The sequence below is a fragment of the Pygocentrus nattereri genome, chromosome 18, assembly GCF_015220715.1.
Source record: "Pygocentrus nattereri isolate fPygNat1 chromosome 18, fPygNat1.pri, whole genome shotgun sequence".
Classification (NCBI taxonomy): Eukaryota; Metazoa; Chordata; class Actinopteri; order Characiformes; family Serrasalmidae; genus Pygocentrus; species Pygocentrus nattereri.
In genome coordinates, this window is record NC_051228.1 from 9675817 (window position 1) to 10252532 (window position 576716).

Genomic DNA, 576716 nt, shown 5'->3' on the forward strand with positions numbered 1-576716 from the left:
TCTCTTGGGGTTTTAGCTTTTCGTATTTAGCCAACAGTTTACACCAGCCCACTAGCCGTTTCCTTTTTACTAACGTTTGACTCATTCAGCTGCATCAGACGGGCACTACAGTCTCGGTGCCAGGTCCCATCTGCTACTGATGACATGAATGATTTACAATTATACTTAATTCCAGCAGAGTCATAGTATGGGCTTTGTATGGACTTGTGCATACATTGCATACACTGGTTTATGTCTATATTGTTCAGTTCAATTTTTACTGGTTTGTATATAAAAATATTTAAAATTTATGTTCTTAAATACTGTTGCTATTCAAAGTTAAGAATAATAAGCCACTCTTAACATTGTTCAAATGTTTTCCTAAGCATCTAACACAGTGTTTTTGCTGTTACACTACAGAACTATGGACAATACTGGAGTAAATCAATGACTTTTCATTTTATGTAGTAACTACCACAGGCAAAAAGAGAACAACCATTTGGTTTTAAAGGACAAGAAAAGATAAAAAGCCTTTTATTTTTCAAGCAATTAAAACACTCATGTGGAGGAACAAATCAATCAAGTAAGAATTACTTGTTTGACTAATATGGCACAATGATGTCTGGTATTTTCTTATACTATTAGTCACATTTAATATCCATAGTATGCTCTGGTTGCATCTCATTGCTGTACATAGAAAAAACATGATAGAATACTGCTCTGTGTTGCCTACAGTTAAAGAATTTCATCACTATTATACAATATATGTTTTTTGGAAAAAAATTAAATAATACAAGGATATGATTTATAATCAAATATCAAACAATACTGGGATTATATTTGTAATATCTGTAAAGTATCCTGGAGAAATGGCGTTGGTAATTTATGAGAGAAGCTAAAAGCAGAGAACATTTGAGCAGTTAGGAGAGAAAAACACTGCATGGAAAAAACTGACAGCCACAATCAGTCGAGTTCTCCATAAACAAAAATCCAGTATCTGCTTTCTGAGAATGCTGGAGTAAAAGCTATGGTTTGCTTTAATTCCTTCTCTTTTTACACACCATGACTTCAGATGAGGTCAATTTGGATGCAGATCAGATGATGCCAGTTTCTGACAGTTTCACTGATTGTTCTCTTCCATCTCTAAAAAGAAGGACAGTTAAAAAATCAACAGAAAAATCATACATCATGAGATCTTACAATTATAAAGCTGTAGCTGACATTTTGGTACAAGGTTATTTATTAAACCTTTGGAAATGTCCTTAATGAGTCCAAAAGCATGAGGTTATTTTACACCAGAAAAATCCTGAAAACAGCTCTGAATTTGTCAGAGAGAATAATATAATTTTAAAGTCTTGTTTAATCACGTTTAGCTTTGGTTTAGCTAAAGATTTGGGAAAACGTGAATAAAAAGGCCTTTTTGCCCAAAGAAAGAATTTTGCTTCATGCACCATCTAAGGAAGGCACAATTTCTCTGTAAAAAGGACACAAGGGGCTATTTTATCCTTGAATCTGGCAATACAGCTCACCAGATGGGGCTTCAGACCCAAGAGTCCAAGGGCTGAGGAGTCCGCTCCACTAAGCCAACAGCTGGCCTACTGGCCCTGATGAAATGCCTTTTATCATTTACACCCTGCAAAAAACAAAGACCAAATTAAATACTGGAAACTGTAGCACAACGACAACAACAACAGCAATACTGAAACTTTGAGTATCATCTGGTACCAATACTTTAGTAGTTTTAAATTTTAATGGAAGCACCTCAGTTTAAAAACTAGTGCATATTCATGAATATATGACAAAAACTTCAATATGAATTGGACAGTGGTTAAAATGTTCATCCCTACTAGCAACTTGTTATTGTGTTAATATTAGACTACAACTACACTGTGTGCACAATTATTAGGCAAGTCTTATTTTTGAGGATTATTTTTATTAATGACCAGCTACAGTGCTCTCTGGGTTAATCCAAAATGTTAATAAACCTCAATCATGAATGTTTAAGAAAAATAAAGTGAAGTTTTAGCTTTCTTAGGAGAATATCTATATGTGCACATTTATTGGGCAACTATAATGGTGCAGAATTATTACGCGGCTAAATGAAAAACACACATTATCCCATCTCACTTTTTTATTATTTATAAAAAAATTTGTGACCAGTATAGCCACCTTTCTTTTCAATAACCATGATAAGCCTTCCATTCATGGAGTCTGTCAGTTTCTTGATCTGTTGATGATCAACTTTTTGTGCAGCAGCAACCACAGCCTCCCAGACTCTGTTCAGAGAGGTGTACTGTTTTCCTTCACTGTAAATCTCCCATTTAAGAATTGCCCACAAGTTCTCAATTGGGTTCAGGTCAGGTGAGGAAGGGGGCCATGTCATAAGTTTTTCATCTTTAATGCCTTTACTGGCTAGCCATGCAGAGGAGTACTTGGATGCATGTGATGGAGCATGTCCTGCATAAAAATCATTGTCTTTTTGAAAGATGCAGATTCTTCCTGTACCACTGCTTAAAGAAAGTGTCTTCTAAAAACTGGCAGTAGGCTTGGGAGTTGATTTTGAGCCCATCTTCAACCCGAAAAGGTCCAACCAGCTCATCTTTAATAATACCAGCCCATACCAGTACCCCACCTCCAGCTTGCTGGCATCTGACTCGAAGTGGAGCTCTGTCCCGTTACTGATCCAGCCATGGGTCCATCCATCTGGTCCGTCAGGAGTCACTCTCATTTCATCAGTCCATAAAACCTTTGAAAGATCTGTCTTCAGTTTCTTCTTGGACCAGTCTAGACTCTTCAGCTTGTGTCTTGTTCAGTGGTGGGCGGGTTTCAGCCTTCCTTACCTTGGCCATGTCTCTGAGTGCTGAACATCTTGTACTTCTTGATACTTCAGCTAGGTTGCAGTTCTGGAATATGACAGAACTGGAAGATAATGGGTTCCTGGTAGCTTCACGCTTGATTCTTCTCAAATCCTTGGCAGTTATTTTGCGTCTTTTTTTCTCAGCACGTTTCTTGCGACCCTGTTGACTATTTGCAACAAAACGTTTGATGGTTCTGTGATCACCCAATATCTTAGCAATTGGTACTTTTTAACTTTTCAGAGTCAGCCTAATAATTATGCACGCCTTGATATTGGGTGTTGACCTCCTTAGGCCACACCCTCCCTCATTGCAGATACACATCACCTGCTATGCTTAAATCCATTAAGCATTCAAGTTTATCCAGCTTGGAGTTAGAAAATATGCCTAAAAATGATAATATGGTCAAAATACTCACTTGCCTAATAATTGTGCACACAGTGTAATGTGGCTACAGTCTTCATGTGAGGTTATGTGGTTATTGTTATCATAACCTACTTCGCTTTATGTTTTGTGGTGCTACAAGAAATCCTGCACTATTTCAGGTTAGATTCTGAATGCTTTGTTTTTTCCCTCAAGTGTGTGATTAATAATTTTCTGCCGATATTGTCCTGATAACTGGTTGGGAAGAGTCAGAATTGTAGAATTTTGTAAAAGTTGTAAATGGCAAAAAAATTTAATAGTAAATTAGGATTTTTTAGATGCAAATGAGTTTCTTTCCAATTTTAGAGTGAGGCTAATTGTGCGCTCTTGGACCCCAGCCATGGATGACTGTAGCATCACCAGGGACTGCACTCACAAACTCCTGATGACAGGGCCAATGCTTGGACAGTTCCGCCACTTGGGAGCCCCATGCATTTACATATTTAAGAACAATGAGGTGCTTCACCAAGGGGCAATGAGGTACTTGTGTCTTATGTTCTGGTCAGAGGTTCCATTCTGATTAGTCCAATGCAGAAACATAGACTGCAGTCGTCTAAAGGCTACTATACACCAGAGAAAAAGCACACTCTGAAAAAAGATGTTGCTTTAAGGGTTCTTTAGTATAGCCAATTGCTGTATATACAGCCATGAAAACTCAAAGAATCATTTGCATGTTTCTTTGCATGGTATGATATGCCGTATATGGTTCTATATAGAACTTTCATGAAAATGGTCTATATAGCACCAAAAAGGGTTCTGCTAGTATGTCATACAAGTATGACGTCATAACAATAGGCTGCTGTGGAAACGTTACAGGAGAAGAAAAAACATACATTACTTTTATTGTATAAATATATGTAACCAGACTTTTTCCCACGTAATTTTAGGTCATTTATTTTGTTCATTCATCAAGAAAGTTTTAAACAATGTAAAGAGCAACAGGCACTTTCAAATTATGCAAAAAGAATTGAGATGCGAGGTTTCACTCCAACAGCAGCAATAGCCAAATCCTTTTTGGGGCTATATAGAACCACTTGTGAAGATTTACCTGGAAGGATTCCCGCTCTATCATATGGCACGGCCCGTCTCCAACCCTGTCACTCTGATCATTACTGCAGTATCCATCTGAGGAAGGAGAGACATGGTTATATAAGCGCAAGTAAGTGCATTCTCCTCATAAATGCCACCTGTCTCGAGTAAAACGCATGAATGCATTAAAGTACGCATGCTGGCACAGACACCCGCGCACACATTTCATTCCTAAGTAGGCCATCATGAGTGTGCATTCTGAAAGCTAGGGGACAAAGCCTAAGGATAGTGCTGACCTTGGTTTTTCTCCATTAAGGGCAGCGTGATGTCATCATTGCCTAGCTTTGCATTCTTCTGCTTTTTGGGGACTCCAGAGACTGTCGGCTGGAGATATAAAGCACATCCAAACTCATGATCCAGCAAACAGATTAAGTTCATTAATTACTCATTAGTTTTAAATGAACCATGACCAGCTATTTATTGCCTTCTATTCAGCGCTATGAACTGCAGTATGATTGAAAAGGTGGTACCTTAAAGTGCGTTTTATTCCATCCTCCCTTGGAAAGCGTGTGCCTTAAATCCTTGTAGGCCCACACAGTCTGAAGTACATGTGATGCCGCTTTGGTCTCTCTGACGGACTGGCTGTGGATTTGAAAATGCAAATTTATGCAGCAGTTAGTTGTACAAAACTTCTGTGATGATGACCTTCAACTGTTTTGAGCAGATATATATTTGATGAATCAACTAATTTAAAGATTATGTTCTTCTTTCACTGAGAAATACATTTAAATAATGACATAATCCCAAACTTAAAGTTGCTTTTGTTTACATGGCTGTTGTATTCACTTCTCAGTTGAAATTCTTATAATACCATACTATGGGATCCCAAAAAAGAAAATTTCAGAAAGCAATAGGCTAAATCAGATGTCTGATTCAGAATAAGGTTTTAATTATTTACTAATCTCTAAACAGTTAATAAAAAATTTGATTACTTACTTAAGCGCATAGTTAATAATTTATCTATTACCTATTTTTGTCACTGTTTATATGATTCTGAGTGGGCAACGTCTCATATACAGTTGCATAAAGTCTGAAAATCACTGGACAAACCACATATATTGTTGATTTTGTTGAGTGAAAATAAGTTAACACATCCTCTGTAGGAAACTTAAAATTTTCTGCAAATTTTACTTCACTGTTTCTATTTGAATGCTGAGTTTAATCATCTAATCTAAGCTGCTTATCCTCCTGGGTCATGAGGGGTACTGGAGTCAATCCCAACACCCAGGTGGAAGGCACGAAGCACCCTAGACCGGTTGCCAGTCCATAGCAAAACAGAAAAACAGACATATACATTCACACGTAATTTTGTATCTCCAATGACTGCATGTCTTTGGAATGTGGGAGGAAATCACAGAACCCGGAAGAAACCATTATAGATATAGAGAGAACATGCAAATTAGAGATTTCACAGCAAAACGACAGTGACACATGAGCGTTTAAAGATACACTAAGTGAGATTGTTTGTTAAAGCTGAAAGAAGTAGCTTTAATATGGTATGCGTGCACTGCTGTGAGTCGCCCCGTAAAGCCTGAAATAATCGTTTAATAGTCAGAGGCATCGGTTTGGGTTTCACGGGAGTTTTTCAGACCATGTCCCACGTCTTTTCTTAATAGTCTGTAATAATTTCTGTAGTGGATGTGTTGACTTACTTCCAAACTTTTGTTTACAGTTGTGTCACTGGCTGATATGAAAGTTTCTGCATTAAATATTACTATGTTTATGGCTAGCATGTACAGCTAGCATGTTTGTGATGCCCACAACTTCATCCTAACATCCTAAAACAGATTTAACATCACCTAGTGCACCATTTTTATTTTATATTATTTTTATCTTACTTGCTGGAATGAATGATTGGTATTAGTCAATAGCTTTACCATATTACTAGTGAAATTATACTCCTTCAGTGTGGCATTAATTTTACTACACTGTACTTAACATCACTTAAACATTTGACTTTTCCATGATACGCTGTGTTTTCTAATATATAGTTTAACGTTACATTTACTAATGACTTGAAACGTGGCATTGTTATAGGACGCCACTTTGCCACAAGATCTGCTAGTGCTTTTATTGTGAAATGGAAGCACCTAGGAGCAACAACAGCTTAGCCACTAAACAGTAGATCACACAAACTCACAACGCATACTGAAGAGCACGGTGCAAAAAATCGCCTGTCCTCTGCTGCATCACTCACTAAAGAGTTCCAAACAGGCTCGGAAAGCAAAATGTGCACAAGAACTGTGTGTTGGGAGCTTCATAAAATGGGTTTCCCTGACCGAGCTGCTGCACACAAGGCCAAGATCACTATGTGCAATGACATACGCCGACTGGAATGGTGTAAATGGCACAGTAAATGTTCTGTGGACTGATGAATCATGCTTCACTATCTGGCAGTCTGATGGATTAATATGAGTTTGGTGGATGCCAGGAAAATGCTAGCTACCAGAATGCATAATGCCAAAAGTACAGTTTAGTGTAGGAGGGATATTCAGTCTAGGGCTGTTTTTTCAGGCTTTGGGCCCCTTAGTTCCAGTGAAGGGTAAAGTTAATTCTACAGCACACAAAGACAGAGTTTTTTTTGCTTCCAACTTTGTGGCAACAGTTGAAGGCCCTTTCCGGTTCCAGCACAACTGGAGACCTGTGTGTACAAGGTGAGGTCCATAAGGACCTTGTTTGAAGTTTGGTGTGGAGGATCTACAATAGTCTGCTCAGAGCCCTGACTTCAACTGAAGACCTTGGGGATGAACTGGAACACTGATTGTAAACCAGGCCTTCTGCTCCAACATCAGTGCCTGACCTTACAAATGTTCTTTTGACTAAACAAACACACTCCAAAATCTTATGGAACGCCTTTCCAGAGTGGAGGCTGTTATAGCCAAAAAATGTGGGCCAACTCCATATTAAAGGCTACGGTTTTAGAATGGGATGTTGAAGAAGCTCATATAGGTGTCATGGTCATTGTGTCCACATACTTTTGGCCTTGTACGTATCTTCATCAGTATAATGTTAATTTTGCTTTTGAGACCTAAACATCAGCATTCTCTCTGAGCCCGAGTGTGTGTGGTTAATAAGAAAAGACGTGTGACATGGTCTGAAAAACTCCCGTGAAATCCGAACCGATGCCTCTGACTTTTAAACGATTATTTCAGACTTTACGGGGCGACTCACAGCAGTGCATGCATACCATATTAAAGCTACTTCTTTCAGCTTTAACAAACAATCTCACATAGTGTATCTTTAAACGCTCATGTGTCACTGTCGTTTTGCTGTGAAATCTCTAATTTGCATATTGTGCATTGCACCACACTGTGACTTTTGTGGGTCTTGCTTTCTTGGGTTCATCTCCCACTGCCGCAGCCATCGTTCCAAGTTCTGTCTGTGCCACAAATAATTTCTTCTTGGATGGAATTTCATTCATAATGGAATGAAATAACAAAAGCTATATTGCCCCTCTGTTTTTAGAGTGTTTTATAGACTACATTAAATGGCAATTTTTTAAAGTAAACAGTGCATAAACTGTAATAAAAAAAAAAAAAAAAAAAAAACACTGTCAACTTTGCAGCACTATATTTCAGGACCTTCAAAACATGTTTTGCTTTTATGCTCAGATTGAGGTGAAGTTTTCTAGACACACTGTAAGGATACGGTCCTACTACCTTGTCCTGTTTATGGCTACCAACTTCTGAATCCCCTGTCCCTGAATGAGGAAGCGAGCGTTCTCCAGATTGTCGGTGATGATCTCGTGTATAGTATTGAGGACTGCCACCACTGTGTCCCCTTCCAGGTTTTTGGCAGGCCGCTGCTGGCCACTGGGCAGGTTGCTGACCAGGTCCCTCATGGCATAGCTCCCTACAAGAGGAAAAAGTACCATCTCACTGAGGCTATTAAGCCACAAATCTGCAACTTCTGAATATGTGAATAGACTGGATTGAATCTATCAAAAATTAATGGTTGCTATGTAACTTGTCAAAGAACAGCACATCACTGAAAAGGTAGCTGGGCTCTCAACTAAGAAGGTCATGTTCCAGCACTGGAACATTAGTGCACAGCAATCAGTGGCTGAGAGTCTAAGCAAGGGAGCACAATACACTGCATGTTAATTGTTTTCGCAATATTCGCTTTTGCAACAGTGATATTGGCCTCTTGAGAAACATATGTACTCAAATGATACAACAAGTCAATCAGTTTACATGCTGATCTTTAACCCTATCAAACATAATGTCTCATTGTCAATACATTCAGAGACGTAAACTCATTTATATATGCTGCTAGCGGACTTACACCAACACAAACATGGAACGGAATCTGGATCGGTACTGGCTTATTACTGATTGGTTTAATCAGAGTAACATTAAATGTGACTGAAGTATGAACTATATGCATATACACGTGTTGTCGTGCTAGAAATGTAGTTCATGACATGAGCAAATAAGGTCTATCAATTTTGGAGTCAAGTTACATCACAACTTTTACATATCAAAAATGCAGCAACAGTACTGAGACACAACATCATGGCTGGAAATGAGAGAAATATACACCTGTTTGTGCTGAGTTTAAAGGCTTAGCCTTGTTAATCAGTACATTTTTAATATTGCTCCTGTTGGAACAAAACCTTGCATCTCCAAAGTGGTAACTTTACAGGAGATGGAAAAAAACATACTTTACTTTTAATGTAAGTCACTGGAGCCAGATTTCTTTTTTCGTCCATCCTTCATGAAATTAACAAAGTAATGGCATTTTTCAAATCAAAAACTATGGAGATACAAGATTTTCTTCTGACAGCAGCGATATACTGCACTGCGATATGCAAATTGCAATTGACTGCCTTGGAATATATTAAAAATCCACTGATTAACAAAGTTAAGCCTTGAAGCTCAACACAAAAAATAGGCACTTTTTTGTGTTGAGCTTAAAGGCTCAACCTTTTTTTAATATATTGCAAGGCAATCATTTACAGGTGGCATATCACAATATAGTATATTGGGTAACACTTTATTTGAAGGCTACCTACATAAGGACTTCCTAACACATGCGTAAGCACTGAATACCACATATGTAAAGTAAAACTTGAAAATGTTTGAACAGCTTATGCCAGTAATCGCAAGATGGCATAAAATGTTTCATGAAGTAAATGACATTGTATTGACTTAAGGGGCCTTAAACTGAAGCGACAGACATTTGTTCCATTTATAACACTGTGGGGGTTCACGCTGCATCCTTTTTTTATTGTGGGTTCACTGTGTTTTTTGTGAACGCTGCTTCTGGCTGCCCGTGTCCCTGTTGCTAAGCGACAGTAGCGTCTTAACTGTCAATCAGCAGCACTAACTTGCTATCTTTATGATATGTACTGGCAGAAAGCTCTGGCCCTTTTTGTAAGTGATCTACTATTACTCTGTAAGCATAACGCTGCCAGTAAATACAAGCTAAATGTTTTTAAAAATAAAAAATAAACAGCTTATGTCAATTTGGGTCCATGAAATCATACAGTACAAGGTACTAAGTGACTACAAGATAATAAAACATACAAATAAAGGCCCTATTTCTTTTTCATCTGATTGGTTTGCTGCTTTATATTTAATCAAATATGCAGTCAGAAAAGCTCATTGTTGATCATGATAACAAAAGATATCACAATAATGATAAATACCACCATATTTCACATTTATACTTTAGTGTTATGACTCATTATGTCAATAGTAAACAGTAATTGTGCTTTAAGATGCACTCTCTGGAGGGTGTTACCTTACTTTCACAATAAACATGTGAGAATAAGACAAATCCTGTCATTTGACCAGGGGTGCGTTTGCATATGCCTGTACATGTGTACTCGCCCTTAAACTCTCACAACTGTCGTGTGATGGGGGAGACCTACACAGTGAATGAAAACTGGCCAATTAACATTCGGGTAAAAAATGTACTGCTCTCTTACCAATGAGATCTTTGTTTTTGTGGTCAATAGCCAGGTTGCGGAGAGCTATGGCAATAGCCCTCACTACTTTATCTGCATCTGAATGGAGCAATTCGACCAGAATTGGCAGGCCCTTCTCTTTACGCACAGTCGCTCGGATGTAATTGGACCACTGAGAAAGAGCACAGACAGAATGACAGGCTATTAAAGCATGCATTAATTTCAAGGCAGTCTCATTTACATGTGCGGGTTTTGAAAGATAATTTCACTCCGTTATGAAAAGGCTCCTTGTTCAGCCATGGTTTATGTTCCTCTACAAAAGCTCTCTCTATCTCTTGTTCTCTTTTTGCTGCTCTTCTCCATGCCCAGTGGTCCCACTCACAGCCCACTGTCCTGCAGACAGGTTCTGAAGAGCCCCTGCAGCTGCCTCCAGAGTGTTTTGGTTGTGGCTCAACTTGAGGAGTGACAAGTACAGCCTCACAACCTCGGGCTGGTAGAGCAGCTCCAGACCTGCGCACACACAGAGACACATCAAAGCTGTGAGCTACAAAAAGCAGAGAAGGATGGCACGAGTGATTCATAATCCACCAAGTCAACCTCTGTATGAAATGGATATAACAGACATTTGGTGTGTGCAGTAAAGCCATAATAATGTGATGTATGTTTGAGTTTATCATGACAGTGTAGCCTACAGCAAAAAAAAGGATGGAATATGCTTTTTTTCTGTGCATGGTGGTAATATGGCATTAATATGCTATGCAAGCTCCATCTTTGCTGCGTCTGTTAGAATAAGACCTTTAAAGGCCTCCCGCCCAACAGAGGCTTCTTTCGAGCGACAGGCACCCCAAACGGCATAGATGGGATTCCAAATGCACAATGGCAAGATGTGACCTAAGGCGTGTATCCACAACTAGTCTGGAATACAGTCTGAAATTCTTAAGAACTCTTTTATAAGCCCTCAAGAGTCTTTTACTGATTCAGCCTGCACAGCAATGAGCCTCGTTTCTGATCCTCCGGATCCTCTGGAGCAAACCTACTTATCTCCGCTGAACCTTTCCGTAGGAGACGGAAGGGTGACTCAAGGGACCGGAGCCTCCGCTGGGAATAAAGCTATCAGAAGCTGTTTACCTTGTCAACACCCACTCGACTTCTTGACAGTTACAACGAATCAATAAAACGTATTACATGCATATATATTGTTATACGATATGTCATACCTTACTCATAGTGATGAGTTCCTGCATGGATCATTTTGTTTACTTTCCACAACACTGCAAAAATGATCTTGGCTGGTGAAATCTGACTAAATCTAGTCAGTATATCTAAACTTTTCTCATTTTGAGATTATTGTAATTTGGCTGATTGCCTATTGGCAGATATTTTTGCTTATCTCAAGCATCATTTTTTGGAATAATGATTTGCCTTATGTCATAAAACAATAAAGCATGGGAAGGGTGTTCTCAAGCTACATTCACTTTACAAGCCTCATCTCTCAAATTCGATTTTTTGCTCAAATCCGATCTCTCTGACTGGTCGGTTCACACTCGTTTAGGTAAGTGATTCAAACCTGTCATTAATGTGAACCAATCTGCGTCCTAAAATGACCCGCATGAGCACATCTTACTCAGTAACGTCACGTGAACGAATCATCAGCAAACAGACTAATGAGCAGAACGAGCTTCGCTGTGGAGATGATCGACTCTGATCAGCTCTCAGCTTCATTATGAGCGACACAAAGGTGAAAATGGTGAGATGTGTTTCTTTTCCGCTGTTTACAGGCTTTAACCTCTGAGTGGTTAAAGTTGAATGATGGCGCACGCGCAGTGGAAAAAAAAAAAAGCACGTTAATTCCCACCTAAGTGTCACATTAAGGTCGCACGGCCACGGATTGAATATGTATCTGATCTAGAATCATGTGAAAGTGACTCAGGTCGGATTTGAAAAGATCAGATTTGTGTGTCCACACAGCTCTGAAAACAAAAGATCTGAGTCACGTTAGGGCAAAAAATCTGATTTGTGCCACTTCAACCTGGTAAAGTCTTCGGCACGACATGAAGCGCAGTGCCTAAAACTCGCTTCCCTGTGATAACATTTCTAAACTTTCATAGCTAGCATGCTATTTAGGGAGTATGGAGCAATTTGGGATTCAGCCTGGGTTTGATGCGAATTCTGACTGAGACACGAATATCTGAAGCTCATCATCCGCTCAAGAGACATTTTTAGACTTTTATACTGTCGTTTTACAGTTAATCATACTGTAATTCAAGCCAGTGATATTGGTGATGGAGCTGTTTAAGCTGTTAGCGAACTGTTAACCTGTTAGCTAGCTGACCAGCCTAGTTCTAGTTAAGAACATAAGACATCATCAACCCCTTCAGTTTAAACAAAAACCAGGTTCTTATCTCATCAATATACAATACAGTCCATGTGAGCAGCTTGACAGTGAAAGATTATTCCATTAACGGCACCTTTTTTTGTGCCGTGGTGCAGTGATACACAATTCATTTGCTGTTAGGCGGTCACAGGTGCACGCATATCGTGGACTTCGAACACCGCTCAGCCGATGAGATTTTAGGACCGGAACTATCCATTTTATAAATTAATGCTAATCAACAACAGAATAAGAGAGTTTCACTATATAAACTTGCTTAAAACAAGTAAAAACATCTACAGTTAAGTGCTTTGACAAAAATGATAATCTATAATGGTACTGTCTCAAAGTATCACGTCAGTTTTACAGAGCCTAACTGTTACAATTTGCATTTAATATGCATTTAATTATCATTTAATTATTATCTGGTGAAACTTCTAGTACTACTTTATCATTTACAATGTGCCAGTTTGGCATTCTTTCAGTTTCCAACCAAACAAAACTGGAGAACCGTTAACAGTGTTAAACATTAAAGTATTGCGATATTAGATATCAATTATCAGCCCAACTCTGATATTTACTAGACTTCAGGCTTTTCACTTTGCCAAGATGTCATTTTCTACAATGACGAAATGCTGTTTTTTTGTTTGTTTCATGTACCGACTTTATCCTGGATTCCAAAAAGACCAAACAGCAACCAAATGTGACACTGACAGGGACCTTTATATTTCAAGTCAAGAGACATAAGATCACAGGCTGTCAGGAAAAAAGGATATGAAAATACAGAATCAGCGTGGTGGCAGAATGCGTGCCACGAAGAACGGCAAATACACAAACACAGATAACGTAGCCCTGAATTTGATCACAGACCTTCACAGATCGTCTGATATCACTTTAGCTGGGGTAGTATCAGAAAGGATTTAGATAACTGTGTGCTCGGATATTCGAGTCAGTGCAGCGGAGATATAGTCATTCTTAGACTTGGTGACCTAGTTGCATAAAATTACAAGACACTTGTCCTTAAATACAAAGCGGTCCTTTTCTTCATCTCAGCGCAAAGCGCTTATCTCATTGATCTAATAGGTTTCCACACAGAGGCAAAATGCTGCTAATCCAACTTGATGCGTTGACACCCAAACACAAGCGTAACAAGTGTACCACTGTATCATCGCCCTGCTGTTTCTCTCCTCTTAAAGCACCTTTCCCTGCATGCTTGACACGCCAGCCAAAAACACTTAATTACTCTCCTACGCACAAAAGCTGTCTTGGCTTGGTCTTAAGCCTCCATCGCTTGGTGTGAAACACTGGCCTCAGCTGATCTGTGCTTCTGCAGCTTCTGCAACCCCCCCAGCGCCACCCCCCCCCCACACACCCCCCGGAAGCTTTGTCTTCTTCCTATGACCCGCCTGCTCTCTTCAGCAAAGCATGCTCCCACTCTCTCTCCATCTGCCAACTTAACATGCACTCGACTTCAGACTAAAAGCAGGCTACATATGCTGCCTACATCTCCACAATCCGGCCCTATTTATTACGCAGTTGAACCTGAGGGTCTGTCCGTTGGCAGTCCACATGCTTTACATTAAAGTAGTGCTTGCATTTAGTGTGGCCAACTCCTCATTTTCTAATATTTATTTTTAGCCTGCAACAAAAAAAAATGGATTAACAATAGATTAAAGCTGCACTCAGATGGTGTTGGAAACTATGAAACATTAACTTGTAGGAAAATATGCTGCATTCAAGTGGTCCTAGTTTTATCGGATAAAGGAAGAAGCCCCACATGAACGCTCCTTAAAGTCAGATGATGAAGTTGCATTGAAATGTTTGATGCAGCAGAAATTGGCTGAGTTGTGACGGCAACACTGTTTTCATCATGGTGAGTTATAGGAGTGAACAGTCAAGCAATGGAAAGCAATTAAACTGTGTAAATATAATAAACAGTAAAGAAGCACATTTTAAATATGTACTGTTAATCCCAATTAACAGTTATTTCTGCTTCGTATGAGTTAGGAACACCACTAAAATGGGCCAAAATCAATAGATGCCAGTGACACTGTTAAAGTCAGCTCATCTTAAAATGATCAAGTGATTACCCTGCTTTTTCTGAGAGAACCCAACTTGAGGATACTTGAGTTAACCCAAAAAATCTTTGGTTTAGTAAAAAGTTCTCTTAATTTTTTAGTTCTGCTTCTCAGTGAGGTAAACATATTTTTGTTTGAACTCTTCATTTGCAGGGACACTCTTCCCATCACACAATCCCCTGAACATTTTCTCCCCTTGGGTAACCATTTACGGATGGCTATGGCATCGCTGGGGTTTAAACTTACAACCTCCTTTTACAGCGATGGCTTAGTCTGTTGCACCACTGAAGAGCACGTCCCCAAATGTTTAATACACTGTAGACAATATTTGTTAGTTAACCAATTATCATGGTCACATGTGGTGCAACCATCTAATAATTCACCCCAATGTCGTGAGTTTGTTGCCCAGCAAAGTTACAGCTGTCCACATCTGGCACTGTGCAGCATTTCCTTATGCCTGATGGGTTGATGTGATGGAAAGAGTCCTAGTTAGTGGAGGAACCGAATAAAAAAAAAAATGCACCCAACTGAGATGGAGAACTAGAAAAGGGAGTTTTTTCACCAAAATGTTTGGGTTGGGGGAACTCTAGTGTCCTACGTTTTAGCTGATTTTAAAAAAGCAGTGTAGTCCATTAAAATCAGTTGTAACTTTGAGTTGAACTGATTTCTTAGTTTTTACAGCATAGCGAATAAATTAGAACAACCAATTCACAACATAAACCACATGAGCATGCACATTGGGTTAAAGAGCCCCCCCCCCCCCCCTTTGAGCAAACCACAACCCCACCTGTACTTGAAAGGAGCATTACAGCTGAAAAAAATGGGAATTAGAAGTGGGAATCTCAGGATTCTAGAATATATGTGAGTTGCAATGCAGCCTTTCGCCTTTTCAGTGATGAATGTGAAATAAACACCTGATGTGTTTTGATATGATTTATGAGCTTATTTTTGTAAAGAAAAAGCAAGACACATTTTCTCCAGACCTTGATATCTTTTCCTGTGTGGTGGGCGTATCTGTCAACAAGCACCTGAACAGAGTGAAGTCGTATTTATTAGTTTAGCCATCTGGTACATACAACCTTTCTGATGAGCACCTGAACGCAGCATAAGTATTATTCCTTGTAGCGGTGGAAGGAGCCACATGAAATATGGATATGGATGGTGGTAAGGATGGATGTAAAAATCGAAGGCGAAAGCCAAGGTAAAACTCTGCACCTTTTGTTGGCAGCGTGCGCTTGGGCATTTCCAAAGTGCTGTATGTTTTGTCGCTTGCTCCGTGCCTCCTGCCTGAAACGGCACAGGACCATCAGCAACGCAACGCTGGCATGTTTCATAAAAAAAATTCTCAAGCAACAAGCGCTCGCATTGTCCAAAGCTTGAGTGTATGTGTGGGAGGCACTGTGGGTGTTGGAGTGGGAGTGCTGAATAAATCGAGTGTATGTGACATGACTGCAATAAAGCATCAAGGTTTTCCACCACTGACTACAAAACACACAAGGCAAGGCAGGAACTGAAGCAGACTCACACTGATTGAACCACTCCTCTGCAGATGAAGACAGTCGGACCAACAGTGTATAAGCAACCACATGAAAAGAAGACACGCACAATGGCAGAATACATGTTACAAGCTAAATGTGGCATATTACAACAGCTAGTATCATAACCTGCTGCTCAGATCTTCCAGATTAGCAAAATGACTATTGATCCTGGTTACAGCGTTTCAAGATTATTACTCAATATCAGTACATTCAGATAGGCCATGATGTATCCTGTGTTGTGGACTATCCTTTTATGCAACAACGGACACCACATTAAGACTGATGGAATTTCATTGCTAATTGCCATAACAAACTGATATTTAAAGAGAATTAAATCCACTAAGTAGCTGACCTTTGGTACTACGTCCACCGAAACAGTCCGTCTCATCCTTCTTCTTCTGGTGGCTCCTTGGCTTTACGGTTTGAGTAGTGGGGTTGCTGTAAAACCTCTCCGCCCCCGGCACCTCTTTGTGCACATGGTAGGAGAGGTTGCGTAGAATGCAGACACAGTTCTCCACAGACTGGGAAGAGTAAAAATCAAAAAAGGACTGAAGAAAGTAAACGGGCCAAGGATAAAAATAGCAAGTATAATTTTGACCACAGCCGACCATGTAGTGATTTCATTTTGCGGGACATGCCAAAAGTCCCTCATGGGAGTGCAGATGGAGTATCATATTGCAGGACAATAAGAGTGTAATATTAGAAGCAATATCCAGGTGTAAAATCACCAGCATATTATGGATTTTCATCAATCTCTGTGGGCTGTTTTTGTTTTTTAATCTATTCTTCTCTTGGCTGACCTTCGCTCACATTAAGCAGATCTTGCGATGATCTGGCTGCGTATGCCTACCTTATTATTCATATCCCTCTTAGCCACGGCAGAGTAAAGGGCATGAAGTAGAGCATCCACAAGTCCCTCACACTCGCGCAGCCTCTGGCGAGCTTCAGCTCCATCTGAACTCACGTTCCTGCAGGAGATATAGCTCCTGTAAGCTACACAGACCTGCACAAACATGGTACCATTCATACAGGTCACTCTCACAATTGCCTGAAATGATGAGGTTGTATGCAACTGCTTTTCTGGTAGTACTAGTCCAGGAGATAATAAGGCATAATAAGAGCATCTGGCACACCACAAAGTACCTTAAACATCCAGATGTGTTCTTGAAAACTGTGGTCCATTCTGGATCTCCTGGTCTGGAAGGGTCATTGGGGTCCCCTCTTAGGCCCGAGTGTGGGATGATAATCTCATCAGTCAGTGTCTGAAGCCCATGGTTGATGACAACCATCTTGAGAGGTTCATGGGAGGAGAGATTCCACAGCGTTCCTGGGAGGTTAGATTTTAGCCTTAAGGGCAATGGCATGAAGATCCCCATTGTATATAAATTACACAGATACATATACCTTGAGCAACCAGATAACTTCAAACCAGGCAAAGTTATGAGCGCAAATGCTTGACACATATACAAAATATTTGCATTTACATTTATGTTGCAGACATCTTTATTCAAAATGACTTACAGTACCAGATGGGCTACACTTTACATCAACATCTGCGCTCCCTGAGAATCAAATCCATGAAATTGCAGCGATTAGCACCACACAGGAACACAAACCTGTGACTAACTCTCGGACCTCCATATCACTGGACTTCCTCAGCAGCCTCAGGAGTGCAGGAATACCATCACTGTTCTTGATGGCAAGCTTGTTGAAGTGATCCCTGCCAAAGGAGATATTACGCAGGGCTCCACAAGCCTTGCGGTAGACCTCGGCTTTGGGGTGGTCCAGCAACCCCACCAGTACTGGTATACCTCTAAGCTGCCTCACATCCTGCTTCACCTTGTCGTTCTCATAGCAGAGATGCTGCAGATAGGCTGCAGCATTAGATTTGACCGGGTCCATGGGGTGGCTGAGCATGGCTATAACCTCCCGCAAGTTTGGGTCCCTCCAGCGTGGGTCCTTGCGAATGGTATCCAGGCTGACCATGCTGGCACGTTTCTGCGGAATCAGGGTCTGCATCCTGTACAGGTCCTGCAGATAGGGGTGTGGTAGAGGGCCCAAATGATCGTCAACCGCAAGGTCCAGAGTAGGCCTCATGTGTAGGGTGCCTCCCATCATGGGATGACTGATGGCAGCAATTCCTGACCTCAGATCAGCACCATCTTGGTCTCCTTTAGTCGCTCCATTGCACACTGATGCACTCTGGGCAATTCGACCAAAGTCTCGGTGGAGCGGTAGGGTATAGCAGTTCTCTGGTAAATAATTCCTGGTGGGCAGGGTTGTGTAGGGAGGAGGGTACTGGAAACCATGAGGCATGGTGCCGTGGTTACTGAGGGCTACTCGAGGGCTTTGAAGGGTGCTGCTGTGCTGAGCAGGCTGATCTTTGACACTGTCACCCAGAGTGTTAGACAAGGTGTTGGTCTCAGTGTGGGGAGTTACAGTGGCAGCCTGGGTTGAAACACATTCATCTTCCTTCTCCAGTGAAACATTTGGCAGGAGAATGGCCTCTGAATCTTGGGAGCCTTTGCACACTGTCTGAAATGTCTCTGTTACATCAGTTGTACTTTCCTGAGAAGGAAGCCAAGAAATTTATTTCTCAACATGTTTTTCCTTGTATAACCATTGATTTATTCACGCTTTCCCTTCATTCTTTAATGTCGGAGATATTATAATAATTTAGGGCCATGGTTCCATTTGAAAGGGGAAAGTTATAAAAAGACCTCTAACTGATTACTCCTCTAATTGTATAATGATTTCTGCTGCACCGGCAACAAATAAGGGTTGAATATATATTTATGTGAGTACCTGATGTGCACAACTTACACAGAAAACAATTTTTCACTCGGCTGAAAATTAGTTTAATGTGGACTTTGATGAAATGCGACTCAGAGGAGCTCCTATTGAGCAGGGTAAATTGCCAGCAGCAGGGCATTTGATGCAATGAAGTGGATCCAATTTACTTTAACCCTGTGTTTCAAGTGAGAAGTTTGCCCATATCTGTAAAGCATTTTGTCCACGCTGCCTGGCAATTTTAAGCAAAAATATTCTGACTTGACTGCATAGACAAGAATGTACTGTCAACTAATAGCAGCACTTGCATTTTGACAAAAATGGCGAAGCCTATGTTATATTTCTAAACATTTCGCAGTGTTTGGGTCTGTGGTTTAACCCAGTGAACGTTTGTAAGGTTTTGTAGGTTATGAGCATCCTCACCTCCAGCTGCTTTGGCACAACTTCCTCATGAGAGCTGCATGCACTGAGGGGGTTCAGTTCAGTGTCAGGGCTGGAGGATTTCTCTGTCCCTATGCCTGAACTCTCATCATTCTGTAGTAACAGCCAACACAATAACATCATTACTGGAAATATTGGCCAGCATTATTTGATATTGACCGCCATGATATTGGCAGATACAGTTCTTTGCTTACAAAAAATCAGGAAGTTAGGAATGAGGCACACACTGTTTAAACACAAATTGAGTTGGTTTTCCAGACAGGGATTAAGTTTAGTACTGGAATACACAGCATTGTGTCTGGAGATTCTCCATTGAAAAGAAATTGTAGTCCAGGACTAGGCTTCATCCTCATGTCCAGGAGACTCACCCACTGTATTGTATTTCATTTTTATTTATTTATTTATTTATTTTATTACTTACTAATTATTGGTATGTGGCATTTACCTTAGTATTTATTAACACAGACGTGTGCATTCATTTTCTTTCTTACACACAACATACAATCATATGGGTGGGTGGGGGGGCCCCCCAGGTAGGATGTTGTTTTGGGTCCTACAGTGTTGCTGGGGGTGCGTATGTACATTTAAACAAAACTGTGTATCTCAATTTTTGTTGTTTTTCAGTTTTTTGACATAATTTGAAAATACCCGTCGTCCTATACACTGCATGTTAATTTCATGATAAATGGAACAAAAAGAAATGACCCAAAATTACTTGGAAAAAAGTCTGGTTCCATTGACTTACATTAAAAGTAGAGTATGTTTTTTCCTTCTCCTGTAAAGTTCTCATTTTGGAGATGCAATGCTTTGTTCCGACAGCACTGATATATGTAATTTGGGGTATTTAAGCTTAAGTTGTTTTACCAAAAACAAAAATTACACTTTTTTTTCCTTTATCCCACATGTAGCAATAAGCAAAGACATGTGAGGTGCTCGATGTCTTGCCCTGGAGCTATGAGGCTAAAGTATCTAACAACTAATGGAATCTTATATCATTTTTATAGATCTATTTAAACTATGAAAACACAGCATGCCGTACATTATTAGAAACCACATGAGCAAGTCTATTTGAGATTATTTAACAGGTGGCTACAAGCTTCCATGACTTATTAGGTACTTATTAGGTAGCTCCAGGGCAAAACTAACGAGGCAAATATCAGTTAGCAAACATGTCTTGGCTGAACAGCTACACTTGGAGCAAGAGGAAAAAGAGCATAAATTTCATTTTTGCCCAAGACAAACTGCCTTGGACTGAAAGATTTTCAACAAATCTGAATAAACACTAAACAATGTACACAATTGTCTTGTTTGTGCATTCAAAGCAAAACATGGTATAATCCTGACATAAACCATTTTCTGGCCTACCGCCTGTTGCTATTCAGTCAGCAGTGACTAAGCTAATGGAATGTCACCACAGGGCAGCAGATACATAGCTTCTATCAACTTCCATCACTGTGGCTCTCCCATTAACCCACCCTTACTCTGCACAACCTACATTAGCCTCTGTGTTCTGTGTGCTTCCATTGGTGGAGGTGACCGTGGACAGGTCAGAGGAAGGGGTGTCCGGAGTATCTTCAGTGGGAGGCACCTCCTCGGCCTGCTCTTTGCTTTGCCTCTTTGAGGGCACCACCAGAGGATCCTCTGGGCTCTGCTCCTTTTGGACCAAAGGAGAGCAGAAGAAAGATCAGTCGAAAAAGGGGACTTAGCCACAGACCTCTCTCCTCGGCAGAGGCCAACCTGAGCAGAATCTTAAACCACTAACAAGCCAATGTGAGTACCTCTCAGCCTGCAGAGGCACATCATTCTTTGAGGAGGATATTGTGATGTTTTATTGACCTCTCCTTACGCACTCACACATAAAACGGTGCCTCAAATAATTAAACTTACTTTGACTGTATCACCATAAAGTACGGCCTCAGAAGCACCTAAGGCAATTTAGTGAAATTACTCTCATCTCGCTGCAAGACAACTCGCAAACATTCTTAAGGAAAAAAAAAGAAGTATATCTTCCTCTCATTACACATAAGATCTGTGAATAATGCATGAGCCAGGCCTCTGAACATCCTCCACAGATTTCTTCAACCAGAACTTTCTAGACACAACAAACTCTAATTACGTTTTCCTTATAAGCCCTTCCTCTAAAAAGTGATAAGTCTATAAGTCTATATGACCTATAAGAATAACAAGCAATAAATGTCCTAGTTTAGAAGTAGAGACTTACATAAAGCCATTTAATTGCGTGTCCACAGTGCTCTGCATGGAGATAATTGCTTCATAATGCACAGGCAGATTCAGAAGCTACTCTAGTTTCTTCACCTATTAAGAAACCAATATTATGACTGCATTTCCCCGGATTAAATATTTTGGAAATGCGAATGTTCGCTGTCTTTCAGTTAGCGTTCATATCTCTCCCATCTCTCGGAGTAATTACTAGACTATCAAGCTCTTTATGGCCTCTATTGCGGTAGCTCTGTCGTCAAATCATAAAGCAATCTCCTTTAAATGACAGTGCATGATGAGCCGGTTAAGGGAGGCAGTCGTGCATTTAGAGAAGGATGTGAGGATGGATGGACTGTCAGTTGAACAGTGTTGCAAAAAAATGGCTGAGCACTCTGCAAACAAGCATCAGTCTTCCAACAACAAATCTCTGCATGCCAGAGGATACAGCTTTTCTCTAGCACTGATGAAAAGAGAGATGTAAGCACGTCAACGAGAATATCCTCTCGTTCCGCTTGATGCGTCCAACGCTCTGAAACAAACATCAGCCACCATTATTTTATGTAAAGCAATGCAAATGGAGAATGTTCACAAACAAATGTGACTATGGTGATGAGGAAAGAGACATATTGTCGTTCCTGGAGACCACAAAAAGCACCACACAGCTTCAGACACAACCTTTGGAGGTCTCATTAATGTCAAGGGGTTGAGGAATTCCCATCATTAATATCCGGCTGATGAATTGGCTTCGGACATCGATGGACTCGACCCTATGGAAATAAGCCTGAAGTGGAATGTGCAAGGGTAAGAAGGCGAAAGTGTGAGAGTCTGTCAGATGAGATTTGCATTAGAGCTCTTGCCAGCCTAATGCGCTATCATGCCCATGGGTCATGAGGATTCTCTAGTGATCCTGCAGTCCCCTTGCAGAATTTCCAATCTTCAGAGGGGGTCTGCATAAGCTTCCTAACTTACGCTCCTACCTTTATGGTGCGACATGTCATCCTCACTAATGTTCTGACATTTGAAGCATTCACTGCTCATGCCGTAATGAATCCATCATCCCTTCATCCTTTTCTCCCTCCTCTGGCCATGGCTCTCAATCCCTCCCTCACGTGTGTGCTTGGTCCCCTTTGTGGAAACTCTTATCAGCCTCCCCGCATGGGCCAAGGAAACTACGCGTGGCTTAACATTATTTAATGAATGCACAGAGCCACCGTGACCCGCTCAAGGGCACGGCAGATGCATGCCAGCCACAATATCTGTCACAAACCCGGAGTATGACAGATGAATCATTCGCCGATGACAAAGTTCAGGGGGGAAAAAAATGGTTCATGCACTGTTCACACCGCCCCGAGTTACAGCCAGGCCAGTTGAACTATAAGTCGCACCGAACCATGCATGAGCCAGCACCCATGTTTAGGCATTCCGGCTGAGTTATTTCGCTTTTCCGCTGTCTCCGCTGCGGATGTTCTCCCACACCTCGCCTCTCTCTCATGACATCCAGGGCTCGCCGACAGAAGTTTTTATGCACGCCGTCAATTGCCTGGGCGGACTCACACCGACAGTGTGCTCTTTTCGCAGCGGCATCACGCGTCTTTGCCTCTGCAGTATGCCTGCTAGTCTTAGCAGGAAACATCATCACAACAGGACCCCCCCCCTTGCCTCCCACCTCCCTACATTGCTTCAGCCAAGCACTGCTCCAGCATAAAGCCAAAGACATCTGGCTGCTGTGAACCCCCCACTCCCCCCACCACCCCCAAGCCTGAAACCACTTAATCACGCAACAAAGCTGCATATTTACATCGGCTTCCTCTGTGGGATTCAGAACACTGACCGTTAAGGATGTAAATCGTTTAGTCCTTCGACGTCATTCAAAAACCACTGCTACAGGTATTTCTGCAGCTCGGTATCCCTCACAAGCTCAAATATGCATTTCACCACAGCATGCTGAGCATGTCAGAGAAAGATCCAGAGTGCCCAGCCCCTCAGTAGCAGCAGTCCAGCATTCTCCACATGCAGTCTGAGAATGCCAAGAAATGCGTGGAGAAAAAGGAGCATCAATCCCAGCACTCACCTCTTTCACCTCCGCAGGCATGGTGCTGCTCCTCTGCGATGGAGCTGTACGGCTGTGGACTAAGCAGGGCTAGTATCTCTCGCTCTATTTCTCTCCTACTCTCGCTTCTTCTCCCTCTCCTCTTCTGAGTGTTGTATATGTGTGTTCCCCCAAAATAGAGTTTTGTTCCTTCCGAGTGTGGCAGCGGCTCAGATTAGAGCGGCCATCCTTCCTCCCGGCTCATGCGTCCACATGCACTCGATCATGCTCGCACGCACACATACAAACACACACACACACACACACACACTCAAGCGCACGCCCCCAGTCTCTCGCTCAGCGCAGGTGCTGAATCAACAGCGGCGGCCAGAGCCCCCCTCACCGCAGGACGTTTTTGAAAGCCTTGGGAAAAGGACGGGGTCCAGAGCTCGGTGAAATTGTTCAGACTTGAACAAGGCGAGTAAAGTGAATGCAGAGAGTGTTCAGCACCATCTCTTTCTCTTCCCTCTCTCAGCTGTGAAGCAGAATGCGCACACACATCCTAACCCACTCACACACATACACATACACACATGCACAGAGGCAGGCTTCCCTTTGGGGCTGACAGGCTTAGGTCCTTTTCTCTCACACACACACACACACGATGAGGCAAAGTGGAAGCGGGGGGCGGAGGGACACAGAGGGAGAGTATGCATGTGTATGTGTATGTGACCGCTCTAGCCCAGCCTTTGCAAGCACATACGAGTGAAGCAGAGAAGGACAGCTACTGTTCCGCAGATGAAAGCAAGCCAGTCAAATCCACTGTCACACTCCAGTTAAGCCCCGCTCAATCCATTACAAAGAAACACTGTAGACTAATTAAAGCTAGACATTCTCTGGCTGTACGAGGTGCTAAAAATTAATTACTCTATTCAGCTGAGATACACAAGATGCTGCACTCTATTGGACTGAACTGAACTTTTTAGCATTTGTGGAGGCTCTCTTGTTGCAAATAGGAAAATAAATATAGCGAAAACAATCTGCACAGCCTTAATAAGCTGTGTATTGTTTTAGAAGATGTAGCACAGTATATCATAATTAGAGGTGGAATTATATCACTTTTTCTTTTCCAATACCAACATTAAAACTTTAGTATCAATAGACAATTATTGCTTAAAACTATTACATTTTAAAATGAGCCATTTTTTTAAGCACTTAAGCATCTAAAAGTAGGCCACCACGCTCACACTACTGCTCAACACGCTCCACAAGAACCAAGACGTAGCTATCAACAGAACAAATGCGGAACGATTTCAATGCATAATGAAACGCTTCATTTGAAAGGCGCTCATTTAACATCTTTGGTGGATGTCAAAGATCAAAATAAAATATCTGGGTGCATCCTTTGAGTTTAAAGTGGGCAGGGAGCAGCTGTGCATGTACCCACACTGGGTGTCTGAAACTGGGCTTTGTATAATTGTGATTTTTTGTAATTTACAGTTGTGTTTTTCAGGTTTATTTTGTAAAAGGACAAGCATTGAAAAAGTTTGTTTTACTTTCATTTGTCTGAGCTAAAGCAGTCTCTATAGAGTCAAGGCACTATTTAAGCACAAAACATCTAAAATATAATTGACATCAATTATAACCGTGACATCAGAATTGCGAATAAACAAATTAAACCCAAAATTGTGTACTGTTATGCTCCCAAATGTTGCAAACTTTGAAATATTAACATGAAAAGCACAATTTCAGGCACTTCTTCTTTTTGCTGTATTAAAAAAGTGTATTGTATTGAAACACCACTGCACTGTATTTTGAATTTTCTGTATAATTACACCACTAATAATATATCACACAGTGTGAATGTGTCCCATTTGTTATAACAATGGATTGGATTCATTCTTTTTTCATCCGATATCTGATCTGCAATTTTCTGCTGATTTCAGCCTGATAACGTTGCCTGCCACCTCTAATCCTAATTCAGTCATTGCCACCAGAGGCAATGTCAGTGTTGGTGCCAATTTTTTAGTTAAAGGAAAGCAACACTGGCTTCTTTGCCTACATCTGGATTTCAGACAGAGGTTTCCCAAAGCAAAAAGATGGCAGAGGTGGGTGGTAGGGTGAGCAATACAACAATATTGTAGAATCAATATTATTACATTATGCTACACTTTTCTTTTCCCTTTTAATAGTACTTTTAAATGTGGCACCACTGGTGAATTAAATGTGGCACAGTTTTTTGACATGTCATGGTTATGTATCGTGTATTAGGGAAACGTCTTCCAAGTATAGTGATATTACACTTTTCACCCACCCCTGTTATGCAGTCCTTCAAATAACAGATTACCTGGGCAGACAGGGGTGAGGAAGAACCCTTTCTTTCTGGACGGATGCGCTTCCATCCGGCCCAGTGGAAGTAAAGACAGTGCCCTCCTTGGAGTCTCCCTGCTCCTGTTTGCCTTCAGTCAAGGTGCGAGCCATAACCCGTCCCTCATCTTGCTCCATTCTAGTGAGGAATTACCATCAACAGAATGATTTAGCATGTAATTTAATTCTGTTTAAGCAGTGATTAATCCCTCTCAAATGGCACGTTCACATATGTAAAGTAAGCTACTTATCAAAATAGTAATTAAGATTACACGCTGTCTCTCTCTCTCTCTCTCTCTCTCTCTTTCGAAAACCCATCTTTTCTGATATTAGTGTCCCTAAAATAATGGCGAGATAGGTTAGGATTACATGGAATTCTGGCAGAAAGCAAAGAGCAGAAGACTCGCGTAAAAAGGCCGATGTTGAATTCGGCAGATACGTGGAAGGCTGTAAACAAACACCCACGCATCGAGTAATGGATCTATTACCCCGGCATTGAGTGTTATGTTCTACCATTTGGCACTTTTCTCTTTCATATGATAATACCTTGTTTACTAGCCTCGCAACCGGAGGGCCAGGGAGGTTCAGCTGGCGCCGTGTCCAATGCGATGTGTTGCTCTTGCTGGGAGCTTGTTTTCCATCGTGATGACCAGAAAACATCAAGGCCAAACAGGCCTGCAGCTACTGCAAGTCAGAGAGCAATGTAACACACAAGCACGGTTCACAGCGGCCCAGGCAACACATGCCATCACTCCCACCAAGAGAATGTTCAGCCCACAGACAAATGCTTACACATGTACCACGTCGCTGTTTGTCTCCTTCGCGACGGTTTTGATGACGCCCTTTGAAACGTCGTGCCCTGCTTGTACCGTTCCTCTCTGCGTGAAGCCGTGGGCTCATTTTCATAATCAGAGTCAACAGCGGCCTGTGTCGAGGCCCTGAGAGACTTCGTTGCAAATGACGTTTGACAGAGAGACTGAGACGGCGCGCGCGTTTCGGGGAAGAAGGGAAGGCCGCGCAGGCGGGGAGGGGGAATACGGTAAGCCTTTTCAAGGGCTTAAGTCGGAAGAGACGGCGCGGTTGACTCAGAATGCGGTACCTGTTTAACTCCTGAGCCGAAGCAGCGTTAATGACATTACTGGCTGAGGCGCCGCGGATGCTGCCACAGAGGATAAGGCGCTAAAGACACTTGTGGAGCACACTTTCCCCCTCGGGCGGCGCAACGTTGGGTGAGGGCCCAGCGCAACTTTTGTGATGAATAATGAATGGGCTACAACTCTGTCTGAATTGTGATTAATAATAAATGTAAGACAACATTCCCTGGCGAGCAGCTATCTGGGCGGATGATTTATCCGGTTTCTTTGCTGTCAGCTGCCACCGCAGGAGGCATTTCATCATGCGAGACCGAAGACCGTGCGAATGCTGCAGAATGTCACCGCATTTCAAGCGCAAAATCAGCCGGACAGCAATGACCCCGATGCTCCGGCATCTTAATTAGAGGGGAAAGGGGGATTGTTTAGTGTGAGCAAAAGAGAAAGAGAGAGGGGGGAGGGCAGAGAGGAAGATACATGCACGTTTATAACAAGGTGACAAGGAGACAAACACACGAGTACTGAATAACACCTTCAAAGCCCAATGCAAATCTCTACTGACATCAAGGCGTCTATAGTTACACCGCAAGAAGCCAGGTTTGAGCCCCATGTGCTTCATGGTATAATGCAAGGCTGGCTAATTACGCTACTGCTCGCTGTTTTCATGATACAGCGAAGCGGTTCCCAACCCGGCCCTCAAGGACTGCTAGCCGATCCATATTTTTGTGCTGCTGCAGCTTTCAACACCACAGAGCCAGATCATCAGCTTTATCCGGTTCAGCCGTGTGGGGAATACAACAGAAATGTGGACCTCCATGCTGTCCTCCTGGACTTAGTTGAAAACCTCCGACATAATAAGTAATACCACGGAGTCATTAATCTCCAGCATGATCCCATAACCATGTGGACTGAAATAACACAGCGCTGTGGCCTGATAACCCCAGCAATTGAGAAAACACTGTACCTATGTCAACAGTGCTGTAGCCCAGGGGTTCTCAACAGCTCCAGGCCTTAGGGCCCCACTGCCCTACACGTTTTTAAGTATTCTTTGACACAACACATCTTATCCAGCTAATCTGATAGTGACGAAGCCCCTTATGGGCTGCTGTGGCAGGGGACAGTCCTGTCCAATGACTGTGGTTCTGTAGCTGTGCATCTAAGCTGAATAAGGTAGGCTAAATCCACACAAGGGTTACCTATTAATGAACACTATAGAAAGATAAGTGAGAACGCATTGACCAAGTGAATGTCATTTCTTGTTGTGATAGTAAAACTATTCATACTGTAACATATCGTGTTATATCTGATTCTGTAATAAACCTTAATAAACCCGTGTTGTGCTCCACGTATGTTAATCGTCCTTAAATATAATAACAAATTTGGTCCTTGGTGTCAAGCTGACCCCAGGGATATTTACCTCCAGAAAATGATTTACAGAATATTGTTGACCACTTTTGTGTGACAGCCACTTTGTTTATTTGTTGAATACATAAATAACCCCTTGAAAATCAGTGAGTTGACCTGTCCTCTAGCGCCACCATCGGGCCAAACCTTTAAATTAGAATTCATTTATCTTGAATTTTTCATACAAATCTTCTCAAATTTACTTCTCAACATTAATGACCACAAGTCTTGTTTTGGTGATGATGGATAGGACTTTTACTGTAGCGCCACCATCAGAAAAACTTTCAGGTTGAGAGCACATTCATGACTCTCACAGAATGACCATGTTGATTCATGTTGTTGACTCCCCCTTTCCTCTCATGAACATATTTATTTACTTATTTTTTATTTACATATTTTTTATTTACAATTTTTTGTAATATACTTGTGTCTAGTTACTTTAAGATCTCGCTCACCCCTCCTCTTTTGTTATCCGGGCTTGGGACCGGCAGTGGCAGAGTTATAGTTTTTTTGTTTGTTTGTTTGTTTGTTTGTTTGTGTGTGTGTGTGTGTGTGTGTTTGTGCGGGGGGAGGGGGGGGGTCTGGGGGGACCATTTGTGAGACAGAAAATGGATAATGAGAACATGTCAGATACTAGTGAAAACATGGAATAGGTTTTTATGCCCACAGTAAACTTTTAGTCTTTAGAGACAAACAACATGAAAATCCACCCATTTGCGAAACATTGGGAACATGATAGTAGTATATATGTATATATATGAAATATATCAACTCAAATGTATCAACTGCACCTGCAGGTGTGGTCATGTTAGGTCACACACACTGACAGACAAGTTTTAACAGCTAAAACAGCTTGGGGTCAAATTGACCCCTGAGGACAACCAATGCGTGCAATATGTGTTCAGCACATTGAAAAAATATCATCATGACAATTTTATGCTTTATCAGTTGTCCCCATCAAATTAGGAAAAGTCATGAAATATGAAGCAAAAGAAAAAAGTCAACTACTATTTTTTGAATGATAAACACTGAATGGGGTCAAATTGACCCCAAGGACGATAGGAGGGTTAAATAATCTTTGCACCTTATTTCACTACCTCATGTCCAGAAATGAGTGCTGCGTCGGCGCTGCACTGTCCCGTTTACTGTGTCTAATGTCTGTTAAATTTAGCATATTGTATTGTTTCTAGTTGAATGTTTTACACACAAGTCTGCACGTTTGCACTTTGTACCATCTATTTTGCTCCATGTTGCTCTGTGTTGTTCCTGGAGGAACGTAATTTCACTTCGCTGTGTACTTGTACACAGATGGAATGACAATAAAAGCCTCTTGATCTGTTGTGTCATTGTTTCGTGGCTACCGTGTTACATCAGGGCACTATTACAGAGCAGCTTTTCTTTAGTGTTTCTGTGCTGCTAATAAACCCATGTTGGGTGCCAAACTCTGTTCTGCCTTTCTAATGTCTGAATTGTCCAACAGTTATTTTCCGATAGCACAACCTGATTGGGTGAGAAGCTTTAAACCTTATTATTTGTGATGGCAATTTTTTTTTTGCTCACAATAACTACATCTTTCTTTTGAGCATCAGTCACTAAACATTACTCAGCAGGTAAATGTTTATACATTTCTACTTTAACACATAGAAAAACACAATGTGCATACATTAAAGAACACCTATGAAATGTTGTATTAAATATTTGACATGTAGCCTGTTTGGTCAGCTTCTAAAGAAGACTGTGACCGCAGACCAACATCAAATTTAGAATCTGTTGTCACTAGCTGCGCCTTTAAGTCGGCAGTTGTGATGGAATTAACTGCAAACTGGACAGAATACAATCCAGAAAACAAGATGGGCAATAAAAAGCTTTACAGATTTGCTGGAATTGCAAATATGGAAAAAGCTGAGCTGAACCTGATATTGTGATGGTTAATGACTTTATATGCAAAAGGGCTATTTTTCCCAATATTAAAACACATTTAATACAATGTTCAAAGCTTCTTTGCTTCACCTTTTTACTTCTTTTGGCCAAACTGTATAAAGGCAATAGAACATTTGAGGTTGTGTGCTATTACGAATGGCATCATGTATGTGACGATCTACTGTACTTGTCTTCAGCCTGTGAACAAATCAAATAAAATAAATAAAATAAAACTATTTTTAAAAATAGTATAGTATTCAGACCTCAGATATGAAACCCAAGCCTTTAGTTTAGACAATAAAAGCTAAAAATATACAAAATCATCATTTGTAGGGTACTTTCTGTTGGGATGTGTCTGTCTCAAAATCCTAAATTTCAATAAGTTCAATAACTTAAATTTGCTTTTTGTGTTTTTTATGATTTTGATTTCTTTTAAAAAATGTAAAAGAAAAAAAACTTTATTCCAAAATACACTGTCCCACATTTTCATGTCACTACCAAAACACTAGCTTTCAGGAGTTTTTTTGTAGTTTTAGTCCATGGGTGGAGCCTTATTTTAGCCACACCCCTGCATTTTAAAGCAGGAAGTGAGACTGCATCCCTTTCCCTCATGACCACATGGTAAACAGTAAGATCCCTTTGTTTAGAAGTGTGTCTAATAATCAATGTGTACCTTAAAGAACTGAAACATTTATTTTCTGCAAATAATTTTTTTGTGTTTTAATTATAAAATTGTGATTTCACTTTGCTAGTCGTGCACTGACTAGCGTTTTTTAAATTCTGCACAAAATTTGCTAAAATTGTCGCTACCAAAACAATTGCTACTAAAACACATGGTGATGTGTAGTGTTCTAGTAGTGTTATGACTTTTTTTGACTAATTATTTTTAGTGACAAAATGTAATGTTCAGTCGCTCCTTTTAATAAAACAAAGGTATTGGTCATTAAGGTATTGGGTCATTTAAAGTCAGAAATGTGTTTTGAACTCCGACTTTAAACCAATTTGGCAGAATGATCCATAAAAAGAAGCCTAGCTGGCAAGGAACAGGTTTTTGGGAGAATGAAATGCTAAAATGCAAAGAAACAAGAGCAAAAGGAAAGTAGTTCAGGCGCCAACAGAACAGAATAAAATGAAACTCCGAAAAGAATTAGGAAATAAAAGTGAATGACTAAAACGGAACTGAAAAGTACATTATTCTTTTATGCCCCAATGTGCTTGAGTAGACCTAAAAGTATTACCATTTAAAAAGCACAAATCCATCACATTTTTACTTTCATACATGTAAATGTAACTAGTTACTATCCACCCCGACCCTGCCCTCAGTGACAGCTCCAGCATGCCCCTTCATTCCCATTCCACCCCAGGCTGGCCCTCTCTGCGCCACACATCAAACCCAGACACGGTAAAAAAGAGCCTGTGGAGCACACAGATAACGAGCTGCATGAGTACGGGTCGCCGTTAATATTTGATCAAAGGCAGTTTAAAGCGACGCCATGGCCCTCCGTCACCTCACAGGCCCTCACCACGAAAACAGGAGACCCAAAAGACAGTCAGGCACAATGCTTTGCAATAATTAATCATTATCGTTATAAAATGAATAATAATGTATGTCTGCACAGCGCTGGGCAAAAGTCAAAGACCACCCTTTATTTATTTATTTAAGTACATGTTTTTCATTTTTTAGCTTCAGGAAAAAAGCAGACAACATAATTAACAGAAAATGACACACAGCCCTCCCTCAGCGTAATTTTTAGCATTTCGTGTGTCTTTTGCCTTTATGACTTGCTTTCTGTTTTTCACGGAAATCTGCAGGGTCACATTTCCTGCTTTTCATGATCTAATCTCATTTCACGAAGTAGTCTCTTCTTCAGTGAAGTTGAGGTCTGGACTCTGGGGTGGTCGGTCCATTGTTCTGAGACCACCAGCAGCTTCTTTGTTTGATTTGCTGACTTTTTTTAGGGGTCTATTTCCTTTTCGTGGTGGGCAGCTACACCTCCTTTCAGACTCATAGTGCTGAGATGTGTTGAAACACCTGTGGATTTTTTCAGATCTGAAGCAAGAGTTGAGGCTTATTTTCTGTCTCTCAAAGATACGGCAAGCTAAGTGCTATTTATGTGATGGGGAGAGTTTTGGTGGTCTACCAGGCCTTGCAGGACTGTTAGGAGTCTTTTTCTTTATACCGTACCTTTTAATATATTTTTTGAACTTTGGAAACTCCTGTATTTTCACTTATTTACCTTTTCCCTTTCCCTTGCATATGAATGTAAATTACGTCTAATCTCCTAAGAAACTTCTGACAAAAAAATAACGTTTTGACTGGAAACATAATAAATGAAGACTTTTGTACAGCACTGACATAATCAAACAAAATATGAATCATGACCCAGACTTTGTCTGTAAGGCTGCCTACAGAGGCAAAACCTCAGCAAATGAATCAAATCTGTGTCCCTGAAAAATCTCCATTGTAGGGTTTCTTATTTTGGCCAGACTTTAAAGCAGCATTATCGACCAATGAAACAATATCACAATGCACTGTGACGACTGGCTTTTTAGAAAAGCTTCGTTCACAAACCAGTGAAGGGCACATGGCGATGAAGTGGCATCTTCAAATGAAAGTTACTTCTTGATAAAGGTGTTTAAAACTGATTAATGGTGTTTTCATTAGTCGGGGGCAGTTGTGGGCTGGAGGTTAGGGAACTGGCCCTGTGACCGGAAGGTTACCGGTTCGATCCGCAGTCCATGACTGCGGTGTCCTTGAGCAAGACACCTAACCCCCAATTGCTCCTGTGGATAGGGCTGCCCACTGCTCCGGGCGAGTGTGCTCACTGCCTCCTAGTGTGTATGTGGTGTTTCACTTCACGGATGGGTTAAATGCAGAGGTGGAATGAAGTTTGTTATTCTAAGCCAACAAAGTCCAAAGAGCAGTATACTGAGCTAAGATTAGTAGGCCCGTTAGCTAATTGCTTAGTTATTTCTGAATACACATTTCAGGTCGCTGAGTTGTAAAAAAAGAGATTTCCACATGTTTCTGAGGATGTGGCTTCTCATATTATTCCTACTCCGGTTGAATGCATGTAAAATTAAACAGACATCACAGAGAGTCCGGTCCACTGATGCTCTTCACGTGTGCTGGTGCCATAAACTCTGTCCTCTAACTGTGTCTTCACCATATGTATAGCTATATGATTGAGCACAGGCACTGCACAGCTGCTTGGAATCCCACTGCTGTGATTTAAAACTCAAATGAAAGTATTGTAGCATTCACTGCTATTACATAAAGCACAAAGCTTATGCGCAAGTCATTATGCTTCATTAAAGGCTGTAGTCGACCAAGCTGGGCAATAAGCAAGGCTTTAGGCTAACTGCCTTAAAGGGAGTCTGGACACTTGCTGTTATTATCGAAAGTGCCACTGCAAACCACCAGAGGGCGCCCGCAAGCGAGTGCTAAATGAATGGGGGTGAATGGAGCTAAATGGCTAAAAACGTAAATTAAAATAGTTTATAACCACTTGTCCAGGACCTTCATTTGATTTTAGAAGGTAGATAAATGTAGTCAACTAAAAACATGGAAAATGTACCAGTATATTTCCTTTCGTTCTACAGCAAATGTTTTTTTTTTTTTGCAGTAGGACACTAGCATTACTGCTACTGAAGGCTGATTGGTTGGAGAGCGGAGCAGCTCACTGGCTGAGTGAAGCAGTTCAAGCTCAGTGATGTCAAAAGCGCTCAAAGTATAAGAGCGGGGTTAAAATGTTTTATGCTGTCCTATGTTCATGAAATGATTGTGTTCTTTAATATAAAAGTCTTTAAGCATGTACAAACTATGATTTAGCTCAAATGTTTCATATTCATTTTGGACTCGCCCTATAGCGTTTGACAAACCTGGAAGGCATTTATGAGAAGCCTGGCCACTTCCTGTTTCGTCCATTATATCAAAACAGTACTGCAGAACACCAGAGGGCGCCATGTGCGAGTCCTCAATAAATGGGAGTAAAGGGAGCTAAATGGCTTAGTTAGAATAGTTTCTAATCACTTGCGCAGACGTTTTCTTCAATTATAGAAAGCAGAAGGACGTATTTCACTAAAAAAGCAAAGAAAACGTTCCTATATGTTCTACAGCAAACAGGTTTTGGGCAGCAGGACTCTGAAGTTAGTGCTACTGAGAGGTGATTGGTTGGTGAGCTGAGCAGCTCATTGGCTGTTCATGCTCACTGACGTAATGGATGAACATGAGGTGCCATTTTATAGTTCTATAACTAGAGTTGAAAAGTTCTTACAAATATAAAAGTGGTCTTAAAATGCCTGTGTTCAAGAAATGAATCTAGTCATTTACATTAAAAATGTTTACAAATTATGATTTTGATCAAATGCTCCATCTTAGCCCATTCTTTTTGCACTCGCTCGAGAGCGCCCTCTAGTGTTTGAGAAACCCAGAAGACATTACGGGGTACATTTTAAGACAGCTGTCCGAGGAAAAACGCGTCATGTGGAGACTCAAAGTTTTTTATCTTGAGGAACGACGGCAATTCTGACGCAGATGGCCAAGGACGTCCTAAAATGTACCCCATAGCCCCGCCTAGTGCTAATTAACATATATTTGCATGTTAGTCAGATAGAAAAAGAAAAAGAAAACTGGAAAATGAAAAGTGAATCTCCAGCAGGTGGCGCTGATGTTCGTTTACATTTTCCATTTCATTCTGACAGTTAAAGTGCGTCAGCGCCGAAAACGGAATTCCGAACTGTCACTTTGCTGTTGATTTATCCATTTTGCATTTTCATTTTAATTTTTGTCAGATTTGCAGCCAATCGCTATGAAAAAAAAAAAAGAAAGTAAACTTTGCATTTTGATTTTAGTTTTGATACGTATTCTGCGTTTCATGAAGAAAAGCCAAAGCCAAAGCGAAGTTTGTGTTTTCTTTTGTCTGTTAGCTTTTTCATTTTAGAATTGGCCGTGAAAAACCAGAATAACGACTAAAATGAAATGACAAATAGGCGTTTTCAATTTATTTTTATTTTTGTCACAAACGGCTCGCGCTCATGTGAAAAATTAAATTGCAAATGAAGGCATTTTATTTCATTTTCAATTCTGGCAGGATATTTGCACAGATGTTTGGAAAAAGAAATGGCAAAAAGTGGTTTGTATTTACATTTTATTGTTTTCATTTTCATTTCCTTTTTGGCAGAATTTGCCTCCCATATTGCTTACACAGGCATTCGATCGAACACTTACAGTTGATTGCCATAGAAAACCATTGACCAGTAGAACGAGATGCTCTGGAGCAGCCGTAAATGAGCCTAAATGCTAGAGGGGTATAAAGCCTCCCAGGATTGGGCTCTCTGTGTTCTCGGGAGTGACGAAACTCCATACAAAACCTTTGGGATGAGTTGGAACGATCTGAACTAAGAGTCTAACTTCAGTAGCTGACCTCACTAATGCTGTTGTGGCTAAATGCAGTCAAATCCTCACAGCAATTTACAAATATCTGGTGTAAAGCTTTCCTAGAAGGGAGAGGCTGCAGAAAAGCGAAACAAACTCCGTGTTAATACTCTTGATTTCAGAAGAAAGGCTGGATAAGCAGGTGTCTACAAACTTTTAGACATACACTGAAGCAGATGCCATGAATATTCAGTTGTTCCCATTGACACTGGGGGAGCTCTACCTGTGAGAGGCCAAGATACCATCAATGGCATTTCTTTCTCTGCATAAAAATGCTTTATTGAGAGGCAGCTACAGGCATCAGACTGGACGGGTTTACTAGAGCAGCAGAGAAGTAGGGTTTGCATGATTGGAGGCACCATGAGGACACGTTTATACTAGAGTTACCTAAGCCTCTATCATTTCTTACATCATTCCTAATCTTTCCATAGTTGCCATACCTTTCCTTTCAAGGTGAATTCCACCAAAATGTCAAATGTTCCATATAATCAAATGGTTACGATGTACATTCAGATTAGTTTAATTTGAAATATTTGGCTCTAGACAAACTTACTCGTCCAGACTTGTTTACGGTGGTAACCAGACATCTGGAGCATTCCCCAAATTCCTCAAAAAGCTACATCACAGATTATTTTCATTTATTTTTTTACACAAAATAGTTATACATGCATTGCATGTTGCCTGATACATTGTTTTACATTAGTTTCTGGCCTGAAACATAATTTTTTCAAATCCATTCTAGGCTGAGAGGCACACGCAGGCCATTGTAAGGCAACATACAGTGGGTTGCAAAAGTATTCAGCCCCCTTGAACTTTTCAACCTTTTGCCACATTTCAGGCTTCAAACATAAAGATATGAAATTGACATTTTTTGTGAAGAGTCAACAACAAGTGGGACACAATCGTGAAGTGGAACGAAATTTGTTGGATATTTTAAACTTTTTTTAGAAATAAAAAACTGAAAAGTGGGGCGTGCAATATTATTCAGCCCCCTTGCTTTAATACTTTGTAGCGCCACCTTTTGCTGTGATTACAGCTGCAAGTGGCTTGGGGTACGTCTCTGTCAGTCTTGCACATCGAGAGACTGAAATTTTTGCCCATTCTTCCTTGCAAAACAGCTCGAGCTCAGTGAAGTTGGATGGAGAGCGTTTGTGAACAGCAGTTTTCAGCTCTTTCCACAGATTCTCGATTGGATTCAGGTCTGGACTTTGACTTGGCCATTCTAACACCTGGATACGTTTATTTGTGAACCATTCCATTGTAGATGTTGCTTTATGTTTTGGATCATTGTCTTGTTGGAAGATAAATCTCCGTCCCAGTCTCAGGTCTTTTGCAGACTCCAACAAGTTTTCTTCCAGAATGGTCCTGTATTTGGCTCCATCCATCTTCCCATCAATATTAACCATCTTCCCTGTCCCTGCTGAAGAAAAGCAGGCCCAAACCATGATGCTGCCACCACCATGTTTGACAGTGGGGATGGTGTGTTCAGGGTGATGAGCTGTATTGCTTTTACGCCAAACATAAGTTCGATTTTGGTTTCATCTGACCAGAGCACCTTCTTCCACATGTTTGGTGTGTCTCCCAGGTGGCTTGTGGCAAACATTAAATGAGACTTTTTATGGATATCTTTGAGAAATGGCTTTTTCTTGCCACTCTTCCATAAAGCCCAGATTTGTGCAGTGTACCACTGATCGTTGTCCTATGGACAAAGTCTCCCACCTCAGCTGTAGATCTCTGCAGTTCATCCAGAGTGATCATGGGCCTCTTGGCTGCATCTATGATCAGTCTTCTCCTTGTTTGAGCTGAAAGTTTAGAGGGACGGCCGGGTCTTGGTAGATTTGCAGTGGTCTGATGCTCCTTCCATTTCAATATGATCGCTTGCACAGTGCTCCTTGAGATGTTTAAAGCTTGGGAAATCTTTTTCTATCCAAATCCGGCTTTAAACCTCTCCACAACAGTATCTCGGACCTGCCTGGTGTGTTCCTTGGTCTTCATGATGCTCTCTGCGCTTTAAACAGAACTCTGAGACTATCACAGAGCAGGTGCATTTATACGGAGACTTGATTACACACAGGTGGATTCTATTTATCATCATCAGTCATTTAGGTCAACATTGGATCATTCAGAGATCCTCACTGAACTTCTGGAGTGAGTTTGCTGCACTGAAAGTAAAGGGGCCGAATAATATTGCACGCCCCACTTTTCAGTTTTTTATTTCTAAAAAAAGTTTAAAATATCCAATAAATTTCGTTCCACTTCACAATTGTGTCCCACTTGTTGTTGATTCTTCACAAAAAATTACAATTTCATATCTTTATGTTTGAAGCCTGAAATGTGGCAAAAGGTTGAAAAGTTCAAGGGGGCTGAATACTTTTGCAACCCACTGTAGTACTTAAAAGAGAATTCCACCAATTTTTCAAAATTTCCACATTGAATGGTTTAGACATAAACAAAGTCATTCAGAGTGGTTTGATGTGTAATGCTCTATTCTAGGGAAACCTACAGAATTAGAGCTGTTCACAGTAGTGGTGATAGGAACCAGACGTCCAACTCTAAAACGTGAAATGTTTTGGAATATGCTGCCATGATGTCTAAGACATTGTTTTATGGAAGTTTTGTGCTAAATTTTGGTCTAAAACATATTTTAATCCATTTATTTTATTCCAGTCACGATGGAGGGATACACAAAGAATATAAGGACAAAAATAAACTTTATTGCTATTTTACCATCATCAACATTACATATAACAAGCTCAGAAGGCATGTGTAGGTTTACTGGTTGTGGTGGATAGTAAATAGGATGGTTATTTTTGTCTTGTAGACATTGTGACCCCTGGTTCCTATCAGCACCACTGTAAAGAAAAGAGTTATTGCAGTTTCTCTGCAATGAACCACTTCACATCAGACTACTCTGAATGACTTAGTTTACGTTCCAACAATTTAATTATTCAGAAACGTTTATTCCACTTTAACGCAAGTTCTAATGTATCTCAGCCCAACTACTTATATAATGAGGCGACACAATGCAAATTATCAGACCGCTATATTCCTCTTTCCCTGAGGAGCATGTGAAGTAAAAGAGACTTCAGTACATGGACAGCGTTCAAAGATAAAGCCCATCTATAGAATTCACTAATTAGACCCTCCCTTCACAAAGCCTATCTGCTCTGATTCAGCTCCACACAGCTCTCTGTTCTATCATGTCCTCTGTTGAGCTTCCACAGCGCATGGCGTGATATGACCGGCATACTGAGATTTACTCATCAAAAGGTATTCTCTTTGGATAGATTTTAGGTCAAGGCTCCAGGTTGAGATGAAAGATGCGATGGGAAATTACTTCTGTGTGTTTTGAGGACAAGCAAGGGAGAGATTCATTTGAAAAAGATCCAACTCCTTAACAGCCTATGATAAATAATATTCAGACTGGCCCGTCTTAAAACGTTCCAACAGAGATATAGTGATAGCAAGAAACGATCAAAAAAAGCTTTTTGTGTCTAATTGAAAAATATGATATTGCTGATATCGCATGGGCGTGTGCCAAGCTTTATAACGATGAGCGCTCGAGTGCCACAGTTGTGCCATATGTCAGAATGATATTTAGATTTGGAGCACAGCCTTCTGTGCAATGTTATCATCCACCTGCTGTCAGCCTGGACAAAATCACCATTAGCCATTATCATTAAACGTCTAAATATGAGGCATAATTAAACAAACCTAGTGTAATGAATAACTACAACTGAGTAAAGTAGCCTAAACCCATACTTGGTGTTAAGTCCTCTTACATAGACTCATATTTGCTAAAATATAGAACGCTAGCGCTGTTGTAGTAGCAGGGAACGTGCTACTGCAGTAGCTTAGCATTTTACCACAGCACAGGTTCATTCCGCTCACTGAAGTGAGTTTTGAGAATAAAGAGTAAGTCGATATATTCGTGAGTCAAGCCGTTAGCCTAAGCTACACGTTTGCTAGAAGCTAGCATTAGCTTAGTGAGAAAACCTAAGCTTTGCAAACAACTGCGGTTCGTTCTGGAACATCGAAGCCTCACTAATGTAAGTTTAGAGACGGAAATATCAAATCTGAGCAGGCAAACCGGTGTTTTTGTGTTTGAAGCTGTTAACTTAAGCTACTTTAAATTTAAATCCTTGTTAGCACCAGAGGTCTGCGTTAGCTTAGCGAGAAGATGCTTCACTGAGGCCTTAAAATGCCCCTATAAGCAAACTCACAGACAGATATTACATGAAATAGTTCTGAATATACTGCCAGATGACTTAGACATTGTTTGGCAATAGTTTAGAGAGAAGATTTTTGACTAAAATGCATTTTTTTCATTCATTCTTGTCAGAGAGGTACAAGCTGTAAGAAAAAATGAGTCCCCAAAGATTCCTGTTTCAGACTTACCACTAATTTGTCATAAACATTATATATAAAAACCCGGATGACGCTTGTAAGTGTAATGTTTGTTTTAGCTATATAAGTGAAATGGCTATATTTGCATTGCAGACACTGAGACTCCTGGTTCCTATCCGCACCACTGTAAAGAAATCTGTTGGTCATTTTCTCTACAATAGGTCATTTCACATCTCTTTACATCCCAAAGACTTAATTATGCAGACATTCTGGAAAATGGGTGGAATTCCCCTTTAAAAGTACTGAGAACTGCAGTTGAACTAGTACATTCAGCAGCTATCAGTATAAAACCTGAGCTTTATGAGATACCATTTTTCTGTTTGATGCACTTTTGGTTAAAAATATGAAGTGCTAGTGCTGATAAACCTCAGAAATCAGAAGTGAGACCAATCGCAGAGTAGCACAGATGCTAATACAGGCATATGCAAAAGTATGGGTGCCCCAGGTTAAAGAACGTTTCATTGACTGAACTGAAAATACGTTTACACATATTAATGCAAAATCACTGTCTACTTAACATAAACAAAACATAAAATGTGCAAAAGCTATGGCACCATTTGTATTTTAAGTCTTTTCCAATGTTAAACTAATAAATAAATAGAAATTATGCCTAAAATGTGAAAATACCACATTTAAGTTTCTCTGCAGAAAACGTTAACTTGGTTTCAAAACATAATTCGACCAAGGGTGTTCAAACGTTTGCACAAGACTTTATCTCATTAACTGTATGGATTTATTGAAGCACTAATCATATGGATTCAGTACTTCCCATGAACACTAGAGGGAGCTCTGCCCAACGGACGCCAATACATCATAAGGCTATTTCCTCCGGCCTGTAAAGGAAGCATTGCAGGCTTTATTGAGCTCCCACTGCAGGCAACAGTAGAGGTCAGACAGGATAAGTAGGGTGGAGGCAGGCCAGTGGCCTCATTCCTTCTGGCTTTTAAGAAAACAATACAAGTCAGTACACCCTGTTTCCGCATACTGAGCCTGCAGAACACATGGTAATTTAAGAAATTTAACCTTAATGCGTATCATTCACAGGCGTACGACCACTCATACTCGTGCGAGATAAAGAAATCAGAAATACTTTATTCGCGAAACAAGTTACAAAAACACAGAAATGTCTAAAAGTACAAAATGTTCTGAGGATGTACGTCATACACTCTTAAAAATAAAGGTTCCTTAATGGTTTTTGGCTTGGCTATGCGGTTCTCTAGAAAAGCCTACACTGTGGAAGGTTCTTTCAACTTTATAAAGATTCTTTATACACACACATCCCTGTTGCATCATATTAAAAAAGAAAATCAACTCTTTTGATCATGAATAAAGTGTGGTAAGATCAAATAGTGTTTGATCACTAGGACATAAGCCTACTCCAACAATCTCTTAATCTCTCTTAATAAGGAAATATATTTTTAATATAAATAATAATTTGATATTTTGGAATAAGCCCAACATGCATGAGCAAAACACTAATACAGTTATACTGTTTATATTATATTGACACAGTTATATTGATATATTAATAAAATTATAAGACAGTTTACTAACATTACACTTGAAGAATGCTACATAACATTGACTTAACTTTGCCATAAACATGTCGCAGCAGATGTCTTAAGCTGTAATGACTTGCCATGAGAGATTATGTCAAGCGGTATAAAAGTGTCATGCTACCGTTACTGTTACTCACGTCTCATGCAAATTTTTGCTAAGTGTACCCTAGTTAGCCATCATGACATCAAACATTATGACATCTGTCAATATAATTGACATTAGTGGTAGCATTGTTATATTGTTATATTGCTTAACATAATCTATTATGACAACTTATGACAGCATATGACACCTGCCATAACATGGTTATGTCAATGTTAACTCAGAAGACATTTCCAAGGAGAGCAAAAACCATTACATTTCGATGGACAATTATAGGAAAACAAGAATTTCGTCTTTTAAATAATGCAGTGAATTAAGTTTTTTATGACACAACATTGTACACTGGAGAAAAAAAAAAGCATGTTTTGATTTCAGGGTGACTGTAAATCTTAAAGAATATGCCTAATGGTGAATTTGTCACTTAAGTGCAATATCTGGAGATGGTGTCAATTCTATCTCTCTGGTTTCATGATTCACCCTGCCTTATTTATGTTTATCTTTGTAATTATTCTGCTTATACCGACTGATGGAGAACTTTGGTGAAACCTTAGGTAATTTAGGTTTCATAAACTACTGTTAATGTTTACAAATCTATAATACAAAAGTCACTTGTATCATGACGGAAAAGTCAAAGAAAAATTAAACAACAAAATTTAAATTCAAAAAGTAATACAGAGAAAATGGGACTCCTAACAACCACCTGGAAGACCTGGTAGACACCCAAACGGTCACCGTCAGATAAACAGCACTTAAAGCTTTCATCTTTGAGAGAGAGGAGAAAATCAAGCTTCTTCAGAACTGAAAACATCAACGAGTGTTTCTGTCCATCCTTCCACTGTGAGAAGACGACTCAACACCATGAGTCTGAAAGGATGTGTAGCTGTCAAGAAGACTTTACTGAGAAAAGGAAACGGACACAAATGAAGAACATGAGACGTGGAGTAAGGTTTTATGGTCTAAGTTGATATGTAGGATTGTTACAAGCAGAAAATTCAACCATCTTCTAAGACCAAAAAGGTTTGGAAAAATGGAGGTGTGGAAAAATATCCCTGCAGATTTCTTTGAAGAACTGAAAGCAAAAACTAAATATTAAAAAACTAAATACTAAATAATCCGATACTATATTTAGTTGTTAAAGCTTTTGTGTAAGTTCCTGTTAAATACATGATTTGTTCTTTTCCTGACACTGCGAATAACTTGTGCTTAGTGAAATTAATGAAGGGTGATTAGTTGTTAGATCAGCACTGTGTAGACATTTGTCACCTAAAAAATAAAAATAAGACCAGTGAATTAACCAACCAGCTAATTATCAAGTTAATGCTGGAAATATTAGTTAGCTGGAGAGTTAGCTATCAAGTTAGGTAATTGTATGCATATGTTAGCTAACGCAGCAACTAGCTAACATTTGACAACACTTTATTTAGCCTCTGAGCAAATCTGGTCATTATTTAGTTTGATTGTATTTCCTACAACTTTTTTAGGCTAGTTTTTAGGCTGAATCTGAAGAACATTGTGGGTTTGGTCCTGAGGTTAGGAATCCATAAACAGCCTTTTAAAAACCATTAAGAATCTTGTTTCTTCTATAGAATCACTCCAAACACTCTTTTCTGGTTCCACTTGGCATATTTTGTTTTTAAGAGTGTACTTGGATCAACAAGGGTCAAAAAAACAAACTTTCATATGTTTGCCACACACAATAAAACATATCAGTCTCTCTACCATTAGAAGCCATCGGTAACTAGTGTGGAAAATTATAATATTAATTTTAGCTTTACAATATACTTGTAAAAAATAAGAAATAAATGGAACATTGTTACCACACAGGAGCAGATCATTTTAAAAGAGGCCCTCTGTCCATCATAGTCCACTCAGAGCGGGACAATCAGGACTCTGAGTCTTTCCGCTCTGAGGTAGTGATAAAGGCCAGCGCTTTGTGGGCGGTGTAAGAAGAGGTGGGCAGTGGGCCGGGCATGCTGGAGGGTGAGCGCTGGGCCTGACGCTCCAGGGAACGATAGACTGAGGGGGACAGCGAGCGGCCTTGAAGGGTCACATTAGAGCCCAGAGGTGAGGTGGAAGTCCTGGGGGTGCGGCTCAGCGAGGAAGTGGAGGAGCTGGCCATTTGAGTCCGGCTGCTATAGCCGTATGCCGCACTGCTCATGAGGAATTCCCGGGAGCCATAGGCAGGTGGCGTAGGACCGCGAGACGGTGGCTCATGCGGCAGGCTCCTCCGTCCAGGCGTGTCATAGACGCCCAGAGCGTCCTGGATGGGTGGCTGTGGGCGAGCCTGAGGCAGCATGAGCAGCTGCTGTTGTTTCTCACGCTCCTCCAGCTCCTGAATGGAGCGCATGAGGCCTTTAGGGAGGTTGTCGTAGCGCACGGGCGAGGACTCACGGTGCTGGGGCGACCGCCGGCTCGCAGTCATGAAAACAGGGCTGCAAGCTCGGGGGGATCGGTCAGTGGGACCTCTGCCCAGGTCCATGGGGAGGAAGGGAGCACGGTAAGCCAGAGGGAATGCCCCCCGCTGGGGCAGCTCGGCTGGGCCGAGGAGGCTGTCGTAGGAGAGGCTGCCAGCACGCCCACTGAGGACGCTCTGGGCAGGACGGGAGGCAACGGCCTGGGGAAGCTGACCAAGCAGGTGAGCCCGGTCCCCTCGGCGGTGGGCGTGTTTCAGACTGAGTGAACGGGAGTTGAGAGTAAGCGAGTTCAGAGGCAGTGTGCTGGACTGCAGGAGTGAGTGGGCTGAGATGGGTGTTTGACTATCAAGCTGATCCAGACTGGACTCTGAGGACTGATCCTGGGACCTGCTGGTCATGTGGAGCTGGGGGTTCTCCCTCTTACTCATCTAAATGAATGAATATGGAAACATGTTATGTTGATGATAAAGCAGGAAAAGGTTTTCTTCAGAAACTTATTGTGTTATCTTTTAAAGTAGTAGTTTTTTGAGAAATCCAGTTTACACATGAAAAGCTAATCAGTAAAAATCAGTAAAATGTGGCACCATTGGTACTTTTCTTGTCTGTCAAACCTCAATAAAATTAAACAAATGTATCTTAAAGTAACGTGACGTTGTTTTTTACAATATCACTGTGGTTTGTGCCGTCCCCTGGGCCCTGATGACAGTGGCGAAAGCCGGTGGGAAGGCAGGGCCTGAATCCCGGACACCGGCGTGGGACGCAAGTGATGGCAGGAGAAGGACGTCGGCTGCCAGAGAGGGTCAAACGTGAGGCAAACTGAAGTGTCCTCGCTGCGGGGCCGGAGGCAGTGTGCTGTCCCCAATTGCCTTGAGAATTTCATCCTCTCCCTTTGCAGGGTTTCATCTGGGCTCAGAGTTCAGGGCCCAGGGGACAAAGCATGCCACAAACACCCACCCCTCCTATATGTATGTATATGCATATGTTATTCAGCCAAAACATGATTGGTGTCCAAAGGTTGCTTCTGTGATTTTTCATTGAAGCTTTTCTCCATTTTCATGGATAACCATACCACAGCTGTCAGAACAAAATCTTGTAACTACATTTACTGTTTTTCACTGTTTTACAATTGTAAAACGCCAATAACCCTTTAGATTAAGACATATTTTCATGATGAATGAGAGTGTTTAACTAATTGTTAACTACTATTCAAAGTTAATGATGTTTTCTCTTCTCCTGTAAAGTAACCTTTTCAAAGACACAAAGTTTTGTCCCATTTTGCATCAATATGTAAAACACATGTGTAACTGCTGCACAGTTTTGTATCAATGTGTAAAACAAATGTGAATGATTAAGGCACGCAGTTTGCACATTGCCAATTGGTGGGGTAAAAGTTTCCATTACATCTTAATTACATTAGCCTTGTAGCTGAAACTCTTCATGTAAATTGCTCACTCACCTGTTCCCTGGGAACTTGGTAATGGACTCTGGAGGGTGACTCAAAAATTGGACCTATTTTGCTCACATTATGGCCAGGAGGCCCTGCAGTTTGGGAGTGCAGCAAGCTCTCTGGGGCATAAAAAAGAATTGTTTTGTTATGATTAGATGAAACTAACTGTTAATCTTACATTAAAATAAAACAACTTTCATCCTTTACAATATCTGGACTCAAGATGGGCTATTTATGAATGAATTTGCTAATCGCAGATTGTTTTAAAATAACTAAGACGTGATATGTCACTGGGAATTAAGATATATAATACAATTAAAATACAGAATTTAACATATTTCAAAAATAGTGAGCAAATTTTAAGGCAGACAACAAAACTAATAATCTAAGTAGATGGCAAAGAGTTCATGTTAATAATTTTTCATTTTAAATTCTTTAAATACTGAATGCACCATCTAAAATACCTTTTGGTGAAAAGTTTGTCATTTAAATCCACACAGCAAATGTTACTGACTATAAAATAACAAACTGTAAATATGGCAAGTGACTCCAAACCTTTAAACATTAAGGTAGTTTTGCTTACAGCTGCTTGTGTCCTGCCATTCTCCGTGGTTCCACGATGCACACTCTTATTTTAAACCGCAAGCTATTATAAGATTTATTTCATTCTTTTGATTACAAAACTACACTTTCCTTATTTGAATAACCCTATTAAGCAGTTGAATACTAAGATAAGTAAGATAATATTTGAATAACCAAGCCTTTCCTTTGCTCTGAGTGCTCTCTTATATAATACCACAATAAATCAATTTTCCATTCACTGATACAATAGTTAAGATACAATAGTGCCATGTATGCCCACCTTCCAGAGCTGCCAGGTGGCTCTTGAGCAGTACTGGGTCAGGTTTAGGGGGCAGAGGCGGTGGAGTGTTCGGACGCTTGAACTCAGGAACGTCCAGCACTCCTGGGGACTGACGCTGGTAGGGGATAAACATGAAAAACGTGAACACACCCATTAGAGCTAGCAGAGCATTAAATGGGCCTTCACCGGTACAGTTAAGGCACCATCAAAGACATCCTCCCACAGTTAGAAAGGAAACAAAAGCTGCAGTTAATGCGCACGGGACTTTCATATCCCTTGATTAAAATCCTAAAATAGGTTCTTCACAAGCCCATAAGGTATAATTTGGGAAGACATAAAGAGAGGTGGTGCATTCCTGTTAGATTAGGAGCTGGATTTCAAATCGTTGCCACACTTTCCCTTCTCCTGAGAGCTTACAAAACCTGGATGACTTCTTATACTCTATTATATTCTTTCACTCTATTACACTATTATGTTATACACCTATGAGCCAAAATACTATAACCACTCGAAGAAGCGAATAACGTTGATTATCTGCTAATAAAAGCATGTTACAAGTTCTGGGATGTATTAGACGGTAAGCGAACAGTTGCTTCTGACAGTTGACGTGTTGGATGCGGAAAAAACGACCAAGTCCACTTGGTTGAAGCATCTCCAAAACAGCAAGGTTTGTGGGGTGACTTCAGTCAGCAGTGGTGACACCTACCAACAGTGGTCAGAGGAGGAAAAAAACACACATTGAGGACAGTGTGTTGGGTGTCCAATCGATCGGCTAACTGATGCACAAAGGCAATGAATGCTATCCCCTCTAGTCTGAACCGAAAGAAAGGCTACGGTGGTACAAGCCACAGGAATGTTTAATGACGATTACGGGATGAATGTGTCACTGCACACATGGCATTGCACCCTACTGCGGACGGGGCTACAAAGCTGCAGACAAGTCAGTGTGCCTGTGCTAATCCCTGTCCACCGTCAGTGGGCATGTGACTGTTGGAACTGGACCTTGAAGCAATGGAAGAAGGTCGCTTGGTCCAACGTGTCCTGTTTTCTTTTACATCACATGGGCGGCCATGTATGTATGTGCTGTTTACCTGGGGAAGTAATGGCACCTGGATGCACTGTGGGAAGAAGACAAGCCAATAGAGAGAATTTGATGCTCTGGGCAGTGCTCTGCTGGGAAACCCTGGGACCAGACATTCAACCAGACATCAATTTGAGAAGTGCCACCAACCGAAACCTCGTTCATACCCCTCTTGGGAACGGTCTAAGGAATATGAGTTCAAAGTGTGGCATCCAAATACCCCAGATCTTAATCCGACTGGGCATCTGTGGGGTGTGCTGTAACAATTATGATCCACCTCACAACTTATTAATGTGAACATCTTGGTTCCAGATACTATAGAGCACCTTCAGAAGACTTGTAGAACCCACACCTCAGCATATTAGGCTAGTGTACAATGACAAATATCAACTGGCAGTATAGGATGAGGCTTTGTCATACCTTTGTTGGAAGGGTTTTGTTTTGGATCCCATTGTCCCCAACTTTGACTGGCGACATTTTGAGGGATTCAGGTTTCTGGAACGGAGGCTGCACACGGACAGGCCGTTTCTTTCTTGGCTTTCCAGTATATCTGACAATAAAGAACACAATAAATGTTTCCTTTAGCAATGTTAGCTGTACTAAATTCTGTGCAGATGTACAGGATATCGTATAGGAACACAGAGTCTTTCACCTTGGAGTGATTGGACTGCACAAGACGAATTCTACATTGCCACAGCAACCACGTGTAAAGGGGTTCACACCACCTTGGAACTTGCCAGTCACCTGAGAAAGAAAGCAGTCCTTTGAGTAAGAGCAAACATCTTTTAGTTGTGTAGGAACAAGTAGGCATACAGGTCCAACATTTCACCTGTTCATTTGTGGTTCGTCCTCTTGCCACCAGGACCAGATGGAAGCAAGCCAACCCGATGACGGGGATGAAGAAAAGGCCTGTCACACTCATTACAGCCAGGCTGAATCAGTGCAGTCAAGGAGCAGCCCTCTTAAAGGGATCCATCGGCCAATGTTAATGCAGTGAATGATGAAGGAGAGGTTGGATAGCATAGTGGATAACACCATTACTGCTGCAATGTAAAATCAGAGGTCCAGGTAAAAATTATACTCATATACCTTTCTCTTAGGGCTGGGTGATATGGCAAAAACTGTTATGATGATAAAAAATTCAATTCAGTCAATAATAATAATTATCACGCTAATGTCAAATAATTATTCCTTTCAAGTTCAAAGGCTGTTTTTTGATCCAGAGTTTTAAAATATCCTTTATGGTCAGAATATGACAAGCAAGTCAGACAGTCATGGGAGAACGAGAGAGAGTTTACCAAGTTAGCTGGTTATACAACTGGAAAAGCACAGCCACAATTTTTGTAATATTCATAATTTAAAAAGAAAACAGCTTTTTTTTTTTTTAGCTGTCTGGTGACGAGCACTAGGCTACCTGGTGACAAGTGCTGGGTACAACTGTTTCGTCTCTCAACAATGTCAGCTTAGTATGAACATGTAGTATGAACATGCTCAGTATGTTGAAGTACTTTGAGGGACGGAAGAACCGCAATATATCTGACACTCGCTGTGTAAAAGCATTAGATGCAGTGTGATTCTCCCGCACCAGACAAAACGTCTTCCTTTTAGGTACATTTAAACTGAACTCAATGCTTTTTTTGGTCTTGTTTGATTAGTGTACTTGACTACAATAACATCACTTTGGCCATGCTTTGCGCTGCTTCAAGTTAGCCAGCTGCTAAAATCAGCTAGCCTGGGAAGCTTTCTCCCACTCTCTAGTGCCACACATACAGCATTTTCAGTTTACTTTCATTTAAATCAGGACTCTTGCATGAACACACTGTTTGAGCACTGTAATAGACAAACCACTTTAGCTGTTGCGTGAAGCAGACTTGATTTATCGCTGCTAAAGCTTGTGAACAGACCACAAATAGCTCCACTCAAACAAGGAACATATAACCCCGTTTCAGATGTCTAAGTATATCTGGCAACTCAGTTCAGTCCTCGTCCCTCCCCTCATGTAATCACGTCAAAAAAACTTAGAAGTGCACCCTCTTGTGGCAACAAAAGTACTATCACTTTCCTTGCGGTAGTAAATGCCACAAGGGCTGTTGCTGGTACACGGAAGTGTGGTGAATTATATCATTTATCGCACATTTCTAATATTTCTAGCAAGTTATATTGTGTTAATTATTGTTATCATTTTATCACCCAGCCCTACCTTCTCTCAACACTTCATTGGCCCACCACTGTGGCCAAGGGTATATACAAATGTTAATGTATTAAAACATGTATTACTGGTTAATTTATTATTTTAGTTTTAAAATTCCATGAATAGATATATCACTAGAATACCAATACGCACACAGTAAAGTTTGGTATTTCAACATACAATGATTAGTTTGTATGGAGTTGTATGTATTAAGGATACGTGATGGCTGCACGCAGCGCCCACAGGTTTTCCAGGTGCTCCAGCACGTACAAGAGCCCTCCAGAAAAAACGGCCACCATGTGCACGGTGAGAGACAGCAGGAAGAGGAAGAAGAAGCGGTAGTTCCGTCTCCCGATGCAGTTGTTCACCCAAGGGCAATGATGGTCAAAGTCCTGAGAACAGTATATTTACCAGGTTAAGAATTCCACATTATAACTAGGAATAACATTCTAACAATAATATACATACAATTTACAATACGAAATCTGTATTTCCCCCGATGCTGTTCTAAGTATGAACTACACCCTGACAAATATGAAAATTTTGTGGCAATAATGATACCCATTTTAAGGGGTTAAAAATTCTGATAACTGATAATATTGTTTGACACAATTTTATGTTTAGATTATCATTTTTATTTTATAGGGCTGTAATGATCCTGACATTTTAAATCATTGCTATTAACAATTTAAATTTCTTGTTCGTTCCTTGAAACTCTTAAAATATAAATCTGAAGCGGCCAAACTGGCTAACGACCCAGCTTACTTGCTTGCTATGTTTACTTAGTAGCTAACACAGGTTGTCCTGACAAATCAATACTGAGCTCACTCACACAACAGCCTACAGTTCACAGAATTATGTGTAGAGTTGCACAAAGCACAATTTTAAGCAAAAAAAAAAAAAAAAAAAAAAAACACAAATTAAACACTAGATATGGCAAGATTTAGCTACATGGCTAACAAATAAGCAAAGATTACTCAGTACTGGCCTTAAAACATGTTAAGAGCACCAAGTTAGAAGTTAGAACTTTATTGTTTTCAAAAGTCCCATGATGTCTCGATGAATGTAATTTGTCACTGTCCAAAAAAAAACAAAAAACAATAACAAACAAACAAAAACAAACATCCATCTGATCATTTGAACACGGCACCATCTGAACATTTCTTGGTATAGAACCTCCATCCATGAACTTGCACTCAAAATAAAGGAAGGTTTTTTTCTGTTTTTGTGAAGTTGCCATATTGCACATGGTAATGTTTGGATTTTTTTTGGACAGCTTTCTTTTATTTGTTGTCAACGCAACTCACATATTGTTTCTGGCAGCATAACATGACTGAAATCTAACCACTGTGGAAAATGATTTCTCACACACACACACACACACACACACACACACACTTTCTAAGCCGCTTCTCCCTCAGGGTCGCAGGGGGCTGCTGGAGCCTATCCCAGCGGTCATCGGGCGGAAGGCGAAAATGATTTCAGTTAGCTTAAATAATTGTGACCATCTCAAATAATTGCACTTATGTGATTAGGTAACAATTGTGACAGGCCTAACGTAACTTAGTAGTTAGTGGTTTAGTAAACTGACTGTCATGTTGATATGACTGTCAATTTTCAATGATCACACTTCTTAACCCCAAATTTTATCAGAAACTCAGTCTTGAATAATATTGGATTTACCCATAATTCTTTGTGGTTTTGGTTTCTGTTCATTAACACTTCTTTTTCTTATTTTTCATTAGTTCTCTTCATAAAAAAGTAGTCTATACATTCTATAAACTCTTTTATTATTGTGAATTTCCCCATTGTGGGACTAATAAAGGATTATCTTATTACTGCACAACAGGTCGGTGGTAATTGTACTCAATTCAATTGGAGCAATTCAACTCGCTTGCAGCACAGAAAGCATAAACATATAATACGTATACAGTAAACAATATGTAATACAGCATGATATACAACCATACTCTCGTGCTAAGGGTGAAGTTGGGATATGTTTTAGATGTTTTTGTTATTTTAACCATGATGGTGTTTGTGTTCAGACTGAGCAGTTCAGCCAGTACTATTGTTACATAATTAACTAGGTTGAATCATACTGCTTTATCGGACCATCTGGGTTTGGCCTGAACTTCAGCAGATTGCAAGTTCAAATCCCGGTGATGCTGCGACTGAAAAAGTCACCAATATTATTTGATGACTGATAAAAGTGATACTGGGTCATTAATATTTCATGTTATTGTTGAACGACCAAAGAGGAGGTAAGAGTGACAGGAACATTATTATGTTCGTCCACTTTACTCTTCTGTCACTGTATTTTCAGTCAGTTTCTCCCATGTTGTGCATTTCTAATACAGGAAAACAGCCGCTCTGAGAAGTTTTAAGCGGCAGGATTTTTTTTTTCTCATTAGAGAATTCAATGAATGGCAGACACTGAATAATACTCTACTGGCCGAATACAGCTGACTGTATGCAGATTTCATCTGAGAGGGGACAAAACAATCGGGCAAAGGGGATTAACCTGCTTTTCTCTCTCTCTCTCTCTCTCGCTGAAGCTCATATGCACAAACACATAGCCCCCAGACACACCCACTCACCTCCACACAGTGGTCACAAACACTGCAGTGGGAGCAGCGGGGAGGTCTGTAGAAGTGGCAGGAGGCACACCACTTCATCCGAACCTGGATGCCCCGGACCTCCACGTTCTTATAGAGAGGAGCACGGAAGTCGTCCTCCTTGTCTTCGTCCTCATTAGCTTCAAGAGAAGCACCAAAGCTCAAAACTCTCCCAAAAATAACAATAAACATCAGATCTTCTGCATAATTAAATGTCATGCATAAAATGGCTACATCTGCATTGCAGACATTGTGACCCCTGGTTTTTATCACCACCACTGTAAAGACAAATGAGTCCCATACTTAAGGGGGTTCCTTAAAAAAGTATAGTACATACTGAATGTAGCAGGTTAAAAACCACTTTAAGTAGAATTCCACTGATTTTTCAACACTTCAACATGATTAAATTGTTGAGATGTAAACAGTCATTGAGAGTGGTTTGATGTGAAATGCTCTGTTCTAGACTAACTTACCAACTCAGGCTTGTTCACAGTGGTGGTGACAGGAACGAGAAGTCTGAAGAGTTTAATGCCTCTAAAAGCAACATTACAGAAAGCTGTGATATGAAATGTGTTCATGGCAGTTCCCAAAGAAGCCTTTATATCCAGATATTTCACATCCACCCACTCTGAATGACTTTCAAGCACGTCAACTGATGAGGTCTCTGGATTACAATGGTAGTTCAGTGAAAAATGTAATGCGAACATTTTCCCCTTTACTCTGAACGTAATCATTCAATGTTCTATTGGTGTCTAAAGTTTCTTTAGTTTTGCACACGAACTACAAGGCAAATGTAGCTAGAGGTGGGAGATATGGCAAAAATATTATAACTTCAAGATATTTTTTCACAATACACAATATGCATTACAATATTTTGTTTTTCTGAGCTTTAATATGCTGGAACAGACAACATAGAACCTGTAATGCCACATATAAACAATATAATAATAATAATAATAATAATAATAATAAAATAATAATAAACTCACAACTGTAATGATTTTCATTCAGCATTTTACAAACTATACTGCATTCATTCCTGTTAAATAGGCCTGATAGTTCTTTAAGCACAGTCAATATAGAAAAAAAAAGAAAAGAAACTTATTTTTCACAGTAGTGATGACAGGAACCAGACGTCTGAAATGTTTAATGCCTCTAAAAGCTACATCACTGAAAGTTATTCCATGAAATGGTTACATCACCTGCTGCCGAAGACATTGTTTTATGATAATTTAGTGGTTTTGGCCTAAAAACATTTTTAAAAACGTATTCAAGGAGGTACATGCAGAGTGCTGTATAGCAAAATAGCATGCAAAGAAAACTTATTGTTTCAGAATTACAACTTTTTTTTTTAATCAATATTAATATTACACATAAAACCTCAGAAGACATGTAGGGTTCACTGATCATTTTGGATAGTAAATAAAATGACGATTTCTGCATTGCACACTGTAGGAAACTGCTGTAAATTCACAGTGTTTATTTTACAATAGAATACGTGTTTGTTATTTTACAGAATTACACTGTGCATTGGTTTACAGTAACATACCAGATAATGCAATTTACATAATTTAGTAGCAGCAGAGCTGGCAGGAAAGTATGGCTAATTTAAAATCTTAACTTAATTTTAAAATCTTAACTATTATCCCAGTTAAACACTATAAAATATTTACTGTATGTGCCAGTACTTGGCAACTTTTCTGGTAGTCAATTTTAAATTAATTTTTAGATTGTTACATTACTTTTTTTTACAGTGTAGATATCAGAACCCCTGGTTTCAGTCACCACCACTGGCAAAGATGTACGAGTTTCGTAGTTAAACCCATACTTGTAAAAGTATTGTATAAATGTAGCAGGTGAAAACAATACTTAAAAGGGGAACGCCACCAATTTTTCAATATTTCTGCATAATTATACAGTTATGATGTAAACAAAGTCATTCAGGGTGGTTTGATGTGAATCAGTAGTTTGTCTAGAATGCAACGTTTCACAGTGGTGGTGATAGGAACCAGACGTCCACCTCTAAAAGCTCCCTCACAGAAGTTGTTATTTTAAATTGTTACAAATATGTTTCTTGACACCTTTTGCTGAGTTTTCTGAGATAAGTTTGAGAACTTTTTTTTGCCATAAAAAAAGCTATTTTTTAAGAGAGGTACATCAGGGCATTCCCAAAAAAAGTCCCCAAAGGTGATTTTTTTTAGATGTACCACTATTTTACCACTTTCAACACTGCATAGAAAAACCCTGCTGTAACTGTAGATTCACTGGTTGTTTCTCTTGGTTTCTGTCACCACCACTGTAAAGAAATCAGAGTTGGTAAGATTCTCTACAATGAAACATTTCACTTCAAACCACTCTAAATGACTCTGTTTACATCTGAACAATCACATTTTGAAAAACAATTCCATTTTAATCATCTGGTCATCTTTTCATACAGGTCTATATTTGCTTGCATGTCTTCGGCTCTGATAAAGTGACTGGACTGACCCCTTGGGAGCACACCAGCATCCATAAATGTTGCCATGGTGAAATTGGCCATGACAAAGAGGAACGTGATGGCGACGCATGGTGGGAAAGCAAGAGACACATTCTCAGCCAGCCAAGGACACCTGTGAAACACAGGGAGAAAGGAGAAGTCAGAAGTCGTGTTTACTATTATAAGCCGATGTCCCTGGACAACTACTGCAGTGTGTGGAAGTGTGCTGCCCAACACCAATCATGACCACGCTGCTTCAGCAAGATGTTTAAAATGGAACTTCTTATTCAGTCCTTTAGAACTTCTTTTGATCAGATGATGTTGAAAGATTTCTAGCCATGGTAGCCTGTCTAAGACTTTTCATCTCGCCTTATCGCCTGTGGGTACAATATAGCTTCGCACTATGAAGATGAAAGTGTGGATAATTAAAAAAAAAAAAAAAGAGATTAGTTGAGGGGATGATTCAAATCACAGAAGGAGATTAAATGGAAAGGTAATCATGTTTCCACTCTACAACTGATGGTGCAGTAGATCACACATGCATTCAATGAGACACGTTGGGACTGTGTAGTTTGTAAAGGTGGACAATTTTCTTGGCTGATTAAGTGAACATTTCCAGTACTTTCTATTAGCCACAGTAATATAAATAACACTGATTTCTCTTTAATGAGCCAAAATCAGTTGCCAATTAATATTACATGAATGGAATAAAGTGCTACATCAAAAGTAAGAGGCAACATATGCAAGAGTTATGCCTAATTATGCTCTTACATTTAGGTCTAAGCCTACAGTACTAAGCAAAATAAAGAGACCATACTTAATTTTTTACAGTTCCAGTCAAAATGGCCATTAATTTATTCATTTTAAGCATCAGGAGTCCACTCGATGCCTTTATTGCAACTTCCACGGCGACTTGCTTTCAGGTTTTCAAAGAAATCTGCTGGGATAGTTTTCCACACATAAAAAGTTCAGTCTAGGATGTTAGTTACATTTTCTGCTTCTCATCATCCAAATATATAATACAAAAACTACATATTATATATTATATATAACAAAAAATGATGTACATGTCAGTCCACTGTTCTGAGAACACCAACAGCTTATTAGATTGATTGGCATTTTTCTTCTTTTTCTCAGTAAGGGCTTCTTGACAGCTACACATCCTTTCAGACCACAGTGTTGAGTATTGTTTTCCCAGCATAGGGTCAAGGCCACTCCTTTGTCAATTTGTCCCGTTTGTCTCATTGCTCACTAGCAGATCAACAAAGAGTCACAACATTTCACACAGCGAGCAAACAGTGTCCTAGTTAATCTGATAACACAGTTTATGAAGAAAAGCATTTTATTTGATTGTACTGTTTAATAATATCCAAGTCAATTTCCATTCCATTGGCAGCATGGCCACTAGAGAAACCAGCCTTCAATTAACATTGTTAGCCATTATTATGCTTCTCATTTAACACATTATATCAAAAACGTCACAGATCACAGAATAATTGTCTTTTAAACAAAAATTTGAATCATTTAATATCACACAGTCTCAATTTCTTCAAAATTTAAATACAATTTAATGAGCAACTATCATGTTGTATTTTCCACTATTAACTCAAACTATAGAAAACGTGATATGAGAACACATCTGCCATTCAGAATGTATGGGACTCGCTCAGATGTTTCAAGCCCAATTAGTGCCAGTCTGGTCACCACACCAACCACCAAAGATGTCCGCAGCCTCATCTGGGGACCAGCTCTATCTGGCTGGTGTCTGCAGTAATGGGGGTCAGGGGGAGGGGCTGGGGGAAAGGCTCTCCCTAAAGGAATGTCTGCTCTACGCCAGCTGCAGTTCCATAATCCCCAGATTACCGAATCAGGATCACCACCACCACAACTCCGCCACCCGCTTATCAGCAAACTGTGGAATCCGTATGTGAAAACCGCCACTGTGAGGGCGCGGCGGCATTCGATGCTAGCCATCACAGTAAATGTATCACTGAACAAATGAAACTTGGCAACCCAAAGTGCATCTCATCACCTATATGTCAACAACATGGGCAGTTCTGAGGAACAACAGTTTTCCTTCTCTGCTGATTTAGATCGGTCCTGGCATCCAAGGAACAGGCAGAATGAGATGACACCGAAGCTCATGAATCCTCGTAAATGTTGAAATCCGACTAATGTTATTTATCTCTCTAGACGTGTTTACAAGTACGTAAACAATGGCAGAGTGACAAAGATTTCTTTAGTGTCCAAGAGCTTTTAAAATCCAACTGAATTCCAATTAATGTTGGTTCAATCATTTCATTAAAGAAGTATTGGCTAGGCATTTCTGGCCAAGCAGAAAATGAGCATCTCCAGATTCTTGGCTTTATTTTTTCCTCTAGGCAAGTAGCATTTTGTCTGGGGCATTAATCAATGACTGTAAAAGTGCCTGCAGAACTCTACAGTACTCTCTTTTTTTCTAAGTGGACTGTATTTTAGTGTACAGTCTCCGATTTCACTGCGCTATGAATGTCTATCCGATTCTAGACAGTAACAAAATACATCATTCCTGTAATATGGGTCATTCCACAAACAGGAGGTGCCATTCAGTAGAAAACCCACGAGGACAAAGCGCCTTTCCCTTTAAGAACCTGATTTCTTATCAAAAGGATTACTCTGGATGCCTCCACAAGACCTGACCAACATTGATTTCTGGCCATCTGGAGCACAGGGAGAGTTCATTATACTGCAGCCCGCGCAGACAAGCTCCAATTCCTAATGAAACAGCCGAGCACTTTAAAATCTAAGCCCTGTCTGTATGAAGGCCGGAGCAGAAAGGCCCATGCTGAAAATGTATCAGTGATGTATTAATGATTTATACAATGCTATAATGCAGCTGTCTGCTTCTTAGAAAATCCATCTGATGCATATTCTTTAGAATAGGCGGCCCCTGTTGAACTTCTAAGAGGAAAGAGAACTCCTTGTGAGAATTACTGATGAACCAAAGAAAGGGAGTACAGCACTTCAAATAGTGCTTTAAAAGTGATGGTTTGGTGAGAAATCAGATTTATATGAAATTTCAATTTTCCACCTTAGCCCAAATGTACTCAATCAGCCAAGACAAGTTTGCTTCTTCAGCTTCGCATCGCCTCGAAGCTAATGTAGCAAATTAGTAGAAGCTTCTGGACACCATTTGGCATCGTGCTGACTGCAAGCCTAAATAATGCATGCCTGGAATATCAAATAGACTTGGTTATGTGGTTTCTAAACTGACAAAGGTAGGGGCCAAATTTCAAGACTTCAAGATCGCTGCTGCTACTGTTTTTATCTGCACAGTGTGCTTTTGTCCTACTTTTTTCACACAGTGTCAGAAACCATACACAGTTCAAACTCCTGAGGTCAAATGATGTTTCATTGGCTGTCTAAGTGCCACTTCCACTACAGGGAACTTAATTATGCCACTTCTGGCAATTTCTATTTATTTGCTGAATTTGCAATGTTAGAAACAACAAACATAGTATAAAACATTGCATAACTTTTGCACAGGCCACGTTTTAATTTTCTCAATATATTAAATTCATCAATAAAAAATAACTGAGATTTAAAAGGTGCAACAGTGTGTTCTCCATTGAGGTGTGAACTTACCTTCACTTAGAAAATACTATCATTCAACCAGGGCGCCCAAACTTTCGCATACAGCTATTAGTTAATTTATTTATTACTCAACTGCTCTATGTGGACTAAGCTAAGTATGTAATGATTTAAGCGGTTCGTTGTTATCATTAGTTTAATCAGGAAAGCCCAATTACTCAATTAAAATCAATAAAACGGTTCATAAAAATCTATTAAAATTCTTGATGAGTCACCTCTGTGATTAGTTTGCAATTTAAAAGATAAGCAGGATATCCGCAGGTCATTATTAAGCAGTGTTCTGCTACTTAAAGGTGGAGCTATCCACAAGGAGGAGCTACTAGCACTGAAGACCATCACTGAAAGGGAGGAAACCCACACCAGCAGGATCTCATTAATGAATGCATGTATGTAGTTTATAACTACAAATGGTATGTATATGTGCAAAGAGAAACTGCTGGAACTGCATGATGCAATCATGTCAACATGGAGCAGAATCTCACAGAAATGTTTCCAACATCTTGTGGAGTCCATGTCACAAAGAACTGGGGCTGTTTTGAGAGACAAGGGAGGCCTTGCCCAGTTAGTGGTTGGTGAGCATACATAGTCTTACAGCTGAACAGCTTTAAGTTACGTCCTGAGGTCCCCAAGTCTCAAAACTACAATGAAACACCTTCACACTTCCCTCAGACCATTGAGACATCTTGCCACAAATAGCCTCTTCTGTCATCAAGCCAGTGCCTTGAGTTCCATAAACATCAATATACATCTTACAGGAACTGTGTTCTATGGTCAGATAAGAAGAATAGAGCCTTTTTGAGGCAAATATGGTTTTGGATGGTTTAGTTTAAGTCAGGTTTGTTAGGACATGCCTGCACAATGCTAGCAGGTATACATGCTTTTATTACGTAGTTACATTAGCCTTGTTGTTATTCAACACAGTGTGTGGAAAACACCATCTTCTCTTAATCCAAGCCGCCAGTGATTGAAAGAGACCCTGGAAGAAGACTGTGATGGACTAACAATAGCATACAATGTTGTGCTGGGACTGTTAATGAATTGTAGTCATATCATTATCAAAATAAAACATAATTCCACTTTATATAGCTCTATTACATCTATATACACCATTCAGTGAAATCAGATTAACAGATAAATGAGATTTCGGTAAGATCACCTCAGTGGGACTATTGAATACGGCATTTCGAATCAAACAAAAGCTGTCAGTCTCACATTAATTCTGCATACTGGAGAATTGATGGTGGCACCCAAAGAGCAGATGGACTCCAGTAGTCTCAGTGCTGTATTATCATTGCCACTAAGCAATTCATCTCAATGGCAACCCCTCAAGATTAAAATAATAAATAAGCTCCATTTTAAGCGTTGCTTTACATCAGCTTGGCACTGCAGGCTGGAAAGCAGCTGTGTGCAACAGTAATGCTGTATTGTGATCGCACTTGATGGATAGGAAGCATCTCAATGGGCAATTCTTTAGTTGAAAAGGCCACCAGGAAATATGGAACAATGTGTCTAAAGGAAGGGCTATCTATATACTGTTATATATAAAATGGACAAACATATGGACAAAACTAAAGCTTTATAATAGCTATTACTACTGCCTGCAGCTATTCAAATCACTCGTCCATGTTGACAGATAACTGTACGTCATATGGGGCAGAAACCATATGAGCAAGTCTATTTGAAATGGCTACATATTTACTATTATACTCTGAAAGAGCACAATGTTCAGGTGATGCTCAGCTACAGTGTTAAAATGTCTGTATTGTATTCATCCTGCATTTATAGCCTTATAGAACAATAGTTTTAGTCCCAATATCTATGTTTTATAAATGTTTATATATTGGCATTGGCACAGGAAAAATATGAGATATAGTCATGTGCACACAACTCCCATATTACTACATAGTACTGACATAATGTGCAAACTGGATGCGCACATCATCATACACTTGTCTCCTTTGATTTGTGAAACTCAAACATCTGGGGTAAAACAAAACAAATTGTAACTGAAGTAATTTTGCTTTATCTACTGCTACATAAAAAGATTTGGATTTTTTGATCATCAAGATTATATATATATATATATATATATATATATATATATATATATATATATATATATATATATATATACACACATACATACATACATACATACATACATACACACACACACACACACACACACACATATACACACTATATTTCCAAAAGTATTCACTCACCCATCAAAATAATTGAATTCAGGTGTTCCAATCACTTCCATGGCCACAGGTGTATAAAGCCGAGCCCCTAGGCCTGCAGACTGCTTCTACAGACATTAGTGAAAGAATGGATCACTCAGGAGCTCAGTGAATTCCAGCGTGGTACCGTGATAGGCTGCCACCTGTGCAACAAGTCCAGTGGTGAAATTTCATCGCTACTAAATATTCCACAGTCAACTGTCAGTGGTATTATAACTGGAAGCGTTTGGGAACGACAGTAGCTCAACCACGAAGTGGTCGGCCACGTAGTAAAATGACTGAGCGGGGTCAGCGGATGCTGAGGCGCATAGTGCGCAAAGGTTGCCAATTTTCTGCAGAGTAAATCATTACAGACCTCCCAACTTCATGTGGCCTTCAGATTCGCTCAAGAACAGCGTAGAGAGCTTCATGGAATGGGTTTCCATGTCAGAGCAGTGCAAAGCGTTGAATGCAGTGGTGTAAAGCGCCACCACTGGACCATAGAGAAGTTCTCTGGAGTGATGAATCAATCTTCTCTGTCTTATAATCTGATGGACGAGTTTGGGTTTGGTGGTTGCCAGGAGAGCGGTACTTGTCTGACTGCATTGTGCCAAGTGTAAAATTTGGTGGAGGGGAACTCTTAATGCTGCAGCAGTTCAAGAGATTTTGGACAATTTTCCTGCTCCCAACTTTGTGGAAACAGTGTTTAGGCCCCTTCCTGTTCCAACATGACTGCGCACCAGTGCACAAAGCAAGGTCCATAAAGACATGGATGAGTCAGTTTGGCGAGGAAGAACTTGATTGGCCTGCAGAGTCCTAACCTCAACTCGACAGAACACCACTGGGATAAATTAAAGCAGAGAATGTGAGCCAGGCCTTTATTATAATACCACTGACAGTTGACTATGGAATATTTAGTAGTGAGGAAATTTCATGAATCACAGTGCCATGGAATTCACTGAGCTCCTGAGAGCGACCCGTTCTTTCACAAATGTTTGTAAAAGCAGTCTGCATGCCTAGGTGCTTGGTTTTATACACCTGTGGCCATAGCAGTGATTGGAACACCTGAATTCAATGATTTGTACGGGTGACTGAAAACCTTTGGCAATATAGCGTATGTCTTATGAGCTCCAAAATCAGTGTTGAGCTGTATGGTATTAAAATCAGTGTGGGAAAGTGAATGTACACCACAGTTAGCACTAACTAACTGGGCTAGTGTTTAGTACCACTGGTTAAGCACAAATCTATTGTATTTACCTTGGTTTACAGCTCATTTGGCTATTTTAACATTTATATAATGGAAACTTAATGGAAACGAAATTGGAGTGAAGGTGATGATCCATTGCTGTGCCAAAAAAGTGACTTTTGGCACCTTATATAACAGTAAAGAGGAACATACTGTAGGTTTCATGTGTTATTACAAGATTAAAATAATTTTACAGTAGCCATACGATAAGGTCACTAACACAGTATAAACTGCCTGTACTGTAAACACACAATAAAGTATCATCCTGTCTTAACCACAGTACATTAACATAAGACATTTCAGAAATAACAGTTGGGAAATCCCATTCTCTGCACATCGCTGTGCTTTCTCTACTGTAACCACTTGACCCAGCATATAAAGAGCTTGTTAAGCAGTTAATGAACTGAATCAAGCGTGCTAGATAAGAGAAAGCATGAAAATGTCTAAAGTGAAAAGGCGTATCTCAAAATGAAGGCTGCAGACAAGGTAGGTGAGACTTCGCTAGCTCTGATAAGCAAAGGCGTCTCATCAGTGCTCCCTCATGCACATTCGAGACACCCTAAGCAAAGAAATGGAAATTTTTAACATAATCTATTAAATGTAAAATGACATGACCCTGCTGAAAAAAGACGCATTCCATGCTGTTTTAGTCCAGTTTATGCTGGTCTAGTGTTTGTCTGGTGCTGGTTTAGCGGGTCACCTAGCATGCTCATGCTGATTGGCAAGCAGACCAGCAGACAAAACATAACATGTGCTGGATTTGTTGGTGACCAGCCATGCTGGCCTGTGCTATTTATTCTGGCAGTAAGCCATGACATGTCGGTATGGCCCAGTGGCACAGGCAGAAATACATTTTTAGGTGGGCCTATGCGAAAGTGGGTACGCCAACTTGGCAGATACAATTACTAAGCCCGCTATGCCCTGCAGTATCGTAACACCACGCTTTAATCTATCTCTAAAAGCAGTATAGTCGTCACTGCCTATTTCCATGCTCCTCATCTATCCACTGCTTCCACTCTATGCTCATACAGAACAACAGCAAGACAGTGTACAAATCAACTGCTTAACCCAACCAACCACTGATGTCTTTCCTTTGATATTTGTTTTGAAATTTTGACAGCTCATCACAGCTTTTGTAGTAACAGAGCATTATAAGTACAAAATGTTCAGACACAACAATATCAACAACAACAGATCACAACAGATCCCACAGGTACCAGAGTATGTGAGTGGAGTGGAGACCTCAGAGCTCTGTGTAATTACTCCGCTCCGGGTTTTCTATTTCCTGTCCCTTGCCAACACATCAGAGAAAACCCGCTCCATATGATTTATTCTTATTTATTTTATGTCTTGAACATTTGGACACTATACTACACACTTAATATCATGATTTATATCATCTGTCTCTATTATTAAATGAAAAACCAGTTATACATTCAGGCCGTTTTTAGAAGGTACAGATCAAGGGTCGCAATCCAAATGTTAAGAAGAGTCATTTTGTCCTTTTAACAAAAATTAAACCACCTTGGGAGCCACAACATCTTATGTCCATTTTCCCATCTTGGCTGTAAATGTGTCCCAGTATATGCTGAAGCACTAATACAGGCTAAAACTGTAATATAAACACAAACACACAGCTTTAGCTCAGCTATAGCTGCTTTTCTCACATCTCTGGCAGGAAACCTTTCTTTAGTTTCTTGCAAAATATCCCTCAACATTTGACTTTTTACGAGGCTCAAATCACTTCTCGTTCGCCAGCTTCTTGTTTGAATTTTCCCATTCCGCCTTAAATGGTGCCTGAGGACCCAGAATGTAACTGCAGCACCATTTAAGGTGGAAGCAGAAAAGTCAAACGAGAAGCTGGTGAACGAGAAGCCACTTCAGTTTCACAACGTTTTAGTGTTTGACAGTTTCTCATTGCAGATTAAACATAACAGGAAACCACCTGAGTGCTTATAAATGCAAATCAATCCATTCATCTCCAAATTATCGATGTTCGTCTTAAATCTTGCTTAAATCTTTGCTGTTTCGTTAGCTACTAGCAAGACGAGACTGTTGTTTGCATTGCTAAGTTGACCAGCAGTCTAGCGCCGATCTTCAAGGTTAAAGGGTGTATTAGCAGATATAGGCTACATTAACTTCAGCATTTAAGACCATTTAGGGTTAAAACTGTGTTAGAACAATAAGCAGAGCTTTATTTTACAGCAAAGGAGGATTATTTTAATTTTACCTAAAAATCTATTTCTGATGTGGAGCAGCAACTGAGCAGTAAACCATATTGCTGTTCCCTAATATAGGTGATGAAACGATGGCCCAATCACGATGGCCCAAGTAGAAATCTGACGAGGTTAATCTAATGCACACATTCATCTTCATTATTCTTGCTGCAGAATGGACGACACAAGACTTATTCTGTAATATCTATAGAACTTTGTTGTGATCGGTGAGATCGGTGATCGTGTATAAATGGCCATCATATGTAAGCAGTAGCACACATACTCTGACAGATACCGCAGCTGGAGCTTCAAATTTAATTCTGATGACGAACCGAACCGAACCGAAGGCTTGAGGCAACAGCGACAGCAGCTAAGCAGCAATTGGAGGGCTGAAGTCAGGGCTTCATGAGAACCTAATCGTTTGATTGGCCATAATGCAGTGACAGTGCTCACTGAAAATAAATCAAATTTTATTTGCTAACAAAATATTCTGTCCCCATTTGATTAGGCAGGCCTGTGATCAATTTGGGTAGGCCTGGCTCACCCATGGCTATCTCGAATTTGTTGCATAACAATGCGAGCAGGTCTTTCCAACCTCGACTGCGGCCTTGTCTTACAAATACCTTCAGAGTGTGGCTTCCCAAGGACTGATTCTGGGAACACTGGCCTTAACAGTAGACAGTGTCTACATGAGGTTCTTTGTGCTCAGACACATTTCTTCATTGGCACATGCAGCCACAGCTTGAGCTCTTCTGCTAACCTTCAGGTTTTAATCCCAGTTGTGCCAGGTGCCAGGTACAAAAAACTGTGCAGCCTTGTTCTTGGGAGGGAAGTAATACTAGGTTTGTGAAATGAAAAACTAAGAAATAGTGTATTCAGTTTATTGGCTGCAGCAATAGTGTGCAACTAACAGGCTTTTCATTTGTTTTGCTCCTGGTGAGTTTTTTTGCAGCTCTAATCAGATCCACCTGAAGCTCCTTGATGAACTGAAGCAGGTGTGTTAAATTAGGAGCTTGTTAAGAATTAAAAGCTGTTTAATGTAAGTTAATGCACTGTTATTATTGTCTATTCTGGAAAAAAATACTTTTGGTTAATCTCAACTTCAAACATGTAATTCACTTAACTGGAAAATATTTCTGACTATCAGTTTTATGAGCACTACTCGCATAAATTTAGTCATTGTATTAGATATTCCTTATTGCATAACAGCACTGATTGAAATGCTTGAATCAATTATAATCAACTCTAACAGCAATCAATAAAATAAACTTCTCAGGTTACTTTCAAATGTATTGTTACTGTCTACATTCCGCTAATGTGTATACATGTTTCATATATGCAGTTGTATGCAAAAATATGTATGTTAACACATCCTCTACAGAGAACACACTTCTGCACATTTTAATGTTTGTTTGCTGAATTGAACATCATTATTAAGTGCTATCAAGTCACTTCTGACTCATGGCAACCTTATGGATAGTTTTTTCCAGAATATACTGCACTCCATTTGGGTTTTCAGGCTTATGAAGGGTTGGTTCATGATTCCTGTGATTGTATCTATCCATCTTTCGCTGGTCGTCCTCTTTTACCTTCAAGAATGTAACATATTGTGGAAAAATAAAACCTAAAATGCAGACTATGCAAAAGTTTACGGATTTTTTCAATATGTTGAACTTAAGGCTGGGCAACATGGTGACATTTATTGTTATCATTATAAAATATGTCACAAAATGTCAAAATATGCATTTCTAGCATAGGTTGGAATGTAAAGGTAATTCTAGAGCACTGACCAACTGCATGGTTAATTACAAAGAGAGCATCATTCATTTTTTAAGGATTTGAAAAGTTGAATACAAATATTTTCTCCTATATAGTATTTTTGTAATCTGGCACTCCTGGTTCTTCTTGTCTATTTAAATTCATCAGATGTCAGAAAATAAATATGATATTTTGTGCGACAGGACCCTAAATAGTGCACTAAATTTGCCAAAATATTTACATTCCCTGTGTAAAGGATAAATAATTAAAACATATAATATAATAAATAACATTTTAAATTATACTGGTAAACTGGTACAAGACTGGAGATCCATCATACACTGTTAGAAATAAAAGTTCTGTGACGGTACATTTTTCATTCATCAAGGTGTAAACAATGCAAATGTTCCATCAAAGGTACAACAGTGGTTTTAAGGTCCAACTGTGAATCTTAAATTAGTTTTTCAAGGTGTAAAGTACGTATTTGTACCTATACATAACCTAATGTTTTAAAACAGAACAATAAAATAAAAAAACAAACGAGACGAGACGTGGTGTGTGGAGTCAGTACAACTTAGAAAAGATCATTCCAGTGGATTATGGGACAGTTATGTTCCCTAACTAAAGGTACTGAGATGTACCCTTAAGGGTTCCACCCCAGTCACAAGAACCTTACCTTTTTTCTGAGAGTGTAGAATGATCAAAAGATACAGCATATGGTGCATTATTTCTCGTAATGGTGAAATTTGAGACTTCATGATGTAGCAAATCATTTCCTAATGAATCAAAAACAAATCAACTCAAATTTACACCCCTAGTACTGAAGAAAGTGTCAAGGTCTGAAACAGGAAACGCTTGTAGTGATATAGTGGATGCAACCTGCAGATAAGGAACAACACCAACCATTTATAAGTAGTAGCAGATGTATATATCTTAAAAGTTTTATATATATGATATTTTTGACAATAATACAGCAGCAAACAACCATTTTCTATGTATAGATATAGTGGAGTAATGGCGTCCTGAGCAGAGGATAACGGTCATCCAAGTTTCTGGTTTTGTTTTTTTGGGTTTTTTTTAATAGCTGTTCCAGCCGTGTGTGCATGCTAGCTCCTCCCTGTGAAAATGCTGGCCCTCTCCATGTTTCGTTTTGTCCTCACCAGACATTGACCACCCACACAGCTTTGTGTGTGCACCACTTATGGTGGAACGGAAAAATTCGAACAAGAAACTGACTTCAGTGTATTGAAAGTTGAAATGCATGAAAAGGGATGAGGAGGTCGCTCCAACTTGACAGGTAGGTAACATTAAGTCATTTTTGCTGTTTCACAGAACCACTAGGTCACTATTGTTTTGTTCCAGTTGCTATTGTTTGTGATAACAGCTGTCTAGCTTCACAGCAGTAACTGTAGCGACAGTTTGCTAACCCAAAACCTAGTTAACGTTAGTTACATTACTATGAGCAGGTGTCTACAAAGGTTTGGACATCCAGTGTATGATCACCACAGCCTAAACCTTTTCCCACATGTCCTCAGGGCATTCAAATATTATTTGATTCCGTTTTGTCCTCTCCAGATGGGGAATCAAAGTGCACAAATCCTAATCCCCAACTTCCCATCTGCTGGAGCCATCCAACCAATATCCAGCATCAGCGTTTGCGGGTACCACAGCAGGCACGCCTGCCCCGAAACTGGGACAAATATGGCAGCAAAGGTCAGAGAGCAGTGAGCTCAGCACAGCTGCTTGATCCTGTCTGCCCACTCACACAGCAGCAACAATACCTGAACTAAAGACCAGGGTCTTTCCACTGATGGGCTTCCCCACATTGTGCTTAAAAAGCAGACTAAGCCTAATACAAGGCAGCCATTAAGCAAAACAGCCATTAATTACAAGTTACCAGATTTTCTACATCAGGAAAAAAAAGAAAGATACTTAACTGAAAGCCTCAACATCTCTAAATACTGTAAAATTTGATATTTATGTCTTTTATGTTAATATTTTTACAATGTTTAATGCCTTTATTGCAGCTTTTGTTATACAGAAGACTCGCTTTCAATTTTCAAGGGACAAGTTCAGTCTTAGATATTGGTTACATTTTCTGCTTCTCAAAATCAAAGTAATCCCAAACATATTTATTCCTGCTAAGATCTGGACTCCAAATGTTCTTCTTTTCTTGTCTATTTCTTACTTTCCCAGTAAGGGCCTCTTTATAGCTACACATTCTTTCAGACCCATAGCGCTGAGTTGAGGATGGACAGTGGATATTTTCCAGAAGTAAGAGTGGAGCTTGATTTTCTCCTCTCTCTCACAGATGAAAGCTTTAAGTGCTGCTTATCTGATAGGGGCAGTTTTGGTGGCCTACCAGGTCTTGCAGGTGGTTGTTAGGAATCCCAATTTCTCTTCTCTTTATCTTTTAATAATTTAGTAACTTCAGCTTTGGAACCGTTTTTTATTTACTTATTTTCCTTTGACTTTCCCCTTCATTGTAGAAGAGGATTATTTATCTAATTGCCTCATAAATATCTCCTGAAAAATGAATAACTTGTACTTAATAGGCATGCTGACTGGAAACAAAGTACATAAAGAGCCGTCTCTGACCAGTGGTCAGTGAGTGTAGACATGTGGATGCAAAACACCCCAAGACAAATCATATACATGAAAATAAGTTAACACATCCTCTACAGGGAACACACTTACATATGGCATTTTGTGCACATTTAAGGGTTCGATTTCTATTTGTTTGTTCAGTTTAACACATTGGGACAAAATTACATATAAAACATTAAGTATAAAATTTATAACAGGACATAAAATACACATTATCACCATGCAAATTGCCAGTTAATCACTTTTGCATATTTACCAAGATGTATATTTTAACCCAGTTAACATTTTAATCGAGAGCTCTAGTCTAATGCAAGACCAGCATGCTACAAATCTGCACTATACTGTACGACTAGACCTGCCTGAAAAGAAATCATCCTTTTTTATCTGGATATAATCGGTCACTGTGCTGGTACCCTGGCCTACTTTCTGTAGGCAGATTAAAGTCCCAAACACAGATTTCCATACAATAATAAAGCTCCATGACTCACATTTGCAAGACATTAACACTGACTGAGAACTTTATCACACCTGTACACCGACTCATTCATAAAATGATCTAATCAGCCAATCACATGGCAACAGTGCAGCGCATAAAATCATGCAGACACGATCCAGAAGCTTCAGGTAATGTTCACATCAAAAGAATGAAGGAAAATGTGTTCTCTGTGATTTTGACTGCGGTGATTGTTGGTGCCAGATGGGCTGGTCTGAGTGTTTCTATACATCCTGATTCCCTGAGATTTTCACACACAACAGTGTCCAGAGTTTACTCAAAATGGTGCAATAAAGAGTGAGCAGAAGTTCTGCAGATGAAAACGTCTTGTCGATGAGAGAGGTCAACTTCTGCCTGGTTCATGTTGACAGAAAGGCCACGATAACTCAGATAACCACAATTGTGGTGAGCATGAAAGAACCTCAGAACACACAAGATGTTGAACCTTGGGGTTTATGGGCTACTACAGTAGAAAACCACATCAGGTTCCACTTCTTTGGGCCAAGAACAGAAAGCTGAGGCTGCAGTTGGCACAGGTTCACCAAAGTGGACAGCTGAAGTCTGCAAAAATGGAGCCTGGTCTAAAAGTCTATTTCTACTGAGGCAGATGGCGGGGTCAGAATTTGGTGCAAAGAACACGAATCCATGGACCCAACCTGCCTTGTGTCAACAGTCCAGGCTGGTGGTGGTGGTGTAATAGTGTGAGGAATGGTTTCTTGGCACATTTTGGGTACATTCATATGAATCAGTCATTGCTCGAATGGCACAGCCTATTTGAGTATTGTTGCTGACCACAGGCATCCCTTCATGGCCACAGTTTACTCATTTTCTAAAGGCTACTTCAGGCACTATGCACCATGTCACCCAAACTTGTTTCATGACAATTACAATGAGTTCAGTGTTCTTCGGTGGCATTGCCAGTCACCAGATCTGAATCCAGTAGAACACCCCTGGGATGTGGAAGAACAGGAGATTCACAGGATGACAGTGCAACTAAAAGATCTGCAGAAATTGCATGATGCAATCATGTTGGACCAGAATTTCAAATGAATTTTTACCACATCTTGTGAAACCCATGTCACAAAGAACTGAGGCTGAGCAAAGGGAGACCCTTCCCAGTATTAGTGTTCCCAGTATTAGTGCTCGGTGAGTGTATATACATCACAGTAAGCTAATAAAGCTATAAAGGAGTCAATCCACAAGATTGACAGGCGTCTTTCAGGACTTAATGTATTAATTAATTCTTCATGATCACAGTGAAAAAGTCGCTCACAGTGGTTTGGTGTGAAAGGTTTCATTCTAGCTAGGCTTGTCCAGTCAGAACAGTTCACAGCAGTGGTCATCGGGACCAGACGTCAAAAAGCTCCCTCACAGAAATTATATGAAGTGGTTAGACATATGCTGCCTAAGGTCTGACACACTGTTTTATGATCCTTTAGCTTAAAATGTATTTTAATCCATCCTTTCATGGAGGAGGGGCACATGCAGGGTGCTGAAAGTTGAAAATAGCCCCCTAAAAACTTATTTTTTCCAGATGTATGGCTATTTTACCATCATCAACGTTACAGATAAAACTCAGGAGACACCTGTAGGTTCACTGGTCGTTCTGGATAGTGAATAAAATGGCTGTAGTGGTGTTGTAGGGATCCCTGGTTCCTAGCAGGACCACTGCAAATGAGTCAGAGTCTGTAAGTTCCTCTACACAGGAACCATTTCACATCAAACCACTCTGAATGAGTCTGTTTACATCTCAAGCACTGAACTGTTGAGACATTTTGAAGAACTGGTGGAACTCCCCTTTAAGACTGTGGGCCAATAGAGCTCCTGAGCTCCACTGTTCGTCCTGAACTTACGTGAAAACGAAGAAGAGCGTGGAGGATCCGGCCAGCAGACCCGCAGCGATGGACACGGGGATGTAGGCTCCGGCTTTAACTCTCTCTCCGGAGCTGCTGGGCATGCTGCCGCCGCCGTTTCAGCCCAACACACAACTCAGCGCCTTTACAGCTCAGACTACGGAACATAATCCTTCACGTGTTAAAAGTTCGTGAGCCTCCCGAGGAGAAGTCACGAGCTCGGTCCAGAAACATGCCCGCGCCGTGTCCGTCCCGCTGCCCCTCAGGCTGAACTCACTTTCTGAGGGTGACAACTAGGAGGCGGGGCTTCGGATCAGATTGGGGCGTGGCTTCGCGAGCGCCCACCAATCGCAAACGGGACAGATTAAGGATAAACATAACGATTGTTTTTTTTTGTTGTTGTTGTTGTTTTTTTTTTTGGTGGAATATTTGTGCTTAAAGTAGTCTTAAAGATGAAGATTTTCCAATTTTTCAAAAATTCTACCTAATTAAATGGCTTACTAAATGTCATACAGAGTGGTTTGATTTTCACACAAATATAGCCATTTTATTTACCATGCACGACCAACAGTGAACCTACACGTCTTCTGAGTTTTTATATGTAACGATGATGAAGGTACCATAGTGGTAACTGTGAAAAAATAAGTTTTCATTGAGGACTATTTTGCCTTAGAACACCCTTCATGTACCGCTCTACCATGAACATAATAAAATAAATTGGCTAAAATAAATTTTAGGGCAAAGGTTTATGTTAAAACTATGATTGAACTACCATGAGCAATGTCTCAGACATCAGGCTGTATATTCACAACTATTTAATGTAAGAAGTTTTTGTGAGGGAGCTTTAAGAGGCATTAAAATCTTCAGACGTCTGGTTCCGCTGTGATCAATTCAAACTTGGCAAGTTTCTCTAGAACAGGCCACTGTGACTGTTTACAGCATAACCATCTAATTATGCAGAAATTTAGAAAAATTGGTGGAGTTCTCCTTTAAATTTCTGAATGGCTGCCTGCTCCCTATATAGTGCGCTGTGCGAGTTAGAAATATATGCACTGTATGTTCAGTAGGGATCATGACACGTTTTTAAGGCCTTTGTAGTGCATGTGGGAAGCAGAGACCCGTCTGAGATTCAAAGTCATTCAGAGTGGTTTGGTGAGAAATGGTTCACTGCAGTGAAACACACCAACTCAGATTTCTTTACAGTGGTGCTGATAGGAACCAGGGGTCACCATGTCTACAACACAAATACAGCCACGTTATTTACTGTCCAAAACAGCTGCAAAGTAGTGGTAAATCTGAAAAAAAAAGTTTTATGTGGGAACTATGTTGCCTTTCAGCACCTTGCATGTTCCCCTCTGCCAATTTTAGGCCAAAACCTTCTCTCAAAACTATCCTAAATCAATCTCAGAACATATTTATAACAGCTTTCTGTCAGAGGCATTAAACTCTTCTGATGTCTGGTTCCTATCACCACCACTGTGAACAACTCTGATTCAGTAAATTTCTCTAGAACAGAGCCAAACCACTCAGAATGACTTCGTTTACATCTTAAAGATTTAATCATGAAGACAAAAAACTCCAGAATTCTCCTAAAAACGTTCTCCATTATTAAAGGCAGCGGCTAAATCTAGAACCAAGAACACTCAAAACACATTCAAATCAATAAAAGGTTCTTTTCTACGACAGAATGGCCAGTTTTATCACGTCTCACCACCCCCTCCAATCACCCCCACCTATCATTCAGCAAACCACTCCGCTAGCTCGGATCACTTGGAATACATTACAGAACAGAGGGTAAATGCGTTAGGATTCTTGATGCGTGACTTTCAACAGCAAAAAATTCAATGCCCAGTGGTCACTTGCAGAAAACATCTTAAGTGAATTGTGGCCCTAGGTTTTCCCTTTGCCTTCAGTGAGTGGTGTAAAACCTCTCCAGGGAAATGTTTGAATTTATCAAATTTAAAAATAAGATGAATACTCGAGATTGTTATGTAAGCAGCCACAGGCTTCCATTTCTCACTCTTTGGAATAACTCAGTTTGTATTGTTTTCCATTTGTCTCCAGAAACAAGGCCATTTAAAGTGCCCATATCATGGAAAACTGAATACTCACCTTTTTGAAATAAAACGTTTTCATGTAGTGGGTAAACACAGCTAAAGTTTGATAGCTACACTTAACACACTCCCTCTAATCGTCTATTGCTTAATCACGAAATAACATCACGGCTGTGATTTGGTCACCGTGGATCATCACAGCCGTGATGTTATAGTGATAGCACACTCCACTGTGATAACAGTGATAACCTCCACTGTTCTGTTGCTTTTATACAACAGTTAAATAAATAAAGCAAGAAATTAATAAACTGGGCTGTGAACGCTGCGATTAATATGTTTTAATGTTCTCAGTTCCTTCCGCCAAATTATAGTTCCTTAACAAGCAGCTTGTTACTACGTCAGAGTAACGAGCTCCACTCACTCTACACAGACGGTAGTTTGTTCTCCAGCTCCTTACACTAAATTCCCAAATGGTCATCACCACTGAGCAGCTTTTCAGTTTTTTCTTGTTTTATGGCTCAGTCCGATTTTTTCTGACTCTGAAGATGAGACCAGACGTTTGGCGAATGGTATTCGGTTAATTTTTGCCTGATTCCAGGTTGTTTAGCTGTCCTTCTGTCACAGCTGCTGACTGAAAAGCTGCTCAGTGGCGATGACGGTTTGGGAATTTAGTGTAGTCTGATCTTCAGAGTCTGACCAAATCGGCTGTCGGTCAAATGTGATCTTAAAAGTATCCATTTTCTGTTTGTGGCAAAATAAGAAGTAAAAATGTTCAAATGGCTTGAGCGTCTACTACAGCTGTCAAAGTCGTTGCTTAGCAACGGCGTCTCAGTGGAGTGAAACAGTATTTGTGAAAATCCTGTGATGTTATGGCGAAATATCAGCACAGTTACATCGCCTCTCACCCCATCAGCTTGCGTGGCCGGAATTAACCGTTGTATAAAATCCATATATAGAAACTTTGCTGCGAATGCAGCCTGTCTGGAATGTATTACTTTGTGATGTCACAAAAACCAACACATTTACATATAACTACCTATACCACCTAAAGAAGTTCAGCTCCACCCATTCACACTTAAGTTATAAGGCGCGTTTCAGCCCTGGCTGCTTTTCGAATTAGTCGCAATACAGCACAGCTAATCAGATGACTTACATGCATTCGTTTTAAAGACACAGTAACAAAAAAACAGCCTCTTTAATACTAAAGGGTAAAGACAGGTTGGCAAATGGAGATTGTAAAAGTGGACATTAAGGGCCCTTTAACAAATAACCCAACGTTACAAGGCAAGTCAGTAAGCACGGCTCTAATCATTGTGCACATTACTGTAAACTGCCTGTGCTCAGTTTTGTTCTCCACATTCCTCATATTGCATGTAAGCTGATCTGTGGAAAGAACACCCTCTAGTGGCAGATGGCTTAAACTGCAACTCTGCAGTATCTGCCACCAGTTTGCTTCAGTAATAAAACCCACGTATCCAATCAGGAGTCACTGCAGGTGGTGGGTTTCCAAGATTGCACCCGCAACAAGGTTCTGAATAATGATATACTCATTAAAACACACATAGACATGCATGTGTCCCTCACCAGGAGTTTCAGTTCCTGAATATGATGAATCACTGCCGCTATAAGGTGCTGCTGTTAGGTGCAGCCACTGAGACAACAGCACCTAAAAAAAGAACAATATGATCTCCATTGCGGATAATATCCAATACTATGGCTGGGCAATGTGACAATATTTAGTGATATTGTGATCAGTTTCACAATGTGCTTTTCTGAGCATGTTGTGGACATCAGTAGTTAAAAAAAACAACTGACTGCATGTTTGCTTACAAAGTCATTCTGTGTCACTGAATTTAGTGCATCACCATGTATGAAATGTAAATAAACAGTGGATTCATAGTTTGTGATATTATTTTTAAATGTGGCACCACTTTGTCTTTCATTTTATCAGATGACAGAAAAAAATATTTATTGTGACACACTGTGCATCTTAAACACATATTTGCCCTGGCTCCATACATCACATATTTAATGTCATCCTTGCCATTTAATGTAAAGCATCTTGATAATAGTGCATAATAAATTAGTACAAAATCTAATGGGGAAAGTTTCGATTGTTTTGCTTAGCAAACTCAGCCAAGCAATGCAAGGCTACCCTGAAGTATTTCTAATACCTGTATTGCAAACAACCTGGACAACGAGAGTCTCCGATTGTTCAGCTAGGTACAATACCTACAATAGGTTTTCGGGGGCAGTCTTGGGCTGGAGGTTAGGGAACTGGCCCTGTGACTGGAAGGTTGCCGGTTCAATCCCCAGTGCCGACAATCCATGACTGAGGTGTCCTTGAGCAAGACACCTAACCCCCAACTGCTCCCCGGGCGCCATGGATAGGGCTGCCCACCACTCCGGGCAAGTGCTCACTGCCCTCTAGTGTGTGTGTATTCACTAGCGTGTATGTAGTGTTTCACTTCATGGATGGGTAAAATGCGGAGGTGGAATTTCCCCGTTCGTAGGATTAAAAAAGTATCACTTAATAGTAGATATGAAACGTGATTCATTTTCAAACTATTTGTCATTTATTTGTCTTTAAAAACACACTTTCTTTGGTAAACATGGACATGAAGTACAAACATGTCAGGATAGCACAGTTTCTTTAAGCCAATACAATTAGTGCATCGTTTGTTACAAAAATTACATGTTATACTCAGAACATAAGCTCACCACACAAAAATTAGCTGTATTCATCATTTCTTTTCTAATACTTATATATCCCCTTTAATTATGAGGAAATCACCCATTTTTTCAGAAATTCTGCATAATTCATAAGTCATTCAGAGTGGTCTTATGTGGAATGGTTCATTTGTAGAGAAACTCAAAGACTGATTTGTTTACAGCGGTGGATCTATGACAACGATAGGAACCAGGGGTCACTATGTCTACAACACAAATATGACCATTTTATTTACTGTCCAATGTCACTTACACATATGTGAGTTTTTACAATTAATGTTTATAATGACAAAGTAGCAGTAAAGTTTGCTTTATAAGGCCCTGCATGTACCTCTACACCATGTATGTATTTTAAACAATTCACTTCAGGCCAAAACTATCAATCAACATATTTCATACAATAGCTATCTGTGAGGGAGCTTTTAGAGGCATTAAACTCTTAAGACATTCTGGTTCCTATCACCACCACTGCAAACAACTCTTGACTCTGTCAGCTTCTGTAGAAGAGTGCATTTCACAACAAACCCCTCTGAATGTTTACATCTCAACGACTTCATTTGGGTTTTAGCCATAGTTTATGTAGCGATTTCAGCATTTCACCTGCTCCAAGCTGGGATCTGCTTCAGTCAAAATGTCCCTGTGTACTATCATGTACGCTGAATCAGTGAGAGACACCCCACAGTTGTCATCCTGGAATGTGGGAGTGTCGATATTGTGTTCAGCTTGGACATGAAGCATGAAGTTAGTGGAAGAGTGGACTAAAACTATCGCAGTCTCACTCGTGAAGACCAGACTGATTCGCTCATTAAGGCAATTGGAGGCTTTACCAAGCATCAGAGAAGAAATGATTAATGACACATTTTTGTCCAGGGAGTTTTCTAGAACCAGCTATGGAAGCAATATAAACGTAGTGGAAACATATCCATGTTGCTTTTATAAAGTGCCACATACTAGAGTTCAGCAAGCTGAGAAAAGATCACTTATTAAAAGTGTGGATGGTATAAAAAAAAAAACAAATTGGATATAAACTGTTACCAAGTAGTAACCAAACAAGGCACGACCATCGTCTGTTGCAATTGAATAGGTGGGAAAACTACATTCTGAGGCACAGCTCACTGAAAAAAAACTTTAGAGTTTTTCCATTACATTTGTTCAATCAAAAGCAAATTCCTTTTCACAAATACTACAAGTAAAGATGTGCAAAAGTTTGAACACCCCGGTCAAATTACATTCTGTAAGTATACAGCCTTGACAAGGCACACATGTAAATATGATCTTTCTGCAAAATTTTAAAGCACAGTTTCTATTTAATTGGAGAATTTTACATACTGTAGAAAAGTGAATCAGGAAAAACCAAATATTCCTATTGCACAGGCTTCATGTTATGAATTATTTTCTCTCCTACTGTTAAATTCATCAGATACACAGAAATTGTGAATTAACATGTGGGAAGAGTGATCTCTGCAGAGGATATGTACTTATTTTCTCTTAGAGAATCAATTCAATGCGCAGTACTTTTACTATTCCATCCATCCATCCATCCATCCATCCATCTATTTTCTAAGCCGCTTCTCCGTCAGGGTCGCGGGGGGGTGCTGGAGCCTATCCATTTACTATTCATTTTTCACAATTTAGTTCATAGTTTTCTAAGAGGCCAGATTTTACAAAGTTTTTACTATTTAATATGTTTTAGCACCCTTAGTGCATTTATTTTCTTACACAAACTGTTTAAATATATTTATTATTATGTACCAATTTCCCAAATTTTGTCTAGAAGTGGGTGAGGGGAGTAAATTTGGAGGAAAAATGACCATTCAGTATAAAATTCTTGCTTTCCTTGACTTTTAACAGAGAAAATGCAATACAGGCTAAGTGCTTAACTGCTTGTGGAGGTTTTGCTGGTTGTGCTGTTGTACATGCATGGTCCAGGGATGAACTGCTTCATGTTTAGAAAGCTGGGTGATCCTGTTAGCCAGCTGCGCGTTAGCCTGTGGGGGGTCGACGTCTTGCTCTCTGGGTATCTGTTCATCAATGCCACATTCGGCCACCTAAACAACAAAACACACCAACAACAAAAAATAATTAAGAAAACTTTATAATGGTATGCATGTTTTTTTTTGGATTATTACCCAAATTTTCTCCCCAATTCAGTCGTTTCCAATTCCACCCGCTAGTTAGGACTCCCTCAATCACATGATATTACCAACGCTAGGAGGTTGAAGGCTAGCACAGGCTTCCTCCGAGACCTGTGAAACCAGCCACCGCTTCTTTTTCGAACTGCTGATCATGCAACATCACTGGATAGCTGAACGCACTCGGAGGAAAGTGGCAACCGGCAAATCTCTTAAGTCATCTAGCATCGCGTTGAGAGAAGGGGGGGCCATCCTACCCACCCAGAGAGAAAAAGGCCAACTGTGCTCTCTTGGACTCCCGGCTACGGACGGCTGTAGCATCACCAGGGATTGAACTCGCAATCTCCCGATGAAAGGGCCAACGCTCAGACAGTTGCTCCACTCAGGAGCCCGACGTTTTTGTTAGTTTTCTAAGTGAAAATAAGTCAACACATCCTCCAGAGGGAACATAAATATAACATTTTTCTGCAATATTTAGTGGACAATGTTTATTTATTTGGTGAAAAAAAAACTCAAACATAAAATGTGTCCTGTGCAAAAGTTATAGCACATTTTATGTTTGAGTTTTTTTTAAAACTGTTTTTTTTAAAATGTTACATATATGTTCCCTGTGGAAGATGTGTTGACTTAAGCTCTCTGGAGAGGATTGATTATTTTCACAAAATCAACAAAACGTGTACTTGGACTGGGGGCTCCCAAACTTTTGTACATTACCGCACTTAGAGGAGGCTGTGGGAGGCAGTGTGGCAAAACCTACCTCTGTCTTTGAGATTCAGGATAAGACAAAACAGTGTTCTTCCACTTGGTAATGCAGGGATAGAGCTGCTCTTCGATGTTCATTCCAGATATTGCTAACAAGACCTCGTTGTCCAGCTTGGAGGGAGATTCACTGTGCAAACAAATAATAAGAATTTAAAGCAATCATCGTGTAATGAGCTTTTTTTTTCTTTTTTTCACTTCACAAGAGGTTTTGTGCTCAAATACCTCAAGAACTATGGGTAAATTAAGGGTGGACATAACCATTTTTGCAATTTGAATGTCTGCGTTTAAATAAATTGTTCATGTTGGGAATAAAACCTGATTACACAAAAGGTTTTACTATATGTTTACTGAGTCATTGAGGCATAAATATACACTTATCCTACTTCTGATGCCTGCAACATATTCCAAAAAAGTTGGGACAGGAGCATGTTTATCACTGTGTTGTGTGACCTTTCATTATAAAAACACTTAACAGTGAAAACACCATTTGGTCCAGTTTTGAAAGCAGAATATATTTTAAAGGTAGCCAAAATGTGTAAGTACCCCTCAGCATTAATGGTGCCTTCACGGGTGTGAACACACAGTCCCTTGCCATGAGCACCAATACATACCCATACCATGTCAGATGCTGGCTTTCCCATTTCATGCTGGTAACAATCAAGATGGTCCTTTTCTTCTCTGGCCAGTAGAACGGCATCTATTATTTCCATAAATAATCTGAAAGGCCACTGTTGTCAGACCACTATCTATTCAAAACGAGCTTCAGCCATTATATGGGAAGCTGTTGATCTATGGCTTCCACTGTGCACACTGCAGTCCTAACTTTCGTTGTGGATGCAGCAATGAACAATGTGTATTTTGACATGTTTTTAAAACAATTTCCAAGCCCATGTGATAATGTCCACCATATAAGCCAGCTGGTTTTCAATGTATTGCTATCTGAGTGATGAAAGGTCACAGGCATTCAGCTGTGGTTTTTGGCCTTACCCCTTATGCACAGCAATTTCTCCAGATTCTCCGAAAAAAACCCATTAAGCAATGTTGTTCTTAAACTATTTGATTTGCCAATGCATTGAGCCTCAATGCATCCTTGCTCATAAAGGATGGGGCCTTTCCAGGATGCTCCTTTATACCCGCATGATTGTTTCACCCACTTTAGGTATTGTTGAACATTTCACAACATTGCCAGTTTTAATTTCCCCAATCTGAACATTTTCTGGAATGTGTTGAGCAGATATTTGTAACAACAATGAAGTTGATGAGGTAAAACATATACCTTGTCTTTTTGTTTAAATACAGACCAAAGCAAATTTACAAATCACTGTTTTCTGGTTTTATTTGGTTTGAACTTTATTTATTGCCAAAAATAGCTGCAGCAGTGCAATCCAACAAATTAATATTCATTTGTAATCAATAATTTAAGATGTTTGCATGTTTGCTGCCTGAAGTTTAATTTTTACACTGGAGACATAACACAATTGTAGCTAATAGATAATGGAAGCTTATACCCCACCAATTAGCACTGAGCAAACTGCATGCATAAATCAGTGGGGGTTTATTCAACTCAATATTCTAAGGCCCCAAAATGGTCCATATTTCTGACCAATCCTTGCTCCCAGCACATCTCAACCAAGCAATGAACACTGAACACAAACTATCCTGAAATTTCCAGAACAGAAAACAGTAGACTTACCTCAAACCATTATGCAATTTAACATATTTTATTCTGGATAAATGGATATTAAAATGAGTTTGGATATTTATATATCCCATTCCCATCCCTATTTAAATGCAGACATTAAACACTGTATATTCAGTAAGAGCTTACCCTGTTAGAAAAACGTTTACCCAAAGGTCCTCTGTCATTCTTGTTTCTTCAGGTATACTGAGAGTTGATTTGTATGAAGAGTTAGACGACCCGGAGCTGTTTAAATCCCACTCTCCGTGCCTCCAGGGACTGGGACGAGCCAGGATTCCACATGCTGGCAAGTGATGCCCTCTACTTCCATCTTCCTGGCAGAGGGTATCTGTACCCTCATCTGCTGTGTAGTACTCTTCTGAGCTGGAATCATCATCCTCTGACCACTCCCTCCCTCTCACAGAGCTCAGTTCTCTAGAGCCAGCAAGGCAACCCAATCCAGAATCTGCTGTATTCTCAGAAGCCTGGCTGAGGGAAACCCTCTCAAAATCCTGCAGCAGGTCACATACAGGATACTTCTTAAGGAAAGATCGGTTACTGTTTTCGTCAGTCCCGCTGTCATGTGACATCCCAGACGGACTGTCGAGGAATGTCCCAGAGATATAACTGGATTCTTTTCCATGTCCTGCAAGAGGCAGAATTTAGATAAATCTTAAAACAAGTCTTTTGCCACCAGCTGAAAACAGAACAAAGCATGGACACTGTTTTTCTATCCTCAGCTTTAAAGAAATGGTTTCCACTTTCCACCCACCACTATTGTTGCTAACAAACACTAGAAGTCAATAGCCACCCAAATCCGTTCTGTACATACCCCCCAAAAGCTCTCTTTTAGAGCCATTTTAGACCACAGGCATGTTGAAATCTGACTCCTCGTAGAATCCAACTCCCCTTCACTTTCATGGTTGTCACACAGGCACACACTCAAAAGATTATATTCTCAGTTACTGTATTTTATTTGATATATCTTCAACATTAACAGTTATTTGTAAATACAAACAAATGACAAAAACTTAATCTGTGTCATGTATATCCCTGCATGACATGCACACTAATGAGAAGGAGTTTGAAGTCAGCACAATACCTGTAGTTTAAAACACCTGACCATAGCATTCAGCTACATGGTGAAGTTCTGCTCATTTGTATAGTTCACACTGTAAAAATAAAAGTCCTAAACATATTGCTAAGTCTGCACTACCTTAATGAAGACATTTCAGTTTGAGTGGGTTGAAAGAAGTTTTGGGAGCGTATTTATGGCAGAAAATTTGGGGGTCTACTGACTTGCAGTGTTTGCCAGCAACATTGGATTTGTAGCTCCAGTGCTAAACTAAAGGAGCAAAATTTGTACACCAAACAAGGCTTGCATTATTTACTAAACCTGTGGTAACTGGAAAAATGTGTACATCTGATTTCTTGTCAAACTATTCCTTTAAAGCTAAGGAAAGAAAATGTTCTGCCAGCTTCATTCTGCCTTCAGCTGGTGGCAAAAGATTCCAACATTAGCCTCAAAGCTCCAGTGCTAGACTAAAGAAACATTGGACACCAAATGCTGGCTGATCCAGTACATCAGGGGGAATTGTGTAAAACTGAAACCATTCCTTTAAACCAGTGGTCACCAACCCCCTCTTGGAGATCTGCTTTCCTAGTTTAGTTCCAGCATAAAGCTTACCCAACACACCTGATTCAGCCAGTCAAGAATGTCTAAAGAGGTCAATTAGCTGGATCAGGTGTGGCAGATTGTGGTTAGAACTACACTCTGCAGGAAGTGCCTAGGCTTACCTGTGAATGCAGCACCTTTCTTGTTCTTGTTCAAATACTCCTCCAACATATTCAAACCAGCATCTGCAGAGAGGTCAGTGAAGCAATTGAGGAAGTCCCAGTATTCAGCCCAGGGGTACCTCATCTCATGTGCCAATTCCCTGTCGACAAAGATGATGAGCTGCAATTCTACAGACAAGCTTGCAACAAGACAAACTATTAGCTAAAATTTGATAGAGGTGGGTGGAGTAACCTAAAATAAACTCCCAGTAGGACTTCTTAATACATTCATCATCTATCAGCATAAGAAGCGAAATTTGTTGTGCTGTTATTCTTCTTTCATTTGCTCTAAAGCTCAAAAGTGAGAGGTGTGAGCAACTTCAAAGCAGTCCAGGTGCTGAAACAACAGAATAAAATGAAACCCTCAAAATGAATTAGGAGATAAACTTGAAGCACTGAAGTGGAACAAGGTAAAAAACAGACAACTTTTAAAAAAAATAGACTTGCATATCAGCGTTTGAAAATATTCTGAGAAGTACAAACACAAATAACTAGTTACTACCCACCTCTGAGCTTTGAGAATAAAGAATAAGACATTCACATTCCTACAAAGGCTTTCTCAGTGACAAATTTCAAAGTTTCATTCACACCTTCCCACTCTCTCCGCTCCTCGATCTGGGTCCGATTTTAAAATGTCATGGAAATATCTGGCTCGGTTGCGTGGTGGTGTTTTCCACAACTTGTGAAACTCCTCTGCCTGCGGAAGGGAGGTTGGTTAGGCAGATAGAAACAAGCACCGGTAAGATGTTCTGCATTTAAAACTGCACAAGGTTGGAGTTACCTTCAATCTATTTAGAGGGCCTGCAAATGCCCTAATAGTCATCATTGGGTTTTTGGGATCGTCAACAAGCCCAGAGCTAAGTGATAGATCGGAGCATTCAGGGGAACCTGGGGCCCACGGCATACTGATGACAGGGTTAAGAGTGTTGTCTGTAGCCCTCAGCAAAGGCACAAAGAAACGATCTGCGACAACAAGTAAAAGGTGACCGTCAAGCTATGCACTTTTTTGCCCAACAACTGTTTGTATTCACTGTTTTCTATACGGCAACTTACCCTCCAAATAGTCATTGATCTTCTGTTTAGTTTCTTTAGACTTGTTTTTCCTCTCACATATCACCTATTAAAGCAATATTAGGATTAAAGAAGTAATCAAGAAGTGTCAAAAAAATCTATTAACAAGTTAGTGCTGCTCTTAGGCGCCCCGGCTCATCTTCAGTGATAGCAGAGAAGGGAAAAGTGCAGCAACCTCACTGCTGAGCTTTAGTTACATTTAGGACATCACATGACTTCAAAGAGGGGGTATAAGACAATTATTTATTATCGCCCACCGCTAACTCTTTGGGGATACGAAGCTGAAGTCAGCTATTCACCAGTTTCGGAATTTTCCTGTTCCACCTTAAATGGTACAGTATTTACATTCTGGCACTTCAGGTGCCAATACTGTACTATTTAAGGTGGAATGGAAAAGTTAGCGAGCTAGCTACCGAGACATTAGCATGCTATTGGTGATTTTTCTGCTTGTTATGAAGAAAACGACCATAATACATTGAACTGACATTAAGATAATACAATGGTTATTGTAATTTTTTAATGAAGAAAACATGTTTCTGGGTTTCTTTGGTTGCTTTGGCAGCCATCTTGATAGTTTTTCTTTTTCCTCATAACGCTCTGCTTGGAGTGTTGCCTCTGAAAAACCTCCATTTGGAGGGCCATGTAGCCCTAACACTTCACCCTACCCCTCTATCTCAATTAAAATTTGGACATCCCACCCCTAGACGTGAACGTGCAGAACAGAGAGCTAAGGGGCTAACTGATGGGGCAGGAGGTGAAATGGGATTGGGTCTTAGAGTATCTGTTTTTTTAATATTACCAGTAACTGATTTAATTAATATTTCGAATGGATATCACTTATTAAATAAGAAATACTGAGAAATCAACATATTTTGGTAATAAACTATTTCACTTCTCATCTGGAAAGTTGGTACTGCAAGCACATGCATCCTTGTTCTGCTGGTGTGGGTTCATGGCCATTTCTTCTCTTTAACTGATGCTCAAAAAAGGGACTTGCATGCTAACAGCTCTACCTTGAACAGATATTTAAGACTGTCAAATGTGGATGAGTGAGAGTGAGTTCCTAATCCATGTGTACCTAAAAAAAAACCTAAAAAAGTTTCACCATTATAGTGCTCTGGAATTCAGCTATAAATGCCTGCATGAAACCAGTGAGTATTACATTTTCAGAAATGTATGACTCAGCTATGGGGGCACTTAAGCTGAAAGAAAAATGCTTTGAATTTGGGGGAACTGACTCTAGCATTAGCCTAATGTCTTTTTAAAGACCTATACATTATTGGTCCAACAATAAAAGGGAATATCACATTATATGCACAAATTTAACATAATTTTGCTAAATGTTTAGCATTAAATTCTCATCTGTAGTTCTTAGTCAACTCTATCTCTCTCAATAATTATTGCCCCTGAAACACTGGAATAACTGCCCTATTGTACAGGCCTACTGCTACTGTTTTCAGGGGAAATTGTACAAAGTAGATTTTTTTACCAAACTGTTCCTTCAACAATGGTCATTCATCTGTCCAGAAAATTGACTTCATATGTTAGTTCACTGATTAACTCTACCGATTGATTAGCCATTAATAACAGATGAATCAGCAGAGAGAGAGAGAGAGAGAGAGAGAGAGAGAGAGAGAGAGAGAGAGAGAGAGAGAGAGAGAGAGAGAGAGAGAGATGCCTGAAGACGGAGACTTTTATTTTAAAAGGGGACCCCGGAAGGTGTGGAGGGTGTGGTGGTTGGGGAGCAGTTCCCAGCAGCACAGTTCGCTAGAAGGGTTGCGGCATGGAGAGCATGCAAATGAAGTTGAGAATTGCCACACGTAACAAAGAGTCCCGGTTGCAGTGTGTGTGTGTGTGTGTGTGTGTGTGTGTGTGTGTGTGTGAGAGAGTGTGAGAGAGTGTGAGAGGTTGAATTTCCACTTTCAGGCACTTCTGCTGATTTGATTGGCTAATCATTCGGTAGAGAGTTAATCACAAAATACCACAAATAACACTCAAATCACATTTAAAACACCCTCCAAAATAACATTACAATAAATCCAAGTCTCAAACACACAAAACAAGAAAGAATGAAAGGAAAAAATCCCAAACCAGTGTTTACCCTACAAACACATACACATGTGATTTCGTACTTACGCTTGAAGGTTTCTGTCCATACTTGTTTCTACAGTTCTTATCGATGGCTGGATGTGAGCAAAGCACATTCACTACTTCTGTGCAACCGAATTTACAGGCAAAGTGAAGAGGAGTCTCATTGCTCTGTGGGAACAACACCACAAATATGTTCACAGCACAAATTTTTGATCCTGAATAAAGCTGAGAAATCATCGGTACACCACTAACCGCTTTATCAGGTGTGTTGAGGTACAGGTCCACGATGTAGTCAATTCTTTGCCACAGCATGGCTTCCTGATCATCAGGATACATGAGGCGCATGAACTCTGGACTCTCCAGGGTCTCTAAGATGAGCCGCGCCATCCCTGGTTGGTTCTCTTTTGCTGCTACATGAAGCACATTGTATCTACACCCTTCCTAGATGAGATGAAGCATAGCTCTTAATTCATTCCAATGTAAAGGTATAACCAAGCAGCGCAGTTTGGAAAATGATAGAGCAGAGTTGGTAACTTCACACTCATAAACAAAAATATGAAACTGTCACTGGGGCAGTACACCTGGGTGCGACCCTCAAGGGTACATCTCAGTACCTTCAGTCAGGGAATATAATTGTGCCATAATCCACTGAAATTATATTTTACGTTATAAAGTTATACTGACTCCACACACCCAGTCTCATCTCCAGGCTTTTTATTTTATTGTTCTGTTTTAAAACATTAGGTTATCAAAAGGTACAAAACGTGCTTTTCACATGGAAAAACATATTTAAGGTTCACAATTGGACCTTAAAACCACTGTTGTACCTTTGAGGGAACATTTACATTCTTTGTACCTTGATGAATGAAAAATGTACCTGCACAGAACCTTTATTTCTAACAGTGTAGGCTCGGCTTTACAAAACCACACCTGCACAATGGTTGGGTTGTCTCCAGAGCCAATAAGATATCTTGGGTTACTCCACACAAGCTCTTTGAAGGCCTCTTCATCTCCTTTCTCCACAGCTCTCCGAAGTTTTGCTGTCAGGTCTTGTGTACGTGGGCTTCTGAACTCATTTGGTTTCTCCACATTTGCCATTTCTAGACTGACGGATTTTTCTGGTAATTAAAAAGATTTTCACCAATAAACGTTAACAATGAATTTGCTACTAACAAGTAAAGCCAGTAGGGCAGGTTAGGCATTATGTAAATGAGATCAGGCTGACTGGTATCACCTTCACCATCACTGTTATGTGCGAAATATTAATTGTTCTTCTAATTCTTCCTCTGCTATAATTTAATGACTTAAGATTAAAGAAGACCAACACAAATGGCTTTCAATGAATCTGCTCCTGCCAAACACAGTACAAACTCTCAGAATTAATATTCATACAGTGCATCTGTCTACCTGCAGGAGATATAATGTGGGACGTTTCTGCTGAGGGTTTGTTGGGAGACAGACCACCATCACTTATGCCCTTAGCAAAGTTCTCAGCCTCCTCTCTGCTGGAGAAAGCTTTGAACCTCGCTCCTTTCATCTTCGTCACTGCCCTCAGAGCTTTCTGCTTGTCAGTATATACATGGCAGGCACCTACAGGAATAATCTATGTTACAATCTTTCACATGAAATAGATGAAAGAAACCATGAGCAAGGTCATAACCTGTGACAAACACAAAAATAACATCATGTCTACGACAACTTTATGACAAAATCGTTTGACGCTTCAACAATACTATAATACTCTGGTAGACAATTAAATACTCTTGACAATTGGCATGTTTCATTCTTTATTTAATAGCTAAGACTGCACTGATGTATTCTGCATTATAGGCTAGGTCATGGGTCAACAACCCAAATGTTGAGAAGAGCCATTTTGTCCTTTCAACTAAAATCAAACCACCTTGGAAGCCACAACATGTAATGTCCATTTCTCCATTTTGATCACAAATATGTCTTGATATGTGCTAAAGTCCTAGTATATGCTAAAAATATAAACAAGAATGCAGACCTATTGTGCTCTGCTATTAATCTATTAATCTTCAGCCACTTTTCTTGCATCTTTGGAAGGAGACTTTTTCCACAAAGGTACAAGAGTTTCTTGTAAAATGAGGCTGAAGCCGCTTCTCAATCGCGACTTCATTTTCTTAATCTTATTTTCCTGTTCCACCTTAAATGGTGCCTGAGTCGCCAGAATGTAACTGCACCATTTAAGGTGGAACAAGAAAATTCAAACAAGAATCTGGGGAATGAGAAACGTCTTCAGTTTCACAACTTTTTCAATCGTGTTTGACAGCTTCTCCTCGCAGATTAATGTATCCGGAAAACAGATGAGTGCTTATAAATGCAAATAAGTCCATTCTTCTCCAACGCATGCAAATCTTTGTTGTTTCATTGGCTGCGAACTGGGTGAGTTTGTTATCTGCGTTGCTATGTGACCAGCAGTCTGTGCTGCACCTTCAGGGCTAAAGAGTGAATTAGTAGTTATACGTTAACTACAGCACTTCAGACCATTTAGTGTTAAAACTGTGTTAGAATGATTAACAGAGCTTTATTTTACTGCAATGGAGGATTATTTTTTACTTTTATCTATAAATCTAATGCAGCTGTGGAACCGCAACAGGGCAGTAAAAGAGCCGCATGTTGTTGAACCCTGGGCTGGTCTCACAGGCGACAACTGGCGAAATGGATGGAAAGGCAGACTTTTTTAGGGTGGGAACAACCTAAATGTGACAATTCTAAACCTATCCAATGTCTCATGAAGGTGGAGTTCGAATTAGGGGTCAATGGTGTGCTTGTCAACGTTGTTCAATGGACAACAACCCTGTTGTTAGTACATGGATGTAGCACATTAGCATGACTGGCTGACATAAAAACTCCAAATAACTGTATGTGCACATATGAACACATTATATCTGGTAGAAATAAACATCACCTCTTTCACAGAAAAAGCTCAGTTAGCTGACAATGCATTTGGCTGTTGATTTGTTTTGCTCATTGTACTCAGAATGTTTAAAAGAAAGGAGGAATTTGGGGGTGGGTTTTATAGGGGGTGTATGGATTGCATCTGTTTTCGCCACAATCCAGCACCAAAAGTTTAACTAGTTCATTTTTTTAGTTATTTAATCTATTCAATCTTTAAAGACTTCTTGCACTGTAATTTTAAAAAATCTTATTTTAAAACAATAATTTTTTATTTTAAATATTTACAAAATTTCTTCCTAATTCTGTTGTTGAGATGGAAATGAAGTCATTCAGAATGGTTTCATTTGAAATTGTGCATTGCAAACAAATTTACAGACTCAGATTTCATCACGGTGGTGGTGATAGGAACCAGTGGTCAAACATAGCAATTTATTTACCATTCACAACAACCAGAGAACCTACAGGTTTTACATGTAATGCTGATGATGGCAAAATAATTTTAAATCTGAAAGAAAAAAAAATGTTTTCTTTGACCAATATTTTGCCTTACAACACCCTGCATACACCTCTCTGCCTTGAACAGAACTCAGGACAAAATCATTTTTCAGAAATGTCTTAAACAATGTCCCAACAGTGTATTCATACCAATTTTAAAAAAATAAAAAGGTTTTTTTAAAGTAGCTTGTAGCAGCATCTAATGAAGACATTTGGTACCCATCACCACAGCTGTGAATAAATCTAAGCGGGTAGGTTGCTCTTGAGTGGAGCACTTCACATCAAGCTAGTATGCTGTTTACATCTTAACAACTGAATTATGCCAAAACTCTTTAAAAATCTAATCATTTTAAATTCCCCTTTAAGCTGTAACAATTTTAATGCTAAGACATGTCACGCCAATGTCATTATGGTGTTGCAATACTAAATCTGGTATTGACATCAAAGTCAAACCTCTGATATTCTGAGGAAAAAAACAGCTGTTCTTTACTTACCCTCATTAAGAAGTGGATCATCCAAAGGAGGCAAGACTCCATAAAAGACTGAGGGTGACTCTGGAGAAGCCTGCTGACTCACATCCTCCAAGCTTTGGGTTGAAGTATCCAAATCATCTTTCTCCAGATTTGTCACTTCTGGGATAGCAGTCGGAGGCTGAGTCTGTTCCGAAGAGCGTGTGCCTTGATCTCCAATGGCCACCTCTGGCCTGTCGCCATCTCCTTGATTTTCCAGAAGGGTCCGGGCCAACTTCTTCTCAAAAATGCCCCTGGTAGTAGCTGTTATAGGCCCACACTTCAGCCCTGCCCGTGTGATCTCCACACGAAGCTCGTCTGGAGTCAGAGTTTGCAGCCTGCTCAGGACCTCCTCCATGATATGGTAGCCTGATGGGAAAGTTGACAGACACCTGCTGAGGTTAATGCCTAATTTAGAGCACCACAGTAACCGCTCACCTTTGGTTTTCTAATGACTAGATGAGAATTCCCTCAAGAAAGGCTCATCAAAGTCCCAAAGAGCAACATTTTTCGGTCCTTAATGTTGTTTTACCTATGGAAGCCAATTCCCACCACTTTAAAAAAAAAAAGCAATTATTTGCCATTATTTGGTGATAGTCATTCTTTTGTAATACTACCTCATTATCTTGACATAATAAGTCATTATATTGAAATGCTCTCATTATTTTGACATCCGAAGTCATTATTTTGAAAAACTATCATTATTCTGAGATACGAAGTCATTATTTCGAGATACTATCATTATTCTGAGATACTTTTTCAGTAAACCATCACTGAACCTGACCGTATTACAGTAACTCCTCTGTAACATAATAACATTTGCACAACTGTATAATGTTAAACGTCTGCAAATGACTCTGTTATATTCTATTTATAATAGCTTTTATAGTTTGTCATCAAACCATAATATATATAAATACTCTTACCTGCACATGTACAGATATTCACACTTCTCTTTAGTTATTCCATGGCTCTTCATTATTTATTATTCATTATTTATTGTATTTTTATTTCCTATTAACGGAATACTTATTAACAGTCTGTTTGCTTGTCTGGTCTTTTTAGTATGTTACATCTTACTTCTGTGCACTCACCAAAACAAATTCTTTCTGTGTGTAACACACCTGGCGAAATAAAGTGATTCTGATTATTTTGAGAAAGTTTCTTTTTATTTTAAGATGCTTTCTCATTATTTTGAGAAGCGTTCTTGTTGTACGTATATGTATGTTGTACGTATATGAGATAAAATATCAAAGTTTCATTTAGTATCATAAATGAATGACTTGGTATCTCAAAACAGACACATAGCATCTCAAAATAATGACTTAATATCTCAAATGAATGGCTTGGTATCTCAAAATAGACACATAACATCTCAAAATAATGACTTAATATCTCAAATGAATGACTTGCTGTCTCAAAATAATGAGAAAACATCCAAAAAGAAAGACTTGGCATCACAAATGAATGACTTAGTATCTGAAAATAAAGAAATACCTCAAACTAATGACTGAGTATCTCAAAATAATGAGGACGCATCTCAAAATAATGAGACAATGTCTCAAAATAAAGACATAATGTCTCAGAATGATGAGAAATGATTCAAAATAATAGCACACAAATTCACTTAACAACAAAAAAAATAAAGAGGTCATTTTTATTTTAAGTGGTGCGAATGTGTTTCCATATTTCTCTCCCCTAATGTGACAGACTGACAACGTCAAAAGCGCCTCAGACGTTACGAATCTGCGTCGGTGAAAAGCCGCCGTTTCGCTGCTTATTCAGTTTTTCCGTTCCACCTTAAATGGTGCAGAAGCTGCATTCTGGCGCCAGCTGCTGCACCATTTAAGGTGGAACGGATAGGAATAGGAAGCCAGTTTTCTCACCGTGAATAGCGAAACTACTCCCTTCGCTCTGCTCGTCTACTTTTAAACACGTGGCAACCCATAGCTAAGAATACACGACTCGGAGAATACTTACAGTCTCGTCAGGTACACACACACGAAAGCGAAAGGTTTTCCCAGTTAACCGAAAGCGGGTTTCATCCCTAATTTGTCCTAAAATGCACCACAGACTGTTGGACACATTCACGTCTTCAGACTAGGCTGCCCCTTTGTGTTTACATACTACTGCGCATGCTCAGTAGCAGCCCCGTCATAAGGCGCAGACTCGACACGAGTCCTTAAAAAGGCAGAGTCAGAGTTTGGGGAGGATCTTAACCATTCATGCTTTTGTTCACCTCGAATCAGTTTGACTAGTACACGGCTTTTCGAGAACACACGTTGTCCCGAAGCAGCTTTATAAAAACCCAAGTCCAGGCCCGCAACCATAAAGGAAGGCTCTTTAAATTTAAAGGGCCCATACAAAATAAATATATGTTGTTTTTTTCTATGCAAAAGAATTTCGTGTAGTATATAAAATTGTTCCAAACGTTCACTTCCCAGTCCCTACGGTCCCTATAAGAGAACAAAACTGCAAATTCATTGTTTTAGTGAGGTATTAGCTTCAGACGTCTGGTTCCTATCACCGCCACTGTAACTCTAACTCAATATGTTTCTCTAGAATGGAGCATTTCACATCAAACCAGTCTGAATGGCTTTGTTTACATTTATTTATGCAGTAATTTGAATTAAGTTTAAAACGAGACATTTTACAGGGAAAATATTTTCCTTACATACAAAGACCCAAATCATTAAACAAAAAAATAATTAAATAAAAGAACTTATGTAAAAAATGTTCAAAATGTACCAATTGCTCCTCAGTCCGAAGAGACCATATTCGGAAACTAAGCTGCGGGAGTCCTGTTTTCAATTCACTGTTTTTGTGAGGTCACAAAAATCAGTATCTCCATATTAGTCCACCAGTTCAGCCTGCAGCAGTGTAGCTCCGCCCATTCACACTGAATTTACGATCTTTCAGTCCCAACCTTTTTTTATACAAATGAGGCAAGGTACAAGGCAGCCAATCAGAACTGCAGTCATTTACATAAATCAGTCTTAAAGTCAACATGAACTGGAAACCATTACACATTTTTCTTCCTCGAATTGGATGCTCTCTTAGCTGAGAATTTCATATGATGAAAGGTGGGAGTGGTGGAAGGGGGAGGTGAAAGGCTACCTAATTTGTTAAGAGCATTTTGTCCCTGCCTGTTGGTGCCCGGCTACACAATCAAAGGATAAAAAAGGTCAATTGTGAAATTTAGGATGACCTTGAAGGCATAGTAACAGCCTGTTTAATTCTAGGAGCCTGTTTAAGAGGAGAAGGTTGAAAAGAGGTCATGTAAGAATGAATTATGACTATTTTTAGTACAAAAAATCGCACAGATGTCATAAGTGGACCTCAGCGGGAAAAAATAAAACACAAGAAAAATAAGATATAAGTCCTTTAAAGTCTGTCAGCAATCTTATCAGCAAAATACCTGGCAGCCTACTGATTGTGTCAGACAGACGCAGGATGAGAATATGGTGGTTGGTCATTAAATATGAGTTTAAGGCCTGGTTAGGAGTTTCTGAGGTAGTTAGCACTCATGAACCTCATCACACATCCATAATAGAAGCCATGTGACGATATATTCATTCAAATCTCTGCAAGCTTCTTCAGGCTCCTCCAAAATCTCCACTGACTCGTCACACACCAGACACCACCTGTTCCAGCACCTTCCCTCAGGTTGGTGCTTCAGCCAGATGAGGATCAGGACATCCAGGCTACAGAGAGGCTTCTTCCCACAAGGCATCACTCCCTTAAACAATGAATTATTACACGTAAACAATATTCCAGCTTCTAAACTGCACTAAATATGTCGGTATATAGTATCGCACTTAACTCCATCCTCTGACACCAACGGCTCTAGCACTTCACTTACCTGCCTTATTACCCCACTTATCTGACTGTCACCTCACTAATCCTTTTCTTTTAAGACTCATACTTTGCACAATGTAAAGGTCACAGGTATGAGTGTGTGTGTGTGTGTGTGTGTGTGTGTATGAGTGAATGACGGTAGGAACACTTGTTTTATTTTATATTTATTTTATTTTATTCACTACATGTAAATGTAGTGTGCACAGTGAGCTCCTGTAACCAAAACCACATGTCATGTTGTACACCAAACAGCAGATGGCGTTAATGTACTATTTTCTAGATGATGCCTGCAACTCTTAAAACTCTTATTTAAACTTTAAAAATGAATCCTCACACTTAGAGTAAGTAGAATGTGTTATACAAAGATATTATCCGTTTAATAGTTAATTTGCTTCTCTTGCTTTTAAGAGGCTTAAAGTCTCCTGAAAGCTCAAACTCCCATTTGAGCCATTTAGCTAGCAAAACGAGCTAACAGGCCCACCATGACCCTTCTGGGTTATACCGCTGTTCTTCCAGGCTGTCCTTTTAAAGGAGAATATTTTTCAAAATTTCTGCATAATTCAAAAGTTGGTCTGAAATTCATTTTAGAGAAACTTACTGAGTCAGAATCGTTCACAGTGATAGTGATAGGAACCAGACAGCTACCTCTAAAAGCTCCTCACAGAAACTTATTAGTTACATGAGAAGGCTAGGAACATGCTGCCTGATGTCTAAGGCATTGTTTTATAGTAGTTCTGTTATAAGATTTAGGCATAAAATGTCTTTTAATCCGTTTATTTTAATGTATTCATGCTGGAGGGATACATGAAGGGGGTTCTAAGGCAAAATAGTCCTTTAAGGAATCTTATTTTTCAGATTTAACACTATTTTACCACCAAAAACATGGCATGTAAAACTCAGAAGATGTGTGTAGGATCACTGGTGGTTTTGAATAGTAAATAAAATGGCTATATTTGTGGACCCCTGGTTCACCACCGTACAGAGTCAGTAAGTTACTCTACAATGAACCATTACACACAAAACAACTCTGAATGAGTCCATTTACATCTCATCCACTGAAATACACAGACATTTTGAGAAATCTGCGCAATTCTCTTTTAAACGGCTGTTTTCTTCAGGCGGAAAATAGGTTTAAAAAAACAACGCTGTACTCTTATCATGCTAATGTTGCTTTTAATAATACAGTTATTACTAACACACCAATATTTTCAATGTGCTGCTGTATCTTGAAGCTTTGAATTTGGATTCAAATGGAAAACATCTACATAGATTGGTATTCCTGTGGGGACGTGGTGATGGACAGCACATATATTAACTAAAATGTCTTTTGCCCTATTTTCAAACCTCTAGGATAGGGTGTTTTTTGATACAATATTATTGCCTAAGATAAAATGGCCTAAGATAAAATGAAATATACTTGTAAAGAAAGTTCAACTGTTTATTGTTTTTTTTTACTCAAAACTCTCCCATCATTTATTATACCATGTGTTTACTTGCTGACCTTAAAGTAGAAGTTTTGTGTAAAGTGACCCCAAATACAGTCAATCAGCTAATGCAAGTCTGGGGTCTGGAGATAGCTTCTTTACATTTGCACTGAAGCCACGAGGCTAATGTAACTAACAACGAGTAGCAGCTTGTTTACTCCAATTACATCTGTTTCTCTTCATACTTCATTAGCCCCCTTTCTGCCTGTTCTTCAATAGTCAGGACCCCCCACAGGACCATGACCGAGCAGGTATTATTTGTTTGGTGGATCGTTCTCATGGTGGTGGTTTGTTAGCATGTGTTGTGCTGATACGAGTGGATCAGACACAGCAGTGCTGCTGGAGTTTTTGAACACCTCAGTGTCTCTGCTGGACTGAGAACAATCGACCAACGAAAAATATACAGGAAAAGAGTGCCCTGTGACCACTGAACAAAGACCAGAGGATGACCAACACAAACTGTGTAGAAACAGGTGAGCTACTATCTCTGACTTTATATCCACAAGGTGGATAAACAAAGTAGGTGGACAGCGAGTGGACAGTGTTTAAAAACTTCACCAGCACTGCTGCATCTGATCTGCTTGTACCAGCACAATAGACACTAACACACCACCACCACCATGTCAGTGTTACTGCAGTGCTGAGAATGATCCACCTCCCAAATAGTACCTGCTCTCTGGTGGTCCTGTGGGGGGTCCTGGCCTTTGAAGCACAGGGTAAAAGGGGGCTAACAAAGTGTGCAGAGAAACAGATGGACTGCAATTTGTAACTGAAAAACTACAAAAGTGCACTTATATGGTATGTGGAGCTGATGAAATGGACATGAGTGGTGGCTTTAATGTTATGGCTGATTGGTGTATGTAGATGATGAGGTTCTATTGAGGTTCTATATGTCATCACTATCTATTTTTTTGCCTCAGCTAACTGAAGCTAGCAAACAAAACTGAGGCTAGTACAGCTAGCATGCTAGCAAACAAGCACACAGGGAAATGATAGTTTTATACTAACGTTTTTTAGTTACGTGACAAAAATATTCATTCTTGACTCACCAAATACAGAAAGGAGGTGATGCTGAAAAGAAAATCCAGTTGTATAACCTGCAGGAGCTGAATGGACGAATGGACATGGACACACATAAATGGAAAAAATGACCAATGTAATGGTGGGGAGCGATGAGGCGGACGCATACGCTGAGATAAGCGACTTTTATTGAGGGCAAATCCAGGGCCGTGGTCATGACAGTCCAGGTTCAGGTAGCCAATATGAAGAGCAGGAGGGACAGACATTACATTACATTACATTAAGCAGACGCTTTTATCCAAAGCGACTTACAAAGCGACTTACAAACACAGACAGACATGACAAAGAACACAAGAAATCCAAATACTTAAAACACTTCGAACAGAACAAGCAAAACATCCAACACATCAAACAAACAATCAGCATGATCAAACAAAGACCAACGACAACTAGGGGCAAACACAGGGCTTAAATAATCTCATGGATGATGAGGAACAGGTGGGAAACAGGTGAAACAAATCAGGGGTGGAGTCAAGAAAACAAGGGGGCAGGACTGAACCAAAACAAATGCATGTGGAAGATCAAAAGTAAACAAAAAGCACATGGAGGAGTGGGAGGAGCAAATAGTGACAACCAATGGGAAGTCATTTTTGTGTGATATTTTTGTGATATATATATATATATATAAGCTCTTTTGAAGAGCCTCCACTTGAAGATATAAAAGGCCATGTAGTATTCTATAATAATGACACATAATAGTGTCTCATAATGGTGAGAAAGTTTATCAAGATTATGACTTAGTATCTTGTAATTATGACTTAATATCTCATAATAATGACTTACTATGTCATAATTATGAAATGCTAAGTCATTATTATGAGATACTAAGTTATAATTATGAGAAAGTGAGTCATAATGAGATGCTACGTCACAATTATAGGATAGGATCTCATTATTTTGACATAATAAATCATAATTATAAGAAAGTATGTCATAACAATGAGATGCTAAGTCACAATTATGAGATAGGATCTCATTATTATGACAATAACTCATAATTATGCTGAGCCACAATTATGAGATAGGATCTCATTATTATGACAATAACTTGTAATTATGAGAAAGTAAGTCATAATAAGGAAACGCTAAGTCATATGTATGAGAAATTCTCATTATTATCATAATCATGACATTATATCACATCACTATGAGGCTATAAGTCAAAGTTTTGTAGGTTTTGAGATAGGATCTAATTGTTATGACATAATAAGTCATACTTTTGACATAGTATCTCATTATTATTAGATAGGAAGTCATAATTATGAGATATTAACTAATTATTTTGAGAAAATAAATCATAATAATGAGAAGTCATAAAGAGATGCTAAGCCAGAATTATGAGATAGGATCTCATTATTATGGCATAATAACTTAAATAACTCACAATTATGAGGAAGTAAGTCATAATAATGAAACGCTAAGCCATAAGTATGAGAAAGTATCTCATTATTATCATAATCATGACATTATATCACATTATTATGAGACTGTAAGTCATTGTTTTGTACGTTTTGAGATAGGATCTCATTTTTATGACAAATAAGTCATACTTTTGACATGGTATCATATTATTATTAGATAGAAAGTCATAATAATATGAGATATTAATTCATTATTATGAGAAAGTAAGTCATAAATATGAAAAGCCTTTTTAATATTATGACTTATTAGATGGCTATACTTTTTGCAGTGGCAGAAATGGGCCTATATAGTTATAACTTTAATAAACACAAGTTTTGGCTTTGTGTTAAATGCAGGCTTCTAAAGTGTTCACTGAAGCCTGTTTACTATGAAGGGAAACAACACATTATTCCTTAAAGCTTTCAAAGCTCCTGTAAATCTCCTTTTTGAAAAGTGGAAAATAACAGTTTAGTTACGCTTGTCTTTAGATGTTCTACTGCATGAAAAACTGCTGACGACCAAGCTTACTGGCTTTATTTTCCATTTCTGCAAATCCGTTCTCATATACAGCAGAGAGTTTTTACATTTTGTTCTTTTTTTTCCATAAAACCAAGTGTGATATTACTGTTATTCACATATGACTATATTCTGAGGTGGAAAAGGAGATTTGTAAAAGTTTTGAAGCTTTGTTGATTATACCACTGGACTGTTTCAAGGGGAACTCCACCGATTTTTCAAAATGAAACAATATAAACAATATAAACATATAGACAAAATCATTCTGTGGTTTGATGTGAAATGGTGTGAAACTTGCCGACTCCGATTTCTTCACAGTGGTGCTGATAGGAGCGAGGGATGCCTACAACACAACTTTAGCCAGAACCCCCAGTGAACCTACACGTGTCTTCTGAGTTTGGATATGTAATGTCACCATCATTTTGCCTTTCAACACCCTGCATGCACCCCTCCGCCTGAATGGATTACAATACTAAGCTAAAACTTATCATAAAACTATCATAAAACAATGTGTCAGACCTCAGGCAGCATATGTCTAACCATTTCATGCAATTGTGTAATGTTTATAATGATAAAAATGTGGAAAATCTGAAAATATAAGGTTTTTGGTGGGATCTAGTTTGCCTAACAGCACCCTGTATGCACACCTCCACCATGAATGGATTAAAATGCACTGACAAGACGTTTTAGGCCAAAAATTTAAAAAATAAATGTGCTTACATGCACTTAATAATCTGATCACTGCAGAGAATATGATTTGGACAGTAATCCGATCAGCGCATTTACGTGCAATTGAGTAATCAGATCATGGGAAACTCCAGGTCTATGCGAATCAGACTTTGCAGGCTTTGCAACCGACCAACAAACTCACAGAAGAAGACGTAAATGTAAACATAATGTTAAACTCAAACTGCACGCAGCATCTTTTTTTTTTTTATAAAATCATCACGCCACTTTACCTGAAAATATGAAGATACATCATACATCATTTCGACAAGAGTGTAGGTTTCAGCTTCATGCAGTGTTTTGCTGTGTCTCAGGGCTTGCTTTTTTCTGGTGCCGAGGTCTGTTTTCGCGCATGCGCGGACTGAAACGCCGAAAGAAATCACATGCGCTGAGAAATTTGATTTACCTCAGCTCTCTTTACTGTTTGCCTGACCATTTAAACAATCAGATAACTGTAGAAATCCGACTGCAATCGGATCACATTGCTGAAGGCATCGCGCGGCGCAAGCATAACCACTTTTGTGTAATTACCGTCTGCGAGGGAGCTTTTAGAGGCATTAACCACTTCAGACATCTGGTTCCCATCACCACCACTGTGACCAATCCTGCCTCGGTAAGTGTCTCTAGAAGGTAGTATTTCACACCAAACCTCCCTGAACGACTTTGTTTACATCTGTACTGTTTAACTGTGTAGAACGTCTCCTTAAAGCTCCCCTTTAAGCCTAGTAAGCTTCTGACGATTCTTCAGTACTGAGGCCACGGTCGAGGTCATGCTGAGAGCCGTTTTAATAAGGCCTGGGTTAAAAACTAAACAGAGAACCTGTCCTTTAATAACGCGGGCTGCCTCGGGGAGCCTTCAGCGATGTGAACGGCATGAAAAGCTGCCCGCTGTGGCTTTTTCCAGCTGACCTCGGCCCCATCCCACTCCATGTGTCCGGCGAGCGTGGGCTCGGTGATTGAGAGTGCCAGCTGGCCCTGGCTGCTGACCACTGACCGCTTGCACTCTTCATCCGCTCCGTCATGTGATTTATGGCAGCGCCGAGGAGCCGCGAGCCGGTTCCCCAGCCAAGTGAGCGTGTCGTCCGCCCACCCCGCGCTTTATTGCATGGGCTGCTGGAGCACGTAATTTACACGAGCAGACAGTCGCATATTTCACCGGCTGTCCACATGATGAAGATTTATAAGCCTTCAAAAGTGCCTGTTTATACAATAATTGTGCTGGAAAGCTTGGAGGAGCCCAAACCCTTGACACACAAATACGCGCGCGCGTTGCGTTGGCTTTTAGTTTGCGCTCTATCATAATACCAAATGGAAAATATTGACTTCACGACCATCATAAATCTTCTCATTCCGTCAAGGAGGATGCATATCTCTGACTAAAGCTCTCAAACTATGTGTGACTCTCACATATCTTCACATAAAATGTATTAGATACATTTTAATTATACAACATTTCTGGACTATTACAGGACAATGTCAACACACCTCCATTCATATTCTATCATATTTGTGCATTTAATCTGATTTATATTAAAGAGGCCACATCCTACACACTTTTAAAAGGGTTGTTTTTAGTAAAGGGAATGGTTCTGAGGTCTATATGGAACCATAAATGGTTCTTTGCATGGTGAAAAGGTTCCTCAGATTGATGGAGAATGTGTTGCGTATGGCCCTTTACAGAACCTTTTCGAAAATGCTCCAATATAGTAATAAAAGTGGCTCTTCTGTCGTTACAAGCTGTTGTGCAACAATAGCAAAGAGCCATTTTGCATGTAAATAGTTCCATATAAAACTCGTGGTTCTAAATGGAGCCGTTGCTTTTGTCAAAGAATCATTGAAGAACCATCTTTTTTTGAGTGTGTACATTTATGGATTTATGTGCCAAAACCTGTCGAAATTCATTTCTACATAAACGCACAGGATCAAACAGGCTGTTTTTTGTTGTTGTTGTTGTTGTTGTTACTGTGCCTTTAAGACCAATGTATTTAAATGAGCTCTGTTATGATTGGCTGCCCTGTATTGGGCCTCTTTCAGAAAGCAGCCTAAGCTGAAATGTTCCTTATAATGTCCCCATGGATGGGCAGGGCCAGTTAGCACATCAGGTTTTTTTGACATCGCAACAACGAATCAAATCAGGCTGGTTTTGCAGTTTGAAGACTACGGACTAGGGCACCTGTGTCAGGCTCCAGTGCTCGCAGGCCAAAACACTGCAGACTTCAGCGCACTGCCTCATTAAACACACCTGAGCTCATCAGCTACTTAGCAAAGCCTTCATGAACTGAATTTAGAGGGTTAGATGAGGGTAAACACTAATCTCCACAGCATTTTGACCCCGAAAGGTCCCTAGTTTGACATGCCTGGGCTAGGAACAGCATGTTTCAAAAATGTTTATATAGTATGGCAAATTCTTTTATTTAAAATGACATTTCAGCCAAAATAAAGAACAGTACAGTTGTTACACCTGTTGAAAACCTGCCTACTCACCTTGTACAGCTGTTCTGTGGTAGTTTCTAGAATATGATTTTCCACTTTAAAGAACTGGAAAACGCTCTTTCGATGATGCTTCATGAAGGCAGGAGGAATTTTTGAAAAACTACAACTGCTTTGGGGAGGATACACGACGACAGGCTGTTTGATATATACGTTCATTTTCTGTTAGCTGGCTAATGTGGAACAAAGTCAAGTACCTAACTTTAGTGATAGGAAGCTGAAGGTTATGTCTGTATTTGTTTGCCTCGACATCAGTGGTGCATCAGTAGGTTCCTTAATCTCCATGGGGGGATTCCCAGTGGTTGTGTGAGGCATTTGCGTAATGCATGCTGGGTATTGTAGTGACAGAACAATGGACTAGAGCACTTAAGAGTAATATAAAATTGTCAGTTCTGACAGTCAGTCAATCAGTTTACTTACATTTATTTACATTCATTCTCTTTGGGATTAATAAAAGAGGACCTATGCAACTGTCCATCCATCCATCCATCCATCCATCCATCCATGCATCCCTATATAATAGTAACAGTTCAATTAAAGTGAGAACAGAGCTAAGCTGAACTCTTATAGAGGAATTCCAGTCATTTTTCAAACTTTCTGTACAATTCAACCACTGAGATGTAAACAAAGTCATTCAGAGTGGTTTGATGTGCTCATTGAAGACAAACTTACACAGATGTCCTTACAGTGGTGGTGTTGGGAACCAAGGGTCACAGCATCTATAAGGAAAATATAGCCATTTCTATTTACTACACTGTTAGAAATAAAGGTTCTGTGCTGGTACATATTTCATTCATGAAAGCACAAACAATGTAAATGTTCCCTCAAAGATCTAACTATGGTTTTAAGGCCCAACTGTGTACCTTAAATACGTTTTTCCAGGTGAAAAGTACAGATTTGTACCTTTTCATAAACTTAATGATTCAAAACAGAACAATAAAATAAAAGCTTGGAGCCGAGACGGGCTGTGTGGAGTCAATACAACATCATTCCAGTGGATTATAGTACTGTTATGTTCCCTGACTAAAGGTACTGAGATGTACCCTTGAGGGGACCACCCCAGTGGCAAGAGTGGTACTGCCTCAGTGACAGTGCAGTGCCCATCTTTTCTAGGAGTGTATGCAAAACACCTTAGTTTTTATATTTAATAATAATTGTAAAATAGTGGTAAAAAAAAATGGAAAACTAACTTTTCTTTGGGTAATATTTTGGCTTACATGTACATGTCTGCCAAGAATGTTTTTAAAAATACACATTTTAGACCAAACCATATCTCAAAACTATCATGAAACATTCTCTCATGCACCAGGCAGAGTATTTATAACCTTCTCATGCAATATTTCTTTGAGGCATCAGCTTCGGACATCTGGTTAATATCAGCACCACTGTGAATAGTTCTGACTGGTCGGCCAACCCCAAGATTTGCCCATCATTTCCAGGCCGGGCAGTAAGAAAACAGAATGCCGTGCTGCAGGTGAATGTGATGGAGGGGCTCAGCGGCTCCATGCATGTAGAAGTCTCAGGTTGATAAGGTCAGCCCAGAACAGATGACCGCGCCATAACAAAACAAACCCCTCGCAACCATTCATCAGCAACCGCTGCCTGACAAAGGCTCTCCAGTCCACGTCAGCTTTCCTCTCACCTAGAACCTAGCCTTTTAAACAAAAGCATTCCCAAGTTATTAAAAGCGAACGGCAGATTTGTGGTGGTGATGATGATGATGTTGTTTCAGTTCTTTGGCGTCGGTGTGAGCTGAAGTAGCAGGGAGCACGTCCAGAAAAAGGTTAATTCCATCTAAATTAAAACACAGGCAAATGTATTCAGATGAGTGACTGCTCTTGAGTTTGAAGTTAAAACGCTGATTCCTTCCCCCGCTGCTTCCTGTTAATTGCAATATCAAAGGCGTTCGTCGTGGAGAAAGTCATTATTTTCTAATGCAACATCAAACGGAGTGAAAGGGGAAAGTGGTGAAATTAAATGAATTTCTACACATGCGATCCACATTGTGTTATTTTCAGATGGATTGAATAAATTGAAAGATTTTCATATGAATATAAAGACTGCATCACTCGCTCATAATTAGCCTCGGATAAGAAATTCAAATGATCCAATAATGCTAATAAGAGGGATTCTCTTCCCTGTGTGTCTCCACTACGCTACCGTCTCGGGCATGAGAATATATTCCCCCTCCTCCTCATCACATTTAATTAAGGCTGGGGTTTTGAATATTTCTCTGTGGATTCACTCTTCTTAAAGTCCTTCACCCCTCAAATGTGCATGATAAAGCCGAGATGAACCTCTCTTCATGCGATTGTTCTTTGAAAAGATGAGCTTGGTGAAGGTAGGCCTTCATTTGTGAATCAAAGAGGTTTGCTAGGAGTCTCTAGTCTGAACAGTTTAGTCTATTGTTCTTATTAAACACACACTTCGAAAAATGGAGCATCCTTGAGCATATGGTGAAGTTGAAGGCCGGGAATTGGATTATACTCTGTAAAACAGTGAAAAACAGCTGTATTCGGCAACCTAAGGAGAAGTGCAAATAAAAAGCCATAAATATATACCATAAACAGCAGAAATAGACTTGAACACACCATAGCAGAGGCAGCCAAACTTTCTGTCTTAGGGGGCCGAAGTGTAATGCTTGTGGTGGCCCAAGGACCAGAGATAAAACAGCCAGCTAACTCGTTAGCTTTATATATTTGCATATTTCCACTACACGTAGAATAATTTGGGGCATAATACATACTGCATGCATTTAAATTCACTGAAAAGACTTTTAAGGTTCTTAAACCTCCCCTTGTCTGTGTGCCACTCCTGTTATCAGCTCACTCCTAGGATTAGCAACTGGTACTGGTAGCTACATATGTGCTGCTACACCTGTTGCACTATATCACTATAGAGTTTTAAAGGAATAGTTTGGGCTATATTGAGTTTACACAGATCTTATCATTCGCCAAATAATTGAACAAATATTTGAGTTGGAATAATCATGTCTATACAAGCAAAATACATCTCTGCTATAAGAGAACGCTTGAGTTTGGGTCAGTTTAACACTTGCTAGAAAAGTCTAATGAATTAGTGCCCACAAAGTTAATTCAATATAATTCTATGTTGCAAGAAACAAATATATTTACCAACCAAACTGCATTCTATAACACAGACGGACAGCTCAACTGATAGATACATACACAAACATATATATGAAAACTGAGATGAGACTCTGTGTCAAACAAGGATGCATTTATATTTTGTCGAGTGAAGGACAGAAAACAAAAATACAAAAAAATTGATCACACATCAGTAAAATGTGGAACACAGTTTCTGCAGCTTTGCCAACTGTAAAGGTCAATTTCATTAATATACTTCTTTAAAACCAACACACTAACATCTACTATACTAATAAAGCAGAAAAAAAAATCCTGTTTTCAGATGTTTTCTCTTTTTCATCTTAAAATCTGTGTAAACATTTGGAACAAAAGGACAAAATTTACCTGAACTGTCTTTGTTTACTAAAGGTGGCTTAGTGGTAACACTGTGCAACTAACCCCTCAGTATGGAGGCTGTATTTAAGCCAAGCTAGTGCTTGTGGGAGCTTGTCAGCTGCTTCAAAGCGATGCTACATTGTCTGCAAAAAGATGGTGATTAAAGTAATATAAGGTTGGATTTTGTTATTAATACAAACAGCTCAGTAACTGGAAAAAAAAGTTACTTACCTGCCCTGAAAACACTCAGATGGCACAGATCTCTTTAAAACGCTGATGAACGCTCTGAATTTTGGCAAGAGACTGTGGGCAGGAAACGTGGCGATGTGGCTGGAAGCTCTTGCTGCTTGACCCCCTTTAACTATGTAAAAAGTCCATGTGAAATGGTGCCCAGCACGTCGTTCCATGTCGTTCCATGTGCTCGCCTAGTTGATAAGCTGAGATATGCTTGGTGTCCAAATTTTGCTGGAGCTACAAGGCTACGCTGCTAACAAACACTAGGACTCAACAGCAGCCAAAATCTTTTCTGTAAGCACCTCCCCAAAACTTCTCTCAACACACTCAAACCTCCTCCAGGTCTTCATTAAGGTCACGCTGACTTTTAGATGTGGTTTGGGACGCAGTTTGACACGGTAAACTATATAAATGAACTGTGTGGCTAAATGCTGCGGTCAGCTAATTTAGAAAACAGGTATTTTCTCCCAATCATGCACTTGTAAAATTAATAAAAAGTGTCAAAGTAAATGTTAGTCTTGATTTTCCAATTAAATATATGTTTCTGAATAAAAACAATCAAGAGAAATGATGAATATAATCATATAATGTAGTTCATATAACATCACACTCTGTTCTAAATTGGCCTAGTGGTTTGGTATAGTGTAGCCTTCTACCCTGTAGACTGGGGTTTGATCCCCCACTTGGGCAAACACCCTACACTATAGCATTAAGAGTCCTTGGGCAAGACTCCTAACACTACCTTCGCCTACCTGTGTAAAAATGATCATGAGTCACTCTGGATAAGAGCGTCTGCCGAATGCCATAAACGTAAGTGACATCAGCAAGTCTGCGCAACCTTAATGAAAACCTGGATGTGGGTTGAGTGAGGTTTTTGGGATGTATTTACAGAAACAAACTGGGTGATTATTGACTTCTAGTGTTTGTCAGCATTAGCATTGGCATTGTAGATCAAGTTTGAAACTGGAAGCAAAATACGGTACAAACATGTCTTGGCTTAATGGCTACAGCTGGGATAACTGGGACATTGTGTAAAATAAGTTTTTCCTTTAGATGTCTTAAAGTTTTGAAAAACATATAATAGTACATTATAGTTTTTCTAAAATGCATTTAAAAACAACAAATTGTAGAAGACAAAGGAAAACCAGTATAAAAATATGATTGATCTCTCCTTGCGTGATAGGGCCAGGAAGTTTGTGCAATCTTCTGGAGGGCTCTACATTTTATACCTCATTTTTCTTATTTTACTAATAACTCAGAAAACAAATAGGAAATTTCCACTAATATTTGAAAATTATGACCATATTTAAGTTTGTTCCCTGTAAAGGATGTATTAATTTATTTTCACTTAGAAAATTAACAACACATACAACTTAACTGGGGATGTTCAAGTGTTTGCATATGGCTGTAATTCATTACATCACTATCTGATTAATTGTGTAATTACTGCAGCAAAATGGCAGCAATAATTAGATTTCTAAGGATTTCGAACATAAAGCTAAAGTGTGCTGTGAATCTATGCCAGTTTTGCAAGCACACAAAGGCCTTCATGAACCTGGCTGTTTGTCATTGTGCAAGTGTTCAAGTCAAGGGGAGCATTTACAGGGGTAATCAATAAATTCTGTCAAAATTGTGGATTGGATTTGGTTTGTTTTTGACAGTCGGGGTCCAGCTTCTGAAAAGGTGCGCCATTGCAGGGGCAAGGAATCAGCTGCCCACAACAGAAGCTTGTGTTCCAGCTTTGCTGCCTTTGGTTCAGTTGACTCTCAAGAACTATACCTACAATGTGAATACATGACTGAGCAGTTAAACCCATGAGCTTTCCTTTGTTCTTGCAGATTTAATCTTTGTTGGTTTAAAAGAGAAAATGTGGGCCCTTTTATCCTGAATGGTAACAGCAACTTTATAAACACCTGGAACTTAATGGTGCCGTCTACTTTTCAGCAGATCTAACAAAGGGATACGTGATAAGAAAGTCATCCTAAAGCACTGATTTGCCTACTGTCACAGTTGAACTCTAAAAATAAGTATTATTTCACCATAGCTCATGTTTACCGTCCATAGGACAACAACATGCCCTTAAAACCATGTTTCTTGGAAATAAGTTTGCTTTTGTTTGTAAAATCATCATATATGATCAGAATAGATGCAAATAAATAAAGTTTAGTCCCAGATTTCTCTGGATTTAGTACCTGCCATCACTCTTCAGTTAACTTAAAGAAGTATTGTTTAGCCAAACTAGGTATTGGATGGCAACTATAAAGAACACAGTGCTTCCTTGAGGAGAGGTTTGGAAAGGGTTTACATACTAACGCATTGACATATCGCTGTTGTCGGATCAAAACTTCATATCTCCAAAATGACAGCTTTACAGGAGAAGGACAAACCAGACCTTACTTTTAATGTAAGTCAATGGAACCAGAAATTTTTCTAAGTAATTTTGGGTCATTTCTGTTGGTCCATTCATCATGAAATTTACATAAGATATATAGGACCACAGGGGCGGCACGGTGGCATGGTGGGTAGCGCTCTTGCCTCCCAGCAAGGAGGGCCTGGGTTCGATTGCCCGTCTGGGTGACCGGGGTCCTCTCTGTGTGGAGTTTCCTCCCACAGTCCAAAGACATGCAGTCAGGCCAACTGGATGTGCTAAATTGCCCCTAGGTGTGAATGTGTGTGTCTGTCTGCGATGGACTGGCGACCTGTCCAGGGTGTATCCTGCCTTCCGCCTGAAGATGGGATAGGCTCCATCACCCCCTGCGACCCTGACTGAGAAGTGGCTTAGAAAATGGATGGATATAGGACCACAGGTACTTTCAACTTATGCCGAAAAATAGAGATATGGAGGTTTTGTTCTGACAGCAACGATATGTAGAACCAATACTCATTGTACTTATATTATTTGTATTTAATGTATCGTATGTATTCTTTTGAGCAAATAAATGCTTACTGTCCAGATAAATAACTTTTTAAATGTAATTTAAAACATCACATTTGCACAGTACTGTACATTTGCTCTGCCTTTATTACAGCTTCCTTTCTTTTCAGGAGACTCTCTTTCAGTTTTCCAAAGAAATCAGTAGGGATATTTTTCCACACCTCCAAAGTTCAGTCTTAGAAGTCGGATGCATTTTTTGCTTCTCACAATTCGCTGAATCCCAAACACATTCAGTGATGATGAGGTCTGGACTCTGGGGTGGTCAGTCCATCGCTCTGAGGACACCAGCAGCTTCTTTGTTTTAAATGAAATGTTTTATTTCTTTCTTTTTTTTCAGTTTTCTCTGTAATGGCTTCTTAACAGCTACACATTCTTTTCGGATAGACAGCCTTACTGCTACATGTAATACATTACATTACACTGTCAGTACACACTTAAAAAAGGATGGTTCTTCAAGGGTTCTTTAGTAAAGATAATAGTTCTATATAAAACCTTTTACATGCTTAAACAGTTCTTTCCATGGTGATATTGTTCTTCAGATTGATGGGGAATGTGTTGTATTTGGTTCTATATAGAACCTTTTTGAAAATGAACAATGCCAAGCAGAACCGTTTTTGGGGTTCAACAACTGAAGAACCATGTCACCGTGCGAAGAACCATTTAAACATGCAAATGGTTCTTTGAGTGCTGTCTGCTTGACTAAAAGGGTTCGGTGCAGCATGAAAGGGTTCTTAAGAATGTGCTGTAGATGGTTCTCTACAGAACCTGTTTAAAAAAGGGCTCTGTGTAGCACCAAAAAGTGTTCTTCTATTGTTATAGTGTCAAGCTTTTGGGTGTTATATAGAGCACTGTTCAAAAAGGTTCTATATAGAACCATCTACGGCATATTCTCCACCAAACTAAAGAACCATAATGCGAAGAATACTTTAATCATGGAAAGGATTCTTTCCGTGTTCACGGTTCTATATGGAACCAATTTCTTTACTAAAGAACCCTTGAATGAACTGTGCACTGTAAGCTGAATGAATGACTGGGGTATTCAAGCGTTTGCCTAGATTTTCCATTGTTTCTATATCCTTAAAAATGGTTCTTCAGGGGTTCTTCTAATAAAAGCCATGCATAGATATGTAACTGTAGGGCAGAATGATTTATTGCATGGATTGCAATAGTTCTTATATGTGATGGAAAAACGATTATATATTGTCCTTTAAAAAGTCTTTTAAAAATGCTGCACCAAAAAGGGTTCCGCCCCAGGTCATAGAACCATTTTTGGTAGCATACAGAACCCTTTTTTGCTAAGAGCACACATATAACTATTCGCCTTTCTTAAGCAACCACTGAAGAACCTTTTTCAAGTGTTGGCTACCAAAAAGATTCAAGTGCTCGGTTCCCTACAGGATAGCAGTGAAACATCCATCAGCACAGACACTGAAGTCTGTTCTTCTCTTTTTGGTATCCTTTTGATCTAAAATAAAAAGCTAAAGCTAATGTGAGAGGCGTGAGCAAAAGCGGCCCAGGTGCCGTCACCCACAGAACAGAATTCATTTAGGCCTGACAAAGGGACTGGGAGCTAAATGTGAAAGGACTAATAGAGGAATTAGCAGATTTACTTCTTCATAAACATGTTTGAGCATGAATATAGAAGTTAATAAAAGTAGAAATGCATATAAAGTGGGCAGAATTGAGTAAATGTAACTACAGTACTTAGTAATCTGTGTTTATATGCACTAGTGTGTTTTTTTCTCCGCTGCTTTCCCTTTAAATAATTCCGCGAATTTTCAGCGTGCTCGGGAAGAAGCTGTTGCCTGGACGCCGCCCGCGTCACACCCCTCTCCCCGCCCACTATCACCTCCGATTGGATGAAATGTTGATTTATTCAAACAGACGCTGCAAATTGATTGGCTTGGCGTCCGGCTAGTGGAATCGTTAGGACGAGCCGTTGTTGTGTACACAGGCGTATTGATTGTCGGGCATGGAGAACAGAGCAGCCTCGGCTCGGGAGCCGATACCTGAATCAACACGGCTGCTTCTTAACCAGCTTTTCCTTTTTATTTGACGGGAACAGACCGTCGCTACAGTCGGAGTGAACTTTGCCGCTTCGCCTCGTCGCGGCTTGGGTACTGGCGGAGCAGAAAGGGCGACGAAAAGCCGAAAAATTGCTGTTGTTAGCTGTTTAACCTCGGCTAGGTTAGGTTAGCTAACGGTTAGCTTCGTGTGTGTCTGTAGCGTCGCTTCTCCGGTCCGTCAAGTCCGTTGGTAGGTTAGCTGTGGCGTTTATCCGTCTGTGTGAGGCGGCTATGGTTGCCTAAAGAGCTCGGTGAGCAGGTGTTTTTAGCCAGAAAGAAAGACTTCCTCTTTATTTATTCGCATAGTCTGTCGCGCCAGGCTCGGTGGAGGGTGGCTGAGTCGAGTGAGTGTCCGATAATGCAGTGCGGTTATCGGCTCGTACAGACGCTGCTTCACCGTCGCCGGAACACGAAGCTCGGGGAGACGAGAGCGACGACACTCTGCTGAGGTTCTGCTCGCCGAGGGGTGGAATTCATGGAGATTTCTGCTTTAAACTACGCCTTGGGATAGCCTCGGTTCTTGGGCCATTTGTGAGCGTCTGGATAACCTGTTTTTGGGGACGCTGAACCCTCCATGAGACTGGATTCTTTCTCTCATACACCTCGCTTTTTTGTGGTCGTGAGAAAAACGCGAACAAATCCTCCGGTTGAGAGAGTAAACCTGTTATTGCGGAACTGAGGGCATGTTTTTTGTCGGAATAAGACTATTTTAAAGCACACCGGGACCCTATGTGGATATAGAGGCCCATCTACGCTTCAATTTATGGTAAATAATGTTTCCTTATCGTTTCTATTTGCATTACATATACGGGAGTAACTGTTATTCATATTGCGTGTGATAAAGAAGACCCCGTGTGTTGGTTAAGTGCCAAAGTAGTGGCTTGGGCTGCATCCCTTTCATCCAGTCAAATGCAGGGGGCATTTTGGGGTTTTGTTGTTTTTATGGTGAATTGTCCCTTTTTTTTTGTCTTGAATGGTGTCTATCTAGACCCATATTGCCTTTCATGTCAGCTGACTGCCACTATAATAAAGGGGGCCTTGTGCCAGAGTCCCTATGGCTGCAGGAAACGCTTTGAAGTGGATTATTGGCCTTTCAAAGCCTCGGCGAAGACGGCAATTCTATTGTCAGGGCTAGAGGGAAAAGGAGAGGCCTGTAAACACCGCCTTTGAGGCTGAGGAAGTTTTATGGTCCAGCCAGTTCCTACCTGATCCGAAAAGGTGCTAAAACGTGGGTCGTGCAGACAAGTCGACTCCATGTGAAAGTGTCCTGCCATCACGTCTGGTCAGACACCATCCAAGGAGCCCTTCCTGAAATGGAAGGTTTCACCACTGTACCATTCACACTGTGGTGTCCAAAAAAGGGTCGTAATTCACCTCCAACAGCATTTATGAATTCTTTCCTACAAGCCCTGCTCTTTCTGAAGCCCACTCCTGATTTCGTGTGACATTTTGGTACGTCTAGGCAAATCCCAGGCATGAAATAAACATTGTGGCCTTTTGAGTTGGGGAACGTAATTAAATGCTAAGAAAGGGGAGAAGGAGGAGAGCAAAAGCCCCCCACCCTTTTCTGGTGAGCCTTAAGGAAATTGCTTTATTCATATATCATGAGCTGACATCCAGTCAGTTTTACTGGGCTGTCTTTGCGTATTTGACAGGGTCTGTGGTTTGAAAAGCTGCGGCAGAAAGTCTTAATTTTATATGTCGCTCAGATGAGCGTTACACGAAATGTGATGACATTTAAAGCCAAAGTAATTACTTTTAGATTGCATTTACTGTACGTTGCCTCTGCCGTTGGGTACATGACACAGTATTTTAAGAGAAAGGTCAAGTCTGCATTTTTAAGTCATTCAAAGATTAGCATTGACTTTCATGGCATATGGCTCTGAGTGAGGGCCTGTTATCAGTATAATAGTTCCACAACGCTCCCTTTCTTGTATTTTAGGCAAAGGGAGGGGGAAACAAAACTATAGTAGACAAGATGTATTCCAAACAGTGCATTTCTCTTCAGGCTGGCTTCTGATTTTATGTCCAATCAGCGTTTCCACTACCTTTCTATGAAGACATGAGATTTGTCATCCCTTTGCCTGACTGCCCTCTTTTCCTGCTGCAGTGTGTATTCCTGTCCATATTTGCCAGCTAATGGCCTTGGGCTTGTACTCCAAACGCTACTGCACTTTCTCATTACCTTAGCCAAGAAGCCACTGGAACATGGGCTAACACTACAGTTCCCTAGACCCCTTTAACAATGCATACTTCTTCTTTTGTTTACCCACATCCATCTTGTCTTAAGGCATGTGATGGATTGCATATTCAAGTATTCTTGCAGTACACGGTTATTTTTTTTTTTCCCCTTAAAGTTTGTCTTGACATTCTTTAAGTATCAGTACATGTGTTTTTGTTAGCTTTGCCAGGCTGTTTGGCTCTCTGTACCATCCCAAAGCTAGCAACAAGCTCTTCTGATATGATGAGACCATGTGTTAAATGAAGGCTGAGATAAGGGTGCTCTAGGAAGGTTAAGTGACCTCAGAGAGTGGACGGATGGTCACCCAGCTCCACTTACAGGGATAATGTCAATCTCTTGGTTGCTAAGCAATTTTCCCCCTGCATCCACAGTAATCACCTTTTATCTCCTAAGGATGTCGTGTGTAATTATAGGCTGGCTGCCATCCTTTGAAATCTGTCTAATTGGTCTTTTTATTTTTATGGGATGAGGAGCCGGGGTGAAAGGGGGCTAGGGGGCATGGAGCTTGTGGAGGTGGGGGTACAGTGTTTATTCAAGATTACAGAAGCATTTCCGGCTGCTTTCCTCTTGTTTTCCTGCCACCATTGCAAAAAAGAAGCTGAAACTCATTTACAGCATGTACCGTTATATAAGTCTTTGGTAATAATTTCTCCTGCTTTTGGGAAATGCCGAAGTGCTCTAACCTGCTCTCATTGAACGGGCAGCAGGTGGAGGTCACTTTGGATTAGCGTGCTGAGTAAAGTCCATTTTCTCCTGGAACTCTTCAGTTCCTCTGGGTCCTTCTGTGCCAAGCCGTTCATTAGGCCTAAGCGGGGAGGGGGGAAAAAAAAGTTCTTCCCGTGTGAATACCCTGCGGGAAACATTTGGCCAATCTTTTTCATGAGTTCTATGTTTTATTACCATTTTTAATGACTTGAAGGAACCAGTGACCCTTAACAGCATAATGAATTGCCCTGCCTGCTCGGTGGGTGGGGGCATAGGCGGAGCAGAGAAGACAGGCCGGTTCTGCTCTGTGTACCCACAAGCCTTATTGCATACACAAGTCTCTGACAAGAGCACACTTTTAACATTACAGATCGTGTCAGGCCCCAGCAATATTCAGGCATATATTACTGACAGTGGAATAATGATATACTTTGATCTAGGAATTAATACAGTTAGCTCAGTATATTTACATTTGACAAAGTATATTTACATTCGCACCTCATAGACCGGCGAGAAGAAACGAGGGCCATGTTGAGCCCCCCTTTTTTCTCAAACAGCGTCTGATGCTAATGTGAACAAGCCCATTGCTGTTTATCTCAGCTACCACCTTCTTTATGTGAGGCACCTGTGCACTTGGTTAAGAGGTTATACAGCCCAGCCATGTTTGAAAAGGAGAGAAATCTTTGTCTCTCTTCTGCGCCTCTGATCCCAATTATGCTAACTATCAGAAAATTTAACCAGGGCCCGGTCTCTTATCTCCTAATCCTGAAGTAATAGATTCCATTAAAAATGCATGAGGAGCTTTACAGATGAATCCGCCGCCGTTGTCTGTCAAACTGCCTCCCCGGCAGCCCCCAGGCCGGGGGGAAATGGCTCTGCTATCTTTTCACTGTTTCGGAGAGGATCCCATTTCCACAGAGAGGGGAGGCTATTCAGCGCAGAGCGGTGGCGGCGCTGGCCAGCCGTAGCCTCTTCACAGCGGCGCATTCAGTGAGGCTAAACGCAGGCTTTTGATGTGGCATTCAGCCCCCTGCTCCTGCTGCCGGATTGCCAGCGTCATACTGGGGGCTCATGCTGGAGGAGGTGGCAGAGTAGCCACCCCTCTCCTCCATCGCTGTCACTCATAATAGAGTTACTGATTTGGAAGAGTCTGCAAACCAAGCCATTAGATTTCGCGGAAGGGTGGGGGTTTTTGACTCAAAGTCTCATAGCTCAAACCTGCAAAAAACACAAAAGGAAGTCGATGTAAACCTGATTTTGCTAGGCTACAGCCATATTATGACATTTAAATCGACCTATGAAAAATATAGTAGTCGTTCAAGGTAGTACAGGCAGTTTTATTCAGGTTATTTGACTCTAAACGCAATCTGTCTCTGAATCAGTGGCATGCGGTGTGCATTAACTGCACAATACCCAGTGCTGGAAAGTGGACCTAATAGCAGTATGGCTCTCTAGTGGAAGTCTTACAAGAAATTATGTGAAGCACTGCACAGCAGCGTTGCCACTGCAATACAACTGTAATATATTTTCACGATCAGTTAACCCCCTAATATATTGTCACTGTCAGTCTGCTATCATGTTGAGCACTCTGACTGACTGTTGGCTTGTTCCCCTGGGGTGTAGCCAGGATGACACTGAGGGGAAGGAGAAGAAATTACCATAGCACTCTCATGCTAATCCTATCTAACCCAATGAGTGAAAGAGTGCCTGGCTTAAACCTTTTTTCATTATCATCTAATTATTAACTCAGGATTTTGAGAGCTGTAAAGCTGAGAGTGGGAAGTGGTTCTGTATGTGTGCGCGTGCTTGAGTAGGAGTGGAGGGTTATCAGTGCTGCTTTATTCTGATTTTACTCAGCAACATAAGATTGTTTCAGGTGCAGGAGGAAGTAAACAAAACGAACGAATTAATGTGGTGTCCATGTGGAGGCATGTAATCAAAATTTTTATCTCTATACGTGAGTTTGGGTTGTAAAGATAACAAGACCGTTTTTTTTTTTTGTTGTTCTTCTCTTCTCCCCCCCCCCTTCTGCATCTTTTTCACCAACCTAAACTACTTTTAAATGTGCGCATGGGTCTGTTACAGCGACCAAGTTTGTCTTCTGTGGCTTACTTACAGCCCCGCTTTACTCAACTAATATATGCTGCTACTTTGTTTTCGCTTGTCGTGCAATTAGCTTACCGTGCCTAATCCATTAGTTTTACTCTTTTGCACTCAAAGGGATTCTGCACGGATAATATTTGATTTAAAAGGATCTCAACATTCTGTCCTTTGTTGGGCGTAAGTGAATAAAGCTACTGCCGTGTCCCACCCCATACCCCCCCAGTTTCTCCAAGCAGCCCTCAATTTTCCTTCTGCAATGTGACCTTATCTTTGCACACACTCTTCTTTTCCCAGCTACGCACTGTAGCATGTACAATTAGACACCTTCCATCTAGCTCCCTTCCAGGCTTGGGAGAGAGATGAAAAAGAGAGGGGGGAAAATACCAGAATGGAGGGGACAATTTGTCTGCCAATGTGATCTTATCAGAAATCCTTGGGAGACAAAAGATCAGCAGTGGTGTGCAGGACCCTTATCTCTCTGGCAGGCCCTCGCTAGGCCGCATCGCAGCCGATAAGCGCTCTTATCGGCGGGGCTGATGCCACGGAAAAGTGGCAAGGATTTACTGTCCTTGCTGCTCAAAGTTTGTCACCCTAACTCGCAGTTCGAACTGTGACGCATGACGGAGGCACGAGAAAAGCGCTTCGGCGGAACAGTGTCCTCTGGAGAAAGAAGCTTTCGAGGCCATTTGGCATAATAGAATTAAGGAGACAGACTGGCTGTCATTCAAAGAGACATTACGTTGCCAATAGGGAGCACTTTTCTCCAGGCCGTTTGCGATTCGTAAGGCTTTGTGAGCGCTTGTGAAAAGTAAGCTTCGCTAATAGCAAGGAGTGGGGATGGGACCAAAGCACTCGGCCTCCGGGGCAGTACATGTGTTATGGGATACGCCAGAGGGGTTGTTGCAACCTTTGTTTGGTCTTATTTTGTGCATCTCGTCCTCTGCCCTACTCTTTTATTCACCCTTTCCTTTTAATAGATATATATATTTTTTTTTGTCCCCATAAACAAAGCACTTTGCTCTCCCCTCAAAAAAAGGGGGGAAAGTGTCTTAATGCATTTTTATCCCTGAGCCACTCGCAAGAGTAATGGATGGCAGTTTCACAATTGTCTCTCATTTCCTGTTGATAAAGCTGTGCAGGCATTTCCCGGGAGATCCCGTATTTGTCTCTCTTCTCTATCCACCCACCCACCCCCACTACCCCTTCCAAAACCTGCATCTTCCTTTGACAAATGTGCAGTAATGGAAGCCTTGTTGTGAAATTGGTCCTCTCACAAAATAGTCAGGAGAAAGGCTTTTAGCTGTTCAGCTGTCTGTGATCACAGACCGGTTGTGTGGTTTGAAGAGAGGCTCTCTGTGTGTACTGGGTAAAAAAAAAAAAAAAAAAAAGGGTGGGGGGGATTTCTCCAGGCTCCTGACGAGAATGAAACCAGGCTGTTTCTTTTATCCTTTGAGGTGTAGGTAATCAAGTTTATACAGATGGCTTTTGAGCACTCCCCTCCAGTTAGGAACTCACTTAGACGGCTGCCCTGTGGAACCTGCAGGAAAAATGAGAGTAATAAGTTGGACGGGAAATAAATCAAAAAGGGATTTTGAGAGGGGGGAAAAAGAATAAGGCAAGAACCAAATAAACAGATGGATATGGGAAGTCAACAGTGATTAGCCTAAAGTGTAAAATCTAGCCCAGCAACCGCCATCCGATCACCTATAAGTACGGCAGATTGATTTGTTAATACAAAAAGTAATTGAATGAGGTGTTGTAAATAGCTGGGTATAAAGGTAAAGGTCACAGCACAGTAACACCAACCATTAAAAGATTACTCAATAAGAAATGAGGGGGAAAGCTGAAAGGACATCTTGATAGATGCCTCTATTTAGAGAGCCTCTGATAGAGATAAGTTGGGGAGCTTAGATTGTTAAGTCTGTAGTGGCATTGTGTTTTTATCCCTGTGAGTTTTTGCCCCTGGATGTATCTCCTTATATAGCTTAGCAGTGGGAAATGGAGGGAGGTGAGATTTATGGCATGCTGGGAGATTGATTAGTGCCGTCATCAGCTCGGCATGCATCTCCCTCCCACCAAATCCCACCAAAAGACAAACGCTTGCTGAGTCACTACTATCTTTGTTTCTCTGTGGCTAAATGGAAAAAAAAATTCAACATAGGTCTGTTGAGGGTGATAAAATGAGAGGAGACACACAGCCTTAGATTTTAACTAGTGCTGGACAGTTGATATCCTTGGAAAGTAATTTTCTGTCGTGTTAGTGAAAAGTCCTTGTTTGTTTTTCCTGAAAATCACATATCAGTGGGACAAGACCTAATGTTGCCAAAGTTGTAATGCCACAGGACAAGGGAGAAATGTACCCAAATTTCAATGTAAGTTATTGTAAATATATTTTACCACAAGTAATTTGGTGCAGTTCTTTTGCCCCATTCATCATGAATTGTCAGCACAGTGTGTAAAGGGAAACTCAAATTATATAAAAAAGACAAAAATGGAGATACAAAGTTTTGTCCTTACAGTGACTAATTATTAATACTCGTAATACGTATTACTAATTAACATTGTACAGTCGGTACAAGTTTCAGCCATCTGATTCTTAGCTATGTGCAAGAGTGAATCTATGCATTGGCTGGTTCCAGTTAGAATATGCTGTGTATAGTGTCATTTATGGCAGGAGTTGCTTGACTGTGATCTGCTAGAGTTCAGATGTTCAAAGGAGTGACTGTCCTTTGCTTTCACTACAGATTCCTCGAGGCGTCTCCCAGCCGTAGAGCCCAAAGCTGCACCATGCTGGCGTGCCTGCAGAGAAGACAGAACCACCCGGCCCAGCACCCAGTGTGTGCTGGCAAGATTCTGGACACCCCCATCAATCAGAAAAGTAAGCTTTAAGGGACATGAGCTTTCTGTGGGTCATTAGGCTCCACATGTGAGAAAGAGTATCAACTCCTGGATCAACTCCAGCAGATAGTAAAGCTCCAGTGAACAACACTGTAGATGGTTTTGACTCTGGTTTATAGTTCCCGTACCTTTATGTGAGGTCTTTGTTCTCTGTATGGTCACCTGCAATTGGAAGAAGGGTGTCTGATGTGGGAAGTTGAAAGCCCTGTCTGTCACCTCCAAACCGGAGGACCAGAAGGCCCCTCTGGCCGCAGTAACATATGATTTGAAGTGGAGCTTGGCCCTTTATCCAGAGGTGTTGGAACAATCTCACCAGACCCAGCCTCGTCATGGCAAAGGGTGCTTTTTATGAGTGGGGGAGAAAGTGAGAAAAGAAAGAAAGAGAGGGGTAGGGCAGGAGAAAAAAGGTTTACTGGAGCGAGGTACTGAAAAAATACCTCAGTAAATTCAATTTTCAGAGGTAACCTAACCTTTGATTTTCATGGTTTAAGCGTATTGAGTGGATGATGGATCCTCCATCCAGACGATGGATTTTCATCCATTAGGGCTCAGAACAGTGGATACGTTTTCATTCTGGTACTCTGAAGTAGGACTCTCAGAAAAGACTACTTAGACTAACCTATATAGATAACTAGACCATGCCCATATAGAATCCATAGGTCTAATTCTCTTGCCTAAGTGATGCCGCTCATGCTAATGGGGGGGTACTTGAAGACGAGCCCTTTTCAAATCGAGGGCTCTTTGATGCAAAACATAGCTTAATAAATTAGGCTACTTGCTAGAATTAATTTGCCTTAATTAGGCCTCTCCAGTTCTGGGGGAAGAACAGCAGACTAAAGTGGTGACCCTGTTGGAAGATTAGATAAGAGGCAAGGCAGAGGGGAAGTTCACCTTGGCCTCTCCCAGCTCCCAGAGTGTTCTAGGTTTATCGCCAGCACAGATCAGTTTGAATCCTGCCTCTGCCCCTTATCAGTGACACCCATCGCACCGTCTTTAATTTAATTCATGAGGGCATTGATCAGTGCTGCTGCAGAGCACAGGCTGACGTGCCTTCCCTCTCCAAGGGCGGACTCCAACCTGCCACAGCCTCCTCTCCAGCCTGGCTGTCATCATAGAGATGAGGTCTCGTTCCCCTGGGGAGAGATGTCGGAAGAACAGCACTAGTCACTTTGAAGTGACGCATAAAGTCTAAAACTGTGTTTCAGAGAACTGAAGGATGATTCAGATCTGCTGTGTATGCATTGCAGATCAGTGTGCATTGTGGTTATCAAACTGCATAAAAACGAGACTGTGCTGATTTTGTTTTATCGTAGTGGGCTGTACATGAGGTGCTTATAAAGAGAGGCAGACAGACATGTTTCCAAACGCTGTAGAATCAGCTCTGACCTTTCTCTAATTGAGAGTTTTGCACGGTCGCTAAGGGCAACTCAGACTTTCATGGGTCCACACATCATCCACTATTGATCTAATTTCTCCACTTCATAGAGCCAGAGTAACCTTACACTGTGCGCGCAACCCCTCAAGACTCCTTCATGTTATTAAATCCGCATTGTCTTGGTTTGTGAAAGCGGTTCAGAGTGATTTTCATAAACATGGATTTCAGAGTCTGTTAATTATCATTACTGTCAGTATGCATTATACTCACAATTAACGAGAGCACATTTTGTCATCCCGGTAAGTTGTGCGCCGTTGAATCCGATGGACATTGATCATTATTCGCTGATTATTTGCTCATGGAGAGGCTGCCTGGGATTTGCCTGTGTGCCCCTAATTGATCTCTGTGTGTTATTTACATCATCTCTCATTACGACGCAGAAGGATGACAAGTCTTGTAGTTTGGTTAGGGACTGGATAAACTGCACAATTTAAACTAACTTGCACTCCCATAATGAGGTTTGCAGTGTGCAGAATTTGGAACCCTAAGCTCCTCTGAAGATAAGAATTGAGGGCGCCAGCTGAGAATGAGCAAGTCAGGCTTTTATCAATAAGTCATCCGTGTTGTCTCTCTCATCCATAAGCGCAGTGCTAAAACCGTGTGTTTTTTGTGTTACAGCAGGAGCAAATCTCCACACTCCACATCCAGCTGTTGTAAAACCTCATTGTCTGCCGTGCTATTAAATATTAATTTGGAATCAGTGGAGCACTTGTCTGCTAAATGCTGGAACAGAAGGGCCCTGTGTTGCCGCAGGCAGAGCCTCGGGCATCTCGGCATCTCTTTCTCGCTTTCTCTCATTCTCTCGCTTTCTCTCTTTCTCTCTCTCTCTTCCCCCTTTCTCTCCTCCTGTTTACCTGCAGGCCCCAGCAGCACTCAGAGCCTGATGCGCTCTGACAGCCCCTCCCCATGCAAAGCTGCACACACCCCAACACTCGCATGCTTAGGATGTCTAGGGCTGGGCATTCTGGGGCTTAGGTGATGTTCCACCCAGTGGTAAAACTGGAGCTTCCTCTGCTGAGAGGGTCTGACTGCTCTACAATGCACTATTCTTCTCTTCCCCCATTCGATTTCTGGAGGGCTTTTGCTTGGAGTGAAATGCAGTTGATGAATTGTTGGAGCTGCAATTGCCTAGAGACATGTGTCATGTCTGTTATTTGGAAGAGAGCCCACTGTTGCCCTGTGAGGAATATACAGTGCATATGTCTGCCTCAGCAACTCCTGGACCATGCATTGCCCTGAGGATTTATCAGTCAGCCATATTCCTGGCAACATGTTGTGACTGTTGGCACCACACATGCCAGGCAGAACTTAGGACTTTGCTCACGTAGCCTTCTCACGTCTCCTCCTGTCTCCTCCCCACCCTTTTATCGCCGTTGTCTGAAGAACAGGAAGCCAGCTTTTGAACTGTTACTTTTCCCACGACAGAACAGAGCTTTCAACATGGTTATCCTTCAGGACAAATCAGAACGACATTGCCTTCAAATGGAAAGAAATTGCAAACAGCCAAGAGTAGGCTAATCACCATAGATTGCTTGACAAGGGCACATCCTCTGGTTTGGATTTTAGCTTTATAGCTTGAAGAGTAAAGTTAGTCTAGATGTAGATTCGTTTAAAGGCAGCCATTCACATTTAGTTTGATCTTCTTTTGTCAGTCACTCCCCTGTAGTGTCAAGTGCAAGAGGAGCACAGAGACAACATTAGAGGAACACTTCACACTGTCACCCATTAAAAAGAATTTGGAGATGAGTGAAACTGCGAGAGTGCTATGTGGCCCTTCTTATCATACGGATGAGTAGTAATGGGAGCACCGCTGTGGGAAGCGATGTGCCTCTGGTTAGGCTGTTTAGGCAGGCCTTTTTTCCCACGCTGCTGGCCTGTGTGGAGCCCCGACGAGCTGTGCACGTCCCCCGACGCGCCTGGCAGGCCTGAGCCAAATGGAAAGTGACACTCGTGTAAAGTGGTATCCATGCCTGACTCTTCGAGCACAGATAAATAAGCGCTAACCCCTGAGGTTATTCTGTTCTTGGATTGTTCTGTGCACAACTCCAAGGCACAGAAATGGGCTCAAAAGGAAGGAAGAGAGACCGATGAGGGTAGCGGGGGCGCATTTGTCTGATACAGACCATCCAATCAAATGAGCTTTGGCAGGTGATTCTAGTGTTTTTAGTGAATGTTTGCATTTAAGAACTTTAGGTCCTGCAGCTCCACATGCAGGCTAATAAAACGTTGTATGAAAAGGTTTGCATTCACATCCCCATGCCCATCCTCGGCACCCTTCCTCTGTAATGCAACACCTCCACACATGGATGCCCGCTTTGGGATTCATGTCAGTTAGCATTAATGTCAGTTAATATTAATAATGAGATGGCCTGCAGCTTTTATTTTTCTGTGAAAGCTTGGGAACACTTCACAAGGGCATGGCTGTCCTGGGGGAGTTTGTTCATGGCCTTGCGGACTTCCCAGGACTCCATAACCGTGTTTGGTGAAAGTCTAGTGGTGGCGAGAGATTCCTGCTAAACATGCCCTCTGATCCACTGCACGTTAAAAAGCCACATCCTGCCTTTTGGGCTGCTGTGTTTTAACTGATGTAATTGTGTTGAAGAGGATGACTACCTCCTACACATTTGACTTAACTGTAGCTTTTTAGCCACTCGACTAATCCTCTTTTGTACTAATGGACCGCTGCTGAATCACTCAACAAGTGAATTGAGAGCGTGAGGCCAATAAGGTAGCAGATAACCTTTGTTTGTTTGTTTGTTTGTTTGGTTTTGCAGTTCTGCAGCAGTAAAATACAGTAAGTCAAAGTGTTTTTCTCAATTAGCAGCTCTTAAAACTTCTATGTACATATACGCACTTTATGCTTTCATAAAAACTTAAAGCTAATACATGTCTGAAGTAGCTTTAAACCTAAACACTTTAGGCTAAAGCCAAGTTAAATATTTTAGTGCTGCCCCTAATAAAGTCAATACTAGGTAGTGAGGTAAATGATGGTCTTCCTTGTATTGTCAGCTTCCTCTTAGTGTAATGTGGGCTGAATCTCAGGTCTGAGTGCTGTGAATGAAGTGCAGAAAGAAATTTCCTGGACACTTGATTAGTGGCTAGATTTTTGGCTAAATTCAGAGGATGGGTTGCTATGCTCATAAGGCAATCTGTGGTAGAAAAATGCTATTTCAGCTACCCCATCTAATCCTCCCAGTTGTGCTGCCTGGTGCCTAAACCTGTCACTAATAAGTGCAACTTTCTAAAACAGTTGTCCCTGTGTTGAGGGTAATATGGTAATAATGGTTTCCTTGATGCAGTAAGGCAGTTTATTCTCACACATGAAATCTAAGAATTTCAGAACATCCTGTATTCAGAAAGGAAATTTTCTTCTGGGATAGACAACCAAAATCCAAGATGATCCATAAAAAATCTGGATAGATGGTAACCCTAACTGGGAGCCCATGAATTAATGTACAGGATTGCGTAGGACCTGCTGGATTAATGATGAGTGGTCATCTTAATGTGTAGCGAATTTGACTGTGATTTCAAAACCCAAGTACTTATTCTGAGCTATTCTGCAATTTCCCCCTGGGATCTGCAATTTCCCCCTGGGATCAATAAAGGAATCTGAATCTGAATGAGATTATTAACAGAAACATGCAGTGAACTTTAGACACGTTCCCATAGTTTAATGCAAATAGTAGCTCAGGCTAATAGCTTTAACCAAGGCTTTGCAACATAGCCACTGGCATCTTAATGGAAAGTAAAGCTACTGATTATGTACCTGTGTTTTGATTGTTAGGCTTGTATTGAGAATCAGGGCCTGGTGGAAATTTAGTGAGGGAGTGCTGCTCCTTTTTTTAGCCTCGGCTGTTTTCCCAGTTAATCACTGATTAACTCAAACAGCTACAAAACAATGAGGTCTCCTCTCTGATCCGAAGGGAACTGCTTCAAGTGTAACCATGGGAAAAAAGATTAGGCAGCTTACTGGGGCTGAAAGCTTCGTGTGTGTTCATAAGGAGATGGATGCAGTCCAGGGGTTAGCGGCGATAACACTTAAACGGGTTGGAAATACTGTTAACGGTCTCACGTTCTTGTTCCCTTTTCTGTGTTCAGATTGCTCGTCGCCGTTTTTTGGCTAGTCTTCATGTGAACAGAACGATAATAAGCACTCTGTCAAAACACTGCCCTCCCATCCTGCATCATCTTTTCCGTCCCTCCTATCCCCTCACCGTGCCTCGTACCCGTTTGTTCTTGTTATCGCCCTACTTTAAAGAGTTCATTCTGTATCGCATCGCGTGTGCAGTTAATTAGCTGAGTGTTAATTGAGATTTCAGAGCCGCTCTCCCCCTCCCTTCTCCCTCCAGGGCCGACCTAATGTAATAGAAGTCACTTTTGAGAGCTTTGTTTGATCGAAGGGTTGACCTTGCCTCCCTGAGCTGAGCAGTCAAGCAGCATGTGTTCGCCTACCGTTCCTTCTGCTGCAGTGCTGGGAGTTCCAGGTAATGGCCTTGCATGCGTAAGACCACTCACGTTTGAATCCCAAGTGTCCCACCTCAGGCAATCCTAACGCAAGGGGGGAAAAGCCACTTAAAAGGCTTACACAGTGTAAATTAGTAAGCACTCTGAAATGCCCCTGGGTAAGGCAGACACAACAAATAACGTTTTGGGTTTAGTGATGTGTTAAGGGGGAGGTTTTGAGAGGATATGCTGCTAGCTAACTTCTGCTCTGCTATTGGAGTAGACTGTGACAATGCTGCATTCGGGAAGGTTAGCAATTAGGCTGCTCCGTGTGATTTAAGTTCTTGGGTTCAGAATGCTAATTGCTTCCCCCTGTCAAACAGTGTACCTACCATTCAAAGCTTAGGGCCACTTCCCCAGCCACTCAGTAGTTCATTACGCATTCTGGATCAACCAATATTTCCCCAGCTCTCAAAGAACCAGCATGATGGAGAAGAAAAAAAATATTTAATAAAGATGACCAAAATGGCCATGACTTTAAATGCAAAGCCTTGTGGGAGGGTGGAGGGGAGGTGATGTATTAAATTCTTCTTCCAGTTCAGAGAAATTTCTAATCCTTTAATTTATGAGGTGCAAAGCCCTTTGAAGCCACATCAACATTTTAAGCTACTTGAGGCGTTTCCTAAACAGCAAGCCAATTTGAAACCAGGCCAGAACAAAGCAATGATGCAGAGTCGCTTTTTGCTACTGTTTTAAGTGCCTGTGTCAAATAGACCCTACTCTCGTGATCTGTTACCTCCACTGGTCTTTCACAGATTCTTAACAATGACATATAAATTCTTGCCCATCTGTCTGTCTAGTTCTGGTGCTTCATTGTGATGAATGACCCCTGGTGAGCACCGTGTGACTGCAGGCAGTGTGCTGTGCTGGGAGACGCATTGATGGCACTCTCCCCTTCTTCTCTTTCCTCCATTTTAAACACCCAATTTATTTCCTTTATGAGATGGATCTTGTAGATTGAATCATTTTCACAGTTGGAGGCTCATTGTGGGCTTGAAAATGAAATGAACTCCCAAATCAATCCTGAACAGGAACAACAAGTGAGCTCGCCATCGCATGGTTGAGCAGCCGCTTAAAATGGCTTCTGTTATTGGAGAACTAACTGAATTGTTTTATTTAGAAGGTTTTTTTTTTTCGGACCTTCCTGCTTGCCTCCTGTGAGGGTTTGTGGTGGCTTTGCATGACTACTGAGTAATCTAGCTTAATTTCAGCACTTTTCTTTTCATGTCAGAAATTCCATAAAGGTGTCATTTTGAGGAGTGGCCATAATTTCTGGTTAGAAATGGAACACTTTTTCTGTCTTCCCTTTGTTGCGGCAAGCTAAACAGCCATGAAATTGCCTGAATAATGGTGTTTAAATCCAATCTTGGTTTGTCCCTTCAGCTTTCCCGTACACCGTTGAATGCAGTTCCCCTTGGAGATGCCATTTTCCATTATTAGACTTCAGTGCACAGGTTAGGCTCATGTACTGGTAGTACTGTAGAAACGGCCCTGAAGCTATGTACTGTAGGTCTGTTCAACTGTGGAGGGTGAATGGAACACAAAATGTAGACCTTCTATTATTCATTAAAGTTACCAATACTTGTGAAGTACCTGCCTTTTTCTTCAGTGATCATAACCATTGTCAGCTAATGGTTTGTGTCTCTGTTTTTCAGTTTGATTGTGTCTTAGAGATGGCTGTAGCTTGGCTACCACAATAGTGTTCAATCCTAGTGTGCCTGAGTCTAGCAGTTTTTCTTTTTCTGGTTTCCAGCACTTACTTGTGCTTATATTTGAGCCCCTTTTTAGTGGGTTGCATAGCCAAATGGCATGAAATGAATTCCACTCAAGCCTCTGAAACAAAATTAGCTTCTCCCCCCTCCCCCTCCTCATCTCTTTCTTGATTTCCCAGGGTAATCCAATTTTGTCCTGAAGAAAGACCAAATTAATTTCATAATGCACTGATCAAACATTGCCCGGGGTGTCTCCCTCCACAAAATGAGTTTTTAGAAAGATGCAGATGTCTAAGGATGAACATCCACAAGAGGAAATGAGGCAGAGGAAGGGGGGGGGGGCAGAGCAGACTCTCCAATATCTCCATTTTTATTGGACAATTTTTCTTGTCTTATGTCTGCTCCTTGATCATTTTTACTCATCCAGTATTCATCACTTTCTTGTGTTTATTGCTGAGTACCCTAGCACAATCAGCTTTGTCAGACAGCAAAACTCTCAATTGGAGATATTTGTTTTTGTTCATGTTGTTGTTTGTGTATTATCAACTAGGCTCTAACAGGAGGATATACTCAACCTAATTTTCACTGAATGTTTGTCAAATTACCTCCATGCATATTCTTTTCTGAGAAAATGTGCCTCGGACTTGAGAAGCTTTCGCTTTGTTTACACATGACTAACTGCCATTATTTTTTTTAATCTGAAACATTTGCTCTGTTTACCTACTTCCCTAACTAAATCTGTGTCTATTCGTAGGTGACCTGAGCTCCATGCAGGGTCCGCGGTACCCCTCCGCTGCCGAGCTGGACGCTTATGCACAGAAGATGGCCGACAGCCCGCTATCAATCAAGATTTTCCCCTCCAACATCAGGGTCCCCCAGCACAAACAAATCAGCCGGACTGTCAATGGTTTGGACACCACAGGGCAACGCTTCAGCCCTTATTCTCACCCCTACTCTGGGGGCTACCAAGGCTTGCTGGCCATTGTGAAAGCTCCAACTGTCACCAAAGGCGTGGTGAAGAGCTCAGACGGCAAGAGGACTAAACTGTCACCTATCCAAATGGCGGTGGCTCCCTATGCACCGCCCACCAACAACAGTGTAGTCAACAGGCACAGGCAAAGGCCATACAGTATGGAGCTTTGCAAGCCTCCCGAGGTGCCTAAGATCCCTGCGCCTCACAATGTCATGGTGGCAGCTTCCGCCGTGACACTTTCCGGTGGTCAGAGCTTGGCTCTGGCTCCCCACTCTGACCACATGGCCCACAACATGGTGAGGCAGATGGCCAGGACCTCTCATGCCCAGGGGCTGCAGGTGCCTGGAGAAGTCCATTCCAGTCCTTCCCATCAGGCAGCCACGGCTGTGGCAGACTCCGGCTTTGGCATGGCAGGGCCACCTCAGAGCAGCTTGGCCTACTCGGGAGCAGTGCTTCCCACCCAAACTGCTGATATGGCCAAAGCTTCAGGCTATGTGGACAGTATGGATTATGCTGTATGGCAGCCCAAACAGCAAAGACATCAGCAGCAGCAGCAGCAGAAGCAGCACTATCAGCAGGGCCACCTGCGTATGTACAGTGCCAACAGCAGCAGCAGCAGCAGCAGAGCTGCCATTAGCAGGTCTCCGGATGTCTGCCTGCCAGCAGGAACGACCCAGCTCCCATACAGGGCCCATACGCTCAGCACAGGGACCAGCATAGCGGGCGGTGTGCTGGACAAGGTCAGCTCCTCACCTCTAAACTGTGCAGCCATGCACAGCGAGTTTTCAGTTGGCCAGTTCTTCGTGCCACCTTGGAACAGTGTACTTGCCACGCCCAACAGCGACTGTTACAATCCACAGGAGCTGCCGCCGGGCTCAGTGGGACTCTCTCATGCTCACGCCCAGCGCCACCCGCAGCAGTACCCAGGTGATCATGCTGTGGGCCCGGGTCTGTGCTGTGGGCTGCCTGGCCGGGGCTTGTGCCAGGCCTCGCTCCTCAGCAGCAGCCTGCAGTCTTTGGAGTGCCTGATCAGCGAGATCCACCCGCCCTGCATCAAGGAGCGCATGCTGGGCCGTGGCTATGAGGCAGTGGCCGTGCCACGCCTTCTTGAGCACCAGCCCACGCACATCCAGCTGCCAGTGTTCAGATAGGGGGCGTTAGGCTGCCGGGTTCGGGGAAGTGAAAAGCAGACTGTTTGTGGATTAGGCAACTAGAGGTAGATTTGTATCAGACATGCCTTTTGGTGGATGCGTGCCATTGGTAAAGGGCTCAGTGGGTCTTTGCGAAGCTTAAAAGGGTAACAGCAATCCTGACTGACCGTAAAAAGGTCAGAGAGTTGCAGTTTCACCTGTGCTAACTGGACTGAATTTAAGAAGTACTCAGATATACTCAGATACTGTTTAGCACCAACAGGGATTTTTGTGTTATCGTACCATTTACTTCCAACCGAAATGAATCTGAATAAACCTTTTCAGATTAGCTGCCAAATATGTGACAAGAAGCAAGTCTTTAACTGCCCACTAGTTACAGGACATTGTGATAACTTCAGGTCTGTGCTGTTTACTCGAAAACCATAAAAAAAATAAATAAAAAGTCTAGTGAACCCTTGGTGGCAGACATTTGTAAAGCCCTGTTAATAGTACTCAATCATAATAGTTATAAATTTTTCCAATTGCACTGTTATACAAAAAAATATATATATGAAGATTTCTCTGGCATGGGTTGGTTCTAGGAACATTTCATCTTAAAAGGAAACTTGAATTTTTTTTTCTGTATTATGTTTGTGTCTACCTGTAGATAGACATATTTATAAATATGTTTATTCTAGCTGTTCCATCTATATGTGACCTTTTTTTTTTTTTTTTTTTTTTTTTTTTTAATTTTCAAATATATCAAATGGTTTTATCTAAATTTTCACACCTGCGGTCAGAATGTGGTTTGTTGCCTGGTTCTGGCAAGTTGATTATTAGTTTAATGTTGTCTACTGTAGTCAGTCCAGTGTTTTTAACAGGCCTTATGAATCTGAGACATGGACATGAAAGAAAGGACAACCAAGCCTCCACTACTGAGCTGGCTCCATCAGTGACCTGATGTTAAGCCACATGAGTTACTGTGAAGTCTTAAGAGCGTTTTGACTGGATTTTTCCATCAGTGTTCTCCTTATTTTATTCATTATTATTTATTGACGTTTGAATTTCTGTACAAATGTTAGAAGGTACTGCTGGGTATCTGACTTTCAGATACACAACTGGTTTTGTCTTTTTTCTTTTTCTTTTTTTTTTTCTTGCATCAAAGTGGAATATTTTGAAGCAGCGTTTGAGTAAAATGGCACACAATGGGCTAGATGTTTTTAAAAAGTGCAATTATAATGTTGGCAGATAAGCCCTTTCCCCACGTTATGCTTCAATGACTCTATTTACTACTGTATGTATGACTGTCTGAAACCTCCACGATTAAGATTGTCAATAAATCTAATTTAGGGATGTTTTTCTAAATCTGCTCGTCTGTCGTTTTTTGGAGAATGAAAGATGGCGCAGACGCTGTTCCCTGCGGAGGCATAAATCACAACCTCTTAACTAGTTCTAAAGTCAGGCAGGCATAACGCTTATCTTAAATGTTTGCATATTAGCATAAATTGTGCATAATGAGAGGACGAGAGGCATTTGAACAGTTTTACCTCATTGCTTCCAAATATTTGGCCACGCAAAGTGTCAGTGTCCGATGGCGGCAAAGGCCGTAACACTGTTGGCTCCCGGGTCTGTCATCCGAGTGGCAGTTGGGGCCTAGCGTCTGAGACGAGGCAGAGCAGCGATACCCTCTGAGGGCAGGGCATTGAGGTTGCTCTGGCTTTATCCACCCTGGGGACAGGGGCTAATCAGCTTTCAGTGTGACCTGAGCTCGCACACATCTCCTCAGCCTCTTTTATCAGCTCTTCAAGGGCACAGAAGGCAAACAGAAAGAAGGAGAGGGAGAGAAAGGTGCTGACGGAAACCAGGCCGTGAGACTGCCATTAGTTCCAGTGGTAGACTGAATACTGGCAAAGCCTACATGGCATTCATGTTGCATTCACAGCAGGCATATCTTATTACCAGGTATAATTGTTGCCACTGTACTAATATTTCAGTGCTTATAGCTATAATGCCTGCTGAAACTGGACCCTTAGCCTTGCATTATCCTTTAGACTATACCTAATATCTATTGATTACAAAGCAAGCTCCTATCGCCATTAACTTGCATCCATACTATATATACACGTACAGTACTGTGCTAAGGTCAGAGATTGCATCTGATTTAATTTCCAATCATAATGGCCACGAAGTACAAGTTTTTCTTTTTTCAATGTCAGGAAAAAGTGTTTTGTATCCTTTCTTTGCCTTTATTACAGCTTCCATTGTTTTCAGGTTTTTCAAAGAAATGTGCTCCAAAGTTCTGTCACAGAAGTTGGTTGCATTTTCTGCTTCTCATGATCTGTGTATTCTCAGGTATAGGTATAGACTTTGGGGTGGTCAGTCCATTGTTCTGAGAACACCAGTGGTTTATTTTTGGTCTGTTTCCTTTCTCAGTAAGGCTTCTTGACAGCTACATATCCTTATAGACCCACAGTGTTGTCTTCTCACAGTGGAACATGGACATTAACACCTGTGGTTTGCAAGGGCAGAGCTTTTTAGTCACTGTTTATCTGATGGTCACAGTTTTGGTGGTCTACCAAGTCTTACATATATCTTTACATATTTTTGAACTGGTTTTGGAAACTCCTGGTTTTGGTACTTGACGCTCACTTATCTCTAATCTCATAAACACCTCCTGAAGAAGGAATGATTTGGCTTAAATTCAATAAAAGTTAGTACTCTGACTTTTTTTTTTACCATTCTGTAGATACACATCACACACAATGTATGTGTGCAAGCATGTACGTACATATTGTGCAGGTTTCATTATTCGCAAGTAGCATCTTACCCTGCGTATTTCCTCACCACACTCTATTAAGTGCTGAAGAAGCCCAGAGCTTTAGTCACCAGTCTTGAGAATGTCATATATATGGAAATGGAGGGATCCAGAAGGCTTTTTTCCTCTTTTTTCCTCCTGCAGTGTTGCATTTGTGTGTGAAAAATGTGCAGCCCTCTCAGGTTAAATGTCTCAGAATATATTACTTTTAATAAAGCATATTATGCATTTATTGTGGAATAGATGGCCCTACGCAATGCGACAGGCCTCTTATCTACAGATTTCCCGGATATGCAAAACAGCTTCAGGGATTTTTCCCCCTTATTTCAGACCCAGAATCATTTATGCAATTCCAAGACATTCTCTAGTAGTAAAGGAGGTAATATAATCGCAACACGGGTAAACATGATGATTCAGCTCAGCAGCCAGTGGTAGAGTGAAGCAGGATTTGTTTCAGTTAAAGACTTGAGATTGTAAAATTTGCCCTCTGTGGTCAGCACAGAACATTTGCAATTGCTTTAGTACAGCATGCGCCAGCCAAATCTCTACTAAAGCTTCTTACAATGACAATGACCCCAAAAATGCAAGTAAAGTAAAAAGATGTAACATCATGTTAAAGGGGAAATGAATCAGCAATACACGAATCTTCTTCTGGATGCAATTAGTTATGACAACAAAAGTAAAATACATGGATGGAAAAATATAAATACATTAAAAAATAGTTTGGAAGTAGTCTATGTAAGCATGCCTACTCACCTTGTCGTACTACAGTGGTCTCTAGAGGGAGACTTCACAGCTTAAAGACCCTTCTAATGTATCATGAAGAGGAGCTTTTCAAAAAACTACAAGGGCTCTGAAATGCCAAATATCACATCTATATATCGCTGTTGTCAGAAGAAAATTTTGTATCTCTTTTTGATGATTTTCAGTTTTTTGACATAATTTGAAAACGCCTGTTACCCTTTATGTTATATCCAAATTTCATGATGAATGGACTTAAAGAAATGACCTAAAATGACTTGAGGGGGAAAACAGTCTGGTTCCATTGACTTACATTAAAAGCAAAGCAGGTTTTTTCCCTCTCCTGTAAAGTTACCATTTTGGAGATACAAGGCTTTCTTCTGAAAACACAATGTGTTAGCCTTAGTAGCAACGCAGCTGCAGTCAGGATATTCTATATTGCTTCAACGGTTCTACGACGTATTTGCCCAATGCATAAATTGATCATAAAACACATTTTCTATTAATTTGAGGGGAACTTTTACAAAAATAAAACAAATAATTACATTTATTTCATGCGGTTACTGAATAATTTAGATAGAAAAACCAACATATACCCTGGAGAATAAGATGCATCTGGTTCAAGTTGCTTAGATCTTTTATGAAAAAGATCTATAATACTACTACAGGAATCTCTAAAGGATTCTCATTAGAACCATACAGTACATTCAGACAAGCACTATAGTTTACAGGATGCTACACAGGTGTTATAGATTAATATAAGGCAGGCACATAGCATGTGTGGTTGGTTAGTGTAGTGGGTAACACCTCTGCTTTCTACACTGTAGACTGGGGTTCAATCCCCACCTGGGCAAGCAACCTACACTACACCAATAAGAGTCCTTGGGCAAGACACCTAACACCGCCTTTGCCTACCTGTGTAAAATGATCAAACTGTAAGTTGCTCTGGAAAAAAGTGTCAGCCATGAATGTAAATGACACTACAGAAATAGTATTACTATAGAACTGCTATGTAAGCGTTGTGTCTCTTGAACAAATTCAATACAAAAAAATAATAATGTTACAACTCAAATAATCCAAGGTCTGAATCCTTTACATATTTTTGATAATTGGATGCTCTTGCAGCATTGCATACTTTTGGAGATGAGCAGACAGTGTCTTGTAAGCCACACTAGCTTGTAAGCTATTCTGTTAATTAAAGCAGATATATTTAATTCCCTTCTCAATGTTATTTCTTTCGACAGACGTGAGTTGTAATTTTAGTTCCATGTACTTTGTTTGAAGTATTCTTTTGAGCATTCCTCAAACTTTTATTTGAGCAGAATGTACTCATATTTCAGCAGAGCTGATTCTGAACATCCTACTTAGGGCTCCAAGTGTTCAGACATGGCACTTCCTATTTCTATCAACACTTTAATCCAACCCTCATCTACTGCTCTGGACTCAGTTCATGAAGGCCTTGCTTATGAGCTGATGAGCTGAATCAGGTGTGCTCAATGAGGCAGTGTGCTGAAGTCTGGAGTGCCTGAAGTTTGTTCCACAAAGACTGGAGCATGACGCATGTTAAGTGATACTTTTTTAATCCCACAAACGGGGAAATTCCACCTCCGCATTTAACCCATCCATGAAGTAAAACACTAGTGAATACACACACTAGGGGGCAGTGAGCACACTTGCCCGGAGCGGTGGGCAGCCCTATCCACAGCGCCCAGGGAGCAACTGGGGGTTAGGTGTCTTGCTCAAGGACACCTCAGTCATGGACTGTTGGCACTAGGGATTGAACCAGCAACCTTCCAGTCACAGGGCCAGTTCCCTAACCTCCAGCCCACGACTGCCCCAATTTAGATCTTTTTGTGCTTTAAAACATTCATTTTAATCAAGAAAAGAGTGTAATGAATCAGTTTGTCTTCTGACATCCTCAAGTGGAAGTTAAAAGTTTTTAATGCCACATTCAAGTGTAATTTAAGACCAGGTTTGTGATGACATACTAACTATAAAAATACTACTCAAAGTAACTAACAAGTGAATAAGAAAGTACAACCTGTGAAAAGACTATTGTAGGATATTTGGACAGATATCCAGTCTTCATTTACACAGTGTCAGTGTTGCCAACTCTTCAGTAAGGAAAGTCGCTATTGGCTGTCCGAAAAGTCGCTAGAAGTCGCTAAATGACGCCATCGCCTAATTTGCATAATCTATGTTTTTGAAGCTGTAAAGGAAAAAACGATGTGGGAGAGAAAAAACCAGCCGAGATATGTTAGAACTACAAATGAACTCAGAACAAATGAACAACTTCTGTTGCCTTAGAAATAGGCAGTCACTTCTCAAAACACGCTCATGACTTTAATGCTTTGTATAAATCATTTTTACGTAAATTACATAAAGCAGTTTTTTGCTGTGTTGTTAAATGTTAGCATAAGAGTAGCAGTTAGCAGGAACTGCTGTTCTACGTTCAACCCTCCCCCCTCATCCGGGCTTGGGACGGCAAAGGGACCTTAAAAGAGACACTTTGGCAGAGTTACTTAGTTTTTTTTTCTTTTTTAGTTTTTTTAGTTTTAGTAGTGGTGAATGTGAGTGACCGAGTCTGACTGAGACCGTGTGAGTTAAATGCAGCCATTTCTCTTCGTGTGACACTGAAGACGCGTTTATATGTACATCCGGGGGCGGGGTCAGGTCAGCGGCGGCGCATGCGCAGTTCATTTGCGGTGTGGACGTGGAGCGCTGTGGGACGGGGACAGTAACAGAAGAGCATGAGGGTTCATCTCAGAGTCTCCAAAAGTCTCCAGTAACACCACAAAAGGTCGCTAGATTTGTCGCTATATATCGCCTCTATATATATCACTACTCCAAATGTCTCAAATGGAAATCAGATGCACGCAATTAGGTGCTAATGATTAGGAAACCATTAGAGAATATTATTAAGGAATTTAATCATTTGCCTTATTTAAATCTCAGATATCTGGTCTGGTTTGGCCTTTTTTATTAAATGTTTTACTAAATATGTAGCTCTCTGAGGCCTTCAGAAAGAAGGGGAACTCTGGGAAGGGGTTGGAGAAATGTTTCCAAAAGACTGAAAATCAATGCTTCCACTATACAGAAGATCATCTACAGGAAACCACCGCCAATTTGTTCTGGCCAGGCTGCTTCAGCTAATTTAACCCAAAAGCGGACTGTAAGGTGCTGAAAGAAGTCTTTAAAAAGTCAAAAATTTCATCACAGGACCTGCAAGTAGTTCTTGCTGCTTTCAATGTCAAAATGCATGCATCTACCATTGAACCGAGATCAGACGAAGCACAAATTAGACTCGCATGGGAGGTGTTCCAGGGGGAATTCTCTGCTGACTAAAAAGAAGGATAAGACTAAAGTATGCGAATCAATATCTAGGAAAGAACCATTAATAATGTGTTATTGAACCAGTTATTCAGCCACAGTATCAGAAGCCACGTTTGGTGAAAACCAAAAGCAGTATTTGATCAGAAGTACCTCATCCCAACTGTAAAGCCCGGTTACGGTGCTTTACAGCTGCCTCGGGGCCCGGCCAACTTACAGTCATAGAATCTACTATGAATTGACTTCGGTACCAGAGAGTGCTTGAGGCTGTTGTTGAAGCTGAAGAAGTGAACCTTCCAACAGGACAATGATCCCAAGCATATAAGTAAATCCACCAAGGAATGGCTCACATGGAAGAAGGGCAGGGCTATGAAATGGCCAGATCTGAATCCCACCGAAATGCTGCGGGAGGATTTGAAACAGGCTGTAGATGCTAGAAACCCCTCAAGTATTGCATTGCTGAAAGAATTCTGCATGAAGGACTGGGCAAAAATTTCTCTCAGTAGGTGCCAGAAAACGGTAGACAGTTATATAGAAAACGCCTACATAAAGTTGTTTCTGTCAAAAGGGGCAGTGGCATTTACTGAAGCCAGAGGTGTAGTTACTTTTTCAACAGTAAAAAAAACATCTCATTGGAAATAAATCAGTTAAATTTCCGTTGTTTTCGTTCTATTATGTAATATTTATTTATACATACTGTTGAGCTGAAGATCAAATACTGATATGCCCACACACACACACACACACACACACACACATTTTCTAAGCCACTTCTCCCTCAGGGTCGCAGTGGGGTGCTGGAGCCTGTCCCAGCGGTCATCAGGCGGAAGGCAGGATACACCCTGGACAGGTCGCCAGTCTGTCGAAGGGCAGACAGACAGACATACACAATCACTCACACACTCACATCTAGGGGCAATGCAACATGTCCAACTGGCCTGACTGTATGTCTTTGTGGGAGGAAACCAGGGAACCCGGAGGAAACCCACGCAGACACAGGGAAACCACAGAGAGGACCCCAGTTGCCCGGCCGGGGAATTGAACCCAGGCCCTCCTTGCTGTGAGGAGGCCGCGCTACCCACCGCGCCGCCCCCTGATATGCCCATATATGTTTAAAAAGAAAGAAGAAGAAAAGATGGAGCGCACATACTTTTCCACATGACTGTATATCACAGTCATGACTGTGAGGGATCGTTCACAGGTGTTAAAGGGGGAACATTCTACATAATTAAATGATTAAGATGTAAACAAAGTCATTCCGAGTGGTTTGATGCGAAATGCTCCTCTCTCGAGAAACTGAGTAAAAAAAAAAAAATCACAATTGTTCACAGTGGTGATGATAGGAACCAGGCGTCTGAAGAGTTAAACGCCTCTGAAATCTCCTTCACAAAACAGTATTACACGAAATGGTATAAATACTCAGTGTGACGTCTGAGACATTGTTTTATCAGAGTTTTGTGGTAAAATGTATTTGAATCCATTTATTTGAATCCATTTGTGGCAGAGGGGTGCCTGTAGGGTGTTGTAAGGCAATGAGTTCCTAAAGAAAACTTTTTTTTTTTCATATTTAAGCCCATTTTACCATCATTAACATTACATGTAAAAACTCGGAAGTCAGGCGAAGGTCCACTGGTGGTTTTGGACAGTAATTAAAATGTCTGTACTTGTGCTGTAGACATGGTGACCCCTGGTTCCCATCACCACCACTGTGAACAATTCTGCCTCTGTAGGTTTCTCTAGAAAGGAGCATTTCACGTCAAACTACTCCGAGCGAGTGTTTAAGTCTTAATGATTTAATTATGCAGAAAAATCGGTGGAATTGTCCTTTAAGAGATGAATAGCACCATAACTGTATGCAGTCCTGCAGGGAACTCGTAAAACCTCTTCATCTACAGAAAAACCCGCCTGTTTTTAGATTAGTCAGATTATTTTCTCACTTCGGCTTATTTAAACTCTAAAAGTTCCTCGAGGAGAGGAAGAGAAAGTGAGGCCTAAATGATTGAGCTGAGCTCGTCGGTGAGGTGAGGCTAGCTCTGCTAGCCGGGCCTGGAGGGGGAGGTTAGCGTGTCTCCGTGTGGCGAGCTTCCCTCGGAGGCAGCTGTAGCGATAAAACTGCGGGATTACCAGTCCTGTCATTCCTGCTCCAAGTCAGAAAGAGGATTAGGCTCCTCTGGGAGGTGCCACAAGATCCACAGTGTCCTCAGGCAGCAGGAGCCTCGGGGAGAGCCGCGCTCACAGCCCTTGTTGCTGAGGGAGTCAGAGGAGTTGGCACAGGCTGAAGGGCTTCAGCTTAGCCTGAATAAGCAGCGGCGAGTTTGCGGTTCAGAAAGTGCCCAGTAACACTGCGCTCACCCTGCCGTTGGCTAATGTTCTCTATCTTGAATTCCACCTATTTCTCTGTAGAGATGTAAACAAAGTCATGCCGAGTGGTTTTTTCTTTCCAGCATACTTTGTTGGCCCCATTTCACCCTGTCCCCTGTTCCTCAGTGGTCAGGCTTGTTAAATGTGTGACCATATATTATCTATAGGGTTTATGATATATATATATATATATATATATATATATATATATATATATATATATATATATATATATGTGTGTGTGTGTGTGTGTGTGTGTGTGTGTGTGTATACAGGGTGAGCCAAAAGTCACAGGTCACCGTTTTATTTTATTTTTTATTTTATTATCGACGTTCTGGGGTCATCTAACAAAAAGTGTATGCTGAGAAAATCCGCAACAAACACCACCTTCAGCACCGCGTCGTGGAGGCTTGTGACAGCATAACAAATACAATAAGACGGTGTCCAGTTACTTTTGACTCACCCTGTTTATACACCTCTGGACTGAGAATAGTCCACCGACCAAAAATGTCTAGCCAACGGTGTCCTGTGGCCACTGACCACTGAGGATGACCAACACGAACTGAGCAGCAACGAATGAGCTGAAGTGCCGCTGTGTGGAAAGCGGAGCGATAAAAGTGACGTAGAGGCGGCTTTAATGTATGGCTGAGTCTATATGACCTACATTCATTAAAAGATGAATCAAAACATGTTTTAGGCCAAAACTTGCTCACAAAAGTACCGTAAAACCGTGTAAACGGTGTATTTGTAACCATTTCATGCCATAACTTCCTGTTTTAAGATTATTCAACTCGACAGTTTCAGGCCAGCGTGTGACCGTTTAGGCAGTTAGCATGATGCTAATTTGCAGTGTATAAGCTTCCATTACATTATTAATAATTAGCTTTAGCTACATTAATGCAAAAACAGAGAAGCTGCTTTGGACACCACCGAGCACGTCTCAGCTGAAAGGCCATTTGGAGTAAGGGGAAATCACCTGACTACCAAATTCAGGTTTGCATGCACTTACCGGCAGTCGGTGAAAATACCCCACAGAAACACTAACACAGATTAACTCTGAAGTACAGGAATGGGTTCTGATCTGTTTGATCAAATTATGTCTATATGTCGGTATGTATTTTCTTTGAGTAACACATTTCAGGTCAAATTTGACAGTCATTCATTCCCCACTCCATTCAGTTATTCGCCACTGCCTTCATGAGCTACAGCCACTGTCTCCCTCTAGTGGCCGGACATCAAAACACAAGTGAAATCTAATTTGCAGTCCCAACTTAAATATCAATACTGAGCAATGAAACCATAACCAGTAACATAAAGCATTACTGACAGTATTGACAGCAAGCCAGCAGCTACAGAAAAATCTTTAAAGGTACAATAAAGGTGGCCTATACATTTTATTTCAGGCTTTCAAACCTCTTCATTTTAATGGCAAAATTTATAAATCAGTACATCAATGTGTCAAATAGAGAAGTTAAATTCTGTCTTAAAGATAAGTTGTTTTTTGTGTGTGTGTATTACAACATAATAAACACAATTCAATTCAGAGAAAGGCTGTTTCTGAGCAAATTCTTCTGCAAGTCTATTGTGAAGAATCATATAGTCTATGCTATGGTGCAATAAAAGGGGGTTGCATGGAAACTCAAAATTGTTCAGAGAAAAATAAAGTGCAAATCAAACACAGCATCAGTCTTATAAAGGTAACAGTATCAGTTATTTGGATGTTCAAGCATAAAACTCTACACTAGCTGATGGGTTCCCTGTACCACATACCTAGTATAATGTTCTTATCACGTCCACGGTTGCATAATACACATAGTAAACATGAGGCTGCACACCCCGGGAGCTAAATAAATACACGCTTGCGCATAATCTCATGGTCTGCCCCCCAGTCAACTCACAAAGACTTATCAAGAGTGGCTTGTAAGTAGATTTATATGAAAATAGTCACCAGCAGGTTTGAGCAGCATTCAGTAAATCGATAAGGAAGTGGTTGATTGCTGTGAGGCACTTCTTTACGCATCATCATTTTATCAGGTACACCTACCACATAGGTGTAGTATTTACAAAGTACTGATTGTAGCCAACTTACTACTGCACAATTTATCAGCCCCTCTAGCCCCATCCATCATGGAAAGGGACCACAATGGGCCCACCACTGGTTCCTCTCTTCATTTTGTCACATGATACCACCAAACTGGAAAGATGGCTATCTTGTGCTTTCTCCGAGTCATATGAAGCTCCACCACTTCTGCTTAAAGCATCTCCTTGCCGTTCTCCTTCAAGCGTGTTGAGCTGTCCATGTAACTGAACAGCTGAACGTGCTTGAAGGTGGACGCCAGCTGTCAGTTCTACTGCATCAGCTAACATACGCTCATGTTGGCTAGCCAGTAAGAGTCTTTTGGACCCCACGGATGGCTATGGCATCTCCAGGGATCAAATGCTTACTGGCCACTTTATTACAAATATCATCCTTACTGGTGCACAATGTGGGCTTTTACAAGTACAGACGACAGCTCATCCTTTTCCATGCTCAATTTATGTTAGCCATCCAACACTTAATCAGTGTTCAGTTTCTGACCACAGGACCAATGTGGGCTGGACACTATTGGTTGGCAGACTATTTTCAGCCTAGTAGTGACCAATGATGTGTGTAAAAATCCAAGCAACGCTGTCATGTCTGATACTGTATCATTACCATGTTAGCATCACTGCTGTGCTGACAACAGTCAGATATCTGGCTAGCACAGCAGGGGTCAGACTGCGGTCCTTTTCCACTGATAGACAGGGTGGAGGGGGTCTGATAAACTGTGCAGTTTGGGCTACAGTTTATAGTTGTAAATCTACACGGTAGGTGTTTCTAATAAAATAGCAACTTAGTGTGCTTGTATGTTATTCTGTGCTAAATGTCAAGAAATGTAGAGACAGTGTTCAATGGAATTTATAGGCCTTTACATAAATGACTGCTTTAGTGCAGGAGAGCTCTTGACTTCAGTTATAGACCAAATCAAACACCTGATGCATCTCAGTTAAGTCTGTCAAGTCGGTTGGATATGGGCTAAAATTAAACTCTACTGAACAGCAGCTCACCAGGAGCAGGACTGGGACTACATACCTTCATATATGGAAGTCCAAAGCCTCAAAATGTAACTTATTTAAATTCTTCAGACAAAATAACAGACTTTGATACAGTCACTGATTTAAAACATTACTCTCACATAGGGATAGGCGATGTGGCAAAAGTAAAACACCACGATATGATGATATATGATATGTGCCACAATATTTTTTTCTAAGATTGGATTAAACAAAATGTAACAGCAAAATGCAAAATTAAAAATAAACGCTATGAGTTTTTAATTTGCCAATGTAAACTACATAAGGGGAATTCAATCAAATGTCCTAATTTCTGCATAATGAAATGGTTCACGTAGGCCATTCAGAGTGGTTTGATGTGAAATGGTCCGTTCTAAAGGAACTTTCCAAGAACTGTTCACAGTAGTGCTGACAGGAACCAGATGTACGAAGTGTTTAATGCCTCTAAAAGCTACATTAGAGAACGCTATTACGAGTGTCACGATTGGCCCCTCCCAGTCCTGTCCATGTGCTCCTTTGTTTTGGTCTTCCATGTGCGTTTGTTTTGGTTTAGTCCTGCCCCCTGTTTGGTTACTCCGCCCGATTGTGTTCACCTGTCCCTCATTACCCTTTGATATTTAAGCCCTGTGTTTGGCCTTGGCATTTGCTGGTCTTTGTCCTTGCCTTGTTTGATGTTTTGGTCTGTTGTTTGAACGGTTTGTGTTGCTCATCATGTCTGTACCTGATTCTGTCCGTATTGGCTCTATGACCCTGGACCGTATTGACCACGACCCTGGATTTGCCCTTAATAAATCTCGCTTATCTCAGCACATGCGTCCGCCTCCTCGCTCCCCGTTACACAGAGACACAAAGTGAGACACTGTTTTACGACAGTTCTGAGGTAGGATTTAGCTTTAAAATGTTTTATATTATATTTATATATTCAGGGTGGAGAAATACATGCAGGGCAAAACAGTACCCAAAGAAAACTTTTCAGATTCTATTTTACAATATTAACATTACATATAAAAACTCAGAACTGTGTGTAGTTTCAGTTTCAGTGGTTAGTGGTTTTGGGTAGTAAATATACATTAGGTCTTCTGTACACTGCACCATTTCATATCAGGCCACTCTGAATGACTTTGTTTACGTTATCAACAACAAAACTAAAAGGGGAAATTTTGTGAACAACCCTCAAGTTGGCCTGACAAAGCCGATGATCTGTTATCCCATGTGGTTGGTAAGGTGTTGCTAGGCTGTTGAAATGGTGTCCTAGGTGACTGCTAAGGTGTTGCTATTGCTATTGTAACCCATGTTGCTGTTGAGGTGTTGCTAGGCTGTTACTGTTGTATCCCAAGTGGTTACAGAGGTGTTGTACAGCTGTTTCTGTGATATCGTAGGTGGTTACTAGGGTATTGCCAGGCCATTTCTATGGCATCCCAAGTTATTCCAGGTGGTTGCTAAAGGGTTGCTATGCCTTTGCTATACTATCCGAGGTGGTTGATAATGTATTGCTAGGCCATTGCTATACTATCCAAAGTGGTTGATAAGGGGTTTCTAGGCCATTGCTTTGTTATTCCAGGTCGTTGCTAAGGTGTTGCTAGGCTAGCGCTATACAATCCCAGGTGGTGGCTAAGGTGTTGCTAGGCCATACTCTACAATTGTGCATAGTTTCACTGCTCAAAATCATAAAAATGGTAGAAAAAACAGAATAATAAAATAGAAGAACACAATAACTTTGTCAAGCCAACCTAATTATGCAGAATTGTTTCAAAATCGGTCCTTTTAAGAAAAAAAGTACGATTAAACTTTTAACATTTTGTGGTACATGCAGTTTTTAAGTGTAGTAGAAGTGCTAACGATACTACACATGAAAAGTGCATTATGGGATAATTTATCACAATAATGATAACATATCATCATATTGCCCACTCCTACTCTCACATCACTGCTGTCTCATAGGAGCTTATAAAGACTCTCCCAACACTGGTGCCAAGAGGTAAGTCCACACAAAGATGAGTGAGAGTGACCCTTTCTAATGCACTTCAGGTTCGTGAGAAGTCCCTGCTAAGATTAGTTCGCTGAAAAAACAAAGGATGAATAATGAAATGACACCTGAAACTTGTTTTTTTTGGACGTGGGGTTATTCTGGAGGAATGCTGTCTGACCTGAGAAAGGCACAGTGGAGCTCAACCCCAAAACCACAGACCGAAGTTCACACACTGTAGTCCAACTCAGCGTTCATGACTGTGTACATTGCATAGATGGCATCCACAGTGGCAGTAAAGTTCACCAAGAACTGCCGGATGTTTGCCAGGCAGTCTTCCTCCGTGACCTCCTGCCCTTTGGACAGGGCCTTCAGGAAGTCTGACCTGTACGGTGCAGCAAGAAGTGCAGCCTAAAAGAAAGCAAAGAAATTGTCAGGCCTCCTTTGAGGGTAATATATGCCACTGTGACCCCCTTGCCCTCCACACCACTCCAGTATTTCTTTCACTTGACAAGGGCATGTCTTACCAGGACCTTGTACATTTTGCAGTCTTATTAAAAATTAATAAGTAGATATTCTTCTGAGACTGTTCCGTGGCCCCTCTAGCATTTCCTTGCAGCCCCCTCTTTCAGAACCACTGCCTTATAACAATGTAGCTATTTATCTGACAGGCAGAACATGGCAAAATGTAATTGGTTTGACAGTTTGCTTTAGTGATTACACACAGTGAGCGGCCAATTTCTTACCTTGTACCTACACTCATTGGCCATTTCATAACAAATACCATATAAGTACGCTTTCTAGGTATACCGTTAGTGTTGCTGCACAATTATCCCCCTCTACCCCATTTATCAGTGGAAAAGGACCACATTATGCACCATTAAGCCGATAATATTTGGGTGGTTATCACATCAGTTTCACTGCTAGTTTGAGAGTTCGGCCACCCAAATAATATCCACCCAGTTTTATCTGTGGTCAGAAAGGATGACCAAGGCTGGTTGTGTACAGTGAAACTTTCATGCAACTTTGGTTGCTTGAAACCTACATGAAACTAAAATGCACTTGAATTGCATAAAGTAGTGTCCAGCAACTCAGCTGTTGATGGTTTATTTGGTGATTAAAAAGGAGACTCCCCCACTGTCTGACTCAAGATTGGTAGTTTTTCATTTGGTAAGTTTCTTGAGCCATGGCAAAAAACATTTCTCAAACTTAACGGTTCTGTAAACAGCTGCGTTAACTAGCTAACAGCTGTTTAGACAACTGCTTGCTGCCTTTATTCCTCTATGTTAGTCTGCTGGCTTCGTGATTTATTGTCACTGTGATGTTACACAGAGTCCAAGGCTCATTTGGGATCCAGAGGATGAAAAGTATCACAGAAGATGCGGAAAGCGGTCCTTGAAGAACTTGCTGGATAAAGGCATATCAAGTAAGCTGCAACTGTAATGTCTACTTAAACATTCATTTTCAAAGGCTTAGCATCACACAACAGATCAAAATTTTATTATTAAGATGTAGAAATACAGAAAAGACAAAGAATGGCAGTGACAGCTGGAAAAAATACACAAAGGCAATAAAAATGCTGCAAATATGTAAATCACACTGTGTGGATGACTTTATAGTTAGAACAATAAGACATCAAAAAAGACAAGTTGCTAATTTGCCTAACTAGTTAAGGAATTGAATTGGTGGTGTGGAACTTTTTTTAATTGCTTCGAGTAATTGTCAATTTGCACCACAAATTATGTTGCAAACAACTCACAACATGCAACTAGTTGCGCAAAAGTTTCACCAACTTTTAAAGCCAGGCTTTACACGTGCATCGACAATGTCCTACAGTCTCTAACTGTACACCAGTAAGGCATTTCTAATAAAGCGGCCAGTAAGTTTGCACATTATGCAGTGCTAAATAATTTGTGGTTTGAAGGATGGGGTAAAGGGGGGAGCTGATAAATTGGGCAGTAACAGGTGGGCTGGTCAGTAACTGTAAAGTGCACATTTACAGATTTACAGGATTAAGTGGTCAGTGGGTGCACTAGGTAGGCACGCAATAATCTTAATATACTGGCAGCTATAAACACTAATGGCATATTCCTCTACTATCTGGTCAGCTAGTGGTCCTGTGGTGGTCCCTCTCCATTGATGTAAGGGGTAGAGGGGGGATGATAAATTATGCAGCAACATATCGGCTACAATCCTGTAATAAAACTCTACCAAACGGTAATAAACCCATGTTCAATCATACGCACAAGTTTTGGCTCCCCAGTCAAATGAAAACAACTTTTGCACACTTTCTATGTTTGAATTCTTTTCCAATATGTTAAAATCAGCAAAGAAACAGTAACTTTGCATTAAAATGTGCAGAACTGTGTTCTGTATAGAGGATCTGTTAACTTATTTTCATATCAACAAAACATGGAATTTGACCGGGGCACCCAAACTTTTGCACCCCACTGTATAGGTCTACGATGCTGGCGTATGATATTTCTATACTGTCCAAACATGCTGTGTGTACAAATTCAGAGTTTGAATTTAACTTTAGTTAATAAGTTGCTGTCAGGGAGTCTCCACCTTGTACGCTGCTTCTGATTGGTTGCTCTGGCTCAGCCACATCATTCCTCATGGACTCTGCCTTATTTCTGTTCCTTGTTTCTCATGTTTCCCTCTTCTAGTGCTATCCAGGTGTTTGCCTTTCACTGCTTAAGATTTTATGTATGGTTATGGGTTCACTGGTCTTAACTCCTCACATGGCGAAGGTCCACCTGTGGGCCCAAAGTTTACTACACACTTCTATAACCTAAGAAGAGCTCAACACGTTTGCTGTAAAGTTCCTGTAGTTACTGAATAATAAGTCCTAGTATGTAAAAAGGGACTTGAATAGGTTAAGCCTGTCTGCCTGTTCTGACCATATTTCCTGGAATAGCCCTAATAAAATTACTCAGCCCGCCCATCCTGCCACCTCCGGCTTCCCTCCATTACACTTATTTAATAACATAACCCGAGTGGCGCAATCAGCTACGAAAGTCTTCAGTTTAAATCCCAGGGATGCTGCAGCCGTAGAATCGTCCAGGCTGCTCTCCAGCTGGCTTGTACTGCCTTTGGATGAAGTTTCAACTCAGCTGGAAAACTGTTGCATCACCAGATTGCAACTATCAGTGGTTTGTGTTCACGTTGGTCATTGTGACTAAAATACAAAAGCATTTTAACACGTTAACTATTGGTCAATTTTAATGAAGGTTAGTTCATGAAGTGTTTCACTTTTTCAGAGAAAAACACTTCCTCACTTTTCTCCCCTTTGTATGGAGAAAGCCTGGAGAAGAATTCCAACCAGACTGCGCAAAGGCTAAAGCACAGAGGTGAAAATGTTAAAGTCTGGGGCTGTTTGGGGCAAAATTTTGAAACCATCAATTAAAAATAAATGCCAGCTCGAATGACTTCTTGCATTTCTTCTAAGATTCTCTAACACGTCCCGTTTCATCGTTTTGTTCATGTTTTCTTCCATGATGTGCCCCAGTACCGTTTGCGGAGAAGCAGCCCCATATCCTGATGCTCCCACCTTCGTACTTCACTGTGTGAGTGGAGTTCTATGGTAATCTTAGCTCAATCACTCCAAACATTATGAGCTGAATTGGGAGTTCTGTTTATACTTCAATCTGACCAAAGTACATTGTACTAAATACTTGTTTCCTCTAACTGTATCTCAGCTGACTGGTCCTGGTGGCCCTTACCAAATAGAACAGGTGCTGTTACTCAGGCAAGGGGATGCATAACCAAGTATTCAAGAAGAAATGACCCATGTGACTCATTTTTTGTCTGGGAAGCATATATTAGATGCTGTATATATTGATGGAGTAGCTAAAATTGATGGTTATATAAAAGTAAATATAATTACCAATCAACTGTTCCATTTTCTACTAAATATTGAGTCCTTTATCAGTTTTAAAATACTGCAGGTGGGTCCTGCTTATAAAATCAACAATTATGCTGACTCTGATCTCTTGGCCCTCCAACGGGTCATCTCTTCAACTTCTCTTGCTCTGAAGTAATAAATCTGCCCTCAAGATGCGTCATAGATGTTTGTAAGAGAAAACGGTGAGGTCAAGTCAACGAGGGTGTGATGAAATGCAGCTAATACTGATGAGCTTTAAAAAACTCACACTTTACTTTTTAAAACCCACCTTGAAAACTTTCTGGACTATCCAGCCGTGGTACCTCTTGAGTGCTTGATCGTAGGCTTTAGTGATGTTGACGCGGATAAGATTGGGATTGTTTTCGTCCCTCTCTCCGTCTGCGAGGCTTTGCAACAGGATCTGAATGAAGCGTAGACCTCTGAGGAAGGCAGTTAGCAACTATTAATGTCTGAATTTCAAAACTTGCATGCTGCTTCACTCACCAGACAGGACAAGAGAGAAACAGATTGATATGCATGACAAGATTTAGTTGCTTGTATTTTCCAAATATGTCACGGCAATAATAAAGTTAAAGGGCAATCTCACTGATTTTTCAAGATTTTTGTATAATTTTAAGGAAACTTAGTCAGAACTATTTGTAATGGTAGTGAAAAAGACGTTTAAAGCGTTTAAAGGGGTTAACAGGGGTGCTATAATGCAAAATAACAAAAAACAACTTTTTATGCTTATTATTTTAAGGTGTACAACTGTTTTATCATTATCTGCATTGCATATAAAACAAAGATGTGTAGATTTGCTGGTTATTTTGGATAGTGAATAAAATGCCTGTATTTGCATTATGGCCCCTGGTTCCTATCACCACCACTATAAAGAAAACTGTAATCTCTGTAATGCACCACTTCACATCAAAACACTCTGATTGACTTTGTTTACATCTCAACCATTGCACTGTGCATGAAATTTGAAAAAGATATGAAATTCCCCTTTAATGACCCCCATGCTTGCTGAGTGCTGGTATTCTATGCTAAAAGAACATCTTACAAACCTGACACAGCTTATTTAGACTTCTCTGTTTTGTTCAGCTTCTCTTAAACTGGAATTCCACCAATTTAATTGTTAAGATGTAAACAAAGGCATTCAGAGTGGTTTGACGTGAATTGATTAATTGTAGTGAAATTTACCAGCACGGTTTTCATCACTCAGTGTCTGCTGAGTTTTTATATGTGTAATGTTGATGGTAAAAAAGTGGTTAATCTGGAAATATAGGTTTTCTTTAGGCCCTATTTTGCATATATATATATATATATGTGTGTGTGTGTGTGTGTGTGTGTGTGTGTGTGTGTGTGTGTGTGCGCGTGTGAATAGCCCTGTGATGGACTGGTGACCCTTCCAGGGTGTATCCTGCCTTCCACCCAATGACTGCTGGGATAGGCTTCAGCTCCCCCGTGACACAGAAGGATAAGTGGCTTAGAACTGAGACAATGCGTGTGTGTATGTGTGTATATATATATATATATATATATATATATATAAATATATATACACTCACTTGCCACTTTATTAGGTACACTAACCCTAACCCTAACCTGTTCAATTGCTTGTTAACACAAATAGCTAATCAGCCAATCATATGGCCGCAGCTCAGTGCATTTAGGCATGTAGAGGCAGACAAGACAACTTGCTGAAGTGCAGACCGAGCATCAGAACGGGGAAGAAAGGTGATTTAAGTGACTTTGAACATGGCGTGGTTGTTGGTGCCAGACGGGCTGGTCTGAGTATTTCAGAAACTGCTGATCTACTGGGATTTTCAGGCACAACCATCTCTAGGGTTTACAGAGAATGGTCTGAAAAAGAGGGGGCAGTCATGGGCTGGAGGTTAGGGAACCAGCCTCGTGACCGGAAGGTTGCCGGTTCGATCCCCAAAAGCTGACAGCACATGACTGAGATGTCCTTGAGCAAGACACCTAACCCCCAACTGCTCCCCAGGCGCTGTGGATTGGGCTGCCCACTGCTCCGGGCAAGTGTGCTCACTGCTCACTAGAGTGTATGTGGTGTTTCACTTCACGGATGGGTTATATGCGGAGGTGAAATTTCCCCGTTGTGGGACTAATAAGGGTCACTTAATCTTAAAATATCCAGTGAGCGGCGGTTGTGTGGACGAAAACGCCTTGTTGACGTGAGAGGTCAGAGGAGAACGGGCAGACTGGTTCGAGATGATAGAAAGGCAACAGCAACTCAAATAACCAACCAAAATCTCTGAGGAATGTTTCCAACACCTTGTTGAAAGTACGCTACGAATAATTAAGACAGTTCTGAAGGCAAAAGGGGGTCCAACGTTTTACTAGCAATGTGTACCTAATAAAGTGGCTGGTGAGTGTGTGTGTGTGTTTAAGGTCCAAACTTGTCATCAAACAGCTTATTTGTAACTGTTTCATCTAATAACTTTATGTGATGCAGCTATACGCACCAAACTATTGAGATGTCTGGTTCCTATCTTCACCACTGTGAACAATTCTGACTTGGTAATTTTCTAGACCTGAGCATTTCACATCGAACCACTCTGAATTACTTGTTAATTTAATTAAGCTTATTAGTTCATCTTAATTATTGGATAAATCAAAAAAGTGTTATAGTATTTTTCTAAAAGCTCCACTATGTAAGATTTTTTTGTTTAAATGGAAACAAGTAGCATTACTGAGCCAGGAGACAAAAAACAGCCTGTAAAGTCTGAAATAGTAATTTAAAGGTCAGAGGCATTGGGCCGGGAGTTTTTGGACCGCATCATATGTCTCTACGTAATGACGTCACACATCAGTTTGGCTTGATATTTAGGTCTCAAATGAAGTATTAATCAACATTATACTGAGGAAGATAAGATGACAGTAGTGGATCATTCACTCACATACTCAGGAGACATATCACCCTTCACCCTGTTTTGAATGAGTTCTCTTTAAATACTCTTTCAACTCACAATCATCAGATTTATCCGCTTGAGAAGCACAACCCACATCCAGTTGCATGCAATTACACATTTCCACCAGAGAGGTCTCCAAATTCCCAAATCTTACATAGTGCAGCTTAATGTCAGGCATGTCAAACTGGGGACCTTCTGGGCTAAAGTACTGTGGAGATCAGCGTTTACCCTCAGCTCATGAGCTCAGATGTGTTTAATGAGGCAGTCTGCAGTGTTTTGGCCTGCAAGGACTGGAGCCTCACATGTGCAGTATGCTATGTATTTTGAACTCTTCTTTCAAAATAATCAGAAGCATCTAGCTTCTGTGTTCACTTGCAGTTAACAAAGTTCTAGTGGAACAAATACAACTACAACTAAGATCAATATTGCTGTGTGATACCAATACTGGTATACCAGTACAGATGACGTATCTCTCTGCTCTACATTAACAGAAAACGTTGTGTTCAGTAATACTCTCCAAAAAACTGTAATTTCTTGTAGGTTCAGAATCCTTTCTTACCTTTTTAACCACATGAGAGCCAGCGTGGCCCCTGCTTTAGGCCATTCTGACCCATAGATGCCTTTCTCAACCTCCAGAATCTTTTGGAGGGTCTCGTACTTTGCAGGGTCTGAGTCATAAACAGCTCTGATTTTCTTGAAAGGATAAGAAGCAGAGAGAGAGCTCACATCAATCTTCTGTGATGAGACTTTACACTAAACCATGGGGGCAGAATTAGATTTATAGTTGAGACTTACCGTAATGTTTCCATTTATGTCTGCTTTGATAGGGGCGAAAACTTTGGAACCGAGGCAGTCTGTCAAAAAAGAAACATATCAGATTATCAAAAGTGAAGAAAGTGCAGAGTTTAATAGCGGGTTCGGTTCTGGGTGTGAATCTAAACCGACCGGCCTCTTCCTTAAGTATGCTTCACTGTATCTACACTCTTTTATTATATTTTATGTTATTAACCATTTTATGAGCCCCATTTACCCTATAGGTGCTCTTAGTAGTTCTACAATAACAGACTGTAGTACATCTGTTTCTCTGCATACTTTATTATGCATGGCAGTACCTGTGATGTACAGTGATGTTAGTGATTATGATATAAACAGTAATTCACTGATTTATACCAACATCATCAAATGTTACATGAAGAATGTAGAAATGTTTATCTATCTATCTATCTATCTATCTATCTATCTATCTATATATATTATTAGTTTTAAGAACAAGTGGCACTGATTAGTTTGAAACTTCTAAGTGCTGCTACTTATCAGTTTCACACACTGTAAAACAAGTATAAATGCATAAAACGAGATATTAGCCTTTAGAGTAAAGGATACCTGCATATAGGGGGTTGACAAAGCATTTAGAAGAAGCAAGGCTGTAGGTGTAAACCATGCATTACTGAAGACTATTATGGATGCACACACATACCAGCCATTCGTAATGGTCATTACAACAACCTTGTTTGATGTTCTTGACCCCGGTGACCCAGAAGGCAGAGTGGCCTTCTTTGAGGAGAGCGAACAGGGCAGTAAGCCCAAGTTGTCTACTGAATATTTAATAGCCCTGAGTTTAATATTAGGACTGCACCCGTGGGGTCTTTTCGTCATTATTTACCTAAATACTCTTAACCTCAAGCTTCATTTAAAGAAAAACGATCCTTATATTAACGCCTACTAGAGGCTTTATGAGGATTCCTTTAAGGAGGCAACTTTATTCCTAGCAGTCACCTGGAACACTGCTGCGCTCTGGCTGACCCTAGTGAGGGAGTCTGTGGAGAACCGTTAGCTGCACCGTCTTGTTTACCCTCTACATTTACGCCAGGACAACTTACTGTCTCTCAGGCTCGCGTTACTTACCGAAGAAAGGCGGAAGATACGACACCGAGTCCAAAAATTCTTTTGTGGTAACTTCGTTGGTGTTTGGGAGCTGGGCGAACTGATTATCCAGCAGGAGAGCCATCCTGAAAGCAGGCAGATGAAATGGAAAAGGAAAATGTGGAGACTGTCAACAGCAGCACAATAAAACCCGGAACAACCGGGAGTGTCACTCGCACAGCAGCACGACGGAGTGGGCGGGGCTTCTAGCGGAATATTCAACAGGTGTTTATTTAGCGAACCAATGGGAGGGCCGAACTTGGAGGGCGCGCTTAAAACTGACCAGTACATGCAGTGTATGCAAATTAAGAGAAGGCGTGTTTACTGAGGTACACCGATAGCAAATACTGTACTATTACACTAAGTTGTGCATTTATTCATCAGAGGTCATTTATTATGTACATATCTATATTTATTAATGAATTATTGCCAGATAAATGCAACAAATTCAACAAATACTGGACCAACTCATAGGCCACGTTCTCAGGGTAAATATACTCTATATATACTATATATATAAATTAAATGGACCAAAATAAATGACCCAAAATGACTGAGGGGAGGGGGTGTGGAATGTCTGGTTCTGTTGACTTACATTGAAAATAGATTTTTTCTTTCTCCTGTGAAGTTCTGTTTGGAGTTACGAGGTTTTCTTCAGACAACAGCGATATAGAAGCACAAAGTGGAGTGATGTACTAAAAATAGTCTTTTACAAAGCAGGATTTCTCACTTTCACCCGATAACCCACTGCACGGATGGGTTAAATGCAAAGATGAAGCTTCCCTGTTGTGGGACTAGTAAGGGTCACTTAGCTGTGCAATAGGAAAAGAGCTGAGACATTCCTGATGGACAATCCTCAGTGTTCGGCTCAAGTTATCTGGTTAACTCAGAAATCCTGCTTTATGAAGTACCTCATAAGATTTCCAAGATAGCCAGATGTTGAGGATTACACAGTGTGCTACTCTCTATTAGCTCATACCTGCTGGCTACATATTGTGTTGTTCAATGAAATGGTGTGTCAATGTGTTAATATAACATAATACACAGCTCAGTTGTCCCTGGGTTTAAGTTTAGTTCTGGTCTATTCAGCATTCTACACAGGAAAATATAGTCCAGGATGAGGTCTAATCCCTGTTGGGAAAACCAAAACCAATCCTGTATCTTTTTAATATAAAAAAAGAACAAGGGAAAAATAAGTATAATACATTTTCACACGTCCTCGTGGGCCAACTTTGGTCTACAGGCCTTACTTTGGGCGGCTCTGTTCACACATTCACACATGCACACATTGAAATAACACTGTCATATGTTGTGCGTGACACACGTTATAAATTCTGGTTTATTATATTCAATGGCAGGGTTTTCACAAAAGCGAAACCAACGTTTCTCTTATTCCTGTACGAGGTCCACATGGCCCATCACTGCGCCTTGAACAGATGTCTATTTGTAACAGTAAAGGGATGGGATTTAGCCAACACCACCTTATTAGTTGCATATGTAGTAGACAGCTAGCAGCATTTATATATATACAAAGTACTGAATAATACGAGGACAAACTAATAATAGCACCACATATAAAACAAAAACAAACAAAAAAAAAAAATCACAAGCGCAACTGCTGGTGGATGTTAGAGACATTAGTAATTGAACACATCCTTTGGATGAATCTCAATTCACAATTGCACAAAGCACAGGTACAAATAAATGCAATGAAAAACAATAGTGGGAGAGGCTTCTGTCCATTGTTATTAACAAAAACGTACTCAAAGGAAGAGAACAAATGTGGTTCTGTGTTTTTAAACCCAAAAATACGTCCAAATTGAAGACAGTGTTTTGGGTCTCTGGAACATGGTAACAAGAGGTTAGAGCAGTTGAGTATATAGTATATATAGTAAACATGTATATAAAAGTGAGTGAGGTATAATAGCTTATAGACTAAAGCATACATGAAAAGACGCTCTACACATCTGTTAAAAAGTTACAGGATGAGGGATAAAGTGGTGTTTCATGCAGAAAGGCCCAGAGGACTAAATATTCACTGAACAGAGCACGGCCGAGTTTTATTACAACAAGAGATTGCATCGTCACACGGCAGTTGCATCGATTGCAACTCGACAAGTTATCGGAAAATGGCAGTACAGACTGAGCTAGATGTTGGTTGATGGTGAAAACCCACGGCCTGTAGACTTCAACAACATGTTAACATGCCATGTGTCAACATTGTAACAACAGGTTATACATCGAAGGTTATAATTTAAAATTTGGTCAACAAAAAAAAAAAAAAAAAACTGTGAACCGAAGTCCTTTAAATAAAAAAATAACATAAAATACTTTTCATAATACTGATGCCATAAAAAATAGTAATGATGGCCAAAGCCTCCGTATTGAAATGAACAGGACAGTGGTTTCTAATTCTGGTCCTAAAAATACCCCTGCCCTGGACATTTTAGTGCTTTTCCTACACCAACCCTCTTCCTGGAGGTGCAGAGTCAAGTTCCATTCTGCATCTAATATGCCTCCTTTCCTTCCCCAACACTAATGCATCTGATCTAGCCGATCAAACTTCTAAAGAAGCTAATGAGCTGGAGCAGGTGTGGCAGAATGTGGTTTGAACTAGACTCTATATAAAAGTAGAGCTCCAGGACCAGAGCTGGTGACCACTGCACTAAAATATGCTGGGCACGTGTAATCCAGGACCAGCATTGGGAAACATTGGAATAGAACAAAGGGCAAGCCTCCGGCAGGTCAGTTGCTCTCTTTGGTAGTGACGGTGACGAGCTGTTTGGCAGCTTTGGCGATGTCATAGGCGCACTGGATGAGCTGCTGCGTGACCAGCTGGGCGTCGGCGGGGCAGGAATCAGCCGGCGTGGCCCGGTGGCACTCGCCCTGCAGTCGACTGGCACTGGAGGTCAGCAGGCGCAGTGACCCGCGCACCATCTCTGAACTCGGCCTCTGAGAGGGGAGAGACACAAAGGGTATCACTTAACACAACCGTATGGCGTCAGCTGTTTATCTATATTTATGGCAGCTCGGGCAGTGTAGGTTAAACCCCTTTAACCCTAAAGGACATGTATGTCAGTCCAGACTTCTCAAGCCCTCACTCGTATAGCTCATTTAATACAAAATAACTCAATGTAGTAACTAAAGAAATGAGTCTTAAGAACAAAAGTCCACCCAGAACATCAGTGCTTGGACTAAGCCCTGAGTGATGTATTGACTGACCGACAGCAAACTGTATGACAGCAATACAGGTTAAATGAGTGAATCTGTACATAAAACACGCCGTAGTTATTATTACATAAACATGTAAAATGAATACAATTAGAGAAAATGAGATGCAAAAAAATTGTGCTAGTAGTGCTACAATATTTATATTATTTAACAGTGTCATTATTCTTATTTTATTTGACTATCCTATCAGTCAGCATGATTGGTGTGGCAGAGCATTCCTCACTCATATCCAATACCAACTGACTCAATATCCAGAATTTAAAGTTTCAGAATTTAATGTCTTTTCAACACTACTGTGTAACAATTACCTTCACATTAATAGTCACACATGCGATGGCTTGCTGCTGTCGGCTTTTGCGTTTGCTATGTCAGGTCGCTACTATGGTTTCTTATGGTTCTTATGCGTAACCATATACTCCCAACACACCAAACACCTTCCCGTCACATGTGAGCTTTTAACGCCTGATGTAAATGTCAAACCATCACCCAACATGGTCAGGAAAGCCTTGTTTAACCAAAACTACTGGGGCATAACTTAAAACGTAAAATATAAATATAAAATTACATCACCAGGCCTGCCACATTAAATTTTAGCTAATGATTTACTGGCATATGCATGTTTGCAATTACCAATTTAATAACCATGTAAAGTTTTATAGAACAAGCCTAAAGTGACTAAACAGGCTGATTATCTCACTTCCTAGCTGTCAAGACTTATTAGCTCCCAAATGATGACAGAAACAGCTTAAGCTCAAATAGACAAAAAGGACTCATCGCTGCCCTCTAAAGGCACTAGAGCATCAGTCAGAAGTTAGACCCGTTTCTTTCAAAAGACTCATGATGTGTCTCAATAAACGTGTTCTGCTTTATTTCTTTTATATGCATTCGCCTCAGCCCAGGGGATGTAAATGCACATCCTGCTTGCTGTGATGTAAACAACCGACTGTGAAAGCTAACAGCTGTGCTAACTGGAGTCAGCTGAAGAAGCTGCAATCAGACAATTATGTAACAACTGTAACAGACATCAGCCAATTTTACTGGCTATCCGAATTTTTCCCCAATTTCTAGCCACAATTACTGATCTTAAATCCATGAAGCACAGAAGCTTGTTTCAGCCACTTGAAAAAACAGGTTTTTAATAATGACTTAGCATCTAATAATTATGACTTAAATATCATAATTATAACAGCATCTCTCAAGAACATGACTTCTCAATAATGACTATTGCATAATTACTGCTTACTAGTCTATCAATTTTGACAATCTTCTCAATGACATTAGGTCAAAATTATGACTTGCGTCATAATAATGAGGTGTTGTAGTAAAGAAAATCGCATGATTATGACTCGGTCTCTCATAATGACTTAGCAGCTTATAATTCAGAAAATCTCATAGTTATGAGAAACTTCCGTTTTTTTCTCCAAGTGGCAGAAATAGGCTTCCATATAAATCAGTATTCCTGCCCCGATGTTTTGATACCTGAGCCTTATTCTTGATTAATAACACAAAAAACAAAACAAAACAAACAAACAAACAAACAAACAAACAAACAAACAAACAAACAAACAAACAAAACAGGTGCATTTAATATTAAGCAGTTTATAATAAAATGGCATAACATCTTCATCTTTTCTCACCTTGGGAAAGAGGGTAGCCATTTCAGTCACAGCTAGATGAATTCTTTCTGAACATGGAACAAAGCTGGCAGGACAGACAAGAGAGACAATGAAAGGCATTAAAGTTATTACCCGGTTATAAAACCAAAAATGCAAAGATATGCAAGGCCACAGAGCACACAATGCAGGAAAAACAGCACCGCTCGCATTAAAAAGCGTAACACAAGAAATCTAACATGTAGAATGTGACGTCTAACGTCTAAAAGCTTTTGAAGACCAAACATACCCATGTGACCATCTATGTAATACTCCAGCAGTAAAGCTACTTTTTAGCTTACTAATCACTTGACAGTATGGAATTTCAAGGTCACGATCTCATATTTGCAGAAGATTTAATTCAATTAAAACAGGTGGCATGATTTAAATCAGCTTAGCATGGCATTCACGATACCACAAGTGATTTGGAGCCTGGACATAGATTTATCACATGTACTTCCCTGACAGTCCTACTATGAAAACATTACTGAAGCTGAAATTCAACGTTGAATGGATCTGGCATAAAAAACAGTGATGAATACTCGCTGTATTCCGTTGTCCTATCAGAGTGATATGAATCTCACAGTTCACCCTGTTCTGGAGATAAGCCACTGATATGCTACTCTTTGGTACTAGTTCCTCATGAAATAACTGGCTGGTGCAAAACATTTCAATTGAATATCAGCTTGTGACAAACAACCAGCAAACAGATCAAACTGGTCAAAATCTCTCACTACTGGCACATTGTACCTGGTGAATTAATACTCTCCAGCAGTGCTTAATGTTCGTGGGTGTGGCAGGACAATGGAAAAAAGGTAAAAGCAAAACATTATCAAATGCAAACAAGGTACAAACACAAAAACACACACACACACACAGTCACGTGAGTAGGAAGCTTTGAGTAGGAAGCAGTCAGCAAAGCTTATGCTCTTGGGCAGATAAAGGTCTGCTGTGCAAGTAAAATTAGTGGTTTATCAACACAATGGCAATATGAGTCAATGAGTCAAAAATATTTTCATTTATACACAAAACAAACATCAACTGGATGGAAAAAAGATTGATCTGACAATAATGTTATGACTAAGCTATCTGTAAACCTGTAAGATCAAAGCTTTTGTGAATGAGTATAATTTGCCAAGACATGCGGGGGACTGTCTACACTCTGCAATCGCTATAATCAGGAGGGCGTGCTGCTCTGAATGCTAGCTGCGTTCGACAAACTCCCACCACTCGGCACCCAGACAAAAGAGCCACTGTCCCGGAGACAGGGGGCAGAGTACCAGAAAGCAGGGATCCTGCAGAGAAGGGTCTCTCTTAGCCTGCTCAGTGCAGGGCAGCAGGCCACTGAAACAGCCCTGACAGAGTTGGGAGATGCCTCGGAAGAGTCACACACACACAGGTTTGTTTTTATACAATGTCAGAACAGCGACATAAACCTGAGTCATATACTCAACCCATATAAATTAGATTGTCACATATTTACATATTTATGTATTAAAGGATCCATATCATTGACACCAAATTTTCCTGGACATAAAATATCAGCTGTTAAAAGTTTCCATTCAGTCCATTCATAGAAACTAAGCCTGTTTTGTATCCACTAGTTTTGTGATGTTACAAAAGCCAATACATTTACATCTACCGGACTATTCAACCTACAGCAGTTTAGCCCCAAGCATTCACCACTGACATTATAAGCAGGCCAGGCTGCTTTTTGACAGAACTACAATACAAGGCAGCCAAACAGAACAGAGGATATTTACATGCATCTGTCTTAAAGGCACAGTAGCAAAGACAGACTGTTCAATTCTAAGGGATAAAGAGGGGTTGGAAAATGGTCATGTAAAAGTAAATGATAAATTTTTGGTATATAAAACCACACAGACGTTAGAAATGGACCTCAGGGAAAACACAGAACAGACTAAAAGTACACGGATCCTTCTATGTTCAAGGTCTAACCTTAACTTCAGTGAAAAAAGAAGGTAAGGAGAACAAAAAAAATGGTTTTACCAAGGGATGCAAATTTCATCAAATAATGTAGACTGAGACTGTCAAAATATCAAATCATTACAGGGATAGATACAGACTGAGAGACATAGCACTCATAAGCAGTTCCAGGCATAAGCAATTATATGAAAATCAAGGGGTTGACAACAAAATTTTCAAGATTATATGACCAAAAACTAAAGAACTCGATGAAATGACTATTATAGAAGTCATACATTCTGAAGTCATATTTACCATTCATTACTAGCTCAAGTTTGAAGGAACAGAGATGCCATGACTGGGGCTAGTTTTAGTTCAGTGTACATCAGTAGCTCTTGAGAGCTGCCACCATCCATCACACCCTTCTCTTTAATTTTGTCCACCGATGTGTGATTTCCTCTCACCGCTGTGCAGTTTCTCTTGAACACAGATGAAACACCTGTCTGTCTTATTTGCTTTCGATATGATACATCACTATAGTTGTGCTTTCATCCTCTTGACAAGTGGAACCGTTTTTAGCTGCATGCTTCATATTTTAGTAGGCCTAACTATTGAGCGCTTATATGTACAGTTTATACATGTTCCTCAACTTGAATGGCAAACCTGGCTATTGAAATATAAGCGGTTATTTTTTGGACATGAAATAAAATTAACGCTTTTCTTTTTTAAAGCAGATAGATGATCGAACAATCGCTTATTTGTGGATTAACAGTTCATCATTAACATCCCTTGTTTTACCCTTTCCATTTAAAATAATAAAAAAGCACTCTACAAAGTCAGGTTATCTTCATCTTTGTGTTTTTTCAAAAGAAGTCAGGGCATTTCTTTCCCGAAAACATACAAATACAAGCACAAAGACATACAGGGGCACACCAGTAAAGTGGAAGTGAAAACAGAGGATGACGGTAAGACAAATAATTGAAGAGAATTTCTGTCAACTTCAGATTTCATTTCCCTTTTTCTTCTTCCATAAACAATGGTGGCTCCACAAAATGGTGCCAGGGTACATAAAATGCACTTCTGTTAAGGAAACTGAATACACAATATATCCAAATGTTTGTTCAGCTGCTAGCGGTGAACCCACCGATGTTCAATTGTGTGCACACAGCTTGTGTAATCTCCACAGAAAAGCACTGTCAATAAAATGAGATGCTCTGGAGTAGCAGCACATGAGCCTACGGTCACCATGTCCAACGGCAAGTGTCCGTACATGGGCACATCATGGGACTGTGGAGCAGTGGGAACTGTGTTCTCTGGGTTGAGTTGTGACCTAGAACCATTCATCCAACATCAGGACCGGACCTCCCTAATGCTTCTGTGACTGCACTCAAATACAACAATATTCCATCATCTAGTGTAAAGCCTCCCAGAAGAGCAGAGGCTGTTACTGCAGCAAAAGAGGAACAAACTAACTATTAATACCCTTGATAGTGACTGTGTGCACTGAAAAGAAAGTATTGCACTGAACTGTCTTGATTCAAATGGGTCATAGATTACATCAGCACATCTGTCTTGTAGTATTTTAATATATTAATTAGACATGAAGCGCAGATCTGAATCCAGTAAATTCAAAGCATTGCTTTCTTTATTATGTGACCTTACCTCTCATGTTTGTTCTCCTGGGCGGCCCGCAGCAGCTCCTGGATGTTCTTCGTGATCTGTTCCGTCTTGCTGATGACATCCTCTGTGGAAGGCAGAGTTGGGTCTGGCTCACACTCATCAGGGTCACCTGACTCAGGGATAGCCCCCTCTCCCAACCAGCCTGCGGTCCTGGGAGCACACACTGACCTGGTACGTGAAGCAGGGAAGAGAGTAGTGATACATTAGTCCAGTTGATTCCAGTCCTCGGCCATAGCAATACACTTCCTTCAGTCCCTTCTTGAGCTCAGTCAAGTGTATTAGACCAAGGAGAACCAAATATAGTGCAGATATTGGGCTAATGATTTTTTTTTGCAGCAGAAAGATTAAAAGAATTTATTTCAAAATTGCAAATTAAAAGAGCGCAATTTTCAAATGGCAAGGTCTGCCATTTTTTTATTATAACACATCATCAACAGCACTGTCTTAGATTTTAATTGAGTAAGTTTAACTTAATAACTTATCAACTTGTGTACATAACAACAGTACCACAACTAACTGGCAATCTGTCACACTATATTAAGCTATAAAAAGTGGATATGCTGGACTTCTTGGCAAAAGAAATTAAACATTTTAGTCACGAAAATCACAATATATTGTCCCCAAATCCTTCAAACCTACAGCTTATTAACAGTTTGTGCCGCCTTGCAAAATGGGCATGGGGGAAGAAAAAAAAAAAAAAACCCTCATTGGTGCAATTAGTAAGCAAGCCAACTTGTTAACCATAAGCGCATGTAATGGACATGGCTGGTAGCAGAGTAACTTCTGTGAAGCTGCAGTTAGCTAAGGAGCTAAGCTAACACATCTATCACAAACAATAGAATCAGAAAAATAAAGGCAGTGACTTAAGAAGGGCTCCAGGACTACAGTTGGGAACCATTGCATTAGTCAATACCTTGTGGCAGTCAAAGTTAATGGCCCAAAATAAGGCGAGCCCAACCCTGTTCCTGGAGATTTACTGCCCTGCAGAGTTTACTTCCAACTGTAATCTAACATATACGCCTTCCTATGACAAATGCTTACACATTAACTGGATTAGGCGTGTTGTATTAGATCTAAACTCTGTAGGGTGGCAAATGTCCAAGAGAAGGGATGGGCAGCCCTGCCTTAAGCACTATTTGATCTGGATTTGTTTGTCAGAGAGGGTTCATATGGGATAGAAATCTGTGTATTTTCGCAAAGTTACCACAGATAGTCTTTATATTTACATCAGTTTTATGTGACAGGCGGCACAGTGAAAAACGGCATAACACAAGGCCGTGTCTATCAGCAGGTTTTGTTGTTACATTATCATAAGGTGAATTTAAACAATTACGAAAGGCCACACACACACACACACACACACACACACACACACCCCTTCTAAGCCGCTTCTCCATCTGGGTTGCAGGGGGTTGAGAAAGGCCATTAATTGTGGAATTACTTTCAGACTTTATAATCATGGATATCAGTAAATCACTCAATCACTTAAATTACAGCACCTCCCCAGGTAAAGCTAGGCCATATCAAATAGAGTTTTAGGCCATTCTCACACCTAGTTCATTTGCTAAATTCCCCACCAGGGGTTGGGTTTTTCATTTGGTTCAGTTGGTTTCATATTGCAATTGCTAAAGTGCGCTAAATTATACATGCCAGTGTTCTCAGACTGGTCAGAAATTTGGTGGTGCTCTTTTACAGAAACCTCTATAAACGGTTGAAAGGCAGATTGTACAAAGTACAGCACTTTCTTTACTTTTTGAACCACTAGAAAAAGAAAAAGGAAAAAACGAGCTCTGATGTTGGGATTCCCTTACTTGATGCGGATCATCGTAACAGCGAACTGAAATAAGCCGGGGTTCATTACAAAGCGGAATGATGCCCATAGGCCTGTGCCATAACACTCGAGTCTAGTTAAACTGTCCAGGGGGATGGGGTGGTGACATTGATTTCAATAAGCAATTAAGTAAATAAGTAAATGCAACACTTGTGCAAAAATTGAGATAATCCCGTAATATTTGTGAAAAAAAGACCATAATAAAAGCTAGTAATAAAGAACCGCTAGGAAATGTGACCATCACACTAATATTAGCATCAGAGATAACGCTGCATGATCAATTTTATTTGATATGACTTTCCATGATAAATACATCAAGATCCATAATGACAGACCTGGCCTGTAGAAACATTGTATAAGTGCTGCTCTTACACCCAGTATTAAGTATTATGTATGTGAGGCAGTGATAGCTACTGTCACAACAAAAATAAAGAATAAATAAACATAAAAATCATAAAAATAAACAAAAGTCTGTTTGTGTAAATAAATTTGTTTTTGAATACTTTATAGAAAAAGCTGTTGAAGTTTGTTGTTTTACTGCTGACTGTCTTAGTCGTTCAGTGTGCAAAACTTTTATTTTGCCGAATAGTAAATGGTGCTTTTCTAATTCTGTGTTTTGCTATTTGCTTAAAGGAGAAGTTATATTTCTAATTACACTTTCAAAAAAATGTCTGTCTGTGTTAACCCAGACAGATGTGCACTTATTTTGATAATTTATCACTTCTCATATAGTCATCATGATAACCAACAGCTTTATCGAACATTGCATTTTTTACCAATACCATACAGCCCTAGGGACCTGAGGATGAATGAAACATGTCACCTGGTGTACAAGAACTGAGACATGATTTTACTCCTTTTTATTCCTTCTGAGAACTGAAGCTGTTTTGTCTGATGTCTGAAACCTGACACTGTGGTCTGAGGATACTGAGGATACTGAGGATATCTTAAAATGTACATCGTACCATCCAGGCTGCTTCCTGCACAGACTTGCATGCTTGCAGCACTGAAAATATTCAACAACAATCTCATGTACATTAGATACAATAAATGTGGTATGAATGTAGAATATCAATTCACCCCAAAAATTTCCCAGGTCAAAAATGTTCTTGTGTGGGAGTACTAGTGTCTTTCTTACGCCTCCTGCACCTTCCTTATCCAAGATATCAATTATTTAATTTTTAAGGTATTAAAAAATGATGCTACATTTAACCATCACTGGGGGCCGTTACCAAGGTAACTCTGTAAACTGTTTGACTGGTCAGCACCAAACAAGGTAAAAGCACACTGACACATTCAAGTGGAAATTGAGGAGCCGTACCCAGAGTCCTCCAACTCTGTGTGGTTGGGTGCGTTATCATAGTCGCTCTCAGGCACGCTGCTCTGGCCATCCACCCGGGAGCCCTGCAGTGGGAGAGAAGGAGTGGTGAGAGCTCTACACACAAACCCCATGCCTGCTTCCATCACAGGGCCTATCTTATTACAGAGAAATTCAACAGGGCTTGCTCAAGAGAGACACGGCCGTGTTAACAGCAGCCCAGGCAGACAGCGCATGTCAGGCTGCAGTAGAGGGGCATTTCTCATGCTTTAGGTGCAAAAACATGTGGATGTCATAATTAGGCTGAGGAAAACAGAGCATTACAGACAGACACATACTGGAAATTCATGCACAAGGCGATATACACTGAGTGTAACAATGAGCACAGCTTTTCAGCCTCACTGTAGTCATAAATGCAGCATCTGAGTGAGATTAGTAGCAGGGCAAAGTAGCCCTGTATCTCCTATAAAGACACTGTTATGAACTGAAATGGTGGTGGGTGTAGGTACGGAATGCATGCAGATTTGCTGAGGGAGGGGAGGTAAAGCTGTGGGTGGAAGTGGGCTGAGGAGGAGGGGTGACAGGGGAAGCCAGGCACTCCCTACAGAGGATGGCCTGTTCAGTGAGCGAGTACTTCACCCTTTGGGTTCGCTCATCCCACGACCAGGACAGGGAGGAGGGGAAGGTGGGGAGGGAGGAGGAGGCGGCCACGGAAGGACCCTTCCCAATCTAGAAAGGGTTCAAATCCAGTTTATGTACAGAGGCAGAGAGAATCTTCAAGGAATAGTTTGGCAAAAAAACAAAAACAAAAACAATTTACACAATTTTCCACTTACCCCAAATGTAATCGATTAGTCAAGACATGGTGTTCAAAGAACGCTTCTTTAGTTTTGCACCAGAGCGGCAAGGATTATGTAGCTAGCATGGTGAATGTCTACATCACACACTTATGTAACTGGGAACCACAGCGAGTTGTGACAAAGTCAACCAGACATTGTTTCTGACACTGTATGATCATGTTATATAAAAATGCACATTACATATCACTTATTAGCTTCTAAGGACGAGTCAGAGTTTTCGTATTTCTGAACAGGTCATAAAAGTTAAAACAACACAAATATATTTTTTTGCAAATTATATTCTTTCTAACATCACACACTGTCAAACAGAAGAAGCATAAGAATATGTCTGAACTGTGTCGTATGTTTTATGTCAGAGTTGATCTATTTAGTCCGAAGAAGTAAACACGGAAAGACTACTGCCCCCAGCTTAAGGCTACAGCACACTAAAGAAGAAGCTCTGCACTGCACTAGATCTTCTACTTCTGGGTAGCAGGTACTCCAAAGCGCAGGTACAGCACAGGCGCTGCAAAAATAGAAGCTGAAGCTCATTTTATAATCTTGATTGCATAGATTTAACAGCATAAAACTTCTTTTAGTAAATATAGGTAAATATAATAAATAGGTAAATATAGCAAAGCCCAGGTCTTTACTGAAGCGAGAGTGCGCGGTCAATACAAATGACTGACATGGTGTATTCAGGGGGAACTAAACTCACTGAGAAATGCCAGTAAAAATCTGAACAGGGCTTTTCTCTACTAACTAACTCTCTGTTTTCATGCTAAAAAGTTATGCGGTAGGTCTGGATAATTCAGAGAAAATATCTAATTGAGATTTCTCTGACCAATATTGTGACTGTGGTTTAAATTGCAATTATTCTTTATGAATTAAAGGTTCAGACCTGTTTTTTTTTTGCCCAATAAGATGCAAGCATGCACTTTTCCAGCTGGAGGCTTGAACACTGCATGTAGCTTACCAGACTGCCAGTTAGTTGTGGTTGTGATGTCATAGTATGTGGCTGTCTTGTTGGTTGTGCTGTTAATAATGTAGACTATAATAAAACTGCTCTTAATTAATCTTTCAGCCCATTCAAGCCAGATGTCACCTACTACAGATTTGTAGTTTGGGTTTGATGTAGTACAGTAATAAAAATACTAAGTGGCTTCACAGCCTCTAGTAGCATCTGGTGTGTATGTAGCAACCTTATACCTTATTAGTAAGGCATTATTTTTCAAATTGAAATGTGAGATTTGACCAAAATGCCTAACTCAATCAGCTATATCAGCATTCGGTGCAAAACAAACAAAGCAAACTCAAGAAACCAAAAACATCTTTGATCACCTCCATTTGGAGTAGGGGGAAAAATAATATACTGCCAAGGTATTCCTTTACATAATGATCTCTACACAATGGAAGGGGTATGACAATGACTGATGATTAACCAAACCTTAAATGCAAGATCAAATACTGAACAATACTGTTCACAGACTGAAAACAAACACAAAGCCAAGTGACAATCCTGCAAATCACGCACTGTTCCCTTTTGGGCCACACTTACGTTGGGTGGAAGGGGCTGGAGGGTGAGGCCGCCTGGGTCAGGGTGGGTACCGTCTGATCTGGGGTGATAGTGCTTCAACCCCGATCCGGTCTCATACATGGACATGGCCCGGCCTCCACGGGGTGGCAGTCGACGCTGGGGGTCCTGCGGGTGGGCAAGGCTGTTGGTCCCCTGCCATTTTAGACTAGTGTTCTCGTTTTGCAGGGAGTTAAGCTGGAGACATAGCAAACACATACACAGATGTTAACGGTTGCATCCATGTCATCCACAGTTTCTTCATAGAACTGTAGTTCAAAGATCATCTTACTTATTAGAGAGAGTGTTCAAAGTGACCCTTGCCCTGGTTTACTAATGACCACAACACCTAGTCTACTAGTAGCAGATTGTACATGAAGTTACCAAATAGAGTTTCAAATGATTCTGCAAGTTGAACTGTTTCAGAAAAAGTTCATGTTCTGCTTTGCCTCTTTTATCTAAATCTAAAAGTGTTTCATTCGCATGGTAAACACTCAAGAAGCAATAGAATCCGCTGGTAACTAGAGCTTCATCAAGACATACTATCTGATGCCTTATCAGACAGAAACGGGTCCTGACAGAAGCACCTGAGCAGCTACTGGAACAGGATCTGTTTCTGAGAGGAGCTGCTCAACAATGCAGATCAGATAACCATGGTGAGTAAGCACAGGGGCAGCAAGGTTTTAAAAGCAGCATACCACATGTTCTGCTTGACACAGTATGAACAAAGTAAATATGATAAGAGTAGGGATGGAGTATTCTAGAGAACATATGGGTAGAGTCACCACCTTGCTCTGCATGATCCTTAGCTCTTCACTCAGGTGGCAGTTGACCTTGAGCAGCTGCTGGATCTTGGCTTCTGATGCATTCAGAGCGGTCTTCACCTCCATGAACTCTTGCACCGTGATTGGTCCGTCGGACAGGTCTGATGACTCCGAGCTCTGGTTGGGAGAGACACAGTCAGAGGAGGAGAGAGGTCAGAGCACTGTCTGTTGATGTGATAAACAGCCACTATAGTTTGAGAAATGTGATGTGCCTGAGTGTAAACACTGGCGATGGTTTAAAGATGTTCTTGATGCAAACAACCTCCATTACTGCCCTGAACGGGGAACTGGTGGTTTGTTGAAGAAACATTTCTTCTGGGACCAACCGGGCCTAAAAGAGAAGGTTTTTTTTTTTGGATGAAGGTTTTGAAGCAAGTTGGAACTGGGCTTGTGTGAAGTCGAGCCCCCTAGCCATTGCCCTTTGACGATACTGTCATGGGGTATTTTGCAAAATAATTGATACTTTTTGATCCCACAACCGGGGAAATTCCACCTCCGCATTTAACCCATCCGTGAAGTGAAACACCGCATACACACTAGTGAATACATACACTAGGGGGCAGTGAGCACACTTGTCCGAAGCGGTGGGCAGCCCTATCCACGGCGCCCGGGGAGCAGTTGGGGGTTAGGTGTCTTGCTCAAGGACACCTCAAATAAATCATAAACCAGCTGTAAGCCTTCTTTACTGTAGCTGTGCAGTCTTCCCATGTCCCACAGGACTTTCAGTTTAACAATCACAGCCATGTGTAAGAAAAAAAAGGAGAACGATAAACCTAAACAACACATCAGGACTGATTCAGGATATAGACTTACTAGTTTTTAATACTGTACTTTTAAATGTGGCACTACTGGTAGGCCCAGGTGATGTGATCGGATATCGTTGACAACAAGCCTTAAAAGGTGATAACTGTCATGTTGGCGAAGAGAACTGACAGAACTAGACAGGATTAAGTTAGCTCAAAACATCTTGTTAATAACAGTAAATGATGTGTACGCAATATTTATTTCACATTTACTGTTTCTGTACAGCTCAAGTGACCCAGTGGTTCAGAATTAAATTACAAAATTTTTAAAAACATAATGCAGCATTTACATGTAAAGGCATCTACAGTGGAAGTCCAGAGGGGAAAAAAAACAAAGAAATGGGCATGGCTTTGCTAATCACTCCTCGACAGTCGATTCTTTAGTAAAATGTGTTTGATAAAAACAAAGCACTTCATCCCAGCCTCATCATCCTCACTGTGAAACATGGTAGTAGCAGTATCACAGTTCATTGCCACATAACCAGGACGGCTTGTTATCACTGATAGAGCAAGGAATTCTACAGAAAACATTTGGTTGAAATCACTGAAATCATCAAAGTGGACTACACAACTTACTGAAAGCAGAGGTACACATATTTTTTCCAACAAAGACTTTTAATGTTGGATCATTCTTTTCAGTAAATGGGTTGTATGTATGTTTCATTGGGTTTTCTTTATTCCTTTTAATGACCTGGATGAACCCAGAAATTCAGAGTTTGCAAACATTCTAGCGTCACTATTTTTTTTGCCATATTATCCATCCTGCATAAAATAACGAGCTAAATAAATCCAATCCAAATTTAACGACACATGCAGTTGTTCAGTGTTCTATAAATGCTGTTGATACCCAAAATATGCCCAGATGCCCAGCACACAATCATATAACTTATTCCATGAACAATAACATATATTGCCCACTCCTACTGGGAAGTACCTTTGTGCGCTCATCTTTGCCAGATGCTGGCTCCCGTTCTGTATCTTCGTCGGATGCAACGCTGTCATAGTCAGGCTGATCCAGCTCCTGACTCTCACTCCCATGGCGGCTGCCAATATCTTTTAGAATCAGCTCCACGTTATCTTGGGGTGGGGGGGGGGAAGATCAATAAAAAGTCAAAAGGGCGGCAATCTGGGGTTTACAAATAAATGCATTAATAAAGCAATTACATAAAAGCTTTGAAAGGCACTCCCTACCTTTGACATTGTCTGGGGAACTCCCTTGCTGACGCCGCTTTGCATCAGTTAAAATGTCAATTACAAGTGTGGCAAACTCATGGGCATTAAACCTTGCCAGCTTCTGTCTGCCCTGTATTACAAATAATCCAAACAAATTCAAATAAAATCAAAAAAGAGGAAGGATTAGCAACTCATTATATGAGGCTAAAATAATATGCGAGAAACTTGAAGAGCATGTGAGCGAAGTGCTGCAAGCTAGTTTACCTGGTTTCTGGTGGATGAGTATTCAGGGTTAACAGGAAGGAAAGGAACCACTGTGGTTTCGGTCACCAGGGTGCTGTGGTTCTGCGTAGCGAGCCAGACTGCAACCACAAACGTGAAGGTACAATAAGTACTGCAACCATTTCACATGCCTAAGAACAGCAAATTACTATAAAAAAAAATTAAAAAAAACTATACACACTGCACAGCTTTTTATGTTTACTACTCACAAAGTAACATATTTATTCCTTTTTTTTTTCTTTTCGGACGCAGTGCAGATTCAATTTTAACTAACCTGCATCTGTCTCTCTTCGATCGACTTCATCATAAACATCCATGGCCAACTCTTCAAACTGATGATTGCTGAGCTGGGAATCAAAAGCATGCTCTTTAATAAAGTGCTATGGCTTAATGAATCTCGTAATACAAATAATCAGGTAAAGGCAGAGACCACTAAGTTACAAGTTGACCATTAAGTTATCAAAATGACCATTAAGTTACAAGTTATTCACTTTTCAGTGTCAGGAAAAAAAGCAGAAAACATATCTAACAGAAAATTACACACAGAAGCCTCATCAACTAAATAGAATCATTTTTTTTCAGTTTAATATCTAGTGTGTCCATCCTTTGCCTTTATAGCTGTCAGGAGACTTGATTTCAGTCTTTCAAACAAAGAATATTTTTCCTATATCCCTAAATTTGAAAACTACAAAGAAACAAAAAAAAAATTCTGCTTACTGATTGGAGTTTTTTCTTTGCAGCTTTGGCCAGCTCTGACAAATCCAGACTGCTGTATCAAAACATAGATAAAAGCATATGGTCAAATAAAGTCAACTCAAGTAGGCTATAAAAAATAAAAATATGGACAACGTGTGACAAACGTACTACCATTCTGACTTACACATTTCTTATCCATTTAATGTGAGCATGGAGGAAAAACCATATCAGAGTTACACTGTGTACATGTTTTCTCAGTTATTGATAACGCTAGAAAAAGAATTGTAGAGTGTGAATCTTACCTGTCTGCTATCTGGGGGATTATAAAGTGCTGCCCATTTTTATGATCTGAAATAAATGTGAAAAATGTGATTTTTATAACTATAAACAAATGGCTCAGTTTTACCCTAAAGAACCTGCAGAATATGCATCAATGCATTACATAGCAACCGGCTTGAAACCCACCAGTCTTGACATGCAGAATGTCTGCACACTTCCTGGTACTACTGTACCTACTGGTCTTGCGGAGGGCTGCAGTGGTCATAATATTCACAAGGCCTGCCCTCCCACACCGTTCAACACGTTCTGAATTTTTTATTATTTTCAGATGGTGCAGTATGATTCAATGCATATGGCAAACGTGAAGCCGTATCGAACACAGGAAATGAGACAAGCGGTAGAATTCGTCAGGAGGCTGCTTGACAGACTGAAATAATTATTTGACTGCTGTACCAAAGCAAATAGCAGCTTTTACCTTTTGTGAATACGAGTGGCATCATTTATAAAAAAAAAAAATCTGATCTTAAAATGGCCATACATGAAAATTCACACAAGCTACTTCTTAGACAACAAGATAAATGAATTGGACACTAATGTTACCACAACACCAGCTACTTCATGTATGTCTCACAAACATGTTTACTATAGTAATGATGTCGTACTTCGTTTGAGTACATTTATTTTTGTCTTGTAAGGTTCTATATAGAACCGTATACAGCACATTCTCCATCAAGCTAAAAAACCCCCTCATAATGCAAAGAACACTAATCATGTAAAGGGTTGTTCATGGTTCACTCTTTACTAAAGAACCACTGGAGAACCATCTTTATCAAGTGTGAAGATTTTAACATTTTAACTTTTAAAGCACACAGTGATTCAAAAAGATTAATCCGATTTCAAAATTATTCCCTTGTAAATCTTTACAAAACAATGCTGTAAACTGTAAATGGCTTAAATGAGCATAAAGTTATTATGTAATTTTACAAGTGCTCAATATGAACCTCTTCCAGCTGTACAGACATCAACGCCATGGGCTAATTCATCAAATATTCGACTGAGCATGTTAGCTGTCACTGTACTTGTGGCTCTTTCAATGCAATTTTGGAGATCATCCAGTGTTGTGGAACCAACGGCAAATTCTCTGAGCTGTTGGAGGTTCACTGCTGATGAAACTCGTGCTGCACAGTTATGACAGACTCACTTTTAATGAAGTGGAGAACGGAAAACGCTTTCTGCTCAGGGGTCGCCATCTCCTCACAGACAGAAGAGAGCCATCTCCTGGTGACTGTCAGAAACTCTAGGACCCCCTCTTACATTTGGTATGTGATTGGCTCCTAGGCGCGGTTGTATAATGATGGCGCTTTGCAATCGGGCGAATCTTTTTGAATCACCCTGTATGTTGCACTCATTGACACTAAAAGTAGGTAATTCATTATAGTACTGAATATTTACATCACTTATCTATTCATTCATTCATTCACTTGCTCATGAAGAAGAGAATATGTTGCGCTACACTCTTTCATTTATCTTATTAAAATTAATTCCACCTGTGCTGTTACTTAATCCCCCCCCACCCCCTGATAATAACTGTATCATTCCACTAAGCACTGGTTGCCAAGTAATAACTAGCTTTATGTTGCACCTAACTGTACTAAAGCCTTACTCGAATGTGATTATATTTAAATGAGGTCCTGAGATAATTTCCTCTTTTACAGGTGCTTCTCTGCAATTTTACTGCCACCAGATCAGCCACGTCAGTGCCAGTGATTACAGGCCTACTGTTTTTTACCAACCGCAGTGCTGCGCATATCAGAGGCCCCATAATAAATATATTAAACATTTTCCAAATCATGAAATGAAAAATGTGTGCTTTTGAAGAATCACTCAACTTGGCCTGGGCGGTAAAACTTTGACTCTATACACTACCTTAGAGAGCACTATCAGGAGAAGAAAGAAAAGAAAATGAATGAAAAAATGCCATCCCAAAGGCTTATTAAAGGGATAAAGCAGTGCTTTATACATTACTTTACATATGCACTACTCATAAACTTTTTTAGGACTTTTTTTTGGATTGTTATCTAGAAATAATTATCGGTTCCTCAAAGATCCAATGGTCAATTCTGATACATTAATATATAACTAAACAATTCTATTTTTACATTTACGCCATTAATGTATGTAAATGCAATAAACACACATCTTAAAGATAATAAGAAGAAAGTCGCCTGTGCCATGGTCATTTCTGCCAGACATTTTTTTTAACAGACATCTCCCTGAAAAAATAATCCAATATAAAACAGGGCTTATGTTTATACTTCAGCACATATAAAAACATTAGGTAACTTATGAGATAATGTTTGATTTGCAGCCTGTTTGATCAGATCCTGAAGAAGAGTGTGGTGAGCAGGACTACATCGAATTGCCCCATGGCACGTTTTTCAGTTGGCAGCTGTGAGGTGGAAAAACTAAAGCTGGAATTTGCCAGAAATGAACAAAATACATTTTTCAACAAACAAGATGGGCTGCTGAAAGTTTTACAGACTGAATAGAACAAAACCACATTCAGGTTAATCTGGTAAACACTGAAAAAGCCGAGCTGAACCTGATATTGTAACAATTTTATGGTTCTATCTGTAACACCAGCTGTACTACTTTATGCCTTCGGCTCAGGCCTGTAACCCACATCCTCTCATATCCTACTGCTATATTAAGAACCTACTTACCCGGCCTTCTTCCACACAAGTAGAACGCTAGCCTGTCCGTCAGTTCATACTGGATCTCCACCAACCTGTCAGCCAGCTCCTGGTGCCCTGCTTGTCTACAGAGTGAAAAAAAGATGTTATTACTCAGTGCAAGGACAGCGGAATCTACATAAAATTATTTGAGGATAAAGAGAAAATATTTTATATCATTGTGAATAATAACATAACATGAGATTTATGAATACATCCAAAAATGTGCACCCCCAAATATACACCACATTCTGTTGATCATAGTTTATATCAAATGCCAAAAACTTCCCAGCACTAAATATTTTCAATGCCAGGAGTCTAAGCTTGCATCCGTGAAGCCTCACTGCACTCATATATGCATTACACTGTAAACTCAATTAATTAAATAATTAAATTATCAGTTGCTTCAGCCATTTAGATCTATTGAAAATATATATACACTGTCCTGCATTCCTGCACAGTAGTCTGTAGAATGAGATTTTCCAGTTTAAAAGCTAGGAAAACCCCCTTTTGATGATGCGTCTTAAATGTGAGAGGAACCTTTAAAAAAAACTACAAGTGCTTTGGTGGCAGATACTTGAGGGTGGGCTGTTTGAAATGCTTTGTTTCCCCAACAACTGGCTGTTAATGCAGAAGTAAGCCAGATAGCTAATGTTACTACTCGGAAGCTGAATATCATGTCTGTATTATGTATGATTTCATTCAGAATTTCTTTATTGCTGTAGTGGATACTCAATGGCAGCAGGGCACATGTGCAGAATGCATGCTGGTTACTGTAGTGAGAACACATTGATGGAAGAAAACACAAAAAGGATACAATATCCTCAATTCTACTAAACCGCATGGCTGAGAGATGCAATGTTGCACTGCCGAATACTGAACAACATGACAAATGACATTAAAAGGCATTTTCTCATCGGAATGTCCTCTTAACTATCAATTACCATCGGCCCCGAAATTCAGTAACTGCGCATCTCTACAACTTTCATCTGGCAGGACTGTTACGAGTCAGTGGTAAGCGTTACCTTGCATAATCAATAGGAGTGTTTCCACTGCTGTCTGGAGCACCAGGGTCTGCACCGTACACAGTAAGGAGCTCTGCTTGTAGCACCTGACCAGCTTTAGCTGCCACATGTAATGGAGTGTTCCCTTTCTCCTACAAAAGAAAGCATCTAATTATGTGTCCCAGTACTTACACCTGCCTGATAACAATTAAATGAACATAATATGTGATATTAATAGTGAATGCTAAAAATAAATACGTAAATAGATAGATATAGACACACAGACAGATAGATAGACAGATAAAACTGCCTCAATATAAAAGGCCACTGCACAAATCATTGCACATATCACTGAATGTGTATATTTCAGTAAACTGTCACAAAAGTGGGTTAAACAACAACAATACACAACCTTTCATAACCTCCTACACTGAAACTTACTGGATGGAAAAAGTTGGCCTGTGCTCCCAGAGACAACAGCCTCAAACATGTCTCCAAATTTCCAGTCCGCACACTTGAGTGGAGTTGCTGAAAACAGTTAAATTATTAATCAGCTTCATTTTAAATTCCGATCTAATTAGGGAATTACATTTGCACAAAATGTAGGCAAACAGCATATTATACTGATACATCACCATATTACTCACAAATCTCAGAGAAATTACATATAAAGCATAAAGTACTCCACATCTTCATTGCTCACCTTGCTCAGGTCCTTTGCAGTTACACTATCATCCTCTCGACATGGCATTCGATGGACAAAAGCCAACATTTGGTATTTGGCCTTTATAAACTCTGTTTTATTAGGACTACGAAAAAGAGAACCACGTTTAAGGGGAAATCCATTTCTCAAACTTTCAAAGTTCAATTGCTAAAATGTCAAAGTAAGAATGGTTTGATGGGACATGGTGCACTGTAGAGAAGCTTAGGCCCATTTCACCCCTCAACCCCACCACTTATCCCTTAGCCCTCCATTATGCATGTTCACACCTAGGGGTAGAGAGAGGGGTAGGGTGAAGTGTTAGGGCTGCATGGCCCTTCAAACAGAGGTTTTCAGAGGCACAATCCAAACGGACTGTTGTGAGAAAATAAAAAAAATAAACAGCAAGATGGCTGCACAAGCAACTAAAGAAAGGCACAAATTTAAGTATTTTCTCCCTTAAAAATTATGATAATCCCTTTATAATTAATTTAGTTTAATGACATTTCAATGTATCAAAGTCCTTTTCTTCATAATAAGCATAAAAATGCTAGCAGTATGCTGATGTCTCAGTGGCTAGCTAGTTAAATTCCCAGTTCCACCTTAAATGGTGCAGCAGTTACATTCCACCAGAGAGTGGTGGAACAGAAAACGTCAAACAAGAAGCTGACAAACAGCTGACTTCAGCTTCATATTACTGAAGAAATAGTGGCTAATTATAATTGATTGCCACATCTGTCCTCTTTGAACACATATGATGCCCTAAATGTAACTAAAGCCCAGCAGTGATGTTGCTGAACTTCACCCTCTTCGGCTGTTACTGCACACTGGCAGGGTCGCCTACAGAGCAGCGCTACTAGCCTTTTACTGAAGCAACGTTCTTGTTTATCTGAGGGCCAGGCCTTGTCGTAGGGGAAGATTTCAAGCACCCCTTGTAACTCATTTCTGAGAGGCAAGGTCTCGAAAACAAGGGATAAGGGTAAAAATATGAGGATTGGGCCTTACAGACTGATTTCTTTACAGTGATTGTGGTAGGAACCAAGGGTCGCAAATATAGCCTTTGTGATCGCAATATAAAATAACCAGTAAAGTTTCTCTTGAACGGACCATTTCGCATGAAACCACTCTGAATGACTTTGCTTACATCTTAACAATTTAATCATGCAGAAATTCTGAAAAACAGGTGGAGCCCTTCAAAACACAGGTAGGTTTAAACATCATATTAAATTCTCACAAATTAGTTCAAAAATGAACTAACTTTATTAAACACCAGCAAACTACTGCTCGCCATGCATGTCTGAAACAATGGTACGGTTACTTTAACGAAGCTACTACAACAAGATTTCAACGTGTAATGGGAGTTAGCACTCACTGCACTCTGTCCTGTGGGTTGGCTTTGCGTTTTCCACTCATGATGGACGAGGGGTCGAGAAGACTATGCTCCCAGATTGAATTCGCCCCATTATTGTATAAAGTCTGTACCATCTGTGATGGAAAAGAAATGACAGGAACATGAGATCTTACAGTCACATGCAGCAGTGTCGTTAGTTTAGCTTCATTCATGAACGCCCACCTCTGTTTCAGTAATCAGCATCTATCCACACTAAAGCAACAAGAAAGAAACCACACCAGCTACCCACACTGCTTCTATTTTTATTTAAGGAACTGCGACACAATACCCCCCATTTCCTCATAGCTGCAGCACACACAGTGAAGCCCTACAATGAACATGAAACATCCAACAAACATCCGCTCTGTACCTGTAACTGGGATGGGGGCCACGCTGTGTGGGTCAGATGGCGGACCTGAGAGCTGTGGCGGCCCAGGCCCCTGTGGATGCTGCAGCATTCATCACAGATAAGAACTCCCCTGTTGATCGAGGCCCAACGAGGCTCTGCGGAAGACAAAAAGAAAAAGAAGTTACTACATTACTATATGTATTTATGATTTGCATAGTGTGTTTTGATTAACAAGTAACTCTGTGATTTCTTTCAGGATTAATTAAGTTTCTATAAACCGGACTACATAAACTTAACAAAAGTTTCGTGTCTTTACTGGACACGGGTCAAGCCTAGTGTTTTACTGAGCTGTCAGTGGTGATTGACCATTGCTAATCCTTTTCAGTCTAGTTTCAGGATTAATACTGCTCTGGAAAAGCAGCTAATAGAGGAACACATTTTCACAGAATCATGAAGCAAACACTCAAAATATCTTCATTCTACTAAAGTGACTCATTTCCACTTTTGTCAGGGCCATCTTTATTTGGACGGCATTCTCTGGCACAGTTTTTAAATGTAGGCTACCAAACTAATCAAGTCAGAAACTCATGTATAGTGATTTAAAGACCCAGGGAACCTAAAGCTGTGTTTTCTTTATTAGGTTAGTCTTGCTCTTGCAGGCAAACAGTAAACATGCACTAAGTTTACCCACTGAACAATGTTCCAATGACCTATAAATGACAAGATATACTTCACCATATTTCTCTCCTCTCAGTGTAAACTGTGCGGTCCTGATCTTGGATAACACCTCTGTAAGCACTGCCCCCAACCAACCACAGGGCCGTCCCCTCTTACCCCACCCACACAAAACAGTTTTAGAGTCAGAGAAACTCAGCAAGCTAAAACTAACACAGCATAAACAAAAGCTAGCAAGCTAGACCACCTGTCTGTAGCTGCCTGTCGCCTGTTCTTTCGTTTATACATGCATCCTCTTTCCCATTCATGCATCGCTTCATCCATCCATCTGTCCGTCCTTCTGCATGGACGTTCAGTTACCGTCACATAAAAGCTGGATAATGATGTTAGTTCTGTATGCGCAGGGGGGGTTCTCAGAGAGATCTGATTAGCGGTTTTTAAGCCGTGTTTTATTATATTTACATCTTATATTTTTCATTCAAGCTTTGCTGGATTTTGAATGTAACACTCAAGTTTAGTATCATACAAACATTTGTGTTCACTGCTACTATAACTGTGACTGGTCTGATGGTCTGTTATTAGCCTGAATGTTCAATAAAATGGAGAAAGGACACTCTTTACCTTAGGAATAATTTCAGTGTCACTAACTGCAACTCAGTAAGAACTTAAGAAAAGCTACTGTGTGTACAGCTGATATGAAATACACTACACTGTCTAAAACTAAAGATTATGCTGGAATAACACAGAATATTATTCTCCCGAATTCATGATTTTGTATCCTTTTTGTTTGGTTTTTGCCTATCAATGTTCTCTCACTACATTACCCAGCATGCATTACACAGTACAACGATTACAAATCCCCCACTGCTGCTGGAGCACTTGTAGTTTTCCCCAAATGTTCCTTCCACCTTCAAGGTACATCATCAGAGGAGAGTTTTCCCTGCCTTTAAACATATATATACCACTTTAGAGTCTACTTGGATACCGTAGTATGAGGAAAGTAGGCATGTTATCAACAGATGTAGTGATGGTGGCATTTTAATTACGGCTTGCGCGCCTCTTTAATTGCTTTGTACGAAGCTGTGATTGAATGTAAACAGATTTTACCTCAGATAAAATACAGAAGACTGCTGCATGAAGCCTGACGAGTAGCAAACACATTAACCTAACGTTTCTCTAAATCCTAGCTACAAAAACATCTTCACAAACAGCGTCAAATTCCCATTATATCTTCGTTTTTGCTGCCACTTGTCGGCATCCACAGGCACAGAGCTAGCGCGTTAGCCAGCTAGCGCCTTAGCCGGTTTAGCCAGCCACTAGGAAAGCAAACGAGCAAAAATGAAAGGAAGCAACAAACTGAATTAAAACCCGCTGCACTAAAATGAAAGTGAACTCTGTGTGTTTATGTCAGCAAAAGCGTTGCTATCTGTCTTTTCAGTCCAAGATGGTCTTCCGTTAGATCGCTAACGGATTTGCTAACGTTAGTTGAGATGGTCTTACCGGGGGCGCTGCAGTCAGCGCAGATCTCCCTGTTGCGAGGCCTCATTGACATCCTTTACTGCAAAAAAAGTCGGTGAAAAATGGTCCTTTCTTTCACAGTCATGAGACGGAATACATGTGAAACAGCCAAATATCTACTGGGGAACTGTACTGCGGGGACAGAAAGTAAGTGGACTGAGAATAATTTCGCCCTTGTTGAGCCTTTTTTCAACTTCCTGAATGGGGAGGTGACCGAGCGGTGTTATTTTTTCCCCCACCTGTATTCCGACAAGTCCCGCCTCCTGCGGTAAGATTGGCTAATAATGCTCCGCTTATGAATTACTAGCCAATCCTAACGTAATATGCAAATAGAACGCTGCTTTTGCGTATTACTATTCGATTCTAGCACGGGGGCGGGGTTTGTCCGAATACATGTGGGGGAAAAATAATAACGCGGTGAGCGGAGCTGCCAATCAGAGAAGGACCACTTTTTTCTGAATTCTGCAAAACCTGTAATGAATATTGAAGACGATTTCCTATGGAAGCCCGTTTCCGCCACTGGAAAAATATATACAGCAATTTAATAAGTCATAATAATGAGATTTTCTATGACTTACTATCTCATCATAGTGAGATAATGTCTCACTGAGACACTAAGTAATTATTATGAGATACTAAGTCATTATTATGAGAGAGCAAGTCATAATGAGATGCTAAGGGTTAATTATGGAAAACGTTCTATTTATTCTGACTTATTAAATGGCTATATATTTTTCTCCAGTGGCAGAAATGGGCTTCCACAGACTGCATCTGATTTAGACAGCAGCTTTACACTGTGCAAATATTCATGATAAATGGACTAAATAGGAGACATAAATGTGAATAGAATCTCTTTACACTGACTTGTATGCAAATATTCATGATAAATGGACTAAATAGGAGACATAAATGTGAATAGAATCTCTTTACACTGACTTGTATTCAAATTTAAGAATGTTCTGCCTTCTCCTGTATATTTATATTTAGCTACAATGTTGGGATAATTCCTCAAAAAAAGTAATTCATTACAAGTTACTAATTACTTCTCTCAAAATATCATGAGATTCTGCTACCTACTACTTCCTTGAAAAAGTTATCTTAATACTTATGACTTTACTTCTTACTCTGTACCAAATGACTTCACTATATTTAGGGGTCCAAGCACTGTAGGAGCATAAACCCCCACTGCTTTTCCTAGGATTTTTCTTCTTGTCGTTATTTTTTTTTCCTCCCTAAAACTGATTGGGGAGCAGATACGGTCATCCAAACACCAAACTTAGAGGGTAGGTGTAGTAACACATCCCCCCCACTACTCACGCAAGTCAAATGACCCCAATTGGCCTCATGGTTGCCTGATGTCTGGGCATGGTTCAAAGAGTCCAAAGAATCCCAGGGAGCCTAGGGAATTCAGGAGGCAAAAAGAATTCAGAGTGGAAATAATTACAGCCGATCCAATGGCAGTTTTTGTGGCATTGCTAGTGCATTGATATTATGAAAATGTCCTTAAGTATTGTGATATGTTTTTGCTATATCGCCCACCTCTACAACAGACCATTCATTATACCCCATCAGACTGCTGCTACATCTGACAAATGTGCCGTACTACTATATTAACTAGGAAAAGATGTATGATTTACAGTGAAGGGACACAAGTGTTCAGACACTTTTGTTATATATTGCTGTTGTCGGAACAAAATCTTGTATCTTGTATAAGTTTTTGATATAATTTGAAAATGCATGTTGGCCTTTATATTCTTTTCATGAACATTCTTTCATGAATTTCATGAAAGATGGATCAAAATAATTGGCTAAAAATGACTTGATAAAAAGTCTGGTTCCATCGACTTACATTGAAAGTAATGTAAGTAATGTATGTTTTTTCCTTCTCCTGTATAAAGTTACCATTTTGGAGATACAAGGTTTTGTTCCGACAGCAGCGATATGTAAGAATATAAATACATACAATATCATATATATATATATATATATATATATATATATATATATATATATATATATATATATATACACATACACATATTTAACAATGTTATGACCATTCTTGTTTCTCATTGTCCATTTTATCAGCTCCACTTACTCTATAGGTGCACTTTGTAGTTCTACAGTTACAGACTGTAGTCCATCTGTTTCTCTGATACTTTATTAGCCCCCTTTTACCCTGTTCTTCAGTGGACCCCCATGTGGACCCCCATGGACCCTCACAGAGCAGGTACTATTTGGGTGGTGGATCATTCTCAACACTGCAGTAACAGTGATGTGGTGGTGGTGGTGTGTTAGTGTGTGTTGTGCTGGTGTGAGTGGATCAGACACAGCAGTGCTGCTGGAGTTTTTAAACACTGTGTCCACTCACTGTCCACTCTATTAGACACTGCTACCTTGTCAGGCCACCTTGTAGATGTAAAGCCAGAGACGATAGCTCATCTGCTGCTGCACAGTTTGTCATCCAAACACCAAACCTAGAGGGTAGGTGTGGTACCACAGGACACTGTTGGCTGGATATTTTTGGTTGGTGGACTACTCTCAGTCCAGCAGTGACACCGGGGTTTTTAAAAACAGAGCACCACCCAAACAGTACCTGGTCTGTGAGGGTCCATGAGGGTCCTGACCACTGAAGAACAGGGTGAAAGGGGCTAACAAAGTATGCAGAGAAACAGATGGACTGCCTATTTTATGCTTATGAATATATACTTTTTTATAAATAAAGACCTTTCCATTTGAATCATAACAATAAATAGAGAGAACCAAATAAAACAAAGAACACTAACAATCATAGACTTTTTCATCCATTTATTGAACAAAATGATCCAACATTACATGTCTTTGTTGGCAAAAGTATGTGAGCCACTACAACTATCAGTTTAGTATAGTTGATAATTGGATGACAATCAGGTATGAGTGTGGCTGATCATGCCCTATTAAAAAAAAATCAACCTTCACCATCAAATCTGGTCTTTACTGCTCACATTTGGTAATGCATGCCATAGCTCAGTCAGATTTCGAAGAAAAATATTTGCTAGTGCTCATTAGGCTGGAAGAAGTTCCAAAACTATTTCTGACAAGTTTGGGCTTCACCAACTTGCTGTCGAGTAGAGTAGATAATTTACAAATGAAGAAAGTTAAACACCACTGTTACATAGGGTAACATCTAAGTATCTCTCTTACACTGGCTCAAGTCAGTATAAGTCCAGAATCTGGATACCACTGACCAAGAATAGTATGTATGGAATCACAGCATAGAGAAAGCCACTACCCTCCTGGAAGAACATTTCTGACTGTTTAAAGTTTCCTAAAGGCCACCTGGATGAGCTAGAAGGTTACTGAAATAATGTTACTTGGACACATAAGGCAAAAATGCATCTTTGTGGCTTAAATTATGTTTGGCAAAACCAAACACTGCATTTCAGCATAAAAACATCATCCCAACTGTGAAACATGGTGGTGGCAGTATCCCAGTTTGGGGCTGTTTTACTGCTATTGGACCACTACAGATTGCAAACATTTGACGGAACTATAAAATCTGGATTTTATCAAGAAATTCTACAGTAGAATACTAGGGCACCCATGTGTGAACTGAACTTCAACAGATGGTGTGTCTTGCAGAAAGATGATAACCCTAAAAAAAAAAAAAGCCTGTTTGGAATGTTGAAATACAATAGAAATGTTGAGGCAGAACCTAAGGTGTAGAATTCACACAAGAAACTCCAAGGAATGGGCCAGGATTCATCGAAGGTAGTGTGCAGGGCTGATGAACAGTTACAGGAGCCCAGTGGTTGAAGTTATTGCTGCCTAAGGGGGTCATACCATTTTCTGAAGCAAAAAATCTAATTCTGTCTATTAGCGCTGTAAAAATAAATGTGATGCCAGTATAAAGACGTAGCCATTGGTTGGGATGATTTCACGCATCTAGGAACCTTCCTAGAGTTCTCAGGTAGAATATTATTAAACAATACTGAAATGAAAAAAGCTACAAGTAAAGAACTTAAACATCCATCTCAGCATGATTTGGCCAGTAATATGCAAGAGGAAATTTCACTGAACCACAACTAATCGTCCCCAGGCAGGTGCACCACACACGATTTCTCAATGCTCCCTCAGAGTAATGATAGGGAATGTAAGAGAGAAGCCAACAGTCACTTGAAAAGAGCTGTAGAACAACCTTAAAGCAGCAGGAACAACAGTTTCTCAGAAAACCACAAGCAATAAAGTGCACCTCAGTCATCTCTGTTCCTACATCCCCCACAAAACTCCTAAAAGAGAAGCAAACAGACACATGCCTAAAATGTACACATGAGCATTTTAACAAATAAGAACTCTTCTGGAACAGTGTACTCTGGTCACATGACACAAAAACAGAACACTTTGACAATAATTCAGCTCCTCATGTTTGGAGAAAAAATGGTTGCACATATGATCACCACAGAACACCATTGGAACAGTGAAGCGTGAAGGTGGGAGCATCATGATGTGGGGTTGCTTCTCAGGTCATTGAAGGAAACATGAATGGAGCGATATACCAGGTAGATATACCATAAATATTAGATCTCATCGGTCAAGAAAGCAGAGATAATAGACATTTCAAGACAACAACCCCAAATATACAGCCAAAATAACTCAAGACCAGTTTCTAAAGAGGTGAAGGTGCTTGCATGGCCTAGCCAAATCCCTCTCACTGAAACCTTCTGGAGGTTTTTGAAACAGAGGTTCCCTCATAACCTCAAAACTGAGCAAAAAGCTAATTACCTCTTACTGTTCACTGTGAAACATAATAATTGTGATTTAATTTTTACTTCAGTTATTTTTTAAAATTACTACTACAAATCTAGTAACACTTGTTATCTGTTGTATAATCCTTAGTTACTTAGGGAAATCTGGGTAATATCAGTTCATTTGGAAAAGTCCTACAGACTGAAGAGTGTTTTGTCCAAAAAGCTTCCCAGCATTCTTAGCAGTTTTGTCAGTTTCTGCTAAGTAACTCTTAATTTTCAATTGTATAAATTAAATTTCATCTTGCAAAATTCTAAATTACATTTCTTGTTCTGTTGTCAGAGCAAACTTTCATGGTAAATGCGACGTTTTGATGCGTTTGAGAAGTTGCTGTTGTTCTCACCCTCAGCTTTAGCAGTTCGGACTGAATCAGCATGAATGCTAACAAAAAGACAAATATGTATTAATATATGTTAAGCTATTAGAGTCCTCAGAAGTCGGTGATTATCCTTTTATCCAAGCCGTTGATTTATTATTGTACAAAACAGTCAATTTAATATAGTGGAGTTGGTTTAATTGATGCCAGTACATTACATAAGGAAGAGTATTTGATTCAAGTTAACCTGAATAATTCAAGACTAAGCAGAACTTCATTTTGAATTACTGGGCTGTTTGAATTAACCTCACCTTGCTGCATAAGTTTGGATGTTTCTATGCTGAGTGTGCATTTTATCAGCTCCACTTACTATAGGTGCATGTTGTAGTTCTACAGTTACAGACTGTAGTCCAACTGTTTCTCGGCATACTTTGTTAGCCTCCTTTTATCCTGTTCTTCAGTGGTCAGGACCGTCACACGACCACCACAGAGCAGGTATTACTCACGTGGTGAATCATTCTCAGCACCGCAGTGACACCGCTGGATGGAGAATAGTTTGCCTGCCAAAAATATCCAGTCCACAGCGTCCTGTGACCACTGATGAAGGACTAGAGGATGACCAACACAAACTGTGCAGCAGCAGACGTGCTGTCGTCTCTGACTTCACATCTACAAGGTGGACTGACAAGGTACGAGTGTCTAAAAGAGTGTCTCATCCGCTTGTACCAGCACAACACACACTAACACACCACCACCATGTTAGTGTCACTGTGGTGTTGAGAATGGTCCACCAGCCAAATAATACCTGCCATGTGGTGGTCCTGTGGGGGTCCTGACCACTGAAGAACAGGGTGAAAGGAATACACTGTAATTATTGTAGAACTGCACCTATATGGTAAAAAGAGCAGGTATATATAAAGATAGATAGATAGATAGATAGATAGATAGATAGATAGATAGATAGATAGATAGATAGATAGTATCAGTTTATATGAACTGATCAGGTAAAATTGAAGTCAAGCAAACAAGAGAAAAAGTGTAAATTACTGCTCAGATTGTTGTGAAAAGCTCAAAATAGGCCTCCAGACTGGGCTAATAACTGAATCCCAGCCCAGGACAGTAAAGGGTTAAAGCGGTGTACTTTTTGGGGGTGGTTGCTGTCCGTGGTGCTGGACAAGCTTCCAGTATTGGAGCTCACGCCTGCAATACCATAGAGCGTCAAAACGTGCGTCACGTGCGCTCGTAAAGCTACACATGACACCTGCGCGCTGAGTCGGATCAGCACCCTCGGCCGTCCGCTTCACGGGAAAATATAAAAGGAGGGGGCGGGGCCTAAACGTGCGCAGGGTGCTCTGCGTCAGGATTGGCCTCCGTGTAGCCAATGGACCCGGGCTGTGAGTGTGGACGAGAGTGGCGTGCGGAGCTCGCATAAACACGACTCAGCTGCGCAAATTAGCGCGATCGGAAGACTGAGGTGTTGCACAGCCTCGGCCTTTGAGGGGCTCTTTGGTAGGTGAGGCTTCGTGAGGGTGATCCTCCGTGTTTTACCGTCGTCCCGTGCGCTCCTTGTTTTGGCCCCACCCTGGGAAATGCGCAGCACTGACTCACGGTGACAGTTTCAAGGCTCCTGCCCGTGTGTGTGTGACCGATCCTGCGTCCATTTCTAGCACGGAGCTGAGGTGGCGAGAACATCCAGCGTCGCATTCAGCACGAAGGCGATCAGGGGTCGACAAAATGGGAGGTAAGGACTGAGGGGGTGGCATCTCCAGCGTCATTAATGGAAGGAAAGGGGGGGGGTAGAAAGGCCTTAATGATGAGAATGTGGTTCTGTTTACCCTGTAGAGGCAGAGACCAGACAGAGGTTACTGCGCAGCGTGAAGAAGGAGGTGGGTAAATGCTGCGTGGATGCAAGAAGCTCACAGTTGTTACAGTTCTGGCAAGCCACCTGGGTTCATTAGCATCCTAACATCAGATGGAGGGAAAAAGAGGCAGCCCTGAGTAGATAATCACCTTCTCATTCTCATTTTCAGTGGGAATAGGGCTGATGCCATGCTATGTTGTTTTATTCCCATGCCTATGATCCACTGAGGCTGGCTTGACTGCCTATGCATATGTGCATATATATATATATATATATATATATATATATATATATATATATATATATATATATATAGTGTGTGTGTGTGTGTGTGTGTGTGTGTGTGTGTGTGTATGAACAAGGTTGTTTTGTCCCCTGAATGTCCCCAAATGGACCCTCTGCTAATGCCAGCCTGTGTATACTATTAGAACACCCTTCAACAGTCCACTGGAAGTGAATGGCTTCATATTTAGCTAAATCACATGCACCCTCACTGTGAGAGAGAATCATTCACAGCAAGGCAACAGCTCAACGTGGGTGGGCCTGACACTTAAAACGGAGAAAGGCGAAATGTTTCCTTTATGGCTTGATGGCATGACACAGATGTGGCCTGTAGCCTCAGAGCGATCCCACTTAGAATGTGCAGTTAAAAAGGGTATGAGTAAAAAATGAATACTATGAGAGTTACCGTCATGCATGAAATAGCGAAGGTAATGATAAACACTGACTTCTTAACAGTCAGTCTTTTCAGGATGGCCTTTAAAGGGTCCATATAATTGAACATCAATATTTTCCTGATTTTTTTATAATAAAAGTTTGCTGGAACGGTAATATTTGCAGTGATTTTGATGCAAGTAAGCTGATGACGATCCTGCAAAGGCAGCAAGCCATCACAAATGTGATCCACTGCCTCTGACTTTTAAATGAGTATTAGATCATTTAATTATTATCTGGTATAGCTGATTTCTGTCCCATTTTGTATCTTTAATATGTAAAATGCGTGAATACCCAGAGGCATTCAGGGGGTCCAATGTTAGATGTCGCTTTGGAACTCACATACTTAGGCATGTTTAGCAGTCTGACATTTCTCCAGCAGGGGGATCTGGTGAAATTAGTGTGCAAGTCATTGTGAACCCACACCAGCAGGAGCTCATGAATGCACATGCTTACAGTAATAGCTTTCAGAATGAGAGGTGAAATAGTTTTCAAAAAACATTTGTTTCCCAGTGTTGTATTGATTAGTCTGCAATTTTCCTTAAATAAAGCATAGTAGACAAATAAAATAGCAGGTCCAAACTGCAGCCAACTGTGTATGTATGTTAGTGGGAGAGGAGTGGAGTACCAATATTATTGTCTGAGCAAGAAAATGTGCTAATTATTTTTATACATTGGGTAGACTAGTGTGTAGCCCACAAAATGTTGATTTTGAGACATTCAGAGGGTCCAAGAAGTTAATTAGGGAATCACGGATGCCCCAGGAACCCCTGTATTACGCACCTTGCATATCGCTGCTGTCTTTCTCCTATAAAGTTCTGAGTTTTTGATCCAACAACAGCGATATATAAGTCTTAAAGGCACAGTCTTTTTAATTCTAATGGATTAAAAAAGGTTGGTGGTCATGTAGGAATTACATTTGACTGAATTTGGTAGATAAACACACACAAATGTTACATCAGAGTATTTGAGCCAGAATCAGCAGGTTCAAGAACTTCTACCCTCAAGCTGTTAAACTGATCACACATAAAACATCCACCAGATCATGAATACAACACTACTCAAACTACATACACTACATATTCCTATTTTGAACTCTCTCCATGTTACTGTTGACTGACATCATATATACTTGGACTGAACACTTGAAAAAACATTCATGACATTGTTAATGAATGCATGCTGCACATATGTTGCACATAGGTTTCCATGCTGTCTATGTCTTAATACACTTCTGTGTGTCTTATTCTGTATTTATTGTCTGATTATTGTATTGTCTGTTGATTATTTTTGTACTTATTTTGTGTATATTCATTGTTGTCTAAGTAGTACATATGTGCTCATCTTTGCCCTAATGTTTATGCACTACAGTAATAGCCCAAACATTTCGTTTATTGTACTTGTGTATTTATGACAATATAGATTAATTGAATTTAATCGGAGCTAATGGACAAAAAAATAAGATATGGGCCTTTTAAAATGAAGACACTTAGAAGACTGAGACACGCTGATATCCACGGATGAGCTGAAACATTACGACCACTTGTCTAATGCACTGTTGGTCCTTTGCATGCTGCTAAAAAAGCCCCGACCTGCCAAGGGAATGACTCTATAAGACCTCTGAAGGTGTCCTGGTATCTGGCACCAAGACATTGGCAGCAAGTGCAAATTGCGAGGAACAGCTGACATGGATTGGACAGCACATCCCACAGATGCTCAGTTGAATTGAGAATCTGGGAAAACTCTTCGTTATTCCTACCATTCCTAAACAATGTGTGCATAGTGGTTATCCTGCCCGAAGAGGCCACTGCTTTATGGGAATACTATGGGGATGTACTTGGTCTAATGTGACGCTTAGGTAGGTGGCATGTGTCAAACTGACATTCACATGAATGCTTGGAGCCAGGGTCTCCTAGAAGACCATTGCCTTGTTGCCGGTTCACGGTTTGTCCCTTCTCGGGCTACTGTCGATAGTTCCTCACCACTGCTCACCAGGAGCACCACACAAGTCTTGTTGTTTCAACGAAGCTCCAACCCAGTCATCTGGCCATAATGCTTTAGCTTTTAAGAAAGTCAGTCAGGTCTTCACTCCTGCCCATTTCGCCCATATCCAACACCTCACTACAAGAGCCTACCGTTCACTTACTATCTAATATATCCCAGACCTTCTCATGTGCTGTAGTTATGAGACAATCAACATTATTCACTTCATCTGTGAGTGGTCATAATATTTTAGCTCCTCAGTGTATATAACATGTTCATGATAGTTCTATAATGCTAAGCAGTGTTTATGTTCAAATTCCTATTTGTATGCGCATGTGTGGTGTTATTAACTGGGAACTGAGTTTCCCAGACATTTTATGACATTATAGAACCCCCTTATTCCTTCTTGTAGAGGATATTCTCTAGCTGTGGCAGTCACACCTGCCAATCAAAGTCACACTTAAAACGCAGTCATTATCATTCTGATTAATTCATCATCACTTTCCGAACGAACTAGCGAGCCTGAAAATGGAACGCTACCTCTGTAGTGGTTCGGGAGACTAAATGTAGTGGAGGTTTGAGATTTGAACCTCAGCCTCTGCCAGGTCTTCAACACGTATGACTCACTGCCAGTGAGGATCTCAACATGTTTAACGCATAGTGGAAATGATGATACATGCACACACCTACCTTACAGTCTGTATTCCACCTTCCTGCCTCTTTTTCACATCTGCAAGTAGAAACGTGTAATTACGCTTTCTCTACTCAACACCTGTTCTTTAAAGGTGCACTCCTGCATTCTCTCAGTTTGTCACATCTTCTAAGCTGCTTATCCATGTAATGGATGACTTGTACTTATATACAATACATACTATACCATTTTATAATAATACTTTACAGTTCAGTTTTCCAAAGAAATCTACAGGGATATTTCACCACACCTCACATTTTTTGCTTGTCACAGTCCAAGTGATCCCAAACACATTCAGTGATGTTGAGGGCTGGACTCTGGCGTGGTCAGTCCATGGTTCTGAGAACACCGGCACCTTCTTTGCTTGATTTGCAGAAGTTCTTCTTTTTTTGTCTATCTCTTTTTTACCTTTTCTGACTTGACACATCATTTCAGATTCTCAAAGATGAAAGCTTTAAGTGCTGTTTTCTGTTTGGGACAGTTTTGGTGGTCTAGAAAGTGTTCCAGGTGACTATTAGGAGTCATTTTCTCTGTATATTTTAATGATTTTTTTTAAAACTCTGGTTTTGGAAACCCCTATTTTTCACTTTTTTCCTTTCCTTATTGGATTATTTTATACCTTTTCTCTTCAGAATTAACTGGTTTAGCCTATTTAAATGCATGTGATAGAAATTTTGTGAATATTAGTATCTCTTTAAAGGGAATATAGCTGGGGAACATCTTTTGTATTACTGTTGAAGACTTTTGTGTAATTTTCCATTCAAGTGTTTTTATGATTATAAATACAATATAGTGATTTTACATATGTCTTCATCATTTCCAAACCTCGTCTTGTGAAAGCCCTGTATTGTAGTTATCAGACGGCACCTAGATTGGCTGATCAGTACTTGCAATTGCACAAATTCATGCAATGGCTCAAGGCATCCAGGAGAAATCTGAAACTTTGTTCGTCAAACAAGAACTTAAGATATCAACTTGCTAAAGGGGAGTTACTTCAGCATCTGCCATGAGTGTGTTTTGCGCCAACAGCTTTTATGTTTTTATGACTAAGTTAAGTTATGTGGCAGACTAAAATAAGTATTCCTGTATAAAATATAAGTAAAATAAAATATAAATAAGTATTCCTGTATAAAATATAAATAAGTATTCCTGTATATTCCTGTTATATGCTTTTGGTTTGTGAAACATTTGAAAGATTTTGCTTCCTTTGTGACTTTTTAGGTGAAACAAATTATGGAGGAGGCCGTAACGCGGAAGTTTGTGCACGAAGACAGCAGCCACATCATTTCTTTCTGTGGTAAGCTCATCACCTCTTGACTTTTCTCGCTATTTTTAATAGAACTCTCGTGTATGACACATAGTATGTTGTACAGGACATGACTCATTTATGTTATCATTTGCTGATATTTTTACCCTGTAATCATCATTTTGGGTGCCTTGAGACTCTTTTTTTATTTGGTTTATCACCATCTATTAAGAACAAAAGTGGTATAATAACTGCCATGTGGTGGGAAGTTGTTAGAAATGAAAAGGCCTCAAGCTCATATGTGGCAGACGTGAAGTGGATTCTAAGCCGGTATGGTTGGTGGGTGGTGAAGGCATGCCTTCGGTGCTGTGAATGGTGGTTAATGACCATTGACATTCACTGCTTTGAGCGAAGGCAGAGATCATATCCGTGTGTGTTAACAGTTTCAAATGTCAAGCTCTGCCACCTCCACCTACCAATCTGCTCATGACAGGATCAGAGAAAGAGAGAGAGAGAAGAGACCATACTGTGTAGGTCAGTATCGAACAGCGTGCTGATTAGTGTTTATGTATGTTTTGCTTACAATGTCAATGTAAGCACACAAACATACAGTTGAAGTGGAGAACCATGACTATTAGAGCCAGGCTTTCAGTTTGGGCCTTCAGTGTCAAAACTGAAACCTTCAAGGCCGAAAAAACACCTTTGCAATGATGAAATTTTTGCTAGCACCTCTATTGGATTTGTAATTGAATATGAGCGTTAAGAGGGTCATCCTTATGTGCCCTGGACCCTTTATTTTCTTACTGAAATATTTTGGAAGCGGTCCTGGTTCGTTGGAAGTGGTCATTGGAATGGCTGCATATTCCCAGGGTCCTATGTTCCCTCATTGAAATTTTTTAGCTTTTTCTTTGTTTCCATGGCCCATAAAATCATTTACCAGCCTACCAGCACTTAATTTACATATCATTTACATGAAGCTCACCCTAATTCATGCTGATGTTTTGGTAGGGAGCCAATAAAAAGACATTCTGCAGCTCAGGAGCCAATGGCTATGCTTGTAGGTGGAGTTTGAGGTTGAATGGAGAGTGCACTGCTCCCCAACTTTTAAGTGTTAAAATTACAATGACTGGAAAGAAGAAAATGTGTTTTTGTAAGATGGTAGAATAATTATTGCCCTAAATAACATGTTTACACATTGTATTATGGCAGTGTATGAGATGTTTCTGTGCTAGCTTCTTTTTGTATTGTTTATTGTATGCGATGTATCTGTAATATAAAACAAAATCACACTGTAATATGTCTTTAAATGGAATATGGCATAGATACAGTGTTTGCTTCTACCAACGATCATGTAAAATAAGTACATTCACTTTTGTACTGGATTAGCACGTTCATAAGTTAATATTATTATTATTGCTATTTTCTATTTCGATTTATAATAAATATGGAAGATATTTAAATTAGTTACCCACAAATTAAGCTTTGCTCAAATGTACATGCCCTCCTACCAAACATGAGTTTGATTGTATAGATTCGCCAACCATAATGAATTGATGAATAGCAAAACCGTGAAATTTGCATGCGCTCATTTTCTGATATGGTTTGACTGTACGCAAGTTTGATGAATAAGGGCCATTCTGACTGAACACTGGCGAAAACAAGAAAGATAAGGCGGGATTTCATGTTTGCATAGGCATCCACCCATATGGATTAGCTATATAAAAATGCAGCGTTTCACTATTTTGGAGGTGAATGGCTGTAAAAGGCTGAAATAAGGGAAATCTAGTGCGCTACAGGTTTCCCAGAAACTCTGGACAATAATTCTGTTGAGCTCAGATTCAGGCCTGTTGTGATTATTACAAAATGAATGGATCACAATTATGTAAGCTGATCGCAACACTGACTGGTGCTATTACACCCCTAAAAGGCACCAGTGACTAATGTTGTTTATTTGAGCTATTTGATACTAAGTATCAACAGCTAGAAAGCAAAATAGCTAATCAGCCACTTTAGATTTGGCCACTTTGACTTCAATATTGCACAGAATGACCTCAAACTAGGTATTTAAATGGTTAAATGCACTTATGTACATGCCAAGTAATCATCAGCTGAAATGTCATGATGGTGACAGACCTACTAAGATTTGTTTTTCACTGTTTATTTGGGCCTAAATAGTAACCTGACCAGACAGCAGGTGGTCGAATCTGAGCAGGTGTACTGATTGATTTAAAGTTCTTTTGTCAAGCGCATGCTGTACATGGACAAAACAAATATTGTCTCATGAGAAACAAGACGTCAGACCGTCACTCGCCAGAATTTCAAGTGCTGCGCTTTAATAATCAGTTTACCGTTTGATCTGACTGTAGTCAAAACTTTAAAGAGCTCACCTTGCAGATGACACTACATCATCATAGTCTTTTATTCTGTCAGTTCATCCCAGAACGCAGCCAGACTCAACTATGCTCTCTTTGATTGTGTTTGTATAGGTGTTAAACTGTGAGAGGCTGTATAGTTGCTTAAATTTAACCTTCAAACAAAGTAAAAATACATTTCTGATTCACCATAATGTAAATCAGAAAAGGCAGTCAGAACGGGACAAATAGCTGTTGCTCATAATAACTTAAATGGTAGAAATGCTTTATAAGGTATCAGTGAATGTATACTGTAGTTTACTGTACCGTATTAACAGTAAATCACGGTAAAATAACTGTATTCCCTGACTTAACCAGTAACACAAGATTACTGTGATGTAGCTGCGTTCTCTTCTACGTTTACAGTACTTAGCTGTAATTCAAATACTATGTTTTAAATAACATCTGTAAGTAATGCAACTCAGTGGGGGGTGCTGGAGGCTATCCCAGGCTGTCATCAGGTGGAAGGCAGGACACACTCTTTACAGGTCACCACTCCATCACAGGGCAGACAGACAGACATACTCATTTACACCTAGGGGCAATGCAGCATGTCCAGTTGGCCTAGCTGCATGTCTTTGGACTGTGGGAGGAAACCAGAGCTGTGTGTGGAAACCACAGAGAAAGGACCCTGGTCACCCGGCCGGGGAATCGAACCCAGGCCCTTCTTGCTGTGAGGCGACAGCGCTACCCACCACGCCACCATGCCGCCCGATCTATAAATAGCTTAATTAAAAAACAATATTAGTGAATTAAATTGATTTACCATGTTTTTAACTGTATATGCACAGAATATCTGAACACCCGTGATTCCAAAGTGCTACTACATACTTCTAGAACTATAAAAATAACTTGGCCAGTTTTCAGTGTAGTCCATTTAGCTACTGAATAATTGACCTTAGCATGCAATATGTTTAATATTTTACAGACATGCTATTTCATAATTTTCACTTTTTGCATAAACAGGGCCAATATCTTAAAAAATACTATAAATACAGCACAGTAAAGTACCTTTTTAGAATCTTTTATTTGACATGCTTTTATTATAATATTTACGCCTTTTTAACTGTGATATCCCTGTACAGCTCAACATCAAACTCACAGTGATTTCTTGTGCTTGTAATTTTACTCTCCTAACTTTCTGGTTAGCAAGCTAAGGGCCACACAGCTAGCACAGCTAATTAGCACACTAGCCTAACCTAGCAAAGAACAAGCGATCCAACTGCAAAATATACTTCTTGTTGTACTCTGTATGGCCTTTGGTGACCTGATGAAACTAAACTTGGCCCTTTTATAGGGTCTCTTAATGTAACATATAAGGATGAGGGAACATTTGGCCCTCATAGGTACACTACAGTGCTATGCTAACAGATTAAGCTTGTACATTTGAAGGTTTTAAAAAACATTCTATCTGTTTCATTTAAAGCTTGCACTGGACAGTAACACATATTTTTACCTTTTATTAGTTTTATAGTGACTCTTTTAGGAAAGAGTCCTGACATAGAGCTGCTAACAGTGTTCTCTGTTGATTACCCATTAAAACTCTTAGATTAGTCTACAGCTGGCTTTCACACCCTGCTGAAAAACCAGCACAGACCAGTAAGCCTTTCATGCTGGTCTAAGCTGGTCTATGCTTTTCTTTGCTGGTCTAGTGCTGGTCTGGTTCTACTTTAGCTGGTCATTCCAGCATGGTTATGTTGGTTGACCAGTATATCAGCATCAAAACACTGCATATCGCTACTGTCTGAATAAAACCCCCGTATCTCCATTTTTGCTGATTTTTCAGTTTTTGACATAATTTGAAAATGCCTGCTGGTTTTTACATGGTAAAGTTACCATTTTGGAGATACGAGCAATAGGCTGGTTTTACTGGTGATCAGCATGTCAACTTCCATTGCTGCTGATCAGTGTACCAGCACCCAAAAAACAATCTATACTGGTTTTGCTGGTGAACAGCCATGCTGGTCTGTGCTGGTTTTTCTAGCAGGGCAGTTGGTGACATATGTCTTCTAGTAGATTCAATGATGAAATAATAGCATTACTACAGTATTTGCAGAGTTTAAATACAACAAGCAAGATGACTGTATGAAATAAAAATGAACTAAACATTACAGATGTGTGTTGTCTGCTTTCCAGAAATCAGTAGACCTTCTCTGAAGGCCTAGCATGCCTTGACAGTTCCCATCTGCTCTAGAATCTGTACCATACTTTTTTGGTTCTTTGCAGCAATGCCATAGCAGGACTACTTTTGGTTTCCACAATGCAGTGGTTCTCTGGCACTGGAAGACCCCCTGTTTCACACATCTTGCTGTTTTCCCTGCTCTAACAAACCCACTTAAGCTCGGCAATGACTTGCTAATTAGCTAGCTGAGTTGAATGAGGTGTGTTGGAGCAAGATAACACTAAAATGTCTAGAGCAGGGCTACTTCAGGACCATGGTTCAGGATCTCTGCCTTAAAGACCCTTTGCGTTTCTTTAAAGGGCCATCTTTGTAAATGAGATAAATGAGAATCTAGCAGGACCACGTGTGGTTACATGATGTAGTGCTGGTCCTGGAGGCCCCATGTGTTCCACACATTGTGGTATTTTCCATGCTCTGCTGTGGTCATGGCAAATGGGAGCTCCGAATTTTCCAACTCAGAGTCTCCTGCTTCACACCTAAAAATATTTGTGCAACTTCAGCTGTTTTAATTTTGAAAACAGAGGACAGTCACAGTAAGCTAGGGCTTGTTTGCTTTTGTATATGTATAAAAAGCTCTTAAAGAAATTACAGGCAGTTGTTTATTTAGAGCTTCATTTATTCTAAAAGTGGATGTAGGTAATGGAACTTCACTGTTAATAATATAGCTCAGAAGAAATGACACACGTGCAAAGTTTGATTAAAAATACCCCTGTGTTTAGTGATATCATCAACCCAGGGTGGTGAACTGCGGTTATGGCACAGTTTGGTGATTTTTTCCCCTCAAACAAACACCTCTACTAAACATGGCAGTTAGCTGCTGAGTTGAATCAGGTGTGTTTGAGTAGGAAAATCACCAAACTGGGCTGGACACTGACCGTGCAGGACTGCAGTTCCATCCCGCCTTTAACAAATAGCATATGATACCAGGGGTGGACTGTGACTGTTAGATCTAGAACTTCAGCTCAGGCCATAAATGTCTAACAAATGTTGAGATAATGAGATAAAGAAAAAAAATTTAAAAGCATAATCTATCATACAGCTACTTTCTGCCCAAACATAATTTTAGCAGTATGTTAGCACTGAGCTAATGGTGATTTACATGAATATTTTTGCCCTTTCTAGACTAAATTACATATTTGAAGCTTATGAAACACATTCCATGTCTTATTTGAAAGCTTGTAACAGACATATGAATATATATTTTGCATTGCATCAGTTTTACAGTGACTCAGATTCAGAGATTCAAAGTGCTGCTATAGGATTTTATTTTAAACAGGTAGCTGATTGGTCAGGGTTACACTCATACTAGCAATCAGTGATGTATCTAGGAGTCCCAGGGAGCCTAGAGTTTTTCTCACAAAATTGGTCCCACCCATGGAAAATCTGAACATTATTGGTTCCACTGTTACATCCATATTCTGCTGGAAGTTAATCAGTAATAAGTTCAGCTCATGAAGTCCTAACCAATGAGAGAGCTCACTTGGCTATATCCACCCAGATACCACACAGAAAAAAAATCCTGATTGGATCATTTTCCACTCGGTGCTTCACCTTTTTATTTTGACCTTTTTTATTTGAACCTTTTTGCTTCCAACCAAAACTTAAAAGTGAAATAAAATAATTACTACAATTCTATAAAAAAGCATAATAAATATATGAAATAAAAATGTACTTTTTTTATTCCACAAAAAATAATTAGGCTTTCTCTAAAGGCCTAGAAGGTCCTGAGGGTTCCCCACTTTATGATACACAAATAGAAACTCAAATGTCTGTTTAAATATTTTTTTATATTTTATTATTGCTTCTTGATCTACATGTTAAAAAGGCTGTTGAGAAACTCTGACTTTCTGAATGGAGGAATGTTCAAATGGGTTTTTCCACTTGGATGTTGGAAAATTCCCAGTTCCCACCTTGGTCACGAATGCGGCTTCAAGAAAGGACTTGTAAATGAACTGATGTGCAGAGCAGGGTTTCTTCAGGTCCAGGCTTGAGAACCGCTGCCCTAAAGAGCTCTTCAATAGATGGTTCTCTAAACAACCATCTTTGTAAATGAAATGTGCCAGTATGAAGTAACTTCCAAAGATATTCCAATGAAAGGTATTCCTAGAACCATACACCTTAACTAAGAACTATTCAGCAACCTATGTTTACAAAGCAAATATGATGTTTCCTCAGCTGTGGTGGAAGCTTGTGTGTTGCATGGGCTGAAGAGGCGGGCTGCAGGCTTCCTGCGCAGTAACAAGTTGGCAGCACTCTTCACGAAGGTGGGGAAAATCTTTACTCCTGCTGAGGACCTCTGCAAGAAAGTGCAGGAGCTGGAACAGATCATCGAAAACAAGTGAGATCTGCTGATTCCAGGCTTGAGGCAAGATTGAATGCGTGTTAGCCTGAGATTTGTGCTGTATAGTTGCTCTTTACTCTCTACATGGTGTCCAATTGTACAGCTCCAGACAGAGCCAGTCTCAGATGAGCCAGGACAGTATCCGTAAGCAGCCGCGGGCCGCCAACCTCTCCCCCCAGGCCATCAAACACCTGTGGATCCGCACAGCACTGACAGAGAAAGTGCTGGACAAAATTGTTCTATATTTGGTGGAAAACAGCAGGTTGTAAATCTATAATCACATTTGCATGTTAATGGATAAACCACTCATTACTAATTATACACTGACTGCTATTGCACTGTTTAGAGATGTTTTTTGTTTTGTTGCAGTAAATTCTATGAGAGGGAAGCTTTGCTGAGAGATCCTGTTGATGGTCCAATCCTGGCATCTCTACTGGGTATGAAGCACAGTGTTATTTCCCAGGCTTACTGTCTGCTACAAAGCATATTTACTTACACAGTAGCCACGTTTACATGCAGCCTAATAATCCATCAATAATCCGACTAATAATCCGGAATAGAATACATCCATGTAAACACTTCACTTGGAATAGTCTAGTCTGATTGAGGCCAATCGGAATACAATCTGATTGAACCAGGTGGATCATCCTGTAAATAATCTGTTAAATAGAAGAACAATAGCCGTGTAAACGTCTGTATCCGATTACATTCCCTATCAGAATATGTAAGTACGTTCGTGTTATAGCAAAAGCAGAGAACTCATAAACCAGCTCTGGCAAAAGTTTATAACGTTCAAGCATGGCTGGAGCAGAAATTGGTCTGCAGAGGAGAAGTTTATGCTCTGATCTTTAAAAGACGGTGGTGAAACGGGTGTCCAGCTTATGTGTCTCAGAACACAACGTTTTCCTCTCGCTGCTTCCTTAATAAGTACATGTGAGGTACATTACATTTTGAAGCAATTGAAAACACAAGCACGCCAACTGAAAACTCATCTCACTCTGACTGGACCTCATGTGATGTTTGCTGTCATGGTAACATTTATTCTATGTGGTACTCCACACATGCACAACATTGTGGATCAGGTTAGTTGCAGTGCACATGTAAATGAAGATTTTCCATCAGATTGTTTAATAGAGTGAACATATAAACACCTCAGTCTTAATCTGTAATTGGAATATATTCAGTTGGACTGGCAAAAATGTTTGCAGGTAAACACAGCCACTGTGGCAAATCAGGGAGATGCATTGTAAATAGATGTTTAAGAACACATCTTTTCCATCTTGACTCTTCTAGTTGGTCCCTGTGCCCTGGAGTACACAAAAGCAAAGACGGCTAACCACTTCTGGACAGATCCTTCTGCTGATGAACTGGTGCAGAGGCACCGTATCCACAGCGGCCACTGCCGCCAGGATTCTCCCACCAAACGCCCTGCTCTTGTTAGTATTGAACTATCTCCTGCTTCAGCGTGAGGTTCAAAATGCAGAATATGTTCATTTCAGATGAGCACGTTTGCACAACCCATGTGTATTTGTTTGTGTAGATCCAAAAGAGGCAGTCAAGTGGCAGCATGGATGATAGGCCCTCTCTGTGGGCTCGGGACTATGTGGAGTCTCTCCATCAGAACTCCAGAGCCACACTGTTGTTTGGCAAGAACAACGTGCTAGTCCAGCCAGTAAGTGATCTGTTGATATTAATGCAGCATTGGTATCATTGAACTTAACAGGGATGCCCGAACAAACAAAGATGTATACCACTATAGTCCCTCTTTGTTCCTGCAGACAGATGACATGGAAGCTATCCCAGGATACCTCTCCCTCCACCAGACTGCAGAGCTCATGACACTGAAGTGGACACCGAACCAGCTAATGAATGGCAACATGGGAGAATTTGATTATGAAAAAAGGTACATGACAAATAGATCTATGAAGTCAGGTGCCATTATCTAGTCAGCATTATGCCCATATAAGGAAAACAAAGCAAAACTGGTATAAACTGTCCTACATTTTTTCACTGGATCCTCTGCATTATAAGGTTGTTTGAGTTGAAATATGGCTAATGCTACATGCATGCTCCAAGCAAACTAGTCCAATTCTGCACTGAATTGACGGCACAAAAAAGTCTACTATTAAACTTCAGCACTAATTTATTAATATTATAGAAAAACACTAGCCAGTCAAACTGTAGGATACTATGGCTAACCACATTTAATGAAGCTTGCTGGTTTGTATGGAGTACTTTGAAGAGTTTGCTAGTTTTATCTTGACAGTTCAGTGCAGTTTGCATGTAGCAATATTCATATTTACTCTTTAATGACCTCTTAACTCAGAGGATCTGTTGCCATTCAGAGGAAAAATGGCCGTATGGCAAAATGTACTAACTTTGCAATGAACAGCAATTTTCAAAAAACGAGACAAAGTGCAAAGTGTCCACTGTGGTTGAGCACTGTAGCTCTGGGGAAAAAGCTGTTAGCATGTCTGATTTTGCTGGTTTTGATGGACCTGAATCTTCTACCAGAAATGGGTGGCTGGAAGAGGTGATGTCCAGCATAAGAGGGGTCAGCTGTTATTTTGCCTTCAAGCTTCTTCACCCTGCTGTTGTAGATGTCCTGAAGCATTGGCAGACTTTGACCAGTCATCCACCTTGCTGTCCTGATTGTGCATTGGAGTTTCACTCATTCTTGTGAGGTTGAGGAACCAAACCAGATGGTTATGGATGATGTGAGGATAGACTCTATGATCACTTGTAGAGCTGGATCATCAGGGTCTGCAGCAGGTTGAACTTGTACAGCTTCCCCAGGAAGAACATTCTCTGCTCCCTTGGCTATATATTGGAATATGGTCATGCACAGGAACTTGAATGACTCCACCCTGGAAACCACAGAGCCATTAATTTTTGGGGGGTGTAGGGAGGGAAGATTGCTCCTGAAGTCCACCACCATCTCTACAGTCTTTTATGTACTAAGCAGCAGGTGGTTGCAGCTGCATCAGGAGACCAGCTGCTCAACCTTCTTTTGTAGGCAGACTCATCACTGTTGGCTATGAGGCCCACCACGGTGGTGTCGTCTGCAAACTTTAGAATCTTCATAGCTGGTTCCTTGGAGACATAGTTGTTGGTGTATAGACTGAAGAGCAGGGGGAGAGTGTACAACCTTGTAGAACTCCTAAGTTCACACCTACCTCTCCTTCACCTCCTCACCAAGTTAAGCAGACCCAATATACCCATTGAGAATTTCTAAAAACACTGTTTTTTGAATAAACTCCGAAATGATTTCAGGTGAAACAGTGTCCCAGAGGTTCACTAAATGTTCCTTGGTTACATTAACAAACCAAAAAATCAAACTTACAAGGCCGCCGTCTGTGGTGCTGTCTTGAACTTCTTTAAATGGGCATGACGTCAAACAGGGAATGACATGAGTGCAGAGGTCTATTCATCACTATCATGGAATATATGACTGTAATATTATTGTTGACTATTATGTATTATATACATGTTTCTTTAGTGAGTGCCTATTACTTTTCAATGTTTTTTTTAGTGTGTACTGGGATTATGCAATGACCATCCGTCTAGAGGAAATTGTCTATTTACACTGCCATCAACAAGGTAAAATCTTTGGAGACATGCTGTTTGGGATCTTTGTTAAATTATTGCGTCCATAAGTATTTGTTGGGTCACTGTGCTTCCATTAAAAATAAAATGTTTTCCCAAAACATCATCTTCTGTTTGCAGTTGATAGTGGTGGCACTGTGGTCTTGGTGAGTCAGGATGGGATCCAGAGACCACCTTTCCGCTTCCCAAAAGGAGGCCACCTGCTGCAGTTCCTCACCTGTCTGGAGACAGGTCTCCTTCCACATGGTCAGCTTGATCCTCCCTTATGGTCCCAAAGGGGAAAGGTGCACCTGATATAAGCAACGGTTTATCTCTATCCAGTACATTGGCTAAGAAAACACATGTAAGATACAAACACTTGTCTTGTTGTTCAACAGGGAAAAGTTTTCCCAAAATTACGGAAAAGAAGTCCACATGGCTCCTGCGAGTCCTTTTCTGATAAGGATGATGATGAGGCGACGGATTATGTGTTTCGCATAATATACCCAGGCAGTCAGGAGTTTGGTATGTGACTAAATCCAATAAGATCCTAAACTGTGGAGCTGTATGCTGTGGTCTGTCATTGTGACGTATTTCCTCTACTCCATCTAGTGTGTACTTTCTATCCTGTCTTGTGAACATCCTTCCTGTTTCTGTAGGTTATGATGGTGCCACAGCATCCCATCACCCCCACCTCATCAGCCCAGGCATGAACATCCCCTCATACCACTATATCTCCATTTCTGCACCATCCCTCTCATGGTTCACTTTGCTTTTGGAAGAAAGACAGAGAACCTGATCTCTGATCTTAGTCTGTCCCTTTACATTTCCACCCTAGTGACCCACTCATTCTTTAGAGCTGTAGTTCTCAGATATAACTGAATTGAGCTATGGCACAGATACTGAGGATGATGGTGATACTGATGGTGATGGTGATGGTGGTTAGGGAACATGCACCAGGTAATATTTAGGATGCTCTCATAATGATGCAGTTGGCCCAGAGCTGATGGACCAGAGCATGAGCATGTGGCAGCCCACTCCAAGAAAGTCTTCCTGTTCCTCCTGCTCTCAGAATGGTTCTTCTGATGGTGGACTCCCCAATGGGTGCAACCATGACAGGCAAGTATGGCATATAACAGTACCAAATTATTTACTTTGATACATACAAATACCAGGGTTCGAATTGGGTAGGGGCTGTACATTGACCACCCTAGCCAGCGCTGTGGGGATCCCTTTAGTTTTGTGGAAGATTTACTGGTTGCCTCAGATTGTGAAAAAGCAATCGCTTTTGGTACTGCTGGATTGTGTTTAAGTACAATAGACCATGATATTTTAGTGGACGTGCTGCCAAATATGGTTGTTTATGACAATCCTTACTATGTTTAGGTCTTACTTGACAGACCCTGCCCAAACTGCAAATGGGGAATTTTCTAAACATAGAAGAGTGCAACATGGTGTCCCACAAGGCTCTGTTTTAGGATCCTTACTGTTTTTCTTTTAACATTTTACAAATGTTGCCTTGCACTTTTTATGCTGATTATACTCAGTTAAACATGTCCGCTCAACCAGTTTCAGTGACAGTCAGCAGTGACAGTTACATGTAATGTAAGATTGTATGAAAAACATAACAGCCTGAATGGCACTGTAGACGGACCTTCCACGAGCAGAGCCTCCCAGGGCCTCTGCCAATCCGAACCCCAACATATACAGCTTGCAAACTGTTATCTGCTATTATCAAACAGTATGTCTATATCTGTTATCTCCTTTAGGGCACCTCTGAAGTTACTTTGCGAGACCATGAAGTACCAGATCATTTCTCGTGCTTTCTATGGTTGTATGTAGCATTTCCATTGTTGTAATGGTAAAAGCCTAGGTCCTTCAAAAATGCATGAACTTCTCACTTTGGATTGTTTTTCTTACATTAAGGGTTAGCCTACTGCCGTCACCTGTCCACAGTCCGCACACACCTGTCAGCTCTTGTCAACCCCACCATCATTGAGCCTGACGTTCCCCATGATGCCAGAGTAGGACTCTCTGCAGAAGTATGGAAGACATTTCTTCAGGATAGTTCTGTGGGTGGACCCGTCCAAACTTTCAAACCCTGAATTCCTGTCCAGTTACACAGTCTAAATTTACTTTAATTATGTCTGTTAATCTAACATTTTCTTCCTCTCTGGCAGGCTTATGAAGAGGCGGAGCTTCTCCGGCTGGTGTACTATGGTGGTGTAGAACCTACTTTGCGGAAAGAGGTGTGGCCTTTCCTGCTAGGCCACTACCACTTCACCATGACTCTCAAAGAGAGAAAGGAGGTATAGTGAAGGCCAATTATGACTGACAGAATGGCATTAGTGTTCTAGCATATAAAACTGATGTCCTGATGCACTTCCTATAGGTGGATGAACAGGTCCGGGCCTGTTATGAGCAGACCATGAGTGAGTGGCTGGGCTGTGAAGCCATTGTGAGGCAGCGTGAGAAAGAGCAGCATGCTGCTGCCCTTGCCAAGTGTGCCTCTGGAGCCAGTGTTGACTGTAGCTTACGACAAGACTCCACAATCAGCTCTGATGTAAGATATATTGCCATGAGAGACCTTTAGTTAATGCTAGCTAGTTAAATAGAAACCTGATAATCTTCTTGATTGGGCTGTGTTATAGCTTCATTAATAAATTTACAAATTAATAAATTAACAAATTCCAACATTTGTTTAATCATTTCATCTATTACTTTCATTTTATATTGTTTTTTGGAGGTATTATACTTCAGATGTCTGGTTTCTATCACCAGCACTGTGAACAATTCTAACACTCTGAATTTTGATTCTAAATGACTGATAACATCTTGAATTACCCAGACATTTTGAAAAAATTGAATTTCCCTTTAATGTGTCACGTGCCAAAGAAATACAAATGCTAATCGTGGACCCTGTCTAATGGATTCCATTGCTGTTGTAGTCAGGGGTTGGGAAAATACATACAGTATAAATCCACTGAAAGGGGAAGCATTCAAGAATTCCTCTTAACCAAAGATCCAAATAGGATTTCCTAACAGTCATGCCATTTATACAGGAATAATTGGTGTTACATATTGCAGCAGTCCTAACAAATTGCTCCTGAATAGTGCACTGGGAGTAATTTTCAAAATATACACATCTGTTTCTCTAAATAGATAATGGATAGAGGGAAGGAAGAGAGACTGAGTGCACTAAATAATAATGTATCCTTGTCAATATTTTGCTATCTAGTCATCCCAGAGCAGCAGCTCAGAGAAACAGAGCCATGCCTGTTCTCAGAGTGACTCCAACAGTAGCACTCAGGTGAGCATCAAGTTAAAGGTTCTCACCAGAAAACATTTCCCTGGCATTTTGTCTCACCTCCACTTGTATTGACTTGCAGGTGTTCGGGTCTGTCGATGAGGTTGACCCAATTGAATCTGAACCTAAGCCAAAAGATGAGAAGCCACAGCCCAAAATTCCAAACGGCACCCTGCCAAACTGCACCAGTTCTCCAGATTCTGGACATCCATCCTCTCGCAACTTCTCTGTCACGTCCGGACTCTCAGATTGCTCTCCAAGCACAGAGGATGCTTCCACGCAAGAGTCTGGAACTAAAATCCCACCACCAGAGCCATCAGCTGTGGCCTCTGAGGTTGCTGTGGAACCTCCAGCCAACTCTAGCATTGACAGCAAGGTCAAAGAAGAATCTATGGAGCAGAGCTCACCAGTTGTGAATGGAAGAAAGGAAGATCCTGCGGATTTACACACAGGAGGACTCACGACAGTAGATAAGATGATCAAAGCTCAGGAAGATCAGAAGTCAGATGATTCTGATGCCAAAGAAGTTAGCGGGACTGACTCAGTGGAATCTCAGAAGGAGAAGGTGGATGTAAATGAAACATCTGAGACCAGCGTTACTGAAATAGTAGAAAGCACATTACCTGAAATGAAACAGAATGAGCATCATGAAACAGTGGATACAAAGTCTTCAGACAACAATAAGCAAGAAAGTCAATCACCTGAGGCTTCTGCTGAAGAGAAGGCGATCAGGGCCTCACAGGTGGTGACTGATGCAAAGGAAACCATTGAGTCTGATTTGGATAAAGCACAGTCAACCCCAGATTTAAAAGTGCAAGTACCTGCCAAATGTGATCATCCTAGACCACTTACAAAACAGTATTCCGTGGATGAACCAAAAGATACAAGAAATCCTGAGGAGCCTGAGAAGACGGGAGAACGTGTGACATCTGATTTGACAAGTGAACCTTGTATGGAGTCTTCTGAAAAAGAAACAAAGCCTCCTCAACCTCTCCCTGAAGTACCACACATGGAATTGCTAATGAACAATCCACCTGACATTGAGAAGCCAGCTGCACCATCCTTAATGACCTGGGACTCTGATCAGAGTAGAAGCAAGGCATTAATCAAACAAATGACCGACCCTGTACCTGAGAGCTGTTTTTCCATTATGTCTTTATCAAAGCAATCACCAGACATGTCAGACGACTCTCCATCAGCTCTAGAAATGGAGGAGATCTCAGCCGCTTTGGTTTATATGCCTGCAGAGGACACCCTGGCCAAGGTTCCTGCTATGATGGGACCTCCCTTGGCTCTGTCAATCCCACCAGAAAAGGTTGCAGCGGGTATGCCTTCTCTGGAACTGTGCATGGAGGCAGGCCTAAACACTAGTCCAGAAGGTACTGAATCAGCACTGTCTGAGGAAGAACCAGAGATGGAGAGTTTATTCCCCAAACCAGACTCTCTAGCTGTTGGAGGAGAACATAAAAATGATGTTGCATCTCCAGTTTCCTCCATTGGGACCACTTATTCTGTAAGTTAATCGAGGCATCATTCAAAAGCAATAGTTCCTACTCCACTGTTATCTTATTCTTGAAATGCTCATATGTACTATCACCCTCTGCCTTCTCCGGTACCTTATAACTACACTTATTGTCCATTTGATCAAGTCAGCTTACCCCATTATAAACTTTATAATTGACAGTTACAGACTGTAGTTCATCTCTTTCAGTGCATAGTTTGTTATACCCTGTTCATCAATGGTCAGGACCCCCAAAGGACCAAAACTATATAACAAGTGTTAAATAGGTTGGTCATTCTCCACACTGATATGATGCAGTGCTGCTGCAGTTTTAAACAACTCTTAGCTGAAAATAGTTCGGCAACCACAAATATCCAGCCAACAGTGTCCTGCAACCAGAAACTGACCACTAATGAAGGACTAGGGGATGATTAACACTTGAACCCTGCTACACAACATTGACCTAACCATACCTTAAACATATGATGGCAGATGTCATATGCTGTCATGAGATGTCCAGTAACATAACAGTGTCATGTTGCCATAAGCATTTATTGTCATAATGGTCCATAATGTTTGATGTCATGATAGTACACGTAGCAAAAATTAGCACATCACATAAGCTGTCATGTCACCAAACATTGTGGCATCTTTCATAAAAGTTACTGGTAATGTTAAATGTTAAATGATGGTTGGGATAGTGTAGTGGTTAACACCTCTGCCTTCTACACTGTAGACTGGGGTTCAATCCCCACCTGGGCAAACACCCTACACTATACCAATAAGAGTCCTTGGGCAAGACTCCTAACACCTACCTATGTAAAAATAATCAAATTGTAAGTCGCTCTGGATAAGAGCGTCAGCCAAATGCTATAAATGTAAATGTTAAAATGACACTGTATATTACTAAACATGCAACATGCAGCAACAGTTGTTTACAACTGGTGGTCAAACAAGGTAGGAGTGGCTAAAAGAGGGGACACAAAGTGTTGAGTAGAGCAGTGTTGAGAATAGTTAACCACTTTATAATACCTGCTCATTGGTGGTCCTTTGGGGATCCTGGGGGGGGCTAACAACGTATGCAGAAAAACAGAGTTTGTAATTGTAGAACGTCAAAGGGTACCTATAAGGTAAGGGCCAATTCACACTTACTGTGTCTGCATGTCATGAGAGACACTGAACATCGTGCTTTTCATTTTGGCACCCATGTTAAGTGGTCACTGCTTTCATACAGACAGAGCGTCCCTGACGCTGCACTGAAGTGGCACGGTGTTTAGAGAATAGAACCGGCGCTGATTTATTCTGTGCGTCAGGCAGCAAAATACACTGAAATAAGCCATGGAAATCTGTGAAAATTCAATAGAAAACCATATACAAACTTAAAAACCATATTTTAAATTTTGATGCATGATAAATAACTAGTTAAACATTCCGTGCTGCAAACAGATTTCTTGGTTGGTCTTGAAACTTTTGCCTAAGTCAGAATGCTGTCGAGGACAAACAAATATACAGTGTACTTTCATAAACTGTATTTTTTATTTTTTTGAACAGAGTGACTGATGGGGCCATTTATCCATCTGGAAACAGGAACATTTGTATAAATTTCTCGCTGTTCCTCTCCACAGTACAAATGCTATGTATGTAAGGCCAGCGCGTTCGACATGTAGTGCTCGCGCTATTTTATATCTCTTGCCACGTAGAAGCAGTGTGTGAATAAGGCCTAAGTGGACCTAATAAAGTGGCCAGTGAGTTTATATTCAGAGTGTGCATTATGTCCATTTTTCCCTGTAATTCTGTAGCAAGAGCTGCTAGACTTGTACACCCTCAATCTGCACCGTATTGACAAAGATGTCCAACGATGTGACAGGAACTACTGGTACTTCACCACTGCCAACTTGGAGAAACTGCGCAACATCATGTGCAGGTGAATCTAAAACTACTTTTTACATGTTGAACACAAAATGAACACTAGACGCTGCTATCAAAGGCCCCTAAAACTCACTTACGCTTTTTTTGCTTGATTTCTCTTCATAGCTACGTTTGGCAGCACCTAGATATCGGCTATGTGCAAGGAATGTGTGACTTACTTGCACCCCTACTAGTTATTCTTGATGATGGTAAGTTCACACCAAGTTCCTTAAACTCTACAGTCTGCTAATCCTTTTATTATGGTCAGGTGTATTAATATTCGGACATCTATTTTAAATTACATTGTCTAACACAGCATATTGGAACACATTCACACATTGTAAACAAGGTCATTTAGTGTTTTCATGGGAAATGGTTAATTGCAGAGAAACTTACCAACACTGATTTTCTCTACAGTGGTGGTGATAGAGTCTAGGTGAGGAACCAGGGGTTGCAATGTCTACAACCCAAATAAGGCTGTTTTATTTACTATCAAAAAAGTAATGTAAAGATAAAATAGTGGTACAATTAGAAAAAAATTGGGTACTGATGAATGAATGTCATTTTAGGATGAAATCTGATCTCAGGTCTCAGGTACTGGGCAGTAACCATTTCATGTAAGAATGTGTGACACAGCTTCTAGACGCATTAAATGCTCTGGACTTCTAGTTCCTATCACAACCACTGTGAAAAAATCAGCATGTGTCTCTTCAGTTGAACGTTTCACATCAACCCACTGTGAATTACTTTGTTTACATCATAAAAATGAATTATGCAGAAAAAAAATCAGTGGATTTCTCCTTTGTGTTCCTGTACAGCGCCCTTTTAAACAGTGGATTGATTATTAATAGGAAGTGCATCATTGTGTTCTTAACTGTATTCTCTAGGCTTTTGGTCTGACTCAGTCTCTTTTTGTTTTTGTTAGAGGCCATGGCTTTTAGCTGCTTTACAGAACTCATGAAAAGAATGAATCAGAACTTTCCTCATGGAGGAGCAATGGACACCCACTTCGCCAACATGCGCTCCCTTATTCAAGTATGACTACAGGAAAATTTCTTCAGCAAGCAGTGACTTCTTATGTGTTTCTTCACTTTCAGTAGTGCTTTTTAAAATATTTTACAGATTCTTGACTCTGAGCTCTTTGAGCTAATGCAACAGAATGGAGACTACACCCACTTTTACTTCTGTTACCGGTGGTTCCTCCTAGACTTTAAGAGAGGTAAGATCAAACATAAAACTGTAGTTTCAAATAAAGAAATCAGTTTATCTACAATGTACCGTTTCACATTAATGCACACTGAGTGACATTGTTTACATCTCAGCAATTTAACTGTGAAAAAATATTGAAATATTGGTGGAATTACCAAATTCTTTCCAGAGAACAGTGACATACATTCACTGAGCACTTAATTAGAAACACCTGTCAATCATGCAGTTATCTAATCAGCCAATTGTGTAGCAGCAGTGCAGTGCATAAAGTCATGCAGATATGGTCCAGCAGCTTCAGGTAATGCTCACTTCAACCATCAAAATGGGGGAAATGTGATCTCAGTGATTTTGACTGTGGTGATTCTTGGTACCAGATGGGCTGGTTTCTATAACTGCTGATCCCCTGAGATTTTCACACAGCAGATGCTAGAGTTTACTCAGAACTGAGCTGGCAGAAATGCTACTGTAACTCAGATAACCCCAATTGTGATGAGCAGAAAGCATCTTAGCATGCACAACTTGTTGGAGCTTGAGGTAAATGGGCTACAACAGCAGAAGAACATGGTTTCCACTTGGCTTGGCTGACAGATTTTCTGTGTTTGCCAGTCTGGAAAAACATAGCCTGGTCTGATGAATCTTGATTTCTGAGAGGCACACAGATGGTTAAGATCAGAATTTGGCACCAACATCATGAATCCATGGACCCAACCGGCCTGGTGTCAACAGTCCAGGCTGGTGAAGGTGGTGTAATGGTGTGGGGAATCTTTTCTTGGCACAAGTTTGGGCTAGTAATACAAATCAATCACCAATTAAATCCCACAACCTATTTGAGTATTGTTGTTGACCATGTGTCTCCCTTCCCTCAAACTGGGTTCAGGAACATGACAATGAGTTCAGTGTTCTTCAGTGGTCTTCCTGGTTACCGGATCTGAATCCAGTATACCACCTTTGGGATGTGGTAAAATGGGAGATTCACAGCATGAAAGTGCCTCTAAAAAAATCTGAGACTGATTTGAGAGCAAAGGAAGGCTCTTCCCAGTATTAGTGTAGTGTTGCTAATCAAGTGCTTGGTGAGTGTAGGTGTTAAGGTGACACCTTAATACTGTTAATGCTGTTGTTTGTGTATGTCTCCTAAGAAATGGTGTATGATGATGTGTTCTCCGTATGGGAGACCATCTGGGCTGCCCGAACCATCTCCTCTGGGCACTTTGTGCTCTTCATTGCCCTGGCTCTGGTTGAGCTGTACAGAGACATAATTCTGGAGAACAACATGGACTTCACTGACATCATCAAGTTCTTCAACGGTAAAGTGCCACTAAAGCATATTGTATTAGTAGTACAAAGCACAATAGTTTAGTTGGCAATCATCATTTTCCCCATGCTTTATTTCAGAAATGGCTGAGCGACATGATGTCCCAAAACTTGTCGTGATGGCCCGAGACCTGGTCCACAAAGTCCAGATCCTTATAGAGAACAAGTGATTCAGCGTCTTTCACCATTCGCTCTCCATTATCTAACGAAGAAGACTACTTTTACCCCTTTTCTGCGCATCATACATTCGACCCCAGCTCTTAGATTGCTTCTTCCTCTTGACCTCCACAGGGCACTGCTGAGAGCAGGTTCTAAGGTTCTATGCCAGGTAAAAAGCAAGAGTTGGCCAAAAGAAACTGCTGAAGAGCAATAACGCCCAATGAAATTTAAAATAGAAAATAGACATAGTAGATTACAATCCTTAGCAAAAGAAAGTCCAGCTGTGTACAAGATTATACAAGACTGAAGACCAGAGGTCTTCAAATCCACACCTTGAATCCAGTTTCCATTCCTGGGTTTTATGATCACTAGTTGTAGTTGGCCAGTCAGTCACATCAAGCTTTATCCAAACTTGAAGGGACCCGACTGCTAACATCAGGATCAGAAATCATTTTAAATTTCATAGTCAGGTTCTCTTAGGTGGTCTCCCACTTTTAACAGATTTTACCCTGGATCTTCCCCACTTTAGTTTTTCTCTACTTTCATTACCACACAGGGCCCATACCCTGCAGTATCTTTTCCATTGACATCCATTTATAACATTTGTCTGGTTTTATGTACCAAAAACGAATGAATTCTTTTTAACATGACCGTTTTCCTGACTCTTTTTATCACTTAAACAGGATGTTTTGTTACTGTGCCTTTAAAACATATACTTGCAAATGAGCTCTGTTCTGATTGGCTGCTCTGTCTTGTCTTATTCAAAAATCAGTCAAGGCTGAAAGGTTCCTTATAGTTTCATTGTGAATGGGTAGAGCTAATCTGCAGCAGGCTCAATAGGTGGATATATTAAGCATGTTGCTTCTTGAGAGCAAATGGATGCACAGGAAATAAAACGGTGTCATGTTTGTTAATTTAGTCAACCAAAAGTCATTTTTTATGTGGTATGTTAGGTAAAGGCTAATTTAGCTATATCAGCACTGCTCACCATGAAAACACCTCATTAATGAACATTTTTCCAGACTGAAAATATTTCAGATGTTCTTTGAAAAAGCACTGCTTGTTTAGTAAATTTGAATTTCAGGCAGATGATTATTTATTATATCTTTCGTTACACCAGCCAATGCAGGTGTCTGTTAACTGACTTAACAGAATTGGCGGTTAGTGTTCTCCTCCAAGCATGTTGAACTGTTCACTGGTTGTTGTTTTTAAAGATGCAGTGGGGCTACATGTGCCTCAGAGGAAGCGTGTGCTAGCCTTGACCTTACCAGTGTGGTAGCTCTGTGTGATAAAGGGAGACCCAGCTAGTGTGCAGAATTGGTTTTGACTGAATTGCATCAAGTTATCAGGTTTTATTTGCACTTTAGGTGAGGGACTGGTTTGGATCAGTTTCAGACATAACTTGTTTTGGTCTCAGATCATCCTTGGACTGGGGTTCAGACAAAATTTTGTTGGGCTTGTTGTCAAATGGTATTGCCATGGTTCTGTTCAGACTCAGGTAGAAAGTTATCAGGCTGTTTTCCCGTTCTGATCAGTATAGGGTATAGAGTATAGCTCCAGTCAGCAGTCCAATTAACAAGCATCATCATCATCCTCATCATCTTTAACTACTTAGTCTAGCTAGGCTCACAGTAACAGTTGGGAGAGCAGAGAATCCTTGTCCCCTGCAACTTCCTTTAGCTTGTTCTGAGGGACCCCAAGCCGCTCCCAGGCCAACTTGAAAACATAATCCTTCCAGCAGGTCCTAGAACGATCCCGGGGTCTCGTCCCTTTAGGCCATGCTTGGTAAACCCCCACTGGGAGGCATCCAGGGGGCATCCTGATCAGATGTGAGAACCACCTCAACAAGCTCCTCTCAATGTGGAGGAGTAGCGGTTCTACTCTGAGATGACTGAGCTCCTCACCCTAGGGTTGAGAGGGTGTATCATGTATAGTGTATCCCACCACCCTGCGAAGAAAGCTCATTTGTGACGCCTATATTCGTGATCTCATTCTTACGGTCATTACCCACAGCTCATGACCATAGGTCAGGGTCGGGATGTAGACTGACTGGTAAGATTACAAAATCCAGGACTGGAAGCTGCTCCAAATTTGAAGACCACTGCCGTAGACTACATGCAGTCAATGGTGACGGAAGCCAAATTTCCCTCTACCAATGCAGATTCTTTGAAAAGCACAAAACATTGAAATTGTGGTCTTTTTTATCATTTGTACAAATTAGAAACACAGACAGCTCCCAAATGTGTCGAGTATTGCTTGTTCGTCATGGCATCAGAATATTTGCACGCAAACCTTAGTCTGTGTCAGCACACCGTTCTATTTTCAGGTATTACTGAACTTGTATTATAAATGAGAAGACAGTGATTTTTGTAATTATTACTTAAGCTTTCCGCCCCCAGTGACTTTGTCACTCAGTGACATGTTGAGCTGCTACACAATTATGTACCTCACTCAGCGAACCAACCTTACTCGAAAAACAATCTATCGGTAATATATCTATAAACTCGGAGATGTGTTTATTTTTTATCCGTCTTTTTGCCTTAAGTTCCTTTGTTTAGGGACAAGTGCTGTCAATTTGTTTCTGCTCAGTGAGTGATTATACCACGAGGCCGATAAGTAGGCTATGTCTCTGCATCAGAATGTGGGTTGACTGAAGCCATTATATGTGAGACTTGTTCATACATTACTGTAGTCGGCATATATAACATATACAGTGGGTTGCAAAAGTATTCATACCCCTTGAACTTTTCCATATTTTGTCACATTACAACCACAAACATAAATATATTTCACTGGAATTTAATGTGAAAGACCAACACAAAGTGGTATACAATTGTGAAGTGGAAAGAAAATTATACATGAATCAAAACATTTTTTACAAATAAAAAACGAATAAGTGCGACGTGCAAAAGTATTCAGCCCCCCTGAGTCAATACTTTGTGGAGCCACCTTTTGCTGCAATTACAGCTGCAAGTCTTTTAGGGTATGTCTCCACCAGCTTTGCACATCTAGTGACTGAAATTCTTGCCCATTCCTCCTTGCAAAACAGCTCAAGCTCAGTCAGATTGGATGGAGAGCGTTTGTGAACAGCAGTTTTGAGATCTTGCCACAAATTCTCAATTGGGTTTAGGTCTGGACTCTGACTGGGCCATTCTAACACATGAATATTCTTTTTTTTAAACCACTCCATTGTAGCTCTGGCTTTATGTTTAGGGTCGTTGTCCTGCTGGAAGGTGAACCTCCGCCCCAGTCTCAAATCTTTTGCTGACTCCAACAGGTTTTCTTCCAAGATTGCCCTGTATTTGGCTCCATCCATCTTCCCATCAACTTTGACCAACTTCCCGGTCCCTGCTGAAGGGAAGCACCCCCAGAGCATGATGCTGCCACCACCATATTTGACAGTGGGGATGGTGTTTTCAGAGTGATGTGCAGTGTTATTTCTCCGCCACGCATAGCGTTTTGCATTGTGGCCAAAAAGTTCTATTTTGGTCTCGTCTGACCAAAGCACCTTCTTCCACATGTTTGCTGTGTCCTCAACATGGCTTCTGGCAAACTGCAAACGGGACTTCTTATGGTTTTCTTTTAACAATGGCTTTCTCCTTGCCACTCTTCCATAAAGACCACATTTGTGTAGTGCACGACTAATTGTTGTCCTGTGGACAGTTTCCCCCACCTGAGCTGTGGCTCTCTGCATTTCATCCAGAGTCACCATGGGCCTCTTGGCTGCCTCTCTGATCAGTGATCTCCTTGTTCGGCCTGTAAGTTTAGGTGGACGGCCTTGTCTTGGCAGGTTTACTGTGGTGCCATACTCTTTCCATTTCCGGATGATGGATTGAACAGTGCTCCGTGAGATGTTCAAAGCTTGGGAAATCTTTTTATAACCTAAGCCTGCTTTAAACTTCTCCAAAACCATATTCCTAACCTGTCTGGTGTGTTCTTTGGACTTCATGATGCTGTTTGCTCCCCAATATTCTCTTAACCAACATCTGAGGCCGTCACGGAGCAGCTGTATTTGTACTGAGATTAGATTACACACAGGTGGACCCTTTTGAGTCATTAGCAGTCATCAGGCAACTTCTGAATGCAATTGGTTGCACTCAGGGAAAAGGGGGCTGAATACTTTTGCACGTCGCACTTATTAGTTTTTTATTTGTAAAAAATGTTTTGATTCATGTATAATTTTCTTTCCACTTCACAATTGTATACCACTTTGTGTTGGTCTTTCACATTAAATTCCAGTGAAATATATTTATGTTTGTGGTTGTAATGTGACAAAATATGGAAAAGTTCAAGGGGTATGAATACTTTTGCAACCCACTGTACATGAGGAGCGTGTGTGGGTGTGGGTGTGGTGGGTGAGTGAATATGTGTGCACGTGTGTGCTCTGATCTACCAGCAACCAAAATTTTGTATGGTTGTCTCATACTTTTAGCACTGGATTCAATGTGATTGTAGGAATCTGCTAAAAAAAATCTTGTAATTCAAACCATGTGTTTTAAGTGCCAGTGTTATCAACACTAACCATCACCCATATGACATTTCCATCTATATCTGTGCGTATTGCCATTTCTTAATAGAACACAGTATAAAAACAATTGAATGATATGGAAAATGAAATTATTTGTGAATTGTACAAAGTGCTGTATTTGAAAGTGACGATTTATTTAAGAGAACGGAAATATAACAGATAACCTGACTATGTTAAAAGATTATACTCTACGCTTATATATTTTTATTGTAATCTGTGTAACAATATAATATATTGTCAGAATGTTGTGCCACTAACGATAATCTGTATTGTAATATGGAATAAATGTGAACTGTGGTGAGTGTTTGTGCTTCAGTTATTTGCATCATATTACAGGTAAACTGTCCTTGGAAAAATGACACAAACATGTCGCTAAACCTAAACACCCACTGAGAATGTGAGGATTTATAAATGTAAACGATCATGCAAATTGTTAACGCCTGCCTTGTGGTTTCCAAGCCCCACCCCTTTTCAACACGCTGCGCTTTTAGATTCAGAGATTTTGTTTTGTGTAACCCCTCACTAGCCCTGGGCAATGGGTAACCTGATGGGGTGTGGCTAGGATATTAAAGGGGGGGGGGGTTCATTCAGAGGATGTGCCTGTGCGCCTATGTGTCTATGTGCCTATGTGTCTATGTGAATGGAAGACGTGCCTATGTGTCTATGTATCTATGTGTTTATGTGAATGGAGGATGTGCCTATGTGTCTGTGTCTATGTGAATGGAGGATGTGCCTATGTGTCTATGTATCTATGTGTCTATGTCTATGTGTCTATGTGAATGGAGGATGTGCCTATGTGTCTATGTATCTATGTGTCTATGTCTATGAGTCTATGTGAATGGAAGACGTGCCTATGTGTCTATGTATCTATGTGTCTATGTGAATGGAGGATGTGCCTATGTGTCTATGTGCCTATGTGTCTATGTGCCTATGTGTCTATGTGAATGGAGGATGTGCCTATGTGTCTGTGTCTATGTGTCTATGTGAATGGATGTGTCTTATGTGTCTTATTTAAAAAATTAAAAAATAATTATAAAAAAAAAAGGGGGCAGTCGTGGGCTGGAGGTTAGGGAGCTGGCCCTGTCACAGGAAGGTTGCCGGTTCGATCCCCAGTGTCAACAGTCCATGACTGAGGTGTCCTTGAGCAAGACACCTAACCCCCAATTGCTCCCCGGGTGCTGTGGATAGGGCTGCCCACCACTCCGGGCAAGTGTGGTGTTTCACTTCACGGATGGGTTAAGTGCGGAGGTGGAATTTTCCCGGTTGTGGGATTAAAAAAAGTAACATCTATGTGAATGGAGGATAAATTAAGTGATACTTTTTAAATCCCACAAATGGGATTAAAAAGCAAGCACACTTGCAGTGTGCAGCCCTATCCACGGCACCCAGGAGCAATTGGGGGTTAGGTGTCTAGCTCAAGGACACCTCAGTCATGGACTGTCAGCACTGGGAATTGAACCGGCAACCTTCCAGTCACAAAGCCAATTCCCTAACCTCCAGCCCATGACTGCCCAAGGTGTTCCTATATGTCCATGTGAATGGAGTATGTGTCTATGTGAATGGAGGATGTGCCTACGTGTCTCTCTGGCACAAGCTGGCTGAGGTTTAGCCAGAAACATCCAAGAGGGACTGCGTAGATGCTCAGAAATAATCCATTAATCCTAGTCATTTTAGTTGCGCTGCGATCCGTTTATCTATTTTTCCCCAGTGTTTTCTTTCACTTTGCGTGTTTTAGTGTGCAAATAAAACATCACGTGTGTGCAAGTCAAAATTGGAGCCCAGCCTGATCTTTTCGAGGGGAACCCAGTCTCTAGATTGTCATGCAGCCCTGCAATCTCGACACTCCACCATTCCCACAGGTGGCCAATGCAGCCGTACATGTAGTGCGTTGTAAGGCGTAATAGTACCCAAAGAATTTTTACAGCAAGAAAATGTATAGCTATTTAACTAACATCACCATGACATATTGTCACTGTCAGAACAAAAACTAGTACCTCAGATATTATTTAAAAAAAAAAGTTTTTGGACAAGAGTGGGGATATATAAACACATATAGGTTAAAGGCTCAGAAATTGTGTTTGTATTAAATCACTGTAAAGAAATCAGAGTTGGTAAATTTCTTGGACCATTTCAGAACAAAACACTGAATAACTTTGTTTACACATGAATTGTGCCGAATTTGGAAAAAATCTGTGGAATTCTCCTTAGTTTACATTTAGACCCAAGCATCTTGTTCGTCTACATTTCCAAGTCTCATGTTGTTTGTATCTAGTTTCGTCTTTATCATCATGTGTTTATTTGCTGCTCAGGTTCCTTGGGAAAGCCCGGGTGGTGCAGCTTAAAGGGGAATTCCATCATTTTTCCTAAATGTCTCTATAGCCAAGTGGTTAAGATCCTCTATCACAAAACTATCGCACATTTACACCACTGTGAACAATCCACGTGACTTTGTTTACACGCATTAATTTTATTTTCATAGGTATGGAGCCCCGCTGGTGACATCCTGTATGAATAAAAATAATGTGTGCCCACGACAAGGTGTGGGAACGACATAATTAAGTCGGTTCGCTTAGAAACGGTAGAACGGGTCCCACACCATCTTAGCAACAGCCTTACGTCATACTTACGCGCCTGGGTCCTACTCTGACCACGTGGTTCACGCAAAGTCAAGCGAGCACCCCGGAGAGCCGGACTGGGGATGACGGACAGACAGAGCTTGAGCTGCAGGCCCCGCATCGATCAGACTGTCTGAAGACTCTTCCTGAAAATGAACAGTGTGGGCGAAGGCTGCACGGAGCTGAAGCGGGAATACGACCAGTGCTTCAACCGCTGGTTCGCTGAGAAGTTCCTGAAGGGAGATCGGAGCGGCGATCCCTGCACGGAGATGTTCAAGAAGTACCAGTCCTGTGTTCAGGTACGTCTCCAGCACTAACCTCTGTGTTAATTCGGCGTTGATGGCCGTGTCTCGGTGTCCTCAGAGCCCCCCCCCCCCCCAGAATGAAGCTGCTGGATGTTTTTCCCCTCAGAGGTGAACATCTTGACTCTTGATGTTCTGATTTAGACCCAGTAAAGGCCCTGAGCTAAAGCTAAGAGAAGCCTTTAGGTCTGAACGCGTAAACTAAACCAGAATATATGCTGCGTAGCTCAAGGTGACGATTTAAACACCAGATCGGCTACATGAAAGGGGAACTCCACCGGTTTTCGAAAAATCCGCAGAACTAAATGGTTGTAAACGGTCATTCACAGTGGTTTGTTATGAAAAGCTTCGCTCTGGAGAAACATACAGAGAGACGTCCACCTCTAAAAGCTCCCCCAATAAAGGTGATTACATGAAGTGGTTATATATCTGCTGCCTGATGTCTATCACTATTTTACCATCATCACCACATAAGAGAACCCAGAAGGCAGGTGTAGGTTCCCTGGTGCTTTTGGATAGTAAATAAAATGGCTACATCTGTGTTGTAGACATGGTGACCCCTGGTTCTTGTCACCACCACCGTAAAGAAATCGGTATGTTTCTCTACAAGGAACCATTTCACATCAAACCACTCTGAATGACACTTTAGATCTCAAGGACTGAACTATTTTAGAAATGTTGAGTTCCCCTTTAAAATGGTTCAAACCAAGTTTAGCAGCCACACTTACTAACCATAATAGATTTTCTCAGAAACCTTTCTGAGACGTTGTATATATTGCTATTTGTGAATAACTCATAGTTTTGCATAAGAAGCTTTAGTAAAAAGCGTAGCTTCGCTGAGTCTCAGAGGTGAGTTAGTAAGAGATGTGGCTACGTTGTTGTCAGGAGGTGTGGTCATAAGCTGTCCAAGACATTCAGACAGTGAGCAGGCTAAAGGGGAATTTCACTGATTTGTCCTTTTTTCTGCATAATTCAGTCATTAAGATGTAAACAGTGGCGTTCAGAGTGGTTTGATATGAAATGGTATGTTGCAGAGAAATTTCAAACAGACCTTTTGGTCTCCTGGGAAAAGCTTTTCGTGCATGTGAATGGTCGGCAAAAGAGGGAGAAACTCTCTCCCACAGAAACCACCTGAAATGCCTTGTTGGAATTCCAGCCCTTCTCCTTTGTTACAAGATGACATAATCTTGTAACACAGTCCTTATTGCCTGCCTACCGACAAGCTTGCCACACCTTCATCCAACACAGCAGTTACCGGAGGCCGGGAAGAGTTTGTGACCATATGTCGATAAGAAGCTGACATGACTTTCAGGATTGAACTCTGGCTCAAACTAACACAGCAGAACCGACATCACTGGAAAAATAGCAACAGTGGTGTTTACATCTGCTCAGAACGGTCTGTCTGCAGACTGCAAGACAGGGGCAGAACATGTAGGAGCGGAACCGCTCTGGTGGTTGATCAGTCAGAACAGAGTAGGCGAGCTGACCAATCAGAGCACACTGGGAGACGGTGCTTAAAGACAAAGGTGCTCTAACAGAGTGTTTCAGACTGAGGGTGAATAGAGTAAACTCCACCTCTGCTTTTAACCCATCCGTGAAGTGAAACAGCACATAGACACACACACACACACACTAGGGGGCAGTGAGCACACTTGCCCAGAGCGGTGGGCAGCCCTATCCACGGCGCCCGGGGAGCAATTGGGGGTTAGGTGTCTTGCTCAAGGACACCTCAGTCATGGACTGTCGGCACTGGGGATCGAACCAGCAACCTTCCGGTCACAGGGCCAGTTCCTGAACTTTTTTTTTTTTTTTTTAATTTATGTACAATAAGAGAAAAATAGTGTGTTTTTGCAACACTGAAGCATGTAAATCTTTTCTAGTAGACCTAAAAATAAAATTGAAAATAAGCATAATAGGTCCCCTCTAACAGGCTCTGATTTCTTTACAGTGGTGGTCAACCACAGGTCACAAGGTCTACAACACAGACAGAGACCAGTTAACTTGCATGTTCTCTGAGGTCTTTATATGTAGTGTTGATGATGTTAACAGAGGTCTGGACAAATAGTTTTCTTTAGGGACTGTGGGACTATTTTGCCTTAAAATGCTCTGCATGTATTTCTCCACCGTGAATGGCTTTAAAAAATACGTATTACACCAGAACCTTTTCTCAAAACGAAAACAGTGCCTCATGCGGGAGACGTCGGCGTATTCCCAACCAGTTTATGTAATAACTTTGTTTAATAAAAACCTTTGAATGCCCTGCATGTACCACACGATCACTGATGTATTTAAAACAGTACATACATTTTTGTCTTAAAAAATCAGAAAAAAATATCTCAGACATCAGGCAATATCTTCATAACTGTTTCTGGTCATGAAGCTCTTTAAAGTAGATTTGAGAGGCGTTTAACTCTTCAGACGTCTGGTTCCCATCACCACCACTGTGAACAATTGTGACTCGGCCAGTTTCTCCAGAACGGAGCATTTCACACCAATAAAACTGGCTGTTCACTAAATGATTTCATTTAACATTACAAAATTTTCAAAAACGGTGATTCAGTTTTTGAAAATTTCATGATAAAGAAATGCAATATAGCATACAAAACCATGTTGTAAGTGTATACTCACCTGTAACTATGAACCATTGTGTCCGCTAGCTTAGAATGAGCACATCATATCTACATAGGGAGCAGGTCCATTTCCAACAGAGACTGCCATGTTGCACCGCCAGGTTTTGGGTTGGTTGGTGTAGTGGTTAACACCTCTGCCTTCTACACTGTAGACTGGGGTTCAATCCCCCACCAGGGCAAGCACCCTACACTATACCAATAAGGGTCCTTGGGCAAGACTCCTAACACCACCTTGGCCTACCTGTGTAAAATGATCGCTCAGGATAACAACGTCAGCCAAAATGCCGTAAATGTAAATGTTTCTATAGTAGCCCAGAACGGACAACGAAACACTGGCTCTAGGGAGCGCCCTTTGCATTTTTACATTGAAGTGGCTGCCTGAATTTGGTGATGCTATAATGCCAGTTTTTCAAGACGCTGAAAGAAGATTCTGTGGTTTCTGCTGGTGCTGCCTAACCATTTTGTGTTCTGAGAAGTTTGAGAACCCAAATTTTTCACACATTTTATTTAGCACAGGAAAAAGTGAAGGAGTGCGAGTCCTCGTCACAGAAGCGATATCATGAAGAAACAAAACTGAAATTGGGACAGGCCATGGCAGAAAACCTGACAGACACCATACATGCATCCAGCGCCGCTGTGGGTGGCAGCCTTTTCAGTAGCTCTGTTTTGTGCTAAATTTCCTTCGGGATCAATAAAGAATCCATCTATCTAGGTTCTACTACACACTTGCAAATTGACGGCATTCAGTTGGTTGCGGTCTGCTATCTCACCGCTAGATGCTGCTAAATCTTACATACTGTACCTTTAAAGCAAAGGTTTACGCAGAAATCTGACTTACACAATTTACCCCATACACAATAGGTTTTTTGTCCATAGGTTGCTTTTTAGCCTTGTAGCTCCAGGACTAAAATAATGTAATACAAGTCCATTACTTGTTAGCTACATTAGCCTTGAAGCTCCAGTGCAAAATTCAAGAAGCAAACTTCAGACACCAAACTTGATCAGCTGTGTTTGGGGAAAATAAAGGGGAAATTGTGTAAACTAAGTTTTTTTGGTGAACCATTAATTTTATAGCCTAATGCATCATAAACTAATAAACTTTTATTGTTGCAGAAAGCCATCAAAGAAAAGGACATTCCCATTGATGGTGTGGAGTTCATGGGGCCAAATAAAGAGAAGCCTGGCAGTTGATGGGATCTGAAAGGAGCTGAAGGGAGCAGTCATTGTCTCTGATATTCTCTACTGCCTGATTGTCAGGGATATTCTCCTGACTTGGACTGGTGACGCTGGCATCATCAGGAAGAGCTAGATATGAAGACTTGTTTTGAGTACGGGGAAAAACTGAGTGGTTGGGTAACGTGTCATAGAAACTTGTTACTAATTTGATATTTTAAGCATGATCAGTAAAAACACTATCAAGGTGTTCATGGTTTGCTCAATTAGTAACGGTCATTGCTTTTGGACATGTAGGCAATGTGTACCTGATGGATGTTGTGAATTCTTGTAATGAATGTTTGAATAATTGAATAACTGGAATAATGTGAAGATATTAACCCGCCTTTTGTTTTTTGCTTTGGAATTGTGTTACTCTTTTTCTTGCTCACACATTTTTCTTTATTGACAAACTCCTTATTAGAAGTAGAGCTGATTTAAGCTCAGATTATTATTTACAGTGATCTTACTGTGTCTGTGGGAACTAGATAAGCACTCCCGTTCTGAGATGCTTTGTGAATATGGGCCTATGTCAATATATGAGAAAGAAAACCAAGCAGTTCCAATTAGCTGTTACTGTTCTTCAATAATGACACATTAACAAGATTTGGGAGAACAACATCATGATTCAATGCTTTAATTGGGAAAAAAAAAAAAAAAAAAAAATACTTTGCATACACCCATTACATGATACAAAAAGGGAGTTGGGTGCACACACACAAAAAAATTAAAAGATCAGTCTTTTATTTAAAAGAAAAGATTTTGTAGATTAATCAAATTCACATTGTCCCAAAAGCTTTTTCAATATTAACATTTAAGACAAAAGTCATGATGACTGTTTTAAATGCCACACACTAAAAGCTCTTCCATTTCACAACATCTGCTCTGTAACATTCTCTCTTTCTGGATATTAAGTTAACCAGAAGAGGAATCATTTTGTTGAGACCATTTTGTACGGTGAAGGCCATTGGGGTGTCTTACTGACGGAATGTAAATTACAAAATTAAGAATCAAAACAAAATATTAAAAAGGTGGGAAGATGGGGGGCGTGGGTGACTTCAACAGCTCTAGCATCTCTTGGCTCTTTACCGATAATGGCGTGGGGGTGGGCTGTGATGCTGAGGTGGGGCTCGTCGAGGGGGAGGGCTATGACGAGACATATAACGTGGAGGGGACCGGTAGCGAGGAGGCGGGGACCCTCTGCTCTGATAAGGAGGTGTATAGCGCCCACGAGACCTGGATCGGGACCGTGAACGACCCCAGCTTGTACCCCTCTCTTCCAGGACTCTGATGTAAGCGGTCTCCCCCTAAATAACAAACAGAAGCTGTTAAAAAGGTATTCACCAGAACCATACTCTCTATAAAGAAATTTAATATTGTACAGAAACTGAAGTCTTGGTAAGAGATTTTAAGTCATAATTATCTCCCATGACACCACAGTTGCACAACTGTCACTACTAGGGGTGAGCAATAAGACAGTGTTTGTTGTTATCGTGATAAACCAAATAATACCACTTTTCAAGCTAGTCACTCCTCAGTCCATATATGGGTATTAAGTTGCCCGTTTTGAATTCATTGTGCCTGTGATGTCACAAAAAAAGGACATTTACACCCATCCATCCATTTTCTAAGCCGCTTCTCCCTCAGGGTCGCGGGGGATATTTACATATATCTACTTATTCAGCCTATAGCAGTTTGGCTCTGTCCATTCATGCTGAACTTATAAGGAGTGTTTTAGCTCAGATCTGCGACAGTCAGAACAGAGCTCATTTACACAGAGCAGTCTTAAAGGCACAGTAACAAGAACGGCCTGTTTCATTCAAAGGGATGATGGTAATGTAAAAATAAATTAAGACCATTTTTGGTAAGTAAAACTAAACTAATGCTATAAGAGGCCTGAATGGTAAAAAAAAGAAAAATGCATGTTGTATTGCAAACAAAATAGCCATTTTAAGTGGACTTCCAACTGATCAAACCTCAGGCGAACTAGATACTGTAATGAATACTGTGTACCAACAAAATGTTCAAGTTTAGTGATTATATTTTTGCCATAATGCTCAGCCCTAGTCATTAGTGTAACTAAGCACCTGCACTTAGTCCTGCAGTGTTAAAAATTTTTTTAAAGTTTTTAACCTGGTGGGATCTGAACTCTGTCCCATCCAGTCGACGCAGGGCATACTCCATATCTTCCCGCCGAAGGAATTCCACAACTCCCTCACCGTCCCTTTGAACATCAGCAAAGCATACGTCTCCTGCCTCCCTCATGTGATCTTTGAGGTCCTGCCAACTGCCAGTAGGAGGAAGACCTACAAGGAAAACGGAAAAACAGGGTTCAGATACCAAATCAGTACAAATACCTTTCAAATGGTAGCATGTTGTTTTAGTTATCTTCCAACACCTCAAAAACAATTTACATGCAAGTATACTATGCACATGTACCTCTGCTCACATTGAAGACATTTTGACTTACCAGTGACTATAACCCGGAACTCAGATCTGCGTGACGGAGGCCCAAACCTTCCCCTTGGTCCTCCTCCAACAGGTCCACTAAATTTGGATCCTGAGGATCGAGGATATTCCACACGCAGCTTACAGTCTCCAAATCCATATCCATTCCTTCCATAGACAGCATCCTCCGCATCCCTATGGGAAGAGAGTAAAGTGCTCCTAACTTTCTTTCTAATGAGAGACACCTGAGAAATGTCTCCTCCATGTGTTTCCTGACGTCAGTCAGTGATGATGAAAATGAAACATCAGCCCTGGAACTCACCGTGGGTCCTCAAAACGAACAAAGGCAAACGGGATGGTGCCTCGGTTGTTCTTCAGCTCGATATCCCGAATTTTTCCATATTTGAAGAAGAGATCCTCAATGTCCCTCTCCTGCACATCCATGGGAAGGTTCCCCACATAGATCCTCCCGTCCGCCATAGTTTAAACAGGCTTAATGCAAACTCAATGGACCTGTAGCCTTGGAGGAGATTCAGGGCTCCACAAAAGAGTGTTGAACGACAGTCCCGATTCTAGTCCGTCCTCCTAAAAGCGTCTGAATTAATTCTCTAAATTCTGAATAGAGCAGCAGCAGAAGTAGTACATGATGAGCTTTAGCAACACACCATAGGACCTCTTCAAGATCTTGCCAGACTCTGAAAACTTAAAAACACAGGATAAACAGTAAGTTGTGGTTTTTTTTGTCCATAAAGAAAATGATCACATTTCTGTAGAAAGGAATAATTCCAGGAATCGCAATGCTCCTTTCAGGAGAAGCCTGACTACCTCTGTATCGGAAAATCTGTAGTAAGAACATTTACATAATTTCAAAACTAATTTGCATCAAATGTAACACCCCTGCTCCATTTTATCTTTGTCAGTATGCCATTGTCTATATACAGACAGCTGAGGGAACTGCTCTAGGCAGATCTGATCATATTCATGGTTTTAAACATGTTACTCCCATTTGAATATTTTACCATTTACTGAAAACAAAATGTATGTATATGAATTGGAAACAACCAAAGAGAAATCTTATTACATTTGACTGCTGATAAGATTTAAATGAGTATATTAAAACAGAGGGGCTTGCAATTAGGCAGAAGTATAATACCCCAGCACTTCAAGACATTTTCACAAGATGAAGGAAAAAAAAAAGCCCCAGGGGTGCAACACTTAAAAACATACTACCAAAAACTTTGAGTATAATGACTTTTGTTCAATGCTTACTACACTGTGCTCGAGTTACAGCTGTAATGAAACATGCAGGTGGGTCAGCATCCTTTTAGTGCTGACGATGTCTGTGATATGCTCCCATAAGCATATTGTAGCATAATTTAGGATTATGATTAAAAAAAAAAGACATTGCCACATACGGATAAATAAATAAACAATAAAGATAAGACAACTATTTCTAGACTGACACCCAATCAAAATATGTGATGTGTTTGAACATAAACAGATGTGGTATTTTATCTCAAATCTAGGTGAAGTCACATTTTTGGTCTGTCAAACAGGACACTCTGGTCACCTAAAATCAAGGTGCCAAAGGCAGGGCAAGGCAAGAGCAGAGGTCAGGGCTGTGCGATTCATGCTGGGACACTACTGTCTGCAATTTAGATTCCTATGGCTAACTAAATGAAATGCCAACTAGATAATGCATATTGTAAATAGACAAAGTTCAAATTCTGTGCTTACATATTGGGTGCCACCAGTATTATGACAGTCAATCTGCTATTAAAACACAAGGAGACAGACTTTGGACAAAAAAACTGACTGCTTTAATAGCAAGTCACCAAAATGTGTCAGATAAATTGCAAGGCCTGCTGCTAAGTGTAACTTAGAGCATTTGAAAGTGACATTTTCCAAGAAATGAACGGGCTTCTTTTTTAAAAACAAATTTGTACATGGACACTGAGCTGCCCAGCCAACAGCTCCATCACTCCCTTCCTTGAGAAGGGAAACTGAAGGCGGCTCCTTGCTCGAATTTTCCCGTTCCACCTTAACTGGTACAGTAGTTACATTGTGGCGTCTGAAGCCAGAATGTAACTGCTGGACCGTTTAAGGTGGAACGGGCAAATTGCAATAGGAAGCTGACTTCAGTCTCGTACAGTGAGGCTAGACAGCTGCGTCAGGCAGCGACAATTTAGCTAGCATTAACTACAATAGCAAATAACAAGGTCAACAAACCACCGTTTAACATATAACCGCGTTTCTGTGTTATGTAAAATTCTAAGTTTTGCTCCACCGAAGGAGCCAATGTGTCGCCTAAAGCTACATTAGTTAGCTGGGAAGCTGCGCTCACTGCTCGCTTTCTCTTTGTTAGGACAACACTGCTAGCCTAGCCTAGCTTAGCGGACCAGTACACTCGTTTTGTTCGTGTAGACGAGGGTTAAACACGCGGCAGCTGCATGTACCTGAATTTTTTGTGCGCTTTCGTGTATAAAATGTGCACAAAGCCGTAAAGAGTGAAAGTAAGACGTACCTGTCTGTAAACAGAAGCTGCTGTTAGCTGCGCTAAAGCTAATCGACCTCCCCGCCGCTTCCTCCGGACCAGGAAGTGAGTGCTGCCCGCAGGCCCCGCCCACTGCCCACTTTGAGAAGTGAGGCTTGTAACGTGAACATTAATCTCTCTGAAACAGGGGGTCGCCAGTCGATCCAAGAGGGGGGCTGGTGTGACTGCAGGTCTTCTTTAATGCCAAGCAGAAGCGCACCTGATTCACCCGTTTAAGCAGTTTATCTCAGTCACCCACAAGTTAAAGCTAAAAGAGGCGCGTTTTTTTTTGCTTGGTTGGAATGAAAACCCGCACCCACGCGATCCCTGTGGCGATTAGATTGGCGACCCCTGCTCTTGTTTTTCAAGATAATTTTTGATTTTGACCTTGCACTTCATTTTTAAAAGTACGGTCATAGCGGAGAGGTACTTCAGGGCACTGTAGGGCAAAAAAAGTATTAAATGTACAGCATGTTTAGATATTTATTTTAAAATATGTATACGTACTATATACAAAACTGATTATTGACATATATATTTCAGTGTAGGTTCTGCCTATCTACGGAGCCCCGCTGGTGACATCCTGTATAAATAAAAATAATGCGTGTGCACTACTTAGTTTGCTGCAACCTCGTTCCCATGCCTTACTAAATCATGGCCACGACTTAATCACCTCATTACCATGCCTTACTAAGTCGTGGCCACTCGTTATTTTTGCTTATAGTGAATATTTACACAATGAAATGTGTACACACACACACACACACACACACACACACACACACACACACATATATATATATATATATATATATATATATATATATATATATATATATATATATATATACACACACACACACACACACACACACACACACACATATATATATATATAAGATAAGATAAGATAAGATAAGATAAGATAAGATAAGATAAGATAAGATAACATAAGGCTTTATTGTCATTTACATCACATGTGGTACATGAGGTGAAACGAAACATTGTACTCACGGTCCAGTCAACTCCCAAGTAACATAAACAATAAATAGAAGGTGCAAATACAGGGGTGGACAAATAACAGCAGCATGGACTGCAGCAGTGTAGACGTACCTGGAAATGTATAAAGTGACATGTGTGAATGATATAGTGGAGGCACTGATTCAGTAAAGCAGCAATAAATAAGTATATATATACAAATATTATATGAACACATTTTATACACATATTTATACATATTTGTACATGACATTTCAATTTTTATTATGTTTTTAGAAAACATCTCCTACACATTTATTATGAAATTATGAACTGGTAACAATAAAGTCCTCTAAGTACACTTACTTTACTTACTTATTTATTTGTTTATTTATTTATTTCACATACTATTTCTGCAAATCCAAGTACATTTTACAAATATTTAACATATCTGCCTATATTTTTATGACTATAAATATTTGTCAGGATAATTTTAAATGATTATATTTACATTTATTTTATAAATGTAACATACATGTATGTAGCTGATAACCTTTTTGGTGTATTTGTGTGTGATTTTAATTTGAGGAGCAGTGAAAAAGCTTTTCCAAAGACATGCAATTAGGCCAGTTGGACATGCTAAATTGTCCCTAGGTGTGAATGTGTGTGTGAATGTGTGTGTTTGTCTGTATGCCTTGTGATGTGACTGGCTACATGTTCAAGGTGAGTCCTCCCTCATGCTCAATGACACCTGGGATAGGCTCCAGCACCCCCAGCCCCCTCCCCCATCCCCCGGCGACCCTGAAGGAGAAGCGGCTTAGAAAAGGTGTGTATATATGTGTGTGTGGGTGAGTGTGTGAAAAGGATTTTGGTAAAATGTAGTCTATTCAGTTATTCAAGTTGCAACACCACTGACTATAACACTACTGATTATAACACCACTGACTATAACACCACTGACTATAACACTACTGATTATAACACCACTGACTATAACACTACTGATTATAACACCACTGACTATAACACTACTGATTATAACACCACTGACTATAACACTACTGATTATAACACCACTGACTATAACACCACTGACTATAACACTACTGACTATAACACCACTGACTATAACACCACTGACTACAACAGCACTGACGAAATGACTAAAATCTGAGCTTTTCTGAAATATAGTTCACTTCCACTTTAGATATAGAGTTACTATATACAACCCCATTTCCAAAAACATTGTGATGCAAAATGTAAATGAAAACAGAATTCATCAAGTCTATATTTCATTGAAAATAGTACAAAGACAACAGATCAAATGTAGAAACTTTTTTCAAACATATGTGTCCATTTTAAATTTGATGCCAGTAACATGTTTCAAAAAAGTTGGGACAGCTAATTAGGTTAATTGGCAACTGGTTGGTAACATGATCGTGTACAAAAAGAGCTTTACAGAGAGGCCGGGTCTTTCAGAAGTAAAGATGAGGAGTGGCTCGTCACTCTGTGAAAGACTGTGTGGGTAAACAATTCAAGAATAACATTTAGACTTGACTCAATTTAACACCGTACAGTGCGCATTAGAATGAAATTTTGCTGCCTTGGCTCAGAGTAGATCGGTAATACAAGTAATAGAATGTAGTGCAAAGTGTAATGCATTATGTAAACATATGTATTTCAGCAGATAAATCATTTTAAAATAAGTATATGTACAAGAGTATAGAGTAATCAAGAGTATATGAGGTAATCAAAAAAGAACTGGAGCAGCATGTTATTTAGAGCTCAGCAGTCTTATGGCATGTGGGAAGAAGCTGTTTTGGAACCTGGCTGGTTCCAAATTTCTCATTATGAAATGGCACATATTAGCTGGCCAAGCAGTGGTGGATGAAGTACATAAACCGTGTACTTGAGTAAAAGTAAAGATACCCAGTAAAAGTAGATATCCAGTAAAAGTAGAAGCTCCTCCCTTTAGACCTCCACTTGATTAAAAGTACAAAAGTATCTGCCTTCAAATGTACTTATGTATCAAAGTTAAAAGTACTAAAAAATTAATTATGACTCTAATCTCCTGTTATCATTTTTGTAACAAAACTCTTGCTTTGTCAACCCATTTTAGTTAAAAATACTCCAGTGTTACTCTTGGTAAACCAGTGTTTTAATAGCATGTCATTAATTAGTGACGCTGAAGTTTATTAAAATGATTATAAGCACAAAACACTGGAGGCAAACCGTTTCCATCAGGGAGAACCGAATGGCTCTGAAATCACTTTTTACAAACAAGCAAAGTTTCAGTTTAAGGTTTATTTGCACCTTAGTTACAAGTTTAAGTTTAATAAAAGCAAATGAGTTTCCTTTACTCTATTACATCTGTAGGTCTCTGTTCATAAACATAAACTAGCCAAAAGAAATTTACTATAACATGAAATAGTGTTTGTATAAATTCAGAAAAAAGAAATATGCATATGTGTATAAAGTGCATATGCGTACATATTTCTATATCTAACAGGTCAAAACAAGCTCAAAACAAAGTATGTGATGTGCCCTGATTGATGTTCTTGCTTTGTGCTTACATGTTACATTTTTATACACACAAAACCCAAAAGTAACGACAGATTTTTCATAATGTAGTGGTGTAAAAAGTAAGATATTAGACTTTGAAATGTAATGAAATGAAAGTAAAATGTCACCCAAATCTTGCCCTTTCCACTGCCTCCTCTACTTTTACACAAACCATCTCCATGTCCACCTTCACTACATCCATAAACCTTCTCTGAGGTCTACCTCTTCTCCTTCTACCCAGCAGCTCCATCTCCAACATTCTTTGACCAATATATCCACTATTCCTCCTCAACGCATGTCCAAACCATCTCAACCTGGCCTCTCTGCCTTTATCTCCAAACTGCTCCACCTTCACTGTCCCTCTGATCTGCTCATTTCTAATCTTGTCCAGCCTTGTCACTCCCAACGAAAATCTCAGCATCTTCATCTCCGCCACCTCCAGCTCAGCCTCCTGTCTTTTAGACAGAGCCACAGTCTCCAAACCATACATCATAGCAGGACGCACTACTGTCTTGTAAACCTTCCCTTTCACTCTTGCTGCTATCCTTCTGTCACACATCAGCCCTGACACCCGTCTCCACCCACTCCATCCTGCCTGCACCCTCTTCTTCACCTCTTTTCTACACTGTCCATTGCTCTGGATGGTTGACCCAAGATATTTGAAGTCATCCACCTTTACGACCTCTACTCCTTGCATCTTCACCTTTCCACCTGCCTCCCTCTCATTCACACACATGCATTCTGTCTTATCTCTACTGACCTTCATTCCTCTCCTCTCCAGTGCAAACCTCCACCTCTCCAGATTCTCTTCCACCTGCTCTCTACACTCACCACAAATTACAATGCTGCATCCACAAATGCGAGTTAAAATTCTACCATGCAAAGACGAAACCATATATAAACGGGATCCAGGAATGCTGCCGCCTTCTCTGGGCCTGAGCTCATTTAAGATGGACTGAAGCAAAGTGGAAAAGTGTCCGTCTTCCTTTAAGATATCCAAACTAGAGGCAGTTCAAAAAGACCTTCCTATTTTTTTTTTAATTACATGTTTTTTTTTATTACAAGTTTCTTGGGAAAAATAAAAATAAAATAAAACAAGGATTTGTCATTATATGTGAAGTCACTGCTTTATTTTAGTGTGAATCACCAAAGAAAAAAAAAGTTTTATGATTTTACATAGCAGATTACGTGTATTATCCGTGTTCATTACACCAAGTCTACTTTTGTGTTTTCTGGCATGGGTCATCATTCACACTTCATTGAAAACAGAGCTGGCTCTCAGTGGAGTAGCTCCACCTGTTGTAATAAAGAAGCAGGCATGTTCACACAACAAAGAGAGGGAGGGAGAGAGGGAGAGAGTTACATGCACCAGAACAGGTTCTTTGAGTATACCAGACACACTGACATCTAAACTGGGTTCTGTACTGGCTGCCGTGTGATGCAGGTGCAGCGTGATCAGGTCTCTTGCCATAAGTATAGTGACTTCACACCAGAATGCTGGAGTTGTAAAGCTTGTCAATGAGATTCTGAAGGATCTACGTAGCACAGTGTCATCTCTGATTCGGCTGATTCTGAGAGCTGCCAGTAAAATCAGGTAGGAAGCACCCATAACTATTACATTATATAACTTTGTGACTTTATAAATATATATATATGACCACTGTTAGAGCAAAACTCAACTTATTTTAAGTTGAATAAAAAATACAGCAGAAAATAAAAACATACTTGTAACTTTCAGTGTAAGTTAATGCAACAAAACAGGTATTGAAATGAACAATAATCATTGATTTGCTCAGAAAAACACAAATATTTAAATTAATACAAATAACATTAATAAAATAAGTAGTTGTAAGTAAAATATTTGCTGAGATGCTTAGTCACAGCAACATCACCTGCATATATTGTTTTCATCGTGTTGTCCATTGAGCGTGGTGACATACCATGTATTCCTGTGTACAAATATAGAAATATGTTGTACATAAATGCTTTTACACACACACACACACACACACACACACACACACACACACACACACACACACACACACACACACACTGTCTTTAATGTCCTGCAGGCCCAAAGTTTCTTCTATATCCTAAAAATAGCTCAGCCAGTTTGCAATGACGTCTCTGTAGTTACAGAATACTAAGCCTTAGTAATAATTTTAAGGGGTTAAGTCTGTTCCCCGTAGAGGCTTATGATAAAATCAACAAAGCATGTAATATTGCATATGACTGTACATAAAATCACTACTTCTTGTATTAATGGTATTTGTCTCATCTTAATATGAGTGTTTTTTTCCAAATAAACACCTACAGCCCATATAAATAGCTTTGTACTGCTGTCACTTGACTATGGCAATATAACACAGTAACATTCATATTATATGTTTCATATTGCTTACCATATTCATGTATAGGACAGATTACCAGCTGACATGTAATTCACTTTGCCACTTGTTTCTCTAATAAAGGTGATTAGTCATATTATAGCATTGATATATCATGAATGTGTTTCCCAACAACGTAGGCTATTGTGCAAAAGACTCTTAAGTGCACTGTTTATCTTGGCAATGAGTGTGTTTTTGAGAATAACTGCACATAAGCATAAATACTGTAACAAGAATTTCTCAGTTTTTAAAAAGTGGGTGATATTTTGTGCTCTAGTTTAAAGAAGAAAGTTTGGTTTCCAGATTTCTCCCAGATGCCCCCAGCCAATGCATGAATTTGCTAAATCCTAACACTAGCACAACTGCTTTAACATAGAAAAGTACTGATTGGCCACAACAGGTGCTATATGATATAAGGGTCTCTTGGCACCTCACGATTCGATTCGATTACGTTTCTGAGGCTGTGATGCGATTATAATATGATTAACAATGCGTGTTTTTTCTATACAGGATTCCTATTTTCTTACTGTCTGAGGACTTGGTACTTTTAGAGCAAAGTATCTGTAATGATCCATAATGAATTTACTTCCAATATCTTTTATTAGTAAAACAAATGGATGTGGTTTGGCAAGTGAACTGGATGGCTCTTATTCGCTGCTCTTGTTTGGAGAACATGAGATGCTGCTGCCACTCATATGTGATAAAATTGCGCTGTTACTGTAAAATAAGATCCTGTGATAAAGGAGGTCCACACAGCACGTTACAGCCATCCTGCCCATGTCAGTAATGATTTTGTAACTTCAGTTCTGTTGTCATAGGGGAGGGGGGGGGGGGGGGGTGTTGGTTGACGGGGGGATTTTGCTGTGTAAGTAAATATGTGCAACAGAGCGTGAAAACCCTGGTTCTTAACAACTGAGAACTGGCGTCACATCGCAACGCAGTCTCGCCAAGCTAGTAGCGAACGAAAAGGCACGGATTTAAGATGAATGTACATTAAATCTGCAACGAGAGACTGTCAAACACTAAAGTAAGCGAAGGTGAAGTGAGCATCTACTTCCAATTTCCTTTTGCACCTTAAATGGTGCTGCATTTACATTTGCCGCCTCAGTCAGAATTTAAGGTGGAACAGGAAAATTCGAACAAGAAGCGACTTCAGCTTCGTAAAACAGTCAAACGTTGAGAGACATTTTACAAAAACCTATTCAACTTTTGAAGAAAAGTTTCCTGAGGTAAAGGGGAGGAAAGCGGCTACAGCTAAAGCTTAAAGCAGAACAAAGTAAGTCGTGTTTTCGTTTATATTTTTTTAGCCATTACTAGGATATTAACACATACTGAGACATACAGGGCATTAAATGTTGAGGCTCCTAAGGTGGTTTGATTTTTGTTGAAAGGATAAAATGGCTCTTCTTAACATTTGGGTTGTGACTCCTGACCTAACCTGGCTTTTAAAGCAGAGGGTGCCGGTCAGATTTCTCATTCATCCATGAGTGTCTTTGTTATGTGCCGCCACAGATTGTCCAGGTGCTGCACTTACGCACTTCCAAGTTCCGCCTTTTGTGTTCCATCAACATTACGTTATAAATTAAAACGATTTCATCGATTTTTGACATTTGTGTCACCTTAAATGGTGCAGCAGCTCTGATGCCTGAAGTGAATAGACCACTGTAGTCACATCATCATTTTGTAGTTGGCACCATGTGCTTTTGCCCATATTAGGAACTCCGGGTCTAAGCTTCATTTCTCTATGGGCAGAATGAATAGGGATTTTAAAAAAACGCTTCTATCTCCCCCTGTGTTAAATACAAATGTTCAGAACCTGATACGTTTTGTCCTGTGAACATTCTTCTTCTGAATACCACTGGATCCTCTGAATTACAAGGTCGTTAAAGAGTTGAAATATGAATTTTGCTACATGTAAGCTAAAGCTACGGTGCACAGAAAGCACGTCATTATACTGGCAGCCTCCTTAAGCAGGTTATCACCCTCAGATCAACTGATTTCGGCTCTCAGAATATCCTCATTATTTTAATTTAAGGAAAATTTCTCAGGAATAACCAGATAACTACAGAAATAATTGAGATTATTGAGTACATGTAAATACATTCAATGTTATATTTATGTATTTTATATACATTTTGTATGTTTTCTCAGATACCTAAGACCTTTGCATGGTAGTGTAAGTACAGTAATCTGCCAAAGTTTGAATACCACCTGTCAAATTGCATGTGAAAATAAGCTCACACATTCTCTACAGGGAACTTCCTTATGTATGACATTTTTAAATTTTCTGCAAATTTTAGTGCAAATTCTATTCAACATATTGGAAAAAAACATAAAATATAAAAGATGCCATAACTTCTGCAAAAACATTTTCTTTTTTCTTTCCCTCCAATATGTTAAATTCAGCAAATGAGCAGCAGTTGAGCATTAAAGTGTGTTCTCTACATCCTTATTTATACTCAACAAAATGTAATTTGACTAGGGGCGCTCAAAGTTTGCATACAGCTGTATATGCATGTCATTCTGAACACAGTGCTGTAGTGTTGCACGTGAATGTTTGGGCAGTATTATATTTAAAATGATTGTTATTGTATATTATATTCAAAACCTTGTTTGGTCAGAAGCTCACACAACAGGAATGCAATGTTTGCTTTCATGGTTTTGAAATTTGTCCTAGAGAGCCATCGTGGCTGAGAGACACTCTGACGCTGCCTTATAAAAACTGCAGTTTCAGATTTTCTTACACATTTCTAGAATACTCAGACTGGACACTGAGGTTCCTGCTTCTCATTCATGTAAGTGATTCATGTTTTATGTAGACAGGCTTTATGTTGGACTTGCAATCCCGTGCTTATTATTCAGTAACTACAGGGACTTCAGTAAAAACTGATTGAGCTGTTCTTAGGTTATAGAAGAGTGCAATAAAATGTGATGGAATGCTGTATTATCAGGCTTGAAATGTCATGGAATACACATATAGAGAAAACAGCATCTATCTTCGTTTTGTGTGCAGGCAGTATTCAGAATACAGTTACTTTTAAATGTTTAGGGGACTATTTTATAATAAAAATACCATCTTTAAAAATAAATATCATCAATGCTTGTTTATTAACTATTTTAAAATCAATGCATAGCGCTGCTAAAGCCTGAGTAGACTGATAAATCAATATGATGTTAATCTCAGGGTTACTAAACTCTGCTAAGGCCAGAGTAGACTGATAAATCAATATGATGTTAATCTCAGGGTTACTAAGATCTGCTAAAGCCAGAGTAGACTGATAAATCAATATGATGTTAATCTCAGGGTTACTAAGATCTGCTAAAGCCGGAGTAGACTGATAAATTAATGTGATCAGCTATTAATCTCAATGTTACTGAACTCTGCTAAAGCCTGAGTAGCAGTGGTGGACAGTAACTAAGTAAATGTAAATAGTTATTGTACTTAAGTAGTTTTTTCTGTATCTGTACTTTACTCAAGTTTTTCCATTTTGAGCGACTTCTCACTTTCACTCCACTACATTTCAAAGTCTAATATCTCACTTTTTACTCCACTAAATTTTGAGAAATCTGTCGTTCCTTTTGGTTTCTGTGTGCATTAAAATGTAACATGTCAAAACAAAAGAAGCACAAAGCCAGAGCACCAATCAGGGCACAGCGGTTACTTTGTTCTGAGCTTGTTTTGACCTGTTGGTCATACCGACCCAGTGCAAGCACACGGTTCAAGGTCGGTGCAGCAGTGTAAAAATTTGGGAGCACATACATCTGCCTAAATGAAGAACTAACCTAACTTTATGTAAATAGACCACAATGTAGAAATATGTACACATATGCAGTCGTGACTGGCGCATTTTTTTTTCTGAATTCATACAAACACTTTCATTTTATAGTAAATTAGTTATGGTTAGTTTATGTTCATGAACAGAGGCCTACAGATCAACACAGTAAAGGAAACGCATTTGTGATCCTGAGTTTAAAGCCAGTTTTTATTCAACTTGTAACTAAGTTAGAAATAAATCTGGAGATGGTTGGTGTAAAAGTAGAGGAGGCAGTGGATAGTTTTTTCACGTATCTGTACTTTACTGAAGTTTTTCCATTTTGGGTGACATTTTACTTTCATTTCATTACATTTCAAAGTCTAATATCTTACTTTTTACACCACTACATTATGAAAAATCTGTTGTTCCTTTTGGGTTTTGTGTGTATAAAAATGTAACATGTAAGCACAAAGCAAGAACATCAATCAGGGCACATCACATACTTTGTTCTGAGCTTGTTTTGACCTGTTGGATATAGAAATATGTACGCATATGCACTTTATACACATATGCATATTTCTTTTTTCTGAATTTATACAAACACTATTTCATGTTATAGTAAATTTCTTTTGGCTAGTTTATGTTTATGAACAGAGACCTACAGATGCAATACAGTAAAGGAAACGCATTTGCTTTTATTAAACTTAAACTTGTTACTAAGTTGCAAATAAATCTTAAACTGAAACTTTGCTTGTTAGTAAAAAGTGATTTCAGAGCCACTCGGTTCTCCCTGATGGAAACGGTTTGGCTTCAGTGTTTTGTGCTTATGATCATTTTAATAGACGTCAGCTTCACTAATTAATGACGTTCTATTAACAGACTGGTTTACCAAGAGAGACGCTGGAGGACTTTCACCTAAAATGAGTTCAGGAAGCAAGTCTTGTTATAAAAATGATAACAGGACATCAGAGTCATAATTAATCTTTTAGTACTTTTACTTTTGATACTTAAGTACATTTGAAGGTAAATACTTTTGTACTTTTACTCAAGTTGAGGTCTAGAGTAAGAACTTCTACTTTTACTGGAGTAATATTTTACCTTGGGGATCTCTACTTTAACTCAAGTACATGATTTGTGTACTTCGTCCACCTCTGCTGAGTAGACTGATAAAACAAAATGATACTTGTTACTGGAAAATTGCAAATTGTGTGCTTAGTTCATGAGACGGCGATGACATTATGGGGGCAGCAGTGAACCAAACCTAAGCCAAACCCCCTTTATTGCTCCGCCTGCTCTCCCTGTTTTGTACTTTAAATACCATTCCATGGTAAATTTCCATACCACTGTCACCACTCGCTTGCTTATGGGGGCTCTGACACGATTTTTCTGTAAAGCTGCTGTGACAACACCTGTTGTAAAAAGTGCTACATAAATAAACTTTGCTTGCTTGCTTGCTTGATTTATCTGATCTGATTATATCTGAGAATCTAAGACATAAAGCTGAAAGCGGAACATAAACAAAGTTGAATGTTACATGGTTGAAATTAACCAAAAGACTATTGGACAACAGTAATGGTAATGGTTTTGATGGTCTCTGAAAGTCAACTTCTTTCCTTTCCAGTTAATGTAATACTTATGGACAATCACACAAACAAGCTCACAAAGGAGGCCTGATTCGATGTTTAGGCAGCCAATGGAAAATCCACATTATACTAATGAAGATATGATGAGTTCTCTTTGAATACTCTTTCAACGCTCATCAGATCATCATCATCCACTCAGGGAAGGAGTCTGAAGCTCAACTGATGTTACAAAATGTTCTTGGCATGCAGTTACGCATTTCCACCAGAGAGGTCTCTAAATCCTCAAAACTTGCATAGTGTAGCTTGGAATGTACACTTTGTGTCTGGTTAACAGAGAGTTCACATGACATTTTTAAAATGTCTGCATAATTAAATGGGTCACATGTAACCAAATACATTCAGAGTGGTTTGGTCAGAATTCACAGTGGTGGTGATAGGAACCAGACGTCTAAAGTATTTAATGCCTGTAAAAGCTCACAGAAACTTATTGCATGAAATAATTTTGCTATTGCCACATACATTGTTTCATGAGAGTTTTAAGATAAGCTTTGGGCAGAGTAAAGTTTTATTCATTCGGGGCATTGGAAGGCAAAATGGTACTTAAAGAAAAAGTTTTTTTTTCAGATTTACCACTGTTTTACCATTATCAACATTGCATACAAACTCACTCAGTCAAATGGTCTGTCTTGGTGTTGTAGTCATCCATCTTTCCTATCAACACTACTGAAAAGAAATCCAAGTCAGTAAGTTTCTCTATAATAAACCATTTGCATCAGACCACTCAGAATAACTTTGTTTACACCACAATGATTGAATTATGCAGAAATTAAAAAGGAAAAACAAGCAAACAAGCAAGTGGTGGAATTCCCTTTTAACATTTATAGCATGATGTTAAGCTCCCTTTAGGATTATTTAAAGAGAAAACAGTCCATTCTTGGTACATAATGCCTTATTGAATATATCAATACTATCATGTAATAATGCCATATAAATGAAATGACTGCACCAAACTGAAAATTCTTGACCAAAACAGAAATTCAGGATACCCTTCAGCAAATACCAAAGGCAAAAACTGAAAGAAGTGTTCTTTTATATGTAACCTGAAGCTTTATTTATTTATGCTTTTAAAATGCAGCAGACCATGTTTGAGTGTCTCACTGTTGATCCGCTGCCGCACAAACTGTTTGAACATATCTATTCAGCACAGGAAAGTGAAGAGCGATCACTGTTTCTCATTTTTATTACCATTCCAATTTTGCCACTTCATTGTGCACCTATTTATCTCTTGCTTCTTTGGGCGAAAACCAAAAGCGCTAAATGGCAAATTAGCAGGACATGTTTGACTTTTTACTTTACAATGAACGACAAATGGTTCAGCCTAAGTCTTTTGTGTGCTGAAAGGAAAGCTTATCAGATTTTGAATCCAATTGAATGTTTATGCCCAATGTTTTGGCACAAACATATTGTCCAATGCCACAGAGTAAACCTGACCTCTTCTCATTTGTTAAACCTTTAAGCCTGTTGGCCAGTGAGAGTTTTCTCTTCCATTCACAGTTCCCAAAAACATACTCCTTTTTCATACTCCTGTGAGTATAAATTTAGAAAGGTGCTTACTACTCTCAGAGCTACTACTCTTAGATGCTTCATTGATAATATTCTTTAGTCTTATTTAATGGCCTCATAGATAGATAGATAGATAGATAGATAGATAGATAGATAGATAGATAGATAGATAGATAGATAGATAGATAGATAGATAGATAAACTGCAGAAGTTTGTAGATGCCTCTTCGCCTCTTCTAATTAGTGAATGAAATATGCACCCATTGCTAATATGGTGTTCAGTAACTATGGTCACCATGTCCAGCAATAAATGTTGGTTGAAAGGGGTATAAAGCCCCCAGCATTGGACTGTGGAGCAGTGGAACTGTGTTCTCTGGAGTAATAGAGCTCCATAAAATACAACTTTGGGGTGAGCTGGAGTGATCCAGAAGTTACCATCCAACATCAGTACCTGACCAAACTAATGCTCTTGTGGATGAATGCAATCAAATCCTCACAGCAATGTTCAAATATCTAGTGTAAAGCCTTCCCAGAAGAGTAGAGGCTGTTACTGCAGCAAAGCAGGTACAAATGAATACCTTTCATATCAGATGAAACTCTGGACAAGCAGTTGTCTACAAACTTAAGGCCATATAGCATATAGATATATATTCATATTATAGATTTCTTCTTAGCTATTTAAATCAGGAGTTAACAGTTTCAGCCCTTAGCCCTTATTTCTTTTGTGTCATTCAGTGAATCACCTGAACCGTGCATTTCAGCATGACTTTAACCACAGAACAGTCTGTGACTGGTAGAACAGGTTCTCTGAGCAGGCTGAGGGACTAAAGCCTCTACATAAAACCAAAACATCTCGCTATTTCTGTGTCTCCAATCCAAAAAATCCCACTTTTCTAGAAGATCAGTAGTTGTTCTGCTTCATTGGTGATTAATGAACAATTTAATTCAATTGAAATTTTAGCTAAACGGCTATCTTTAACAAAAATCTGAATTTTGGACAAATGTGAGCAGAATGATTTGATAACTTAAGGTTTAACTTGATATTTTTTTCTCATTTTTCTACATTAAATATGTGTTCCTGGTAGAAAATCCTAACTATTAGAGTTTGGCCTTCAAATCAAGTTTCAAGTTTATTTGATGCATTGAAATGCTTGTGGTGAGGCTCAAGTAATCACTCTACAGAAAGTAAATAAGGAAAAGTTAAATATAAAAAAAAATTGAAATATATTAAATATACACAAAATCAGGCCATAAACATGAAACCTAGTCAAAAGCTAGGAAGAAACACCTCTATGGTAATGCTAATGCTAACACTAATGCTAATTTCCATATGGGATTCTAGTGTGTTAGTGCTTACTTAATGGTGAGTCATGATTTCTTGGCTGTTGTAGATTAAACACAGACATCGTAAGGGGTTATGGGATTTTTATCGAATATTGGATAATCGTATCCAATTTCACCCATGAAATATTACACCCCCAATCACACAATACCACCAGTGCTAGGAGGGGGAAGGCAAATCACAATCTCGAACTGCCGCTCACGCAACATCATTAGACAACTGAACGCGCTCAGAGGAAAGCCCCAACTGCCAGATATGTTATGCCAACATATGCCTACGCTGACTAGTATCGCTAGCTGTATGATAGTCGGAGGGCCACGAAGCCTCGATACTGCGTATACATGCACTTTGCATATTCATGCAAATTGTTCAATAAGGCCTTGAGTTAGAGACATTTTGAGGCTTATGAACTCTTGAATTTCCATAGGCTGTAACAATGGTTGTTGTGACATACACTATGACTCATCATACATGACGCAGCATGATTGTTATGTAAACATGTTGCATTTACCCTTTAACTCATCTTCATTCACATATACATTTAAGGTGCTTTTAAATGCTGTGTGCTTTTTGTTTGATGAACCTCAATTTAACACCACTTTAAACTATGCTGGAGACATAGCTGGTGCTATGAGGATATAAAAGTCCTTTCTAGGAACAATAGTCCTTTCAGGTTCTTTCTAGGAACCCGTATTATGAGTTACGCAATGCTGTGGCTGTATTTAGTGTGTCAAAAGCATACTGGCTGGGAAAACCAGATCATGATGCTAGCGATACTATCTCCCATTGAGTTTCATGACGTCTCGTGGGAGTGTTTCAGGACAGGTTCAGCACCAATCAGTTCACACTGTTTATGGCCTGTACAGAGTTCTGTTCAGAATGATCCACAACGTGTATGTTCTATTGAGTGTAATAAAACATTGGTTTCCATCAGTAACTGCTCAACTCCAGAAGCATTTCTATCGGATGTAGAGACTCATATCATGTTGACTGGCTTGCGACTCGAGTCAGACTCCAAACTAAAGAGTTGTGAAATTTAAGCCTGAAGTAAAAACACAAACAAGGTTAAACCAGGGGCATCACCTGGCCTGCGCTTCCAGAAGGGGTGTAGGTGGTGGGTGAGAAGAGCCTGAAATTCAGTAAGCAAATCTACTGTAAACAACAATAATCATTTTAACCTATACAAGTGAGTTAAGCGGCTGTTTTCAACTTTGAAACATGTACTTTGAACATGTACTTCTTCATTCTGTTAAATTTTAAGGCAGCCAGGTTATTTACTTATATAAGTTAAAACTCCAAAAAATCACCCAATTAAAAAACCAAGTCCAACCTGACCCTGATGTTGTGTGTAAAATGTTTTTGCAAGGCACTGTTGGGCCCGGCTCAGGTTGGGCTCAGACCTCTAAAATTGTTTCTCAGGACACTCACAAAATTACGAATGGAATGATAATTTAGCTTTTAAAGTTTAGAAAAGCTACAGATAAAATGTTTCTCTGCTAGCAGGACATCAGTGAGGAGGCGTGTAGAAAAGATGGTTGAAGTGGAGGCAGAGGAGACTTCAATAATTGCATTACTGGGGAAACAGCTCTGTTTTTAACACACTTTTTGATTTTACACTTGTTCTCTTCTTTTGCTTTTTTAATAAAACATAAGTCAACATTGAGGTTAAACTCACATCAACCTCTTAAAATCCCAGACTTATTACATACTAAAGCTTATTATTCAGTAACTACAGAGACTCCAATGTAACTCGTTGAGGTATTTTTTTATAAGTTCTAAAAGTGTGTAATAAAACTTTTAAGAGGTTAAATTAAAAAGTAGCAAATGCACATTTTACAGGTTAACTGAAAAACAAAACAGTTCTAACTGGGCTGAACCCTAGATCTTAACATGCCCAGCAAACGCCCCTGGATTCAAGTTTTAAACGTTAAACATGAAACTGCTTCACACAGGAGTAAAGGAGTAAAACTTCTCATTTCCAAACATACGTGTGTGGGTTTTGTCTGGTCACCAGCAGCATCCAGTGGCATCAGGTTCAACATAGAATAGTTGCTGAACCAACTCAAACATAACAAACCATTTCAAGTTATTGGGCATTTTTCCTTTAAAGACTGCCTTTAATGCACATAGCGCTTCAGTTTTGTCCTTAAAACTGAAGTTTTTCTGTAATGAAAAGTTCCTCATTTGAACCTGACAGGTTTTAAGTACAAAGCAATGCCTGCGGCTAATAAGGACTCTGGCCTTGACTCAAGTAACGAAGTAACTGAGTTATTTACTAGTTGCATAAATAAGTATCTACTCTTTCACAGTGTTTCAGCACTTTTGGTACTTTCAGAATGAAATCATCTCACTTTTCTTCTTGTTTTTTTCTTCATTTTAAAAAATATTTTTACTGTATATTTCTAATAACATATTAGACCACTAACCATTAAAAGAGCACAAAAACCCAACTTTAAACTATTGTGGTTCAGGCATGAAGCATGGCTTTATATGAATAGAATAACTAAGTATGGTGGCTCTTTAGTGAATCTAAATCTGTAGTTTATTCTAAATCTAAAGCTTTAGCTTATTGCGAAAGCCTATCAACCAGCTGATTTAGCTAATGTTTCCCACAGGCCGTCAGACTGCTGAACACATTTGCCTGATGGTGCTTTGCACATTCAGACTGAACCGCTACCTCTAAACGGCTCTGAAATATCTGTCATACTCATTTGTTCCACTACACTTAATGTACCCAGTGATTTTACATAGATATTACACTTCACTCACTTCACACTGTAATCTGTAATATGTAGTTCTTGACTGTGTTTATGCTGCTAAGGACTCTCACTGCTCAGTGATAATGATACATTCACAACAGCAATTTCTGCCATGGAATAACAGCTGGTCTATGTTATTCTCACCCCTCTGTCCACTGTTTCTGCTGTCCTGCACTTCATGGCCACATACAGTTAGTTGTATGCAAAGGTTTTGGCACCCCTGGTCAAATGACATCCATTGGTTTTCTGAGTAAAAATGAAAGTTAAGAGTTCATCTACAGTGACCAATTTGCTGAATTCAAAATATTTTGGGGGAAAAAAAAACAAAACATGAATTGTGGCCTGTGCACTGTGACTGGAGTAGTACCCCTATTGTCACTGGGGTGGTACCCTTAAGGGTACATCTCAGTTCCTTTAGTCAGGGAACATAACTGAACCATAATCCACTGAAATGATATTTTCTAAGATTTAAAAAAAATGTTATGAAAAGGTACAAATATGTGAAAAACTGGGAAAAACCTATTAAAGCTACAAAATTGGACCTTAAAACCACTGTTGTGCCTTTGAGGGCACATTTAAATTGTTTGCACCTTGATGATTTAGTTTCTAACAGTGTAGAGGATGTGTTAACTTTTTTCACTTAAAAAAACAACAAAATATGTCACTTTGACTGGGGGTGTTCAAACTATTTCATGGTACAGTTTATTGTCTGTATATTCTGCCTATTTGTACTGTTTTCTGTCACTGCTCTGTGCTAAATGTAGCAGTGCGTCCTGGAGGAACTATTTTTCATTCCTTACCTCATCTGTTGTGGAAAGGAATGACAGTAAATCTGACACTGACTTTGACTAATGTTCAGGGTAAACTAATGGGTTAGTGTAGGCAACGTTAGCCAGTAAATCCAGTGAAAGCTTGAACCATCTTTTTGTAATGCTAATATTAACTTAAAGCAAGTCAAAGTAATTACTGGAGCGCTTTTTCAGTATACAGCTTGTTTATGCTCACTTCAGTATTTTTTATCAATGTCTTTCCTAATCACAACTTTTGCCAAACAATCCAGCCAAGTGACCTAGATGTGAAACTCTAGGAAAGAGCTTATATTAGTACACCTGAATTGCCTAAAATATGCTTAAGGCATTATTTATATACCTTACACCAGTGGTTCCCAACACAATTCCCCAGGGCACCAAACGGTCTACATGTTTGCTCCAACCTAACTCATAACACATTGATAATGTAGGCCCTGAGGACTGGGTTGGGAAACACTGCCCTACACTACAGTCTTTACCTAAATGTGAAGGTAAATCTACATGCAGTATATATTTACATTTGTTTTGTTTTCTGTCCCAAAACCTCATAGTGTTAAAAATGATTCACATTTCAAAAATAAAAGTTAACTATTGGTCGTCACTCAACGTTAGACATGAAGTTTACAATCTCACCAGAGGACAAATATGACAGATTGACACAATGGAGTTAAAAGTTAATCTCTTGGTGTTGAAAAATCAAAGGAAAAAGTACCAAAATGGGAAAGAAATAAGTTAACGTATATATTCCTAAACATTATGATGAAGTAGTACAGTAGTGGAGTATTTGCTCTCTGTTACTCTCCACCTACACATTGAAATCAGGTGGAATATGCTTCATATCACATTTATGAGATCATGGCAGGTCACGGGTTATCACTTATATGACATGATCATCATGGCTTTACTGAAAGTTTTTGTTTGTTTATTTGTTAATAGCTTTCCAGGAATCAGGTCGGCGAGAGGGTGGAAACATGTCCCATCACCTGTCCAAGTCAGGCGCACAAAAGTTCATGCTGGGGTTCCTATTCACCTGCATCACAATGGTTCTGTACTGCCTTTCTACACCTGCTCTCCAGGCCAGCACACAAAGGTATGTCAATAAAGTTCTCAGAAATGACAGAAGAAGTCACAAAGAAATAGAAGCACAGATGAACTTTATCCTCAAAATGGAACGTCAGTGTTTCAAACAACGTACTGTGGAGGAAAGCTAAAATAATAAGTAGAATCTAGCAGTAGACATAAAAGTAACAGGATGTGTGGTACAGTCCTGAAGATGTTTGACCACCACACTTCAAGATCATACCATTCTACCACAGTCTTAAGAATAAAGGTTGTTGCCTTGGATGTATGGTTCAAGTAAAAACCTTTAATTGGTGTAGAACAGTGGTTCCCAGCCTGGTCCTCAGGAAACCCAGATGGTCCAAATTTTTGCTCCAAATAAACATGCAATATACAGGTGTGAAGGAAAACTGTAGACTGCCTGAGGTTTCCTTAAGACTGAGTTGGGATCCACTGTTATAAAAAACCTCTTGAAAGGCTTTTTAGGGAACCAAAAGTGGTTCTTCTATGGCATTCCTACAAAGAACCCTTTTCTGCACCATTATTGTAGGAGTAAATCAATAAACAGACATGCGGTATAACCTTGAAGATGTCTGCTCACCACTCATTGCAAGTGATTTGATTCGTCAAGACTATCTGCTAAGGATCAAATACAGCCATTTTGATTTGCTATGATAATAAAGGGGCAAAAAGTGTTCTTTGGAGCATCGCCACAGAGGACCCACTTTGGGTTACCTTTCAGTGGTTGGTTCTTTAAATGCCCATTTTTGTAAACTGTTAAAGTCTTTTCCTAGAACCATATGTCCAAGCCAAGAACTGTTCCTTCTACCGGAGCTTCTTCACCTTCATACATCTCAAAAATGTACAGAAATATTTAGGTAAAGAACCATAAATTAAAAGCGTCTTTAGGGAAGCTACAGTGGTTCTTGCGTGGCATTGCTTGGATCTGTATCGTAGTAGCAAATAGAGAGGTTTCATTAATTCAAATCACCCGATGAGTGGTAATCAGTCATCTTCAAGATGATACCGCATGTCCGTTTACCTCAATTTACTACTATGATAAAGGAAGAACCATTGTTGGTTCCTTAAAAAAGCCTTTTATTTTATTTTTTAGAGTATAGACCTATGCCCTACATAGATGAATAATTTCAATGCTGTGATATACAGTCGAATTAAAAAGTTTGAACATCCTGGTCAGATGACATGTTTTGTTAGTTTCCTAAGTGAAAACAAGTTAACACATCCTCTGCAGGGAATACACTGAAATATGACCTTTGTCTGCAAATTTTAGTGCGCAAGTTCTATTTCCCTTTTGTCGGCACAAACCTTGTATCTCCATTTTTGTTGTTTTTCAGTTTTTTTACCCAATTTGAAAATGACTGTTGTCCTGTTGTGTAAATTTCACGAAGAATGGACCAAAAGAAACAGCCCAAAATGTCTTGGAAAGATGTCTGGTTCCAATGACTTACCTTGAAAGTAAAGTAGGTTTTTCTCTTCTCCTGTAAAGTTATCATTTTGGAGATACAAAGTTTTGTCACAACAACAGCGATTTATTTGCTAAATTTAAAAAAATGTGGACTGTATTTTTCTTTTTTCCCCCCGATATGTTAAATTCACAGATTAAAACAGTAATTCTGCATTTAAATGTGTAGATGTGTGTTCTCTGTACCACTTAAAAATTTGACCACAGTGCCTCAACGTTTACATACGACTGTACCTTATGCAACCAATGCATCAGTTAATGAACAAGCACTTCCCAAGGTGAAGTGTGCAAAATACACTAGGATATGCAGGACAGGAGTTCACCAGGATCATGACTGGTAACCACACTTATAGACTGTTTAGTGACCTTGATGACTCACAACCTTCACAAACAGTAAACAGCAGCTGTGTAACCTGCCTCTCTCATCTACCCTCAGACTTCCAGTGACTCCTTCATGTACATATCAAACACCTACAATGCAAGGACAGAACTCCTATCTGTCCCGGGGCACTAGAGAGTTGGAGCGCTGCACACCAAAACTGAACCTAATGTTCCTGAAGACCCACAAGACGGCAGGCAGTACCGTCCTGAACATCCTCCTCCGCTTTGGCGAGAGAAATCAGCTGAAGTTTGCTCTCCCCAACGGTCGGAATGACTTCTTCTACCCAGCTCCTTTCGACCGCATGCAAGTGAAAGACTACAGCCCAGGTGCCTGTTTCAACATAGTCTGCAACCACATGCGCTTCAATGTGCCCGAGGTTGAGGCTCTCCTTCCACAAAACGCCTTCTTCTTCACCATCCTCAGAGATCCAGCACTGGTTTTTGAGTCGTCCTTCCACTACTACAAGAAGGTGGTACCCCTAACCTGGAGGATTCAGGGGGAGGACAAATTAAGTGCCTTTTTGAATGAGCCAAACCGCTACTTTAGCCAAGATGGGTTCCATTCCTATTATCTTAAGAACTTGCAGTTTTTTGACCTTGGCTACGACAACAGTTTGGGGCCAGAAGATCCAGCAGTGGATCAGGCCATCCAGGCTGTTTCCGAGCGTTTCCAGCTGGTCTTGATTTCTGAGCACTTTGAAGAGTCACTCATTCTGCTCAAGGACGCCCTCTGCTGGCAGATGGACGACTTGCTGTTTTTTAAACTCAATGCACGTAGAGATGCGAGTGTATCCCAGCTCACGCCTGAACAGACAGCCAAGGCCCGTGACTGGAACGGTGCAGACTGGAAGCTGTATCGTCACTTTAACACCACTTTGTGGGCCAAGGTGGACGCCTACGGCAGGAAGCGGATGGAGAGGGACGTGCGGGAACTGCGCAGGAGGAACACGGAGATGTCGGCCATCTGCATCGACGGCGGGATGGCGGTGGAGGAGGGAGACATAAGGGACCAAAGCATGAAGCCCTGGCAGCCGCTGGGAGAAAGCTCTATTTTGGGATATAATCTGAGGACCAACATTGACCAGAAGTACAGCGAGCTCTGCCGAAAAATGCTCACCCCTGAGATCCAGTACTTGGCAGAACTTGGAGTCAATCTGTGGATCACCAGATTATGGGGCTGGGTTAAGGATATTTTATCATTATAGCAAACAAGAATGACAACAGAAAGACATTGTGGCAACAGACCTCATGTTTCCAGAATTATTTGTTAGACTTCAAGACAGATTTTACTGCAGTTTCCTTTATTTTTTAATAAAAGACGTGTGTGTGTGTGTGTGTGTAGGAGGATGCATTTGCTCACTCATTTTTACTATGGTGGAAGTACATGCTGAGAAACATTGCATCCAATATTTTATATGTGTGCCAAACAATAGACTGAAAATTGCTGATTCATATTCAGATACATAAAAAAAAATTTGCCTAATTTGTCTAAAAAATCTAATTTACACAATTTCCCACTTACCCCAGATGTACTCCATCAGCCAAGACATGCTTGGCATCCAAACATACACTATATTTCCAAATGTTTTCAGTCACCCATCCAAATAATTGAATTCAGGTGTTCTAATCACTTCCATGGCCACAGGTGTATAAAACCAAGCCCCTAGGCCTGCAGACTGCTTCTACAGACATTAGTGAAATAATGGGTCGCTCTCAGGAGCTCTGTGAATTCCAGCGTGGTACCGTGATCGGACGCCACCAGTCGTGAAATTTCCTCATTACTAAATATTCCACAGTCAACTGTCAATGGTATTATAACAAAGTGGAAGCGATTGGGAACGACAGCAACTCGCAAAAATGACAGCAACGTAAAATGACAGCATGAGGTCAATGGATGCTGAAGCGCATAGTGCGCAGGTCAGCAACTTTCTGCAGAGTTAATCACTTCTCAAATAAGATTTGCTCAAGAACAGTGTGTAGAGAACTTCATGGAATGTGTTTCCAAGGCCAAGCAGCTGCATCCAAGCCTTACATCACCAAGCGCAATGCAAAGCGTCAAATGCAGTGGTGTAAAGTGCCATCACTGGATTCTAGAGCAGTGGAGACGTGTTCTCTGGAGTGATGAATCACGCTTCTCTGTCTGCCAATCCGATGGACCAGTCTGGGTTTGACGGTTGCCAGGAGAACGGTACTTGTCTGACTGCATTATGCCCAGTCTAAAGTTTGGTGGAGGGGGGATTATGGTGTGGGGTTGTGTTTCAGGAGTTGGGCTCGGCCCCTTAGTTCCAGTGTAAGGAACTCTTAATGCTTCAGCACCAAGAGATTTTGGACAATTTCATGCTCCCAACTTTGTGGGAACAGTTTGTGGATGGCCCCTTTCTGTTCCAACATGACTGCGCACCAGTGCACAAAGCAAGGTCCATAAAGACATGGATGAGCGAGTTTGGTGTGGAACTTGACTGGCACCTTGTGAAACTTAACTCCCATTTTTGGCAAACCTTGATCATGATTGTATTGGGTATTTTGATGAGGTTGCCTGCCTTCCGTTGTCATTTTGGGCATTTTGTTTATCACAGGCTGAGATTTTTCATTTCCATTTCATTTCATTTCAAATTTCAGAGGTCTATGGCAGCTAACCTAATGATCTAATTTGTTTAAATCATTGAGCATGACATATAGGGTCCTGGACATGGATTAAGTCTAGTCCTGAACTATATTTCGCTTTCACTTGAACTTCCATTCTGTGTAGTCCAGGACTAAGCTTAATCTCTGTCTGTAAAACTGATACATAATGAATACTTCCATAAAATGATTACTGTACTATTCACCACTGGCTAGCTTAGCACACGAGATCAAACCTTCTGAATGCTAGCACAAACAGAGAAAAGAAGAAAGGATACCTCGCTTTTTTCATAATGGGACATAATGTGCCAAACATCCCTTTAAACTCGTTCAGGCTACCTCACATGACCCTCTGCTTGGAGACATTGTAGGTTGAGTGTAATTCCGGCTGCAAACTGCTGGTGGCAGTTTGGAGTTGAAAGCGTGGGTTTACATCAATGCACATAGTACTACTGAGAAATACAGACTAATGGACTTCAGTGACTGTCTTTGCAGAGAAATCCCTTACTGGAATAACCTAGTTTTTGATACAGTCTAGCCATAGATATGCTTTGACACGATCACTCTGATTTAAGGAATGAATGCTTACAATTACTAACAAATAAACATTTAATGTAATGCAAAAATATTAATATTGATACCTCTGCTGACTTGAATACTATGGATAATACAGAGAGTAAATGGACAGCTTGCCTGCTGGCAAACCGGAGATGAACTGTGTCTTTTGGACCTGCATGTTTGTGCTTTCAGCTATGCTGAAAATATATTTATGTAATACAGCAGGGAAGCCCAGAGAAGGTGGGGTTGTGAACATATTTAAGATGTTTACGTGAATGGAACTGACTAAGATCTGTTTGCAGAGGGTGCCTTTCATAGAATTAAAATCCCTAAATCATTTTTTTAATTACTTAATTAATAAACTATACTATACATACTGTACTGATAAATAGTGGCCAGCTAGTTTTGACATACTAATCAGAATAACAGTATGTGATTTTGGATGCAGCATACGATTTATAAACTATGCAAATATCGAACAGTTATTCCTTGCTGAAAGACAAATGGTCAGTGGTTCGTCGGTTTTGACCAATAGGACGCAAGAACCGTTACCCCCTTTTCCGTGTCGTCATTGGCGAGAGGAGAAGCGAGTGGTCCAATCGGATCGTTTTCCGCTCGGAACTCGGCCCTCTGATTGGACGCTGGCGGTGCGCCCTTCGCCTCCAGACGGAGGAGGAACTGTCGATCCTGCCCACCGCCGACTGTCGACTAAGCAGTCTAGCCCGGGCTGCAGTGCTGCCGAAATGGGGGGCTTGGCCCCATGCCACTCGTACTAGTCAAAATTAGCTCATTGTTGAATGTAGTTAGTAGCCAAGTAGGCGCACTGGCGGTGGGCTCCCTGACCGGCTCTCCGTGCAGCTCTGTGCGGAGAGCGGTCTTCTCCTCCTGCCGCGGGGCCGCGTTTAAACTACCGTTAACTCACGGCAATTTCCAAAGCCCTCGGTCGCTCGCCGTGCAGGTCTGCTTCTCTGAAACTTCGGGTGAAAAGAGGACAACAAAGGCACTGAACTGTAAGTTCACGACTGCATATGAAATTGCAGTAGACTAGAGAGGTTAACGTTAACTTATTTCACGGCAAGTTAGAAATTTAGCGCTGGTTGACTTTCTGTAGGCAGGGCATAATTTATTTATTCACTGACAGGAGCGGTGGGTCAAATAAGGCAAATAAGCGCTGCCCAGTTGTAGTTGCAGTCAGCAGCCATGCAGACAGACAGCATATATAAGTCAGGCTAGACGTCCGTTTGACCGTATGAACAGCCCTGAATACGGACAAACCTAGTTAGCATATTAAAAAGGCTCCTAAATATTTATTTAACCCGCTTTATACTTTTCATAAGTTGCTGAAGCCACAATATATATTTACATATATTATAACCGCCGTTTTGGTGTCGCTAGCCAAGTTAGCGAGCTAGCTGGCTAGCCGCTTCTTTGTTCGTGAATCTTGTTCCAGAGCATAAAGTCACGGCTTTGAGCTAAAACTGCCATAACTGGCACAGCGGTGACTTTCGACTACCTCGACCGAACTGTTCGAGGTAACGGGCGGTCTTGCTGTTCGTAATTTCCGCGTATTTAACGAGAATATTCAGAGAACGTTAAGCTAGTTTAGCGCTTTAGCTAGCAGAGTTAAAACAGAAGAGCAGAAATTCCTGTCAGCTAACCGGAGCTGGTATGCGGAATTCGGTTAGCAGCGGTTTAATGTGGCCCTTCTGCTAATAATATAGATTTTTCTTGCACTCTTTTCTCATACAAGTAACCAAAGTGCAAAGTTACCCGGTGCTTGTAGGTGAACACAATATGTGCCAGACAGTCTAATTTCATCAGCTGGCCAGAGTGGCAGAGGCAGCCAAGCACACAGTCAGTCAGTCAGTCAGTCGCCTCAGTTTAACCCGAATTTTAAATTCCTGTTTTTGGTGAAAGACGACGATGGCGTTGGATTACGCGATATGAAATTGTCTCCGACCCACAAACCCCCTTATTTCCTTCGAAAAAAGAAGAAACTGGCATTTTGGCTGAAGTCGGCTTCTTTATTCGCCAGTTCGAATTCTGCCGTTCCACCTTAAATGGTGCCCCAGGCACCAGAATGTCACTGCTGCACCATTTAAGGTGGAACGGGAAAACTGCAACAAGACGCTGGCGAATAAAGAAGCTTCGTGTTTTACAGTCTCTCGTTCTCCAACTCCTCACAGGGAGGCTTGTCTTGTCTTGGCTGCTGATTTGTGAGGCTCCAGCAGCTGTTGGTTGCATGGATTGCACCGTCCTAAATTTAGGCAGCTACAGGGATAGATGAAGTCATGCATCCGGTTTACCAAATGGACATGTCCCCCCTTTTATTTCTTCCTTTTTTTTGCAGGGTAGTTGTTGCAGTCACCCCCACCCCCCCCCCACCCAATTTTAAAATTCTCAGTGCCCACACCAAGGGCATGCCTGAAACCTCTGCATAGTCTCCTTCAGTTCAGTTCCAGCCATTTCATGAGCCACCCGTCTCTCTCTTTTTTTGTGTCTGGCAGTGTTCTCTCCTTTAATCCACTGCAGTGCAAGAGCTGTTTGTGCAGACAATCATGGTAAGCCTTCTCCTTTTCTGTTATTCTTACTTTAATTTCAAGTCCACAATGCAGAATATTGTCCTGTGGTACTATATTAAGATGCTATTACAGTTGCTATCAGCAGGATTGTTGATATTTTCATGGTGGACCTGGTGATCACTGCACAAATCCTGGTGAGTTTTGGCAGTAGACCACCAGTATAATTCAGTTGTGCTTGGTCTACGTATATACCCTATTGTAAGGATATTCTCTTCTTCCAGTCTGGGTCTGCAGCTGTACCAGGTAGTGTCGGTCTTGGAGTCAGCACTGGGGTCTGCCTTCTCACTCAGCTGGAGCTGTGTCAGTAGGGGCGTGTTTTCCAGAATCCGTCTGCGCTGCAGCAGGCAGAGGGTTCATCGGGTTTGGGCGCGCTCACAGTGGCGGGTTTGGGGGGGAGGAGGGAATGTGACCTCATTTGACTGGACTTGGAGGCGCTCCAAGCTGCAGTCAGGGAAGTGGAATAGAAGGGATTTGAGCAGGTGCCTGGCCCCACTATTGTGACAGAGCATGCTTGCCTCAGAAATAAATGCATTCTCCTAAACCGTGCCCAATCAGCTGGAGCGCTCAGGACCGTTATGCTGCAGATCATGGCGGATGATTGAGGGAGTTGCAGACCTGGACCTGATTAATATTATTATCATTTAATTATTTATTGTAAAATTAGAATTAAAAAAAAATGTCTGATTAAATAATACCCCACCTCAAGGCACTGGGTTTGATTATTGCCTTATTTTGGTCTTTTTCATACATTAAGAATGTGAAAGAAATGTATAGCTGTGATGCATATTGCTATTAACATGAGTATGATGTCATTCAGCTGCATTCTGGGTTTTCATCAGTACTCATTCACATGGTGCTGCTGTTTCTCTTCAAGGTTCCTGCTTCTGAATCAAACTAACAGCAGCAATGGTGGATCCCATTAGGTGAGTTGCAGCATTGATGCTACAGCAAAGGGCATACAGTTAAGATAAAATGGGCATTAGGCTGGAGGATGCTCTGTAAAAGCAACAAGAATGGCATGACTCCCAATTAAATGGGAATCATGATTTTTTTTTTTTTGGGTTAGAATCAAGATCACTTACAATTCTTTAACCTGCCTGTTGTGTAAGTAACAATATGCATATTTACTGAATTAATACTTAATTTACTAATACTGAATTGCACCGCAAAATTCAACATACTGCGCAACATGCATAATACAGTTGTGGCTACCATTATTGGCACCTTGAGATTTTAAGTACACAATGTACCATGTCTCCAAAAAGTGTTGTGAAGCATCTTTGGTCAGTATACGTTTATGCTCGGTACACAACGGCTGACGGTAAAGAAATACAGTTAAAAAAAAAAAAAAAAGCCAGAGACCTAAAAGGATAGAAGTATTAGACTTACCTGTGATAAATTAGAAATTAGAATCACCTGTGATACATGAGGACTCACATGACTTGAATTAACCAATGAATAATGACTTCAGCGCGTGAAAAGGCCAATTTCCCTGATCCCTTTTCACAAAGGTGAGCATGAGAGCTGTATGAGAGCCTCAGAAGTGCTATTAATCTCTGAACACAAGAATGATAAGTGACACTTTGAGCCTGTGTCATACACCACACACTAAACCCAGAAGGACTTTATGGGTGAAGCCAAGGAACACTTCTTTGTTGAAAGACATAAGAAGGCACAACCAATATTTGTGAAAATGTACCTAGATAAACCACAATCCTTTTGGGCAAATGTTTTGTGGACAGACGAAACAAAAATAGAGCTTGTTGGCAGCGCAGACCAGCAATTTGCTTATAGGAGATGAAATGAAGCTTATACACACAACACCACCCTGCCTATAGGTAAAGATGGTGGTGGATTCATAATGTTGTGAGGCTGCTCTGCTGACTCAGGTACTGGAAGCCTTAAGCAAAGTGAAGGAATAATGAAATCGGAAGGTTATCAAAGCATTTCAGAACGAAATGTGCTACCTAGTTTAAGGAAGCTAGGTTTGGGTCAAAGATCATGGGTCCTCCAGCATAACAACCCAAAGGATGCATCAAAAAAGCACAACAGACTGGTTGCAAAGGCAGAAGTGGGGTGTTTTAAACAGGCCAGCAATGAGTCTTGATCTCAACCCCATTGAAAATCTTTGGAGAGAGCTGAAATCTGCCATAGGGAAGACACACCCTGCAGACATTCAAGAGCTTGAGAAGTTTGCAATGGACAAATTTCCAATAGACAGGTGAAGAAGCTTGTATACAGCTACCAAAATGTTTGGAGGCTGTTGTTGCTGCTAAAGGGTGTGCAACAAAAGATTTGAAAAGGGGTGCCATTAATACTGTCCATGTCAGATTATTTTTGTTTCTTTTCTTTAAAATCACTTCCCACGTTGAAACAAATTATAATAAATAAAACAATGTATACTTTAAAATAATTAAAATAATTGCCCAATTGTTTGAAGAACAACTGCTTGACATGTCTCTGACCTACAAATAATTTTTTTTGTCCCCAGTGTTTACTTTGCTGTTTGTGGGGGTTTGTGTACAAAAAAGTCATATTTGTTTTTTCTTGCTCTTGTTATTTCTTAGAAGTAAACAGGCTTATTTTACTACTTTGCCTTTAAGACTGACTATACGACTCTGTTTTGATTGCCCATATATTTTAAAATGTGCCTCTTTAAAAAAAAAAAAAAAAAAGCAGTTCCTTCTGAAATGCTCCCTATAACTTCAGCTTGAATAGGCGGGGCAAACCTGCTGTAAGCTCAGTAGGTTCATATATGCAAGGGCAAGATTGAGTGGTACCATTTTAAAACCTTAAGAGTTTACATACCACTTCAAACTCTTATTTCTTATTTCTCAGAATTTGTTTTTCAGTGATGGGGGCCCTTTTAAAGTACTTCGTTAAGGCTGTTGCAGTGGCAAATTTTCAGCACAGAGATGTCGGGGTGTGATACCACAGCCAAAGTGCATTTAGCAATCAGCTGACTTAGTTAAACAGTGACAGATGCTGCAGGAGTATTTTGTCCATGCTTCTAATGGCACGCAGCTCATGGCAAACAGCAGAAACTAGACTTAAACACATGGGCTTTTTTACAAGCAGCAGCAGCGCAGCGGAGAAGCGTTGTGGTTAATGCTTCTGATATAAAGCTTCATTTGTCTGTGCTCTCAGGAGAAATAAAAATGCCAAATTATGGCGGTGATGTGCCCATTGTGGTCGGCGCTGCAGCCCTACTGTGGCCTGCAAAATTTACAATGTTCTTAAATTATTTTGAGTAATTTTAGTACAATTTTTTTTGTGCAGCCCCTAGATACCACTGGCATCCACCAATTGTTTTGATGATTACTGGGTAATAAATAATAAATTTAATAAAAAATATGAAGCAGAAAAATAACATACCATGCATAGAAGAACATCATAGGAAAAAGGAACTATGAAGCCTTAAAAAGTTTCTTACTGTAAGAGAATCTGATTGGAGAATTTAAAGTTGTACGCAGGCGCCTGTTTTTGTTCATTTACCATTATGTTAAATTCAGCAGATGAACAGTGTCAAATTATTTTCATCAAGAAAACGTCATTTGACCATGGGAGCCCAAACATTTGCATTCAACTGTATGCATAGTTATGCAAATTGTCAACTAATGATTGCAGATTTATCAAGAAGATAAATGTTATCGAGTATTTGTGACAGGCCTAATTCATTCTTTTCTCTCTTAGGGTTGACAGCTGGGTCCCTGAGCTGACCAGGATGAAGGGGAGCTGCCGAGAAAAATCAACATTCCTTCCGTCTGATGTAGGATAGAAATGGTCTCTCCAATAACACTGAACGAGGAAGGGGCGGGGAGATCCCCAGTATACAATTTTTTTTGTTTTCTAAATCGTGTATATCCTCTTTTTTTATGGTATGTGGTAAAGATGAATTATGACTCTGGGGATGACGTCCCCATCTGTGTGATTTAATATGTTAGAAATGCTTGGGACTCTAAGCCTTGATGATATGTTAATGTCCTTTGGAGGAGACGGAGTTATGCCAAATGACACAAAGCACCTCGTGACAGACCTGACCGATCGGAGCTGTAAAGACCCACGCGTCTGCGATGTTTACGACTTCCACAGGCGGCCCCCCTGGGGCCGAGAAAACTTGCAGCAGCATGTCATCCACTTATCCACTTCCCCACAAAGTAGGATCCTTTTTTGGTTTGTTTTTTCGTTTATTTCAGTGTTCGTACCGTTACGTTTGTCTCTGTGGACCCACCAAAGACATTTGACTTGACGCTCACCCCTACCAGTTTCCTCTTTCAAATATTTACGGTAACATTGCTATGGGCAAATATGTTCATGAGTCAAATAAACTTTCTCTTCCAGCACACAACCCAACACCTTCTTTCTGCTGGACCTGGATTTAATCAAATTAGGCGGTCCCTCTGTTCCTGGTTCCCTCCTTCATTTCAAGTCCCACCCATGCCTCCACACTACAGCAATTGATCTGTCTCCACACACTAAACTGCAGAAACAAAGCCTATATTCTCACACTCTACAGTATTTACTGAGGCTAAGAGTCCCCGATTTCCATGCAGTTACTAGATGCTTTGTAGTACATAATTTTATTTTTTGTTGTTGTTGTTGTTGTTGTTGTTGTTTTTTAACTTTGCTTTGTTTAAAGTTTTTGCTTCTTTTTTTCTTTTTCTTTGCGAGTATATTAAAGTGTAATCATGTGCGTTGTGATATAGAAGTAGCTGTAGAAAATGCATCGTTTCCTTGTGGTAAGTGATTGAGATGCTGCCACGGATTTGAGACACTGATGAATGGTGCTATTTTGGTCTTTAATCTGCTACTTGGTAAGGTAGCCAAGATGGGTTTTTATTTCGTATTTTCGCGTTCAGAGAAGGTGTTGGTTCTTCGTTGTATGGTTATCGTAACTTGGTCTGGATTGACTCTCTCCCCCGCCCCCTGTTGTTTCTGTGTGGCTTTCTCATTGGATTTCAAAGGATGGACGTTAACTAAAGACCACGAGGAACAGTTTTCTTTGAGGAGACGATCTTTTGCGCAAAATTATGATCGTAAAGACAGCGGGAGCAATCACAAAACTGCAATCAAACAATGTTTTCCCTTTAAGGTTCCGAGTCAGTACGAAGGGGTAGTTAGACTAGGCATTCTGGCAATAGCAAACTAGCAAACCATCTGTGAGCTCTTCCTCCTTGATGTAGTAGCGTCAAGGATCCGTCTTGGAATGTATCTGCACAATTTTGCATTTAATAACTTAAATCGAGTACACAGGAAATCAGAAACGGTATCTCCGCGTACGTAGATGTTGTTGCTGTTTTGAATGTCTTTGCAAAGTTACAGTGGCAGAAAGGCGATTTCTTTCGAGGCGTCTCTTTTCTCCTGCTTAAGGTGAAAAATGCCCATTTACCCAGGGAAACAGCAATGTCTGTTGTGTCTACCTGAGGGTTAATCCGCCAGACAGGATTTGTCTGTTAACCGGATGGCTTGACTGCCCAACAGCAGTAGAGAGTAAGGGGCATGACTGGTGGACAGCATAAACATTTTTTTGAAGCGTATCCATCTAAGAAATCTTATTCGGTGGAGTTGCCACCATTGATAGGTTCAGGGTTCCCAATCTGCTGCACACTCTTCACCAGCTGGTAATTACTGGATGCTTCTCGGGGTTCCACGTGGCCTTGTGCACGAGACCCTACCACTCGGTACACAATCCAATCATGCTTTTTTCCAAGCTAAAAAAAAAAAACAAACAAATAATGTAGCACTGATAAATGATAGTCTAACTGACATTTTTAACAAGTGAGTTGTGAGTTCTTTTGAGGATAGAACCAAAAAGCTTTATATTTATTCTTTTGGGTAGTTCAGTAGCAAAGTGCTGTCCTGCAGTATTTGCAGTTTTGTCTTTGCTTCCAGTTAACATATACTTTTGAACAATCCTAATTCAACGACCAACTTGAAAGCCCACATTAGTTTCTTTGTCTTCCATTTTTTTTCCACTATAGTGGGGACCTTCCCAGCTTGCTTTAGACCTTCCCTAGTGCTGATGGCATATCAACAGCATGCTTTCCGCGTTTTGTTTTTCATCTTGATACTAATTCTTTTTGAGTTTCCTCACATAGATTAGGTATGCCAGCTGTCTTGTAAATAGCGAGTAGCTTAGGCAGGGTCTGATGTAGTATGTTGAGATACTATGTAATAACTATTGGTGTGTTTAAAAAAAAAAAAAAAAAAGTTGGCTTGTGATTGATAATGATGCACTCTGTATTGTATAAGTACTTTTTTGGCAATTTAACCAGTAGTTGAATAAATATGCAAGCTCTCATTGTGTTTTTGGACTGTTTTATCTGTTTCAAATATGAGGAATCATTAATACCATATGACCACTCCAGTCAAACTAAATCATTTTGTTTAATATCCAACTCATGCTTTGTTATATTGTAGACTTTGAAGTATTGTAATGTACAGTGGAAAAAGGTCATAAATATGCATTGGCTTCATTAGACAAACCTCTGTAGAGAATTTCTGCTGGAAAAGAAACCTTTTCACAGTTGTAATCACATGGAAACTGCTGCAAAGGAAATTCTAGTTGGGCAATACCTCGCTGACCTCAAACTGCTCATGCAGCTTGGAACTCTGTAAGCTAGTTGTTTACACTGGCATCCCAGTCTTTCAGTTTTTCCACAGATGTTACTTGATGTGTTTTGACAATTTGGAGATTGCCACTATTCATAAACATATTTATTTAACTTTCTCTCCATCGTATACACCTTTGTATTCAGGCGTTAAAGGTCAAGGCAAAAAGGAAAAATTTAACCATCTGTTGTAAACATGCCTAATTGCTTCCTGTGGCAGTCCCACAGTAGTGCTGAGGTTTAAAGACTAGGAAAACCCCCTCCAGATAATCCATCTTGAAGGTGGGGGAAACTTAAGAAAAACGGTAAGCATTTTGGGGTGGATACAGGGGAGCAGGATGTTACCCAAATATCATGTCTGGATTTATGATCCTTTACATCGGTGCATTCCTTTATAACGACGGGGTGTATTCCACATGGCTGCAATGCATGCTGTGGTGAAAGAATATGGAGGAACAAAAATACAAATTGTGAATTCTTTGAAACCAGTGAGGCTGAGGAGGCAGTGCTGCATTACAGAATATTACATATGTTAAATCCTAGTTTTAGGCTGCAATGCCCCTTTGAATCGAGGGGGAGCCTGAAGCCTGCCCTTTGGCTTAGAAGGTCTGCCACTGAGGATCTCTACAGATTTGAATATGAAATTGAGGATTAAGATCCTATATGCTTCGAAAAACTCGTGTTCACCTCTATTGAATTTGACCAAACGTGTAGCTTTGCTTTCTGGGTTAAAATCGTTGTACCCCAGCTTCTCAGTTTACTCCAAAATCTCACTGCCACAAAAGGCCTTTCATCACCACTGAGTTACCTGTTGTGTGTTAAATGCTCACATAACATTAATGCTTTTAACCAACTTGAAGTGGAATTGATAAGGTGTCCCATTTCCCAGTTAATGGCCTTTTCTGGGCAACTGCAGAGCCAAAGGCTAAATAATATCAGCCACATTTAGTTGCAGCAGTAAAAGTCTTGATTAAAGCATACCAAGTGTGATTTGTCCTGCAGAAGAAGCCATGTCATTTCCAAACAGAGGCACTGAAACAGCATGGATAGACAGAGCTTTATTCATGATGAAAAGAAAATGGAGCAAGAACACGAAACACATGCCTAATCCATAATCAAGAATTTTTTCAGCTCTCCTACCTGGTGCTCTCCTTCTCCAGTAGCTGGAAAGCCTGCTTTAAAAAAGTCAAGACTTATTCTCCTAAACAGATGCATGTCCCATTATAACTGAGAGGAGAAAGTAATCCAATGAGGGCCTCTCTGGATGTCACACACGAACCGAAGCGTCTAAGATGACTTTGGCTCTCTGCAAGGCTTGACAAGAGATATAGAAAGATGCCGCCAAGTTCGATCTTGCTGAGCACCTTGGATCAGATGGTCTAAAGCAGTAATTCCCCTCTTTGATGATAAAGTACCCCTGCCCTTCACATTTAAGTGTAAAAAGGTGTGTTAGGGCAAGGGAGGAACATGCAAGGCAGTGGTACTCCAGGACCAGAGTTGGCAACCACTGGTGTAATGCCAGGGTTTCCATCTCTGCTACTTATCATCTACCCTCCTACATAATTCAGTTTCCTTTAGTTAATTGAGATCACTATAGCTCTGGATCAATGACTGTTTAGAGCAGTTGTCACCAAACCACCTCCTGAAAGTTCAGCATATCAAGGCCTTTGGAGGAGAATGATTGGTGGAATGCCCTGCGATGGACTGGCAACCTGTCCAGGGTGTATCCTGTCTTCTGCCCAATGACTGCTGGTATAGGCTCCAGCACCTTGCTTGACTCCTCTTCAGTGATCAGTCAGGCATGTTTGAGACAGCTTAATGCAACATAATAAAATCTTAATTTTAAAAACAAAGTATATTCTGCATATCATCACAAACTCTGGTGCAGCAGCATTTTGCTGCTTTTATGCTGTATTTCTAATGGTTACGTACTACATGTAAAGGATTGTGGGTTACTGAAAGATACACCAGTTAAGTTCTATGACTGTACCGAAAAGAAGCCTCATTTGCCTTGTCCTTGATTAGATGCATCAGGTGTTAGATTTGAGTTCAAGGTGAAACCTGCAGGAAGGTAGATCTCCAGGAGGTTTGGTAACTGCTGTAGGAGAAGTGAGCCAGCAACCAAAAGGTTTTAGGTTCAAATGCCAGGTTGCCAAAGGCAAATACCGGTTGGGTACACCAGGTTGTGCCCTTGGGCAAGGCACCAAATTGATGCCACCGGGTGGCGCCACTGCTGATCATGCTGTGCTGCTGCCAAGCTGGGCACTTTTAGGCAACAAAATGACTAATGTCCTTTCTAAAATGGATCAATGAAGTGTAACTTAACTCTACATAAGACTTGACTCGCTTTCCTATTCCCTGTCCTGGTGGTCGACAAGACTACACCCATTGATGTTTCCCCTGCACTGACACAGCTGATTCAAACAATTAAATGTTCTATGAATAGCTGAGGAGTTGGATCAGTTATCAAGGTATTTAGAGCAGGGATAACACAGAACTCTGACACAGAACAATGCTGTGCCTCCATAACTTTGAGGCAAGTAATGCTGTTTCACATGCAATGGCCAGAACACACAAAGCCCTTTAAGACAATATGAGCAATGACTATTCTGTTCTCTAATTTGATAATAGGTCTCCTCACAGGAAGAGACAGTATCCTGTTTACATGAGGCCCTGCGCTGAAGGTTTTTGTCCTCAAGAGCCCACAGGATTTTTCCAGGTCACCAGACGCAGATAAAATTGTTTGCATTCCCAAACGTATTTATTGACAGAAACACTGCTCTGGAAAACAGGGTTAAACTTGGACTCTGCTATGCTGAAACCATCTGTAAACTGTTATAGCTTCAAGGTTTATGAGTCGTTCATTCTTGAAAGAAAAAAAAACAAAGAGTATCGCGTTGTTGATATGACCAAGAAAGGCCGTGTAATGCAAATCTTTTGAATGCTGTTCTTCGAAGGTTGGATTATAGGGCCCAGGGCCATGGGGAAGGCCAGATTTGCTTTTGATCAGTCATGCAACATCACAAGCTCCACATGTGGCAAAGAAAAAGTCCTGCACAATGCACAAAGCAAAGTATCACAGTCCTACTGGCCAACCCCCTCCCTTCCACTCCTCAAAATCTTTCGAGGTGAGCGAGTGCATCTGGCATACTTTTTTTCTTGGCAATGTGCCATGACACACAGAACTCCAGTGCTTATATAGCTTCGCTGCAGATGTAGGCAGTGTATTATGGTCAGGGACGGCCAGGGGAGCTGGACCAACAGGGAACCGTTGCAATCTTCTGGACAAGCAGCATTGCCAGCTGTCATTTTAGACAACACACCTTCGCTTCAATCTCAAGACAAATCTTAAGCTTTCACTTTGCCAGATCAAACATGTTCCTACTGTAGAGTAAACTGAAGGATGTTAAATCTGTGCTCCATCAAGTTTGGATGAGGGCATAGCTTGCATAAAAGTAAACAGCGACCAAGAGACGTTACTGAAACAAAGCTTAGTTGCCACACAATGAGTAAGCAATATCAATACCATGTGGTGAGGTTGAGATTAAGGCACTTGGCTAACAGATATTAACATGTTTCCTCTTGTGTTCATTGGGCAATACTGTATAGTAGCCTGTACTTTAATACAAGTCTCATATCTAGGGCTTAAGACCATAAATCTGAATTATTACTTTGCATGCTGCATGTACCAGTGGTAGCCAAATGGGATCAAATGCCTCTATAGCTTGTAGTGAATTGGATACTGTCCACAGCCACTTTACAAATACTTAAATTCCAGATTAGAACATGGTGAAATGTCTAGTATTTGGCCATCATCCAAAACCATCTCAGGTCATTAGGGTCTTACAGATGAAGAGTCTTCAGATGAAACAATTATTCATGTTTGAGGTGATCAATTTATGTATTGTATAATATTATCTTTGCCCTTATATTAATACCTAGCAAATGACGCTCCCTGTATTAGAAATGGGATCTCTGGTAAGAGATGTGTAGCTGTTTCCTCTATTTGTGAGTGGCCTCTTAAGACCACTGAATAAGTCAGTGTCTGCTAAAGAGCACTTAGAGTCCAGTCCGAGAGGAGTAGAATGATTGTTCCATTAAGCCAGATATACAAACAGTTCTGGAACTCCCTCTACTGGTGGTAAACTGTACACAACACTGAAACCCAGGAGCATTCAAAAACAAAAAAACTGCTGTCGACAAGGATTTTTATTGACAAGAGTCTCCAGCTCAGCTACAGTAAACCATGTTCAATGATTTTTCGTAACAGCAAAGAAAGACGAGAACGTGTTACTGTGCAAAAACAATACAAAGGAATACAGCAGCAAAATTTCCTACAGCAGAGTCATTCTAACAATTGAGGACAAAAAAATTGATAATACAAGCTTTTTCCACGATCATTTCCACATGTAATATAATGCGTCTGAGAATATTTAATACTGTATAAAATTCAAAATCAGTGTCAACAATGCCAATGTAACCTTAAAGACTGCGGAATGTGCTGTACAAATGGTCCATTATCCTTCATTTGATTGTCAGATTAGTTGGATGGTTTGGAAAAAAAAAAGTTGACTGATTGAGATGCTAGTCGACGTATTGACAAGACTCCAAGAACCCAGTGCCATTTCTTTTGGAGTTTCTGAGTCTTTATAGACTTATGGCGTGGAATTCTTTAGAAAGGAGTTCCAAGTTTGTTTAAAACTTCCCTCTAGAACTCCGGAATACTTCCAGGTCTCAGTATATGCCTACAACTTTTGACTCTTTCTGTCCATCTCAACTCCTAACCTTTCTTGGTGAAAACAGTCATGTTTCGTTTTTTGTCCGAGGCCCATGTGCAGTCTTCACCACCTTGGCGCTGCTCTTTGTCTCCTGCTCGGAACTCTCTGACAGGTTGTCTTTGGATCCATTCTTCTTCTGCAGCAAGAAAAACACAGGCATTTCTGAGCCACTGTATAAAAACACCTCCCAGCAACTGGTCATCTGCCTAAACCCACTGTCTGGAAGAACGCTTGCCACATCCACACAGACCACGACCTGATCTTCCAAAATATCTGCAGCTGTGTGGAAAGTATTCCAAGGGGGAAATGGTATATTCTACAGTATACAGTATATTCAACAACCAGGACTAAATACATTGCAATATATTTTAGGGTTCATTGCATTTTGAATGGAAAGAAATTGCTAAGCATAAATCCATGCAAAACAAACACTTGTAGGTGAAGGAATGTGAGCTAGTATTCTAGTATAGTCATTCCCAGTCCCAATTCAGTAGAGACCCATTGCCATTCTAAAAAAGCAATGCTAAATTGCAGCAGTGTGAAGCACCACTCTTATAAAACAGGAAAGTTACTTGAGTGCCAATAGTGACCTCTTGTGGAGAATCTTCAGCCTGCTAAATATGGGTGACTGTTTCAAGCCAGGTCAATGAAGTCCTTCACATCTGAAAAACTCACCACACAGTGTTTAACATCTACAAGTTTTAGATTAGAATTTTTTAAATGGATTTTTTTGTAACGTCTCTAAAAAGTATATAAAAGTATATAACAAAAACAGAACTTGTGGGTTTTTTTTGGATGACTGTATTAGTTACTATACATATGAAGATAACAGAAATAACTGAATAAAGTATTGTTCAGGAATCAGTTTAAGAAATCATTATTGAAAGATTTCCAGTGATACCCTGCTCTACTTAAATAAGGGAAAGAAAACATGTGGAAGGTGGGAATACTTCAAGACCAGGACTGGGTACCATTTCTCTAGGGAACAGAAGTGGGTGTGACTGACCTGTGAGGTGGAGGTGCTGGACCCGGGCACGTCTGCAGTGCGGGTGACAGGGAGTGGGGGCACCAGATCAGTTCGAGAGCTACAGAGGAGTGAGGGTGAGGGGTGGGTGTCAAAATACAAGAATAATAAAAAAAAAAAACATAAACAGACAGTGATGACGTTGATGTGAATGTGTTCCACCACTGGATCAGTATGTTTCTTGTCCCCTATCAGTGACCTGTGGAGGGAAATGTGATCTCTGCACAGACCAAAATTGCTTGACTCCAGACTTACTTGACCTCTGAGAGGACGGACCTCTCGCCGTCGGAGCAGTGCGAGCGCCGGTACTGCCGGAAGCTCCGAGGTGAATGAGAGTGCCGGATGCGGATTGGATCACCTTGGGTTCTGCAATGAGATACGAGCAGTTACTTTGCATGATGGGTTTTCGGAGCAGCTAAATCCTTCCTTGCACTGATGTGCAAATGCACTGTACAGACTGAGAGTCTGTTAAAGCATTAGATTTATAGCATGTCCCACCAGGGATGGATGTAGAGATGCAGCATACTGAATTATTAATATTGTATTATGAACACCTTTGTGTGGTGAAGAATACAAAGAAGCAGAAGAGATGACCTAGTTTGGCAATGGGGACTCTCTATTTTAAACCTTACAGCTTATCCTGTTCAGCAGTACAAATTATTTATGATCACTATTTACAGTATCTCTGATAGAAGAGAACTATTTGTTACCTTTAAATTGACGGCCTTACAATCTACAGTAGAAGTGGAGTCCTAGAATGGTAGAAAAGCCTCCCAGATGGCTTCTAGGTACCACTGATTAGTGTTGGGATTTTCGTAAAAGCCACTTCAGACGCTTTTAAAACAGAATTCTTTTCCTAGGAAAGAATTCCTTTCTACATCTTTATGTACTCTTAATTATCTTTATATACATTTATATATGTATAACCGCAAAATGTAAAGAAACAGAATGCATTGCATGGAACTTTATATTTAATTTAAAATAGCACACAAACAACATATCAAATGTTGAAACTGAGAAAATGTTATTGTAAAATATAGTGTTTTTTCCCAAACACTAACTGAGTGCTGTTAAAAGAAGAGGTGATACAACACAGTGGTGAACATGTCCCTATCCCAGCTTTTTGAATCATGTTGCTTGCATCAATTTGTGCTTTCAATTTCAATTTCATTTGATATGTTGTCTTTGTATTAAGTTCAATTAAACAGGGAGTTTACATGATTGGCATGTCATTCCGTTTTTTTTTTACATTTCATAGTGTCCCAACTTTTTAGGAAACAGGGTTGTAGATACTTTGACAGGCCTTTGTCTTGGGTTTGGAACCAGAATCTCATGCATTCTACCGACAGATTTCTCCAGGCCTAAATTCTGAGGCTGCTCAATTATATCCATTACCCAAGCCATTTCAATGACAGTCTGTCAGCATGAATGAGGCATAGGAGGGATTACTCACTCTACTTTCTTATAGGGAATCTCCTTTAGTTGTTCCTCAGTAAGGCCAGATGGATCAACCAGCTCTTTCCTGCACACAAACACACCATTATAGACCACTATAGAGTGAGCATCCTTAACACGACATTATCACAGCTTGGCTGGGCTTTAATGAATACTCTAGGCATTAATTCAGCAGTAGGGATTTTTTTGTAGACTTCCTGACTATCTTAATAGGCAATGTGAAAAAAAGACAGCTTTAGTCTGTAACGGGGAGCGAGGAGGCGGACGCACACGCTGAGATAAGCGAGATTTATTACGGGCAAATCCAGGGTCGTGGTCAGAACAGTCCAGGGTCAATGAGCCGACACGTACAGAGTTGGGGTAAGACATAACAAAGACTAGAATCAACACAACCAAAGACCAGGTACAAAGACACGATACAAAGGTACAAAGATACAAAGACTGGCAAACGGAAGGGGCAAACACAGGGCTTAAATACACGGAACAATGAGGGACAGGTGATAACAATCAGGGGCGGAGTTACAAGACCAAAACATGAGCACATGGACAGGACTGGGAGGAGCCAACCGTGACATAGACCATTTAGACCAATTACACAGAGTCTGTGAAGATCAACAAGAAGTATATAGTACCTGCATGAACTGCATAGTAACAAATACATGCTTTTAATGATATCATCTTATTTTTTTGTTCACTTGTACTAATTGTTTTTGTTTTGCCTAGTGGTCCTGTTGTTTTATTAGTGTTGTTTTGTTAATGTTGTTAATGCTGAATTAAGTAAAGTGTTTTTAAAAATGTAGTGCTGTTTAAATGAACATAAAATACTGTCCAGGCTTATAATGCTATATTTTTACCATATTGCCCACCCTTAGTCTTATAGGGAAGAGTACATTAGTCAGGCTTATCTTGAGTCTTGAAGAAAATGTGATAGCTTTTTGGTTTAGTGAACTTAGTATGACTTACTGAATATGTTTCCACAACTGCTCCTTGGCCTGCACATCAGGACTTCTTCTACAAAAAGAAAGAAATAGATTTATATTAATCTTCAAAGGTTACCAGTGTTATGATTTAAGACAGGATTCGTTCACAAGGGCCCACACAAGCACATCTGACTTAAGGGGCCTATATTTTTTGTGCTTCATTTTTGTTTTGTAACAGTTGTGTGGCTTTACATACCAAAAATATTATTATATAACCATTTTACAGCCTCACTTTATCCCTTACAATTGTTTTTGTTACTGTGCCTTTAAGAGTCTTCTTCTTCTTCTTCTTTCGGCTGCTCCCTTTAGGGGTCACCACAGCGGCTTTATGAGTGATATATGTAAATTATCTCTGTTCTGTTGGGCTGCTCTGTATTGTGCCTCATTTAGCAGTCTGAGCTGAAACACTTCAGCATATTATTTTGGCATGAATGGGTGGAGCTAAACTGCTGTAGGCTGAATAGATGGATATACAGTTGTATGCAAAAGTTTGGGCACCCCTCAAATTCCATGTACTGTTGTTGATTTTCTAGGTGAAAGCATGTGAACACAACCTCTACAGGGAACACATTTCTACACCTTTTTTATTGTCAATTTTTTTTCCCCTGATACTTTTTTAATCCCACAAACAGGAAAATTCCACCTCCACATTTAACCCATCCGTGAAGTGAAACACCACATTAACACTAGGGGGCAGCGAGCACAGCACCCGGAGCGGTGGGCAGCCCTATCCATGGCACCCGGGGAGCAGTTGGGGGTTAGATGTCTTGCTCAAGGACACCTCATTCACTGACTGTCGGCACTGGGGATCGAACCGGCAACCTTCCCGTCACAGGGCCAGTTCCCTAACCTCCAGCCCACGACTGCCCCAAATTTTTTGCTCAATTTACCATATTAGGAAAAAATAAAACATACTTCATGGCCTGGGCAAAAGTTATGGCATATATTGTCATTTTTCCAATACATTAAACTCAGCAAACTTCGCAAATAAGTAGAAATTGTAGAAATATATAGTAGAAATTGTGCACTAAAATGGCCATATTTAAGACACTTAAAAAACCAACAAAACAGGGAATGTTTGCACATGACTATACATAAATATGCCAGGTATCACAGAAACAGAACATTTAAAACAATTTCTATATATGGACCATATAGACTGGGGAGTGAACAATATGTTTTGATACTTTAGCCAGATTTTTTAGATACTTAAACAAAGTCCCTTAAACATGCTAAAACGTTTGCCCTGATTATGCTTTAGTTGCAAGCTTTACTAAACTAGTGGTCTTAGATTGTCTGTAGATTGTCAGGCTTCTCAACAGCTGATTTAGTGACAGCGTCAGAGACTTTGGTCCAGAATAAGGCAATGTGACAACTACAGAGCCACCAACAGACAAAAGCATGAGGCACAATTCATTGATCAAATACGAACAGATGACAAAGCACGTGGCAAAAATATGCCTTTTAAGTTGTACTTTTTCAACACACAACATTGTAACTTTTGTCAAGAACTCTTTTTTGGGGCGGTGCAGAATGTGCTGATGGATGAGTCAAGCACAATATCGTCCTTTTCATGTGTTCTTTTCTTGACATATTGTGAGCACAACAATAAAGTAAGATAATTAATGTCTGCCACAAAAGTTGGCCAAATTTTTTTGTGCAGCATCTTATTGTGACATACAATAAGAATACATGGTCACTCTTCTGCTTTCAAACCGCATGGCAGAGTAAATGTACTGTACAAGTGAGAACAGTCTGATCAAAGGTACTAACGATCTGGAGCGATGGCGTGACCGGCGATGGTTGGGGTCATTCGGGGTTTTCTCCTTCTGTCTGCGAAGCACAGCCTCCCACTGAGGGCCCGAGTCAACCATCTCATTCTCCTGACGTGACCTACAGCAGGCACAATATTTAAAGAAGGGCAGAAATTGTTTTCAATAATATAAAACAATAAAACTATTTTCTTACAGATACTAATTTGATGCTAGAATTCTTCAACTTCACAGGTTTCAAATAATCTGTAGCAGTAAAAATGAAGAGGTTTTGGATGCAGATCCAGAATAATGAATGATTTAGTGATGAAAGTAGACAACTTGATAAGAAAGGACTTGTGTAATATTTGCATTATTTAGACTTTTGAATGTTTGGAACCACCATGCAAATATTTTTTGAAGATACGTATAAAAGTATTGTACTATTTTATAGCATATTATAATACTACTACTTCATATCTTAATACAGTTCAGCTAACATTGTTTATCTGAAAAGTGCTGATTCTTTTTTTAGTACTAAGCTAAACACCCATATGCAATTTAAGATGTTTTTTTTATTATTTCAAGATATTCAAAAAATTATTTTTTGTTCTCCAGGGCCAAAAAAGAACAGGACCATCCCAATGTAAAGTTTAAAGCCAGTGTCTGTCATGATATGGGGGTGTATAAGTGCCAAACGTATCGGTAACTTGCATATTTGTGAAGGCATCCCACACACACACACACACACACACACACACACACACACACACACACACACACACACACACACACACACACACATCTTCTAAGCCGCTTCTCCTCCTGGGTGTGGGTGCTGGAGCCTATCCCAGCTCTCATCAGGCAGAAGGCAGGATACACCCTGGACAGGTCACCAGTCCATCACAGGGCAGACAGACAGACTTACAAACTCACTCACACCTAGGGGCAATTTAGCATGCCCAGTTGGCCTAACTGCATGTCTTTGGACTGTGGGAGAAAACCGAAGAACCTGGAGGAAACCCACGCAGGGCACACAGGGAGAACGGGCAAACTCCACACAGAGAGGACCCTGATCGCCAGGCTGGGGAATCGAACCCAGGCCCTAGTTGCTGTAAGGCCCTTCTGGGTCGTGGTGAGGTGCTGGAGCCTATCCCAGCAGTCATCAGGCGAAAGGCATCATTAATGCTAAATGGTACATAGGCATTTTGGAGCAACATTTGCCATCTAAATGACAGATTGCTTTAGGGATGTTCCTGCTTGCTTCAGCAAGACAACGTCAAGCCACAATCTGTCATTGTAATAAGAGAGTGCAGGTGCTGGACTGGCCTGCCTGCAGTCCAGACCTGTATCTAGTAGGAAACATGGCGCATTATAAAGCGCAATTAAGCTATAGAACACGAGAGGGAGTGTGTCATTACGAAATAACATCACGGCTGTGATTTGGTCGCCGTAGATCATTATAGCCATGATGTTACAGCAACAACAATTAAATAAATAAAGTAAGAAATTAATGAGCCGTGAACGCGGCGATTAATATGTTTTAACATTAGCAATTCCTTCCGCCAAATTATAGTTCCTTAACAAGTAACTTATTCCTACATCAGAGTAACAAACTCTGCCCACTCACTGCACGGCTGGCAGTTCGTTCTCCAGCTCCTTACACTAAATTCCCTGTCCCTAAATAAACTGTCATCACCACTGAATAGCTTTTCAAATGGCACCTACAGCTGCCAAAGTCATTGCTTAGCAACTCAGTGGAGTGATTTGTGAAAAAAATGTGATGTTATGGCAAAATAACAGCAAAGTTAGAATGCCTATCAACCAATCAGCTTGTGTGGGCGGTATAATATACGATAATGGAGAGCAGCCGAAGTGTTATATCAATCAAGAGTGGGGAAAAAATTTCATTTTAACAACTACAAAAATAAGTTGTCCTCAGTTCCCAAACATTTACTGAATGTTGTTTAAAGAAAAGGTGATGTAACACAGAGGTAATACTCCTGCCCCAACTTTATAATATGTTGCAGGTTTCAAAATTAGAAGAAGGAGATATATATGTTTTTATGTATATATATATATATATATATATATATATATACATAAAACAATAAAGTTAATAATTAGTCAAGTTGTAGTGTTTCCAGTTGAAAATAGGTCAAAAAGATTTGCTCCTTTCAAAGATTATTTCAATTCTTTCTGTTTTATTTGCATTTTATCTACTGTCCCATCAGATTCTGTAATTTGGTTTGTATAAAAAGTGATTCCAAACTCTTGAATGATATATATATATATATATATAAAATGTGACCAGTGGCTGTCTGACTAATCCGGCTCCTCCGAGCCATGGAACCTCAGTCCGGTGAGTAGCTTGGTGCGAGAGTCCATGTGTGGTAACTGCTGTTCTCTCTCTCTTTCTGCGCTCTTTACACAGACTGAGCCCACGACCGGGAGTCCATGAGCCGCTGCCTAGTGTCTGCTGCCGGACTTCCCCTCCTGCCGCACTCCTCACAGGACTCCCCCCTGCTGCTTTGTTCTTTGTTTTTTTTTCTTTTCTTTTGATCTTAATGCATATAAGTATATAAGTATGTACTTAGATTTGAGTATATATTTATATAATTTTGATAACTTGAAGGTCTTTACCGAATAAAACAACGTTTCACTGATTGAAAGCTGAGGTGATGAACAAACTTGTCTTTTGTCATGCTCTGTTTGACCATAGTGACTCACTTGTAAAACACTGTTCAGTAGCATTGTACACACTTTACAGTAGTTTCTATAAGAAGACCCCCAATACAGGGGCTTGCCATTGTCTTCAGATAAGATGGTAGATTCCTCACCGGTTCCTCTTTTTACGATGCTCCCTGTTGGAATTCTCCGACTCGCTGCCACTGCTGGTGTTGCCGCGGGAACGTGATCTGAGGGGGCAACAAAAGGGGTTAAGAGGTGAGGAGAGGGCAAATGGAAAATAGTCTGATATAAAAGGGAGGAGAGATATAGGGAAAGAGTTGAGGTGTGGTGCAGAATAAACCCTCTGCCTTTTGTCTGAAAACATGTTGTAATTTGTTTCTAAGCCGAGATGGAGGGGTTACAGAACAGACTGCACTCTGTTGTTCTACATAGATGCTTCTGTTGATTTGTGAGGCACATTAGTTCAAGCCTTTGGTAAGTTTGGAATATACACTATATTTACAAAGTATTGGGTAGTCTGCCTTCACACAAATATTAACTTGAGTGACATCCCATTCTTAATCCATAGAGTTTAATATGATATTGGCTCAGCCTTTGCAGCTATTACTGCTTCAGCTCTTCAGGCTTTCCACAAGGTTTAGTGTGTTCCATTCTTCCAGAAGTGCATTTGTGAGGTCAGACCATGATGGCCTGGCTCGCAGTCTCCACTCTAATTCATCCCAAAGGTGTTCTGTCGGGTTGAGGTCAGGACTCTGTGCAGGCCAATCAAGTTCTTCCACACCAAACTTGCTCATCCATATCTTTATGGACCTGCTTTGTGCACTGGTGCACAGTCATGTTGGAACAGGAGGGGGCCGTCCCCAAACTGTTCCCACAAAGTCGGGAGCATGAAATTGTCCAAAATCTCTTGGTGCTGAAGCACTAAGAGTTCCTTTCACTGGAAATAAGGAGCTGAACCCAACTCCTGAAAAACAACACCACACCATAATCCCCCCTCCACCAAACTTTTGCTGTCGTTCCCAATCGCTTCCACTTTGTTATAATACCACTTATAGTTGACAGGGGAATATTTAGTAGAGAGAAAATTTCACGACTGGACTTGTTGCACAGGTGGCATCCTATCACGGAAATGGAATTCACTGAGAATCATGAGAGCGACCCATTCTTGCACAAATGTTTGTTGAAGCAGTCTGCAGGCCTAGGGGCTTAGTTTTATACACCTGTGGTGATGGAAGTGACTGGAACACCTAAATTCAATGATTTGGATGGGTGAATGAATACTTTTGGCAATATAGTGTATCTTAAACTTTTAAATTTGACTGGAAATTAAGTAAATGAAAGGGTGGTCTCTGACTTTTGCACTGAAATGTGTGTGTCTGAAAGCTTGCAGTTCACCTTTAAAAACCAAGAAAGAGACTGTTTTAGACCCCTATCATTGCTGTCGGGACAAAAACTCATTTCTCCATTTTTGTCATTCTTCTTTTTTTTTCATAATTTAAAAGACCAGCTGCTCTTTACACTGTTTTAAAATGTCATGATGAATGGACCAATAGAAACTGTCCAACATCACTTAGAAAAAAATCTTGGGTGACACTTTGGAGTGGTCCTGTTAGATGAAACAATCACTCAATGGACTCTCAGTAACATGTCCAAAACATATGAGGGTTAGGTTTTGGGTTGAAGGTTATTTGGTTATTGTTAGGATTAAGGCCAGGGTTAGGGGCTGGGTAAGGTTAGGTTTTGCATAATGGAAGTAACATATTAACAACACGTTTACATAATAGAGCTATTTACTGCTCCTTCACTGATATGTGATTGATGTGTTACGAATAATCTGAAAAAAAAAAAGAGTTTACTAACCATCTACAAAAGACCACTCCAAACGAAGTGTTACCAAATCTTGTTCCCTTAACTCTCATTCAAAGTTATGTACATTTCATCCTTCTCCTGTAAAATTACCTTATGAGGTTCTGGTCCGACAACAACGATATGTTGTGCAATTGGAAAAAAATCATATGGTACTTTTATATTATTTCTCACTTGTAGCTTCTTGAAACAAGCTGTATTCTTCATATATATGCATATGAAACGTCATTGTCATTGCTGTGCATACAGTGTTGTTTTGTGGAAAACTGGGTTGTTTTTGTTTTTGACATTGATACGAATGGATAAAACATTGGGGAAAAAAGTGCAGATTTTTATCGGTGACGCAGAATATAATCAAATGTAAAAATAATGAATTACGTTTGTCATTACATCATTTCATTTAAACACTATGGTATGACAAAATGACAAAAATAGCAGTAGACTGTCAAAGTTCAAGCACTCCTACAGTGTTTGTTGTTGATATGTAATGAAATGAATGAAGTGCTCTACCTTCTCCTGTGCTGTTTGCTGGCTGGGTCCTCGCTGCTCTGGCCTCTTCTGGAGAAACATGAGCGGAAATGGGGTTGTTTAATCAGGATATGCAGGAACACTAATCTTAATGCTGTGGGCTTTCAACACATTTAATCTGCCCCATCAGCGCCTTCAAGCATTCAGGCCGCGGCTCCCCAGATGCTTTGATGGTTTATCACTATTTATTTATTCGGAGGCTTTCTTTCATCGCTGCCTAGCCTAGGGGAAGATCTTTCTGCCTCCCTCCACAGAGATGCCAAGCTCCAAAAAATTCATTACTATTGCCATTTCCCTGCTTCCCTTTCCAGATCTAGAGTCATAGGAAAACAGCAAATTGCAAAAATAATAGATTATGTGGTTTTCAAGGGCTGAAATAGTGCAGTTAATTCCAAACAGCATTAGAGAAAGCTGAATGTAAAATCTTTTAGTTTTTATGTTTTAACAGTGATGGATCAGTTCCTCAGCTGTACTGCTCTCTAGTGTGAGCTGTTACAGTGTTCTCTCACTAGAGGGAGCGCATGTACTGCTGGTTCACTTCCACAGATGGGCCTATCCTTTTAAAGGCTGCCTCTTTCAGCCCTATCATCGTGCAAAGAAAGACCCACATATGCATGTTACAGCTATACGCAAATGTTTGAACACTATCAGTCAAATAACATGTTTTACTGATTTTCTAACTTGCAAATGTTCACATTTTATGCCACATTTGATGTTTTTCCAATATGTTAAATTCAGCAAATAAACAGTAATTGTGTATTAAAATCTGTATTACTTCACTGGGGTGCTCAAACTTTTGCATACGACTGCCACCCTCTGGCAAACAAGGCCACAGAAAACTGACGTTCTCACTCTAAGAAATATGGGATGCAATGGAAGAATCACTTTACTGATTCATCAAAAACCTTTGAACTGACAGTTCTTCAGAGAACCATTTTGGTATGTATGAAAATAGGAAGAACCTTTCAGTTGGTATAGAACCTTTACATAATGTGACGGATTGCTTAAACCTTTTTATAGGCTCTTTACACTCATCTCTTGGTCAAATATGGATCTTTAGGGAACCAAAAGTGGTTCTACTAGCACACCAACCCTCCTCCTGAAGATTCCTTTCCAGCAGAGTTTAGTTCCAACCTGCATCTAAAAAGCTGCCTCCACTTTTCTAACACTAAAGCATCTAATCCAACCAATCAAGAGCTTCTGAAGAAGTTAATGAACTGGAGCAGGTGTAGCAGACTGTGGTTAGAGCTAGACTCTGCAGGAAGGTAGATCCAGAAAGGTAGATCTCCAGGACAAGGGTTGGTGACCACTGTTCTAGGGCATTGCTCAAAGAACCTTTTTCGCAGCGAGAGAATTGATCAAAAAGACAATAATTTTTCTGACAAACTAAAAATATTTTAAATGTTTTTTTTAAGCATTTTTTGAAAAATTAAGATTTCAGAGGCTAGATTTCTCAAAAAACAAACTTTTTTCAACTTCCATTTTGCACCTTTTCAGAGTTTAATATTTCATTACACACCCTCGAGCATATGCTTCACCTGTGCCTGGCTGCTTGAGACGGCTCGTTCTCGCTGCCTCCTGAGGGTGAGCGTCTGCGGGCATTGGGGAATTTGGGGGATTTGTTTCGCTCACTGGCCGAGTTGTACAGCCCACTGAAGAAGAAACACAGAAAAATAGAGTTTGAGCTGGTCATGCAGAGATAGTTACACAGGCTGAGTGAGCTGTGGGCTGCTGCAGAAAGCTTATGCCGTGCAGCAATGTGGAATGAAAGTTAAGGAATTTAAGGGCCCATATTCTACATTTTTAATTTCCAGACCTTTCCACTTTGTCTCAGTCCATGTTACATCAGACTGGACACAGAGAAGGTGGCAGCATTTCTGGATCTCTATCTATCTTCGCATGATAGAGTTTTAACTTGCATTTGTGAACACAGTAATAAACTATGTTCACAGACAAGGGTTTTCAGAAGTGATTTCCACTATTGAGGGTCCAAAGATCATGGCCAGGAAATACTGGTTTTTGGCCTTGGCCCTTGCAAACAGAGATTTCTCCAGATTCTCTAAATCTTTTAATAATATCATATTGTAGATGATAAAATCCTTAGGTTCTTTGCTATGTTACATTGAGAAACATTACTCTTGAATTGTTGCGCAATTTGCCCAAGCAGTCTTTCCCACAGTGGCGAACTCCTCACCAGTGGTACCAGTAATCTGATGTCTGGGCCCTTTTTTGTCTATGTGGAACACTGAATGTCTGAAATCTTTTTCAAAATCGGTAAATTAATATAGAGGTAAATTAAAACAAATTTCATGGGTGATTATTTATCCCTAAAACACCCTGAACATACCCCTCTACCATCAGTAGATGAAATAAATACATTTTAGGCCAAAACCTTTTTCTCAAAACTGTCCTTAAACAAGCAGGAATCATGTATTTGTATCAGATTTGTTGCTAAATTCAGTAATGAAGCTTTTTAGGGGCATTCAAGGTCCCATATCCTATTTTTCCTTTTTTTACCTTTTGTTATAAACAGTCATAATTCATTCTTACACAACCATTTTCCAACCTCTCTTAACCCTCTAGTATTCACTAAGTGTTTCTTTAATTACTGTGCTTAACACTGATATATGTACATGAGCTCTGTGCTTACTGGTTGCCCTGTATTATGTTTCATACAAAAAGCAGTCCAAGCTGAAACACTCCTTGTAGCTTCAGCATGAATGGGCAGAATTAAAGTCCTGTAGGCTGAAAAGGCAGAGATACGTAAATGGCTTTCATGACATTACAAAAACAACAAATTCAAAACCATTTTTCCTTACATGGATTTGGTCGTGAATGGTACGTTATGAAAGTTTAATAGAGTTTATAATATGGGCCTTTTCAGCCTATATCTAGACACCTGGTTCCCAAAACCACCACTGTGAACAGTTCTGCGTCACTAAGTTCCTCAAGAACAGAGCGTTTCACATCAGACCCCTCTGAATGACTTCTACATATTAGCAGCTGAATTATACAAACGCTATACAGATGAGTCTGGTTCATTGTACTGTAATTTTTAAGTAGGTTGGAGGGAAAATCCACTTGACCTCGCTCTTGATCCCTGTGTCGAGACAACTCGGGTATTTGCGTGCCTGTGAATTTATACATGTTGGTGTGCATTTAGGCAAGATTATCACAATCTTTATCCATCCTTAAACACAGTAAACAAGCAGGTCTCTACCTCTGCGGTGCGTTCTCGTCCCAGGGTGCAGTGGGCTTGCCTGGCTGGTCCTCTGAACTGACCTCTGTCTTGGATGCTTTGGGGCTTGAACAAATGAAAAGGTCTTTCAGATCATACTAAATGGATTAAAATGAAGTTAGATAGCTGTTACTCTTTATTAAACAGTGTGTATTAGGTCAGTACCTCTTAGCTGGGGAAAGTGTGGTGTTTTTAGCCTGGCCTTCACTCAGGGAATTTCCTGCCTTCCTGCTTGCATTGTTCATTCCTAGAAGACATGTTAAGGGAGTATGAGCACCATTCCACATATAGATTACTGTAACAGAGAACTAAATCACTTGGTTAGTTTTCTGGACACATGATGGGTACACTTGGAATAAATGGATCTGTGGTCAGAAAATCAGCCCATTAAGAACAGGTAATATTTATCAGATTTTTTCAGATTAAAGTACTCAGACAGGATTAGTTTTACTCGAGGAGGTGAGGTAATGTAAATTTTACCATCATTTCTCACTGATTTCAGCCCAAATGCTGCGTTCTCGCTTCAGTAAAGATTCTGGCGCTTTTCACTTTCCAAAAATGAATGGTAGAAATAACCTCAGCTTATATTAATCCTGTGTGAATTGACATGGTGGAAAAATTGCTATCACATACTGATGAATGAAGTTTACTACGCATGGAGGCAATCAAAGAAGCTTTTACTTGTGTTTTATGTGGCTAAATTCAAGCCGATATGTAACGTTACTGTCAAATCTCGCGTACACAACTCAGAATATGCAAAATTACAGAAAAAAAGTTTGATTTTATGTGGTGATGTTTCCTGTTTGCTGTGAATTCCCAATCTGACAGCGTTGCTAATTCACGTAAGACATCAAGGGAAATGGTTAAGGTAAATGGCTAAATTAAATGTTTTGCGTAAATCGAGTAGCCACTCCGATCCCCATCATTTAGACTAAGATTTCTAATCCCATGTGAATTGGTCAGAAACTTAGACATCCTGCGGTAAACTGCCATTACTCCATCTGTCTGTGGGAAACTAATTCCGTCTGAATTAGGCTTAAGACTGCTGATTAGAAACCCACCAACAAAAGACTTTTGGCCCTCTTAATGTGAAAGTTTGGCAAAAAAGGAATGACACTTTCACAAGTGGTCCTTAATTCAGTCATGTAGTCAGTCAGCCAAAGAATGATTGTATGAAAGTTTTAGTTTTGCTTTTTATAGATAACAGTATGTCACATAGTGTTATAAACTAAACATTAGAAAGTAGGACATGGGTACAGTCATATCAAATGGCTAAACTGGGTTTTGAGGGCTTCAGCTCACATGGTATCACTTTATGTGCTCCTGAAACTACTTCAGATTTAAGAAAAAGTGTTGCCATAAGTGTTTATATAATTATTATTATCTAAGTATATCCACTGGAGTCCAGAAGCATAATAGCATAATAATAACAATAATAATAATAGCAACATTTTCTCCTGGTAATCCTGAGATAGTTTCGATCTCTGGAGAGATGTGGAAGCAAAGAAAGTGATAATGTTTGAGTTGAAGCTTAATCTTTGTTAAATAAAAATAAACATAATATCATAGCTCAGTTATTGTTACAGAATACTATCATCTTTAATTTAGTAATGATAGTGTAATCAGCCTAGTAATAAGAATGGAATGCATCTGCATTTTTTCTCATTTGGATTCAGCCTTCAACCAGTGCAGCTCAACAGCTACATCAATCTCATCTATGTTGGGTACAGTAAAAGTTTTGATAATGCAGGACATCACAACATACAACATTTTTAACCTATTAATTAAAAGGAGAACTGTTCCCACATACTTTGGACTACAGTCATGATCTTGGTCTCTTTGGGAAGGTAACACTCTCATTTTTTCCCCCCAACCATCAGAATAATTGTATGAGTTACTGACACACAGCAACAGAGGCTAGAATTGAGGAGTTTATTTCCGCATGACTCTAAACTGATCTCTGACTCTTGCCGTGTTATCAAGACAATATGTTTTGGATTATGATGTGTCTGTTGATGAGGCAACACTTGGGAGTTAAGGATTCATAAATTTGCTAGCGGTTGCTCATTTAGTGTTGCAAATGAGACGATCGTCGACTGCTGTGAATAACAGATCATAAAATTGTTTGACATTTTCAGCTTTCTCACAGCTTACTGCATTGCTATATGGCAGAACGATTTGATACATAAAAATTATGTTAAGGTATCACTTTATTTGGATAGTCCATTTTAGATGCTTTGTAATTTACTTTCAAGTTGCATTTAACTAAATATCTACTAAATTGACCATCATTTTCTTTAACTATAAACCTGACTCTAATCCTAACACTACTTTTAACCTTAACCCAGAACCTAAACCCAACCCTGGTCTTAGCCCTAACCCTGGTCCAAATCCTAACCCTAACCCCACCACTGTTTGGAATCAACTGAGTTTCAGCAGATAGCTAGTTAATAATTTGAACCTCTGTAGAGAATCTACAGGGGACTATATTGGACTATCCATATGAATGCTTCGACAGAAGTGTGCTGGTACTGGCACAGTGATGTATGACATGCATGAGATAAATCAATAATTGAACAGCGTTTAAACGAGCAGTAAATACACTAATCAGGCATAACATTATGACCACCCCCTTGTTTCTATGCTCATTGTACGTTTTATCAGCTCCACTTACTCTATAGGAGCACAACACAACCTGTGCAGCAGCAGATGAGCTATCATCTCTGACGTTACATCTACAAGGACTGACAAGGTAGGAGTGTCTAACAGAGTGGACAGTGTTTAAAAACTCCAGCAGCACTGCTGTGTCTGATCCACTCATACCAGCACAACACATACTAACACACCACCACCACATCAGTGTGAACAATCCACCACCCAAATAGTACTGCTCTGTGAGGATCCATGGGGTCCTGACCACTGAAGAACAGGGTAAAAGAGGGCTAACAAAATATGCAGAGGAACTGATGGACTACAGTCTGTAACTGTACAATTACAAAGTGTACCTATACAGTAAGTGGCGCTGATAAAAGGGACAATGAGTGTAGAAACAAGGAGGTGGTCATAATTTTATGCCTGATCGGTGTATGTTTTTACAGTCATTGGTGCTGTTACCACAGTAACTTGTTTACTGGGCACAGGCCTCAAGGCAAAACTAAAGATGTCAAACTGTGGACATACATACCTAAGTTGACTGCCTACATCTGAGATAAGAGGACAGACTGTAAATTTGATTTTTCGATTTTTTAAAATTATTCTTTTTTAAATACACTTTAAGCATCGAGGCCATCCATCTCCATTTTTCCTGTTTGCCTGTTTTACGGGCACTGCCGCCATGCACATTTCTGGCTGAAATTAGTTTAATCTGCACTAAACCAGCTTTCTGTTGACCTGCCAGATAGTAAGTGTGTTCATCTCCACGCATGCCTGGGAGTTACTGAAGTGAACCTAATCTCACAATTGATATAATTATCTTGGTTGGAACTGGAACGACATCCAGCAGGTTCTACATTCTGAACAACAGGATTACCGCACACCTGTGTCAGAAGCAGCATGTCAGAATGTGAATTTTTTGTCTTTTGTCAGTTAAGTGTTTTAATTTAAACAGCTATGCCAGATGGTGAGAATGTGCTATGTTTACTGTGCAGCAGGATTTCGGAGTAGGTTGGTATCATGTAGATTTGCTAACCTGTGGGCTGAGCGCTCCTCTTGGGGTAGGTCTTACTGCGGGTCCGCACCACCTCCAGGTCCGGCCTGGGCAAACCTACTGACTGATCCTTCCCCATCTGCATGGCTGTCTTCCCACTGAGAAAAGGAATAGTAAGGAACACTTCAGTTTTCTTATAGCACTGGGAATAACTTACCTTCTTAAAGAGGTGGTTTAAGTTGCCACCAAATTTAACAACTTACCAATTTTCCCTCTTACCCCAGTCAAGTCAATCAGCAAAGACAGGTTTGGTGTCTAGTTTGTGTATTTAGCTAATACAACAGAATTAATGGAAGTTAGTTGTGCCTATCCCAGCGGTCATCGGGGCAGGATACACCCTGGACAGGTCGCAAGTCTATCACAGGGCAGTTCTCACAACACAAGTAATCCCAAACACATTCAGTGATGTTGAGGTCTGGACTCTGGGATGGTCAGTCCATTGTTCTAACTCAGTAACAGCTACTTGGCAGCTACATATCCTTTGGGACCCACAGCGTTAAGTTGTGAAAGAGTGGATGCAGATTTTGTTTTTTAGATCTGAAGCAAGTGGAGCTTGATTTTCTCCTCTCTCTCAAAGATGGAAGCTTTAAGTACTGTTTATCTGATGGGGGCAGTTTTGGTGGTCTTCCAGGTCATCCAGGTGGTTATTATGAGTCTGATTGTCCATGTGTCTTTATTTCCATTCATCCTTGATATTGAATTGTTGTAGTATTTGTAGTTTTTGTTCTGCGCTCAATTTTGTCATCATATGAATCAGTGCAAAACCTTTAAAATCAATCAACAAAATAAAAAAAAGAATAACTTATACTTAACGCCGATTTTGAAAAGAAAATAAATAAATGATCTCTGACTTTTGTCCAGTAGATGGAAAAGAAAGGTGTAAAAAGCTGTACAAAAGGAGAATGTGTATTACCCAGGTATCCAGTCATTAATATTATATTGTATAGGCTAACTTTTAGCTTGAGAACTCTAACAGACCATATTATTATTCATGAACTTCCTTATTTCACCAGTAAAGTACATTGTCGTCCTCCCCCTCCATGAATGTCTGGATGAAAAATTAAAGTTACTAACCTGTAACGATGTCGGGAACCGAGAGAGCCGAGTTTCGACAGCTTTCTTGTCAATGTGTTGGAGTCATTTTCTGGCATTCTAAAAACACATTTAATAATTTAGTGGAACAAGATGAAAGTGTGAAATATTCATGCATTATTGAGGCTCAAAAATAAAAATCTTATGGAGGGCAGAGACAAATTATGTTTCCAAGTCCTAATGGATTGTTCATATCAGCAATGTTTGCAAGTAATTAATTTGCAATTACTGCCTAACAACAGGACTGAACAGTGGTATTTATTACATGAACCGTCAAAAATCAATGGTGGCTTTAAAATAAGTATAATTTCAGATATAGCAGACTAATTTCAAGGGTAGAAGATTTCAACACCAATAAATTCTTTATGGCAGAATCAGTAGTACATAAATTTGCTAGAAACAGAATAGCTTCAAAAAATATCCTCTAATTGTGCCTATAAAGGTGATTCAATTAGGAAGCATTACACACATTTATACCTCTGAAATGTGCTCCTGGAGACAAAATATGCACAATTCAATTCCTTACAGTGTCTCTATACTTCTGAGACAGAGCCCGGCTGTTCAGAAGTTTATTTTAATGAGTTGAATTATAGGCTGAAAAACACTACAGAGAGCTTTTGGCTGTTATTAAAATTCATAGCTTTAAAGTGCACCTCTGCAAAAGGAGCACTGCTTAACCACGCAGCAGAAAAGTTAAAAGCCTACGCGTAATGGAAAAACTCAGCTCCAACTAAGGTATGCAGTCTGCATATAATAATTCTTCTATATAGGTTTTATTACTGTTCATTCAGAGCTGAGATCCCAATGAACGCTGTACATGCAATTGCAGTAAAGAAATGGTCAGTGAAAAAATGCTAGCTATGCTAATAATGAAAAAAATTGAATTTGCATTAGTGACTACTACCCTTCATTCATTCTGTAGCTACAGTACATCAGCATATTTAATGGAAGTGTTTTTACTGCCTCCTTTCATCTCTGCAAGGTATACACTGCAACAATAGCATCTTGTCAAGTGAAATGATCTTAAATCTAGTCAATAGGTATAATATTTCCCAATTTTGGGATGGTTGTGCACTTCTATTCAGCTTATTTCTAGAATTTTTTACTTTTTTTTAAGTAATTTTTTCACATAAAATAACCAGCAGATAATTTTGCCTGTTTCAAGCATATTTCTTAAAACAAGCAAAATTATCTGCCAATATAGTGAGATAATTTTACTTTATAAAATTACTTCTAATTACAATCTCAACAGGAGAAATATTACAACCCCAATTCTGAAAAAGTTGTGGCGCTGTGTAAAATGTAAATAAATATAAATAGAAACAGAATGCAATGATTTCATAGAACACATATCAAATGTTGAAAAGTGAGATATTTTACCATTTCATGAAAAATATCTCATTTATAACTCATTTAGAACTTGATGGCTGCAGTGCATCTCAAAAAAGTTGGGACAAAAGTTTGATGAACATTTGCCCATTTTATCTTCTGAGAGACTCTCTAAAATGCTCTTTCTATTAGTACAACTTACTTTTCCAGCCTTTTGTTGCCCCTGTCCCAACTTTTTTGAGATGCGTTGCTGCCATCAACTTCTACATGAGTTAATGTTCATGATCCGGTAAAATGTCTCACTTTCAACATCTGACAAGTGTTTTATGTTCTATTGTGAATAAAATATGGGCCTTTGAGATTTGCAGATGATTGCATTCTGGTTTTTATTTATAAAAACCCAACTTTTTTGGAACTGGAGCTGTAGATTTATTGACTATATTTAAGATAATTTTACTTTTTGCAGTGCAGGGTTAAAAGCCAGCCTGATTAGTATAGCAAGCAAAAAAATACAGACATCTTCAATCTATCTGTATATACTGACCTAAGAAGGGAATAGTGTTGTGTCTATGGCACTGCTTGTCCCTGTCCCAAAAGATTTACATGTCAAAAAAGCCTCTGACAAGCAGTCAAGTACGATTTTTCCCCATATCTGACATGTATCTGATCTCTTCCTTGGAGACATGAGGCTTTCAAGTGGTCTTGGTTTTTATAAGAGAAACAAGTTTCCCAGTTGGGGAGCCACAAGAACACCCCTCAAAGGCAGATGACTAAGTCGCATATGTTGAAATTTTCAGTACAATACGAACTGTTGTGAAAGTTGTGAGCGCCACTGGTCATAATGGCTGCGCAAGCAAGCATCCATCAACAACAACTCACTGTATAAACATAATGGTAATGTTCATTTTAAACATGAACTATTAAAGCACATTTCATTTCTACTACATAAAAAACATTCATAAATTAGGCTAAACTAAATGAGGCTAGCTAGCTAGCTAACTGTTTCACAACCTCCATATTTTTGCTTTATATCTCATTTAAACCTCATGAATATGCTTTTCTTCTGAAAACCGCTGGATGATTCCCACTTGAAAGCAACACAAGCTGTGATAATCACTGCTAATCCTGTTTTTTCAACCGTATTTCACTTGAGCTTTAGCCACATTCAGGTATTCAAGTACATGATTATATGTCAAAGAATATATACTGTCAGAAATTCTGACAAATAAGCCTGTAGTGACATTTTGATACCCATAAAAGTGCACTGACATGTGTTGCTGATTTCTTGTGCAGTGCTAACCTGACTAGCTTACTAAGGTTTGTACTGATAACAAATGAATGCAGTCTTTTTACTGTTATATCCATGTTTATTTTCAAGCATTAAGTTAAAGACATAGTCAAGGTCTGAAGAAACATTTATCAAAATTATGTTTACCTACAATATACAATAATACTTCATGTTAGCAGAACAATTTTTAGCAGTTCATCATAGCTAGCTATAGCGCTGTTATCAAGCTAGCTGTGAGGTGTCTTTTTCGCACATTGCCATGTATCGGTGTTCTCCATCGACACACTATTCTCACTGAAAACAGTGGCAAGAGGTGAGTTTTGGTCAGATTTTTTTGAGCCTTTTTTGGTTTTGAGCTTTTTTAAATGCTACTGTATAAATATGTTCTCCTCAGACAGAGGCCTGCACTGGGGGGTTAACCTGTTCCAGTATCCCTGTTTCCTGACCCTTCTGCTCTCAGCTTCCTGGAGCCAGGGTTTCACACGCGGATTACCAGTGAAAAGCCCTGAGCCTCGTGCATTCGGTGGCCTCTAAGGCTCTTTTGGGTAGCAACGTAAGTCTGGTCTGATTACACAAACACTTAGGACCACTTGGGGAGGGATGGGGAGCGGAGGGAGAGGGGGAGCTTTTGCAGCAAGTGTTTCCCAACAGCCAGCTTTCACTCAAAAGAAGGGCCTTCGTAAAAAAAACCCGGGGTCTAAAAGAGACTTCTGAAGAAAGAGTCCATCTAAAAACCTCAACATGAAAAGTAAACTTGTCAACAAAGTCAAGCTGATAGAGAAAGTATGTAGAGTTGCTCAGGAAACATACAATCATGAGATGTATTCATGTATAAAAAAGTACGTCGGATGCATCTGAAAGACAAGGTCCATATAAAATCCCAAAGGCAGACTGACTGAGTTGAGTGGGCTGAATTTAAAAGGCCAACTTTGTCCGGAATTGCTGAAACTGCACCGTCGCAAGAACCAATATCAGACACTGTTCTAGGCCTATCACGACCGTACATTTTAGCTGATGATTAGTTGCAATATAAATATTTGCCAACTAATCCAATCCAAGGCCCAGCACAGTGTATTTCACTCTTACTTAATTTTCTTCATTATCAGGAAGACTGTGGTTATCTTCACACTTGTATTACTCCATACTTATTCAACATTTATGTGCACTGAGCAGTGCATAAATTATACGGTATTCAAAATATATTGCAAATACAAATAATGACAGTTAAATCAAATGAATTTTTCAAAAACATTGCTATTGATATTCATTCATTTTGACATAAATGTATTACTCACCTGGTCAGTCAGTGCTTTCATTTTTTCTATTGATGGAACTTTTGGAATTGCTCTTTTGATTCTGAAATCTTTATTTTGCTCCTGGCATTTAGCCCATCTTCATGGTGGGTGGGTCTTAGAGGAGGGCATTCATCTGTACTCTTTATTGGTCAACTGATTTTGAGTGACAGGTTCTCTGAACTTGGCATGAACTACCCCAACATGGCGGAAAACGTTGTTCTAAGTGCTGATATAGGCGCAGCCCTGTGCTGGCATATCCAACAACCGACAACGCCCAGCTTACTAGCTGATGGAGGTGTAAATGAACTAGCTAACACAATTGACCCTAAATAGCACCATTGAGAATCTACAGGACTGCCAGGGTTTTCTGATTCAGGTTCAGGTTCCAGCCTGGGCCATACTTGAAGGTAGGACGTAAGAACTGAGCTGTTATGTTTGATGCAGTGGCTGTAGATGAAAAGGTTCTAATGAATATGTGTCCATGGCCGGACAGCAGAACAATAAAAGGCGACAGAGAAAAAGGAAAATACGAAACAGCTATTCCTGGGAAATGGGAAATAATTATGGAAATATTTATTTTTTGAAGGATGATGAAAAAACAACTGTGCTGGGTCTTTAAAGTCTTTTTTGCTCATTATACATAACTATAAATGTACAAGCCTAATATGACCAAATTGGCTGATTGGCTATCTTGCAACCTAGCAATCGATACTTAGTAGTTCCAAATTGGCGTCAGAAAGAAACATTACTCACCGCTGTCCTCTAAAGGTGTGAAGATAGAATTTTTGATGTTTCTCAATAAATGTGATTTCTGCTTTCTTCAGCTTGCCTCAACTCAATGGATGGCAAATCCAATTCACATTCTTTTTTGCTGCAAAACCTACGATTGTAAAAGCTAACATCTGTGGAAAGTAACTGCGATCAAATAACTGCTCAAATAATTGCAACCAGGCTTAATCAGCTACACAAGGATGTCTGAAGATGATGGAAATCTACATATTTTATGTTTAGGTAGGTATAATTTTGTTATTGTTTGAAAGCTTTTATAATTAAAGTTCTAAATCCTGTTCTACCTCTTGCAGCAATCCCAGATTGGCACCTTAACCTCAGACTCAACAGACTCAAATGGAGGATTTCCAGTCCTCACCCTTACTCATTCGTAACTAAGTAACAAGTCTTTGGATGCTGACACACAAAGGCACTTAATAAGTTCACAGGTCACATCGCAAAACTGGTTTTCTACCTGAAGAAGGTGTGGTGTTCCACGCAGCACTTCCAAAGGTTCTTACAAGCCGTCTTGCTGGGAGCTTCGAAGAAAAACGATGTTTCGCTGCCCTGCAAAAAGGCCAAAGAGAAAATGTCTCGGGAATTAATAATCCTTATTAGCATGTTCTCACTAGATTGTATGCACCGGGTCATTAAAGGCAAGTCCTTAGAGAATCACCCCTTTTATGTGAAGAGTAAATTGGCCCTTGGGGGTGGAAGTGGATGGGTATTTTAGAGAAATCTCACTTGAGGCCTGAGGGAAGTTATAGTCTGAGGTCAATTATGGATTTATTAACCACTACATAAAGACTCTCTCTGCATAGCAGGTATACCTGAATAATACCTTTATTCTGACAGTGAACACATAATGAGTTTCAGCCCTGAACAAGCACTCAAAATCCCAAATCTCACCATTATCACCTAATACAAAAAACTCTAATACTAAAACACAGTTGGCATTATTTGACCTAAAGGCCAACTGACAACATTTTTTCTGACATTAGTTTGTCTCATGACACTTTCTTGAGTGAAACATTATTAGACTGTATAGCTTAGTATATGTCATATTTACATAAACCTGATATGACCTACACTGTATAGCCCCAATTCATGAAAAGTTGGGATGTGATATAAAATGTAAACAAATGTAAATAAAAATACAATGCAGTGATTTGCAAATCTCATAGACCCATATTTTATTCACAGCAGAACACATATCAGATGTTGAAAGTGAGACATTTTACCATTTCATCAAAAACATTAACTCATGTAGAACTTGATGGCAGCAACGCATCTCAAAAAAGTTGGGACAGGGCAACAAAAGGCTGGAAAAGTAAGTGGTACTAATAAAAAACAGCTGGAGGACCAATTTGCAACTAACTCTCATGACTGGGCATAAAAAAAGCATTTTAGAGATGCTTAGTTTACCAGAGGTTCTCTGGGCATTTGCGAAATACTGCATCTAAAAATTGTGGAACAATTTCAGAAAAATGTTCCTCAACATAAAATTGCGAAGACTTTGGATATCTCACCATCTACAGTACATAGTATCTTTAAAAGATTCAGAGAATCTGGAGAAATCCCTTTACGCAAGGAACAAGGTCAACGGTCAAATATTGGATGCTCGTGATCTTCAGACTCTCAGGCAGCACTGCATTGAAAACAGGCATGATTCTGCACTGGAAATCACTGTATGAGCTCAGGAACACTTCCACAAACCATTGTCTGTGAACACAGTTCAACGTGCAATCCACAAATGCAAGTTAAATCTGCATCATGCAAAGAAGAAGCCTTATATTGACATGATCCATCATTCACAATGGCAGACGTGGTCCTGTCGCAAATTTTTTGAGATGCGTTGTGGCCAGCAAGTTCTAAATGGGTTAATGTTTTTCATGAAATTGTAAAATGTCTCACTTTTAACATCTGATATGTGTTCTATGTTCTATTGTGAATAAAATATGGGTCTATGAGATTTGCATTCTGTTTTTATTTACAGTTATTTACATTTTACACAGCATCCCAACTTTTTGGGAATTGGGCTTATAGATGTTAGGCAGGAGTGCCTTTTCTGTGGTCAGTAAGTAAAGTCAGTTTCATGTTACCAATTATAAGATGATGTCACATCATCCGCATAATGTCACAGTGATATACACTAAGACCCTGGCTTCACCTGGTCGCTTGATACCCTTGAATATCTGGAGGCCAAGCCACATCAAAATGCAAGTGTAAATGCTTCCAAGATGTATTTAAAACTAATACAAATCCAATCACATAAACCACTCTAGGAGATGTTCATTTGAAGCACGTTATAGAAGTGTAAACACATCTGTCTCACACACAAAGACACAACTGACAACTGAACCCCCTCCCAGTACACCACGTACATCAAGCTGGAATACCATAGCAACCTCTTAACAACACAGCAAGTGCCTGGAATGACCATATAGACCAATGTATGTTATGAGTTGTAACCCTCAGCGCTCAGTAGATATGCCAACTGCAGCACCTTACACTCATTTCCATTGCTGGAGAGGCATTTTACTATTAATTGGTGAAGGTCTGCTCCATGCATTATAGAGGTACTCACATCAATGTCTCACAAGCAGATACTCCATCTCTGCTGTCCACTGCACAAGCAGAGTGTGTCCCTTTGTCTGTCTTCTCTCTATACTATCTTTCTGATAATTGTTCTCTGACCTTCTCACTATGGGACTCAAAAATATTTCGAATCATAAAAATCAAACATGTTTGAAAATATCAAAAGGCCACAATCACTCAGAGCTAGACTGATAGGTCTAGGACTGAGTCATTTCGCCTTTTCCAGATTGAGTCATTTCCCCTTTTCCACCAGATCATCTGTGCTGACAGTCACCTCCAATTGTGCTAAAAATGATGTAGTGTAACCCTGGCTTAATTTATGGTAACGCAAGATCAATCACACTGTTGCCCAATAGCTGACAGTACCATGCAAAAGCCAGAGACCACCATTCATGTACGTAATTTCCAGTCAAACCTTTCACTGAAGCTTCAACAACTGTTTCAACAATGTTTCACTCATTTCACTTTATTTTCTCACAATCTTAATAACCCCAAACATATTCTGTGATGTTGAACTTTGGACAAAATTGGACTAATTGCCACTTCTTGACAGCTATATATTTTTTCACTGTGTTCTTCTCACAGCTGAAGGATGTACAGATGACTTTTCAGATCTCAAGCAAGAGTGGAGCTTGATTTTCTCCTCTCTCTCAAAAATGAAAGCTTTAACCCCTTAAACATATGAAGGCTTATTATTCAGTAACTAAAAAGACTTAAATACCCTGTAGCCCTGGACATTTTAAGAGCTTAAGTACTGTTTATCTGATGCAACAGTGTTGGTGGTCTACCAGGCCTACTTGAATAGTTTTGTGGGGTCCTGTTTTTCCTTATATCTTTAAAAACATATTTGAATTCCAGTTTTGTTAGATTCCGTTTTTTTTACATTGACTTTGCCCTTTCTTTTGCAAGTCGATTATCTTGTATATCTCCTCAGAAATATCTCCTAGGAAATGAAAAAAAAGGGTACAGAAATTCTATGTTGACTGAATTTCAATAAATAAGGGGCAACGTAAGTCAACGAAAGAAATTCAATAAATAAGGGGCAGAGGACTTAACCAGGGGAACTATAAAGAATTCCCACTAGAATCATCTCAACATTTAAAATATTACTAGGAAAATAATCAGAAATTCAACGAGATATGGATGGATTGACATGCGGAGAGCTTCTATGAGCTTCACCAGTTAGCAAACTGGTTTGAGACAAAAAACACAAAACAGTTCACACTTGAATATTATCTAGTTAGCAGTTAATGGGTAACTTACATCTTTCCCCAAAACACGCAGCTCGAACTGTGTTTCTTTGAAAAACACTTTTGTAATTCTTGGCCTGAAATATACAAACAAATGATAAAAAGTGATTAATATTAGCTTTACAATCTGCTTTTAGTTTGCAATATGCAAATATGCATAATGCTTTATTATGCAAGTGCCTGAACTTATGAGTATTCAAGCTGTAAGTAACACACGATATCTCACAAAAAAGCTCAGGGCAAACAGAGACAGAGCCACTGAATTAACTAGCCACTCCCTGAATGCTAAGGGCAGATTCATGGCTCTTATTTGTGGTGCCAAATCAAGCAGAAAGCACTGTGAAGAATATATTCTGTATGCAAATAATGTAGAAGGTAGTCAAGCATGATATTTGAATGCTCCATCAAATATAGCTTCTATTTCACCTACCAGAAATACTTCCCGACTTGGGTTTTATTTTTGTAAACTACGACTCCGACTGGTGTCAGGCCGAGGAAATACTCAGACTGCTTTTCTCCCTGAAAAATAAAGAGAAAAAATAAAAAGACAAACTTAATTTTACTTCTGTAACCTGCAGACAAACATGTGATGTACGGTTTTGAGTCTCTCAGCAATATTATTAAAGACAATAGTAAGTGAAGTTATTATGGACTATTGCCGTTTGTACTTACAAACACAGGATGAAGGTCCACCCCGTACATCTCCAGTGTTTTGGCGATATTTAAGTAATTGTTCTCAGCTTCGGAAGGAGTCTGACCCCTGCAAAGAGACATTCCTTCATTACCGAACAGCTATTAGAATCATTTTGTTATATACTGGCAAGGATATTTAACTCATACACTGTTCTGATGACTATCCACACACATATACACTGAACAGCCACTTCATTAAGTATACCAAGTACTCCTTGTTTCTACACTGTTTGTCAGCTCAACTTACCATACAGGTGCACTATTTAGCTCCACAATTACAGACTGTAGTCCATCTGTTTCTCTGCGACCAGAGGCTTAGTGTCAATTCCCATAAAACCATCCATTCTGGTCAGTACAACATTCAATACAGTTAATCACAACATTCTCATCCACTGACTTGGCAGCTTCTCTGGCTAGGCTTTAGAATGATTTAAATCATATTTAAATCATATTTAAATCATATTTAAATCATAAATCATATTTCTACGGTCGATTTCTTGTTGTGTTACCAAATAATTCATCTACAAAGTTTAGTATTTCTTGTGGAGTTCCACAAGGTTCCATTTTAGGACCCCTGCTTATATGGTACCTCTCAGAAATGTGATCAGAATCAGGGACATACATTTTTACAGCTGATGAAACAAAATTATATAATTCAATTTCCTCTGAAGGTAAAGGTACCTATGTACCTCAGTGAATATCTGTCTGTCTGTCTGTTAGCCCCCTTTAACCCTGCATAAACTACATATTATATGATGGATGCAAACTTTTGCCTTTTCACTTTATATTTTATGTTATTTCACCTCGGTCACTATTTTTTATATTGTGTGTTTTTGCTTTTATGTTTTTAAACATCCTCCTTCTCTGTAAAGCATTTTGAGCTGCTACATGTTTGAAAATTGCATTGTTATTATCATTATCCAACATAACTCTTGAGACACTCATACAAATATTAATTTATCTAAAAAAAGTCACTTATTTTAAACAGTCATATCAGCAGTTTTAAAATGTGTACATAACAATATTGTTTAAACTTGTTCCCTGACTGTAAATCATTAACTCATTCCTTCCCTCCCAAAATGTAGGTTCCAGCATTTTTAGCATTCTTTCAAGCATATTCAGGTAACTAGTAGGTTGCAAAAGAATGCCTTCCTACTACTGATTAACAGACACTCAAATGTAGGCCAAGCTTTAAACTTCCTCCTTCAAAGATTTGCGCACAAACATTCTACACATCATACCAAACTCTGTAAAGTGTCATACCATGACCACCGTGCACTGAAACATGTATAACAGTTATGAAGCCACTCGTAATTATAAAGCCACTCTTAACTGTCATCTCTTTACATATTGTACCAGTCATGCGTTTAAATGTATTGCTGAATTTCTGCTTTTCATAATCTTAACAACACGATATAAACCTCATAACTTCATTCTTACGCTGTTTAAAAAAAACTCTAGCTGCATTAACATTTACAGATTTACATCAGAACAAATCATATCTAAGCCACTTTCATATGTGGTCCCAGACTGTACACAGATCTGATTCCTGGCCATGTGAGCAGTAGTGTAGTGGTCTATGGATAGATGGGTATACTGCACCTTCTGTGCCTCCAATTTGGAACATTTTGGTGAAATATTTCTGTTTAAACTGGTTTAAATCTACACTATTTAAACTGCATAAAATATCGAAACTCCTTTAAATGACAAGTGATTCTACAGTTTTGAATGGTAGTGCTTGGATGATTTGTGTCCTGGCTACATGTCTCTAGGTCATCCCAATAATTAAAGATCTAAGATTAGTCTAAAAATCTCTAAAAACATACCAATACAAACGTAAGACAGTACACTGCAAGCCAATATAACTTGATGACAGTAACTTTTTTTCATAAGTGCATTCATTCAGTGTGAAAGCTGAAAATCCAAAGAATTAAAAGAGAACATAGCCACCAAAAAAAAAAAAACTGCTAAAATGTATTTCAGTGTTAAAATACTTTTAATAAGTAACCCAAAAGACAAAGAACAATGTAGATGTTGTATATTTTGTGTTCATAATTCCATTTTTGGCATCGAAACGCCCAGCTCCAGGAGCGCCTCATCATGCTGGTAGGAGAGGTAGGTACTTAGGGAGTCCAGCATTTGCTCTGATGATCTCAGTATGTTGTATATAAATATGAGAAGGGCCACTGCATGGATTTATGGATTGGAAGCAGTTAGATCAGAATTCATGATTTTTTTTTCACCACACATGCCAGTAAATTATCTTGGGGAGGATGTATATTATCTTCGGGATGAAGGTGTGTGCTGCTAGTTAGTTTGTGTGATCTTCACACTTAAAATCAGAACTCTTTCCATGATTAAAGGGTATTTTGCATCATGAAAGGATTCTTTAGATTGATGGAGAACATGCTATAGATAGTTCTAGATAGAACCTTCTTACAGGAAACCATGTTTTTAGATGATGTAGAAGTGTCCTCTAGACTGCGTTATCCATATTTCCCTCTTTCAGTCACGTGATGTGATTTGTAATCAGTAATATGATTCGTTGCCAGTGATTTTTGGTGTTATCAATACTGTCGATTAGTTGTTGAAACCTTACACCAAACCTCTGACATGTACTACAGCCCTTGAAGCACACGGACTATGACAGATCGGGGGCGTGCTAATGCTAAAGTGTGATATATATGCTCATGACACGCATATCCTTCCACAGCTCCCGCCCTGCTTCCCTATCCAGAACATGCCCTCTCAGTCCCTGCAGGGCAGATCACATCCTCTGCTTCTGTATGCAGTGTGAATTCCCCCTGCGTGAGCAGGCTGGCGCAGGCCACGCGGGGCTGGGTGGAGTGGAGGTTGATTGCAGATGCCCTGTTATAAATGCACTGCGCAGTAGGGAGTTATTTACTGCCGCTCCAGGGACTCGGCCCCTTTCATCTGGCTTTCGCGCGCCACTGCAAAGAGAAGAGTGAGCCATTTCGGGCTGGAAACGAATAACCTAAGTCTCACTTACAGTACTGTTCAAATGTTTGGAATCACTTGTCACATGAATAATTTTGTCAGTTTATATCAGACGTGAAAACTCATGAGGTGTGAAAAAGCTGACAAGATACCAGTCCTGCTCCCAGCCGCTGCTGCGAGAACATTTTTATGGTTTTAACATGAAAAATAATCATTACTGTTCAGCCAGACACCAAAATAAGAAATTTGGCACACATCGTCTATTAAGACCTTTCATGTACAATCACTGTATAAATGGATTTTACTTTTAAAACTTGTGCCCCATTATATGTATTCTATTTCATAAAAGACCTGCAGATAGTATTTGCAAAACCTAGATAAAAGGTCATATTGTTGACATTCATTATGTGTATGAGCAGTCAATGAGGGCTATGGCTTCCAAATCATGACATAAAAAGGTCAGTTTGATTGGAGGCTGGAGGACTGATCTGTGCCAAATCGATAAATTATCTTTAAGTCCTGATTGTTTGTCACTGTCATTGTAATTACCTATAAACATGGCATCTGCATGCATGCTGCAGGAGCTAAAACACATACATTGCTATAATTATACAATTATTTGGTCTGTGGAAAGGTCAGCATCATTCTGTCTTTTGTTCCACCAACTACACTGTCAAATGTGACTGTGATCGCAAAAATAGCTAAAGTATGTAACCATGCTTACTGGTGTTAATCAGTTTTAGTTTGATATTATCTTCTTCTATTAACTGTTTTCACTGTCTAGCTGAAGCATAAGAGATCTCAGGAGAAAAAATAGGGAGAAATAGAGTTCAATCATCAGCAAATGTCAACTGTCAATCTCGAACAACTCTCAACACTCGAAAATGTGGAATTCAAAATTCATAATAACTGCCTATCTGTGACTGATGGGAGCAAACTTTCATACAACATTATGACTGAAAAAGTTTCCTGTTCATTCTCAGTATCTAAAAATTTCTCCTTCGCTGTTGCAGCTCTTCATGCGCTTTCCCCTCATGATGTCAGACAGGATGGATACTGTAAAAGCATTTTGTGGTCCTACACCCATGAACCACGCAGAGCACTGTGGCTATATTTGATTTGTCAAGATGCTTCATCAACTAACTGTATAACCACTGAATCTACAAGCACTGACATCGCTCCTGTTATCGGCACATTGACTGGTGGCTTGTTTACAATATGGCAGCATGACAAGTGTGACAGTCAATACTAGCTTATAAGTCTATAAGGCTAGTCATGCTTGGACCCCAACATTGGTGGACAGTAACTAAGTAAATGTAATTAGTTACTGTACTTAAGTAGTTTTTTTGTGTATCTGTACTTTACTGAAGTTTTTCCATTTTGGGCGACTTTTTACTTTCACTCCACTACATTTCAGAGTCAAATATCTGACTTTTTACTCCACTACATTTTGAGATGATCCTTTTGGTTTCTGTGTGTACAAAAACGTAACAAGTCAAAACGAAAGTAGCATGAAGCAAGAACACCAATCAGGTAACAGCGCTCAGTTTGTTTTGAGCTTGTATCAACCTGTTGGTCATACTGACCCAGTGCAGCACACAGTTCAACAGCATCAAATTTTGGGAGAGTCTATTCAACATAAATGATGAACTAACCTAACTTTGTGTAAATAGAGCACAATATAGACATATGTCCACATATGCAGTCGTGACTGACGGGTCTTTTTCTGAATTTCTACAAACACCATTTCATTTTATAGTAAATTAGTTTTGGCTAGTTTATGTTTATGAACATAAACCTACAGATTAACATAGTAAAGAAGCTCATTTGTGATCCTGAGTTTAAAGCAAGTTTTTATTAAACTTAAACTTGTGACTAAGTTGCAAATAAATCTTAAACTAAAACTTTGCTTGTTTATAAAAAGTTCAGAGCCACTCGGTTCTACCTGATGGAAATTGGTTGCCAGTGTTTTGTGCTTATGATCATTTTAATAGACGTCAGCGTCACTAATTAATGACATTCTATTAAAAGACTGGTTTACCAAGAGAGACGCTGGAGGATTTTCATCTAAAATGAGTTCATGAAGTGAGTCTTCTTACAAAAATGATAGGACATTAAAGTCTTTTTAATCATTTAGTATTTCCACTTTCGATACTTAAGTACATTTGAAGGCAAATACTTTTGTACTTTTACTCAAGTACAGGATTTGTGTCTTTCATCCACCACTGGACCCCAATGATCACCACTTGTGGCTGTATTTGTCCATGGTCACTTAGAAGCTTGTAGTGGTTATGACAGTCCACAGAAATCAATCATGCTCTGTGAAAAACTGCTTCAATTTCAGTCCAACATTGACAACTAACACATATTACTCTTTTGCACACTCTATGTGAAAGCTATTTAAGAAATAAAACAAAATATGCGGCAAATTAACATTACTGTAGCAAAAGTTAGATTTTTAAAGTGTATAAAAGAATCAAATCCAAATCAAGTTGCTGCTGTAGCATCTGATAAAACCGGGGTATATGAAAAAGTCTTCAGGAAGATGTTGCAAATGTTATATTATGGTGTGTTTATGATCCAAAATGACAGGAAGCTTACACATATTCTATATAGTTATAAAGGATACAGTGTAGATTTAAATCGTTCATCGTTCTGGAGCGACGCCATCTGTTTATAGTTTATAGCCCAGATTTGTGGAAAAGCGTCGACTTTCAGAAGACAAAAAATTGTGAGTTCACAATTTTATTATAAGATAGTTTAAAAAGTTTAAAATTACATCACCCATCTATTTGACTGGAAAGAAGACAGTTACAGCCTCATACGACGCCCCGCTTTTGAATGTAGCTTATGAAATATGAAAGTTATGAAGAATTTGGAACCACCAGTGGTCTCGAGGAGTTGAAGAGGTTAAAGCCAAAACAGCACTTTATAGGCTTTGAATACTTATTGACATTTCCTACAATTTGAATACTTGTTCTTAAGTCACACCATACGCTTGTCTGGATTTTTTCTTGTCGTCCGTCTGACGGAGCAGATGCACTTCCATTTTAATAACTAGCTGTGTTTCTGGTATATTTTTATGCATAGCTTGACATCTCAAAATAAAAAGACTTGGAAGAGATGGAAATGGGAAATATCGAACAAACCTGTTAGCTGTGTATTTCTTCTTGTTGGGTAGTAGTATGTTTGAATAGTTTAAGCATGATAGCCTGCTTTTAGGTGTCCTTCAATTTAATTCATTAAAGTAGGTTTGAAGAGAAAGTACTGCACTGGTATTGGCCAATGCTCAAGGTTTAAATATTGGTGTCAGTATTGGAAAAGTGGTTTTGTGCCACCTCTACATTGATTCGGATTCAATTATGACTTTCTCTTCCTTTTTTCCCTGAACACCCCTCCACTTCTTCCTCTCCACACATCCAAACTCACGTTCTTGATCTCTGCGCATTCTCTCATTCTCACGACCCCACCCCTCTCGCTGCTCTCTCATTTCCCTCGGCCTGCTGCTCTTATGAGAGACCTCAGAGTGTCACTTCATCCATCACTGAGACACTGGGGTGAGGAATCAATACTCCTCCACCGATTTCCCATCAGCCCCAGCACATCAAGAAGCAGCCCACTGGTAATGATTCAAAACTGAAGGCAATTTAGAGCTGAAGAGGAAGCTCAAGTACCAACAGTCCAATGAACGCCACAGTCATGAATCACACACTCACTGTAGAGGGCAAGCAGTGACTCCGATCAGAGCACAACAGACAGAGAAGGGGTGGAATCTTAACCCCTTGTTAAAAAGAAGTTGGAAGTTATTACTTTCGTTTTGCTATTTGATTCAAATGTAATTACGAAATCATTATTTGAAGCCTGGAACACATTGACTTACAATTACAGCTTTGATTCTGACTTTCTGCCTTTTTTCTGTTTGTTTTGATGTCATGAATTGATGAAAACATGACGAAAATCTAACAGATTTGTTCTGTCCATAAAATGACACTGCACAAAACAATTTTACATCAAATTCAAATCACAATAAAATTTCTCCTCTTCTGATTAAGAACACAAACATGGAGCATAATTGGCCTCAGTCTCTCTGGGCGGGCAGGATAGCCGTGCCTCTGACCCCCATTGCTCAGCTTGATGCTAGCCAACATGGCCATCTATTACCTGACATAACAGCATTGGCAGGTGGAGTTCTTCTCTAAGTGCATTGAGCTGTCTACAACCCCAATTCCAATGAAGTCGGGACATTGTGTAAAACATAAATAAAAACAGAATACAATGGTTTGCAAATCCTTTTCAACTTATATTCAATTGAATACACTACAAAGACAAGATATTTAATGTTCAAACAGATAAACTTTATTATTTATTGCAAACTTTTTTCACTGATTTTGAATTTAATGCCTGCAACCTATTTTGGACTGTTAACTGGCTTGGACTACCAAAACAATCCTAACTCTATTGAAACTTTATCAAATATTTCAGTATTAACAATTTTAACTATGAGAATCACCAAAAATGCTAGCCAATATATAACTTGCAAACCCAGCTTTGAAAAGTTGTACACACAAAAAATCATTATATTTTCCTTTAAATCACAAAAACGTTTACTTAATTAATTAAGTTTCAGAAGTGACAATTCTTAATGTTATAGAATGTTATATTTCAACCTTTTTTATGACACATTTACTTCAAAATAACGGCTCACCATTTGGCCATAAGGGAGAAGCGCAGGCACTGCTATAAACTATTAGTGCTTCGGTGGTGTCATGAAAATGTCTGTTATTTTTAAAAGTTTTTTTTTAAGTAAACTCATGATAAATCAAAATCTTTCAATTTCACTTTAAAAGAAATCAAAAAGGTCTTAAAAAAAAACAAAATACAAAAAATATATGTATTATTTTAAGTTAAAATTTCGGGGTTAGACTTTGGGACAGACAATGTTAGAAAATGCCACATAAATGGTGATGTTTTTATATGTTTAGCTTATAACTATCTCTATTACTATCTCTATCTATCCCTCTTGGGTTTAAATAGATCACAACATAATGCTTCTAAATATCTAAGGTGTGAATACCCTTTAACTGTAGGACAGCATTTTGAACTAATTCAGTAGAATGCTCTATATTTATTGTATGTCTTTGTCTTGTGGTTTATGTGGCTTTGTAAGTCTTCCAACTTTCTGTTGCCCTGGTTTCTAGTTATTCTGTTTTCCTAGTTTTTTCTTCGTAGTCTAATTGTTGGTTCATTCACCCACTTTGTGGGTTCCTCTGCTGTCATCATGGATGATGATAAACCTATGGACTTGTGCTTGCATCGTGCCTCTTCACCACCTTTTTCATTACACTCAGAAGAAGCATATGCTAGTCTATTCCTCCAGAAGGAATACATGGTACAGTGCAAAAGAAAGAGTCTTTCATTTAATTTCCAGTCAAAGTGGCTGTTAAGTACAAGCTTTAGATTTTTCAGCATCAGGAAAAATGAAGAAAACATGTATTTAACAGGAAATTACACAAAAGCCTTGACAACTAAATATCGTATTTTAGTATTAAGCTTGTCCACTGTTTACTTTTATCACAGCTTCCATTCTTTTCAGTAGACTTGCTTTCAGTTTTCCTAAGAAATCTGCAGGGACATTTTTCCACACCTCCAAACTTCAGTCTTAGACATTAGCTGCTATTCCCATTCAATAACACATTCAATGATGATGAGTTCTGGATTCCAGAGTGGTTACCCCATCATTCTCAGAAAAACCAGCAGCTTCTTTGTTTGACTTGCAAATTTTCTTCTTTTTTTTTCCTTTTCTCAGGAATAGCTTCTTGACAGCTACACATCTTGTAATTACTTGTCATTTTGACCAGTAAATATTGACCATTTTGACCATGAAATGAAGGGTGGTCTTTGACTTTGCACAGCAGTGCATACCTTAAATGCCTCCTCTAATAATCAAATTATTAAAACAAGTGGAGAAAAACTCTTATTCTAAACTCAAGTGATACTACAATTAGATGAGGTGGTATTTTATTAGTTTGAATTGGATAAAAAGATCTCTTCATTCTTTACACTTTTGCCATGTTTTTTGATATTGAAACAGAAAAAGTGAAGAATTAAACTTGTATATAAACTTGGAACATAAATTAGTGGTTAATATTAAGTGGTTAATTAAATTTCTACTGTATAAATCGAAATGAATGGTGAAATGTCAAGAAACTTTACATTTGACACAAATTCTATCATAAAGAATGTCTCTCACACTAACGCTCACACATATTACATGCACACACATACATACTGACACATATAAACACAATAGCAACAACCTGTAATATTATAGCAATGGGACTAGCAAACATCTTTGCAACCACCTTGGATACCATAGCAATGTGGCTAGCAAACGTCTTAGCAACCACCTGGGATAACATAGCAATGGGCCTAGCAAACGTCTTAGCAACAACCATGGATACCATAGCAATGGGCCTAGCAAACATCTTAGTATCCACCTGGGATAACACAGCAATGGGTCTAGGAAACGTCTTAGCAACCACTTGGGATACTACAGCAATGGGCTTAGCAAACATCTTAGCAAACACCTGGGATACCATAGCAATAACCCTAGTAAACATCTTAGCAACTACATGGGATACCATAGCAATGGGCCTACCAAACATCTTAGCAACCACCTGGAATACCACACCAATGAAGTACCAATACCTTAGCAACCACCTAGGATAGCATAGCCCCTTCTAGGATTAATATTGTTTCTTCTGACATTGTTTTAAGAATATTTTTAGATTACTTTTTTTTAGATTACTTATTTCTAAATGTTTCTGCATAAAATTGTAATTAACACACACACACACACATACACAAATATATATATATATATATATATATATATATATATATATATATATATATATATATATATATATATATATAAACTGCCAATATAATAAAACAATTTCACTGGATAACATGACTTAAAACAAGTAAATCATTTCAAAAAAAGAGATAAAAATCATATAATAAAATCTTAAATAGGAAATATTAGATATACTGACTAGATTTAAAATGAATTTACTAGCCAAGATATCATTTTTGGCAGTGTAGACTCAAAAACAAAACCTGAGACCTGCTACAGAAACTGATTTCTCTGAAGCGAGGTCAGGTTAGTGATTATTTCCATTAGTAAGTCAACCATCCACAGCTCTGCAAGAGCATTTATGCATCGACCATTCGTTGACCTTCTTCTTTGTCATGTGACATTCTCTGGTCTATGCATTCTCCCTTCAGCGCTACTCTGAGGAACTCCAGACGATTGAATGAATGCAGCAAAGGTCAGCGACTGTGCCTGGCTGAGACCCATGAAGAAGACTCCACCAGCAACTCTCATTACAAAGGCGTGGAACGCAGCCAGAGGGAGGAATCCTAATTATCCTTTAAACAACATTCCAACAGTACAGCATTTCCATGGTGAAGGAACTGACATAGCCCCACATTCTGCGTGTCCTTTCATATACAGCTTTAAAAAAAACAGACAAGACAGGGAACGAATTTTTGAGGTGGAAATTTTGGTGGTGTTCCATGTCTTACTAATAAGGGCTGGATGGTGCGACAACATAGTAAACATGGTAAATAAGTAGGTTTTTTTAGAATCTTAAAAATAAAGGTGCCAAAAAGGGAACTTAGAAGCATAGCCATAGAACAGGGCTCTCAAACTAAGATAGCTTCACATATTTACAGGCTGTCACTTATTTAAAATGTATCCTCAAATCTAGCCACTCTTTTTTTTATCTTTCTGCAGCTAAATATTTACATCTGGCAGGCAGTCGTGGGCTGGAGGTTAGGGAACCAGTCTCATGACTGGAAGGTCGCTGGTTCGATTCCCTCGGCCAACAGCATGTGACTGAAATGCCCTTGAGCAAGGCACCTAACCCCCAACTGCTCCCTGGGCGCTGTGGATAGGGCTGCCCACTGCTAGGGGAAATTGTGCTACCTACCCCCTAGTGTGTGTGTTCACTAGCGTACATGTATGTGGATGTTTCACTGCAAACCCAGTAGACTTATGGTTCTGAAGCCAATATCTGAAAAATATCAATTGCTTCACCAGTCGGGATGGCTGGTTACTTACAAAGCTTTATACAGTCAGATTACGCTTATCGTTATGAGGTTAAAATGCGAAGATAGAGTGCAGCTCGCAAGAGGAACCATTCCGACGAAAACATGATGCAGCATGAAGGCTGTACGTTGAGCAGGCTTGGCTGTAATTTAGCTGTTATTCTAACTTAGACCAATGGTCAGTTAAATCTGCCTGTGCCAGATTCATTCATTACATTGTGGTAGATTTCATTAAGAAATTAATTATCAAATTAATTAGTTGAGAATGCAAATTTAACTTTGGGACTGTATATATATATATATATATATATATATATATATATATATATATATATATATATATATATATATATATATAATTTTAATTAATATATTTTTTAACAACCAAAGAAAATCTGTATTCCATTCTACCTTAAATGGTGTGATTTGTCTCATACATGCACCGCATATCCTCATATTTTTAGTATTCAGTTACATCATTATGTACACCCAAAGCAAAATAGACCAAATTAACCTTGAAAAAGAAGAAAAATTACGTGAACCCTTAGATGCAGTCTCCAGAAAAGACTACAGGAGAAAATTAGCTTGATTGGTGGAACGGATCTCCAGAATTTAACTGAACACTAAATGATTTCTAAAACACTCTACATATTAATACTACTACTAAAATGATATTAGTAATAATAATTAGAATTATGATAGTAATTATTATTAGTAGTATTAATAGCTGTAATAGTAGTACTTGTGGTTTCTGGTGACAAAAGAATTGCTAATAAACAATGACTAAGATGTGTGTAAATGACTGTATAGGTTAAAATTAGAACTTAGAAAAAATTACAGTACATTTCTCTTCATATTTTACTTTACAACATCAGGTAAAATGTTAGACGAAAACATAAGTAGTTAAAATTCATACTTTGCTTAAATATTGGACACTTTAATGTCACTTCATGGGCACTCAGCATAAGAGCTGACAAACATGAAGCACATTCCGCAGGCCAAAGAAAAGCTAGTCACTCTTGTTATACGTTGCTCCACAGACAACAATGAAAAGAAGCCTGCTTGCATGTCACCCATTTGAAGAACGTCCTAAAATATATAGGTTCTATACCAATAAAAGGTTCTCCTAGAATTGTATATCAAACCCAAGGTCCATTTATTTAGCTTTATTTTTAGGTGTAGAATGTTTCGGCCTGTATGAAGCACCAGGTCTGCAATGGTATTCTCTTTTAGATTAGATTTCTAATCCATGTCAAGAGGGATTCAGCGTGTTCTTATCTAAATGATTTACAAGGATGCAGTAATAAAGAGTATACTGAGATGCTGGGAAAGAGAGAGAGAGTGAGAGAAAGAGAGAGAGAGAGAGAAATGCTGCCTTTTATGTGCTGTTCAGTAGCAGAGCTCCCTCAGCAATCATCTATAATCTGTTATGAGCAGGATTAGGGATTACGGATTCGGGGAATGTAGTGGTGAGCAGGGCAAAGGTTTCCTTTTTTTCCACTTACATTAGAGTTTTGTGAATCTGCTCAACGGAGTCCTCCAGGTCTTCTTTCTGGTCGGGGACGAAGCGATACTCCGACACGTAGCCTGGCATATGCCTGTACGGATCGTAATCTCCAAGCTCCGCTGATGGAAAACAGAAAGCACACACAGTCACAAATTACATACTGCAGATTGCAGGAGAATATAAAACAGCAGGTGCATATCACGGTCTGTGTCTTGATATCCAACTACACAGGAACTAGGGGTGGACAATAAAAATTTAATATCAGAACTTTTTATTATTATTATTATTATTATTATTATTATTATTATTATTATAAGCAACCAAATAAACCACAGTTTTACATAATAATAAACAATAGAAAGTGCCTCCTTAATTAGGGGTGGGCATTATGGAAAACACAACCTTACAATACTTAGACATTTTACACAATACTATCAAAAACTATGAATAACGATTTCTGAGGATTTACACAGTATACTGAGAACTATAAATATACAGATTATATTATATATAATTTAGGTCATCATGTTCTCCATCCCTATTCTTAATCGTATCAAACCAAACACATTGAGCCACAGTTTGCAACTGAAAGCATCCTTTTCTTTGTTCTGCAAACGCTAAACAAAAATAAAGTAATATGTCACTGTGTTACTGCCTTGTACAATGTCTACTGTCGTGCACTTTCAGATTCAGATTCCTTTATTGATCCCAGGGGGAAATTGCAGTTGTTACAGTTGCAGCCATTTCTATAAAAGAATAAACACTCTAATAATTTAAAACAATATAGAGAAATTTGCAGTATGTACACAAGATTTAAGTACTTATGAATACAGTAAAGTGGCAGTGATTGTGATGATAAATATGAAACATCTGGTATAAGCAGTTCAACTATTTAAATGATTTAAATTAAGTTAGTGGCCCTCTGAGTTATTGCACACACAACTGTTGTTATTGCACATATGAACAGTTTGGTATTGAGTTTTGTGAATCACACACTAAGGGAGGAGTTATAGAGTTTGATGGCCACAGTTAAGAATGACCTCCTGTGGCGCTCTGTGGTCATTTTGGTAGAATGAGTCTTGCACTGAATGAGCTTGCGGATCAATTTGTTGAGTCTTGAGCACAGAGTCACTTTATTATGGCCAATCAAATTATTAGTCATTATTATAGGCATACAAACCTATCTGGCACTGCCTCACATAAGCCTGCCATTTTAATACAAAGGCTTTGTGGCATAGACTTTGTGAAAATGTCAAAGGTAATGTCAAACGTTACTTTAGGTCATCAAAGGAAAGTCAGGAATGGACCATGAACATTTTTCATGCCTGTCCTTGCAATATGTTTTCGGCTAGGTTGAGGCTTTAAGTTTGCTGTGCTGTTTTTTTCTCATCTCAGCACATCTCAGCTGTCTGACTGTGGGTTGTGGGTCGGCTCACTGGCTCTGACTCTACCACACACTGCTGGAGAAGTGTTTACATTTTTATGTTCCAGTGTACTGCACTTGTACAGGGTAAGTGGAATAAAACTTTTTTGAACATCAATTATGATAAATTTAGTGGATTTAGCATGCGTGGTATTAGCTTACAAATGTTTCTAAAACTTACTGGATTTGAGCTCCAAGTGATGCTGGAACTGGCTTTCTGTTCTTTTCTTCACTTCTTATTCGAATTTTCCCTTCCACCTTAAATGGTGCAGCAGTTACATGAGCCAGAATGTAAGTGTAGTACCATTTAAGGTGGAATGGAAAATTAGAAAAGGGCTGACTATGGCTTTTACACGTTTGCTTCTGGGTTCTCTGTGCAGTAACGGAGAGATGATGAATGGTAGTGCTGGAAGTTGCTGACTGGTGGCGGAAGTGAGTGCACATTCATTGAAACAAATGTTTTGAGAAGCTGGAAGCTTGGAAGCTGTATGTAAGTATTCCCACAAGGCCCACAACTACCTGTAGCTCTAAGGCCCATGAGCAGGTTAAAAGGCCCATGAGCAGGTTAAAAGACCCCTGATTTCATGTAACAACTTTCTGTAAGGGAGCTTTTAGAGTCATGAAATGCTATAAACATTTCTGGCTCAGGTTTTTTTCTAGAATGTGGAATCAATTTATGCAGAATCAAGCATAATTATGCAGTATTTTTCAAATTTTGTCTTGGGGAAGCGCTATTTATAGTTCATTGTTTTGGGCTTGTCATTATATCAATGGTGTAATTATTTTTTATACTGATACAGCACTAATGTTACCTGTTTTAGTGGAAAACAAAAGGGGGTGATATTTACACTGAATAGCCAGAGCTGCCATCTGTGCACTGATATTGAATGGACAGGGAAGCCTTCCTTGCAGCACATCCTGCTTCACCTGAAGAAAGAACTGGTACCTGATACAAGACAGTCAGACCAATTAGACAAATACAATGGACTCAGATCCCAACTAACATCATATACTGTATTATACAGCTGGTGCGTATGGTAACTGACCTGATTTAGCTGTAAATATAGGGCTGTACTATATATAATTTGCTAATCAATATTTCAAAATTAGTCTTTTGGGTTACAGGGCTGCAATATGTAAAGAAACCCTCTAGCCAGTCACAAAATTGTTTACTGTGTGTTGTGAGCATCCTGACCAATCTCAGATGTTCCAGAAGAGTCTTTCTGGTTTGAGGAATGAAGGCATTCACACAATCCAATGACAAATTATGGCTTAAAAACATAATTGTAGTCAAAATTATGCAAAACAATATCACTCTGGCCCAGTTTAATCCAGGCATTAACTTATCATGGGCTTAAAATTACAAGGTTCTATTTATCAGTGTAGTTTTGACATTGAGGCACCTTCAACAAAACTCTTACATAGTACAATTAATTTCAATACTTTCATATCTTATCAAAGTCATTGCCTTGAGATTCTTCTGATCAGCTGAACTCTGAAGTCTTGGGATTGTCTTTTTTACAGAATGTGTTTTACGAAATGGACCTTTCATTCTAAAAGCTCTGATTTTCTTTAGAATGATATAGTTCTATTAGTGAATAAGCCCAACCCAGAATGGAAAGTTCGCTAGGCTGCTTCAAACTCTATTGTCATAAATACTTAAAACACACAAAATGTACAGTACTGCACAAACATCACCCTCCATTTATTTAATTTTCCAGTCAAAACAGCCATTAAGTACAACTTATTTTTTCTTCAGGAGATACTTCTGAGTACATTAGATTTAATATAATATAGTAATCCACTTGCATAAGGAAAATCAAAAGAAAACAAGAGAAAAAAGAGTTCAAAAAATAAAATAAATGATAAAATCATGCAGAAAAAATGTGACACCTAATAACCACAGGTTATTATTAATTAATAAGCAATTAAGCTTTCATCTTTGAGATCGAGGAGGAAATCAAGCTCCACTCTTGCTTCAGCTCTAAAAATCTTCTGCCCATTATTTCACTGTGAGAGGACAACTCAACACTGTGGGTGTGAAAGGACGTGTAGCTGTCAAGAAGCTGCTTATGAGAATAGTAATAGAAAGCGTCACAGGCGTATTCAGAACAATAGACTGGCCCCCCAGAAGGAAATAATGCAACCAACTTCTGAGACTAAACTTTGGAAGTGTGGAAAAATATCCATGCTGATGGATAACTGGAAAACTGACAATGAGTCTCTTGAAAAGAAACAGAAGCTGTAATAAAGGAAAAGGACAGACACAACAAATACTATATCACTGTTGTCTGAACAAAACCTTGTATCTCCATTTGGTCATTTTTCAGTTTTTGACATCATTTGAAAAGACCTGTTACCCTTTACATTCTGTGTGAATTTCATGATGAATTGATCAAAACAACCCAAAATGACTTAGAAAAACGTCTGGTTCCATTAACTACCATAAAAAGTAAAGCTGTTTGTTTGCCACTCCTGTTAAGCTATTTTAGAGATACAAGGTTTTGTTCTGACAACAGCGATATGTACTTAGCTCCTGAGGCTTCTGTGTAGTTAGTAAACATGGTAAATAAGTAGGTTTTTTTTAGAATCATAAAAATAAAGGTGCCAAAAAGGGAACTTAGAAGCATAGCCATAGAACAGGGCTCTCAAACTAAGACAGCTTCACATATTTACAGGCTGTCAATATTTAAAATGTATCCTCAAATCTAGCCACTCTTTTTTTTATCTTTCTGCAGCTAAATATTTACATCAGGCAGGCAGTCGTGGGCTGGAGGTTAGGGAACCAGTCTCATGACTGGAAGGTCGCTGGTTCGATTCCCTCGGCCAACAGCATGTGACTGAAGTGCCCTTGAGCAAGGCACCTAACCCCCAACTGCTCCCTGGGTGCTGTGGATAGGGCTGCCCACTGCTCCGGGCAAGTGTGCTCACTGCCCCCTAGTGTGTGTGTTCACTAGCGTGCATGTATGTGGGTGTTTCACTGCACAGAGGAGTTAAATGCAGAGGTCTAATTCCACAGTGACAGATGGTTCAAAATTCTAAATTCTGAAAATTGAACAACATGTACTTAATGGCCGTAAATGAAGGGTGGTCTCTGAGTTCTGCACAGTACTGTGTTTTAAATGCATTTCTTCAATTTCACTCTTTTATTTGCAGATCTAGCAGGCAATAAACAGAAAACATACCTTGTAATTTCCTCCTTTAGCTTACAGGGATCTTCAGCGTAAAATTTAACACCAAAATAGAGGGTATACGGGGGTCCAGCTGCAAAAAGAAACAGTAAACCAACCATTAAAAAGGATATAACGAGATGATTTGCAGGTGAACTCTACTATCAATGGGATGCATAAAGAATGTTTGTGATGAAGAATTAAGTGCCTTCATTTCACAGATTAAGAGGACGCTGTGAGACGTAATAGCCGCCCATATGGTGCTGTTATTTGAGTAATGAACAGATAAAATACTAGAGAATGTGGAATAATTCAGTCTAATTGGTTTACTGACTTTTAATCAGTACTTAATGCACTTCTTAATAAAAAAGCAGTAGTTCTTTTGGCCAATTTAAATGCAATTTTCTGCTATCTACTCTAATTATCCTGATAGAGATAAAAATACTCATACAATTAAGTTCATAATTCTTAGAAACCAGAGGGGTCCAAGGCTTAAGCGGTTCATTAGAAGATGAGGAGAAATATTAGTTTCACCCAGGGACCTTTACATAAAATATCTGTGCAATTTCATGCTGCGATAACCAATTTTTAATCAGCGGAGGAGATAGGAGGGTAATCATGAGGTCAATATGTCTTCGTCTATGGGGCGCTGTGAGCTACAGGGATCTCTGAACTGCTTAAAAGTGAATATGCGATCTGATTCATTATCAACATCATCTTCTCTACAGCAAAAAAGGGGGGCAGTACTTACTTGTTATCAGATCCTTATGTTCAGCAAGGGTTTTTGTAGGATCGAGCCAATACTGTAAGAACATAGAGACAAGATAAATATTTACCATTCATTTCACTAGAAACAAGAAGCACAATTTACAGTAGTCTTAAGATTAAGGGGGGGGGGGGTTATTGATTTTTCAAATTTCTGCAAATTGTTCTGCATATTGAAATGTGAAGATGTGATCAAAGTCATTCAGATGGGTTTTAAGTGAAACATCATTCTCGAGAAACATAACGACTCAGAATTGTAGTGATGGAAAACCAGATTTCTAGAAACGGAACTTTCTAAAAGCTTATGATGTGTTTGCTATACTGTTTTGGCCTGAAACCCAACGAGGACCCTCAAACACCTTCTAGGCCTTCCAAAAAAAAAAAGAAAAAAAAAGCCCAATAAGTTCAGTGAAATAAAAAGTTTTATTTTTATTATTTATGTTTTATACTATCATCATGCCTGTTGTAGTTAAACTCTCCAAGCATCACTGTAATACAACACTTCTATATCTAAGTTAAATTCTACAGAAGGGTTACATTCTTGATATGGCCAATGGAAATCTGGATGTTTTCTTCTTTGTAAAGAGAAATGTAAGGACAGCTGAACTGAAGGCCTAATTAACCACTGACATAATTAGGAAGTGACAGCGGAATCAACCACTCATATTCTGATTTACAGTGGGGGAGAAAAAACATCACATCTGAAAGTCCTAGATACGCCACTGACTGCAAACACAAGGGGCAACATGACTGATGTGTTTCAGTCAGATTTTAGAATCAGAAAACAGTGTCAGCTTTTTGGCGGCGCTTTTTACTATAGAGCCATCATAAAACTGCTAGAGGGCAAAATTTATGTTCATATGACATATGACAAGCCTGGGACGTCTTTTACAAGCTTTAAATGTCCACACTGAATCTAGAGCAGCCAGAAAACTATGAATGGCAAATAACTGATGGCTTAGCACTAATATACTACTAGAATCCCATAGGGATGCTAACAGAAAATAGTTATTGTAGCATTATTGTAATTGGGTTTTTTCTTAGTTTTGAACATGTTTTGATATTAATGGCCTGAACTGAAGGCCTAGGTATAACAGTCACGGTTCACCACTGCCTATAATATATATATATATATAGTTTTTTAATCATTTCCATTTTTTCAGATTTACTACTATTTTACCATCATCAATATTACACATAAAATAAAAACTAGTTATTACCTGATGAAATTGTTGTATTTGTGAGTCGGTAGGTTTCGCTACAGAGAAACATTTTCACACCAAACTGTGAATGACTTTGTTCACATGCCAACCACTGGATCATGGAGAAACTTGAAAGAATGACCACCTCTTAAACAACTTCTTTAATAGCTGAACAAAAAGCCTAGAGTTCAAGGGGTTGAGCATAGAACCCCCTGAAAACTGACTCAGTCCAACTCATAAGAAGTTACCTTACCTTGTACTTTCACTCACTGGCCGTTTACATTTGATCTAATTTCTCAGCTTCCCTCTATCCCAATCATCATTGGTCAGTTTCTGGTGTGTTGTGCTGGTATGAATTTCTCAGACACAGCAGTGTATAAACTCAGCAACTTTATAAAGTCGCTGAGCTCATACACACGTCATACACACGGTTCATGGTGGTCCATCACTCAAAAATATCCAGCCAAGAGCAGCTCTGTGGTCAGAAACTAACCACTGCTTAAAGCCAGAGGATGGTTAACGCAAACTGCCGAGCTACAACAGTGCTTCAGTCCCTAACTGCGCACCTACTGGATGAAACTACAACGTAGATGTTTCTGATAAAGTGTCCAATTAGTGTACGTTACAAACGATCCCATAACTGATTTATTGATCTACACTGCAGATACGGCGTTAGAAACGCAGTCTAAAAGCACCCCTGGGAGATCAAAAAGGGAGACATTTTATTGAACTCCAAAGAGCAAATCTGAGCTGGTTTCGAGCTTCTAGAGATGTTCAGTCATGCAAGTGGGAGCATAATATGAGGCCCATTAAAGTGGACTGTAAAACAGGCTTGTTAAAAATTTCGGGTAAGAGTCATTACCGCCTCCATCAATAAAACATGAAGCAGGAGCAGGTCGCAGCACGCAGCCGGGTGGTGAGCCAGGCTCTCGCAGAATGATTTCAATCCATTTTGGAGGAGGAAGCGCACCTCTGTTCCCAGCGCTCAGTGTTCAGCTCTTTATATGATGTATCAAACCTCAATATAATACATTAAGCGAATCTAAGCAATGATTCCCAAAGTTACGGTTCACTTCATAGCCTCATCAAAGATCACACAGGGAACATTGAGGAGCAGATTTTCAATAGAAATGCACTTTGCCTCAGCTAGGCTAACCTCAGGGAGCTAATTAGCTAGCTAAGCCAGCAAAGCTAGCTAATATAAACCATTTGAAAGGTTAGACTGTGGAACACACAAACTTATTAAATAATGGATTTGTCGAGTTTAAGTTTGGTGCATTAACTTTCTTTTTATCATGCTAGCATTGTAGCCCTTAGCTGGCTAACTAACCTGAGGTGGTAGAGAAATTGCATTGAAAAGTACTAGACTGGAGGATAATGCCAACTTCGGCAATGGTTTGCAACGTTGATAATGTTGTGAAGATCAGATAAAACTATGACTAAAAACATTTCAGTGCTATCACCAAATAGATTCTCACTATTGTTCCCTATAAAGTTTGTGTTTTTTAGAATAGAAAATAGAAAATCTATTTGGAACGTGGCAGAACGTCCATAAACCACTATTTCAGTATTTTCCTTACATATAACATCTGTAAACATCTGTAAAAGTGTTCTGACACTTTTGTTTTTAATATACTTTCTTAAACATGCTTTGGTTACTCTGCATATGGCTGTAGGTAAACGCCAAATCTATTTCTGTAGTTTTTCAGTTTTTGACAAAATTAGAAAATTTTAAATTTAACGATGAATGGACTAAAAGAGCCCTGCGATGGACTGGCGACCTGTCCAGGGTGTATCCTGCGTTCCGCCCGAAGACTGCTGGGATAGGCTCCAGCACCCCCCCGCGACCCTGACGGAGAAGCGGCTTGGAAAATGGATGGACGGATGGATGGACTAAAAGGAATGACCCAAAATGGCTTGGAAAGAAGTCTGAGTCAAATGACTTTTATTAAAAGTAAAGTATGTTTTTTCCTTCTCCTGTAAAGCTATCATTTCGGAGATACAAGTTTTCTTTCCGACAACAGCGATATGTTCACTGCATACAACCACTTCAAATTACTCACATACTGTGTTTTCTGCTTACATTTATAAACATTAACAAAGATATGTTAAAAAAAGGAAATTGATAGAGAAATATACATATTGTTGATTCATGTTGATGGAATATGATTGAGGCAGCATGGGAGCATACGACTATTTCCTATTAAAATTTCAATGAGGGATCACAGGGAGTTGGGAATATAATGTTGTTTCCACAATTGCAATGAATGAACGCCGGGCCTGGGGAACACAGGGCTGTTTCCGAGAAATTCCAGTGTGAAATTGACGGCCCTTGGAACACAGAACCTTGGGAAGATAGAGACGACCCCTTAACATGACATCCCCTTTATAACAAGCATTACAGTTCTGATGTATTAAATAGTAGAACTGAACAGACTCTTGGATACTCACAGTGCAAAAGCTATTTTTGTCAGTCTGTCTGAATTCTAGGCTTCAACAACCGCCTGTGTTATGCTAATTTTAACACAGAGAAGTTGTCTCTGAGGCCCGGCTCTGCTACTGCACTAAATCTTAAAAACAAGTTGTGGACGTCTTCCGCTCCCGTGTCTATTAATAATGCAGTGCTTCCTGTTTGTACGTTCTTCGTTTGCATTCGATAAACATGAAACGAGCCAAAATCAGGCTCATTTCACAGATTGCGAGTGTTGGGCGTCTAGGCTAATTAACACCTGCTAATGTGTTCTGGCTCACCCACGCCAAATTTCTCTGTACTTTTATGAATTCCTGGAGGAACGAACTTGCTTATATTGCAGGTGAAGTCTAGAGGAGCAGAGCGCCTTGCACTTTGATCTCATTCAGAGCATGCAAACGCATGCAAATCAAGCTGCCTGAAATATTTCAAGTCAGCAAGTCAAAATTAATGACAGGGAAGAGGACTGTCAGAGGGATTCTATCAAAAGACACACACTGAGGCACACAAATAGACACGGACCCTCAAACATCTGCGTACAGTGGGATGCCAATTAGTGCTGGCCATGATCAAATTAGAATAAGTTAATTGAATTGGCCAATCTTATCTAATAATCACATTGCCGCAGCTGGGAGGTTGCGGCACAGGCTGATTTATGCAAATGAGAGCCTGCGGAACACAATCTGGCAACGGCGCAGTCCGTGAAGACAAAAAGAAAAGCTGGTTAACACCCCAGTCCGGCACTTTAAAGGCAAACCTCCTGTCTGCCTTTGCACAGATAATGATTGGGGAAAATATCATTGACAGACGACTTGGGGCCGTGGGAGCAGGTCTGGCAGTTAAGGTCTCTCTTGCTTTCCTCCCAGGGATAGAATAATTTGTGAAGAAATTCAATTTATTCAATATCCCCCTTAGCCCAAATGGAGTCGACCAGACAAGACATGTTTCAACGTTTGCTCTGGATGTATGAGGCTGATGTAGCTCACAGGAAATTGAAGCTAATGCTTCACCAGTTAGCACTGTGCAAGCTGCCTGCCTAAGTTGGGATCCTAACTAACCTCATTTAGGCTTGAGTATTGGTTTCTGACACTGTATGACGTACACGTGCACACATTCGGAAGGTAATGTTTTAAAAAAGATTCACTTTTCTAGCATAAAATGCACGTGATGACTAAGATTCAAAACAACTGCTTAAAAATAATACATGCAGGGGTCATTTTGGGGTACGTTGCCTTGAGGCAACATTGTGCAACAATAAAAAAAAAAAACAGCATTATACAGGAAACTGAATTTTTTAGTCAAATTATTACATAATATAAATAAATGATATAATATGAAATACTATTAGAAACAAAACTGAGCAACTGCACAATTTGTTGACATTCAAATATTATAAATGCTAAAAAAAGCACTGCTATTTTGAAAGAAACCATATATACACAATAAAAAAGTTTCAACGCAATATTTCGATTTCTTGAACACCAAACAATCAAGCAAATCCGCAAACAAGAGTTCAAACTATACCAGGCAATTTTTTCATAACTTGAACTGCTGTAAAACATATTGGATGCAGTCCTGATGCATGACGTTCACTGAAAGGGGCTTCTAGTCTCTAAAATTGCAAACATGTTAAGCAGATTTCCAAAGTAAGCTAAATCACAAAGAAAAAAGTACTAATTTTAAATCATAAACTAAGCAATAACTGCAAGATTCTCTGACGTGGCAGCATAAGTGACACCTCACTTGCTACTGGCTAAATCCATTGCACTGTTGCACAATGTTGCTTCAAAGCAACAAACATATTTCAGCGATGGCTCTTAAAATAACTTATTTCTCTGATGCTGAATACTAAAACATAAATGTCACATTCTAAGAGATGTGAATTCTACGTTTGTATGGATGAAAATTAGTGAATACTTGCTTCCTTTCATTATTAACCCTTTAATCAACATTAAATATGCATCACTGTAAAGTGAGTAAAATGGGTTTGTTACCTTGAGGCAACATTGTTCTGGCAGTTAAGATCTCTCTTGTTTTTCTCTCAGAGATGTTAATGGACATTCATTCTACACAATACCCCCCCCACCCAAAATTAAGATTAAGATTAAGACTAAGTGACCCTTATTAGTCCCTCAGTGGGGAAATTTCACCTCCCCAATCTAACCCATCCGTGCAGTGAAACACCACACTACTGAAGACACACACTAGGGAGCAGTGAGCACACTTGCCTGGAGTAGTGGGCAGCCCTATCCGTAGCGCCCGAGGAGCAGTTGGGGGTCAGGCACCTCAGTCGTGTACTTAAGGACTTAAGTCGCAAGGCTGGTTCTCTAACCTCCAGCCCACGACTGCCCCAATCAACTATGAGGCTAATATAAAGCTTAACTAACCTCAAATAGACTTGTGTATGTGGTTTCTGACCCTGTCAACTATAAAAATGAACAAAATCCAAACAGTTTGGTTGCTCAGGGCAAATGCTAACTGCTGCCACTAACACGACAATAAGACATTTAGAACAAATCCTTAAATACGCTGCCATGGAAACACGAACAGCAGCAATCACTGAATTTTTTTCCATTCCTTGGAAAAACTGATCCATTACAAAAATGATCCATGCGTCAAGGTTGCATGTAACCCCCCATTTACACTGTCTTACATTGTAATCACAGTGTTTGCAGGTGATTTATACAGTTTGTACCTCTCACCCACTTCTGGCTCAGCAATAAATCTAAGCTTGGGGAACAGGTCCCACAAAGCACCTTTGTGGTGGGAGGAGGTTATGGAAAGATTACTGTCACGCTCTTTTATGGCTCTTGCCATCGCCTAGCCCAGAATTCCGCCCCTGGGCAAACACAGCCTCTTAAAACACCTTCAGTAACGTGTATGCCTCTTTGTAAACCCACTAGCCCTGCAATCTGATCTGCAAATCATGAAGTTTCTGTTACATTGTCTTCATTTGATGAGGACAGACAGCTACTACTCACCGTTTGATGACTGCGGTCGCAGTAGCGCAGTCCAAAGTAGTCGCTCTCTAGAAGGTTCACATGGCTAAACACGTAGTCCAGCACCACTGAGCCCTTGGTGGATTTCTGGGAAAAAAGGTGAGGGAAAATAAAACGTTACAAATCTCATTTTTCGGGTGCAACAAGAAAATAAGAAAGATTTTTCAGACTTGCAGTTTGAGAAGATAAGACGTCTAGCTAAAATTTTGCATAGCTAAAAACAGCCGCAGTGCTAATATGCAGAATTTTGTCCATGTCTGGCCATTATTATAGATAACAGTGTGTCATACAGAGTCAGAAACCACATACACAGGTTTAATTGGGATTACTAAACAGCTCAAGATGCCTCGAGGCAAGATAGTGTTGATTTAAGCATGCAGCTTGCACAATGGTAATTGATGAGTTATAAGCTGGTGTGAACTTTATGTTCCCAGGGTGCTTGATTTGCTCTCAAGAAAACAGTGTTATATTCCTGGGGGCCTACGTTCCTGTGGTCCTTTATTTGTTCACTGAAATGTCAAAGAAAGACTCTATATTTCCAGTACCAAATGTTTCTGCGGTCCTTTGTTTGTTCACTGAAAGATCTAGAAAACAGCCCTATATTTTCAGAGTCCTACTTTCCAGAGCCCCTTTATTTGTTCACTGAAAGATCTAGGAAACAGCCCGACTTTTCCAGAGCCCTACTTTCCTGGTGTCTTTTAATTGCTCCCTGAAATATTATAAGAGAAATAATATAAGAGCTCTGTGTTCTAAGGACCCTTTATTTGCTCACTGAAATATCTTGGAAACAGCCCTATTTTCCTAGGGGGGGGCGGCGCGGTAGCGTGGCGGGTAGCGCTGTCGCCTCACAGCAAGGAGGGCCTGGGTTCGATTCCCCGGCCGGGCGACCTCTGTGTGGAGTCTGCATGTTCTCCCCGTGTCTGCGTGGGTTTCCTCTGGGTTCTCCGGTTTCCTCCCACAGTCCAAAGACATGCAGTCAGGCCAATTGGACGTGCTAAATTGCCCCTAGGTGTGAGTGACTGTCTGTTTCTGTCTGTCTGCCCTGCAATGGACTGGCAACCTGTCCAGGGTGTATCCTGCCTTCCGCCCGAAGACTGCTGGGATAGGCTCCAGCACCCCCCCGCAACCCTGACGGAGAAGCAGCTTAGAAAATGGATGGATGGATGGATAGTTTCCTAGGGTCCTTCCTTGAATAGATAATGAAATATCTAGGAAATGGTCCTATGCTGTGAATGCACTTCATTTGCTCACTGAAATGTCTAGGAAACAGCTCTATTGATCCCTACATTCCCCACACCTTGTGTTCCCTCTGTGCCATTTTGGAGACCCCATGTTCCCAGGGCACTAAACACCCTCACTGTAATTTTATTGGAAACAACTGTAGGCTCTCATGGCCTCATTTATCCTCAATAAAGTTTCCTTGAAGCAGTTTCTATTAAGTTTCTATGAAAATGAGTATAACATTCATACATCTGATAGACTTATAAACAAACATAACATTATCAAGAAAATTATGTGTGATGCACTCATAAGTTTGCTGAACTCAGCTTATTGAGGCTAGCCTAGCCTAGAAAAAGTGTTCCTATTAAAGTTCCGCTCCTTATAGTCCCCTGTATGTCTTTGGTGAACCCAAGACCCTAACTATGACCTTAGAAACCCTTTCATATTTTATTTTAATGTATCAAATCAAGGTATGATGTATCATATAAAGAACTGAGGGTCCCTGGGTCACACTCCACTTCCATTACTTGGTAGTTACATTAGCCTTGTAGTTCTGAGGCAAAACTGAAGGAGTAAAAACTAAAGTCTAGGTTGATCAACCACATTTGGAGTTAGATTTTAGGAATTTTAAAACTTTTTTAGGCCTTAAGTTTTTTAGGCCACTCCGTTTCTCTTATTCTAGATTTAAAGCTATACAGAACTGTATTTGCCGTGTTGGTTACTGTCTCTCTCTTCCAAAATCAAGCAGAGACGATGACTGATCAATTATTGAAGAGCTCCAGCTGAAATTAGGTTGGTTCTGAGATGGCTCCTCTGCAGCACACTGCATCTGTCCATCATGCACTGTTTGTTTATCTCCTACAGATCTTACGACGGCAGGGAAGGATCTGCGGCTTCAATTTCAGCTCAGACATGAAGCATGGCAGGACACTCCTGACCACAAACCAGACGTATGATACATGCCGTAGGTTTAACCCTTGATGTGACCCATGATGTGATTTTACATGATTTATTTCTCACTCGCAGGTCCTTAAACGATCAAAAAAAGGAAATTCTGCCAAAAGTGTGGATTCAAAATGTTCAATCAACGGCACATTTGCGTTTGCAAGTATTAGAGAAGCTATTTTATTCATTCAGTTTGGTAAAACACCCTTAACATCTCTCGCCAGTGAGACTGACCAAAAAACGTTAAACTGCAGATGTGAACCTGTCGATATAGAATATAAATGGAGCATAAATGTAATCCATTGTGTAATTAAATATGAAGAAATAGAGAGTCTGGCCAAAATAAAAAATGTTCCCATCGCTACACCTTTTGAACATTTGTCTCTCATCCTACAGTCTATTGTACATACAATATAGTAAAAAGATACCATATAAAATTCAGTCCCCCATTTACAATCAATGTAAATACGCTCTTACATTCTTAACATCCAATTGTGAACCTTACATGTGTATTAAATGTACACTATACTCACTTTGTACCTTGTTTGACTTGGTAACAAGGTGTATGTATGAAGTCAACACAACTTAAAATATATAACTACAATAGAATATGGTACAATTATGTTCCCTGACTAAAGGTAATGAAGATGTACCCTTGAGGATACCACTCCAGAGAGAGCATTTCTACTTTGAAATATACAGTTTTTCTGAGAATGCAAAGTCAGATTACACTATATGGTCAAAAGTATGTGGACTTTGTGGATCACTGTATTCCAGGGTGTATAAAATCAAGCACATAGCCATGAAGCCTCCACAGACAAACACTAGCAGTAAAGTGAGTCATACTGAAGAGCTCAGTGACTTTAATTGAAGCACTGTCATAGGATGCCTGCTTTTCCAGTCAGTCCATGACATGTCTGCCCTGTTTGATGTGCCCCAGTCAACTGTAAGTGCTATTATTTTGAAATGAAAGTGTGTAGGGGCAACAACAGCTTAGCCAGAAGGTGGTAGACCATATAAACTCACAGAGCGGAGCTGCAGAGTATCCTCTATCCTCTGTTGTAGTTCAAGTTCCAAACTACCTCTGGAAGCAACATTAGCACAAGACCTGTGCATTGGGAATTTGAAATGGGTTCCCATGGCTGGGCAACTACACAAGCTACACACAAGCATAAGATCTCTATGTGCAATGCCAAGCCTTGTCTAAAGTGGTGAAAAGCACTCTGTCATTGGACTCTCGAGTAATGAAAGTGTGTTGTCTGGAGTGATGAAGCACACTTCGCTATCTGGCAGTCTGGTAGACGAATCTGGGTTTCAGGGATGCCAGGAAAATGCTACTTACTAAAATGTATAGTGCACAGAGCATTGACCTCAATCCTAATGAACATCTTTGGCATGAATTGGAATGTTGATTGCGAGCCAGGCCTTTTTGTCCAGAACCAGTGAATAACCTTACAAATGCTCATTTGACTGAACAGGCAGAAATTGCCACAGACCCACTTCAAAATCATGAGCAAAGCCTTCCCAGAGGGGGGGAGGCTATTATAGTCGCAAAGACGGGTCAACTCCATATTAATGCCCCTGGATTTGGAATGGGATGTCCAACAAGCTCATATAGGTGTGATGTCCACATATGTTCCTATATGATATGGAATTTCTGGGACAAGTGGTGCAATGGATAACATGTTTCACGATAGATCGGAATATTCTAGATTCGTCTCCTGGCTGGCTAGTCTTTGTCTATTTGGTTTGTTTAGTATAATGGGTGACACCTCTGCCTTCTGTGCTGTAGACTGGGGTTCAATCCCTGCCGGGTGAAGCACCCAACACTATAGCTATAAGAATCCTTGGGCAAGACTCCTAACACCCCCTTTGCCTACCTGTGTAATAATGATCAAATTGTAAGTCTCTGGATAAGATTGTCTGCCAAATGCCGTAAATGTATCATTTCTAAAAACTACAAGGGCTGGGGTGTTTTTTTTAAAGTTATTTATTCTTCATCAGCTTGTGAATGCAGAAAAAGGCCGGGCATTCTAGATACCTTATCTCACATTGGCTTCTTTTTTAGCTGAAATGGAAAAAAACATGTTTCTGGTGTCCATATTGAGCTGAATAAAGACAAATTTGTTTTTTCTTTATTATTTTGTATGATAATTGAGGTAAGCATTACTTCAACGCAAGCTTAGTTGTATTCATTAGCCTACAGGTCAGTGGCTAGGCTAGGCTAGCAGTGAGGCTGACACCTCAGGGGTTCCTAATTTTATGTTGTGTTTGTGTAATGCATGCTGGATACTGTAGTCAGGTTATACTGATGAATGAAAACATAAAAAGGCATAGAATCATAAGGCTGAAGTAAGCAATGCTGCTGTCACTCTTGGCTCCTCCCACTTCTCCACATGCTTCTTTGTTTTGGTATCCCTAGTCCTGCCCCCTTGTTTTGTGATTCCGTCCCTGATTGTTTTCACCTGTGCCTCGTCTTCCTGGTGTCGTATTTAAGCCCTGTGTTTGCCCTTTGTTTTCACTGGTCTTTGTTTGATGTATGTTTGTTGGATGTTTTGTTATCCCGGCCTCTGTCTTGTACTTCAGTCTTTGTTTATTTTGTCATGTCTGTCCCGCGATCTCTCCTTGTTGGATATATGAACCTGGACTGTTACAACTACAACCCTGGATTTGTCCTCAATAAAAGTTGCTTATCTCAGCACGTGCATCCGCCTTATTGCTCCCCGGCATTGCAGCTGCACTGTAGAATACTGCAATTATACAACAAATAACAAAACACACTCTAAAAATGAAGCCTCCAGTGGTACACTCTTAGATAAAAACGTAAACTGTCATGGGGGTCATACCCTCAAGGGTAGATCTTCAGTACCTTTAGCTACTAAATATAATTGTACTGCAATTATATATTTATAACGTGTTCTGACTCCACCCATCCTGTCTCGGCTCTAGGCTGTACCTGCACAGGTACAGGTCTTGATAAAATGTACCTGCACAGAACCTTTCTGGCAGTGTATGAGTGTTACGTCAAGATAGGGCTGGACTACATGAGGATTTTCATAGTTAGGGGAAGCATCTCACATTATTCTTGTCTGAGTATATCGTGGATATGGTCAGTTCTTAAAAAAACAAACAAAGACAGGATAAATAGCTCAGTTTTATTGGATTTAGCATAGTGCAGTATCTGAAATGTTGAATATAAATAACTATGTTCAAAGACTTTGATAGTATTTTTTAAATGTGCCACTATTGTCTTTTCCAATTAATCAGATGTCAAAAAATACATACCAAGTATCGTAAGATTACATTTTTTGCCTCTACTTCAAGGCACACATAAAAGAGCCATAACAGGAAAGCCCTAAATTGCCAAGTACTGATGAAGTGCCATCCAAATTGAGAGCAAAGAAGGATCTTTAATAGGAGTCTGTTTAGACTATGACAGCTGGATCGTTATCTGAGGTGCGAAGCCTAATGCAACCAAAACGGTGCATCTTGTGTAAATAATAAACATCTCACTTTTCCTCCTGTATGCACGTTAATTTTTTGTAAACCCTAAACAAATCCTGCACAAAGCGTCCCACCAGCTAAACCTGATTAAACAGAACGATGATGAATCTGCTGTCACCTGGCAGGCAGATGTCTTTGTGCTTTCGGCTGAAAGTGTGTTTGTGATCGCTGCGGAAGACGCCCTCCTACTGATCATTCTGAAATATTAATGTGACGTTGATGAAATGTTTCCTTTAACACGACTCTGAGTGTGTGCTGCAGCATCTGAGCCCTACCCAACACGACCCAACACCAGAACACACAGATCAGTAGGAAAATAAGATCAAACTTTTATGCTGGGATATTTATGTCAGTCATACTGTACTGCGCTAAAATCATTTATTTTCTTTCCAGTCAAAACGGTTACTAATTTTTCTGTGTCAGGAATAAGCAGAAAACATACATTCAACTCAAACTCAAAGTTACACAGAAATCTTCACCTTTACTACAGCTTCCATTCTTTTCAGGAGACTTGTTTTCAGTTTTCCAAAGAAATCTGCAGGGATATATCTTCATACCATCGAAGTTCAGTCTTAGAATTTGGTTGCATTTTCTAATTTTATCAAGCACATTCAATGACCTAACGGTCTGGGCTCTAGGATGACCAGCCCACTGTCATGTCCATAGTCAGCAGCTATTTTTTTTACTCAGAATCATCTGTGGATTGTTTTCTGATCTGAAGCAAGACTGGACCTTCTCTTTTCTCTCACGCTTGAAAGGGCCCACATCATGGAAAACACAACTTCCCTCACTTTTTTTTAAAGAAATATAATTTAAGGTAATATGTAGAGTTTAATGTAGTATGTGAAAATAATTATATGTTTTAAAAAGTACTTTTAAATATCCAGTCCATATATGGAAACTTAGGCCCAGTTCTTTTTCTTATTTTTTACCCTGATCTCTTGTTTTTGAGTGTCACTTTACCCCAGGAAACTGAGTTACAAGTTCTGAAATCTGAAATGGGGGACAAAACATTACTTCATTAACAGCTACTAGTGCTGCTGTCTAGGCGACCCTGCCAGTCTGCAGTGACAGCAGAGGAGTTTATTTTCATTTAGGGTATCATGTATCTTCAAAGAGGGGGGATGTAGCAACTATTTATTATCGCCAACCCCTAATTGTTCTATGCTATGTAGCTGAAGTCAGCTATTTCCCAGCTTCTTGTTTGAATTTAACAGCTGCACCATTTAAGGTGGAATGGGAATATTAGCTAACTAGCTACCAAGACTTTCAGCTTATCATTTGCGATTTTTCTGCTTGTTATGAAGAAAAAGGACATTTGGTCGTTTCTTTGGTCGCTTGCATGGCCATCTTGCTTTTTTCTCATAACACTCTGTTTGGAGTATTGCCTCTGAAAAACCTCAATTTGGAGAACAATGTAACCCTAACACTTCACCTTACCCCTCCATCTCAACAAAAATCGGGACACCCTAACCCTAGGCGTGAATGTGCAAAACGAGGGGTAAGGGCTAGTGGTAGTTAATTGTTTACGCGTCACGAAAAACAACTTGTTTACATTTGTTGACTTTGTTTACATTTGATGGTACATTTGAGGCCTATTCACCTCTAGCAGTTTTGCCCCACCCATTCACATTGAAGTAATAGGGAGTGTTGCAACCTAGAACACTTTTTGAATGAGGCAGCCAATCAGAACATGTCATTGACATATATAAGGCACAATAATGGCACAGCAACAACAACAGCCTGTTTAATGCTAATTGATAAAAAGAGGATGGAAAATTGTCCTGTAAACATGAATTATGACTGTTTTTGCTTGGATTTATTACACAGGGCTCTTTATTTTATTGCACTCTATTCAGTACTGACAATCATACATTTAAATCTCACACAACAGGCTAACAAACGTAAGATTTTAAAAAGATTCTCTACGTAAGTCCACGGTGGGGGGGGGGATCCAAAGTTTCCAGAATTTATCTGTTTGGTGATGTAGATCAAAGGTCAGTTTTTCCAGAGGAAGCAGAGTTGTAGCTTGGGAAAGCCACTGCTCAACAGATGGTGGAGAGGGGCTCGATCATAAAATTAGGACACATTTTTTTTGCCAGAAATGAAAACATTAGAAATAAAATTTTGCTATAAGTATCAAAAATATGTTCCGCTCCTGTTCCCAAAAGATACAGGGCAGGGGATTTCTGAAATGGTGTTTGAAAGATTTTTCTACCGTCATATGTATTCTGTCCCAGAAAATGCCAAATACCAACTTTTGTACACTGCCAAAAAGCAGGAAAAAATGTTCCTTTTTCAGTTTTACATTTAAAACACAAGTTAGATCTGTCTGGAAACATCTTCTCTAAGCGATCTGGTATAAAGTATATCTTATTCATGAATTTAAAATTAAGCATCGTGAACACCAGATGAGGAACATTTGGGAAACAGATCTTTACAAATATTGCAGTCCTCTTCTGTGATGGGTCGGCCTAAGTCCCTCTGCCAAACTCCTCTCAGACTCCCTGATGATGGTTTAACATGCTTTAGCAAAATGCCATGGATTAGTGAAATCAACCCTCTAGCCTGGTCTTTCTTAACTAGCAACCCTTCCAGGTCGGTTAATTCCTTTCTGAATCTCCCATCCGTAGGGCTCTTTAAGCACTGATGGTGATCGTTTTGGTGGTTTAGATCTTGCAGGTGGTTGTTAGGGATGCTATTTTTTCTTTTAAGCATTTTGTGAGCTCCGGTTTTGAAAACTCCAGGTGTTCTATTTATTTTCCTTTGGCTTTCCCTTTCATAGGCACATATAATTTCATGAATAACTTGTCTCTTTTGAATAATTTGGCTCTTTTGATGGAATAAATAAATAAAGGGTGGTCTCTGACTTTTGCACAGTACTGTAACTTATGTTGACAGTTTCTCATAAACTCTACCATAACACCTCAGATTAACTGAGCGCAACTGTCTCAAAATATGTCAGGGCATGAAATCAGCATTCACCTTGAAAAGGCCTTTAGAGAGCTAAACAACTGCCACTCTTTGTGATATCTCACGGTCCGAACGTGCGCCCGGCCAAACATGCATTAACATCAGAGCAAGGCAAGCATGAGATCAGATGCAAAATAAGATACTGTCAAAGTGACATTGCTCTTATGATGAAATAGTTCAATTATGCTAAGACATTCTTCCCAATTAAACATTATGCTGACAGTTTCTCCTAAATTCTACTGTATCGAGTGAAATTAATTCTAGCACAACTCAAAATGTGTCAGCGTTCACCTTGGAATGACCGAACACCTTGTGATGAGCTATCAGACATGCTTCTTCTTCACACTTCCTAGCAAACATTATTTGCTTTGCGGGTACACACTTAAAAAAGAAGGTTCTACAAAGGTTTTTCAGTAAAGGCATTGGTTCTATTTAGAACCATGAGCTCTATATAGAACCATTTAATGTCCAGATGGTTCTTTGCATGGTGAAATATTTGTAGACTGATGGCGAATGTGTATGGTTCTAGAACCTTTCTGAAAATGGCTTTATATAGTACCAAAAAGGGTTCTTACATTCTTACAATAGCAAAACATTCTTAGTGCTATATAGAACCCTTTTCAAAAAGGTTCTACATATAACCATATACAACACATTCTCCATCAGTCTGAAGAACCACTTCACCATGCAAAAATGCCTTTGGTTCTTTGTAGACCAATAGAACCATTGCCTTTACTGAAGGACTCTTGAAGAGCCTTATTTAAGTACATTCCTAAAAAAAGATGGTTCTTTAAGGGTGAAGAAGTTTTAGTAAAGAAAATGGTTCTATGTAGAAACCTAAACATACAAAAAATCCTTCACATGATTAAAGCGATTTTTGCATTGTGAAATTTTTTTTAGACTTATGGACACTGTCTTGCCTCTATAGAACCATTTTGAAAAGGGTTCTATATTGTACCAAAAAAGGGTTCTGCTATTTACATGACATCATTGTTATTTTTCACCTTTTACTCACAGAAATCATGAAATATTGAATAAAACATCTAAAAATGCTTTTTTGTGAATAGATCATAAACATTGAAACCCATTGCCTAAGTTATTTTACAGGGTGTCCAAAAAAACTGACATCATTTGATAGTTTAATAACAACCAATTCTCCCTCAAATGATGTAAAATTTGAACAAAAGTTTAATTTTTTTATGTTTTTTTTAAAAAATCATTTTCAATAATTTTGAAAATGCACCGACTGGAAAGCAGATTTGGTACAAAAAGCATGGCACAACAAATTAAAAGAGGAAGGCTGTCTGTGCAGGGCAAAGGGATCTGGACGACCACCGAATTGGAAGATATCATCAATCAGGTTTGTGCAAAGCCCCAGAAAGTCTGCAAGAAGAGCATCTCTGGAAACCCGTGTTTGGCAGGAGCTGGATCTGACGTGTGCCATCGTGTCACAGGCGGTGCACATATTTGTGAAATCGGTTATAAAATCCACATCCCTCTGAATTTCTTCTTCGAATTTTGATAAGTAACTCTGGTATTGTTCAAAATGAAGCCTAGTTAATTTCATTTGCCGAGGACATGTAGTTACTCGGATATTCACATTCACATCCACGACATCCATAAAATAAATTGGAGACTTTAGTGTTGATTTCCTGCTGCATAGTGTTCCACTGTGAAGCTCACCGCACACACACACACACACACACACAGCTTGGTGCTACACAAATTATACCTCTACTTCTATCACACATGGACAGGTGCGATGTGCCTTGGAAGTGCAGCTCGGTGTTCTGTGCATAATGGACTACACTTGTTTGACATTTCTTTTGTTCGAGCTGTGAGCTGACCTTCTCCTAACATGAGAGAAGATCACATGGACACATGCTGGGATCTTGCTGAAGACATATTGTGGTTTGCCAGGCTACAAAAAGAAGACACTTTTCAATTTCAATTTCATCTGATACACTCGCGCCACAGTCTTTCAGCTAAAAATGACATTAATTTTAAGATTTGTCATGTATGTGTCAGCAGCAGTAAATCTTTTTTTACGTGGCCCTGCTGTTTGTTGTACAGCTCACACTTATGACACACGCTGGCTCAAATGACACCAGCTCTCTGAGGAGATGGAGAGAAACTTGAACTGTGGCTGGTATCTCCCCCCGGGGCCGTGCTGATCCTTTAACACACACATACTTTTCCCTCAACTGTGCCACCGAATGCGTCACCATGGTTCACATTACTCATTCGAGCCCGAAGCCCAGAGTGGCAAACTGCAGGTGATAACTCGAAACTCTATAAGCTTTGATGTTAAACAAACACAAGCACACCGAACATCTCTCTACATAGACAATAATCACAGGTTGGTTGATGGTTTTCATAGCCAGCTTGGAGTTTCTTCACAAATGAGCTGGTTTGTGCTTGCTAGTTAAGCTAATCTAGCCATATGGACCGAGTTCAAGGAATGCCACATTGGCGGTAACTCAAACCTTTGATTTCAACGTTCCCAAAGGCCATCGATGTAAAGTGGTATAGACTTCTATCACCAAAGTCATTATGAAATAGTATAACTCCAGTTGCTGGCCATCTCTGTTGTTAATCCCGTAACTCATACTCCCCAAAGCCCTGAGGGGCCCAGCTCTGGAAAAGTTACTTCATAAGTCAGTCCCACTTCCACAGGTGTGCTGGGTTATTTTGATATTCACTTATCCGTAACAATTAATGACCCAATAATGACTTAAACCAAAACTATTGTAGGACTGTACCTTTTTGTATTGGATGAGTAACAGAGGCTGCCTCTTCACATGAGCTAATGAAGTAATGCCAATGGTCAGGCCTGTGAGGAGAATTTTCTATCCTTACTAGCCCTTTTCACCCTGAGATGCACTACATTACCCAAAATGCACTGCAACATACAGTACTGTGCGAATGTTTTATGCATCTAAGCAAATTTTTAAACAATTCACATCAGCAGTGAGTTTATCACAATATACATTAGAATAAAGTCATATTCATAATTCAAATAAACAGAAAAACAATAAAAAGTAACAAGAATTTCTCGGGTCCATATTTTTCCTTGACACCTTCACAGCCGCCACAGAGACTTGTTAATATCATCAATTACATCATGAGCTCAATTTACTGAGCACTGATTGGTCAAACCAGGAGCTGCTTTTTAACTACATATAATACTGGGCTTCCTCGAGGAGAGACTTGGAAATGGTTAAACAAACACATTAACACACCAACATCCAGAAAATCACTATTTTATATATATATATATATATATATATATATATATATATAAATTTTGTTTATTCAAATATTAACACTTTTCTCAGCAAATAAACACAAACTACACCAAAAAAAAAAAACTGATTTTGAAAATGTGTCTTGGGTGCCTAAGACTTTCACACAGTTCTACAGTGTGCATTCTGAACCCCTTCCCCCAACATCTCTGGGCCAGTGGTTAAAAGATGCCTGATGTCCGGTTCAACCAAATAGCCACTTAAAAAAACTACTTAAAATGATTTTTCATTATTGAGAATTATTTTTGAATAAATATTCAACGCCTAGTTTGCTGTTGCAGTTTTGGTATACTTCAAATAAAATGATATGATGGTCATAGCAAAACGATAAGAAAAATGAAACAGAAACACAGCTGACCCACAGATTTACTGAGATTTTTTTATATGGGCCTTTAAATGGTTGAGTTTGACGCCTGAGCTGACTGGTCCAACCTTGCTGATTTGCTGTCCTCTACACACTGAGTTGCAACTCATTGTCCTCTACACAGTTTTTTTCTCCTCTCCACATCAGTTTGTCAGAGAAATATTGTGGCGTCTGCCATGGGCCGTACCGCAGTGGGGAGCCTAGGGGGTGCGGCCACGCAAACTGGCTCTCGGGATGTGCGCAAAAAAACAGACTGTTGTTGTTGTGTGGTTTAGTGGTAGTTGTGCTTATTGAAGTAATTGTGTCCGAGGAGGGTGGGCTTTGCAGTTAACTAGTGGTTAGAAGTGTCTACCCTCCTTGAAAGTCGTGTCCTCCCATGCTACCCCTGTGTTTTGTGTTGGGGTAGTGCTGGGCCGGGCATTTCCTTCCCTCTGTTGAAGTGCCCATGCTTGTAAAGTTGTCTGCATTTTCTTCTGTGTCAACACTATACCCAATAATTACTGTATTACTATCCTTTTACTGTTTTGCTTTAGCTAACGTCAATGAGAGTTTTTAGCCCAGTAAGTGATAAAGCTGGCCATGACGTAATGCTCACATTAAGTCACTTGTTTTTCATAGTAGCAAAGTGTTTATATATACACTCCCAAATACCAGCAACACTGAGACATTTTACAGTTAAAACACAAAATCACTTTTTCTGTCTTCTCTTAATTTACACATACCCAGATAGTGATTTCAGTATTTGTATACTGGAACCTCGAATGGTCAAGCAAGTACTCTAAGCACATGCTTGCTTTGCACCCTGGTTAAACAAACCAAATAGTTACTGCTGACCAGTACAGTAGCATACAGACAACTTTTTTGGTATGAAGGTGGGCTCTGACAGCTAGTGATGGTCAGAAAGATAACTGAAGCATCAATACATTTGATCCTGAAGATTCCCTTTGATGAATCAATACTAAGAGTTTTCCCACAGCAGGAATTTTCGTCTTGGGCCCAATTCCATTTCACCCCTTGGCCATACCTCTTAGCCCTTAGCCTTCTGTTTTGCAAGTTCACGTCTAGGGTTAGGGTGTCCGAATATTTGTTGAGATAGAGGGGTAGGGCGAAGTGTTAGGGCTACATGGCCCTCCAAACTGAGGTTTTTCAGAGGCTACACTCCAAACACGGCACGGTGGCTCCTCACATCGAGGAGGGCCTGGGTTCGATTCCCCTGCCAGGTGACCGGGGTCCTCTCTGTGTGGAGTTTGCATGTTCTCCCCGTGTCTGTGTGGGTTTCCTCCGGGTTCTCCGGTTTCCTCCCACAGTCCAAAGACATGCAGTCAGGCCAATTGGACATGTTACATTGCCCCTGTGTGTGAGTGACTGTCTGTCTGCCCTGCGATGGACTGGCGACCCGTCCAGGGTGTATCCTGCCTTCCGCCCAATGACCACTGGGATAGGCTCCAGCATCCCCCCGCGACCCTGACGGAGAAGCGGCTTAGAAAATGGATGGATGGATGGATACACTCCAAACAGAGCGTTATGAGAAAAAAACGGGCAAGATGGCTGCGCAAGCGACCAAAGAAACTTACTATTGTAAGTATATGATATATGTGATAACCATTGCATTTTCTTGGTTTAATGTCATTTCAATGTGTTATGGTAATTTTCTAGGTAACAAGTACAAAAAAATTGCTAATAACATGCTAATGTTTTGGTAGCTAGCTAGCTAATTTTCCTTTTCTACCTTAAACATTTAAAGTGGAACGGGAAAATTCTAACAAGAAACTGGTGAATAGCTGACTTCAGCTTTGAATCACCAAAGAATTAGCGGTGGGCGGTAATAAATAATTGTCTTATACCCCTCTTTGAAGGCATGCTATTAGCCTGTTAATTAATTAGTGTTCTTGTTGTCCTATTTCATAGGGATGTATTTCAACCACTAGCCCTTGTAACTTTGTTCCAAGTTTAGGGTGACACTCGAAAACAAGGGGTAGGGGTAAAAAGTAGAAATGAATTTAAAACTCTTACAATTGCCTACAAGGTGTTAACAGAGCAGGCTCCTTCCTACCTGCACTCGCTCCTAAAGGCTTACGATCCTCCAATGAACGTCGCTTAGCTTTGCCAAACATTCACACAAAGCAATCGAGACTGTTCTCATACTTGATTCCCCAATGGTGGAACAAGCTACCTTTCGCTGTCAGAGCAGGGGCATCCCTCGCTATGTTTAAGAAACTCCTGAAGACGGAGCTCTTCAGGGAGCACTTACTCTAATCGCCTCTTGCAAATCTAGCCACTACCAACCTCATCTCCTTCTTGCCCTCCTTCCCTTCTCTACCCCGCTTTTACCCCTTGGCCTCCTTTAAGGCCTGACTATGTTTGTTCTATGTACCACATTATTTGTAAGTCGCTTTGGATAAAAGCGTCTGCTAAATGTAAATGTAATGTAATGTAAAATGAGATTGGGCCTTTATCTTCTATTAAATGGAATGTGTATATGATGTTTGAAAAAATGAGAAAAGTCCTTAAATAAAAAATAATAATAATAAATAATTGCTAATCGTTATCTGAACAAAGCTCTTTCTGGCTAGCATACATAATGCGAGATATGCCCAAATATGCTCATCTCCGCCGCTGAGGTGTGGGGAATAAGAATGGCCCACTGCCCAAACAATACCTACTTTAAGGTCATCCTATGGTGAACCGTTTCCATTGATGGACAATGTAGATGGGCTGATAAATCGTGTTAAAACAGGCTTCAACTGTTACTGAAAACCTACAAAGTGTGCCAGTAGGTTAATAGGTTTCAAATAAACTGGCTACTTAGTTTATTTCTAATTCACCCTCAGTGTTTTTGTTCTGGAACTGGATGTGGGCCTCACCAAAACACTGGTGCCTCATTCAGATTCTAGGCCCACACTGGCAAAAGAGAAGTGCTGTTTACCATCAGCCAAGCTGCTCCTGAACCTGCTCCCCACATTCCTTTCTTATCTTCCTCCCTGATAAGACAATGCAGACGCTCGGGTGGGACTGCTAAAATAACACCAGGAAGAGAAATATGCAGAGGAAATGTGTTTCCGAGTATTTAGCCAGAATGTACTCCCTCCACCACTCTTGACAGAAGAGAAACACTGTATAAGAGATAAACAGTTGAGTCAACTCAACCGAGAGCTCAAGGACATTTTAGCGAAATACAGTACTGTGGAAAACTTAGAGACCACCTTTTCATCTACAGAAGTACAATATTTAGTGTATCCATCTTTTGCCTTTCTGACAGTTTCAGTTCTGTTCAGGAAACTTGCTTTCAGTTTTTCTAAGAAATCTGCAGGAATATTTGTCCACATTTCCAAAGTTCCGTCTTAGCAGTTAGCTGCATTTACATTTTTCATTGTCCATTTACAAATTTAGACTTAAAACCTTACCGCACATCTCAAATGTCCAGTTTCAGAGTTTTACTGCAAACGTTCTTCTTGTTTGTCTATTCTTTTCTCAGTAAAGGCTTCTTCACAGCTACACATCCTTTCAGACTCATAGTGCCAAGCTGTCTTCTCACAGTGGAAGGATGGACAAAAACACCTGTGGCATAAACCGAGAGCGGAGCTTGACATTCTCTTCTCTCTCAAAGACGAAAGCTTTAAGCTCTGTCTATCTGATTAGGACAGTTTTGGTAGTCTAGCAAGTCTTCCAGGTGGTTGTTAGTCTCATTTCCCATCATTTTCCTAACGTTATCCTCCTGGGAGCTGGAGCCAAGACAGATAGAAATGGATTTCACTGCTGGATTTAAAGTTTAGATGTTCCTAACGGAGTCTCAGGCCAGAGGTCAGCAATCGAGGATGGGAAAGGGAAATATCTCGCGTAATCCCAAATCTGAAACAAACACTGTAATCTGTGACGGATTGCTGCTGTCAGTGACATAATTTCCTTTGCTGCTGGGAAATAAAGAGGACATTAAAATACCCAGTTAAGCAAATGCAATTAAGCAGTGCGCTTCAAAAATCCCATTCCTCGTTAATTATTTCCTAGTCAAACAGTCAAACAATGAACCTAGCCATCACTGATATTGACTTTTAATAGACAAAGATGGATCTTTAGTTGCTGGTGGCCTTTGAGCCAATCCGCTGGAATCAATCAGACAAATTGGCGAAAGGCACAAGCAAAAGGGCAGTTTTACAGGGACGGAACGTGAGAGAGGGATGTTTGTGGGTCCTTGGGGTGAAGCTGATAATAAAAGCTAACAAAACAGAATCCTGAATGTTGGATTATGTCCCAGAGGCACAAAGAGGATTAGTTAATTACCACAATCCTCCTCCTGCCAAACTCCCATGGGATCCGGCTAAACAATAGCAGGCAGCCCAACGTGGCAGAATATCCTCCACAGGGTTACACCAGATTACACAGCTTTGTCATAAACGTAATAGTTCCATGACTACTGTCTGAAAAATCCCATTATGAGCAAAGTAAGTCTATTTCAAATACGACTTCAGAGATTTAGAATTGACAGAAGAGAGAATTGCTAGCTGTTTGCTTAGCTATCCTGATCTGTCCTATTGTTCTTACTGTCAAAACTAACACAGCTACTTTTGGAGACAGATGACTGTGATTCTCTTGGCGAGAGAGAGTGGCGATGGGCCTTGCTGCAGTAAAAAAAAACATACTGTCATTGTATCTTCATACTTTTCCCTTAGCTGGCCACTTCAGATTCAACTAACTCCAGCAAACTGCCGTAAACGTCACAAGTGACACTAATAAAGTAATATAATAAAACAAGACCCGTGCCCCAGCAGCATCTTTCGGAAAAGTGGCATCCTAGAATTTATCTCAAAGAGTACTAGTGACAGTTTTGGGGGTCTACCAGGTCTTGCACAGTTGTTAGGAGTCAAATCATCTTTATAATGTTTAACCTTTTTTCCACTTCTTTTCCAACCTTAAACAAGTGTATTATATCTAATTTCCTCAAAATACACACACACATATTTTCTACCGTTCTTGGTCTTGGAGGGGGGGGGGGCTATACTGGTCAATAACGCTTGGTGGTATAATCCAAATACGTAGATGAGTTGCTGTGACAATACTGTGTAGTGTACTATATAATTAATTATGTAATTAAGCAATTATTTTGAGTTAATGTAGTAAAATGACAGTAATAACTCTAGGCTTCTAGTGTATTACACATGAAAAGCAAAACCACTTTCAACAGTGCTCACTGCTGTATAGGTAAGATGACACAGAGAGCTGAAAAGGCCAGTCAGTGTGTTTGTTTATGTGTTGAGTGTGAAACAGCAGCTTTTACCAGACGGTGAGAGTGTGTGTGGTTGAGAGGGGAGGGGGAGATTCGTTTAAGCTGTTCTTTAAAACATTTAACTCCCTCTGACATGCCCCTCTGTCCCCATGGCAACAGGGTCATTACATGACAGGACCTGACCATCTGCTGTTGCCGGCTGCACATGGGTGGGTGTGGTGGTGACCGCCGATTCCACCGACTCTGGCACATTCACTGCGTGTGTGTGCATCGCTGGGTGCCAGAGGGTGGTGATCTGGGTGTGTGTGTGTGTGTGTGTGTGTAGGCTCCTCATCAGCAGATGTTCCACAGACAGACACACACACACTACCTCCCCTGGTCTACTCTGTCTGGCTGCTCTAATATTTGAGAACAAAGACGGAAAGGCCAGTGACGGGGGTTGTCTCACGCAATGCCCTGAATGTCCATTCGGCCTCCCTGGGACATGTGTTTAATGAAAAGCAGCCAAAATCATTTCATTTCCCTTTCCTCCGCTCTTTCAGTTACAGCTGGAAACCATCCAAATGCACACATCATCCATACGGTGGACTGGGCCCTCCCAGTTTCCATAGCTACCAAGAAATACACAAAGACACTGTGAATGGGGCAGATCAGAGGTCCAACAACCAACAATACAGTGTCAACAGAATCAGTCTCAATAAAACCATATTAAAGTACATCACATGAAATTACAGAATACACTGATTAGCCAGAGCATTATGACGTGAATGGCGTGATTATGAAGTGAACAATGTCGATTATCTCATGAAAATGGCGATTTTTGAAGGTATGGGATATATTAGATGGTAGTCGAACATTAGATGGTGAGTTCTTGCAGTCGGCAAGAAGGATACTGGAGAAATGGACAGGCGTGAAGACCGGAACAACTTTAACAAGAGCCAAATCGTTATTACCAGACGACTGGGTCTGAACATCTCTGAAACAGCGAGGTTGTGCTCCCGGGCAGCAATGGTGAGCACCTACTGACGTTGGTCTATGTCTACCATTAAAAATGCCTACAATGAGCATGAGAGCTTTAGAACAGCACCAAGAAGCAATTGAAGAAGGTTGCCTGGTCTGATGAGTCCCCTTTTCTTTTACATCATGTGACGTCTTGGTGCTAGATACTACAAGGCAATTTCAGCGCTCTTGTAGAGTCCATGACTCAGCGGGTCAGAGCTGCTTTGGCAGTGTGCAGAGGACCAACAGCACATTACGCAGATGCTTATAAAGTTTTGGCTCACCGGCGTACCTAATCATGATATTACGGGCTAATAAACATAGCCATAATTTTAGTGGCTACACATTCGGATATTGATGTTTGGGTGATTCCACAATTGCGATGCTATTTACGCAAATGGCAATGGTGGTATTGCTAATTTAACCCTCAGAAGGCATTTTTATGTAACCTTTACAGGTATAATTGGCATTTTGCTACGCATTTGATTTATAACATGTATAAATAGCAATACAAGTGAAATTGAATGAAACGCAAAATGCAGATTCACTAATTACATAGTTAGTTATGTAATGAGTTACAATGACTTGCTATTTGTTTCAATATTTAAAAAATGCAAAAATATGGCAAAAATCAAACAATGCTTTATCCTTCTTCAAAACAAGACTGTGCCCACCAGTAACTTTGTTATATTCAAATCATATTTTAATATCTTCGATTTGCAAAGACAAAGGCAAATCTGGTGTTGACTGTTATGCACTGCAGGTTTTTTTAGTATAAGCCAAAATATACCTTTTAAATATTTGAAATAAAAAGCCAAAACATAAAGTCCAGAAACATATTCCAAAAACTCTGCAGGCAAGGATAAGCGAATGGAACAGAGTGCTGATTGATGATGCGTGAGGAGGACTGAGTGCAGAGTAAACACAGCCACGGGGAGAAAAGGGCAGTAACACACACAACACACATGCTTAATTGCTCAGCGGACTGACGCATTCAACTCTGTACGCCGCTCCAGTCAAGGGCTCAGAAAGCTGCAGAAGCAAACAGCCTACAGCTCAAACAAACTCCCAAACACACACACACACACACACACACACACACACACACACACACACACACACACACACACACACACACATAATGATAACAACACGCTATCAGGCCAGAGTTAAACACATTAAGCAAATCTGAAAGCCTCAGCTGAAAAGGAAGCTGACTTAAGGGCAAACTAGGACAAACAAAATTGCTTTTGATGAAGAATGGCCTAATAAAAGCTCCCGTTTTATGCACATTCGCAGTCTTAAGGGTGTTTTTTTTATTTGTTAGAGAAATAAAACTGGGAATATTTCAAGGACTGGGTAAAAATCTCCAATGACGTTGGGTTAGCGGCAATTTGAAAAGATGCGGTGGCGCTTTATGAGTCTCGGAGGGAGCTTGTGCTGGCCTTCGTGATCCTTCTCGGTCTGCACCGTCTGATAGACGAAGACCTAGTGGGTGGAATTGGCCATGAGTGAACTGGAAAGAAAAACTATTGAATAATAGGAAAAAAACAACAGTTTGTTGAAGATACACGTATGTAACAACTCTAATATGATGCTCTACAGGCTTAAATGTTTCAGTTCATTTGTAAGCAGCTGTAAAAAACACAGGTGTTACATGATGCAAATAACTGAAAATGACTTCACAATGACTGAGAAAGTTTCTTGAAATAAACTGAAAACTGAAAACAAACATATATCAAAATTAAAAACACCCAGAATGCCTAACGCTTCATAACAGATCAATTACATATCGCTGTCATTGGAACAAAACCTTGCATCTCCACTTTTGTCGTTTTTTAGGTTTTGACATCATTTGAAAACGCCTGTTGTTCTTTAAACTGTGTGCAAATTTTGTGATGAATGGACCAAAAGAAAAGGCTCAAAATTACTTGGAAACAATTTTGGTTCCATTGACTTTCATTAAAGGTAAATTAAGTTTTTTCCTTCTCCTGTAAAGTCATCATTCTGGAGATATAAGGTTTTGTTCCGACAACAGCGATATATATAGAAATCACTGTAAATAGGTAAATACATTATAATACTAATCATTTAACATCTTCTTGGTGTTACCAAAAAATTTGAAATATAGCATTTTAATCTTATTAATGCATTGATTCTAAACTTTTGAATGGTAGTGTATATGCATTAAAAGTAATATACCGTGTATTACACTATATACTAGATGCCTCCTACACAAGCCTGGCAACCCAATGGCATGTATAGCCTCATGTTTTCCCTGTTCTGACACACCTGATTCAACTCACAGAGGACTTTCTATCTAGAGTGGGAAAACTCTAACCTATGCCAGACAGTGGTTCTCCGAGTGTATTTGTAGCCTGTCTACACATCAGTAACTAAAAAGTCAGATGTTTCTCTCTGAAGCTCTCAGCTGAGGCAAAGTTTGTGCAGAGCAGACAGCTTTAAAATTAGATTTCCAGGGTCAGTAATAATTCATACGCAAGAGGCCTTTAATAATGCATCCCAGAGTGGTGCTACGTCAGTCTCTAAACTTCAATTACGTGAAAAACGAGGAAGGGGAGAAAGGTACATCCTCAAGGGCCATTACTAATGACATAAGCGATGAACAGACTGAGTCATTCAAAGAGATACAGCAGACGGACTATATTTAGGTTAGCAGTTTTGAACCACAGTTAACACAGTCTTGATACCTCCAAGGTAAAACAATGGATTAATGCATGAACCCACAGCAGTGCTGATAACAAAGGCATGTTGTAACTCTTCATGAACTATTTCTTACTTGTAGCTTATTGAAACAAGCAGAGATATTCCATTGAAAGTGTGGATTCTAAATGTTGTCTTTGTAAGTAAATATTTTAGGTGTTTGTGTCCATCCAGAAGAAAGGTCAACGCTGTAGGACTGAAAAGATGCACAGCTGTCAAAAAGCTTTTACTGAGAAAAGGAAATAGACAAGAAGAAATTTTGCACATCAAAGAAGTTGCTTGTGCTCTCTGAACTGGCCTCCCCAGAGAACATCATTGAAAGTGTTGGAAGTGGGATTACTTGGACTGTGAGAAGGAGGAAATACAACCAATTTCTAAAACTGAACTTTGCAAGTGTGGAAAAATATTCCTCCAGATTTCTTGAAAAAACTCAAAGCAAGTCTCCTCAAAGAAGGGAAGATGCGATAAAGGCAGAAGTAAACACATATATACATATTTAAAAAATGTATGTTGAGGCTCATGTGTAATTTTATTATTATTAGTATTTGTAAATTTTAACATTTTATGTTAAAGGAGATTTATCGTGCTTGTCTGTTTTTTTCCTTTTCTTTAAGTGCGTTATGTAGCTTTTTTGTGCATGTAAACTGCTCCAAAGCGAAGTTAAGCTACAAAGCTTAAAGTACACGCCGGAGGGAGAAACTTTCTCCCACAGAAACCACTTTTCTCAGCTGCCTGAAAGGTCTTGTTGAAATTCCAGCTGTTTTCCATTGTTACAAGACGACACAATCTTGTAACACAATCCTTATTGCCTGTCGACTGGCAAGCTTGGCACACACAACACAGCAACTACGGGAGGCCGGGAAGAGTCTGTTCAGTCTTGTAACTGTATGTTGAGAAGAAGCTGAGACTTTCAGGCTCAAACTGATACACCAGAACCCACACCACTGAAAAAATAGCCACAGTGGTGTTTACAGCTGCTCAGAACAGTCTGTCTGCAGACTGCAAGACAGGGGCGGAACATGTAGGAGAGGAACCGCTCTTGTGGTTGACCCGTCATAACAAATGGGGAGAGCTGGCCAAAAAAGACACAGGAGCTCCAACAGAGTGTTTCAGAAAGAGGGTGAATAGAGATGCACAGTATGAGGAAAATAATGCGTTTTTATAGCATGTAAATCTATTCTAGTAGACCCCAACACTGAAAATGAGCATATTAGGTATGCTTTAAATGTGTAGTAATTTCCTAAATAATTAGTAATACTAATAAAACCACTTATCATGTAGGTGCATTTTACAATCACAGACTATAGCCCATCAGTTGCTCTGTATACTTTGTTAGCCCTCTTTTACCTTGTTCTTCAATATTCAGGACCACCACAGAGCAGGTATTATTTGGGTGGCGGATCATTCTCAGCACTGCAGTGACACTGTAGTGTTGGTGTGTTAGTGTTGGGAGTGTTGTGCTGGTACGGGTGGATCAGACAGAGCAGTGCTGCTGGAGTTTTTAAACACCTCAGTGTCACTGCTGTGCTAAGAATAGTCCACTAACCAAAAATATCCAGCCAACAGCGTCCTGTGGGCAGCATCCTGTGACCACTGATGAAGGACTAGAGCACAGAGTCAGGCTCCAGTCCTCGCAGGCCAAAACACTGAAGACTTTAGCACGCTGTCTCATTACAAACACTGGATTTAGCTCATCAGCTAATTAGAAGGGCCTTCATGATCTAAGGATGATTTCTGAGGATTAGATGAGGGTAAAAGCTACTATATGCAGCACTTTGTTCCAGAACGTCCCCAGTTTGACATGCCAGGACTAGAGGATGACTAACACAACCTGTGCAGCAATAGATAAGCTACTGCCTCTGAATTTACATCTCCAAGGTGGACCAAGGTCAGTGTGTCTAATAGAGCAGACAGTGAGTAGGCAGAGTGCACAAAAACTACTGCAGCACTGCTGTGTCTGATCTGCTATATATAGACTCAGATCAGGCATAACATGATGACCACCTCCTTGTTTCTATGCTCATTGTCCATTTTATTAGCTCCACTTACTGTATAGGTGCACTTTGTAGTTCTACCTGCATACATATATATATATGTGTGTGTGTGTGTGTGTGTGTGTGTGTATGTGTGTGTGTGTGTGTGTGTGTGTGTGTTTTATTTGCTGACTGTAAAGTCCTTAAACCAATCAACTAAGCATTTGCATCTTGATCTACTGCATGGAGGGCAACTTATCGTCCTTTTAACCTTTTGGAGAGGACAAGCGTTACGACTTACCAACTTAACCGACTTAATAACTCTACACTTTTAAGTGTTAAAAATCTTGAGCTAGTCGCCACATTTGAAAGGTTCTGAAATGGAACATAAAAATTGAATGATATATGTGTTTGTTACAGTGACACATGGTGTGTGACTACACCTCCATATGTGGATGGATAAAGGAATTTTTGTCATAAATCATGGCGTGCGCATGCCTTTAAGGAATTCAGGCAAAAGAAAACAGTGCTATCGGCGTTAATTCCTATTTTTGACAGGGGAGCTTACGTTTCCCTGGGTTACTACAGACAGGCAGCGATGCAGAGATTATTGCAGTGTTCTTTTGCCATACCTCCGAAAGCCTGCTAAATCCTCGCCCTCATGTTCACGCCCAACCCCTTCGTAAACGATGCTCAGATCGCATAACCCTGTAATAGCAATCAGACCTATTCTGTAAGATTTTATTATTAACATACAGCCAGGGGTCATTCTTTATAGTCAGTTACTGAATGTAACTATTCAAAGCAGTCCGATGTCTATATTCTTTGGTATCATTGGTTTCTAAGGTATACAGCACAAAGCACTGAGCTTATTTTACCTGCCCAGTTTGCATTCAAGCCTTGACTGAGCACTTTGATGCTAACTGTTGGCGATGTTTGCTTGAAGCTGAAAGGTTGGGCTTAAGAAGAATGTGGCATGACTGGCTTAATAAACAGCATGTAGACTGATCTGATATCTGCTTTGACAGGTAGGATTAGGTGTGGGTGATATGACGATATATCTTACATCATCAATTTCATCATTACGCAATGTCAAGTACTATCATGTGCTTTTCTGCATGTTTTATAATGGTACCTAGTGGTTTCCTGTAGTATGTCAGTGCTAAGGTAACAGTGGAACGCATGAAATTTCCTTGGCCAGTCTACTTTAAACATGACATGAAGCTTGTAAGAGATATTCCATGTTCTATTCGATACTTGTAACCAACATTAACACAAGACCAGGCCTAACATCATGACCACCTCCTTATTTCTACACTCATTGTCCATTTTATCAGCTCCACTTACTCTATAGGTGCACTTTGTAGTTCTACAGTTACAGACTGGAGTCCATCCGTTTCTCTGTATACTTAGCATGTTAGCCCTCTTTTACTCTGTTCTTCAGTGATCAGGACCCCCATGGACCCTCACAGAGCAGGCATTATTTGGGTGGTGGATCATTCTCAGCACTGCAGCAACACTGATGTGGCAGTGGTGTGCTAGTGTGTGTTGCGCTGGTCTGAGTGGATCAGAAACAGCAGTGCTGGAGTTTTTATACACGTGCCCTGTAGGCAGTGTCCTGTGACCACTGATGAAACACTGGAGGATGACCAACACAAACCGTGAAGCAGCAGAAGAGCTATATTAATAACTATTTGTATTTATATCCCCTCAGGGGATGCTTGAATTTTGAAACTTATGTACATCAAACAAATAATATTCAGTTAAGTCATCATGGAAAAGATGAATTAGTACTACAGCTCTACTGATCCTACCAACACTTATTGTCATGTTGGTGGTTAATCTGAAATATTAGGCTTTCTGTCCAGCTCCTGAAAGCCTAACCAATGGGAGGGCTAGCTTGGTTGTGTATAGCTCTCCAAGATGATTACTTTACCTTGCTATATACTCATTAGTTTTTAACTAGGGTTCAAACACAAAGTGTGTAGAACCCTACGCACCCTACTGTTTTATTTGTTTGTTTGTTTTTTTTTGCTTTTGAAATTTTACTTTTTCTACTTGTTCTCAATTTTAATAGAAATTTCTTTTCTACGTTTATCATATAATTGGTCTCAGTAGGTTAATCTGTCCTTGTGTATATAAATAAATGAATAAATGAATGAATAAATGAATTGGACGTTCTCTGAAGGCCTGCACATTCAATTTTGTTGAATGCACAGCTTCTGAACTTTTCAATTTATATGATATTATGTGTTCGTAAGTAAAAGAGGGGATATTTTACTGATTTATATTGAATTAATAGTTAGTGTTGTGCATATGAACTTGCTATTCCAAAGTGAAACAACAACCTTTACAAATATGATATGTTTGTTTTTTCTGGACATCGAAAACAAATGAAAAAATGTTGGAAGTACAGACTTGAAGCTGTCAGTCCCGAATATAAATTGAATGCAAATGTAACTCCTTATGTGACTGTGTGATGAAGCACGCTATTAATTACATTTAAATGGAGAATGACTAATGACTCAACAGTTCTAGGTATACCTATGTGCACAGCTCCAGTTCAGGCAGAGTGGCAGAAGTTCTACTGCATGCTCTGAAGGTATTCTGAGTGCAGGCTTGGAGAATGCCTGTGCCTGTCTCCGGCAGGGCCATAAACTTCGACACTAAATCACACACCTACCCACCCACCCAGCTGCACACCCACACACATTGCTCACACATTCGCTGGGGAAACTTATATCACCATATATATATATGCACCATATTTAATGCTTTTAATGCTTTTATTGTCTGACACATCAACACAAAAAAAATCGAGACATGGCCGATTCAGCTGCAACCAAATGAACATCTGCAGGATGTGATGAAATCAGACCACAAAGATCCACTACCAGGCCACCTCAGCACAACTGTGGGAAACATCAGTCAGCATGGGCCAACATCCCCTGTTGAAATGGACTGTTCCAATTTCAGGTGAGCATGTCTGCATTTGGTCCCAAACCCTTGCATGAACAGCCTCAAGTCTGTGACCAACTGACCAGACTCTTGACATCTGTCAAGCGTGTTGTGGAAGCCTCCTTCAACCAGTGCTTGTTTTGGGGATGTTCTGACTTTAATTTCATTGCTCAGTTGGGCTTAAATCAGGAAACTGTCCTGGCATTTTACCCCTTTTCTGATTAACTCCTTGGCTAACTGTGCAGTATTCTTTGGGTCACCGTCTGTCTGCATTATAAACTTGAGCCCAATAAGTTTGGAGGCATATTCTTGAATGTGGGAAGGCAAGGTGATTATCCAACCCTCAGAATGAATTCTGCTGCCATTACCACCACACATCACCAGTGAGTCAGTCCCAAAAGCAGCCATGTATGTCTATGCCATGACACTGGCTTGATCATGATGCACTTGCTTAAGATCATTGGAAGTCCCTCTCTTTCCACACTTTTTCTTTCCCATCACTTAGATAAAGCTTAATCTTCACCTCATTTTGCTTCAGGATTTTCTGGCTCATCTTTACACTTCTACACTGCTCCTTCTGTTCTGCTGATGAGAGGTTCACATCTTGTATTTCCTCCTCTTGAAGTCTTCCACAAATGGTTGTCGGCTGCTGTGGTCTTCCTGGGATGACCTGACCACTGCAAACTGCTTACGCCTCCTGGAGTGTTTCTTTCTTTTTCAAAATATTCCGTACTCTTGTTGTTGTTCTTGGAATGCCCAGTTGTTCTGCAACTGTTCTAGCTGGTACTGGTTTTAATGTCAGTCTTCAGCCTAATCCCATTTCACCCCTTTCCTCTGTGATTAGCCATCCGTTTTGTGCCTACAGGTAGGGTCTTCCAATTTTTGTTGAGATAGAGGAGTAGGTGAAGTGTTAGGGCTACACCGTCCTCCAAACGGAGTGTTATGAGAAGGAAAAAAAAACAGATGGCTGTGCAAGCGACCACAGGAACCGACAAGCGTACAGATTTTCTCTGTTAAAAATCACAATAACCACTGTATTATCTTAGTTTAATGTTGTTTCAATGTATTATAGTCCTTTCTTGACAAAAAGCATAAAGGTTCGCTAATAGTATGCTAATGTCTCGGTAGCTAGCTGTTCCACCTTGAATAGTCTAGCAGTATTGACATCTGAAGCACCAGAGTTTAAATGCTGCACCATTTAAGGAGGAAAGGGTTTATTGAAACAAGAAGCCGGTCATTTTTCGCAGGGAAAGATTTCAACCACTACCCCTCATAACTCGATAGTTCGATGAGGCAAGGTGACACTTGAAAACATGAGACAGCCATAGTCAATTCTCTAGTTCTTCACCTTTCTTTAACGTCCAAACAAGACCAAAACAATGCAAAATCCAATGACTTCCACCAAGCTTACACATGTATGCTTATGGGTGGTTTTACAGTTCAGTGAACATGGAACACCTGAACAATCACCTGTTACTCAATTGTCACAATACACAATACACAATACTGGTTCACACAACAAATGACAAGAACATTACAGCTTACATGGTACAGAAAACACTGCCCTAAAATGAAGGCTGCCTTTCTGTGCTTTAGTTTATATCATTTGATCCAGAACACAGATCTAATGAATATATAACAAAAATAACCTCACATTTTCCCAATACATCTCACAGTATTCTGAGGGTAATGGACAGAGTATATGATCCAATATTGTATGGTGTTTGAGTTGTTGTGTGCTGACTGACCACTGCAAAATGCTTTGGTCTATTACACACTGAATGTCCAAAACATGAGAAACATCTGCTGTTTCCAGGTAAATCCCTATAATAAAAAGGGCAGCAAAGCATGAATGCCCAAACATCAGTGCCTATCAGGTGCATCCCTTCAGGGCAGCAGTTCATCCATCTGAAAATGGATTTTTGTCGGCAGGATAACGCCCTGGGTCACAAGGCCAAGATTGTCCAGGAATGTTTCCATGAACATGAGACTGAATGCAGAAGCCTATCCACTCCCCTCTCAATTCAGTTGTACATCTGCGGGATGAGAGAAAGCAGTCTGGAACACAGTTCCACTACTAGCTAGCTTAACACACCTCAATACTGTGGGAAAGCACCCGATTTAGTATGTTGAGTCCATGCCTCAACGAATTGAGCAACGGAGGTTATGGGATTCAACCCAATATTATGAAGGCCTCTCTAATGTTTTGTTTGCCGGGTGTACAATGGTAACTAATTAGCTTACTGGCACTTGATAAATGCTCAACCAATGGGTTTTTTCATAATAACTAGAGTGACCATATGGCAGCGTGCAATATGGCACATGCTGCTGTGCTAACAGAGACGGTAGTCCCATTAGAAATCCCATTAATCGCAGCGCAGAGGTCCCCTGATCCAAAGGCTGCATTAGTCCGCCTTCAATCCAGTCAAAGGAAATCTCTTCCATCTCATCACACCCATACTATGGAGGGATTCCTCCTCCATTGTGTCGAGCCAGCACCAGTGTGTGTCGGGCACCAGGCACGCTCCCAAATGTATCACCGCACCCTCCCCTCCTCCTCGCTCTGGCAGGAGAGAGGGGTGTGGTAGGGGAGATGGGGCCGAATCAGTGACGCCTTAGTGTCCCTGCACACGTCCCTAATCTTCACTTTCTCCATGCATCTCAGCGCCCCAGCCTAGGCCGACTATAGCGTGATATATTAACGTTGTGATCAATAAGACACTGATTTTATGGAGCTAAGAAAAATAAAGCTCTGCTGATCATTCTAACATCATTTTAACAACAAATGGTCTTAAACGCTGAAATTAATGAAGCTTATATGTGTTAATTCACCTGAAGGTTGGCGTGCAGGCTGCTGGTCACCACAGGAACGCAGAAAAGAATCTTGCCTAGCTAGTAGCTAAGGAAACGGCAAAGAGAAAGATTTAAGACAAACATGGATAATTTGGAGATTGGTATGGACTTATTAGCATTTATAACGACTCCAGCTGGTTTCCTGATACATTTAATCTGCAATGAGAAACTATAAAACACTAAAAAGTCCTAAAGCTGAAGTCAACTTCTCATCCGCCAGCTTCTCGTTCAAATTCTCCTGTTCCTCCTTAAATGGTGCAGAAGTTATATTATAGGCACCATTAAAGGTGGAAGAGGAAAATTAGAACAAGAAGCTGGTGAATGAAAAGCGACTTCAGCCTGGAAAAAGTCAAACGTTGAAAGACATTTTACGAGAAACTATTCCACTTTAAAAAAAAAAAAAAAAAAAGCATAAAGCAAAGCAAGGTGAGCGTGTTTTCGTTTAGATTTTTTAGTCTACACAAGGACATTAGCCAGCATGTATTAAGACAGATTTTCAGGCAAGATGGTAAAACGTTACTTCAATTCTGTTCAAATTAGGGAAGGACATTTGAGTCAAATTTACCATTGCAAACCTAATGCATACTGGATGTCAACAACTAAGCATCTTACTAATACTGTACTATATAAACCCAGAACAAGAGCATAAACCATAGAAGGTTGCATGTCGCTTGAAAGTTTTTCACCTTGTACATTTTGTAAGTTAGCTAACTGATACCAAACCATAAATTTGCTAAATGATATTGAAAGTTTTATTCCACGAAACCTATAATAAATAGAGTGCAAAATCAGCTTAAGCTCATCAGCGCTTATCTGCATTGCTTCCTAGAGTTCAGCCGGCAGCAGTAGTCTTTATATGTTTCTGTCTTTGGACTATAGAGAAAAGAAACTGATCAAGACAAAAGATGCAGGTTGTGTGCTGCCCTCTGTTGGATCGTACCATTTAGACTTCTCATGGTTATCCAATATAAGAATATATATATATATATATATATATATATTTTTTTTTTTTTTTTTTTACGTAATGATAGAGAGAGATCTGCATAGCAAAAATGTTACATTTCATATTCAGCAAACTTTCTTGACTTTTCAAACATGCAACTCCTCTCTAAGCCAAACACGACTGCCAGTTCTCAATTGTCACATTTCTTAAATTTGACTAACAAAACAACATAAAGCCCAAAACAGCATAGACATTGGAGAGCAAGGAGCAGAGCCTCCAAATGATTTGCTTTTATCATTTTAATTCAGAACTTTTCGCAGAAATGATCTCAGTGCTCAATGCATTGTGCATGTTTTCTTATTTTAGTAATAGAAATGAGCAGGTGGATACTGTCATGCTATCAATCTCTATAAAGAGCTATAAATAAGCTAGTAAATTCACAGAAGTTCATGGTTTTCCTCACATCAGAAGAGGCTATTTGTTGCAATATAAAACAAGCCACCAAAAACTGGTGTCTTATCAGTGTCATTTTGACCAACACCAATCAGCAGAACCTCAATGTCGTAGATCAGGCCTTTCTCCAGCTACACTATCATATGCTAGTCTGAGCTACATGAAGGTCAATAAACCACTTTGCTTAGTTTTATTCTGACAACACGAAAGCTCAGGCCACAGAGTTGGAGCTTTTCTGTTCAGGCTCCAGCTCCTGTTGCGGCCTTGAGGGCACTTAGCCGGATACACAACACGAGATTCTTCAGGCATGAAATGCAGCCCATTCTTTGTGTCCGTCCAGGGACGCAACCTGTTACAATAAGGGTACCATTGTGTGGGAGGAAAGTGGAAAAACAGAGATGATTTAAATCGCGCTGGGGACTCGAATTCAGCCCAGGTTAAAAAAAAAACAAAAAGCTTTGTCTTTGTTAAAATATTACCAAATGTCAGGAGGCCACAGCCTGCACAGGCCAGAGAAAACAAACCTTGCCTTGCCAGCCTAAGCCGCTGTCTCTGGGCCGTCTTTCTTTTGTGGCGATGGAAACACGTGAGCTGCTCTGTTCCTCGCGCAGAATCCCGCACACCCTGTGGGCAAACTCAATGGGCTCTTTGTGCGGAATGCGTGTGTGCGTGAGTGTGTGTGAATGACCAAGTGTGTGGCTCGACAACAAGAGGGGACACTGCTAAGACCCCAGAGCAGCTTTCTAGCCCCAGAGACCAAATCTCTTGTTGTCATTCACAAATATTCCACAAACTCCATGCTACTGTGATATGACACTGACAACAGCTTGGAAAAGTATATTGTGACATCATTTAGCCTGATAATGACACTATGTTATCATACTGTCCATCCTAACTCCGACTATAATGGAAAAGTTTTATTTTGCACTTGATTGTTTTTTTTCTCAGTATCAGATAAAAACTGTTCATGACGTACAGTTATAAACATTCCTAATGTAGACTCATAAGAAAGCTATGATCAACGATTATGCGTCAAAACACCTGGCAAACAGCCAACTCATAGCAAACCACTACAAACATTCAAATGGTAGACCAAATAAGCAAGACTGTAGTCTACAACAGTGGTCACCAGCGCCCCTCCTGGAGATCTACCTTCCTTTAGGTTTCCAGGGACTTCTGAAGCTGCGCAGCTATTAGGTAGATCTGGTGGGGATGGAGCTGAAGCTTGCAGAAAAGTAGATCTTTAGGAGCAGAGTTGGTGGCAACTGGGACTATAACATCAGGGGGAATTCCACCAATTTTTCAAAATTTCATCATTCAGCTGTAAACTGCCATTCAGTGAAATGGTTCTTTGTAGAAAACCTAACCAATTCAGACTCTTTTGCTTCTCACTGCAGAAAATACCATTGTGAACCAAAGGCTCAGAAGATTTAAGCTCTTTCCTAATAATATGGATTTAGTTAGCAGAACTGACTGAACACATGAAGGAGTCTCCCACACCATCACAGAGAAACTGTTGGGTCATAGTGGCCTTTCACTGACCGCACGCTTGCTCTTGCTCACTCGCCGTTTCTTCTCTCCTCATTGCTTTCATGGTCAGACCACACCCCTGAACAAGGGGTTAAAAAGTCGACTCTGACACCTTTTCACTACATTGATATCAGCCTGGGGTTTGGGAGTTTTAACACAGTTACTGTACTGAGAGTGTCATTCTCAGGCAATATCCATTACTTCAATGCTCTTTGGTAAAGTGATTACAACATACAGGACAAACAGTGGATAATATATCCTTCTGATGTAATCCTGGAATCCTAGATACACCAGCTTTGGTGCCCTGTCCTACACTGAAACACCAACCTCTTGAGGTACTCCAGAACTGTCAAGGGTGCATTATACTCAGATCAGACCTAAATGAAGTCCAGGAGGAGGTCAGTCCAGCCCATCTACAGCTCCAGCTCCACTCATAGAGGGCCCATACTGAGCAGAGAGGGAGCCGCCAAACGGCCCACCTGCTCCGCTTAGCATTAACAATTAAAAGTGGATGAGCAACCTGATATCGCTGGCGTGGTGTGTGCACATGCGTGTGTGGGTGGTTGTCCGTCCCATAAGGAGCCATCAAAAAACTAAGGACGCACGCAAGAAACAAAACGAGCGGAACATCAGAGGAGACGAGGCCCGGCAGAGCATTTGGGCCAATAGGACCAGTTTAACAAGAGGAAGAAAAAGAGACGGATGTCCAGCTCTTTGAATACGAACGGAGAGTTCAGTCCATATCCAGAGTAATGAGGCTCCTTTTTATGGTCTTTTATAAGTCTTTCACTTTCTTTCAGAGGAGATGTGGCCCAAATGAAAACAAATTATGCATTTAAAATCTAGAAAAGAGGATCAGACACAACAAATGTTGACCACTGCTGCTTTATGTGTGATAAATGGATTTATGTTAAATAATAAACAGGTAATAATAAAGGTAATAAGCAAAGCTCCTCTATACAGTTTTACTGTATAGCTACAGAATGTGAGGTTTTCCCAGTATTGTGGCCAAAATTACTGGCCGCTTACAAGCCTCCCTGAAAAGCACAATGACTAGCCAATGACAATGTCTATGGAAGCCTGATTCTGGAAAATAAAAAAAAATAATAATCAGAAAGTTTTCCATAATCGTGACTTAGTATCTCAAAAAAACAGGACAAACTTTCTCATTATTACAAGATTTAGTTTCATAATCGTGACTTAAAATGTCTTGACTTAATATCTCTCATAATTATGACTTACTATGTCATGATTATGCATTACAATCTCATAATTACAATCTACTATGACTTAACTACTATCTCCTCATTACGATTTAGTATCCCACAATAATGAGATTCAGCCTCGTAATTATGACTTAATATCTCGTAGTCCTGACTTGAGACACCAGCTGTATAATGACCTACTGTGTCATAATTGACTTACAATCTCATAACTATGCCTTAGCATCTCATAATGATGAGATTCAATCTCATAAATATGACTTAACATCTCATAATAATGACTATGTCAAAATGACGACTTGGTATCTCATAATTATGACATAGTCTTTCATAAATATGACTTAGAATCTCATAATTGTGAGAAACTTTCCTCATTATTAGGAGACACAAAGTGATTATTATGACGTACAAAGTCGTAATTGTGAGAAACTACGTCAAAATTATGGAACATTTTCTCATGAATGACTTACTACATATATGTGTATTTTTCCCCATTGGCAGAAATTGGCTCTCATAGATTCCTGCCTCTCACTCAGTATGTGTTGAATGTTACCATTGTGTCTGCTAGGTGTGGCACACTAACATATGACGAGCCTGGGTCTGGAATAGGTGTGGAACTGATGGGATTCTCCTGGAACAGCATCCAGACAAAGAAAGGAGACAGGTAGCGAGAGGTTTGAGGAGCTCAAAGTGAGCGTTTCTCACCTTAATGGCCTGCTGCTGAGAGGTTAAGGTGAGCTTGGTCTCGTCCAGCAGCAGCACCTCGCAGTAAAACTCCTCTTGCACCGAGCAGAAACAGCTCATGTTGCTCCAGACTCGCACAAAAATCCCTCACACGAATTCGCGCTTACACCAACCTGCTGTTCGGCATGACAGCGTTCACCAGCAGCCCGGACAGACACCTTACGTGAGAGACTGAAGTCACTTTTTCCTCAGAGGACTCCTTTGTTTGACGTACTGAGGCAAAACGAGCGAGTGTAACGAGATTGTTTCCCCTCTGTTGTTGCTTATTCTCCCCTCATGGCGAGTGAAACAATTCCACGAGCATTTTCTTCCCTTTGTTGGAAACACGAAGAGCAAGTGACAGTTCAAAACACTGATGGAGTCTCATGAGAGTACTGGCAGGTGGAGTTTTGCAAAAAAAAAAAAGTTAATTCCTCCGTTTTCTGACTGTTTTCAGTCAGTGCTTCTTGTCAGTTTTCATCGGTAGCCGCTGTTTGGGTTAGCAGCAGGCGGAATGTTCCCAGCAATCCTAGAAACGTAGACGCTTTGAATACATGACTCCGGCGGTCCGTTGCCAAGGAGCTATTATTTTCCCACCCGTATTCCGGAGAAATACCCGCCCCCGCGCTTTGATTGGCTAGTAGTGCAGACTCTCAAAGCGCAGCCATGTAGATATTCTGCGCTCAAGCGGTCCATTGATTTGCATATCGCACAGGGGATTGACTCGTTGTTGTGGTGCTAATTTGCATACTGCCCAAGGATTGGCGGGCTGTTTACGAGCCGATTCTGTCTGAGGGAACGGTTGGGGGGATGGGGGGCTGATTGGGGGGTGTTTATGAATACAGGTGGGAAGCAAAAAAGGACCCAGGAGCTGCGTGTCTTTCTGACACGGTTCCTCCCAGACTCCGCCCTCATCCACTCCACTTTCTCGGACGGAGAAAGTGCTCAGAACAGCGCGGCTTTCCTGCCATCTGTCGGGAGGGAAATGAAAGCGTAACTCGTTACTTACTTTTACTAGAAAATGACATATTAGTCAGTATGAGTGACGTAAAAATGAATCTAACGTTTTTAACGTTAGCGCACCTGTTGAAGAGCTAAAGCAGTAAAGCGCCAGTGAAATACAGTCCCGAGCCACAACTTCACACACAGGGCTGTTGATTTCCGCCTGTTTTTCTCTTTCTCCTTGTTTAGCAGCGTTTTAAGAGTTTATATCTCAAAATACTGACTTCATGACTGAAAAATTACTTTATGCTTCAGTACTTAATAACTCAAACTTAATTACTCAAAATAATAACGTATTTTCTTGAAATAATGATGTAGTAGCTCGAGATAATGAATTATTTCCCCGAAATATTAACTCAGTATTTCAAAATAATGACTTATTTTTTCGAAATATTATTTTAATATGTCAAAATAATGAATTTTTGTTTTCGAAATATCGACTTAATGTCAAAATAAAGACTTATATTTCGAAATATTGACTTAATATGTCAAAATAATGACTTATTTTTTCAAAATATTAACCTTATTCTTCTTCTTTCGGCTGCTCCCTTTAAGGGTCGCCACAGCGGATCATCTGCCTCCATCTTGCCCTATCCATTCCTTCCTCTACTTTCACACCAACCATCTCCATGTCCACCTTCACTACATCCATAAACCTTCTCTGAGGTCTACCTCTTCTCCTTCTACCCGGCAGCTCCATCTCCAACATTCTTTGCCCAATATATCCACTATTCCTCCTCAACACATGTCCAAACCATCTCAACCTGGCCTCTCTGGCTTTATCTCCAAACTGCTCCACCTTCACTGTCCCTCTGATCTGCTCATTTCTAATCTTGTCCAGCCTTGTCACTCCCAACGAAAATCTCAGCATCTTCATCTCCGCCACTTCCAGCTCAACCTCCTGTCTTTTAGACAGAGCCACAATCTGCAAAACATACATCATAGCAGGACGCACTACTGTCTTGTAAACCGTCCCTTTCACTCTTGCTGCTATTCTTCTGTCACAAATATTAACCTAATATGTCAAAATAATGACTTTTTTAAAATATTGACTTAATATGTCAAAATAATGATTTTATTTTTGAAATATTGACTTAATATCTCAAAATATTGACTTTTTTGTCCTTGCAATATATATTTAAAACAATGACATATTCTTGAACTGCTGACCTGATGTCTTATAATAATTACGTATCTTCTCAAAATATAGATTGACATAAAATATCAAAGTAATGATGTATTTTCTCAAAATATTGACATAATATCTCAAAATATTGGCATTTTATCTTGAAATAATGATTATGTTTCAAAATAGTGACTTAATATCTAAAATAATGACTTTTCTCTTTCAATGTTGACTTAATTTCTCACCATTATGACACATTGTCTCAGTATAATGACTTTTTTTTTCAAACATAATGACTTAATATCTGAAAATAATTATTTATTTTCTTGAAATATTGACTTAGTATCTTGATTAAGTTCTTCAAATGTAATAATTCATTCTTTTGAGATTCTAAGTTAAAAGTTTTAGGAAATAATTCTTTATTTCCAGATGCTAAGTGAATATTTTGACATACTTCTATCATAAACAGAAAAAGAGTAAAAATAGGTACTTACCTATATTCTGGAGAAACACTGTCCCTTAAGTCACCAGGAGTCGGAAAACCACCTGACAGCACTTATAATATTGTCTCCCTCTACCTGGCAGGGCCTCCATGGTTTTCCACTAGTTCTAAGCAGTATAAACAGATATTTAATGGCCCCCAGGCCACAAAGGGGCTGCACGAATATGTCGTTCTTTCTGTTGTCGTTTTTTGTTTTTTAACGTCATTTGTGTGAATCACAACACTGGCAGAAAAAATATCTTACAAACACATCATTGATGACTTGCGTTAAAATAAAAGCAGAAATGATGCACATACCATGCCACTTTATTTACACAGACAAGTTAAAGTACACTACACCAGATGTTGGAACATTGCTGTGAGGATTTGATTGCATTCAGACACAAGAGCATTAGTGAGGTCAGTTGCTGATGTTGGATGATGAGTTCCGGATCACAAACGCCACCCTAACTCATCCCAGAGATTTTGGATGGCGCTCCATCACTACAGAGAATGCAATTTACATTTTATACATTTACCGCATTTAGCAGACGCTCTTATCCAGAGCGACTTACAAGAAGTGCTTTGTCTATCTAGAGAAAGTATCTTTGCTAGTGACCAATAGGTTAGAGAGAAAGACAGTCCTGAGCTCAGATACTGCTAGAAACAAAAGTCACTGTAGACACCAAGAATAAAGGAACAGAGTTGAACACAGAACAATGCAATGCAATGCAATGCAATACGATACAATACAGTACCAGTAAACTACAATACACAGTGCATTCAACAATAAAGTGACTACAATAAAAAATAATATATAAGTGCAGCACAATATTGCAGCAATTCTGCTGCACCACAGCTCCACAGTCTAAATTGCTACATTTCCCTTGGGATCAATAAAGTGTCTGTCTGTCTGTCTGTCTGTCTGTCTGTCTGTCTGTCTGTCTATCTATCTATCTATCTATCTATCTATCTATCTATATATCTATCTATCTATCTATCTATCAGTCGGGGGGCTTTATACCCCTCTAGTCGATGCTTAGTATTGGGCATGAGGACCTTAAGCTCATGTGCGGCTACTAAGGAGATTTACCACGGTTTCAACATCATTAACATGTAGGTTCACTGGTGGTTTTGGACAGTAAATAAAATGGCTGTATTTGTGTTGTAGACATTGTGACCCCTGGTTCCCATCAGCAACACTGTAAAGAAATCTGAGTCACTAGATTTTTACTTCTCAGCACTTAAACTGTATAGAAATTTTGAAAAACTGGTGGGATTCCCCTTAAATACTTTGATAAATCAGTGCCTCTTACGTCAGATAGTGTATGTGCAACTGTTTAATGTAATAGCTTTTTGTAACGTAACCTTTAGAGGCATTTAACATGTCACACGTCTGGCTCCTATCACCATCACAGTGACCAGTTCTAACACAATACATTTCTCCAGAGCGGTCTGCTTCATATCAAAATATTAAAGAAGCTGAATGTGTTAATTATACGAGGGGTCTAGATACTGATGGACAGTGTAAGATTAAAGGTCAATTCCACTGGTTTTTTAAAAATGTACATATAATTCTGTGGTCATAGTCATTCTGAGTGATCTGCTTTGAAATTGTTCATTTGTAGAGAAATTTACTGACAGTGGTGCTGACAGGAACCAGGGGTCACAACACAAATGTAGGCATTTTATTTACTATCCAAAACCACCAGTGCTTGCCTTTTTGTGTGTAATGTTGATGATAAACATTAAGTAAAATAGTAATAAATCTGAAAAACAAAATTCAGGGGAGACTATTTTGCCTTAACCTGTCCAGGGTGTATCCTGCCTTCCGCCCGATGACCGCTGGGATAGGCTCCAGCACCCCCTCGCAACCCTGAAGGGGAATCGGCTTAGAAAATGTGTGTGTGTGTGTGTATTTTGCTTTAGATCACCCGTTTTATATATATATATATATATATATATATATATATATATATATATATATATATATATATATATATATATATATATATCCCTCCACCATGAATACATTAAAATACATTGATTATAACGCGTTTTAGGCCAAACATTCATTCCCGTTCATAACCATTCAACAACTTTCTGTAAAGGAGCTTTCAGAGGTGGAAGTCTGGTTCCTATCACCATCACTGTGGAAAAGCTCTGACTGGATGTTTCTCCAGAACGGAGAATTTCGCACCAAACTACTCCGGATGCCTTTGTTTACATCGATTAGGCCGAAATTTTGAAAGATCGGTGGGGTTCTCCTTTAAGCGAGGCTCGCCGCTAGGTGGCACGTTTCTGCTTTTCAGTGCGCATGTGCAGGAAGACAGCGACGATTCCCATCATGGCGTAAGAGTCCAGAGTAAACGGTGTTCGCTCGAAATTCAGACACAAAAGAAAAAAGTTTTACTCGAAACGCGGAGAACTGACCGTGTTACTGAGCAGCGTGAGGTCTGCTGGTCTTCATGGGCAAGCATCATGTGTCCAGTGGATAATTTCTGCTCGAGGAGTTAGTGTGGAGAAAACTTTGGCGAAGTGGATGAATGTTTGTGCAGGTAAGAAGAAACTGCCGTACCTTGCTAGCCCGCTAAGCTAAGTTAGCAAACACAAAGTAACGCTGCAGCCGCCGCCGCCAGCTCCACTCACGCTTCTGTTGTTTTCTGCCTGTTCGTAGTGTTTTTCGCTCTTCGCTTGGAGTGGCTACGTTTGTTTTCTCTTTGGTGTTTCCAAATTAAGTGTTCTCTGAAGCCACGAACCCTTTTATCCGAGTTGTTTGAAGTCCACCAGGCTGCTCTAAGCACCACCAACCCTTTCCCGAGCCAGGCGAGCTACACCGGGAACGCTGAAGCTCCTCAACCGCTACTTCTTGGCCGCTCGCCCGTGTGGGCTCCCTGACTAGGTGCCACCATCGACAGGCTCCCAGAAAAACTGTCTAAAATATACACGCTGTGGTTTTGGAAGGCGAACTGAGCAACATCTCAAAATATACTGCCAGCAACAAAAATTGAATGTATGGTTATACATAGAGCTTAAATATGTGACATATTGTTGTATATGCGTTTCCCTTATGTGTTCAACTTCCATTTGCCACATATGGATATATGTGTGACATACATACCGACTTATTTGAAATTTATTTTCAAGTGTAGGACATGTATTTTAGCCACAAACAAATGCGAACACGCATGCATAATATATTTACATCGATGTTGTGAATATGAGTATATGAACGGCATATAGTACTCATATGCATGGTTCATGTTATCCGACCGAGCTCTTGTAAGCTGTGCAGTAAAATCATTAAAGCATGAAAACGCATCTGAATAGTTTAATATTCAAACCCATGCACGTGATATTAATAGTAGTAGTTATAATTATACTAGGATTGATTCATGTATCAGACATGTGATCTATATATTATGCATAGTATGTATTCACCATATCAGATATACATAGACATTTATGGCTGTCAGACCAAAACTTTGTATCTCCATTTTTATTTTTGTTTTTTTTAACTTTTTTACAGCATTTGTAAATGCCCTTTACAACATGCTAAAATGATGAGTGGATCAACAGAACAGCACTAAAATTTCTGATTTCCATTAACTTCTATTCAAGGTTAAGAATGTTCTCCTGTAAAGTTATCATTTTGGAGATAGCATCAATATAAGTAATCCGTATATTTTGCATATATGCTTACTTATGTGTACACAACATATATGTGCAGATCATTTAAAATGTATGACTGACTCTTTCTGATGCATGTCCATTTGTGGCTACATATCAGCTCCCTGTATGGGCGGCAGCAGCAGCCTGTGCTCTGAGTGTTGGTCCATAACCCACTCATAGCTTGGCAGTTATGTCTTCAGCTCTTAATGTCACTTTGAGGTTTCAGTAGGAAAGCAAAGTGGTGGAAAGAACACGAAGATATGCTTTGTGACTAAGCTGTAACGTGGACCACCAGAGAAAGGAATTTAGCCAGTAGAGAAATATTTCTTTTTGTGGCTGCCATTACGTCTGTTGATGGAGTACTCAATGCAGTTTTTTTTTTTTTTTTGTCGTTGTTGTGTTAGCACTTCAGAGCCAGCGGTGGGTAGTAACTAGTTACGTTCACACAGAAGTATTTAAAGGTGAAATTCACTGATTTTGAAAAATTTTGAAACAATGTTTGAACAAATTTTATGTATGTAATATTTTAATATTAGAGTTTTCAGACTACAGTACTTTTATTTCTGTTCTATACTATTTTTTCTGTGCTAATCTTTTTACTCAGTTGCTTTTTACTCATTAACATTCTGTTATTAATTCATTTTTGTATTAAATTTCATTATGTTGCATTGGTGACTGCATCCGGACCACTTTTCAGCCGGCCTGACCTCTGGATAGTACTGTGAAGTACATAACAGACTTAAGTTCCTGTGCTGATAAGTGACCTGGGCATTCCGGGGCATCTCCTTTCCTAACGTGTAGTTTCAGCCTGCATCTGACATGTTGCCTTACCTAACACGTAACTAATGCATCTGATCCAGCCAGTCATGGACTTCTAGAGAAGATAATTGTCCGGGGCAGGTGTGGCAGATTCTGCAGGAAAGTAGATTGTCCAAGACCAAGATTGGTGGCCAGTGTGGTAGCTGTCAGGCGTGCTAAGCCAGGGATGCTCAACTCTGGTCCTTGAGGTCTGGTGTCCAGCAGAGTTTAGCAATTTACCTGCTTAAAAACATCTGATTAATTTGTTAATGGACAGGTTTAGTTGCCGTATTTGAGTAGGGGAACCACTGAACTGTGCTTTGCTAAGCCCTCCAGGATAGGACTTGTGTACCCTTGGGCTAAAACGTTTCACTGCAGTTTTAGAAGTTACTCAGTTTATTCAACCTGCTGCATTTTTACTACTAAAGTTGTTTTCTGGAATGGTACTTGTCATTATTTCATGTGTTTCAGTACTTTTGTAGGTTTAAGCTACTCTATCTATCTTTGGTCGACGCTATCCAGAAGAAACCATAAAAGACAATTGTTCAAATGTGGACAGAAATCTAAAGAAAATTCTAATAAATTGATGTGAGAAGTTGTTCAGACAGTTTCACAGAACAAAACTCCTCTTGTGAGTGAAGCCCCTATTTGCTGAGGCAAACGACTTCTGTGGTGTGATGAAGTGCATTGCTGTATGAAACTCAAGCCTTTTGGTGCTTGTCTGTGAGAATTTGACATGGTGTGTCTGGATGTTTGCTTCCTCTGGTAGTGGAACCTGGCTTCCTTTGTCACATGTGGCCAACGATTGATGGGAGATTAGATTGCAGGTCTTTTGAACCATTTGAAGGTCTGCATGTTTACGAGATATGTTGGTTCCTTGTGCGCTCGTGTTTTTGAAGTGGCTCTAATAGTTTTTTCCTTCATCACGCAGAGGCAGATTAGGCTGCAGATCTTATGTAGCAGCTTGCTAATAAAGAAAGTTCTTCCACTGTCATCGTTCATTTTATTTCAAGAAATGTCCTGATAGGGCGGGGTAATCTTAAGAGCTTTGAGGTGTTGTGCCATCTTTTACTGTTAGGGTTTCACTGATAAGGGAATTGTAGGCTGATGCCAATACTGGATGTTTTTCATATACATGCACTGTATGTCCAAATGCATGTGTACATTCCTCCTAAATATTGAGTTCAGGTGCTTCAGGTACATTCATTGCCAACAGGTGCATAAAATCAAGCACATAGCCATGCAGTCTTCTTAGACAAACACTAGCAGTAGAATGGGTCATGCTGAAGAGCTCAGTGGCTTTAAATGTGGCAATGTCATAGAATCCCACCTTTGCTACAAGTCAGTTTGTGAACTGTCTGTCCTGCTAGATCTGCCCAGGTGAATTATTGTAGAATGGAAGTGTGTAGGAGCAACAGCAGCTCAGCCATAAAGCGGTAGACCACACAAGCTCATAGGAGTGCCTTTGAGTGCTGAAGCATGTAGTGTGTAAAAAATCGCCTGTCCTGTGGCGCATCGCTTAACTGCAGTTGCAACTGCTTCTAGAAGTAGCATCAGCACAAAACCAATAAGAGCTTCCATAGGCAAGCAGCTGCATACAAGCCTAAGATCACTGCCACTGGAATCACACTTCACTATCAGGCAGTCTGAGTGATCAGAAGTTACTGCCTACTGGAGGATACTGCCTACTGGAATACACAGGGCCAATAGTAAAGTTTGGCTGAGGAGGGATAATGGTCTGAAGCTGTTTAAGATTTGAGCTTTGATTTGATATTAATGATGCAGCATAAAAAGACCATTTTAGACCATTATATGCTTCCAAATTTAGGGCAACAGTTTGGGGACAACCCTTTCCTGTTCCAGCATGAATGATGCGATAATGGTTTGATGGGGTTTTATTTTTTGGAGAAACTTCATTGGTTTGTAAAAATGACCTCAGTACCTTTTGAACACCTTTTGAGATTAACTGGAACGTTACTGAATGGACACACATTCACACAGACCTCGAAACGGTCCACAGACTGCAAAATCTTGTGGAAAGCCTCATCAGAAAAGTGGATGCTGTCATAACCGCAAAAGGGCTTCATGTTAATGCCCATGGTTTTGGAATGGGATGCCCTGAAAACTCACAGGTGTGATGGTCAGATGTCCACATACTTTTGGCCATGTAGTGTATGTCAAGAATGATTTACTGTTAAATATACAGTAAGGTGTAACATCTAAATGCACTATTTAGAACAATATATCTTGGCTAGAAATGCATTCATGCTTGTAAAACCAGTATATAGTATTAGAATTAATACAAATAAGCATAAATACAGCAAAAATATATATTTTTTTTGTTTTCCAAAAAGTCTTTTTGGATGGCCTTTTTAATGGCCTAAATGATCTCCTGCTTATTAGTGTGCATCATCAAATGAGCTTGAATAATCAGCCAAATGTAATCTTTGGTCTAGTTCCAATAACTTTTTATGAAACAATTGAAATGTTTTATTTAGGCTAAATTGTGCATCAGAAATGTTCATTTTTGTTGGTTTCCCTACCACTGAACAATTTCCCACACACTGCATAAAGTGTGGGACATTCCTTTTGAGGGCAGCTCTGAGAGAGTGCTGTTGAACAAGGGTTCTGCCAATATTCATTTTCAAGTCTTTCAGAGATTCAGACCTAATTTACATGAAAAGAGAAAAAACCCACCAGAGTACATCCTCCTCCTTCCAGGCTGTCCATTCATCTCCTTGGTTAGAAAAAGTCCAGGCCATTGAATGTGATTTAGCCTAATGTTGACAAGGCCTTATTCAGTGGCAGTAATTCTTAAGGTCCTAATTCTGGGTGGAAAATTCTGCTACACTAGCGCGGATGCACAGTAACACAAAGAGGGTCTGGGGTTGAATGGTACAGATAGCGCTGAATCGTGAAGCTTATGGACTGGTTAGAGAACAACAGCCTTGTGTGCGTGGAATCTCTTGCTTGCTTGTTGAAATAGGGATGTATATATGTTATAGCATTACAAGAGTAATGTAACAAGTACTTAAAATAAAAGCTAAGCTTAGTGTTCTAATGTGATGCTTTAGCCTCATGTTAACACACTAGCTAAAAGGTAATGTGTTGGTTATGGTGCAAGCATGTGGTACAGTGAGATACAACATAACTTCTTCTATTGTTATATACCCTGAATATTTTTCTGCAAAGATGTGGTCGTTATTGTGAAAGTGAGGTACAGTGTCATTATGCTGTGTCCTCCTTATTGGTTCCACATTAGAGTTGAAAACTTTGTGCTATTTAGACAAATAATTTTATGGGTTTTCCTCATTATTGTTAGTCCAGTATTAAGTAGATTTTTCTTTTGTAATTTTAGCCTCAGACTCATGATTATTACCACCATTTTTTTTTTTTTAGATTGTCCTGCCGCTCATGTGGTTCTGGAGTGTCACATGGGCATCATAACACAGTATCACTTGCATTTAATTAGAAGATAATGAGCTAATGAAGTTCACTTTCACTCATTTATATGAAGATATTTAAAGATACGTGGTGAGTTGGACCTTTAGGGTCCATGTAAATGTACAAGAAAAAACTACGAGCAGTATTCAATATTTTACTTTTTGTAAAGAAAAGTGCAGTTGGTTGATTTTCCTTTAGTCGCTGATTAATGTAAGATGTTTTTATGATATGAAATAGCAGATGGTGTACGTTAGGGCTACATGATATGCATACTGGATTGATAAAACACTTTTGCGTTAAAATTGCTGCATATTGTGATTAGTCATTGGAACTTGGAGCACATTAGCAAACTTTATGTAGGTAAAGATAGACCTGCACTGGTTGGATCAGGTGAATGTCATGATAAGGGCTGTGTTCAAAATATCAATACAGGAATCTATCATGAATAAGCTTATGATTTGTATATAATTCTTTGTTCAGAATCAAGCTTTATTGGCCAGGTATTCTACGCGTACACGGAATTTGGTTTTGGTTACAGGAGCTTACAGTGCACAGTATCAGACAGGCGTTCACATATAGAGAACGAGAAAATAAATATATAATAAAATAAAATAAAACATGCATTCCTACTATCATTCACTCAAATATACACAGTCATACCTGTACATTTTACAATGTGCAAAGTATAGGTCTAAAGTTAAAGTGCTGAGTGAGGCAGCAGTTAAAGGGTGTATAGTGTCAGAGAAAGGGATCAGTGAGGTGACAGTCAGATAAGTGGGGTAATATGGCAGGTGAATAAGATGCTAGAACAAACACTGGTTTGAGTGGCAGTTTCAGAGGATGGAGTTGAACTTGTTACTATATACCGGTATATGTAGAAGTGCAGTTTGAAGCTGGAATATTGTTTTTGTGTAATATTTTAACTGTTCAAGAGAAATGGCTTGTGGGAAGAAGCTCCTTTGTAACCTGTATGTCCTGATCCTCGTCTGGCTGAAGCACCGGCCTGAGGGAAGGAGCTGGAACAGGTGGTGTCCAGGGTGAGAGGGGTCTGTGGAGATCTTGTGTGTTGAAGAATCAGCACAGTTCATTAGGTTTTTTGTTTGCATGAATTAAGTGTACAGTTCTGTGCAGAAATCACTTTTAAATTTTTTTTTTGTCCCAAAATATCCTCAGTTTAGTTGTCTCCTATTACACCCACTAGTTAGGACTCCCCCAGTCACACGATACCATCAGTGCTAGAAGGGTGAAGGCCAGCACAGGCTTCCTCCGAGCGCCACTGCATCTTTTCGAACTGCCGATCACACAGTAATCACGATGTCATTGGACAGCTGAATGCACTCGGAGGAAAGCGGCAACCGCCAGATGGGGGGAGAAGGGGGGACACCCACTTGTGCACTCATGGGCTCGAGGCCACAGATGGCTGTGGTATCACCAGGGATCGAACTTGTGATCTCCTGATGATGGGGCCAACGCTTAGACGACTACTCCACTTAGGAGACCCACGTTGATTTATTTAATTTACAAAACAGCTGTTAAGTTTGTTATTCATTTTTGGTAGATTTTTCTGTGAAGACACCAAAGATAATCCAGTTGCTTGAGGAAGTGAAGTCAAAAGAAAGAGTGGGGGAAAAAAAAACGTTTCCAAAAGTGGAGTTCATGAGATGATTTAAAATGTACAGACAAAATGAGACTTAACAGCCATGTAAGACTTGGTAGACCACCAAAACCACCAGCATCAAATAAACAGTACATAGGGGGGCTCCCGAGCGTTGGCCCTATCATCAGGAGGTCGAGAGTTCGATCCCTGGTGATGCTGCAGCCATCCATAGCCGGAAGTCCAAGAGAGCACAATTGGCCTCGCTCTCTCCGGGTGGGTAGGATGGCCCCCCTTCTCCCATCACCCAACACGATGCTAGTCAGCGCAGGCGTCTGTTGGCTGAATGTAACAGATCTGGCAGTTGGCGCTTTCCTTCGAGCGCGTTCGACTGTCCCATGACGTTGTGTGAGTGGCAGTTCGAAAAGAAGCGGTGGCTGGTTTCACAGGTCTTGGAGGAAGCCTGTGCTGGCCTTCACCCTCCTAGCATTGGTAGTGATGTGTGATTGGGGGAGTCCTAACTAGCGGGTGGAATTGGAGACGACTAAATTGAGTAGAAAATCAGGATAAATAAATAAATAATACATAAAGCGTACAAAGTGTTTACTGTCAAAGTGTTCCACTGTGACAACTCAGCGCTATGAGTCTGTAAGGATGAATAGCTGTCGAGAAGTCATTGCTGAGAAAGGAGAATAGACGAAGAAGAAAATTGGAAGTCTAATAAAGAAGCAGCTGGTGTCTGACTGTCCACCCCAGAGTCAGACCTGAATAAAATTGGTTTTATTGATTGCGTGGATCATGAGAAGCAGAAAATTCAACCTACTTTTAAAACTGAGCTTTGGAAGTGTGGATGAATATTCCCACAGATTTCTTTGAAAAACTGAAATAAATATTCAGTAAAAGAATAGAAGCTCCAGTAAAGACAAAAGGTGGCACAATATATGTTGAAACGTTATATTTGGTTGTTGAGGCTTACATGCAAAAAAAACCCCTCTTGTCTTACATTTGCGCTGTAAGTGTATGATCCTTGTTGGGTACATCACAGACGTGGTTTAGTTTGTGGGTGTAGTGAGTTATTAGTGATTAGCACTTATCCATTAGCACTTTGGTTATGCGTTTTGTCATGCGTCTTTGTGTTGTGGTGCACATATTGAATAGTGTCTGTGTTGTGAGTCGACATGCGGTCAGTTCATTCCTCTTTTTTTTTTCGCCCTCTGCTCTGACCAGCGCTCCAGAGTGAACCACCCCTAAAACATAGCTCTTAGCAGGCCCCCAGCATTGTTTGTACATTTGTTTTTACATTATATATTTATACATTATTGTATTTACTTTTTACGTACTTTACCTTTTATGTATAAACGTTCATTAAAGCAAAAAAATAGTGGTTTTGTTAGGGACTGGTTAGTTGATTTGAGCCAAGATACTTTATTTATATAATTGCAGAGTACAGTGAAACTGGATAGCAATCCTAAAAATGAATAAACAAAAAAAATTCAGTTAAGACTAAAACAAAAATATAAGCTAATATGAAATGCAAGATATTGAAGGAAAGACTATATAACTTAAAACATTATAAAATAAAACAGTTTCAGATATAATTATAAAAAGGTAAAATTGCACAAAGGTATTGCAGATATGTGGATGTTAGAATTTCTACTTACAATTTTTGCTGTTTAATAATTAAATATAAAGTGCAAATGAATGTAAACCTGTTTTAATATGCCTTAATTATGTTTTGGATAGGTGCAGACACACTTTTCCTCAGTGTATTGTGCTGGCCTGTTTTGCCAAAGTATGCAAAATACGCCGTCATATTTCTGTATGACCCCTTACTGTCCTTATTACCATATTTTAGTCTACTTTAGAAAGTCACATGACCAGCCAATGGATTGATTATGGATTGGCTGGGACCTTTTTATAAATCTTATTTTTTTGTAATAAGCCTTGATCATAATGCTTTCCTGCAGACCTTCTTTCAGTTGGTTTCTTTGCAGTTCCTACCCCTATGTATGTATGTTTCGTGCAGTTATTGGCAGTTGTTAGAAGGCATGTTTTGTTTATTGAGCACCAGTGGTTCTCCTGGACATCCTTCACTGGTTGTGGTTGATGGGAGTCTGCTGAAGGAGGCTTAATGAGTTAAGATCTCGTAATGCCTGCACTGTGCCAGCCATTGTGCTGTGCATTATTTACAAAGTATCAACGTATGCTTATATAAATTAGTCTTTGACAGCTTTTTTTTAATATCTTCATTCAGTTCATAAGTTTAAATAAATGCAGATCAGTTTTTCAAGAATGCGTTCTGAAGTTATTATTAACACCAATTGTAACCCAAGTAAATCCAGCGTAATGGAAGAGATTATTTATATCTTAAGGTTGCTTGTTATTACAGTCAGCTAAACAAACTTATTATAAAACAGTATACCATATAAAATCACCTTTGATGTTTTATTTGCCAAGTGTTTTGAGAGTGACAGTGTGTTCACATGATGATTATCTGCTTAATTAATTTTTCATTAAAGTGTCTGGATTGAGACTTGATCACTACTTTGTAAATAAGACATTTTCTGAATTATTTTTCAGTGTCATTTGCCTCGTATATGTGCATCAGCAGGTTATTAGGCTCAGGAAATAAATTATTGAAAACATTGATTTCAGAGTGGCAGGGTATTGAATTTGGTGATTGGTGTTTGAGTAAATAATGCTAACTTTAATTTTAGAGTAGCAGTGGATGAATACCGGTTCATCCGGAATACCGATTAAAATTCTTCTTTAACTCCTTGAGACCAAAGCTCACTTCATATTTTTCATAACCTTCATATTTCATAAGCTGCATTTAAAAAGTGGGTGTCGTGGGAGCTGTAACTGTCTTCTTTCCAGTGAAATAGATGATGTAATTTTAAACTTTTAATAAACTTTTAATAAAAGAAGCTGAACGCACAATTTTCTTTCTACTGAAAGTCGACCCATTTTCCCACAAATCTGGGCTATAAACTATAAACAAATTGCGTCTCTTCAGTGATCTGCTCTGGGGATTTCGGAGGGAATGGGGGGTTCGGATGTGGTTAAATGTTCGCTATTAGCCAGTATGAAGACTGGATGGCATCTTAAACACTTTTGCACTTTTCATGCACTTTATCACGTTAGGATAAGAAAGCTATATTGACAGTCTATACATTGTTAATTTTTTGTTTTTGCTATATTGACCAATAAAAATGATTTAGATTAACTTTAGTTGTTAAATACTTGTTTTTATTAAAAGACGAAGGGACATTCCACAATAGCACAATTGTTCAGCTACAAAACAGGTTCACTTAAGCATCAGAAATATCTATATCTGAAAAATCTACACGTAAATACACTATACTGCAATATATATTATCCGCACTCTTAATTTTACAGAGATATACATTTTTGCCTATAATGCCTACATCCCCTCCCCCCTAGATTTAGATTATAAAAGTTGTACTAACAAGCGGTTTTGTTAGTGATGAAAAGTCAAGGAACACTTGCTATATGTTCTTTACCATGGTAGAAGGTGACTAATGGTTAAGTTTTATTAGCCTAGTGTTTTCAGTATGTTCAGTTATTAGTCTTGTTTAGTATTGGCTGTGATCCAATCCAAAATCGGACCTTTTGGTTAACCAAGCAAATCCCTAGTCAGGAATAGCCTAGTAATGTGATGTGATGTCATTTGTTTTGTCTATAACATTGTATTTGGTGTTAGTTCTGGTCTGTAATATGAACATATTTGCCTTTGCCTTATTGACCTGTTTGATCCATCATATGACCTTCAGGCATAATGACTTGTCACCCCTCTCCCACCCTCCCCGCTTGCCCGGAGCTGCCACCCGTTCCACTCCTCCATAAGAGCTTTAATTGAGTTCGGGGAAAGCAGCTGTGCTTTGGGCTGGAAGCAGGCCAGCCAGCATCAGCCACTGCACCACCAGCCTGGGCAGGCGTGCCTTCTGATTGGCTCCCATCTGCGGCCATGTGACCAGGCTGGCTGGATGCTCTCGTGCAAATGACACAGTTGAAGGGGAGATGGGATGGAGGCTGTCACTGGTATCGAAATGGGGTAGGTTTCTCCTTTTACAGGAGGTACAGATCATACAGACACGGCATCTTGTGCTTCCATCTTTCCATGCGGATTAGGAGCAGCTCCTGCGGGAGAAAGAATAGCGCGTTCTGTGTGAATAGCAAGGCGGCACCTCTAAGCCTTTTGTTTTGATGGTTGCTTGTTGAGAGAGGCAGACAGGCAGGGTGTGGGGGATGTGTACGCTGATTCTTGCTTTATCATTCAGAGACTGCAAGCTTTCTGCAGTTTAAAGAAAAAGGGGTGGGGGGTGGGGTCATTGTACTGGAAGAGAGCAAAACGAGGACAAGGTCCAAAGAAACCAAACTTGTTTCATAGAGCTTTGAACCGAAGAATACCATTTAAGCTTTTCTAGCTAAGATGGTGGCAGGGAGAGGGGCTGGTACACAGGTTTTGCGCCGATTTACCGGCGGTGCTCTAACAAAGCAGATGTGTCATGGTGGCGGTTGCATTTTTCCAGGAATTATCCGTGAAACACAATCTAACCTTTTGAAGGCGTTCTTTCCAGGCTGAATTGTCATTTCCAGATTCCACATTTCGCAAAGCAGGACTCAAGGTGTGCGCTAATGGGGAATAAGTAGTTGCCCACTGTGTCTTTGTGGACTGAAGGGAAGGGCATTTACGGTCTTGCAGCTGACTGCAGGGTTTTTCAGAGTCGGGCTTTGCCGAGAGGGGGGGTGACCATAGTCTTGCATGCTCGTGCACAGTGCTGCACCTTGAGTGACCAGCATGAATACAAAAACCCAGCCATGTAACAAAATGGATTCCACTTGCAGGTTATCTGTGTTGATCATTTGCACATACTGTGAAAATGTAATAGAGGTTGGATCATTTTTTGAGTATTTAAATCTCTGCTAACCTGATGTAAGGACGCATAATGTAAACCCAGTAAAATATTCATGAGGCATTTCTAATCCGCTTCTTCTTGGTGTTGCTTTTTGTGGTTTGTAGCTCCCCTTGCTGCCTCAAACCTTTTGTCGTGGTGTCGACCATTTTAGTTGCTTTACTTGCTTTGCTTTGCCCTTGCTTGATTAAAAAAAAAAAGCGTCTTCTCTTCATAGTGTTTTTTGTAATGCATGCGCAATACTACAAAACAGTGTGACTTTCATTGAAATATTTTTTGACACATTTGCTCTGTCTAAATTTAAATGTCTTAATCCCCGTTTTCTTCCCTGCTGTGGAACATTTATTTCCCCATTTTCTGTTTATTCACTGAATGTGTGTCAGCAGATATGTGTCAGCAGATTTCTGTGGCAGTTGGCTGCTTCTGCCTGTGATCAGTCCAAGCCATTTGTAAAGTGCTGCCATCAATTGAAGTATCCTATGGATGGCCTTATAGGATAAATTGCTGATCTGATTATTATAATAGGAGGAGACTGGTGTAATTTTGTAGAACTAATTGATATTCATTTTGATGGAATTAGTCTTGCATTTAGTGGAACAGCCTAAAGCTTGTGTAAAATGTATGGCTGCAGGGATGAGCAAGATACAGGCCAAATTATATGTGCAAACTAGGACCCAGCTGACACATCTGGTGATAATAAATAGAGGTTAAGCTGGTAGTACAGACATTTAATGAAATATGAACATTAAGACTACATTTACCTGGATTATCATTGAGAAGAAACGTGACATTTTCTTTAAGGTTACAATTGCAGTACAGTAAATGACATTGTAGTCTAAGCATCTGTCTAATGCCGATACCTTTTTATAAGCAGTTATGTCTGCACCAATATGGGTAAAATAACAAAAAAAACTAATGTACCAAAACCTCACTTTCAGCAGGAGAATCACAATGTTATAACAGCAACTGCATTTTTATGAAGAGAACGTTAAAAAAAGAGGTAATTGTGCAAAATCAAAACTGCAATAAAATTATAAATAGCTCTACTCCCAGATCTACAGAACTATTCATTATTTATTAAAATGGTGCATCAGAATTTCTGCAGCCATGGAAAGGTTGCCGTCTTGACAGCGTTACTGATGAAAATGGATGTTATCAGAGGAGAGCGTATAGTGCTGACTGGTGGAAAAAACATCTGGTAGATGCTCTTCTAATATTCTTCAAAATTATTTTGGCTATATAATACTGGATGCATCGCAGCTGTGAGACTTTCAGCATCCATGAACCCCCCTCCCAAAAAAACCCACAGTCGACAGCAAAATGCTCATTGCTGAATTTTTGTCTACCACTGCTCCATTGAAAACAATGGGATGTCCAGTTTTCAGTTGACTATGTCCTGCTGGGATTTCATCACAGTGAGTTTCTGTTATTTATTTCTATTTATGTCAGCTCTATATTATCACATTTCAATCATATTCAAAGTTAGGCTGATATTATTGGCTATCAGAACTTTAGCCCCTTAAAACAAAGCTAAACAGTTCAAACCATCACAAAGATAAGTAGCAAACGAAAAAGAGGGAAGGTACAAACAAATGTGATAAAGAAATGCATGTAATGGGTTTATTGTGGGCATGTTGTGGCTCTTTGCACATCTTGCCATTTTTAACTGGTGAACTTTGTGTTCACCAGTTATCATGTTTTACATTGTAGATGAGATAATATCTTCTCAAGAATAACTAGGGTGATGTAAGCATACAGGACTGGTTTACATCCCTATGTGACTTTGTTGTAAATGACTAAACTGGTTCCCTTCTGTTCCTCATTGTTTCTCAAATGAAAGTTCTGCTTCTGTAATTCACCACTGAGGATGGTGCTCCACTATGCTAGTTCAGCACGTTGATAAAAACCAACCTACACTGGCGTTTAACACATAATAAAGAGTGAAGTTAGGCTGACCTAATGACACCATTCATCCTGGTGGTGAATTCCAGAAGATCTGAACTGATTTTCTGTAGATGAACCGTTTTTTTATGAAGTTGGAAACTTAGCATGGCAAAATGTGAAGGTTCAGTGCAAGATTTGATATATAACCTGTTTATAAATGTACAAAAGCCTCTATTTCTCAATTCTCTATTATTCATACCATTTCTTTCTATTTCTTACTGCATAATGACTGAGCTTGTGTAAAAATACCACCTGACTGTGCGTCACATGGCTAAAGGATGAAATATGATGGAAAGAATGAGTAGCATGTGGAGTAAGTGAGGGAAGACGAGTTAAAGCAAGTGTGTGGTAAAATTGTGGACATCTGTGTAATTTAGAAACCTCAACCTCAGCTTCTTTCTTGGTTTCCCACACATCAGAAGCCAGCTTTCCATTCCCATCATTCTGATATTTTCCACACAGTCCATGTTGTTATTCACAGGAAAACAGTCTTAAATGAGAGAGACAACTTGCTCTACCTGCTATCAGCCATGTAGTTTTTTTTTTCAATGCTGCAGTTGTGATGTTCATTAAATTAAGAGTATTATGACTTAAAAGTAGTTTATTAGGTAATATTTTGTAGCACAGCATTATCTTCAGCCTCATTAGTTTGATAAAATTTGAGAATTTTCATGCTTTCCATACAGAACCCAGCATGCATTGTGCATATGTGTCAGACAGCTATTAGGAATCCCTGTGGTGTCAACCAATCCTGACTGCTGGCCTGGCCACTGATCTACAAGCTAATAAATACAACTAAGATAGCAATAGTGTAACTTCTACCTTGGCCGTCAAGCGAAATTCTAAAGAAACCAGGGATTGTTTCTTTATTTAGCACAAAATGAACACCAGATGTTTTTTTTGTTTTTGTTTTTTTTTAATCTTTCCATCTGAGAAAAGAAGTCAGATAAGGTATCTAGATACACAGGTGCCTGCCTTACTTACTGTAGTTAAAAGGCAAACATCTGTATACCTGAACTGAACACTCCAGTTATGACTGCAAAAAGATAATCAATGTCCCAGCAGTAAAATTGCCTTCCTTCTGCATTCACTTGCTAAGGATAGTAAAATCCACCTCAAATCAGCCGTAGTTTATCAAAGATTCCTCCCACCTTTAGGATGCATCAGTTTTGTATGATTTTAGTATGGAAAACCTCATTCTACAGACTGCTGTAGCACTGCTGTAGGATGCGAGTAAGCGTATTTATAAGATGTAGCGATGGTTAAATTGTTCATTCTGACTGGAGGGTCCCTTTAAGCTGTGTTGGAAGAATGAACTGCTGTTTATATCATAGTAGTGATGAAAATGTTCATCAGGTAATTTGTGAGATTTTTTTTTTTTTCACCAGTACTAATATATTCCACCATTCTTTGTGGACATTTTCCAAACCTGTTTGTTTCAGCCCTAGAGCAGGTGCAGAGACAGCATTGTCGCAGTAAGGTGGATGTGTAAGCCTCTGTAAAGCTCTGTAAGCCACAGCAGTCACTGTAATAGGATGCAGGCCAAGACTCAAGCTGATGTTTAACATGTCTGTCGTAATTTAGTGGCAGTGGAGTGATGGATAATTTCTCATTTTTTCCACTCCATAGGTCCAGCTTCCCCACCACAGCAGTGCTAAAAATAAGACTTTAGCGGTGTCCAAATATCTTGTCATGGAAGCCACTCCGAGCTACTTTATGTTCACGAATTATGTCTCTTTCCATTGTCATTTGCCTGCAAGATCGGTACTGTTAGTGAAGCTTAGTGTGCTGTGTGGGTGGAAATGGCCAGGGGGCAGTCCACTCTGCTGTCCGTACACACATGCGTCACGTGCATGATTGCAGTTGCTCTGCTGACTCTCATTATCTGCCTTTGATTTGGAGAGAGAGTTTAAGCGTGTAAGGCTGGGAAACGTACAGGAGCCAAAACGTGCAGTTTATAGCGTAGATCTGTGAGCTTCAGGATGAAGCAGAAAATTTACTTAAGCAGTCTTTTATCCATTTCGAATTCAGGGAGTGATTTTGTGTTCACCGAAACGTGAACTTTTTACTCATATTTGCAAATTAGTATGTTATACTTATTGATTTTCTGAAAGCCTCAATGTGCGCGCATTATTAAGGACATGACTGAGAAGGCAGAGATAGCGACAAAGTTCGACAAACTAGATCTAGAAACAGTGGAAATGTATTTCTCTGACAAGCCAACATCTTAGCACATTGTCCACTGAGGAGGAAAACCTGACCTGTAGATGATGAGTCCTCATTAGCATCATTAGCAGGGCTGTTCCAAATAGCTCATTTGAGTGTCCGTTACTAATCCAGCGCATGATACTAGTGATGTCCCTTGGCTGTTATTGAGTAGTAATGTTTTGAAATGCATTTCTCTACTTATGCGGATAAAAGGGTAACCCACAACTTTGTCTGAGACAAATACTCAAATATCAAAAGTTGAAATGTGCATCCCTAAATGTCAATTATAGAACAATGAAAATAATTAGATAAACACTAATTTACAAAATGGTAATTTTCCAGGGCAAAAATCTAATTTATTTTTCTCTCAAAATTAAAATTAATTAATGTAGTTTTGGAATTAAAAAAAAATCTTCTTGAAATTGTAACACATTTAAATGGCAACTGGTGTTATCAATTTCTGTTTAAAGAAAAAAAAGATGACTAATTGGGAGAAGCAAGGTCTTCTTCCTACAGTTACAATATGCATTTTGTAATGTTCAGTTTTAATACCCCAAAACTCTCAACCTTTTAACTCCCTGTAATTTCAACACTGAAAATGTTGAGATGTCCTGTCTTGATTTGCGCTGATGTGTAAATGACTAGATGACTCTAGTGTCTCTCTCTCTCTCTCTCGACCATGCAAAGAAGTGATCTTTATTATTTGCCCAAGATTAAGTTCATCTCCACTTTTGCTCTGAGGCTTGCCATTTAAGCAATAGAACACAAGAGTGCGTTATCACGAAATAACATCACGGCTGTGATGTGGTCGCAGGCACAAGCTGTGATGTTATACGCAATAACACACTCCTGCTCGTGTTCTGTTCCTTTTGTACAACTGTTAAATAAATAAAGTAATAGATAAATAAACTGGGCTGTAAACATTGCATTTAATGTTTTAATGTTCGCAGTTCCTTCTGTCAATTATAGTTCCTTAACAGCTTGTTACTACGTCAGCATAACAAACTCCGCCGTAAAACTGCTGAAATATCAAGTTTAGCTCAGTTATGTCAATTTTTGGTAGATCGGTGTTATTGTTGTTTTGTTCCAGCCACTCTGTAAAGCGTTTTACAGCCCATTTTGTTTGCCGAATGGTATTCGGTTCATTTCTGGCTAAATCTGTGTTGTTTAGGTTCTTCTGTCACAGCTGCCAGGCTGCTCAGTGGTGACGACAGTTTGGGAATTTAGTGTAGTCTCATTTTCAGAGTCTCTCTGAATTGGCTGTCAGTCAAATATGATCTTAAAAGTATCAGTTTTCTATTTGTGCACAAAATAAGACGTAACAACGTTCAGATGGCTTGAGCGTCTCCTACAGCTGTCGAAATTGTTGCTTAGCAACGGCATTTCAGTGGCGTGATAGTGTTGGTGAAAGGATAAAAAAAAAGTTATGGTGAAATAACATCAGGGTTAGAGTGCTTCTCAACCACTTCAGCTTGCGTGGCCAGAACTAACTGTTGTATAATACTTATCTTCTGTAGCACTTCTCCACCACGTTGTTTGCTATATAATTCCTTCAAGTGGGTGGACAGTTCAGCCGTGTTCAGCTTGTGAGTTTCATTTCAAGACATGGCTGTTTCACATATCTGCTATGTTAACTCCCTCTCTGTTTCCCTTTCTCTTTTCACGCTGCTTGCTGCTGTCAGACGAGCGGTCAGGTGTTCTACACAGGACAAAAAGTCATTAAAACCCTATTAACTGCTTTACACTTAATGCCTAAGAGTCTGTTCCCTCTGCTGTGCAGGTCAAGAGGTAGTCCAAGATGGCTGCAGCATCTTATGATCAGCTGCTGAAGCAAGTGGAGGCACTGAAGATGGAGAACTCCAACCTGAGACAAGAGCTTGAGGACAACTCAAACCACCTTACCAAACTGGAGACGGAGGCCTCTAATATGAAGGTACGTTTCAGAATTTAACCTATGGCTAGGGCTGGGTGGTAAGACCATATTTATTGCTGTGGTGATATTTGTCACAATATGCTTGTGAGTATGTCGTAGATCAAGGCTGAATAATTGTTTTTATATTGAATTTACAATGTTAGTGTAATTTTCAAATCAGAAGAGCTGTAATTTTAATTATATCCTAGATTTTTCAGTGCTGTTTTAACAGTTTTAAGTGGGGAAATTTAAGCTAATAACACAAAGCTTGTAAACTAGCACACTATTCAGCATTCGAGCCTCAAGTCTTTTCCTTATTTGAGGGGTTAGGAGGCTAGGAGCTTAATTTACAGAAAACAGTCGTGAAAAATTGCATAGACACTTTTCTCAAATGGTGCAGCCGTGTATTGGATAATGACTGTATTTAATGAAAATTGATCTCCATGTTTCATTACAAAGAGGGCAAAATTAGTGGATTTACTGTTGCATGGTATGTAAATTGTTGAATAAAAAAAAAATCACAAGTTACAGTTTTTAAACGGAGCCTTCTATTGACTGCAACTTATCAAATCTCAGAACAACACAATATCATGAATAGACATTTTGTGCATCATGAAAGTGTCCTCAAGAGTATTCTTTTGCCATTTTGCCCACATCTTCTGTTGGCTGGCTCAGCTCTACAGCATTTATAACAACAATTTAATGGACTGCAGCTGTTTAATATGTCAAATGGACGATGAGCCTCATTCTTAATGTAGATTAGGCTGTTTAGCTGGCTTTACGCATTTTATTGAAAGACCGGACTGAAGTTAACTCACTGCTTGAAATGACCCTTTTACACAAAATGCCCAAGTCCATAAAGGACTTTTTTGTGAACCCCAGCCTTCCTCTTAGTCATTCTGGCTGTGCTTCCATTTAATGTCTTTCGCCCTGCCCTTCACAGCAAAACATCACTCTCAATCCATCCTTTCCACCTGAATGCTTTTTTCTTTTTCCCAAACCCAGAAACTGACTGCTGTGTTCAGCTCTTGGGGAACTTTTGATGCGGAAGAGTCAGCCTGCTAGGTGGGAAGCGAGTCATTTGGATGTGACTTGGCAGCCCTCAGCTAGGGGAGGAGAGAATATGACAGAAAGTAGTTGTTCTGGGCTGAATGAGCAGAGGCACTCTGCTAAAAAGACTTCTGCAGGTTCCGGAGTGCGCAAATCTGAAGGAGGTCTGTCAGTTTGGATATAAGGCACTGTTTATCATTTATCAATTTTGAATGCTGAGCAGCGTTTAAGCAGTTAACAGAATAGAGTGCTGTTAAACGTCTTTCTCTGTAATGTCTTGTTCATCAATGTCTGTCGAAGGGTGTTTGTGGCGTTTTATGGAAGTGCGTTTGGTGTTGCTAGGGGGGAGGCTTTCAAGCGGAAGCAGATTTCTGCTCTACATCTTCATTCGTTGTTGGGTCCTTAAGGGGAAAGTGAGTTTTTCTGGTTGGAGAGCTGTGGAAATGACAGACGTAATAAGAATTCAGACATCTGTTATCAGGTCAGTCAGATTAGATAACGTAGTTATTATAACCTGAAAATGAACGTCAGGCATATGCTGGATGAATAGTAATCATGTTTGCTGTGTCCATGTTTGTCAGAGAGCTCAGTAGATTTAACATAATCGTTTAGCATTCCATTTACCTTTCTCTATAGCCCTCGCTTTATTTCCCCCTAAAGACATTTATTACTGTGATGTAATTGCTTTAATGTGAGAGAGAGGACCTTTCATTCCAGACGGCATTGTCTGCCAGTAGCTGTGCTGTTGCCAAAAGCAAATGTTCTCTCCAGCCCCTTTCTGGAGGATGCCATCATTGCTAGTAGAGGGAGCAGAGGGAATTGCTTTTTTCTCTGGGGTCTGAAGAGGTAAAATGTCTGTTCATGCCTTAGGTTATGTAAGAGGTCCTGGACATGTCTAAATGCGTCCTCCCACATTTGGAAGCTGTGATGCTCGAAACGAGCCCACCACATGGGCACATTGGGCCGTCCCTGATGCCAGTGGTTATGTCAACTCTAGGAATAATCATACCCTTTGGAGCACTAATGAGACATTGGTTTGGCCAAATGCAGTTTTAGCTCTGACAGATGTGGGCAGTACATTGTCTTCTTGGGGCTATTTAGGTTACAAAAAATTAGGCTATACCAGTGAAGTGCACTCCTCTTTGTGACATTTGCCTTTTAATTTTCTCATTCAGAGGTCTTAAAAATTGGACTTTGAATCCAGTTTCTGGTCCTGTTTATCACTGGTAGGGGAGTCACTAGCTGGTCACTCTGCCATTTCAGTGATTTAGCGAGCTACCTGTACCTTACAAAATACAAGAATAGAAACTATATGTTTCTAAAAAAATCTTAGATTTCTTCTTAACTTCTTAAGTTATGAGATTGTTATTCTTCAAATAATGTCTTAAGAATTATTTTCTTTTATTTCTTATTTTCTTAAGAGTAATTCTAAGAAGCGGTGGTCTTGAAAATATGTTCTTAAATGTTTTCTTAATCTTACAATAGCCGCACACTTGTCTTAGGCTGTAAGAGTTGACCAGGTAAGCATCACGGATAAATGATGCTCCTGCCCGTCCTCGTCTGTCAGCCCATAATTATAATATTTTCTAATGAGGATTTTTTTCTGTTGGCTGTTTCTTCCACTATAACCTCTAGTTCTAATTTGTTAAAACTTAGTTAAACTAAATAATTAACATACAAATTAATACAGATTCCAAATGTATTTTATCTGGTACAAGGTAAAATGCAACATAGCATACATAAAACAGCGATTGTTTCGTTAAGGAATCTTAAGAGAAAATTATGATCTTAAAAGAATGCTTGAGAACTTGAGTTTTGTTGTTGATGGGGTTTTTTTTTTTTGTTGTTTTTTTTTTTTTTTTTTTATTATAAAGCATTCTTATGAACTTCATAGGTTTGTCTTAAGATCGGTCTCATGAATCCGGCCCCTTGATTTGAAGATCTCTGGTCTAGACCTTCTTTTGTGTTTTACCTACTTTCTTTTGAAAATAGAATAATTTAATGGAGTAAGTTTTAGTTTATTACATATAATAGTAAAATGGTACTATATAAAATAATAGTCCATTTTTTCCAGATTTTTTTCATAGATAGATATATTGGTTTTAAAAAAAAATAGGGTGTTTGCTGCCCTTTAGAAATAAACTTTATGACCACTTGTCCTTGTCCGTTTCCTTATTGTAATGCTGGGGATTTCTTGATGATGGCTTGAACAATGTACAGGATCTATAGTTTTGGCACATACTTGAGCTGAGCAGGGCTTGACATTCAGCTTTCAGGGAGTTGTTTTGTGGGCCTGTAAATTCACATTTTATTTCAATTTGTGGTTGAAATCACTTGTTGGTTAAAAAAAAGAAAAAGACCATGTTTCCAAATGACCACTGTATTGTGTATTTAAGTGTTAAAGTGAGTGCTGGGCAATTTATAATGTGCGAGTAAGAAATAGAGAGGAGAAGAAAATTGAGAGTCAGTGAGAGAATGTGAGAGCTTTTAGCTTACTTGATTTAAATGGTGTTACTTTCTCAGTTTTTTACAACCGTCTTGCCAAAAAGCCTCAGTCACTATTGTTTTGTCTCTCCCTTACTCACCGACATATGCTTCCTCTCTCGCCTTTTCTCTCTCTCTTCTCCCTTGTTTGCAGTTTCACATATTTGGAGGTAAATGTGATGGTGCCAAGTGAAAAGCTGGTGTGCTAATGTTCAGTAAAAATAATTAAACACTAGCATTAACAGTGTCCTGCTTCTTAATTCTGTATACAATTATTGTCATCAAAAAGATAGCATATCATGTGAGAACCATGTGGGGTGATGGTTACATTGCAGCTAATGTAGATATTCCCCATCGAAATCAGTGCATCTACGATTTGCTTAAATAATGTTGGAATTGGACATATATTTGGATTTGATTGAAATTTCAAACTCATGTTTGATGTTTTATTGTACTCTGAAAGCATAATAGCACAACACTTGGGTGTCAATGGGCAACTATTAAAATGTCTGTTTTAATCATTTTATTGCAATCAAATCAAGTCACGTTTGTCATCACATTTTTAAATTATGCACAGTCGAGTCATATTATTATGACCACTTCCTATTTTCTATGGCGGCAGCGCGGAGCTCATGAAGGAAGTCACATGTCGTGAGCTGGCTTGGTGGGTATATAAGGTGTAGAAGGCACTCCCAACCGAATTGGGTATGAATCCATTCTTGCAGATCACATACACCCATACATGCTGATTGTCTGCTGTGGGCTGGATGGGATCTTCAGCAAGACCATGTAACTTGTCGCATGGCTAGAAATGTCTGACCTTGATTGGAAGAGCATGAACAAGACTTCCAAGTACTACCATTGGTCTGTTAACACACCAAATCAGTGTTTTTGTTTTGTCTTCATGTGATGAAACACATACTCAAATAATGATTTTAGTATGGCTCCTTGAATGGGTACTGTACTTGAGTGCACATGCCGAATCCTTATCCAGGTAGGTGTAGCCCCAAATTCTATGCATTATAAATGTTAATATATCAGGATCAGCCGACAAATACCATAACGATGCATCCCCTACTTTTGTTATCGTGAATATGATTGTCATGACCTACATAAGCTTTCTGATAATACAGACCCATCATAGACTCTCTCTTGTTAACCAGCCTCATTTGATTAAATCCTGTGCGACATCGGCCTGCAACAGCCCTTTTCCTCCCTCACCTCTGGTCCATTCGGGGCTTATTTTAGCGGCGCTTCCTTCCTGGCTTTGTTTCCCTGATGAATGCAGCTCATTTCCGTCCCACAGCCATTTCCTCTCTCATCTGGCTGCTGGAGACAAACATCTGCAGGCAGACAGTAAACACCTCACATTCATCAATAACTCCCCTTCCTCTCCCAGCATTGGCAAATTACACTTACAGAGCACAATGGTGGCTTATACTGTTTTCCTGGTTTTGCTCCAAAAGGAATACATGCCTATTAAGGCAGATTTCAGCAAGGCTCCTTTGGGCTGTTAATAAATGTACTTTGGTTGCTATGTTTGATTCCTGCTGTCATTTCTAGTTAGAGAGGAAGTCCTACAGTTGGGTTCCTGTCCACCAACACTTTGTGTGTCTGTGTTTTGAGATAAAACAATGCAATGTGCAACTTATTTTACTCCTACTGTACATTTTGGAATGTGGCTTCATTAAAACTACAGAATTCTGCTATTGCAATTGGTCAGGATCACAGGGAGCACCTCAGTCATGCCATCATGGTTTCCTGTCACAGTTGGACTCTGCTGCAGTGGCTGCATCTTCTCTGATGAGCACAGTTCTGGCAGCACTGTCCTCTGCTCAGGCTTAGAGGAATCCCATGTCTGTAGTCTGAAGCTTAGCGGTGATTGCTTCATCAAAGAATGGACTCTGCACTTGCAGCAGTGACTCATAATGTTAACATCAGATCTCGCTGCTTAAAACTGAGGTAGGCTGAGCAATGCATCAATTAGTGGAGGAATGGATTTGAGGGAAGCTTAGTCAGTGCCCCAAAATAGGTTTGTCTAAAGTGTGGGGCATTCTGAGAGATGATGGTTTGTGTGCATAAGTGGGAAATGTATTCACTGTAATGCTGCCTCTCAAATCATACATTAAACTGATTAACTGGGGAGGGAAGAACTCTGGCTGTGATCCAAGCTTATGGTCCATATCGTAGCATATAGTGAAGTCCATATCACATGTTCCAAAATTTGTAGACACCTGCTCATGCAGTGTTCAAACCAAATGTGTTAATAGGGAGTTTGTCCTTCACATTCAGATTGGCCAGTGTCTGGTTATATTGGGATTAAAATAAAAAAAAAAAAAAAAAAAAAAAAAAAAATATATATATATATATATATATATATATATATATATATATATATAAAAACATAAACTAAACCACAATCACTAGCATGTTTCTAGTCTTTTATGCTGGGCAAAGTTGTAATATAAATAATGTTATTTGGACCAAAATTTGTAAACAAAGATGAGATGACAGATTAAATAACATGAATTCAATAAGCAGTACATTGAAACTGACAATTTAGCTAAATGACTTGTGCATAACTGATGACATTTTGGAACAGGTGTAGAAACAATATTCAAATGCTGTGCAAGTGCAGTTATCTGCCTCACGTTATTTACATTGTAAAATCGGAAGACCAATTGGACAAAATAAGTTTTGAGAGAGAATTTGATTGTGATGTTGGCTGGTTCTGATTGTACACCACTTGTAATGTGTCTAGCAGATATTGTATACCTTTTTAAAATGGAGAAAACCTGGTGGAATTAATATTTCTGCATAATTTAATCAATCAACTGTAGATACAGTCATTGAGTGGTTTGATATGAAATGGTTAACTGTACCAGACTTACCAAAATTTCTTCACAGCAGTGATGAGCCAGGGAACGAGGGATTGTAGTCATTTTATTTACTACACAAGAACCAATGAACTTACATGACTACTGAGTATTTATATGTAATGTTTATGGTAAAACAATAATTCCAAAAATTAAGCTTTCTGTGGGGTCAAAAAACAATGTCTTGGACATCAGGGGACATGTTCTTAAGTCGTTTGCTTAATTTCCTTTAAGTTAGCTTTTAGAGGGATTAAGCTCTTTGGACGTCTGGTTACCGCCAGTCTAATTCAGTAGGTTTTTCTAAAGTAGTACCTCTCTCATCAAACCACTCCAAATGACCGTCAATATTTAAAAAAACTGAATATCTTACAACCCCCCTTTTCACTGATTTGTTTTATTCCGCTTGCATCCCATCTGTTATCCTTTTCTTTCAAGGATGTTCTGCCTTTATCACTGGGCCTATAGTGAAGGTGGATTCAAGTCCCCACATTCTACTCGTTCGCTCTCCATTCACTAATAATACTGCCCCAGCACGAAGGCTAAGCCTTGTAGGTGTGTCGTCTGGCTTCAGGTCAGGCAAAATACCATCAGTTAAGGAATTAGATTTCCTCAGAATTCTTGGCTCCTTTCCTGTAGATGCTGACCACAGCGCATTGATTTCCATTACAGGGAGGATAGGATGACATCTTTAGAAGTGTTTGTGTGGTTGAGCTCCATGCATGAGTGCGTTTGACAGAAAGCGTTTCAAGGGCATCTGCCATCCCTTCTGGATCAGTGTAAGCCGAAACCACCTCCGACTTTGAATGGTGCAAGCAAAAACCAAATTACGCTCATGAGCCATGAGTGTTTGGCAGAATTACCCCTAATGTGGATTTGGCCAGTCAAACAGGTTCACTGACTATAATTAACTATTTTTGGTGGGATTTTTGGACTATTCATTTAGTCTTTCAAACTTCTTTGAAAACAAAGTAAAACAAAACTCAGCAGCGAAAGCAAACATGTTTTTGTGTTTTCATCGTCTGGTCCATATTCTCTGACTCAGAGCATAGTAAGAGGTCCATGATCATATGACCCCCCCACCAATAATGAAGCTGTTGTTTCCTGTTGAGTCTGCTCGGAGACGTCACATTTTGCTTGGGAAAAATATACCAGCGTCACAGTCTCCGAAATGCACCCGTGGTTTTGTTTGTCCCTGAATGAAGAAAGATGAACGGCTCGTTTATGGTTGACCTTTCCTTTTTGGACATCTCCGGCTTTCAGCCGGCGCGACGGTGCATGCCCGCGGAGGTCAGAGGACTGCAGCCGTGCTGACCTCGCTCCTTTGGCGAGGGGAGGTGTTTTCTCTGAATGGGAAGCAGCTGTATTCTTCATGAGGCTGTGGGTCTGCTGGATAGGATGGGTGGAAAGAGCTGCTTCCTGAGAGGCAGTCTCGTTGCTGGGGGCTTTTTCTGCTGCCTGCTCCCTGGATTAGCTGCTCAGGCTCTGCTGGATGTAGAATCCTCTTGATTTCTGTAATGGAGCTTTTACACTGATTAGCATTACAAATGGCAGATGTTAATGGATTACTGTGAGTTTGGTTTGTCTGTGAAGATGCAGAGAAGCAGACTTTCCTCTGAACAGTCAGTGCACTGTGGTAAGTAAATGTCTCTTCTTAGTGTAACAAATTAGTAGTACCTTTTAATCAGTAAACACATGTTTGTATTTTGAGAGCTAAATGAGGTTTATGTTGAGAAATTAAGAGGTTTTTGAGGTTTCCACTGTTGTGGTGCTATTTATTGGTGCTTTAGCATGTGCTTTGTGATCTTGTTGGTTGTATTAGTGGCCTTGGTTGACTCAAAACTTGTGGTGTGCTGTGAACACACTACAAGCGAATACATAGTTTTGTTTACACTGATTGCTTTACAGTCCAAAGGGGAAAATTGCATTGCTATAAACCAGTGTTTACCACTATTGTTAAGTTTTAACACAATACTGTTTAGACTATGAGGCCAATGAGAGAGCTCAAATAGGTCTGCTCTTGATTATTTGGGCTTTAAAAATGGTGTAGTAATTTGATTGCTTATGTCTGCTAATATCCAGAAGGGGGAGCTCTAGCTGGGTTTCTTGTAACAAAGTGGCAAAATGTGAAACGCCACATTCGTTACACTTCCCATTCATGAAAACAACACCGTATTTCAACAAAACCACCTTAGTACCCCAGTTGTTAAAGCCTACTGTGACCAGACACTAGAAGACTAAAGCCAGCTCCATCAATATAAACTAGCTATATAAAAGATTGGATTTCTGGGACTGTTTAAAGAAGAGAGCCTGCATATCATCCATCTCAGCTGTTGAAGACATCGATGCATGGTCTTTCCCTTCAGATGCTTTACTAATATAGACTATTCTACATTTATCAAAATGTGACTTGTTTGTTTGAACTAGGCCTTTTGTATTAACACATTTGTCTTTGTATTACTTAGGAATACCTGAGAGCACGGATGGTTCTTATACATTCTCAAAAAGGGTGGTTCTTTAGTAAAGACATTGGTTCAGTATGTAGAACATTCTTGAAAATGGTTATATAGTACCAAAAGATTCTGCTACTGTTATAAAGTTTGTGATAATGGAAGCACCATTTTGGTGCTGTATAGAACCGGTTTCAAAAAGGATCTACAAAGAACCATCCACAACACATTCTTGATCAATCTGAAGAAATATTTAAGCATTCGAATTGTTCTTAGTGTTCATGGTTCTATATACAACCATTTTCTTTACTTAAGAACCATTGAAGAGCTTTTTTTTTTTTTTAAATTGGTGTAGGATGAAATAATACTTTGATCCAAAAGAAGATCTGAAAGTCTGAAGTTGAGTGTCTTTGCAGGCAGCAGATAGACTGAAGAAAATGACTTGACTTGAGCGATCAGTACCTTTCAGCTTGCATCTGCAGATGCATCTAACATGCAATCACAACATTAAAGAATTAGCAAGAGCACATCTGTAGGACTTCAAAGCAGTTTTGTGCTTCCGACAGCGAAGCTGTTTGATGGCACTTCAAAGCATCGATGGAGGTTTTCTTTTCCTTTCACCTTATCGCAGCCACTTTAACCTACAAGCGAAAAGAGCTAAAAATATTTCCCTTCTTGTAGTCAGGTAGTTTTCTTGATCTCTGGGATCTAAAGTTCAGTCTTGAAGTGTGTAATAAGCAAGATGTTTCATGTTTTTATCACATTAGAGAAGAAGGAAGACAAAGCAGAGAAGGACCAAAAAGTTCTTTGTTTGTTTGTGTTGTGCAGGAGGTGCTGAAGCAGCTGCAAGGAAGTATTGAAGAAGACTCAAAAGATTCTCAAGGCCAGATTGACTTTTTGGAAAGGCTTAAAGGTATGAAGTTAGATTAAGTTTGATTTAAAGGGATTTGCAGTACTTTGCAAAAGACTGAGACCATCGCATGTTTATTTCTACTCAAGATGGTCAATAAGTAATCCATTTTTCAATCTCAGGTTAAAAAAAAAACCCAACATAACAGAAAATTACACACAAGCCTCACTAGCCACAGCTAAATGCAATATCACATTTCTCAGTATTTAGAGTGTCTACCTGTTATGTTTATGATCCAGATAATCTCTGATGTGGTCAGTCCATTATTATGAGAACACCAGCAATTTGTTGATTTGCAAGTTGCCTTTCTTTTGGTCCATTTCCTTATACGTGTGAACGCTTCTTGATGGCTGCACATCCTTTCATACCTGTAGTGCTGAGTTGTTGTCTCACAGTGGATGGATGGACAAACACCTGTAGATTTTTTTTAGATCTGACACAAAAGTGGAGTTTGCCCACTCACTCACTCACTCACTCACTCACTCACTCACTCACTCACTCACTCACTCACTCACTCACTCACTCACTCACTCACTCACTCACTCACTCACTCACTCACTCACTCACTCACTCACTCACTCACTCACTCACTCACTCACTCACTCACTCACTCTGATGAGTTATTTGATGCTTTACTATGTCTTGCACAGTTGTAAGCTGATGCATTTCTCAATTTTGGAAGCTCTTGACTTCCACCCTTTATTATGTAAGTAGAATATCCTAACTCATCAGAAATATTTCCTGAAAAATGAATTTGACTTGTACTTAATGGCCATTTATGAACTCCACTGGTCTTGGACTTTTGCACCGTACATATTGTACAATATACACATTGTGTGTTACAGTCCTTCCTTATTAAATGCATATGTAATCTTTTGGGTTGTATAAAGACTTGTGTAAGTGATAGCTAAAATATTGCCGGTCCTCTCGAGTTTGAATCCTAGCTTTTCAAATGTCAAGGCAATACCATGACTGTGTTTTATCAATCCCTCAGAGATAAGCCTAGACCCTAGTGGTTTCCCGGGTGTGAAGCTAAGACCGAAAGCCTCCATGCAGGGTTCAAGTTCAGGCCGTTCTGCAGACAGCAGTCCCAGCCCAAGCCCCATGGGCTCTTTCCCCAGGAGGGGGGTGGCAAATGGGGGCAGAGACAGTGCTGGATACCTGGAGGAGCTGGAAAAGGAGAGGTGGGTGTCATGCGACAATAATTTGGCCTGAAAATTAGTTTTTGTATTTTTCTCATTAGTCCAGATTATCAGTTAGCCAAGACATGTTTGGTGTTCAAAGTCTGCTTCTCTTATTTTGTTTAGGGTTGCCCTTGTTCAGTTTCTGGCACTGCCTGACACACTGTTATCTTACAAAAAGGGACCAAATTACAGAATTAAAGGCCTGAAGATGACTGGTACTTTAGCTCTCCAGTGTACTTTTGTCCATGTTTAAAGATAACCGTATGTCATACAGTGTCAAACTGTAAAAGCAAGTCTATTTGAAATTCCTGTTGCAGTTTGAGGCAGGTGTGTGATTTAGGCATGTACTATCATGCTACAAGTATTGGTTTTCATTATGTGTTAGCGTTTAATATGTGACCCTACATCATTTTATGAGCTTCTATAAAAACTCACACTTGCCCAGTAGAAAGACTTATTAGACTTATTAAAAAATGTCTAGGCTCCCAAGCATAGACCTTTAACATAACATTGGTCAGAAGTTACATCCAAGTCTAAACTGGTTGTGAACTGATTATATTTAACTGTGCGGTAAGATACAACACCAGTGTCCTGTTACTCTATTAATTCCCAGTTGACATGGATACGCTTATTTCTGTCACAAAGTGACAGCATGTTTAACTCCTGTTTAACACTCAAAGCACTACTTATCTGTCTCTTGTGTTCAGATCTTTATTAATGGCAGAGCTGGAGAAAGAAGAGAAAGAAAAGGACTGGTACTATGCCCAGTTACAAAACCTCACCAAAAGAATTGACAGCCTTCCACTGACTGAGAATGTAAGTTTATAGCGTCTGATTTAACAGATGTTTATTTCAGCATTGGCCCAAATATTCGTGACTAAACTTCAGTGATGCTGTATGTACGATGTTGTTTTTGCAGTTTTCCTTACAGACAGACATGACTCGCAGACAACTGGAATACGAGGCTCGGCAGATCCGGGCAGCAATGGAGGAGCAACTCGGAACTTGCCAGGACATGGAAAAGAGGGCACAGGTGAGCCACAGAGGGGGGTGCAGTTTAAGATTCCAGTCACACATCTTAATGTGACTGCTAGATTGAGTGGTCTACCACCCAAAAATATCCAGCTAAGAGCAGCTCTTTGGCCAGTAACTGGCCAGGCAGGAAGGACTAGAGGGCTAACACAAACTGCATCAACAGATGGGCTGCAGCCTCTAACGGTGCACTAGTAAGTTGGAGCTACAAGGGAGGAGTTTCTGTACATGATGCCATGAACATCTCAGTGTCATTGTGCTGAGTGTATACATATATTACCATAAAATATATTGGTGCTAAAAATGTATGCAGTATGTCGATACTATATAACACAAGTTTCAGATTTGTCTGAAGCTGCATGAAATTAAGATTCCATAATGACTGGTGCAGCATTACTGTATGAATAATGATAAAATAAATATGCCTTTAATGTAGAGATGTGCTTTGAGAAGTAATTATGTTTAAATAGATAATTATATTTATTATTTAATGACTTCTTGTTCCTAAAATACTTGAAACACTGAATAAAACATGTTCAGCTGTCTTGTGGTTTGTTTATATTATTTAAAACAATACTATGTTTTTTTTGTAATTAAATGATTACGTCTTTGAGGAGTGGCTAACAATTGAATGTACACAATTTCCCACCTTACCCTAAATAAATTTGATTGGCCAAAACGTTTGTTTTGGTGTCCAATGTTTGCATCCTTAGTTTTGAACAGGAACCAAGAGATTAATGTAATTAAAAAGTAACAGAAAATCTTCTTTGTTGGCGTAGTAGTAGTAGTAGTAGTAGTAGTAGTAGTAGTAGTAGTAGTAGTAGTAGTAGTAGTAGTAGTAGTAGTAGATTATCGTAGCCCATAGCTTCAGTGCTAAGCTCAGACACCAACCATATCTTGGCTGATCGTCTACATTGGATTTTGTAAGAGAGTAGGTGGGAGCTGTGTACATGTATACTTTTATTGGTGAATTTTTAATGTGTGTATCATCTTCTCAGGTGCGGGTAGCTCGTATCCAGCAGATAGAGAAGGACATGCTGAGGATTCGGCAGCACTTACAGTCACAGCCAGCAGAAGCTGAGGTAGCATATACAATTCTCCAGTCACAGCTTCAGCATTCAGCATCTATAATGCATCAGTCCACTGAAGAAAGAACAGCAGGCTGCTTAGTGCTTATTAGAGGAGCTCAGCCTTGGAATAATCTGAGATGTGTTTACTGACATTCATGAACAAGGCATTTGTGGTGCTCTTTTCTTCCCATGTGCTGGTGCTAAGGTAAAACAGACAGGCTAGCACTTTAAAATTTATAGTAGATATCTCGGATTTAACAGATTTCGAACACATGGTTATATTGTCTAAGCATTTAGTCCTCTCAAGGATCTTAATCTTCTTATTTGTCTAAGACAGCAGGCTCCATTTCAGCCTCCGTTTGTTTCCTATTTCACTTTTAATCCACTTGTTCCACTTATAAATATTTTTGGAACAACCATATTTTCATTTGTTATTTGTCTGTGAGTACACTTCAAGAATGAAAGTTTAATTTCAAGTTCATGTATAGTCTGTTAATTTATATTAGAAGAATTCATGTGCATTTCATACTGGGCCAAATAATAGTTTGCATATATTTCTATAGGAATGTATAAGAATAGTGTTATTAGTTCTTTAAACCAACACTAAACGCTGTTTAGACTGTGAAGTCTCTTAAAGCCCTAATAGATCTGCATTTGATGAGGGCTTGTACAATGCAATCGAAAAGTGATTGCTTACATCTGCAGACATCCAGAAGGGGGAGCTCTTGCTGGTTTTTCTCTTTGATGAAATGACAAAGATGACACTTTATGCTTGAGTTTACAGTACAGTTGTCCTGTATTGAACATGTAGTGCATCTATACTTTTAAATTATAGCTAGTTTTGCTTTGGCCGAAAAAATGAGCACATACGACATAAACGTGCCTCTTAAGTCAGATGGTCTTAGTTATTTCTCAATAGAGCATTGAGAAGAAATGTCATTCTTTTGACATGAGGTATAGCACACAACAATAACATTAGACAGGACTACATAAAGTGCAGATACACAAGTGTGGAACAAGTGCAGAACAAACAATAAATACACCAGACAGTAAACATACAGGGCATTACATACTCATGATGTTGATTAGACAATAATAAACTAACAATAATAATAAAACAGCAACATGTATGAAGCGGCATCATATACAGTGTTCAAATGTAGGGACACCATCTTTTCCATAATTATTTCATTTGTTAATGTATTATGGTAATTGCACTTTGCCGTGTTCAAAAGTACATCATTTTTGTAGTAGTGTAATTTGCAAAACAATACTTGGGTCCAACACCAAAACTTTCACCTAACCTTCCATTTTATGTCAATGTTGGGATCAAAATGCACGTGTTGAAACCAGAGATCTCCAACTCTGCTGGAAGGCCACTGTTCAACACACCTTAGTTAATATTATAAACATTCTAAAATATATTGCTTTAGAAAACTTGAATATTGAATGGTCATAAATATTAGTTGCAAAATGTGTCTTGGTTACAAAGTGTATTTGAGTTCAGCTATGTTGAAAATTTGAAAATCCAATTTGAAAAAATGTCCTAAAGTAGTGGTAAGTGATAGTGTTTAAAACATAAACACAACAAAGAGATACTAATTTTTGTCCCACTGATGCTTGAATACTTCAACTTTCTTCATGTTTCAGTTACTCATTGGGATCATTTCACATTTCAGATCGTTTCTTTTAGGAAACCTGGTCATTATTGCTCGTTGTTAGAACTTTTCTGATGGATACAAAATAATTATTCATAAAGTAATAAATAAAGAGGACTGAAATTATATTCAGAGAGTGTCCCAAGACTACTTTTGAGCACTGTATAAGAAAGGGCATCAAAGCATTATATGACAGGAGAAACTAGTACAAACATTGTCAGGTGCACTCTGATCCAATCCAGGACGTACATGTGTGCCAGTTTTAGTGGGGGAGCCATGTATTTCTGTCTTGAACCGCATTCTCATGGTAGGTAGTGGAAATGTTTTGCAGGGGGAAAAGCTAGATGAGCCATACATTTTTAATTGAATGAGCATGTGTGCTAAATGTAGGCTCTTTGGGTGACCGAGCATGAACAGACATGAGTGTGACCTAGCTTTTGATGTGTACAGGTCAGGGGCTAGAAGGCTTGATGTGTGGACAGATGATTCAATATGCAGAAAGTACTGGATTATCTGTGTAGGATTATGTTACGTTTAAAGACTAGTAAATCATCTGTATACGCAAGAGCACAAATGTGGGTCTGTGTTAATGTATGTTCACATGTTTCTGTGTGCAGTTTGTAAGCGTTGTTGCGCATGTGGTCCCCTTTCCCTGAACAGATCCTATTGGACACATTTGATTTCCCTCCCCCTCTGTTGCTTTTAATCCTGCAGGCTGAACGAGCAGTTTATGTAGGTCAGGAAGAGGGAGACTGATGCTCTTGCAGCTGCTCTAGCCTAGTGACTACTGAATCTTTCTCTTTCTCTTTTCTTACTGATTTGAATCCTCAATGAGGACTCTATCTGATCTGACACAGCCAGTCCTGTATGACACTCATACAGGACATCAGTCCTGACTGTTTCCCTCTCTTGCATGATGAGGTGACTTGCTTAGTCTCTCTCCTGATACTCCCTCTCTTCTTGTTTGCTGGTATGAATTGTATTTGTCCATCATGTCTTATCGGCTTTTTCATCTTTGACGAACTAGTTTGTTCTCTCCCATTAACAGGCCAAACATGACCTTGTAACCCAAGCTGAGGGGGCCCAGGCATCAGCTGACGCTGGCATCGCAAGTGGAGCTTGTTCTCAGGTAAGGAAAGTAAAAGTTTTGATGCACTCCCCATCGAGAAGATTGGTTTCTGTCTGGGTTTAATTTTGGCAGTTGGAACAAGCGATTTCTTTTTAAACAAGTGATCTTTTTAAAAGCCTTTACAGTCTATGCCAGGAGCCTCAGTGTGCTTTGAATACTAATGTTATGAATGCAAATGTCCTGGAAATGTGTCTCTTTGGGCAAGGGACCCCAGTGGGGCTTTAAAAGTCCCTGCACAGAAATGAGCTTTTTTTTTTCTGAATCACATAATGTTTCTCTGGCTTGCTGCCGTGAGGTTCAGTAGCATTTTGCAGACAGATGGTGCCAGTGATGTATCATTGGATTAGGTACTAGGATCAAGTGTGACTCAAGTTGCTTTCCAAGGTTAAGAAAGCAAATGTTTCTCACACTGTCACTGTTTTGTCTCATTCATTTTTCGGTTTCTGATAATCTAAGTCAGTTGCCTCATTCTCGATGTCAGTCGCTGTTGTTATGTATAGTCGGTTACAAAAGTTTTTGTGCACCTGGCCAAAGTATGTGTGGTGTTGATTTTCTAAGCAGGGGATAAAGGTAACCCCTGTTCTACAGAGAGCACCAAATTACTGCTTGCCTAGTTTAACATATTGGTGGAAAAATACGTTGGCAGTGCAAAAAGACATGACGGATTTTGTATTTTAAGTGTTTTAAGGATTTTTTTTGTTGTTAAACTCAGCAAATAATTAGAAAGTGTGCTGTAAAATTAGCCAAAAAATGAATGCCGTGTTTAGATGTGTTCTCTGTAGAGGACAGGTTGACTTATTTTCACCTAGAAAATCAACAAAACATAATTTGCCTGAGGATGTTCAGATTTTTCCCCCACAACTGTACATACAGCATTGAAAATTAAATGGGCCTCTTGACTTAACGATAAAGAGCACTTGGTATTTCTAAATACCGTTCATGTTTTTCCAGAGTGTGCAGATTTTGTAAAAATATCTCTTTATCTGCCAGGGCCCAAGCTCTCGTGTGGATCACGACACAGCCAGTGAAATGAGTAGTGGGGGGAGCTATTCCGTCCCACGGAGGTTAACCAGTCATCTGGGCACCAAGGTAAACCAGAAAACCTTAAAGCACTTTTTTCTCTTTATTGATGTTACAAATTTAAAGAAACACAGGCTCAGTCTTTTCACACTTAAAACTCATTTATACTCCCTTTACGTATGAAAGAGGACATGTCCAATTTAAATGATGACAGTCACTGACCACATATTTTTGTGCATCTGTTACATTGGCATATATATTAAGCACTACATGCACTAGAGGGCAGTCCAGAGTAAAAAGTTTGTGACAATAGCATACATGGTGACGGTGGAGAAGGTTGTGATAATGTACCAACTACGGAAGAGGCGCCAGTGTAGACTGTGGTGTCTGTGAGGCCATTAATACTTTGTGACATGTGGCCGGAACATTCTTTTTATTTATATAACCAATGAGAGAAATTGTCATCATATCCCGTCTCCACTGCCTGCATAGCTTCTGGTGGTACCTCTGTTTTGTCTGTATCTGTAAGCTTTCAAAGAATGTGCACAAATACAAACAAAATGGACGCAGAGTTCGGACAGAAGGCACTGTCCATGTCCATGTCTGTATCCGTATGTAACGTTGAGCATAAACGAGTCTTTAGACTGTTTCTGCTTTTCAAGTCTCAGACCATTTGACAAATGAAGTGTGGTTTGTTTGTGGTTCGTTTTGTGCTCCAGTTATTTCATGCATTGTGAAAAGAAAACGGCCTTCATGTTTTGCTACTTGGTTAAAGGACATTTGAGGCTTATTGTATGTACACAGCCACAGTACTTTCAGTACTTGGTCAGTTAAACCGAAATCCTCAGGCGAATGGCCACCCAGGCAGCATGGATATATTAAAGCAATAAGTCATAAGAGTCTATGTGTCTGTGTTTTTACTGTGGTTAAAGGGTGATACTAAACATGCATGAGAGACATGCATATAGTGCTCTGGGGCAATGATGAAATAAAGTCTGTGGTGGTGTATGGTTTTTATAAAATGGCAACAATCGTATTAATATATAGTATAATAAAATCCAAAATATAGTGGTCATGGAATATTGTTATTCCATGAATAACAATCATTTAATGGTTATAAAAAGTTTGGCACTGTTGGGCTATTTTTACACTGCTTTGAAGGTCATTTGTCGCTGTTTCACTTTCAGGTTTACTTGAGTTCAGAACTGAGACAAATATTAAAATCATTTTTTTAGCTGCGACTATTTCACTGCTCCGCCATTGTTCGTGTCATTGAAAATCATATGTTCCTATACACCAAGGATATAAAGTCAGTGATAGATTTTCATGCTTGTGGTTGTATGAAGGTTTTGGACTATGGGCTGTCATTTTTGCACCCAGTTTACTTTAAAAAAAAAAAAAAAAAAGAGAAGAACTCTGGAATGCTGCTTTTTAAGATATACAAGCCTGTAAGATGGGTTTATTGATGGCTAGAGTGTGTATAAGCAAATCATTAACTGCTCATGTGTGAAAACCATATGCGAACTCTTGACTCTCTCGTTATTTCCATTTCCAGGTGGAGATGGTGTACTCTCTGCTGTCCATGCTGGGGACCCATGACAAAGACGATATGTCCCGTACTCTCCTCGCCATGTCCAGCTCTCAGGACAGTTGCATAGCCATGCGTCAGTCTGGATGCCTGCCTCTGCTCATCCAGCTTCTCCATGGCAATGACAAGGACTCTGTACTGTTGGGCAATTCTCGGGGCAGCAAAGAGGCTCGGGCCAGGGCCAGCGCTGCTCTGCATAACATCATCCATTCACAACCAGACGACAAGCGTGGTCGGAGAGAGATACGGGTGCTCCACCTCCTGGAACAGATCAGGGCTTACTGCGAGACCTGCTGGGAGTGGCAGGAGAGCCATGAGCGCGGAGTGGACCAAGATAAAAACCCAAGTAAACCCATCCTTCATTTCTCCCTCCTTGCCCTTTACTGGTATGCCAGCTCTCATTGTAACAAGTCAAGAATAGCTTGTGGTAATGTGATATGTCTGACTGTTATTAATTTTAGGTTAATGAGAGAGCCTTTAAGTGGCAGGCTGCATGGGTTTCTAGGAAATGTAGCCTCAATATATCTTAGAAATATTATGTACACTGCTTTTTCCACTTTTAATAAACTTAAGTCATGTGAAGTGACAGTAAGTACACAGCAAATGTATGTATGTGTGTGTGTGTGTGTGTGTGTGTGTGTGTGTGTGTGTGTGTGTGTATATATATATATATATATATATATATATATATATATATATATATATAGTACAATTTTTCTTTATTTTTTTCATTACATTTAAATGAACTTCATTTCATTTAAATTTTAGTGCCTTCTCCTGTGGAACATCAGATCTGCCCTGCAGTTTGTGTTCTCATGAAGCTGTCCTTTGATGAAGAGCACAGACATGCTATGAATGAACTTGGTAAACCTATTTCTTTTCTAACACTTTGACTTATAACCATATCTAAATCCAGTTTGCTGTTTGTTAGAAAATTGTATATTTTGAAACAAGTCTGAATGGCCGACCCTATTATGTTTAGGTGGACTGCAGGCTATAGGTGAACTGTTGCAGGTGGACTGTGAGATTTATGGCCTTACAAGTGATCACTACAGTGTTACACTAAGAAGATATGCTGGAATGGCTCTCACTAACTTAACTTTTGGAGATGTAGCCAACAAGGTAGGTTGGGCAAATGCAACTCTTCAAGTTGGGGAAAAAATACTGTTGGAAAGTTTTTTTTTTTTTTTTTTTTTTTTTTTTTTTAATATATATAATGTTTTTTTTTCCTGGTTTTGTACTGGATAAATGTATTGTTGATTGAAAGTCCTGCTTTTAGCTTACTAGCTGAGTTAGCTTATGTAGTAGCTTCCAAAAATGCAACATGCTGTTACCTTTAATTGGTTTATCAATCAGTGATTTATCAAAAGTAGTTTTTGGCTCATTAAAACATGTCATTAACTAATAGTCAGCAGATATCATAGTTAACTAGCTGCCACTCTTCACATCCATCCACATTTTTCCTTGTTTTGTATATGATTTTTTTTTTTTTACATTTTATTTATTTATTGTTAAGACACTTTATAATCCATTTAAATTTCTTTTCAGGCTACACTTTGTTCCATGAAGGGCTGTATGAGAGCCATGGTAGCCCAGCTGAAATCTGAGAGTGAGGATTTGCAGCAGGTACGCTTCTACAAAAATCACAGATCTGTGTAATTCTAAGGATTTGTAAACCTATGCCTCCAATTAATATTATTTAATTGCATTTATAAAGGTGCACAATGAAATTATGCTGTTTTCTATTAGGTAATTGCTAGTGTCCTGAGAAACCTGTCTTGGCGTGCAGATGTGAATAGCAAAAAGACATTGCGTGAGGTTGGCAGCGTTAGGGCCCTAATGGAGTGTGCCCTTGAGGTTCAGAAGGTAGGGGTCTATTTGAAAATTATAAAAAATTTGAATTAATAGCACCACACAGAAGTATAGTCATTATTCTGTTTTATAACATGCCTTCATTGTTATGCATTTTTTAAATTATATGATTCTTTTTATAGGAATCCACATTAAAAAGTGTCCTCAGTGCCCTTTGGAACTTATCGGCTCACTGTACTGAAAACAAAGCTGACATCTGTTCTGTTGCTGGGGCACTGGCCTTTTTAGTCAGCACTCTGACGTACAGAAGCCAAACTAACACCCTTGCCATTATTGAAAGTGGTGGAGGCATCTTGAGGAATGTATCGAGTCTTATAGCCACAAATGAGGAGCACAGGTGAGGTTATATTCTGTTGCTTGTGTCATAAGCAAATTGTTGCTATTCTAGTAGTTTAGATATGTAAATGCTAATGCATGTTCCTCTAAAATGTTTCTTTAGGCAAATTCTGAGAGAAAACAGCTGTCTCCAGACTCTTCTGCAACACCTTAAGTCTCACAGTTTGACCATAGTGAGCAATGCTTGTGGGACACTCTGGAACCTCTCCGCTCGTAATGCGAAGGACCAGGAAGCACTGTGGGATATGGGTGCAGTTAGTATGCTGAAAAATCTAATCCACTCAAAGCACAAAATGATCGCCATGGGTAGTGCTGCAGCTTTAAGGAACCTCATGGCCAATCGACCTGCCAAATACAAGGATGCCAACATAATGTCTCCTGGGTCTAGCCTGCCTTCACTACATGTAAGAAAACAAAAAGCACTAATTGAGGAATTGGACGCACAGCATCTTTCTGAAACATTTGACAACATAGACAATTTAAGTCCTAAGGCTTCTCACAGAGGTAAGCCTCGACACAAGCACAATGTCTATGGTGATTATGATGGAGTATGTAGGTCAGATGCTTATAACACTAGTGGTGTTGGTGTTCGTTCCCCTTACATGAACACACCAGTGCTCTCCAGTCCATCTTCACGGGAGAATAGGGGAAATCCAGACAATGGTAGGGCTGAGAGGGACAAGAGTTTGGATAGGGAGCGAAGAGGTTTCCCCCCAGACCCTGACTCCAATAAAAGAATGGGAATGCAGATTCCTACCACTGCAGCACAAATAGCAATGGTAATGGAAGAAGTACAAGGCATGCACTTAGGCCTGGATGACAGAACTGCTGGATCCACCACTGACTCTCATATGGTACAGGATGACATGATAAGACGTCAGACCAGCGTTCACAGTCATCAAAACATTTACAGTTATGGCAAATCAGAACAGTCAGGCAGACCTTGCCCAATGCCCAAATTGGAATATAGAGCATCTAATGACAGTCTAAATAGTGTCAACAGCACTGATGGCTATGGTAAAAGGGGCCAGATGAAACCATCTGTAGACTCCTATTCTGAGGATGATGAAAGCAAATGCTGTGTTTACAGAAAATATCCTGCTGACCTTGCTCATAAGATCCACAATGCAAATCATATGGAGGATGATGATGGAGATCTAGACACACCAATTAACTACAGTTTGAAGTATTCGGATGAGCAGCTCAACTCTGGCCGGCAAAGCCCAAGTCAGAATGAGAGGTGGGCAAGGCCCAAGAACCTGGAGGATGAAATGAAACGCTCTGAACAGAAACCACCCAGGTCGCAGAGCCCAGGATACCCAATGTACACAGAGGGAAATGGTGAAAGTGAGGATAAGCTTAAAAAATACCAGCCAAGATTTCAACAGGACATATCTGGAGGATTCAGGTCAAGGGGATCTAATGAGCAAAGTAGTAGTGGGTCTAGTCATGGAATGAATAAAAAAATTAACCAAACAATCTGCACTGTAGATGATTTTGGTGATGACAAACCAACCAACTACAGCGAGCGCTATTCAGAAGAAGAGCAACTTGATGAACAGCCTACCAATTACAGCATGAAATACAACGATCACCATGTAGAACAACCAATTGATTACAGTCTGAAGTATTCTGATGCTTCTTCTAAGAAGGCGGTGTTCAGTCACTCAAAACAATCTTCCCAGAGTTCTGTCAAGGACCAGTTAAGTCAGGAAAGTTCATCTTCAGTGTCCTCCATAAAGAATCAGAGTAGGCAAAAACAACTGCATCCATCCACAGCCCAAACTCGACCAGGGCCTGGTAGAACTATTCAAAAGACAACCTGCAAGGCTCCTACAATAAATCAAGAAACACTGCAGACCTATTGTGTCGAGGACACACCCATATGTTTCTCAAGGGGGAGCTCTCTTTCATCCTTGTCCTCTGAAGATGAAATGGAGAGCTGTAAGCGGAATGTTAATGCAGCTAGTAACTACACAACTTCTGTTTCTGAGAAAGAATCCACTAATGTTCCAGATCAACGCACAACAGAAAGCCAGTCATCTGGGCATTATGTCAGAATGAAGCCCCCACGACACCAAGGATCACATGTTGGGCATGGAGAGGGTTCCAGACATCATAAAGCAGTGGAATTTTCATCAGGTGCTAAATCACCCTCGAAAAGTGGTGCCCAGACTCCAAAAAGTCCCCCTGAACATTATGTGCAAGAGACTCCTCTTATGTTTAGCAGATGCACTTCTGTCAGCTCTCTTGACAGTTTTGAGAGCCACTCCATTGCAAGCTCTGTACAGAGTGAGCCTTGTAGCGGAATGGTGAGTGGAATAATAAGCCCCAGTGATCTGCCTGATAGCCCTGGCCAAACAATGCCTCCCAGTCGCAGCAAGACACCACCACCACCACCACCACGTTCGACGTCTATAAAACAAAAAGTTACTGTGCCACCCCACTCTGAAAAACAGGATTTGGCCCCAAGGCATGCAGCTGTCAATGCTGCTGTGCAAAAAGTACAGGTCCTTCCAGATAATGACACACTTTTACACTTTGCCACAGAGAGTACTCCAGATGGATTTTCTTGCGCTTCTAGTCTCAGTGCATTAAGTCTAGATGAGCCCTTTATTCAAAAGGATGTTGAACTGAAGATAATGCCTCCAGTTCATGAAGATGACCATGGAAATGATACAGAACCTGAGAAGGATGAGACTAAAGAGTCCAAGGGACAAGAAAAGCCTCCAGCAACTACTGAACCTCCGAAAGATATCTTGGATGACTCTGATGATGATGATGACATAGAGATCCTGGAAGCCTGTATAAATTCGGCCATGCCTACAAAGTCATCAAGAAAACCCAAGAAACAGGCCCCTCCAGCAGCCTCAAGGATACCCCCACCAGTGGCCCGTAAACCAAGCCAACTCCCCGTTTACAAACTACTGCCCTCACAAAATAGGGGGCAACAACAGAAACATGTAGCCTTAACTCATGGAGAGGATATGCCTCGGGTATACTGTGTAGAAGGAACACCTATAAACTTCTCTACAGCAACATCTCTTAGTGATCTTACTATTGATTCACCCCCTAACGAGTTGGCCACTATTGAAAGTTCAGCTCCCCGTGCAGAGGCATCCAGTCAAAGACGAGACACTGTCCCAGAAGGCAAAAGTGCAGAAACAAAGGATATTGTTGCATCCTCTGACCCACAAGATGTTTCAGCTGAGAATGAAGGAGATGATATTCTTGCTGAGTGCATCAACTCTGCAATGCCAAAGGGTAAGATACACAAGCCTTTCAGAGTGCAGAAAATGTCAGATCAACCTCAGCTCCCACCAACTGCTACTGGCAATCTAGTTCAACAAGATTTTGAAAAGAAAAAGCCAACTTCCCCTGTAAAACCTATGCCACAAAGCAGTGAATACAGAGCAAGGATGCTCAAGCGGCCAGATGCCCCTAGTAATGTATCAGAAGCACCATCATATCCTGATAAAAACATTGAAACAAAAAAGCAAGAGCACAAAGCTGGCCCCAGAGAGTTTGCAGATAAGCCTGTAAATTCTGAGGAAAGAACACGTCCAGGTTTTACCTTTGATTCTCCGCATCATTACACACCAATTGAGGGTACTCCTTATTGCTTTTCTCGTAATGATTCGCTCAGTTCACTTGACTTTGAGGATGATGATCTTGACCTTTCTAAAGAAAAAGCTGAGCTCAGAAAAGGTAAGGAACAAAGAAAAGGTCCACCTTCAAAGAGCAATGGAGAGCAGTCTGGAAACACCAACAGAGTGACTGCATTTCAGACTGCCCCAACTAAGCCCCTTCAGAAGCCCAGTTTTCCACTAGCATCAAAGGAAAATACAGGAACAGTGCCTGACGAAAAGCAAAAGTTTTCAATTGAGGACACTCCGGTATGTTTCTCCAGAAACTCCTCTCTAAGTTCACTAAGTGACATTGATCAGGAAAACAACAACAAGGATTGCTCACACAAAGAGGACACAACTCAGGTGGAAATGCCAAGACCGCAAGCCTCTGGTTATGCACCAAAAGCCTTTCATGTTGAGGACACCCCTGTATGTTTCTCTCGAAATAGTTCTCTTAGCTCTCTCAGTATTGATTCTGAAGATGACCTTTTACAGGAGTGTATAAGTTCTGCAATGCCAAAGAAGAAAAAGCAACCACCCAGAAGTAAAAGTGACGACCAAGGCGTTAAGGAGGAGAAAAGCATTATGGCTGATGGCATTCTAGCAGAGGAACCAGATCTCATCCTGGATCTCACAGATACACACAGTCCTATTTCAGAGCAAGCCTTATCGCCAGATTCTGAGTCCTTTGACTGGAAAGCTATCCAAGAAGGTGCTAATTCAATTGTTAGCAGTCTACACCAGGCTGCTGCCAGTCTATCTCGACAAGGCTCTTCTGATTCAGACTCCATCCTTTCTCTCAAATCTGGCATATCTATTGGCTCCCCTTTTCACCTCCCTGCAAATCAAGATGATAGCAAGCCGGCAGCCAACAAAGGTCCGAGAATATTAAAACCTGGTGAAAAAAGCACTTTAGAGGGAAAGAAAAAGGAGGAAGAAGCTGCTAAAAGCTTAAAAGGGGGTAAGAAAGTGTATAAAAGTCTCATCACCGGAAAACCCCGACCTAGTCTTGATAGCATGGCCTCTCAACAGAGACAAGTTCAAATTCCTGTGGTTTCTAGAGGAAGGACAATGACGCATGTACCTGGAGTAAGAAGCAGTTCACCTAGTACCAGCCCTATTCCAAAAAAGCCTCCTTCGCGTGGCACGAAACCCCCACCTCAGGGACCAAATTCTGGAAACTCTCCCAGAACCATGAAGGCACCATCAAAGTCAGATCCTAGTCCTGCCAGAGAACCACCTGCCTCCCAAGGAGGATCAAGTAAAGCCTCCTCTCGATCAGGATCCAGAGACTCCACACCATCTAGGCCACCTCAGCAAGCCCTCACTAGACCCATGCAGTCACCAGGTCGCACCTCTGTCTCACCAGGTAGGAATGGTCTGACCCCACCTAACAAACTCTCTCAAATACCTCGTACTGTTTCTCCTAGTGCTGCTTCGAAACCATCTGGGTCTTCACGAATATCGTACACCTCTCCTGGAAGGCAGTTGGGGCAAACACCTCCAAAGCATAGTGGTTTGCCACGGAGTACCAGTGGTATACCCAGAAGTGAGTCTGCCTCAAAGAGTCTAAATCAGTGCGGAGCAACTGGCACATCAAAAAAGGCAGAGTTATCTAGAATGTCTTCCACAAAGTCAAGTGGGAGTGAGTCTGACCGATCAGAGAAACCTGGACTTGTACGTCAGTCCACATTTATTAAAGAAGCCCCTAGTCCAACATTAAAAAGGAAATTAGAAGAGTCTGCTTCTTTTGAATCCTTGTCTCCTTCCTCTCCTAGCCAATCACAAACCCCTGTATCAAGCCCATCTTTACCAGATATGTCTCTTAGTCTGCCCTACCAAGGTAGTGGTTGGAGAAAGTCCCCTCAAAGCCAAAACTCTTCTGAAAATGGAGATGGGAAGTCACTTAGACGGCATGATGTCGCCCGTTCCCATTCAGAGAGCCCCTCGAGACTCCCGATCAACAGAGCAGGGACATGGAAAAGGGAGCACAGCAAGCATTCGTCTTCTCTCCCAAGAGTTGGTACTTGGAAAAGAACAGGCAGCAGTTCATCCATACTCTCTGCCTCATCGGAGTCGAGTGAAAAGGGCAGAAGTGAAGATGAACGTCAGCCAACCAATCCACCTCAGCGATCTGGACAGAACAAGGACGGAGGACTGGAACGGAAAGGAACATGGAGGAAAATAAAAGACAGTGAAGCAAGTCCCTCAATGACTCTAGACTTGCCAGATCCAGCTGGGGATTCACATCAGATGAGTGCTGCCATGTGTAAGAGTGAAGATGTATGGGTGAGAATTGAAGACTGCCCCATTAATAACCCTAGATCTAGTAAGTCACCAACAGGAAACACACCCCCAGTCATTGATAGTTTGCCTGGAAAAGCACATCCCTCTGATTGGGACTTAAGTGAAATCCATCATAAGCAGCCAGCATCAAATGAAAATGCTGCAACGCGGCGTCTCGGTTCGGAAACAAATTTGAACCTAATTAGAAGTACAGAGAGTCTTGACAAAAAAGTGACGGATATCAAGCCTGTTTTAAGCAACCCGAACATTGCCACTGAAGTTCATGAAATTGCAGTTGCTGAGCGCACACCTTTCAGCTCAACCAATTCCAGCAAACACAGTTCCCCTAGCGGTGCTGTTGCTGCCAGGGTTAGCCCATTCAATTACACACCAAGCCCAAGAAAGAGCAGTGCTGACGGCACAACACCGAGGCCATCTCAGATCCCTACTCCAGTTAACAGTAATGTCAAAAAGAGAGACTCTAAAGGGGACACAACAGAGAGTGGGTCTTATATTGTCACTTCTGTGTAAAACATTGACAATTAGTCTAAATTGTCAATACTCTGGACAGAAAAATGCATAAGCAGCTTGGATCATGTTTTTGTCTGTCTCTGTGGGGAAAAAAATACAACTGTTGTTGAAGTTGTTGTAGTTGAAGCCAATGTAAAAGCTGTGTATCTTTTGCTGGTAGAATTGTGGCAGGCACACTTGGTTGTTAGAGCGTGAGTAAGAGGGAGGACTCAAAGGATATTGTATGTCAATTTGTACTGTACAGATTTAATTATGTATATATTTAATTTAAACTTGCGCCAAGGTCTTGCATCTTGCCAGACTTGACATAATCACTTAAAGTGGAATATTTGGGATGTGGAGCTTTGGTGGACTTCTCTACTAATGCATTTGATTTTTAAGGAAAACTGTACACCTGTATTAATTCAAATGTCAAACTCATTTTTACTGCCACATACTGTATGTTTTATGACTTCTGCTCCTTGCATGAACCGATCCAGTGGTCTGGTATTTCCTGAAGTAAAGATGAACATTTCTGTGGACACATGATGTACTGATAGCTGTAGTGTAACATTTTACACTTTTGTGTGTGCTTTTGAAAGTAAGGAATTAACCTTGGAAAAAACTTTTGAACGAGGATCTTTACAGTGGACATAGATTATAAAACCGTAGCTAGATTCATTGCTCTGCTGTTTGTGTATAATGTTTCCAGTTGAGGTGAGTTCTAAAGGACACTTTGTTCTGAAGTTGTTTCAAGGACTGAAGTTGTTTCAAAATTTAAATTATTACTGTAGGTTTTGGTGTTGGTACCTTTTTTTTAATTTTTCAAAGCTCATTTTATTTTACCCTTTATTCACAGTTATTGTTAAAGCACATAATCAGATATACTATTCTGCCAAAACATGTTGTGAATGACCACATTTTATTTTTTTTTCCTCATGCAATAAAGTAGGCTGATTGATGTTTGACACGCATTTCAAATTACAAATTGCAAATCAACATAATAAACACCTTAATTTTGGTGAGAGTTGCTCTTTGTGTGTTTTGACTCAGCATGTTCACCTTCCTGTTCTTTTTAGTATCATTTTTTATGTGCTCTGTTAAGATACAATTTAGTGAGAATTATGCATCTCCAGTGATCTTAAGCCTGACAAGGCCAGTCAGGGGAAACAAGCAGGAAATATCTATCTAGTAGGGATCTACACAGAACAGACCAACACTTATTATAGCATTACATTCTAAGTGTTTGTCCACACTTTTCTGCTGTTTTCTTCCTTCAAAGTCCTTCCAGTCTTAAAAAGCTGTTCCCAAAAATGTTACAAACGTTTCTTTTTTTTGTTTGTTTCTTTTTTTTTTATATTGTCCCTTCACAGAGATGCTAAAATTGATGCTAAGTGACTAACCAGCAGGGTCGTAGCCAGAACTTTCCCAACAGGGAGGCAAATGAAATTGATGCCAGGAGAAACTTCAGTATATATTTCTGAGATGTAAGGAAGGAAAAAGTCAAATGAAAAAAGCTTGACCTATAAAAATGAAATATATGGTGTAAATGGGACTCCTAATAATGGTGAAAGGCCTGGTAGCCCACTAAAACTGTGTGTGACCGGCTGATGTTTACTGTGCTGATCTAAGTGCACGTTTATTTGTTTATTATACATCATCATCTTTTGCACATCATTATTTCTATGAAAAGGTCCAGTTAGTGCTTTCTTTGTGTGAGTTTAAGATGCAGTGTAACAGGTTAGGTACTGATGCGAATTCATGAAAATAAGCATGATTAAAGGGTTCTTTGCATCGTGAAAAGGGTCTTCAGATTCACAGTGTGTACATGATTCTATACAGAACCTTTATGAAAAGGGTTCTTCTATTTTAACGAGCTTGACATCGTAACAATAGCAGAACCCTTTTCAAAAGGTTTCTATATAGTGCCTTCTACAGCACATTCATGGTTCTATACCGAACCATTTACTATAGAGCCCTTGAAGAGCCATCAACAGCTCAGCACCTTCTTAGTGCATTGACTACAGATCTTCACTTTAGAATGAAGCAGTGGTCACCAACCTGCTCTTGAGATCTACCTTGTCGGAGTTTAGCTCCAACCGTAATCTCTCTGATCAAATCTAATCATCACCTTGTAATTGTATTGTTTACAGTCGTTGGGCAGCTAAAAAAAGGTGTACTCCCTTTATGCTGGGGTAAAACATGCAGGAAGGTGGTCAGAGACCACTGGAATAGAGGACTAGTTTGTCTTGATTTAGACCTAATTACTAAAATATCAATATGAATCAATTTAAAGGTTGTGCACAAGATGGTGATGTAAAATACACAAACTGCTGTTCCTGTTTTCCATTCTCTTCAGGAGACTTGTGTTCAGTTTTTCAAAGAAATCTACAAGGATGTTTTTCCACACCTCTAAAGCTCAGTCGTAGACGTCGGTTGCATTTTTCCACTTCTACAATCCAAATAAGCCCAAGCACACGCAGTGATGTTGAGGCCTGGACTTGTTCTGAGAACATTTGTATATTTTCTCTGTTTTTTTACATCCATTTCCTTTTCTCAGTAAGAGCTTCTTGGCAGCTACACATCCTTTCAGACTCGTAGTGAGTGTCTCCGCAGAATGGAAGGATGGACACAAACACCTGTGGATGCTTTCAAATCTGAAGCAAGAGTGCAGCTTGATGTTCTCCTCTTTCTCAAAGATGAAACTTTAAGCCCTGTTTATCTGAAGGGGACAGTTTCGGTGGTCTGCCAGGCTTGCTGGATGTTGTGACTGGTAACTGAAAAGGTGGTGTCTGTTTACAGTAAGTGACAATAGATTATTACCACACCGCCTGGCTTTTTGCACTAACTCCACCTTTAAACATGTGACTGTAGTAGAGCACAGTGCTTATTTGGGTTGTAATTTTCATACCTGCCATGAACAAAAACAAGGCAGCACTGGGAGAAGCTGTGCTCAAGGGAGAATTAGAGAGTGAAGTTATTTGGTGTTATCCAGAATATAAGAGGCTGTGCTTTTTCAATTCACTTCATGTAAGTATTTCATACATAAATAATGAATGTCTATTTTCTATAACTGTAGTAGAATAAAACGGTGCTGGTTACTGTAGTGAATCACACCACTTTGTTTAAGACTGGGGTTTGATTCCCTCAGGCAAAAAGGGAATTTGCACACTTCATTTCATTTCATTTCAAGTTTATTCTGCCATAGTAGTTTGGCAATTGAAGGGGAAGTCCACCAATCTTTTGAAATTTCTACATAAGTAGTTAAGATGTAAAGTCACTCAGAGTGGTTTGAATTCAGATGGTTATCTGTAGATAAACTTTCTGACTCATTTCTTTACAGCGTTGGTGATGAGGGGCCACAATATCTACAGTGCAGGTATAACCATTTTATTTGCTTTGCAAAACCATTAGCAAAACTGCATGTATCTTCCAAGTTTTGATGTTAAAATAAATCATTTTGTCATAAATGTGACAGAAATATATTTCTTAGGGAACTATTTTGTCTCACAGTTGTGTACCTTTGCATTCCACCATAAATGGATTCAAATAAACTGATTAAAAGATATTTTTGGCCAAAGGTTTACCACAAAACCTCTTAAAACAATGTCTCAGGCTTCAGGCCAAAGTATTCGTGACCATTTCACGCAATAACTTTCTTTTAGAGAGTGTTTAGAGTCGGACGTTCGGTTCCTATCATCACCACTATGAACATTTCTGACTCCACAAGTTTGGAGCTAAACCACTCTGAGTAACTGTTTAATGCTCAGCCATTTGATTAGACAGAATTTTTGAAAAATTGGAGTTCTCCTTTAATGCTTAAGGGCGGCACGGTGGCATGGTGGGTAGCACTGTCGCCTCACAGCAAGGAGGGCCTGGGTTCGATTCCCCGGCTGGGTGATCAGGGTCCTCTCTGTGTGGAGTTTGCATGTTCTCCCTGTGTCTGCGTGGGTTTCCTCCCATAGTCCAAAGACATGCAGTCAGGCTAATTGGACATGCTAAAATTGCCCATAGGTGTGAGTGTCTGTCTGTCTGCCCTGCAATGGACTGGCGACCTGTCCAGGGTGTATCCTGCCTTTTGCCCGAAGACTGCTGGCATAGGCTCCAGCACCCCCCGCGACCCTGACGGAGAAGCGGCTTAGAAAATGGATGGATGGATGGAGTACAGATTAACTTAAATTGTTTCAGTCAAAATAAAAATGTGTGTTTTATTTGTGTGCCAGATGCACAAAGTTGCTTATTTTTTAAAATGCACATATACAGATACAGCAAATATAGATGTAAGCAATAGCAGTAACAAATCAAACAAGGCCGGTAACCCAGAGAGAGACTGAGTGGGTGGTGAGAATGATCTCACAGCTGGGGGGAAAAAGCAGAATAACGGTATTGCTGGAATGTAGGCTAATACTGCTGACACAGTACCAAGACATGGTATAAAATCTATGTCCTTTTCTGAATAATGGCATAATGTTGCTGTGTACCCTTGCTGTAAATAGCATGATGTTACTTAGGAAACTATGTATAAATAGTAAAATCCTGCTATTTGCAAAAGTAACATCATTTTATATGCACTTAGTGTGAACAGCATGTGCCATTAAGAAAAACAGATGGTCTGTGAATTTGCATAGAGCTGTAAATGTTGGAGTACCTAGGAAACATTTGTTGAATTGACTTTAAGGGTCATTATCATATGTGATTTTCAGAAATAGTTTTTAAAAATGATGTTATGTTGTATGTTATAGTGATAACACACAACCTCGTGTTCTACTGCTTTTATACAATAGTTGAAAAAATAAAGCAAGAAACTAATAAATTGGGCCGTGAACATGTCATATAATGTTTTAATGGTAGCAATGCGCTTATGTTTGCATGCAGGAGTTTAAAATGTATGTTCATGGCGTCAGTGAGCTTGAACAACCAATGAGCTGCTCCGGTCGCCAACCAATAGCAGTAATGCTAGCATCGTTCTGCACAAAATCCACTTGCTGTAGAAAAAGGGAACCATACAGGTGAGTTTTCTTAGCTTTTTAGTGAAATAAACCTTTCTACAATCTAAAATTAAAGCAAAGTTCTGTGCGAGTGATTAAAAATCACTTGTGCGTGCCTTCTGGCCTTTTTCAAGTCCTGTTTTGGATATAAAAGGGGAAATAGGAAGTGGCCAGGGCCACCATGAACTGGCTCTGATTGCATCACCTGACTTTTCAGACTAATAATAAATGAAACAGGCATCTGTTTTGACACCTGTAAAACTTTTATCCGTGAATTGACTTTATACTTACATTCTTCTGTTAAATAAATATTATTATAATAATTACACATTTTCATGGCTTTCTTGAGGTCAGACCACCTGCCAAACATTTCAACCACAGCTCAAAAAATCTAATTTTTTTCAAAAAAATTCGCGAAAGGGTTACGGACGTCGACATTGCACCATGAAGGTCACTTGGGTCTTTTTTATAGTGCGATACCCTGGCCCCTCTTTTGTAAAAGCATGTCAAAACAGAAGTCCTTTGTTTTTGGTTGTGCTGCCTGACATCTGAAGAAGTAAGAATTTGCGGATAAAAGTTCTTCAGTGACTTGAGCACTTTTAAAGTTGCCATACTTTACATTATTGATTTTTATTTTAAAGTTTTCAAAGATAAGACCATGCTAGACTATTTTATTTAGAATTCTATATATTTTAAATCACACTTATTCAACATATATGGTTGGACATTTGCACCACCTCACATTTTTAGACCTTTGGATCCAAAAAGAAAAATAAATATTTAATATAATTATTTAATAATAATTATTTAATATAAAATAAAAATTTTATGTGGATGCACTGAAAATTCTAACATAAACGGCACATGGCATGCATTTATTAAGGATTTTTGGGAAGAAATGCCCATCATGTGAAAAAACAATCATGTTTAAAATTTAAGTTAAGTTTTGGATCTGTAGATGCCCAGAAATTCTCGAATGATAATATTGAGAATATTTAGCTAACGGTACCCAATCCCAGTTAAATGAAATGAAGCCTCTGCCTACTTTTCAACATCCTTTAAGCCTTTTTAAGCTCATATGACCAGAAAAACCATATCTTGCATTAGCAGAGGATGCAGTTTTAACACGACTGCCATGTTGTAATTGAACAGCAGCTTGTTTTCTGCATTCAGACCCAGAGGGAGGCTAAGATCACCGAGCAGCTTGCATATCCAAGCAAATCACAGAACTGTTCTTCTCAATTTCCCTGAACCAGTCAATTTTGGTTTAGAGCAGAAATGCCGAAACTTGCCTTGGTTAATTCTGCAAGTGAAAAAAGGAAGGAAAAAAGCTGTGTCAGTTTTGGTCTTTTATCATTCTGGAAAGTTTTTCATGCTAATAGTTATTCTGTTATTCTAGAATTACATTGTACACAACTACAGAATTGAAGCTATACTGAAAATGTTCATCTGCATGTCAAATTACAGTTCATATATATATATATATATATATATATATACACACGGCTCGAAAAAATAAAGGGAACACTTAAACAACACAATATAACTCCAAGTAAATCAAACTTCTGTGAAATCAAACTGTCCACTTAGGAAGCAACACTGACTGACAATCAATTTCACTGCTGTTGTGCAAATGGAACAGACAACAGGTGGAAATTATTGGCAATTAGCAAGACACACTCAATAAAGGAGTGGTCCTGCAGGTGGGGACCACAGACCACTTCTCAGGACCTTTCTGCTTTCTGGCTGATGTTTTGGTCCCTTTTGAATGTTGGTGGTGCTTTCACACTCATGGTAGCAGGAGACGGACTCTACAACCCACACAACTGGCTCAGGTAGTGCAGCTCATCCAGGATGGCACATCAGTGCGAGCTGTGGCAAGAAGGTTTGCTGTGTCTGTCAGCGTAGTGTCCAGAGGCTGGAGGCGCTACCAGGAGACAGGCCAGTACACCAGGAGACGTGGAGGAGGCCCTAGGAGGGCAACAACCCAGCAGCAGGACCGCTACCTCCGCCTTTGTGCAAGGAGGAACAGGAGGAGCACTGCCAGAGCCCTGCAAAATGACCTACAGCAGGCCACAAATGTTCACAGCCCAACACCGTGCAGGACGCTTGGCATTTGCCAGAGAACACCAGGATTGGCAAATTCGCCACTGGCACCCTGTGCTCTTCACAGATGAAAGCAGGTTCACAGTGAGCACATGTGACAGATGTGACAGAGTCTGGAGACGCCGTGGAGAGCGATCTGCTGCCTGCAACATCCTTCAGCATGACCGGTTAGGCAGTGGGTCAGTAATGGTGTGGGGTGGCATTTCTTTGGAGGGCCGCACAGCCCTCCATGTGCTCACCAGAGGTAGCCTGACTGCCATTAGGTACCAAGATGAGATCCTCAGACCCCTTGTGAGACCATATGCTGGTGCGGTTGGCCCTGGGTTCCTCCTAATGCAGGACAATGCTAGACCTCATGTGGCTGGAGTGTGTCAGCAGTTCCTTCAAGATGAAGGTATTGAAGTTATGGACTGGCCCGCCCGTTCCCCAGACCTGAATCCGATTGAGCACATCTGGGACATCATGTCTTGCTCCATCCACCAACGCCACGTTGCACCACAGACTGTCCAGGAGTTGGCGGATGCTTTAGTCCATGTCTGGGAGGAGATCCCTCAGGAGACCATCCGCCACCATCAGGAGCATGCCCAGACGTTGTAGGGAGGTCATACAGGCACGTGGAGGCCACACACAATACTGAGCCATCTACTGAGCCATTTAATATTTTTGATCCCAAAACTGATCTCAAACAAGGAAGATAGAATACCCAGAAACATTTTATTAGTCTCCATTACGACTATGTTATTGGTTATGGGCTCATTTACTTGCATCCTTGTAAAATAGGAAGTAGAGAAAAAGGGCATGTCACTGTGTGAAGTCTTTGTAGTTTCCCTTTTCTCTTTTAGGTGTTCATTAGATGACTCACGACTGAACATCAGCAGTAGTTCATGTTTAATGCTGTCTTTATAAATGATGTAGAACTTTTACAAAGCAAGGTTGATCGGCATGTTAGGCGTTTCATAAGCCAGAAGAGCCTTCTAAGCACATTAAATTGAGGTAAATATATGTCTATGATGAAATCCAGCATTTTTAGATGAAAGCTAATGCAATGTAGTTACCTGCTTTTTACAGGTAAGAGGCTATTGTTTTTTTCGAGGGATTGTTTGTTGAACTGAATTCTGCACAAGTTAGTCTTTGAGATGTAAACAGTCATTTAAAGTGGTTTGTGATGTGGTTCACTGAGTGTACAGTGGTGGTGATAGGAACCAGGAGATGCGATGACTACAACACAAATATAGCCATTCTATTTACTATCCAAAATGACCAGTGAACCTTCATATCTTGTGATTATTGCTAGGGTTAACTCTGGAAAAAAATATTTCTTTGGGTTGCCTTTAAACGCCCTGCATGTACCTCTGCACCAAGAAAAGAGTACATGATCGGTTTGATCTTTACCTCTAATCTACCATAAAACAATGTGTCAGACGTTAGGCAGAGAATTTATAATCATTGAATGTAATGAATTCCTTTGAAGGAGCTTTTAGAAGCATTAAACTCTTCAGACATCTGGTTCCTATCACCAGCACTGTGAACAGTTCTGAGGTTTCCCTCCAGTTCGTAATGATTTAGTTTATATTTTAACAATTTAATCATGCAAAAGCATTGAAATGTGAGCGGAATCCCCCTGAATTATTTGTGTCTTGTTTAGTGATCCAGTTAAATTTGTTTCAGTGGTTTCAAGACACACATATAATCACCAGCCCTCCAGCTGCAGCTGATTTGATTAAGTTGATTACATCACAGCAGCTGCTTTCCTTAGGATTTCCTTTCCTTCTCAAGTTGTGGTCAGAAATTGTGCAGCGACACGTACGCTTTGATAGGGTAAGTCAGCTCTTCTTTTATCTTGTGTGTATTCGACGGGATTAAATGTAAAGTTTACGCTTTTGTAAATGTAAAAGTTCAACATTCAAAGCTTCCTGTTTCAGTCATTTTTGGAGCATTTTGTTGAAATGAAATGCAGTTTCAGGATTCGTTGAAGGACATTTACATGCTCTGCCACTTCAAGCAATATTCTTTTCAAGTCATGTTGCTTTATACCCAGAGTTGGGCAAAAAAGTATTGATGACTGAATATAAAATAATTAGTTTTAAATGTATTCAGTAACATGTTCTGTTACAATGCTTAAAAACGGATTCAGAGTACATACCAAGGAGGCACATGGGAAAACACTGCTGATGTTACTGGAGGCAGTTTTCTTCATGTAATTCTGAAATAATTAATTATTTATACTAAATCCTGATCAATGTTTGTTTATTAAGTTTTTTAGAATCAGCACAAAACATGTAGCAAACATGGTCCTTAGACGAACGTAAAGAGGAATTCAATTAACTGGCTTTTTACAAACATTGAAGTTCTTATTAAGTCTGAGTAGACTCATAAATCAATGTGATGTTAATGTCAATGTTACTGAACTCTGCTAAAGCCTGAGGTAATGACCAGTTATTAATCTCAGTGTTACTGAGCTCTGCTAAAACCTGAGTAGACTGATAAATCAATGTGATCAGTTATTAATCTCAGTGTTACTGAGCTCTGCTAAAGCCTGAGTAGACTGATAAATCAATGTGATCAGTTATTAATCTCAGTGTTACTGAGCTCTGCTAAAACCTGAGTAGACTGATAAATCAATGTGATCAGTTATTAATCTCAGTGTTACTGAGCTCTGCTAAAGCCTGAGTAGACTGATAAATCAATGTGATGATCAGTTATTAATCTCCGTATTACTGAGCTCTGCTAAAGCCTGAGTAGACTGATAAATCAATGTGATGATCAGTTATTAATCTCAGTGTTACTGAGCTCTGCTAAAGCCTGAGTAGACTGATAAATCAATGTGATGATCAGTTATTAATCTCAGTATTACTGAGCTCTGCTAAAGCCTGAGTAGACTGATAAATCAATGTGATGATCAGTTATTAATCTCAGTGTTACTGAGCTCTGCTAAAGCCTGAGTAGACTGATAAATCAATGTGATGATCAGTTATTAATCTCAGTGATACTGAGCTCTGCTAAAACCCGAGTAGACTGATAAATCAATATGATGATCAGTTATTAATCTCAGTGTTACTGAGCTCTGCTAAAGCCTGAGTAGACTGATAAATCAATGTGATCAGTTATTAATCTCAGTGTTAATGAGCTCTGCTAAAGCCTGAGTAGACTGATAAATCAATGTGATGATCAGTTATTAATCTCAGTGTTACTGAGCTCTGCTAAAGCCTGAGTAGACTGATAAATCAATGTGATGATCAGTTATTAATCTCTGTGTTACTGAGCTCTGATAAAGCCTGAGTAGACTGATAAATCAATGTGATGATCAGTTATTAATCTGTGTTACTGAGCTCTGCTAAAACCTGAGTAGACTGATAAATCAATGTGATGATCAGTTATTAATCTCAGTGTTACTGAGCTCTGCTAAAACCTGAGTAGACTGATAAATCAATGTGATGATCAGTTATTAATCTCAGTGTTACTGAGCTCTGCTAAAACCTGAGTAGACTGATAAATCAATGTGCTGATCAGTTATTAATCTCAGTGTTACTGAGCTCTGCTAAAACCTGAGTAGACTGATAAATCAATGTGATGATCAGTCATTAATCTCAGTGTTACTGAGCTCTGCTAAAGCCTGAGTAGACTGATAAATCAATGTGATGATCAGTTATTAATCTCAGTGTTACTGAGCTCTACTAAAGCCTGAGTAGACTGATAAATCAATGTGAAAAACAGTTATTAATCTCATTGTTTGTAAAGATGCTTGTTAAGTTCCTCTTTGGAGCCAGTTCAATTCTAAAATAGCTCATGAAAAGGATTTTAGAATCATACTTGTATGTTTTTTTATTCAGTGGGTAAATATTCTAAAAGCATTCTAAACGTGTAAAAGTTAAAACATGTTTTCTGAATTCTGAGCTACAGGACTGTAGTTTAATTTTTTGTTAGGTTTACAAAATGCTAATTTGAAAAAAAATTACTTTTATTATCCACTTTTGATGTTTGACATTCAAATGCTCATTTGAGATCATCAAGAAATATGACTTATGATTCTTTTTATTTCTCAAACAGTAATCAAAGCTGCCTGCTTCCTCAAAGGTGACAGAATGAATGATACCTATGATTATTACGATCCTTTCAATTACACATTCTTTGACAATTGCACTGTATCTGACTGGGAAGATCATGGGGTCGTCAGAGTGGTGACACTGACCTTCTACTGTCTGACCTGTGTCCTTGGAGTCCCTGGGAATGCCATTGTGGTGTGGACTGCTGGTGTGAAGATGAAGAGGACAGTGAACACCACCTGGTTCCTTAACCTGGCCATCGCTGACCTCCTCTGCTGCCTCTCCATACCTTTTACCGTGGCAGAAATCCTTTTAGAAGGCCACTGGCCATATGGAAATGTCATGTGCAAGGTCCTGCCTGCTGTCATCGTTCTCAACATGTTTACCAGCGTCTTCACGTTAACCCTCATTGGTCTGGATCGCTTCATCCAGGTTGTTAAGCCAGTTTGGGCTCAAAATAATCGTAGCCTGGGGCTAGCTTGGGTATGCTGTGGTGTGGCCTGGGCCTTGGCTTTTCTCTTAAGCCTACCCATCATGATCCTACGTGAGATTTTCACTGCTGAAAACTACACTACCTGTGCAATCAATTTTGATGTCCAGGAAGAAGACCCTTGCAAAGAAGATGATGTTAGTGACTCTTACAGGGCATTAACTCTCAGCAGGTTTGTGCTGGGCTTCCTGATACCTCTGCTGACCATAATGGCCTGCTATGGCCTCATTGCCCAGAAGGTAAGCACCAAGCAGTTCCGCTCAGGAAGAGCGTTCCGCATCATGGTGGCCATTGTCGCAGCCTTCTTTCTGTCCTGGTTGCCGTATCACGTGCTGGGCTTGGTAGACGTCTACGGTGGGCCGCAGGTCTCCAGGCTAATCAGACCGATAGACCCACTGGTCATCTCTTTGGCATACATCAACAGCTGCATGAACCCTGTCCTGTATGTATTCATGGGGCAGGATTTTAAAGAGAAAGTCAAGATGTCTCTGAGACGGATCTTTGAGAAAGCATTCAGTGAAGATGGGACACACTCTTCGGTGAACTCCAGAGGACAGCAGTCTCACGCCACCAACACATCAGATGCACTCTGACTGGTGGATGTACATACATTTATACTGTATGTAGTAGATCACTGTCAGAGAAAACCTTCTATCTCAAAAATGGTAACTTCTGGCTTCAGTGATAATCTGATATACAAACGGGACAAACAGACCTTTTGTAAAGTTAGTTCATTCTCAATATGAATAATTAAGCATGTCATATTTTGCCAATTGAAAATACAGTATATGAAAGGTTGTTAGATAATGTGCAGGTATACTAATCTAAGGTGTTGCATGCATTTTCTTGCATGCAACTCCCATTAAATACATTTTTTTATTACATTTTTCAATTTAGCATCTTTTTCTGAACTGTACTATGTACCAGCTATACTAGATGCACTAACACTAATACCTTATGCCAGTACCTTTCAGTAGAATCAAGCACATAGCTTTGCAGTCTCCATAAACAAACACTGGCAGATGAATGGATTGTACTGATGAGCTCATTGACTTTAAAGATCACCGTCAAATGATGGCACCTCTGTCACAAGTCAGTTTGTGAAATTTCTGTCCTGATAGATCTGCCTAAAGTGTCTAGAAGCAACAACAGTTCAGCCACAAAGCTGTAGACAAATGCAAACTCACAGGGTGGGGCTGTGCTGAAGCTCACAGTGCCTATCCTCCATTAGATCACTCTCTACTGAATGAATGGGCAAACGTCCCACAGAGACACTCCAAAATTTTGTAGAAAGCTTTGGAGAAAAGTAGAAGCTGTTATAGCTGCAAAGGGGGGTGGGGTGGGAGGGCTGCACCATAATAATGCCTATGGATTTCTAATGAGATATGATGAAAGTTCCTGTGGGTGTAATGTGTCCATGTCTTGTCTCATGTACTTTAATTCGTATAGTATACACACACACACACACACACACACACACACACAATTTTTTATTTGTTTTTTACATTTTTTAATTTGAAAATGCCTGTTGTTTGAAATTAATTGCATATATATATATATATATTTACTATGTCCTTAATGTTTTAATTGAGAAATGCTTCAGAAAAGTGTAATTAAGTACAGTATATTAAGTATTTTTGCTTTGTACCTAAAGTATACTTGGCTTATAGGTTGGGGAGGAATAGTACATGGGTGGAACTGAACCTGATATTTTACCTGCACATTGGGCCTCATTCACCAGTTTGTTCTTGAGAAAGATTCTAAGAAAAGGTCAATGTCACATTCATGACATGTTCTTAAACCCCCAAATTATTCACTCTGTGCTCTTGAGTGTGTGAGGATTGTGTTCTTACCTAAGAACAAACCCCAAATAAAAAAACATTGGTGAATGTCAGAATCATCATAAAAACTGCTGAAGTGGGTTTTAAGAAGACATTTGTTGTTGACAGTTGGTGAATGAGGCCTGGGGTTATTAACCCACATGAAAACTTTTGGCTGATTTTATTGACAGTTCTTCCGAGGTGTGCTTGTTGTGTTCGTTTTGAACTGGAATGTCGATTTGAGTGGTTATGTTCTTATATTTTGGCATGAAATATAATATTTGTTGGAAATGTTTATATTTTTAATAAAGACAGTTATATTCTTAATCCTGTGTATGCCTTGTGAATTTTTATGGGTAGTAAAACACTACCACTGGTAATGCTCATATTAGCTAAATTCAAGTCTACTTAAAGGTATATTTCAAGTATTAAAAAATGATACCTAAATAGAAACCTAGTAGAATATTTTAAAGTGGAGAAAATATATAAGCAGTGAACTATAAATATTAAGTTGACTTAAAGAATACTTGTAGCATGAAAACTATTATACTAGTATTTTATTGAGAGTATACGTAAGTATACTTTAATGAAGTAAAAACATGAGAGCGTGAGCCATGGCTGGAGAGAGAGCCTGGTCGAAAGAGACAGCAAAAAGGACCTTCAAAGAGGTAAGATTATGTTTTTTGTTCACTAACTTGTTAACTTTAACCAAGGTGTTAACTTTAACTTAACTAAGTGGTTGGTTAGTGTAGTGGTTAACACCTTTGCCTTCTACGCTGTAGACTGGGGTTCAATCCCCCAGCAGGGCAAGTACCCTACACTATACCAATATACCTTGGGCAAGTCTCCTAACACCACCTTTGCCTTCCTGTGTAAAATGATATAATTGTAAGTCGCTCTGGATAAGAGCGTCAGCCAAATGCCGTAAATGTATGTTGCACCCATGCTGGCTTGTCTGCGTGTGTTTCTGGGCCTGAAAGGGCTTTTAGCCAGAGTGGCTTAGCCCCTCCCCAGGCTGCAGCTACAGAATATAAGTAGTAAACTAACTGTATACCTATAAGTTCACTTTTATTATAGTTCACAGCTTAGTTGCAGTCAAGGTGTGAGATAAAGGGTGTCTGGGGGGTCTGACACCTCCTAATTAACCCCTTTGAAAAAAACCTCATGATGTTATCCTGTCCATTAGGGAAAAAACAGGCTGTCAAATACAAATACGGGAAAAGGTTATTGTTTAGCTACTGCACCCAGTTAACTGCTTTCTTTCTAGATATGCAGCACTGGTCTGCCTCAGGGTGACGCTGTGGCAAACTGGTTCACCCAGGTTATCCTTCATAGCCTAGCAACCATAACTAAGTTATAACTAACTCATTTAATCTGTGGAAAAATGTATTACCAAACTAGAATAGAGCGTTTCTAGAAGAATTGTTACACCAAATATTTTGTTGTCATTGAAGTTAGCAACAGCGCCACTATGGCATACAATGGCTATGGAGTAGCCAGCCAACAGGGGACCCCCTGAATACCAGATGATATTGCGCACACTGGTTACAGTACAAAGTAAAATTTGGATGTAAAGTAGTCATGTACTTAAAGTTTACTACTCTTAAAACTAAAGAATACTTAAAGGTATACTTTAATAAACTAAAAAGTGGGCCAATTTAGTGTGAAGAAGTACTGAAATAGTACAGTTACAAGTATACTACTAGTACATTGGTATTAGTATAGTTACTACATAAAGTATACTTGGGGAATGTACTTGAACTTTAAAATGAACTTTAAGTATGCTTTATTTTGTCAATTTTTCTTTTTTACAACAGTCTAGTCCTAGGCTAAGAAAAGTATTTCCGAAGCTGATTCACCACTGGCACTGCAGTTTAGTTATAGACTTAATCTATGTTTGGAAAAGCGGCCTTATGTATTGGCTCTGTTGAAAAGGGTTGCTGTAGCAATGTGTAAGCTCTGTAAGAAAGAACTTTTCCTGTCTTTCTTTATGGATAAGATCACGCATTTAAGCGCATTCATGAATGTTCCAATAAAACTGCATTCCTAAATGCTGAATTGTTACTGTGATTGAATGTGATTCATGCGTCACACCCTGCCTGAGTCATGATTTTATCAGTAAGGGATTACTCCAGAGGATGTGCCTGGTTTACTCTTGGCATTCTTGCACAGCTCTTGTTCTTGACCAAAAAAAGAGTTGAAAGCTTGTCCAGTTTGAATGGGCTACAGTTTGGTCCAGAGATCATGCGTCAGGTCTCAATTTGGGTCTGGTTTCAATTTGTCCTGATTAAAGGGGCTAAAGAGAATGGGAGTGTTTTCCCCAGTAAGAATACTTTTATCCCAGTGATATTTACTTCCTCAGTGATAAGGGTGCTTTCAGTTTTGTCCTTTCTGTATTTACCCACATAGTGCCACTGTTCAAAGTAGCCTACATACTGCTCATGTACTCATTAGGCCCCAGAGCAGTAAGTAGTGAAGTGTATGAAAAGTCAATTCTTCCAGCAGCCCAAAGACACCAAATGCCTGGTGGGGTGGCCATGTGACTCTGTAGTTTAGTACATGGTACATTGCAATAATTATTACATACTATATGATATGAGGAGAAATGTTCAATATACAGTACAAACTGGTACAGTATGCAATATACAGTACTGGTAGGGTAGCTGATATATGGTGTATACTGTTACAGTATGCATGATAGTGTATATTGGAACAGTATTTGGTATACCATATATACCTGTACAGTATGTAGTATACAGTACACTGGTACATATGTGGTACACATATATATTAGGTGGAGTACATAGGATATACTACAAAAGCATGCAGTGTACGGTATTTACAGTTACAGATTTCAGTAAACAGTATATACTAGTAATGCATTCAGTACACAGTATTTACTGTTGCTTATATACTGTACAGTACATTATGTACTAGTATACAGTAGTTAGTGGAATATGATATTTACTAGTAAAGTATACAATATACAGTATATGCCAGTACAGTATGTAGCAAACAGTATACACTGGTATTGTTTTTGAAATGTGGTGTATACCAATACAGTATGCAGTATACAATATACTGGTCAAATATGCAATGCACAGCATGTACTGGTACAGTATGTGGTACACAGCATATACTAGTACCGTATGTGGTGTAATATATATACTGGTATGGTTTGCAGTATATAATGTATACAATATACAATGTATGGTGTGCAGTGTTTACTGGTACAGTATGTGGTATAAAGTATATACTTGTACAATACACAATATATAGTGTATACACGTACAGTATGTGGTATAAAATATATACTGGTATGGTATGTGGAACACAATATACACTAGTAGAGTATGTGGTGCACAGTGTATGCTGATACAGTATGTCTTATCAAGTATATACATGTACTGTATGTGGTGTTCAGTCTATACTGGTACAGTATGTGCTACACAGTATGTGGGGTACAGTGTATACTGGTACAGTATGTGGTATAACATTCTGGTACAGTATGCAGTATATAGTGTATACAGAATATGGTATGCAGTGTATACAAGCACAGTATGTGGTATGTGGTGTATACTGGTACAGTACATAGTATAAAGTATATACAGCTGCACAATACTTAACATGCGATTTCAGACTCAGAACTATTTCAGAAGTGGCTTTGATTTTATAATATCTATTGTGTTCATAAACTGGATTAGTACTCTATAAGCATTCCTTACAGACTGCATGAGATTTTATTTTTTTAACATTTCCCGATGTTCCCTATTTCTGATGTAGAAATAAAGAGTCTTGCCAAGAGAGAATTTCCTTTCCGGGGACTTCATATCTTGCTAAAGAGTTGCGAAAGAGGGTATAAACAAGAAGTAGGACAGTGCTCACCAAGTCATATTGGTTAGAAGGGTGGAGAATGAATGAGTCTAACAAAGTAAGCTATGCCATGTCTAAGTGCACCTTACTGCTGCTTTGTCTCCAGATAAAACGAATTCACTATCAATACAACACACGTTTAGTGCGGAAATAAAGCGATTTATGGGTGAAACGTGCAGGGTTGGGCAGAATACTTTGAAAAACTAGTGATGGCTGAATAATGAATACACCATCCTAAATGTATTTAGTCAAGCATTCTATTACAATGGCATGTTCAGAATACATTTATGATTTTACAATGAATAGGAAAAACGTTTTTTTTTTAATTCTAATTCACCCTCTTCCATCGCTGTTACTGGTTGTTAGTTTTCAGCTTTTGAGGAGATTATTTGTTGCCACTGTTGAGCAGATTATTAAATTGAACATCCCTCAAAAGAGCTCAGTGATGCTATGACTTATAACTGATCACACTAATTTATCAGTCTACTCAGGCTTTAGCAGAGCTCAGTAACACTGAGATTAATAACTGATCATCACATTGGTTTATCAGTCTACTCAGGCTTTAGCAGAGCTCAGTAACACTGAGATTAATAACTGATCATCACATTGATTTATCAGTCTACTCAGGCTTTAGCAGAGCTCAGTAACACTGAGATTAATAACTGATCATCACATTGGTTTATCAGTCTACTCAGGCTTTAGCACAGCTCAGTAACACTGAGATTAATAACTGATCATCACATTGGTTTATCAGTCTACTCAGGCTTTAGCAGAGCTCAGTTACACTGATTAATAACTGATCATCACATTGATTTATCAGTCTACTCAGGCTTTAGCAGAGCTCAGTAACATTAAGATTAATAATGGATCACATTGGTTTATCAGTCTACTCATGCTTTAGCAGAAGTCAGTAACACTGGCATCAATAACTGATCAACACAGTGATTTATCAGACCTTAGTATGAACTTCAGTGTTCATAACAAGGCACTTAATTGAGGTCCTCTTTAGAGTTTGCTACATGCCATGTAGTGATTCTAAAATAGTTAATAAACAAGCGTTGATAGTGTTTGTTTTGAAGATTGTATTTTTGTTATATAGTGGGCAAGTATTCTAAACATATTCTGCTAAAAATGTAAAAAAGAATTGTATTCTGAATACTGCCTTTACAAAATATAACTTGGACTGAATACAGATACTTTATTTCTGTGTTCTAAATACCTATTCCTAATACTTGTATTCCGTTAGATCCCTCCTAGTACAGTATGAAATATATGGAAATGTGCACAAAACTCATGAACAGACATAATAAAAAATAAATCTTTTTTCCAATCATATGATACCGTTTTTTGAGTCACTGGCCAGATGAACCCTGAGTTTGCTATTCAGCAAAAGCTGACTGGAGAAAAAGTGTTCTGCTTTTTTGTGAGCAGCATTAGGCACATTCTGACAAGAAGAATCGAGTAGGACATGACACTCTGTCTGTTTTCCACTCCTTGTGCATTTTAGGCTGCTGACAACAGACCTAAATAACTCTGCTCAGTAAGTAGCCAGGATGTGTTTCAGTCTGTGTCAAAGTTTTTACAACCTGATCTGAAAATGATAAAGGCTTCAGTGTCACAGCTCAAATAAGGCCTGAGTCCTAACCTACATTTGGCACTAGGTGGCACCAGAGCCCAGCCAGACACTTTATATATGCTTTACTATATGAAATATTTGTGCATTCTCCCAGTACTTAAAAAGGTAAAAGACACCAATTACAGGCAGGTTTACCTATTGCTCTGAATTTGTGCTGTGATAAGGAAACTATTTCTGGAAAGTTTCCTTCCCCATTGATTTACTTCCTCTTTTAAGTGCTCTCTGTGGTCTCTGTGGCTTTTATCACACCACCATCTCAGCCCTGAGCTGTAAACGGAAACTCAGTGAAACTAGCGTTCCTCATAGCGCAAGAAGATACTGAGAAACCTTATTTCTTTATTTCTCACATAAACTCCTCCATTTAACTGTGAGTGAAGAAATGGCATGTCCTACATGATCCTTCCTGTCAGAATGCACCTAATGAACAATGAAAAGCAGCATTTTGTCTAATACCCTGCTTAGCCACCTCTTGGAAAACACTGAGCACTGTTTCTGGATTTTCCCATTTCCCATTTTATAAAGTCACATATCAACATTGGTAAAGTTAGAAGCTAAAGCTAAAACTGACAGAACAATGGAAATGGTGGACGGGTGGAGGTTCTTTCAGTCTTACTGTTGAAATAGCACATACAGTGATAAAAGTACAGGGGTATAGATCTCTGGTATTCTAACTGATATCTTTTAATGCAAAATATCTTTCTTAAAAATATAAGTCTTACATGTAGGCATATATTTCTTTGGCTTTTGTGCAATAACAGCTGGTCATAATATTGGATAGAAAAGCTAGAAACAGTCACCTAATCACAGACTGTAGCATCACATTTGAAACCCATTTTAGCTACAGCAATGAAACAGCTACCTAGCTAGCTACTGGTAACAAAATGATTAGATGTTGATGTGTAGCATTAGCCAACAGCTATAAGCTAACGTAGTATTGCACAAGAGCATTACAGGTTTTATCAACTAAGTGACAACACGACAAGATTTTAGTTCAAATCATTTCTGAAGGACAACGTAAAATATATCCTACCTGAAGTTATAAGCATCAAATTTCTGTGTAAATTCTGAATTTCCATGTAAAGCTGCTAAAGCACTCACAAAGACACTAACATAATATGGCAGTACTTAAAAGGGTGCTACCCTGCTAAAAAGAAAAACCAGGACAGACCAGCATGGTAGTTTAAGCTGGTTTATGCTGGTCTAGTGCTGGTTTAGCTGGTCACTCAGCATGGTCATGCTGGTTGACCAGCATACCAGCATCCGAAACACAATATATGCTGGTTTTTCTAGCAGGTTCATAAAAGTTAGCATTATTGTAGTCATGGAAATCAGATAAATACAGGCTTCTTATGGAGCGGACTGAGCAGTTTCTGCATTTAAACTTGCTGTATTATGACATGCTCGCAGTTTGACTGCATCCGACTTTATTTTTAGTTTATATTAGTGCATATATGCAGTATTTTACAATGACTTTGAGTGGATCCCAGCCCCAGGAGATCTAGGCAAAAAAAGCCTAAATGGACAGATCTATTAAGTCATATTGTCATTCTGTATGGATTTCTTCATGGCAATAAACACAGTTGTAGCGTCCTCTGATAAAGTGCTCTCACCCTTCACTTCCCTTCTGAGCCTTTCTACTTTTGTTAACACTTTCTGTGTGAGGTTACATGTGTGAATTTCTAAGTGAAGTTAACACATCCTTTACAAGGAACACACTTAAATATGACATTTTTTCTCAGTGCATGATTTAGCATATAGTTTAACATATGCAATTTTTAGTCATAGTTTAACACATAGCCTAAAGAAAAAAAATGTAGAATGTGCCATAACTTTTGTACAGGCCCTGTTTTACGTTTATTTATAGTTCCTTACTGGCACATTAGATTTTTGTCATTTCTTATATTTTTTCGTTGAAATTGGGTTGATAAACAGCAATGAGATGTTTTTGTAGCCTTTTTTACCAAGGGTGCCAAAAAAACTGTTACTATTAGGTGTTTTCACAGCACACATTCAAAGCTGTATACACCTTAGATTACACATGACATGAAGACACAGCATCTGAAATCACAAACACAAAAGCAGAGAAAAGCAGGTATGAATCGGGTTCTGGTGCTAAAGTTCAGTTGCCTCTCTGAAGCCCTAAGAACTCCTGGACTCTCTGGGCCTTTCTAATCTTCTCCTCTCTCATGATCTCGTTCACGTGCTGGTTCCGACTCTGCAGCCTCTGCAGCCACTCCTCCCGTAACCTGGAGAGAACCACAGTTTTAGCAGGGTGTCTCATTGCAATTGTCAGAGTAAAATAAAGAACTGCCAGTTGAACATCACTGATTGCTGTGGCAGACTCCATTTAATTGGTTTACACTGTTTCCTGCATATGTTGTGTTTTGGATGCTGGCATGAGCAGGCTAGATGGAATGCCTGCTGGACTGTACCATTTGTTTCAGCAGGGATTCTCATTAACTGCACTATACTCAGCCCTTAATAGACAAGGCCAGTGGATAGCTAATAGGCTAACAGGCTTCTTCAGTAATAAACACGCTTCAAATTTAAACATACAGGTAAGTTTTCTTTGCTCTTTTAGTGAAATACATTCTTCTACTTTCTCATGATAATGAACTATTTTAGAAACTATTTTAAGCCGTTCAGCTCCATTTACCCTAGTTCTAGTTATGTTAACTTCCATTAAGAATCTTTTTCCCTTCTCATTTAAACTTACCATTGCTGCTGACCAGCATACCAGCCTCTGAAATACAACACATGCCAGTTTCGAGGGTTTATGCTGGTTTTTCTAGCAGATCATGTCTTCGTTAAGGTCGTGCACACAGTTAGACTCACTCTGAGCTATAAAAATGACTTTTGGGTGACTATTGACTTCTCCAGATTGTTAGCTACATTAGCCTCATAGCTCCAGTTTAATACTAAAGAAGAGGCAATTGGACACCAAACAACTTAAGTGATTGACTACATTGACTACAAACCACTTCTTTAATGTAAGCTAATGAAGTAAATTATAACAGTACAATACTGTAGTTAACAATCAGTTATATATAAAATACAAGGGGTGAGATTTGTGTCAGTTCAAGTATGTAAAAGTAGCCAAAATAAGGTCCTATACTAGAAAAGCTCACCCCAGCAGTGTATTTCCTTCAAGGCCAGGCTTAATCAGTGTCTAGAAATCCGGCCCATAATCTACTTTAGGCATCGACAGCCAGTTATAGAATTTTAATAAGCAGCAGTGGCAGCATTCTAGTTTCACGACTAAACATTATTAAACATGCTGTTATTTGTGAAGATCAGCCATAATGACAAAATCCTCATGGATCACATTCATTTAGTGGTATTGACTTTCGTAATGACCCTGCAGTGATGAGATTATCCATGGCTGAGGAGATAACATTCTGACCCATAATTACCTAAAGCAGAGACGGCCTCAGCTGCCTCCATTGTGAAAGTAAGGATTTAGAGCTAACTTTGGTTCCCTTATTAATAAACCCATGGATTTGCCCAAGAAGCCTGTTGTGCTGGGTCTGCACAATCTATATATTCGTTAGAGGCCTGGAGAGCAGGCTTTGTCTCCACAGCTGTTCCTGAAGTACCACTCATTCTCATTGATTAGTGAGAGGGCCAAAACAGGGGGATTAGTATGTATTTGTAACACTGTACGTGTTAATCCATGCTGACCTTAATGTGGAGAGAGAGATGGTAAAAACAAGAAATGAAAGCGCGTCTAGCACATAGCTCAGCACAGTCTCAGAATAAAGGTAGCTAGATTGGCTCCTTGTGTCTATGGAAGTGCATTAATTGGGGAATGGTGGATGAAATCGGATCTCAGAAGCGTGCTAGGCGCTTCTGAGGCCTTATCAGCCGCAGGTTCTCATTACTGAGCCGTAAACAGAAACTTATCAGAGCCTGTGCTTCTCTTAGGATGTTACTGACAATCTTTCTTTTCTTCTTTTCCTCAAGTAAGAACAAAGCTTTGTGTACAAAGGCTGACTCCAGACCAGCAATGAGTGACGTCTAGACATACTGACATAGAGTTTACATGCAATTAATTGCACAGTTTCTTCAATTGCACAGTGTGAGCACTTTCATGAAACAGTTGTGTGTTTTACGTTAAAACATTTAGTACAAAGCACAGAAAATATATTATTAATATAATGTTTTCACATAAGAAATTAATGTTGAGGTAAGTCCATGCAATTTATGTATTATATATATGTAATTAATTTCAAACAACAGGCATTTTCAAATTAAAAAATGTAAAAAACAAATAAAAAAGTATATATATATATCATTTTTTATTTGGTCTTTACATTTTTTAATTTGAAAATGCCTGTTGTTTGAAATGTTTCATTGTCTGAAAATTTCATGAAAAATGGACAAAAATATTTGGCCCAAAATGACTTGGAAAAAGTCTGGTTCCATTGACTTACATTAAAAGTAAAACAGGTGAATATATATATATATATATATATATATATATATATATATATATATATATATATATATCTGCAATGGACTGTTGACCTGTCCAGGGTGTTTTCTTGTCTTTGGTATGATCCATTTTCGAAAAGAAATGCTCACAAGCTGCAGAAACACTCATTTACATTTGATAAAATAAGGCCTTTTACCGTTTACTGTTTCAACAACAATAATATTCATCATATTATAATTCCAATCATAATATAATATCCCCTCTTTAGCTGGGCTACGACAGAGAAATAAAAGCATTTCTTCCACCGGCAGTATGATATGGCACAGTATGGTTATTCATTTGAGCAGGATTTCCCCAAAAGCTTCTGAGTGCTGAGATCAGCTTAACTGGTAGAGAGAGTGTTCAGTGTGATGCTCACTCTACCAATTAAAAATCATCTTTGTACCTAAGATGCTTTTGGGAAACCCAGCAGCCCCTTCGTTTTCCACTCCACAGAGTCCTCCTAGGAAAATGAGCTCAGACCAGTATCGCTGGTCACCAGCTAAACCAGAATATGTTGTGTTTTGGGTGCTGGTATGACCATGTTGGAAGCTTCATGTTCTGATTTTCCTTTTACTCAGCATTTCACTTGGCATAGCAAATGACTCCATCTGCTATACATGACTGCTGATGTAATGTGCTAGCTTGCTAGCTAACAAGCTAAAGGCTACACATCTAGCATAAATGAAGCTGAAGTTGTCATAGTAGGAAAAGTATTACAGCAGTGGTGGTGTATACACTGATCACTGGCATAACATTATGACCACTTCCTTGTTTCTATGGTCATTGTCTATTTTAATAGCTCCACTTACTCTATAGCTGCACTTTGTAGTTCTACAGTTACAGACTGTAGTCCATCTGTTTCTCTGATACTTTGTTACCCCCCTTTTACCCTGTTCTTCAGTGGTCAGGACCCCTGTGGACCCTCACAGAGCAGGTACTATTTGGTTGGTGGATCATTCTCAGCACTGCAGTAACACTGATGTGGTGGTGGTGGTGTGTTAGTGTGTGTTGCACTGGTCTGTGTGGATCAGACAGCAGTGCTGCTGGAGCTTTTAAACACCTCAGTGTCACTGCTGGACTGATAATAGTCCACCAACCAAAAATATCCAGCCCACGGCGTCCTGTGACCACTGATGTCCAACCTCAAAGTGTGCAGCGGCAGATAAGCTATTATCTCTGATAAGGTATGGTGTGCCTAATAGAGTGGACAGTGAGTGGACACAGTGTTTAAAAACTGCTGTGTCTGATCCACTCATACCAGCACAACACACACTAACACAACAGCACCACGTCAGTGTTACTGCAGTGCTGAGAATGATTCAACAAAACATGCTCATGTAATTAGAGTCAGCAGAGTACTTTTAATGTAGACCCAAATGTTTTGCTCTCTGAACATGAAAACTGGTTTACCAAAGGAATGTGTTTTTTGTGGAAAAACTGGGTAAAAAGCTTAATAAAGTTTGTAGCTGCACCATGCCGTACTGCTCTACCCAGTGGGAAAATGTAATAATTATAATAATTATAACATGCTTTTGTTTAACTTTTAATGGTCAATACTTTTAACTTTCCCTGCCCCCCTAATATTTGTTGAGTGAACAAGGAGTGAGGAAAGCATTCTTTCTCACAATCAAGGCCCTCATCAGAGATCCCAAGACCCAGGGGCCTAATATTAAACCCAGTTACACCCAGAATTAAGACTGGAAAGTTGTTGTGGCACGGCACAACATGAACTGATTGGTTCTGGTGTTAGTTACATATCATGGCTGGTAATAGACGCAAAGGAAGCAAAGAAACTGGTCTGCTTTTCATCAAAAAAAATAGATTAAACTGAGGCTTGACTGTACTGAAATCCAATTATCTTCTTCCAGGCCTCACCTATGATCTTAACCCCATATTCCACCCCGCTGCCAATATGGCAGTCATTTTTCACAATAATCTCCAATTTCTGTATATTAGATAGGGTTTTTTCTTGGTAATTACCTCCACCAGACAATAATAACCTGAGAAAAAAAGCCCCCATGACAGAAACAAAGAATCTGCTTTGATAAAGAGCCATCGCTCCCAAAAGAAAAGTCATTTAGATCGAGCCGCCGCTCGATGTGGCAGACATACGCACTTTGATAGAGCGCTCCTCTTCATTCTGTATTCTTCATTCCCCATCATCTGACTGTGTCTCTCTATCTTCTGCTCCCAGAACTTCTTTAGCTTGTGTTTGTCATGAATCCGGGCCAAATTCATCGCCTGCAACGATGGAGCAAAATGTTTTACGGTGATGGATGGCTGAATGAAGGACACCCGAAGCCTCCGCTGAAACTATAATGGCTCACGGCTTTCATCGAGTGCCTGTAATGTCTCAGAACCGGTTTTGGGGCCTATATATAGGCAACCACTTTTCAAACGGAACGATTTCACACTACCCGAAAAAACAAAAACAAATCGATCGCATTTGCGACATCAAACAACAAAGAAAATTAAGAGTAAAGCTGGTTATGTGACAAACAGGAAGTAACTCTGTTTCGAGTCTATAAAAGTAGCCAAAAATGAATGAAACTTTTAGAAATGAACTTGAATAATTGAGCTTGTAGCTTAACACATAGATTTCTGTAATTAATTTAAATATTTATTAACCTCTTAACCCCTAAATGTTAGTTTTGCAGGGTGAAACATTCGTGCAAGTGAAGTTGCTTAAAGTGGTACTTAGCCACGACAGTTGCAACCTTCTCGACTTTGCGTCTCAAGTTGATTAATGAAACAACCAATCGAAATGCTGATAATGTACCATGTGGTTATGTCAAACAATATCATATAAGCCACTTAGTTTCAATTGACACTTAAAACGTTGCTTATTTGCTAGTAGCCAGTTAGCTTAATTAACTAGCTAGCTAGCTAGGCAGCTAGCCTTAACGTATGCCCACACAAGTGTTTGTTTGCCTGCCATAATCTCTTCCTGAAAAACACTAACTTACTAATCCTGATAATTTGCTTATTTTCTGGTAAACAGTTACCTCCTTAGCCAGTTATCATGCTAACAGCTGCTTACCTGCCATTATCAAAGTCTCTGTATTAAAAGTAATGCTATCTTGCTAACTAGTGGAATGAATGAATGCACTGTATAAAACTAAAGCTAGGCTAAAGGCCATTACACCCTGAATGTGCTGCCAGTAAATGAGACAAAAATACTAAATAATTGGACGTAATGTTTTTCACCCTAACTAAACAAACAAAAAAGCATGAATAATTCTTTCTGTTTTACAAAAGGAGCATGGAGTGACAATTTCAGGAGCTTTGTGTGCTTCTGCAGATGGTTCAGATGTCTGTAACCCAATTTGAGCTGTGCTGGAAATGCTAGATGCTACCATGATGAAGCAAACGACAAAGTTGACAGTTTATTCAAATCCTAATCACCGCATCATTTGCATAACAGTGTCTTTGGCAAAAAAATTGTTTTGCTCATTTGTCTTTTGACATATACTGACAGCTTAATCCTCTTTACATTTGTCAAAAAGGTCTAGCTGATGAGATACAGCTAATCTGTTATCTTAGTCGTCGTCATTGCAATGGTGGATAGAACCATGAATGTCATGTCACCTGTAAAAGTCAAACTGATGGTGAATAAAATATCGTTGCAGTTTTGCTGTCTAAAAAGTTTGTCTTCACATATGTTGCACTGAGTGTATAAATGCTTTAAAGATCCATATGTGGGTCCACTCTTAAGTGCCTTGCTCTCATAACTACATAATTTACACATAGTTGTTACTCAGTAAAACAAATAACTGAATAATAAACCTGGTTTAAACTTTAGCAATAAGACACGCCACCTACCTTTATGCTAATACTGGTTCTTGGGCCTTGTGGCTCTACACTGACCGCAAAGAGATCAGAATGTACCGATTTGATGCTGAGAGAGTCCAAAAAGAACCCAACAAAGCATCTGGCACAGAGCATATGAAAAAACAGAAAAGAAAGATGACTCACAGAGATATCGGGAGGAGATGGGATCCAACTGTCCAGACCCATGGTCCCACAGGTGCAGGTCATCCCCTGGCCTCTCCAACGTAGCAATCCTCAACACCCTTTTCTTCCTCTTGTCCTCCGCTGTTGATACCGTTTATTTCTGGACCAATTACAATGATGAGTGTGGAGCCGTGTCGTCCAGCAAGGTTCTGGGCACGGAAACTGAGGGGAGTGCCAGGGTGGCCATCAGAGCTGGCAACCACACAGTGCTCATCTGATGACAGAGGGCTTAAGCAGGGCCCAGCCGATCCCCACCAGACCAGCAGACACACAGTTGTGGATTAGCACCGCTCATCCACCCCCAAATTATCCCCACTTTCCCTCACAGTACGGTTTGTTCCCATTAAGAGTTCTTGGCTATGATGACAAGAATCCATAGCATGCAGACGTGGCTTGTTTCATTTACTCAGTTCCATGAAGTTAAGTACAGTTTTTGATAGATTTGCACTTTTCTGAGCATTTTTAAGTGATACACTTTCAGGAGAAGTACTATACTGTCACTTGAGTGGAACCCACAAGGGTACGTCTTTGGTACCTTTAGTTAGGGAACATAATTGTACTACATTGTTCTGCAATTAAATCAGTGATGAACCGTAGGTATTAGAGCTAGGACTCTTGGACCATAATTATCAAAACACGGTCAAAACATGACCTAAAAACTCACCTATGTGATAATCCTAACTTCTGCTAGCACCCCCCTGGGATTCTAGTAGCATGTTAGTGCTAGTAATGTTTTAGCAACTGAAGAATAATCACAGATAATTAAAGCTTATGAAGAAGCTTATTCCGTGTTTTACCTGAAGATTGACAGACATATTAGCATACATTTTACCTTGTAGCATTTTCACTGTGACTCTTAGAGAGTAGAAGCACCTGGTACAGAGCTATTTTCCATTTCTCTGACTAGGCTCGTATTCACAGTCAGTGATGTGTCTATGACTTGCAGAAGGCCTATGGTGATCTCTAAATTGGTCCCATTGGAAATCAAAATATGATTGGTTAATTCCTCTGTTACGTTGTTATTATATTGATACTCTAATGTGTTTGTCCTTCTCGTCAGCTCTTGAAATCCTAACCAATAGGAGAGCTTGTTTAGCTACGTCTACTGAGATACCACACAGAAAAATGATTTCTGATTGGCCAATTTACGGCCATACGTTTCAAGAATTTATTACTTCAATTTCATTTGTAACTTAACAATGAAATATGAGTAATATTATAAAAATACTAGCATTGTTGTATTAAATAAAATTAAACTAAAATTACAGACATGCATTTTTAGTTCCTAGAATCTTTAGGTTTTCTCTGAGGGTCAAGAAGGGTCTAATACAGTGTTTCACAATAAGAACATCATACCAACAGTGAAACATGGTGGTGGTAGTTTGGTGATGTGGGGATGCTTTGGGCAATTTACCATAATTGACAGAACCACAAATTCAGCTCTCTGAAAAAATCCATTCCACAGTGTTGCTGTCAGTGCTATGGGTCTGAAAATATGTGTAGCTGGCAAGAAAGCCTTACCGAGAAAAGGAAATAGGCAAATAGAAGAAGAAAATTTGCAAATCAAACAAAGAAACTGCTGTCCACCTTAATGTCCAGACATCAACATCATTAAATGTGTTTGGGATTAATTAGATGACAAGAAGCGGAAAATACAAACAACTTCTAAGACTGTACTTTGGATGTGTGAAAAGGTTTTCTTTGAAATAAATGGAAGCAAGTCTCCTGAAAACTAGACGTTGTGATCATAAGAGTGGACACATTAAATTCTAAAAAAATCATATTATATTAAATTGTATTTTTTACAAAAATATGTTTCCTCCTTTTTTTCTGTACTTAATGGCTGTTTTGACTGAAAAGTTGAAGGGTGGGCTTGGCTTTTGCACTGTACTGTCTATTTATGACTGTTTTTTATTTTTTTTTATCTTAAAGAGAAGAGCAGCGCTTCATAGAAAAGAATAGGCAAGAATAACAAACTTCAGTTCCTCTGATACATGCTGAATGTGTGGATTGGGAAAGCTGTTTTTAATCACGTTTAGCTCTGAAGTAACAGAAAGTGCTTTTACTTGCAAGTTCTGCAACACCACTGGAAAAAGGGAAGAACGAAGACCAAACTCATTATGAACATCTGCGTTTCACTGACTGGTTTCTGTTCTTAACAGGGATCTTTGGCGGCCTCATAACTGAAACTGAAAACATGTATTTACTTATAATAACCTGTAATAGAAAAACCACTATGGAACAGCTTCTTTTGTGGGCACTTTTCTATTCATGGGCCTAGAAATCTGACAGTTGCCATCAATGACCAATGCAATCAATATTGCTTTTTTTAATTAGCTGTTTAGTATGTATGAATTGCATAATTTGTTCCACGCCCTTTAAAAGTTTGCGAACATCTAGCTTTCCATGTAGATTTTAATAAATGAACATGTTTTCTATTGTGGTTTTCATGAGGGCCCATATCATGGAAAGTAGAATTTTGCATATTTGCCATACATAACTGTTTAAAATCTTAACTGTATTTAGATCTTTCCACAATTCAAGAAGCAGCCCACTATGTCGTGATCAAACAAAATCCTGTAATATAATGAGAAAATGAAAGTTACTGAAATATATCAATCAGGAGAGGATAATAAAGCCATCATTAAAGCTCTGGGACTCAAGTGAACCACACTGAAGAAAACAGTGGTGACTGTTCCCAGTGGTTAACAGTGGTGAATCTTCCCATAAATCATCACCCTACTAAATTCCTCTAAGAGCACAGCAACAACTCATCCAGGAACTCATAGTAGATAAGCATCTATGGAAGTGCAGGCCTCACTTGCTTTAGATAAGGTCAGCATTCCTGATTCCATTACTGGAAAGAGACTGGGCAAAAATTATATCCATAAGAGCATAATACCAAATAGTAAAACATGGTGGTGGTAGTTTGGTGATGTAGGGATACTTTGGGCAATTTAACATAATTGACAGAACCATGAATTCATCTCTCCATTCCATGCTGGTTGTTGCTGGTTGTTGCTGGTCTGGTGCTGTTTTAGTGTGTAACCTGAGTTACACTGATTGACCAGCATGCCAGCATCCAAAACAACATATACTGGTTTTGCTGGTGCTGTTTTTCTAACAGGGATACAAAGTGTAGATTAATTCAATGGAGTCTGCAACAGCACTCAGTTCAACTGGCAGATCTTGGCAGTTTAAAACCACTGCTAACCAACTGGAACCTAAAGGCTCACCTCACATTTACCAAAAACATCTTGATGACATCCTCTCAAAGTAATGTTCTGTGGGCAAAAGTGGTGTGGGAATGCTTTGGGTGGTCTATCCTAATTGATGGAAGCATAAGTTCAGCTCTCTACCAGAAAATCCTGCAGGATCTGGTCATCAGTCTGTGATCTGAAGAGCAAGCTCAACTGGATTAAGACAACGACCTGACGCACAAGTACAAGTCAACCTTTAAATGGCTCCAAAGTAACAAAATCAAGGTACTGGAGTGGCCTTGTCAATGCTCTGAATTGAACCCCATTGAGATCCTGTATCAGGACCTTAAATGCGCAGTTTATGCTTGAAAGTCCTCCGATGTGGCTAAATTAAAGGAAGTCTTCAAAAAAAAGTGGACCACAATTCCTGGAAGTGTTTGGTTGTAATTATTGCTTCTAATGGTGGCACAACCAGTTGTAAACTATGGGGCATGATTACTTTTTCACATAGGTGAAGCAGATATTGCAGCTTTTTTACTTCAACAAATGAAACAATCATTTAAAACTGTTTCGTGTTTCCACTTGTTCTCCTTTGTCTAATATTACATTTGGTACGAGGATCTGAAAACCTTCAGTGTGACCAATATGAAAAAATAGAGGAAATCATTTCAAGGCACTGTGAGAGTTCCAAAACAAACCAGTAAGTCCGTAGTCCACATATGAAAACTAAGCTGTAAAAACAGCCCATTTGAGAGCCAGCTCATTTATATATAACTATTTGGCCTGCAGCAGCTTAGCTAGATGTAAACAGCAGTGTTCTGTGAAGTAATAGATGTAAACAGTAGTGTTCTGTGCAGTAATAGATGTAAACAGTAGTGTTCTGTGCAGTAATAGATGTAAACAGTAGTGTTCTGTGCAGTAATAGATGTAAACAGTAGTGTTCTGTGCAGTAATAGATGTAAACAGCAGTGTTCTGTGTAAGTAATAGATGTAAACAGTAGTGTTCTGTGCAGTAATAGATGTAAACAGTAGTGTTCTGTGCAGTAATAGATGTAAACAGTAGTGTTCTGTGTAAGTAATAGATGTAAACAGTAGTGTTCTGTGCAGTAATAGATGTAAACAGTAGTGTTCTGTGTAAGTAATAGATGTAAACAGCAGTGTTCTGTGCAGTAATAGATGTAAACAGTAGTGTTCTGTGTAAGTAATAGATGTAAACAGTAGTGTTCTGTGCAGTAATAGATGTAAACAGTAGTGTTCTGTGCAGTAATAGATGTAAACAGTAGTGTTCTGTGCAGTAACAGATGTAAACAGTAGTGTTCTGTGCAGTAACAGATGTAAACAGTAGTGTTCTGTGCAGTAATAGATGTAAACAGTAGTGTTCTGTGTAAGTAATAGATGTAATCAGTAGTGTTCTGTACAGTAATAGATGTAAACAGTAGTGTTCTGTGCAGTAATAGATGTAAACAGTAGTGTTCTGTGCAGTAACAGATGTAAACAGTAGTGTTCTGTGCAGTAATAGATGTAAACAGTAGTGTTCTGTGTAAGTAATAGATGTAAACAGTAGTGTTCTGTGCAGTAATAGATGTAAACAGTAGTGTTCTGTGCAGTAATAGATGTAAACAGTAGTGTTCTGTACAGTAATAGATGTAAACAGTAGTGTTCTGTGCAGTAATAGATGTAAACAGTAGTGTTCTGTGTAAGTAATAGATGTAAACAGTAGTGTTCTGTGCAGTAATAGATGTAAACAGTAGTGTTCTGTGCAGTAATAGATGTAAACAGTAGTGTTCTGTGCAGTAATAGATGTAAACAGTAGTGTTCTGTGCAGTAACAGATGTAAACAGTAGTGTTCTGTGCAGTAATAGATGTAAACAGTAGTGTTCTGTGCAGTAATAGATGTAAACAGTAGTGTTCTGTGCAGTAATAGATGTAAACAGTAGTGTTCTGTGTAAGTAATAGATGTAAACAGTAGTGTTCTGTGCAGTAATAGATGTAAACAGTAGTGTTCTGTGCAGTAATAGATGTAAACAGTAGTGTTCTGTACAGTAATAGATGTAAACAGCAGTGTTCTGTGCAGTAATAGATGTAAACAGTAGTGTTCTGTGCAGTAACAGATGTAAACAGTAGTGTTCTGTGCAGTAATAGATGTAAACTGTAGTGTTCTGTGTAAGTAATAGATGTAAACAGTAGTGTTCTGTGCAGTAACAGATGTAAACAGTAGTGTTCTGTGCAGTAATAGATGTAAACAGTAGTGTTCTGTACAGTAATAGATGTAAACAGTAGTGTTCTGTGCAGTAATAGATGTAAACAGTAGTGTTCTGTGCAGTAATAGATGTAAACAGCAGTGTTCTGTGCAGTAATAGATGTAAACAGTAGTGTTCTGTGCAGTAATAGATGTAAACAGTAGTGTTCTGTACAGTAATAGATGTAAACAGTAGTGTTCTGTGCAGTAATAGATGTAAACAGTAGTGTTCTGTGCAGTAATAGATGTAAACAGTAGTGTTCTGTACAGTAATAGATGTAAACAGTAGTGTTCTGTGCAGTAAGAGATGTAAACAGTAGTGTTCTGTGCAGTAATAGATGTAAACAGTAGTGTTCTGTGCAGTAATAGATGTAAACAGTAGTGTTCTGTGCAGTAACAGATGTAAACAGTAGTGGTCTGTGCAGTAATAGATGTAAACAGTAGTGTTCTGTGCAGTAATAGATGTAAACAGTAGTGTTCAGTGCAGTAAGAGATGTAAACAGTAGTGTTCTGTGTAAGTAACAGATGTAAACAGTAGTGTTCTGTGTAAGTAATAGATGTAAACAGTAGTGTTCAGTGCAGTAATAGATGTAAACAGTAGTGTTCTGTGCAGTAATAGATGTAAACAGTAGTGTTCTGTGCAGTAACAGATGTAAACAGTAGTGTTCTGTGCAGTAATAGATGTAAACAGTAGTGTTCTGTGCAGTAATAGATGTAAACAGTAGTGTTCTGTACAGTAATAGATGTAAACAGCAGTGTTCTGTGCAGTAATAGATGTAAACAGTAGTGTTCTGTGCAGTAACAGATGTAAACAGTAGTGTTCTGTGCAGTAATAGATGTAAACAGTAGTGTTCTGTGTAAGTAATAGATGTAAACAGTAGTGTTCTGTGCAGTAATAGATGTAAACAGTAGTGTTCTGTGCAGTAATAGATGTAAACAGTAGTGTTCTGTACAGTAATAGATGTAAACAGTAGTGTTCTGTGCAGTAATAGATGTAAACAGTAGTGTTCTGTGTAAGTAATAGATGTAAACAGTAGTGTTCTGTGCAGTAATAGATGTAAACAGTAGTGTTCTGTGCAGTAATAGATGTAAACAGTAGTGTTCTGTTCAGTAACAGATGTAAACAGTAGTGTTCAGTGCAGTAACAGATGTAAACAGTAGTGTTCTGTGCAGTAATAGATGTAAACAGTAGTGTTCTGTTCAGTAACAGATGTAAACAGTAGTGTTCTGTGTAAGTAATAGATGTAAACAGTAGTGTTCTGTGCAGTAACAGATGTAAACAGTAGTGTTCAGTGCAGTAATAGATGTAAACAGTAGTGTTCTGTTCAGTAACAGATGTAAACAGTAGTGTTCTGTGTAAGTAACAGATGTAAACAGTAGTGTTCAGTGCAGTAATAGATGTAAACAGTAGTGTTCTGTGCAGTAACAGATGTAAACAGTAGTGTTCTGTTCAGTAATAGATGTAAACAGTAGTGTTCAGTGCAGTAACAGATGTAAACAGTAGTGTTCTGTGCAGTAACAGATGTAAACAGTAGTGTTCTGTGCAGTAATAGATGTAAACAGTAGTGTTCTGTGCAGTAACAGATGTAAACAGTAGTGTTCTGTGCAGTAATAGATGTAAACAGTAGTGTTCTGTGCAGTAACAGATGTAAACAGTAGTGTTCTGACAGCGGTACAGAGTATGTAAGGTGCAGTTATGGAGTGCAAGGTTGGCCAAAGCTAAACTGGTCGGAATGGAAGGGGTGAAGAGGTAGTGAATGAGGTATTCACTAGCCTGATGGCCTGTGAATAGAAACTGTTGGTCAATCTTGTAGTCCTGGACTTCATACTCCTGTAGCGTCTGCCTGAAGGTAGGAGTGTGAAGAGTCTGTGCTGGGTGTGTGTACTGTCCCTGATTATGTTGTGGGCCCTCCTGACATCACACAGGAGAGCCCACACTTGATATCACACAAACATTATAAACGGAACTGACTGCAAGAACAGACAACAAAATGTAGGACATGGATCCTAGATAGAACACTGTTTAAATTGATATTGGTCTTTCCCAAAACTGAAGGAAAAACTGAAGGAAGAACAAAAATGTGACCTTGGGTTCAAAGCCACACATTGTATCACCTTGTTGTGGTGTCACCTAAACTGTAACCTTTCAAGTGTTTTAAATCACTAAAAGGCCAAAAAGAGTTTCAACATGTGCTTAATAACAGTTAAGATAACACATATAATACAGATAACAAAATATACCCAAAGAATTAGTAGAGTGGTATACCACCGTTCAGATTCCACTGATTTTCTAAGTGAAAAGAAATTCACACATCTTCTGCTGCACACTTTACTGCACAAATACTGTTTGTTTGCACATGATTGTATGGTAAACACTAAAATACATTTCCTTGGCCATTTTAGACAGGCACACACACACACTATGTAGACAAAAGTATTGGGACACCTCCACATTACACCTACAGGAGCTTTTATGACATTCCATTCTAAATCCATATGCAATAACATACATTTCACTGAATCTATGCCAACTCCTGAAAAGCAACCCCATATCATCATCCCTCCTCTACCAAACTTTACAGTTGGCACAGTGCAGTCAGGCAGGTAATGTCCTCCTGGCATTTGCCACACCCTCGTCCATCAGGCTGCCAGAAAGAGTGTAATGTGGAGCGATGAGGAGATGGATGCATGTGTGGAAACAAGCGAGATTTATTATGGGCAAATCCAAAATCAGGGTCTAGACGGTCCATGGTCGGAGAGCCAACACAAAGCTAACGTGGGACGGACATAATGAAAATAAACAGGTTAAACAAACAACAGGGCCGGAAGATCAAACAACATACAGCACATCAAACCTCAAACATAAACAGGTGGTAAGAATAAGGGGTGGAGTCAGACAACAAGAGGGCTGGACTGAACCAAAACAAACGCACATGGATGAAAAAGTAAACAAAAAGCACATGGACAGGACTGGGAGGGGCCAATCGTGACACAGAGAAACATGATTTGTCACTCAACATTTCCACTGCGTCAGTGTCCAGTGGCAGTATTTCAAAGTTACAATGTGTCAAGTTTCTATTCCATAACTGAAAGGCCAAAAAACCACATTCCACCCATTTATATTTTACAGGGGTGACTGATTGGTGATGTATATATTTAACAGTGGTCACATCGCTCATAGACATTGAAGACTGAAAAAGGGGAGAATCAGTGTCAGCCCTCAGTGATGACTAAAAGTCGTGGGCACACGTTTGGCCAGGTATAGCTAAGCTATTGTTAGCTTGGCCAAAATGCTACAGCCCCAAACACCACAGAACAGGTTTGATTACAGCTTTCTGTCACACTAACACCAGTCACAGGACCTTTTCTCTCTCAGACATTAGTTTTTCCCCTATGTCTGCAGAGCACCAGTTAGAATCAAACCTGTACTGTGTAGTGTGGCACTGTTTGGGTCTGCAGCCTGCTGGCTAAGCTAACGTTAGTTAACCGATCAAGCTACAATTCAAATTTGTCTTTTTGTCCATTAAAGTCCTTCAGCTTTGAATCACTGTCATCCAAAGTTGTGTCACTGCTTTAGTTAGCTGGAATCTAACATGTTCTGTGGTTGGGCATGACTTTTAGCATGTTCGCTAAGCTAATACTCACAGTATCTATATATGCACAGTATATATATATATATATATATATATATATATATATATATATATATATATATATATATATATATTTTTTTTTTTTTCTTAACTCCCCCATTAACTTGGTTTGTTGATGCACTGGAGGCTGTTTGAAAGTATAACAATGGGACATCACCCAACTTCGTATCTGCCTTAGGATCCCTGCACCATCACACTGGGACGAAAAGTTGCCCCTCCTCTGAATGCCACTGTGTAATTCGCACTCTGTCCAAATCAATCTAGAATAGTCTGGCCAATATCAGCCTGGACCACAAGCTTCAATCGTGCTTGGCTTAGGTCAGCTAAGACCTTAGTGAGACCGTGACAACCGAACCGTGCTGTTTATATGATCGTGGCTTAGCTAGACTACTGCTACAGGCTCGTATCCAATCAATGCTGTGCACTTAAATGTTGTTAGCACCAATGTTAGCCTAAATATGGGGAATTTCAAACTCCATGAAAGCTCAATTTTTATAACATTTTCATCTGTGGAATGTGTGGCGGGCAGCACCTGCTGGGCGTACATGATAATAGTGGAGTCTGCTGTCATGTTTACGCTCTTCTGTGTGTCATCTTGGCCTCTAAGAGAGTCCAGTCAGCAAGAAGGCATGACAAAACTGCAGTTTGATGTGCCGGGATTGGGATAGTCAGCTGCCTGCCTGGATTTGGTGGAAAGTCTCCTGGGTGTGAGACGCAGTAGCTGGGGGAGAGTGTGTGTGTGTGTGTGTGTGTATGTGTGCGCTGGGATTTGCGAGTGTGTTTTTGTAAGCCCGGTGTTATACCTGCTCTTTTTTTATTCTCCTAGCCCCTGTGGGAGTATGGGTATCAGCTAGGGTCAAATATAAGAATCCAAAGAAGAATCATTCAAAATAAAATATATATTCACATTTGTTGCACTGTGTTCTGCTCAGATTTAGTCAATGCATTATTTACAGCATTAGCTAATACCACTGTATCAGTACCAACGTCAGGTTAATATCAGCAAAAATGCTGGCCTTGAAAACGGCGGGAAAAAAGGAATGAATCTGATCTGGTGCTGTAACAAATCTGTCCTGAAATAGCACTCACTTGCACTGTGTGATGGGATGTTGTAAGTTGTTTATTTCTACTTCTGGGGTTTGAATGTGCCTATATTTAGATGCCCTTCCTAAGTGAAGTGCTACTTTTTAAAAATAGGTTTTTGTAAAGCTTAGTGGTTTCTAAAGAAGGAAAATCAGCAGTTTCAGTGTCGGTCTCAGAAAAGAAGTGGCATCATGTGCTGTCCCCATTTCCAGTTAAAGCTTAATTAATTCTGTATGTATGTGGTTTGAGGCACGGCACTACAAGCAGGCTGTATCCTATATAATGTTTTTATGTCATTATTCACGTTATAATATTATTAATGTCATTATTATTATTAACACTGGCTAATAGCACTACCTGACGCTGCAGAAGACAATGCCTTCACGGATGTGTATCATCAGCTGACCTGTGTGTGATGCTGGAGCCATAAACGCAGATGACCAGTGAAGTAAGGAGCTGCAGAGCCGCAAGCCTGGGTGCAGGGCTCATGTCAGTCCATAGCTCAGGGTTTGTGATGCGTGAGAAATTCATTACAGCCTAATAAAAAAAATGCCACCTCGAAAGAGAGGGCACTGAGGAGAGTCCAGGAGACTTGCAAGACCCTCAGAGCCCAAACACACACACATAGTAATGCACACCTAAACCGGCCAGCTGCCTGCTTGTGCCTCCTGCTCTGATATGTGACACCAGGACTGATGCCTGCAACAGTGAAGGGATTATCACTCAGACCTCATAAAATGAAAACTTTCCTTGCACTAATTCAAAAGGAATGCTGCTGTATGTGTCTGACTTTGCAGCCTTTACAGGTCAAAGGAGTGATCAGCCACTCTCAGACGCTAACGACAACTGACACACTCACTGGACACTATTAGAAACTCCTGCCATGTAGGTCCACTTTGCTGGTGCATATTTAGAGACTGTAGCTCACGTTTTGATGGACAGTTTGTGTCAGCCAGCTTCTAGCCCTCCATCCGTGCTCAGTTTCTGAGCACATGATACACTGGGTAAAGGGGGACTGACAATCTGTGCTGTGACAGTCTGTAATTGCACGTCTATAAACTGTCCAAAAATCATCATCCTTAAATTAGTTTCCAGTCAAAATGCTATGCCTTTTTCTGGAGATATACAGCAGATCCATTTGCACACAGAAGGAGAAGGTCGGAGGAAAATGAATGAAAATGAGTTTCCAAAACTGTTTAAAGAATGATTAAAAGATACAGAGAAAATAGGATAAACAATATTCCCAATAAACACCCGCAAGATCCCTGCAGATTTCTTTGAAAAACTGAAAGTGACTCTCCCGAAAAGAATGGGCGCTGTAATAAAGACAAACGGTTGGCTTAATAAATACTGAAAGAATGATATTATATTTAGTTATTGGGCTTTCTGTCTAATTTTTTCCTGATGCTGAAAATGAATAACTTATACTTAATGAAAATTAAATAAATGAAGGGTGCTGACTTTGCACAATACTGTATATAGTTGAGCTGTAAGGTATGCGTTTCTTATAAACTGGCACCAGCACCACACAGAGTCCAGTGTTTGACTCTTTGACTATTATATTGCTTGGCAACTATAGCCAACTATACTGCTAATGAAATGCATTGCTTGGTGGAAGAACTACTTAGTGTGACATTTTTATCAATGATGAAGGAAATTATTTATAGGACATTGGTGTCATGCTTTGTCTGCTTTGCATTGTGCACAGTATACAGTACGTACAGCCTCTCATGGCTGACAGCTCTATTACGTCAAGTAGTGGACAGGTGTATTAAGCAAACAACAAATAGTGTTTGCACATGATTGTATGGTAAACACTAAAATATGTTACACAGGCACACACACGATGTAGACAAAAGTATTGGGATGCCTCCACATTACACCCACAGGAGTTTCCACTCTTCTGGGAAACTTTCTACAACATTTTGGAGTGTGTTTGCAGGGATTTCTGCCCATTCATCCAGAACAGCATTTATGAGGTCAGACACAGATGTTGGACGAGAAGCCTTGGCTCACAATCTCCATACTAGTTCATCCTAAAGGTGTTTGATGTGGTTGAGGTCAGGTCATTGTTCGCTTCCACAAAGTTGGTGGAAGTTCTTGGTGGAAGAACTGCTTAGTGGGACTATTATTAATGATGAAGGAAATTATTTATAGAACATTGGTGTCGTGCTTTGTCTACTTTGCTTTGTGCAAAGTACAACCCCAATTCCAGTGAAGTTTTGACGTTGTGTAAAAATAAATAAAAACAGAATACGATGATTTGCAAATCCTTTTCAACCTATATTCAATTGAATATGCTACAAAGACAAGATATTTAATGTTCAAATGGATAAACTTTATTGTTTTTTGCAAATATTCACTCATTTTGAATTTGATGTCTGCAACATCCTAGCAACTATCTGGGATTCCATAGCCATAGCCTAGTAACATCCTATTAGCCATCTGAGATTCCATAGTAATGGCCTAGAAACATCTTAGCAACCACCTGAGATAACAGAGCAATAGGCTAGCAACATCCTATTAACCCTCTGAGATTCCATAGCAATGGCCTAGCAACATCTTAGCAACCATCTGCGAAAACAGAGCAACAGCCTAGCAACATCCTAGCAACTATCTGGGATTCCATAGCCATAGCCTAGCAACAGCTTAGCAACCATCTGGGATAACAGAGCAGCAGCCTAGCAACATCCTATTAGCCATCTGAGATTCCATAGCAATGGCCTAGCAACATCTTAGCAACCATCTGCGAAAACAGAGCAACAGCCTAGCAACATCTTAGCAACCACCTGGGATTCCATAGCAACAGCTTTGCTAAGCCAACTTAAAGCCAATCAGTTTCACAGACATAAATCAATCAGAAAAGCAATTTGTAGAAAAAAATTAAGTATTTCAATATGGCTCTTCCTTAGGGTTGTCCTTGTGCCCATAATAGCCCCTGTGTAACATTCCAAAATCAATGCAGTTGAATCCCCACCTTTAGATCCATGCACTGTTGTATTTTACACCCCTTGTAAAGACTTTCCATGAAAGTGATAAGGCCAAACTGTCTGACCCCAATCAGAGAGAGAAGAGGGTAGAGAGTTATGGCTGATTGATTGATGGAGAGAGGGAGAAAGAGAGGGTGAGGTTAGGTCTCAGAGCAATGTTTAAAAGTAACTCTGACAGGTCAGGGTGTTTGAGGGTCAGGACTGATAGTTTTAATCAGCCACTGCTGGTGGTGGACTTTGGTGGGCAATTGCTCTCTCTCAATTCACACTAATTACACAGCACTTGTGGGAGAGATAGGAATGGAAGAACATAAACAGGCTAAAACAGGGGTCCCGTGCGTCACCTTTGGCTGTTAAATGACTGGTAATGTTCACACAAATGAGACATATTCAGAAGTATTACATAACATATATTATCTACTGATTATACAATTTCCCACTCTGTCTCAGTGTTAGAAATACAACGCTGATTATAACATACTGGCCACTTTAATAGAAACACCTACCGTGTAGCTCCACCATGCTGTCCATCTGCTGTAGTCCACCTGCGGACACACAGTTTATATTAGTCATTCACTATCTCTGCATCAGTGGTCAGTTTCTGAACACTGAGATACTCTTGGCTGGATATTTTTGGATGGTGGACCACTCTCAACCCAGCAGTGGCAAGTCCAGCAACACTACTGTGTTTGATACACTTGTACCAGCAACACACACATTAGCATGACCACTATCATATCACCCAAATAATATTTGGTTAACAGTGGTCCTGTGGTCAGAATCTAACCAATGACAAATGAGTAGAGTGTGGGCAGATGGGCTACAAGCTGTAATTGTCCCTATATAGGAACATCTATAAGACAGATATAGCTATCAGAGTGACCAGTGAATAGAAGAACAAGATAAGTGTTTCTAATAAAGTGTCCAATGACTGGAAGTGCAAGGTAGGTGTTTCTAATAAAGTGGCCAATGACTGGAAGTGCAAGGTAGGTGTTTCTAATAAAGTGGCCAGTGAGTGGAAGTACAAGGTAGGGGTTTCTAATTAAGTGGCCAGTGAGTAGAAGTACAAGGTAGGTGTTTCTAATAAAGTGGCCAGTGAGTGGACGTACAAGGTAGGTGTTTCTAATAAAGTGGCCAGTGAGTGGAAGTACAAGGTAGGTGTTTCTAATAAAGTGGCCAGTGAGTGGAAGTACAAGGTAGGTGTTTCTAATAAAGTGGCCAGTGAGTGGAAGTACAAGGTAGGTGTTTCTAATAAAGTGGCCAGTGAGTGGAAGTACAAGGTAGGCATTACTGATAAAGTGTCCAGTTAGTGGAAGCATAAGGTTGGTGTTTCTAATAAAGTGGCCAGTCAGTGCAAGGACAAGGAAGCAGTTTCTAGATGCAGTGAGCGCAGTGCCAGAAAGCATAAATCTGCACTCCCTTAAGTAAACACAAGGGGGCAACATTGCTGCAGTCTGTCCACTGGGGACGCGCACTGCAGGTCCTTTGCTCTTTCTATGGAGGTCGGGGATTAGACAGTTCATGGCTGAAGCGATGATTTCATGTGAGTGACCCAGACAGCCTATAAAGTTTTAAACCTAGCTGGAGATACGATATTAAAACTAATTGAATTGCACCAAATATGTGCTAAGAATATAAGGCCTTGGAGAAGCCTTAGATGCAATGGTAGCATTTGTGTATGACATCATGACAAAGTGGAAAAATATGCGCCAGATGCCCATTAAAGGGCTCATATCCTACATTTTTCTTGAATTTTATTTATTTTTTCACCTGAGATGCTTTTATGATATTTGTGTGGTTTTATGTACCAAAAACAGCCATAATAAGTTTTTATATCACCATTTGCCAACATCTGTTTATCTAGTTTAGTTATAAACAGGCTGTTTTTGTGTTTAGTGCCTTCAAGCCTGATATATGTAAATGACATCTGCTCTGTTTTTGACAGCCAGTATGCGCTGTTAACATTGTTAGCCACAGTGGGGGAAAAAAAAAAACAAAAAAAACCCATATATATATATATATATATATATATATGTGTGTGTGTGTGTGTGTGTGTCTATATACATGTATACATATATATGTGTAAGTGCCCCCTTAAGGCATTACATAAATGCAGCCTGTGGAAAAGCACTTTATTTTTTGTTAAACTCTGCAAATAAACAAATGAATATATAAATAAATAAATACATAATTGTGAACTGAAATGTGCAGTGGAATGCCGCATTAACTTATAGTACTTAAACTTATAATACTTAAAATATTAACTTATGTGAACTTTTTTTTTTAAGAAAATCAATAAAATCTGTAATCTGACCCCGGGGATTTCAATCTTGATAGATTTCAAAACTTGCATATGGCAGCACTGCTGTGTCTGATCCACTCATACCAGCACAACACACACTAACACAACACCATATCAGTGTCACTTTAGTGCTGAGAATGATCCACTGCCCAAATAGTACCTGTTCTGTGGTGGTCAGGTGGGGTGGTCAGAGAAACAGATGGACTACAGTCTGTAGAACTACAAAGTGCACCTATATGGTAAGCAGAGCTGATAAAATGGACAATGAATGTAAAAACAAGGAGGTGGTCATAATGTTATGGTTGACCTGTGTGTGTGTGTGTGTGTGTGTTTCCATGAAAACAGCTCTGGATCCAATGCTGGATCTATAACATATATATTGGCTGTATGTAACAGATGGAATTGCCCTTCTGGTAGGAATATGACTGATCTCACCATGCAGGTTGATGCAGCTGCTTGTTTTTCGTGCTGCAGAAGACAGTGTTGTGGCCGGGTGATGTTTTCTGCCGTGTCATGTTTCTTTAAAGCAGCAGTGCATTATTTAGCTGCATGTGGCGTAATAACGTGTTGGATATTTACCACCTCTGCATTGCGCCTGTGTTACATGAGGAAGGTGAGTGTGGACCCTTTGGCTTCAGATTGACAGGACGGGTGAACAGATGTAAGGTGCTGAGATGATTCTGCCCCTGTGGACAGCAGTATGAGAGCAGGTCTAGCGGGCCTTCCTGTCGTCTGAATGGCAGTCACCTAGAAGCCTCCTCGAACAGGGCTGAGACACAGTATGTATTGTTAATATGGACCATTTGAGTGAATTAGTCCTGACTGTGGTCCTGCAGTCAAAAACAAAAAAATCAATAAAAACAATGAAGTATTTAAACATTAGATATTGACAAGAAGTATGTTATGATCTAATTAAACCCATGGCATTCATTGATTTATAGGGTATCTCTGCTGGGTGGTAGTTGTCCAAAAGGATTACATTTCAACTTGTGTAATCAATACTTATATTTTTTGTATTTTCTCAATGTTTAATACTACTAATGATAATAATAATAATAATAATAATCCTTAATTATAGAGCACTTTTCATACCGCATGGCAGCGTCAAGTGCTTTACAGATGGGTGATAATGCTTAAGAGTAATAGAGGAAATTATGAATGTTCAATTAAAATCATATTAGCAATCAGCATTAATAGTCAATAAGGTGCAGAATTTCCAAGACGTTTCCAGCCTCTGAAATTTCCCCTTATTTTTAATGCAGAAAATGCACTGTACCCTTAAAAAGACGTTTTTTCAGGAGTTCTTCAGTGAAGAGAATGGTTCTATTTAAAACCATGAGTTCTTTATAGAACCATTTCCTGCTTAAACTGTGCTTTACATGGTCAAAAGGTTTTTCAGATTGATAAAGAATGTGTTTATATGGTTCAATATGGCACAAAAATGGTTCTTCTATCAATACAATCTTGACATCGTAACAATAGCAAAATCCTTTTTGGTGCTCTATAGAACCCTTTTTGAAAAAGATTCTTTATACAACCATATACAAAACATTCCCCATCAACCTGAAGAACGGTTTTACCATGCAAAGGACAATTTAAGCATTCAAGCAGTTCTTTGAGTGTTCATGGTACTATATAGAACCATAAGTTCTTCAAACATTTTATGCTTAAATGGTGCTTTGCATGGTGAAACATTCCTCACGTTGATGGCGAATGTGTTTTACATGGTTCCATATAGCACAAAAGCGTTGTTCTATTGTAAGCTTGACTGTAGAACAATAGCAGGACCCTTTTCTTTATAGGTTCTTTATAAAACCATACACAACACATTCCCAATCAACCTGAAGAACCATTTTTTTTACTATGCAAAGCATTCAAATGGTTCTTTGAGTGTTCATGGTTCTATATATAACCGTTTCATGCTAAAAAGTTGCTTTGCATGGTGAAAAGATTCTTCACATTGACATCGTAACAATAGCAGAACTCTTTTCTTAATATGTTCTTTGTAGAACCTATCATCATTCCCATCATTCTGAAGAACCTTTGCATGCAAAGGATCATTCACACACGTAGAAGAACTCAAGTTCTTTGAGTGGGCATGGCTCTATATAGAACCATTTGCCTTCACTAAAACCTTTGAAGAAACTTCTTTAGCACCAAAAAGGTTCTTCTATTTTTTTGACATTGTAACAGTAACAGAACCCTTTTTGGTGCTATATAGAACCATATATAACATGTTTTCCATCAGTCTGAAGAACAATGCAAGGAACCATTTAAGCATAAAAATAGCTCTGTATAGAACTCAAGGTTCTAAATAGATCATCCCCTTAGATAAAGAACCAACTCTTTGGGTGTATATTCAAACATTCATTGGTATGAATGGAAAGGTTATTTATAAGGTGTATTTTGGTGTGAAAATGCACCAGAAACAGGTAGAACCCTAGGGTTCCTGCAATAAAACTTGGCCATTTTGGAGGCCCTGTCACCAATTCAGTGGAACCCACTGCTCAATATTACAGAAATGACGAACTATTACAAACTACAATGTGGCTCAGCCTCCAAAGAACTCTCTAAACTAAAGTCTCTAAGAACTAAAATCTCACTGGAACAAAACACTCAGGCAAGAAAGTCATGCAAAAGAGTGCGAGTGTTCAGCATTGAGATTTATGTTTGGTAATGTACCCAGAGGGGCATTGTGCCATAAAATGTAGTTGCTTGGTGACTAAGCGTTTCCCCTCTGTCTCTCCATCCTCCCCTCTTTCTCCATCTCTCTCCACGCTGTGGAGACAAGTCACCGTGACCTGCACTTTTGGCACTGCAACTTTGTCTTTTTGCTTCTGTGCCGTGAACTCCCAATAGAGAGGCACCAAGGGCATTGGAGCAGATCCTTAATAGAACATGCTCTCTCATTTACATCTAACATGCATTGTGGGGGCCCACCCTCCCCTTTCCAAATCTTGGAGCAGATGCCTGTGGAGATGCAATTGCAGTTCCATCAGTAGATGGCAGTGTTACATTTCACGCAGTCATCCTTTGTGCCACCATGGATAGATAGGGCTCCACTCTCTTATTCCTTCAAAAAGAAAAAAGGGGAAAAAACTGGAATAGTGAGCTTCAGCACGTACTTCAAGTCACTCCCCGCACTTGTGATTCCTCATAAATGACGATTACCACCATTTCCAGGCAAATAGCGGCGGCCTTAATGGAGCGATCGCTCCTAGGTTTTGGTACTCCCCCGTGTGCTTCGGGCCTGACTTTTACACACATTTCCCAGGAGTGTTGCGTCTTTAGTCACATAGTCGAGTCACCAAATATGGTGACAAATGCCTCGGCTTCCGCTGGCACACCATTTACAGCATAGCACGCGGAATGACGGTGGTGGGGGGAAAGAGAGTTACGCAGTTGACAACTTCATGCCTCCAACAAAAAGAGCGTATCTTCCCCCAGGATACGTTCCCCTGAGAGCACTTCCACCTCAGGGTAAGTGGATGTGAAGCGCAGGTACTGACAATAGCAAAGCAGCATCCACTTTACTGAAAGCTGGAGCTGCCTCAGTCATCGGTGCGACCAAAAATAGGTTAGCACAGCTTTTCTGCTCAGGCACAAACCACAACTGTTGATCTGCTTTTTGAGATATTACTGGGGAGGATAAGATGAACATCATTTATACGCTACACACTTTGAAAAGAGTGTTCTTCAAGGGTTCTTTAGGAAAGAAAATGGTTCAGTATAGAACCATGAACACTCAAAGAAACCTTTGCGTGATTGAAGTGTTCTTTGCATCATGATGGGGTTCTTCAGACTGATGGAGAATGTGTTGTATATGGTTACATGTAGAACCTTTTTGAAAAAGGTTCTTCTACTGTAACAAGCTTGACATCATAACAATAGAAGAACTCTTTTTGGTGCTATATATACACTTGAAAATGATGGTTCTTTAAGGGTCCTTTAGTAAAGAAAATGGTTCTGTGTAGAGCCATTAACACTCAAAGAACCCTATGAATGATTAAAGGGCTCTTTGTGTGGTGAAAGGGTTCTTCAAACTGATGGAGAATGTGTTGAATATGGTTCCATATAGAATCTTTTCAAAAAGGATTCTTCTATTGTAACAAGCTTGGCATTGTAACAATAGACAACCCCTTTTTGGTGCTTTATATACACTTAAATATGATGGTTCCTCAAGGGTTCTTTAGTAAAGAAAATGGTTCGTTCTGTATAGAACCATGAACATTTAAACACTCATATTGCATGATTAAAGGGTTCTATGCATTGTGAAAGGGTTTTTCAAATTAGTAAATTGGTAGAGAATGTGTTGAAAATGGTTCCATTTAGAACATTTTTAAAAAGGGTTCTTCTAACAAGCTTGACATTGTAACAATAGAAGAACCATTTTCGATGATACATACACATTTAAACCTGATGGTTTTTCAAGGGTTCTTTAGGAAAGAAAATTATTTAACACAGAAACAAGAACACTCACAGAACCCCTTTGCATCTTAAAAATGCTCAGATTGATGGAGAATGTGCTGTAAATTCTTCTATACAGAATTTTCTGAAAAGGGTTCTATATAGTACCAAAAAGGGCTTTTCCATTATTACAATTTCAATTTTATTACAGTAGAAGAACCCTTTTCTGAACAATATACAACACATTCTCCAACAATCTGAAGACCTTTTGGCGATGCAAAGAACTCATTAATCATGCAAATGGTTCACGGTTCCATATAGAACCATTTTCTTCACCACAGAAGCTTAGAAGAACCATCTTTTTTAAAATGTGTATATGTCAGATCTGTATGGAAACGGCAGGTGTCCCAGTGTTTTTCTCTTTGTTCTCTGATCTCTGGTACCTGACAGTGCCAATGAATCCTGACCGTGATGAAGGTGTTAGAAGGAGCTGAAGGATTGATCAAATTTGTGAGCGCTGAGGCGGAGAAGAGGGCTGGGTGAAGTGCCGTGACCCGTGAGCTCTGACATGGAGTTAATGATAACTGAGCAATATTGATTCACAGGTGTTTAAGGAACAACTGAGGAGAAGAGCGAGAGAGACTTTAAAAAAAATCCATGTTTTATTTTTATAATTGAAAAAAGAAACCCATTTCTTTTTGGTCACTGAGGTTAAATGGACACAGGTGAAGAATTAAACCATCTGCTAAAAGCTATGTCTGTTACATGCCTACTTACAGTTGCTGGAGTAAGATTTTCCTGTTTAAAGACTAGAAAAAACTCTTCTAAAAACTACAACTGAGTTGAAATGGATTTTTGGGGGCTGGCACTGCTCGCATGGACCTCCGAGTATATTGATGAAGTAATACCTGTTTTATGTTTAAACTGAGGGGCTGGACACTTATGTTCTTAACTAGAACTAGACTGGTCAGCTAGCTAACATGCTAAATGACTATCATTAACATCACAGGCTTTTTTCATGTTTCAGTCAGAAGTTGTGTCAAACCCAGGCTGAATCCCAAATGGCTCTGTATTCCCTAGTTTGCTAGCTAAGAACGTTTAGAAATTCTAGCATCGTAGCCAAATTGTGCGTCATTTATTGAGTATGGATGTGTCCCAAATGACGGCTTTTTAGCTATATTTACACCATTAGGTGCAGAATCCAGTATATTATTTCCTACATAGTGCACTAAGTGACTGGAGTGCAGCTAGACAGCTAAATATCTTATTGTGGCTGTAACTGTGGTAGGTTAACTGTCTTCTAACATTAGCAAGGTTATCTAGACACCATACCTCACACTTGCTTCTTTTCTCTGGCTGAAGTGGTAAAACATGTCTCTGGGGGTCTATTTTGCATTTAATAAATATAGAACGAACAACCAAGTTAAGAGTTATGCTAATACAAGCTAGGTTGTATGTGTGGCTTGGCTGGCAGTCAGGATTGGCTGACACCACAGGGATTACCACTAGACGGTGTGCGCAGGCTGCTGCAAACAAAGCAGGCCTAGTTAGCTTACCGTTTTCTAAATAAAAGTTTTAATAAAATACAGAGAATTTGTACAAACCTGTCCAGATAAAACCACAATGTGTCCTCGTCACTTTATCCCCTTAACATCACAGGCTTATTACATACTAAGGCTTATTATTCAGTCATTACAGGGACTTCAGTGCAAATTGGCTGAGCTATTCTCAGGGTATAGTGCGTAATAAGCTAATGGGCCTTGGCCATTTAAAGTTGATTTAACCAACACATCCCACCTTAAAATACGACCAAGCGTCAAGACTTTTGCATGCCTTCAGGCTTTGCTTAGTGTATTTGCCTGCCACTGAAATCAGGTACATGTAAATGTTAGGAAATTTGATTCCTGGCCACACGTTATCTATCCACACCAATATCTATTGGACCATTGTGAAGTTAGCTGACAGCTATGTTTCAGAAATTTTTGCCACTCAGTCCAGCTAAGGAGCAGGGTGAAAGTGACATACGTCATATATGTATGTATGTATGTACAACCCCAATTCCAATGAAGTTGGGACGTTGTGTAAAACAAAATACGATGATTCAAAAATCCTTTTCAACCTATATTCAATTGAATACACTACAAATACAAGATATTTAATATTCAAACTGATAAACTTTATTGTTTTTTTACAAATATTCACTCATTTTGAATTTGATGCCTGCAACACGTTCCAAAGAAGTTGGGACAGGGGCAACAAATGACTGAGAAAGTTGAGGAATGCTCAAAAAACACCTGTTTGGAACATTCCACAGGTGAACAGGTTAATTGGAAGCAGGTGAGTGTCATGATTGGGTATGAAGGGAGCATCCCTGAAAGGCTCAGTCGTTCACAAGCAAGGACGGGGTGAGGTTCACCACTTTGTGAACAACTGCGTGAGAGCAACGTTTCTCAACGTGCAATTGCAAGGAATTTAGGGATTTCATCATCGACAGTCTATAATATCATCAAAAGATTCAGAGAATCTGGAGAAATCTCTAAGTAAGCGGCAAGGCAGAAAACCAACATTAAATGCCCGTGACCTTTGATCGCTCAGGTGGCACTGCATTAAAAACCCACATCATTCTGTAACGGATATTACCACATGGGTTCAGAAACACTTCAGAAAAGCCATATATCAACAACACCTAGAAATGGCGCCAGCTTCTCTGGGCCCGAGCTCATCTGAGATGGACTGATGCAAAGTGGAAAAGTGTCCTGTGGTCTGACGAGTCCACATTTCAAATTGTTTTTGGAAATCATGGATGTCGTGTCCTCCGGTCCAAAGAGGAATAGGACTGTCCGGATTGTTATCAGCGCAAAGTTCAAAAGCCAGCATCTCTGACGGTGTGGGGGTGTGTTAGTGCCCATGGCATGGGTAACTTACACATCTTTGAAGGCACCATTAATGCTGAAAGGTACATACAGGTTTTGGAGCAACATATGCTGCCATCCAAGCAACGTCTTTTTCAGGGACGTCCTGCTTATTTCAGCAAGACAACGCCAAGCCACATTCTGCACGTGTTACAACAGCGTGGCTTCGTAGTGAAAGAGTGCGGGTACTAGACTAGCCTGCAGTCCAGACCTATCTCCCATTGAAAATGTGTGCTGCATTATGAAGTGCAAAATACGACAACGGAGACCCCGGACTGTTGAACAACTGAAGCAAGAATGGGAAAGAATTCCACCTACAAAGCTTCAACAATTAGTGTCCTCAGTTCCCAAACGCTTATTGAGTGTTGTTAAAAGGAAGGGTGATGTCACACAGTGGTAAACATGCCCCTGTCCCAACTTCTTTGGAACGTGTTGCAGGTATCAAATTCAAAATGAGTGAATATTTGCAAAAAACAATAAGGTTTATCTGTTTGAACATTAAATATCTTGTATTTGTAGCATATTCAATTGAATATAGGTTGAAAATGATTTGCAAATCATCGTATTCTGTTTTTATTTATGTTTCACACAACATCCCAACTTCATTGGAATTGGGGTTGTATGTATGTAAGCCATATATGTATATATGTATATGTTGTGTATACATTGTGTATACATTTCTTGATGAATGCACCAAAATAAACTGTCCAAAATAACTGGTTCCATTGATTTCCAGAAGCGGCTTAGAAGAGCACCTTTAGCACTAATTATTGGAACACAACATTTGTTTTGTAAGCTCAGTGACCCTTGACCTACATACACAGGTGAATCCAATTATGAGAAAGGGTTAAGGTGGCCAATTGCAAGTGTTTCTCCTCTTTGCATCTTCTCTGAAGAGTGGTAACATGGGAGCCTCAAAACAACTCTCAAATGACCTGAAAACAAAGATTGTTCAATATCATAGTTTAGAGGAAGGATACAAAAGCTATCTCAGAGATTTGAGCTGTCAGTTTCCACTGTGAGGAACATAGTGAGGAAATGGAAGACCACATGCACAGTTCTAGTTAAGGCCCAAAGTGGCAGGCCAAGAAAAATCTCAGATTGGCAGAGGCGAAGGATGGTGAGAACAGCCATAATCAACCCACAGACCAGCTCCAAAGACCTACAACATCATCTTGCTGCAGATGGTGTCACTGTGCATCGTTCAACTGTATGGGACAGTAATGCAAAAGAAGCCTTTTCTGTGCACACGCCACAAACAGAGTCGCTTGAGGTATGCTAAAGCACATTTGGACAAGCCAGCTTCATTTTGGAATAAGGTGCTGTGGACTGATGAAATTAAAAGTGAGTTATTTGGACATAACAAAGGGCGGTATGCATGGCGGAAAAAGAACACAGCATTCCAAGACAAATACTTGCTACCCACATTCAAATTTGGTGGCGGTTCTATCATGCTGTGGGCTGTGTGGCCAGTGCAGGTACTGGGAATTTTGTTAAAGTTGAGTCGTGTGGATTCCAGTGAATATCAGCAGATTCTTGAGAACAATGTTCAAGAATCAGTGACAGAGCTGAAGTTGCGCCGGGGCTGGATACTTCAACAAGACAACAACCCTAAACACTGCTCAAAAGCTACTAAGGCATTCATGCAGAGGAACAAGCACAACATTCTGGAATGGCCATCTCAGTCCCCAGACCTGAATATTACTAAAAATCTGTGGTGTGATTTAAAGCGGGCTGTCCATGCTTGGAAACCATCAAACCCGACTGAAATGGAGATGTTTTGTAAAGAATAATGGTCCAAAATAACTTCAACCAGACTCCAGACTCGTTTAGAGGCTCTTATTTCCGCAAAAGGAGGATCTACTAAATATTGATGTAATTTTTCTGTTGGGGTGCCCAAACCTATGCACCTGCCTAATTTTGTTTAAATAATTATTGCACTTTCTGCAAATCCTATAAACTTCATTTCACTTCTGAAATATCACTGTGTTCATTTGCTAAATGATATATTTAACTGAAATTGCTGATCCGAACAACCAATGATTTATAAAGGCAAATCATGAAAATGATCAAGGGTGCCCAAACTTTTGCATACCACTGTATATAGTATGTATGGCACATCATGAGAGTTTATGAAAACAAACCAGTGTATGTGTTTGTGCATACAGCACTCATACACAATGCACAAGTGTATTATTGATGGCTTGCTCATGCATCACAGGCAGATTTCAGATTCATAGGGAGAAGCTTGGAGAGAGGGATTTGTCAGCTGGGGAAAAGAGGTTTGTATAGGATTTCTGGCCCAGTGTGCTGACAGCCACGTGAAGTTTATACAGGGCTTCAAACTGTGTAGGCTCTATCCCTGTCTGGAGAAGTCAAGATTATAGAGCTTTCCATGGGTGTGTTGGACTGGTGTTTTTTTTTGTCTTAAGCTTTAAATCCTAGAAGAGAGTGTGAGAATGGTCAGGGCTGAACTTATTTCAAACAAAATTCTAAGAGCATCCTTCCTCTGACCACTGATTTTAATGTGTCTGTGTATTTGTCATCTGTATGAACATCGATCATATCATCGATCATTTACAGGTGACACCACAGGACTGTAAAGGTTAACTAGTAAATAACACACCTGTAGTTTAGGAGATAAAACATCTTTACCTTTCTCAACTTTACCTTTCTCAACAGTACTGATCATTTAAAAGTGACACTAATAAGTTAAAAGTGACACCACAGAACATTTAGTATAAATAACTGAACAATAAGCTTGTAGTTGTGGGTTTAAAGCTACTGCATAGCTCTCATCTGTATAAACATTAACAATCATTTGAAAGTAACACCAGAGGATATGTAAGATTAATAACCAAATAATAGGTCTGTGGTTTAATGGGTTAAAGCTACTGCATATCTCTCACATTACCTATAATTTAGAGGTGACACCACAGGACACTTAATTTGATTAACAACTGAATAATAAGCCTGCAATTAATTGGCAGTTAGACCTTCTACACAGAGTGTAAATAGACCAGGAATGGCATCATGAATTTTCCTCACTTTAAGGCTTAACTACAGGTTCTGAGATCAGTGTAAATAATTCAGACACCTGCAGCACCATGAAAGGAAGTAGCTCCAGTATAACAAGCCCACATGCAGAGAGCTTGGTCAAGAAATCCCCCGAGTCTGCGGGTGGCAGCCAGACTCCTTAATAAACAAATGCGTCACTGCCTGCCTGATGCATGGACTAATGTTACAGCTTAATGAAGTGACCATAGTCTGCCTCCTATGGTGGGTAACAGCGGCCCAGAGAGGTCCAAGGTGCATATGCGCATTAGCCCACTGCTTATTCAAGCAGGATTTTACAAAAATACTTTACCCAGAAGGAGAGTGGTGCTTGGGACTGGTTTGATGAGTGCAGTTAGCTGAGAGTGCATGGCCAGCAGCACAGACACCCATGTGGATATTCCAAATGACACGGTTATTAAAGGTGGTCTGCCACTGAAAACTTGTCTTTGTTTTTTGTTTTTTAAATATGGTTTTGATGGGCTTAAAACATGGCTGAAATTTTATTCACCCTCTAGACGTTATATATTTACAAGGATTATGATATAATTTATCTAAACCCAATGTTTAGTAGAGTTAGTAATGAGCTAAATATATCGCTGTTGTCAGAAGAAAACTTTATATCTCCAAAAATGGTAACTTTACAGGAGAAGCAAAAAACACGCTTTCATTTTAATGTAAGTCAATGGAACCAGACGCTTTTCCAAGTAATTTCGAGTGATTTTTTTTGTCCAATCATCATGAAATTCACATATAATGTAAAGGGCAATATATATTTTTGAAATTTGTCGAAAACTGAAAAAAGACAAAAATAGAGATAGGAGGTTTTCTTCCGACCACAGCAATACACAAAATCATTAATAGGGTACTTTTTATTGGGAGGTGTCCATCCCAAACCTTAACCCCTAAATTTACACAGAAAATTATACTTTTTTTCTGTGTTGTTTTAAAAAATAATTTTTGTTTCTTTTAAAGTCAAAAGGTTTATATTTATTATGAGTTATATTATTATGAGCCACACTCATAATGTGTTTGTGTGTGTTTCTGTGTAGGTGAACAACACCTCTTTAGGTATGTGTGTGTGTGTGTGTGTGTGTGTGTGTGTGTGTGTGTGTGTGTGTGTGTGTGTGTGTGTGTGTGTGTGTGTGAGGGAGAGATGTATGTGTTGGATGGGGTCATTCAAATTAATTGTCAATCTGTTATTATGCAGCTCTTAGTGGAGAAGCCTTGTTTGAGTCTGATTTGCACCCTCTGAACAAACAGTCATAACTTGGGAAATGTTTACTCTATCGCTTAACCGGATAGATTTTGTGAGATAAGACCCCTTGAGGATTATTTTGGTGTAATGTTGTGTGTATTGAGAAGAAAATGTTTGCGTTATGACGAGTTAAACTCAGAGAAAATCTTGAAATAAGCAGATTCTGATTTTGAGAAATTTACATGGGAGTGAATGGGGCAGTTTTCTGTGCCTAGTGCCAAACAAATGCTCATAACTCTAAAGCTAATTGATAAAATGATGAGATATTTTGAGGTTTCAGAAAGGACAAGTTTCTCTACCATTTAAACCATTTACTGAAATGGAGTTTCTAGGTGAAAGTTTAAGGATTTTAAAGCAGATTCCCTTCATGATCAGCTGTGTCTGTGAGACTGAGTGACCTGCTGTGACATCAGTTAGAATCTGAAGTTCTGAACATTCCGCCATTCATTCTTATTGGAGGTTTTTAACATTTAAACTTAATTTTATTATAAACTACCAATCCGATCGACTCCAATAATACATAGAACAAGTCACAGAGCCGAAACGCAGTTTGAACTGAGTCTGTATGTTAAGCGGTTTGGGCTGTATTAATCGCAGGAAAGTGTGGAAGAAGAATAAGAAGAAGTATGAGAGATAACTATAGAGCGCTTTTTCAAGCACTCTAACAAATAAGAAGATCATGTAGTGAAAATCAATACATAGAAAAAAATATCAGTTTTTTCCACTGGTCCACCTTGGAGAAGACCACCTAGCTTCTCACCGCTCATTCCAAAATATCAACCAAGGCGTGACTGAAGTTTGTTTCTTTAGTTTTGCACTGGAGCTATGATGCTAATGTTGCTAACAAGTAATGGAAGGCACAGGCTAACATCTTACAACCTTTAGACTCCACAGTGGCCTCTGCTAACCACTTAGGATCCTTTAAAAGTGACACTAAAAGACATTTTAGATTACCAACTAAATAATAAGCCTGCAGTCTAAGCCTGGTGGTAAAACCTCGACATATCTCTCACCCATATGAACATTACTGTTAAGTTAAAGGTGACACCACAGGACCACAAAGATTAAAAATGGTGCAATAAGTCTACAGTTTAATGGTTGAAAACGTCTTCATATCTTTTGTCTGTATGATCATTTTATGAGTATTTAAGAGTTTTAGACAAATGAATTAAGATGAATAACTGAATAAAGAGCCTACGGTTTAAGGGCTTAATACTACCACATATTTCTTATCTGTATAAACACTACCAGTCATTTAAAAGTAATACCACATCACGTTCACAATTGATGACTGAATAATAAGCTTGTAGTTTAAGCTGTTAAAACTGTGCATATCTTTCATCTGTGTGAACATTACTGACACCACAGGACATATAAGATTAATATCTGAGCCGGTACTTTAAGATGGAAATACATGGAAAAAAATATCTGACAGTTTTTTCCACTGGCTCACCTTGGAGAAGACCACCTAGCTTGTCACCCCTTAAATTACTTGAGTACTCCTTGTCTTAAAGCGGATGGATAATGGGTAAGCCAAATGTTTTCTCCTCATTTTCTCCTCATTCATTTTCATATAGCCCATCAACCAAGGCATGACTTTTTGTTTACATCTCTGCCACTGAATTATGCAGAATTGAAAAACCCATTTTAAGAGACAAAGAATCAATAAAATTGTCAACGGTACGGGAATTTTCTGCATGCTTTTGCTATTTTGCTATAAGCTTTTATTATTTAGCCATGAGCCTAATAGCTCCAGCACAAAACTAAAGAAACAGACTTCTGACAGCAGCCACATCTTGGCTGATTAACTACATTAGGGTTAAAGGGAAAGTCCACTGATTTTCAAAATGTCTGCATAGTTTAATGGCTGAGGTGTAAACAGTCATTCAGAGTGGTTTGTTGTGAAAAGGTTCTTTTGTAGAGGAACTTACTGACTCAGATTTCTTTACAGTGGTGGTGACGGGAGCCAGGGTGTGTGAGGTCTACAATAGCCACTTTATTTGCTATCCAAAACCACCAGTAAACCTAGAAGAGTTTTAATATGTAATGTTGATAATGGTAAAATCGTGAATAGTGGTCTTTACTGAGGCCTTTTTTCACCTTGCATGTACCTCTTTGCCATGAAGCGGTTTAAAAAATTCATTTTAGGTCAAAACCTCATCTTCAAACTATAATAAAAGCCTTTGTGTATTTACAACCATTTTCATGCAATAACTTTCTATGAGGGAGATTTTAGAGCCATTAACCCTTTAACAATCCAGGCTTAGTACATACTAACTTATTATTCAGTAGGTACAAGGACTTCAGTGCAAACTAATGGAGCTGTTCTTAGGTTATAGAAGTATAATAATATATGTATATATAATATATAGAATAATTCTTTGGCTTTTTAAGGAGTTAAACTCTCCAGAAGTCTGGTTCCTATCCTATTATCCTATGGATAATGAACAATCTGGACAAATTGGTGGAATTCCCTCAAAAGTGGGCAAATGTGATCTTTGGCAGTCACTTTAAAAGCACAGCAGTGTCGTTGGTTGTTACAGTGTAATCCAGGAGAAGAAGTGGGGAGCGAGGAGAGGAGAGGAGAGGGGAGGAGAGGGGAGGGAAGGGCAGTGATGAATCGCAGGATCAGTCCTCTCCTGCTGGAGTAATCACTCTCTGGCTCTGACCTAAACCCTCCCTCTCTCCCTCCTACACCACCCCCTGCCCCACACACACCACCACCATCACCACCACCACCGCCACCGCCAATCCCACAAGCCCACGCCGAGCTGTCTCATGCTGAGCTGTCTCAATCACTCGCTGTTTTTCTCCCTTATTACTCTGTCTCTCTTTCTCTCCCTTGTTCGCTCGCTCTCCCACTCCTCTGTCTCCATTTACTGCGCTCCTGTGGGTATTTCACCTCATTCAAGGGGGCTTTACCTTTGCTTTATTTGTCTTGGGTCTCTAAAGCCACATTGGTATTCGGCCGTTCTTGAAGCCCTAACATATTAGAACCTCCAAGCACCTATATTAGTCCATCATTGGGCAGATTGTGATGCTTTTTCTTCTGTCGTACTTAAACAACAAGTGCACACAAAGCACAATATGTGGCGTTATTGACCATGGGGTCTCGCAAGCCAGAGATCTGTCCAGGAATTTGTGCGAGCAACACAGCATGAAGGTCTTGAATCCGGTATCTGAGGCCGACTAAAACCCTGAGAGAAAGTGCAGTGTCTTGCAGTTTATCAGCCTCTGTTTCATTGTCTGTTTTGGGGAGCCTTGGGATAATTCATGGTTTGACACTAGAAGATGAGCACATTCAGACATTTAGACTCCATCACCACCTCTATCAATCAATACTTCATTTACTCATTTCAGAACGGCTTTTTGGGTAATGATAAGGCTCGGCTTCCTGAAATTGTTAATGATTTTTGGGCACAGTCCGGAGACAACTGAGCTCCCTTCGCCTGGTTAAAGCGAGACTTCAGTAAAAAAAAAAAACTAATATACACAAGTGTCTGCTTATCCTAACTGTAGGTGACGTGCCAAAATATGGATAATTTTACCAGAGTGGAAGACATATTTTGGACTTTTAACGTTTTTTGCTTTGAATGAACCTCTATTGACTTCATCATGTTTCCTGTTTCGATACTGCCAATCTGAGCTAATTTTCATTTTAATGTGGCAGTTGTGGGCTGGAGGTTAGGGAACCAACCTTGTGACCGGAAGGTCGGCGGTTCTCTCACCTCAGCTGATAGTACATGACTGAGGTGACCCTGATCAAGGCATCAACCCCCAACTGCTCTGCGCTGCGGGTAGAGCTGCCCACCACTCTGGGCAAGTGTGCCCCAGGTATATGTCTTCACTAGTGTATACATGGTGTTTCACTGCACGGATGGATTAGATTGCGGAGGTGAAATTTCCCCATTGTGGGACTAATAAGGGGCTCTTAATCTAGAGCAGAGCTCAAAATCTCTAGCCAGTACATGACAGCTTTGAACAGTTGTGCACAAATCATAATGTTTTTCATGAAAGCACAAAAGCATGACCAAATTGCAGAAAATGTGTTTCGGAAGTGACCACAATGTTACACGTTGATTTTCAGGCTGTCATCCCTCACTCCCAGAATCCTCTGGGGATCACATGACTATGGATTCTCAGCCATCTGCCTATCCACACTCCAGTTAAGCTGATTATTGATTGTTGTCACCTGTTCAGTGCCTATATAACCTGTTTTTGTCCGTAGCCTCATTGTGAAGTACTGTATCAGTCTCCAATGCATTACCAAGCCTTTTGTTCCAGTGTTTGACTTCCCGGTTTGTTTTCTTGCACGATTTTCTTGCTTATAATTCCTTTTTGAGTCTGTTTTCCTCTTTCATGTTGTGACCTTTTGCTCGTGTCTTTCACTTTGACTTAGCTTAGCCTTCATTGCCCCGTTTGCATGTGTATGAACCCTTGTACGTTTTTAGATTTTTTTATTGAACATTTAACCACAGCGCGATCTGTGAGCATCTGATGCCTACAAAGTCGTCACACAGACTTCGCCACACCTTTACTACAAACCTATCTAACTGCTCACCATGTGGCCATGAAGGACAGGGATGCAGTCTCACTTCCTGCTCTAAAATGCAGGGGTGTGGCTTAAACAAGGCTCCACCTATGGGCTATAACTCTGGGCTAAAACTTGGGACAGCATTTTTTGCAAAACGTTTTTATTTTAAAAATTTAACTCATGATAAAAATCGAAATCTTTTAACTTCATTTTTAAAAAAAAAATCAACATCGGAAAAAATATAAAAAGGAAAAATTTAGGAGTTAGGGTTTGGGACAGTCACCTCCCAATAGAAAGTACCCTCTAAATGCCGATTTTGTATACATTTAGCTTGTTACCATCTCAATTAATGCCTTGGGTTTAAACAGACCATAATATGATCCTTGTAAATATCCAAGACCTGGAGTATGTTTATAATATGTACTGTGAAACTGCAGTTTGAACTAATTTAGTAGAATGCTTCATATGTTTCCTTCTAGTAGTTCATAGTTTTGCACTGGAGTTATGAGGTTAATGCAGTGGCAGATCTAGAACAATTTAGCAGGGGTAACATGAGGCACCTGGTTCTGTTTAGTGCAGATTTACATAGTAAGTGTTAATGATTTACAAGTAGTATTTTATAATGTATAATATATTAATCATATAATAAAATTAAATGATATATATATATATATATTTATATATATAATATGAAAACAATGCATTAATTCTAATAAAAGTCTAATAATTCAAATTAATTCTAATAAAATGACATAGTATTAGAAATCAAATGGTATTAGAGTCGTAAACTCACCTCTTTCCTTTGTGTTGTGGTGAAACGGCAAAACCATAACATCACAATAATATAAGTCATTGTTTCAATCCACAATATGCATCGTGATATTTAGTTTTCCTGAGATTTCATAAGAATAGACAAAAAAGCTCCAGTAGAACCGTATTTAATACAATAGCAATAAAATGCAATTGCCACCTGTTTTGGAGGTCCAAAAGTTGGGTTACGACATTTTTTATTCAATAACATGGAGAAATATATTTGGATGGAAATTGTTTATATAATAAGGCTTATTATTTAGTAACTACAGAGACTTCATTGCAAACTGATCAAGCTACTTTTAGGTCACAGAAGTATTATAGACTCTTTGGGCCCACCTTAGGGCTCAGGCCTTGTAGGGGGTTAAAAATAACCAAGTTGATTTCCATTTCACCAGTAGAATGGCCACAAGGGTCCTGCAGAGCGAGGCTATAAAACACTAGCAAAAACATCCAGTACAATGAATTTATTATTAATGTTTCACATGCAGTTGGTCAGTGTTCTTCAAGTAATGCCAACATCCATATAAGCATATAGTAACATAGTGATGCCCCCAGCCCAGTTTGACTTGCATTTGGAGAAGCTATTACCACATGTGATGGAGCAAAAGGCCAACCAGTCCTTTAAATGTGTGCCAGAATATTCTAGTTACTAGGACATTTGGTCATTTTGGTTATTTCCATGCCAACACCACAGATTACAAAAATTGAAGAGAGGGCGAATGTTCAGCGACAGTTTGGTGTACAAGATATCATGAACATGAATGAATGTTTTGGACATCTGATTAAATCATGTTTTTATTGGCACATATATGCCTCATATTGTATCAAGTAATATCTAATAGATTCTGAGACTTTGACATACTGTCATGAAAAACGGACAAATTACAGAATTTAAGGTGGCTGTTTTCAGCTATTCAATGTACTTTTGTCAGTTTTTATAGTAATCATATGTCATACAGTGTCAGAAACCACATAAAAGTCTATTTCAGAGTGAATACGTTTGAGATGAATGTGAGATGATTTAGGCATGCAGTTTGCACAATGGTAATTTGTAGCTATGAGCCTCCAATCTTTGTTAGCTACATTAGTTGTAGTCCAGGGCAAATCTAAATTAGAAAACTGCACTGAAGATGTTTGGGCTGATTCACTACACTTTGATGCAAGAGAAAAATTGTAGATTAGATTTTTGCTGTAATACTTGTTATGCATAATTCAGATGCTGAGATAAAACTATTCACAGTGGGTTGGTGTGAAATAGTAAATTACACAGAAACCTACTGACTCTTTTTTTTCAGTAGTGGTGATATGAACCAGGAGTCTTCAAGTCTAAAAAGCAAATGTAACAATTTTCTTTACTATCCAACCAGTCAGTGAATTTATGCATGTCTGTGTAACTAAAAGAAATTTTCTCTGGGTGATATTTTGCCTTACATGCATCATTCCACCATGAAAAGGTTAAACCCTTTGGGGTTGATGAACACGCTTGTGTGTCTAATTTGATGTTTCCCTATGTTTCTATATATGTATAATACAGTGCATAAATACGGTTCAAACATTTCCTGAATCTGTAGAGTCGCCCTTTCCATTCCATCTTATCACAAGGTCGTATGTGACTCTGTGACATTTGGAGTTATAAGGCTGTGAAGAGGGGTTGAAAAACATGTGCAATTGGTGGATCTGTGTCTCCATCTATATTTAGTGTGAAATCAGGAAATCACTAAGGACTGACCGGTCATATTGGAAACCCTTCGTTCTTCATTCAGTCCACATTGGAGATACATTGGCGTGCCAAGAATTAGCAACTGCTGAAGTTACTGCATCGATTTTGGAAAGTAGTGACAAAAATAATGGAGTATTTTTATATGAAACATATGGGTATCATGTCATATATAAGCACCTTTAAAAGCAAATTTAAGAAGACATTAAAATATCAAATGAGCTAAAAAAAGTTTTATTAAAAAATGCTAAATGTAGAAAATATATATATTTTTGGGTACTAAAGACTAAAACATCAGGCACTGCATTCATAAACAAATAACTTTCTGTGAGGATGCTTTTTAAAGCCACTAAACTCTTAAAATGTCTGGTTCCTATCACCACCACTGTGAACAAATCTGACCCAGTAAGATTCCCTAGAAGAGAGCATTTCACATCAGTCCACTCTGAAGGACTTTATTTCCATCTTAACCACTTTATTAAGCAGAACTTTTGGAACATCTGTGGAATTCCTCTTTAATCTGTCTTTTGGCATTAAGTTTAGGGACGAGATTCAGGCTGCTAAGATAAGGCTTAAAGATATTTGGCGAGTTGGTTCTTCATGGAACTTTAACCACTAAGCCCCATGCACAGTTGCTCTTCTGGACTTTGGCAGCAGAGTGGAAACCAGATGGCCTGGGAAGTATCTGCAGAGCCTGGCCTGTTGACACGCCATGCCACAGATAAGGAGAGAAGCTTCTGATGTGGGAATCAGGAGACAGGAAGGGAAAAGGTTCATGGTAGCAACACATACAGACAACACCAGCACACCTCAAGAAAGCGAGAGTGAGAATGACAAGATCGGTTCAGAAAGAAGAATGAAAGCAGAAGGAAATGGTAAAAAGTAGAGGTAAAAAGAGAGACAAAGGCAGTGCATGGGGCCTACAGTGCTCTGGCTGATGGCTTCTTAACCTCAGATCCACCGCCCAGTGCTTGTTAATGGTAAATATGTCCCTTGCCTGTGTGATGTATAGCATTGGCTGTTGTGTAAGTGTAAGTCAGACAGCACTCTCCTGCTAACCCACCATTCCCACCCCATTATAGGAGAGGCAAGGGTTGTCTCTGGAGCCTGAGCCTCAGGCCTGACGAGCCCCTGATGGCCCACCCGCTGTTTACGCACTCCACCTCTGTTTACTGCCATGGAACAGAGGCATTTGCCACCGCCGCATAGCATTCTGGAGCCCTGCACCCTGTCCACAGTCAGAAAAAGGGAGCGGGAGAGAGGTGGTATACATGATGCAAGCATCCAGATGTCATGAAAATAGACCAGATGTCAACCAGAATGTACTGAGAAGGAGGTTTCACCCAGCATATATATATATATATATATATATATATATATATATATATATATATATATATATATATATATATATATATGTGTGTGTGTGTGTGTGTGTGTGTGTGTGTGTGTGTAAAACATTTAACAGAAAATTACACAGCAGTCTCAATTAGGAACTTAAATTTGAGACTATTCTGCTATTCTCTACTAAAAAAATAAATAAAACTTGCCCTAACTTTGCACAGGCCACAATTTGTCTTATTTCTTCCCCAATGTTAAATGTTAAAATCAGTGATTGTGCATTCAAATGTGCAGAAGTGTGGTCTGTCAAATGATTTTCACTGAAAATCAACAAAATGTGTCATTTGACCAGAGCACCCAAACTTTTGCATACAACTGTTACAATATTGATTTTTTTCAGTTTCCATTCGTACAGCGTTCAGTCTTTTCAAAAGACTAGCTTTTAGCTTTTCAAAGAAATACACAGAGATATTTTTACCACACCTTTAAAGCTCAGTCTCAGAAGTTGGCTGGACTTTCTATAACAATCCAAGTAATCTACAACACATTGAGTGATGTTGACATCTGGACTGTGCTTGTCAATGCATTGTTCTCAGAACTTTCTACGTGTGCTAGGAGAATGTAAGTGTAAGTTTGGTGGAGGAGGGATAATGCCAGGCTTGTTTTTCAGGGTTTGGCTTAGATCCCTTAGTTCCGGTGAAGGGAAATCATAATGCTTCAGCATACCAAGAGATTTTGGACAATTCTATGCTTCCAAATTTGTGGAAGTTTGGGGAAGAACTTTTTTCTGTTCCAGCATGACTGAGCCCCAGTGCACAATGCAAGGTCCATAAAGGCATGACTGGGTGAATTTGGTGTGGAAGAACCTGACTCAACCCCATCAAACACCTTTGGAATGAACTAGAATGGAGACTGTGAGCTGAGTCCAGCATCACAGTCTGACCTCACAAATACTCTTCTGGATGAGTGAGCGAAAATTCCCACAGACACTCTCCAAAATCTTGTAGAAAGCTTCACAGAAGATACTTCGAATAAATACTTGGAATAAATTAACACCTTAAAATCCAAGGCTTATTACAAACTAAGGCTTATTATTCAATAAATACATGAACTTGAATGTAAACTGGTTGAGCTATTCTTAAATTATAGAAGACTGTAATAAAATAGGGGGTTAATAAGGTTGTTTTACTCCAGTTTCAGTGTTGTTGCTCTGCTGGAATTTAAGAAAGGCCTCAGAAATTTGGGAAGGGCAGGAGATAATTTATAGCGCGTAACAGTTACATTATAAAAATAAATATTATATGTTTGGTCTGCTGATTGAAGTGCTAAGGTGCATTATATATATGCAATTTGTCAATAAATAATTTATAAAGGGATCAAGAACATAATGTACTGGTTTGATTTTGAGAGTGGTGCATTGGTCACTCATGAGGGTCATAGAAGGTGTTTGATTGGATTCCTGGACCCTGAATGCAGAAAGAAATTTTGAATATGACGTCAAGAAAACAGAGCAGATGTCTAACCATCTATCAATTTACTGCACCAAGAAGCATGATTTCAGAATTATCTAATAACAGTTTTCCTACCATATACACAGACTAGCCACCATCCTTGTTTCTACACTCTTTGTCTATTTTATCAGCTACAGTTGCAGACCATCTGTTGCTCTGCAGACTTTGTTCACCCCCTTTCAGCTTGTTCTTCAATGTCCAGGACCCCCACAGAGCAGGGATCATTCTCAGCACCACAGTGACACTGGTGTGGTGGTTGTGTGTTAGTGTGTGTTGTGCTGGTCTGAGTGGATCAGACACAGCAATGCTACTGGCATTTTTAAACTCCTCTGTTTCACTGCTGGATTGATAATAGTCCACCAAAGAAAAATATCCAACCAACAGGTTCCTGTGACCTCTGATGAAGGACTAGAGGATGACCAATATAAACTGTGCAGCAGCAGATTAGCCATCGTCTCTGACTTCACATCTACAAGGTGGACCAGCAAGGTAGGAGTGTCTAACAGAGTGGATATTGAGTGGACACAGTGTTTAAAAACTCCAGCAGCACCACTGCCTCTGATCCACTTGTAACAGCACAACAGACACTAACCCAACACCACCACATCAGTGTCACTGCAGTGCTGAGAATGATCCACCACTGTGGCGGTCCTGACTATTGAAGAACAGGGTAAAGGGGGCTGACAAAGTATGCAGAGAAACTAACTGATGGACTACAGTCTATAATTGTAGTTTAAGGGGGAAAATGGCCAGTGTTGTGTTTGTGTAGGTCAGTCAGCTCTCACTGAAACCCGTTTGATCTGATTCCTGGAGCATTTGGGACCCTGAAACCAGAGAGAAATGATATATGGTGTAAATATATGGCGCAAGCATCCGGAACAGCTGTCAATAAAAATGTACTTAGAAGCACATTTCACCAGCAAGACTGATGTGCAGGTGTATGTATATGTGTGTGTATGTGTGGGTGTGTGTGTGTGTATGTACATGGCCAACAGAATCCAAAAAAAGAAACACTTCTGTGAATGTTTGTGTTTGCACGGGTCACTCTGGGTGCTTATGCCAAAACCTGTTTGATCTGATTACTGGAGTGTTTGGGACCCACGAAGCAAATGTGAGGCACATATGAATCTGCCAGCATGAGATGCTCTGAGCAGAGAGCAGAGCACTGCCTGTTGTGATGCAAGAAGCTGAAGGGTCCAGGTCTTATACCTGCTGAGTGCAAAGCAGAAAGCACTAACCCTTAAGAGAACTGCACCAGGAACTGGAGTATTGTTCTGAGCATTCCTTAAGGACCACCAGATTTGGAATCACTGCAAAAGGGGGAGCTTGTGGTTTTTGGAAACATAAAGCAGCGGTAAAGGTTGGGAATAGTCCTCAAATCATCACTATCACCACTAAAAAACAAGCTCTGGCAGATCGATAGGTGATGGAACCAGTCGAAATGTGTGGCCTTCTGAATCTCGAAATAACCAAAATGACCGAAATAAAAATATAACCTTTAATTTGTGAACATGCTTGCATCCAACAGTGAGAAAGGAGTCTGTAGAGTGAGATTTCCCAGTTTAAAACTAGGACAACCACCTGCTGATGAAGGTCTTTGAGGAATTATTGAAAAACTACAAGCACTTTTGTGGTGGACACGTGAGGACAGGCTGTTTTTCTTTTGAAAGTGTCTTTTGGCTATATAATGTTTTCATGCACTGCATGCTGGGTATTGTAGTGAGTGAATTCTGATGAACATGAACAAACAAAATTCTGAATTCTGTTGAACTGATGAGGCTGAGGGATGCAATGCTGTGTTACTGAATACTGCATAACACTACAAGTAACATTCAATTCTAGTTCTGGGCTGGAAGGCCATTTTAAATGAAGTGTATATGAATGATAGAAGCACATGGAATAATAATGTTCTCAAGAAAAAATGGAATTACTGTGAATTAAAGTGACTACAAACAAAATTGAAAAACAGCCTGATACAAGTGCAACTTAAAAACCAGAGAGCGTGCCTATAGCCAATGTACTGTGTGTCCACTCAAATAGCTGGAGAAGCTTTGCTTTATCTCATGAACAGAGTGAAATCCCATTTTAAACAAGAGCATTTCTAGGTGGATGAGGAGCAAATATATGGGAGGGATTTACGTTTGTTGGTGAGCATATCTTGGCTTTGGCTTCAAAGCTCTAGAAATTCAGTTAGATAACCTTCAAAAGAAATCCTTTATCACTTCTCTGGGTCTCCAGACATGCCTCGTGGCACATGAGAAGACTTTTCGCAGATAATGAATATGGTTCGCGGAAGAAAAAGTCCTTATCCCATATGCTGTATGGAGTGTTCTTTAAGAGTTTGAATCCCATGCCATGAATTAACGATAAAAGCTGATGTTCTGTGAAGGTCTATTCTATTGTACTGAGATTGAGCTGGTCTGCGAATTTCTATGGCAATCAGCCTCAACATTAAATCTCAAAGAAACATACTTAACGTCTTCAACAAAGAGAGACCACCTGGGGAGCCAGGAAATGGACCTCATTTGTAGGCTCTGGACCTCTTCCATATTGTTAGCATTTGTTATTTTGTCTTTTCTGTTCAGCTGAATGGATGATCTCATTTGATGGATAAAGGATGAATGAGACAAAGCACATCTGTCTAAACCCTCTTCAAACTGTATAGAACACTGGTTCTTTAAGTGTATTACAGGGCACATTGTAGAAGATGATAATAACATTTTGACCAACATTAACATTAATAACATGTGTTTTCATGAGAGCTATGAACCAGATCGGCCTACAATGCAAGAAAAAGACCACTTTCTGCTTGAGTCGTCCATCAGTGTCACCAATTTGTAGTAGACATATGAGTTGTGAATCCCTCCATGCCATTCATTGTGGTGCTGCTCAGACCAGTAGTGTCATATCAGGGGTCAAATTCCAAGAATTTGATCCAGAATCTCCAAACTGTGCCATCTTTGCTCGCCTAAATCAGCTGCAAAAGCACATTAAGCGTCCTTAGATCACAGATGTTTAGATGTTAAGATGTAGTTTCATAATTTGCCATTTTTCTCTGCGACAACAGTGCATATCAACACTGTCCAAAAAAATCTGCAAAATGGTAACTTTACACAAGAAGGCAAACGCTTTCTTTTACCGTAAGTCAATATAACAAGATTTTTTTGCCCAATTAATTTTGGACAATTTTTGAAAAATGATGGAAAAAAAAATGCAGAAAAAGAAAAAAAATACATGTTTTATTTTGGACTATATAGTGCAGTGTTTCTCAGCCCTGGTTCTGAAGGCCAAATGCCCTTCACTTTTTTGTATTTTCTCTGCTCTCAACACACCTGATACAACTTATCAGCTCATTAACAGCCCACTATTGAATCAAAGTGGGTGTGCTAAAGTAGGAAAAGCTCTAAATTGTGCAGGGCAGTGGGCCTCCGGCTCAGGGTTGATAAACACTGAACTGCATGCCTTAAAGGGGGATGCTGAAAAAAAGGATATGCAATCTGTTGTAAACATGCAAGCTCCTACAGTCATACTACAGTCCAAAAGTGGGATTTTCTGCTTTAAAGACTCTGAAAACAGCCATTCTGATAACGTATGTTAATGGTACTTTTGGAAGAAGATACAAGCACTTTTGGGTAGATACTTGATACTTGTTTCCCCTGCTTGCTGGTTAATGTGGAAGGAAACCAGAAAGCTAATGTTACTGCTACGAAGCTGATTATCATGTCTGTATGTACTGGCTAGGCCAGCACTCAGGACTTCTTTATTACTGAGGAGATTCTTCCCAGTGATGTATTTATGTAATGCATGCTGGGGATCATAGTAAAAGAACATCGATGGGTGGAAAAATCATGAATTGTCAGATAACATTAAATCCTACTTTTAGGCCGGAAACCTGGTTTAAGTCCAACTAAAAATGGAGGGCCTTTTTATGGTCTTTATAGCTAATTGTTGCATAACTGTAAAAAAACTGGAAAAGCTTTATAGGATATTGGCCAAATCCAATGCAGCCCAATGAGTAATCGTATTGGCCTTTTGTTTGGAGTCCATGCATAATGTTGAGTGTCCACTGTCCTACTGACTTGGGTTATATTTTAGCTATGCGAAGCTAGCCACATTACAGATTAACACATTAGCTAATGTTCCCTTAATTTCAATACAAAAAACCCCTGATCTATGACAAGTGTGACCTTCCACGTGTATACAAAATATAGTTTCATGTCAATCAAACATTCTAAATAGGTGCTTGTTTGAATGGGATTCCTGCTAATATTCTCTAAAGTTTGCTCAATTTTGCAACAGTTACTACAAAAGAATAAGTGGGCGGAGCATGGATAGGTAAATTGCAGCTCAGTCAGGCTGTTATGTCTGGTACTTGTGAGCCGATTCCCTCTGAGCAAAATGCCACCTACCCCCACCCACCCACCCAACTGCCCCTGACAAAAGCGGACAGATTTCCTGCATGTAATCCCATCCATCCAACCTTTTTATTCCAGAAGATCCTGTGGTGTCAGGTCAGCCCAGAGGAACCTGTGCGCTGGGTTTTTTTCTATCAAAAGGATTTGCCAAAGCTTGTGCATATGAACTGGCACCAATGAAAGGTCTGCATTGTATCACTTGGGTGCAGGAGGAGCAAAAGAGGATATGCTCCCAGCAGGAGTAGCACGGGGGGGGGGGGGGGGGGGGGGGGGTGGGTGGATGTATTATGAGGCCTACCTGTGAGAGTATCACTCTCTTGCTCCACCTATTAAATCCACCCTTTTTTTATGACTGAGATCCCCGAAAATGTCAGATGTGGCTGAGCTTTATGAGGAACATTCCATGAAAAAGTTCTATATGCTGCGTTTTGCTAAGCTTTGTCCCTTAGGGTTAGAGGCTAGAGAGGCTTAGGTTAAGAAGATCAGGAGAAACTTCCTTAACAAAAGGATTGTTTGCTGGCTCTTGTAGAGGTTTGGGTGCCCAGAGGTTAGAAGTAAACCAAATGAATTGAGAAAAGGCCTGGAGGATTATGTAATTAAGAAGATAATTGAGAGAACGTAGTCCCTTGCAAAGCTGGTAGAGAATGTCAACCCTGCAAGCTGAAAGACATTCAGAGCACCCGTTTCGACAGTCCAATTTCTTCTTTACTCCCAAATTCATGTCAAGTGGTCAAGTGCTAATGCGAATCCCAAAGAATGCATGAACAAATATTCAAATTGGAGTGACGGCCTAGATCAGCCCGGCCATTTAGCATGGAGAGCGCTGCGGTAAAGGCCAACTCATTCATTGACCACTGTCATGGAAAATGAAAAAGCACATTCAAAGGTCAGAAAGAGGCCATTGTCACTGCTAATAGTGATGGGGAAGTCGCAAGACTAGGGAATGAATGTTCCCCCACCCCAGCCATTTGCCCCACCCTGCTACTTGAATAAAGGAGCCCATGTGCATTTCAATTGAAAAAGAGTGATAACCACTAGCAACTCTATGCAGCTGTTAACCTGGCAGCTACCCAGCTTTTAGCAGGAAGAAATACTTTGCCTTAGACATCAGATAGCCAACAAATTTAAACTTTGTGTTTTTCGGCTTTGCATTAAGTGCTAGCAATGTAGAATTGAAAAGAAAGAGAGAGAAAAGCAGATCTATTAATCAAAGGTTATAATCGGGTTTGTAATGGCCACACATTAAACCCGCGTGCATAAACCAAAACACAAAAAAGACCGAGGACACATATGAAGATTAACTGTGGTTTCCCTCACGTTTCCCTTACAGGCAGAATTGTAATGCTGTGGCATTGCTAATGACAAAAAATAGAAACACTGGGCAATGTAAAGTAACAAAAGGTTGGGTTAGGAGTTCAGAGCAGCTCCAGTCATTTCAATGCTGTTAATCACATTTTGGAGAACTTCAAACAGGAAATAGGACTTTTTTCCTAAATCCATCATGTTAACCCGTTCATTGAAAGATGCTCCCAGACAGGCCGCTCTCATATTTACCAAGTCTGGGAGGATGTCTGTGGTAACTTTTAGGAACTCCACCATTGTTACCACTTGTAAAGAAGCATACTTTACAGCAGTGGTGGTGATAAGAACCAGGGGTTGCAATGCTGCATTTTATTTAATACTCAAAAATGACAAGTGAGTCTACATGTGTTTATATATCATTGCTGTCATTTTTCACTTTTTGACATAATAATTTACATTGTGTGTAAATTTCATGATAAATAGACCAAAACTAATAAATGGGCAGTCATGGGCTGGAGGTTAGGGAACTGGCCCTGTGACTGGAAGGTTGCTGGTCTGACCCCCAGTGCCGACAGCCCATGACTGATGTGTCCTTGAGCAAGACACCTAACCCCCAATTGCTTGCCGGGCACCGCGGATGGGGCTGCCCCTAGTGCGTTTGTATTCACTAGTGTGTATGTGGTGTTTCACTTCACGGATGGGTGGAATTTCCTAGTTTGTGGGATTAAAAAAGGATCACTTAACTTAAAACAAAAGGCCCAAAATGACTTCGGAAAAATTCTGGTTCCATTGACTTACATTATAGGAAAAGTAGTCCTTTTACTTCTTGCTGTAAAGTTCTCATTTTTGAGATAAAAGGTTTTGCTCTGAAAGCAGCGATATATAAGGTAAAATAAGTATTTGAGGAATATTTTGCCCATTAAAAGATTATAAAACAATGTGAAACTACTATAAAACATGTGTCAGACATCTCGTAGCAATTTTGAAGCATTTTATGGACAACTTTCTGTAAAGGAGCTTTTAGAGGCATTAAACTCAGAGATCTGGTTTCCTTCCCCTCCATTGTGAACTGCTCCATCTGCTCCATCCCCTCCATCTGTTTCTCTAGAATGGAGCATTTCACACCAAGCCACTCTGAATGATTTTGTTTACATCAGAAATATGGAAAAATGGTGGGATTCTTTGTTTTTTAACTTCCCTTCAATTGCTAATGTATAATATGACATTATATATAAACAATTTAAAGTTGAGCCATTTCTGTCACTGGCATAATAAATTCCTACTCTGTAAAAAAAATTAGGTTTTCCTAGTTTTAAGCAATTGTTCCCAGAGAAACTGCCTTCATCTATCGGCAGACAGCTTTGTTAACTTAGAGAAATTACACTTTCACTACATTAAGACAGCAATTAAGTAAAAGACGGCAAAAAAATAGGCGAAACAATCTTATATTATCCTTATAAAAATCTCAATTTGAGAAATATTGGTTATTTAACTAGATGCAAGATCTAGACATTGTTGTAGAGCATCACACTTAGACATGCACTTGAAGAAAACTAATCCATGCCATGTACTTTGGGGAAAAAAAAAACATACTTCTATGTTATTAAGCATTCAAATGAACACAAATCACACAGTTTTTCTGTAGACATTCAGATTTAGTTACTTCAGAACATCTTTTCCCATTTGCATTTTGCCCCCAAAACCCTAAATCTGCCATTTTCACTCTTACGTTATGATTCATAGTTGTGGTTTTTGCATCACCAATGATGAACAGCCAAAATGAGGTCAGAAAGTAATCAGCCATCTGAGTTATTGATGTGAAAATTAATTACTTGAGACAATTTCAGTCCTCCAGTCTCGGACAGATACAGTACATCTCTCCCAGACTCTATAAGGTCAACAGAGTAGGTCAGAACAGCCACTGTGATTGATTGGCCTGAGTAATTGTTTGTTTTAGATAAGGAGAAAATAGCAGAAAGGTCAACAATCACGGGTTATCTTAGCATTATCACACTCTCGCCCCATCAAGAGGGACAGCAAACAAACACTTCTGGCTGCAGATGAAGACCACTTTGACAAACAAATACTTGTACATTAAATCATAGACCCCCAGCACCTTCTGGAATGCTGGTTTATTTAGGAAAAAAAAAATCTCTAGGGAAAATGTACACCAACACAAGTACAATATATCTCTCAATATAAATCCTATATACAGGTTCCTTTACATTAGAACAGTTATTTTAAACACAGCTACATGCTGAACTTCCACCGGAAGTAAAAATGCATTTCAGTGCTGCCAATAAATGCTGAATCCCACTGATGTGTAACCATTTCCGTAGAAATGAATGGTTAAGATGTGAAGTCATCCTGAGTGGTTTGGTGTGAAATGCTCCATTCTAGAGAAACTTAGTGCTAGAGTCAAAACTGTTCACAGTGGTGTTGATGGGAACCAGACGTCTAAAGAGTTTAATGCCTCTAAAAGCTCCTTCGCAGAAAGTTATACACAAAATAGCCAGGAAAACACCTGAGACATTGTTTTAAAATAGTTTAAAAACATTTTATGATTACCTTAATGGCAGAGGGGTACAGGCATGCTGTTTCGAGGCAAAATAGTCCCCAAAGACAACTTATATTTATCACTATTATAGTGTCATCAACATCATATATTAAAACTCAGAAGAGTCAGGTTCACTGAAGGTTTCGGATACCAAATAAAACAACTATATTTGTGTTGTAGACATGGCAACCCCTGGTTCCTATCAGGACCACTGTAAACAAGTCAGATCCTCTAGTTCCGCTACAATTAAACATTTCACAACAAACCAGTACAAATGACACCTCAACCACTGAAGTACGCAGAAAGGTTGAAACGTCTGTGGTAAATGAGAAAAAATACACATTTAAACGTCCTTTAAAATCTTCCTTTGTGGTCGGTCTGGTAAGATGTTCCTCCTGAGCAAAACTGAGACAAGCACACTGAACATAGTAAACCGAGAGTCTTCAGAAGAGAAAAGAAAGAAGCATCGACAGGCACAGGAGAAACTTGCTCAACAGTATACTTGTGGCATTCGAACGAAACCAGCGCACTTCCTGAGAGTCGTCTGCAAAGCAAAGAAAAAAAGAAAGAAAAAAGCCCAGTGAATGAATGGACGAGCATACAGAGTGTTTGAGTTGTGACTTGGGGGAAATGGGACCATTAGCACATGCTTAGGCCTGAAAAAGAACCCCCCCCCCCACCCCCGACTAATCTTTTATGGGTGTGCTGGAATTAAGCGCTAGCCGGTGGGGATTCACAGCCCTATTTGGTCTGTGGATGAGGTGTGAAGAGGTCTCCATGGCTTATTCCAGACAATATCTGATAAAGCTCGTTTCGGCTCCGAGACGGACACTCCATATGCCTCTGGTTATCATGATATTGATGGAGACGGATAAACGTCTGCCTGCGCTGATAGGAAGTAGCTTGAGTCGGTGAATAATATGCATTGAAGCTCAAAATTCTGGCAGATATTCTGTCCACCACTGCACAAATGTAGCTGGGATTAAATCGCACACTCGTTTGAATACTTATTATCTATCAATGGCTAGCCATAACTGGGATTTGTCATAGTTACAAATAAATCAATGCTAATGCAGACAGAAACAACTCAATAAACATACCGCAATCACCATGAAAGACTTCTGGGAAGCAATGCAAGACTCCATATCCACATCTGCAATAGGAACAGCCTTTCTGTACCCATTCTCCGTGTGGAATGACACCACAATTCCTATGAAAAGGACAAAAAAAAAAATACGGCATTGTTAACCTCTGCACATTACAGTAGATAATCTGTTGTGGCTTTTGCTCAGCTACGCCATCTCACCTGGCACGTTCGTCGTATTCACAGCTTCGCCCACTAAAATGTTTCGGACAGGCGCAGAAACTTCCAAGAATGCAGGTTCCCCCGTTCTTACAGCAGCTGCGACTTTGCTTAGCACCTTCAACATAAGCAAAAAAGCACCGGGTGTGAAAAACAGATCTTGTTTTTGGTTCACGTCTTCTATGAGGTTTAGAACATTTTGAAACAGCTGGTTTCACACATCTGATTTTAGACATTCTCCAGTGCACATATGGACCACCGCACTGAGATGCTACAGCACACTGCTTGACTACAGGAACTCATTTTTAAACTAAATACTCTCCCTGCCTTCATTAAAAAAGTGCCAAAAACCTTTGTAAATGAGAAGTGGGAGTGTGAGGAACCTTCTTAGCAAAAGGGTTCTCAATAGTGCCTAACAAGGTTCTACAGCTTTATGTATAGAACATTTCAATATGTATAGAATCATTTAACCATGCAAGGTACCATTTATGCACTCAATTGATGGATTCATTGTGTTCATTCTCCTTACAGAACCACCGGCTATACTAAAGAACCCCTGACTTTTGAGGAAGAACTGCTGAAGAACCCATGGAGGAAACCCTAAGGAATGCTCCCATTTATAACCACTAGTTTTACTAAAGAACCCCTCATAAACCCCTAACCTCTGCTGAAGAACCCCTAAGGAACCCCCGAAGAACCCTAATGAACCCATGCAGAACCACTGGCTGTACTGAAGAACCATTTTAAAGGCATTACTTAACTAGAGAAACCACATTCCTCTCAAAACCTGAAACCCCCGACACTCTGAATAAACAGGTTCCAAAGTTCTCTGGAATAATGGCTTAGATGAGCCACTTAGGAACCTTTTTAGTGTTAATGAGATCTTAAAGAACTGTAGAAGTGTAAAGAACCATCTTAAAATTTAAAAGAAACGGCATTACCAATTTATTTTTTTTAAACTACATATCCCACACAAGAACCATTTAGGAACCTGTATTTTTAAGAATGTACTGTCTCCAGTGGATCCCAGTAACTATCCCGGCAACGCCAAAGCTTTGAGTTTTTCAAGATCTAACCCTCCGTAGCTCAGACGGTTAGATGATGTATTAAATCTGGTCTGGAAAACATAAAAATATGCAAGGGGTCTCCGGGACTGGTACTGGAAACCCACTGCTAAAGCCTGTAGGTGCTACCCCAGCTGAACCCCTGTCCAAGACTTGGGCCTTGCTGTCCATCACTTACTTCCAGTGAGCCCAATAAAAGGTAACACGGCTCCAGGGTCGCGGTGCTGGCCGCCAGCTGTTGGATTCATTTCATTAAACTGGTTCAGGAATTCACTGTGCTGATCAGGCCTCCTGGACACTTTAATATTCCCACATTCTGTTCCCTCACAGCCTTTGGGGGAAAAAAGATCATATAAAAACGAGGAACAATTCAGGTGCAGCTGGCTTATGCGACAAAAAATGAATATATGAATGAATAAATAAATAAATAGCACATAAATATGGAACGCATGGTGCTGCTTAACACTATAAAAGACAGTTATAAAAAGGAGCGTACTAAAAACAGAACCATTCAGGTTTGACTAGTTACAGTGTCAAATAAATAAGGAAATAAATAAACAAATGTACTTTTTTTTTTAAATTATGAGAATTATGAGAACAGGTGCTGCTATAAAAAGAAATAGATAAAAAATCCCACTATATTCAAAAGATTTTTTTTAAACCAGTAAAAAAACAAGACATAATTCGGGCACATCTGGCTTACAACCACTATACATATATAAAATAGCTAATTAATACGTAGGTTATCAATTACCTGATCCAGCTGTGATGGTCTGCCAGGCCACTGCTGCAGACAGCAACACCCTGGAGAAAAGACAGCAACGTTCAGGCCTGAGGAGCAAAACTTTTTGGACAACGAAACACTCTGAGTTTAGGAAGGAGAAACGGCTTCTTACCTCAGCAGTAGGTTCGTCATTGCTCCTCTCCAAAACTGCCAGAATCGGAAGGGAAAGTCAAGCTGCTCAGTCCAATACTTGAAAGCTAACATTCGAGTAGCATCAAAACATTAGCTGTGCTCTCCGCCTCGGTTACCAACGAGAGCTCACCGATAAAGACACACCCCGCGGACTCCTGATTGGTTATTCGCCTCTGTGGCCCCGCCCACCAAACAATGGTCCTCGACGGTTCACCGTTGACTCCCAATTCACACCTATACACGCCCTGCCTCCCCACCCGTATTCCGGATAGACCCATTACCCAGCAGTTTAACACTCACCAGCCACTTTATTAGGTACACCTTGCTAGTAAAAGGTTGGACCCCTTTTGCCTTCAGAACTGCCTTAATTCTTCATGGCATACTTTCAGCAAGGTGTTGGAAACATTCAGAGATTTTTGTTGGTTATTTGAGTTACTGTTGCCTTCCCATCATCTCGAACCAGTCTGCCCATTCTCCTCTGACCTCTCACATCAACAAGGGATTTTCGTCCACACAACTGCTGGTCACTGGATGTTTTCTCTTTTTCGGACCGCTCTCTGTAAACCCTAGAGATGGTTGTGGTGAAAATCCCAGTAGATCAGCAGTTTCTGAAATACTCCACCAACAACCACGCCACGTCACTTAAATCCCCTTTCTTCCCCATTCTGTTGATCGTTCTGCACTTCAGCAAGTTGTCTTGATCACCTCTACATGCCTAAATGTACTGAGTTGTGGCCATGTGACTGGCTGATTAGCTATTTGTGTTAACAAGCAACTGAACCGGTGTACCTAATAAAGTGGCAGGTGAGTGTATGCGTAAGCAGTCCATCTACCTGTTTTAAAATGGAATAACTTTAACTTTTTTAATTCGGCCATCCTACAATTATTCTATTCTGAGATGTCAAGTGTTTAAACAAACAAACAAACAAACAAACAAAAACAGAGCACCGAGTTCGAGAAAGGAGCATGACATTATTTATATAAATTGAGCTGGGAATTCATTTAAACCAGGGGTCTCAAACGAGTCAGATGAAAAAGTAGGCAGCTGAAAATAAGAGTCCCTTATTTTTTTCATCCAAGTGTAAATTTTAAGTATACATCGTTTTCTGTCTAATGTTTCGTTGTAAACTAAAATATGGGAAAATAATGTCATTTGTCATTTAAGCCCATACCATATATTTTCATTGAAGTGGATGTTTATGTTTATTTGCAATTCTTCTATCATTGTGAACTACTACTATGAATAATAATGAAAACTTATTAGTGGTATTAATATCATCATCATTACTATGATGAACAAATTATTATTTATCAATGAAACGTTATTTATTAATAATGTATTAGAGCCTGGCTGCTTCATATTTTGCCTGTTTTATGACTGCAAAACGCCAGAGGGAGCCAGTATGCATGACGAGGAATGCTCAAAAAACACCTGTTTGGAACATTCCACAGGTGAACAGGTTAATTGGAAACAGGTGAGTGTCATGATTGGGTATAAAGGGAGCATCCCTGAAAGGCTCAGTCGTTTACAAGCAAGGATGGGGCGAGGTTCACCACTTTGTGAACAACTGCGTGAGCAAATAGTCCAACAGTTTAAGAACAACGTTTCTCAACGTACAATTGCAAGGAATTTAGGGATTTCATCATCTACAGTCCATAATATCATCAAAGGATTCAGAGAATCTGGAGAAATCTCTGCAAGTAAGCAGCAAGGCAGAAAACCAACATTGAATGCCCGTGACCTTCGATCCCTCAGGCAGCACTGCATTAAAAACTGACATAATTCTGTATCAGATATTCCCACATGGGCTCAGGAACACTTCAGAAAACCACTGTCAGTGAACACAGTTCGTCGCTCCATCTACAAGTGCAAGTTAAAACTCTGCCATGCAAAGTGAAGCCACATATCAACACCACCCAGAAACGCTGCTGGCTTCTCTGGGCCCGAGCTCATCTGAGATGGACTGACGCAAAGTGGAAAAGTGTCCTGTGGTCTGACGAGTCCACATTTCAAATTGTTTTTCTAAATCATGGATGTCGTGTCCTCTGGGCCAAAGAGGAAAAGGACTGTCCAGATTGTTATCAGCGCATCTCTGATGGCATGGGGGGCTGTTATTGCCCATGGCATGGGTAACTTGCACATCTGTGAAGGCACCATTAATACTGAAAGGTACATACAGGATTTGGAGCAACATCCAAGCAACGTCTTTTTCAGGGACGTCCTGCTTATTTCAGCAAGACAATGCCAAGTCACATTCTGCACGTGGTACAACAGCGTGGCTTCGTAGTAAAAGAGTGCGGGTACTAGACTGGCCAGCCTGCAGTCCAGACCTGTCTCTCATTGAAAATGTGTGGCACATTATGAAGCACGAAATACGACAACGGAGACCCCGGACTGTCGAGCAACTGAAGTTGTACATCAAGCAAGAATGGGAAAGAATTCCACCAACAATTAGTGTCCTCAATTCCCAAACGCTTATTGAGTGTTGTTAAAAGGAAAGATGATGTAACACAGTGGTAAACACGCCCCTGTCCCAACTTCTTTGGAACGTGTTGCAGGCATCAAATTCAAAATGAGTGAATATTTGCAAAAAACAATTAAATTATTAAATACCATTAAAACATTAAATACCTTGTCTTTGTAGTGTATTCAATTGAATATAGGTTGAAAACGATTTGCAAATCATTGTATTCTGTTTTTATTTATGTTTTACACAACGTCCCAACTTCATTGGAATTGGGGTTGTACCAGGCAACTTGAAAGTCACTTGGCTGGTCAGTGGCGGTTTGTTATGAGACAACAAAGCATATAAAGTGTATTAACTAATGAATTTGAGTGTATTGGCTTTATGTTTTTGATCCATGCTGTAGCTCTAACAAATGAAAATTGAAATCTCAGCTGAGATTTACAGCCCTAAACCACATACTAGCACACTAAATAGTGTGTATACAGCAGCGCAGTAGCATTAGAAACGCTCTCATTAGCGCAGTAGGTGTGGTTGGGAGGCAGGATTAGAGCAGACAGTGAGACGCGATCAACAGTCCAGTAGCTCCAGTGGCTGATTATAGCTTTTAGCTTGTTAGCTGCTTATTAGACATGTTGGGTTGGGTTCTTATTCGCCGGCATCGTTTCTGAAGTACGTTCATATGAGGCCCCTAAATGTGTCGTTTAACTGCTGAACAACTTAAGGTGGAGCGGCAAATTTGAATAAGAAGAGTGCAAATCAGAAGCTGACTTCTATCTTAACTGTTTATTATTTAAGAACAATATTTAAGAATATTGTTTTTTTGTTAAATATCTCACATCTGAATTTTCTGCATTTGAGATGCAGAAGTGAGTCTTCAGTGAGGTCAAAGGCTAAAAATGAAAAGTTAAAATAGATTTAAAATTTTTAAAAATTAAACTTTTAAAACTGCCCAGAACTGCTGTTACAGCTTGCCTACCTAAATGACTGTGGGGCATTCTTAATGACGTAATTGAATACTGTTAATGAATGTGGGGTAAATGGAGCTAAATGAAAAAAAATTGTTTTGATAATCCTTTAATTTTGGACATTAGAAGGAGACATTTCACTAAATAAGAAATAAAACATACCAGTATCTACAGAAAACAGGAAAAAGGCAGGACACTAGCATTACTGCTACTGAGTGCTGATTAGTTAGCATGACTGCTACTGAGAGCTGATTAGCTAGCATTACTGCCGCTGAGAACTGATTGGTTGGCGTTACTGCTCCTCAGTGCTGATTGGTTGGCAAGCTGGTCATCATTGACTGGGTGAAGTGATTCAAATTTACCTAGGTCATGAATATACACACACAACAGTGTTAGAAAGTCCTACTGGATTTCAAAAGTGCTTAGAAATATAAGAGCAATGTTGGAATATTTTACACTACTCTGTGTTCAGGAAATTGCTGCATTTTTAAATGAATGATTTTTGAACCAAATCACCATAGCAACATGTTAATTTTGGACTTGCTCAAGAGCTCCCTCTAGTGTTCATGCTGCATCACATTTTTGTTTCAGTAGTTACTCTTGGATGCATTGCTCTGTTTTTGCATAAACATGAACCAATTTAATAAGGCTCAAATTGGGTATCCAGTCAGCGTCTGATTTGTGAAGCAAAGCTACCCATCAGATCTAAACTTTATTGATGGGTTAGCTGCAAAATATATATATATTTGCAGATTTTAAATGATAAATGAAGTATTAAGACTTAAGTTTAAACTTAAGCAAACTTACCCTCAATAAGAACAAACCAGCATTAACTTTCTGTGCTGCCTCTGGTACAAACACCTCACAGGCCCAAAATAGTGACCTAATTAGAAAGAAAATGAATAAACTGGCATCTGATGCTGCTTCTTTGCTTTGTGCACCTTCTTAATCAAATAAATCGCAATAACAGTGTCACTGCAAGGCCTACAGCTTTTAATCATTTAGCTAGTCATGAAAAGTAGCATATAAACATCTGCCACTTTTACTCAAGTGTGCCTGATTATAAAAAGTCAACGCTCAGATCTTCCCAGCCTGCAGTTTTTTTTTAGCCTAGCTATTCATGACTCTTTCTTAGCAGGTAGGCTAAGCAGCATGTTCATTTGCAGTCAGTGCCAGCACTTAGCAGCAGGTTTCTCGGTGTCTGTCAGCTCGGAAAAGTAAGAAAGTGTCACTGTGAGCAAAGAAAGACATCACAAGCTGCAGAAAATCACCCACCCGTCCAAGCTCCACTCAAAACCACCACATGGTAGATTAAATATCCCTTTGAGCACTTTCTCTGCCATATACAGCAGTGATTTCCCTGCACAGCGGAAGCCCAGGCCAGGTACGCCAAGGAAATCTATTACGATGGGTGACTGAAGAATCCTTTTAGTAGTGAAGAAAATAGGTGTATGCAGAGATTCGTCAAAGACCACCATGTGCAAAACCCAATGTTACAGGGTTTGCGCTAAAAGAGAGAGCGTGAGTGAACCTCACAAGAAGAGGATGTGAAATTGACTTCATTTCTGGAAGTCTAGGAATGGTTGAGGCAAAACATAAATTTAAAATCATATACGTTTGCATATTGTGATAAGTTTGGGTATTATGGGATGTTATTAACTAATCCCAGCACGATAAGCAACTAGGCCAAGCTTGGCTAGCAGTCTAGCAGCTTATGAGTATGAACTGTGGGAAGTCAATCCCATACAGAAATCTGATATATGGCCAAATATGCACATATATCATAAAGAGCTAGTCATATATTTCAAAATATATGTTTAGATTTGTTGTGTATGTATATATATATATATATATATATATATATATATATATATATATATATATATATACACAACAAAAAGCATCAAATTGGACATACATGCAAAGCCTAACATGAAGCCAGTGTATACCATCCATATATGAATAATGTTTTCTATCACGCATTTTTAAACATATGTGTTACACATATATATTTGTATATGTTGACATATGCCTCACATATATGTCCCAGATTTGAAAATGGCCAAAAGAAATTGGTATATGCCACATATATGCCCATATGTGACATATATAAGTTGGATTAATGGGAAATCCATATATGCATATGTGGGTCATATAGTTGAAATACACATACTGACATATATCACATTTCCATGTGAGATCCCAGTGCAGTATACACTTAAGTAGGCAATCGTCTAAGCAGTTAACCTAAATGCTAGTTATAAGTCTGAAACATAACAACTAGGCTAAACGATAGCAAGCTAAACAGGCTAAAAGGCAGCTAAACAGCTTCTCCATTAATATTCCATCTTTCAAGCTTTAAAGTGAAGTAATTGAAGCTGTACATCTTCTAATTAAAAGTAAAGAATATGTTATTGAATGTCACATGACTCAAACGTCTGCGTTTATGATTAGGTCTGTGCAGCACCGCTAGCTTGATGCTAACATGCAGGAAATCGCATAGAGGTACTAATTTAAATTAGCATTAGTGTTTTGGTGGTAATTTCTGAGGAAAAACTACTTGTAAGGAGAAAGCTTCTGCATTCTTCCCTGATATGTTATGATATTTGTACTATTATGTGACAGAAATTGCAGTATGCAGTTATTGGTGAGAGTTCTTCGTCCCATTCAGTGCTCCATAGCAGCAATATTATCATACTCTAAACTAGGGGTTCTTAAGCTGGGGTTCTGTAATATGTATGCTGGGGTGTGTGGTGGCCTGTGGGAGAAAGGGAAGGGAGAAAAAGGGGGTCATGAGATATTTTCAACCCCAAAAAGGGCTAAGCATCCCTTAAGCATCCCTGCTGTAAAGGAAGTATATTATTACTTATTGAAAATGTATGTGTGTGTTATCATGTCTTATGTTGTAGAAGCTTTATAAAATCACTAAATTACTTGAGGCAATATACTATTGTGATTTTGTCACGGGTGAGGGCTGTTCTTAGGCATTACGCGAAGGTTTAGTGCTTTAGTTTAAAGATAGCTGTGGTTAGGGTCTGCTCTAGTACGGGCTATAGAAAGGAGCATGTTAATGATAGTGTATTGTGAAAATTTGAGGTGGATATTTTCCAAAACTAAAACCAATCAATAAATTATATGATTACATAGGATTCTATGAAGAATTTATATCCTTATTTTCTTTTCTCCGATGGGCAGTTTCCCAAACATTTCTGGCCTCAGCCTAAACTAAATAAAATAACTGTAACTCAGCATTGGTACTGCAAATTAGTCCAAGACTAGGCCCAATCCATGTCTGGGAAGTCAGTTCTAGAAGTATTAAGGTTGCTCCGTGATCTTATGATGAAGACAATGACTGAGGGGTTAAACTATAGAAAGTCTGCCTTAATTAACAAGAGGGGATCAGAAGTGTTAATAGACACAAACATTAAAATGAATAATGATGCCATTATAGAACACAGTAAAGTTCTTTATATGTATTTTTAGAAAGCCTGTAATGGGCAGACATGACCAATGCTGGGTGTCTTCTCTAATGATGCTCAGCAAGACTCTCTATCCACTTTTAATTTGTCATTATAACACTGACTTTTAGCTTTTTAGTGTTTCATTTTAAGCATGCCATGCATACTTAATTGCTGAGTGGTTGACTACAGCAGTCAAATGAGGGGAAGGCACACCCACTGAGGCATGAAATATGTCATTCTACCTCAGAAAACAACATATTTCTGTTAACCTCAATACTCATTGCATTTTATTTTTGAGAAGATGTTTTGTGCTATTTTCATATTAAACTGGCATTGGTTAACAGCAATGTGACTTCTAGCCAGTCCCAGTGCAGCACACAAATACAGAGCAATTCTAAGCCATGTCCAGGGATATATTTCTGCAGGCCAGGAGCATAGTCACTGATCACAGGCCTGCCCAATAAAATGAAGAAAGAACATTTAATAAGGCTTATAATTAAAGATAATGCAATTATTTGTTTTCTCTAAGTGCTTCCACTGTATTATGGCCAGCCAAATTATCAAGCTCTCTGCCAAGCTCTGCCTAATTTTCTCAGCCCTCCAATCACTCCACAGCAACTGCTGCTATCTCACATTGCCTCAAGGCTTCGGGTTATTACCAGTGCACCAGTTTTTAAATTTGAATCTCCAGTTGTGATTAAAATACGTTACTGGGGACATTTAAAAGTGTGATTCAGTTCCACAAAATATGTCATTTTTTCCCCATCCCAAGCCTTCAAAAATCAATACGGTACTTGAGACACGACATCATCACTTTTTTGTTGTCGTCAGTTTTCATAAAAATGCTGAAATGGACTTTAACGCTAATTTCTAGCTAGTTCAGTGAATCAAAAGTAAGACGGGAATGAACAGTACACCTGCCATGCCATTATGGTTTTGACTGGAGTGATTGGCTTTAGGTTTTTAAGTTTGCTGGGTTGTTTTCCTCATAATTGAAACCAGTATTCTACTTAATTGCGGTTATATTACCGTAGGGGCAGAAGCATTAGAATAGATAAGCTGATGACTGTACAGTTGTCAGGAATGGACTACAGAATGGTGTAATGACAATGTGGGACAGTGGTGTGTTTGGAAGTTGCATCTATCAAATTGGCCTACCCACTTTTTCACAGGCCTGCCCAACATTTATTTCTCCAATTAGGAGGGACTCCAAACAGGTCGATCCTAATTCCAAATGGGTTTGCATCCTGTTAAATGCTTCAGTATTGCTTTAATACAAATGTATGTAAAGAGGATTTTCTCTACAGACCACAGACCATAAAGCCCCCTCTAGTGTTCCATGGGCCCAACTTTAGGGGGAGGCAGTCATCTGTAGTGGACTGGTAATGGATCTTGAAGTCATAAAAGCATAAGTGAAAACAGATTTCACTTACTATAAGCAAAAATAAAAAAATAGTCATGTTAAAACTATAAACCACATGTGCCAATTCCAGTCCTGATGGGCCAAAACACTGCAGATTTCAGCATGCTAACTCATTAAACACACCTGGTTTAGCTCATCAGTTTATTAGCAAGGCCTTCGTGAACTGAATTCAGAGCGTTAGATGAGGGTAAACATTAATCTCCACAGTACTTTGGCTCAGAAGGTACCCAGTTTGACATGCCTGCTATAAACAATATATAAACATTAATGGAGATGCAGAAATAAAAAACATATTGAAGTAAATCAAGGTAAATTAAACATCAACAGTCTGAGATTGTTGACAGGGGGACTGACATACAGAGCCAGCTTTGAAACAGAATTAAAGAAAGTCTACATTTTGCTCTGCAACTGGATGAGTAAGCTGATGTTACTGACTGCTTATTCCTGTGAGGTACATTTGGGACAGTAGTTGTCATGAAGACATGCTATTTTACGGTGAGCTGCCTTCTAGAACAGCAGAGAAATGCCTTCAATAAGTCGACACTTCCATGAAAATGATCTTGGATGGAAAAACTGGGTGGGGGTATACAATGATGGTTCAGCATGACCACCAGGCGGGCACAGCGGCATCCTCAAGCAAATCTTTAATAGGGCACCCAGCGCTAAATGGACGCATTGTTTCCTACAACCTGAAGGCCTAGCATCAAAAAGGATGTCACCAGAGCTCCACAAAGTGATGGATGTGGCCATCAAAATGGTAAACTATGAAAAGAAAAATGCTGTGAACTCCAGGTGCATTATTTTTCTGCATTGTGTGACCGCATGGAAGCTGAGCATGTTCAGCTGCTCTATCATAGTGAGGTGAGATGACTGTGGAGAGGGCAGGTCCTCAGTTGATTGAGCTCAGAAATGAGATCCAATGTTTTTTTTGTATCAGAGAAAAACTCCCCACTAGCTCAATACTATGCTAATGTAAACTTTCTGGCCAAACTTGCCTGCCTTGCTGATATATTTCCACAACTAAACCAGCTGAACCTGTCAATCCAAGGCAGAAACAGCAGCATCTTTTCAGTTTCTGATAAGAATATAGGATTCAGGAGAAAACTGGCTTTACAGACAAGGTGGTTTCAAGAAGAAAGAATGGTTTTGGAGAACTCTTCAAATGTAAATGTCCCCAACACAGTCTTCCTTCATCTTTCACAGCTGACTGAGAAATTCATAGAGTACTTTCCACAGGATCTTCTAGTATCTCAACCATCACATTGATGCTACCATCAAAATGAATAAAAGGAAAATGTAACTTTTCAAAAACTGAGTTATGTATTACGCTATGGTGCAAATATGTGATGGTAATATGTGATGACATCATGGTATTTGTTGTGTCATCACAGATATGGAGACTAGAGCTCATGGCCGCTTAACACACACATTGGACTCATTTAACCCTTGTGTGGTGTTGATGTTTTTCTTACTAAGGCCCAATCCCATTTCTTCTTTTTACCCCTGCTCCTTGTTTTCGAGTGTCACCCTAACCCTTTGAAACTAAGTTGAAGGGGTAGTGGTTGAAATCTTGCCTTACGAAAATGGGTCAACCCTCAAAAAAAAAAACACCGCTTCATTAACAGGCTACTAACGCTGCTCTGCAGGCGACCAAGCCCGTCTGCAGTGATAACAGAGAAGGGAAAAGTTAAGTTTCTCACTGCTGGGCTATAGTTACATTTAGGGAATCATATGCTTTCAAAGAGGGGATATAAGACAATTATTTATCACCACCCACCTCTAGTTCTTTGGTGATACAAAGCTGAAGTCAACTATTCACCAGTTTCTTATTCGAATTTTTCCGTTCCACCTTAAATGGTGCAGCAGTTACATTCTGGAGCTACTTAAGTTAGAATGTTATGTTAGCTAGCGAAACATTAGCATACTATTGGTGAAAGTTTATGCTTGTTATGAAGAAAATGACCATAATACATTGAAACAACATTAAACTAAGATAATACGGTAGTTGTCATAAGTTTTTAAAGGAGAAAATACTTAGAACTGTGGAGTTTTTTTGGTTGCTCACACAGCCATTTTACCGGTTTTTCTTTTTTTCTCATAACACTCTAAACCTCTGCAAAACCTGATCTGATTGGAGGGCCATGCAGCCCTAGCACTTCACCGTACCCCGCCATCTCAACAAAAATCGGGACACCCTAACCCTAGACGTGAGCATGCAAAACAGAGGGCTAAGGGCTAACTGTTAGGGGCAAATGGTGTAGTAGGATTGGGCCTCAGTGGTCCACTGGACCCACAGCATTACCCGCTAAAAAAAATCAATACAGTCATAAATTATGAAAAAAAAAAAAACTTTAAAAATATCACAAATGTCCAGCGTAGGGTTCTCCTTTAGCAGCTGTAGCCAGTCAGCAGCCTGTCCATGTTGCCCACTCTCACACACACATACTAACACCAGGCCATGTAAGAGGAGAACAGAGTGAAGGACACAGCACCTCCACACTTTTATTCCGTGCAGGTTCACCCAACACCACATGCGTAACATAAAAGTGAACAGTGTGAAGACACTAAAAATTTGTTATTTTATATGTTCTTCACCAAAAATGAGCAAAGGCCAAGGAATCTGAGTTTGAGATAATAATAAACCACATAAATTTTTTCTTTTGGTAAACACTGAAAACGGGTCCCACAGACCACAACAGCACACAAGGGGATAAGCTATTATTTAGGCACTAAGCTATTATTTAGGCTTCTCAGTGTCAGTACTTAAGAAATAAAAGAAAAACAAACATAAAAAATAGTTTTTTTTCATTTGTGCCATTCTAAGCATTCTAGTTATAAACAGGTTAGGTTGAGAACTGCCACTCTAGCAGGTTCTGTACACTTTATGAAGTTCTGTGTTTGGCTTGTTAAAAGCTCAGTGCTTTCCCCATTATTATTATGGGGGTGACATGGTGCTAGTTTCAATTGCAACAAAATGTTTGGTTTAACATTTCTTCTTTTAGAAATTCTCTTTTCTAGTTGGTAATGTGGTCTTCCACACATTAACTGAGATCGTACATATCTCCTCTTTTGCCTTCACTTTGAGAGATGAGTAACAATTCACTCTTTCCACTATCTCTTGAGAAATTGGTCAAGTCTTCAGATTCACAAATGCACTGTGGTATTTTGTACAGTTTTTAGAGATGTCCTGGGCATAGTTACAGTTGCTAAGTTATGAAGGGCCAACTGGGTGAACTTGCCTCAGCGCCACCCTGAGGCAGACCAGCGCTGCTGCATCTCTAGTTAGTGAGGAATGCCAAAGATAGAAGCTTGACAAATGGCAAAGCAGCGAAATACTGACCTTTCCTGAATTTGCATTTGTATTTTTTCTCTAACAGTCAAGGACCCCCAGAATTTTGATTTTAAGAATTTAGGGGTCCAAGAGGTTAATTAGGTTAATTAAAATGAGTCATGTCTGATCTTTCCTACGTTTAATATGACACTGCTCCCAACAAAATTAAAGTGGAACACTCGTCTGGGTACACACACACACACACACACACACACACAGCCCAAAGTTCTTTGTAATCAAACACAAACTAAATTATTTGAATGATCAGAGTTCCTTTCTTCACTGAGGCTCAATGGTTAATATATTTAAGTAATGCGATGTAATAATAAGAAATGATTGTTTGTCGATGATGAATAGAAGCAAATATCTGTGGTACTGATATTCACTAGCATAAGAGTCACAGAGCTCAGACTGTCATTCCATGCATATTTAATTATTGCAATATAATTACTTTATATTTATCTGGAAAAAAGGGAATCAAGCTTGGCCTGGACACTTTTGTTGGCCTGGAGTGCTTGCAGAACCTAGCTTTGGGGTTAACTCCAGCCTCACTTATCCTCTATCTATCGTTTCATTGTTTATTCTCTCACCTGCTAGTCAACACTCAGCAGATGCATTTCCGGTCACTTAATTGTACATTCCATGTGTTAAAGGCAGTCAAGATCCATCTCTGATCACCTCTGAATGTGGTTTGAGTGCTCCAGTCCACTCATAATACATCCCGGAGTGCTTAGTCCCAAAAGAATATAGACATTTAACAAGATAAAAATAAACACATTTTGCTTTTATTTATCAGCCTAATCATTCTGTTCTACAACCAGCCAGGAGAAAAAACCCACTGGACTTCTCACCAACCAATAGCAAAGGACTTTGAGATGTGCCCTGACATTAGGAGGTATGGTCCACCCATTTGGAGTTACCTTGAGTCCAGCATGTAGGAATACCTTACTCACTGAGTGCATTTACTTGCACTTAATAATCCCATAACAGCAGAAAATCAGATTACATGCACTTGAATAATCAGATAATGGGAAACTCCGGGTCTACATGAATCAGATAATAATCAGATTTCTGCTTTGCAACCCACCAATAAACTCACAGAAGAAGACATGACATAAACATTAATGTCAAAACTCTTTTTTTAAGCATTGGTGCCACTTTACCTGAAAATATGAACACACATCATCTAGAAGATGAAGAATATTTAAATCCTTCATTTCGTCAAGTATGTATTTAGTTTCAGCATCGCTCCAAAAGTGTTTTGCCAGATCTTGTGGCAATTCACTTGCACAGATTGAGAAATCCGAAAGAAATCAGAGTAACGGTTCACGTGCACTACATGCACTGAGCTAAAACCCAGCTCTCTTTATTGCATTACTTACTCGGATTTCCAGGCCATACTCCCATCTAAGAAATTGGTGTGTTGTTTACATGACCATTTGAATAATTAGATAATTGCAGAAGCCAGATTACGATCAGATTATCAGAGCGCATGTATAAGCACTTACTGTCATCGCTAGACTTTTAAATCTGTGTATAACAGTTTACATTTTCTTGCACTCACGTCTAGACTTGTAGAGAAAAGTCTCCTTCAAGTCCTTTTAATAAAAGACCCTTAGATTCACTGCTTTTTTTCTGCCAGTGTAGATTTATTCACATGGTGGTCTTACACTGCCTTCACAGTGGAGAATGTTCCTGATCTGCTGAGATTTTCTTCCCTACCAAAAGGATTCCTGGGTCATCTGTCGTAATAGATTTCCTTGGTCTACATGTGCTGGTCTAACAAAAAGCTTTGCAGAAAAACGCTTATCGATTGCTGCAAGGAAAGTGCTCAAAGTGATATTTACTCTACCATATACCCTACTCACACAAATCTCCCACCCCTCCACCGTTCAGCCCCACTCAAGTACCACTGTATTTGAGTTGAGTGGAACTCAATGGTGCATGGGCAGAAGATTTTTGCAGCCTTGTGATGCCTTGCTTTGCTCACAGCGAGACTTTTGTACTCCTCAATAATGACAGACACCAAGAAACTCCAATAGCAATTGCAGTGCAAAGACCTGCAGTTTTGTGGAAGAAACAATCATGAACAGCTTTGTTGAAACGGGAAATTTGCAAATTTGCAAATTTGCCTTCATGCAACTGCAATACATCCTCATAGTGTGCCTGACATTGATGTTTGATCAACTGAGGCTGAGGCCAGTCATGCAAACGGTGCACAAGGCTATTAACTGCAAGCAAGGGTTAAAAGCTTTACTGAGCTTTACCGTGGAGTGGTCAGCAAGCTCTTGACCAAAGAGAAAAAAAAAGTTGAGTGATGAAATGTTAACACATTTTTCATAAAAACATTATGGGTTTCTAAAGGGAAATAAGAACACACCTATGGATTTTGCATAAGCTTCTATTCAGAGTACACAAGTACTCATTCTCAAAATCACCCATAAATACAATAATTACACTTTATAATTAAGCATATTTTAAGTATGTTCAGAACTGCAGTTCAAAATACATCCAGTAGGTGTTGACAGTGTGTTAATAGCGCAGGCTGAAGCCCAGCTGCTTGCGCACCATACTGTTGCTATAGAAGCTGTGATTGTCGGCCTCTTGTTCAAATAGAGCTTTTATGAGTCACATACATGCTAAAGGTGCAATAGATTAAAATGATCATTTTATTTCTCACTATTAAGTTTTAGTTCATTTTAGGTAGTCTATCTATCTATCTATCTATCTATCTATCTATCTATCTATCTATCTATCTATCTATCTATCTATCTATCTATCTATCTATCTATCTAATGAATTTGGCTAGTTCATTGATTCACAGCAGGGAGGCCCATCTGAACACAAGACGGAACCACCATGGAAGCTGCATTTTCCATTTATCAAGAATTATTATCCTTTGCCAAAGAAATGTCCTGCAGTTAAGGTTACAGTGCTTGTGGCTTAAAAAAAAGAATTACATTTAGAGTTTGAATATCAATATAACGGATAAACACCCTAGTATCAAATTACTCAGGCCAGCCTCACAAATTAATGATGCTACAGAGGGAGGCAAATTGCTGCAAACTCACCCCACCCAGCAAGCCATAATACCTACCCATACGAGCCCACAACCTGTTGGCTGTTTATCTGCTATGACTGCCACCAAATTAATCCTGCCTACTAATTATTGTGCAGATCACGTAGTACCCGCAGGTGAACCCGCCTCGTGCAGACCTCCGGCTTGTGCAGACCTCCGGCTTGTGCAGACCTCTGCTAGTGCGCAGTGTTGTTCTGCAATCAGCCGCTTTTCCGACTGCTTCTCACATTTTCTGTGAGATCCTATCATGTTTTTGATTTAAATGCACATGTATATGGACCATTTTACCATTTTAGTTGAAACTGCAGTTCCATGTTAAAAACATTTATGTATTCAGACCATAGACATAGTAATAATCTACATATATACATATCATAATTTATAGGGTACTTTATATCAAGCTGTGTCTGTGCCAAACCCTAACCCCTAAATTTCAACTCATGAAAATAATACTAATGTATTTTTGGTATTTTTTTTATGCTTTTCATGACATTATAATTTATTTTAACGTGAAGTTTTCTGATTTATTTTAAAGTGAAGAATGATTTATCAGAACTTGTCTTCTGGTTTTCTCAAATGCTCCTGAGCAAGTCCAAAAATGAATGTGTTGATATGGAGCATTTGAGCAAAATCAGTTGTAAATACTTAAACATTTTAGTGTCAAAGGATTCATTTCCTGAACACAGAACAGCATAAAAGTTTAACACTGCTGTTGTAAGAGCTTTTAAACTCGAGCTATAGGAGTTTAGAATGGCACCTTGTGTATGTCCATGACGTCAGTGAGCGCGAACAGCCAATGAGCTGCTCTGCTCGTCAATCAATCATAACTCACTAGCAGTAATGCCCCCCTCCTGCTGCAGATTACTGTAGAAAAACTGAAAGATACAGGTAAGATTTCTTCGTTTTTTAGTGAAATACATCCTCCTAAATCCTCTAAAATTAATGAAACATTCTGGGTGAGTGATTAGAAAGTATTTTAACTTTTTATTTTTGGCCGTTGAGCTCCATTTACTCCCATTCCTTTGTCTGTTATGTAGTCCTGTTTTTGATATAACGGGAGGAATAGGGAGTGGCCAGGCTCTTCCTGGTTTCTGAAATGCTAGAGGGCGCTCCTGAGCAAGGCCAAAATTAATGGGTTAAGATGGAGCATTTGAGCAAAATCGTAGTTTAAAAATGCTGAAACATTTTTAATGTAAAAGAATACAACCATCCATTTTCCAAGCCGCTTCTCTGTCAGGGTCGCAAGGGGGTGCTGGAGCCTATCCCAGCGGTCGGAAGGCAGGATACACCCTGGACAGGTCGCCAGTCCATCGCAGGGCAGACAGACAGACACAGACAATCACTCATACCTAGGGGCAATTTTAGCATGTCCAATTGGCCTGACTGCATGTCTTTGGACTGTGGGAGGAAACCGGAGTAATCCCACGCAGACACGGGGAGAACATGCAAACTCTACCCACCACGCCACCATGCCGTCCCAATAAAAGAATACATTAATTTCATAAACACAGAACAGGTTAGAACTCTTAAATATTTTAAGGGCTTTTAAACCTGAGTTATAGGTTTAAAAACAGTGCCCCATGTACATCCATGAAGTCTGTGAGTGTCAACAGGCAATGAGCTGCTCCGCTCACCAACCAATCAGCACTTAACAGCAGTAATGCTAGTGTCCTGCTTTGCTATAGAAAAATTAAAAATATAGGTATGTTTTCTTTGCTTGTTAATTGAAATACATTATCCTACTTTCTAAAATTAAAGGAAAGTTCTGGGCAATTCAAAGTGATTCAAAACTATTTTAACTTTCCGTTTTTCATTGAGGACTCGCTCACGGGAGCCCTCTGCCTTCATGTTTTTATTTAACAAGGGAAATAAGAAGTGGCCAAGCTCCTCATAAACCGGCTCTGGTGAGACTGCGTCTCTGTCCCTCATGACCACATGTACAACAAAATCAACAGAGTTAAATTTCTGGTGTTAATGAATGTTTGAGAGGAGTCAATATGACTATTGCATGATTTAATTCAATGATGGATTGAGCCAAATCTGTTCACTTTCGCTCTCAGTCAAAAAAGAGGTGGTGTCAAAACAAAGTGTTAAACTTGTTGTCTTCAAGTTCACTCCAAGTGTTGTCACAAATATCACTAAACTCTTACATTAACTCCACGAGTGTTAAGTGATCAACTTCCCACATCGCGTCCAGTTTGAGACCAGAGAGGCTTCTTTTTCCTCCTGTTTTTGCTGTGCATTTGTAAATAACTGTTAAGTTTATGAATTTGTGAATTCTAATGTGTAATTTAATTAAGCTATTCTTTATTCTGTACTCTGTGTAGTGTTTATGGTAGGCTACTGTAGTTAATGTGAACACTGATGTGCATTGTTCTCAAGTCTCACGCTTTGAGCGTGTGACACACGTACCTCAGCGAGTTCACACGCTCACACGCCACACATGCTATTTTTTTCTAAAAAAAAATCCAATCAAAAATGAATTCGCCCTGTCTACAAACGAGTCACAGCCACTGGTCACAGCGCTTCTGTGCTCAGAGAAGTTACCCAGTTACCACACCCTATTCAGCCAATCCATCGGTTGCATATTATAAAGTACTCTCGTTGAGCCAATCAGAATATAGATCGCTCAAATTGGTTTTAACTCTCTCACACTCGAATGCCGATGCAGAGAGGGTTTTTTCCATGGTGGGCTTGAACAAGAACAAAACCAGAAATGCCTTGGCTCTGGATGGAACCCTCTTGGCTATCATGACCGTCAAAATGGCTGGCATTGAGCCTCATTGCTTTAAATGGGAGCCACCAGTGTCTGTGATCAAGGCATCTAAATCTGCCACAAACACTTACAACACTCAGCATCACTCATGAACACACACAAAATGTCCACCAATGTTCAGTGGGGCTAAATTTGTGTTTTTTATTTTGTTTGTTTTTCTTCTTGCTTGTACTTGTACCTGTTTGTACTTTTAATTATATGTCATAGAATAAACCGTGAAATTTGATCAAATCAAACTTGTTCTCTTTTAAGTTGAACACACTTGGAGGGTCAATGGGCCATTGGGTCGATGGGTCGATGGCTGACCCCCCCCCCCCAAAAAAAAAAATCTCACTCCCACCAAACTTAAACACTTGAGAGCCCTGCTGATGTGTGTGCTGGCTCGCTACAGCCACACACTGGATGCTCCGCATTGCATCACAATGCCTACAGGGTCGTTCTACCCATATAAAGTGAATGAAATAAACTCCACGCATATAAATCGAAAGAAACAAACCTCTCGGTATTGCACAAATTTGGAAAGGGACACTGTGTGAAGACTGTGTGGTGGCCTTAATGTTAGCTCGTTGCGCTAGCTAGCTTGTTAACTACTAGCTAGTTAACATCAGCCAAATTTACAAAAAACTATGATGTTTGTTGTCTGTATTTATTATTATTATTATTATTATTATTATTATTATTATTCATTTAACACTAACACTGAATTCACTTTGATATAATCTGCTGAAGGTTTGACAGCTAGTTACAGCAGCAGAGGAGGCGGTCTAGCCCACATCATTTGTGCTCATTTGAACATGATAGCTTGCTAGCTAGTTAGCTTGACATTCAGGCTGCATTTCTCATCTGTAAATGGTGCATTCTGCCACATTCCCGGTTTGCATATATTTATTAGAAATGAATTCTTTGTGGGTGGTGATTGAGTCTGGTTATTGATTGACAAGTGGTCCTTATGAGAGGCAACTGGTACGCAAATAAGCTACAGCGAGCAAATTTATAGCCAGCATATGTATTAAAAGTGCCATTGAACAGTGAGAAGTGAAAAGTACTTGTTTGTTACAGCAACAAAAAGTGATTGACTTGAAAAAAAGTAGAGTTTATATTACTATTTTATGCTTAGGTTGCTTATTTAAGCAATAGAACACGAGAGGGAGTGTGTTATCGCGAAATAACACACAACCTCGAATGTTCTATTGCTTTTATACAACAGTTAAATATATCAAGTAAGAAATGAATAAACTGGGCCGTGAATGTGGCGTTTAAATATGTTTCAATGTTCGCAGTTCTTTCCGCCAAATTATGGCTCCTTAACAAGCAGCTTGTTGATACGTCAGTGTAACAAACTCTGCTCACTCGCCGCACAGCCAGCAGTTTGTTCTCCAGCTCCTTACACTTAATTCCCAAACTGTTGCTACCACTGAGCAAGCTTTCAGTAAGCAGCTGTGACAGAAGAATATTGAAATAATGATGTGAATACTGTTCGCCAAACGTGTAGTCTCATCTTCAGAGTCTGACCAAATTGCCCACAATCGGCTGTCAGTCAAATTGATCTTAAAAGTATCCGTTTTCTGCTTTTGGCAAAGTAAGAAGTAAAAATGTTCAAATACCTTGAGTGTCTCCTACAGCTGTCAAAGTCGTTGCTTAGCAACGGCATCTTAGTAGAGTGATACAGTGTTTGTGAAAAACCTGTGATGTTATGGCAAAATATCTGCACAGTTAGAAGATCTCTCACCCAATCAGCTTGTCTGGCCGAAACTAACTGTTGTATAATGCAACATAATTCAGAGTGAGCTACAGTGAACTTCAGTCTGCTGTGCTTGCTGGTCACATCTGCACGATTCAGAAAAAGGGTCAGATTCACCTTAACTGATGAATCGGGAACAGAAGTAGATGGAGATATCTTGGATGAGCTTGTGAAGTCAGTTGTATTGAACCTCAAGATTTCTTCCTGTTTAGTTGTTGGAATATTTTTTTCTATAAAACTGGCTGAAATTTTGTAAAATACTAAAGAAAGCTTTTTTTGTGCATTTAACTGATTTTTAAAATTTATTCTACTTATTAATACATTTTTTCTGTTGTTTCTGTTTGCCTGGATCTGGATGTCCAGGTTCGCACTGATGAATCAGCCTCCTAGTGTCAGAGACTCCACTTTCCCCACTATCATCTAACTCATCCGACTCTACAGCCATTCTTGCATCCACAAAGAAGAGGCAACAGAATTTATGGCTCGGGGTGACACAAGACAGGTAAACATTCAATAAATATTCTCAGATTTTAGTGTTGACATTGATAAATAATATTTAGTGGAAATGACTTATTTTAAGGGCGGCACGGTGGCATGGTGGGTAGCGCCGTTGCCTCACAGCAAGGAGGGCCTGGGTTCGATTCCCCGGCCGGGTGACCGGGTTCCTCTCAGTGTGGAGTTGGCATGTTCTCCCCGTGTCTGCGCGGGTTTCCTCCGGGTTCTCCGGTTTCCTCCCACAGTCCAAAGACATGCAGTCAGGCTGATTGGACATGCTAAATTGCCCCTAGGTGTGAGTGTGTGAGTGACTGTCTCTGTCTGCCCTGCGATGGACTGGCGACCTGTCCAGGGTGTATCCTGCCTTCCGCCCGAAGACTGCTTGGATGGATGGATGGATGGATGGATGGATGGATGGATGGATGGATGGATGGATGTTATTTTAAGTCGCAGAGTTTTCTGAGTCACGAGGGCGGCTTGAGAATTGATTTAGATGTTATTTGTGCTGTTACTTATTTAGATGTTTTTGTACTGAAAGTGGCATTTTATTTTTCATAGACATGCCATGGCACTGAATTATGTTTTGACAGACGGTTAATGCTGCTCTCAAGGCTAATCCAAAGTGTGAAGAAATCTTCATGGAGTGTGACAACACTTGAAACCTTAACAGATGCAAAATGTAAACAGACAGTGAAGATCCTTGTTGTAGATATGATTGAAATACATGGGCAAGACATTTTAATGAATGAAATTTAAAAATACACATAAACACTTACACTTTTTTTTTTAAAGGAGGATTCCGCCATTAAGTAGATGACTCAGTTATTCTCTGGTAATAGTAACCCTGTTTCCCAACCTCCAAGATTCATACTGTAATAATGAATATGTAAATTCATGTTATTGTTTACCTGAGGACCAAATCTGCTGTGTCTCAATAACCATCACTGATCTCTTCCTTAGTGCAGTTCCACAAGGGACCTGCATGAAAAAATGTATCCCAGGAGCTTTTTTGTATCTACTTACTGGAGGCCTTGAAATAATTTAAACATTGAAACAGCACTTTTTCTGATGTTTTGTTTACTCAGTATTTAGTATTCATGTGCTGAAGCTGAAACACATGCTTCTGTGCCTGTGCTTTTTTGCATTTTTGTTTCTTATACAGGAAACTATGATCCTGTGGGTCATTTTGGCCTCTTTTCCTCTGTGGGGCAAATGGTACTGTATTGGGCCATTCTGTGCTGGTATGGACTTGTGAGACCGGTTACGGTTTCTTTTTCCATTGTTGTACCACTAAATCAGAACCAGGAAATACCGAAGAAAACTACACAAATGAGTGGTTAACTGCTAACAGGCTAATAGCTATGCACACACCACCCACCACAAAACACGTTTGATTCTGTCTGACACTCCAACTCCAGTCTCTCAGCGAGCTCTCGTAGTCTTTTCTCCTAAACTGGTGTTATTTGAACATCAGTTACTGAAACAGCGATGTGTTTTCACTGTATCCGGCTGACAACATTAGCATTAGTGTCGCCAAGCAGGATACAGCTTAAAGCACCTCAGAACAATTCGATTTTTTATCTTTCTGTCACTTCAACAGCTGTCATTCAAATTTGTGCTCTCAGATATGAGTCTTTATTCTTCAAATGGGTATTTTAAATCATTGGTTTGCTACAACCAAGCTCATAATGCAGTGGGAGGCACCGTACACTCATGTTAGCTTAGCCTAGCAGGCTAAAGCCTAAAACACTACAGTACAGCTCTGATTTCAGCTTTCTGTCACTTCAAAACTGACAGGTCGACTTTAAGATAAAGTGACCGTTATTAGTCCCACAATGGGGAAATTTCACTTCCGCATTTAACCCATCCGTGAAGTGAAACACCACATACACTCTAGTGAGCACACTTGCCCGGAGGGATGGACAGCCCAATCCGCAGCACTCTGGGAGCAGTTGGGGGTCAGGTGTCTTGCTCAAGGACACCTCAGTCATGTGCTTTCAGCTCTGGGGAACGAACCAGCGACCTAGCCCATGACTGCCCCTACTTTGTTCTTGCTGTTAGAAGTTTTTTATCATCTATACTAAGTAAATGTAATTTGTTACTGTACTTAAGTAGTTTTTTCATGTATCTGTATTTTACTGAAGTATTTCCATTTTGGGTGACTTTTTACAAGTCAAATATCTCACTTTTTACTGCACTACATTTTGAGAAATCTGTCGTTCCTTTTGTTTTTTTGTGCGTATAAAAACGTAACATGTCAAAACAAAAGAACCACAAAGCATCATACCGACCCAGTGCAGCATCAACATCAGTGCAGCAGCGTAAAACTTTGGGAGCACATACGTCACCTAAATGATGGAACTAACCTAACTTTGTGTAAATAAACCACAATATAGAAATATGTCCACATATGCAGTCATGACTGGCGTGTTTATTTTTTCTGAATTCATACAAACACTTTCATTTTATAGTAAATTAGTTTTGGTTAGTTTGTGTTTATGAACAGAGGCCTACAGATCAATACAGTGAAGGAAAACTTATTTGTGATCCTGAGTTTAAAGCCAGTTTTTATTCAACTTGTAACTAAGTTCAAAATTATCTTAAACTGAAACTTTGCTTGTGTGTAAAAGTGATTTCAGAGCCACTCGGTTCTCCCTGATGGAAACTGTTTACCTTCAGTGTTTTGTGCTTATGATCATTTTAATAGACGTCAGCGTCACTAATTAATGACGTTCTATTAAAAGACTGGTTTACCAAGAGAGACACTGGAGGATTTTCACCTAAAATGAGTTCAGGAAGCAAGTCTTGTTATAAAAATGATAACATGACATCAGAGACAGAATTAATCTTTTAGTACTTTTACTTTGATACTTAAGTACATTTGAAGGCAAATACTTTTGTACTTTTACTCAAGTTGAGGTCTAGAGTAAGGACCTCTAATTTTACTGGAGTAGTATTTTACCTTTGGTGTCTCTACTTTAACTCCAGTACATGATTTGTGTACTTCATCCACCTCTGGTGATAGCAGCGCACTAAGTAAGTTAGCTACTAAGTTGGTTAGGAGACTCCGGCTACAGACACCAGAGAACAGGTTTAACGTCATTATCATCAAAGTTCGTGTCAGTAAAGCTTTTGTTAGTCAGAATCAAATCTGTCCTGTGGTGAGTAGAGCTGGCAGCAGGTTACCCACGCTAGGAAACAAAAACAACAATGGAAGAGCTACTAGTATGTTATTTTTCTTTCTCTAGTTGAAGTGATTTTAGAATTGGCTGTGAATGTGGAGTCAACTCTATCTACAGAAATAAAAAAATGACACTAAATAAGTGCTTATTTACAACATCAGTTTTGCGCACCGGTGTTAAGGAAATTTAACTCTGCTTGGTGTCAAGCTCCACAGAGTTTATATAAACTAAATAAACTCTATTAAAGTGCTGAAGTGTTGAAATGAACACTAATTGGTTGTTTTGTATTTGCTGAATTTGCTCTGTGGTGAGCAGTTAGATCCCATTGCCCTGAAGTAAATGTACCCCAAAATCTCAAAGTCAGTGTTTTACATTAAGAATTGTCATGACTATTTTATTTGTAAAGTACAAGTCAAGTCAAGTCAGCTTTATTGTGTTACTCTCAGACTCCATGGTGTAGCAATAACATTAAAAGATGGTAAACAGGAAATATGTGAATTAAATAGACACTAAAAAAACACTGAACACTAATCGCAAAAATAAATAAAATCGTGAAAATAAACACTAATTGTAGAAAAATAGAATAACAATAAAAAATTAATAATAGTAATAATTATATAAATATAAGAAGGTCCTGAAATGAACACTAAAGTGACATAAAGCACATTCAGATTAAGGTCTGTGTGTATACATAGTGCAAATATATGCAGTAGTGCAATTAGAATGAGCTTATGGAGCAGTTAAAGTGATGAGTGTGTAACAGAAAGTGATGGGTGTATAACTGAGAATGTCAGAGTTCAGTATTGGGGAGAGGGGGGGTCAGGAACCTGTGTTTGACCAATACTGTCAGAGTTCAGTATTGAGGAGTGGGGGTCAGGAACCCAATACTGTCAGAGTTCAGTATTGAGGAGTGGGGGTCAGGAACCCAATACTGTCAGAGTTCAGTATTGAGGAGTGGGGGTCAGGAACCCAATACTGTCAGAGTTCAGTATTGAGGAGTGGGGGTCAGGAACCCAATACTGTCAGAGTTCAGTATTGGGGAGTGGGGGTCAGGAACCCAATACTGTCAGAGTTCAGTATTGGGGAGTGGGGGTCAGGAACCCAATACTGTCAGAGTTCAGTATTGGGGAGTGGGGGTCAGGAACCCAATACTGTCAGAGTTCAGTATTGGGGAGTGGGGGTCAGGACCCTTTTGTTTGGGCAGGCGGCAGAAGGAGGGGGGGGTGCAAAGTAGGGAGACAGTTAGGTAGTCAAATTCCCCTCTGCCCAAGACTGTTTGTCTTAGAAGATCCCTTGGTGCTAGAAACCAGGGACAAGCATTTAAAGGCATGGATTCAAACCAGTTTAATGATTAGTAGGTAGGTTATGCTTAGGAGGTGGAGGGAAGAGGGCCCTCCATCATTTCAAGAATGGGTTGCTGAGATCGGCAAAGTAGCTGCATATGAAAAAATATCCCTTAAATTGTTCGGGTGTTTAGAAGTGTACAGACATTAATGGGACAAAGATTGCCTAGGTGCCTAGGAGTCAAAGCTAGGAGCTTCAAAGATTTACAGAGAGCTCTTAAATAGGAGTATTGCCATTTTTATTTTTATTTATTTCATTTGCTGTTTTATTGATTGATTGATTGATTGATTTGTATGGTGTGTGTGTTTGTTTGCTTGCTCATTTATTTGTATATTTATTTGTTTAATTTTTATGATTAGCATTATTATTTATTTATTTATTTTATGATACAGAGCCTTGTACTGCACTGGATTAAATCAGGTCATGAATGTAGCACCAACACAGCTGGGGTGGGAAGGGGGAGGGTAAAGGGGATCATGTTGTTACAAAATACAAACATGTGTGGTTTATATTAATCTAAGAGAAAATTCAATAAAAAACAGAATTGCCGCTCCTGAAACTTTCTTGTGTTTCAGTGACAAATGTTATGATTTGATGGGTGTACAGCTGTTCAAAGCCGTGTTTGCTGGCTGTACTGGCTAGCAATTTTGAGCTGGCTCCTGAAACAGGCTCGAGTGCCCGTAAATTGAATCCCAGCACCCCTAAAAATAAAGGTTAAAATTCTTTTTTTTTGTCTCTGATGAGCAAATGTTATGATCCACTTTCTCCCTCCTACTCTAGCTGTTGTACCACTGATAGGCCTATGTGTTGGTATTAAAGCCACAGTGCTGGACTAGTATTGTCTGTATGCATATCAACTAATTAATGTTATGGAATAATAGAAGATATTATGAGAAAAAAAGGGGGGGCCAGGTCTCACCCCTAAAGCACTGAGCCTAGAATGGCCCCTGGTTATGTCTGAAATGTGTCATGAAAAAGTTTTTAGTTCTTACTTTGAATGAGTTCGGTAGAATGTTTAGATCCATTGTCAAGCTTTTATAGCATTGAGACAACAGATAAAGCACTGAGTTTTAACAAGTCGAGCACAAACAATAGCAATACAGCACGTCTGTTCCACACTGTGTTTGGAGACTGCATGTCCCTCCTGTAGCTCTTCACAGTGAGACGGTTATGAAGATGTATTTGATCAAGAAGGTACACGAACTACAGAAGCTTTTCTGTCTTCATTATTTTTTTTGTATTTATGTAACTATTCTGGGCCTGGGAGGCTTCTGTACCAGAGTCAGCCCTGAACTTTGATGCTCTTTTTTTTTGCTCAGAGGGTTTAAACTCATTCCCAGCTCAATTCTGCTCTGATATCTCATCTTCTTTTCTCTCAGTCTCTCCTGCTCAAATGGGCACACTTTTTGTTCAGTATTTTATATTTGGAAATAGAATAAACGTAAGGTCACCAAATTTAAAGCGCTTTCTCATAAACAGTAGTGGAGATTTGTTTCCCCTTTCCTTTCAAACCCATGGGGGGGTCTGTGTTTCATGCGTCTTTAATTGGTCACATTTTCATCTAGGGTGGAAAAATTAAGCTTTTCTAAAAAGAAATTAAATGCAAATGATTTGTCTTGGGTCGATGCATTTCTCATTTCCCCATGAAATGTTACTGTGGGGAGGCTTTCCCACCTTAACGTCTTTAAAATGCATTACATCCAGCCAGCTTTTCCCTAATTGTAACAGGCGCAACAGAGGGTCATGCCTGCTTCTACCGTTTATCCTTCTAGCAAGAACTTTTAAACTCTGTTTTACAAATTATTACCTAATTACATTTTCTTTTCCAGAGCCGGTTTTACTCCAGCAAATATGTGAGGAATATTTCTCGGTGAGTGCATCTGCAACATAAGTATGCAAGACTTTTAGCGCGCATTGAAGACAAAATAAGACAATGCAGAATAAATTGCAAGATAGATTATATTATTATATTCATCTTGAAAAGTGCATTTCTTGAAGAAAATGCAGAATGATTGTTCAGACCAAGCATTTTCTAAATGGTTGCTAGGGTGTCACCATGCAGTTACCATGGTATTTTAGGTAGCTGCCATGGCATTTTGAGTAGTTGCTAGATGAGTGCTATGGTATCCCAGATGGTTGCTAGGAGATAACCCCACATGTTTAATAGGATGTTACTAATGGACTTCTGTCATTGTGATTTAAGCTGGGTGCACAAACTTTTGCCTCCCATTCACTCCAAGTTCATAAATGTTTGATTCAGATTGATACAGAAAAAGGAGGGTATTGATAGAAGTAGTGCTAATCATAGTTAGTGGGCTGGAGGTTAAGGAACCAGCCCTGTGACCGGAAGGTTGCTGGTTCGATCCCCTTGGCTGACAGTCCATGACTGAAACGCCCTTGAGCAAGGCACCTAACCCCCAATTGCTCCCCGGGTGCCGTGGATAGGGCTGCCCACTGCTCTGGGAAAGTGTGCTCACTGCTCCCTAGTGTGTATGTTCACTAACGTGCAGATATGTAGGTGTTTCACTGCACGGATGGGTTAAATGTGGCTTTTAACTGCACGGATGGCTAAAAATATGCAGCTTAATAGGAGGCTACAGACTTGATCATAACATTTGCTATCTAGAGGACAATATTACTAGACTAGCTTAACTTACCTGGTGGTTATTCTGTGGGGTCATGTTTCCACTCTGATTTTGGGATAGAAAAGGGACTCTGAGGGAGTCCAATCAGATTTAGTTTCTTTGGGCAGAAGGATATTCAAATAGGCTGGTGCTGACATTTTATTGTAAAGCTGTTTCAAAACACGGTGTCCCGCATTTTCCCATTCACCCTCTTTTAAACTTCCTGGAATGTGAGGCACAGAGCTGTAAAACATTATATAATATTTGACTGGAATAAATACAAACATGAATATAGTAAAATATATGACATCCATCAATCCATCTCCTAAGCCGCTTCTCCGTCAGGGTCGCGGGGGGGTGCTGGAGCCTATCCCAGCGGTCATCGGGCCGAAGGCAGGATACACCCTGGACAGGTCGCCAGTCCATCGCAGGAAAATATATGACATATTTTTGCTTTTAAAACAATATTTTGTTTTGAAGGTTAGATTATAGATCACAGCATCCCACCTTCAATGTCACTCCAGTGCTGAGAATAATCCAGCACACAAATAATGCCTGCTCTGTGGTGGTCCTGTGGGGGCCCTGACCACTGAAGAACAGGGTAAAAGGGAACTAAAAAGTACACAAACCGATGGACTACAGTCTATAACTGTAGATCTAAAAAGTGCACCTATATAGTAAGTGGAGCTGATAAAATGGACAATAAGAAAGAAGGAGGTATAATTAATGCAGTGGTAAAATTTGAAAAATAGTTCACAAAAACGGTTTAAAAATATATATATATACATATTCCTGTCTTGAATACACATTGATATATAAAGTGAGTACACTCCTCACATTTCTGCAGATATTTTATTTTACACAACAATATAACAAAGTGGTCAGTGTACAGCTTGTATAGCAGTATAGATGTACTGTCCTCTCAAAATAACTCACAGCCATTAATGTCTAAATAGCTGGCAACACAAGTGAGGACACCTCACAGTGACTATGCCCAGTTGTGTCGTTGTCCCTCTCAGGTGTCATGTGACTTGTTAGAGTTACAAGGCCCCAGGTGTGAATGGGGAACAGGGCTGTTAAATTTGGTGTTCTGGGTACAAGTCGCTCATACTTGCCACTGGATATTCAACATGGCACCTCATGGCAAAAAACTCTCTGAGGATGTGAGAAATAGAATTGTTGCTCTCCACAAAGATGGCCTAGGTGCCTAGGAGTCCACATGTTCGGTGTCATTTCCAGAGGTTGGCTTCAAAAAATAGATGCATGAGTGCTGCCAGCATTCCTGCAGAGGTTGAAGAAGAGGGACGTCAGCCTGTCAGTGCTCAGACCATATGCCGCACAAAGCATCAACTTGTTCTGCATGGCCATCGTCCCAGAAGGAGAGCCCCCTTGAAACTGATGCACAAGAAAGCCTGCACACAGTTTGCTGAAGACAAGCAGTCCAAGAACATGGATTACTGGAACCATGTCCTGTGGTTTGATGAGACCACTGTCACCAAGACAACTGTCTCTTGCCTACAGTCAAGCATTATGGTGGTAGCATCATGGTCTGGAGCTGCATGAGTGCTGCCTGAACGGGAGAGCTGCAGTTCATTGAGGGAAACGTGAATTCCAACATGTACTGTGACATTCTGAAGCTGAGCTTGATCCCCTCCTTTTGGAAACTGCGCTGCATGGCAGTTTTCCAACACAATAATGACTCCAAACACACCTCCAAAATGACAACTGCCTTGCTGGATTTAAAGGTGATGGACTGGTCTATGTCTCCAGACCTAAACCCAATTGGGCATCCTCAAGCGGAAGAAGGAGGAGCGCAAGGTGTTTAACATCCACCAGCTCCGTGATGTCGTCATGGAGGAGTGGAAGAGGATTCCAGCAGCAATGTGTGCAACTCTGTTAAATTCCATGCCCAAGAGGGTTAAGGCAGTGCTAGATAATAATGGTGGTCACACAAAATACCACGCTGGAATTTACCAAACTCCTGAGAGCGACCCATTCTTTCACTAATGTTTGTGGAAGCTGTCTGCTCGCCTAGGTGCTTGGTTTTCTACAGCTGTGGCCATGGAAGTGATTGGAACACCTGAATTAAATGATTTGGATGGATGAGTGACTACTTTTGGCACTATAGTGTGTGTGTGTGTATATATTATTAGACACACACACACACGCACACACACACACACAAAAATTCACTGGCCAATAAAATGTTGGATCCCCTTTTGCCTTCAGAACTGCTGCTTTCAACAAGGTGTTGGAAATGCTCCTCAGAGATTTTGTTTATTTATTTGAGTTGCTGTTGCCTTTCTATCATCTCAAACCTGTCTGACCAGTCTCCTCTGACCTCTCACATCAACAAGGCATTTTTCTCCACACAACTGACCGCTCACTGGATATTTTCTCTTTTTCGGACCGTTCTCTGTAAACTCTAGAGATGGTTGTGCGTGAAAATCCTAGCAGATCAGCAGTTTCTGAAATACTCAGACCAGCCCGTCTGGCACCAACAACCACACCACGTTTAAAGTCACTTAAATCACCTTTCTTCCCCATTCTGATGCTCGGTCTGCACTTCAGCAGGTTGTCTTGACCATGGGATTGGCTGATTAGCTATTTGTGTTAACAAGCAATTGAACAGTTGTACCTAATAAAGTGGGTGTGTATGTATGTATATATATATATATATATATCCATCCATCCATCCATCCATTTTCCAAGCCGCTTCTCCGTCAGGGTCGCGGGGGGATGCTGGAGCCTATCCCAGCAGTCTTTGGGCGAAAGGCAGGATACACCCTGGACAGGTCGCCAGTCCATCGCAGGGCATATATATATATATATATATATATATATATATACACACACACACACATTGCATATTAATATAAAAATATTAATATGTGATTCAAAACCTTTGAACAGTGTATACTACATTTTAAGTGTCCAGTCTCTTTACCATTACATGGATTCTCTTCCGCCCACAGTTGTGACATGGCCAGAAAAAGACCAGACAGTCCATTTGCTAAAAAAAGTGACCTCAGCATGAGCATGCTCCAACCTCTCTCGAAGGCAAAAGGCCATTCAAAGGGACTCTGCTTTTGGATGTCCTGCCAGCAGCTGTGGACCAAGGAGCCTTAAATCAGCTGCAGAGGTATGAGACGAATGCAACAAGCCTGAATCCAATATGACCCCCCTTTTGAACTGAGTGGACAACCCTGCCTTTAAGTAGTTGCTGACCTTCAAAGTTGCTGTCAAGCAAATGGTCTCATCAGTCTTTTGATCAAACATGTCAAAATAGTAAGATTTATGTGTGCTATTTCATATGGCCAGGGATTATTTAATGTGTCATTATTTTCCTGATTACATCATTATCAACATAGCAAAATGAATGGTGCGTATTTTTTGAGGCCACTATCTATAAGACTCTGAAAGCAAGGGAGGGTTAATCAATCCATTCTGCGCTTGTGACAGAGAGCTGATTAGGTTTAATTACAGATGATAAAATGGCGCAGCGTATCTGGGATGATGAATCTGGTGGAGAATTGAACTTGATAATGACCAGGCGTTTCTCGCAGCAGGCCAAGGTCAGGGATCTCTCCCGACAGCTTGCGGCGTCTCTTCTGGTTGGATGGAGGCTCGTGATGCTGTGACAGAAATAGATGGGGTCAAAAGGTGATGCATTTGGGCCGCTCTCAGGTGCACCTCTGTCTGTTATGGCTGACAACCTGTCATGTTTGCTGTCAGAAGCATACGGGAGATAATTAGAGTGACAGGAACAGGCGTCGGGGCTTAGATATCCAGTTTTGGAGAACCACCCCAGATTAGGCTTGTTGTATATTTGTTTTTGAAAGATAAACATTAAACTGAACTCAATGAATGGAATTGATTACTTGTCATTTTATCAATACTGTGTAGCTGTGCATGTGCTGGTTCCTTCTGCTGAATAAACATTGAGATGTTTTTGTCGATTTCTTTGACTAAAAGCTGCCATTAACTTTCTGTCATGAGGTCAAGTGTAACTTATAGACAATAGCATAAAAATGGCATCCTCTGTTAAACTTTATTTAATATCAACATTAGCTAAGAATGGAATAATGTATTACTGCTAACTCTATACTCTATTACTGCTAACTACACTGCTCAAAATAATAAAGGGAACACTCAAATAACACATCCTAGATCTGAATGAATGAAATATTCTTATTGAATACTTTGTTCTGTACAAAGTTGAATGTGCTGACAACAAAATCACACAAAAATCATCAATGGAAATCAAATTTATTAACCAGTGGAGGCCTGGATTTGGAGTCACACACAAAATTAAAGTGGAAAAACACACGACAGGCTGATCCAACCTTGATGTAATGTCCTTAAAACAAGTCAAAATGAGGCTCAGTATTGTGTGTGGCCTCCACGTGCCTGTATGACCTCCCTACAACACCTTTATTTTTTTGAGCAGTGTATATATATATATATATATATATATATATATAAGATCAAATAAAATATTTCTTTCAGTAACTCTATTGCCAGATTAACAAGGACACTGCTCCCTCTGTGAGTTTACGACAGTATTGCAAGAAAAACTATTTTTTTACATATAGATTATAATTAGAAAATCTATCCTATACATTTGTATGCAAAAGTTTTGGCACCCCTGGTTAAACTACATGCTTTATTGATTTTGTAAGTGTAACTATTACTAGTTATTTTTAAAAATTTTAATAAAACATAAAATGTCACATGTGCGAAAGTTGATCCTTTTTAGTTTTAAATGTGGAAGCAAATAAATAGAATTTGTGCACTAAAATAAGAGTAGAGCATGTTGCTTTTTACTTGTGAAAACCAACCAAACCTGTTCATTTTGTCAACTATTCAAAGTGCTGGTTTTGCCAGTGCTTTGTGGAGTAGGTCTAGGCAACCCCATCTGCTGTGTAAGCTTAATGTGAATGAATGATTTAGCCAGCTACAAGTGAATTATAAGCAAAATTCATGAGGTGTTTTGCGTGTCCAGAACAAAGTGCCAAAGTGTGAAGTCATAAACTGTACAAGCATTATGGAGTGATGACTGATTAAATCCATGAATCTTCATAACCACGTCCAGCAGAGGATGTGTGGTCTGGCTCTAAACAAAGTGTGCCCTATGAAAGATGATTATAGGGTGGTCAGAAAACTAGACACTCCTGGGTTTATTATGCCCCGACCCTCCAGCTGGCGAGGCTCAAAATGATTCATGTGTGTGAGCCCTAGGCCTGTAGCTTCTACTTCAACTCAGGCTCATAAGAGCCCCATGCTGGCTCCTAATTAATCCTCATATTCGGCCTTTTCATTCTTGTAATTAGGTCTTGGCAATAAGGGCTCAGTAACTGACAAGGTTTTTTTGCAGCTAAACTTCACTGACATTAATGCAGGCATGCTTAGTCATACAGGGTCCTGGTGCTTGTTATTTTTATTCAGAATACATGGTGTGATGATGCAATTGCTGAGACTGTGCTGTAGAAATGATCAAATCGCAGCATGGTTTTAACCTTTTTCACTTCTTGTCACTTATATTGTCACAATTGTTAGTGCAGTGCCTGGTAATGTAAGTGGGTTAATTCACTGACACAATGACCTAGTTAAGCTCTTTTGGCAGTTCATTACTAAATTGCTAATCAGAAAACCACACAAGCATGTCCATTTGGCTGAAAGTGGAAGAGGGTACAGTCTGACAAGGCTTTGGGAGGCTAGCCATGTAATCTGATCCACTGACAGTGAGTGCAGGCCTGGGCGTTTTAAGCAGGGCAATGGACAGACCTGATTAACAATGTGATTTTTATTTGGAAAACTGACAAAATGGAAGACAGCTGAATAATCATCAGCCATGCAAAGACTGACACTTTCCTTCCTAATGAGCTGTCTGCACTGTGAGTGGCAGTGGACGTTGTTCATTCAGTCTGAAAGGTTAGGAATCCTGGTGTCAACAGCTTTCAATATGAAACGGAATAATGTGTCCTACAACGATTCCCTTCCCATTTAGCGAGCATCTCGCTGACATCTCGAGGGAGACAAGGTGTTTAGAGCCGTCGTAACAACAACAGTCGGATCACTTCGGGAAACTTCTGGTTCGGATACTCTTTCCAAGTGTAAAATGCACCTTTGGCTGTCAAATAGTGACAATAATGTAAGTAACACATTGAGTTTCCAGTCTATTGGAAACATTTACACTGTATGACAAAAATGATGTGAACATCGACCATCAAACCTATAGTTGGTTGGACATCTTGTTCCTAAACCATGGACATTCTTATGGACTTTCCCCCCATCTCCACTTATCTGGGAAGGCCTTCCACATGCTTTTGGAGTGTCTGTGGGAAACATACAGTATGTGAGGTCAGGCCCTGATTTTGGAAGAGAACGCCTGGCGTTGATGTATAAATTAGTCCCAATGGTGTGCAATGAGGTTGAGGTCAGGACACTGTGCTGGCCAGTGGAGTTCCACCACACCAAAACCTGAACAACAGCCCAATAGCATTATCCCTCCTCCACCAAACCTTACCACTGGCATCATATATTCCCATAGGTAGCATTCTCCTAGCAGCTGCCAAACCAAGATTCCTCTATCAAGCCACTAGATAGTGATGTATGATTCATCACTCCAGAGCAGGGACGTGGGAGGAACAAATAGTTCTTATTAATAAATAGTCACTTTTTAAACAATGTGTAGAATAAACCATGTTTCAGAAAATTGGGACATACATGTGAAATACAATTAAAACAGTTTATTTAACCCTTGGTGTTCAGGTCTGTGGCACCCATTTTCAGTGTTTACCAAAATACAAAATTATGCATTTTTTATCATTTAAACCTCAAAATGGGTAATTTTCTATGTTTTCTGTAAAGACCGTATAAAATAACCCATTTTCAGTGACTTCACACTGTTCACCCCCTACACTTTTATGTTACACATCTGATGTTGGGGTGAACTTGTTGGGGAAAGTGTGGAGGTGCTGTGTCCTTCACTCTGTTTTCCTCCTACATGGCCTGCTGTTAGTGTGTGTGTGTGTGTGTCTGTGTGTGTATGTGTTTGAATATATGTGTGTATGTAGTGTGTGTGTGCGTGAGAGTGGAAAACATAGACAGGCTGCTGACTGGCTACAGCTGCTAAATGAGAACCCTATGCTGGACACTTGAGATATTTTAACATATATTTTTACATAAATTGTTATGGCTGTATTGATTTACAAAAACAATAATGTGGTGGGTCCACCAGGCCGCTGAGTAACAAACATCACCACCACAGAAGGGACACAAGGGTTACATAAATAAAATGAAATAAGTTTCAGTACAATAAAATCGTTGTCACAATTGGCCCCTCCCAGTCCTGATTCCATGGCCGCACCCCGCGGTAAGCCTGGGCCCGTGGATGTCGTAGCAGGCCGTTTCTGCAGCTGTGTCTTTAAGCCCTGCCCCTTGTTTGGTGACTCCTCCCCTGACTGTTTTCACCTGACCCTCGTTATCCCTGTGTATTTAAGCCCTGTGTTTGCCTTTTGTGTTTGCCGGTCTTTGTTTGATGTCTCGGTCTCTGTTTGTTGTTTGATTCTAGTTTATGTCATGTCTGTCCCCCGATCTGTCCCCCAATCTGCCCGTACTGGCTATTTTACCCTGGACCGTTTTGACCACGACCCTGGATTTGCCCTTAATAAAAGTTGCTTACCTCCGCACATGCGTCTGCCTCATCGCTCCGCGTTACAATCGTTAACTTAAACAAAAGTAGTACAATGATATTTAATGTTTTATCCTATCTCCTATCAACTGTTTTTGCAAATACACGCTCAATTCTGAAATTGATGCCTGCAACATGTTCCAAAAAAGTTGGGACAGTGGCAATTTAAGATAAAGAACATTTTCAAATCTTCCAAAACCATCTTAAACAGGTGATGCAATCAGATGCAAACAGGTGAGCCTCCAGAAAAGGACTAGTCTTTAATGAGTAATGATGGCTCAAGTTTTGCCACAAAAAATTCATCAGCAATTAATCCAACAGCTTAAGAACAGCTTTTATTTTCAATGAGTTATTTCAAACATTTTACCCTCGCTGGTGCATAATTTTGTCAAAAGATTCAGGGAATCTGGAAAAAAAATCTGCATAAAAGCAAGGCCAAAAACCACCATTGAATGCCTGTGACCTTCATGGCACTACATGGAAAACCGGCAGTCACTGCATTGGCTCCGGAATACTTTGACAAACACTTGTCAAAAAATACTGTTTGTCACTGTATCCAGAGGAAGCCATTTATCAACAATATCCAGAAGCACCACTGAGCTTAAGCTGCTCAGAAATTAACTGATGCATGGTGGATATGTGTATTGTGGTCTGAGGAGTTGGACCTTTGATTACTGATGGAAATTAATGTCACGTGGGCCAAAGAAGAAAAGGACCTTCCAGTTTGCTAAAGTGTAAAGTTCAAAGGCCAAAGTCCTTTGTTGTGGAACGGAGGGTTTTAGTGGGTTACTTGTTCATCTGTGAAGGCACCTTTAATGCCGATACATGCATCTTAGAGCAACATATGCTGCCTTTTTATACATCATCTTTTTATAGACATCTGTGCTCATTTCAACACGACACCAAGGCACGTTCTGCATGGCTGCTTAATCAGAGTGCGCTAGAGTGTCCTGCCAATTCTCCTACTGAAAACTTATGGCTCATGAAGTGTAAAATATGACAGCAAAGGTTCCAAACAGACTTGTATAACTGAAGAACACCAAAAATTCTGTTAACATGTTGCAGGTATAGTATTTGGAATAAACATTTACAAATTACTATACAGTTCATAAAGTAAAACAACAAATATTGTGTGCCGTTTTTGTACTGAGCTTTCCCTTTTTATTAGCATTTCACATACTGTCCCAACTTTTTTTGGAATTTGGATTGTAGTTTGTTTTCTTCTCCAGCATTTTTCTTGAATTTTCTTTGTATCTGAAATGCGTGCAAGGTATTATAGCTGAACTAAAGACTGTGAAAGACACTGTAGTAGCGTCCTTGAACAATGACTGAATGTGGGCTGCATTTCTTGGCTGTATTTGTAGGATTCTTCTAAACAGCCATCAATGACTTAGCAGTACAAAAATGCAACCCACCTGGGCTGCAGCCTAGCTTTTGGAATGCAGCTGTTCACAGACTGTAGCTCATCTCTTGCTGCACAAATTATCAGCCCCCCTGTACTTCATAAGACCACTGCAGCTCATAACCTCAGAAAGACTTTTGTGGTACATATTGCTGTTGTCAGAAACAAAACCTCACATCTTTAAAACGGTAACTTTACAGAAGAACGAAAAACCTACTTTACTTTTAATATCAAGTCAATGGAACCAGATTTTTCTACAAGTCATTTTGGGTCATTTCTTTTGGTCTATTCATCATGAAAATTACACTCAATGTAAAGGCACTTTCAAATTATGATAAAAAATGATAAAAATGGAGATACTGTAACAGTTGGGAGCGAGGATCCAGGGTCATAGTCTAAACGGTCCAGGGTCATAGAGCCAGCTCAGACTGATCGAGGAGCAGAAATGACAGACAAACCAGAATCAAACAGTACAACCAGAACAAAAACCAGCAACCAGACAGGGGAAAACACAGAGCTTAAATACATAAGGGTAAACGAGGGACAGGTGGAAACACAGGTGGAGACAATCAGGGCTGGAGTCCCGAAACAAGGGGCCGAACTAATAACCAAAACAAACACACATGGAAGATCAAAAGTAAACAAAAAGCACATGGACAGGATTGGGAGGGGCCAATCGTGACAGATAGGTTTTGTTCTGACAACAGCGATATATTACTGTGTTGCAATGTTTTCTTTTTTCCATATAGCCCAGCCTGTGATGAGGTAAATCGCTTATTGCTCCTTTCAGTCAGTGAATACATACTAATATACTACTTAGTGCAAACTGCACTAACATATACTGTACACTGCATGCTATTCTTCATAGTAGTATACAGTACAGTATCCAATATACAACAAAAGCCACGGGCTGTTCAACAAGACAGGAGCTCAACTAACCTGCCCACATCCAGGACTCAGCCAATCAAACCATATCAAAACCCAACCTGATATCTTCAACTCTCCAATCACTGCTAGATGCTTTTCAGCTCTCTTTCAAGTCAGGTCATATGGATATATTTTAGTTGAGAGACGTGCCCTCTGAGTTTTAAAAGATACATTGTTTGTACTCATCTTAAAGCGAGTGGTCTTTTTGTGAAACATTTTCACTACAGTCGTAATTGGTAATATGAACTAGTTGGACTGACTCCACACATGAGCTGAGTGACTGAGACCACTTTTACAATGTCAGCAGTTTAACCACAAAACTTCATTAAATAGATTGAAACCTGAACTATTAACAAGGCTGCTACGTCAGTGGTTATGTCGTCCTGAAACAGCTGTGTTGCATTTTGGGATGCAATATATTACGTACATACTACTTATATTTTGCTAAAGTATACTACTGTATTTCAAATATAGCCATTGACTACATCATAGTGTGTTATAAAGCCAGAAAAAAATCTTACTCCGTCATTTTCAAGGCTTTGGATATATAGAAAATATATAGACCCAACTGTACATCTAGCAGACACATTTGCACAAAAGAACGTACAACAGCACTAAGTGTACAGTTTATCAGAAACACCGATATGCAGGTTTACAATAACAGACTGTAGCTGGACAGCTTATCAGCTCCTCTCTACCCCATCTATCAATGGAAAGGGACCACCATCGGACACCCCTGACTAGATATTATATGGGTAATGGATCATTTTCAGCACAGCAGTGACATCTCAGTGTCACTGCTAGGTTCTGAGTAGCCCCCACCCAAATGGAGTGAAACTGATCACTGACAATGGACCACCACAGGTTCACCCCTGAACAAGTATTATTTGAATGGAGGATCATTCTCAGAATGACACTGACATAGAGGTGTATGTTGCTCTGCCCAAAAGTGACCTGCAACCACAACTTTGAGATCTGACCTCACTAGACCTGACTCAAACTGCTAAATCCAAAACCCAAACCTGGCCCGAACCTACTAGCAGACATGGGTTTAGAGACACTGTTAGGTTCAGATTTGGTAGGAGAACGCTACGTATGGTGTATCAGAGCACAGCAGGGGTTGCTGGGGTACACACTTTATTAGAAACACCTACCTAGTTGGTCCACCTTAAAGAGTTACTGTTAAATGCTGTTAAATCCAACCTTATCTGACCATTGATAGGCTAAGGGTGACTGTCACAGTTTGAACTTGGTCAGAAATTGTAAACATACAAAGTGCAATAACAATATAAGGTAGGTGTTTCTAATAAAATGGTCAATGTCTCTAGACAGGTAAGTGTTTCTAATAAGCTGGCAACTCACTGTACATATAAAAAGCTGTCTTATTGTTGAATGCTGAAAATATTTCCTCATTCTGGTCTATAAATAAATGCAGTATGTTGCTGTTCAGCTTAATTTACTACCGTGTTGAGATACTGTGACATGTCAAGATATGTAATAGTATAAGGGCAAGGACCAAGCATGTAAAACATATGAGGTCATCATTGGGGAACGGCCTGTTCTGGGCTATTTTTATTTAGCAATTCACACTCTAAATGTGTCTACTGTAACACAGGTATACATGTTATAGTCTATCCCTTATGGAAGAGTCACATATATTTCACTGGTAAAGTGTGCAAAAACCACCTGGTTACTTGTAATACTATGTGATCCAATTAACTTTGCTAAAAAGAAGCATAAATCAACAGTACACAAAGTATGTAGACAATATTAAAAGTATATGTTATGGAAATACACAAAAAAAAGTTATGTTTTTTTGTATAAAAAGGTACTTCTACAAAGAAGTCATATATTTTTTACCAATAAACCCATAAAGTTTATAAATAAAGTCTGGGAAGCATTGCGCAACATTAGGAATGATCACTTCCGAAAGACATATTTTCTGCAATTAAGTAAATTTGTTGTGTTTTTGTGAAAATATTGTGATGTGATGCATGTACAACTGTTCAAAGCTGTGTACACCCATCACACCAGCTAGTGTTTTTTTAAGTTCTCCTCAAAATTAGCTAAAACCGTCAGCCACGGAACAGTGACTACAAAAACATTTGTTTATGATTGTTTCAGAGGTGACAAAATGGATTTTTTAATAATTTATTTTAACAAAATAAACATAATTCAGGTATAGAGTCACTCAAAGCAAAAGGACTTTAGTCTAAGGTCCAAGTCAGTTAAAAGTCTGTGTAACACTTTAGTTGGATGGTCCACTGTAGATTCTTTGTAAATGTTCAGTATAAAAAGTAATTTTTAACTAAATAGTCATTATATGCAACTAAATGTAAAGTTGAGTGTTACTTGGATGGTCCACTATACATGCTTTGTAAATGCTCAGTTTGTCTTTAAGTAACATTCAACTAAATATCCTTTAAATTCAACTAAACTTCAAGTTCAGTGTGAAAGAGTTTATTAAATCTACTCCTGACAACTAAACATTACCAGAAAGTTCATTCATGATTTAAATATCTGTAGAACATCTATAGGGGACCATCCAAGTAAAGTATGACCAAAGTCCAAAATGGGTTTTCACTTTGAAAAATTGATCAATAAAGGCAATTTAAATACACTTCAGTTGTCATAAGCTTTACCAACATAGTACATTTCATATGTATTACAATAAAACATTAATAATATGTGCTTTTCATACAACCTGATTTCCAAAAAAAGTTGGGATGCTGTGCAGCATGGAAATAAAAATAGGATGCAATGATATACAAATCATGTAAAACATATTTTTAAAGAAAACAACATATCAAATGAAACTGAGAATTATTATTTTTTTAAAATATTTGCCCATTTTGAATTTGATACCAACAACATGTTCCAAAAAAGTTGGGACATGGGCATGTTTAACATTGTGTTTCATCACCTCTTTTTTTAACAACACTGTAAGAGTTTGGGAACTGAGGAGACACTGCTGTAGTTTTGAAAGTGAAATGTTTTCCCATTCTTGTTCAATATATGATTTTCAGCTGCTCAACAGTCTGGGGGGCTCATTTGTCATATTTTTCATTTCATAATGCACCAAATGTTATCAGTGACTGACAGGTCTGGAGAGCAGGGAGGCCAGTTTAGCACAAAGACACTTAATACAGAGCCATGCTGTTGTAATACATATAGAAAGTAGTTTGACATTGTCTTGCTGAAATAATCAAGGCTTTTCCTGAAAAAAAGATGTCATCTGGATGGCAGTGTATGTTGCCAAAACTTGTATATATATTTTAGCATTAACGGTGCCTTCACAGATGTGCACATCACCCATCCCATGTGCACTAATGCACCCCTATACCATCATGAATACTGGCATTTGAACTGTGCACAGATACTGTAACAAGCTGAGTGGTCACAGCATCATGATGTCCAAAAATAATTTCAAATGTTTATTCATTAGACCACTAAACACTTTTCCCCTTCCCCTTTTTTTAAAAGAGGGCCCAGAGAAGGTGGCAGCATTTCTGGATCCTGTTTATATATGATTTCTTATTTGTGTTTTAGACTTTTAACATGCATTTGTGGTTGCAGTGATGAACTGTTTTCACAGACAGTGGTTTTCAAAAGTGTTTCTGCACCCATGCAATGATTTCCACTACAGAATCATGTCTGTTTTTAACGTAGTGATGCCTGAAGGCCCAAAGATCACAGTCAGCTTTCATACATTGTTCCTTTCATACAGAGATTTCTCCAGATTCTCTGAATCTTTTAATGTTACTATATACTATAGAACTGTAGATGATGAAAAGCAAAGGTTCTTTGCTATTTTACGTTGAGAAACATTATTCTTGAACTGTTGCACTATTTGATCATGCAGTCTTTCACAGAGTGGTGAACCCCTCCTTACTTTTACTTCTGAAAGACTCTGGGATGTTCTTTTTTATACCCAGTCATGTTATTGACCTGTTGCTAATCAACCATAAGGTGTTTTTTTTTTTTAGCATTACATAACTTTTTGGAACATGTTGTTGATATTAAAGGGGCAAATATTTTTCAATAAGCATTCAAATTTCTGTGATTTGATATGTTTTTATACTATTTTAAATGACATATAGGGTTTAAATCAACTGCACATCATTTTGATTGTAATTTACATTTGGGAATGGGGTTGTATTAAATGCAAAATTTGTGTTTTACATGTATGTGCAAAATAAAAAAAAAACATATATCATATGTTAACACATATATTAACATATATAACATATATAACACATATATTCATGTGTTTTTTCTGTAAGGTGTTATCCACTTACTTACATCCAGACATTAAACTATGTATGTGACCAGAATACAAAATTGCACACATTAACCTACGAATGAAAAGTGAGGAGACCACACATTCATTCATGTTAACCTAACAAAGAATTCATCTCCCCAATCCCCCCATCCTGAGCCCCTCCAGAAATAAGTCATCATATTATTCATTTGAAGCCATGAAATCAAGTCCATAGTAGACTTTCTTTTCTTTTACTGCTGAAATGATGTAACCTATATGGGTGCTATTGCAATGCCATTAAACTGGCTGGGTGCAGCTTAACATAGTTCATGCTGCTTTATTACAGCTGCTATTTTTCATGTCATCACTCTAAACAAGTGCTCTCCAAACATTGTGTAGTGAACTCTACTCAATGTAAGGTTACTAAATAATGAAACACTTCTGATCCTAGATCTTTTTAAAGAGCATAAGCTTGATTTTGTGTTTCTATCAGAAATGTGGCTCAATGAAAATGGCATAGCAACTTCACTTGAAGCTGCTCCTGAAAACTACAGATTTATGCAGGAAGACAGAGTAGGCGAAGAGGAGGAGTGGCGTAATAACTTTAACTGCACAAACACCACTGCTGGTGAATTCATGTCTTTTAAATATGTTGTGAACAACCATTTTAGTGATGCTTCTGCATTATTGATTATTATATATAGACTTTCAAAGTGAAGCAGTAATCGTTTGGTAGATATTGTGGAATTAAGCAGTGGTGGACAGTAGCAAAGTAAATAAAACATTTGTTACTGTACTTAAGCAGTTTTTTCATGTATCTGCACTTTGCTTTGAGCTTGTTTTGACCTGTTGGACATACTGACCCAGTGCAAGCACACAGTTAAATGTCAATGCAGCAGCATAAAATGTGGGGAGTGTCTATTCAACAAAAATGATGAACTAACCTAACTTTGTGTAAATAGACCACAATATAGAAACATGTCCACATATGCAGTCGTGACTGATGTGCTCTTTTTGTGAATTTGTACAACCACTATTTGATTTTATTATAAATTTGTTTTGGCTGGCTTATGTTTATGAACACAGATCTACAGATGCAATATAGTAAAGTAAAACTCATTTGTGAAACTGTGATGAAAGCAACTTAAATTTGTAACTAAATTGCATTAATTAATATTTTAATTGAATTAATATTATTTAAGTTAATTAATATTTTAGTACTTTTACTTTCAATACTTAAGCACATTTGAAGGCAAAAAGGGAGGAACTTCTACATTTACTGGAGTAACATCTTACCTTGGGTATCTCTACTTTAACCCAAGTACATGATTTGTTTACTTTGTCCACCACTGGAATTAAGATGAGTAGTATCCACAAATACAATAAATAAAATAGCCTTGATAAGACAGAGTGTAGCTTAGCCAACTGAAACAAGCTCCTATAACCTTCCTGATAAGCCACCTACATCAGTAATGATATCTTTCTCTGTTATCCATCACCAGGAGTTTACAATGGTTATAAGCAAATTAAATTTGCCCACATGTGGTCTTGACTCTGTTCCTACTGTTCTCCTTAATTCCTTAAATGACCAGGGCATGCCTGTGGGCCCAAAGGTTTATTACACACTTCTATAATCCAAGAATAGCTCAACCAGTTTCCACTGAAGTCCCTTTTGTTGCTGAATAATCAGCCTTGCAATGTAATAAGTCTGGGACTTTAAGGGGTTAACACAGTTTTGATTGTGTTCAAAATGATGTCTTTACTATTATAAACTGTTCTCTGTAAAACAGGTGCTTTTCCAGATGATTATACCAGAAAAAGGGGCACACAGATCCTGCAGTACTCAATAATTTTAGTCAAATTTCTAATCTCCATTTTTAAGTGAAGTCTTAGGAATAGTTGCTTTCAAACAATTAAATGCATATCTAACATCAAACAATATATATGAGCAGTTTTAATCTGGTTTTCGTTCTAACCCTAGTACTGACACAGCACTGATTCGTGTTGTGAATGACCTCAGGCTCAGCACGGATGCATGAAATCCTTCTTTTTTGGTCTTATTGAAGTTTAGTGCAGCTTTGATACCGTTGATCACAAGATTCTAATTCATCATCTTGAATACTGGATAGGTCTCTCAGGCATTCTCAGTGTTCAAGACAGAATGGTTTCGAATCCTACTTAATAAATAGAAAGATCTTGATTTCACTGGGAAATCGTTCATCAAAAAAACATTTCGTGTGGAGTCCCACAAGGTTCAGTTTTAAGGCCTTTGCTTTTCTCTTTGTCCTTTAGCTCTAGGTGATGTCATTAGGAGACACATCAATTTTCATATCTATGCTGATGACATGCAATTATACAGTTCCATTCCTTTTGAAAATCAAGACTCTGTTGACAGGCTCACCAGTTGTGTGTCAGATATGTCTCAGTGGATATTATGAATTTGTCTAGAGCTGAATCATGAAAAAAACTGAAATACTGATTCTTTGTATTCAAACTCAGCTTTATGAGATGAGTTCTTTAGCTTTGTATACCAAACCTGAAGTACAAAACCTTAGGGTAATCTTAGACTCTGAGCTCTATTTTATCCTGCATGTAAATAAAAAGTAGCCTTTTATCATTTGAGAAATATCGCTAAAGGTCAACCTTTTCTGTCTCGGAGTGACGCAGAGAAACTTGTTCCTGCATTTGTTATAAGCAGAGTAAATTACTGTATTGCTCTTCTTCCTAACACTTCCCAAGAAAACAATAACTAACAAAACAAAGCACATAGCTCACATTAGTGCCATACAGAAAGAACTACACTGGCTACCTGTGTCTTTTAGGACAGACGTTAAAGATCTGCTCCTAGATTTTGAGGCTCTAAATGACCTTAATGCTTTTACTCACATCACAGAGTGTCTGTCTGTTTATGTTCCAGCACCTGCTCTTAGATATGCAGATACTGGCCTTTTGCAAAAACAGCTTCAGTAAAATACAGAAAACATGGAGACTCTTTCAGTTATTATGTTTCTAAACAATAAACAACTAAGTCAATTCTACCTTTTATTAGACAGTCAAGCTCAGTTTTAAAAGTATTTGAAAACATATCTAATTAAAATGCTACATCTCTTGGGATAAATCTTTACTTTGTATGTCACTGACCAATATGATTTTTAAATGAATGCTGTTCCTTTCTTCTACTATTGTCAAGCTTTATCATCTGTCTGTAAAGCACTCTGTGCTGCCACTGGTATGAAAAAGTGCTCTATAATAATAATAATAATTATTATTATTATTATTGACAAATTATTCAACAATGCTGCTACTACTACTACTACTACTATTACTAATAATAATAGTAGTAGTATGTAAACAAAAGATTCTTGTTATTCAAATGAACAAACTTTCATTACCACCTATTTTAAAACTCATTTTGGAAACATATACTCAATCTGAATTAGATGCCTACACGTTCCAAAAAGTTGGCACAGGATCATGTGTACCATTGTGTTACACCACCTTTTCTTTTGATAGCATTAAATAATCATTTGGTGATTGAAGAAACAAATTGATTCAGATTCAGTTTTGGAAGGATAGTTTTTTGCCATTCTTCTCTATTCAGATGGGCAACCATACAGGGCCTTTGTTGTCATTATTTTAAGCTTAAAATAACACACCTTTTCAACAGGAGACAGTCCTGGACCGCAGACAGGCCAGTCCAGCACCTGCCCTGTCTGTTACGCAGCCGTGCTGTTGTAATGTGTAGAATGAGGCTCTGTGTTGTCATGTTGATGTATTCGGCAAAATGTATTCAGCATTAATGGCGCTTTCACAGATGTGCAAGTTACCCACTAATGTCCTCTGATACCATGACAGACCCTGGCTTTTGAACTTTATGCTGCTAACAATCAAGATGGTCCTTTTGTTCTTTGGATCAGAGAACATGATGTCTGCTTTTTCCATAAACACTCTGAACAGTGGACTTGAGCCCAGAGAAGTCGGCAGCATTTCTGGACACTGTTGACATATTGCTTACATTATGCACAATAAAGTCTTAACTTGAATTTCTGGATGCTGTGACACTGTTTATTGACAACGGTTTGTCAAAGTATTCCCGAGCCCATGTGGTGAAATCCATCACAGAAACATACTGTTTTTTTAATGCAGCGAGGGATTGAAGGTTACAAAGTTGATTAAACAAAACATTGAATATCTTCTCTTTGTACTGTATTTGTTTAAATACAAGTCAAAGTAGATTTAAAAATCACTGCTTTCTTTATCTGCATTTCACTTACTGTCCCAACTATTTTGGAATTGAATTTGTATATCACTGTTGTTGTAACAAAACCTTGTATCTTTGTTGTTTTTCAATTTTTGACATAATGTGAAAATGCTTGTAAATTGTGTGTAAATTTCATGATGAATGGACCAAAAGAAATGACCCAAAATGACATGGGAAAAAGTCTGGTTCCATTGACTTACATTAAAAGTAAAGTGGTTTTTCCCTCTCCTGTAAAGTTGCAATTTTGGACATACAAGGTTTTCTTCTGACAATAGCAAAATAAAATATGTAAATGCTTTATTGGATCTGTTGTGCTTGCATATGTTTACTGCTAAATTAATAAAGTAGCTTCTTTCAATATTTTGACTGGCAATAATGTAATAATGATGTCAAACCAACCAGCAAACAGTCAAGCATGAGTCAAATACATTATTTCAGCTCTTGTAATATGTAAACAACATATGGTCAGCTTAATTATTGGAACCCTTGGTAAAATAGTAATTAAAAACATCTGTCATTAATTAGCTCAGTTTCACCCAGAAAATTTAATAGAACACAAAACTTTAAAAGGCCCATATCATTGAAGCATGAGTTTCCTCCCTGTAATTTTTTTAATTAAAACATTGAATGCAGCCTTGCAATGGACTGGTGACCTGTCCAGGGTGTTTCCTACGTTCCACCAACTGACTGCTTGGATAGGCTTTAGCCTATAGTAAAAGTACAAACGTACTTACCTTCAAGTGTACTTAAGTATCGAAAGTAAAAGTACTAAAAGATTAAAAAGACTCTAATGTCCTATTATAATTTTTATAAGAAGACTCTGTTTCATCAACTCATTTTAGGTGAAAGTCCTCCAGCGTCTCTCTTGATAAACCAGTCTTTTAATAGAATGTCATTAATTAGTGACGCTGACGTCTATTAAAATGATCATAAGCACAAAACACTGAAGGCAAACAGTTTCCATCAAGGAGAACCGACTGGGTCGGTATGACCAACAGGTCAAAATAAGCTCAAAACAAACGGAGTGCTATTCCTGAATTGGTGTTTTTGTTTTGCGCTTCATTTTGACACATTACGCCTTTTATACACACATATTTTTCATAATGTAGTGGAGTAAAAAGTAAGATATTTGACTTTGAAATGTAATGGAGTGAAAGTAAAAAGTCACCCAAAATGTAAAAACTTCAGTTAAAATACAGATACATGAAAAAAGTACTTAAGCACAGTAACAAATTACTTTAGCTTACTTACCTTCAGCCACTGTAAGACATTCAGCCATCTCACTCCCAAAACAATGTTGTTTTTCAGAAGTTTCTCCCACCTTCAAAATACACTGAAAGGAATTTTCCTCTTTTTTAAAACCTCACTCCAGAGACTGCAGTGCCTCTGTGGGAGTAAGAATGCTTACAACACACACAGCGATGGTTCTAACTTGTATACTTGTGTGAAGTCTGCCTCTGAAATCCTGGACTGCACCCTGGCAAACTTCAGGCCTAATCCTTTAGAGACACTCTTAAGCATATGTGTTAATAACATTCGGTATAGTTATGCGTTGAAAGGAGTGCACAAACAAATACGTGCTAATGGACTGTGGACATTAGCCCAGTGCATTCAGATTGTAGTTGTTTAAAGCCCCACAAAATAAATCACTGCAGTAGCACTTTATCGCATGTGAGTGGTGATAGCATTAGAGGCAGGCTGGCTTGCAGGGTGTTAAAAATAGCAGAAGAATCAGTCACATGGGGAAGGTTAATTACAGTCGACACTTGGCGATATATAGGCGCTGCCCCCGACACCTGTGATCAAGTTCTCGAGTTTGGCCGAGTACAGGCACACGGGTGAGTCTTTCCTCTGTTTTCATAACAGGAACGTGCCTTTGTGGAGCTTTAACGAGCTGCGCTTATTTCAGAAGCAGAATTAATTGTTGGACATGCATGAAATTTGGATGAATACTATCACTACTGGACAGTGATTCTTTAATAAATACAGAATTTTTTTAGAAATGGATCAAAGAATTAATTATAGAAGCAATTTCATGTGCTATTGGCTTTGCATTGTGCATTTTAAAGGCAAATATAATCGTGTTTTCATGCAGCAGGTTGCTATATTTTCTTGTCTTCTGTCGCTTTATCAAACTAAACAAGACACCAACACAAATAGTGGCATTATACATTAAAATCCATGTATGGTTCCATTTTAAAATGTCATTTTAATATCTTAAAATGTCCTTCTGCAGATTGACATGCTGTCATTTTTTATTGATTCCAGGTAAAATTGGCAAAATGACGGAAAAAAATCCAGAGGTTTTGGCTTGCAATGCATCTATTATGAAGAATGTCTGGGAAATCAGGCTCAGGGAATATGGGCAAAAAATGAATTCAGAGAAAGACAGATTGGAGAGGAGTGCACTGGAAAGGTAAGATGTATTGTTCCTTTTTGTCTAATGCTCCAGTCGAGGCCATTTTGAGTGCTTAAAGAGGCATTCCACTTTTTTTTCAGCACAATTCAGTTGTTGATACATAAACAAAGTCATTCAGAGTGGTATAAAGTGAAATGCGCAATAGAGAAGCTTTACAAAGGTGATGATAGTAACCTGCAGATTCACTATCTACAGAGCAAATCTGCCATTTTATTTACTTTGTGTTAATACAGTTGTATGCAAAAGCTTCGCCCTTGGTTACACTGTACATTATGTTAATTTTTTAAGAGAAAATGAATGAATACATCCTCTAGATCAAACTCAAATATGGCATTTTGCCTGTAAATTCTAGTGCAAAATGTCTATGTATTTTTATTTTAACAAAAAAAATGTAAAGTGTGCCATAACTTTTGCACAGACCACATCTTATTTTCATTTTATTTTCCTCCCAGTATGTTAAATTCAGCATATGGAAATCTGATATATGGCCATCTAGGTACACAGATCATAAAGCATACATTTTTGTTTTGTGAGTATATATACATATATGTAAGTATTAAAGTGGACATGCATGCATAATATATGGACCATACCTTTATGTCTGATAGGTGGGTGAACACATCAGATTACAGGTCTAATTGTAGCAAGCATAGGTGATAAATTACTTCCATATATAAGTATATATATATATATATATAAGTCTTCTATATATTGCTAAATGTATGTGTTACACATACTGTATATGTTTGTACATGTTGATATATGGCTGAAATATATGTCCCATATTTGAAAATTTCAAAGAAGTTGACATATATGCCATACATATGTCCATATGTGACAAGTAAGTTGAGTATATAAAGAAAATCCATAGATGCATATATAGGTCACATATTTGAAATCCATATACTGACATATATCAGATTCTGATGGGTTCAATATGCAGAAGTTTGTTTTCTGTAGAGGATGTGAACGTTTTTGAATAAGCCTGTATGTTATGTTGATAATGTTAAAAATGTGCCTGGGTGTAGTTTCCTCTTTTACCTTGTGATTTCCTTTTCATCCAGACTGTCCACATAGAGTCTTTTCTACCTCCTCCCCTGAGAAAACGACACTGAATTAGTACCAAATTTTTACCAAACTCTTATATGTGATGAACTGATAATTTTAGTCCCATCAGGTTTCTGACCTGTGCTAACTACCATATTTAATTTTCTATTGTGCATCATGGCTGCCAGGCATTTGGCCCCTCACTTTCTGATTCAGTTTAAGACACTTATATCACAAAAAAAGTCTGAGACATTACAGAGAGTGGCAGTTATTTCCATTCACACAAGACCAGCTACTATCAGCTCCTTTGACTTAGGAGCTAGGGCGAGACCCTATAAACAGATGCCAAGTTGCATGCTTTCCCATTTGTTTTTCAACCAGTGAAGTGTCTCCTCGTCCTTCATAATGTCAGGAATTTGGCAGAATCCAGTGAACCACCAGGCTCAAAACAAACACTGACATTGCTGTCATCATTGTTAAGGTTGTCATTACATCACAGCCGAGACATATGGTATATGTAGTGCTGGAAGTTTTAGGTACTCAATCTGAAAAAAAAAAAACCTGTCATTTTTCAGTCAGCCAAAGTTCCACTTGAAAGCTTTCAAAATAAATCTTGCCCCACCACTGGGACACCCTTGATGCCTAGTCATTTTAAACTCATCCCAAATTGCAATGCATATTTTGGAAGAGTCTCTCAATCATTTACTTGGTCTAGGTGGTAGAGCTTCATCTGGATTCTCTCTACACTGAACATTCACAGGAAGGGAAAGAAAAGTGAGATCCCACATTCTGATTAGAGATAGCAGGAGATTATGACAACAGTTACAGGTATAAAACATGACCTTTATTCACAATATCACCAACTCTTAGTTTTCTTTGATCATATTACCATGTGTGACACATACACTTGGGTTCAGAGAAAATACAACCTACTAGAAACTTGCTCATCCTCCCATTCTTTTATTGCTGTCTGTTTTCTCGACTACAACCTTGCCTGAAAACTATCATAAAATAATGTCACAGGCAGAATATTCATAACTGTTCTGATGTCATACCACATCAAACATCAAACCACCCTGAATGATTTTGTTCTTAGCAATTATACAGAACTTTTGAAAAATTGGTGCCGTTCGGTGACTATGTATGTTCTTGTGAACAGTAAAGGCTTGGTCAGTAAAACACAGTATTAATATGCTTGAGTGACTTTTTAAAATCACAAGCACAATCTTCAATTTACATCCAAATCATTTTTTGAGCACTTAAGCACTTTACCAAACAGTGCTCATTTTCAGTATTTCTATTGTCTTTACGGCAGAATTAATGAAGACTGGGCAAAGCGCATGTCTGGGAAGGTAAAACCAAGAAGAGTTGAAAGAAAAGACAAACCTCTAGAGGAGTTGCCTAGCCAGACTTACAAGGCCAAGCAGGTGGCTTTGGGGAGGCCTAATGGATTCGTTAGCAATCGACCACTGAAGCCAGTTGATGTAAAAAAAAACATGACAAAAAGAAATAATTTGACTTTGTTACTTAAATTAAATGAAAAGCAGCCAAGCTTAATGGTCTGGACAAAGTCTTGGAAGTTCTCACAGCCCATGCCACAACCAGAGGAGATGCCTCCTGCATCAGGTTGGGGTCAGTCATGGAAAAGTCTAAATATCCAACCAAATCTTGAGGGCAAATCTTGGATTGAACATGAACATAACACCAATAATAATGTTACCTACAATGGTGTTCTGTTTCCATGGGAGAAGTTTGGCAAATCACTGTACTCTGAGAATTTTGAGGAAGTTACGCCTATAATAGACTGGGAGAAATCTTGGAAGTACACCAAGCAGAGGAAGGAAGCTCATGAAGGTGGAAAAAATGGTCCAAAGAATTCAAGACAAGAGAAACTTAAGACACTCTATCAATCCCACTCCTACAATGAAGAAAAGTCTTCATCCGAGTGGAACGATTCCTGGAAGTCTGGAAAGCCACCTAAAGAGGAACATATTAAATTTATCTCTGAATTGGTGAGCAAAGAAGGAAATGATATGGAAACTGAAGAACAATCTACAATGCCATGGGGTCATTCTTGGAAGGTTTTTAAGAAACCGCTTCACATAAAGTCAAAATCAACAAGAACTTGCACTCCACCTGACTGGATGGACTCTTGGAGAGTTTCTAAACCTGTGACACAAATCTCGCAGCAAGAGAAGATATCAAATGTACATGAGCCTCAAATAAACATGCCTGATGAGCCACTGGATCCTACATCCTACCAAACAATAATGGATGCTTCAAAGGAGGAAAAGTACAACCTGTTGTGGAGTTCCCAGTTAAAGGGAAAAGATGTTGCTCTACCTGTTACTGAGTGGCAAAAATCATGGATCTCCCTTAAGAATCTCTCAGAATATAAGGAGCAACAGCTTATGAAGAAAAATGAAAATTCAAGGCCAGCAAAGATAAAGCAAGGAGTCCTGTTTGAGGTATTCTCATATCCAAGGAAACATAAACCTACCAAGATACTTGAGCTCTCAGAGCACAAGGACCAAGAAACCTTCATTTCAAAGTGGAAAGATTCCTGGAAGTCATTGAAAAACCAACGCAGACAAGATAGGATCTGGAGCAACCTACAAAGACCACGACCTCAGACACAACCTGTCACACCACAACCATCTTTAATAGAGTGGGCCAATTCCTGGAGGTTCACAAATCTAAATGCCAACCAGGACAACAATTTCTGGCAGCAAAGTTGGTCTACCTATACCCGAAATCGGCCTGACAGGTGGGTTAGGGAGAATGAGGCACTGAATGCAGGAGTACCCCATAATGGGCCAACAGGCACCCGTGGGTGGGATGAGTCTTGGAGATCCACTAGACACCAGCACCATGTGGAAAGGGAAGCAACAGACACCACACATCTGGCCACCCAGCCAGAAGATACCCAGATACATAGGAGAGTGAGATCTTTGGCAGACTGGGAAGATTCTTGGCAATTCTCCACCAACCAGTTCCACCATGACAGACCCTCCACGACAGAATGGGTAGATTCTTGGAGATTCTGTAGTTTCCACCGTGAAAATTGGTCAGAATGTCAACCTGAGTCAAACCAGTATGAGAGGGCGTTGGAAATCAAAGCCAGAAAGAAGCTTCCTTGTCCTTCATATCGATTCAGCAGATCATTCGAGTCCCAAACATTCAAGGAAAGGTTTCCACCACAGGAATGGAAAAATTCATGGAAAGTAAAAAGGTTTGATGGAAAGGAACAGCCCAGATCTGGACTTTCCCATCTCAAAAAAAAGGAATTTCCACAACCCTGGGATGATTCCTGGATGTTTAGTGCCACACAGTTTTACAAGAGTGAACATACAGAATCATCATCCATCCAAGGTCATTCAGTGTCTAGGTCAGCACAGTACAAGAGCATATCTGAATGGGGTAGATTATGGAAGATAGCGAACCCCCAGCCTCCGAAGAACATTGCCTTATGGTCTGAAGCAAAACCAAACCCATGCTATCCACAACAAATGGTTTTCTGGTCACGATACAAATGCAACAATTACTTGCTCTCTCCTCCTGCCAAAGATTATGCCTCACTGAAACAGTGGGGCAGGGCTTGGAGGTTCATGAAACTGGAGAGCAAGCTTGACACGAAGTCTATTATAAGCCAATCAAACCATGAAGATTACTCTGTGATAATGAGAAGGATAGTGAAGGCAAAAAAGCATATGTATTCTCACAAGGAAGCACCACAATTTAAGAGATGGACTGATGCTTGTAAACTTGCAAAGACTCAGCCACGTCCAAAACGTGATATGAGGCACAAACCTAGCCAAGGAATAAATGAAGGTGATAAAGTAATGTTCACCGAATGGGCTGAATCCTGGAGATTTGTTACTGATTCAGTGAGCACTGAGCCAGCGAAAACATCAGTATGCCTTACTGACTGGGGGGATTCCTGGAAGTTCCTGCTCAATGATTATGCACAGCAGAATGGCCCAAAGAAGACTAAGGGATGTTCTTAACTGCATAGTATTAAGGATAGACTTGTTTCAGGTTACAGTAGATATAGGTTTCAAGAAGGGAACTGTATGTGTATCATGTATAAGTGGGCTGTAGACTTATGGAATGTTTGGTAAAGGAGAAGGTTATGAAAGCAATGTATGTACTTAGGTATATATGTATTGGAATAAAATGTAACTGTGCAGAAACTACAATAAACAAGAGCGAGACCTGCTTCTGAATCAGAACATGTTTGGTCAATCCCGTATTAGTATTATATTGTTGCTACCTGGAATAAAACTTTGTATCTCCATTTTTGTAATTTTTTACATAATTTGACTGCCTTGACCATCATTATGTAAAATAATTTGAACACCAACCCACTGTCACATTTAATACACCTCCTTGTATCTACACTTATTGTCCTTTTTATCAGCTCCACTTACCATACAGGCAGACTTTGTAGTTCTACAATTACCACAATCCATTACACTTAAACCACTGGACTCTAAAACCACTGTTGGACTATTGAGTGTATATTTACATTATTTGTACTGTAATCAACAAATATATCCCTGCACTGTGCCTTTTTGTTCTGACAATATATAGTGGATAGTGAGTGAATGCAGTCCAGCAGCATTGCTGTTTCTGACCCACTGGTACCAGCACAACACATACCACCACATCAGTGTCACTGGAGTGCTGAGAATGATCCACCATCCAAATAATCCCTGCTCTGTGGTGGTCTTGGCCATTAAATGAGATTAAGTGATGCTTGTTAGTCCCACAACAGGGAAATTGACCTCCGCAATCTAACCAATCCGTGCAGTGAAACACCACATACATGCTAGTGGACACACACAGAGCAGTGGGGGCCCAGGGGTTAGGTGGCACTTAAGTCATGTGCTGTTGGCTCAGGGGAACAAACCGGTGACCTTCCCATTACAAGGCTGCTTCCCTAACCTCCAGCCCATGAGTACCCCATTAAAAAACAGGGTAAAAGGGAGCTAGAAAGTATGCAGACAAACAGGTGGGCTATGGGATATGAATCCACAACCTTCTGGTTACTGGCTCAGTTTTCCTACCACTCAGTTAATGGTCACCTCAGTGGGCCATCCATTTATGACGGGTTAGTTAGCCTCACAGATCGATAATCTCACAAATGATCTTTAAATGGGTTGAGTAGGCTGCCCATGCTAAAAATATTTTACGTACAACTGTTGTCTATGAAATATGTGCATCTCTTCATCTTCATTTATACACTGCAAAAAAATAAATAAACTAATTAATTAAAAGGAAAGGTAAATGAGAAAAAAGACTGTATATTATATATTAGCTGTATATTATCTGGATGTTTTAAAATCACTAAATATTTCATTGATTCAGGTCATTGTGGCTGACAAAACCTCAGAATTAACAGTGAAATCATGTTTTCTCAATGATAGTAAAAAATCTGTAAAATTACAGGCATTTAATTTCTTATAAAAAATTCCTTTTACTGTAATGCAAAGGTCTCGCTAGTTCAACTAGTTATTCTGACATACAGTATTTTACCATATATACTAATAACAGTAAAAACCATTGAAATATACATAATTATCCATGAAATAAGATGTTTCGTGAATTTACATTCTATTTCTATATATTTACGAAGCAGTGTTCAAATACTGTGCATGGTTTATTTACATGCATTTAACCAAAGACAGTGGTCTAAATCTGTGAACATTTTAGTCAGTATGAAACTGAAAAGATATTTAGAGGCCGGTCAACTCTCCTGCAGTCAGGAAGATCACTTTATGATTGATTACATAGAAAGACGATTCAATTTTGTACTGTGCAAAAGCATTTCTGCATATTATACACAAATGACCATGATGTTATTAATAATACACTGACCTTTCCTTTGATTTGACCTCAATTAAGTGCAGCAAAGCTTCTGTTTGAATATAAAGATGAAGTAATGAATGCTTCAGAATAAGCAATACAGCTGATTATAAATAATGGTAAATATGGTTAAACACCTTACCATCCACTATTATTAACTCTTTGGTGGCAAGGCAAAGAAGTGGTCTTTTGCAGTATTCCACCTTAAATGCTGCAGTAGTTACATTCTGCTGAACATGAAGCTGAAGAGAGTCTGTGCCTTCCCCATGACTGGGTGTGGTTTTGGTGTCTTCAGTGAAGCAGCAGAGACTCAATTTTTTCATGATTTTGAAACCAAGTTTTACATACTTGCGGATTTTTTTTAATGATTCAAATTGGGATTGGTGGTTAGGAACACATTTTCCCAGAACACACATTTATTTCTGCTTCACACAGACTTTAATGATGAGCCAACACAATCCAGACCAAACCTTGACCAAAATGATGCCTGATGAAAAATCAACAATGGATCAATGTCACCCTGCTACACTATATTTCCAAAAGTATTCACTCACCCATCCAAATCATTGAATTCAGTGGAGATGTGTTCTCTGGTGTGACGAATCATGCTTTTCCATCTGGATATACAATGGACAAGTCTGGGTTTGGCAGTTGCATTGTGCCGAGTGTAAAGTTTGGTGGAGGGGGGATTATGGTGTGGGGTTGTTTTTCAGCCCCTTAGTTCCAGTGAATGCTTCAGTACCAAGAGATTTTGGACAATTTCATGCTTCCAACTTTGTGGGAACAGTTTGGGGATGGCCCCTTCCTGTTCCAACATGACTGTGCACCACTGCACAAAGCAAGGTCCATAAAGACATGGATGAGTGAGTTTGGTGTGGAAGAACTTGACTGGCCTGCACAGTCCTGACCTCAGCCTGATAGAACACCTTTGGGATGAATTAGAGCGGATGAATTAGAGTCCTCACAAATGCGCTTCTGGAAGAATGGTCAAAAATTTCCCATAAACACACTCCTAACCCTTGTGGAAAGCCTTCACAGAAGAGTTAAAGCTGTTATAGCTGCAAAGGGTGGGCTGATATCATATTAAACCCTATGGATTAAGAATGGGATGTCACTCAAGTTCATATGCGTGTGAAGGCAGATGAGCGGATACTTTTAGCAATATAGTGTATATGCATTTTGCAACACTTTCCAAATATATTACTAATATTTAGATTCATTCTATTGTGTTTGAATTACTTGATGCACACAGTGATCTTTTTTGTATTCTCACAGGATTAATTTCTCCTACTATTGTAGTCCTGTACAACTCCATGTCTGGTAAGATAGAGGTCAAAAGACTCAACATAAAAATTCTACCCAATGTGGATGCCACCCAGACTCGCTTGGCTACCAGTGAACGCCCTAGTTGCCATCTCAATTTGCACCCAGACGTGCCAAAGTCACTCGTACTGTTGGCCAAGAGACTCCCAAAGGAGACTGGACACTGCAAAAATTAACGACGGACTCTAATTGTTGTGAAGCTTTCAAGAATTAATTAGAACTTTTTTATGTTATAGGATAACATGCAATATTATGCGTTCATGCAGTAGTATGTTTTACAGAGCCCCCCCCCCCCCCCCCCCCCCCCCCTCCATTTATTTAATTTCTAGTCAAAACAGCCCTTAAGTACAAATTATTTATCTTGCAGGACACATTTCTGAGGAGATAAGCTCTAACATTACCCACATTACAGGAAGGCAAGGCAGGTTTATTTGTAAACTTTCATACACAATGGCAATTCATAAAAAATGAAAGCATGAAATAATATTAAATAATAAATCTTTATGACGTCCTGAGATCGAACACCTCAGAGAGACATTTGCAAAGATAGCTACAAAAATTTAAAGGAAACGAGGAATAAGGAATTAAAAGAAGAATAAAAATCTGCTAAGACAAAGTGCAGTGCTAAACAAAGGCACAAGAAAATAAGAACATTTTTAAAGTGAACCTAAAGGGCAACTCTACTGATTTTTCAAAATGACTTGATAATTCAGTGGTTTAGATGTAAAGAAAAGGTTTCCATCTTACATCATTTAATGGTTTGAAATAAACCTGGAGTGTTAAGGAGTTGATGTTCTGTAAGTTCTGTAGTTAACTGGCAGGCAGTTCAGTGACTTGAGGTTTGGACTGGTCTCTTAGTGCTCGCTTGAGAAGGTCAGTAAAAAGGGGACAGTCAGAGGAAAATAAGTGAAAAAACAGGAGTTTCCAAAATCAATAAAAGATACCTAACAGCCACCTGCAAGACCTGGTGGACCAACAAAACACACCCCATCAGATAAACAGCACTTAAGGTTTTCGTCTTGTTGGGTTATTTTCTGTTTACCTTTTACTTATAGAACCTTTTCATGCTACAGTACTGTGCAAAAATCAGAGACCACCCTTCATTTATTTCATTTCCAGGCCAGACAGCCATTAGGTTATTAGGACTTATTATTTCTCAGGAAATGTTTCTGAGGAGACTGTTTACTTGAAAGTTACAGTGGAAAACAGTAGTTCAAAAAAAATCAATAAAGGTTACATAGAAAATGGGACACCTAACAACCATCTCAAACACCTGGTAGACAACAAAAATGCCCCCATCAGATAAAAAGCATTTAAAGCTTTCATCTCTGAGAGAGGAGAAAATCAAGCTGCTTAAAAACAGAAAAATCACAGGTGTTTCTGTCCATCCTTCCACTGTGAGAAGACAACTCAGCACCGTGGGTCTGAAAGGATGTGTAGCTGTCAAGAAGCTCTTACTGAGAAAAGAAGAAAGCCTGCAAATCAGGAACAACTGGTCACCAAAGACTCCAGACCTCCACATCACTGGGGTTACTTGGATCATGAAAAATGGGAAATTCTAAAACTGAACTTTAAAAGTGTGGAAAAATATCTCTGCAGATTTCTGAAGCATGTCCCTTGAAAAGAACTAGTTCTGAAGAACTGTCCCTTGGTCACACTAAATACTGAAACAAAGTGGCATTAGATTTTATTAGTTGTTATTCTTTTTCTTAAAGCTGAAAAGTTGATTGTTTTACTTGATGACCCAATTTCTGCAGAGCACTGAATATATAAAGTTCCACATCTTCAGCAACAGATAATGGCCTTTAACAGAGTTTCAGGTGTGCTAGACAAATCTGCTCCACATGGTTTTCTTCAAACTGTCACATTTTTCACACAGCAAAGCATTTTGCCCAAGTCACCAGGCTGGATGAGCTGTGTGTGAAAGTCTGTCTACAGAGAGAATGATTCCTATTAGCACTTCTGCCTGTGACATGGCAGATATTTAGGTCAGATCTAATCATGTGGCTTGATGAAACAGATATGCACAACGTCCCAGGAGCTCAGTTAATGCTGGCCTTAAGTTAAAAGTCACAGGTTACACTCACATACGACAAGAGTGTTTAGTTAATTCACATGCACATCACTTTGACAAATATACACACTGTCACCAAAAGTAGGCCAAGTATAAAAGAAAGTAAAAAATGTTTACTTTACTTGAGCCCTGCTACATAAAGTTGACATGATCATACCATAAATATCATGGTATGAAGACGTCACATGCTGTCATGAGATGCTATGACAGATTTTGTTGAGTAAAACAACATAGTGCATTTACTTTACTTAATAATCTGACGACTGCAGAAAACCAGATTTTGATAGTAATCCGATCAACGCATTTATATGTACTTGAATAATCAGATAATGGGAAAACTGTGTGCAAGAGTTTAGCAGTAATCAGACTTCTGTTTTGCTACCAGCCAGTAAACTCACAGAAGAAGATGTGACGTAAACATAGTGGAAAAACTTAAACTTCATTTATTTATTTAAAAAACATTGAGTTACTTTAGCTGACAATATTAACATACATCATCTAGAAGATGAAGAATATTTAAATCCTTCATTTTGTCAAGCATGTTATCGGTTTCAGCATCGCTCCAAAAGTGCTCTACTGCCACCTTGCAGTAATGCTACTTGCTTATTTTCCAGTGCCATGTATCTGTTTTTGCACATGCTCAGAGTGAGAAATATGAAAGAAATCAGAGTAAGAGTACACATGAACTGAGACATCTGATTACTGAGCTAAAATCCAGCTCTCTTTATCAGACTTCTTAATCGGATTTCTAGACCTTACTCCCATCTAAGAAATCAGAGTGTGCTGTTTACATGACCACTTGAATAATCAGATAACTGCAGAAATCTGATTATGCTTGGATTATTGAGTGCATGTAAATGTACTGAATGTCATGTCATCATTAATGGTAATTGTCATGACAGGTGCCATAATGATGATGCCATGACTGCTAACTGGAGCACACAGCAAAAATGAGCATGTAATATAAGCTGTCATGACATCAAATATTATGACATCTGTCATAATACCATAATAATACTGTAATGGTAACTTGGAACTGTTATATTACAGAAAACAATCTGTAACAATGACAACTCATGACAGTCTATGACATCTTCCATGACTTGGTATGGCTATGTCAATGTTATGTGAGCCTAATGTAGTACAGGGAGATTCACTTGAAAGAGGCCCGAAATATTCTGTAATAACTCTCTTTAGGACCAAGCAATCTGAACGAAACAACATGCAATGTGCTCCTCAGCATATGGAGCTTCGAACAAGCTGGGATGCACCTGCGTCGGAGCGATGAGGAAGGTGCCACACAGCTGTTGCCACGTTTATGCTCTGTTTGCAACATCCAGGTGTATACCCCCATACCCCTTCATGTGTCAGAAAACAGAGATCACTTCCAGCTTCGCATGTAATGCAATCAATTACACATACAGTATGCCAAGGTCTGTAGCATATTTCTTTGGTTTAGATTGCTGCATCCTAACACGAATTACAACATAATATTTGGGGCCTCTTTTCAGCCAATCCCTCTGTATAATCTATTAGAGTGCACTGATACCACTAATACTAATACCATTATACTAAACCAAACCATACTAAGGCAAACTATTGTGCATTATTGTATTTATGTGGTCATTGTAAATGGATCATTCCATTTACAATGGACATTGAACTGACTTTGCTTTGATTAATTTTGCTTTGAGGGACCCTATACCTTACTTTTGTTCATTTTTTCATAAAAAATGATTGAAAATTCCATTTTGTCACTACCAGAACAATCATAACACTATCGAAACCTTACCAAATGTTTTGGTAGTGACAATTTTAAATCATTTTTAAGCATAACTCAATATGCTAGCCAGTACATGACAGCTTTGAACAGTGGTATACCCATAAAAATATGAAATTAAATTAAAAAAAGAAAAATATTTTTCATTAAAACACAAAATTTAATGAAATATATGTGTTTCAGTAGTGACAATTCTTAATGTTAGTGACTTTTAGACTTTGGGACTTTACTTCCAAACAATGGGATCTAACTGCTCACCATGTAGCCATGAGTAACTGAGATCCAGTCTCACCTCCAGCTCCAAAATGCAGGGGTGTGGTTAAAATAAGGCTTCGCCATTGACTAAAACTCTTTGTGTTTCGGTAGTGACATGGAAACGTGGGACAGCATTTTTATATATATATTTAGCTTATTACTATCTCAATTAATGCCTTGGGTTTGAATAGATCAATAAATGATAACATACTTCTTGCTGTGTGACCACAGTTTAAACTAATTCAATAGAATGATCCATAAACAACCAAATTCCAAAAATGCTGGGACAGAGCACGGCTGCATAATCAGAGAGTGCAAACTGGAACAGTTTGTTTCTTCAGTCCCCAAATGATGATGAAGTGCTGTTAAAGGGAAAGGTGATATAATCCAGTGGTACACGTGCTCCTGTCCCAACCTTTCTGGAATGTGTTGTAGGCATTAAATTTGGAACAAGCATATATTTACAAAGTTCCTAAGGTTAAACATCAAATATTGCATTTTTGTACAGTTTTCAATTTAAAACTAGCCAGAAGGAATTTGCTAGTCATTGCTTTCTGTTTTTATTAGCATTTCACTCACAGTCCCAACTTCTTTGGTATTGCGTTTGTATAACATCATATTAGTATGTTTATTAGCATTTATACTCATGTGATTTTAAGACATTGGCAATTATTATAAAAGCAAAAATATACTTATTGCCTGGATAAATGGTATTAAAAAGTGCCAGTCAGCTGTTCGGGCTTGTCATATTTTCATATATTGGGCTTTTCGCTAAATTAACATGACTCAAACATAAAAATGGACATAAAACTAACCATGCAGTCCTATGCAAAAGTGTGCCCCTTGCCAACTTCTCTGCTTTGTTGATTTTCTAGGTGAACACATCTTCTATAGAGAACACCTTTTAAGGCATAGTGACTGTTTATTTGTTAACATATTGGGGGGGAATAAAACAATATGTGGCCTGTGTAAAAGTTATGGCACATTTGATATTTTTTTATTTTTTATTTCGTTTTATTTTTTTATTTTTAGCTTTTCCCTATATGTTAAATTCAGCAAATAAATAGAAATTTTGCACAAATGCCATGATTAAGCATGTTCTCTGCAGTAGATGTCTTATTCCCCCTAGAAATTCAAGAAAACATGTCACTTGAATGGGGTGTTCATACTTTTGCACACAACAGCATATGTTATGCAAATCCTTCCTTCCTAACAGGAGCTGAGCTCCTGCATGCTGTTGAGTATAAAAATAACTAAGTAAGAGACACTGCCGAGTGCTTGTTGGAGACGTACAAGAGCGAAGGCTGGTGTTTGCTTTGGCAAGATTCCAGCTGGCATGGCTGCAAGTGCTTATGCGTAAAACCATTTACATCTGGGGGAAAGTGAAGGACCACAGGGAGACGATCTAATACCAGATTATATAATGTTGGCATAATAAGTCCTCAAAGCCATTTAATAGACTTGCCTGAGATACCAAGTGTATATTTATCTCCTCTCTCTCTCTCTCTCTCTCTCTCTCTCTCTCTCTCTCTCACACACACACACCCACACACACACACACACACATCATCCAAATTCCAACCCTTCAGCAGCATCTCCTTTATCCATCCACTGGATATGATTATTATTATTATTATTATTATTATTATGCAACAATTTGAACACCCTCAGTCTAATTAGATTTTCCTGTACATGGAACAAATTTGTACTTATGGCATTTTAGGATTTTAGTACACAGTGTCTATGTGTTTGCTGAGTTTCAAATGTTAGGACATACTAAAGATATAAGGGGTACTATAACTTTTGCACACACCGCATTTCAGGTTTATTTTGATGCATTCATTGACACATTTCCCCCCAGTGTGTTAAATTCAGCAAATAAACAGTAATTATGCATTAAAGTGTGCAGAAGAGACATGTAGAGGATGCATTAAAGGTGCACTATACAATTCTGGAGAACGATTGTTGATGTATAAACTCAAAAGCAAAACAAATACACCCCTCCTATCAGTGCTTCCACCCCTTAAATTCATGGACGAGCACTGCCAAGCGAATGACACTGGGTTAGCAAACTGACGGACAAGTACCATGACATAATGCTAGAGCGAAAAGCGACACAGCAAGTACTGTAACTTAGATTAGCTAGGCTGTGGGTTAGCTACTGGCGCTACAATTGCTGCTTCTAAGCTACTCTGTTGTTATCATTACATTAAACATTAGCAACTGGGAAAAACAATACTGACCTATTGGGTCTGTGAAACAATATAAATAAGTTAGAGTTTTTCTCAGTCGCTTTGGTACATTTCTCGAATCATCCTTGGCATTTGCAAAACTGTAAGTGCATTTCTCAAAACAATTGGTACGAATAGCAAAACACCATGGATGACCTGCAAAAGCCAGTCTTTTGTTCAAAAGCCTTAGTTCATCTCTCAAAAGTAAATATCTGTGTCAATGAACATGTCAGTGCCATCAGAATGACAAGTCTTTGTGTTATTGTGTACGGATAAGACAGTCAAATAGCTTAGTCATGTTGTCAATATAACCATGTACACTGGAGGGATGTTCTGATATAAACTATGGCTAAAATATTGATGACAATTATTGTAAATTGTAGGTTACACCTTAGTGTATGTGGGAGATTGATGCAAGAGACTGGACAAGATTCACATTTACTCTTTTATTGTTTGTACTGTAATTTGTTGACATATGTCATTGCGATACCGAAAGGAAAAGACAGCTCTGCAGAGCACAAAGAAAAAAACTAAAAAAAACAAAAGTACAAATGTGAACATGGGACAATCTCCTTAGGGAAAACTGTACATGCAGTGCAGTAGGAATTACAGGGCAGTCTTCCTACACCTCCTGACATTCCAGTCTGTTGGGCCACAAATTCTCATCCACATCACAACGAATATCTTCTCTTGTGATGCAGCCATGGCAGCCAGAAGGGTCATCTGTGTATGTGGCTGGCGATTATATATTTTCCATCTCCATGCTGAGAGAAATTCCTCAATGGGGTTAAGGAATGGGGAGTAGGGTGCTAGGAACTCCATCAGCATCCTACTGTGGGTCGCAAACCATTGCCTGATGTTGGAGCGATGGAAACTGACATTGTCCCAAACTATGATGTACTTTGGCAAGTCATCTGTAATCTAATCCCTCTCTTGTTCAGGGATGAGATCCCCATAGAGAGTGTCTAAAAAGGTGACAAGATGCTCTGTATTGTATGGCCCAATAATGGGAATATGCGTTAGCACACCATTCTCAGAGATAGCAGCACCCATGGTTATGTTCCTGTTGGTCTGGCACTTCAACTGTAGCTCTGTGGCTGATGATATTTCGACCAGGCCTTCTGCATTTTGTTAGGTTGAAGCCCGCGTCATCCATGTAGATGAAGCTGTGAGGTGGTTCACTTGCTTCCAGTTCCATTATACACTACATCCAGAAGACACAAAATGAATTTTATGAATTACATGCGTTTTTATTTTGGACAAGATACAGTTACATCAAATGTATACGGCACATATTGCATCTTCTTTTCTACAACCTTAGCAAATGTGTAAAGGTCGCACTCACTGTACTGTATATCACTACACGATGTTGTACTGTTTACTGTGAGGTACAGTTACTGCATGCTCATGCATGTTTTACCTGCACATACTGGTAGCGCAGCTCCTTCACTCTTTCACCATTCCTTTCAGATAAGATAAGATAAGATAAGATAAGATAAGATAAGATAAGATAAGATAAGATAAGATAATCCTTTATTAGTCCCACAGCAGGGAAATTTACAGTATTACAGCAGCAGCAGAGTAACAGGAGTAAGGCACTCAGTAGTAGAAACGGGAAACAGTATAAACCTTATCAACATTATAAATAATAAAAATTAAAGCTAAATCTCTAGACTATTTACAGGAAAATAAAGATAATAATAAAATAAAATAAAATAAAATAAAATAAGAGTTGCATAGAAATCTGTATTGCACTTAGGAACATAGGAACATATTGCACAATGAAGAATGTTCGCATTCTGTATGTGTGTATATTGTATGTGTGTATATTGTGTGTGTGTGTATACTGTACTGTATGTGTGTGTGTGGTCTACTGGGAGTAGTGCTGGTTGTACAGTCTCACAGCAGCAGGAAGGAAGGACCTGCGATAGCGCTCCTTCACACACTTGGGGTGAAGGAGCCGGTCACTGAAGGAACTGCCCAGTGCTGCCAGAGTGTCATGCATGGGGTGGGAGTCGTTCTCCAGCATGGATGCTAGCTTGTTCAGCATCCTCCTTTCTCCCACCTCCTGCACTGGGTCTAGAGGAGTCCCTAGGACCAAGCCAGCCCTCCTGATCAGTTTGTCCAGTTTCTTCCTGTCTGCAGTGGAGATGCTGCTGCCCCAGCAAACCACTCCATAGAGGATGGCTGATGCCACCACTGTGTCAAAAAAGGTCCTCAGGAGTGGCCCCTGCACTCCAAATGACCTCAGTCTCCTGAGCAGGTAGAGTCTGCTCTGTCCTTTCCTGTAAAGTGCAGCAGTGTTGTCTGACCAGTCCAGTTTATAGTTAAGGTGCACACCCAGGTACTTATAGGAGTCCACTCTTTCAATGTCCGTTCCCTGGATGTTCACTGCTGGAGGGGGATGTGTGCGCCTGCGGAAATCCACCACCAGTTCTTTGGTCTTCCCCGCATTGATCTGTAATGGAACAGTGTACAGCATCTTCATATTCATTTGATGTCTTTTCAGCACCCTGTCAATGGTTGAGATGCTGACTGTTTGGATGTTTTCAAAGATGTTGGTGTCCTCTATAATGGCACTCTTTATCTCCCTTAGTGTTATGGCATTGTTTTCAACAACCATGGTGCAAAAACAGAAACAGAGCAACCTCCTCATCCTTTTTCATACCTTTTCAAGCTGGTCAGCTTCTTTTTTGCTAGCTTTTTGTTCAGATTTTCCTGTTCCACCTTAAATAGTGCAGCAGTTACATTCAGGCTGTTTCATTCCAGCTCAGCACATAGCCCGTCCCCTTCTAACTACATGCTCATGCACAGGACAGGTAGCTGTGGCTGACTGGTTGAATTTTGTGGTGAGACTCAATGTCAAACATTTTATTTACTTCCCACTTACAGAACCAGTGCTGTGCACAAACACCAGATTTCTTTCCAGCACGCACACAAAATGGACAACTAGGGGACAATGAGGTGATATTCACTGAATTTGACTAAAAGAGTATTGGATTGAAATCATTTACTGCACCTTTAACTTATTTGTACTTAGAATGTTGACAAAGCATGTCACTTGACCAGGGTGCCCAAACTTTTGCACACCTTTTGGAACTGTGAAATGCAACGTCTCTGCCATGTTGCTGTATTTTATAGAAAGCATGTGATTCTACTGGCTGTTAGGATTTACTGCTCGATAGACCTCTGAGGTCTTGTATCATTCTGTAGTTGCCTCATGCTTGTATAAGGAATTCTGGGACTAGTTACTAAGTTTTCCTCTGTAGGAAAAATCAATGGTGTTTTCACCATAATTGACTCAGTTGTGCCCAGTAGTAAACAAAACTCTTCTGAAACTGATACGTTTTGACCTATTTACACTGTTCCTTCACATTTCATTGGATCCTCTGAAACATAAGGCTGTTAAGAAGTAAAAATAGAATAATGCTACGTACACACTCCAGAGACTGCATAAAAGTAAGTTTACTATTATTATATTACTGTAGTACACTGTACTGCATTGGCTCTGTGCCTGTGCTCTGCGCAATGACAATAAAGTTTAATCTAATATATAAATATTAGCATATTTACTGTAAGCTCATACTAATAAACTTGTGAAAGATGTCTTCAGTAAATAAATTGTTTTAATATAATTATAAATTGGTTGAATAACTTACACCAATCTTCTAATACACAGCATCGCTCAAATTTAAGATGCTTTTGCTTGCCAAGATATCATTGTTTGCAGTGTAAGAAACACCTCAAGTTATACGACATACATATTTGCCTGAGGTCAAGCACACATTTGAATACCCACGGCGTGATTTAGGTCTATTGTAGGTAAGAATTCAGCAAATTCTCTAATTCTGTAAACATTTGTAAAACTCTAATTAAAAAGCATAAATTCAAACAAGAGATATTTTCCTAGGCATAATAATATGACTAAAGACTGCAGTGGAGCTGAGTTATTATATGCTCTTTGATGCAGCTCAGTGGGGAAGAATTTAAGCCGAGCTTTCTGGGGGTCTTAAACTAATCTCAGTCTCTGAGCTCCTGAAGGTGCATTTTCTTGAGCCTGGACCTCATGACCGCTGATTGCTGTTATGATTTGCATAATGCTTGTCACCTGGAGGTCAGCCATTGAGAATAATTGTCATTCCCAAATAAGCTTGTGGTTCATTGCGGGTGATGGTACCGGCTAATCACATAATTGGGTGAAAAACGAACAACACAATCCAGGCTTTTATATTCTCCATTAGTAGTAACACACACCTGCTTGTGTGTGTTATGTTGCCATTTTGGGTCATTAAAAAACACTTGTCAAAAACCTTGTAGTGATGTTTGTGAATTTCAAATGTTAGCACTACACAGCGCTTCCGATACAAAAAGAAATAGATACATAGATGGACAGACAGACAGATGGACATATAGATAGCCAGACAGACAGATAGACAGACAGAAAGACAGACAGAAAGATAGCCAGACAGACAGACTGACAGACAGATAGCTAGATAGATACAGACAGACGGACAGATAGACAAACAGACATACATATAGACCGACAGACAGACAGACATATAGATAGATTGGTAGATAGACAGACAAATAGATATAGACATGAACAGACACACAGACAGACAGACAAACAAACAGACAGACAGACAGACAGACAGACAGACAGACAGACAGACAGACAGATAGATAGATAGATAGATAGATAGATAGATAGATAGATAGATAGATAGATAGATAGATAGATAGAGAAACAGAGATAAACAAACAGCCAGACAGATAAACAGACAGACAGGGAGACAGATAGATATATAGATAGACTGAAAGACAGACAGATAGATAGACAGAGAGACAGACAGAAAGATAGCCAGACAGACAGATAGATAGATGGATAGATAGCCAGACAGACAGATAGATAGACAGAAAGACAGACAGATACATAGACAGAGAGACAGACAGAAAAATAGACAGACAGATAGATATAGAGATAAACAGAAAAACAGACAGACAGATAGATAATAGACAGGCAGATAAACAGATAAAAAGACATATCTGGCCATATATATATATATATATATATATATATATATATATATATATATATATATATATATATAGAGAGAGAGAGAGAGAGAGAGAGAGAGAGATAGATAGATAGATAGATAGATAGATAGATAGATAGATAGATAGACAGAAAGATAAACAGACAGCCAGCCAGACAGACAGACAGACAGACAGACAGACAGACAGAGAGATAGATAAACAGAAAGATATACAGATAGATAGACAGAAATACAGAGATAGATAGACTGAAAGACAGACAGATAGATAGACAGAGAGACAGACAGATAGATAGACAGAGAGACAGACAGAAAGATAGCCAGACAGACAGACAGATAGATGGATTGGTAGATAGACAGACAGAGAGATATAGAGATAAAAAGACAGACAGACAAACAGACAGACAAACAGACAGGCAAATAGATAGAGAGATGGATAGATAGCCAGACAGACAGATAGATCAGTAGATAGACAGACAGATAGATACACAGATAAACAGACAGACAGAGAGATCAGTAGGTAGACAGACAGAGAGATCAGTAGACAGACAGACAGACAGACAGAGAGACAGACAGACAGACAGATGGATAATAGACAGACAGATACACAGACAAACAGACAGACAGAGAGATCAGTAGGTAGACAGACAGACAGACAGACAGACAGACAGACAGACAGACAGACAGACAGACAGACAGACAGATAGATAGATAGATAGATAGATAGATAGATAGATAGATAGATAGATAGATAGATTATTCCTGTGCTCCTCTGTTAACTGAATAGATAGACAAACAGAAAGACAGATGGATAGACACTTGCTATCTCTGCCAGTGTCCATCTGTAGTTGTGTTTATCTATGCTAAAGCAAGAAACATAGGTAGGTATTTTATAATTTAACACATTACTTTTTAGAGTGTGATATACTGGATACATTGTGCTGAAGGCCTGGGGACAGAATGACACACACTGACTGGGAAATTTCTTGAGTGCCCAGAAACACACACAGACCCCAGAGTGAGTTAACCACAGTGTTTTATTTGCACCCTGTACTTGTAAAGCACTAAAACAAAACCCATTTCCAAACTATTCAGAGTCTTTTTACTCAATCTGAGTGCACATAGCTATGTGGGACAAACCCCGCTCCAGCCTGTTGTGATGTGGGAGACAGACAGACAGACAGACAGACAGATAGATAGATAGATAGATAGATAGATAGATAGATAGATAGATAGATAGATAGATAGATAGATAGATAGATAGATAGATAGATAGATTATTCCTGTGCTCCTCTGTTAACTGGCCACAGCTTTACATAATCAGGGTAATCAATAATCATGCAGCTCCTGCAGATTTTGCATTTGCACTTTAACGCTTTGAATCTCCTGTTCTATCACATCCCAAAGGTAGAATACTGGATTCAGTTCCGATAGCAGGGAAGACCACTGAAGAACACTGAACTCATTTACACGTTCATGAAACCAGTTTGAGATGACTTTTTACTTTCTGACATGGTGCATTTTCATGCTGGAAATAGTCATTAAAAGCTGGGTAAACTGTGGCCATGAAGGGATGCGCATGGTCAGCAACAACACTCAAATAGTCTGTGGTCATTCTCTGCAGAGCTGCCACTCACTGGATGTATTTTCTTCATTCTTTATTGTACCATTCTGAGCAAACTCTAGAGACTGCTGTGCATGAAAATCCCAGGGGATCAGCATTTATAGACACACTCAAACCAGCCCATCTGGCACGAACAATCACCACAGTCAAAATCACTGAGATCACATTTTCCCCTATTCTGACGGTCGATGAGAACGTTACCTGAAGCTGCTGGTGCGTATCTGCATGACTTTATGCACTGCACTGCTGCCACATGATTGGTTGGACAGACAATTGCGTTAATAATCAGGTGTACATGAGGTGTTCCTAATAAAGTGCTCAGTGGGTGTATGTATTGTTCCAGTTGAGCTATAATAGCACACAATAACATTAGGGCAACTGAAGAAGTACAAACCATATCAGCCAAACCTACACACTTAAAAAAAGGTGGTTCCTCAGGAACCCTTTGCATGATTAAATGATTTTTTACATCATGAAACTAAGATAGATAGATAGATAGATAGATAGATAGATAGATAGATAGATAGATAGATAGATAGATAGATAAACAGACAGACAGACAGACAGACAGATAGATAGATAGATAGATAGATAGATAGATAGATAGATAGACAGACAGACAGACAGACAGACAGACAGATAGATAGATAGATAGATAGATAGATAGATAGACAGACAGACAGACAGATAGATGGACAGATAGACAGATAAACAGACAGACAGACAGACAGACAGACAGACAGATAGATGGACAGATAGACAGATAAACGGACAGACAGACAGACAGACAGACAGACAGACAGACAGACAGACAGATAGATAGATAGATAGATAGATAGATAGATAGATAGATAGATAGATAGATAAACAGACAGACAGACAGACAGACAGACAGACAGATAGATAGATAGATAGATAGATAGACAGACAGACAGACAGACAGACAGACAGACAGACAGACAGACAGACAGATAGATAGATAGATAGATAGATAGATAGATAGATAGATAGATAGATAGATAGATAGATAGATAGACAGACAGACACACACCCACACACACACATTATCTAAGCTGCTTCTCCCTCAGGGTCGCAGGGCTTCCAACAACAGCAATATATTATTCTTAGACACAAAGACACAATTTAGTTGTAAGAGACACAAAAGGGCTTGAAAATGTTCACATAAAAATGCAATATGACTGTTTTGGTACATGAAACCACAGAGACTTTATAAATGGACGTCAATGGAAAAATTAAGATGCAAGAAAAATAAGATATTTCTATGTTAACATACTGGAAAAAGATGGCGAATTCAGCAAATAAACAGTAAATGTGTTTTAAAATGTGCAGAAAGGTGTTCTCTGTAGAGGATGTGTAACTTATTTTCACTTAAGAAATCAATGAAACATGAAGCTTGTCCAGGGCACCTAGATTTTGCACACAACTTCATACAATCTCTACTCTCGGAGCGTGACATTTTTATTATTTATTATTTTACGACATCATTTGTACCAAATATTGGAACTGTGACAACCATCAACTTCATCTATTTATCCCAAAGGTCCACCTCAAACAATGTATGTATAGGATATGATGTATAGGATTGATATAGGATCAATGTTCCACATTAATTCATGTTAAAAATAGTATAAATGTGCTTCTGTTGTTTTCACAAATTAATGTCAATTATGAGTGAATGTCTGAGCAGCTGCATACAAGCCATACATCACCAAGCACAATGCAAAACCTTACCACTGGACTAACAAGCAGTGGAGACGTGTTCTCTGGAGTGACGAATCACACTTCTCCGTCTGGCAATCCGATGGATGAGTCTGGGTTTGGTGGCTGCCAGGAGAACGGTACTTGTCTGATTGCACCAAGTGTAAAGTTTGGTGGAGGGGGGGATTATGGTGTGGGGTTGTTTTTCAGAAGTTGTGCTCAACCCTCTAGTTACAGTGAAAGGAACTCTTAATGCTTAAGCAGACCAAGAGATTTTGGACAATTTTCCTGCTCCCAACTTTGTGGAAACAGTGTTTAGGCCCCTTCCTGTTCCAACATGACTGCGTACCAGTGCAAAAAGCAAGGTCCATAAAGACGTGGATGAGCAAGTTTGGTGTGGAAGAACTTGATTGGCCTGCACAGAGTCATGACCTCAACCCGACAGAACACCTTTGGGACGAATTAGAGTGGACACTGCGAGCAAGACCTTCTTGTCCAACAGAAGAGGTGAAGCTGTTATAGCTGCAAAGGGTGGGCCGACATTATATTAAACCCTGTGGAGTAAGAATGGGATGTCACTCAAGTTCATATGCGTGTGAAGCCAGACAAGCGAATACTTCTGGAAACATAGTATACAAGTATGTAATATTTCATGCCAAATAAACTGGTATGTTTGCCAATATTCATCCATCCATCCATCCATCATCTTCTGCTTCTCCAGTGTTCGGGTCGTGGGGGCAGCATCCTAAGCAATGAGGCCCAGACCTCCCTTTCCCCAGCCACTAGCTCCCTGGGGGGGATTCCGAGGCGCTCCCAGGCCAGCTGGGCGATATAGTCATGCCAGCGTGTCCTGGGTCTTCCCCGGGGTCTCCTCCCGGGTGGACTTGCCTGTGACACCTCCCGAGGGAGGCGTCCAGGAGGCATCCTAACTAGATGCCCGAACCACCTCAGCTGGACGTGGAGAAGCAGCGGCTCTACTCCAAGTCCCTCCCGGATGACCGAACTTCTCACCCTATCTCTAAGGGAGAGTCCAGACACCCTGCGGAGGAAACTCATTTCGGCCACTTGTATTCGCGTTCTCGTTCTTTCGGTCATTACCCAAAGCTCATGACCATAGGTGAGGGTGGGAACGTAGATCGACCAGTAAATCGAGAGCCTTGCCTTATGGCTCAGCTCTTTCTTTACCACAACAAACCAGTAAAGAGCCCGCATCACTGGTGACCCAGCACCAATCCGCCTGTCAATGTCCCGCTCCCTTGTACCATCACTCGTGAGCAAGACCCCGAGATACTTAAACTCCTCCACTTGAGGCAAGAGCTCATCCCTGACCCAGAGAGGGCTCTCCACCCTTTCCCGCCTGAGAACCATGGCCTCGGATTTGGAGGTACTGATCCTCATCTCGGCCACTTCACACTCGGCTGCAAACCGATCCAGCGAAAGCTGAAGTTCACGGCCTGATGTCCCCAATAGGACCACATCATCTGCAAACAGCAGCGATGTGACCTTGAGGTCACCAAACCGGACACCCTCCATCCCCTGACTGCGTCTAGAAATTCTATCCATAAAAATTATAAATAGAATCGGTGACAAAGGGCAGCCCTGACGGAGTCCAACTCTCACTGGGAATGAGTCTGACTTACTGCCGGCCATGCGAACCAAACTCCTGCTTTGTTTGTACAGGGCCTGAATGGCTGAATAGCTCTTTTCAGAGCTGACTTTAAGTCACGTTCCAAGGCCTCACCGAACTCTTCCCACACCCGGGTTTTTGCCTTGGCAACGACTGAAGCCGCAGATCGCTTGGCCTGTCAATACCTGGTGTCCTACAGGCCAACCATGCCCGGTAGGACTCCTTCTTCAGCTTGACAGCATCTCTCACCTGGGGTGTCCACCACCGGGTTCGAGGATTACCGCCCCGGCAGGCACCAACAACCTTGCGACCACAGCTAGAGTCAGCCGCTTCAACAATGGAGGAGCGGAACATGGCCCATTCTGAGTCAATGTCCCTCACCTCCCCCGATATCTGGTCAAAGTTCTGACGGAGGTGTGAGTTGAAGATCAATCTGACAGGTTCTTCTGCCAGACGTTCCCAGCAAACCCTCACTATATGTTTGGGTTTGCCTGGTCTGCATCTTCCCCTACCACCTGATCCAACTCACCACCAGGTGGTGATCAGTTGACAGCTCAGCTCCTCTCTTTACCTGAGTGTCCAAAACACATGGCCGCAAGTCCGATGACATGACTACAAAGTCAATCATTGAACTGCGGCCTAGGGTGTCCTGGTGCCATGTGCACTTATGGACATCCTTGTGTTCAAACATGGTGTTCGTTCTGGACAAACTGTGGTTTGCACAGAAGTCCAAAAACTGAACACCACTCGGGTTCAGATCAGAGAGGCCATTCCTCCCAATCACACCCCTCCAGGTCTTGCTGTCGTTGCTAACGTGAGCGTTGAACTCCCTCAGTAGGACAATCGAGTCTCCAGGAGGAGCACTTTCAAGCACCCTTCCCAAGGACTCTAGGAAGGCTGGGTACTCTGAACTGCTGTTCGGTGCATAAGTACAGACAACAGTCAGGACCCGTTCCCCAACCCGAAGGCGTAGGGAAGCTACCCTCTCGTCCACCGGGGAAAACCCCAACATACAGGGGCTATACAGGAGTCGAGGGGCTATGAGAAAGCCCACAACTGCCCGCCGCCTCTCACCATGGGCAACTCCAGAAAAGAATAAAGTCCAGCCCCTTTCAAGGAGATTGGACCCAGAGTCCAAGCCATGTGTTGAGGTGAGCCTGACTATATCTAGCTGGTATCTCTCAACCTTGTGCACCAACTCAGGCTCATTCCTCCTTTCGGGCACCATGAGTGAATGCCCGGCCACCAGACGCTTGCTGCCGAGTCCCTCCCCCAGGCCTGGCTCCAGGGTGGGGCCCCGGTAACCCTGATCCAGGCAGGGTACACAAGTCCTGCTTTCTTGTTTTTATAGGGGTGATTATGGATCACACTTTGTCTGGCCTGTCACCTAGGACCAGTTTGCCATGGGAGAGCCTTCCAGGAGCTTTTGCTCCAGACAACATTGCTCCTAGGATCATTCAAGCACACAAACCCCTCCACCATGATATGTTGGTGATCCATGGAGAGGTGTTTGCCAATATATGCACTATATATCAATATATTAAAATATGAGTAAGAGTATCTATTTGTAATATTTAATATAATGCTATTTATCCAAAAGTGTGTGGACACCCCTCCTAAGTTCAGGTGTTTCAGCCATACCCTTTGCTTACAGATGAATAAAATTAAGCACATAGCCATGCAGTCTCCCTAGACAAGCATTAGCATTAGAATGGATCATATTGACATTACTGACTTTAAATGTGGCACTGTCATAGGATGCCACCTTTGCCACACGTCAGTGTAAAAAGTTTCTGCCGTGCTAGATCTGCCCCAGACAACTGTAAGTGCTATTGTTGTGAAATGGGAGTGTGGAGGAGCAACAACTGTTCAGCCACAAAGTGGTAGACCACGCAAAAAGAGTGGGGCAACTGAGTGTTGAAGCACGAAGCATGTAAAAAAGCCTTGCCTCTGTTGCATCACTCACTACAGAGTTCCAGACTGCTTCTAGAAGCAACATTAGCAAAAAGAATGGTGCTTCAGGAGCCTCATGAAGTGGGTTTCCATGGTTGAGCTGCTGGACACAAGTCTAAGATCACTATGCGCAATGACAAGCATTAGGCTGTAGTGGTGTAAAGCAAACTACCCCTGGACTGGACATAAGGAAGTCCTCTGGACTGATGAATCACAATTCACTAATACCAGTCTGATGGATGAATCTGGTAGAATGTTACATACCAGAGCACACAGTGCCAACGTTAAAATTTAGTGGAGGAAGGATGATGGTTTGACGAGTTCAGTGTGAAGGATGTCCAGTGGCCTGCACAAAGCCTCGGCCCCAGCTTAAGAATTAAGGTTAAGAATTTTATTTCCCTTCTATAAAATTACCAGAGAAACAAGCATTTGCCCTAAACCAGAAATAACTTTCATGAAATGAATAAAAGTTCTTTGTTGAGAAGTGACCATCCTGCTTTGAATACTGGTCACGTCCCCCTTGCTTGTAGGTGTTTGAGTTCATGGGACTCTGGTGATGAGGGGCTAGAAAGTGCAGGTCTTAGGTTCATGACAAATGCAGGAATTGATTCCCTTTTCAATTTCTTCTCAAAAACATTGAAAAACAAACACAAATACTGTCATTTCCCAGGAAGCGAAGCTGTTTCTGATGCCACTGGTACACTGGATTGTGCTGAAAGCTGATTGGTGAGGCTCAAGCATCCACATGCAGACATTGTGTTTGTATTATCAGCAACAATAGCAGGCCATGGAAGCACTTTAGCAGAGAAAAGGAAAGCGACAGACAGTATTTGTATTAAAAGAAAGCCATGCTGTGAACTGCTATATGTGGTTAGGGGGTTTCAATACCTCCTGCTTCTTTAAATGCTGGTGGCGGTGTTTTGTGGAGCATCCACTGAATCTGTGCCTGGTGGCTAGTCTTTCAGTTGTCGCACCATGTGTAGCGCGATCCCCCTACACGCTGCTGTCAGGGTTCTACGGTGAAAGGGGAGGGATGTGTGACCACTGCTAATGATGCAGCCATGTTTCTGGTCCAGGTCTCTGGTGGGAGAGACCCCTGCTGACCCTCTCAGCTCAACATACCCAGTCGTTTCCGAGGCCCCCACCAGCAGCAGGCTGTTTTCTAACAGCCAATTTAGGCTGGTTACTGTCAGCATGAGCAGTCCCTCATAGTCTCCCATAGCAAAGCCTGGACTGTAACACCTATGTGTTCCTATATTATCTAAATAAAGAACCTTTTTGCTAATCTTAAAACATCTTGCTAATCAAAAGATGACAGTTAAATGACTGAAGCTTATAACCTGCCAATTAGCATTGTGCAAACTGCATGGCCAAATCATCACATGCTTCAAACATAGTGAACGTAATCTTAAATGGGCTTGCTTATGTGGTTTCTGACACTACGATGGTTATCTATGACTAAATTGCTAATTTGGTAATTGTGCTTTACTACCCTGCTGGAAAAATCAGCATGTTGTGTTTTGGGCGCTAGTCAACCAGCATGACAATGGTACAAATTATTTGTACTTTTATCTAATTTTGGCCAAAGTTGATTTTTCAAATTTATGCTGCTAATTTACTTTATTACAGGAATGCTCTTTCAAGAGCCAGCTCTGTTGTTTACTAGCATATTATCTAGCTTTTTAGCTGGTATCCATGCATTTTAGGGTGTTTCTGAACACAATGGAGCAGAAATAATATGTGGCTTGACTGTATATGTTTAAAATGTCTTTTCCAATTTATTTGCTATATTTGTACAGTATACTTTCCCCTGGCATGGTGAAAAAAAGCTCCTCAGCCAAGTCATGCTGCAACTAAAATTGTAATGTATCCAACTTTACAATGCAATGTTGAAGGGTGTTCATGAGGTGCTTCTTGGTGAGAAATGAGGTCTTTCCAATAAAACCCACTTTCAAAATTCAAAGTCCAAATCCAGGAAGCCTGAAGTTTGTTTATAGACCTACTCCTGTTCATTTTTGTGAAGATGTGATTTTTTTTTTTTAACTAAACTATCCCTTCAAGATCCTTCCAAAACATGACACCTGATATGAAATTTCATATTAACACAGTATGATGTGTGATCCACAGGCTAGGTGGCCAAAATGATGAGTTGATTCGCTCTGGCAACATAAAAAAAAAAATCTGACACTCATAATTGGATTACATCCGTCACCACCCTGCACACAGACTGCACCATGCTGCACTGTGGTGGTATACAGACAAGTGGGAAAAATGCATTTGGTGTTTTTATAGGCATGTGGAAATTGCTTATTTGAGGCTTAATATAAATGGCAAAGAATTAATGTGCTGCAACAAATGCAATAACCTACTATCGCACCTGCGGATATGTTTCCGATTCACACAATTTGGGAGTAAATTGAGTAACTTCCCTTGTGTTTAATTAGCACTTACAGTACTGAATGTACACCTACGGCATCCGTTTAAATGCTACTGAACACAAACAAAAATGGTGCTAATTCAGCCCCAGGGATTTTACTGTGCAATTCAGACCCATACATACCATTTTGTGACGATGCAGCTTCTGAGCAGATAATGATAGGAATGATTAAAAGTGACAGTTTTCACACCACAGGTGTGCTCTACAAATGTTCTCAAGAACATCTTAGTGTCGTATTTTTATAAAAAAAATAATTTGCTTTTTGAAATGTGCACAAGAAATAGTCTCCAAGTCTCAGTGGAAGTGACAACTCACATCAGAGATTTAGAGAAGACTTAAAAAAAAATTTAAAAGGAAATATTCCAAAATACTGTATATCTGTATGTGACAGATGTGCCTCATGGAAGCCCTGGTACACCACCAAGACTGTCACTATCAGATACACAGTACTGAAAGCTCTCATCTTGAGAAAGAGCAGAAATTGAAGCTCTTGATTCAAATCTGAAAAAAACCTACAGCCCATCCTTCTACTGTGACAAGACTCAACACTATGGGTCTGAAGGGATGTGTAGCTGTCAAGAAGCTCTTACTGAGAAAAGGAAATCAAAGAAAAGAAGCTGCTGGTGAACAATGGTCTGACCACCCCAGGGTCCAGATCTCAGAGTCATTGAATCTGTTTGGAGTTACTTGTGAGATCGTGAGAAGAAGAAAAAGCATCCAACGTCTAAGACTGAACTTTGTTGTTGAAAATCATCCCTGCAGGTTTATGTGGAAACCTGGAAAAGCAGGTCTTCTGAAAAGAATGGAAGCTGTAATGTAATGTGTTAGAATGTAGTAAAAGCAGAGTGTAGTAAAACTGATGGGAAGTGCAACAGTTTACCCCATGTGTGGGTTCGCTGTAACAGACGGAGTTCAGTTTAACACTTGCTAGAAAAGTCTGGTGAATTACTGCAAAGTTAATTCAATATAATTCTATGTTGCAAGAAGCAAATATATTTTCAACCAAACTACATTGTATATTATCTGTCTATAAGACAGACAGATCAACTGCAAAGATACACACACACATCAAATTTTCTATGAACACTGAGATGAGACTATCAAACAATGACAAATGTATCTTTTTGTCCAGTGAAGGTCAGCAATTAAAAATATCACACATCAGTAAAATATGGAACACAGTTTCTGAATAACTGCACCTTTACCAACTGTTAACGCCAATTTCCTTAATATACTTATTTAAACCCAAAACACTAACATCTACTATACTAATAAACAAAGTAAAGTAAACGAAAACAAAAAATTCACTTAGTCTTTGTTTACTAAAGGTGTACCAACTAACCCTGCATTACAGAGGCTGTACCTTAAGTTTAGCTAGCACTTGCTGTGAGCTAGTCACCTGCCTCAAAGTGGTGCTACATCATTGGCAACAAGATGGTGATTGAAGTAATATAAGGTTGAATTTTATGATTTACACAAATACTTGTGTTGAAAAAAATTACTTGCACTCTTTGGCACAGATCTCTTTAAAACACTGATGGATTGTTCTGAATTTTGGTGGGAGAGCAGGGCCAGGAAATGTGGTAATGTGGCCAGAAGCTCACGCTGCTTGACCTTTAATAACGTAATAAGTCTATGTTAACTTGTGCCCGGCGTTAGGTTGCTCCCCGCAGTCCCCTACTGCATTTTCATTTGCAATACAGGTCATATTCATCTTTTTTAATGTGATGAATTACAGGAACATATGTAGCATGTAAATAAATGTGTCTATTTCAGTACTTGATACACATGAAAGACCATGTGGTGCAACATGTTCGTAATTATGTGAAAACTTTCACATTTTTAACCTTGTTTGTGAAGTGTAGGTGTTTGTGTATGGATAACTGAAATGTCAGTTAAAGGTTTTTGCTAGAGCCATGCATTCAAGCCAAGAACCATTAAGAAACGTTCATTTTTCAGACCGTCTTGCAGGTCATTGATAGGTTGTGTGGATTGTGTATAACCTAAAAAAACTAGCATACTGTAAAACCTATATGTCTGTCTGTTGAGAGGGCCTTAGTGGCCAGGGCACCTGGTCCCATGCCCAGTAGGCCTGATTTATTAATCCGTCCCTGATAGCCATGTGGAATCAGGTGAAATGGAGCTGAATTGTGCCCCTAATAAGTTGTTTGTATTCCAGACTAAAGGTGCGTGCTGAAGGTAATAATCATGCATGCGCTGCATGAAGCAGGTGTTGTCACTGAATTATTTCTGAACAGTATCACATTCGAAAAGTAAACAACTCGGATGCCCTAACCTCAGCTTTCCAAAGGCAGGCTTTTTCTGTAGGACGGAATGATGTGCGGCACATTTTGAAACGCCCCTGATGCACACAGAGAATGGAGTCACATGAAAATTTAAGCCAGACTACAAGAGGTTGCTGAACTTTCTGGAAGTCACTTTCTGGAAGTCATGCAGTCCTGACTGGGTGGAGACCTTGATGTAAAATTGAGGTAGGCATGGTGTTACATATTTATTATTGCTATTATTAATATTGATATAGGATGCGGTTTGGGACGTAACAGCATGCAAATATTTGGAATGCATATTCAGAATAAAGAAATAATCTACACTCTTAGAACAGATGTGTTAACCTGTTACTATCTACATTTTGTTTTTACCATCTTAATTTACGGGACCCAATCATGAGGCAAATTATTCAGTAACTGCATGAAAAAAAAATTCAACTTTTATTTATTTATTTATTTAGTGAAAGCTCCTCTCAAACAAAACAAGTGTTTTATGCTCATACACATACTGCTATATGCAATACATATTAACTGCTGAAAACCAAAAATCTTAGACGCTCTTTGAATTTTTTAATAAAAATTATTTTTATAGAGCAAATCACTGAAGAGTCTGTTTATCTGTTTATCATTTATAGGCCAGATTTGTGGAAAAATGGGTTGACTTTCATCACCATCTATTTGACTGGAAAGAAGACAGTTACAGCTCTCGTATGACCCCCACTTTTTGAATGCAGCTTAGTTAAGTTATGAAGGATATAATGAAGTGCATTTTGGAACCACCGGTGGTTCCAAGGAATTTCAGAGGTTAAAAAACAACACATTGTGTCTATCTAGACACATCACTGTGTTCAGTCGACACATTTTGAGTTACTTTTAACACAGAATGTGTTAAATCAGAAAACAATATGACACAAAAAACAGTTCTTAAAACAGTTAACATGAGTGTGTTGTTTAGCACACCACCCATTAGAGTGTGAAACAATAACATTTCATCAGATTCAGATCTATACAATCTAGAAACTTCTTCTTTAAACTCACAGTTTTCACAAATATTCTGACATTTATTAATGTCATTAATTAATTTTGTTATTTAATTAATTCTGATTCTACACACACTCAAGAGCACAAAGGTGTGAACATTTTTGCAGTTTAAGAACACGTCATGAGTCTGACGGTGATTTTTTCCTTAGGATTATCCTCAAGAACACACTGAATGAAAAAATTAGGAAGATATTAATGAATGAGCCCCAATATGTTTACTTGCTCTTTAGGGCTGCAACTATTGCATTTTTGAATGCTCTATACCAAAAAGATATTTCTTATTTTAATAAACTAGAAAAAAGAACTTTTGTTAAGCATTTTGTAGCATTATAATAATAATTATTATTATAATTATACAATTATTGGGTGGCACGGTGGCATGGTGGGTAGCACTGTCACCTCACAGCAAGAAGGGCCTGGGTTCGATTCCCCGGCCGGGCGACCGGGGTCCTCTCTGTGTGGAGTTTGCATGTTCTCCCCATGTCTGTGTGGGTTTCCTCCGGTTTCCTCCCACAGTCCAAAGACATGCAGTCAGGCCGGTTGGACGTGCTAAATTGCCCCTGTGTGTGAGTGACTGTCTGTGTCTGTCTGTCTGCCCTGCGATGGACTGGCGACCTGTCCAGGGTGTGTCCTGCCTTCCACCCGAAGACTGCTGGGATAGGCTCCAGCACCCCCCCGCGACCCTGACGGAGAAGTGGCTTAGAAAATGGATGCATGGATGGATGAAACAATTTGCATTAATGCCCCCAATCTGGCAACCCAGACATGGCTCTGTTTAAACGGCAGTGAATGGAGGCAGAGAGCAGGACCTTAGTAATATATCATATTTCAATCAATTCCAAGCTCCAGCTTCTGAGTCAAGTTGAACATTGCAATATATGGTCTGCACCTGAAGTTAAAATCCAATATGGTTGCCTGGAATTTTGAGTCCCACAAGTAAGGTTGCCACCAGCTGCCAGATTTTCCTAGATCATCCTGGACTATGGTTGTCTGTTGAGGAAAAAAATAATTCCATTACTGGACACAAAATGTCTAGGAATCCAAGCGTTTTCAATTTTGATATGTTAGTGTTTCTTATGAAGTATAAAGTGCTTCTTTTCATCTAGTCAATCCACATACATGGAATAGGATTGATACAGATTAGCATCAATGTAGGCACAGCTGTTTGGGAAAAGCACACTGCTGGTGGCATGTTTGAGCACTATGCAGCATAACTAAGAAGATTAGGTTTGGTAGCTGAACTGACCTCCATCTACCTCAGACTGCCTTGTGAGCACAGCAGCCCATCCACTGAAATCAGCCAGAAATCAAGCCACTGATTGAGTCCAGGAATTATACAAGGCTGACATGACAAACCTACTGGCAGGGTGTGCCAAATCACAAGGAGTCTGGTAAGCAGAGCTGGAAGTGTGTTACTCATGAGAAGCCAGCATTGGGCTTGATAAGCACTGGTTTCTCCCTGAGTTTGTAAAAGTGGTGAAGACATTGGTCATTCAAATGGTTTTCCCTCTGTTGAATATTACTGAATATTCACTGTGGCCCTATTTTTGAGTTATGTTCTATAATCACACATACATGAGGGTTAATTCAATTACTTCTAACAACAAAATCAGAGTCCATTTGCATTTAAGCTGATGCTTAAATCCACAAATCTGTAATTGGAATTCTGGTAATGTTTTGGACATGGCACAGCATAAGACAGGTGACTGAGCTGGATCAATGTGGAGCTGGATGAATCTGCAGCTTTTATCTCAAGGTGAGCCTGAATGCTCTGAGGATTCCATCTGTGGTTGATGTTATTGCCAAAGGTGGATTAGAACAGAAAATTCAAACTAGATCCAAATTTTGGCATGTCGGAAACATTCCCCAAGAAGGAATGGGAACCAAAGGTAAAAGGAAACAACGGCCTGAAGAATACATAAAAACAACATATGTTTTGACGTTTTGTTATGTTCAGAGAAGAACATCTTTTAAACACATTCTTTTTCAGATTTTAGAAACACAGTGGGCCCAATGTACTAAACTGGCTCAAATCAAGCCAGTTTTGCCTGCGTGTTGTGTACGAAACTGGCACAAGAGCAAAAACTTGAGCAAAAAGTGTGCTAAAAAATGATTTATGGCCAACATAAACATTAAGCCAATATTTTACATAAAACGTATTTAAAAAACATTAAAATATACTTATTTATATTCATTAGAAACAACCCAATTTGGATAAATCCAAAACTGCTTTTATTGAATTGTATAAGACCTTTTAGATTTTTCCACTAAATCTTATTAGGAGGCAGCGCTCATGTGCAGTTGTAACGGGAAACAATCATCAGCCAGGAAATTGCTTCAGCTGGCATGGTGGACATGAAATGGCTCTTTTTATTTTTACAGTCTCCTGCTATCCTTCATTATTCAGTGCAACTGCAATGAAACAGTGATGCACATTAACTTAATTTGTGTTTTTAATGTATTCATGTTTCATTTTGCTTATTTATATTCTGCTGTCATGTTAACAGATACAAAAGGTAGATGAAATAAACAGTGGCAGTGATTTATTGTGAAGCTGTATATAAAGATGTATTCCATTCATATTCAAATCAACAGTTCACGGTTTTTGTAACTGAGGTGACCTCGACATGTTAGCATGGCATGACGTGGCTGATAGCGGTAGCTGCTAACTGGCATGAGAGCTTCACCTCAGTAGGAACGTTGTGCACATAAACATTTGCTTTAATTAGAAGTTCAGCTGTGAGTGGATAGAAATTCTAAAGCAGGGAATTTGATCACAGCTGAAATCTATAAAATTATGTTTAATTCTTTCTCATTAGACTTTAAAGTTTACACATATCTTGTAATTTGCCTCAGCAAATACTGTTTAATATGGTTTGGACCACAATAAATGTTTATGAATGTATTGTCGTTTAATACATTTACACAGTCTAAGTAGTTGCGCTGTGATACTGAAGGTACTATGAACTAGAAACACTCGAATGTGATGTAAAAGAATGGCATAAATCCTACAAGCACTTCTAATTCATACATTGTTTAATGCATTCAGGTTTACTGAACATGATGGAGAAACAAATTATAATATCATTTTTTACATTATGTTAACAGAATGGAAAAGTGACATGTAATTAAAATACATAAGTTTTAACTTTTGGGCTTAAATCTTTTTTTTTGAGGGTAATTTTGCTGGTTTCAAGCACATTTCTTAAAGCAAGCAAAACTATCGGCCAATATAGTGAGATCATTTTCCTTAATAAACTTACTTACCAAAAGTAAAAATGAGAAATAAGTTTACTTATTTATAAGTTTATATAACTTATATAAGTTTACAAGTGTACTTGACAAGACACTATTTTTTGTCGTGCTAAACATTCTGACTTGTAAACTAAAGACAGAACATACAAAATACACTTCAAAACATTATCATAAAATAATAATGACATAAAAATATATACACAGGTTCATATGCACCACACTACACAGTATTAAACAATCTGGTGCCACATGGAATAGTGGAGTTTCTTAGTGCATAGGCTCATGCATGTACAGGTGACAGATGACCCATTCTCTCACCCTTATTGAGTGGAAGGAGGTCATGTAAAGGATGACTGGGCTGTTGCATGTCTTATATCAGTTTTACGGTGACCTGCTCCTGCTGTTTCTGCGGATCTGGAGGATGTAGAGGAATCTTATGAACCTGTGTTATGATTCTGATGGCTCTTTTCTGAACCCTGTCCTTTTTTTCTCTGCAAATATGACTGAAAATGAGCATTGTTGAGAAATGTATGTTGCAGAGAGTTCATCCCATAAATGCTACTGTTAAATGATTATGCAACCGCACCCAGAAAAACACTTCCCACCTGGACGAGAAGCAGCAGCTGTTAAAATAAATGAATGTAGCAGTTTTTGCCGAGTATTGCAGTGGGGAATAGGAGCTCCAGTCTGAAATCCCTCTCTGCTGCTTAAAGGAACAAGCCTTTCTCGCATGGCTTTCTTTTTATACTTCAATACCGAACCAGTAATGAAGTCCCTTTTATGCCGTCGTCAGCAGTCCTTTTTTGATGTGCTGCTCAGTTTTCTATGCATTTTCTGGGATGCATTTGAAAATCAAACGTGGCATCTGGTGGAGAAAGCGGCTGTAATCCTAAGTGCATTATTGAAAGGGTTGACAGTGAAACATGTAGAGTGACAGCAGGGCCACGCGCTCTATCGCCCAGCTTTATCTCGCCCCAGCCCCTTCTCTTCAGACTTTTTTAAAAATGTATTTAACCTTTCCATTCGGTCTCTTTGAATACAGACATTCTGGTTAGTTTCATGCTACGCCCCAAGGACACATGCCCTGCATTTCAAAGTCATACTGCTTGGCTTTGGGACCTGTTCAGCTGTGCAAGCCACTGTTTTGAAGAAAGTTTTCTAAGAGAAATGCATAAAGAAAAAATGTAAGATGTTATTGTGCTTAGGCAGTGAGGAAGATTTTATTCTTTTATTTATGTGATGAGTGCTAGACACCTGCCATGGCTAACATGGCTAGAAATGAATGGATACCATTGGGCATCATTTAACATGAGCTCATTTATGCATAACTACCCTCTACTTTAGTTGTTTTATTAAAGAATTTGTGCTTGGGAGGGTAGACCTGATGGAAACAAACTGAGCGTGAAAATTTTAAACTGATCCAAAAAGGCGGAGCTCAAAGTGGGGGGGGCGGGGCCGATGATGCACTTGTCAACAACATAACAAGCCTGTCTTAGCACATGGAGGCAGCATCATAGAACTTGTAGAGAGGAGAATTACCACTCTGTAATGTCTTCTGGGTTTCTCAAATGCTAGAGGGTGCTCCCGAGGGAGTCTGAAATGAGCGGGTTAAAATGGAACACTTGAGCAAAATCATAGTTTAGAAATGCTGACACATTTTTAATGTAAAAGAATACAATCATTTCCTGAATAGCATAAAACATTTTAACAATGCTGTTGTATTTTTGAATAGCTTTTAAACTCGAGTTATAAGAGTTTAAAACAGCGCCTCGTCCACATTCATGACATGGGTGAGCATGAACAGCCAATGAGCTGCTCCGCTCCCCAACCAATCAACATTTACTAGCAGTAATGCCAGTGTCCTTCTGCCCAAAACCCATTTGTAGAAAAATGGAAAGATACAGGTAAGATTTCTTTGCTTTTTAAAGTGAAATACATCCTTCTACTTTCTAATATTAAAGGAAAGTTAGGGGCAAGTAATTAGAAGCTATATTAACTCTTCATTTTCAGTTGTTTTACTTCTTTCACCCCCATTCCCTGAGGACTTGCTTGCTGGTGTTTTGGTGTCATGTTTTTTATATAACAGGGGAAACAGGAAGTAACTAGACTCCTCATAAACCAGCGTGTGTAGCATAAAGTAGTATGGCTGAAAAAAATTCAAGCATAAAGATGTGGATCATGCAGTGGTGGATGAAGTACAAACATCATGTACCTGAGTTAAAGTAGAGACACCCAAGGTAAAATGTTACTACAGTGCAAGTAGAAGTTCTTACTCTAGACTCAACTTGAGTAAAAGTACAAAAGTACGTAAGTATCAAAAGTAAAAGTACTAAAAGAGTAATTCTGGCTCTGATGTCCTGTTATCATTTTTGTAACAAGACTCACTTCATGAACTCATTTCAGGTGAAAGTCCTCCAGTGTCTCTCTTGGTTAACCTGTCTTTTAATAGAACGTCATTAATTAGTGATGCTGACGTCTATTAAAATGATCATAAGCACAAAACACTGAAGGTAAACAGTTTCCATCAGGGAGAACCGAGTGGCTCTGACATCACTTTTTACACACAAGCAAAGTTTCAGTTCAAGATTATTTTGTAACTTAGTTACAAGTTGAATAAAAACTGGCTTTAAACTCAGGATCAATAAGTTTTCCTTTACTGTATTGATCTGTAGGCCTCTGTTCATAAATATAAACTAACCATAACTAATTTACTATAAAATGAAAGTGTTTGTATGAATTGATAAAAGAAGAAACACGCCAGTCACGACTGCATATTTGGACATATTTCTATATTGTGGTCTATTTACACAAAGTTAGGTTAGTTCATCATTTATGTGACGTATGTGCTCCCAAATTTTTATGCTGCTACACTGACGTTGAACCGTGTGCTTGGACTGGGTCGGTATGACCAACAGGTCAAAACAAGCTCAGAATAAAGTGACCGCTGTGCCCTGATTGGTGCTCTTGCTTTGCAATTCTTTTGTTTTGACATGCTGTATTTTTATACACACAGAAACCAAAAGGAACGACAGATTTCTCAAAATGTAGTGAAGTAAAAAGTGAGATATTTGACTTTGAAATGTAGTGGAGTGAAAGTGAAAAGTCACCCAAAATGGAAAAACTTAAGTAAAGTACAGATACAGATAAAAAACTACTTAAGTACAGTAAAGAATTACATTTACTTAGTTACTGTCCACCACTGGGATCGTGTGTATAGAGAACACATTATTCGTGGTAAAAATAAACCAATCAACCTTTATTTAAACTCCAGTTACTGAAGATGACCCTCATTTACAGAGCGAATGGATTGAAAAGAGAAAATGATAAAAGTGATGATAAAAGTAAATGATAAAAGCTAAAAGTAAAACATGATACTAAAAGTAAAGCAAACAAATTAAAGACAAAAAAAATTAAAACAGTTCACACAACCTAAAAATGAGGAAACTTTAAGACAAATCAAAACTAAAACAAATAAATAAAACTATTAGGCAAAGTAAAAAAAAAGTGATTTTGATAATTCTAGTGATAAAATTTTAAATGAAAAAATATATATAACATATAAATAAATATATCAAATAAATGACACCAATAATGTTATAATAATAAAATAATCCTAATGTTATAATATAATTATGCAATAACAATAATGATTCTACAAAAAAAAATTCAAACTAAATCAGTTAACTCAAAAAGTTGGAAAATTCATTTTTCCCTATGGAATAGGGGTCAGCAACATATGGCTCTTTTACTGCCCTGTTGCGTCACCACAGAATTAGATTGCAGGTAAAAATAAAATAATCCTCCTTTGCCGTTAAATAAAGCTCTGCTTTTTTTCATTTATTTATCATTCAAGTTTTAACAGTAACTGGTCTTAAATGCTGGAGTTAATGTGTAACTGCTAATTCACCCTTTAACCCTGAAGATTGGCGCACAGACTGCTGTTCACCATAGCAACAACAACAATCTCACCTAGCTAATAGCTAACAAAATGGCAAAGAGAGGGATTCTCTTCTTATTGATATTTTTCTTCTCATTCGCCAGCTTCTTGTTTGAATTTTCCTGTTCCACCTTAAATGGTGCAGCAGTTACGTTCTGGTGCCTCAGGCACCATTTAAGGTGGAACAGGAAAATTCAAACAAGAAGCTGGCGAATGAGAAGCGACTTCAGCCTCGTAAAAATCAAATGTTAAGATACATTTTGCCAGAAACTATTCTACTTTTTCTGAAAGGTTTCCTGCAGGAGATGTGAGAAAAGCGGCTATAGTTGAGCTAAAGCTTAAAGCAGAGCAAAATAAGTCTGCGTTTTCATTTATATATTTTTTTAGTCTATACTAGGACATTAACGCATGTTTTCAGCCAAGATGGTAAAACATTACTTCAGTAAAATTTACATAAAATGTTGTGGCTTCCAAGACGGATTGATTTTTGTTTATAAGAAAAAATGGCTCTTAACATTTGGGTTGCCAACCCCTGACATAGAGAAAACCAACTCAAACCTAATATGGACCTGTATGTACTTCGGAGGTAACTGTACAAATACAAGGACGCTTTAGTAATTTCTTCCTCAATATCCTGCTGCAACTTTTATTTGAATCATTTTGCCTGAAATAAAGGTTAGATTTTCATTGACATTTTAAATGAAAAATCAAACGGATAAGCAGTAAACATGTTTTTTTTTAGCTTGTTTTGCTCATGCTTAGCAGTAGTGATATTTGTTAAGGGGCACTGTCTGACATTTGTGTGCCTTAATGCATCAAAAACAATCATAATTCATTTTCACATTTCAGTTTTCCAAACTCTTTTTAGCCCTTAAAATTGAGCAGGCTGTTTTTGGTATTATACCTTTAAGACTGATGTACTGTAACACTGTGCAAAAGACAGAGATCCCGTTTTCATTTAGTTTCCAGTCAAAATGGCCATTAAGTATTAATATTTTTCAGCATGTGAAAAAAGAGAAATTATATATTTAGCTCAAAAAATAGGTTTCTTTGCCATTTTAATGTGTTGTACAGTCCAATGTCTGAGAGAAAGGTTAAGGTGTTTAATGAAATTCAAGGCCTGCTTGTTTGGTATAAACTGGAATTCATGCACAGTTTATAGGTTCTGTTTTTATCCATTGATTGCCGGCTTGTTTCATCTTACCTTTCTGAATCAAAAAGTCAGAGGGCGGTAATGAGCCATCCTGTCACACCTCTACAATCAGAAGGAGAGCATGAAGGCCAAAACACTTGCACATGAAAAAGCATCAAAAGAAGCCGCATTAAAATGTATGCTGCCCAAGGCAAAAGCTCTGTGTTTCATGTGGTTAAACTTGAAACTGTCTATTGATTGCACTATATATGAGGTTTATGTCATTAATATCTTGTAAGGAGCCCACAGTGTTTGCCTTCAAACAGCACTGAGATGCTATATCACATTATGCCAGCTCTGAGATAATAAAAGCATCTTAAAGTGTCTATCACTGTGACATGAAACATGAAGTTGCATCATACTATACATCATAAGGGACCTTTCTTATGCAATGCCTTGGGGCAGGGTTTCTTAATCCTGCTCCTGGTTTCATTCCTTAAAAGTACTCCTTAATTTAACCCACCTGATCCAGCTGGTCAAATGATTATGGAGTTTTGCATGAGCTGGATCAGATATGGGAATAGTTGAAACTGTCCAGTGCTCTGGGTCACCAGGATGAATTGTCAATTCAATTGGCTCAATTGTATGAATTACTGACACAGAGTAACAGAAGCTAGAATGGAGGAGTCTATTTGTGCCTGGCTCTCAGATCTCGAAACTGATCTCTGACTCTTGCCATGTTATCAAGACAACATATTTTGGGTTCAGGATTTTTCTATCAGTAGTGAAGAGGGTTTGAAGGCAGAACGTTTACTCATTTGTTTATTCATTCGGTGGTTATGTTTCAAACGGGATGATCGTTACTGTTGTGAATAATGCTGTAAAATGATTGGCAGGAATCGAATCCTGAGATTTCAAGTTTATATACTGCACCTCTATATTGATGGAAGCTTTGATCCATAAAATCAATGCATCAAAAATGGAAGTGAACTCTTTGTCACTACCAGTACAGTCATCTAGAAAAGGTTAAATAACTCACCAGAAACCACTCACTTGTGAATAAAGTTTCTTTAGTTCTTCTGTGGCATTGCTCCAAATAAGGTCGTATATCTAGACTGACCCTACACACAGTGAGGAGGATGGTTTGAGTGCCTGGAGAGTCTCCAAGAATCACAGCTGAGGAATCGTAGACATTAGTTAGATTTTTGGGTAAAACCACAGATGCCACGTACATAACGACAACCTCTTTGGGAGGTTTGCCAGAAGAAGACCTCTTCTGTCAAGGACCAACAAACTCAAGCACAGTCTACAGTTTGCCAGACGGTACTGCGACTGTTTATTATGGTCAGATGAGACCAGAATAGTGCTTTCTGGCAACAAACACCAGAGATGAGCTTGGTGTAGACACAAAGATAGCCATGCGGAAAAGTACCTCATGGCGGTGGATCTGACGTTGTGGATTGTTTTTCTTCCAGCGGCCCTGGACAACTTGTCTGGATGCATGATATCAAAGACAAAGTACCAGCATATCATTGCTGTCCAATGAAAAGCAAATATCTCCAAAATATGAACTTTACAGGAGAAGGCAAAAACACTCTTACCTTTCAACGTAAGTCAATGTGAAGAGATTTTGTTTCAAGTGATTTTAGAGCATTTCTATTCGTCCATTCACCATGAAGTTATTACACAATGTAAAGGATGGCTGGTGGGTTGAAATGATCTATAAAAAAAAAAAATCAACAAAAATGGAGATACATGGTTTTCACTGGACAGCGACGATATATTAAATCAAATACTGAATGCTTCAGCCAGGAAGCTTAACCTGGACCGTGGTTGGATCTTCTAGCAGGACAGTGATGCAGACACCTTAAAATCAACACCAAAATGTTTCATTGTCATCCCAGTCCCCTTCCCTAAACTCCTCAGAAAACCTGTAGGATGAGCTGAAGAGAGTCCACATTGGGGACCTCAGAATCTGTAGGATCTGGAGAGGTTCTGTATGGAGGAATGGTCTCAGATCACTTGTCATGTGTTCTTCCAGTCTCATTAAGTATAATAGGAGAAGACTCAGAGCTGTCATGTTCACAAAAGGTGGCTGCACATTGTATTCAATTAAAGGGCGCCAGTAATTTGGCTTGAGGAAAATATTTATTTCATGATGAGATTTAAGCTTTTTTTAAAATCATTGACCTTCAAATAAAGGTTAGAATTTTGTTAATCTTTTTTAATGGAAATAAGCAATAAAGAACATTTTTACAGCCTGTTTTGCTCACGTTTACCCGGGGTGCCAATATGTGTGGAGGGCACTGTATGACATTTGTGTGCTTTTATGTACTAAAAGGCACCAACGACCTGATAAACAGTCTTAAAAATGATGGTTTCTTCACGATTCTTGGCTTGACTGTGTTGATCTAGGCAAAAACCTTTAACTGAATTACAATGTTTACATCACAAGGAAGTTCATTAAATGTTTCGTACACAAACACCCACACTCTCCTTACATGCACAGCAGAGTACAGAGTTATAAAAGATAAGGTTTGCACATAATTACTAAATATGTTTCACATATTTACAAAATAGATACATGCTACGTATGTTCCTGTGATAACCAAATTTAAAAAGTGCTTATTATGAATTGCTGCTGTGGGAACAAAACCTTGTATCCCCAGAATGGAGAAGGAAGAATATACTTTGCTTTTAATGTAAGTCAATGGAACTTTTTTCCATGTAATTTTGGGCTGTTACTTTTGGTCTCATGATTTGGTTCATCATGAATCGGCAACATGTATTTTCAAATTATGTCAAAAATTGAAAAATGACCAGTGATGGATGAAGTACACAAATCATGTACTGGAGTCAAAGTAGAGATACACAAGGTAAAATATTACTGCAGTAAAAGTTAAAGTTCCTCCCTTTAGATCTACACTTGATCTACACTATAAGTACAAAAGTATTTGCCTTCAAATGTACTTAAGTTTCAAAAGTAAAAGTACTAAAAGATTAAAAAGACTCTAATATCCTGTTGTCATTTTTGTAAAAAGACTTTTACTTCATTAACTTACTAACTTTTAGGTGAAAATGCTCCAGTGTCTCTCTTGGTAAATCAGTCTTTTAATAGAACGTCATTAATTAGTGATGCTAATGTCTATTAAAATGATCAAAAGCATAAAACACTGAAGGCAAACAATTTCCATTAGGTAGAACCGAGTGGCTCTGATATAACATTTTGCAAACAAGCAAAGTTTCGGTTTAAGATTTATTTGCAGCTTAGTTACAAGTTTATGTTTAATAAAAAATAAGGATCACAAATGAGCTCCTTTACTATATTGATCTGTAGGTCTCTGTTCATAAACATAAACTAGTCAAAGCAAATTTACTATAACATGAAATAGTGTTTGTATAAATTCAGAAAAAAGACGCATCAGTCACGACCGCATATGTGTATATTTCTATATTGTGGTTCTTGCTTTGCACTTCAAGTCAAGAGGCTTTTATTGTCATCCCATCTGTATACAAGTACACAGTGGAGTGAAATTATGTTCCTCCAGGAACAACACGGTGCAACAAGGAACAAAGAGTACAAAGTGCGAACGTGCAGACACCATGTACAAACAAAAATTAAACTAGAAACAATCTTCTTCTTTCGGCTGTTCCCTTTAGGGGTCGCCACAGCGGATCATCTGCCTCCATCTCCATCCATCCATCCATTTTCTAAGCTGCTTCTCTGTCAGGGTCGCGGGGGGATGCTGGAGCCTATCCCAGCAGTCTTCGGGCGGAAGGCAGGATACACCCTGGATGGGCCGCCAGTCCATCGCAGGGCAGACAGACAAACACAGACAGTCACTCACACCTAGGGGCAATTTAGCATGTCCAATTGGCCTGACCGCATGTCTTTGGACTGTGGGAGGAAACCAGAGAACCCGGAGGAAACCCACGCAGACACAGGGAGAACATGCAAACTCCACACAGAAAGGTGCCTCCATCTTGCCCTATCCATTGCCTCCTCTACTTTCACACCAACCATCTCCATGTCCACCTTCACTACATCCATAAACCTTCTCTGAGGTCTACCTCTTCTCCTTCTACCCGGCAGCTCCATCTCCAACATTCTTTGATCAATATATCCACTATTCCTCCTCAACACATGTCCAAACCATCTCAACCTGGCCTCTCTGGCTTTATCTCCAAACTGCTCCACCTTCACTGTCCCTCTGATCTGCTCATTTCTAATCTTGTCAAGCCTTGTCACTCCCAACGAAAATCTCAGCATCTTCATCTCCACCACCTCCAGCTCAGCCTCCTGTCTTTTAGACAGAGCCACAGTCTCCAAACCATACATCATAGCAGGAAGCACTACTGTCTTGTAAACCTTCCCTTTCACTCTTGCTGCTATCCTTCTGTCACACATCAGCCTCTTTTTTGCCCTGTCCATTGCTCTGGATGGTTGACCCAAGATATTTGAAGTCATCCACCTTTACGACCTCTACTCCTTGCATCTTCACCTTTCCACCTGCCTCCCTCTCATTCACACACATGTATTCCGTCTTATCTCTACTGACCTTCATTCCTCTCCTCTCCAGTGCAAACCTCCACCTCTCCAGATTCTCTTCCACCTGCTCTCTACTCTCACCACAGATTACAATGTCATCTGCAAACATCATGGTCCATGGAGCTTCCTGCCTGACCTCATCTGTCAACCTGTCCATCACCATTGCAAACAAGAAAGGGCTCAAAGCTGATCCCTGATGTAACCCTACCTACACTAAACTAGAAACAATAAATACGATAAATGAAACAGACATTAGACACAGTAAACAGACAGGACAGTGCAGCACCGACACAGCACTCATTCTGGACATGAGGTAGTGGAATAAGGTGCAGAGATATTAAACATGCTGTGATCTGTGAGTCACGCAGTCAGATGACAGACACAAACACAGCAGTTACTGAGGTAGAAAAAACTTGAGTCAAACAGTGAAAACACAGTGTAGCAGCAATGTTCCAGATAGTGCAGGTAGAGCATCAAGAGAGTTATATGTGTAGAGTATGGGGGGGGTAAAGCTGTTGGAGAGTCTGGCAGTGGTGGGACGGATGCTGGGGTACCTTCTGCCAAATGGCAGCAGTGAAAAAAGTCTGTCTGAGGGATGGATGGGGTCGTCCACAATGCCAGTGGCTTTTCAGATACAACGTGTGGTGTAGATGTCCATGATGGAGGGGAGAGAGACCGCGATGATCTTCTCAGCTGTCCTCACTATATGCTGCAGGGTCTTGCGTTCTGAGGCGGTGCAATTCCCAAACCAGGCAATGATGCAGCTGCTCAGGATGCTCTCCACAGTCTCCCTATAGAACATGGTGAGGATGGGAGGGGGGAGATGAGCCTTCTTCCGTCTCCGCAGTAAGTAGAGGAGCTGCTGGGCTCTCTTGGCTATGGAGTTGGTGTTGACATGTTTTGTTTCGACATGTTATGTTTTTATACACTTATAAACCAAAAGGAATGACAGATTTTTCATAATGTAGTGGAGTAAAAAGTCAGATTTGACTTTGAAATGTAGTGGAGTGACAGTAAAAAGTCAGCCAAAATGTAATGTTAATATTTCAGTAAAGTACAGATACACAAAAAACTAAGTACAGTAACGAATTACATTTACTTCATTAGTGTCCACCTCTGACACACACCCTCTGTAAAATACAGAAAACATGGAGAGACTCTTTCATTTATTATGCTTCTAAACTGTGGAACTCATTTCCAACTTTCAACAAGCTCAGTGCTCATTTTTAAGAAACGTCTAAAAACGTCTCTATTTAACTTAGCATTTAATTAAAACTCTACGTCTAGTGATATTTATCTTCTAATTTGATCTGTTTCATTTTCTTCTGATGCTAAATAAATATTCAGATTTCTTGCATGACTATGTCTTACCATCCGTCTGTAAAGCACTTTGAGCTGCTACCAGCATGAAAACTCCTATATAAATAAAACGTATTATTTTATTATTATTATTAATAATATTAAAGTTATTATTCATGTCATTTTAAGTCAAAAGTTCTTTGTTTTTTCAGTGTCAAGAAACAAGTAGAAAATTATTTTTGAGAAAATTACACAGAAGCCTCAACAGCCAAACATTTTCAGTATTTGAAGTATTTTCAGTATTTAGTGTGTCCGTTCTTTGCCTTTATTACAGTTTCCATTCTTTTCAGTAGACATGCTTTCAGTATTTCTAATTAATTTGAAGGGGGTTCCAAAGTCTGTATATTGTATATAAGAAAAACTCCCTTGGTTTGCATTGTAGTCCTTGTAGTTAATAACCAGTAAGCCTTAGTTTGTAATAAGTCTGGAATGTTAAGGGAAAATAAACGTAAGGTGTGACTTTTGTACTGTATTGTACTGTATGTAAATGAGCACTGTTCTGATTGGCTGCCCTGTATCGTGCCTCATTCAAAAAGCAGTTCCGTCTGAAACATACCTTATAACTTCAGTGTTAATGGGCACAGTTAAACTGCTGTAGACTGAACGAGTGGATATATTTAAGTGTGTTGTTTTTGGTGACTTTGTAAAAACAGTGATCTCAAATTGGGATGTTCCTGTGGCTTTATTTCCATATATGTGGAATGTATGGTCTGAGAGTGAATGGCACATTCTGAAACTTTAATAATGTTTACATGCTACATGAATCTCTTTTATTCCAAAAAGGTGAAAAAAAAGTTTTCTTCTTTGTGATATGAATCCTTTAAGAGTGGAGCTTGTTGGATACTGTAGAAGTTTCTGGAGAAGCACTATTTCACAAAACGACAGTGATGATGGCGGTGTGGGGGGCAACAGACAGAAGGATTAAATGTTGCGCCATCAACCATTCAGAAATGTCACTCAATGTCGACAAAATTTCAGAGATGTCACCATCACTTTCCTTCCTATTGTTGCCAGACTGGAAGGAGGAGAGAAGAAATGGAGAAAAGACAACAGCTCATCATTTGCCTCTCAATGCCTCTGCAGATGCTCCGAGAAAGTTCCCAAGAGGAATCCAAATATTCCTGATTTTTGTGGCCAAATAAGAATAAAGGACATTTTACTTAATGATAAACAATGAGCCAGATGCATGAATAAGTGCAAGTGCAGCAAAAAATGTGCCTTGATGTGGCCACAATTAATCTGAATTGGTTCTGAATTCTGTTCAACTACAGCTACTCATGCAAACTCTGCATAGCCTCGCCCACTAACTGCTGGCTTGGGAAACGCAGGGTTTAAAGGAGCAATGTGTAAAATTTATGGGATCTATTAGCAGAAATGGAATATAGTAGACAAAATGCATTCATTAGCCCTTCATATCTACATAATGAGCGGGTCCTCTTCCAATAGAGGCCACCATGTTACTGTTCTACAGTAGCCCAGAATGGACAAACCAAACACTGGATCTAGAGAGTGCCTTTCATGTTTTTATGCTCTGTTGCAAGACAAAGAAATAGAATCAGTGGTGGTGAGGCTTGTGTTCTGAGAAGTTTAAGGACCCAAATTTTGACAAACGGAGGAACATACTTATTATCTAGCTCAAGAAAAAACAAGAGGGGTGAATCTTCATCGTAAAGACAGTGTAGACAAGAAGAAGTAAAATAAAATTCGGACGGCATCAGAAAACTTGATAATCACTGTAGGTTCTACAACACGCTTGGAAAAGGAAGGGTGAGGGAGGGGTATTCAGTTGGCTGCAGTCTGCAACCTCACCGTTAAGGTTGGCTTTAGACTGTGAAACCTTCAAGCAACTGTAAGCTGCTATAAGTTGATTGCAACACTTCCATGCAACTTGACAGTTTCTTGAAGCAATTTAAACCAAAGTTGCACACAAGACATCCTGTACTCCACTAGATAACCAAATTACAGTTCACATTTTTTGATACATTGTATGGTTCTCACAATATAAAGTAACTTAAAGTTGTAATTTACATATTTGCTGCATTTTTATCTTCATATCGCTGCTGTTGGAACAAAACCTCCAAAATGGTAACTTTACAGGAGAAGGAAAAAACATACATTACTTTCAACATAAGTGAATGGAACCAGATTCTTTTTTGAAATCATTTTTGGCAATTTATTTCGGTCCATCCTACATGACATTTACACACAATATAAAGGCCAACATCATCACTGTTAACTCTTAGTCCAGAGCATTTTAAAATTATGCCAAAAGCTGAAAATTGACAAAAATGGAGATACGAGGTTTTGTTGTGACAGCAGTGACATATTTATTTTCAGCAGACGTTGCCTATTTTTTGCATAAATTGCATATTTTTATTATCTATGTATAGGTCTTTTATCTGTTAATCTCAGGCTCTCTACTATGTATTTGCACTTTATTTGTTGAGTGTATGTTAAGCCTTTGAAAATGAATGCTTTAGTAGCTGTTACAGTTGTAGCCTACTTGATGTCTCACTCATCCTGTTGCATAGGCACAATTTGTTAATCAAGGACAGCATTTCAGTTTCCCCTTCTGTAATAATTCTTATCCTCAGAGCTGTGTGTAAAATTAGGTGGTATCAAAAGATGAGGAAAAAATAATAATCTATAATTTTCAAGTTAGCTGTGTAGTTAATGGAGCTAGTAAAAGAAACGTTAACCTTCCATAAACTCATCTGTGATCTGATCTGTGAAATCAGAGGTTTGGAAGTATGTTGCTCGATGTGATGATGTGTTTTTGCTGTTTTGATTGACAGTTTCATTAAACTTGTTTCACAAAGTTGAGATGCTTGCAACTCTTGCAGTCAAGTTGTGAATGAGTTGCAGGATGCATTATATCATGCAACTCAAGTGCAATTTCATTTCATGTAGGTTTCAGGCAACTAAAGTTGCATGAAATGTTCACTGTGGAAAGCCAGCCTTACTGAGAGAAAGCTAACAACCAAGCACAAGCTATCCTACAAGCTTATCTGAGCCTGCAAGGATGTCCTTTCGTCCACTCATTCATTCAACCACACATGTCAGCATCCCCTGAATGTACAACTAGCAGTAAAGTACAAAAGAACTGTCAATTCTTTAAGATGGCACCAAATAAAAGCTGGATAATGTTTTCAGTGAGCCATGGTCACAGCAACCTGTGTTGTAGTAATGGCTGTCAATCATGCATGCTCATCAGAATATTAGGCCTGGTCCAGACAGTTCTTTGATAGGCCTTCATTTTTTTCATTCTGACTTTGCTGGATATTAATTAGAACTGAACTTAAACTTTAATATGATAAAGACGTTTTCCCTGGAATTTTAAACAGTGTCATTCTGAAGTCACATATTTGAGACTTATGCTTCTGTCTTGCTGCCACATTGTTAAAGAAAGTACCACAGGAACATGTCTTTTGAGACTCTAACGTGAATTCATGTCTGGTTTTAAAAGCAATGCAAAACTGTCTGCCACAAGTTGCTCAAGCTTTAGTAAATCAAGTAAAATATGCAATTACAGTGCAATATCACCACCTACACTTAAAAACAATTTAAGCCCAAAAGTTGAAACTTAAATGTATTTTAATTACATGTCAATTTTCCATTCAGTTTAAATATATAAATCCAATGTAAAAAATGGTATTATAATTAGTTTCTCCATCATGTTCAATAAACCTGAATGAATTAAATAATGTTTAAATTAGAAGTGCTTGTATGATTTATGCAATTCTTTTACATCACATTTATGTATTTCTGAAGAGTTAGTAGTACCTTCAGTATCACAGCACAATTAATCAGACTGTATAAATGTATTAAATAGCAATACACATTACATTCACAAACATTTATTGTCGTCCAAACCATATTAAACGGTATTTGCTGAGGCAAATTACAAGACACATGTACACCTTAAAGTCTAATGAGAAAGAATTAAACATAACTTTATAGATTTCACTACTAATTAAAGCAAATTATGCTTTCATTAGTTTATGTGCACAACGTTCCTATTGAGGTGAAGCTCTCATGTCAGTTAGCAGCTACTTCATCAGTCACTTCATGCCATGCTAACATGTCACCTCAGTTACAAAAACCATGAACTGTTGATTTGAAATTGCTGAAGCAATTTCCTTTTGATGATGCGTTTCCTGTTACTATTGCACATGAGCGCTGCCTCCTATTAAGATTTAGTGTCTAATCAAAAATCAATTTTTCAATTAAATCAGTTTTGGATTTATCCAAATTGGGTTGCTTCTAATGAATATAAATAAGTATATTTTAATGTTTTTTAAATAAGTTTTATGTGAAATATTTCCTTGTTTATGATGGCCATAAATCATTTTTGAGTGTATCTGCCAGTAAACTGAGATAATTTTACTTAATAAAATCACTTAAAACAGGTAGAAAATGACTATAAATAAGCTGACTAATCTAATAATAAGTGCATACAGTTAGGCCCAGAAATATTTGGACAGTGACACAATCTTCATGATTTGGGCTCTGCATGCCACTACATTGGATCTGAAATGAAACAACTGAGATGCAACTGAAGTGTAGTCTTTAAGGTTTAATTCAAGGGGTTGCACAAAAATATCCCATGAAATGTTTAGGAATTGCAACCATTTCTCTACAAAGCTTCCTCATTTCAGGGGCTTGAAAGTAATTGGACAAATTAACTTTACCATAAATAAAATGTTCATTTTTAATACTTTGTTGAGAATCCTTTGCAGGCAGTGACTGCCTGAAGTCTGGACATCATCAAATATTGAGTTTCCTCCTTTGTGATGCTTTGCCAGGCCTTTACTGCAGCTGTCTTCAGTTGTTGCTTGTTTGTGGGTCAAGTTTTGTCTTAAGCAAGTGAAATACCTGGTCGAACGGGTTGAGATCTGGTGACTGACTCAGCCATTGCAGAATATTCCACTCCTTTGCCTTAAAAACTCCTGGTTGCTTTCACAGTAAGTTTCGGCTCATTGTCCATCTGCACGGTGAAGCGACGTCCAATCAACCTTCCAATCAAGCATTTGGTTGAATCTGAGCAGAAAGTATATCCCTGTACACATCAGAATTGATCCGGCTGCTTCTGTCTTCTGTCACATCATCAGTAAACACTATTGACCCAGTGCCATTGGAAGCCGTGCATGCCCATGCCATTACACTGCCTCCACCATGTTTTACAGACGATGTGGTGTGCTTTGGATCATGAGCCGTTCCAAGCCTTATCCATACTATCTTCTTCCCATCATTCTGATACAGGTTGATCTTAGTTTCACCTGTCCAAAGAAAGCTGTTCCAGAAATTCCAGGCTTCTTTATATGTTTTTTGTCTTCACCTTGTGCACCTTGTGGTGAACCTTCTGTATTTGCTCTCATGAAGTCTTCTCTTTATAGTAGACTTAGATACTGATACACCTACTTCCTGGAGAGTTTTCTTAGCTTGGGTGGATGTTGTGAAGGGCTTTTCTTCACCATGGAAAGGATTCTGCAATCATCCACCTCTGTTGTCTTCTATGGATGTCCAGGCCTTTTTGAGCTCCTTTTGCCTCTTTTTTCCCCAGAATGTACCAAACTGTTAATTTGGCCACCCCTAACATTTCTGCTATCTCTCTGATGGATTTCTTCCTTTTTTCAGCCTAATGATGGTCTCCTTCACTTCCGTTGAGAGCTCCTTTGACCACATGTTGTGGGTTCACAGCAGCAGCTTCCAAATGCAAATGCCACACCTGGAATCAACTCCAGACCTTTACTTGTCTAATTGATGATGGATAAATGAGGGAATAGGCCATGCAGCCCATGAAACAGCTTTTGAGATCATTGTCCAATTACCTTTGGACCCTTGAAAAAGAGGCAAGCCGTAATTCCTAAACCCTTCCTCCAATTGGGATGTGAATACGCTCAAATTAAAGCAGAGAGTCTGCACTTTAAGCTCATGCTGATTATACAACTGTATCTTGAATATGTTTTGGTAAACTAAAATACCAAAACTTGTCACTGTCCAAATATTTCTGGGCTTAACTGTATTAGGCATATCGACTAGAATTAAGATGATTTCACTGGACTAATTAGATTAATAACTAGTCATTGAAGATAATTATTTTTTGCAGTTTGTTTGCATTTGCATTTGGAAGCTGCTGCTGTGAACCCACAACACGTTGTCAAAGGAGCTCTCAACGGAAGTGAAGGAGACCATCATTAGGCTGAGAAAAGGAAGAAATCCATCAGAGAGATAGCAGAAACGTTAGGAGTGGCCAAATAAACTAAATTAAATTTTTAACTAAATTCTGATTCTTTAATACTCAGGCCATGTTCATGTGCAGTTATTTTTCTGACACTAGTGGTCCCGCTGCTGAATGCAATCAAATCCTCATAGAAATGTTCCAATATTTAGTGTAAAGTCTTTCCAGAAGAGTAGACAGTTACTGCAGCAGTAATACTCTTGATTTTGACAAATACGTTAAATGAGCAGGTGTCCACAAACACATTCTCCATCAATCAGAAGAATCATTTCACTATGCAGAGAACCCTTTAAGCATGCCAATGGTTCTTTGAATGATCATGGTTCACTGTCTTCATTAAAGAACCCTTAAGGAAGCATCTTTTTTTAGAGCATATAAAGAAACAGTCAGTTGTTCATAGTGGTGGTAATAGGAACCAGATGTCTGAAAGGTTTAATGCCTGTAAACCTTAAATCACCAGATATTGTTACAAACATTATATATTTATATATATATATATATATGACCACTGGGATACGGTTCAGCACCCCCCCCCCCACCCCCACGACCCTGAGGGAGAAGCAGCTTAGAAAATGTGAAAATGTGTGTGTTCCATTCCTTCGTGTGTGTGTTCCTGGTTCCTTTCACCACCACCGTCAGTCAGTCTCTCTACAATGAAATATTTCAAGGCAAATCACTCTGGATGGCTCTGTTTGCTTCTTACCTGTGGAATTGTATGGGAATAACTTTATACCGCGGTCATGTGTTCTGAGAGAAAGAGAACTTTATAGGCTTTGTTTACTAGCATGGCCTCTTGAGTCAATGTTCTAGTACACTGAAGCACTAGAGATCACTTACTAGGCACTAAATGCGGTACATTACAGTGCTAGCTGGTGCCAATGCTTTGATTGTTGCTCTCTGATGGTGCAATTATTACGGTCTTTGTGCTGTGCTGGCATGACACTGCAGCAATGCCTTCATCACACATTGAAAAGAATTCAAACCGCTGTCATGTGGCTCAGATAGATGACATATCCAGGCTAGTTAAATATCATTTAGAAATTGATGCATATTGTTTTCTGGAGATGTTGTCAAATGACCCAATCTGCTAATTAAAGTTTGAGCATTATTATTTTCCAATTAAACAGGATTGAGAATCGAGGGACTAATGTAAATATATAGACGGTATAAAACAACATTTATCTCTTCATCAGCTTTGCTCGGCACGCATATGAATCCAGAGATATAAACGTGAATAATGGTGGAAATTCTCCCATCCCCCAAACCCCCCCTTTTTAATATGC

The 576716-nt window shown here is 39.7% G+C and overlaps 16 protein-coding genes and 3 long non-coding RNA genes across 30 annotated transcripts; 9 read left to right on the top strand and 10 right to left on the bottom strand.

The window, feature by feature from the left end:
* Positions 1 to 477: 477 nt before the first annotated feature.
* Positions 478 to 24350, bottom strand: arvcfa (ARVCF delta catenin family member a). Of its 5 annotated transcripts, none has more exons than XM_017710756.2 (17): positions 23767 to 24350; positions 20971 to 21129; positions 19458 to 19568; positions 17861 to 18812; positions 17388 to 17571; positions 17095 to 17212; positions 16597 to 16765; positions 16232 to 16249; positions 15922 to 15993; positions 10640 to 10767; positions 10279 to 10429; positions 8006 to 8198; positions 4817 to 4928; positions 4583 to 4670; positions 4306 to 4382; positions 1509 to 1612; positions 478 to 1122 (listed from the first exon to the last, which is right to left on the bottom strand). In XM_017710756.2, exons 1-16 carry the CDS (start codon positions 23785 to 23787, stop codon positions 1520 to 1522), a joined length of 2646 nt encoding a protein of 881 aa, XP_017566245.1. In that variant the 5' UTR covers positions 23788 to 24350; the 3' UTR covers positions 478 to 1122; positions 1509 to 1519. The 5 variants fall into 5 exon arrangements, with proteins under 5 accessions (XP_017566245.1, XP_037403368.1, XP_017566246.1 ...); XM_037547471.1 differs by lacking the exon at positions 23767 to 24350 and adding an exon at positions 22673 to 23282; XM_017710757.2 differs by lacking the exon at positions 23767 to 24350 and adding an exon at positions 22371 to 22629.
* Positions 24351 to 26115: 1765 nt separating this feature from the next.
* LOC108435145 lies at positions 26116 to 27467 on the bottom strand. Its single transcript, XR_001858424.2, has 3 exons — positions 26884 to 27467; positions 26638 to 26775; positions 26116 to 26230 (listed from the first exon to the last, which is right to left on the bottom strand). It is a non-coding gene; the product is annotated as an uncharacterized LOC108435145 (long non-coding RNA).
* On the top strand, positions 27241 to 28527 carry LOC108435146. The gene is made up of 2 exons (XR_001858425.2): positions 27241 to 27320; positions 27463 to 28527. It is a non-coding gene; the product is annotated as an uncharacterized LOC108435146 (long non-coding RNA).
* A 14278-nt stretch (positions 28528 to 42805) lies between these two features.
* zdhhc8a (zinc finger DHHC-type palmitoyltransferase 8a) lies at positions 42806 to 71373 on the bottom strand. The gene is made up of 10 exons (XM_017710729.2): positions 71124 to 71373; positions 55110 to 55231; positions 52605 to 52762; positions 50227 to 50399; positions 48646 to 48748; positions 48469 to 48560; positions 48237 to 48366; positions 46736 to 46850; positions 45883 to 45992; positions 42806 to 44854 (listed from the first exon to the last, which is right to left on the bottom strand). Exons 1-10 carry the CDS (start codon positions 71225 to 71227, stop codon positions 43895 to 43897), a joined length of 2067 nt encoding a protein of 688 aa, XP_017566218.1. The 5' UTR covers positions 71228 to 71373; the 3' UTR covers positions 42806 to 43894.
* Positions 71374 to 75730: 4357 nt separating this feature from the next.
* On the bottom strand, positions 75731 to 91520 carry LOC108435147 (ankyrin repeat and LEM domain-containing protein 2). Its single transcript, XM_017710760.2, has 13 exons — positions 91384 to 91520; positions 89389 to 89772; positions 86885 to 87067; positions 86408 to 86595; positions 85730 to 85918; positions 85523 to 85645; positions 83369 to 83432; positions 83097 to 83278; positions 82906 to 83012; positions 82277 to 82416; positions 80630 to 81125; positions 78797 to 78928; positions 75731 to 77955 (listed from the first exon to the last, which is right to left on the bottom strand). The coding sequence occupies exons 2-13, from the start codon at positions 89759 to 89761 to the stop codon at positions 77784 to 77786; spliced, it is 2349 nt and encodes a 782-aa protein (XP_017566249.2). The 5' UTR covers positions 89762 to 89772; positions 91384 to 91520; the 3' UTR covers positions 75731 to 77783.
* Positions 91521 to 109537: 18017 nt separating this feature from the next.
* LOC108435148 (protein FAM222A) lies at positions 109538 to 128115 on the top strand. Its single transcript, XM_017710762.2, has 3 exons — positions 109538 to 110441; positions 117470 to 117603; positions 126028 to 128115. The coding sequence occupies exons 2-3, from the start codon at positions 117513 to 117515 to the stop codon at positions 127395 to 127397; spliced, it is 1461 nt and encodes a 486-aa protein (XP_017566251.1). The 5' UTR covers positions 109538 to 110441; positions 117470 to 117512; the 3' UTR covers positions 127398 to 128115.
* Positions 128116 to 140258: 12143 nt separating this feature from the next.
* Positions 140259 to 150600, bottom strand: gltpb (glycolipid transfer protein b). Its single transcript, XM_017710763.2, has 5 exons — positions 150410 to 150600; positions 149300 to 149358; positions 149064 to 149197; positions 145858 to 146008; positions 140259 to 142093 (listed from the first exon to the last, which is right to left on the bottom strand). The coding sequence occupies exons 1-5, from the start codon at positions 150510 to 150512 to the stop codon at positions 141911 to 141913; spliced, it is 630 nt and encodes a 209-aa protein (XP_017566252.1). The 5' UTR covers positions 150513 to 150600; the 3' UTR covers positions 140259 to 141910.
* A 1134-nt stretch (positions 150601 to 151734) lies between these two features.
* git2b (G protein-coupled receptor kinase interacting ArfGAP 2b) lies at positions 151735 to 177126 on the bottom strand. 5 transcript variants are annotated; one of them, XM_017710764.2, is made up of 21 exons: positions 176885 to 177126; positions 174731 to 174864; positions 174343 to 174455; positions 172974 to 173079; positions 172712 to 172798; positions 172292 to 172422; positions 171258 to 171352; positions 168558 to 168603; positions 168440 to 168445; positions 168277 to 168328; positions 167834 to 167906; positions 167542 to 167639; positions 167296 to 167407; positions 167039 to 167181; positions 165266 to 165418; positions 164463 to 164675; positions 162705 to 162794; positions 162069 to 162151; positions 158899 to 159084; positions 155296 to 155359; positions 151735 to 153379 (listed from the first exon to the last, which is right to left on the bottom strand). In XM_017710764.2, exons 1-21 carry the CDS (start codon positions 176934 to 176936, stop codon positions 153173 to 153175), a joined length of 2244 nt encoding a protein of 747 aa, XP_017566253.2. In that variant the 5' UTR covers positions 176937 to 177126; the 3' UTR covers positions 151735 to 153172. The 5 variants fall into 5 exon arrangements, with proteins under 5 accessions (XP_017566253.2, XP_017566255.2, XP_017566254.2 ...); XM_017710766.2 differs by lacking the exon at positions 168440 to 168445 and having other exon boundaries at positions 168277 to 168325; XM_017710765.2 differs by lacking the exon at positions 168440 to 168445.
* Positions 177127 to 183367: 6241 nt separating this feature from the next.
* On the top strand, positions 183368 to 211186 carry sgsm1b (small G protein signaling modulator 1b). The gene is made up of 25 exons (XM_017710768.2): positions 183368 to 183744; positions 183846 to 183889; positions 188474 to 188549; positions 195267 to 195429; positions 195536 to 195694; positions 195802 to 195869; positions 196726 to 196868; positions 196973 to 197104; positions 197211 to 197335; positions 198965 to 199032; positions 199159 to 199322; positions 199416 to 199542; positions 200010 to 200136; positions 200787 to 200851; positions 200944 to 201089; positions 201198 to 201326; positions 201410 to 201580; positions 202256 to 202327; positions 202407 to 203837; positions 205625 to 205749; positions 205860 to 205942; positions 206659 to 206768; positions 206856 to 206952; positions 208079 to 208246; positions 208335 to 211186. Exons 1-25 carry the CDS (start codon positions 183738 to 183740, stop codon positions 208421 to 208423), a joined length of 4089 nt encoding a protein of 1362 aa, XP_017566257.1. The 5' UTR covers positions 183368 to 183737; the 3' UTR covers positions 208424 to 211186.
* Positions 211187 to 215545: 4359 nt separating this feature from the next.
* Positions 215546 to 220045, top strand: triap1 (TP53 regulated inhibitor of apoptosis 1). Its single transcript, XM_017710730.2, has 2 exons — positions 215546 to 215854; positions 219601 to 220045. The coding sequence occupies exons 1-2, from the start codon at positions 215708 to 215710 to the stop codon at positions 219676 to 219678; spliced, it is 225 nt and encodes a 74-aa protein (XP_017566219.1). The 5' UTR covers positions 215546 to 215707; the 3' UTR covers positions 219679 to 220045.
* Positions 220046 to 220320: 275 nt separating this feature from the next.
* srsf9 (serine and arginine rich splicing factor 9) lies at positions 220321 to 224772 on the bottom strand. The gene is made up of 5 exons (XM_017710770.2): positions 224672 to 224772; positions 222470 to 222849; positions 222170 to 222342; positions 221833 to 222005; positions 220321 to 221006 (listed from the first exon to the last, which is right to left on the bottom strand). The coding sequence occupies exons 2-5, from the start codon at positions 222625 to 222627 to the stop codon at positions 220785 to 220787; spliced, it is 726 nt and encodes a 241-aa protein (XP_017566259.1). The 5' UTR covers positions 222628 to 222849; positions 224672 to 224772; the 3' UTR covers positions 220321 to 220784.
* A 4805-nt stretch (positions 224773 to 229577) lies between these two features.
* Positions 229578 to 246676, top strand: gal3st1b (galactose-3-O-sulfotransferase 1b). The gene is made up of 3 exons (XM_017710731.2): positions 229578 to 229814; positions 243357 to 243510; positions 245399 to 246676. The coding sequence occupies exons 2-3, from the start codon at positions 243392 to 243394 to the stop codon at positions 246546 to 246548; spliced, it is 1269 nt and encodes a 422-aa protein (XP_017566220.1). The 5' UTR covers positions 229578 to 229814; positions 243357 to 243391; the 3' UTR covers positions 246549 to 246676.
* A 2525-nt stretch (positions 246677 to 249201) lies between these two features.
* LOC119266025 lies at positions 249202 to 257356 on the top strand. The gene is made up of 4 exons (XR_005131811.1): positions 249202 to 249533; positions 251031 to 251084; positions 251980 to 252028; positions 254799 to 257356. It is a non-coding gene; the product is annotated as an uncharacterized LOC119266025 (long non-coding RNA).
* Positions 257357 to 261907: 4551 nt separating this feature from the next.
* On the bottom strand, positions 261908 to 349132 carry epb41l4a (erythrocyte membrane protein band 4.1 like 4A). Its single transcript, XM_017710771.2, has 23 exons — positions 348550 to 349132; positions 314638 to 314742; positions 307971 to 308022; positions 307235 to 307313; positions 304898 to 304995; positions 302625 to 302745; positions 290026 to 290113; positions 289784 to 289872; positions 289367 to 289430; positions 285981 to 286072; positions 280808 to 280885; positions 279716 to 279831; positions 276193 to 276274; positions 276010 to 276093; positions 274328 to 274441; positions 272772 to 272819; positions 270545 to 270622; positions 267727 to 267846; positions 265937 to 265984; positions 264972 to 265040; positions 263774 to 263884; positions 263501 to 263579; positions 261908 to 262630 (listed from the first exon to the last, which is right to left on the bottom strand). Exons 1-23 carry the CDS (start codon positions 348646 to 348648, stop codon positions 262520 to 262522), a joined length of 2025 nt encoding a protein of 674 aa, XP_017566260.1. The 5' UTR covers positions 348649 to 349132; the 3' UTR covers positions 261908 to 262519.
* A 4382-nt stretch (positions 349133 to 353514) lies between these two features.
* On the top strand, positions 353515 to 399791 carry apc (APC regulator of WNT signaling pathway). Of its 3 annotated transcripts, none has more exons than XM_017710772.2 (16): positions 353515 to 353734; positions 371554 to 371706; positions 381371 to 381455; positions 382447 to 382636; positions 383344 to 383452; positions 383556 to 383669; positions 384667 to 384750; positions 387445 to 387525; positions 388516 to 388614; positions 390101 to 390479; positions 390902 to 390997; positions 391116 to 391255; positions 391682 to 391759; positions 391883 to 391999; positions 392128 to 392342; positions 392445 to 399791. In XM_017710772.2, exons 2-16 carry the CDS (start codon positions 371572 to 371574, stop codon positions 398785 to 398787), a joined length of 8265 nt encoding a protein of 2754 aa, XP_017566261.2. In that variant the 5' UTR covers positions 353515 to 353734; positions 371554 to 371571; the 3' UTR covers positions 398788 to 399791. The 3 variants fall into 3 exon arrangements, with proteins under 3 accessions (XP_017566261.2, XP_017566262.2, XP_017566263.2); XM_017710773.2 differs by lacking the exon at positions 353515 to 353734 and adding an exon at positions 364610 to 364759; XM_017710774.2 differs by lacking the exons at positions 353515 to 353734; positions 371554 to 371706 and adding an exon at positions 379578 to 379728.
* A 6921-nt stretch (positions 399792 to 406712) lies between these two features.
* On the top strand, positions 406713 to 412540 carry LOC108435155 (C3a anaphylatoxin chemotactic receptor). Of its 2 annotated transcripts, none has more exons than XM_037547035.1 (3): positions 406713 to 406853; positions 407506 to 407678; positions 409908 to 412540. In XM_037547035.1, the coding sequence occupies exon 3, from the start codon at positions 409943 to 409945 to the stop codon at positions 410984 to 410986; it is 1044 nt and encodes a 347-aa protein (XP_037402932.1). In that variant the 5' UTR covers positions 406713 to 406853; positions 407506 to 407678; positions 409908 to 409942; the 3' UTR covers positions 410987 to 412540. The 2 variants fall into 2 exon arrangements, with proteins under 2 accessions (XP_037402932.1, XP_017566264.1); XM_017710775.2 differs by having other exon boundaries at positions 407529 to 407678.
* A 7014-nt stretch (positions 412541 to 419554) lies between these two features.
* LOC119265938 (protein FAM240B-like) lies at positions 419555 to 426308 on the bottom strand. The gene is made up of 3 exons (XM_037546963.1): positions 426175 to 426308; positions 424316 to 424440; positions 419555 to 419968 (listed from the first exon to the last, which is right to left on the bottom strand). The coding sequence occupies exons 1-3, from the start codon at positions 426235 to 426237 to the stop codon at positions 419842 to 419844; spliced, it is 315 nt and encodes a 104-aa protein (XP_037402860.1). The 5' UTR covers positions 426238 to 426308; the 3' UTR covers positions 419555 to 419841.
* Positions 426309 to 470578: 44270 nt separating this feature from the next.
* On the bottom strand, positions 470579 to 474931 carry tdgf1 (teratocarcinoma-derived growth factor 1). Its single transcript, XM_017710732.2, has 6 exons — positions 474765 to 474931; positions 474623 to 474672; positions 474047 to 474199; positions 472808 to 472922; positions 472602 to 472711; positions 470579 to 472045 (listed from the first exon to the last, which is right to left on the bottom strand). The coding sequence occupies exons 1-6, from the start codon at positions 474854 to 474856 to the stop codon at positions 471945 to 471947; spliced, it is 621 nt and encodes a 206-aa protein (XP_017566221.1). The 5' UTR covers positions 474857 to 474931; the 3' UTR covers positions 470579 to 471944.
* A 47084-nt stretch (positions 474932 to 522015) lies between these two features.
* Positions 522016 to 527912, top strand: LOC108435132. The gene is made up of 3 exons (XM_017710734.1): positions 522016 to 522058; positions 522489 to 522636; positions 525002 to 527912. Exons 2-3 carry the CDS (start codon positions 522503 to 522505, stop codon positions 527691 to 527693), a joined length of 2826 nt encoding a protein of 941 aa, XP_017566223.1. The 5' UTR covers positions 522016 to 522058; positions 522489 to 522502; the 3' UTR covers positions 527694 to 527912.
* The last annotated feature ends 48804 nt before the right edge of the window (positions 527913 to 576716 follow it).

Excerpts from the sequence above, each read along its gene's own strand:
- LOC108435155 (XM_037547035.1), top strand. The coding sequence starts at position 409,943 with ATGAATGATACCTATGATTATTACGATCCTTTCAATTACACATTCTTT.
- srsf9 (XM_017710770.2), bottom strand. The coding sequence starts at position 222,627 with ATGGCGGACGGGAGGATCTATGTGGGGAACCTTCCCATGGATGTGCAG. Across the intron at positions 222,006-222,169 it reads GTTCCGGGTTATAGTCACTG|GTCTTCCTCCTACTGGCAGT; the intron begins GTAAGTCAAAAT and ends TTTTCCTTGTAG. Across the intron at positions 221,007-221,832 it reads CAGAGTTCAGATCCCACCAG|GGGGAGACCGCTTACATCAG; the intron begins GTTAAAAACTTT and ends TTTGTTATTTAG.
- LOC108435147 (XM_017710760.2), bottom strand. The coding sequence starts at position 89,761 with ATGGAGGAGGTCCTGAGCAGGCTGCAAACTCTGACTCCAGACGAGCTT. Across the intron at positions 85,919-86,407 it reads ACAACCCAACCATTGTGCAG|GAAGGGTGTAGATACAATGT; the intron begins GTGTGGTTTTGT and ends CATCTCATCTAG. Across the intron at positions 83,433-85,522 it reads ATGGACAGAAACCTTCAAGC|GTGATATGTGAGAGGAAAAA; the intron begins GTAAGTACGAAA and ends TTGCTTTAATAG.
- apc (XM_017710772.2), top strand. The coding sequence starts at position 371,572 with ATGGCTGCAGCATCTTATGATCAGCTGCTGAAGCAAGTGGAGGCACTG. Across the intron at positions 382,637-383,343 it reads GAGGAGCTGGAAAAGGAGAG|ATCTTTATTAATGGCAGAGC; the intron begins GTGGGTGTCATG and ends TCTTGTGTTCAG. Across the intron at positions 391,760-391,882 it reads AGAGTGAGGATTTGCAGCAG|GTAATTGCTAGTGTCCTGAG; the intron begins GTACGCTTCTAC and ends GTTTTCTATTAG.
- gal3st1b (XM_017710731.2), top strand. The coding sequence starts at position 243,392 with ATGTCCCATCACCTGTCCAAGTCAGGCGCACAAAAGTTCATGCTGGGG. Across the intron at positions 243,511-245,398 it reads CTCCAGGCCAGCACACAAAG|ACTTCCAGTGACTCCTTCAT; the intron begins GTATGTCAATAA and ends ATCTACCCTCAG.
- zdhhc8a (XM_017710729.2), bottom strand. The coding sequence starts at position 71,227 with ATGCCCAGCAGCTCCGGAGAGAGAGTTAAAGCCGGAGCCTACATCCCC. Across the intron at positions 46,851-48,236 it reads ACAAAACCCTTCCAACAAAG|CGTCAGTCCCCAGGAGTGCT; the intron begins GTATGACAAAGC and ends ATCCCCTACCAG. Across the intron at positions 45,993-46,735 it reads CCACCTGGCAGCTCTGGAAG|AGAGCTTGCTGCACTCCCAA; the intron begins GTGGGCATACAT and ends TTTATGCCCCAG.
- sgsm1b (XM_017710768.2), top strand. Across the intron at positions 183,890-188,473 it reads TGCGCAGCGTGAAGAAGGAG|GTGAAACAAATTATGGAGGA; the intron begins GTGGGTAAATGC and ends GTGACTTTTTAG. Across the intron at positions 206,769-206,855 it reads ACATGCGCTCCCTTATTCAA|ATTCTTGACTCTGAGCTCTT; the intron begins GTATGACTACAG and ends AATATTTTACAG.
- tdgf1 (XM_017710732.2), bottom strand. The coding sequence starts at position 474,856 with ATGTTAGCTTTCAAGTATTGGACTGAGCAGCTTGACTTTCCCTTCCGA. Across the intron at positions 474,200-474,622 it reads GACCATCACAGCTGGATCAG|GCTGTGAGGGAACAGAATGT; the intron begins GTAATTGATAAC and ends TTTCCCCCAAAG. Across the intron at positions 472,046-472,601 it reads AGTCTTTCATGGTGATTGCG|ACGACTCTCAGGAAGTGCGC; the intron begins GTATGTTTATTG and ends TTTGCTTTGCAG.
- git2b (XM_017710764.2), bottom strand. The coding sequence starts at position 176,936 with ATGTCAATGAGGCCTCGCAACAGGGAGATCTGCGCTGACTGCAGCGCC. Across the intron at positions 172,423-172,711 it reads AGGCCAACTTTTTCCATCCA|GAGAAAGGGAACACTCCATT; the intron begins GTAAGTTTCAGT and ends TTTCTTTTGTAG. Across the intron at positions 167,182-167,295 it reads TTCCCCAGACAATGTCAAAG|ATAACGTGGAGCTGATTCTA; the intron begins GTAGGGAGTGCC and ends CCCCACCCCAAG.
- gltpb (XM_017710763.2), bottom strand. The coding sequence starts at position 150,512 with ATGGCTCTCCTGCTGGATAATCAGTTCGCCCAGCTCCCAAACACCAAC. Across the intron at positions 146,009-149,063 it reads GCTCTCATGTGGTTAAAAAG|AGGTCTACGCTTCATTCAGA; the intron begins GTAAGAAAGGAT and ends TGCCTTCCTCAG. Across the intron at positions 142,094-145,857 it reads TAGTCCAGAAAGTTTTCAAG|GCTGCACTTCTTGCTGCACC; the intron begins GTGGGTTTTAAA and ends GCTTTCTTTTAG.
- arvcfa (XM_017710756.2), bottom strand. The coding sequence starts at position 23,787 with ATGCCTGCGGAGGTGAAAGAG. Across the intron at positions 21,130-23,766 it reads TGCCTGCGGAGGTGAAAGAG|GAGCAGAGCCCAGAGGATCC; the intron begins GTGAGTGCTGGG and ends TTGGTCCAAAAG. Across the intron at positions 16,766-17,094 it reads AGAGGGATATGAATAATAAG|TCTGTGGAGAACTGTGTCTG; the intron begins GTAGGCATACGC and ends TACTCTTCCCAG.
- triap1 (XM_017710730.2), top strand. The coding sequence starts at position 215,708 with ATGAACAGTGTGGGCGAAGGCTGCACGGAGCTGAAGCGGGAATACGAC. Across the intron at positions 215,855-219,600 it reads AGTACCAGTCCTGTGTTCAG|AAAGCCATCAAAGAAAAGGA; the intron begins GTACGTCTCCAG and ends TTATTGTTGCAG.
- LOC119265938 (XM_037546963.1), bottom strand. The coding sequence starts at position 426,237 with ATGACCTGCACCTGTGGGACCATGGGTCTGGACAGTTGGATCCCATCT. Across the intron at positions 424,441-426,174 it reads CATCTCCTCCCGATATCTCT|GCGATGAATTTGGCCCGGAT; the intron begins GTGAGTCATCTT and ends CCATCGTTGCAG. Across the intron at positions 419,969-424,315 it reads AAGAGGAGCGCTCTATCAAA|GTTACGGGAGGAGTGGCTGC; the intron begins GTGCGTATGTCT and ends GGTTCTCTCCAG.
- LOC108435132 (XM_017710734.1), top strand. The coding sequence starts at position 522,503 with ATGACGGAAAAAAATCCAGAGGTTTTGGCTTGCAATGCATCTATTATG. Across the intron at positions 522,637-525,001 it reads GAGAGGAGTGCACTGGAAAG|AATTAATGAAGACTGGGCAA; the intron begins GTAAGATGTATT and ends TCTTTACGGCAG.
- LOC108435148 (XM_017710762.2), top strand. The coding sequence starts at position 117,513 with ATGCTGGCGTGCCTGCAGAGAAGACAGAACCACCCGGCCCAGCACCCA. Across the intron at positions 117,604-126,027 it reads CACCCCCATCAATCAGAAAA|GTGACCTGAGCTCCATGCAG; the intron begins GTAAGCTTTAAG and ends GTCTATTCGTAG.
- epb41l4a (XM_017710771.2), bottom strand. The coding sequence starts at position 348,648 with ATGAGCTGTTTCTGCTCGGTGCAAGAGGAGTTTTACTGCGAGGTGCTG. Across the intron at positions 279,832-280,807 it reads GGTTCCCGACATCGTTACAG|TGGGAAGACAGCCATGCAGA; the intron begins GTTAGTAACTTT and ends TCCTTTTCTCAG. Across the intron at positions 274,442-276,009 it reads GACGAGAACGCACCGCAGAG|TGGGCTGTACAACTCGGCCA; the intron begins GTAGAGACCTGC and ends TTTCTTCTTCAG.